This window comes from Pan troglodytes, chromosome Y, assembly GCF_028858775.2.
Source record: "Pan troglodytes isolate AG18354 chromosome Y, NHGRI_mPanTro3-v2.0_pri, whole genome shotgun sequence".
NCBI lineage: Eukaryota > Metazoa > Chordata > Mammalia > Primates > Hominidae > Pan > Pan troglodytes.
Genome location: NC_072422.2, coordinates 30,143,466 through 30,720,181, shown reverse-complemented (window position 1 = coordinate 30,720,181; position 576,716 = coordinate 30,143,466). Strand labels below are relative to the sequence as shown.

The 576,716-nt window shown below is 38.7% G+C and overlaps 1 protein-coding gene, 1 long non-coding RNA gene and 1 pseudogene across 5 annotated transcripts; 2 read left to right on the top strand and 1 right to left on the bottom strand.

Moving 5' to 3' along the window:
* Nucleotides 1-222,859: 222,859 nt before the first annotated feature.
* On the top strand, nt 222,860-513,579 carry NLGN4Y (neuroligin 4 Y-linked). 4 transcript variants are annotated; one of them, XM_009445747.4, is made up of 7 exons: nt 222,877-223,257; nt 312,090-312,672; nt 391,056-391,115; nt 394,367-394,519; nt 494,607-494,792; nt 499,414-500,203; nt 510,038-513,579. In XM_009445747.4, the coding sequence occupies exons 2-7, from the start codon at nt 312,201-312,203 to the stop codon at nt 510,885-510,887; spliced, it is 2,511 nt and encodes an 836-aa protein (XP_009444022.1). In that variant the 5' UTR covers nt 222,877-223,257; nt 312,090-312,200; the 3' UTR covers nt 510,888-513,579. The 4 variants fall into 4 exon arrangements, with proteins under 4 accessions (XP_054533287.1, XP_009444022.1, XP_009444042.1 ...); XM_009445767.5 differs by having other exon boundaries at nt 222,906-223,483; XM_054677312.1 differs by lacking the exon at nt 391,056-391,115 and having other exon boundaries at nt 222,860-223,257.
* LOC112208075 (acylglycerol kinase, mitochondrial-like) lies at nt 316,222-330,449 on the top strand (annotated as a pseudogene).
* Nucleotides 464,132-474,447, bottom strand: LOC104005582 (uncharacterized). Its single transcript, XR_678979.1, has 4 exons — nt 474,419-474,447; nt 471,750-471,818; nt 469,095-469,182; nt 464,132-464,477 (listed from the first exon to the last, which is right to left on the bottom strand). It is a non-coding gene; the product is annotated as an uncharacterized LOC104005582 (long non-coding RNA).
* Nucleotides 513,580-576,716: the final 63,137 nt, after the last annotated feature.

Here is a 576,716-nt window from a genome sequence, read left to right as displayed (position 1 = left end):
TGCAGGTAACCTGATCTTTCTTTCTGGCTCCCTTTTACGTTTTATCCTTTGTTTCAAACTTGAAGAATCTGACAAATATTTGTCTTGTGGTTGCTCTTCTCGAAGACTACCTTTCTTATATTCTCTGTATTTCCTGAATTTAAATGTTGTTATATCTTGCTAGGTTGGTGAAGTTCTCCTGGATACTATCCTGAAGTGTTTTCTAATTTGGTTCCATTCTCCTTGTCACTTTCAGGAACCCTCATCAATTGTAGGTTTGGTTTTTTCACATAAGCCCATATTTCTTGGAGACTTTGCTCATTCCTTTCCATTCTTTTTTTCTCCAATATTGTCTTCATGCTTTATTTCATTAAGTTGATCTTCAATCTGTGATATCCTATCTTCTGCTTGATCAATTTGGCTATTGAATCTTGTGTATGCTTCACGAAGTTCTCGTGCTGTGTTTTTCAGTTCCATCAGGTCATTTATGTTCTTTTTTAAAATGGTCATTCTAGTTATCAATTCCTGTAACCTTTTATTAAGGTTCTTAGCTCCCTTACATTGGGTTAGAACATGCTCCTTTAGCTCAGATGAGTTTGTTATTACCCACCTTCTGAAGCCTACTTCTGTCAGTTTGTCAAATTCATTCTCTATTCAGTTTTGTTCCCTTGTTGGAGAGGAGTTGCAATCATTTGGAAGAGAAAAGTCGTCCTGTTTTCTTGGAATTTTCAGCATTTTTCCTATGGTTAATTCTCATTTTCATGGATTTATCTACCTTTGATGTTTGAGGCTGAAAACCTTTGGCTGGGGCTTCTGTTTGGGGGTACTTTTTGTTGAAGTTGACGTTATTGTTTTCTGTTTGTTAGTTTTTCTTCTAATAGTCAGGTTTCTCTTCTGCTGGTCTGCTGCAGTTTGCTGGAGGTCCACTCCAGACCCTGTTTGCCTGAGTATCACCAGCAGTGGCTACAGAACAGCAAAAATTCCTGCCTGCTCCTTCCTCTGGAAGCTTCATCCAAGAGGGGCACCAGCCTGATGCCAGTCGGAGCTCTCCTATATGAGGTGTCTGTCAACCCCTGTTGGGACATCTCACCCAGTCAAGAGACATTAAAGTCAGGGACCCACTTGAAGACTGCTAAGGGCAGTCTGTCCCTTAGCAGAGCCCAAGCACTGTGCTGGGAGAACCCTCCCTGTGATAATATGCTGCTCTCTTCAGAGCAGACAGGCAGGGATGTTTAAGTCTGCTGAAGCTGCACCCACAGTTGCCCTTTCCTCCAGGAACTCTGTCCAAGGGAGATGGGAGTTTTATCTATAAGCCCCTAACTGGAGATGCTGCCTTTCTTTCAGGGATGTCCTGACCAGTGAGGAGGAATACAGAAAGGCAGTCTGGCCACAGCCACTTCGCTGTGCTGTGTTGAATTCTGCCCAGTCCTTAGCTGTCTGTGACAGGAAAACTGCTAACTCAAGCCTCAGTAATTGTGGATGCCCCTCTCCCCATCAAGCTCCATCATCCCAGGTGATATTTAGACTGCAATGCTGGTGGCAAGAATTTCTAGCCAGTGGTTCTTAGCTTGCTGGGCTCCATGGGAGTAGGACCCACTGAGTGAGACCACTTGGCTCCCTGGCTTCAGCCCCCTTTCAAGTGAATGGTTCTGTCTCACTGGAGTTCCCGGTGCCACTGGGGTATGAACAAAAAAAAACTCCTTTAGCTAGCTTGGTGTGTGCCCAAACAGCCAGCCAGTTTTGTGCTTGAAATCCAGGTCCCTGTTGATATAGGCACATGAGGGAATCTCCTGGTCTGACTATTCCAAAACCTTGGGAAAAGTGTAGTATCTCAGCCAGATAGCACAGTCCCTCAAGGCTTCTCTTGGCTGGGAAAGGGAGGCCCCACACTGCTTGCACTTTCTGGGTGAGGTGATGCCTCAGCCTGCTTCTGCTCACTTTCCATGAGCTACACCCATTGCCTAACCAGTCCCAATGAGATGAACAGGGTACTTCAGTTGGAAATACAGAAATCACCTGCCTTCTGCATTGGTCTTGCTGGAAGACACAGACAAGAGCTGTTCCTATTCTGCCATCTTGCCCAGAAAATACTATTTACATGTTTCTTAGCAGGGCACTTTACATACATAATAACTCATGAAGAATTTGCAAACAGATAGCTTATTTCTATTTCTTAATTTTAAAACATTTTTTAAAGACAAGGTGTCACTCTGTCACCCAAGCTGGAGTGCAATGGTGTAATGACAGCTCACTGCAGCCTCAGACTCCACGGCTCAAGGGATCCTCTTTCCTCAACTTCCTGAGTAGCTAGGAATAGAGGTGTAGGCCACCATGTCTGGCTATTTTATTTAATTATTATTATTTTTTGTAGACATAAGGTCTTGTTAAAAAAGATTGCTTGAGCCCTGGAGTTTAAGAATAGCCTGGGCAACTAGCCTATTGGGCTCAAGGAGTCTTCCTGCCTTGACCTCCCCAAATGCTAGAATTACAGGTGTGAGTCACTGCACCTGGCCCCAGGCAGCCTATTTCTAGATATCACCCACCATCCATTTCAGAATGGGTGATGACTCTGTTCTGTCCTTCTTTTGGTGCAGCCTAAGCCACCATGTTTATCATTCCTGAGTTCCATCATTCATGCTCAGGTATTTGAAAATATAATAACTGTTGGAAAGAAAACAGAAACAGAACTGAGAGGTTGCATTTCACATACTTACAAAACTACTTGCATCTAATTCTTAAGGATTCCTCCCAAAAAAAGACATAGAAAGTATATTGTATTCCACTACTTTACTATTTTTTCTCTAGCCTACATCTATAGGACTACAGCAAGTATAGTAAAAAAAAAGGTGGAATAAAATGTCTGTTACAGATTGCCTTTTCTCCATAGCACAGAATTATGTAATAGAATCCAAAAGCACAACATTTCTCATCTTGAGGAGTGCAAATAATAAATTCTGATAAGCTTTACGATCTTACTTCTAGTAAAAGAATCCCTGCCAAATGTGCTACACAAAAAGTTATATGAGCTTCCAATACTCAAAAGAAATGCATTCAAACATTAAATTTGCAGAGTACCCTGGCAGGATTTATCTTAACCGCATTGTCCGCAAATGATCAAAAGTACTTGAGCAAACAATTCCTGTATGAAAGATATTATACTACTAAAACCTAATGAAACTACATGCAACTTTTTCTTCCTTCCTTCCTTCCTTCCTTCCTTATTTTCTCTTGTTTTCTTTTTTCTTTTTCTTTTTTTTTTTTTTTTTTTTTTGACAGAGTCTCACTCTGTCACCCAGGCTGGAGTGCAGTGATGCAATCTTGGCTCACTGCAACCTCCGGCACCTCGGTTCAAGCTATTCTTCTGCCTTGACCTCCCAAGGAGCTGGGACTATAGGTGTGTGACACCATGCCTGGCTAATTTTTTGTGTATTTGGTAAAGATAGGGTTTCACCATGTTAGTCAGAGTGGTCACCATATCCTGACCTAGTGATTCACCCACCTCGGCTTCCCAAGTGCTGGGATTACAGACGTGAGCCACCGCACCTGGCCTATATAAAACATTTTCTACTGCCTCGTTGCACTCTGGAAACCTGGAATAAACCTGAAAATAGATAATTTCTGATTTCTTGGAAGCAATGAATTGATTGTGTGTCGAGAATCACACACATGTCTGGTTCCACATGCTTTGAGATAGTTATGGGGACTTAGGCAGTTCACTTTAATTACTGAGTCTCATTTTCTTCCTTTGTAATAAGAGCCTGCAAGGACTAGAGTTGTGCTTCTGATGGAAAATAAAATGAGTCATGGAAGTGACAATAGCATTGTAAAAGTTGAGTGATTTCTTCAGTCACATGCTCTCTTTTAAATCTTTTAAAGTGGAGACTATTCCACTCTGCTATTGTACAAAAGCAGCCATAGGTACGGTGTTCCAATAAAACTTTATTTACAAAACATATGGTCAGTTGGAGAATCATGGACAATAATTTATCAAAACCCTTCTAAAGGATGTAAATTGCTCAGTCATACCTTACTTGGGTTGCTGAATAAGGTTTTGAACACATACTAGGTATGTGTTCTTGTTCACTACACTATGTCCACTGTGAAAACCAATTTATTTTAAAAAATTAAAGAAAATGACTACCTTTCATCTTCTGATATCTGGAAACTTCTAGAGATAACCATTAATAATGCTTTGGTATAACTGTCTTTAGTCTTGGTTCAGTAGACTTTGGTGCATGGTTAAGATTGTGTTAGTGGTAGATTCCTGTGTAGTCTCTGATTCACTTAACACATGTTGGCCAAGTGCAGTGGCTCGTGCCTGTAATCCTAGCACTTTGGGAGGCTGAGGTGGGTGGATCACCTGAGGTCAGGAGTTTGAAACGAGCCTGACCAACATGAAGAAACCCTGTCTCTACTAAAAAAAAATGATACAAAATTAGCCGGGTGTGGTGGCACATACCTGTAATCCCAGCTATTAGGAAGGCTGAGGCAGAAGAATGACTTGAACCTGGGAGGCGGAGGTTGGGGTGAGCCGAGATCGAGTCGTTGCACTCCAGCCTGGGCAACAAGAGTGAAACTCCATCTCAAAAAAATATATAAAAGTCATAACCACTTTTCTTTATCATTAAAATCCTTAGTGGACATCATATTGATGTGGCAATTTTGCATCCCCTAGAGAACACAGATGAGTTATCTTGCCTCAAGATAGGACTAAGTTTGAAGTGCAAGTTGAAATACATCTCCAGGTGGGACCATATCCACTCTAGCTCTCCAGCCCCCGAACCCCAGCCTGCTGTCCTGCCCTTCTCCTGAGAGGTCTCCTTCAGAAAATCATGTCCATTGGTGGTTTACTGGATAAACAAAATGTGATGCATATACACAATAGAAAATTACACAGCCATAAAAAAAATGAAATCAAGTCTTTAACTGCAACATGGATGAAGCTGGAAGCCAGTGTCCTGAGTCTAGTAACTCAGAAACAGAAACTCAAATACTATATGTTCTGCCTTATAAGAGGGAGCTAAACAATGGGCACACATGGACATCAGAAAGGAGATAACAAACACTGGAGACTCCAAAATGGAAAAGTGAGGGGCATGAGGGTTGAAAAATTACCTATTGAGTATAATGTTCACTATTTGCATAATGAGTATTCTATAAGCTGAATCCCCACCAGCATGCAACATACCCATATAAAAAACAAGCAGATGTAACCCATAAATCTAAAAAATAAGTATTATTGTTACGATAAAATCTGTTTCATAGGATTCCCTTGAAAATTAAATAAAATAATTCAGGTGAGGTGTTTGGCATTATTTCTAGCACATACAAAGGCTTCACTAATAATAAATATTATTATTATTACTAAAAACTAATGCACAAGAATCCTTCTCCAGGCTCTTCTAGAAAACTTGACCTAAGACACTCTGGGTATATACATTTTTAAAATTTGATTTGGGTCTTGGTTTTATGATCCTATTTTTACAAAATATTAGTTCTAAAATTCTTATTTTTAATTCTCATCATTTCATAGAATTTGAAAGCAAGCTAGAGAGAAAAATCATTATGATATCCTAAGAAAGATCTAACAAGTTGCCGTAAAAGCTTATTGGCATAATCTCTAGCTTTTGGTTTGAGAAAAATGTGTTTACTGAGACAGATAATGGCTCTGTCTCCTGTGTATTCAACATCATCTGACAGTACATTAGTGAACTGCAGGCTTTATTTTTGGAAAAAAAGCAAACTCAAAAGAGTAAAATAAATATAATAGCCGGAGACCAGCTTAATTTAAAATTACCCCATGGGAGAAACATAAAAGTGAAATGGTTAATTCTCAACCTTCAGTACAGGATACAAAGAATGTTAGAATCATGTGAAGCAAGAAAAACCACATTTTTTTTCCACAGTTAAAAAAAAAAATGTCTACATACTGTATCCCAGACAGAATGCAATCTTCTTTTTTCTTTCTTCCTTTCTGTTTCTTCCTTTCTCTTTCTTTCTTTCTCTTTCTTTCTTTCTTTCTCTTTCTTTCTTTTTCTTTCTTTCTTTTCTCTCTCTTTCTTTCTTTTCTTTTTCTTTCCCTCCCTCCCTCCCTCTCTCTCTCTCTTTCTTTCCTTTCCTTCTTTCTTTTTGATGGAGTGTTGTTCTGTTGCCCAGGTAGGAGTGCAGTGCCACGATCTCCGCTCACTGCAAGCTCCACCTCCTGGGTTCACTCCATTCTCCTGCCTCAGCCTCTGGAGTAGCTGGGACTACAGGCACCCACCACCACGCCTGGCTAATTTCTTTTGTATTTTTAGTAGAGATGGGGTTTCACCGTGTTAGCCAGGATGGTCTCAATCTCCTGACCTTGTGATCTGCCCACCTCTGCCTCCCAAAGTGCTGGGGTTATAGGCGTGAGCCACCGCGCCTGGCCACAATCTACTTTCAGAATGAATTCATTGTTCCCCACTCCAAATATTAACTTTTCTTTTTTTTATTTTTTTATTTGAGCCAGCATCTGACTCTATTGCTCAGGCTAGAGTGCAATGGCATAATCTCAGCTCACTGCAACCTCTGCCTCCTGGGTTCAAGGTATGCTTGTGCCTCAGCCTCCCCAGTTGCTGTGATTACAGGTGCATGCCACCGCCCCTGGCTAATTTTTGTATCTTTAGTAGAGACTGAGTTTTGTCATGTTGCCCAGGCTGTCTCAACTCCTGACCTTGAGTGATCGGCCCCCCTTAACCTCCCAAAGTGCTGGGATTACAGGCATGAGCCACTGCGCCTGGCCAAAATATAATATTTTTAAAGGTATGATTTCCCTGGCTCTTACCAAGTTAACTATACTAACCAGGTTTTTGTTGTTTGTTTATTTTAATGTCTTCAGATAGATATTTATTTATCCAACTAACTTTGATACATAAATACATTTTGCACTAACCTTTTAAACAAAATGAAGGAATCAGTGAGATGATATTTTTCTTACAGAATTTTTAACTCATCTGAAAACATACCTGAGCCTCACAGAAGGTCTATTCAATGGGGTGGGGGTCATTGTAACATCCATCCACATTAATGTTGTATTAGTCCATTTTCACACTGCTGATGAAGACATACTCAAGCCATGGCAGTTTATAAAAGAAAGAGGTTTAATGGAATTTCAGTTCCACGTGGCTGGGGAGGCCTCACAATCATGGCAGAAGTCAGAAGGCATGTCTTACATCACAGCAGGCAAGAGAGAGTGTACCAGCAGGGGAAATGCTGGATGCTTTTAAAACCATCATATCTCATTAGAACTCACTCACTATCAGGAGGACAGTATGGGGGAACCAGTCCCATAATTCAATTATCTCCACCTGGCCCCACCCTTGACATTTGGTGATTATTAAAAGTCAAGGTGAGATTTGGTTGGGGCACAGAGCCAAACCATATCAGATGTGTTATTGGTAGGGTTCATTTGAGGGTTGCATTTCTTAAGAAGTTCCTTTGGCTACTAGTCCCCAAAATGTCAACATACCTTGCAGAAATTCACAGAAAAGTTGACCTTAGATGTATCTATGTTGGTAACTTTTGTTTTTGCTTGGTTTTCTTTTGTTGTGACAATATTTTCTCTCATTCGGCATAACCCTAATTTCAACCCAGCCTACTGTCAGTAGCTTCAAAACTAAATAAATCCATGTCTCTCCATGGGAGCAATTTTGCTGTCAAGATGACATTTAGCAGAGTTTAAAGATAATTTTTGGTGGTTGGAGCCTTGGAATGTGGTGAATTCTACTGGAATCTAGTGGATAGAAGCTAGAGAGGCTGATAAGTATTTTGTGATCAACAAGACTGTGCCTTCTCTTCCCAAGAATCACCTACAGCCATTGTCACTGGTACTAGAGTTCAGTAATCCTAGTTTAAAGCATTTGAGGTGTCTGTTTGCAAGTTAGTATTTTCTGTAAATTAGTCCCAGTCATCAGTTGTTACTCATTAACTGTGTTGCAGGAAATATAGAATCAGTGTTTTAAACCATTTATTCTTGGCATTTGGGGCACAAGACCGACAAACGGTTAGAACCCTAGGAACAGGCATAGAAATTGATGGACAGCATCTTCATGAATATCCTCTGCCCCTCTACTGAGTTTCCATCACACACTTTTAGTCTCCTGAGGAAATACCCACCTCAGAAACACTAAACACACTGTCTTTAATGAATGTGGTCTAGAAACTAAAACCAACAAGAACGATGCTCTCTCGAATCTTGTTTATTTGGGTGTTCATGTAGAAGAGTTTAGAACACTAAGAACATGTGTTGAAAGATCAAAAGCAGGTTACAGCCTGGAAACTAGCCAACCCCTGATGCCCTAGTGTGGAATCCTACATGGCTCACAGACAAAACTGGGTTTTTGGATGCTTTTAAATGGGAAATCATTTTTCTAACCAAGAAAAGAGAAAAAAGTACAAAGTAGAGAATAATGGGGGTACTACCTAAGACACAGTTCCTTTGGAGCAAAGCTTTGCTTCGGGTTGAACTTTTGTATATATTACAGACCCTGACTTATCTGGTAAGTGAAGTAACTTTCCATCAGCCCCCTTCTTTGTTAATTTAGTTCCAGTTCCACCTGTTTCCCTTTAATACTGTTTCCCTCCTTTGGATGTGATCACCTTAATATTGAATAGAGGTTATAGACTTGACTTTTTGGTTGCATTAATAAAAATCTCCATGCAAATTAGTGTAAAATTCTATTATGCATGAGCTTCCACCCAGGGTTTCTTTTTTTTCTTTCTTTCTTTCTTTTTTTTTTGAGACGGAGTCTCGCTCTGTTGCCCAGGCTGGAGTGCAGTGGCACAATCTCGGCTCACTGCAAGCTCCGCCTCCCGGGTTCACGCCATTCTCCTGCCTCAGCCTCCCGAGTAGCTGGGACTACAGGCGCCCACCACCACGCACAGCTAATTTTTTGTATTTTTAGTAGAGACGGGGTTCCACTACGTTAGCCAGCATGGTCTCGATCTCCTGACCTCGTGATCCGTCCGCCTCGGCCTCCCAAAGTGCTGGGATTACAGGCGTGAGCCACCGCACCTGGCCCACCCAGGATTTCTTAGATCACTTATTTGACGGCCAACTCTGAAACTCATTAGTGTGAAGATCAGCCTTTAAACTCTGGCATCTAAGAAATACAACTATACTTTTTAGACTCTAATCTTCTGGTTAAACTGAAATGGAGAAAATACCATCTCAGTTCATTTTGCAAACCAACCACAGAGCAGTTTTCCCTGAGGTGCTTGCAAACTGCAATGGCTTCTGCAGAGAAGTGGTAGTACCTTCTGGTCTTTAGCTTCAGAGGCAGTGAATCTGGACTTTGACTTTGGTTGAGATAAGGAGATGAGATTTGCTTTGTCCTACTGTGGTTTCCAGTTCCGATCTGTGCCGGATGTCAGAAAATGAGAGGCCATCCACAGCCCTCATCATGTAGGCACACCATGCAGATAAACCCATCTAGGATCATGTCATCTCCCTAGGTTTTCTTTGCCCCAAAAGCAGAGAGCAAGACCAAGTCCTTTTGCTGGTATTTAATGTCCTCTGACTTTCTATTCATTTCCTTCTAATTTTTAATTCCCTGAGGAAATTCCTTCAATGGAAATACCAAGCATATTGTTGTTGATGGTTTTAATCTTCCAGAAATTAAATCCTACAGGACAGGGGCTTCTTTGAATCTGTTACATGGCTGTTCTCCTAATGCCAGTGTTTCTCTCTGAAAAATAGATGAGAAAAAGAGGCAGGTTAGTGCATCCTTCAAAAATAAAATCTTGGGATAAAAACATGCCGTCTCAGGATACTTTCTTTAGCCTTTTGCATCTTTTTCTGTTTTTTTTTTTTTTTTTTCTTTTTTCTTTTTTTCCCAGATAGAAGCATCTCTCTGAGATAGTGGCTTTTCTGCCTTAATGGTTGTGTTTTGGGAGATATGAACTTTCACTGAACAGTACTATTCTATCTGTGGTGTGGTATTACAAAATAATTCTATTCTTTAATATAATATAACATTTTCCCCCCCTTTGACAACAAACATAAATGTTTATCTGAGGCCAAATTTTTCCCTAAAAGAGAAGAGCTGCAACTTTTTCAATCCTGTTTATTTCCATGCATGCCCTGATCTGTTCAAAGAAAGTTTGGTTGAATTTACTCTAACTCATGAATTATCTCTTCTTTGCTTCTGCTTAGCTCTATGTTTAGTAGACAGCTATAAGGCTGTCAGTATTTTGACAATACTTTCATTCTTCTAATTTGTATGATTGCAAGCACCAATGACTTCTTTGCATGAGGAAGCTATACATTTCATGAGACAATGCTGGTGGATGTATACTCCAGATTTGAAACCTAATAACTTTCCCACATGCATACTTCTGTTCTTGCCTACTTCACTTTATGTAATTTTTTCTTTTAACAGATTTTGTACTGGGACACCCAATGCAGGACCTCACAATGATAACTTTCCCGGAGTTACAATATGGATTATGGAAGCTTCTTAGATTTCTCTTTTTTTAAGACTGTTTTATTCCTTTTTTAAAAGTACATATTTAGAGGGTACCTGTGCAGTTCTCTTACATAGATACAATGCACAGTAATGAAGTCTGGGCTTTTAGTGTAGCCATCAACTGAATCGAGTACTTTATGTCAATTAAGTAATTTCTCATCCCCTAATACCTTCATAAGCCAACAAAGTCTATTATTCCACTCTTTTTGTCCATGTGTACATTATTTAGCTCCCAATTGTGAGTGACAATATACAGTATTTAATTTTCCTTTCTGAGTTAGTTTACTTAAGATAATGGCCTCCATTGTATCTATGTTGCTGCAAAAGACTGATTTTATTCTTTTTTATGGCTGTGTAATATTCCACAGTGTATTTAGACCACATTTTCTTTACCCAGTACACCATTGATGGGAAACTGTGTTGATTTTATAGCTTTGCTATTGTGAATAGTGCTGTATATGAATACACAAGTTCAGGTATGATTTTTTTATATAATAATTTCTTTTTCTTTGGATAGGCCTCCAGTAGTGGTGTTGATAAATCAATGGTAGTTCTGTTTTTAGTTCACTGAGAAATCACCACAGTTTTCCACTGAGGTTTTACTAATTTACATTCCCACTAACATTGTATAAACATTTCCTTTTCACCACATCCTCATCAACATCTGCTGTTTTCTGAGTTTTTAATTATAGCCATTCTGACTGGCAAAAATGATATCTCATTGTTGTTTTGACTTGGACCACAGTGGTGATGACTGTGGTCCCTGATAATTTGAGATTATGAGGATTTTTCATAGACTCACTGGCATTTGTATGTCTTCTTTTGAAAAGTGTCTACTCATGCCTTTTGCCCACTTTTTCATGGAGCAATTTTTTTATTTGTTGTTGTTGAGTGGTTTTAGTTGGCTTTATGAACAGGCTTTGTCTATGTGGTTTGACTTTGGTCAATAGTGCCCAGAGTTGCTTTACATTCAACACTATATTTTAGGGGAACTGGCTCCCAAACATTCAACTGGGTGCATCTCCTCCTAACTCTGCACTCAATGACATTATGGTGATCACTTGAAATCAGTCCCAGTTGGAGTATTTACACAAGAGTCAACAAACATTGCACATCAAAGCTCTACCCCAACTCCTCTAAACAGGCAGTCACTGAGTATTTACTTGCCCTGTATTGCCTATGTTTCTGACCAAGCAAGAGTGATTAAAAATAAGACTGAAAGTAAAAATAGCCTTGTTTGGAAATACAAAAAGATTGAAATGCTGCTGATGACACAAACAGCAGAAATCCTCACTGCCAATGTGTAAAATTAGAAAGATGGAAAAGTGTAATGACATACCAAGTTCCAAAGAGGTTATATCAATCACTACAAAAAAGAGAGAAGAGGTATTCAAGAACACACCCAAGGGAAGCCTTCAAGGCAAAAAAATTTATGTACCACTAATCAGATTTGGTTCAAAAGTATCCTTTAATGACCCAGTTTTCCTGGAGTCTCGAATGTCAACATCATTGCATAGATTTGTATATAAGTAGGGCCATTTCTTTTTCATGCAAGCAAAATCAGTTATTTTGAATTATATTAACAAGGTAGTATATTGTTTGTATGTGTCATGCCTATATTTAATGCATATAGAAGGCTTACACTGAAATGGAAAGATGTGGTATCATCTACTACTAATTCTTCTTTCCAAATTGCTTAATAACAGTTATATTCCCTGTATTCGGTATCTTTCTGCACATTTAAACTGTCAATTAATCTACAACCAAGTCTGCCTTATTTCTTAAGGTCTGCTTTGTATTCTTTTCTTCACATATATTCTATCCATAAACACTTCCTAAGATTACTCTAATTCTAGCTTATGTCAATGATTTAAAATACTTTACACGTCTGTTATTATTAGGTACATTTTAGGTTTTATACTAAGTCAATATTCAACCAGATATATCTACATTTTGATGAAAATCACTGAACCTAGGGCAAGGACTCCAAGACAAAATTTCATGACTTTTTCCAAACCCATTATCCAAGAAAGTGGGAATGACTGGTGAATTTTAAATAAAATTGAAGTCTCAAGAAGGAGTGTCATGAGGTGATAATTTATAGCATTTTTGAATTTCCATTGTGAAAATACTCCTATCATGTCTGATTCTAGGCTGCAAAATGTCGTTACTGAATATGGAGATGGGAGGAGATGACCTCTGCTGACTTTCATGAACCAGTACAAGCTAGGTTCAGCCTACCATCCTTACAGAAAGGAAAAATAAGAAAAGGTGATAGTCTATCAGATGAGAGAAAATGAAGAGTTAACAAATGTTCTGGATGTGGGAAGGTATATTAGTTTTCTTTTGCTGCTATAAAAATTATTACATACATAGTGACTAAAAGTGAGATAAACTTATTCCCTTATATAATTGGAGGTCAGAAGTCCTAAAATCAAGATGTTGGCATGACTGATTTCTTTTTCTTTTCTTTTCCAATTTTATTTTGGATTTAGAGAACACATGTGCAGGTTTGTAACTAGGATATATTGTATGATGCTGAGGTTTGGCCTTCTAATGATCCCCTTGCTCAGTTAGTGAATATTGTACCCAACAGGAAGTTTTTCAACACTTGCCTCCTATTCCTCCTACCTTTCAAAATCCCAGTGTCTATTGTCCCAATCTTTATGTCCATGTGTATCTGTTGTTTAGGTCCCACTTATAAATGAGAAAATTTGCATTTGTTTACTTTCATACTGCTATAAAGAAATACCTGAGACTGAGTAATTTATAAAGAAAAAGTGGTTTCACGGACCCGCAGTTCCACATTACTGGGAGGCCTCACAATTATGGTGGGAGGTAAAGAAGGAGCAAAGGCATGTCTCACATGGTGGCAGGCAAGAGAGAGTGTGCAGGGGTTCTGGCCTTTATAAAGCCATCGGATCTCGTAAACCTTATTCACTGTCATGAGAATAGCATAAGAAAAAACCCAGCCCCATGATCAATTTACCTCCCACCAGGTCCCTCCCATTATATGTGTGGATTATGAGAGCTACAATTCAGCATGTGATTTGGTTGGAGACACAGCCAAACCATATCAACATGGTATTTGTTTTTCTGTTTCTGAATTAGTTCACTTAGCATAATTGTCTTCAACTGCATCCATGTTGCTGCAAAGGACATAATTTTGTTACTTTTATATGGCTGCCTAGTACTTCATGGTGTATATGTACCACATTTTCTTTGTGCAGTTCACCATTGATGGGCACATAGGTTGATTGCATGTCTTTGCTATTGTGAATACTGCTGGGCTGAACATGCAAATGCTTGTGTCTTTTTGGTAGAATGATTTATTTTCCTTTGGGTCTATACCTGGTAATTGATTTGCTGGGTCGAATGGTAGTTCTGATGTAAGTTCTTAAAGAAATCTCTAAACTGCTGGCTGAACTAATTTGCTTTTCCACCAGCAGGCTGATTTCTTATGGAGGCTCTAGGAAGCAGTCAGCTCTTTGCCTTCTCTAGCTTCTAGAAGGTGTTCACATCCCCTAGCTCATGGCCCTGTGTCACCTAGTATCTGTTGTCATTGTTGTTATCTCATCTTTTTTTCTGTATCTGACCCCACTGCATCCCTTTTATAACAACCTGCATAATCCAGGACAATCTCCCCATCTCAATATCCTTAACCTAACCACATCTGCAAAATCTATTTTGCCACACAAGGCCACATATTTGCAGGTTCTGGGCATTAGAACATGAAGACCTTTGGGGGCCATTATTCAGCCTACCCCAGAGGGAATCCTAAAGTAAGACATACTATGTCCTCTTCATCTTTCCTTGGCAAGGAGGAGACAAACTTTGGTTGATAGTATCAACTGTCATTTACAAAGGTTTAGAATCTGCACTCTGATACCCTTCTGACATCCTTTGCAAGTGGCCTCTTTCTCCGGGCTCAGTCATTTGTTTAAGTTAATTATGTTTGTTTGTTTGTTCATTTTTTGTTTTTGGGAGACAGAGTCTCATTCTGTTGCCCATGCTGGAGGAAAATGGCACGATCTCAGCTCACTGCAACCTCCCCCTTCTGGGTTCAAGGGATTCTTTTGCCTCAGCTACTGAGCTAGGATTACAGGGGCCTGCCACCATGCTCAGCAAATTTTTTGTATTTTAAGTAGAGATCGGGTTTCACCACATTGAACAGGCTCATCTCAAACTCCTGACCTCAGGCAACCCACCCACCTTGTCCTCCCAAAGTGCTAGGATTACAGGTGTGAGCCACCACATCTGGCCAAGTTAATTATGTTTTAAAAAATGGTGTTTAGAAACCAATATCTCAAGATAACTTTCTATGTCAAAAGGCATTTTCTAGATGGGAAACTTAAATTATGACCTGTGTTTCAACCGATTAAAACACTGTCATTGATGAAGTGTGCAAAATAAAATGTCTTTGAAGGTACTCTTTTAAAAGACATGCATTTATGCAAGGTCTGGCCTGGCAAGGTAGAGGTTTAAATGGAAGGGAAGAAAGGGAAAATGTTGTAAACCACTGTTTTGAACCACTTCTAAATTTACTGGATCTAATATATATAATATAAATTTAATTATATATATTTGTATATTATCATAAATCATATATTATATAATTATATAATACTGTATTATAATATATCATATATTATATAATTATATAATACTATATTATAATATATCATATATTGTATAATATATTATTATATTATTGACATAAATAATAAATATATGAATATATTTATTATGTATTTATAAATATATATTTATATTAGATATTTATATTATTAATTTTATAACAATCGACATTTAATAATATAAGTATATATACTAGATCTAGTAAAGTTAGAAGTGCTTTAAAACAATGGCTTTGAAAAGGGTAATTTATATATAAAACATATGTAAACATATATAAAAACATATATAAACATATATATACTTATATACACACACAAATAGTTATATATATGTATATATATACACGCACACACATATATTTAAGTCTTATTGACATAGTGCCATGACAAGTCTACCAAAGTATTAAATAAGCGGCTTCTGTGTTTCAGGCATAATTTTATTTGGGGAAAGAAGACCTTGTTGAACTGGGACCAACCATAATAAAGGAAACAAGCTGGCAATGTTTCCTCATTTCTATGGTCCTGTAGTTCTCTCCATGGCCAGATGTCTTTCTAAGGAATATGTTTTTGGAGAGGGGAGAGTTTGTGTTGAAATTAAGTCTTCTGAATAGAGAAGGGAGGAGTGATGTTGGAATATCACTTCTGCCACTCTAAGATGGAACAATGCTGTAGTGGATGAAAGCATGTCCCAGACACAATATCAAGGAGAAAGGGGACTGTTTTGTATGGAAAGGGAAAAAAAAAAACTGCAAGTGATTTTGTAAGAAGGTTTACATCTAATGAATACAGGACAATGTTTACATTATGAGAAAACACAGAAAGGAGGTTAAGAAGGAGATAAGAGATGGATAGGCAATGCTTAAGGGATAGAGTTAGGGATGGGTTAATGAAGGCCCAAGGAGATGCAAGCCATGTCCTGCAACATGTGAGGCACATGTCACCTGCCTAGGCAAAGTCCACAGAAACTTAGCTAAAGAGAGAGCTCAGCTGTTTCCATGTCTTTGCTCTTGTATTAATTTTTTTTTTTTTCTTTTTAAAAGATAGGGTCTAACTCTGTTGTCCATAACTCACTGAGGCCTCGAATACCTGGGCTCAAGGAATCCTCCCACCTCAGCCTCTCAAGTAGGTGGGGCTACTGGTGCACACCCCCAAGGCTGACTAATTTTTTTTAGATATATTTGTGCAGATGAGGTTCCACTGTGTTGTCCAGGCTGGTCCCCAAATCCTGGGCTCATGAGATTCTCGTGCCTCAGCCTCCCAAACTGCGGAGATTATAGGTGTGAGCCACCGCACCCAGCCTAAGTTTATTGATGTGGACAATTTACAATAGCATATTCCAATAGAAATATGTGCAAATCACATGTGTCATTTTGAATTTTCTAGTAGCGTGCATTAAAACAACATAGATGGGATAGGTGAAATTGACTTGAATAACATATTTTCCTTAACTCAATAGAATTGTCCCTTGAACAACATAGGTCTGAATTGTGTGGGTTCACTTACATATAGAGGTTATTCTTTCTCTGCTACCCTTGAGACAGCAAGGCCAGCCCCTCCTCTTCCTCCTCCTCAGCCTACTCAATGTGGAGTCCAGGAGGATAAAGACCTTTACAGTGATCCACTTCCACTTAATGAATAGCAAATATATTTTCAATTCCTTATGATTTTCTTAACAACATTTTCTTTACTCTAGCTTACTTTATTGTAGGAATACAGTATATAATACATATAACATACCATATATGTGTTAATCTACTATTTATGTTATTGATAAGCCTAATAGTAGGCAATTAGTTGTTAATTTCTGAGTGAGTCCAGAGTTACATGCATATTTTCAATGGCACAGGGGTGGGCCCTCTTAAACCCTATGTTGTTTGAGACTCAATTTTATATCTAAAATATTACTATTTCAGCATAGGTAATCAATATTTTAAAATATCTAGGAAATATTTTGACTATTAATATATTTTGCAATAAGGTGTGTATGTGGTATTTGCAATCTATCTATATTTAGACTTGACCCATTTGAAGAATTCAGTGACCACCTAGTTGACTGGCCACCATATTGAACAGCAGGCCTAGAATAAGCCTGCTCCCATGGCTTGGGAATGTGATGATTTAGTGTCCTTTCTCTCTCAAATAAAAGCCTCAGTCACCCACAGAAAGATGTTGAGGGTATCAGAATGATGTTTCCCACACGATTTTATCTTATCTGCTATTATTATTATTATTATTATTATTATTATTATTATTATTAATTACTACTTGTTTTTCTGAAAACTCTTGGTGGGCGCAAAGTTGGGTCCTCCTTGTATTCATCAACCTGTTTTTTCCCAAGTCTTAGCTTCCTTGCTATGGTGAGATATTCCCAAATTCTCTCTTTCCTACCAGTGTGTTCTCTCACTATTTCCCTTGCTTTAGCTGCTCTTGTGAGCTCTGTCCACTGGGTGAGATGAGACAAACAGGAAAATGACTCACAGTAAACTCGAGAGTGAGAAGTTGTTAAGAGGCATGGGAACTGTCAGGCCTCTGAGCCCAAGCCAAGCCATCGCATCCCCTGTGACTTGCATGTATATGCCCAGGTGGCCTGAAGTAACTGAAGAATCACAAAAGAAGTGAAAATGCCCTGCCCTGCCTTAACGGATGACATTCCACCACAAAAGAAGTGAAAATGGCCAGTCCTTGTCTTAAGTTATGACATTATCTTGTGAAGTCCTTTTCCTGGCTCATCCTGGCTCAAAAAGCTCCCCCACTGAGCACCTTGCGATCCTCACTCCTGTCTGCCAGAGAACAAATCCCCTTTGACTGTAATTTTTCCTTTATCTACCAAAATCCTATAAAACAGCCCCACCCTTATCTCCCTTCATGGACTCTCTTTTTGGACTGAGCCTGCCTGCACCCAGGTGATTAAAAGCTTTATTGCTCACACAAAGCCTGTTCGGTGGTCTCTTCACATGGACACAAATGAAACGAACTTCCCAAATAAAATAGGCTGGATTCTCTTTCTCCATCAAAGTGAGAGAGAGCACCAACAAGTGATTCAGAGTATGGGAAGTCAGCCAGAAAAAGGGGTCTCAAAGTGACTTGGCCTTGTCAGGAATTGCCTCTTGGGGGACTGCAGTGTTTGCAGCTGTGAAGCTAGACTCAGGCTCTTGCAAACACACTCAGAGTATGCAACTTGAACCTAATCACAAGCTTTATTTTGCACTGGGAAGCAGGACACAGGTGAAGAAATGGAGAAAGCCCTCCCTCTGAATGGACACAAGAAGGGACTAGGGTACTCTGGGTTATAATTTGGCTGTAGCCAATATTTACTCATTCTTTTCCCCTTCCTCCTCCTCTTCCACATCTTCTCTTTTCTTGCCTAGCTCTTCCTCCTCCTCATGTAATAGATTTAAAAATTATCTCAGTGAAATTGTAATTTGCTTATATAATAATGGTATTATTTTAACATGCATCTCTTCCTTTTTGCAACAGCCATTTGAATTCCTTTTTTCCGTACAAAATAATATATAAAAACAAATGATGGTGACATATATAATAAACAACCACTAATTGGAAGCCCATATTGGAAAAATGAACAAAGAAGAATAACTAGAAAGTCTTTGCAAAATAAAAACAATGAAAAGCATGGTTAAAAGTCATTGAAATAGTATTGTAGCATATTATAAATCCTCAATGATGAATACAACATGGCATTGCTAAATAGACAGAGACTACCCAATGGAACAGATCAAAGGGTTAAGGATAGGTAAAATGTATGTATGAATTCTGGACATGAATAGCTGACATCGCAATCTGTGGGAAAACATCAGTTTCAAGAAACAGAGTGGGACACTTGATTAGCCTATGGAAAAATTTAAATCTGAGGACGCTTAGGTGGCAGGATCATTTGAAACCAGAAGTTCAATACCAACCTGGGGAACAATGCAAGAGCTCACCTCTACAAAAAATAATAATAATTAGCAGATCATGATGGCATATTCCCATGGACATAGCTGCTTGGAAGGCTGATGTGGGAGGAACACTTGACCCCAGGAGTTTGAGGCTACAGTGAGATGTGATCACACCACTCCACTCCAGCCTGAGCAACAGAACAAGACCCCATCTCTTTAAAAAAATGAAAGAAAAAGAAAAATCTAGATCCATGTCCCACAATGTATTCACAAATAAATTCTGAATAGATCAATGATTTGAATATAAACAATGAAGCTATGTTTGTATTAAATATACTAGAAGAAAGGATGGGATAATTTATAATCTTGCAGTGGGAAGGTCTTTCTAACAATGACAGTATAAATAAGTCAAAAAGAAACTACTAATCAAAATTCTACATAAAAAATACCCCATAAATGGAGAATATTAAAGGAAACTTGGAGCTATCCCTTTCCTAGCTTTGTTATTTTATGAGTTCGTAAGAGAAAATGAAGTGCACCTAGACTAGCTACCAAAAATAAAACTAGTATTTCATTCCTCTATGGAAAACTCCAAATGTAAATATGAGCCCTGAGCTGTCCAGAAAGTTAACCAACAGTTTCCTGGGGCCATTTAAATTTAAATTTTCTTCGATTAAATTTGAAACTGCTTACTTGTTGATATGGTTTGGCTGTGTCCCCGCCCAAATCTCTTCTTGAATTGTAGTTCCCATAATCCCCACATGTCACGGGAAAGGCCCAGTGGGATATGTTTGAATCAGGGGATGGTTTTTCTCCTGTTATTCTCATGGTAGTGAGTAAGTTCTCACAAGCTCTTATGGTTTTATAAGGGGCTTCCCCTTCACTGCGCTCTCATTCTTTTCCTTGCTGCTGCCATGTAAAGAAGGACATATTTGCTTCCCCTTCTACAATTATTGTAAGTTCCCTGATGCCCCTCCAGCCTTGCACAACTGAGTCAATTAAGCCTTTTTCATTTATAAATTACCCAGTCTTTGGTATCTCTTCATACCAGTGTAGGAATGAACTAATACACTTGTTTACATCTGCCACAATAAAATCACTCAATAGCCATATGTGGTTCATGACTACCATATTGGGCAACACTGATTTCTATGATTGCAAAAAATCCCGTTGGAAACCATTGACCATTTGCTGTTCAGCAAACTTTTCTTGAACTGTATTCCAAGCACTTCTGTCATTGTGGATACAAAGGAACACAAAACAGAGAGAAATTCTTGCCCTGAAGCCATTTATATTCTAGCGAGATCTACACGAAACCAGGGGGTGGTAAAGTCTTGTTGCATAGTGCCTCCACCTCTCAGATTCAGTACAGAGTTCGTTTATACAAGTAGGTTTGAAAACAAACAGTGATCCCTGAACACAACTAAAGGAGCCAATACTCATCTTTATAATCCCTGAGCGAGATACATCACCTCGTGCAAAAGCCACAGCAGTTTTTGCTTTTACTTTCAGTGGCAAAATCACAATGACTTTTGCACTAACCTAATAAACGCATCTGTGTTTGATCATAAATTCTTCTTTTTGAGTCATCTCCTTCTCCACCTTGTTTATAGGGAAACAGAATTATAGAGCTCGAGGGATGAAATGTCACACAGTTAGGAAGTGAGAGAATCAATTATCTATTCTCTTCATTGGACAGGCTCCAGAGAATGATAGAATGATAGAGAATGATAGAATCATAGGACAGGCTCTAGAAATGACAGGATACATTTCAGAGCAAGTCACTCTATGAACAAAATATCTATATCTTAGATATCTGAAAAACTGTGAAGTTTATTATTGAAAAGATTGTCCCATCTATTTATTTACAAAACATTTAGGAAGAACATGTAATATGTGCAAGATTCCTTTTTCCTTTAACACTAGTTCTTTGGATGTGTGTGATGTGTGTTTACAAGGTAAGATTTCCCAGATTATTGCCCAAGTTTCTTCTGGGAGAGAAAACCAAGGGCTAAAAGACCCACAGAGACAGTGAATTCTTATAATATGCCATTATCTTCACATTGAATTTGAACTTCTGACGCCATTCAATCCAATCAGTATATAATGATTTAAATATGTACAACTATATGTGTTTAGGGAAAGTGTTAGTTTTCTGTTTAAATTGAATTCAGCTCATCCAAGCACTTGCAAAGTGTTTATTTTCGATACCTGTGATTATCTGAATTTCATTTTTTCTGTGTGAACATAAAACCAAGTCATGAACAATTTCCTAGAACACCATATTACCCTGCTGATTGGTAAAATCATAAACCATAGGTATTTGAGAGAAAGCATGTATTTATCAAATTAAAGACTGATATTCAGATCAATATCAAAGTTTTATATGTGTCATGAAAAGCTGTGGAAAATGTGTAAAATCCCAGCAAACAACATAGGTTCTATTAGTTCTTTATATAATGAAATTGGTAATTTAAATTGTGTGTTTACCATTTTAAAATAATTTTTAAGCTGTATAATTTTTTCTCTGACAATGTAAACTCTCTATAGAGATATTGAAAAGACCACAAAAGCAGAAAATGCAATCACCTATGACTTAAGAATTTTTGGACATGAATGTTAAATATTTATTGGCTTATTTGCTTTTAAATTTGGTTTTCTATGTTCATTTCACACAATTAAATATATAGTATCTAATATTCTCATTACATAAAATTAAATCTAATAATTGAGATTTCAATGCTTTGTACATTTTTTAAAATCCTTTTGCTTATTTATTTCTCTTTACCTCTCAGAATCAAAGCTATTTCTTTTGAAAACATTAAAATTATATTATCTTGGCTGCTCAAACATAGAAAGGGAGTTTAACATTAGACATAACTCAAATCTAGGAGCTGCAAGGTTGATTCAGCAAGACACTAAGTGTATGCGGACTTCTTCTAATCCCCAAATTGTCACACTGGACAAAACATCTCAGGGACATATTTGTTACTAAAATATAAGCTCCATAATGAGCAAAACTCAAATTTTTCTTTATTCCTATGTTGACTGGAACCAGTGTTGACCCAGAACACACCTTTCTTATTCATTTCTATTCTTTAGCACCGAAAATTCCCCATTCATCTGCCACCTCCACAAAAAAAAAAACCTATTTTCTCGATTTTTTCACTCTAATTCTCTCAGCGGTTACTACGTAAGCTTTTGATGAGTGCAATTTAAATATATTCATCGCTGATTAAAGTCCTGTAACGGGCATTTTGGGAGAGACCCAGGCAAGTATATCTAGCCCCTGCAGTCAAGAAGTTTAAATCTAGAAAATAAAATAGAGATTGCTTTCTAATTAAATGATAAATTTAACGCCCGTCCTTTTATCTCATGGTAGCTTTTCCCAATTAATGTGCACATTGTGGCTATTAATCACTCAGCAAAGAACAGTGTTTTTCAGTAACGAGTTAAAAGTCCATGCTAATTCTACAATGTTCAGAATTGACCTTAGGCTGATTGAAGTGTAGCAAATTAATGACAATATAATATTAATAATTAGCGCTAACTGATGGAAAAGCTCAGTCTGAATTAGTGAAAAGAATGAATTTCTAAGATGCTCAATTGAAAAATTAAATGCTTAAAAGATTTGTCCATACTGCTGACTATAATGAACAAAACATGCTCATTTATAATTATTGAATTAATTGTACTCAAATCCATAGCCTTTCCTTTATTTTGTTTAAAATTTTCTCACCTGACCTAAGCCAATTTAGCTGCTCATCAGTTCCCAGGTGACTTAGACCTTATCAGGAGGCTCTCGATATAAGACCAGCCACAGAACTTGGCTTCCCAGGGAATGATTTACTGTGGAGATTAACCCTACAAACAGAACAAATATTTATTAGCCTACAGACACACTGTGATAACCTCAAGAATTGTCTTTGTATACAAGATCTTTTCACAAAAGATACTCATCGAGATAGAAAGAATGACACTCCAAAGTCAGAATTAGACATGTTTCAAGTTGCTTTCGGCAAAAGTCTCTCTTGGAAATGTAGGGGTTGGCAAAGGGCTGAGGTACACAAGGCTCATTGGATTATAGAACTAAGCATTGGCCTGAAGCTGCTAGGTGCTGGAGTGCTCACATTCTCAGACATACACAAGTTATATGTATTAGTTTCTTATGCCCAGTGTAACAGAGCATCACACACTTGGTGGTTTAAGACAATACAAAGTTATTATCATATGTTCTGAAGAAGTCCAGCATGTATCTCAATGCATGAGTTTCAAGGTGCTGTCAGCACTTCATTCCTTCTGGAAGTTCTAAGGGAGAAAATATTTCCTTGTTCTTTCTAGTATCTAGAGACCACCTATATTCCTTGATGCATGGCCCCAATTTCCATCTTCAAAGCCAGCAATAGAAGGTTTCTTGCCATTTCTCTCTGACCTATTTGTCTTTCTCTTTCACTTTTAAAGATTCTGTGATTCAAATGAACCCACCTGGATTATGCAAGAGATCTCCCTATTTTAAAAATCTCCCTATTTTAATTCCATCTGGGACCTGAATATCCCAGATATTTCACAGTTCCAGGGAATTCATATGTGAACGTCTTTGGTGGCAGCTTTATTCCATCTGCCACACTGTATTACCACATATATAATCACTGTCTATCACCATAAAAAACGTATTTCTAATACACCTTATGATAAATAAGGAGCCTCTGTTGTTGATTCCAAAAAGGATATTTGGAATATAAACTTTTTAAATATGTTTGGATTTGTGATTAAGATACTTAAAATGCTAAAGCTCTAGAGTAGACTGCAAGTAAAGTTAATGTTCATACACACATACACTGTGCAGTTTATAAGAAGGCATTTCAGAGCCAATAATCAAACAATATGAGATGATACACTCAATCACTCAATGCAATTTTCACTATGAAGCATTCATTCTGTTTTCACCTCCAGAATAGCTATTGCCTTCTAGCTGGGTTGCATTTGCCCATATTTTTTCTACTTCCTGGTTCATGTTTTATCCAGTACAGACCACTTGCATAACCAGGTGGTCTTTGTCACTCAGAGAATAGTGTATTATCTTTAGGTTGCAGAAGCTCTGTTGGAAGGCCTCTCTATGATTTGGATACTCCTCGGGTTGGACCATCAACCTGACTCACTGATCTCCTAAAAGTAGTAAAATCTGTCTTTTATTCTCCAGGAAAATGATGCCAAGACAACAACCTAAATTCAACTAATGGTCCACATATTCTGATCTCTGTTCCTATCAAAAACCTGCTTTGGAAGATCATTTCAACCAACTGATCTATTCATTTATCTACTAGATAGTTATTCAGAAACTACTGTGTTCAAAATACACAGGTGAATCAACACAAAAATTTTGTTTATGTCCTCAAGGGGCTCCCAGTGTAATAAAGATAACAATCATTTTTAAAAAAATGCAGTTTAACTGAGTTTTATTACTGAGGTCCTGAAGTGATCTATAGTACCAGGGAGATACAAGTGGCATTTCCCAGGACAGCGGGTTTGTTTTTGTTCACTGCGGTAGACCTAAGTATGCCTGAGATAGTTAAGCAAGTGTTCCAAAAAAAGGCAGCTTATATTTTCTAGAAATACGAAGATATTACAGGTGAAAAAAGATGCATTTTTCAAAGCAAAGTGGTAGTATGGCATAGCATGAAGCATGGTTGAATGCTTCATACCAGGTAGAAATTGAGAAAGAGTGGGTAAAGGAGAAGACAGAGAAAGAGAAAGAAAGAGGGGAGAGAAGAGAAAAGATGAATAAAACAGAGGAGAAAGAAGAGAAGATTAAATAATAAAAAGGGGAGAGGTAGAGAAACAGGAGGAGGTGGATGAGAACAAAGAAGAAAAGAGGAGAAGACGGGCAAGGAGAGGAGAGTAAAGATAAAAGAAGGGCCAAATAGGGCTGTGAACAATGGCTTATGCCTACAATCTCACTACTTTGGGAGACTGAGGCAGGAGAATTGCTTGAGGCCAGGAGTTGCTGACCAGCCTGGGCAACATAAGGGACAGCTAGAGACTGTTGAATTCCTAAAGAGGCTGGTATTCTGAGCTTCAGAATTAAGATGGTGCTCAACAGAGAGAGAAAACAAAGGGTTTTAAGAAGGGTCTAGAAATGAACACGTTTGAATTGAAGGAAGACTTTAGGACAAATTTTAGGAATGAATTCAGAGCCAGGAAAGCCAATTCAGAATTTACCACGATAGTGTGAGCACAAGATTCTGAAAGCAATTCATGGGAGGTCCTAGAAGGGAGAAGAGGGGCTGGATTAAGAGATACTGCAACAACTGACAGGGCTGTAGATAAATTCACAGTGGCTAAGGAGAGACAGGAGTTGGGGTGTTCCCAGGGATTCTTGTGCTGTTCACCAATGCCAAAAATGCTGGAGAGAAGAGGATATGGGTTTTCTTTTTCCGTAGGGGAGGGTAAACTTGGAGTATGTTGTATTTGAGATACTTAGGAGATTATATACAAAGAGTATGAACATAAGGTTTATGCAAATGTGCTCTAAGAATATGGCATTATTTCTGATCCAAAGAACAAAGCAAAGAATGCAGAGGGAAAAAAAAAAGAAGAAAAAAAGCAAAGCAAGAAGAAGAAAAAGAGACCTCTAACGATAAACTGTATTGAATTTAAAAGGCTTTTTAAAGTACAGGTATACACTCCAGTAGTTTGCAAGTTGCAAAAGTGTGTATCATTGTAGAAACGCTGCTGTGATCAGCAGGATAGCAATAGGAAAAAATTCATGTTACATAATCCATTGTAAGGAAATCAGTCTTACAGATTCAAGTATGCATTGTTCCCTTTTTGAACTATAAAAGAGTGCATTAGCTTTCCTCCAGGGGAAGTAGAATGATGCTATAAAGTTAAATTTTAAGTAATTGAATGGCTTTTAAAACAAAGCAGCTGGGAAGCTTGAACTGAGTGGAGCCCACCATAGCTCAAGGAGGCCTGCCTGCCTCTGTAGGCTCCACCTCTGGGGGCAAGGCACAGACAAACAAAAAGACACCAGTAACCTCTGCAGACTTAAATGTCCCTGTCTGACAGCTTTGAGGAGACCAGTGGTTCTCCCAGCACGCAACTGGAGATCTGAGAATGGGCAGACTGCCTCCTCAAGTGGGTCCCTGACACATGACCCCCGAGCAGCCTAACTGGGAGGCACCTCCCAATAGGGGCAGACTGACAACTCATGTGGCCAGGTACTCCTCTGAGACAAAAATTCGAGAGGAATGATCAGAGAGCAGCATTCCCGGATCACAGAAATCTGCAATCCTGCTGACACCACTGCTGATACCCAGGCAAACAGGGTCTGGAGTGAACCTCTAGCAAACTCCAACAGACCTGCACCTGAGAGTCCTGTCTGTTAGAAGGAAAACTAACAAACAGAAAGGACATCCACACCAAAAACCCACCTGTACATCACCATCATCAAAGACCAAAAGTAGATAAAACCACAAAGATGGGGAAAAAACAGCAGAAAAACTGGAAACTCTAAAAATCAGAGTGCCTCTCCTCCTCCAAAGGAATGCAGTTCCTCACCAGCAACAGAACAAAGCTGGATGGAGAATAACTTTGACGAGTTGAGAGAAGGAAGCTTCAGACAATCAAACTACTCTGAGCTACAGGAGGAAATTCAAACCAAAGGCAAAGAAGTTAAAAACTTTGAAAAAAATGTAGACGAATGTATAACTAGAATAACCAACACAGAGAAGTGCTTAAAGGAGCTGAAAGCCAAGGCTCAAGAACTACGTGAAGAATGCAGAAGCCTCAGGAGCCAATGTGATCAACTGGAAGAAAGGGTACCAGTGCTGGAAGATGAAATGAATGAAATGAAGTGAGAAGGGAAGTTTAGAGTAAAAAGAATAAAAAGAAATGAACAAAGCCTCCAAGAAATATGGGACTATGTGAAAAGACCAAATCTGCGTCGATTGGTGTACCTGAAAGTGACAGGGAGAATGGAATCAAGTTGGAAAGCACTCTGCAGGTTATTGTCCAGGAGAACTTTCCCAATCTAGCAAGGCAGGCCAACATTCAGATTCAGAAAATACAGAGAAATCCACAAAGATACTTCTCGAGAAGAGCAACTCCAAGATACATAATTGTCAGATTCACCAAGGTTGAAATGAAGGAAAAATTGCTAAGGGCAGCCAGAGAGAAAGGTCGGGTTACCCACAAAGGGAAGCCCATCAGATTAATAGCGGATCTCTCAGCAGGAACTCTACAAGCCAGAAGAGAGTGGGGTCCAATATTCCACATTCTTAAAGAAAAGAATTTTCAAACCAGAATTTCATATCCAGCCAAACTAAGCTTCATAAGTGAAGGAGAAATAAGATCCTTTACAGACAAGCAAATACTGAGAGATTTCGTCACCACCAGGCCAGCCCTAAAAGAGCTCCTGAAGGAAGCACTAAGCATGGAAAGGAAAAACCGGTACCAGCCGCTGCAAAATCATGCCAAAATGTAAAGAACATCGAGACTAGGAAGAAACTGCATCAACTAATGAGCAAAATAACCAGCTAACATCATAATGACAGGATCAAATTCACACATAACAATATTAACTTTAAATGTAAATGGACTTTACATTTAAATGTAAATGTAAATGCTCCAATTAAAAGACACAGACTGGTAAATTGGATAAAGAGTCAAGACTCATCAGTGTGCTGTATTCAGGAAACCCATCTAACATGCAGAGACACACATAGGCTCAAAATAAAAGGATGGAGGAAGATCTACCAAGCAAAAGGGAAACAAAAAAAGGCAGAGGTTGCAATCCTAGTCTCTGATAAAACAGACTTTAAACCAAGGAGGAGCAAAAGAGAAAAAGAAAGCTATAACATACTGGTAAAGGGATCAATTCAACAAGAAGACCTAACTATCATAATATATATGCACCCAATACAGGAGCAACCAGATTCATAAAGCAAGTCCTGAGTGACCTACAAAGAGACTTAGACTCCCACACATTAGTAATGGGAGACTTTAACACCCCACTGTCAATATTAGACAGATCAAGACAGAAAGTCAACAAGGATACCCAGGAATTGAACTCAGCTCTGCACCAAGCGGACCTAATAGACATCTACAGAACTCTCCACTCCAAATCAACAGAATATACATTTTTTTCAGCACCACACCACACCTATTCCAAAATTGACCACATACTTGGAAGTAAAGCTCTCCCCAGCAAATGTAAAAGAATAGAAATTATAACAAACTGTCTCTCAGACCACAGTGCAATCAAACTAGAACTCAGGATTAAGAAACTCACTCAAAACTGCTCAACTACATGGAAACTGAACAACCTGCTCCTGAATGACTACTGGGTACATAACGAAATGAAGGCAGAAATAAAGATGTTCTTTGAAACCAATGAGAACAAAGACACAACATACCAGAATCTCTGTGATACATTCAAAACAATGTGTAGAGGGAAATTTACAACACTAAATGCCCACAAAAGAAAGCAGGAAAGATTCAAAATTGACAACCTAACATCACAATTAAAAGAACTAGAAAAGCAAGAGCAAACACATTCAAAAGCTAGCAGAAGGCAAGAAATAACAAAAATCAGAGGAGAACTGAAGGAAATAAAGACACAAAAAACCCTTCAAAAATTTAATGAATCCAGGAGCTGGTTTTTTGAAAGGATCATCAAAATTGATAGACTGCTAGCAAGATTAATAAAGAAAAGAAGAGAGAAGAATGAAATAGATGCAATAAAAAATGATAAAGGGGATACCACCACCAATCCCACAGAAATACAAACTACTGTCAGAGAATATTGCAAACACCTCTACACAAATAAACTAGAAAATCTAGAAGAAATGGATAAATTCCTCGACACATACACTCTCCCAAGACTAAACCCAGAAGAAGTTGAATCTCTGAAAAGACCAATAACAGGATCTGAAACTGTGGCAATAATCTATAGTTTACCAACCAAAAAGAGTACAGGACCAGATGGATTCAGAGCCAAATTCTACCAGAGGTACAAGGAGGAAGTGGTACCATTCTTTCTGAAACTATTACAATCAATAGAAAAATAAGGAATCCTCCCTAACTCATTTTATGAGGCCAGCATCATCCTGATACCAAAGCCTGGCAGACACACAAACAAAAAAGATAATTTTAGACCAATATCCTTGATGAACATTGATGCAAAAATCCTCAATAAAATACTAGCAAACCAAACCCAGCAGCACATCAAAAAGCTTATCCACCATGATCAAGTGGGCTTCAACCCTGGGATGCAAGACTGGTTCAATATACACAAATCAATAAACGTAATCCAGCATATAAACAGAACCAAAGACAAAAACCACATGATTATCTCAATAGATGCAGAAAAGGCTTTTGACAAAATTCAACAACTCTTCATGCTAAAAACTCTCAATAAATTAGGCATTGATGGGACGTACCTCAAAATAATAAGAGCTATCTATCACAAAGTCACAGCCAATATCATACTGAATGGGCAAAAACTGGAAACATTCACTTTGAAAACTGGCACAAGACAGGGATGCCCTCTCTCACCACTCCTATTCAACATAGCGTTGGAAGTTCTGGCCAGGGCAATTAGGCAGGAGAAGGAAACAAAGGGAATTCGATTAGGAAAAGAGGAAGTCAAATTGTCCCTGTTTGCAGATGACATGATTGTATATCTAGAAAACCCCATTATTTCAGCCTAAAATCTCCTTAAGCTGATAAGCAACTTCAGCAAAGTCTCAGGATACAAAATCAATGTACAAAAATCACAAGCATACTTTGCACCAATAACAGACAAAGAGAGAACCAAATCATGAGTGAACTCCCATTCACAATTGCTTCAAAGGGAATAAAATACTTAGGAATCCAACTTACAAGGGACGTGAAGGACCTCTTCAAGGAGAACTGCAAACCACTGCTCAATGAAATAAAAGAGGATACAAAGAAATGGAAGAACATTCCATGCTCATGGGTAGGAAGAATCAATATCATGAAAATGGCCATACTGCCCAAGGTAATTTACAGATTCAATGCCATCCCCATCAAGCTACCAATGACTTTCTTCACAGAATTGGAAAAATATACTTTAAAGTTCATATGGAACCAAAAAGAGCCAACATTGCCAAGTCAATCCTAAGCCAAAAGAACAAAGCTGGAGGCATCACACTACTTGACTTCAAACTATACTATAAGGTTACAGTAACCAAAACAGCATGGTACTGGCACCAAAACAGAGATATAGACCAATGGAACAGAAGAGAGCCGTCAGAAATAATGCTGCATATCTACAATTATCTGATCTTTGAAAACCTGAGAAAAACAAGCAATGGGGAAAGGATTCCCTTTTTAATAAATAGTGCTGGGAAAACTGGCTAGCCATACATAGAAAGCTGACACTGGATCCCTTCCTTATACCTTATACAAAAATTAATTCAAGATGGATTAAAGGCTTAAACATTAGACCTAAAACCATAAAAACCCTAGAAGAAAACCTAGGCATTATCATTCAGGACCTAGGCATGGGCAAGGACTTCATGTCTAAAACACCAAAAGCAATGGCAACAAAAGCCAAAATTGACAAATGGGATCCAATTCAACTAAAGAGCTTCTGCACAGCAAAAGAAACTACCATCAGAGTGAACAGACAACCTACAAAATGGGAGAAAATTTTCACAACCTATTCATCTGACAAAGGGCAAATATTCAGAATCTACAATGAACTCAAACGAATTTACAAGAAAAAAAACAAACAACCCCATCAAAAAGTGGGTGAAGGACATGAAGAGACACTTCTGAAAAGAAGACATTTATGCAGCCAAAAAACACATGAAAAAATGCTCATCATCACTGGCCATCAGAGAAATGCAAATCAAAACCACAATGAGATACCATCTCACACCAGTTAGAATGGCAGTTATTAAAAAGTCAGGAAACAACAGGTGCTGGAGAGGATGTGGACAAATAGGAACACTTTGACACTGTTGGTGGGACTGTAAACTAGTTCAACCATTGTGGAAGTCAGTGTGGCGATTCCTCAGGGATCTAGAACTAGAAATACCATTTGACCCAGCCCTCCCATTACTGGGTATATACGCAAAGGACTATAAATCATGCTGCTATAAAAACACATGCACATGTATGTTTATTGTGGCACTATTCACAATAGCAAAGACTTGGAACCAACCCAAATGTCCAACAGTGATAGACTGGATTAAGAAAATGTGGCACATATACACCATGGAATACTATGCAGCCATAAAAAATGATGAGTTCATGTCCTTTGTAGGGACATGGATGAAATTGGAAATCATCATTCTCAGTAAACTGTCTCAAGGACAAAAAACCAAACACCACATGTTCTCACTCATAGATGGGAATTGGACAATGAGAACACATGGACACAGGAAGGGGAACATCACACTCTGTGGACTGTTGTGGGGTGGGGGTAGGGGGTAGGGATAATATTAGGAAATATACGTAATGCTAAATGATATGTTAATGCGTGCAGCACACCAGCATGTCGCTAGTATACATATGTAACTAACCTGCACATTGTGCACATGTACCCTAAAACTTAAAGTATGATAATAATAATAATAGTAATAATAATAAAAGGGCTAATGAAATAATTTATAAATTGAGATCTATGAATGAAGGTATAGATGTTAGTGAACCTTTGGTAATATTTTACATTTTTGAGAAGTTTTTAATTAAGGATAATCAAAAAGGGTTTGCTCATGCAAATTATAAATGATCAAGAAACAAAATACCAGAATACACAACATTTACCCCAAGTTATTAGATATTTTAAGGTGTGTGTGTGTGTGATAGTGTCATTCTTCATGAAGACTAAAATTTACTGCAATACCTGCTGGATTAAGAAGACACCAACATATTTATTTGGTCTCTCAATCTTTTTTCTACCATGTGAAAATTATACTTTCATGTAGAACCTGAAATGCTATTAGCAGAAACAAAATGTTGGCATCTCTGGGGCATTCCTGATACAAGAAACTCCTTAATAGAGTTCTTATAGATATATAACATGTGTTTATAATATATTGTGATAATATAAGGTTTTGCATAATATGCCCAACTGGGGTGGGTATTCTGAGCTGTGGCTGATAAAATGTAGATGCTCAATAATTAAAAACTGTGAGTCCAAGCCCCATTATGTGTAAATAAAGAAGGGAAGGATAGAGAAATAAATATCTAGACCCTTTAAGCTGAGTTCCAAGTTAATTTTGAACTAAGAGAGGGAGAAAAAATCACCCTAGTCATCCCACTCATATGTAAATGTCGTAAGTATAGGTCTTTGGATTTTCATTTTGCTTCGTTTTGTTGTGCCTTGCTGCACTACGACCACTGCCTGTGACATTGACACTGCTGTTGAATGGATGGCTTTCTCTTTACCTATGCAGATCATAATAAAGTGCCTAGCTTAAAGAATGTGCTTAATACATTTTAGGTAAACAGATGGATAATTTGAATCAGGACAGAAGGATGAGTGGATGGGTATCTGAATGAATGAATGAGAACAGAAAAGAATAACGGATTTGTATGAAACAAAGGGAAAGAGAGAGCACTTTGAAGCTGAAAGGAAGAGTTACTAATTATAGTAGAAGGAGGATAAATTATCATGACTCTTCAGTTCATGGTATAGACAAGAGGAATAATTGGACAACAGAAGATTGAGAAGGCTACAGATTCTGATAATGTCTTCCCTATCTCCAATACATAACTTTGCATGCTGCTTAATGCAATATTTGCCCTCTTTCATTCAAACAATGCATAACTGATGCAGTTTGTCAGTCTCCAGTTTATAACACGGCAGTTAGTGAACACTGCTTTAAACCACTCACATGCAATAAATTACTGGGTATTAACAAGAAACATTTTGCTTAACTTTTTCTACACAATGAGTCCTACATATACTCAAATGTGCTAAAGAAAAAATATACATATTCAATGGATTCAAATGAGTGCTTAAATAGTAGAGGCTTATTGAATGATTTGAGAATTTTACTTTCAACAATTTCAGTAATATTATGCAATCATCATTATGTTCTCCAGAAAAGTATAATGCCAAATTCCAGACATTTCACATGATAGGTGATTATGTTGTATACAAATAAATTGGCTTTCCTGATGTTAGAAGACTTTGAGGCTTATTTTCTGATTTCAACTTATAGACAAATCAGGAATACAGATTCATGAATACAGCTCCTTTTATCAGTGTGTCAGTAAGCAACAATTTTTTAAATTATTTTATTTTAAGTTCCGGGATACATGTGCAAAAAGTGCAGGTTTGTTACATAGGTAAATGTATTCTCAGAGGTTTGCAGCACCTACCAAGCCATCACCTGGGTATTAAGCCATGCATGCATTAGCTCTTTACCCTGATGTTCTCTTTCCCCTCACCCACTCTGGAACAGACCCCATTGTGTGTTGTTTCCCTCCCTGTGTTCAGGTGTTCTCATTGTTCAGGTCCCACTTATGACTGACAACATGACATGTTTGGTTTTCTGTTCCTGTGTTAGTTTTCTGAGAATGATGGCTTCCAGCTTCATCCATGTCCCTGCAACAGACATGTCATTCCTTTTTATGGCTGCATAGTATTCGATACTCTTAAGTGCACTAGTAAGTTGTCTACTTTTTTTATATGTTATAAGTACCATATTTTCTTTATACAGTTTATCATTTATAGACATTTTGGTTGGTTCCATGTCTTTGCTATTGTGAATAGTGCTAGTAAACAACATTTAAAAATAAAAGTATTCTGGATTTTTCACTAAACCACGATAAAGTAGTGAGCTTGTTCTTTAGGAAACCAAGAGGAAACTATTGTAAAAATTCAGATTCTCATGGAAAAAATACTCTGTTAGAGCAATTAAGAAGGCAGGTGATTGAGGTATAATGCTGGGTCCCTTGATCCTCTTTTTGGGTCAGTTTGCTATTCTACTGAGTTCTTATTAGCCCACTCAAGTGAGGCAGACAATACTTAGCTATGCCCATAGTTGCTGGAGGTGAACTAATGCAATCTCTTATTGTCCATCCCCTGACTCTTCTATGTTGGTTCTTATGAATCTGATGAATGCAGAAAGAAGTTGACATATTTCAACTTGCTTTCATCACACTTGTGAATAGAAAAGGTTCTTCTTCTTGAAAGACTTCCTACCTACCACAGATTTTCTAGTAAGGGAAACTATTGTGTTTCCTAACTATACCACCACTCACTAATTCAAACAGGACATTAGCTCCCTAGTAAGTAGCCTGGTCAAGTCATATGACCTAGTTTTATTTTCCTCAATAATTTCTGAATGACTGGCTGTTATTTCACACAGAAGGCTTTTGTGGAGAGTTAGTCTCATGGATTTTCAGAATAGGGTGTTTCCATTTACTGGTTGTAAGAGTGGCCAGTTCTCAGCATTATTCTTGTCAGGTAAATATGCGTTCAAGGCAAAAAAAAAAAAAAAAAAAAAAAAAAAAAAAAAAAAAAAAAAAAATTAAAAGATTCATTATAGGCAAAGGGAAGTTAAAAGAATTTTCCTCTTTCAGAATTTATCCAGTTGGATTTATAGTTAATCCAATAATTGCTTTAATCACAGAGCCTAACTCAGGGTACCTCACCTCTCTTTGTCTCTGTCCTTGATAGTTCCAGAGAACCCAGGATTTAGAGACCCTTTAAGTTATAATCACAAGGTTTGACTGAATGAATCAAGTATATGCTGAAGACTTTTACAATCATAGGATACCTCACAAGGTTTGACTGAATGAATCAAGTATATGCTGAAGACTTTTACAATCATAGGATACCAAACAAAATATTGGCATTGTTGTGAATATTTGGATGGTAGATTGTATTCTTAAATAACATTTAGGATCATCTTGCAGAGCTTATTTTTTTCAGAAATAATTTTTTTGAGAAGAACACCACCAATGTGATAAAGTATGGTTATTGGAGCCTATTACATTTTTTGGCAATTTCCTGTAAGAGAAACTGTTGGCTTTGCACAGTCAAGACTGTTATCAGTCATTCAAATCTCTGCAGATCACTTTTTAACTGTGGGAAATCTTGACAGTCCTCATGATCAGCATCTCAATGCCATTGTCCTAGGAGTATTATTCCTACAGAATGTTAATGAGGATGTGTTATGGGCTTAGTTGAGCCCCTGACAAATTCATATATTGAAGTCCTAACCCCCAGTACCTCAGAATGTATTTGAAGACAGGTCCTTTAATGAGGTAATTATGGTAAAATGATGTCATGGGGAGGACACTAATCCGAAGTGACTCGTGTTTTTATAGGAAGAGGAGATTAGGACACAGACATACACAGAGGGTCAGCCACGTGAGGACACAGGGAGGAGATGGCATCTACAAGCCAAGGAGAGAGGCCTCAGGAGGAACCAACCCTACTAACAACTTGATCTTGAAATTCCAGCCCCTAGGACTGTGAGATTTGAGAGAAAAAAAAGTCTGTTTTGTAAACCCCCCAAAAATATAAACACCTATGTTTTCAACCTTAGAACTTTGCATCATCTTGTGTGTTATTAATCTACAAGAAACTAATTTTTGAGAAAGAGTTTCACTCTGTCACTCAGGCTGGAGTGCAGTGGCCTGATCTCATCTCACTGCAATCTCTGCCCCAAAAGTTGCAATACTTCTCTTTCCTCAGCCTCCCAAGTAGTTGGGATTACAGGCACACACCATAAAGACTTGGATAATTTTTGTGTTTTTAGTGAGACAGGGTTTCACCATGTTGGCCAGATGATTTGAACTCCTGATCTCAAGTGATCTGCCTGACTTGGCCTCCCAATGCTGGGAATAAAGATGTGAGCCACTGTGCCAAGTTGAAGCCATTTTTATATGCAATGTTTTCTAAGCTTCTTTGGCCATAGATCCTTTGTATTCAAATGATTTTGAGAAACTATTGTTCCAATAGAATGCTTTTACAAACATCACTCCACACCAAGCAGCTCTAATTAATGGGATTATGCACATCCCCAAATTCTCTCGGTTCACTTGTCAAGTTTTGTCAGCATTGCATTTGGTTTTGCTGGGTGAGATTATCAACCAGGAAGAGGGCCCTGAAAAGAAGTCTTGTCTGGGCTCTTTGGTGAAACTGTGTCTTCACATGCAGGTGAAAGCTTTGCCTGTTAGTTTGAAATAATAAATATGATGCTTCCTACTGTCAGAATAGTTTGAGCTTCAGCACAATTTAATAAGTATTAATTCCAAAAATGATGTGAAAGAAGGTGGATTTTTGTTTCACAAGGAAGACGACGGAATAAGCTAAAAAATATTAGGCAGCTTATGGGTGTATTTGAGAGCATGACTTCACAGGTAATTCCAGCACCAACAAGTACTCTGTGTAGGTGACTCAGTTAATCCATCTGAGTCTTTGTTTCTTCAGTGAGAAAAAATAGAAAATACAGTTTTGCCACCCCCAATGTATAAGATAATTAAATGAGCTGGTTATGGCAGGCTATTTAGCAGGCAGCCTTGTATAATAACCACTCAGTAAGTGTTTCAAGTGGACTTAATCGAGGTTACCCATGAAGGAGTGGTACAGCTGGCTCCCAAATGGTGCCTTCTGATAGCCAAACACCTATTCATATCTTTGTATATGTAATTTTTATTTTTATTTTTTTATGAGTTGAGGTCTCACTGTGTTGCCCAGCCTGGTCTCAAACTTCTGGGTATTCATTTCTCTGTTTGATCCCTCCATGTCAGCCTCCTATGAAGCACTGGGACCACAGGTGAGCCCTACCACACCCAGCTGCCTTGTATAATGACACTTTTGAGACAGGTTACTGAGAACTAATTGCCCAGTGTTTAGTCATAACTAAGTGAACAGATAAAATTGCTATTATAACCATTAAAGCAAAGATCTATACCACTAGTACACAAATCATCAAAACTGGGGTGCCCCTACATATTTATAAACAAATTTCAAAATTCAAAAATGCACCTCAAAAAGTAGTAATGTCCGAAAGTTCATCAGAGAGACCAGTGAAATTTAATAAATAATAAATAAATATTGAAAATTACCTAAATACCACAGAACACAAAGTATACATTTGGCAGGGAAAAGTGAATTTCATGACAAAATGAAACTAAGTCATTTTGTTTCACAATCCTCAAATTTTATAATTCGAACACAGTGTGTTTCATTTGATATTATTTTTTTGGTTTGATTTTACTTCAGTTAGTTTGGTACATGCATTTCTAGGTCTTTGATAAAGGTTTCATCTAGCTTCCTTTTACACTCTTAGTTCATTTTCATGCTCCATGTCTACATTTTTGTTAAAAATAATATTATAACATTCCAAGAACATATTGCCTTAGAAACCAGTGGGCAACTTCCACTAGCTCACCCTTCCTGTTCTCTCCCTGCTGCCCAGTTGTGAGGTACTCATCTCTGTGCTTGTTCTGTTGTGGGTTTTTGCCACCCATTTTGCTTTTCACATCAATTTTCCTTTCTGGGAACCAACGACACTTGAGTTTGAGACCCCTGTCTCAGAGTTCCTTTGAGATGATACAGAACAAAACTAACTTGCTTATGTCTGGGAAGCAGAAAAAGATGTCAAGAGTGTTGAAAATGAGAATCAAAGAAGGTTCTGGTTGCAATGGAAGTAAAAGTAGGTAATGAACCCCAAGGGGTCAGAAAATGATGAATGTACTGTGGCTTATACAATAAATTGAAAGACAGAATAACCCTTAGGGAATAAGAGAGAATGGTATAGGAAGCAGAAAGTGCTGAGTTTGTGGAATCAACAAATCAGAAAGAGTGAAGGAAAAAAATCATTGAAGATTTGTTAAATTCCCTTCCAGTATAACACCAGATCTGTGTTCATGTTGGATGGCTGCTAGCTCCAGGTCTGTTTAAGAGAAGACTCCAGTTCATCAAGCCTCAGTTTTGTCTATGTTCTGTTGATGCCACAGACTGTCAAGAGAAGAGGACTGTCCAAAGCCTCCCAGAGTAACAAATGGAAAGTTCCAAAGCACCATTCTGATGCAACAGATATTGAGAAGAACTCTACAGAAATTCCCACAGGGAAACCACAAGAAGAGGCCTCACCTGCCTCAGTTGAAAGTGAATATTGATGAAACTGGCATGCTTTGGGCATGGGCTAAGACAGAACATTTATGAATAAGAATGATGTGGCTTCCTGGTTTAAATGTTTAAAGAATGGCTTACACTATTCTTATAGAGATGGATATAGGAGTAGCAAGCTCAAATTCTTCTTGGTTGCTGTGGAGTTAGGAAGCACTGATGTGCAAAGAACTGGCTTACTAACAGCTTTCATGAGTGTAGTGTATTTGAAATGATTCAGGTGTGCTTTTTCAGTCTCTTAATCTGTCTGTTACCTGGAATCAGCACAACTCGAGTGTATCACTTTTATTCATTCTGGACACTTTCTTATTCCATTTCTGGCATTTTTCTGTATTAGCCTCCAGCCTGATGGAACTGTGTGCCTTACCTGTGTCTGAAATTCTGTGCTATCTGGTTGTGAGGCATTCATAGACATGCAATTTTCTGGATTTGTATAAGCTGCCATTTAGGATTCAGAGGCTGGTTGTGAATGAGAAATTGGATTGGAGAACAGATTGTAAAAAGGACAGTGAAGATCTCCAGGTGACAGAATATGTAGGCATATACTTCAGGAATAAGATTTGGGATAGAAATGGGGACATTTTGGAGCCACTGGAACTTGAAATTCCTTTGGGTGGGGGAGGTATGCAGATTGTGAAGGGAGCCTGCTACAGAACAAGGAACAGGACCAACATTTTAGGATACAGCAGAGGATGAAGAATCTAAGCCAGAGAGCTGGGTGCAGTGAATCTCTTCTGTAATCCCAGCAGTCTAGGAGGCCAAGGCAGGCAGATTTCTTGAGGTCAGGAGTTCAAAACAAGCCTGGTCAACATGGGGAAACCCTGTCTCTACTAAAAATACAAAAATATGCCTGTTGTGGTGGTGTGCACATATAGTCCTGGCTACTTTGGAGACTGAGGCAGGAGAATTGCTGGAACCTGGGAGTCAGAGGTGGCATGAACCAAGATTGCATGACTGCATGCCACCCTGGGTGACAGAATGAGACTCAGTCTCAAAAAATAAAATAAAATAAAAATAAAATAAAATAAATTATGTGCATTTCCTAGTCTACCATGATTGTGTTATACATACATTTTCCTCAAGTGTACATATGTGGTTTTTTGCAATAATTTGTGTTAACGTTGTGACTGGAGCCTTTTTACTTACATGACCAGCTTCAAAGCAAGGAAGTTAGTGACTATCTCAGCAAGTTTTAATTTCTTTTATTCAGGACACAGAACATATAAGACCATAATTAATTCACTATTGCCTTGACTAGTGCAAGTCCTGTGCATCTCTACTGAAGTTCTCTGGAATTGCAGAGGATTGAACTTCTCTGTGACTTTCAATGGTTATTGAGCTTCCTGAAGCCAGGGTATACATGGATTTTGAAGGATAATTCTGACCAGGGGTATAACATCTCTTGTGTTGAATTATAGTTACAATGCTCCCTACGAATAGACAATCCAACCAACTTTACACTTACTGAAAAAATATACAGCCCATGCTAAAGTAATGGATGAAGCTCAGTTGTTAAAATACCTTGAACCTGAGAGTTGTGTAGCATCTGAGGGGACAGAATGAAATGGGGAGGTCATTGTGTCAGTGAAAATATTAACACAGAGCTGGGTTGGGCACAGTGGCTCATGCTTTCAATCTCAGCATTTTGGGAGGCCAAGGCAGGTGGATCACTTGAGGCCAGGTGTTAAAGACCAGCCTGGCCAACACGGTGAAAACCCATCCCTACTAAAAACACACCAATTAGCTGGGCATGTTGGTGTTTACCTGTAATCCCAGCTACTTGGGAGGCTGTGGCAGGAGAATTGTTTGCAGGAGGCAGAGGTTGAAGTGAGCCAAGATGACACCACTGCACTGCAGCATGGGTAACAGAGCAAGACTCTGTCTCAAAAACAGACACAAGAAAACAACAAAACCCCACAATATTAACACAGAGTTATGTGAAAACTGTCTTTCTGTGAGACCAGAACACAATCTCATTTCAGCAGAGTGTGTGCATTGAGAGGTGAAAGGTGATAAAAGCACACACAAATGTGTTAACAAGATTTTCTACAGTCAAGTGACAGGTCAACAGGTTAATTATGATATGGAGGAATAGCAAGGAAGAGATGCAAAGCAGAGAGGAATTAAAGCAGGTTCAAGTCAGGTGATTTACACAAAGGAAGAGAACATGAAGTATTTTCTAAAATATAATTTTAAATTTGTCTATTTGCCTTAAAGAAGCCATGCTGCCTAGTACTAATTCAGAAATACGTTGGAAAATGTACAGGTGCATTTTGTTATACAGATAGAAACAATAAATTTGGAAACATATATAAAAGGCAGAAAAGTGACTTTGGAATAGAAGATGGTATCAGTTATTTATACATTTATTATGCTTAATGCATCAATATATTCAGTGGCAGTTGTATAGGCCAGAAAAAAAAAGACAAAATTCAAGGTAGTCAGAGAGAGAAAGAGAGTATTTGTAACCAAGAAACCATAAGAATATGCTAGATATACAAAAGGATTTTGGTCAAATTGAGCCAAAAGAATAATAAAGATTAATGTCCCATGTTACTCTTAGGGCATTGTCTTAGAGGCCTTCTTCTCATTAAAATGTAATAATTAATTAGAAAAATTTATGTAAGAATGAGGTGACAAACCAGGTCTCATGTGGTTCAACTAGCTCTGCTTTTGCAGAAGCAAGAGAGAATTTGGGTAGAAAGAAGATGCTTCCCTCACCTTACATATATAGGCATGTTTTAGTTACTACAAACCTACGTGATGCATCCTCAACTGAATTGGTCCCAGTCATATGTCACTCCAGTAGATGCCCCTGTGTTCACTTTCCATCAACTGCTCTATTGGTGGCTTCCAGTGGTGGGAATGGGGACCCAACACCTGGGAATTATAGTGCTAACTCTCCCTGCATGGTGGCTTTATAATTGGCTGACATAGTTGGAAACTGTGGCAAGTTTCCAAAGAGTGGCTTTGCTCATTCTTTGTGCCCTCAGAAATAGCTGGAAGAATAAAAAGAAGTATTAGAAACTCTACTGTGATGACTAATTGTATGTGTCAATATGACAGGGCTAAAGGAAGACCAGACAGCTGATAAATCATTATTTCTGAGTATGTCTGCCAGAGTGTTTCCAGAAGAGATTAGCATTTGAATCAGTGGACTGAGTAAAGAAGATCTCTCAAAAATGCGGCTGGCACTGTCTTATCTTTTGATGCCTGATGAAAACAAAAAGGCAGAGAGAGAAAGGGTGCATTATCTTTATTTTTGAGCTGAGACATTCACCTTTTCCTGCCCTGCAAAATCAAGGCCCTGTTTCCCAGGTTTTGGTGTTCCAGGACTTACACAATCAGCTCTTATGGTTTTCTAGACTTCAGTCTTGGATTACATCACACAAAGGGTTTTGCTAGGTCTCCGTATCTTGCCATAGCATGAGCCAATTCCCATAAAAAATATCCTCTCTCTGTATTTATATCTATTTCTGTATCCACCTATATATGTATCCATCTATTTATATCTATATTATTCATATTTAATTTATAGATAAATAGGCATATCTATCAATAGGATGTTTATCCTGTTGACTATATTTCTCTAAAGAATCCTCATATAGTTACTGAAGACAGTCATATCGTGAGAAACAGAAATCAGCCAAAGGAACTCTCCATGGTCCTTGGTTGACTGTAAAGGGCCTGGATGAAGTGAAGACAAAAAGAATTGTAGGATCTGGAGCCAGACACGACCTGGAAGTTACGCTCATGCAGGTCATGAGAATAATGAATGTGGAAGAGCATCCTGAGGGCCAGACAGCTTAAGTCACTTGCAGAGGTCACATGTTGAAGAAATGATGAAGCACCTTGCAGATCAGAGGCTGGCTCAGCAAACCTATATCTTCTTCATCCCAGGCACAGAAGGCTACATACACTTCCAAGCCTCCCATATGCCAGAGGTCTTTGTGGAGCCCAGTTCTCACCAGTGGGGTTGGGTGGTGCTGCTGTGTGCTGTGTGCTACTTACAACGTGCAAACCTTCATGCTCTTTTCTCTTCCTTGCTGGCTGCAATAAAAAAAAAAAATGCCCAACTTGGCCTTAGATGTCTCACGTTGGAGTTGGGAGAACCACAGTGTGGAAGAAAACTGATTTCTAAGATCAGCCATTAACAAAGCTCCCTTTTCAGTCATATCCAGACAAAAACATTCTCTGAACAAAGAGTGTGGACATAAATCCCTGTAATTTCTGCAGTTACTTGTATTTTTCTGATGCCATTTGTATTCTTTGAGCTACTGCTATTTGAGGCTGATCTACAGAAGCCACTGGTATAACTATAACTGAATCAGTCAGTGGATTAAATGTCTCACAACATGGCCATCTGCTAGAAATGGGGGAAGAGCAATGATGCCCTCAGGCTTTGACAAGCTTCTTGGCAAGGTAGATGGCAAAAAAAAAAGTGGAGTCAGGCTTTGAGACTAGGGATTTAGGAGGCAAAATTGTTCCTTCAAAACAGTAATGTATAGCCAAACTTTACAACTGTGCCTTGTACAGAATTTGCATGGAGATGGCATCTGTGGAGGATTTCAACAGGACTGTCAAGGACAGCTTCTCCAATTGCCTTTCCAATGATCAGCCAAAGAGTATATTGGTGAATATATATATGACTTTAAAATATAGAATTAGAGAGAAATAGAGAGATATAACTATCTAAATAAGAGAAATTTAGATAGTGCATATTTTGCAGCGAGTTTGACATTACAATGGAGTGACTTTGGACATTACAAAGGCATCTGATAAAATGTTTTCCACATTCTGAGATTGCTGCCTCACCCTTGGGCTATCCCTGAATTTCTCAACCATCCCACTGTCAGAGGCGTTTCAACCAGGGCAACTCCACATCCTGAAGAGGGACTGGGTAAAATAAGGCTGAGACCTGCCAAACTCATTCCCAGGAGGTTAGGCATTCTAAGTCACAGGATGAGATAAGAGGTCAGCACAAGACACAGGTCATAAACTACCTTGCTGATAAAACACATTGCACTAAAGAAGCTGGCCAAAACCCAACAAAACAAAGATGGTGACCATAATGACCTCTGGTTATCCTCACTGCTCATTATATGCTAATTATAATGCATTAGCATGCTAAACGACAGGCCCACCTGCACCATGAGAGTTTGCAAATGCCATGGTAACATCTGGAAATCCCCGTATATGGTCTAAAAAAGGGAGGAACCCTCAGTTCTGGGAATAGCCCACCCCTTTCCTGGAAAACTCATGAATAATCCACCCCTTGTTTGACATGTAATCAAGAAATAACAATAAGTATCCTTGGTTGAGCAGCTCAAGCCACTGTTCTACATATGGAGTAGCCATTCTTCATTCCTTTACTTTCTTAATAAACTTGCTTTCACTTTACTCTATGGGGTCACCTCATATTCTTTTTTGTGCAAGATCCAAGAACACACACTTGGGGTCTGTTTAGGGACCCCTTCCTGGTAACACCACTGTTAACATTTGGGAGGAGATATTTCTTATGATGGGAAGCTGTCCTGTGTCCTGTAGTATCACTGGGCCTCTGCTTGCCAGTAACAACCTCCTAGTGAGGACAAGTAAAAAATTGTGGGGAAAAGAAAGAGAGATCAGACTGTTACTGTGTCTATGTAGAAAGAAGTAGACATAAGAGACTCCATTTTGTTCTGTACTAAGAAAAATTCTTCTGCTTTGAGATGTTGTTAATCTGTAACCCTACCCCCAACACTGTGCTCACAGAGACATGTGCTGTGTTGACTCAAGATTTAATGGATTTAGGGCTATGCAGGATGTGCTTTGTTAAACAAGTGCTTAAAGACAGTATGCTTGTTAAAAATCATCACCACTCTCTAATCTCAAGTACCCAGGGGCACAATACACTGCAGAGAGCCACAGGGACCTCTGCCTAGGAAAGCCAGGTATTGTCCAAGCTTTTCCCTGTGTGAAAGCCTGGGATATACCCTGATGGGAGGGGAAAGACCTGACCATCCCCCAGCCCAACACCCGTAAATGGTCTGTGCTGAGGAGGATTCATAAAATAAGAAGGCATCTTTGCAATTGAGATAAGAAGAAGGCATCTGTCTCCTGCTTGACCCTGGGCAATGGAATGTCTCAGTGTAAAACCTGATTGTATGTTCCATCTACTGAGATAGGAGAAAACTGCCTTAAGGCTGGAGGTGAGACATGCTGGAGGCAATACTGCTCTTTAATGCACCAGAGATGTTTATGTATATGCACATCAAAGCACAGCACTTTTTCTAACATTGTTTATGACACAGAGACATTTGTTCACATGTTTTCATGCTGACCCTCTCCCGACAATTACCCTGTTATCCTGCCACATCGCCCTCTCTGAGATGGTAGAGATAATGATTAATAAATACTGAGGGAACTCGGAGACCTGTGATGGCATTGGTCCTCTGTATGTTGAGCACCAGTCCCCTGGGCCTGCTTTTCTTTCTCTATTCTTTGTCTCTGTGTCTCTTTCTTTTCTCAGTCTCTCATCCCACCTGACGAGAAATGCCTACAGGTGTGGAGGGGCAGGCCACCCTTTCAAAAATGTCCAGATATTGCTAAAAATCCCTAGAGGACCCAGTTGCCTCTGATATCCCCTGAGTAGCTAAGCATAGCCAGACCTGACATTTGTATAAATGAATGAAAGAATGAATAACCCACCTTCCTAACTTTCACTGGTGTCCATGTAAAGAAACCACCAACTAGGCTTTGTGTGAGCAACAAGGCTGTTTATTTCACCTGGGTGCAGGTGGGCTTGTTATGCCCAGACCGTTTGTTCCCCAAAGAAGACCACCAGAGTCCAGATTCAAAGCCAAGTGGCAAGGATCTTTACTACAAGTTCGAACCTGGTCCCTCCATTTCACCGCATACAAGAGGGCCCCGAACAATGTGAGTGTTTGCTTTTTTATAGCCTGAAAGTTACAGGGGAACAAAGGAATTCTTTTGGTTCCCGCTCTTTCAGTAAAACTTTGAACGGCTGTCCCCTCATCTGTCCCCTTATCGGAGACTTTCCTGGTGGTGTTTGTACTGGGCTTGTTTGTTTTGAGCCCGGGGGAAGTTTAAGAGTTATATGGTGATATGTGGTGGGATGGGAGGATGGGATGTGTTTGTACTGGGCTTGTTTGTTTTGAGCCTGGGGCTGAGGAATGTGCACGGCTCTTTTCATTCCCCCCCTTTCTTTTCAGGTGTTTTTTAGAGCCAATCTTGGGTCTTATAAGTCTGCAATCTTTGGTCTTATAAGTCTGATTCTGTTTCAGCGTTTACAGGTTGGTATTGGGCTCTGAGAACCATGAGTTGCACAGTGTTAAACCTTTCTTTAACGAACCGCAAAATTCTGTTAACAACACAAGGTCCTACGGTAAGCAGAAATAGTAGACTCAGCAGGGGTCCAAGGAAGGGGGCTAACAGAGAAAACATAGATGAGTTCCACCATTGGTCTGCAGCTGAAGCAAACTGCCGTGTTCTTACTTCTGTGCCTAACTTGCGTAACTGTTGGACTCAGTCTTCCACGAGTCCTGATTCATTTATGTAGAAACAACAGTCTTCCTTTAGAAACATACATGTTCCCCCTTTTTCAGCAGTGAGTAGGTCTAAGGCCTTCCAGTTCTGCAAGGTTACCTGTGCTAGGGACGTGAGCTGCCGCTGGAGGGAGGCAAGGGACTCAGCTGGCTCCTCCATAGCAACGGCAAATTGTTGGTACAGCTTGTTACTTTCTATAAGGGTGTGACCTAGGGCTCCCCCAGCCAGTCCGGCCGCCATGAAGGATGCGGTGAGGCAGATTCCTGCAATGAGGGGGAGAAATATGGCTCGTGCAGGTCTCGGTCTAGGGTCTGGGTGAATAACAGCAGTAGTCCAGTTACCGGTATACCCTAGGAACTCGCCGGCAGTAAGTAGAGTTAACCGGGGAACTAATGTGACAGGAAGACACAGTAGGTTGGTAACAGAGGGGCTTGATAGGTTTTTAGATAATGTTCCATTACACCAGAAGAATATGCCTGACGGAGCCCTTAAGGTGATGTTAGCGGGTGTTGCAGTGATGTTGCAGAGGCTGGAATTAGTTCCTGAGAAACAGTAGGGAAACTTCTCTTGACTGGGGTTTAGGTATAGTGGCACGTTAGGGATAGGGGCATATGAGAGGTTTTGGTGGTTGTTAGCTTGGGCAGAGGTGGATGATCCCCATGGCAGGGGGACAGCGGTTAGCGGTGGATGCCCTAGAGTGGCACATAGAAAGCAGCCAGACAGGTTGTGAAGTCCTGTAAGGTTGGCAAGTTCTAATCCTTCTTGCAATAATTTTAACCAGGAAAAAGGACATAAATCTTTTGTCAGGCGGTTTTCTTGTCGCTGGATATTTCCATGGACCAGGGGCCGTACCTGCACTAGACCCCGCCACAGATAGAGGTGACTGCTAGGCCATGTGGAGGCGGAGGAGTAGTATACAGCCCCGTGTTGAGGTGTGGTCCAGCGGGAGTTCCAGGGGTCTCTAACTATCCATTTATATGAAAGGTCTCTGTCTCATCTGCGATGGAAGGGCCATCTGGGATCTATCTGTTCTTCTCCACCCCACCATTGGTATTTATGGATGTTACAATAGTTATAAGGGCAGCCGGCACTTTGGTGCCACCAATAGTGCTTACAATTGTATCCAGTCTGATCATACTCGAAGCATATTATTGGTGCCACTGGTTTGGCTACTGGGAAATCGGTAAAATTTAGTAAAATTGGGCTATTGCACCCTGAGGAGGGGCAATCTGCACTGGCCACTAATTTCCCGGGCTTATGAGGTTGCCCAGGATGGGTTTGGTTTTCATAAAGCCAGAATCTCCAGACAAAGGGATTAGGAGCTGGCTTTATGTTTTCCCCAGCGGCCACTAGGGTGACTAATGTTAGAGTTAGACTACCTAACTGCATGTTTGCAGTGAGTTATGCTGCCGGCGCAGGGTGAGTTTTAAGGGGTTGTTCTTAGCTCTGTCCACAGTCCACGTGTCCGGTGCTTCAGCCGCCGCCGCCGCCGTGATTGGCCCCAGAAGGTCGGAGGTTGGGTCCACTGGCTTGGCGTGGGTGTAGTGGATCCACGACGCAATGCCTTCTACCTTCAGGGCGGTGGGTGTGGTCAGGAGTACTTGGAGTGGTCCTTTCCACCTGGGCTCTAGGGTCCCTTGTCGGTGTCGCTTAACCAGGACCCAGTCTCCCGGCTGGTACGGATGGGGTGTCGGTGGGGGACTGGTCTCATATAGCTCTTTCAGTTTGGGCCAGATTTCTTGGTGAATTTTCTGTAAGGCTTGTAAGGAAAATAAGAATTCAGAGACATTTTCTGTTTCAGACTTACGCAGGTCATCTTTTAAGCTAGGAACCAGGGGTGGAGGTCTGCCATACATGATTTCGTAAGGGGTGAGGCCCAGTTTGTAAGGGGTATTACGGGCCCGGAACAGAGCATAGGGGAGAAGGACTACCCAATTAGCACCAGTCTCTATAGTCAATTTAGTTAAGGTCTCTTTTAAGGTCCAATTCATCCTTTCTACCTGTCCTGAACTCTGGGGCCTGTAAGCGCAATGTAGTTTCCAATTTGCCCCAAGGATGGAAGCCAAGTCCTGACTTACCTTAGCAACGAAAGTGGGCCTATTATCTGACCCTATCTGGATGGGGAAGCCATACCTGGGGAGGATATCTTCCAGAATTTTCTTTGCTACGACCTTAGCAGTTTCTCTTTTGGTTGGGAATGCTTCAGTCCACCCTGAAAAAGTATCTAGAAAGACAAGTAAGTACCGGTACCCGTACTTTCCTGGCTTTATTTCAGTAAAATCTACTTCCCAGTAGATACCGGGCCTGGTTCCCCTGAGCCTTGTTCCTGCTGCAGCTTGAGATTGGGGGTATGCGTTGTTAAGCTGGCAGACTTTGCAACTTTTCATGATACTGCTAGCCATCTCAGCTATATGTCTGATTTTGAGCTTGGAGCGTCTGATCAGGTCTATCATCCGCCGGGCCCCCAGGTGGGTGGTTCGGTGGATGTGTTCTAACACCTGTTGTCCTAATTTTTCTGGTAGGATGGTTTGGTCATTAGTATCAGTCCACCAACCATTCTGGATTTGTTTCAGGGGAAGTTTGTCAATCCACTGGAGATCTTGTTCTGAATATTCAGGGAAATATGGCAAGTCCCAGGGGCCCGGGTCAGGGAGCTGGAGTGCAAGGATTTGGCTGGGAGCCTTCACCACATTTCTTGCAGTTTGGTCTACCAGAAAGTTGCCTTGAGCAGTTGGAGTAGTTAGTTTCTGATGCCCTGGGCAATGTACAATGGCTAATTTTTCTGGCCTCCATAGGGCTGTTAGCAGGGCTAGGATCTCTTGCTTGTTTTTTATCTCTTTTCCTTCAGCCATCAGTAACCCTCGCTCCCTGTAAATGGCCCCATGTATATGCGCCGTTGCAAAAGCATATCGGCTGTCTGTGTATACTGTCAGCTTTTTCCCCGCCCCTAGGGTAAGAGCTTGGGTAAGCGCTATCAGTTCGGCCTTCTGGGCCGAGGTCCCCGGGGGCAGGGGTTCCGCCCAGATTACCTCAGTCTCTGAAGTTACTGCCGCCCCAGCGTACCTCTGGCCTTGATGCATGAAGCTGCTCCCATCAATGAACCAGACGAGGTCGGCGTCAGGAAGTGGGCGGTCCTGCAGGTCTTCTCGAACTCCGTGCACCTGAGCTAGTATCTCGGTGCAGTCATGGAGTGGGGCGTCCAGGTCCGGGTTGGGCAGCAGCGAGGCAGGGTTTAAGGTCATTGGGGGCAGGAAAATTATCCTGAGAGGATTTAGTAGTAGTCCTTGGTAGTGGGTGAGCCGGGCGTTACTCATCCATCGATTAGGTGGCTGTTTGAGTACACCTTCGATGGCATGTGGAGTAACGACCCGCAATTCTTGCCCCATGACAAGTTTATCAGCATCTTGCACCATCAGAGCCGTGGCCGCAATCATTTGTAGACAAGGGGGCCACCCGGCAGCTACTGAGTCTAACTTCTTTGACAGGTAGGCAACTGGCCTCCACCAGAGGCCTAAGTTCTCAGTTATTACCGCCTTGGCGACACCCTTATTTTCATCCACGTATAAGTGGAAGGTCTTGGTAACATCAGGTAGTCCTAGTGCAGGCGCAGAGAGTAGGGCGGTTTTAATCTGTTGGAAGGCCAACTCGGCTTCGTCTGTCCAATTAAATGGTTGTTGCCCCCGTGTTGCCTGATACAAGGGTTTAGCCAGTTCTGCGAACCCAGGTATCCATAGTCGGCAAAATCCTGCCGACCCCAGGAACTCTCTCACTTGTCGGGTGGATTGTGGCCTGGGGATCTGCAGAACAGTTTGTTTCCGGGCGTCTGTTAGCCAGCACTGCCCTCCCTTAAGCAGGTACCCTAGATATATTACCTCTGGCTTACAGATTTGAGCTTTCTTTGCCGAGGCACGGTAGTCTAGATTCCCTAGAGCTTGTAAGAGACCCTTGGTCCCTTGGATGCAAGCTTCTTGGGTCTCAGCAGCAATCAGGAGGTCATCAACATACTGGAGTAAAATTATTTCAGGGTGTTTACGTCGGTACTCACCCAGGTCTTCATGGAGGGCCTCATCGAACAGGGTAGGAGAGTTTTTGAATCCCTGCGGCAGCCTGGTCCATGTCAGTTGGCCACTTATGCCCCTATCAGGGTCATTCCACTCGAAGGCGAAGAGCTTTTGGCTCTGAGGGGCTAAAGGCAAACTAAAGAAAGCATCTTTCAAATCTAAAACAGTGTACCATTGATGTTTAGGGTTTAAGGTACTTAGGAGGGTATACGGGTTAGGTACAGTTGGATGTATGTCCACAACCCTCTTGTTGATTTCTCTTAAGTCTTGTACAGGTCTGTATTCTCCACTATTAGGTTTTCGTACTGGCAACAATGGAGTATTCCAGGGTGAGTGACATGGGCGTAGGACCCCTTGGTCAAGGAGCCGGCGGATATGCGGGGCAATCCCTCTCTTGGCCTCTAGGGGCATCGGGTATTGGCGTACCCGCATGGGGTCTGTCCCAGGCTTAAGTTCAATAAATAAGGCAGGATGGTGTTTTGCTAGACCTAAGCCCCCCGTTTCCGCCCACGCTTCTGGATACTGCTGGAGCCAAGTTGCTATGTCCTGGTCAGTGGCCGCTTTCTCCTGGTGGAGCCGGTACTCATCTTCTAGGTTTATAGTCAGGATGGACACGGTTTGATTGTGGGGGTTGGTCACGACGGGCCCCTCAGGGAGGAAATGGATCTGTGCTCCCATTTTAGTTAGCAGGTCTCTCCCCAATAGGGGACAGGGGCTCTCAGGGATGACCAGGAAAGAATGGGTTACATTCTTGGCTCCGAGGTTTACTGTTCTTTGTGTTGTCCATGGGTATTTCTTAACTCCTGTGGCCCCTTGTACCCACGAGGATTTGGAGGATAATTTCTCATTACTTTTAACTAAGACCGAGTGCTGTGCTCCTGTATCGACCAAGAACTGGACTGGGGACCCCTCCACTTGCAAAGTTACCCTAGGTTCGGGGAGGGGGTCCGAACCCCGTCTTCCCTAGTCTTCGTCTTGAGTGACTAGTACGGGTGTAGACCTAGGGGGTCCGGGTCCCTGTCCTCGTGGTTTCTTTTTGGGGCAGTCTCTTACCCAGTGGCCAGCCCCCTTACAATAGGCACATTGGTCTTTGCTCAGATTATCATGCCGGGGGGGCCGCCTAGGTTGGGTGTACTCTGGCTGTAGATGCTCTTTCTGTACCACTGCTGCCAGGACCTTGGTCATTTTTTCAGTGGCCTTAAATTGCTTTTCCTCTGAAGTATCTCTGTTATTGTAAACCCGCTGGGCTATCTGAAGGAGGTCCTGAATCCGCTTTCCCTCCAAGTCTTCTAATTTCTGGAGTTTTCTCTTAATATCTGGGGCTGCCTGATTTACGAAAGACATTACAATAGCTGCCTGACTTTCTGGAGCCTCTGGATCTATGGGGGTGTACTGTCTAAAAGCTTCCATTAATCTTTCTAAGTAGGTAGCTGGGCTCTCTGTCTTTCCCTGCAGAATAGAATATACTTTAGCCAAATTAGTGGGCTTGTGAGCAGCTGCCCGGAGACCTGCCATTAGAGTCTGGCGATAAAGGTGTAGCTGTCCCCTACCTTCTGCCGTGTTGTAGTCCCACGCCAGCCTGGTCAGAGGAAAGGTTGCGTTTATGAGGTCGGGGTTGGCAGTCGGTTGACCGTCGTCCCCTGGGACCAGCTTTCTAGCTTCTATCTGTATTCTCTCTCGCTCTTCCGTGGTGAACAAAATTCGGAGGAGCTGCTGACAATCATCCCAAGTGGGCTGGTGGGTGAACATGACACTATCTAGTAAAGCCAGTAAATCTTTGGGGTTGTCTGAAAACCGAGCACTCTGAGTTTTCCAGTTATGCAGATCACTGGTGGAGAATGGCCAGTACTGGAGCCTGGGGATTCCTGTGTCATCCGGGGGTCCTATTTCCCGAAGGGGTAAAGCCACCGTGGAGTCAGGCAGCTGAGGGGGGCTGGTCCGTGAAGTGCGCCCTCGCGTCCTCCCCGCCGGCCCTTCAAAGTTACTTTCCCTTTCAGCGGGCCTGTGAGTGCCGGCCGCCTCCCGTCCACCTGCTCCCTCCCGCAGCTCAGCCAGGGGGGCTGGGGCCTGGGGCCCGGAGGGGTACGTAGGGGGTTCTGTGAACAGTGGGTCCCCGCTGTCAGGTAAAACAGGATGGCGGGGGGGCAGTTGGTTGCTTGGATTATAGTGGTCGAGCAACTAGTGCCTTACAGGGTTCAGAGGCCAATTGGAAAGGGGACAGCCAAGGAGGCGGGTTCTCAACAAGGTCCTGCTATATGAGGATATATGGGATATGATCTAAGTGGCCCACACGCCCAGGTAGGAAAATCTTGGACTTTACCCTAGTGATGACAGCAAGTCGGAAGGTCCCTTCAGGCGGCCACCCCACATCAAAGGCAGGCCATTTGGAGCAACACAGAGTAATTAGCTTCCCTTTCCTGATTTCAATACCAAGATCATGGCCCCTTGCTCTAACTTCTTTGAAATTACTCGTAAGGAGAGATAGAGGAGTGCTCTCGGTATTACCCATCCTGTAATAATTTGTAGTCTCTTCCTGTAAAGGAATGTGGGTTTGAATCCCTGTAAAGGAAATCTGATCTGACTTACTTATTAGTGATATCTAATCGCAGGCGCACTTTGGCAGCCTTGGTCAGAGGCAGCTGCTGCCCGCCAAACCGGGGCAGTTCAGATCACAAGAGCACACCGGAAGCCCGGGTCAGAGTCAGCTGCCTGGATCGCGGTCGCGCTGGGGCAGCCCAGATTAGAGACAGCTGCTGCCTGCCCAACCGGGCAGCTCAGATACGGCTGCTGCCCGCCAAACCGGGGCAGCTCAGATCGCAAGCGCGCACCGGAAGCCCGGGTCAGAGTCAGCTGCCTGGATCGCCGTTGCGCTGGGGCAGCCCAGATTAGAGACAGCTGCTGCCCGCCCAACCGGGCAGCTCAGATACGGCTGCTGCCCGCCAAACCGGGACAGTTCAGATCGCAAGCGCGCACCGGAAGCCCGGGTCAGAGTCAGCTGCCTGGATCGCGGTCACGCTGGGGCAGCCCAGATTAGAGACAGCTGCTGCCCGCCCAACCAGGCAGCTCAGATACGGCTGCTGCCCGCCAAACCAGGGCAGCTCAGATCGCAATATAGATCAGATGAGAGCCAGGGGACGTCTCCCACCGGTCTCCGCTGGCCGTCCTATAGCGCGTCTGCCAGGACTGTGCCAGCTCCAGTTTCAGACCTCGCGAGTCACAGATTTGGATTCAGAACAGACACGGACAGACAAACGGAGATGAGCCAGCTCACCTATCAGTGGATCGATCCTAGCAGATCCGTTGACCAGGGGTCTGGTGGGCTTGGGGAATCCTGGACGGGCCCCCAGATGTTATGCCCAGACCGTTTGTTCCCCAAAGAAGACCACCAGAGTCCAGAGTCAAAGCCAAGTGGCAAGGATCTTTACTACAAGTTCGAACCTGGTCCCTCCATTTCACCGCATACAAGAGGGCCCCGAACAATGCGAGTGTTTGCTTTTTTATAGCCTGAAAGTTACAGGGGAACAAAGGAATTCTTTTGTTCCCCTGTAAAACTTTGAACGGCTGTCCCCTCATCTGTCCCCTTATCGGAGACTTTCCTGGTGGTGTTTGTACTGGGCTTGTTTGTTTTGAGCCCGGGGGAAGTTTAAGAGATATATGGTGATATGTGGTGGGATGGGAGGATGGGATGTGTTTGTACTGGGCTTGTTTGTTTTGAGCCCGGGGCTGAGGAATGTGCACGGCTCTTTTCAGGCTGAGTCCAGAAAGAGAGTCAGTGAAGGGAGATAGGGATGGGGCCATTTCATAGTATTTGGGTAGGTAATGGAAAATTACAGTCAAAGGGGGTTGTTCTCTGACAGGCAGGGGTGGGGTTCACAGGGTGCTCAGTGGGGGTGCTTTTGAGCCAGGATGAGCCAGGAGAAGTAATTTCACAAGGTAATGTCATCAGTCAAGGCAGGAACAGGCCATTTTCACTTCTTTTGTGGTGGAATGTCATCAGTTAAGGCAGGAACAGGAAATTTTCACTTCTTTTGTGATTCTTCAGTTACTTCAGGCCATCTGGATGTATATGTGTAGGTCACAGGGTATATGATGGCTTAGCTTGGCTCAGAGTCCTGACATTACTGTCTTCTTATATTAATAAGAAAAATAAAATGAAATAGTGGTAAAGTGTTGGGGCAGTGAAAATTTTTGGGAGTCGTATGGAGAGATAATGGGCGATGTCTCTCAGGGCTGCTTTGAGTGGGATTGGGGCGATGTGGGATCTTAGAGTGGGAGAGATTAAGCTGATGGAAGATTTTGTGGTAAGGGGTGATATTGTGGGGTTGCTAAAAGGAGCATTTGTCATGTAGAGTGATTGCTGATGGCCTAGATGCGGTTTTCTATGAATTGAGAAACTAAATGGAAGACACAAGGTCTGAATGAAGAGAAGGAGAAAAACAAGTATTAAATGACTAAGAATTGGGAGGACCCAGGACAGCCAATTAGAGAGTGCCCAAGGGGGTTCAGTATAGCCCTCCCAGCAGAGATTATTTATTTACTTCAAGAGTGGTGGTTTGGGGATAGCACCAGGAGATATCAGCTATGATGGCTTGGAGAAACAGTGCAAACTGGCAATGTAAACAAGAGTAGGGCATTTATAAATAGTTGAGCATGGTGAATAGGAGTATGATGAGACAGAAGATAGCAGGGATGACAAGTTTTTTGTGGTGCAGTCTAATTTGGTCTGGTGTCTGGAATGAGACTGGGGCCTAATAAAAAGGAGCATCTATATAGGAGCTCAGATGGGCTATACCCTGTAGCATTCCGAGGACAGGCTGGAATTCTGAGAAGGGCAAGTGGTAAAGTATTGTCCAGTCCTTTTTAAGTTGTTGGCTGAGCTTGGTGAGGTGTGTTTTTAAAAGACCATCAGTCCGTTCTACCTTTCCTGAAGATTGAGGACAATAAGGGATATAAAGGTTTCAGTGAATACCAAGAGCCTGAAAAACTGCTTGGGTGATTTGACTAATATAGGCCAGTCCGTTATCAGACTGTGTAGAGGTGGGAAGGCCAAACCAAGGAATTCTGTCTGACAGAAGGGAAGAAATGACCGAGGTGGCCTTCTCAGATCTGTGGGAAATGCCTGTACCCATCCAGTGAAAGTGTCTACCCAGATCAAGAGATAATTTAGTTTTCTGACTCAGGGCATGTGAGTAAAGTCAATTTGCCAGTCCTGGGCAGGGGCACATCCCTGAGCTTGATGTGTAGGGAAGTGGAATGTGGGGGGCCTGAACAATCTCTGAGGAGGAGTAGAATAGCAGATGGAACACTGAGAAGTTATTTCCTTAAGGATAGATTTCCACAATGGAAAGGAAATGAGAGGTTCTAAAAGGCGGGCTAGTGGCTTGTAACCTACATGGAAGAGGTTATGAAATGATGACAGAATAGAATGGGCCTGTGAGGCTGGAATCGTTCTTGCTCCAAGAACCATTTGCCTTGTGTAGGAAGAGATTGGTAGTTGGAAGTTTCATTAGGGAGTAGGTGGGAGTGAACAATGAGAAGGAAAAAACTGCTTTAGGGATAGAAGTTGGAATACTAGCTGCTTTTTAGCTACCTTATCAGCATAAGCATTGTGCTGAGTGATGGGACCTGATGCCTTTGGATGGCTGCTTTTTTAGCTACCTTATCAGCATAAGCATTGTTCTGAGCAATGGGATGTGATGCCTTTTGATGGCCCTTGCAGTGAATGACTCCAGCTTCCTTCGGAAGTAAAGCAGCTTTGAGAAGCGTTTTTATTAAAGAGGCATTAATGATGGAGGACACTTGCATAGTGAGGAATTTTTTTTTTCCCATATAACAGCTTTGTGGTGCAGGATATGGAAGGCATATTTAGAGTCAGCATAAATATTGATGCATAGTCCTTTTGCAAGAGCAAGGTCTCAAGTTAAGGCAATGAGTTCAGTTTGTTGAGAGGTAGTGTGGGTAGGTAACAGAAAGTAGATGCACCAGGTGTGAGGAAGGAAATAGATTTTGGAAGTTATTAGAACTGTAGAGAGTGAGTTGAGCATAGTTTGTGATTTTGAGGGCCTCTATAAGTATTAAGGCAGTGGCAGCTGCAGCACACAGACATGAGGGCTAGGCTAAAAGAGTAAGGTTAAGTTGTTTGGATGAAAAGGATACAGGATGTGTTCGTAGGTAGGAACTCTGGCTTGACTGAAGTAATGGGGACTGTCTGTGAAGCCTTGTGGCAGTACAGCCCAGGTAATTTGCTGAGCCTGATGGGTGTCAGGGTCAGTCCAAGTGAAAGTGAAGAGAAGCTGGGGTTAAGGGTGCAAACAAATAGTAAAGAAAGCATGTTTGAGATCCAGAACAGAATAATGGGTTGTGGAGGGAGGTATTGAGGATAGGAGAGTATATGGGTTTGGCACCATGGGGTGGGTAGGCAAAACAATTTGGTTGATAAGGTGCAGATCCTGAAGTAACCTGTAATGCTTGTCTGGTTTTAGGACAGGTAAAATGGGGGAATTGTAAGGAGAGTTTATAGGCTTTAAAAGGCCATGCTCTAACAGGATAGTGATAACAGGCTTTAATCCTTTTAAAGCATGCTGTGGGATGGGATATTGGCATTGAGTGGGGTAAGCCTGATTAGGTTTTCATGGGATGGTAAGAGGGTGCATCATCTATTGTCAAGAAGGACATAGAGGTGTCCTATACTTGTGGATTAAGGTGGGGAGATACAAGGAGAGGATGTGAAGGAGGATTTGAATTGGGGGAAAATGTGGCAATGAGGTGTGGCTGTAGCCTAGGAATAGTCAGGGAAGCCAATAATTTAGTTAAAATGTTTGACCTAATAAAGGAGCTGGGTAGGTGGGGATAACTAAGGAGTGCATAAAAGAATATTGTCCAAGTTTGCACCAGATTTGGGGAATTTTAAGAGGTTTAGAAGCCTATCCATCAATACTCACAACAGTTATGGAGACCAGGGAAACATGCCCTTGAAAAGAAGGTAATGTGGAGTGGGTAGTCTCTGTACTGATTAAGAAGGGTACAGACTTACCCTCCACTATGAGTGTTACCCAAAGCCTCTGTGATGGCCTCCCATACAGATGTGACACAGCTTAGGAGGAATCCCAGGCTGCAGGTATTCCTTGGCTCTGTGGACAGATTTCTGGCACTTGAAGCAAGATCCTGGGGTAGGAGTTCCTGTAGGAACACTTGGCCACTGCAGTTCAGGCATTTGGAAGTTCTTGTGTGCTGAAGATGTGGCTGGGGTTTGTCTCACAGTGGAAACAAGGAATTGCAACTCAGAAATATGTTGTTACTTGGCTGCCTCTACACTATTATTGTAAACCTTGAAGATGAGGCTAATTAAGTCCTGTTGTGGGGTTTGAGGGCTGGAATTTAATTTTTGGAGTTTTATTTAATGTCAGGAGCTGACTGAGTAATAAAATGTATACTAAGAATAAGATAGTCTTTTGACCTTTTAGGGTCTAGGGCTGCAAAGTGTCTCTGGGTTGCTCCCAAATGAGGCATGAACTGGGCTGGGTTTTTCTATTTGATGAAAAAGAGCCTAAATGCTAACTGATTTGGGAGAGGTCAGATAAAGAAAAAGGAGCATTAACCTTGACTCTGCCTTTAGCTCCAGTCACCTTTTTAAGAGGAAAGTGCTAGTCATGTAATGGAGAGCTAGTCGTGGAAAGAAACTGTGAGCCAGACTGGAACAAAACTGTAAGCCAGACAGGGTTTGAGGAGGGGAGGTGATAAAAGGATCATAGGGTGCATGAGCAGAGGCTGAGGAAGAATTGGGACCTGGCTTGGCCTGGCGAGGAGCAGCCTGGGGAGGAGGGGAGAGGTCAGATGGGTCCATAGAAAGGAAGATTGGAAAGACTCAGTGACACTTGGGATTGGGACTGAGGGGACAGGCAGGAGGGAAAGAAGCAAGATTTGGGACTAGTTGCATTGGGAACAGAGACTAGGGAGGGACTGATGTGTGAAAGAATGCCTGGACATCAGGCACCTCAGACCATTTGCCCATTTTATGACAAGAACTCATTAGATCTTATAGGATGGAAAAATCAAAAGTGCCATTTTCTGGCTATTTGGAACCACTATTGTGTTTGTATTGAGGTCAAGAGGCATTGCAGAAAAAAATAAGGCATTTAGGTTTTAGGTTAGGTGTGAGTTGAAGAGGTTTTAAATTGTTGAGAATACAGTCTAAAGGAGAAGAAGGAGGAATGGAGGGTGGAAGTTTGCCCATAGTGAAGGAGGCAAGTGCAGAGAAAAGAGAGTGTAGAGACATGGAGAGAAGGTGTGGGGGATACCTGCCCCCCAGGAAAGTGGAGAAGGGGTGGAGACAGGGAGAGAAGGGGCAGGAGGGGCTTGCCCCCTAGAAAAGTGGAAAAGGGATGGGTAGAGATGTGGAGAGAAGGGGTGAGTTAGCAGCCCTGGGCTGCCTGTGGGTGTACATCCAAAGCAGGCATCCCCACAACTGACTTGCCACAAAGGGAATGTGGTTAAATGACCAAGGCAGGCATCACTGTGGTGATCAGACATCAATGAAATGTGGGTGAATAATCAGGCAGGTGTCCCCACATGATTAAATACCTAGGGAAGACTGTCTTCCTAAGTCTGTGACCAGGGCCAGAGTTTTGGGTCCACAGATAAAACACATCTCCTTTGTCTCTACCAGAAAAGGAAAGGAACTGAAATTAAGGGAAGGGAGAGACTGAAGTGTGGCCCCAAGATTGAAATAGAAAGAGGTTGACGGATAGTGAGAGAGGTTGGAGAAGAGAGTAAAAAGAGGCCGCTAACCCGATTTAAAATTGGTGAGATATTCCTTGGGCTGGTTGATCTGAGGACCAGAGGTTGTAGGTTGATCTTTCTCATGGAGAAAAGAGCAGGAGGACAGGGGATTGATCTCCCAAGGAATGTTACCCAGTCTGGGTCATGGCACCAGATGTCATGCACATCCATGTGAAGAGACCACTAAACAGGCTTTATGTGAGCAACAAAGCTGTTTATTTCACCTGGGTGCAGGTGGGTTGAGACTGAAAAGAGAGTTAGTGAAGGGAGACAGGGGTGGGGCTGTTTTATAGGATTTGGGTAGGTAATGGAAAATTACAGTCAAAGTGGGTAGTTCTCTGGTGGGCAGGGACTCACGAGGTGCTCAGTAGGGGAGCTTCTGAGCCAGGAGAAGGAATTTCACAAGATAAAGTCATTAGTTAAGGCAAGAACAAGCCATTTTCACTTCTTTCGTGATTCTTCAGGCCATCTGGATGTATACATGCAGGTCACAGAGGATATAATGGCTTAGCTTAGGCTCAGAGGCCTGACACTAACAATGGTTACTTTACATTTGAAATACTAGAGCCCTTTCCCCACTACTCTTTATGAACACAGAGATCACCTGGAAAAAGTCTGTGCACTTAACTCTTTTACTAGGTGAACTTGGGTATAGGAGAAAAAAAGCTCCATGTCCTGGAGCAATCAATATTTGGAAAGTAAAATCACAGGAGAAATAGGGTGTCATACAAGTCGCTACTAATTTCCTTGACAAACACTTTTTTGAAGAGCAATGTTAACTATCTGAAATCACTGTTTTCTCCATCCCAGAAGACTTCTAGAGAGGGTTCCTTTCAAAATTGGGTTCTGGGAGTCCGAGTTCTAGTGGAATGCTCACCATGAGACCCTGTGATGCACTAGCCCAGGAAATATGGCAATAGTCAAGTAGAGCCCTGTGCCTGTTCTCTTCCTGGCACAGAGGCATATCCAACTGAAGCAGTCCTCCCCAAATTGCATCCTGGGCTTTGGGAAAGCCCTTGTGAATGAGATCATTGAAGTGGATAGATGAAAATGAGAGTGTTCTGAAACTGGCAGGGCCTGCAAAGGATTCCTGGGGGGAATTCCTCTGTGAAGAAAACAAGGTAAGGTACCTAAAGCCCAATGAGAGCCCTCCTGCTTAATAATGAAGTACAGAAAGCTGCGCTTTCTTCACCTCACCTCACTTACTACCCCATAAAACCAAACTTTCCAGGATGCTTCAAAAGCCAAGTGGTGCAACAAGTCACTTTGCCAAATGTGGTCTTTGAAATCAGGGGACTCACCTCCTGCAAATGCCATTCTGTGTCTGCTCATCCACACAGGAAACTTTGCAATGAGAATGTTTACACTAGCCCTCCATAAAGCACACAGTTACAACCCATCAGGAGGTATACAATCAGCAACCAGGATGCACTATCTGCTCTGGGCTTAGAGGCATGTCTCTGCATACCTGAGACAATGAATGTGGTGAAAGGGTTTTGATTTCCATCTTGCATGTGGAATCTCATTCCCTCTTAGACATAATGAGTAATGGGGTCACCTACACCTCCCTTGAAAAAAATGTTCTGAGATCACACTGTAGCTCCTCATCCTCTGGGAATCATTGATGTCTGTTAGATATTATAGAAAGCAATAGAGTTGAGAGTACCCCCTTCCCTTGTCCTCAAGCTAAGTGATAATATCTGGCACCCTGACTGGTGTCAAAATGCTTTGTTGATCTGACTTCTGGAATCCATTTAATCCCTAACTGGGCTTCCCACAATACCAGTGCTCTGACTTCAGTGAGATTTGTAATATGCACCTGTCTCTGAGGATGGCTCAACTCCCCTGGCCCCCAAGGTATTCCAAGTATTCTATCTCTTCTAATTTCTCCTGAAATTCCTTAACTTCCATTACACATCCTGTAATTCAGCCTAGATGACCAGATTCAGATTTGCACCTGTCAATCAGCCTTTCATGTTCTTAATGGAGAGAATGGAAAACATTCCATTCTTACCAGACAATTCCTCTCCATGCCCCAGAGCTGGCAGAGCACCTAATTGTGATGCTGGATAAAGTGGGTCTCCAGGGGCACTGGGCAGCTACAGTTTTGAGGACAAGACCCACATACAGCCAGTGGGCCTCAGGGCAAGGCACTGTGGGGTGTAAGACTCTACCCAGTAAAATTAGAGCCTTCAAACCCATAACTCCTCCAATTTGAAAACTCCAATTGCCTCTGGAAGATACTGCTTCTTTCTTCTCTAAGAAAGCACCTTTTGTCTGGTGAGAGTAATAATTGTGTGTGGGAAGTCCCTTACCACGTGGTGTTCAGACATTGGAGAAAGGGAAAGGGAGTCATCACTCTGACAGCCAGGAGAGATCTGTGAAGCTGATGGAATTTCAGAGTGCAGGGTGTCCTTTTCATACAGTAGACCTGAGTGTGTGCTGCTCACATTCCAAAACAAAAGGACAGGGGAGGTGAGACCTATATAGAGAGCCACTGCCTATATAAATCAGCTTTCCTTGCAAACCATAAAGCCAAGGAACAATAGAGCTGTGAATCCTGGGAAGCATTTTGATTTTGTATTCTTTCACAGCTGTCTCATTAACAAATCAACATCTCCAGGAGAGCATATTTTAAATGTAAAGTGAACAGTTAATGTTCCTAAACTATCTCTTATTCTAAAGCCATAGGAAACCTTTTATGGGGAGTATCTTCCCAAACTCCTGTACATGACAAAAGCTTTGGACAGAAGATAGAAAGACTGGGTCACCCTGGACCCCCTCAGTGAGGTGGTTGGGTTATGTTCTGTTGAGAAACCATGGAGTGATTACATGAAGAAAGCCTCTTCTCTTTACTGGTGTCAAGAAAAACATTAGATAAGAAATGGCAACTGGGGAAAGGAGGGGTGAATTGTTTAATTTTTAACACACACTGCATAATCTATTAGTATGGTTGTTCCCTGCCACAGATGTTTCAAGCATTAATTGAATAAAGGGATGGTTTCACCAAGTTTGGCAAAGTGATTTGTTGTACTGTTTGGTGTTTGAAGAATCCTGGATATTTTATCTCCAAACAGAATGGTCCTTTGTGATTGGTGAGAATAGTTTGAGACTACATAGTCATGGAGCCTCAGAAGGACAAGTTTGTGTTTTTCAAATGATTAGATCCAATCTGTGGGTATTTGGTAGGTTGCCAATATGTTTCTTTAAATGTGTCAGCAGGGCGCGGTGGCTCACGCCTGTAATCCCAGCATTCTGGGAGGCCAAGGCAGGTGGATCACCTAAGGTCAGGAGTTCACAAAACGCCTTGGCAACAAGGTAAAACCCCATCTCTACTAAAAATACAAAATTAGCTGGATGAGGTGGTGGGCACCAGTAATGTCAGCTACTTGAGAGGCTGAGTCAGGAGAATCGCTTGAACCCAAGAGGTGGAAGTTGCAGTGACCCAAGATTGCATCACTGCACTCGAGCCTCAGTAACAGGAGTGAAACTCTACCTCAAAATTTAAATAAATAAAAATAAATAAATAAATAAATAAATAAATATAAAGTGCTCAGGCATCATCTCTAATTTAAGCAGGCAATTTCTTTGGAAAATCAAATTGTTATAAATAAAGTTTCAGTGCCTAAAAAGAAACCGCACTTGAATATAAAATTGTCTTTTTAATTCTCAGGAAGACAAGGTACTTCTATAGAAGGGTGTGCTCTCAATGATGGAGCAATGGTGGGCACACACCTGGAAGAGAGAGGGGATGGGGTTCTTATCCATGAGGCATGTGGCCCCTGCTGCTGTGTCATTCCCCTATTGTTTAGGATTAGATCACACAGGCTAAACTAATTCCAACTGGCTAATTTAAAGACAATGATGGGGTAAGCACTTTGGTGGGAGTCAGGGCAGAGCAGGTAGCAGGTAATCAGAATGAGTTAGGGTGGAGCAGGTGATCAGAATGAGTCAGGGTGGGGTAGGTAAATGAAAAAGGTTGCTTTACAAGGAATTTAAGTTTCAAAGTAGAAGGCAAAGAATTGAACATACTGACATATTAATTATCTGAAGAGAAATTTAGAATTCATATTCAACAAAATGCAAAGGAAACCACATAGAATCATATGGAAAAACTCCTACACCTAGAATATGCTTGTGTGAAAAGAAAAAAATATATATTTTATGCTTTATGCTCCATTAAAAACCGCTGGATCCTTTCTCACTGTTGAATCTACTATTAGCTTAAAAAGTTAATCTGACATTATTAAAAATTAAGTTGGTTAAAAATGAAACGGGTAGATAAAATACATAGAACATATGGTTATCCACTTTAGAATTGTCAGGCAGGTTGCTAAGGAGCCCTTGTAGCAGGACTACTGGGAATCCTTGAGATCATGACCCATATTGCCAGGCATAGTCCCCAATGCACAGGCATGGAGTCTTTAAAGTTAAAGTTTATTTAAAGAAAAACAATAATGGCAACAACTAAAATATGGTGAAAGCTATACAATAAAAAGATATAAGCAGAGGAAACAAAGTGCAATTTATAGATTTGAACTGATTCTGAAATAAAAGGAGAACAGAAGGAGGAGAACAAGAAAGAGGAGGAAGAGAAGAAAGGGGCAGGGGAGAGAAAGAGAAGAGATAGGAGGAGGAGAAGGTGGAAGAGGAAAGAGAGAAGGATGCAAAGGAGAAGGAGGGGAGGGAGAAGTGGAAGGAGGAGGAAGAGGAGGAGAAGGGAGAGGAAGACAGGAGAACAAGGGGAGAAGAAAGGTGAAAGAGAGAAGGAAGAAGTGGGGTGAAAAGAGGAAGGAAATAGGAGAATAAAATAAAATAGAGGGCCCAGTGAAATTACTCACCCATGTAATCCCAACACTTTGGGAGGCTGAGCTGGGTGGATCCATTGAGGCTAGAAGTTCGAGACCAGCCTGGGCAACATGATGAAACCCTGTCTACTAAAAATACAAAAATTAGCCTGGTGTGATTGCTCACACCTCTAATCCCAGCTACTCAGGAGCCTGAGGCAGGAGACATTTTTGACTCAGGAGGCAGAGGTTGCAGGGAGCCAAGGTTATGCCACCGCACTCCAATCTGGGTGATAGAATGAGACCCCATCTCAGAAAAAAAGAAACTGCAGGTCCTGCCATCCGGGAAGAGAAAGAAGAGGGTGAGGATAGGGAAGGTGAGAGAAGGAGGAGGAATAGAATGGGGAGGAGAAGATGGAGGAAGAAAAGAAGGAGAACAAGGAGGAAGAGAAGGAGCATGGATAGGAAGAAGAAAAGGATGACTATCGAATGCACTAATTTTAGGCGGGGAGTAGTGGCTCATACTTGTAATCCTAGCACTTTGGGAGGCCGAGGCAGGTGGGTAATTTGAGGTCAGGAGTTCAAGACCAGCCTGGCACACATGGTGAAATCTTGCCTTACTAAAAATACAAAAATTAACTTGTTGTAGTGGCACATGCCTGTAATCCCAGCTCTCAGGAGGCTGAGGCAGGAGAATCACTTGAGATTGGGGGTCAGAGGTTGCAGTGAGCACAGATTGAGCCACTGCACTCCATTCTGGGCAAAAGAGTGAGAAAAAAACCCACTAATTTTAGAACAATTGGGAATATTTCAATGGGCACTGCATCACAGAAGATGATATTGAATCATTGTTATTTTTCATATGTGTGACAATGCTAAAGCAGAAGAAATTCCTCCTTTGAAAACTCACCCTGCATGTGTGAGGGAAACTAAGAGTAAAATTGTCCAAACTTGAACAAACAGAAATCAAAAAATCTCAGCTAAAAGGGCCATAGGAAGAATGTCTAATGAGGGGCCATGCTGTTCTATCCCCAGGGCAGCAGGTAAGGATCAATAGGGTAGGGGAATCTTGAGGTCAGACCGGAAAGAGAAGCTCACAATGTGTGGAAGAGTTCAGCAGTGGATACACCAAATGGATAAAGACACCAGTACAAAAGCAGGACAGAAACAGGTGAGATGACCCATTTGTGGATCTATAAATAGTTCCAAACAGCTCTGTACCTCCTCAGGCAAGCAGGTGGAGGAATTGGATGACAAGCAGTCTGTATTCGATGAAACCATGAATTCAAGCAACTCCTGTTCCTGAAGTGGAAATCTTGATGTCATGCAATGTAGCTTTTCTCAGGCTATGTATAAAAGCAACACCTGAGCATATAGGTTCCAATTAAAATTATGCAAATAAAATGAACTCTCACAATGCAAATTCTTGAGGATTGCTGATTAGTTGCTATTCTGAGTGACTCTCTATGAGCAGGAACAATTCATGCCCTTATGGTATTACCAGGGAGTGGATCTAGTCCATTCCTCCATGAATTGACGCAATCCCTGAGCACTTACTTTGTAACCTATGGTTCTAGAAGACTCTGCAAAAATTGGCGGATAAAAGAAAGAATGTGCAGGCCCCATCAGCTGAGAACTTCAAATGAGGATATAGGAATGAGATGGACACAAACAAAAAGATTCAAAGACAACAAATGTGAAATTTGAAGTAATATACTGAACACTGCAGATAAATATCTCTGAGTTATTATTTGGAAGACACTTTATAAAGACTATAATAGATAGTCTTTATTTGTTATAGACTTATACTACAGGTCTTCCTCTGTGAAGGAGAACAGATTCCATGTAATGATCCTTCATGGGGATAGAGTCTTAAGGTTAATCACACTGAGGGATTAAAAACATAGGACAGGCTGGGAGCAGTGGCTTATGTCTGTAACCCCAACACTTTGGGAAGCCAAGATGACAGGATCACTAGAGCCCAGGAGTTTGACACCAGCCTGTGCAACATCTACAAGACTCCCACATCTACAAGAAAAAAAAAAAAAAAAAAAAAAAAAGAGCCAGCCATGGTAGTGTGCATCTGTAGTCCCAGCTGCCCATGAAGCAGAGGTGGGAGGGTCACTTGGACTCAGATTAAGGCTGCAGTAAACTATGATCATACCACTGCACTCCTGCCTGGGTGACAGAGCAAGACCCTGTCTCAAAAAAAAAAAGAAAAGAAAAAAAAGACAGATGTTGCTGGATGAAAAGTGGGATTAGGTGGGTGGAAGTGAGGAAGCACAGGACACCTTTGGGGGAAATCACAGGGAGCCCATGAGACAGAATCCAGAGCTGTAGAAGGGAAGTTAGCACAAACATTGGCCTAAGCCCTTCTTGTAAGGGGCTGCAATGTAAAATGAAACCTTTCATACTACAAGATACTCCAAGGACTCCTTATCCAGAGCAATAAGGAGAAATCTAGCAGATTTGGAATCTTAAATTCCTTCTAAGAGGCAGAAAATATAAGACACAGACACAGCAGAGAAGATCATGTGCAGATGGAAATAGAGACTCCAGTGATATAACCACAAGCCCAGGGATGCCTGGAGCCCCCAGGAGCTGGGAGAGGCAGAAAGCGTCCTCCCCTAGCATCTCTGTAAAGAACTGGTTACAATTATAGTGAACGGAACAGCTGCCTCCAGAAAAGATAAATCCACATCACAAAGCCCAGAACCTGAAATATGACCTTATTTAGAAAAACAGTCTTTACAGATTTGTAATTAAAGTCAGATCTGGAGATGAGATTATTCTGGCTTAGGATGGCCTTAATTGAATGACCAGTGTCCTTCTAAGGACAGAAGAGGAGACATAGAAACAGAAGAGGATGCCATGTGGAACCAGAGGTGGAGACAAGTGACAAGGTCACAGCCTAGGGATGCCTGGAGCCCCCAGGAGCTAGGACACACAGGAAGGATCCTCCCCTGAAGCCTCCAAAGGCATGCCACCCTGTCCACACCTTGATCTCAGACTCCCATTCTCCAGGACTTGGAGAGGATACAATTTTTATTATGCTAATCAACAAGTTTGTAGTAATTTCTTACAGCAGTCCTAGGAAACTAAAACAATAAACTAGTACAGATTTGTGACACTATTGTGTTGATTTGCCTTTGCAGAGAAGTAGGTACTATCCAGGCAAGGGCTGAAACTGGCTGTAGACAGCTGGGCTCAGAGCAGGAGAAAAGGCCAGGCTTTCCCTTGTCTCCTGGATGGACATGAGCTGTGGAAGTTGGCCGGTGACTGGCTGTAAAAAGGACAGGGTGGTGTGTTGACCTGATAGACCTAATGCAAAGTCAAACAAAGCTTCAAAATCAATGCACCAGTTATTCCCAGCAAAATTCCATGAAGGCATTGAAAATCTTCTATGTCTGTAATGTGGCTGACTCTGGCTGATGGGACTCTTTGCAAAGGGAGTATAAAATGTGTCTTGTGTTGCAAAACTTCTTAATATATCTTTTCATTTGTGCCTTTCAAAAACCAAAGTGACTCTGCAGAGTTGGCCTGTCTCTACAATTTGGCTGAAAGACAGCCTACGGTACCCTTCCAAGAGGGTTTTCTTAGCTGATTGATTGGGAAGCATACAGGCACAGCCCCCTTCATGGAAGGAAGAGGCATTTTCTTCAATAAGTATATGACTGTGGCTGGCAGATTAAAGAGACACTACAATGGAGTTATTTGGATTCTTAAAGTTACCCAAAAAAATAAGCAAAGAAAATTCAAATAACCCCATCAAACAGTGGTCAAATGCCATGAACAGACATTTATCAAAAAAAGATATACAAATGGCCAATAAACATGATGCTCAACATGCCAACAAACATGTTCAAAATGCCAACAAATGCAAATTAAAGCCACAATGAGATATCAACTTACCCTGCAAGAAAGGCCATTGGGGGAGGGATAGCATTAGGAGATATACCTAATGCTAAATGACGAGTTAATGGGTGCAGCACACCAACATGGCACATGTATACATATGTAAAAAACCTGCACGCTGTGCACATGTACCCTAAAACCTAAAGTATAATAATAATAATTTTTATTAACTTAAAATATAATAATTATTATTATTTATTATTATTATTTATTATTAACTTAAAGTATAATAATAAATTATTATTATACTTTAATAATATTAATAATATTATTAATATAATAATATTATTATAATTATTAATAATACTTATTTTATTTTATTATTTATTTATTTATTAATATTTATATCAATATAATATAAATAATTATATTAATATTTATATTAATAAATAATATTAATATAAAGTATTATACTTTAATAATATATATTATTATATAATATAATAAATTATTATTATACTTTAGGTTTTAGGGTACATGTGCACAACGTTCAGGTTTGTTACATATGTATACATCTGCCATGTTGGTGTGCTGCACCCATTAACTCGTCATTTAGCATTAGGGGACTATTAATCATGCTGCTATAAAGACACATGCACACGTATGTTTATTGTGGCACTATTCACAATAGCAAAGACTTGGAACCAACTCAAATGTCTAACGATAGACTGGATTAAGAAAATGTGGCACATATACACCATGGAATACTATGCAGTCATAAAAATTAATAAAATTTTTTTAAAAATCAATAAATAAAATAAAAAGTCAAAAAACAATAAATGTTGGTGTGGATATGGTGAAAAGGGAGTGCTTGTATACTGCTGCTGGGAATGTAAATTAGTATATGGAAAAGAGTTGGAGATTTCTCAGAAAACTAAAAGTAGACCTACTATTTGATCCAGCAATCTGACTACTGAATATCTACCCAAAGGAAAAGAAGCCATTATATGAAAAGGACACCTAAATGCATGTTTATTACAGCAGAATTCACCAATGCAAGATATGGAATCAACCTAAGTGCCCATCAACCAATGAGTAAATAAAGAAAATATGGTATATATACAGCATAGAATACTACTCAGCCATAAAAATGAATGAAATAATGTCTTTGTGATGGGGCTGGAAGCCATTATTTTAAGTGAAGTAACTCAGGAATGGAAAACCAAATACCATAGGTTCTCACTTATAAGTGGGAGCTAAACAATGAGTATGCAAAGGCATACAGAATGGTAAAATAGATACTGGAGACTCAGAATCTGGGAGGGTGGGAGGGAGGTGGGGGATAAATAACTACATGTTGGGTACAATATACACTACTCAGGTGACAGGTGCAATAAAATCTCAGACTACACCACTATACAATTCAACCATGTAGGCAAAAATTATTTGTATCCCAAAAAGCTATTGAAATAAAAAAATTATATATTTTTAAAAGTTGCTGCAACTATAATTGATGTGATGTTTAGTTTTATGTGACCACTTGACTAGAAACTGGTGACAAGTTGTTTGCCTGGACACATAGACTATGCCTTGTTGGGAAGGAACTCTTTTGTTTCTTTGTTTTTGGTACAGGGTCTTGCTCTGTCACCTAGGCTGAAGAGCAGTGGTACAAAATATAGCTCACTCCAGCCTCAAACTTCTGGGCCAAGCAATCCTCCTGCCTCAGCCTCCTGAGTAACTAGGACTACAGGTACATGACACAATGCCTGGCTATTCTCAAAAAAAATTTATAGAGATGAATCTTTCTATGTTCTTCAGGTGGGTCTCACTATGTTGTCCAGACTACAAGTCATCCTCCTGACTCAGCCTCCCAAAGTGCGGGGATTACAGGCATGAGCCACCAAACCTAGCCAAGGGAGGGGAATTTTTTTTTTTTTTTTTGAGATGTGGTGAAAATTTACAATCAGTAGAGTTTTAGTAAAGCACGTTGCGCTCCATAACATGGGTGGGCCCCATCCAGCCAGTCGAAGTTCTTAAGCACAAAGACCAATGTTTTCCAAAGAAGGAAGAATTCAGCATCCAGACCAACATAAAAATTCAGCCTGGGTTTCCAGCAGTTAGACTCAAGGCTGTGTTATACACTATTTTCCCGGTCTCCAGCCAGCCAGTCTGTTCTACACATTGTTGCCAGCCTCTGGCCCAATCAAATAAACCTTTCTCCGTCTCTGTCTCTCCTCTCTCTCTGCATATATAGATTGGTACAAAACTAATTAAAATTTTTGTCATTAAAATTAATTACTTTTGCACCAATTTAATACATGCATCTGTGTGTATATATGTATACCTACATATACATATATGTGTATGCATATGTATATGTTAGTATATGTATATATGTGTATGTATGTACACATGTGTATATATACAGACGTGGGTGTGTGTATTATGTGTTTATATGTAGTGTGTGTGTGTGTATATATATATATACCTGTATTTGTGTGTATGTATATATATATATCCTTTGTGTTACAATCAAATGATACTTAGTTATTTTTAAATGATAATTAAATTATTATTGACTATAGTCACCCTGTTGTGCTATCAGGTACTAAATCTTATTCATTTTTTCTGCTATTTTTTGTACCTGTTAATCATCCCAACTTCCCCTTCACCACCATCCCCACTACCCTTCCCAGTTTTTGGTAAGCATCATTCCACACTCTATTCCCATGAATTCCATTGTTTTAATGTTTAGCTCCTTTAATAATGTTAATTCTGCTGGGTCACTTTGTGTGTTAGTAGGGAACAGAGAGATACAGACAGAGAGAGAAAATAAACAGAGAAAGAGAGAGAGATAAGAGACAGAGATAACGAGACAAATGGAAACAGCTGTTTTTTGTATATGAAGCATATATTTCTCATCATCTCTAGATGAAGAATTGTACATATGGTAACTTTCCAGAGTGGTTTTGTTGTGCACTGTCTTAGGTAACCTAGGACTACACATTACAATATACTCTTCAGTCTCTGTTTCAGAGCCATTGCATTACTCAGACTTTAAAGCTTTCAGAGACATTGCTGCCTTTTATTCTTATAATATTTCTCTAAGGTCAAACTAGGTGATATTTTTATTACCACTATCATCACTTTCTTGTTGTCTCATTTATATATGAGAATGCTGATAGGAACAAACCCAGAATTTGGTCTTTTCACACTGCCTGCTTATCTCTTTTTATTACACTGTGCTGGTAGCATTATGAGGTTCCTATGTGCATTCAATTTTGTAGCATATTGTCTGATACATAGTATCCAGAATAAACAGCCTTAATAGTAACAATTAACAGTTCACATTAAAATGCCACTCACATTTAGTTTAAAAAAGTGAATATATATAAAAATGAGAAAACCTAATTTAGTCGATTATCAATGTTCATACAGATCTCACGTGAAACTGGACAAATACATTAATCCAGCAGCTAAAAATGCAAGTTTCCACATGTGTTCTTTTCCTAGAAATGTATGTATTGTTTAAGTCATTGTGCCATTTTGCATGTATACTCTTCTTGGCAAGTTTAGAGTTACAATATGTTTAAAGAAGGACATGAATCTTTGATAATTGCGTTCTCTCAACTGTAAGGCAGGTTTCTCCACAATCCCTTGAGTAATGCAAAACTACATTTTCAAGCACAGTGGAACTAAAGTTCCCACTACCCATCACCCTCTTTATAAAGGCATTAGGCTAATACCTTAATAAGGACTCTGTAAATAGCATTAAAGAACCACTTAAGTTGTTTCCTTGAGAGAGTTGAGTTCTGTGTCACTGAAACATTTTGCTAGTAATTATTTGAGGGAAATTATCAACGGAGCAGAACAGAAGTGAAATTCTTGAAGCTACAAAATGTTTTTAATTTACTCTAGAAAATAGTCCATTCACAAACTTGGAGGTCTCTTTTGCAATCTTTCAGTGGCATTGTCCTTACTGAACAAATGTTCCAACTCATTTTAAAATTATCTTTGATACAGTGGCTGTAATATCAACCCCTCTTCAGAGTTCTTCAGAAGATCCTTTGAAACTCTTTTTGAATTTAAATATACATTTATAATGTCATGGTTGTAAGGCAGAGTGCTGCAACCCTTCTTTTTGTTTCTCAAGAGCCAGGTAATGTTTTAGAATTTTCACTCTGTATACCCAATAAGCAATACAGAGAAAATTATGTAGGTATATATATAACTGGTTATTTTTTTTTTCAACTTTTAAGTTCAGGGATACACGTGCAGGTTTCTTACATAGGAAAATGTGTGTCATGGGGGTTTGCTGTGCAGATTATTTCATCACTCAGGTATTCCCATTAGTTATTTTTCCTGATGCTCTCACTTTTCCCACCCTCCATCCTCTGATATGCCCCAGTGTGTGTTGTTCCCCTCTATATGTCCATGAGTTCTCATCATTTAGCTCCCACTTATGAGAGAGAACATGCAGCATTTGGATTTCTGTTGTTGCATTAGTTTGCAAACGATAATGGCCTCCAGCTCTATCTATATCCTTGCAAAAAACATGAGCTCATTCTTTTTTATGGCTTTATAGTTTTTCATGGTGTATATGTACCACATTTTCTTCATGCAGTCTGTAATTAATGTGCATTTAGGTTGATTCAATGTCATTACTTGTGAATAGTGCTGCAATGAATATAAGAACCATTCTTAACACACCAATAATTAAAAAACTGTACCAAAGAGCCAAACATGGCAGCTGGTCAGATTTAGTTCACTGATAAAATTTAGTTCACTGTCCTCTGTCTGAATGTATCAAAATGGTCTAATTTATGAGTAGTGATTTTAGTAGTAATAATACTATTAAAAATAATCCAAGTAATTGAAATTTACCTGTTGACTCTTATGAATCATTTTACATTCATTACCATATTTGATTCAGGTGAGTCCCTTTGTTTCAACTGTCATTGTAAGTGCCATCCCTATTTGGAGATTTAAGGAGGGGACTAATTTGATTTAATTCCATAAGAATAGAATGATCTTTTGTCTAAGGTGTTCATAAAATGCTTTTTGGGATCAGCTGGCAATGAATGATGGATCAGCAGTTCTGAGCACTGTTTTATTGACACTGCCTTCTACAAGACAGGATTTAGAGAAAAACAATAGGCAGTACATAATACCACTTAATCCTCAGAAGGATTTTAGAGGATAAAAGATGTGTAGGCAAGTTTCCAGTGGGGACTGTGGACTTTTCCCTATTTGCTGTTTTGATCCCAGACTCAGCCGCATGTGTTACCTCTCCCAGCACAAATGCAATTTTCATCACAGACACTTGTCTATTGTTTGCACACTGAAATACAAACAAGCCTAAATTCATCTTGCAAAAATCATTCTTATGTCTAAAGCAATAGATATTTCTACATAAATAGATGTTTACATAGGTTGTACAGGTATGTTGTAGAATGATCTATCCACTCAAACTCATATGAATTCCATAGAGAAAAATAATCGACATGGTACCTGCTGTCATCTCAATGAGGCAGCAGAAGATGATAAATCATTACATGCTATGGCAGAATATGCGTGATTAGTTTCTTTGCAATGAAGTAGAACAAATCTGAACCCTCAGGTCAGGAAGTCCAGCTCCCTCATGATCTCACTGGTAAAGGATCATCCTGTGGTTATTAACCTCTCTTTTCCCCTTTGCTCCACACTTAAGAGTTTGAAATTGAACTAGAAGAAATCAAATAGGAAGAGTTTTAAGATTTCAGCCAGATAGAAACCCTTCAACTATTTTCTCTTTCACAACCCTCGCTTTAAGAATGTAACTGACACAGGGTGCAGTGACTCACACCACTAATCCCAACATTTTGAGAGGCTAAGGCAGGAGGATCGCTTGAGCCAAGGAATTTGAGACACACCTGGGCAACAAGGAAAAAACCCATCTATACAAAAAAAAAAATTAAAAAATTAGCCAGGCATGTGGGATGAACCTGTAGTATCAGCTACTCAGGAGGCTGACGTGGTGGGATCAGCTGAGCCCCCAGATTGAGGCTACAGTGAGCCATGATCACGTCACTACACTGCAGCCTGTGTAACAGAGTGTGACCCTGTCTCAAAGCGAAAAAGAGAGGATTTATCTTGGAATCTACTAGATTCATTTGACCCAGCATGTGGCTGCTTGAATACTACCACAACAACTATTCTATGGAATTGGCCTTGGTAACAGTCATGTTTTGTGTTGGGGTCTATTCAAACATGCAGCACCATAAACCCCTGAAAATAAATACTTTAGATAATACTTTCTCTTTTGTTTCCCCACATTATTTTTATACAGTGAAGATACATTTATTAGTTTAAAATTAGGGTAATTTAAAAGTTTTTTATTATGTAAAGTACACACAGCCTAAAATGTACAACTTTAACAATTTTTAAGTGTTTGCTTCAGTAGTAATTAGGAACACTCACATTGTTATGTAAGCCAATCTCCAGAATTCTTTCTTTTTTTTTAACTTTTATTTTATGCTCAGGCATACACATGTAGGTCTGTTATTTAGTTGATATGGCTTGAATCTGTGTCCCAACCCAAATCTCATCTCCAACTGTAATCACCAGTTGTGCAGGGAGAGACATGGTGGGAGGTGGTTGGATCTTGAGGGTAGTTTCCCCCATGCTGTTCTTGTGATAGTGAGGAAGTTCTCCCAAGATCTGATGGTTCAAATGTGACAGTTCCCCTGCTCTCCCTCTCCTTCCTGCCACCTTGTAAAGAAAGCTCCTACTTCCCCTTCACCTTTCATCATGATTGTAAGTTTCCTGAGGCTTTCTCAGCCATGCGGAATTGAGAGTCAATTAAACCTCTTTCCTTTATAAACTACCCAGTCTCAGGGTGTTCCTTACAGCATGCTAAAAACAAGCTGATAAAACAGAGAAACATAATTCCAAAATTTACTACAGTGGAGGCCCCAATAGACTTAATGCAAGTCATGGGATTTAGTGCAGAAAGACTTTCTGCCACCTGATCTAATGCCTCAACTCCAGGCACAATGAATAAATGAGCTTGAGAGGCTTCAAAAATTTATTTCTTTAATTTAGTTATGTCCAAGGATAAATTATCTTCCCTACCCAGAAGGTGTCCTTTGACCATTTCCCATGAATGATCAGTCTCATTGTAGGAATGTGGTGTGATACAGAAATCAGAAGTATTCCAATCGCATTGCATTTGCATGCGATGTTTGAGACTTACTACCCGATCTCCAAGCCAAATAACAGATTGTCTTAGATCATTAATTTGATTAGCTAATTTTTGATCAAAGCCTTGTTGAGAACTCCACATTTGGTTGGAATTGGCTTGCCAATCATTAACAAAATGAGCCGTTTGAATAGATTGGTGTAATGCCATCCCAGCAGTGGTGGCCAGTGCAGTGACTGTAATTAGGTCCATGATCACAGCGATTAAAGTGAAAACAAATCTCTTAGATCTTTTAAAAATTCGTTGTAACACTTCATTAATTAAATGTACTGAGGGGGAAGATTCCCAAGGTCTGGGTAAAGTTACTGGTATCTAGATTTCTTTTTGAGCTTGAACCAATATTACACTTTTCCAGGAGTCAAAACAGAAGTTAACACAGGTGTGTAAATGACAATTAATGCATGGGACAGTTTGATTGTTCATTCAAATTTTGATATTTCCCATTAACGGCATGTAAGGAGGCTTAACACAACTCTGTATAGGAATATACAGGTTGGAGGTAAACAAAGCAGAATGTCTGAATCTATGTTGATACTGAGGGAGAGGAGTGGCAGTGGCCATGCCCGATGTCCTCTGCTGTAAAGAAGCAATCTGAAGTGCCTGGGGATGCCAAAGAATCAGAAGGGCATACCTAGGTTGAGAAGAATTATCATAAGGCCAATTGGAGTCCCATAAAGGAGGATTGGCATCACAAAGAGGAAGAGGATTCAAAGGGGATTTATCATGGTGTTCAGAATCACAGATGTGAGGGGCAGTAGTGTGGAAAACAGACAGAAAAGTTTCCCCTTTCTATACTCGCAGTCCGGACATGGCAATCACCATTTTCCAAAATTCTTGGTGTTCTGGGCTCAGAATGGGGAATATCATATGAGGCCTTGTCGGGGGTAATGCCCTTATGCTTCCATTTTAAGTGAAAGAATGAGCTGAACCTCCTATGCAAAGTAGGATGATGATCCTCATCCTCCCAATAAGAAATAAAATAAGTAGCCTCCAGGCATTCCCTTCCATCAGAGAGGCAATTGTTTTTTAAATAGCCCTTTGGTGCCCAGTCTATTACTAAACCATATGAGTCATTTTTTAATACTATTGCATCTGAGTTAACACAGTCTTCCCAAATTAAAGTTTTAGATGGGCCCTCAAAATTTTTAGGACATGTTTTTCCTACAGGTTTATATTGAAAGCATGGGGTATCTCCTATTACTCCCCCTTTCATTTGTCTTAAGGGAGACAGGGAGAGGCCAGTGACCAAATGTCTGAATTATCTTGTAGCTCATATCTTTGGAAGATAAGCAGCCTCAACTTGAGTTTCTGGATAGACACAACCAGGTGCATGTCCGAGGCAAAGAGGAGGGTATTTATAACCCACAGTAACATTAAATGCAGTGTCTTATTCTCCTGGTTGAGTGGGGCAATGGTCATCTGTGGCTCCAGGCATCCACACACTATAGTTAGTATGGATTTCTGCAGGAGCATCCATCCAGGTGAGAGGTCGAATGAGTGGAGGAAAAGGCACATAAGCCCAGTAAGAACAATTTTATGCAGCAGGTAAATCAGTTTTAGGGGAAACTAGTGAGACATAAATTACAAGGAGGAAAATTATTAAATAAAACCTATTGTAAGTGAGACCCAGTGCTGAAGGAGGAAGAGAAGAATGGAGGGATGTTATTTTCAAGCTAACAGAAATGGTGAGATTTTTAAGTTTGTAAGGAGAAAAAGAAAGGTAATTAGGATAAGTGGGATGAGTTAGAGGGGTCTCTGTTGCTATTACGGAGGATTGAATCAGACCCATTTTGATTTGGCTTGTCAGTTTCTGAGGAGTTGGCCCAGATCTCACTAGGTATGAGGGCAGTCTCTGATGAGGATGTCTTTTTCCTGGGGTTTTCATTGTCAGTATTCACATGAAGTTTAAGTCTTCTAGTGGCACCCAGACAGGGCATTGATGATCTCCTGGTGAAACACAAGCACACCTTCTTCCCCATATTATAATTGTTCCAGCTTCCCAGATATTGGTTTGGGAGTTTTTCCATAACACTGGCTTGCCTTCATTTAGGGAGATTTTTTTGCCTATATAATGGCATTCAGCTGCAGTCAGAGTATTGTCTTTAGCAACATTTAGAAAATTTAAAGTAAATAATGCTGAATGTAATTGGGAGTGGGGAGTGGTTAAATTATGTTTTCATTTTTCAGACTTTTTGGACAATTGAGTTTTTAAAGTGTGATTGGCTCATTCCACCACAGCCTGTCCCTGAGGATTGTAAGGGATTCCAGTATTATGGGAAATTACACATTATTGCATAAATAAATCAAAAGCCTTACTAATATATACAGGGGTGTTGCCTGTTTTTATTTGATATGGAAGACCCATAACTGCAAAACAAGAATACTTATGTCTTTTAACATGGACCATGATATAAGGCTGAATTGTACCCTTTTGACCATCAGGGCCAGTGTAAGGCAAGATAAATGTGCTCTGGTGAACTTCATTAGCTTTTCCAGCACCTACTAGTCTCATGTTGGAGGGATGTTTAAGCCAAGAGGAAGGCCATAAATTAGAAGAAATAATAGAAACATTAGCCCTGGTATATACTAGGCCCTCAAACTTTTTTCCTCAAATGTGTATGGTGCAGAGGATGTTGCTCAGAAATTACATTAATCCAATAAGTGGCTTTTTCACCACTGGAGCCCATCCCAGGGCCCCATATCTTATCTCCTTTGTTTAAAATGATATTAGGTAATAAAAGTAATTGAGCAATTGACTCACTGGCCAGAATGGAAACAGGAACCTTGGTAGACACCATAAGTTTAATCTCATCAGAGGAATCAGAATTAATGAGACCAGTATGAACTATGATACCTTCAGCAGAGGTGGATGCCCTAGCTAACACCACGCTCACCAAAACTTGAGGTAAAGGGCCAGTGACCACCATGGGGACAATTAAAGGCAAAGAATTAGGTAGTAAATTTAGAGGAATGGTACTACAGAGATCGACCGCCCCACCCCCTACTGTGGAGGTAGACAAGCATTGTACTGAGACAGAAGAAGAGGCCAGGACCCATCTGGGTTGGCCATAGGTCAATTTGTTTGTGCTGGGGAATGAACTGTGGCCTCTTGAAGTGGAAATGCAACATTGGTCTGAGTCTGAGGTGTCCCATTTGATATTGGGGCCTGGGACTGGCCCAACTTCCTGTTTCCCTGGTTCTGTGGCAGGGGGTTTCCATCTCTATCAGACTTAGAGTGACAACTACTTGCCCTGTGTTTACCTTTATGACAACGTGGGCAAACAGTAGCAGGAGCATTTGGCCATGTTTGTTGAGCTGGCTTGGCTGCTTTTAAGTTTATAACAGTGCACTTTTTTTGAGTATAACCAAGTTGAGCACAATTATAGCAGGCTCCAAGAAAAGAATCAGTTGAGCCAGTTTGATTGCTATCCTTCATGGCCCATGCCCACAGAATAGCTTTGTGGGTCTCCAATCCAATGCCTTCACAAGCTTTAATATATGCAGGCAACACCTCATGATCAGGTAAACTTCGTCATTTTGACGGAACGCATGGCCATTTTACACTCATGGTTCACATTCTCAAAAGTTGACATATGATCGACAATATCTTGAGTGCGCTCATCAGAGACAGAATTTGGAACTGCATTGTGTAATTTGGCCAAAAAATCAGGATAGAATTTATAGTGTCCCTGTTTAACAGTAGTAAAAGAAACAGGAGCTTGGCCTGGGGCGTGTAATTTATCCCAAGCTCTCATACACAGCTTTGTTACTTGTTCCATGGTGAGAGCATCAAAGCCTAATTGGGCAGTAGTGTCAGAGTAATTATTGGAGTCTGTGAACTGAGATGGAGTAATTAGAATGCCACCAGCCCAATTTAGCTGAGTCTGCAGATGAGCCTCTTCTGACCACCAGGTATGGAATTGTAAATGCTGAGATGGAGTTAGAACAGCTTTTGCCAAAAGGCCCCAGTCTAAAGGAAGCAAAATGATCTCAGTAGAAATAGTCTGTAATACCATTTTAACACATGGAGAAGTAGAACCAAACTGAGTAAAAACATCCTTGAATTCTCTTAAAAAGGTAAGATTAAGCAGTGCATATGGATGCACTTGTATACCTTGAGCATTGGGAGGTTCCAGGGTGACCAGATAAGCCCACGCCTCTAATGCAGTTGTTTCTTTGTTGTGTCATAATAAGCATTGCATGGAAGTTTCAAGAACAGGCACATGAGACGGAGTCAGCATAGAAGTGACATGAAAAGTATATGTAGATAAGGGAAACAGAGGTTAAGGAGCTCAGACTGGTATGAGAGTGTGAGAAAGGGGCATTGGGGGAGCAGAAGAGGCAGGTGCATACTGGTGATTATTGTCCCAATTCTGTGCAACCAGAGTGGCAGGGGTATCCTTGTGCGAAGAAGGATACAGAGAAGCAGGTTGAGTGGATGGCAAAGTGACCAGTTGAGGCATCGAAATGACAGGAGGGTGAGGGGCTGCGGTGGACAGGAGAGGGCCTGTAGAATTGCAAGTAAATTGCAGTTTGGTCCCAGAGTCATTAGGTGGCTCTGGAGACAAATCCTGCAAAGGTTTGAAGAGGGAAGAGTTAGCATAGATATGGTCCCAGACTGTTCAAGTCAGGGCTGCAGGAGCTACAAGTATCGGCTCTTTGTGCAAAGAAATAAGATCATCAGAGTGTGATGTTAAGCCAAAGTCACTGGAGTTAGATATTGAATTCTCAATATCATCAGGTGGGGGAGGAGTAGGTAAAGGGAGAGGCTGAGCAGATAACGAAGGCCAAGTGGGAGAGAAAAGCTGAGGAAGAGGTAGAGGGTCACCAGATTCAGAAAACTGTGGTAACTGCAGGGTGTCACAGGATTAATATGTCACTAGGATGCCACGTACCAAGTCCCAATCACCCCAAACACTGATGGGAACATAATTTCCTGTCAGGACCAGTTCCCCAGAATTTTGCACCAACATGATCCCATAGTTCCACATCTAACATTCCCTTTTCAGGAAACCAAGGACAGTGTTCTTCCACTGCCCTGAATAGAGTGACCATATTTTTCATGGGAACCCGAACTCCACCTGATTTTAACAGAAGTTTAATATACCAGAGATAAGCATAATGTTTAGATTCCGCATGACCCATAGTTACCCCAGACAATACACAGACAACTCACCAATTTTCAGGGAGCCAAACAAGCATTTCTGTGGACCAGACCGATGAACGTTTCACCACACCTACCAAAGGGAATCAGGTTCCCACATGCACTTAGGAAAAAGAAAACCACATTGGTGTGCCAGATATCAGGGAATCCCACCTCCAATATTTCAGTGTAGGTTCTTTCTATTTTCCATAATCAGACTGTGATGTCCACCTGAGCCACAAATCCAGCAAGCTTTTATTAAGGATCTCAAAAGGGAAGGAGTGTACAAACAGGGAGTAGGTCACATGCTTCAAGGGGCAAAAACCACAGCAAAGATCACATGCTTCTGAGGAAACAGGACAAAGGGAAAAAGGCAGAAACTCCTGATAAGGGTCTATGTTCAGCAGTGCATGTATTGTCTTGATAAACATCTTAACAGAAAGTAGGGTTTGACAGCAGAGAACTGGTGTGACTAAAAATTTACCAGGATGGAGTTTCCCAATCCTAGTAAGCCTGAGGGTACTGCAGGAGACCAAGGTGTATCTCAGTCCTTATCTCAACCACATAGGACACACATTCCCAGAGCAGCTGTTTATAGACCTTGCCCCAGGAATGCATTTCTTTCCCAGGGTCTTAATATTAATATTATTTGCTAGGAAAGGAATTTAGTGATATCTTCCCTACTTGCATGTAGGGATTGCATTTATAGGCTCTCTGCAAGAAGAAAAATATGGCTCTGTTTTGCCCGATCCCGCAGGCAGTCAGGCCTTATGGTTGTCTTCCCTTGTTCTCTGAAAATCACTGTTATTCTGTTCTTTTTCAAGGTGCACTGATTTCATATTGTTCAAACACACATGTTTTACAATCAATTTGTACAGTTAACACAATTATCATAGTGGCCGTGAGGTGACATACATCCTCAGTTTATGAAGATAACAGGAGTAAGAGAATAAAATAAGACAGGTGTAAGAAATTATGAAAAAATTATTTGGGAACTGGTAAATGTCCATGAAATCTTTACAATTTACATTTCTCTGCTACAGCTACAGCTGGTCCCTCTGTTAGGGGTCCCTGACTTCCTGCAACAACATGGATCAAGATTTTTAGTTTATATGATCCCCATGCTTCTTGAAGCTACAACATGCAAGTAAAAAATGAACTGATCCTGAGGGAGTGTCAACACTAGAGCTCATGGAAAAAACACATTTAAAAACCTCCTACAAAGGAATACCCTCATTACAAACTGCACAAAATTCCCACTGATAAAACCCTCCTGAAGATAAGTTCACAATCAAAAATCACAATATATGTGAAGTCACAACCCAATGCTCATGAAGGCCAAAATGAAGATCAAAAGGCACAAGAAAATTCCCACTGATAAAACCCTCCTGAAGATGAGTTCACAAAAATCACAATACATGTGAAGTTCCAAACCAATGCTCAGGATGGTCAAAAGGCACAAACAGCAATATAATCACAATAACATAATACATAATTAGGTTTGGATTATGAAAAGCATTTAGAATGGAAGGAGCACAAGAGATAAGAGGAAGATACTGTAAATAAACAACAGATGGATTTGAAATAAATATGAGAACTTATAGAAGTAAAAACCAAGCCATAGAACCTAAACCTCAATAGGTAAATTAAAGACCAGATTACACATGACTAAACTGAGAAAGAAATGAATGGGGAGATGTGAAAAATCACTTAGAATGCAGCACATAAATATCAACAGATAGATTGTATCAAAGTGTGTTTGAGAGAGAAGGAGGGTACATGGAAGAGATTCAGGATACAATTACTAAAATGTGTTGGAGAATAACAGCATTCTGAGAATAAGGAATAAACAATATTCCAAAAGATAATGATGGCAATATTCCAGAATCATATGAAACAGGAATATATGAGTCATGAAAAAAAGTGAACTCCAAGTAGGAGAAATAAAGGCAAGTCCACACCCCAGCATATCAAACTGAAATTCAAGAAAGGGCAAGTGAAAACCTACCAAAGCAACTAGAATAAACAAAATATGGTATACAACCAGATAATAATAGGAGCAGTACAGCTTAGAGTAGGAAGATATATATATATATATGTGTGTATATGTATATTCTCTCTCTCTCTATATATATATATAGAGAGAGATAGCAAATATATATAGTTCTATTTATGAATACACACACATACTTCAACAAAACAATCAGTAAGCGGAAAAAGTCTCCATAGAACACATTAAATGAAAAGAATAGTATTTCAATAAAGAAAAACACCTGAATGACCAATTACACATGAAAAGGCATTTTTTTTCCTGGTCAGGGAAATTCAATTTAAAACAGCAATGAGACTCCACTAAAATTGACAAAAGAAAAGTTACAATATCAAGAAGAGAGGAAGACAAGAAGCCAAAGGTGATCCCTTGCTCTGTTGGAGCGAGTGTGAATTGGTGAAACAACTTTGAGACACTGTCTTGAAACCTCAGGATAATTGAACATGTGTTCAGACTACCAGTCAGCTTTCTAGTTGAGGGAAGCTCGAGTTATGTGTGCAGTGTCATTGACAAGAATGCCTAGAGTAACTTGCATGGAATAATGAAAAGTTAGAAACTGCCAACATTGTAATAATCAATAAGATGAATAAACCTCAGTTGTAGTTATCAGTTCACTTAATCTCAAAGTTAACTATAAATGAAGAATGACCTTCAGAATGAAACATTTACTTAAATTTGACAAATGAACCTCTATCTTTATATCTATTATCTGTCTTTATATCTATCTATATATCTATCTATTATCTATTTATATATCTACCTATCTGTCTACTTGTATACCTACCTATTATCTATGTATCCAATATTCCATCTATTCTATCATCTATTATTTATGTCATTTATTGACCTATCATCTATCTAGTCTATCATCTATCTACTCTATCATCTATCATGTTGCCCAAATACAGAATGAAATATTTACTTAAATTTGACAAATGAACCTCTATCTTTATATCTATTATCTATCTTTATATCTGTCTATATATCCATCTATTATCTATTTATCTATCTACCTGTCTACTTGTATACCTACCTATTATCTATGTATCCAATATTCCATCTATTCTATCATCTATTATTTATGTCATTTATTGACCTATCATCTATCTACTCTCTCATCTATTCTATGATATATCATCTACCTATCTTTTCATCTATCAACTACCTGTTTATCTGTCTTCTATTTTGTATCTACCATCTATCTATATCTACTTATAAATATAGGTAAACACATAGGCATTGTAATGATAAGACAACCCAGAGCAATTACAAAACTAAATTAACTAGAGTCCACTGGGAAGGAAGGGGTGGAAAATAAAAGGGGTGCACATAGGGGATTTGAAAATATTTCTTCAGCGTATAATTGTATTCTGAAAACCAACATAAAGAAGACATGAGGGAAATATGGTAATGCTATTCACATTACTCCTCCCTCCATCTCCTCCTCACACCCACAAAATCCCTACGCCTTATCCAGTTGCATGGCTGCATTCCACAACATCCAAATCTTGACACTGTCTACCTCAAAAAAATATTATTGGGACATGGAAACAACTACAGATATAATTTTCCTACTGTGAAAAGTTCTTCCTAAGTTTCAAGAATAAAAAGAAATATCCAATTCACAATTGGTTTGTTTTCCTTTCATTCATTTCACTTTTTTTTTCCTAAATGGGATATGTTTAAATACACATAAAAAAACAAATAGGAGAGGCCATCCTATTTGAAACTATTATTTATTCATTTACTGTTTTTTAGAAATAAGGCCCCCAGGAATCTTGGGCATATGTGAAAACACATATGCTTACAAACTTAGATAATGAGATTCAGTCATGGCAATTAGGTTGCATTTAAAATTCCTAGCATCAAGTGTAAGAGTCTAAGTACTCACTTTTTGAAAGTAACACACTTTTATCTCTGTGCATTGTCTCTAGTATTCCTAAGTCAGTCTCTTTCTTTGCCATGGTTTAACTTTGTAGTCTGGTCTTTCCATTCTTTCCCCAGAGTAGGGTAGTCTTAAGAGTTGGGGTGATTAACATCTCTAATAATTTGTATAGCATAATGCAGTTAAACGTTTTTCTTAGGATAGTGAATGTGCAAAGAAAATGGAAGATCAACAGAGGAGAGAAACGTTGCTAGCTGTCATGGTTTCCCTTTCAGGCATTAATCATTATTGCTTGAGAAGAAAGTTAGACTTTTATTGCCAATATATTTAACTAAATGCCACATATGTGTGTGTGCATGCGTGTGTGTGTGTAGTGTATGTGTATGTATACACACAAAACACCCACATACCCATAAGTATATATAGATATGCATACACACCTATATATATATATGCACACATAAATATGTATACAACTATATATACATATAGTTCTCTCTCAGAGATAGATATAGATAGACAGACAGATACATAAATAGATAGATAGATAGATAGATAGATAGATACATAGATAGATAGATAGATAGATAGATAGATAGATAGATAGACAGACAGACCGACAGACAGACAGACAGACATAGATGTGGATAGAATAGATGGTAGATAAATAGGATAGATGGAATAGAAGATTGAGATAGATATGGATGGAATAGATACCTCGATAACATGAGATAGATAGAATAGATAGATACCTATAGATCAGATAGAGAGATTAAATAGAGATAGATGTGACACACATACATGCATATATACAGATCTTTAGAGTTCATGTCAGGCAGCTTTCTGAAGATAATCTATGTATTAACTTCACAATTAAATCTTCAAAACAGCCATGAGTTAGAAGATATCATTATAACAACATTGCACAAAGGACTGTTGCCCAAAGAGGCAAGTTACCCGACTTCCCCCAGCTAGCAAAAAGTGCAGGAGTGATGTGAATCCAGCCTGTGTGGTCTGTAGCTCCTTCTTCTGAACCACTGTGTGCTATTGGAAGTTGCCATTTCTTTAGTTTTCCTGAAGTGCAAGGTGGCACTACAAGTGGATACCAATGTGCATAGAAATATTCACAGCAATCCTTCCTACTGAATTTATTATTCCACTCCCAAAGCCAATCATCAATGTAGAAATTTAACATTCATCCCTGCCATTCTATGTATTTAACCAAATCTCTTCCATATGACAGTTGCATTTTTACTTCCAAGCCACTGGAGGAGATGAAGGATCCTCTGTAGTTTCTCTTGCTGGCAATAAGAGTTGCAAAAGCAAACTTTTGAATGCATCTAAGTTAATCACCAAAGAGTGGCATTAGTAGTCCTGGTTCAATTTAAGTAGGTCCTGTATAGGACGTTCTTTATGTAATGAATACTTTAAGCCCTATCATTACTATTCTCATGTACATTCATCATTATCCACAAGTAATGGAAAAGCTTTTTCTGGCTCCCCAAGTACTGTGTGCTCATTTCAGAATATCTAATGCTCCTAATGCATTCCTTAGTGATGACTCCAGTGTGTGATGAGGAACAGGGGTTTTGGAACTCAGAAAGCCAGCATGTCATTGCACACTCATCTTTAGTGGAGGCCCCTTGCCTAGTTTGAAATGCAATCCTGATACATACAGCCCAAAATACCTAGCCTTTCTGCTTCAGGTTATTCAAACCCAATGAAATTCTGATATCGTTTTAAAGATAATTATTGCACATAAAAAGTCACTTCTGATTGTTGTATGAGAAAGATAATGATTGCACATAATAAACCACCTATGATTTTTTTATTATTATACTTAAAGTTTTAGGGTACATGTGCACAATGTGCAGGTCAGTTACATATGTATACATGTTCCATGCTGGTGTGCTGCACCCATTAACATGTCATTTAGCATTAGGTATATCTACTGAGAATGATGATTTCAAATTTCATCCATGTCCCTACAAAGGACATGAACTCATCATTTTTTACGGCTGCATAGTATTCCATGGTGTATATGTGCCACATTTTCTTAATCCAGTCTATCATTGTTGGACATTTGGGTTGGTACCAAGTCTTTGTTATTGTGAGTAGTGAAGCAATAAACACACGTGTGCATGTGTCTTTATAGCAGCATGATTTATAGTCCTTTGGGTATATACCCAGTAATGAGATGCTGGGTCAAATGGTATTTCTAGTTCTAGATCCCTGTGTAATCGCCACACTGACTTCCATAATGGTTGAACTAGTTTACAGTCCCACCAACAGTGTCAAAGTGTTCCTATTTCTCCAAATCCTCTCCAGCACCTGTTCTTTCCTGACTTTTTAATGATTTTCATTCTAACTGGTGTGAGATGGTATCTCATTGTGGTTTTGATTTGCATTTCTCTGATGGCCAGTGATGGTGTGCATTTTTTCATGTGTCTTTTGGCTGCATAAATGTCTTCTTTTGAGAAGTGTCTGTTCATATCCTTTGCCCGTTTTTCAATGGGGTTGTTTGTTTTTTTCTTGTAAATTTGTTTGAGTTCATTGTAGATTCTGGATATTAGCCCTTTGTCATATGAGTAGGTTGTGAAAATTTTCTCCCATTTTGTAGGTTGCCTGTTCACTCTGATGGTAGTTTCTTTTGCTGTGCAGAAGCTCTTTAGTTTAATTAGATCCCATTTGCCAATTTTGTCTTATGTTGCCATTGCTTTTGGTGTTTTAGACATGAAGTTCTTGCCCATACCTATGTCCTGAATGGTAATGCCTAGGTTTTCTTCTAGGGTTTTTATGGTTTTAGGTCTAACTTTTAAGTATTTGATCCATCTTGAATTAATTTTTGTATAAGGTGTAAGGAAGGGATCCAGTTTCAACTTTCTACATATGGCTAGCCAGTTTTCCCAGCACCATTTATTAAATAGGGAATCCTTTCCCCATTGCTTGTTTTTCTCAGGTTTGTCAAAGATCAGATAGTTGTAGATATGTGGCATTATTTCTTAGGGCTCTGTTCTGTTCCATTGATCTATATCTCTGTTTTGGTACCAGTACCATGCTGTTTTGGTTACTGTAGCCTTGTAGTATAATTTGAAGTCAAGTAGAGGGACGCCTCCAGCTTTGTTCTTTTGGCTTAGGATTGACTTGGTGATGCCAGCCCTTTTTTGGTTCCATATGAACTTTAAAGTATTTTTTTCCAATTCTGTGAAGAAAGTCATTGGTAGCTTGATGGGGATGGCATTGAATCTGTAAATTACCTTGGGCAGTATGATCATTTTCACGATATTGATTCTTCCTACCCATGAGCATGGAATGTTCTTCCATTTCTTTGTATCCTCTTTTATTTCATTGAGCAGTGGTTTGTAGTTCTCCTTGAAGAGGTCCTTCATGTCACTTGTGAGTTGGATTCCTAAGTATTTTATTCTCTTTGAAGCAATTGTGAATGGGAGTTCACTCATGATTTGGCTCTCTGTTTGTCTGTTATTGGTATATAAGAATGTTTGTGATTCTTGTACATTGATTTTGTATCCTGAGACTTTGCTGAAGTTGCTTATCAGCTTAAGGATATTTTGGGCTGAGACAATGGGGTTTTCTAGATATGCAATCATGTCGTCTGAAAACAGGGACAATCTGACTTCCTCTTTTCCTAACTGAATACGTTTGATTTCCTTCTCCTGTCTAACTGCCCTGGCCAGAACTTCCAACACTATGTCAAACAGGAGTGGTGAGAGATGGCATCCCTCTATTGTGCCACTTTTCAAAGGGACTGCTTCCAGTTTTTGCCCATTCAGTATGCTATTGGCTGTGGGTTTGTCATAGATAGCTCTTATTATTTTGAGATATGTCCCATCAATACCTACTTTATTGAGAGTTTTTAGCATGAAGTGTTGTTGAATTTTGTCAAAGGCCTTTTCTGCATCTATTGCGATAATCATGTGGTTTTTGTCTTTGGTTCTGTTTATGTGCTGGATTACATTTATTGATTTGTGTATATTGAACCAGCCTTGCATCCCAGGGATAGAGCCCACTTGATCATGGTGGATAAGCTTTTTGATGTGCTGCTGGATTCAGTTTGCCAGTATTTTGTTGAGGATTTTTGCATCAAGTTCATCAAGGATATTGGTCTAAAATTCCCTTTTTTTGTGATGTCTCTGCCCGGCTTTGGTATCAGGATGATGCTGGCCTCATAAAATGAGTTAAGGAGGATTCCCTCTTTTTCTATTGATTGCAATAGTTTCAGATGGAATGGTACCAGTTCCTCCTTGTACCTCTGGTAGAATTTGGCTGTGAATCCATCTTGTCCTGGACTCTTTTTTGTTGGTAAGCTATTGATTATTGCCACAATTTCAGTTCCTGTTATTGGTCTATTCAGAGATTCAACTTCTTCCTGGTTTAGTCTTGGGAGGGTGTATGTGTCAAGGAATTTATCCATTTCTTCTAGATTTTCTATTTTACTTGCATAGAGGTGTTTGTAGTATTCTCTGATGGTTGTTTGTATTTCTGTGGGATTGGTGGTGATATCCCCTTTATCATTCTTTATTGCATCTATTTGATTCTTCTCTTTTCTTCTTTATTAGTCTTGCTAGCGATCTATCAATTTTGTTGACCGTTTCAAAAAACCAGCTCCTGGATTCATTAATTTTTTGAAGGGTTTTTTGTGTCTCTATTTCCTTCCGTTCTGCTCTGATTTTAGTTGTTTCTTGCCTTCTGCTAACTTTTGAATATGTTTGCTCTTGCTTTTCTAGTTCTTTTACTTGTGATGTTAGGGTGTCAATTTTGGATCTTTCCTGCTTTCTCTTGTAGGCATTTAGTGCTATAAATTTCCCTCTACACACTGCTTTGAATATGTCTCAGAGATTCTGATATGTTGTGTCTTTGTTTTCATTGGTTTCAAAGAACATCTTTATTTCTGCCTTCATTTCGTTATGTACCCAGTAGTCATTCAGGAGCAGGTTGTTCAGTTTCCATGTAGTTGAGCGGTTTTGAGTGAGTTTCTTAATCCTGAGTTGTAGTTTGATTGTACTGCAGTCTGAGAGACAGTTTGTTGTAATTTCTGTTCTTTTATTTGTGAGGAGAGCTTTACTTCCAACTACGTGGTCAATTTTGGAATAGGTGTGGTGTGGTGCTGAAAAAAATGTATATTCTGTTGATTTGGGGTGGAGAGTTCTGTGGATGTCTATTAGGTCTGCTTGGTGCAGAGGTGAGTTCAATTCCTGTGTATCCTTTTTAACTTTCTGCCTCATTGTCTAATGTTGACTGTGGGGTGTTAAAGTCTCCCAATATTATTGTGTGGGAGTCTAAGTCTCTTTGTAGGTCACTCAGGACTTGCTTTATGAATCTGGTTGCTCCTGTATTGGGTGCATATATATTTAGGATAGTTAGCTCTTCTTGTTGAATTGATCCCTTTACATTATGTAAAGGCCATCTTTGTCTCTTTTGATCTTTGTTGGTTTAAAGTCTGTTTTATCAGAGACTAAGATTGCCACCCCCGCCTTTTTTTGTTTTCCATTGGCTTGGCAGATCTTCCTCCATCCCTTTATTTTGAGCCAGTGTGTGTCTCTGCAAGTGAGATGGGTCTCCTGAACACAGCACACTGATGGGTCTTGACTCTTTATCCAATTTGTCAGTCTGTGTCGTTTAATTGGAGTATTTAGTCCATTTACATTTAAAGTTAATATTGTTATGTGTGAATTTGATCCTGTCATTATGATGCTAGCTGGTTATTTTTCTCATTAGTTGATGCAGTTTCTTCCTAGTCTCAACGGTCTTTACATTTTGGCATGATTTTGCAGCTGCTGGTACCATTTGTTCCTTTCCATGTTTAGTGCTTCTTTCAGGAGCTCTTTTAGGGCAGGCCTGGTGGAGACAAAATCACTCAGCATTTGCTTGTCTGTAAAGGATTTTATTTCTCCTTCATTTATGAAGCTTAGTTTGGCTGGATATGAAATTCTGGGGTGAAAATTCTTTTCTTTAAGAATGTTGAATATTGGCCCCCACTCTCTTCTGGCTTGTAGGGTTTCTGCCGAGAGATCCGCTGTTAGTCTGATGGGCTTCCCTTTGTGGGTAACCCAACCTTTCTCTCTGGCTGCCCTTAACATTTTTTCCTTCATTTCAACTTTGGTGAGTCTGACAATTATGTGTCTTGGAGTTGCTCTTCTCAAGGGGTATCTTTGTGGCTTTGTCTGTATTTCCCGAATCTGAATGTTAGCCTGCCTTGCTAGATTGGGGAAGTTCTCCTGGATAATATCCTTCAGAGTGTTTTCCAACTTGGTTCCATTCTCCCCATCACTTTCAGTTACACCAATAAGATGTAGATTTGATATCTTCACATGGTCGCATATTTCTTGGAGGCTTTGTTCGTTTCTTTGTATTCTTTTTTCTCTAAACTTCCCTTCTCACTTCATTTCATTCAGTTCATCTTCCAGCACTGATACCCTTTCTTCCAGTTGATTGCATTGGCTCCTGAGGCTTCTGCATTCTTCACATAGTTCTTGAGCCTTGGCTTTCAGCTCCATCAGCTCCTTTAAGCACTTCTCTGTATTGGTTATTCTAGTTTTACATTTGTCTAAATTTTTTTCAAAGTTTTTAACTTCTTTGCCTTTGGTTTGAATTTCCTCCTGTAGCTTGGAGTAGTTTGATTGTCTGAAGCCTTCCTCTCTCAACTCATTAAAGTCATTCTCCATCCAGCTTTGTTCCATTGCTGGTGAGGAACTGCGTTCCTTTGGAGGAGGAGAGGCGCTCTGCTTTTTAGAGTTTCCAGTTTTTCTGCTATGCTTTTCCCCCATCTTTGTGGTTTTATCTACTTTTGGTCTTTAATGATGCAGAAGTACAGATGGTTTTTGGTGTGGATGTCCTTTCTGTTTGTTAGTTTTCCTTCTAACAGACAGGACCCTCAGATGCAGGTCTGTTGGAGTTTGCTAGAGGTCCACTCTAGACTCTGTTTGCCTGGGTATCAGCAGCGGTGGCTGCAGAACAGTGGATTTTCATGAACCGTGAATGCTGCTGTCTGATCGTTCCTCTGCGCGTTTTGTCTCAGAAGAGTACCTGGCCGTGTGAGGTGTCAGTCTGCCCCTACTGGGTGGTGCCTTCCAGTTAGGCTGCTCAGGGGTCAGGAGACAGGGACCCACTTGAGGAGGGAGTCTGCCCATTCTCAGATCTCCAGCTGCATGCTGGGAGAACCACTGCTCTCTTCAAAGCTGTCAGCCATGGACATTTAAGTCTGCAGAGGTTACTGCTGTCTTTTTATTTGTCTATGCCCTGCCCCCAGAGGTGGATCCTACAGAGGCAGGTAGGCCTCCTTGAGCTGTGGTGGTCTCCATGCTGTTCCAGCTTCCTGGCTGTTTTGTTTACCTAAGCAAGCCTGGGCAATGGTGGGCACCCCTCCCCAGCCTTGCTGCCACCTTGCAGTTTGATCTCAGACTGCTGTGCTAGCAATTAGTGAGACTCTGTGGGGATAGGACCCTCTGTGCCAGCTGCAGGATATAATCTCCTGGTGCACCATTTTTTAAGCCCATCAGAAAAGCACAGTATTAGGGTGGGAGTGACCCGATTTTTCAGGTGCCATCTGTCACCCCTTTCTTTGACTAGGAAAGGGAATTCCCTGACCCCTTGCACTTCCTGAGTGGGGCAATGCCTCACTCTGCTTCGGCTCATGCACAGTGCACTGCACCCACTGTCCCGCACCCACTGTCTGCCACTCCCTAGTGAGATGAACCCGGTACCTCAGATGAAAATGCGGAAATCACCCGTCTTCTGCGTCGCTCATGCTGGGAGCTGTAGACTGGAGCTCTTCCTATTCGGCCATCTTGGCTGACCCACCTCTGATTTTTGTATGAGCAAACACAAGATCAAAAAATGAGAAGCCACTTTCAAATCATTCAGACCTTGACATATCTGAGGAGATTTAATATAAAAATAATTAGTTGCAAGTTGAAGTGAGGTCCTGCTTGTCTAAACGGGGAGTGTTAATGCAAATGAGTCTGAATGGCAACGTGTGTGTAAAGCATTGTTAGACACAGTAAAAGCCTTGGGTTTTTACTGGGTTGGATTTCTTAGAAGTAAACCTTTACACAAGGATTTGGGTGCCAGTAATTCACTGATTAAAAAACCAGTTGCTCCCATGTCAGGTGGTCTCTGGCTTTGGGATCCTTTTGGTAGAGAGATAAGAGATAAATTTTTAGAAGGAGCAACTCATTGTCAACCAAGGATCAATTTCCAGAGCAATGGAGTAGCTGTGAACTGTTCTCCAGAGCAATGAAGCAGCTGTTAACTGTGAGTAGTCCCACTTCCAACAGTCAATGTGAATTGACCCTTTAAAGAGTATTCTCAGGGAACAGAAACAGCATCTCCATCCCTACTAATTCCTGAAAATAGACATCTCTTTAACCATCTATTTAAAATAATATCCCTCTTTATTCTGTGATGCCTAATAAAACCCACTTGGAAACTTTAGTATGTTAAAATCAGATTAGGTAATGGTTTACTATGCAAACTGTAACTGTACTTACTAAAAGTCATAGTTGCTAATTCTTTCACCTATATCCTAAGTATCACGTAAGGGTTTGTAAATACAGTGATTTTTTTCCCCTAAGATTTATTGGTATGATTTCCAAATCTGTGGTAGAATTTGCACATGTGTTTTCTTTGCTTACAAATCCTCACACTTAGCAGGAGCTGATGCTTAGAGAAATGATTTCTCAATAAGCAGTTGAGCTGGATTTATTAGCAGGTTTTATAAATCAAGTGCATAATATATAGTTTAAACTTCAGAAACCACAGATTTATGTATCCTTGCAATAAATCATGAGAATAAGTATCCACTAAGTCCTTATTTTAAGCTAATCTGGTCAATTGCTGGGTAAATACTTCACATCTTTAAATCCATTTCATATTAATAACTAGAACTCATTATTTCAGTAAATATTTGTTGATTTATTTTTACCCTAAATACCCTAAAAACATTGCACAAAGGACTTTTGCCCGAATGTCTGCATTTGGAGAAGTTTGGAAACTTGGCTGCATATTAACAGTTACAAAAGATAGCTAATGCTATCAACATAAGAATGAATGAAAAATGTACAATAATAATATTGAATTCCATACTTAAAGGATAAGACAGAATTTAAATGAACTTAGCTTCCATTCTCAAAAAGGCATCATTTAATAATAATTATATGGTAATAAGTCATCATTTATAATTGTGTGGTGTTTATAACTGACTTAGCACCTTATGTGTGCTTCTTAATTTTGTTCTGATGGTAGGAAGTAGGTTGCATATATGTTAAAAAAATATTAATGAGACCAAGCCTCAGACATTCAATGTGTTACCCAACATCACTGAGATAGCCTCTCTGTAGTCTCTTTTCTCCAGGTTTTGGCATCCAGCCCTGCTGTGACAACGATCCTAACATGCATTAGCATGGATGTGAATGTTAATTGCATGAGGCAAATGTTCGCTATGGCCACTTTGATTTCTCTCTTCAAAGTCTGTGTGTACACAAATAATCATACTAAAGATTGAAACTGAAATTCTATTTGTTTATACCTTCCTCCATAATCATGGAAGGGGACAACCTTCCCCATGGAAGGGGAATGGAAGCCCCACCTCTAGTTGACACAAACCACTTTTACAGGTTTTAATGCCACTTTTCTTTTAGTATTATGTAAATTCCCAATTGTCAGAGAATGTTGGCCAAGTTTCATTTATTCTAGAAGACACAGGCTAATGCCTATTTGCTTTACAATGGTGGAGCTTGTTCAATTGCTGTCATACAGTCATTAAAAAAAAAAAAGACATGTCAACACATCAACTTCATATTCTTTTCTTTTCTTTCTTCTTCTTTCTTTCTTTTTTTTTTTTTTTTTTTTTTTGAGGCAGGGTCTAACTCTGTCACCTAGGCTGTAGTGCAGTTGTGCGATCTTGGCTCACTGCAACTTTCACCTCCCAGGTTCAAGTGATTCTCCTGCCTTACCCTCCTGAGTAGCTGGGATTACAGGTGTGCACCACCATGCTCAGCTAATTTTTGTATTTTTAATAGAGATAGGGTTACACCTTCTTGGCCAGACTGGTCTCAAACTCCTCACCTCTGGTGACTGGCCTGCCTTGGCCTCCCAAAGTGTTGGGATTATAGGCGTGAGCCAGGGTGCCCATCTTTGATTTCATTTTCTATAATGGATTAAACACTTTGTTAATATTATTGAACACAAAAGTAACATTTTATAATTTTGATCATTGATTAATAACAATATGGAAAAGCCCCATGCAAGAGAATCATCAAAGAAAAGGTTTCTATTAGATCCTATAAATAACAAACTACCCATTTGAAAAGAAGAAACTGGCCAGACATGGTGTATTACACCTGTAATCCCAGCACTCTGGGAAGCCAAGGTGATGGGATCATAAGATCAGGAGATCAAGAACATCCTGGCTAACATGGTGAAACCCTGTCTTTACTAAAAATACAAAAAATTATCTGGGCGTGGTGGTAGGCACCTGTAGTCCCAGCTACTCTGGAGGCTGAGGCAGGAGAATCGCTTGAACTCAGGAGGCGGAGGCTGCAGTGAGCTGAGATCACACCACTGTACTACAGCGGGGGTGACAGAGCAAGACTCCCTCTCAAAAAAAATCTACATACACATACATCACTTTAAAAAATACTTCTTGGATTCCAGCTTGTGATAAAATGCTGTATTCATTGGCTTGAGCTGCCATTAAAAAAAATCACAGACTGGACAGCTTAAACAACATAAATTTATTTTCTCATATTTCTGGGAGCTGGAAGTTAAACATCAAGGTGTAGGCAGGGCTGATTCCTCCTGAGGCCTCCCTCCGTTGCTTGTAGATGCCATCTTTTCCTTGTGTCCTCAAAGGGTCCTTCCTCTGTGTAGGTCTGTGTCCTCATGTTCTCTTCTTATAAGGGCACCATTCCTGTTGGATTAGGGCCCACTCTAGTGACCTCATGTTACCTTAATCACGTACTTAAAAACCCTATTGCCAAACACAGTCACATTCTAAAGTCCTAGGGGTTAGGGATTCAATATGTAAATTGTTCAAGAAAACAATTCGTCTCACAGCTGCGCATGTACAACTTTTCCTGATCCACCCACTGAATGAAGATATGGAATCAGGACAGGAGTTATGGGATGGCTATTGGAGGACTCTAAAAATGAAATGGCTACTACCTACTTATGAGAATGGCCCAAATTTACAACCCTGATCAAACCAAATGTTGCTGAGGACACAGAGCAACAAGAACTCTCATTCATTGCTGGTGGGAATGCCAAACAGTACAGCCACTTTGGAAGACAATTTGCACATGTCTTACAAAGCCAATCATAGTCTTATGATAATATCTAGGAATTGTGCTCCTAGGTATTTACCAAAATGAATTAAAGACTTATGTTCAAACAAAACTGCACATTAATATTTATAGCAGCTTTATACATAATTGCCAAATCTTGGAAACAACCAAGATGCCCTTCAGTAGATGAACAGAGAAGTAAACTGTGTTAAGTGCAGACAATGCAATATCACTCCTCCCTAAAAAGAAATGAGCTATCAAACCAGTAGAGATGTGGAGGAATCTTGAGTATGACTAAGTGGAACAAGACAATGTGGAAAGTCTACAGACTGACAGTCTAACTGTAGGACACTCTGGAAAAGGCAGGAATTATGGGATCAGTAAACAGATCAGTGCTTGACAGGATTTTGAGGGATGGAGGGAATAGGCAGAACACAGAGGATTTTTAAGGCAGTGAAAATGCATGAGACTGTAATGGTGGATCCATGTCATTATACATTTGTCAAAACCCACACGATGCACAACACTAATGAACCCTAATGTAAACTAATGTGAATCCTAATGTAAACTGTGAACTTTGGATGACAGTGATGTGTCCATGTAGGTTGATAAATTGTGATGTACCATCTGTTGCATGATGTTAATTGAAGGGGAAGCTATTCATACATGGGGCAGTGGGAAGATTTCCCACTTAACTTTGCAATGAAACTAAAATAACTATAAAACAGAATGCCTAGGCAGGGCACAGTGACACATGCCTGTAATCCTAGACTTTGCAAGCCCAAGGCGGACAGATCACAAGGTCAAGAGATGGAGACCATCCTGGCCAACATGATGAAACTGCGTATCTGCTAAAACTACAAAAATTACCTAGCTGTGGTGGTGCACACCTGTAGTTCCAGCTATTCAGAGCCTGAGGCAGGAGAATTGCTTGCACTCAGGTGGTGGAGGTTGCAGTGGGCCGAGATTGTCCCACCTGCACTCCAGCCTGGCGACACAGGAAGGTTCCATCTCAAATAGTAATAATAATAATAATGATAATAATAATAGTAATAATAATAATAATAATGCCTATTTGCTGAACACAGTGCCTCATGCTCATAATCCTAGCACTTTGGGATGCAGAATCATGTGGATCACTTGAGGCCGGGAATCCAAGACCATGCTGGCCAACATGGTGAAACCCCGTCTCTACTAAAAATACAAAAATTAACTAGGCATGGTGGAACATGCCTGTAATCCCAGCTACTGGGGAGGCTGAGGCATAGGAATCACTTGAATCTGGGAGGCAGAGGCTGCAGTGAGCCAAGATCACATCACTGCACTCCAGACTGGGCAACAGAGGACATTCCACCTAAAAAAAAAATACAATAAATTTTTAAAACCCTATTAATTATAAAACAACAACAGCAACAAAAATTAAATGCATCCCATTCAGAAATTGTAATGTGTTTAAATCAGATTAGGTAATAGCTTTTTGTACCTAATTGTAATTGAACTTACTTAAGATTACAGTTGCTATGACACAGGAGACAGATTGAAGAAGATGACCAGAGTTCCAATTCACACCAAGTCAGCAATGACCTCGTTATTGTTTTTCTTTTGTGATCTGAAACAGTTTGGCTCTATGTCCCCACCAAATATCATATCAAATTGAAAGCCCAGGGTTGGAGGTGGGGCCCAGTGGTAGGTGACTGGATCTCATAGGGGTGATTTCTCAAGAATGGTTTAGTATCATCCTCTCTGTGCCATTCTTATGGTACTGTCTCAGTTTTCATGAGATCTGCTTGCTTAAAAGTGTGCAGCACTTTTCCGATTGCCTTGGTCCTGCTCCTGCCGTGTTAAGTCACCTGCTTCTACTTTGCCTTCTGCCATGAGTAAAAGCTCCCTGGAGCCTCCCAAGAAGCAGATGCTGCCATGCTTCCCATACAGCCTGCAGAACCATGAGCCAATTAAACCTCTTTTCTTTATAAATTACCCAGTCTCAGGTATTTATTTATAGCAGCATGAGGAAGGACTAATGCAGGGTCCTTTATCCTGAATTCAATGCACCAACAAACCAGGAACTGAGCCCATTGGCACAGGCAGAGAGGATGACAGAAGCACTTGTACTGGCTTGGGGATCAGGAAAGAGGTGTTGTACCATTCAGACAGGGTGCAGAAACTCTGATTCTTCTCTTTTACTTTTGATCTTTTCCTCTGTTTTCATCTTTGCTTTCTTTTGTACCAGCCTTTGCTTGATCCTGTAACAGGAAAGGAGTGAGAAAGAGCCCACAGGTACCTCAGTAGTTGACTACAAGCAAGGTTAGTTCCTTTCTGTTCAAAAGAGGTGTACTATTTCAACAGACAATGTAGTCATTTCTTAAAGGTTGTCTGCAATGTGGAATCTAAAATCACAGCCACAAACTTCTTGTGTGTTCTTAAGGAAAATGCATTGCTCTATGTGACACTCATAATGTTTAGTTTTGTTTATTTACTTGACTTTTTTATCATCATGCATTTGGAAAACATCACTTGATTAATTTATGCAGATTTTTGATATGTGGAAATATTTCATTATACAGGGCCCAAAAGTCATATTTGTTAATGACATCAGCAATTTGATTTGAAAATATTTTGCTACAGGGAGTTCTCAGTAGTCAATGAAAGTTTTCCAAAAATCTGATTTTTCCTTGAAGTGAAGGGCTCACTTTATTCAATTCTGAATTACCATGGTGAGTCCATCGACATTCCTTCAAATGCTTTCACTCTTCCATGAAAACAGCAGCCACTTCAGCATGCAACTGAAGCAACGTAACACTTGCTTTTCTGAAAAACAGCCATCACACTTCAGTATGCAGCAGAAGTGCTCACAAGCAGTTTCCATTTCACCGTAGAGATTATTAACAAGACATACATAGAAGAGCTGTATAAAATTTTACTGTTTCCTCCAAACCACTCTTAAGTGAATCATCCATTTCTCTTCGTTTCTGAGACAGCAAGATGGCTGCTCATACCTTTTGGTGTCACTGTTTTGATTTGTTTTAAGGCACCAGTATCTTTACTCACCACTGTTTTGTCACTGAAGTGGATATGTCAGCATTCAGGAAAAGGCACATGACATGAATATGTTATGAAAATTGTTTTGACCTCTGGGTTTTGAACCCCCTCATAGGATCTTGGGGACTCTAAGGTTCTGAAAACAACACTTTGATAATTACTACTCTAGCCTACTATAAATGTTTATAATTGTGGACAATTACAGGTTTGATTTTGATATGTTCTGTTACTGCAGCTTATCCCTGTTGCAAGTATGAATGATTTGTGAACCACAACTTCTCCCAAGTATGTTTGACCCATTGGTTTCTTACTTTACTAAGAACTTTGTTTCCACCAAGGTGTGTGTTTTATAAGACAGCAAAGCAAATAATTCCATTTTTCATATTAGATCAGCATTCACAACAAGCATAGAGTTGCAAGTATAATTTAAAAACTTGCAAAGCTCTAATTTTATTCCATAAACTAGCTATTTAAAAAACTTCACCATTATTAGAAGTACCTCCATTGAAATTCTATATCTGTCCTTTGATGTTACAAACAGAAAACTGATGCCATTCATGTGCTTGTGAAGGTGAAGCTCTTTTGCTAGCAGAGCCAACATGCTAACAGCCATCACTTCACTTTCCGCATATGAACAAGAACATTTGGAAATAAAAAGCAGGGAAATTAGGCAGGCTATGGTGGCTCATGTCTCTAATCCCAGCACTTTGAGAGGCTGAGGCAGTCAGATCACTTGAGGTCAGGAGTTGGAGGCCAGCCTGGCTAATATGGTGCAACTCCATCTCTAATAAAAATACAAAAATTATCCAAGCATGGTTGTACATGCCTGTAGTCCCACCTACTCAGGAGGCTGAGGCAGGAGAATGGCTTGAACCTGAGAGATAGAGATTGCAGTGAGTGGAGATCATACTACTGCACTCCAGTCTGTGTGACACAGCAAGACTGTTTTAGGAAAAAAAAAATTTTAAAGAGGGAAATTAATATCTGATAGTCATTCTATCTAAATTAAAAGGAAATAACAACATGAATTACAAAGCAGCTATGATAAGAGCATTTAGATATGTGCATTAACTGGAACATTGTTTTTCAGCATATATTTCCTGTATACCTAACTTATAATGTCCTACTGCCATGCTGAAGTTTAACCTGATGGCTTTAAATACATTTCTTGGGCAGTGGTACCAGGCATGGGTCAACTAACAAATATACCAGATGGCCAGAAATACTGAACCTCATTGTGAACAAACAGAAGCCAACAGCACCTAGGTTTTTCTTTCCTTGCACAATTGGCTGTATCAATGAGGCCCCTACACACTGTCTTTATATAGCAGTGTTAATCACTTTGCACCAGGAAAAGTTTAGGACAAGAGGTTAGTTGCTAGTATTTCAGAGGTAACCAGGGGAAGTGAGAACTCGGAAAACCATGTCTGCATTCTATATACTACTAGAGAACACCAAGCAAGCCAACTCTGCAACTTCACAGAAGAGCTCTACCTAACCTCTCTCAGCTTTCCAAAGTGCAACTATGAATAATAACATCGTTAACTATAATGCAATCCATAACCAAGGCTAAACTGAAGAGGCTTCTGAGACAACCAGCAAACACATGCACATTTTGAATGTGCAAGAAACATGTCCCTAAAACCAAGAAGTATGACTACCAAATGAAGTAAAAGGATTGCAAGAAGTCTACAGTGTCGTGGAATTCTCTAAATTAATGGTTAATAACATTTGGGGGAAAGGATGATAATCAGCATTTGAGTGTCTTCTTTTTTTTTCTTTCCTTTTTTTGAGACAGAATCTAGCTCTGTCACCCAGGCTGGGGTGAAATAGTGCAATCTCATCTCACTGCAACCTCTGCCTCCTAGGTTCAAGCAATTATTGTGCCTCAGCCTCCACAGTATCTGGGATTACAGGCACCCACTACCACACCCAGCTAATTTTCTTTGTTTTTTTTTTTTTTTAGAGATGGAGTTTTGACATGTTGGCCAGATTGGTCCCGAACTCCCGACCTCAAGTGATCTGCCTGCGTTGGCCTCCCAAAGTGCTGGGATAACAGGCATAAGCACCCAGGAGAATTTGAGAACTTGAGAATTTGCTACCATTTGAGAATTTTCTGAGTGTTATGAACAGCCTCCCTGGAAGAATGCAGCTCTCTGTAAATACTATCCACCAAAATTCAGAGTCCAAAGAGACCCTGAAGTCTATAATCTCCCAATCTCTACTGTTTGGATCTCCCAAAAAAGTAATTCTTCAATGGTGGTTCTATTTCTTCTTGGAATCACTGTGGAATTTTGTGAGTTATTTTTGTGTGTGTTGTTGTTATTGTTATACTAATTTATTTTCGCTATTGACATTTAGTGGACAAATGCCTGGAATGAGAAAATGTTTAAGAACATACATACATGAAACAAAACAACAAAAGAATTGTATCATTTCCCATACAATTTTGAAATATCCTGCTGGGTATTTATGTATATATAAAACCTGTCAATGATGACCTGAATCTAAATCTAGAATCTAACTCTATTTTATATCTAAACCCAAGCACTTTTTTGCACATTTGAACTTTCCAAGAAACAGCTGCCAAGTAATTAAAGGAAAAATTATAGTTTATTTATTTGGAAACTTACCAAGAGTTGTTAATAGTTTCAGAAAATTTCAACACTGCTTATGGTATTTGAGTCCCTGGCACAAAGAATTCACCATCCCCATCCCATACTCCTAAGGTTTGTCCAGGGTGCTTGCAACTATCAAAAACAGCTGATTTGATGTGTACATATAAATATCTGAGCAGTTTCTTGTGTCATGCAGTGAAAATACATACATTATATTATTGCAAATTTCTTTCCACTTATTTCTTCTTTGAATTGCAATTAGGAAACTTCATAGAGCTTTGGAGAATAATTATATATTATGCATGTAAACTATTTGTGCCTGATACTTAGTAAACACTACGCTCTATAAAATTAGCTGTCATTAACATCATTATTATTATGAATATAAATGTGTGAGAACAAGTGGTGTATTTTAAGTATTTGTTATATAAGTGGGAAATTTGTGTCTCTGAAAGTTTGCAAGAATTGTTCTAGGAAAAATCCAGTTTGAGAAGTTTAAGGAAAATTGTCTTTAACTGAAAGGCATGATGTTAAGATCTACCTTTAAAAGATAGGCTTGTTTTACTTCTATTGCCTTAAATGTGCCATGTTTTTGACATCACTGAAATGCTTCCTCAACCTAGAAAAGGAGTCCTAACTGGGCTTGTAATTTTAGATGATTTTAAACTTTTTCCCTTGTTCCATTCAGTACATACAGTCCATCTCCTCCATATTTACTGAGTGTTGACAGAATGGACAACCATTTACAGAGAAGTCTTTTGCCTCCAACATTAAATGACATGTTTGCTCAAACAAAAGCAAATTCATGGAGCCTCACCACAAACAGGCCATGGCCATGTCCCTCATGTGGTTGCTCATGAAGTCTTTGTTTACCATGTCTGCCTGTCTCACATCCCTCTGTGATTACAGACACACCTATCAACATCTGTATTTATGATCAATCATTTTTCTCTCTGTGATCTCCTAGGGACTCCAATGCAATCAACCCCACCAAAAGGGTGACATTTCAGCACTTTGGTTTTGCTGAGGCTACCTTGCTGAGAAGCAAATAAGATGTTTGATTTTTGCTGGTAAAATAAAATTGGCAACCATGAGACCTAAGAGATTCTGAAAAATGGCATGGACTTTATAATTTCTTGCAATAAAAGTCAAATCATGCATTACTTTCTTGGCTATGTTTCAGGGAGTAAGACCAGGGAATCTTGCTAAATGTGTGTGTGTGTGTGTGTGTGTGTGTAGTTATCTATCTATATTTATACACACAGACACACATATCTTTGAGATATTTATGTATCTTCAGGAAATAGTGACTTTCCTGAAGATACGTAAATTGCTTATATATATTTTTTACCCTTTGATAAATGCCTATTGCTCCTTCTTTCACTCTTCAAATAAATCTCCTTTAAATTTCATAATTTGCAATGTAAGATGTGCATAATACTATCTGTTTTGTAATCCTTAAAGTGCATAAATCCACTTTCTGTCAATATCAGTAATGAGTCAGCAATAAGTGCTTATCAGAAAAAGCAATTCCACACTACATCCTACCTAAGTTCTCATCTATCCCAGTCAGAAGTATTATCTTAATGAAGAGTAATTGAAGGAGAATTAGCTTACCTACCTTCTAGATTTCTAAAATATCAGGAAATTGCATAGTCTGTGTATTTGCACAATGGTTTCTATTTGTTTGATTTTGCTATCTCCACATGAAACTCAAATTTTTCATGGTCACTAAAAGTAAAAATTAAAAGTAATGGCAAAAACCGCAATTACTTTTTCACCAGCCTAATACATCATCATCACATGTTGAAGAGTACAGCACACACGTCCTTAAAACTAGCCCTTTCATAGATTGTAAGGATATGTTATCATATGTACTATAACAAGTATATGACATTTCCCTGCTCCCTAACATTATGGCCCCAGCCTGCTTTCCCTTCAATCTTCTCTGTCACATTTTTTTCTCAAACTTGGTGTGCATCCCCTGAACTTGGGAATATCTGACTCTCTCCTGAGAATAGGAAACTGCTTTGTGGTGCAGAGAACAGGGCAGCTGTGCCTGAAAATATACTTCCTCCTATCATCAGGGCGATGGCTTGTGGATTGTAATAAGAGGAGCAGGGTGAACCCCATACATCTGCGTTGTCTTGAGAACATCTTACAGTGATGAGTTCCCACCTGTGCAGCCTGCAAATGCAGCTTCCCCTCTCTGCTCTTGCCCTCCAAGAGCAGAAGTGGAGGTTTCAGAGTTCCCGTCCTGAAGAGCAACACATACTGTCTTTGTCCATGGGTGACAGGAAATAGCAAAGAGCCCACAAATGGGTCCAATAGAAAATGTTTCAGTCTTGACCATAAGTTAATTCCAGAAAGCAAAGAAAGAGTCATCAATTACAGTGGCATGATATCTGCTGAGGAAGACTCTACTGAGGCTCTTACCTCTCCTTCCTCATTGTAGATCCTGATATTAAAGAATAAATAAATAAGCCACCAAGCAGAGAAGAAGGAGAGAGAAAAAAAAGAGACATCATCCCCTTCCCATATACTTAAACTGACCATTCTTCATCAAGCTATGTGCACTTGGGGAAAAGGAGAAGCTGTAAATTTATTTTGTGTTTTATTGTTGTGGTTTTGGGTTTTTTGTTGTGGTGGTTGAGATAGGGTCTTGCTGGGTCACTCAAGCTGGAGTGCAGTGGCATGATCACAGCTCAATTTCTTGGGCTCAAGCAATCCTCCCACCTCAGCCTCCCTATTAGCTGGGACTTCAGGCATGTGCCACCATGCCTGGCTAATTTTTTTTTTTATTTTCATTATTTATCTATTTATTTTATTTATTTATTTATTTATTTATTTATTTATTTATTTATTTTGTAGACATGTGCTATAGCTAGGTTTTCCAGGCTGATCTGTCAACTCCTGGGCTCAAGCAATCCTCTCATCTTGGTGTCTCTTACAATTTCAGCTGTGAATTTAAATCAAGATGATTTTTCTTGGCTGGGTGCATTGATTGACACCTATAATCCCACTCCTTTGGGAGGCTGTCTCAGGGAGGATTTCTTGAGCCCAGGAGTTTGAGACCAACCTGAGAAACATAGAGAGATCCCAGCTCTGGAAAAAAAAAAAAAAAGCTGGGCATGGTGGTGGTGCACTTAAAGTCTCATCTACCTCAGGGGCTGAATTGAGCCCAGGAAGTCAAGGCTGCAGTGAGCTATGATCATGCCACTGCAATACAACCTGGGTGACAGAGCGAGAACCTAACTCTGAAAAAAATATGTAGAAATTACATCGTGCTGTGCCTGTACTACCAGCTATTCAGAAGGCTAACGTAGAAGGATTGCTTGAGTCAGGAAGTCGAGGCTGCAGTGAGCTATAATTGTGCCACTGCACCCCAGCCTGGGTGACAGAGTAAGACCTTATCTCTAAAAATATAAGCTAAAATAGGATGCTTTTTCTTTAACTTTTTTTTTGTCTGTAACTGGACATCTCTTATAAGTGAATGATGAACTGTATGATCAAAGCCTACGGAAAAAGCAAGATTCCTCTCATGGGGCGAGTTTCCATTAACAGTAAAAGGCAACATGAGAATGTGCTCTGATTGTATTTCAGGAAGGAAAGAGCTAGCCATACGCTTGATGAATATTTATCAGGTTCTGACTAAAACCCCAGACTGTGCTAAGTACAAGGGGAAATGAGAGAAATGAGACATGGTGTATCTGCTGGATGAGCTCATTGTCTTAGAGAAAGTACAGACAGAAATCCAGGGACAGAGAGAATGTTTTGCCCCCACCTCATGCTGCATGGTAAATGATTAATCTAGTGTGAACTGAATGGTTCCTATTCCTAGCAGGCAATATCCTAATTAATTAAAGGAACAATGCTTTATTTTTCATTCTAAGAAAAAAAATTAAAGGAAAATTAGTTTACCTTTACTTGCAATAGACCATTCTAAAAGCATGTCTTGTGCAGCTATTCTAGAAAGTAGAATGAGCATTATACTAGGTACTTTGGAATGAATGGATCGTTTTTTTTAAAAATCTTGGTTATAATTAAAAGTGATTGGGAAGACAAAGTGAATGTCCCTAAAACAATAGGTAATATTGTTACCTATTTGAATGTATTTACCTGTGACTTCCAAGCAATTACAATAAATGCTTCACAGTTTTAGGAGGTTTGGAGCCAACTTGATTGGTAAAATCTTAGAAAACAAAGTAGGATTTGCAGAATAATTAGGATTTATCTCAAAATAAGGAAGAAGGTAAGTTCTATAGCGAAGATGATAAAATGAGTCAAGGCATTAAGAGTTAGAAGGGAATATTTTTAGAGACCTTGCTTAAAGCAGACTGACAAAAAGTTGAGTTTGTACAATACAGGGAGTCAACACTCATTTGTCAAAGTAGAGAAGTGAAAATTATAAGAAATCCAGAAGAAATTTATATTTATAATTAAACAATGGAAAAGTATAGTAGGGTTTGGAGCAGAAAATGTCAATAAGATTTCAGTAAGATGAAATTTATAGAAGAAATTGCCAGTTGACAGAAATAAGAGAATGTTCAGTCAATTAGGTTCATTGAGAAGCTACTGGCTTCATTTACAGAAGAGGGTGAGTGTGAGAAGTAAAGGTGGAATTATTGGAAAGGAAGACCTATACAATTTGCACTTCCACCAACATAGCAGACTGATTATGCCCAACCAACATTCTTGCTAAAGAGGTCATGGAAGTTCTAGAAAAAGTGGAATGTTCTTTAGAAGACATATCTGATTCTAAGAAAGCAGAAGTCATTAATTGCTAGGGGGTAGAAACACAATAGGTCAGGAAACCTGGGTGTTCAGAAGATTTTAAATGTCTTTGAGGGCCTCAGTCATTATCAGCATAGAGAATAAAGAAGATACTGATCTTGTACTGAGGATGGGGTTGGAATTGAAAGCATTTTGTTCAGAAACTCAAAAGAGTATTCTGCCAGTCTGGTATTGGACTAGAAAAGATATCTGACAGCTAATACAAGAATAAAATAGAAAAACGTACCCTTTAGACCAAAATCCAGGCTGGAAAAAATGTCTCCTCTAATGAATTTGTAATTTCAGAATTGTCCTTTCAAAGATTTGGGCATTAGACCTTACCTTAGCTACACAATTTAAGAAGATCCAAGACAATAACTGGACTTCCGATGGTGCCACGTTGTTAACGCTCAGGACGCTTACATCTGGGAAGGTGGTTCCTCCCCTGGAAAACTGGCCATAAGGATTCTTATAGATGCACAGGTTAACAATCATGCAAACTCAAATTAAAAACCACACAAGGCAACAAGCCACCAAGAACAAGAGTTAGCTGTAGAAGCAAACAACATGTTAGACCTTCAAGGAATTTGAACTTTTGGATGCTCAATCATAGAATGTAACACCTCACATATGTAGAATTTTGGATGTAACTCAAATACATTTAGGATGTTTACAGCAACAAGCAGGAAACAGACTGAATGAACAGGACATCAAGGTAAAAAAAAAAAAAAAAAAAAAAGACAAGCAATCGTCCCTAAGACAGCCTCCCAAAGCAGTGGGATTACAGGTATCAATTGCTGCACCCAGCCAAGAAAAATCATCTTGATTTAAGTTCACAACCGAAATTGTTGTAAAGAGACCCAAGATGGGAGGATTGCTTGAGCCCAGGAGTTGGGATACCAGCCTGGAAAACCTAGCTAGATACCATGTCTACAAATGAACAAAAAAATTGCTACAAACAAAGAACAAATGAACAAATAAATGACACAAACAACTGAGCAAACAAATGAACAAACATAAGACACAACACATAGAGCATTTGTGACTATGTATTAAAATTAAAACCGTGCAGATTAAATAGAAGGTAAGATGCAGCTGAAGAAAATTATTAGTGTATTATAAATTATATCTTAAATATAATACAAAAATGCAACAGAAAGAGACAAAGACTGGAACATAAGGGTGAGAAGACAATGAGAACAAAAACATGAGTTTTAGGCCAGGTGTGGTGCCTCATGGATGAAGTGCTAGCACTTTGGGAGGTCAAGGAAGGCTGATCGCTTGAGCCCAAGAGTTCAAGACAAGGCTGGTCAACATGGTGAGACCCTGTCTGTACAAAAAATACAAAAGTTAGTTTGTCATGATGACATATAGCTGTGGTCTCAGCTACTGGTGAGCTGAGATCATGCCACTATACTCCAGCCTGGGTGACAAAGCAGGACTCCATTTCAAAAAAAAAAAGGAAAAATATATCTGATATATATCAGATACAAATCTTAAAACCCAGAAAAGCAAGAGTGAGCTGGGAAGCATAGCTGGAAAGAGCTAATAGTTATGAAAGCTGTGACTCTCCAGATTCAGAAAGCTCATAAAATACATTCACAAAGTACATAAATTAAGAAGAAATTTATATTTAGCTGGAATGTAGGGAGCTGGCAAATTATGCAAGTCATAGAGATGATAATCAAAACAGCCAGGGGTGGGAAAGGAGCCATTCCTTACAAAAGTCAACCATTAAGCAGGCTTCTCAACAGCAATGATTGGAAGCCATGAAGCAGTGAATAAAGTGTCTTCAAAACCCTGCAAAGGAATTATCATCAACCTAGAGTATTTACCTACAGCAAAAACAGTACATAAAGTTGTCAAGAAAAATATCCAAGACAAAGTCAATTATACACAAAGAAAAGCATTTACCTCAGAAACAAGGAAAACAACTCAGAGTGAGACTAGTGAGTGAGGAAATTGATAAATGCTATTTAATTTGCACAAATATTAAGTATAGTAAGCAAAAATAATAATGTCTAATTTGGAGAATAATCAAACAATATAGGAGAGAAGGGGTAGGAAGAACTTAGAAGATGCAAAGGAGGTGTTTGGAATTTAATTATTCTCAATTTTATGTGATATTTCATAGGATGGCAGAAATACAGATTGCATTTAAACTCTCTGAGTATTCAAAAATTTAAGGGTAACTGATAATAGGATAAAAACAAAGTATAAGCTTTCAAACAAAGAGAGAGGCAGATGAAGTTACATAGAGCAAAATTGTTTGACAATAAAAATAAATCTACAGGACAAATAGAAAGCACCGATTACAATGGGAGAAATTAAACTTTAGAATAAATGTAAATGGACTCAATACAACTGTTAAAGATGAGAACTTGACATTTAAGATGAGAACTTGACATTTGATTTTTAAACATCTCATTATGTTTAGCTGTAAAAAGCCATTTGTTAAACATTCAGGACACACAAAATTTTGAAAGTAACAAGTGAGAAAAACAAATGCCAGGAAAATAGTAACCAAAACCCTGTTATTCTACCGGTATTAATATTATAAGATCTCCAGGTAAAAATCTTTAGTAAAGAGGCAGCATATCAGAACATCAAAATAAAAATTAAACTCACCAGGAAATACTTAAAAACAATCCTAGTTTATATATGGCAAATACACACCAAGGAGCAGAAATGTTCCCCAGTGAACTTTGAAAAAGAAATACAAAAGTAAGACTGTTGTACAAAGGAAAAAGGAGAAAGATCAAAAAGAGGGATATATCATTGAAGATATTGGGAACAGAGGATGTATGTCATTACAAAAGAAAAAATGGATGTCATCACCTCAAATTGGACTATTTAAGAAAGAGGTGGCCGGGCACAGTGGCTCACGCCTGTAATCCTAGCACTTTGGGAGGCTAAGACGGGCAGATCACGAAGTCAGGAGATCAAGACCATCCTGACCAACATGATGAAACCCTGTCTTTACTAAAAACACAAAAAGTTAGCCAGGCATGTTGGCAGGTGCCTGTAGTCCCTACTACTCGGGAGGCTGAGGCCAGAGAATGGCATGAATCTGGGAGGCGGAGCTTGCAGTGAGTGGAGATAGCACCACTGCACTCCAGCCTGGGTGACAGAGTGAGACTCCATCTCAAAAAAAAAAAAAAAATGCAGATTACATGATTCATTTGTGATTTTTAGTATATTCAAGATATAATTATGATCAACAAGAAAGTATTAATTAAGGCTAATATTTTGGGGGTGGCCATGATTCAAACTATCTTTGAGGAGTTCCTCATAGGCATAGAAGGTGGAATTTTGAATGTGCCCACTTGAGATATATAAATATAGGTAGGTATAGATACATTGCATTGCTTCAGATTCTCCATGAAAAAATTACTTAAGCACAGTAGGCGTTTTCAAAAAAGAAATTTTGTAAGAAAAATCACAACAAGTCTAAGGATCAGGGAGCTCTTTTCAAATAATATATCCAGATTATCTAAAAAGTCCTAAAGCGAAACTACATAAGAGAGGCCCAGAATATAACGGTTGGGTCAAGAAAGCACTGATCCTTAATAAGCTGCCACATAAAAATGCCAAAATTACAACAGAAAAATATTTATAATTTTACATTTGCTACAGAAGACACCACCTGTTGCTTGCTGTAGAAGGTACACTTTTCACTGTCGACAAAGAGACAAAGTTCAGTTTCTCCTTTGCTTTACCTTGGTGCTAGGCTGGACAGAATAGAACGAGCATGGTTAGGAAGGAGTGGGAGTTTTTGACACTTTGCAAGTTACCTGCCCAATGTTCATTGTGCTTTCCTTCAGCCTGAGTAGTCCTCTTGCTTTGCTCTGCATTGCAATATAACTGGTTAGAATAGGACTTCATGGTCTGTCCTGCCATAAAGCTGGGTGATACTCTTTGCGACGTCAGTCTAGCCAATGGGCTTTAAATGGAAACCATTGCCTTGGCTTAGACAAGTGTGTCTTGCTATGATATGAACTTGTCTGGCTTATTCCTTGTATTCTCCCATTTTTCCTCCTCCCATTGTGGAATGGAGACAAAATCATTGGAGCAACAGCTGACATGTTATGACCATCATGGAGAGAGAGACAAAAGAGAGTGGCACCAAATGTGTCCCTCTTATTTCTGAATTCCTAAGCAAAAAATAGGCTCATGTCTCCTTTCAGAACTTTTATTAAATGAGAACAGGAACAGAAATTGTTTGATAATCATACTAACAATAGATAACATTTCATCAGCATAAACTGTGTCAGCTCTTTCTGGAAACATCTTCTCTTATAGCAAATTTTATGCTCACCACTTTCGGGGGAACTGCCCCCATAATCACGTAGGTTCTTTTCTATTTTCCTAAGCATCAGCTGGCTTGAGAAATAAAGGGACAGAGTACAAAAGAGTACAAAAGAGAGAAATTTTAAAGCTGGGCATCCGGGGGGAGACATCTCACGTTGGTAGGATCTGTGATGCCCCACAAGCCACAAAAACCAGCAAGTTTTTATTAGGGATTTTCAAAAGGGGAGGGAGTGTACAAATAGGTGTGGGTGACAGACATCAAGTACTTGACAGGGTAATAGGATATCACAAGGCAAGTGGAGGCTGGGCGAGATCACAGGGCCTCAGGACTGAGGCGAAATTAAAATTGCTAATGAAGATTCAGGCACCATTGCCACTGATAACATCTTATCAGGCGACAGGGTTTTGAGATTAACCGGTCTGATCAAAATTTATTAGGCGGGAATTTCCTCTTCCTAATAAGCCTGGGAGCACTATGGGAGACTGGAGTCTATCTCACCTCTGCAATCTGGACCAGAAGAGACAGGTACACCCCAGGGCCAGTTCAGAGACCTACCCCTTGGTGCACATTCTCTTTCTCAGGAGTTCCATGCTGAGAAAAAGAATTCAGCGATATTTCTCCCATTTCTTTTGAAAGAAGAGAAATATGCCTTTGTTCTGCCCGGCTCACTGGCGGTCAGAGTTTAAGGTTATCTCTCTATTCCCTGAACAATTGCTGTTATCCTGTTCTTTTTTCAAGGTGCCCACATTTCGTATTGCTCAAACACACATGCTGTACAATTTGTGCAGTTAATGCAATTATCACATAGTCCTGAGGCAACATACATCCTCTTCGGCTGACAGGATTAAGAGATTAAGGTAAAGACAAGCACAGGAAATCACAAAGGTATTGACTGGGGAAGTGATAAGTGTCCATGAAATGGTTACAATTTATGTTTAGAGATTGCAATGAAGACAGGCATAAGAAATTACAAAAGTATTAATTTGGAGAACTAATAAATGTCTATAAAATCTTCACAATCCACCTTCTTTCTTCTGCCATGGCTTCAGCCAGTCCCTCCATTTGGGGTCCCTGACTTTCTGTAACACACCACACCCCTATGAAGTATATGTTACAATTTTTCCCATCTTACAGAGAAGGAAAAGCAGCAGCTCCTACATTAACATAGGGTGTAAGAGGCAGAGTGAGAATCTGAAGGCAAGTCTGTCTTTGAAGGCTATAGACTTACGCACTAGGCTATACTGGGCTTCAAAGCCCAGCTTCCTCTAAAGCACCTGCCCATGCTGGTGCTCTGAGAGTCACAGCAGGATGCAATTCTAAAAACTTTAATCATCTACTAGGAGTACAATCCTGGTAAAAGAACACTTAAAGCATTTTGAATCTGCTTAAAACACTGGCCTCAACAATTACCACCTGAGACATTGAGAGAATGTGTTGTTGACATCAAAGAATATTGCCATCTTTGAAGAACCTTTATCAATGGGAAGGTTGAGAATATATAAGAATGGGAATACCATAAAAACTTCTTTCATGGCTTTGAGCTAAAAAAAATTAAACGTAATTATTGACTCGTGAATAATCTCATGATTAGTCCTATTTATTTGTTACTGTGTTCATAATAATATAATAGACACCTACACAAAAATATACTTTCAAAAATAACTCATTTTTGATATTTGGTTCTTCTATTCTATCTCCCTGTATTTCTCTCTCCAGAGAAGCTGTTATCCTAAATCCCGTATTTATCACTTTCTTGCTTTGTTTTGTACTAAGTCTTAACTGAAGAACTATGTATTTCTAATACATACACATTCATATAATATTTATGTTTACTGCTTAATTTCTATTTAGTTTTTTTAAACTTTATTATACCATGTTGAGTGCTTAAGCTTTTGAAGAATATGAGCATTTTTCAATAATTTCTCTCATGACCATTTATTAGATCCCACTGGACTCTACGAAACCAAGTTAGGAAACTAAAGCCAGTCCTCCACTTGTTTTTCTAAAGATAGCTATTGTAAACCCATTTGCTTACATATTGACAAGGGCTGGGTTTTTGAAAACAGCACAGCTGGGTAGCTGTAGCAAAAATCTTATGGCCTACAAAGCCAAAAATGTTTGCCATCTGCTGGTACAGAAGAAAGGCACTGACCCCTGCTCCACCATATTTTTACAAAGATAAACAATGGAGAGTCTCTGACAACAAGGAGCCCTCAACCCAGAATGATACAGATCTAAGAGTAGCATGAAATGGAAATGGAATGCAGTGGACACCATTTGCAGAGCAAGGACAGAGCATGTGGACAAAAAGGAGGATGTGTCTTGCCATTCCCAGAGGAAGTTAAGAAAGTTTCAATCAAAAGATGACGCTGACTGCGGCAGGAGATAGAGAGGCCATTGGAAAGAGGTGGGAAAGTAGGGAAAGAAACAACAAAGAAGGTAAGAAGGATGTGGATATAGGAAAGGAATTGCTTTATCTTGAAAACCAGAATATCATTTGTCCTATAGGAAATACAGAAACAAATACAGAAGGACTACCATTCTCCTCTCTGCTTCTAAGAGTTTGATATTTTTAGATTCCACAGATAAGTGAGATCAGGCACTGAGGAGTTGTTGGTGAAAGGATACAAAATTTCAGTTAGACAGAAGTAATAAATTCAAGAAACACACAGTTAATGTATGCTTGAAAACTGCCAAGAATGTAGATTCTTAAATGTTCCCCCTGTTAAAGCAAACTAAATATGGCCTGAGACGGACTTCGTACTTCTATATTTGAGACCTTGTGGATGAACTGTAACCTAGCTTAATAGCCAGAAAAAATTGAAAACCTAACTTAATAGTAAGCACCTGTAACAACAGCTGAGTGTAGCCAATCCCAGTGGCCATACTTCAACCACTTGTAAACAGCTGAATATTCAAACTGCATTCAAATCTGGCAAATGCTGTTGTAACTAATTTTGCAGTTTCTGTACCTCACTTCTGATTCTTCTATGTCATTTTACCTATTTGTCTATATATTTGTTCTGACCATGAGGCACTGCTGGAGTCTCTGTGACTCTACTGTGATTCTCGGGGCTGTCTGATTGGCAAATTGTTCATTGCTCAATTAAAGTTCTTTAAATTTAATTTGGCTGAAGTTTTTCTTTTGTTAGCCCTGCCAAATAAATAAGTAGATAAATTCATTGATATGTTACTTTGATTTAACTGCTTCTCAATGTACACATATATCAAAACATCACAATGTATACTGTAAATACATATTATATATAATTTTATTTTTCAATTAGTCATTGAATAGAAGGACTCTCTATTTACTGGCAACACCCCCTCATACTGATGACATCAGTTTCCTCTACAAGGGAGTTCTAGTGGCCCACAACCTCCCATCCTGAGCAAAGAGAATCACTGAATTAAATTGTCTAGTTTACTAGATTATTATGCTGGGTACTTTGGAAATATTACTATTTGCAGAGAAGTAACTTCCTCCCTATGTTTTGAACAATAGGCTTTGCGTTACTTCAAATCATTGATTCACATGGCAATTCCATTTTTCTCCCAAAAATATTTATTGATATCTCCCCCCTACTAAAACAACAACAACTGTGGTTCTATAGCATAACTTGGCATGGCCAATTAATCCAAGGAGGCTTGAGAAGTATAAAGTGATCTCAACTTTAACAAACCTTAGTTTGCTTATACTAAGAAAATATCTGATGTATCATACAGGAATTATTTTGGTAAAATAGATGTATTTGAAGGAGGTTGGTATGGAAGAATAAATTCTCCAGCCTCTGTCTGGGAGAGATATCTCAGAAAAGAATAATTTCTAAAAACACTGAAAAGTTACAAGGAGCTTTTATATAAACTGCCTCTTGCAAAACAGGGTAGTTGCAGCTACAAGTAAATGGTGGTGGTTTCTGTACCATCTGCATCTGTCGTATTTATTTCCCTAAAAACCCTGAGTACTTTTTTGAGGAAGCTGATGGATACATCCATGGGTACACAACTGTGAATCTGACTATCTTACGCAAAGCAGGAATTCCCACACAAAATTGAACCTGAGAGATTGGTTAGGGATTTGTCCATTCAACTGTGTTTTGTAGTTGATGATTTCTACATAAAATTAAGAAAGAGATGTATTAATAAACAGGTTTTTTTTTTCTTGAATACTAAATACTTGTTATTTGTCAAGGTAACACAGAATCACTGTGGTGCGTATGATATTTATTATGAATGTGCACGTATTTAAGGGTTATTGATTTTATTATAGAATGCACAGGTTAGAGGCCAGGCATGGTGGGGCACACCTATAATCCCAGCACTTTGAGAGGCCATGCTGGCAGATCACTTGAGACCAGGAGTTTGAGACCAGGCTGGCCAACACGGTAAAAACTGAATCTCTAATAAAAACACAAAAATTAGCTGGGAATGGTGTTGTGCACCTGTAGTCCAAGCTACTTGGTTGTCTGAGGCAGGAGAATCACTTAAACCCAGGAAGCAGTGTTGCATTGAACCAAGATCGTACCACTGCACTCCAGCAGGGGTCAAGATTTTGCCTCATAAATAAATAAATAAATAAATAAGAATCCCCAGGGTACAGACTATAAATATGCCTCAGAATTCAGATGTACCTAAATCCTGGTTGAGGGAGGAAAGAAGATGAGAGTAGAAAGCATCGTGAAGCTTTAGAAGTGGCAGGACCACACATTTGTGTATTTATTCATGTGCTGAGCCAGGGCCATACAGGCAGAGAACTGCATTGGCTAAAGCAGATGTTGTGAAGACAAGTAAGCTCTGCAGCAGAGCTGTTCTTTTCTTATCTCATGTTATATATAGCAAACTATAAGGCTGATGAACACTTGGCAGTCTGTTCAGAAAACACCAAAACTTATTTCTAATTTGTGAAAAAATAAATATAAAATTTCAGTGATGTATTATGACAACTCTTATTCTAGTTTTACAGACAGCGGCCATTCTTGGTAGTTGTCAAAATATTGGAATGTCAAAATATTTTTAGAGTATTTCACTTGAAAAATATATATTCTGCACTTCTCATACTATGAAGTTTATGATATAATTCACTGTCATCACTATGGAGTTAGTTCTTTCTTTGATGCCACTTCAACTTCACTTACTTTTAAGTGTTTCTTTCTTTCACACTTTTTCTAAAGAGTGGGTGGTTATAAATTGTTCTGATTTTATTCCTTAATATATTGCTCCACATTCCTAGCTAAATCATGCTACTGTGTGCTAAGAACTTCATGCTAATCCAATTCATTCATTCTTTTACTTGAGTTTTGAATCAAAAATAGAATTTTATTAATCCAAACATTGTAATCTACCAGGTTCAGTTGTTACTAAAATGAAAGACTTTTATTGTTGATTTTTAAAGGACAATTTTATTTATTATTTATAATTTGTTATATTTTTATATCAAAGTTTTACAACTTTGATTTCAAAGAGAGAGAGAAATCTCTTTCTTTCCTCTCTCTCTTTCTCTCTTCCCTCCTTCCCTTCTTTCCTCCCTTCCTCTCTCTCTCTCTTTTTCTCTCTCTCTCTCCTTCCCTCCCACCCTCACTCCTTCCCTCACTCCGTTCCAGATTTAGAGAGGCTTGCTTGTTTGGGGTTGCCCACTGATACTCCAAACCATCTGCCATGCCACTACAGGTCTAACAAGCTTTGAGGTTGCTGAGTATCTGGGTAACTACATAATATTTTATTAAGTGAGGATGGTTATCAAGATGAAGACTCATGAGGGAAACCTCATCACACTAGATATTAAAATATGAAACAAATTTGCTATCAAAACTGGCGTGTTGGTTCACACTTGTAATGCCAGCACTTTGGGAGACCAAGGCAGGTGGATCACTTGAGTTCAGGAGGTTGAGAGTAGCCAGGTCAACATGATGAAATCCCATCTCTACTAAATATACACAAATTAGCCAGGCATGGCGGTGCAAGCCTATAGTCCCAGCTACTAGGGAGGCTGAGGCAAGAGAATTGCTTGAACCCAGGAGCGGAGATTGTAGTGAGCCGAGATAGCCTCACTCTTCTCCAGCCTGGATGACAGGGGGAGACTCTGTCTCAAAAAAGAAAAAAAAAGAAAAAAAGACTATCAAATTGGCATAAGAATAAAGAAAGTAGTGAAACAATAGAAAGTAGAGAAATAGAGCCAAGGATTTATAGAAATGTAGTAAAGGATGAAGTCAGACTTAATATCATTTAGGCAATAGTGGACTTTAAAAAAAATGGTATTATGACAAATATGTGCAGCCATTTAAGAAAAGATACATTTAGACCCAACCATCTTACCATACTCAAGACAGAATCCCCAATGGAACATAGATCTAAATTTTTTTAAAATAAATGAACTGCAAAAGAACTAGCAGGAAAGCTGAAAATTTTTTTCTATGACCTGATAGTAGGGAAATGGCTTTTTGTAACACAAAACTCATATCAATAAAAAAGACTGATAAATTTAAGTACATTTTTAAAAATTCTACATTGCATAAAATCCCATAAGTTAAGAAAAAAGCCAGTGACAATGTGAAAATATTTGCAGGATTTATAAGTGGCTAATAGTCCCAATATATAGAAACTTGTAAAAAAGGGGGAAAGAGATTTTTTAAGCATAGGTGAAAAGCACAAACAAATAACTAGCAAAAAAAAGATATTCTAATAAAACAAACACAGCAACAGAAAACCAAATATGGCATGTTTTCACTTATAAGTGGGAGCTGAATGATAAGAACACATGGACACATAGAGGGGAACAACACACATTGGGGCCTTTCAGAAGGTGAGGATGGGAGGAGGGAGAGGATAAGGAAAAATAGCTAATGGGACTAGGCTAAATACTTGGGTGATGAAATAATCTGTACCAAAAACCTCCAGGACACAAGTTTACCCAGCAACAATTCTGCCCTTGTACCGCTGAATATAAAACAAAAGTTAAAAGCAATCAAATTAGAAAAAAAATTGACATTAAGCATATGAAAAAATGTTGAACTTTACTCGCAGTGTAAGGAATGCAGATGTGTACAGGGGAGGCTCCTCACGAATTTTCATTACAAAAGGTTGCTTTTTTGATCAAAAGAATCAGAAATGGTGGGAGCAGTCAGGGTCAATACTGCAGTTGACTTGTGGGTATTCCTTTGTCTTTTGGCGATTTCAGCTAATCCAAGCAATCTTGAAACCACTGATATTCTCTTGAATGTAACTTTTATACACTTGGAAATACACAGGCCAACACGCTCAATATTTGCATTGCAAAAATGCAAAAAGCTACCTTGATTTTTCATTACTGATAACATGAATTGTTAAATTATCTCCTCTATAACTGAACATTATGAGTATTAGGTTTTTAGAGTGAAATGCTTTATCATTGTTTTTATAAACAAATGAAAACCTGATGGAGAATTCTTTGGCTTGCTGATAATATATTTCACTTTCAAGTAAAGGTAATTTAATTTTCAGTTAATCTCAGGAAAGGGACCGGCTGTCTCACATAAGTCCCTGTTGCCAATTTATATGTACTGTTGTTTCAAGTAATAATCTGACCCGAACTGCCATTAAAAAAGCACGTCTTTTACCAAATATTCTGTCTCCAAGTAACCCTTATGTCTAGCCTGATAGTTAACAAGAATTTTTGAATGCGTAAGAGCTGTCTGAAGTCTGTTTACGTAAGAGTTAAAGAAAGAGGGAACATATATGAAAAGCAGCTCAACAGTGAAACACAGGCTTATTTTGGAGAACAAATCTGAGAAGGGCTTCTGGCCGATTTCAGCCAGGAGCACTCTCTCTTACAGACTAAGAGTATTTAAGGGTTCAGGGCTAGACAGCTTATGAGAGGCTTGGAATGTTTTGGTGTATGGAGCAGAAGTTTATGGCAGAGTTGGAATATATCTGGGCAGTGGGGAGGTTATCTTGGGGCTGACATCTCTCCAGCCAGAGGGGAGGTTATCTTGGGGCTGGCATGTCTCTTGCTGGGGAGGGGTTTATCTTAGGATTGGAACATTTCTGGTTGAAGATGTCATTTGTAGTTTACGGTCATGCTGACATTAGCCATTAGGCTGATGCCCTTTGAGTTGGATTTAGATGGTTTTTGATCAAGGGGAACTTTAAAATGGTAGTGCTTATGAAAAATGGCAATGCTCCTGCTCTGTCAGTTTCTTGCTGTAAAATATATTGTTAAAACCAACTATGAGTGTATTATCATGGGTATAATTGATAATGGATTGTTAGTAAATCATTTTTTAAATTTCCTTGCAATGAAAGTGCTTTCTTACTTTTAATTGTTCCAATCAATGCAACATAAAAAGCTTTCTGATAAATTTTCTGTTGACAATGGTTAGAGATGGATAAGTACAGTAAAATCTTCACTGGGCAAAACCTCCATGTTTTTATTTATCAAGATTCATGAGGAGGGGGCAAATATTTAGGATTTTAAACCATCAGACCCTAAAAAAGTTACAATGTAACCCTGCTTTATTTTATTATGAAAGTATTATAAATTTATATAAATTGTTAAATAATTATGAGTCCATATAGGAGTGTCCTAACATATCTTTACTGTATAAATATATCTTAATTCCTTTTAAAAATGAGTTTAAGGCTGGGCACAGTGATTTATGCCTATAATCCCAGCACTTTGGGAGGTTGAGTTGGGAGGATCACTTGAGGTCAGGAGTTCAAGACCAGCCTGGCCAACATGGTGAAACTCTGTCCCTACTAAAAATAGAGAAATCAGCCATGCATGGTGGTGTGTGTCTGTAGTCCCGGCTACTCAGAAGGTTGAGGCATGATAATTGCTTGAACCCGGGAGGCAGAGGTTGCAGTGAGCCAAGATCATGCCACTGCACTTCAGCCTGGGCAACAAAGCAAGACTCTACCTCAAAAAAAAAAAAAAAAAAAAAAAAGTAAGCATATTTACCAAGATTCATCATTTTAAAATATTCTCTGCTAAAATACAATTTCTTGCTTAACTCTTGTTCAATATATTAGATCATAACTATCAAACTATCATAAGTTAAAAGAATCTTGAAAGTGGATCGAATCAAAGTATTCTATGGTACAAGTCTAATTTTAGGCAATTTAGCTTTTTATTTTTACCTGCATCATTCTCTGCACCCATCCGCCATACACTTATATACCCATTGAGTCTATCTTGTGGCCTGTCATGTAGAGGACTCTGGATTGAAAGTAAGCTATTGGTTTCTTGTCCTAAATATTTTTCTAAGTACTCTCAACTGCCTGTACCTCAACTTTAACACCTGTAAGATGAGATATGAGTTAGTCAACATCAGAGATGCCAAGTTGGATTCATCCAGTGTCAATCTATGATCAGCTAGAATTGTCTACATTATATGCTTTGTTGAGAAGAAATACAGGCTTTGCTGGAAACAATACTGATTGTTTCATCTGCACAGAAGCCCCCAAAATAGGCTTGTAGTATATATTCCAAATACCTGCTCCCTGGGTCCTTCAAATGTCTAGTTAACTTTCTGTGTGTGGTATGTGTCTTTAAGTGTAGAAGCGAAGTTTTTGTGTATTTTTAGGTCTATTTCACAAGTCTCTATTCTGTTTCCTTGATCTGTTTGTCTATCTTCATGGCAATATTGTGATGTCTTTAATACTATAGCTTATATATATCTTAAAATTAAGTAGTATTACACCTTCAAATTTGTTCTTCTTTTTTATTTTTTTGTAGCTATTCCAGGCTATTACAATTTACTTACAAATTATAGAATAAATTTGTCAATTTTGAGAAATAAAATTAACTGGGATTTTGACTGGGATTGTGTTGAATCTACCAATCGATGTGGGCAGAACAAATATCTTGAACACACTGAGTCTTCCCAACTGCGAGCAAAGTATATCTCCCCATTGATTAAGGTTTTCTTTAACTTCTCTCAGTAACGTTTTGTAGTTTTCAGTGTACAAGGCTTTTTTGCATGTCTTCTGTAGGAATTATCCTAAGAATTTCATATTGTTGATATGTTTGTTGTTAACATTGTTTTCTTAATTTCAATTTTCAAATGCTCATTGCTAGCATATGGAAATACAATTTAATTTTTGTCTGTTGATCTTTACCTTGAAATCTTCCTAAAGCATTTAATAATTCTAGTAGCTCTTTGATATATTCCATCAGATCTTCTGCATGGATGAGCACATCATCTGCAAATAAGACAGTTTTGACTCTTCCTTTCCAATATGGAGAATTTTTATTTTCCTTATTTTACCAGCTGCAATCTCTAGTAGAATGGTGAGTACAAGTTGTGAGAGCAGATGGACTTGTCTTGTTTCCAAATAGCAGTAGAGGGAAAGAATAATTCACCATTATGTTATTAGTTGCAGGTTTTATGTAGATGCCCTTTATCAAGTTGAGAACATTTATTCATTTTCCAATTCAGATAACAATATTAAAAATCAGGAATGGACACTGAATTTCAGCAATTATTTTTATTCAAATGTTAAGGTGATCTTGTTTAATGTTAGTATGGCATTGATTGGTTTCAATGTTAAAACCACCTTATATTTTTAGAATGATCCTTTCTGATCATGATTTAATTAACTTTTTATGTAGTTTTGCTACAATTTGCTAAAAATACACTTAGAAATGATTTCTCTATGATTATAAGGAAGATTGGCCTGTTGTTTTATTTCTTTATGCTGTCTTTTGTGCAATTTTATATGACAGCACACATTCACTTTACTTTCACAGAATGTGCTATCATTGTAATTAATTTTAGTTTTAAATATCTTATAAACCTCATAATACATTCTTATTATTTTGTTTAGTCAATCATCTGTATAAAACACTTAAAGATAAAAATCTTATAATTTTATCAATTATCTACCATTTATGGTGCTCTTCCTGCTTTTGCATACAATCCAGATTTCCACCTAATATCAGTCCCTCTTCCTAAAGGAATTCTTTCGACATGCATTGTACTGCATGTCTGCTGATCATGAATTCTTTCTGGTTTTAAACATTGGGAAATGTCTTTTCATCACCTTTGTTTGATTAAAGATATTTTTCCTGGGTTGTATATTATGTATACATATATGTATACATATATATTATGTATATATATACATATATATGTATATTATATGTATACATATGTACATATATATGTGTATATATACATATATTATGTATAATATATGTATAATATATGTATATATGTATATTATCAATACATAAATATGTATATTATGTATACATATATGTATGTTATGTATACGTATATGTATGTTATGTATACGTATATGTATGTTATGTATACGTATATGTATGTTATGTATACGTATATGTATGTTATGTATACGTATATGTATGTTATGTATACATATATATGTATGTTATGTATACATATATATGTATGTTATGTATACATATATATGTATATTATGTATACATATATATGTATATTATGTATACATATATATGTATATTATGTATACATATATATGTATATTATGTATACATATATGTATAGACTTCTATACCCAGCAAAAATATAATTATTATAAGTACCTTAAGTATGTTTCTTCTCTGTCTTTTTGCTTACATTGTTAGTGACAAGAAACCAAAGTTATTCTTATCTTTGTTCTCCTATATGTAATGTGTTTTTCCCTCTGGCTGATATTTAGAGTTCATCATTATCACTAGTTTTGAGCAATTTGATTATGATGTGTCTTGGCAAAGGTTTTGTCAGCTTTCTTGTGCTTAGAGTTGGATGAGATTCCTTAATCCATAGGCTGATAGATTCATAAAGTTTTTCAAAAATTTCTGGACACTATGTCAAGTATTTCTCTGCATGTGTGTCCTCTCCCCTTTCCTTTCCTTTGAGTATCCCAGTTACTCAAATATTAGGATACTTGAAGTTGTCCCACAATTCACTGATGCTCTTTTCATTTTTTTTTCTTCTGTGTGTCTCACTTTAGATAGTTTCCCTTGCTACTCATTCAAATGCTATAAACTTTTGTGTGGGCATCTCTGTTTGTGAGATGGAGTCTACCTCTGTCACCCAGTGTGGAGTGCAGTAGCATAATCTCAGCTCACTGCAACTTCTTCCTCCTGGGTTCAATTGATTCTCCTCCCTCAGCCTCCCGAGTAGTTGGGACTACCTGCCTCCACACCCGGCTAAATTTTGTATTTTTAGTAGAGATGGGGTTTGACCATGTTGGCCAGGCTGGTCTCAAACTCCTGACATCAAGTAGTCTGCTTGCCTAACCTCCCAAAGTACTGAGATTACAGGCAGCTGCCACAGCGACCATCCCAAATGCTATAAGCTTTGAATTGCCAGATGTGAATTTTACTACTTTGGGGGTTGGGTTTTTTATTTCTATAAAAGTTCTTAAGTTTTATTTTGGGCTTCAGTTATGGAATTTTGAATGAGATTGATCTCGAGTCTTGCTTTTCAGGTTTGTTAGGCAGCACTTGATTAGAGTTCAGGCTGTTGCTAATCATTTTTTCCTTATTAAAGTAAGACCAACCTCAAAAGTTTATGCAATGTTTCATGTATTTAGGGATTTTTTTTTCCTTCTGGCTGGTGAAAAAGGGCATCATTTACAGCCTTCTGTGAACCTTAAGCAGTGTTCTGGTTCTTTTGGATATTTACATCTTCATCCTTGCATACATTTTTCATATCCATCCTGCTGTTGGTGAAATACTGAACAGGCACACTCTGTAGGCTTTTTTTTTTTTTTTTTTTTTTTTTTTGAGGGTGAGGTTCTCTGTATATCTGTCTTCTCTCCTGTAACCCTGACCTTTAAATTCTAGCTGCCTTGCTGTCTCCAAACTCTTAGGTTGATTGCTTCAAGTCATTACTTCTGTGTAAGTTCCCCTCCTTGTACCATTGCCTGGAATCTCTCTCAATGTGGAAGCTATGCAATCACCTAATCAGCTAATAAACTCACCTCATTTATTAGCTCTCTTCTGGAATCACTTATATATTGATTGATATCAATCAACAATGGTCTTAAAAACCATTGTTTCACATATTGTCTTTGTTTCTTTCTGATGGGAAGATAATTACCTGTTTACCCCCTCTTAACCAAAAATGCTAGCTTTATATTAACTTTCTACATCTAAACTTATATAAATCCCAATGAAGAGGACATTTTTACAGTGATTTGAATATGAGAAATATGAATTTTGTATATTTGAGTTTTTTTATACCAATAATCTTGCCACCCAGCTACTTTCTCAAATGCAAAAGCACATTAACTACTGCCATCAATCCAAGTTCTCACTGGTTTATCTATAATGCAGAAACAATACGGAGCCATGGTCACGCAGCCGGACTCTTGTTTATATCATGGTTCCAAAACTCATCTGTTGTCTTCAATTGGGCAAGTTACCAATGCTTGTCATGCTGCCATTTTCTTATGCATAATGTAGGGATGACAATAGTACTGCATTATTGAGTCATTTTGAGGAATAAATGAGTTGGTATTTGTTAGAACCTTAAAACACTTCCTGGCATATAATAAGTATCATATGTGTTTGAAAAAAAATGACAAATCTACAAAACGAATTATAAATGATGGAGTGGAAAATGTGCAAGTATTATCTGTGATTTCAGGAACTATTATGTAGACAAATAGCTCTCTCATTCCAGTTGTAATGGTTTTATCAATAAGTTTTGCTTAAATCTTTAATAGCATTATATCACATCAGTATTTTTAAATGCATCATCCTGACAAGACTGAAATTAAATCATTACTCTCATTTTAAATTCAGAATTCTAATGATACTTGCTACTAAATACATACAGAGTATTTAGTAGCTACTTACTAACAAAAGAAAAGAGCTTTTTTTTCCCAGAGGAAAAACATAAACATGTACTTAAAGGGAAAATGTTAAATGGTCTGATAGAGGAATAAGGTCAGTGTCCAGAAATGAATACATCTAGTGAATTTAGGGGAAGGCATTTCTTAACATCCCCTCTTCGAAACTGGATGTGTATCAGATATTTCCCTGGAGAGTAGGACAAATATGTGAGAATTTTCGAATGCACCAAATGAAGAACTAGGAGTAGAATTCTGATTATCCAATCACTTTCTGCCTTGAAACCTTTTGCATATAAATGTTCATGTTGCCACTTTCACCATACTGTAATTCCAATTTAAAAGTTACAACCTAAAATCATCCAGATGTAGCTATCTTATGGATTTAAAAGAGACATGAGTTTTAGTAAACTCTCTTTGAGGATCAGAAATGGACACATGAGTTGGAAAAACATGGTCCTATCACAGGACATTTATTTGGTCATTTTTGTATTGTTCAGGTTCTGAAAGGTCACCTGACTCAGAGCAATAAAATTTGGGTTCAATTCAGTTTCAATTCACCCATATCAAATGGTGAGATCCTGGTCATGACAGGGGTCAAATCATAGCTCACTGATGCCTCCAAGTCCTGGGCTCAGGAGATCTTCCCACCTTAGCTTCCCAGATAGCTGGGACTATAGGTGCACAACCATGCCCAGCTAACTTCTAAAAAGTTTTGTAGAGTTGCAGTCACCCTGTGCTGCCCAGGCTGGGCTCAAACTCTTGGCCTTCAGTAACCCTCCTGCCTCAGCTAAAAATGTGCCTTTTTAACAAATACCTGGGACATCATTATCTATCTATTTGGGGACTAGACAGCTTAGAAACTACTCTTTTCTGTTATTGTGTCCAGTTGGTTATTCACAGTCTTCTTTTTTTCTTTTTCTTTTTCTATTGTGCAAAAATTAATTAACAATTAGATGTTCTCAGATCTTCCTCTTGATACAAATTACCAGTATGTACTTATGTACATTGTAGGAGGAAAAAAAGGCAAAGAGAAAAGAAATTACTTCAGTCTACAGATAAACCTTCCTTTGCTTTAGAAATACATAACTTTGTAGCTGAGCTTATGTGTGAAAGAACATCTAAGAAAATTTTAACAGAATTTGTAGCCATTTAACAAAAAAACATGCTCCAGATTTGATTACATATTAATGCTAATCAATGTCATCAGCTTCAACATACTATTTTAGTGTTAAAATGTCTCATCTTTAATTAAGAAATTTAGTGTGACATAAGGTACCATGAAGGACAGTAAATTCCTGTACCTGCTGACTCCATGGAATTCTGAACAGGGCACGGGGCCAGGATATTGCCCTGGTGATCTGTCCTGGCCAGGGCCTACCCGGATCCATTCAGCTGGATAAGTACATACAGCCAGTCCTCATCGAAACTGATTGTCTAGAGTTTTGTTCCTTTACAGAAACAGGAGTTTTCACATAAGGGGACAGAAACCACTCATCAGATATCTAAACTCTATTAGTTTTTTACTGCCTCTGTAAAAAAGCACCATCCATTTATTTGCCAGCTTAAAACAACACAAATTTATTATCTTACAGCCTTCAGGTCAAAATTCTGACCTGGGTGTCACTGTGTTAAAATGAAGATGTTGGTGGGATATCTTTCATTTTGAAGTCTCTGGGGAAAATTTATTCTTTGGTTTGTCCCAATATCTAGAGGGTACCCTCATTCCTTGGCTCATAGCCTCCTATCTACATTCCACACAATGCTTCATTCTCTCTTCCTCTCCTTCCCCTTCCTTTCTCCTTTTTTTCTTCTTTTCTCTCTTCTGTTCCTTCAAGGTAACTTCAACTCCAAACACAGATAATATGCTCAACCCATTTTTATTGGATGAATAAATCAGTCAGGACTACCCAGCAAAATCCAATACGTTTCACATTTTTGGATCCAGTCATGTCTCCCAAAAGCATGCCCTTACATGGCAAATAATAAGCACATAATTCAAATCCTATGATAATGCCATTATGCATTCTTTGGGGTTTATGATTATTTAACTCCCTCTTTGGTCACAGCAGAACCAACGCTGGCATCATTGTGAATTTTGTGATAGAATCATAGGCATAAAATTTCAGAACCAGAGGCAACTTTGGAGGCAGCCAGTAGAGATTTCAATCTTTGTAAAAAGAAAACACAAGGCCTCACAGTAACTGGCCTGAATGAAGATACCGCCATGGTGCAGAGCCCAAGGACTAAAGTTCATTCACCTGAAATGTACTCCAATATTTTTTCCATTACCTGACAGCTATTTGCCCTCTCCCCAAACTTCTACTTCTCCTATCTATTCCTAAGTGCAATTTAAGAAAAAATGCTCTTACCTCTAGTGTTGATTGGAGTGGAAACTGTCACAACTTCTTGGGAAAGCATTTAGGCCTGTGCTTCAGCAACTGTGAAAATCTTCATAGCCAAAATTCTACATGCATTAAGGGGTCCATTTTCATAATTTCAAACATCACAGATTGATATGGTTTGGCTGTGTTCCCACCCAAATCTCATCCTACATTGTAGCTCCCATAATTCCTACGTGTTGTGGGAGGGACTTGGTGGGACACAACTGAATCATGGGGGAGTTTCTCCCATATAGTTCTGTGGTAGTGGATAAGTCTCACAATATCTGATTATTTGATAAGAGAAACCCCTTCCACTTGGCTCTCATTCTCTCTTTTTGCCTGCCAATATGCAAGACATCCCTTGCTCGTCTACCATGATTGTGAGGCCTCCCCAACCATGCGGAACTGTGAGTCAATTAAACCTCTTTCCTTTATAAATTACCCAGTCTTGGCTATGTCTTTATTAACAGTGTAAGAACAGACTAATACAGTTCATCTGCTAATACAGTTCATTTAGGAGATGAACTGTCTGTTCATCTCCTAAACACCCCTGATATCATAGACATGCATAACCAGGGCACTGTGACATCATCGTGGCCTGGGACTTGTACCAGTTGGGAGGTCAGAGATGCATCCAAGCCTTGGCCCATCCCCAGCCCAGAGGAAAGTTAAGGAAGGACAGATGCCAGCTCACCTTACCTGTGATATGTTAGAGGAAATTATAATTAAGATACAAGAAGTATCTCCCACCCCATTCCTACAACTGCTAGTTGATGTTGGAGCTCAAATGGGGGCACAGGAATGGAGAGATATTACTACAGACAGCTATTTATGGGTGAGGATGGGAAACAGAACTTGAAACAGACAGTTTGACTCAACTCCTGGGTCAATTTTGATCTCAAATGAGGACACCCCCTTGTGCATCTTTGTGGGCAGTGGGGAAAGAGCAGGGAGATGGAATGAAGGGGCTGAAACTGGAAAGCTCTTTAACTCTAGAAAACAGACTCATTATGGTGACATTCCTTCTCCTCACAAAGTTCATCTCTGCATAAGTGTTTCATACATTTGTCATAATTAATTAGCACAAACTGTTACACTATCATTAACCAATGTCTGTATATTATTTAGAGTTCCTTCCTTTATGCATAACATTCTTTTTCTGTTCCAGGGTCTCTTTCAGGGTACCCTACACCTTTAATCATCTTGTCATCTTAGGTTACTTTCAACTGTGGCAGTGAGAGGTGACAGCGTGCTGGCAGTCCTCAGAGCCCTCGCTTGCTCTCGGCACCTCCCCTGCCTGGGCTCCCACTTTGGTGGCATTTGAGGAGCCCTTCAGTCCCCCACTGCACTGTGGGAGCCCCTTTCTGGGCTGGCCAAGGCCGGAGCCCACTCCCTCAGCATCAGGGAGGTGTGGAAGAGACAGGAGCGGGAACCGGGGCTGCGTGCGGCGCTTGTGGGCCAGCTGGAGTTCCAGGTGGGCGTGGGCTTGGTGGGCCCCGCACTCGGAGCAGCCAGCCAGCCCTGCTGGCCCCGGGCAAGGGGGGACTTAGCACCGAGGCCAGTGGCTGCGGAGGGTGTACTGGGTCCCCCAGCAGTGCCGGCCCACCGGCGCTGCGCTCGATTTCTCGCCGGGCCTTGGCTGCCTTCCCACAGGGCAGGTGTCGGGACCTGCAGACCGCCATGCCTGAGCCTCCCACCCGCTCCGTGGGCTCCTGTGCCGCCCAAGCTTCCCCGACGAGCGCCACCCCCTGCTCCACGGCGCCCAGTCCCATCGACCACCCAAGGGCTGAGCAATGCGAGCGCGCGGCGCGGGACTGGCAGGCAGCTCCACCTGCAGCCCCAGTGTGCGATCCACTGGGTGAAGCCAGCTGGGCTCCTGAATCTGATGGGGACGTGGAGAGCCTTTATATCTAGCTCAGGGATTGTAAATACACCAATCAGCACCCTGTGTTTAGCTCAAGGTTTGTGAGTGCACTAATCGACACTCTGTATCTAGCTGCTCTGGTGAGGACGTGGAAGAACCTTTATGTCTAGCTCAGGGATTGTAAATACACCAGTTGGCACTCTGTATCTAGCTCAAGGTTTGTAAACACACCAATCAGCACCCTGTGTCTAGCTCAATGTTTGTGAATGCACCAATCGACACTCTGTATCTAGCTGCTCTGGTGGGGCCTTGGAGAACCTGTGTGTGGAAACTCTGTATCTAACTAATCTGATGGGGACGTGGAGAACCTTTGTATCTCGCTCAGGGATTGTAAACACGCCAATCAGCACCCTGACAAAACAGGCCACTCGGCTCTACAAATCAGCAGGATGTGGATGGGGCCAGATAAGAGAATAAAAGCAGGCTGCCCGAGCCAGCATTGGCAACTCGCTCCGGTCCTCTTCCACACTGTGGAAGCTTAGTTTTTTCGCTCTTTGCAATAAATCTTGCTACTGCTCACTCTTTGGGTCCACGCTGCTTTTGTGAGCTGTAACACTCACCGCGAAGATCTGCAGCTTCACTCCTGAGCCCAGCGAGACCACGAGCCCACCGGGAGAAACGAACAACTCCAGACGCACTGCCTTAAGAGCTGTAACCCTCACTGCCAAGGTCTGCAGCTTCACTCCTGAGCCAGCGAGACCACGAAGCCACTAGAAGGAAGAAACTCCAAACACATCTGAACATCAAAAGGGACAGACCCCAAACGCGCCACCTTAAGAGCTGTAACATTCACCGTGAGGGTCCACGGCTTCATTCTTGAAGTCAGTGAGACCAAGAACACACCAATTCCGGACACAGCAGTTTCTCAGACTTTCCTTGTTTTTGACAATCTTTATGGTTTTGAAGAGTACAGCCTAAGGTTTTTTGTTTGTTTGTTTGTTTGTTTGTTTTGTAGAATGACAGTTAATTGCAATTTTTCTGATGGATTTCTCCTGTTTAGTCTAGGGTTATAGGTTTTTGAAAGAAAGACTGAGGTAAAGTACCGTATTAATCACATCCTAGCAAGGGAGCATCCCACCAACATCACATGTTTCTGTTTATCTTGACGGTGATCACCCAGTGGAGGGAGTATTTGTCAGGTTTCTCCACTACAGTTACCACTTGTTGTCATGTAAAAATATATTTAATACATACAGACATGTGCAAAGAAAGAATTAAATTGCCCGTAATTGCACTACTGTAATCTATTGGGCATACATCTTTATAGATATATTTGTACCTGTATCTATATCCATATCTGTGTATCTAGAGATAGGTTTACATATACAAAGTCATTTCGACTTGTTGTATTAATTCATGTATTACACCAGTGGCCTCGTCTGTCATTAGTTATCCTGGAACAATATCATGAAATAGCTGCATTGAGTTTCAACTCCTTTTAGTTCTACCCCAATTCTCCATTTGGGGCATTCATTTTCTGTCCAACTCTTCACTGTGAATAAACAAACCTGGAAAAACATACAATTATATCATTCCACACATAGGTTAGTGACTGTATAACTTATGTTTCTGGGAATGGAATTGCCAAGTCAAAGGGTATTCATTGACCATTATTACAAGGTGAAAAAATAACGTGTTGGTAACACTATGGAGAAGAAGGAACGCTTATACACGTTGTTGGGAATGTAAATTAGTTTAGCTACTGTGGAAAGCAGTTTAGAGATTTCTCCAATAACTTAAATAGAATGACCATTCATCTCAGCAATCCCATTACTGGGCATATACCCAAAGGAAAGCAAATAATTCTGTCAAAAAGACACATAAACTGTTATGTCCGTCATATCAGAATTCACAATAGCAATGACATGAAATCAACCTAAAAACCCATCAGTGGTGGACTGGATAAAGAAAAGGTGGTACATATGCACCTTATGTATACTACACAGACACAAAAATAATAAAATCATGTTACTTACAGCAACACGGATTCAGCCTAAGTGAATCACATGGATTCAATCCTGAGTGAGTTAATGCAGAAACAGACAACCAAATACCCAAATACTTCATGTTCTCACTTATAAGTGGCAGCTAAACATGAGTACTCATGGACTTAAAAATGGAAACAGTAGACACTGGAGACTAGTAGAATGGGGAGAAAGAGAGGGTGGCAAAGTTTAGAAAAGTACCTGTTGGGTGCTATGCTCACTACTTGGTTGATGGGATCACCTGTGCCACAAACCCCAGTGTTGCGCAATATACTCAGGTAACAAAACTGCACACCTACTCCCTGAATCTAAATTTTAAAAAACTAAAATTAAAATTAAAAACCAAAGTCTATTTGTATGTGTAAAGCCTTTCCTGTATGTTGCTGTATTTTTTTCAGAAACTTATAGCAATTTATCTCCCACCAGAAACCATGGATTGTCATTTACTTCCCTCGAATATCACTAATATTTAATATTTTCCATTGGAGTGGGAAAACATTTTCACTTCTATTAAGACCACAATGACGAGGCCAACAGGGTTACTGATGTCCAGTTCCTAAGTTTACTCTCTGCTCTGCATCTCTCCTGTACCTTTCTTTAATAGCTTCTCTATCAATACCATGAGCTCCAGTCCCTGCAGAATGCAGTGGTCTCTTGAATGAATGCTTCATGACCTTTTGTTCTTCCCAGCATTTGCAAGTACTGTTCCCTTGGTCTGGCATGTTCTTATCCAACCTTTGCTACTTACCCTTTTCTTACTCCAGTTTCTTGATGCAGTTTGGATTTTGCTTTCTTGTCTTGGCTGTTTCATCTTATGCATCAACATGCCTAGGATTACGGTGCCTTCCTGTTTTGTCAAAGACCAGTTTTGCGATGATGCTGTGAAGGTATTATGTAGGTATGATTAACATGTACAATTAATATGTTTTGAAAAAGCAGAATGCCCTCTGTGATGTATGAGTGTCTTAGTCCACTTGAACTATTACACAAAATACCATAGACTAGGAGATTTATACCATAGACTAGGAAATTTTACTCACAGTTCTAGAGGCTGGGAGCCCAAGATCAAGGTGTGGCAGATTCCGTGTCTGGCGAGGGCTCTCCTTGGTTCATGGATGGGAACTTCTTGCTGTGTCCATACATGGTGAAAGGAGTGAGGGAGCTCTTTGTGGTTTCTTTCATAAAAGCACTAATCCCATTCCTGTGGGCTCTACCCTCATCACTTCATCACCTCCAAAGACCTCAACTCCTAACATCATCACTTGGGGAATTAAAATTTAGAAGTATGGATTTTGTACGGAACATGCATGTTAATTCTTAAACAGAGGACTTAATGCAACATTAAGGGCTTTAAAAGTAAAAACTGAGGATACCCCAAGAAGGATTTCTGCCTCCAGCCTGCAACATAGAAGTCCTACCTACATTTCAAGCTTTCAGACTTAAGACTGCAATACCATCACTTACCTGAAACTCCAATCTGTAATCCTACAGATGTCCAAAGTGCTAATCCCCATAATGACATGAGCCTATTCCTAAAACCAATCTCTCTCCTTCAGTGAATGTGAGTGTGTGTGTGTGTGTGTGTGTGTATATATATATATATATATATGTCCTGTTTCTCTGATTAGCCCTGATTAACACGACTAATATACCTTATAAACTGTAAACTTTCCATAATATCACCCTAGCATTTGATTTAGGCACACCAAAAAAGCAAAGAATAAAAAGAATTGCCAACTTCACCATTTTTCTTGACCGGCTCAACCTGCAGATCAGAATGACAGAGGGCAATTCTGGGGTCACTCATCATGTATTTTAATGATGTTTTCAAAAGAAAATTTGTTCTTAGGGCAGGTTTAGTGGCTCATACCTGTAATGCCAGTACTTTGGGAGGCCAAGATGGGAGAATAACTTGAGGCCAGGGGTTTGAGACTAGCCTGAGCAGCACAGTGAAACCCCATCTCTTCAAAACATGCAAAAAGTGAGCAGGGCATGGTGGTACATGCCTGTAGTCTCAGCTACTCAATAGGCTGTGGTTGGAGGATCACTTGAACATGAGAAGTTGAAGCTGCAGTGATTTGAGATTGTGTCACTTCACTCCAGCCTAAGCAACAGAGTGAGATTCTGTCGCAGGAAGGGAGGAAGGAAGGAAAGGAGGGAGGGAGGGAGGGAGGGGAAGGAAGGGAGGGAGGGGAAGGAAGGGAAGGAGGGGAAGGAAGAAAGGAGGGAAGGAAGGAAAGAAGGAAGGAAGGGAGGGAGGGAGGAAGGAAAGAAGGAAGGAAGGAAGGAGGAAATCACCCCCTGTAAGCAAGTGGGATTTGCACTGGGAGATTATAAAACATGTAATAACAAATGTTTAGAGTGCACAATGTGCCTACAATTTCACTGGAAACAATCAGCTCATTAGCTGTCTTGAGTGCTTCTTTAAATTGTACTACTGGCTCCCCAAGTGCTGCCTAAATTATCCAGTTACTTCAATTGTGCATGAAAAGAATTTGCCCTGTGTTCATGGACAAGGAGCAGAAGCTCTTCTATTGGTATCACAGGAGAAACATGGGCCAATGTGTTTGACAGCTTGCTGCAAATCATACTTATAGAATTGTCAGTATGCTTGCAGAGCAATTACCTATCTTCCCATAAAACAAACCTATGTCATTATATTCATGATACACATACTGGTGCCACAAAAAAAAATGTTTCCTAGGCCTAACTGTGAAAAATCCCAGCTGGCTTCAGTGTTTCACCCCGTCATTTCAGAAGTTTGTGAAGCCAAGGCAGGAAAATCAGTGTAGTCTGGGAATTTAAGGCCAGCCTGTGCAACATAGTGTGACCCTCATCTCAGCAAAAAATGTAAAAAAAAAAAATAGCTGGGCATGGTCTCCTTGCCTATTGTTCTAGCTACAGGATGAGTCAGGAGGATTGCTTGAACCTGTGAGGTCAAGGCTGCAGTGAGCCCTGACTACATTACAGCCTGGGCAACAGAGCAAGACCCCGTCACCAAAAAAAAAAAAAAAAAAAAAAAAAAAAAGGAAGAAGAAGAAAAAGGAAAAGAAAAAGAAGAAGGAGAAGGAGAGGAGAAGAGAAAGAGAAATATCTCTTAACATAGATGAATAGCAACTGGTCTTTTAAACTCTTTTCCTTGACTAGACCATTTTTACTTTGCAGGTCCTGTTAACTCATGAAATTTCATCTTTACAAGGAAAAGTCTCCCTTGGGTATGTTTTTTTTTTTATGTTTTAGAATTCTTTCATATGGTGTTGACATCTTAAAACTCAATGCACAAGACGATGTGTTGAATTGTCACCAATGTAGAAATAATGGTTAGCTCTTTAAATGTTTTGAAATTAATTGAATTATGGAATGTTAGAGATTGCATCAACCGTTGACAAGACAGCATCCCATCCTGAAGACTGACATATCTTTGCCTAAAATATATATTTAGAAAAGTTTTGAATTGTTGTCTACACATCAATTAACTCACCGCTACTTAAGCACCCAATGGAAAAAATAAATGAACATGAGTTAGTGCCAACAGCCCATAATCATGTTTTAAATATAGCTTTTATTTTGCATCCTAATTTCTTGTGATACTTGAATGTTCTTTTAATTACCTGTGACTTAATTTTTTTAATGATTTAATCTTGCCCATTTGTACTCCCTGTGCTGAAAAGTATAAGTGGCATGAGATTGACAGACCATTCTGCAAACATTACATCAAGTAGAGAGAGTTTTGAGTGAACAGCAGGAATCTGAGAACCGAATGAGGCAGGTCAATTTTTAGCGCAAGCTTTGCAAGCAAACAGCTATGTTCCTATCCATACATTATGTCTCTGAAACTCAGTCTCCTCATTCCCCAATGCATAGGCATTTTACCTGTCTCAAAATTGATTTAAATGAGTCAATGATTATTAGAGTGTCTCGAAAATGGAAAAGTGCTTTGCAGTTGTAAGGTAGCATGACTCTTTTTTAAAGGAAACTGAGAAGTTAAGCTATTCAAGGTAATTTTTAATTACTATTTTCTTAATATATTTTCAATAAATTCTAATATTAGCGTTCATTTGGTTCATAGCACTGTAACTAAAATTTGTATTTTAATATCATAGAGTAAACCTAATGTCTGTTTCTAATTTTTTGGTTGTTGTTTGTTTTGGGAAAAGCATTAACATTGAATTTGAATTTGGTAAATGTTAAATTCTATGAATGTTATTTAGAAATTCATAATAATCAACATAAGTTTAAGATTATTTATTGAATAGTAGCACACTACAGTTGAATGGAAATATACTTGTCAAATTTTGAGCACACACCATGAAATAGATTTTATTTCTCTTTCCACATGTACAAGAAACCAACAAAATTCTCTGCAGGACAAATACAGAGAAAACAAGAGCTAGCATTATACATAATGGTGAAAGGCTGGATGCTTTTCCCCTAATATCAGAAAAGGCGCAAAGATTTCTGCTCTCACCACTTCTATTAAACATTATACTGGAGGTTCTAGCCAAGGTAATTATGTCAGACAAAAAAAGGAATAAAATAAAAGGCATGTATACTGGCAAGAAAGAAATAAGACAATATCTATTTGCAGATGTCATGATCTCATAAAAATAAAATTCTAAAGATACAAGATCAATATTTAGAAAGTCAATTGAATTTCTATATGCTTCCAATGGAAAATCCAAACAAAAAATTAAGAAAAATAATTCAATGTATAATAGCAGCAAAAAATAAAATACTTAGGAGTAAATTACACAAAGTAGTATAGTGTAATACTTAGACACTGAAAACTACAAAACTTCGCTCGAAGTAGTTAAAGAAAACCTACATAAGTGGAAAGGCATCTTGTGTTCTAGGTTTGGAAGACCTGATATTGCTAAGAAGATGGGACCTGACAAGGTGGTCTCTTGAGTCACCACAATCCCCAGAAAAATCCCAATGGACTATTTCAGAAGTAGAAAAGTTGATCTGAAAATTCACATGGAATCACAATGCATTCTGAATAGCCAAATCATTCTTGAAAAAGAAGACCAAAGTTGAAGAACTGACATGTTAATTAATTGCCAGGTGGATAAACAAAATGTGATACAGCCAGGCAATGGAATAGCTAACCATAGAAAGGAATGAAGTACTGGTACATGCTGCAACATCGATGTGCCTTGAAAACATTATGCTAAGTGAAATAAGCCAGAAACAATACCAGTCTTGTTTGATTCTATTTATGTAAATGTCCAGAACAGGCAAATCTATAGAGATCATAAATATATTAGTGTTTGCCTGAGGCTGGGGTTGTAGTGGGATAGGGCGTTAGAATGCAGAATAACAGCCGACAAATACAGCATTTATTTTGGGGATGATGGAAATATTCTAAAATAGTTTGTGATTATGGTTATTATTTTACAATGCCAAAACCCATTGAATTTTACACCTTATATGGGTAAATCATATCTGAATAAAACTGTTAGCAAAAGAAAAATACAAACCAAAAAAAAAAAAATCTGTAAGTGAGAGAGTTCTGTAGCTTGAACTACTTTTTATAATTGAGTCAGCTCTTTTCACAATGTTGATTTTTCTCCCTTGATATCCCACAGTTTATTTTCTATTAAAGGAAGGATGAGTTCTGGGACTTTGGGTGAGTCTTACTTCGCTAGGATACAGGCATCAATTCCTCTGTCCTGCATGTGGGGAAAAAAATCTGGGTTTGAAAGTATGGAATTCTGATTAACATAATCAATTGACAACCTGATGTTTCTGCTGTTGGAAAGGGGTCCCGATCCAGACCCCAAGAGCAGGTTTGTGGCTCTCATGAAAAAGAGAGCTCAGGGCGAGTCCACAGTGCAAAGCAAAAGCAAGTTTCTTAAGAAAATAAAGTGGTAAAAGGATAGCTACTCCTCAGACAGTCTGGTGTTCCTGGAATGCACCTCTAGGTACAACTCTTGTTTATATATAGGCTAACAACAACAACAAAAAAAATCATAGGGAGATGTGCTCCACTACAAAGATTTGTGATAAAGGATGAATTTTCCTTATTATATTTTGTAAGAATTGATATTATTATCTTTAAAGCAAAATTAGGAATACTTTTGTTCTCAAGATAATGGAATATCCAGGATATTCCTGAATCTGGGTCCATTTAGAAAACATTGTTAATCTATTCTTCACTTAACCTTAAACATCTAGAGGCTAGGAATACCTAACCTTCTTGGAATGCAGTGCAGCAAGTTCCAGCTTCATTTTTACTAGCCATCTCTCAACATGGAGCTGCTCTGGTATGTGTGTCTCTAATATTTCTAGACTAATTACCTAGAACAGAACATACAAGGTCCAGGACTTTTGTTGATACTATGTATATGTAACTAAATTTGATAATATATGTAGTAACTATAGTATTTCCTAACAGATTATTACTTAGATGTGGGGAATATATTGAATGTGTGTGTTAAATTCATAACCAACAATGTTACTTTACTGACTTAACATCTCCATTCTTCCTTTCTGGTTGATTCTTTTAAGCTTTATTTACAAAATTATCCCTTCCTCCAATATAATAACTCTACTTTCTCCTTTATAATTGGCACAGTATATTCCATTCCTTTCTCCCTCATATTGAATTGGATAGTAATTCTAAACTAACACTAGTGATTAATGTTGTGGGTCCTCATGAAAGCAACTAAAGAAAATGTGGTCTCTTAAAGTCTCTAAGAAGAAAAGAAAACAAAGAGATTTAACTGAAACTGCCATTGCCAAATAATACCTGAGACAGTGAATGAGGTCTGACCTAACAAACTCCATGTTACTTCTAACCTCCAAGCTGTCCTTATCCATTTCTGGGCAGAGGCTGAACTAACTTTGGTAGGAACTTATTTTATTGGTTATAGTTTGAAGCAAAGACAGTAACAGCCCTTTCCCAAAACAGACCCGCTTCTTGCCTAAGCACTAGACTGCCTCTGTGGGACTAACAAATTAGTCAAAATATTAAAAATCATGGTTTAGGAGTCACATGCAGGTAGAGGCTGCAAGATTCACAACCTCCCCAAATTCCTTCTAGGGTTAACATGACTTATAAAACCTAAGATTGGAGCTTGAGATATTTCACAGTCCCTGCACCCAGTGGATCAGCTGGCACCACCTAGATCCATAAACTGGCTCATTCAATCTTGTGGCCCCCACCCAGGAACTGACTCAGCAGAAAAGAACAGTTTTTAGTTCCTATTGAGAGAGGAGAAAGGAAAGAACCTGGTCAGGTAGGCAGTTAGGGTGGGTCCTCAGTTGAATTCTTTTAAACAAAAGAACAGCCTGCAGCCACAGATAAGAGAACTTGCAAGATGGTAGTGGGGCATGCCTAAGACATGCCCATAGCTTCACAGATAAGAAGGCCTACCTAGGTAATTTGCCAACACATGCCTGCAATGGAAAATTCCATCCACTAACAGATGCACAGTATAGGGAACAAAGCAATAAGGGCTCACGTGCAAATTAGGAGGATGGGCGGAGCTACCAGAAGTTTGCACATTTAAGCCCCACATTTTGAGGGAGTCTGATTTAAGTAATATATAATAATAAAACTCTGGTCTACTGCACAGCTAGCTCTTCATGAGTTATTCATTCTCTATTGCAATTCCCATGTTTTGATAAATCCCCTCTGCCTAGGCAGCAGGCAAGAACCCATTGAGTGATTACAAAACAACAAGCAAACTGGTAAAAACTACTGAAAGAAATGAAAGAATGGAGACTGGTAGTTCTGTCCAAGAAAGAATTTTGACACTGCAGTGCTCTTCAAGGATGTTACAAGTGGACCACCAGTGTGAGATGAGCAAACTCAAGCTTTTCACGTCCCTGATTGCCGCTCAGGGAATTCCACCTGCAGCTGGTGAACAGCAGTAGGGCAGCATTTTCTAGGTTCACCCAGCACCTAGATAGCCTATGTGGTGGTGTTTTCTGAACCCGGAACAAAAGTGCACAACAATGATGTTCACCTTGATTACTCAGTGAAGGTGGTGTTTGTCATACCTATCCAAAGCAAACGTACACATTTGCCTTTAGTCAGGGTTCTCCAGAGGGACAGAACTAACAGGATAAATGTGTATATAAGGGGGAGTTTATTAAAGAGTATTGACTCACATGACAGAAGGTGAGGTCACACAATAGACTGTCTGTAAGCTAAAGCACAAGGAAGCCAGCCTGAATCCCAAAATCTCAAAAGTAGAGAAGCTGAGAGTGTAGTCTTCAGTCTGTGGTTGAAGGTCTGAGTCCAAAAGCTGAAGAACATGGAATCTGATGTTTGAGGGCAGGAAGCATACAGCACAGGATAAAGATGTAGACTGGAAGTCTAAGCCAGGCTAGTCCTTCCATGTTTTTATTAGGGTTCTCTAAAGGGACAGAACAAATGGAATATATGTATATATAAGGGGGAGTTTATTAAGTATTTATATTAATATATAATTAATATATTTATATATTAATAGCATATATTAATTAGTAATATATATAAATGGGAATTTATGAAGTATTAACTCACAGGATCACAAGGTCCCACAACAGCCAATCTGCAGGTTGACAGCCCGCAGGCAAGGAGAACCAGTCTGAGTTCCAAAACTGAAGAACGTGGAATTCGATGTTCAAGGATAGGAAGCATCCAGCACTGGAGGAAGATGTAGGCTGGGAGGCTAGGCCAGTCTCCGTTTTTCACATTTGTCTGTCTGTTTATATTCTAGCCATGCTGGTAGCTGATTAGATTGTGCCCACCCAGATTAAATGTTCATCTGCCTTTCCCAGCCCACTGACTCAAATATTAATCTCCTTTATCAACACTCTTACAGACACTCACGAACAATACTTTGTATCCCTCTATCCAATCAAGTTGCCACTTCAATATGAGCTTGTTGTTTCTCATTTCACTTAATGATTTATAATCCATTAGTATCATTGGTCATTTTGATACTCAAGCTGTCTCCAAAATGGCCAGTGGTAGCTTCTCCAAATTGGCTTCTGTGTCTTTTTCTATAATTTCATGACTCTTTGAATATTTTTTATATGTTATATTCCTGATTAGTATCTTACACTGCTCCTGACTCAGCCTGGGATTCTGCAATTTTTCCAAGGAGCCCTGGAATCTGTAAATGAAGAATGATGTATAGAAGCCAAACTCTGGATCCACAACATGCTCATTAACATTGGAGTGTCCTCATGCCCAGAGCCTCTTAGTGAACAAAATAGGCACACATATACATGGTGGGGGCTATGGCTTTTCATCCCCAAAATATTTACTGAAAATCACTGACATGAGGCAGATTGATTAAGAGGAGAAAAGGCATACCAATTTATTTAATGCATATACACTGGAGCCTTCAGATTAAAGACCCGAATTCTCAATCAGATTGAAAAGCTTATATGCCACCCTGGGTTAGAGAAAGGATCAGGACTTGGATCCTGGTAAAGCAGGTGATGGGATGGGGAGAAGAATAATTCTATTGAGGGAGAATAATTTCTATTCTAGGGAGAAAATAATTTCTAGGGAGAATGACAGAAGGGGATCAGAGATTAACTTCTGAAGAGTTCTCTTTGGAGTTAAAATGATCCTAGGAAGACACTCATTATAGTCGTAAAAAGGTCTGCTCAGTTGTGGGGTCACATTTTGGTCTTTTCTGAAGCAGATAATGAGATAGCAGAGGGAGGAAGAAAAAACAGTGGTTCTCCTTTAGGGGCCTGGATATTTGGCAGGTAAGGAAACTTTGGCTTCTCTGGGTGAGAAGTTTAGGGGAGGATATCAGAGATACCTTGAGGCTTCTTTAGTTCAGCACATCAAAATGCAGTATTTGGGAGTATTGGGTTCTGAACCCCAGCAACATGTACCTATATTCGTTTTCTTTATCTCTCAAAAAGTCTATCTTAAAGACTATTACTTGGTGCTGATACCTCCAATTCTATATCCATACCCACTGTGTTTGTTTCAGCTTTCTATGTTCTTAATTGTAATTTGCCTATCTGGCAGAAATTTGACTCCCATTATTCTTAACATTTGTGCTTATTTTTATTCGCCCTTCCCTTCTATATGTATCCAATCCTCCAAATCAGCTGTCATGTCTTTCCCCCGAGACAGATGTTCACTGCTGTATGTATGTATTTATTTTTATTTTTGAGAAAGAGTCTTGGTTTGTCACCCAGACTGGAGTGCAGTGGTATGACCTCAACTCACTGCAACCTCTGTCTCCTAGGTTCAAGGAATATTCATTCCTCAGCATCAACAGTAGCTGGAATTACAGGCAGGCACCACCACACCTGGCTAATTTTTTCCTACTTTTAGTAGAGATCAGGTTTTGCCATGTTGGCCAGGCTGGTCTTGAACTTTTAACCTCAAGTGGTCCTTCCACCTTGGCCTCTCAAAGTGCTGGAATTACAGGCATGAGTCACCATGCCCTGCCTGCTTCCCCATATTTAAACATCACCACCTCACACCACACAGTCTTCCTGTGTGGTCACCATCCTCACACTGACTCTGACCTCTTTCTCTGGACTACTGGGGCTTTTTCCCTTCTCCAGTGTTGACACCTGTCTTTCTCAACCCCATGCTGTAGATTCAGGACTAAATTTGTCAGAGGCATTTGAACAAGCTTGACCCCATCTTGACCACAGGCTCCTGCCTCCATGCCCTGGGCATTTTTTTTTCTTAAGAGATGGGGTTTCACTATGTTCCCAAGGTTCATCTGCAACTCCTGGCTTTGAGTGATCCTTCTGCCTCAACCTCCCAAAACACTGGGGTTACAGGTGTAAGCCATGGCACCTGGTTCCAATTTTCTATTATTGCCATGGTTTGAAAGTGTTCCTAAAATCCATGTATTGGAAACCTATTCTCCAATGAAATCGTGTTGAGAGGTGGGGCTTAGGAGAATTGCCTAAGGGTCCTGAGGCCTCCAACCTCATGAATGGATCAATGCTACTTATAAAAGGGCTTGCAGACAGGAGTTCAATCTCTTCTCTCTGACATTCTTTCCTTCCATCACAAGATGATGCATCATGAAGACCCTCAATAGATGAGGGTCTCTCAATCTTTGACTTCCCAGCCTCCAAGATTGTAAGAAAGAAATCTCTATTCTTGATAAATTACCTCATCTGTGGTACACTGTTACAGCGCCACTTAACAAATTGAGGCAATGACTGAGAATGGAAATGTTTTTCATCCCCGGCCACAGTTTTCAATATTTCACTTGTTTATGGTTTAATTAAAGAAAGGAATGCAGAATAAGCAAGTCTTTATTCAAACTTCATTGGTCAGAAATGACAAATAAATGCTATTTGGATAATGTAAAAATAAGTGGTACATATACACCATGGAATACTATCCAGCCATTAAAAGAAATGAGATCACGTCCTTTGCAGGGACATGAATGGAACTGGAAGCTATTATCCTCAGCACACTAACACAGGAAGAGAAAACCAAACACTGTCATGTTCTCACTCATAAGTATGAGCTGAACAATGAGAACGCAAGGACACAGGGAGAAGAACATCACACATTGGGGCCTGTTGGTTGGACCTGGGGAGGAAGAGCATAAGGATAAATAGCTTATGCATGTGGGGCTGCATACCCAGGTGATTGGATAATAGATGCAGCAAACCAAAATGGCATGCATTTAACCTATGTAACTAACCTGAACATTCTGCACATGTATCGTGGAACTTAAAATAAAAGTAAATTAATTTTTTTAAATGTACAAAAAAATTTATTTTGAATACAACCAAGCACCCACTAAAAATGGCACCAAAAGAAGGACAGGTTCCCAGCACAAGCCATGACGCTAGTTGCTAACACCCACTCCTCTACTGGAAAAAAAAAACACAGATTTCAGTGATAAGAAAGATAACTCAAATGACCTTGTCCATTTCATTGCCAATGCAGTTTCCAATGAATGTTCCTTGAAATCAACATCATCTAGATAGTGTCAAATATGTAAACATACAAAATAAAAAGAATGTAAATCATGACAGTGATCATATTTACTGTATACTCCAAAACATGCTGGGAGCTACTCTCTACAAGTGGAAAAGATGAATGGGCATTGTGCTCCAACATTGATTTACATAGATCCTTTGGTATCTTCCAATAAATATTTCCTTTTCCACACAATAAAGGGATCACATGTAACCAGTCAATTTTATCTGTAAATCTTTCTAGGGATCAGAGAAAACCATAAAGTACTAAAATTTTCAGTGCTTTCTAAAGTAAATTTGAGATTCTGAGATAACAGACATTGCCAGTAAGTAAGTCAATACTGCTTAAAACATAGCAGGGAAACTGCCTTTGCAAAATTATGACTGAGACACTAAAACAGATGTAATTTAACTGACTCCATCTTGCTTCTAACTCCCATGCTGTTCTTGTTCATTCCTGGGTATAGGCTGAACTAACTTTGGGAGAAATTATTTTATAGTTTCTTATCTAAGACAAAGACAATAACAGCCTTTTCCCAGAGCAGATCTTCTTCTTGCCTGGGAACTAGACTGCCTTTGTAGGACTAACATTAGCCACAAGATTAGAAATTATGGTTTAGGACTCATACAGTTAGAGGCTACAATATTCTAACCCTCTCAAACTGCTCTTAAGAACAGTGCTTGAAATATTTTGCAGAACCTGGATTTGATGGATAAGCTGGCACTACACAGATCAATAACTGGCCCAACTGACCTTGTGGACCCTGAACAGGAACTGACTCAGCACAAGAAGACAGCTTCAACTCCCTATGATTTAATTCCTGACCAATCCCTTCCCCACTCACTGGCTTCCCCCCACTCACCAAGTTGTCCTTAAAAACTCTGCTGCCTGAATTATTGGGGAGACTGATTGAGTAATGATAAAACTCCAGCCTCCCACATAGCTGGCTCTGTGTGAATTACTCTTTCTCTATTTCAATTCCCCTGTCTTGATAAATTGGCTCTGTCTATGCAGAGGGCAAGGTGAACCCATTGGGTGGTTACAAGACCTGGTAAAAAGTCAAGAATAAAATGAAGAAAGATGATGTCAAGTACTAAAAGATTGTGTCTTCCCTACTGCCCCAAATTTATATGGTGAAGCCTTAATTGCTATTGCAATGGTATCAGAGAAGGAGCCTTTGAGGGGTAAGTAAGCCATGAGTACCGAGTTTTCATCATGGGATTAGTGGCCTTATAAGAAGCAAGAAGAGAGAGATGATGAATCTCTGTCCACCATGTAAGGATACAGCAAGAAGACACCTGTCTGCAGGCTAGGAAGAGAGCCTTCACCACACAGTGGATTTGCTGGTGCCCTGACCTTAGACTTCCCAGCCTCCAAGCAGTGTGAGAAATGAATTTCTGCTGTTTAAGCCAACCAGTATTCTGCTGTATCAGGCCGATCTAAGTCAAATGAAAAACAGGGGAGAAAAAGACACAGACCACACAGATCAGACCTGGGCTGACACCACAGGGACAGCATTTCTACCATGAGACATTAGGAATCATCAGATTCACTTCCATGGCTGTTGACAGTTTTGTCTCCCATCTAGTTGACCGTGGGTGCAATGCTGTGGGTTTCTATTCTAGTTGTTTGTGGCATAAAAGTCATTTACTAGAAAGTTTATCATCTACTTCATGGGAATTTAGCTAAAAGTTTCATGGCAGAGTAGAATACTAGAATGTGTCTCACTTTGCACAGCATAGTTCTCAGACATGGTGCTACTGTTGGAAGGAACGTGGGCAGTGTGGCACACAGAACAGCAAGCTGTTGGAAGGAATATTATCCTCTCTAATTAAAGAAGTAAGGGATAGGAGAATTTCATCTACCTTACAAAAGCCTTGCTTTCCATTTGCATGATATGTCGTCAAAATTGAGTATAAGCCCTCAGACCAGTAGCAATTTGCAGGTACATAGAGCTTGGAAAATGAAAAGAAAGAAGCCCATTTCTCAAAATCAAGGGAGATTCTTAAGGGCTCTCAAAAGAGGGCAGCTCCATCTCTCAATATAGGGGGAAATTCTGAGGTTCCAAACTTAGTAAACACATTTTAGGCATATTTCAAAGAAATCAGAATCCAGGTACAACTTCCCAGGAGCTGGATGACTTCTCTGTTGTTGTTTTTATTTGCAATGTAGGTGTACTTATATCTATTTTACAAGGTACTTGTGAGGATTGCAATAGAGCATACATGAAAAACTTCTGATACATTTCAGTGGCTCAGAAAGTAGTCATGCTTCTTCCTCTGGCATGCTGAAACTTGGTTCAGAAACGTTGATTTGTTTCAACACTATTATTAGAAGTGGCATAACATAATTTTGAAATACTAAGTGGATTTTGAAACAAAACATTCCAGTGACATGGCCATAACTTTGTAGATATTCGGCAAACATCAGGCTTTATAGATCTTACCTCATTCCACATTTTACCTCACTCAAAGAGGTTCTTATTCAATAGTTAATGGATTGAAGAGATATGTTGAATCATTATTCTTTAAAATGCGCTGAGATAATGTTCTGGGCACTGAAAGAAGGCTGGTGAACAAGACGTAGTTTTCTACCTTAACATAGCTTAAAATAGACTGGAGAATTACGTTATGTGAAGAGTAATCAGAAATACTTAGGGGAACACCTAACATGGTGGTCTGGGAACAACCCTTAGAACAATAGGGATGGTCTTCTGAGAGATACGTATACATAGAAAAGGAATAGATGAGGATGGACATGGGGGATCTGGGGAGAGGGAAGCATAACCCAGGAAGCCAATATCCCATGCCACAGGCTGAGAAAGAAAGGATCCTAATGTACTTTTAGAACTAGGTGGTTAATCCCTGCTAAAAACCAAAGTAAAAAGCAAATAGCCACAAGAGGTGAAGCTAGAGAGATAATTAGTAGAATGAGTTAGGGTTGGGGTAGGAGAACAGCAAAGATTTAGTCACAAATCCAAAACATTAGACAAAGGTTGCAATTCCTACAGACCCACAGGGAAGCATTCTTCATGGATTCATTTCAGTGACACAAAGAAAAACCCTTTGAAAATTATTGCTTTCTTATTAAATATAGAATTTATTGGCCTCTGTTGGAAAAAAATAGGCATGGAAGGAATTGGCTGAGATGAGTAAGTAACAGGCTCGAGTAGAGAAAGCATTTGGATTTTCGAACTGTTATCACAAGAAAAAAGAAGATCTGATTTGAACTCTTCGTAAGGAAAAGTAAAACCTGGAGAGATCAATGCAGCAATATGCAAGACGATTGAACATTGCAGATACCAAGGCGAAGAAAATGCATGGAGCTGTTTTTTAAAGATAAGATAATGTATTAGATTTCTTGATGCTACAGTTCCCTGGAGAATATCACTGTAAGCTACAAAGTGTAGCTGTGGACCAAGGAAATGAAGACTAGTGAAGGAGGGAAGTAAATATTGAGGACATCAGAGAAAAAATTTTCCTAAGCTGAGAAAATAATTGAGTTTGGTGACTAAGAGTGCTTGCCAAGAATGTCGTAGAAACAGGAAACAATCATATACATGCATTAAAGCAGGAAATATAAGTGACCTAAAAAATGGAAGGAAAAACATAGCTTATCCTTGGGGATTTTCCACTAAAAAAATGCCATAAGATGATTTAAAAATTATACAGAGCTTTTAAGGAAAATGGTTGTGGGGCATCATTTATAGGCATAGTTCATTTCCTCTCTGAAGGAAATGCAAAGTCAATCATAGAGGGAAAGGGTGAATAATTTAAATATGTATTGTGGGTACATGTTTGAATATGTCACATTACATCAACTGAATGGATTCTTTACATATATATATATATATAAATTGTGCAAACATATAGAAATTTAGGAAATACAATGTACCATATTAAGTATTAACCAGTAAAATATAATTTGATATGAATATGATAGCAATGCACAAAATATACCTGAAAAAATTAGGTTGAAGTATAGCCACATGTTACTAGTAACTGTCTCTGGGGGAACTTACTATGATGCTTTTATTTTTTCCCCTCTTCAGTATGTGAAATGTAAACTTTTGGCCAGTTGTGGTGGCTGTCCCATATAATCACAACAGTTTGAGGCCAGGGTGGGTAGAAGGCTTCAGCTCAGGAGTTTGAGATTAGGTAGGGTAACAGTTGGAGATTTCTTTCTGAAAAAAAAAAAAAAAAATTAGCCAGGTGTGGTAGTGTGCACCTGTAGTCCCAGCTACTTGGGAGGCTGAGGTAGGAGGATCACTTGGTCCCAGGAGGCAGAGGTTGCAGTAAGCTGAGATTGAGCCCCTGTACTCCAACCTGGAGAACAGAGCCAGACCCAGTCTCAAAGAAAAAGTGACGTTTTCTAGAGTTAACCTGCATTAATTTTGTAAAGAAAAACAAAACTTTAAAAAATAAAATCATGTATTTTCAAGGTATTCATGAGCTAGCATGAAATCTGGACGTGATCACCAGGCTGGCACCATCACAACCCCACAGGAGCTGATCCCTTCCTTTGTGTTTCTACTTTCCAGCCTCTACATGTGTCTTAACCTTTCTGCATGGCATCACAGTCTTCCACTTTTCCCCCTATCTCTTCCATTTCTATTTACCTCATAGCTTCTGCTGCTACCTCTGAAATTTGGGCTTCCTTAATGTGTTGAATAGCATAACCTCTAAGGTTTCTGATTTTTCTTCCTCATTCTGTTTCCACATTTGAACTCAGTTCTCATTTTTCAACACCTCACTTTCTCAGTGTGTTTTCTAGTTGATATTTCTAGAAGGAGCCTACCCCTAGTCTGTGTCATCTCTTCATACCAGACCACACCTTATGTGTCTGGCCTCATTCTTCCTCTTAGGTCAGATTTCCCTCCCCTTGGTCCCATACACAGCATTCAGGGAATAAAAACAAGAACTCTCCATAGTAGATCCTTCAACATGGGGTGTGGCCAGGGCAAGGAGTATGGCATGGCAGTCCTCCTCATGATTGAAAATCCATACATAAAACCATTGGCCCTGCTAATAACAGACATTTAGCTAATTGCTGTTACTCAACGCAAATCGTGGTTTCACTGTTTAAGCCATTGATCTGTAGAGGATGAAAATGAATCTTTGCCTCTATTGACATCTAATTCTCATCTCCCTTCTTGTTTTCCCTTGAAATAATGGGATGGCTTTAAGAAACCTATGTTCATTAGATACATAGGTTACTGGAAGTGTTTATAATGGTACTCTTGATTGAGTAATGTACCACGTACCTGACACCCATTTAGTTATAGGAACAACCTTAGGAGGCTAGTATTATTATTACTGTGTTATATATAATGGAAGCTGAGCTTAGAAAAGTGACATGACTTACCCAGGGCCATATGGCTTACAAGTGGCTATGTCATGGCTGGAACTCAGGCTTGGTGGCTTGTAAAGCATGACCTGCCCCTGCCTGCACCATCAGAATACACTATGGGACTGGAACAGTGTCTCATCCCTGTAATCCCAGAGCTTTGAAAGGCCAAGGTGGGAAAATTGCATAAGGCCAGGAGTTACAGAACAACTTGGGAAATGTAGTGAGATCTCCAGTCTCTATAAAACATAAAAATAAAAAATTAGCTAGTCATGGTGGCAGGTACCTGTCTGTAGTTCTAGCTACTATGAAGGATGAGGTGGGAGGATCATTTGAGCCCAGGAGTTGGAGGTTGTGGTGCGCTATGATCACAGCACTGCAGTCCAATCTGGGGAAAGGATAAGACTCTGTCTCAAAAAATAAATAATAACACAAAATAATGCATTGTAGAGCATATATGCATATAGATGAACATATATGCATTGATGTGAGAGATAGACACAAATTAGACACTTCTAATTTTTCTGGGGAGTTCTGATCACAAAAAATGAATTTGCTAATGCCTTTCCTAGAGAAAAAAGATGTATAATTTGAATCTAGCACACAGATAAAGAGACAATAGAGCCTTATCATGAGTTTCAAGTATGGGATGAGTGGTAGTTGTCAACTGGCATTTGTATAGGTACAGATTCCTTTCCATCTCTTTGCACACTTTGTCTGTGCTCATAAAAGTGGAGTTCGTATTATAAGTACATGTCTCTGGCTTTTCATCTTCATCATTTCATCTTCACTCTTCCAAACGTCCTACATATCTACACATGCCTTATTATGCCAATGATGAAACAAAACCAAGATGTAACTGGAAGCCATGATCACTTGAAAAACAAGTACTTCAGCTTCAGTCATTGAAGACAATGTTCATCAACAACTTGACGGGGCACATATGGGTGGGTATAGCTATACTGAATGCAATTGAGTTTCCCAAGTTTAAGAGGTACACCTAGGAATTTGAGATTATGCCTTATGTGCACATAAACTGCTAAGGAAAGAAATCGAAGACAATTATGCAAATAATTTGAAAGAAACATAAAAGTTTCTGCCAGAAATTGTAACTTCACTTTTTGACAGTGGCATGTTTTATCTCTAATTAAAGACAAGAAACACGGTGGCATTGTATTCTACAAGTGGCCTGGATTCATTTTAAAATGTGTTCTTTAATAGGAAGTGAAAAGTTATGTAATCTCAAAGAGCGGGAGGATGCAAAAAGCTTATCTTGAGTTCTAATAACTTGTCTACCACCCACAAAGGTGCAACCCTGAAGAGGCTTAATAAGCATTAGGAGTCCTATTTTCTCTGTAATTGTAGCAGAAGAATAACATTGCTTTTGCTATTGCTAACCTGCCTGCTTGCCAAAAAAAAAAAAAATGGATTGAAGATGGTTTATATAAATAAACCCAATATAAACGTAGCTATACTTCATAAATCGAAAGACAACTATTTCACTGTAGAAGAAGGCAGGCTGTGCTGCACATTGAAACTTTTCTAACGTTGTTTTGTTTTCTCCCACAACTAAGATATTCTTGCTGGTGCAAATCCCTGGAAAACTGTCAAGTATCTTGCAAATGTAGGCATTATTACCATTCCACTTCACTTAGATTATTTCTATTTGTTTTTTGTATTTCTTAGAGTACAACTAATTTTATATATACAAAAATATATAAATTATTTTTGTTCCTGAAAGTGTACAGTGAGAATATTCCAGTGCAATTAATGTCTGCCCCAAAGAGTTAGCAATTATTAAAAAAAAATTCTGTGTCAAGAGGTTACTGCCTATTCCACTACCTGCAGCTGTGTCCCTGTGGGATTTTTCATACTGCTCCATTCTCTCTGCACTACTTCAGTCCTTATATGATCACAGCTCACCCTCCTTTATTCCCAAAAACACCTCCACAACAAAGCTGCTATGTGGAACCAGCCTTAGCATCAAAATATGCAATAACCTCTTTCCTCCCACATCACTTTGGGGTGTAGAAAAGTGAAGGGAATGTTACTCTCACCTTTACAGAGAGAGAGATATAGAGAGCCTACAAACTTGTGACTTGCCTTAAACCCTCTGAAGAGGACAAGGCCTTCCAAGGAGAAATGCGATATGTGACTGAGGGGAGAAGGCCAGCCTTTACAACAGCAAATTCAACAATATCAGCTAAATTATGTTAAACAATTTTTATAGGTCCAATGTTCATGACCATATCAACCTGAAATAGCTGCAAGTCCCTCTAGGGAAAATTTTTGAAAGACTTTGAAATGGAATTGATGTCCTAACCATCTCATCCATCTGGCTTATTTCTGCCTCCATTGACCTTGATCAGGCTATTTACAACACTCTAAGTTATAGAACCCTGATAGCAAAGCAAATAATTTCTGTCCAAAGTGACACAAACGACGTATGATGGGATGCCACTGTTTTTCACCATGTAAATTTTGCCAGTGTGACATTTTTTGGATGTGTCAACTTGGCCACATTATGCAACAGGAAACAAATACTAGCAGCTGGTCATTTATGCAATCATTTATAGATTCATTTTAGCTTTCTTTATTGGGCCAAAAATATACAAACTAATTGCCTATTTTATCAATTCCCTCATTAACTAATAAGTGAAATAAGATATTTAGCACATACTTACTTTATACCTTCACAGGAGTCTGGAATTTGTCTTTTAAAAAATTTTAATATCCCTAGGATCCCAGACACAAAGGAAGTTTTCACCTACTCCTGGTCTCTCAACATACCTCTTTATGTTCTCATGAGAAAGCTTGGAATCAGGTCAGGAGATACTAGAGAGCTCAGCTCAATGATGCAGGCATGCCATGCATGTTTACTCACCCCTAGAATCACAAGCCCTCTGGGGAGGCAGAAGTGGAAGGATCACTTCAGTCAGGAGTTCAAAACCAGCTTGAGCAGCACAAGACCCTGTATTTCCAGCTACTTGGGAGGCTGAGGTTGGAAGATTGCTTGAACCTAGGAGTTCGAGGCTACAGTGAACTCTGATTATGCTGGTGCCCACTGCACTCCAGGCAGGCAACAGAGTGAGACTCTGTCTCTTAAAAAAAAAAAAAGGCCAGATACAGTGGTCTTCGGGAGGCTGTACTTCAGGAGGCTGAGGGGGGCAGATCACGAAGTCAAGAGAATGAGACCACCGTGGCCAACTGGGTGAAACCTTGTCTCTATGAAAAATACCAAAAATTAGCCGGGTGTGGCAGCATGCACCTGTAGTCCCAACTACTCAGGATGCTGAGATAGGAGAATCTTTTGAATCCAGGAGATGGAGGTTGCAGTGAGCCGAGATCATGCCACTGCACTCCAGCCTGGGCGACAGAGCTAGACAACGTCAAAAAAAGAAAAAAAGAAAAGGTGCAAGCCTGAAAGTGACCCCCATTTCACTGTCAATAAAAAGTGCAGTCATTTCACTAATTAAAAAAAAACACAAAGTCCCACCAGGATAATTAATATTGAGGGTCAACTTGATTGGATTGAAGGATGTAAAGTATTGATCCTGGGTGTGTCTGCAAAGGTGTCATCAAAGGATATGAGCATTTGAGTCAGTGGACTGGGAGAGGCAGACTCAACCTCAATCTCAGTGGACACAATCTAATCAGCTGCCAGCATGACCAGAATAAAAAGCAGACAGGAGAATGGGAAAGAGTCGACTGTCTGAGTCTTCCCGCCTGTAATCTTACTCCCATGGTAGATGCTTCCTGCCCTTGAGCATCAGACCCCAAGTTTTTCAGCTTTTGGACTCTTGGACTTACTCTAGTGGTTTTCCAGGGGCTCTCCAGCCTTCGGCCACAGACTGAAGGCTACACTGTTGGTTTCCACACTTTTGAGGTTTAGGGACTGGGCTCCTCAGCTTGCAGATGACCTATTGTCAGACCTCATCTTGTGATCGTTTGAGTCAGTTATCCTAATAAACTCCCCTTCATAAATTCATCTATCCTATTAGTTCTGTTTCTCTAGGGACCCCTGACTAATATACCCACAAATACCTGACTTCTTCAATCATTGGAAGCAAAGACTTAAATCACTGAAAAGAGATGCAGCAAATGATATCAACCCCATAGTCCAGGCAAAGACCCTTCCTTCATAGCCAGGGCAAGGATAGAAGAAAAATCCTCTAATTTTAGAAAAGGAACAGAGAACTCATCTGGCCCCAGGATCTTATCCTAATATCAAGCAGTGCTCTGCTACCACTAGGGAAAAGAGCATGAATTGCCTCCCACCATAGCCAACCATAGATTCCTCCCTGAGTTTGGCTGTTGTGGAAGGGAGAAGGTCTCATTTCCCATCCTTGAGAACAGAGGACTAGCCTCAATCAAAGGCTGGATTAGGAAAAGAGAACCTACTCTTTCATGCCATCTCCATCACCAGCAGAGCAGAAACTATGAAGCAAAAGGAATGAGCTGCTAGGGAAGGTGGGAGAGCACAAAGGGATGCCTACCCTGTAAGATGCAGTGGGCAGAGAAACCAAAAGCTGAGGGGAGAACAGAAACAATGAGAAAACCATGCTTGGTTTTTAATGCTTGCCTGATGCCATCTGAAAATTAATTAATTAATTAGATATATAAAAATTTTATATAAATATATATTAGAGATAGATTAGATAGAGAGATGATAGATAGATAGACAGACAGACAGACAGATAGAGTCTGATTCTGTTGCCTAAGTTGGAGTGCAGTTGTTGGGATCATAGATCACTATAGCCTCGAACTCCTGGGCTCAAGGAATCCTCCTACCTCAGCCTTGTGAGTAGTTAAGGCTACAAGCCCAAGCCACCATGCCCAGCTAACTTTTTATTTTTACTTTTGCAGTAAAGTAAATGGGGTCTTGCTTGTTGACCAGGCTAATACTATTTTTGAAAGAGAGGCTCAGCATTCTCATTATGTACTCAGCCAGGGGCAAGATGGAGTTGATGCTTGTTTTCTGCTACTTTGCTTGTGAATGCCAACATTCAACCCATTTGAACAGAAATTCCTATAGTGTGTTTTCAGAAACCCTTAGTAACCAAAAGACCCTTTCAAGGAGTCGTTAGGGTCCAAACCATTTTCTTAATACCCCCAGACCGTGTTGTTTTTTTCCACCCCCCTCCCTCATTCCTTCCTGAGTTAATAGTAAAGTTTTCCAGAGGCTACATGACATACAGTATTACAGCAGATTGAATGCAGAAGCAGAAAAGAAAATCTGTCTGTCTTTGATTAAGCCCACTAAAAAGATTAGTGCAAAACCGTATGGTCTTACTCCCTGGTTTTTAAAAATTGTTATTTTTAATAAAAATGTTTCCATATTAACCATGCAAAGAGATTATTATATATAAATCTAATAAAATCATAAATACCTCACATTTTTACATTTTTGTTTCTACTTTAATAAATATAACCTGCATTATAAATGTTATTTGAGATCCTCAGTAATTTGTAAGGGGGTAACATGGCCTTAAAACCAAATATTTGGAAGAGTGCTGAGTCAAAGCAGATAGCCTGCTAAACTGCTCCTACAACATACATTTGACAAAGCTTAAAACACTTTTTCCCAGAGCTGATATGTGTTGACTTGAGAATCTATGCATGAACCTTGACTTGACCTTGAGGAAGACCTCTGCCCTTCTTTGCTGAGGATACTCCATCATTTTTAAATTTTAAAGACCTAAATGACATGTTACAGAGATTTCAGAATATTTAACTGCTTCTCTTCCATGGTGACTGAAGATGACAATAACATATTAAGAGAAGGTGGGGAAAGATGACAATAATATAAGAGAAGGTATGATTGAAAGGAAATGATATATACTAGGAAAAATGGAACACAATTTTATATGTGCATAAATGTACATGTTTTGTGGTCTAGTAAAATAATTACACGTGTGGAATTGATAAGCTATAGGAAAATTCTGTTTTCACTGAGTTTTAGTGAGTAGGATGCATGCTAGTTATTGTACCAAATAACTCTGCATCTCACTGCAACAAATGTTTCCTTCTCTATACAGAGATGTCCCTGGTCAAATGGTCCTGGGTGGCTTTTCTCTACAGCAGGTATTTTAATGTGTACACGATTCATCAGGTGGTCTAGTCTCAATGCAGATTCTGATTCAGCAGCTCTAGGATGAGATTGGGACTCTGCATTTTAATGTTTTTTTTTTATCTGTGCATATTTATGGGGTACCTAAGAAATTTTATTACAGGTATATAACACATAGGCATCACGTCAGATATTCAGGGTGTTCATCATTCTGCTGCACTACATTTTTGCAGAGTACAGTTACCCTACTCTGTTGCCAAGCTTCAAATTTATTCCATCTTACTGTCTGTATGTCCTATTTAACCCATGTCTCTTCATCCCCTCTCCTCTCATGCATCCATCTCAGTCTCTGTAACTGCTTTTCCACTCTCTTCTACCATGGGTTCAAACTTTTAGCTCCCGCATGTAAGTGAAAACATTCATTATTTGTCTTTTTTCACCTGGCTTATTTCACCTAATAATGACTTCCAGGTAAACCTATGTTGCTGCCAAGAGACACAATTTCATTCTATTTTATGGCTCAATAGTATTCCATTGTGTCTATTTTCTTCGTCTATTAATCTGTTTGTGGACACTTAGGTTGATTCCATATGTTTGAGCCTCTGCTTCCCAGGCTCAAATGATTCTCCTTCTCCAGCCTCACAAATAGCTGAGACTACAGGTGCAGGCCACCTTGCCTGGATAATTTTTTGTATTTGTGATAGAGACAGTGTTTTACGATGTTGGCCAGGATGACCTTGAACTCCTGACCTCAGTGATCTGCCCACCTTGGCTTCCCAAAGTGTTGGTATCACACATATGAGCCACTGCTCCTGGTCTTTTATTTTTCATTTTTAAATGAAACATTTTGACTTAGGTAAGTTTAGATGAAAAAAATGCTTAGTATCACTAATCATCATAGAGACTGCATTTTTATGAGCCCTGAGATGATGCTTCATGCTACTGGCTCCTGGACCAGGCTTTGGTGAGACTATGAGCCCAAAGGCATGGGGCTCTGGTCAAAGTGTCCTTTCCCCCTGTGTCCACAGGAAGAAGAACTGAGGTTGGTAAATAGCTATCCAGTGTCTGCCATACATAAATATTTAGCTATTACTATGCATATATTTAGGATATTTTGTTTCAGTTTAGATGTGTTAGTGCATTTTGCTTTTAAATGACCTTTTTCCTAATTTGTAAATGTTTTATATTTCCCATGTTGGTAGTTCAAGGAAAATAGAGTAAAATGTTACTATGCTTATGTTACATCAGCCTGGCAGGAAGTCCCTCCAAGTCCATAAAATTTTCCAATTTTCAACTATGTAGGAAAAAATATATATGGCAGTCCATTTCTAAGAGAAAGTGCCTTGAATAGGCTTGGGCCCGCAAACTATGGAAGAACAGGATACACTACGCCCCTGCTTTAATAGCGGGTGCCTTTTTGTTGGGGATCCCCTTAGTAACCCTCACCCAAACCAAGAAGTTTAGTCTAGAATGAAAGTTTACTGACCTGCAAAATAGCTCACTTTATCTATACTTATCAGCTTGCCTGACTATCTGGGTCATAATTCAACTACGCGAGGAGCCCAGAACTGACCATGACTGCAAGGCATTATAGGCTGCACCAAAATGCAGCCAAACAATGCTAAAGAAAACACACCTAAAAGCCCCAAGCCAGCAACCAATAGGCAATGTCTGGGAAGATTGTGACCCCCATAGTACTCAGCCTATGAGGAACCGGAGGAGGGACTTGAGTACTAAGGGATAAATTGCATGTTGTAAATGTACGGGCTGTGGCTGCCTACCAGATACCTGATCCTGCAAGGGGGTCATTAAAAGTCTCACTTCCACTGTTCTTGTCTCTGAGTCCATTTCCTGGGTTTGGATGGGTGAGTGTGTTTCTCACAACCATGGCCAGAAAAATTTTTCTAGAAAGTCCATGTTTCATCCCAGTGTGAAGAACTAAGTACTTAGGTGCATAGGATGCAAAAGAAATAAGCCCAGTGAATTTGAATGGCCACATGAAAAAAGTGTCTTAATCCATTTTGTATGACTGCCCAAACCTGATTATATTTTCTAAAATGTAAAAATTAAATATGGATGGTCTCAAAAGAAAGTAGCTTACATCTAAATTTATTTAAATAAATTTTAAGGAATTTACATTGTATTTTCCTATGAAGGCAACAAAGCATTTGATTAAAATTCTGTCTATCTTGCTATCTGCTATTTTATGCAATTACTATCCCCTTGGATAGTTCCCTTTTATTATTCCTTAAAGGAAAACTGCAAAGATAATACATGGATAAAGCTGAATAACTAGGCAGTTTTACAACTCTTGCACTTTGACAAAATTTTGAGTCAGAAACAAAAGTTGAGTTTTGAGAGAAAAATGTTAAATTGTACACCCAGTGCTGATCACTACTTGGGAGGATATATAGAAAAACACATTCTTTTGGTAAATGGAAGGTTTCTGAATTGTTGACCCCATCACAGATTCCTATACTTCTTTGATACATTTATCATAATATAGAAACCACACGGTCCTCAATGGCTGACCAGAGTATACTATTTCTGCATCTACATGAGGTTATTATGGAATGTGGTCTAAATCAAATGGGAAGAGAAGTCATACCACACAGGAGAATTCAATAGCCACTAACCGTGGCATCAATCTCCATATCGCATGAAGACACTGTTTCTTGAGCAAAGACTGCATTTCTGTAGAAACTCAGCCTTGTGGGAGAAAGTGCATAGGCATTGAAAAGGCAAAATATACTTCTTATATTCTGAGATATATAGATAAATAGACACAGGAATATTATTTAAAAGTCCATAGAACTGTCCAGGCACAGTGTCTCACGCCTGTAATCCTAACACTTTGGGAGGACAAGGTGGGTGGATCAAGATCAGGAGTTCAAGACCAGCCTGGCCAAAATGGTGAAACCCCATCTCTACTAAACATACAGCAAATGAGCCGGGTGTGGTGGTGAGCACCTGTAATCCTAGTTATTCAGTAGCCCCAGGCAGGAGAATCACTTGAACCCAGGAGGCGGAGGTTGCAGTGTGTCGAGATCACATCATTGCACTCCAGCCTTGGCAATAGGGTGAGACTTTAACCTCAAAAAAAAAAAATTCTATACAACTATAGCAGACCCATTTTCCCTTCTTGTAGAAGTGTTCTCTTAAGGAACCTAAGGATGCAATTGTGAAGGGGGGGGTGCGGTGTTTTACGGAACGTTTATAAAAAGGCAAATGTCAAAATAATTTAACAAAAAATAAACTTAAAAACCAGGTACAGTGCATACACTGGTCGTCCCAGCACTTTGGGAAGCCAAGGCAGGTAGATTGCTTGAGCCCAACAGTTTGAGACCAGACTGGGCAACATAGCAAAACTCTTGCTCTCAAAAAAAATTTTTTTAAAAATAAGCCAGGTATTTTGGCATGTTCCTGTGCTCCCTGTTACTCTACAAGCTGAGGCAAGAGAATCGCTTCAGCCCGGGAGGTCAAGGCTGCAATAAGCTATGATCACAGCACTGTACTCTAGCCTGGGCAACAGAGAAATACTCTGCCTCTAAAAAAGAAGAATAAATTTAAGGAGTGAGTGGACAGATTGAACTTACCTGAAGTAAGCATCTTTGACTATTCAGAAATAAAATGTTTCCAAACAAAATTGAGTTTCAAAATGTGGCTATCATGATAAAGAAAAAATAAAAATGATTTCCCTGCTACTATACATATCTTAAAGAGGAGCATTTTTATTTCTTGGTAGTACTTTTTACTGAAAAGGTGAAAATGAAGCAAATGTTGCTGGTACAAAGAATTAAAGATAGCTCATGTCATTCCATCTCCCATGAAGAAAATAAACAGGAATAATGCTAAAAATGAGAGGGAAATGCTGCTGTTTTTTAATCCACAGGAAAGTGTCTGATATGGGTTGGGTGTGTCCCTACCCAAATCTCATCTTGAACTGTAGCTCCTATAATCCCCATGTGTTGTGGGAGGGACCCAGTGACAGGTAATTGAATAATAGGACGGGTTTTTCCTGTGCTGTTCTTGTGATAGTGAATAAGCCTCATGAGATCTGATGGTTTTATAAACGGCAGTTCCCCTGCACATGCAAACTTGCCTGCCACCATGTAAGACATATATTTTCTCCTCCTTCACCTTCCATAATGATTGTGAGGCCTCCTCAGCCACATGCAACTATGAGTCCATTAAACCTCCTTTTCTTAGTAAATTACCCAGCCTTGGGTATTTCTTCATAGCAGTATGGAAATGGATGAATACAGTGTCACATCACAGAAAATCACTTAAATTCCATTCTTTACTTGGATTTATTTCACTTTATCTTTGTACAAATAGACACAGTAAATTTTACTCTCTTCAAGCCCTAGTAATTTACAAGTAGGAGAGTACAGTATGAATAGTATGAGTGTGCTTTTAAATAAGATGGGCAGCCATTTCTCTTTTACACAATACATTCCTAAAAATCAACAATAAAGTTGAATATGAGAAAATCAAATAATAACTTACCCACTAACAAGAGTACTTTAAGTCCATAAAACAAAAATTCATACTAAACTATCCCTTTCAGAAAAAGAAATCATTGATGATACTATGGCAGCATTTCATACTTGCTGTTTAGTTTTGTTATTTTTCTTTAGAACAGCAGTGGTGGGCTTAAGCCCAATAAGGTAGAGATTCTACCTTATTTTCTTATCAATAATAAATTTTATTGATAATAATATAAGGTAGATATTCTACATTTTTCATCTCACTGAAGGATTTTTCACTTTTTTTTCAATCTCATTGACTTTTTGACACATATTACATATTTCGGTTGTAGCATGCTGGGTGTTCCATTTCCTAACCCTTAAGAAATAAAATTATAGAAGAAAAATCAGTAAGATATTCAAAGAACCTTCTTAGCATCACTGTACAAAGAAGAAGAGTCAATCTAAAAGTTACCATTCACTGGCAGAGAATAGTATTCAACAGAAGCCTGTGGTTCTCCATGATCAGATGTCATAGGATAGCAGAATTTTGCACATTCACAAATAAGTATAGATATAACTATATACAACCACAATGATAGATACATGTGTGGATATCTAAATCCTTATATGTACAATACATACATGTGTGGATATCTACATCGTTATATAACCATGCTGAGAGCTTGGAAATTCAGTTGAAGGCCAGATGGTGGACAAATTGAAACTCAAGCTTGGGAGATTGTCTGTGAGAGCATTGTCTTGAGCATAGCCAGAGATTCTGGAAGATAGTGAGCCAAAGTCATGATGATATCCTGGAATCCTGCAAACTGTGGCTTGGCCACCTTTCACCTGTGTGGATTGGGAATCTTTCGATACTCACTGGCCCTCAGTCTTATAATCTGTAAAGTGAAAATGATAGGACTGTTGTAAAAATTAAATGTGAGTTCTATGTGAGGTCTCTTTAACATGGCAGGCATCCATTAGTGTAGGCTTATCATGATTATTGCTGAGACACATTCCTTGAGAGCATCCCTCACTGGGAGATGTCTAGAACAATGAAGTAGGTAGACGTGTGGAGAATGGTAGCGGTGAGGGTACGTAGGAGTTAGATGTGCAAAGAAATCTAGAAATTAACCAGGATTGGAGATTTTGTAACACGAGTCCAAGGAAAGAGACTCAAGCCAAAACAAACCTGACAAAAAATTTTTGGTAAAGTCTCAATGACTTAATATCAATTTTTAGAAAAAGTATTTATATTTTAGGAGAACCACTGGATAGAGTAATGGCATAATCAAAGAAATTAAATAAAATGTTAAAGGTAATAGACATTTCAGTCATTTGTATAGCTAAAACAATAACTTTATCATTACGTCATCATTATTGTCATCATCACATGAGGTAGGATGTATCTATCATTATGGAAAGCCTAGGAATGGTTATCTATTGATTTGGGGGGGATAATTATTAATATCATTGATGTGCTTTGGCTGTTTCCTCACCCAAATCTCATCTTGAATTGTAGCTGCCTTAATTCTCATGTGTTGTGGGAGGGACTGGTGGTAGATAATTCAATCGTGGGGGCAGTTTCCCCCATACTGTTCTTGTGGTAGTGAATAAGTTTCACCAGATCTGATGGTTTTATAAGGGGTTTCCCCTTTCACTTGGTTTTTATTCTCTGTTGCCCGCTGCCATTGAAGACATGCTTTTCACTTTCTACCATGATTGTGATGCCTCCCCAGCCATGTGGAACGGTAAGTCCATTTAATATCTTTTTCTTTATAAATTATTCAGTTTCATGATGCTGGTCAGAAGCGTGAAAATGAACTAATACAATCTTCAATACAATCCTTAACATGGAAGAAGGAACCGCATCTTTATCAGTATCATGAAAATGAACTAATGCAATATTTAACATGGCAAAAGGAACTGGTCATCTGTTCTGTCTGTAAACAATCCTGTACCTTCGTCACAGAAACTTGCAATATTTAACCACCTCTTCATTCTTCAAGAATGATATTAAATGTTCCTGCTACTGTGCAAATTTCCTATTCCTCCAATATTTTCTATTATTGTTAATTTTCTGCTGTGTATACATGTCAGATACTGATCATGGTTTGTAATGTCCTATTGTCTGATAAATTGCTGGCCAACTCTTGGGCTGGACAGACTTTAAAATTACTCCCAGTGATCTGCACTTTCTAGCGTGTACTTTCTTTTATAGGCCTCTTCCACTGAATGTACCCAGGACCATGGGATATAAACTCTACATTTACTTTATGCTGCATAAAACTTCATCTTGCTAGTCTACTCTCATTAGAGATTTTCTCTCCCAGGGACATTGAAGAAGCCAGTGTTCATGTGAGCTGAGGACAGTCCATAAGAGTGGAGGGTGTCCCTCCCAAGACTAAACCAGGAAAAAGCTGAATCCCTGAATAGACCAATAACAAGTTCTGAAATGGAGGCAGTAGTTAATAGCCTACCAACCAGAAACACAAACAAACCAACAAACAAATAAAACCACAGGACCAGACATACTCAGAGCTAAATTCTACCAGAGGTACAAAGAGGAGCTGGTACCATTCCTTCTGAAATGATTCCAAACAATAGAAAAACAGGGACTCCTCCATAACTCATTTTATGAGGTCAGCATCATCCTGATAACAAAACCTGGCAGAAACACACACACACACGCACACAAAAATTCAGGCCAATATCCCTGATGAATATCAATGTGAAATTCTCAATAAAATACTAACAAGCCAAATCCAGCAGCATATCAAAAAATTTATCCACCAAGATGAAGCTGGATTCATCCCTGAGATGCAAGGCTGGTTCAATATACACAGATGAATAAACATAATCCATCACATTACAGAACCAATGACAAAAGCCACATGAGTATCTCAATAGATGCAGAAAAGGCCTTCGATAGAATTCAACACACATTCATACTAAAAATATGCAATAAACTAGGTATTGATGGAACATATATCAAAATAATAAGAGCTATTTATGACAAACCCACAGCCAGTATCATACTGAATGGGTAAATGCTAGTAGCATTCCCTTTGAAAACTGGCACAAGACAAGGATCTCCTCTCTCAACACTCCTATTCAACATAGCATTGGAAGTTCTAGGGCAATCAGGCAAGAGCAAGAAATAAAGGGTATTCAAATAGGAAGAGAGGAAGTCAAATTGTCTCTGTTTGCAGATGACATAATTGTATGTTTAGAAAATGCCACCATCTCAGCCCTAAATTTCCTTGAGCTAATAAGCAACTTCAGCAAAGTCTCAGGGTATAAAATCAATGTGCAAAAATCACAAGCATTCCTATACACAAATAATAGACAAACAGAGGGCCAAATCATGAGCAAACTCCCATTCACAACTGCTACAAAAAAAAAAAAATACCTAGGAATACAACTTACAAGGGATGTGAAGGACCTCTTCAAGGAGAAATACAAACCACTGCTTAAGGAAATGAAAGAGGTCACAAACAAATAGAAAAACATTCCATGCTCATGGACAGGAAGAATGAATGTCATGAAAAGGGACACACTGCCCAAATCAATTTATAGAATCAATTGTATCCCCATCAAACTACCATTAACTTTCTTTACAGAATCAGAAAAAACTACCTTAAATTTCTTATGGAACCAAAAAAGAGACTGTATAGCAGACAATCCTAAGCAAAAACAACAAAGCTGGAGGCATCACGCTACCTGACTTCAAACTATACTACAAGCCTACAGTAATCAAATCAGCAAGGTACTGGTACCAAAACAGGTATATAGACCACTGGAACAGAACAGAGGACTAAGAAATGACGTTACATATCTACACCCATTTGATCTTTGACAAAAGTGACAAAAACCATCAATAGGGGAATGATTCCCTATTTAATAAATGGTGTTGGGAAAACTGGCTAGTCATATGCAGAAAATATAAACTGGACCCCTTCCATACACCTTATACTAAAATTAACTCAAGATGGATTAAAGACTTAAATGTAAAACCTAAAACCATAAAAACCCTAGAAGAAAACCTAGGTAATACCATGCAGGACATAGCAATGGGCAAAGTCTTCATGACTAAAACATCAAAAGCATTGGCAACAAAAGCCAAAATTGGCAGATGGGATCTAATTACACTAAGGAGCTTCTGCACAGCAAAAGAAACTATCATTGGACAGAACAGGCAACCTACAGAATGGGAGAAAACTTTTGCAATCTATCCATCTGACAAATGGCTAACATCGAGAATCTACAAAGAACTTAAATGTACAAGAAAAAACAAACAATCCCATCAAAAAGTGCACAAAGGATACAAACAGAGACTTCATAAAAGAAGACATTTATGCTGCCAACAAACATATGAAGAAAAAGCTCATCATCACTTGTCATTAGAGCAATGCAAATCAAAACCATAATGAGATACCATCTCACACCAGTCAGAATAGTGATCATTAAAAAGTCAGGAAACAACAGATGCTGGAGAGGATGTGGAGAAATAGGAACACTTTTACACAGTTGGTAGAAGTGTAAATTAGTTCAACCATTGTGGAAGACAGTGTGGTGATTCCTCAACAATCTAGAACCAGAAATATCATTTGACTCAGCAATCCCATTACTTGGTATATACCCAAAGGATTATAAATCATTCTACTATAAAGACACATGAACACATATGTTTATTGCAGCACTGTTCACAATAGCAAAGACTTGGAACTAACCCAAATGCCCATCAATGATAGATTGGAGAAAGAAAATGTAGCACATATACACGATGGAATACTATGCAGCCATAAAATGCGATTCTTTGCAGGGACATGGATGAAGCTGCAAACTATCATTCTCAGCAAACTAACACAGGAACAGAAAACCAGACACCACATGTTCTTGCTCATAAGTGGGAGTTGAACAATGAAAACACATGGACACAGGGAGGGGAACATCACACACTGGGGCCTGTCAGGGGGTGCTGGGCCACAAGAGGGATAGCATTAGGATAAATACCTAATGTATATGACATGTTGATGGGTGCAGCAAACCACCATGGTACATGTATATCTATGTAACAAAACTGCATGTTCTGCACATGTATCTCAGAACTTAAAGTGTAATTTAAAAAAAAAGAAAAAAAAAGAGTGGAAAGTGTCCCCTAGCCCATAACCAGCAAGAAGCTGGGCTCTGAGTTCTGCATCCACAAGGAAACTAAATCTGACAACAGCATGCCTGAGGTTGGGAGTGAATTCTTCCCAAGTCCAACCTCCAGATGAGAACTCAGCTTAACACTTTGAAGAAAGTCTTTATAGACTCTAAGAAGAAGACTTGGCTAGGGTTTTCCTGAATTCATGACCCACAGAACCTGTGAGATCATAGATACATATTATCCTAAGTTTGGGGTACATCACCATTTCTATCTAGGCAGAAAGAGGACGCACATTACTGACCACTTTATGTCCAGTTCAGTGTAGGACACTAAACAGTAGAGATCTTAATAAAGATATCTTGGAGATAGATGACTGGATAAATGATCTTAATAAAGAAAGAAAGGAGAAAGTAGTGAATTGGAAATGAATGGCATTGAGTTCTTGTAAAGATTTACTCAGTCTCATTGCTGAGTTTTTGTGATGCTGGTAGAAACTCTGCAGCTAAGACAATTGTCTGCAGCTAAGACAACTCATATTGAGTCAATAGACATAACTATATGAGTAAAACCTTCAGAGATGGATGTAAAAGGGAAAGTTCTGCTGTTTACCAACTACTGATACTGCCAAAACTTTAAACTTCCTTTTATTTTATTCTTTTTAATTTGAATGGGGAGGATAGTAAAGCCTCACATAGAATAAATTAACAAACAACTTCAATGGAAAGACAGGTCTGTAAGCTTTTAAGAAGCTTCTCCATATTCCAAGCCATGATCAATATGATTTGACTTCTACTGTTTCTTTCCAGAAATATCAAGGGACATTATTACTCAGCTGCAGCAAACTCTCAATTATGACTCTCCCTAATACCACATTAATCTTGTCTATTTAATTCCATATGTTGTTTCCCTGATAATCATTTTTATTACACTTATGGAGAGAGGCAACAAATATTAAGCTCCTTAACGCAACAGGGGTTTTGGTAAAATGTGAGATTTCTCTGTTTCTCTATTTCTTGACTAGCAGTCCTTCAGATTGCTAGGTACAGTGTTTTGCCCATAGGTTAGACACGTTCATTCAATCATTCATTCAATAAATATACAGTGAGGACAACATTTGTGCCAAGCATGTGTAATAAACTTTTTAAAAATAGAAAAAAAAAGAATATGACTTCAGAGACCTATTCGTTCTTCTGAAATCCAAGATTAGGCTTTGAGATCTTTTAGTTGTATTAGTAACACAATGCTACAGCAGAACTGAAGAAGATCACAACAGGAGTGGCCAGGGTGCTGTTTTAATTGAAACACTATTTGCATTTGTAAAATGAACAATACTTCAATAGACAAAACTTTATCTTCCTATACCTGCAAGAATATTCACACAAGGATATTTTGCATATTCTCACAGATTTAGCCCTGAATCACTATGGCCAAGTTTTTCATTGATATTCAATGACTTTTCATATTAACATCACTTTGGAATATATGCTCTTAAAAATGATACCTCTAAGAGATTTTGTGTTTTCATGATTAGTACATGGCCATGATTAGTTTTTCATGATTAGTGAAAAACTAATTTCATGACTAGTTTTTTATGATTAGTGTTTTAATGATTAGTACATGGCTAATTTCATCTAACCCCTTATACTAAAATTTTGATGAATGCTGTGAAAATGGATCAATTAATTCAATTGATGTCATGCTTTGCTTAAGAAAGAGAATGAAAGTAATTCATATTTTATGAATGAAAGGGAGCAGAGTCTTGCAATCTATGAATTTACATAAGAAAACACTCTTAATACAGTTGATAGTTGTTCTAAACTTGAAAACCTATGGAAAAGCCTTTGTAACTCTAAGTCATTAGAAAGACAGATTTCCAGCCTTGAACATGTTCGTATTTCTTTCCATTCTTGATTTCTATCAACTAAATCAATTGCATTCGGTTATTTAACTTCAATAATAAGTAAATCTGAACAAATATTGCCATAATAAATCAGCCATCCAGTGTCAGGCCTCTGAGCCCAAGCTAAGCCATCACATTCCCTGTGACCTGCATCTATGCATCCAGAAGGCCTTAAGTAACTGAAGAATCACAAGATAAATGAAAATGGCCTGTTCCTGCCTTAACTGCTGACACTACTTTGTGAAATTCCTTTTCCTGGCTCATCCTGTCTCAAAAGTTCCCCTACTGAGCCCCTTGTGACCCCCGCCTCTGCCTGCCAGAGAACAACCCCCTTTGACAGTAATTTTCCACTATCCATCCAAATCTTATAAAATGACCCCACCCCTGTCTCTCTTTGCTGACTCTCTTTTCAGACTCAGCCTGCCTGCCCCCAGGTGAAATAAACAGCCTTGTTGCTCACACAAAGCCTGTTTGGTGGTCTCTTCACATGGACATGAGTGAAATCCAGTAACTGGAATCACATGTTCACTAGAGCATGTCATGTTGGGTTTAAGAGAAATTCACAATTTAATCATATTCTCTGGCATTGAAAAAACAGAAAAGTTAAATTACCTTGTTTGGCAATTTCAAGGCACCCCTGGAAATGTCCAGTTATTGTTTTACCAGCATATTTTGCTTCTGTTGACGACATAAGTCCACAATTGAATGTACTTTTAAATATATTGGAATCACAAATCAAGATTTCAGTGTTGTAACAAAATGCCTTTGAAGACTTTTCTTTTTATGAAAAGAAAGAAAACTTTCCTGAAACAAAATGATTTAATAAGATGAGAGGAGGCTGATGTGAAATTCTGACTTCCAAGCTGCACAGTGCCCCAACATTCCTGCTGGATTTTGTAGCAATTGAAATCAGAGACTAGCATTAAAGGATGTCTGTTTACCCAAAGTTGTCCAGGACTTTTTACCTCCAGGACTTTTATGCAGCTCTTTTTCTCTTATTCTTTGATGCTAGCTTCATCTATAACTACCTCAGAAAATATGATCTCACTCTCTTTTCCTCTCTCCCTCTTGTGCTGTTTTACTTTCTTGGAGAATCTGGGCTGTATAAATGCCACAAAAACTTGCATCAAACTGTTAGGGCACTGGATGTTAAAACACTCATTTTACAACTTAACCCACTGCTTAAATTGCACTGCCAAGATGACAGAGATTAAATCATAACTCCCAGAAACACAGTCTAGAACTTAATGAAAAAAGTTCTACCAAGATATGTATATTTTATATTGCTTCCAGCCAACGGTGCTCATGGTGAACCCATCCGGAAGTTCATTTAGAAAGTCAAAGAAGAGAAAGAAAGCAAGAAACAGCATCCCAGCAAAGGAAGTTATATAATTCTCTGGGTTATTTTTAGAATTTTTTCCATGGTGAGACAAATAACAGATGTAAGAATTAAATTAATAAGGTGCATTTAGCTTCTTCGTAACACAGTGAGCTTTCTGACTAGTGGGGTATGCTATCTCTGCATCTATAAGGAAAAGCCTTCCAGAAGATAAGCATTGCTTTCACATTTCATGTTGACAATGCAAAGCAAATGTCACACTGTTTTCAACTCTTTATTTTTAAGCTTAGGAAGCACATCAGAAAGAGGGGGAACTGATTCACTTTCTCAATAATTTGCCAGAAGGCTTTCTCCCTACTGCTTGGGAGTCCTCAAAATATTTCTTTACTTGCATACTGTTGAGCAAATATTGTTCTGTTTTCAATAGTTTCCCAACTCGTGCTTCTTAAGATGATGTAAAACCTGCAAATATCAGTACAGTTACACATTTCACTCTGTTCTCAAGTGTTGCTATTTATTATTGTTTTTCCTTCAAAACCTACTTTCTGTTGAATGCAGTTTGATTTCTTTCCAAGCCAGGAGGCATGTACTCAGCATAGCTATTCCATATCCATCATTTTTTTTAAGGATATCCTGGAAAAAGAAACAATGCTCTGAGTTTCATAACAATTCTACGAATATTAACTCCACAGCTGGTGATGAAAATGTGCATATTACCAAAAAAAAAGTGGGGATCTCAGTAAGGATACTAAACAGAAACAGTGAGAAGCTCCTCATTACAATTGAACAAGGCACAGTCAGGATCCTAAAAGTATTTTTTCATAGTGAGTATTTCCTTTCTCTGACTCAGCAGATGAAAGCAAAGGAGCTCCGTAGTTTTGCTGCTGGGGAGGCTAGCCAAACCTTTCATTTATCTAATGCCTCTAGCTTTCGTGCAGACTTGCAGGTCTCAGGTCTCAGAAGAAGCCAGCAGTATTTGCAGAGGGGCTGAATTAATGCTGAATGGCTTTGAACTCATTCTGATGCAATTCTGCAAAAAAAATTTCATACACTCACCATGACTGCAAGTCAGAGAACTTTTGTAAGACGAGAATTTTGAGGAGCAACTTAAGAGAATCTGTCTTCCATGCAGGCAGCCTAAATTTTGTCAAAAGGTACAACATATGCCAGAAAAATTTCAGAAAGCTTCCCTAACTCCCTGAAGTGGCCAAGATGAGGAAGATTTGGTGTTTCAAACACAGTCCTCTGCCCTGTGTGCTGGTCTGCTATTTTTCCCTTTTCTAAGTGGGGCATTGATTACTGAGTTGTGAGTGGAGGTTCCTCTTCCAAAACTATGCCTTCCTAAACTACGTCTCTAAGTCTTGGATGGAAATATCTTACATCTCAAGGCCCACTCATAATTCTTATCCTGTTTCTTCATATCATTATAATGGCTATTTTTTTGCTGTTTTTGGAGGCTCCTTTGGAATTTTTCACTTCCTCACAGGTTATTTAAATAGTGTAATCATTTCAGAGCATCAGTAACAGTTAAGAACCAGATGAACAATATGTCTGTCTGAGTCATGGCTGCATTTTTTAGGCTTTAGACTTTCACGCCCCACACTTAATGCTGTCTTTACTTTGTAAGGCCTTCTTCCTATGGGCTGTGAGTCTCTTTTAAGTTGTAAATTCTCAGAACCAGCATTTTGCTGCAACTGAACTTCCTCTGACAAGAGTCAGCAGGGTTCAGCGTCAAAATTCATCTAATTTGATGGCTCATGAAGACCTGCTTGTGGTTGGTGGAATGAGAACTCACTCTGTGTGAAGGAGCTTGCAGTCTCTGGCCTGCCTTTTTCACTGAGTACAGAAAACATAGGCTGAATGTTACCCACCATGTGAGGAGCTGAGCTGCCCCCCACTGTCAGGTTGATACCTTGAAGTTCTGAGAACCTCTGAATGTGACTTAATTTGGAGATACTCTTTAAAGATGGGGTAATCAAGTTAAGATGAGGCCATTTAGGTAGGTTATAAACCAGTATGACCAGTGTCCTTATAAAAAGGGGGAGTTTGGACACGGAGACAAAACACAGGGAGAAGATGGCATCTGCAAGCCAAGGAGAGAGGGATCAGGAGAAACCCACCCTGTTGACATCTTGGTCTTATACTTCCCACCTCTAGGACCATGAGAGAATAAATGTCTGTTATATTAACCATGCAGATTGTAGTACTTTCTTACAGCAGTCTGGGAAGACTAAGACTCTCCCACCTATCCATAGCCAAAGGTCACCAGAAGGCTAATACTTTAAACCTGGGCTTTCTGACATTCTGCAAGTTATCAAATGTAGTGACAGGATGACATTTGATAAACAGGGAGACACTATTTGATCAACCATGAAACTTTCAGGAAGAGCTTTCACGTGCTGATAGCTGAGTATGGCTTCCAGGACAAATATTGCTACACAGCAAGAAAAAGTTTGACAAAATCAGCTGCATGAAACTCAAAATTTCTAAATAACAACGATGTCCTCAACAGCATAAAGAAGACAAGGCATGATGACGGAAAATACATGCAATAAATCTGTACCAGTCATAATTCTCCAAACAAACAGAACCAATAGGTGGGATGGGCATCTATATCAATATATATATCTTAGTCAGGCATGGTGACATGCACCTGAAGTCCCAGTTACTTGGCAGCCTGAGGCAGGAGGATTGCTGGAGACCAGGAGGTCATGGCTGAAGTGAGCCATGATTGCACCACTGCACTCCAGCCTGGGCAACAACACAAGACCCTGTCTTAAAAAAAAAAAAAAATTATATTGCCTGGTGTATATTTACAGATTATTGTATATATTATAAACATATATAAATATTATATATTTAAATATATTATATACCAGGTAGAGATACATAAATATATATAATCAATCTTATATATGTTATATGGTATATACACAATTCAGCAGGGTTCAATGTCAAAATTGTTCCAATTTGGTGACCCATGAAGACTTGCTTGTGGTTGGTAGGACCAGAGCTTACTCTTTGTGATACATATATTGTATATGTATGTGCCATATACAATAATATATGGCATATATATTATTACAATGTACATATTGTAATAATATATGGTATATAAATACTCACATATGCTATATATATTATTACCATATATTATTCTTACAATAATATACATGCTATGTATTATTATAGTATACATATTATATGTGGTATATGTATATTACATATTATATACCATATATCATATATAGCATGATGTACATTATATAGGTTTATCAATAAGAATTTTATATATAATATATGAAGATGTATTTATTTCAAGGAATTGGCTCACTGAGTTATAGGGGCTGACATGTTGAAAATCCGTGTAGCAGCAGTCTGGTGGCCTGGAAACTCACATAGGGACTGGTGTTGCAGTCAGTAGACAGAATTCCTTCTCTTCCAGAATATCTCAATTTTGGTTTTAAGATCTTACAACTGATTGCTTAAGACCCATCCCATAATGAAGGATCACCTCCTTCACTTAAAGTCTACTGTTTGTGGATGTTAACTACTCTACAAAACACCTCACAGTAACAGCTAGTATTTGATCAAACTGCTGGATCTGATTGCTTAGCCAAGTTAACACATTATGGGCTAAGTTGTACACTCCCAGATTCATGTCTTGAAATCCCAACCCTCAGTATCCTAGAACATGACAGTATTAGGAGATATACTCAACCCATGGTATCACTGGGGGATAGGTTCCCGAACCTCCCCCCTCCGGATAACAAAATCTAGAAATGCTCAAATAACCTTATGTAAAATGGTGTAGTATTTGCAATTAACCTACAGACATCTTCCTGTATACTTTAAATCTGAGGTCCTCAACTCTCAAACCATGGACTGATATCAGTCCTGTGGCCTGTTAGGAACTGAGCCACATTAGCAGGAGGTCAGCGGCAGACGAGTGAGCGTTATTACCTGAGCTGAACCGCCTGTCAGATCTATTGCAGTGTTAGATTCTCACAGAAGCATGAACCCAATTATGAATTGTGCATGCAAGGGAGCTACATTGTATGCTCCTTATGAGGATGAAATGATAAATGTAATGCGCTTGAATCATCTCAAAACTATCCCCTCATCCCCCAGCCCTGCATCTGTGGAAAAACTGTCTTCCACAAAACCTATCCCTGGTGCCAACAATGTTGGGGATCACTGTTTTAAATCGTTCCTATATAGCTGATTTCCTCTGTTGTTTGAGAATAACAAGGAAAAAAAAGTATGTATGTGTTGAGTGCAGACACAACCATCCACTTTTTTCCTTTATATTTTCAAATAGCAGTTGGTTAAATCCATAGATGCAAAACCAACAGATATGGAGAACTGACTAGTGTGTTTAAAGAGATATTTAAGGTAAAATAAAGTCATTCGGGTGGTCCTTGATCCAACAAGGCTGGTGTTCTTATAAGAAGAAAAAATTGGCAGGGCGTGGTGGCTCACGCCTGTAATCCCAGCACTATGGGAGGCCGAGGCAGAAGGATTACGAGGTCGGGAGATCGAGACCACCGTGAAACCCCGTCTCTACTAAAAACACAAAAAGTTAGCCGGGCGTAGTGGTGGGCGCCTGTAGTCCCAGCTACTCGGGAGGCTGAGGCAGGAGAATGGCATGAACCCGGGAGGCGGAGCTTGCAGTGAGCAGAGATCGCGCCACTGCACTCCAGCCTGGGTGACAGAGCGAGACTCCATCTCAAAAAAAGAAAAAAAAAGAAGAAAAAATTAGGACACAGGCACACACAGAGGGATGACTATGTGAGGACACAGGGAACAGGTGCTGTTTACAAGTCAAGGACAGAGGCCGCAGCAGGAACCAGCTCCTTCCATACCTTGTTCTAGGACTTCTAGCCTCCATGACAATGACAACATTAATTCTGTTGTTTAGGCTATCCAGCCTAGGTACTTTGTTAAGTCAGCTCTAGCAAACTAATGGAACAAAATAAAATAGAAAAATATGAACAAACTGCAACAGAAAAATATGCTCAAAATACAAAAGAATGTGGGCTGGGAAACTTAAAATATATCCAGAACATGTACCACAAAGGAATAAAGACTGCCCTGTTGAGGGTGACAGAAAAATATATACATTTAAATAAATAAAAATGCTTTTTTTTCCCCATAAATACCAAAATGCAAAACAAAACAACGGTGGGGGTTCCATATTTTTAAACTTCCAATTTGTAGCAATCCGAAAGATGGATAAGGAATAGGAAGCACTTTTCTTATTTATTTATTTATTTATTTATTTATTTATTTATTATTATACTTCAAGTTCTGGGGTACATGTGCAGAACATGCAGGTCTGTTGCATAGGTATACAAGTGCCATGATGGTTTGCTGCACCCATCAACCCATCGTCTACATTAGGTATTTCTTCTAATGCTATCCATTCGTTACCCAGCTAGCCCCCGACAGGCCCCAGTGTGTTTTGTTCCCCTTCCTGTGTCCATGTATTCTCATTCTTTTAAATAGTGACTGAGAATCAGGCAGCCCCTTGGGAGGGAAATCTGGGAGAACAGACCCAAGGTTAAGAGACACACAGCCCATGACCCAGCATGTACTTCCACTTCAAGGAATACATTCGGAGAGATGCATTTCCACATCACAGAGAGATATATGCTGAAAGGTGTTTTCACTGCATAATTGCTTTGAAATATCACAAAAACTAGGGGGAAAAAAAAACTAAAATGACTGTTGACAGAAGTTAGCTAAATCACAGTAGTTCAGACACTGAATGGTAGGCAGCCATGAGAAAGATCGCTCACGCATATCCAAGTACGTGCATGTTTGTTGTTGGGGGAAGGTTAGTGGGTGAGTAAATGTATGTGTGAATCAGTCTATTTCCAGATGGTTACTGGAGAAAGCTGTAACAGCAACAATCTCAGACAGCAGTGCTCAGAATCTGTTCTTCAAGGACAATTGACTCTTGTTTGTACATCTTTTCATATACTTGCAATTTTTTCTCCATATGTGCTCCAATTTTTGGTTAAAATCATTGATTAAATATTCATGAATTGCCTCATTTCTGTTAACATAGTGCTACATTGGGCCCTATTCTTAAAAATAATCATGTTGATACTATACAAAAGTGGCTTGTAAAACACTGTAAGATAAAGATTAATAATGAGTTAATTTCTAGAAAAAAACAAATATGCCAGCCTTTTCTTGAAGCTATAAAATATCTTTGAAACAGTCCCGACTCAAGATTATCAGATATAATTTCCATCTTTTACATGCATTCTGAAGGCTGGTTATGATTCACCATATCCAAGCAGACTGTTATATAAAAGTTGACTTAGTTACTGAGCACATCACATCTTACATCTGTGTTTTGTGCTTATAAATACAGAAGGAATCCTTTGCAGTAATAAAACTATGGACCATAAAATGTGCATTCAATAGCTACAAAGAAGAAAAACCTCTGACCTTAGATTCATAGTTTTCTATCCAGGTTCTAAAAGTTTTGGAAAAGATGATGACATGCTTAAAGTATTCTCCAAATGCCAACAATGTTCATTGCTGCCTCTAAGCAGACAGACTGTCATCGTTAAGAACACTTCTGAGAAGCTCACAGAAAAGACAGTACCTGATATTTATTTAATCGTTCTACAATCAAATTAGCTGCAGTTTCTTCTGCAGAACTCAGGTCATCTGACAGCTTGATGATGCAGAAGCAGAATGCTTCTTTCAAATACTGAGCCAGCTTTTATTGTGGGATTGAGTCACTGTTTGGTCATGTTTTGAGCATCCCTAATATCCCCAATATGCCACCCCAAAAGGCACTAAACTTAGAGCTGTGAACTCTAGTGCCTATTCTATGATGAACTACATTTCTGGGTGGAATTGTGGCCACAAAAAAATTCATATGCTGAAGATCTGCTACTTCCTACCTTCTCAGAATGCGACTTTATTTGGAAATAGAATCGTTGTGGATGTATTTAGTTAGGTTGAGATGTGGTCATTAGGGTGGGCCTTAATCTAACATCATGGGCATCTTCATAGAAAAAACAAATTTGGAGAGAGGCATACCAATAGGGAGAATGCCACATGAAGATAAAGACAGACATTGAGGCACAGATAGTGCTTGTATAAGTCAAGGAATGCCACGGATTGACAGAAAGCTACCAGCAGTTAAAAGAGAGGGGTGAAACAGATGATTGCTCATTGAAAGGAAACAGTGCTGGCCCTACCTGGATTTCAGACTTCTACCCTCAAGAATGATAAGACAATACATTTCAGCCAAGGCTTCTATCTAACTCCTGAACTTGTACTAACTTTTTATATGGACAACAATAAGGAAGGGGACATTAGTTTACCCAGTATGGACAGAACATCTGAACTGCAGAAAGAGGTTAAAGAGGTTAAACACAAAAGATTTCAAGAGAGATATGCTAACCCTATTTCGAGGAATGAGGTTTGGTCAGAACATAAACTTGGAAGTGAAAATTGAGGTTTAAAAGTACCCTATGGACAAGACTTCTGAAGTTGGGAAATTACCGTTAACAATCTCCAGAAGAAAATTATGCTCCTCAGATAGGAATTAAAATGTGCCCTCTCAGTGGGGTTTCTTTTTTATAAACCCAATGTATCATTTGTTTAAATATTTTCTTATTGATTTATTTTTTAGTAATTTTCTTTTTTAAATAATTTCAAATTTTATTTTAGAATCAGGGGAGTATATGTGCAAGTTTGTTACCTGGTATATTGTGTGATGCTGAGGTTTGGTGTAGAAATGATCCCCTCACCCAGGTACTAAACATAGTATCCAACAGTTTTTCAGACCTTGCCCTACTCCCACCTTCCTCCCTCTAGTAGTCCTCAGTGCCGATTTTCCCCATCTTTATATCCATATCTGCATAGTGCTTAGCTCCTAAAAGACACATGCAATTTGTGTGTTCATAGCAGAGCTATTCATAATAGCAAAGACATGGAGTCAACCTAGGTGCCCATCCACAGTGGCCTGAATAAAGAAAACATGGCCTATCTATGCCATGGAATAATATACAGACATAGAAAAGAAGGAAGTCAAGTTTTTGCAGCAACCTGGATGCAGGCAGAGTTGATTATCTTAAGCAAGTTAACACAGGAACAGAAAACCAAGTACTGCATGTTCTTAATGAGATTTTGTTATTTCCCATAAACACAATTTTAGAATATTCATGAGGCAACATTTGTAATTCAGGTATGCTAATTTCTCCCCTTGGGAAAAAGTAGGGTATAAAACAAGATATAATCAGGTCTCATACATAAAGATCTCCATTCCATGCTATGTGTCATCAAATGGTCAACCATGAGCTCTAACACAGGAATCTTAGGCTATCCTTTCAGGCCAGGCATCTATTGGGCTGCTCTTGATCTAATCCTTCCTGTACCCCACCAAAGCACATTCTAATCTAAAATACTATATAACATGACTATAAACAGTTGAGAGTGACAATACGTAAAAATGTTATGCGGGTCCGTGTGAAGAGACCACCAAATAGGCTTTATGTGAGCAATAAAGCTTTTTACTCACCTTGGTGCAGGTGGACTGAGTCTGAAAAAGGAGTCAGCAAAGGGGGATGGGGTGGGGCAGTTTTCTAGGATTTGGGTAGGTAGTGGAAAATGACAGTCAAAGCGGGTTGTCTCTTGCTGGCAGGGGTGGGGGTCACAGGTGCTCTGTGGGGAGTTCCTCAGACTCATTGTCCGGGAGAAGGAATACCACAAGGTCAATTGATCAGTTAGGGTGGGGCAGGAACAAATCACAATGGTGAAATGTCACAGTTAAGGCAGGAACTGACTATTTTCCCTTCTTTTGTGGTTCTTCAGTTGCTTCAGGCCATCTGGATGTATACATGCAGGTCACAGGGTTTATGATGGCTTAGCTTGGGCTCAGAGGCCTGACAAAAAGAGATGACTTTAAACAGGTTTCTAGGTAAGTGTGTCCTGCAATTCCATGCTCTGGGGACCTGGAGAAATTCCCTCTCTGGGACAAATTGGCCCTTTCTGTGGCTGTGAAAAATGTGCTTCTCATTTCCTTGACTCCAGGGAATGATATTTAGTGAGAGCCCAAGATGCTGGGCTTTGAAATCCATCACCTAGTTAGCAACTTGCCTATTCTACCCAGAGACTTAATCCCTCCAGTGACTGAGGATGGCTGGGACACCTAGGTGAGTCCTTTACTGGAGACTCAGGACTCATGATGGCCAGTATTGGCTGGAGTTCTACCAGATCAGCATTCACAAACTTCCTGCTCCCATCCTCTTTCCTTTACGGGAATTCAGAGTAGCATTGAGCTCTCTGTTGTCATCTCCCAGGCTCTTTGGGATGGCAGGAAATCTCATCCAGAACATGATTTCATTCTTTTTTATGGCTGTGTAGTATTCCATGATGTAGCTGTAACACATTTTCTTTATGCAGGTCACTGTGGATGGGCACCTAGATTGATTTTGTATCCTGAGACTTTGCTGAAGTTGCTTATCTGCTTAAGGAGACTTTGGGCTGAGATGATTGGGTTTTCTAAATATATAGTTATGTCATCTGCAAACAGAGACAATTTGACTTCCTCTATTCCCATTTGAATAAACTTTATTTCTTTCTCTTGCTTGATTGCCCTAACCAGAATTTCCAATTCTATGTTGAACAGGAGTGGTGAGAGAGGGCATCTTTGCCTTGTGCCAGTTTTCAAAGAGAATGCTTCCAGCTTTTGCCCATTCAGTATGATATTGGTTCTGGGTTTGTCATAAATAGCTCTTACTATTTTGAGATATGTTCCATCAATACCTAGTTTATTCAGAGTATTTAGCATGAAGTGGAGTTGAATTTTTTCAAAGGACTTTTCTGTATCTATTTAGATAATCATGTGGTTTTGTGATTGGTTCTGTTAATGTGATGGATTATGTTTATTGATTTTTAAAAATTTTAAAATTGAGTTTTAAAAAAAATGTTTGCAGCATTTGAATGTCCCCTTTTCTCCTTTCTAGTCATGAATCTTTAAAAAAAATGAGGGTTCTGTTTTGGTGAAGGTATAAGCTTCCCAAGGAATTGGTATATCTTTCTATTTGAAAAGAATGTCTGTCTGTGTCTAATGAATGTACTTGACTCTTTTAGGATATTTTTCAGGATAAAAGAAACATGAATATGTCAGAATAGCTGAATATAAATTTTTTCAAAAAAATTGTTTGAGTTGTAGAATAAATGATAGAGCTGAAGAGAAAGTAAGAGCTCAGGACAAAACCCAGCCTGGTTTACATATTTTCCTTTTCTTTTCTTTCCCTTTTTTCAAGTTCACTCCTAAGCTGTCCCACATACATATTTTTAGGTAAAAAGCTAGAATTGGGTGGCTGCGGTGGCTCACACCTGTAATCTCAGTGCTTTGGGAAGCCAAGGCATGTGGATCATGAGGTCAGGAGTTTGAGACCAGACTGGCCAATATGGTGAAGCCCCATCTCTACTAAAAAAAAAAAAAAAAAAAAAAAAAGAAAATAAAAATAGCTGGGCATCATGGCACTTCCCTGTAGTCCCAGCTACTTGGGAGGCTGAGGCAGGAGAATCACTTGAACCTGAGAGCTGGAGGTTGCAGTGAGCCATGATGCTGTCACTGCACTCCAGCCTGGTCAACAGAGTAAGACTCTAATACAATACAACACAACACAACACAACATGACACAACACAACACAATACAATGCAATATAATATGAATATGTCACAGACATCAAAGAATCATAGTAGGTTACAGAAGAATGGCAGTATGTGACTTTCTCTGGCCTAAGGACTCAGTTTAGAAATAATACTAAGACTCGGAGGGGTCAACTGGCTTGCCGAAGATTACAAAATTAATGGGAAAACTAGGACGAAGACTCGTATCTCAGTACCAGGTTGATGACTTTTGTGTGTGTGTTTGTGTGTGTGTGTAAATTTAATTATCAGCTATTTTATCCTTACTACTAATCTCCTACTATTATAGAGTTTCTCTTGTTTATTATTCACAGGGTCTGTGGTGGACCCAGGCTAGGGAAGTCCCCATGGTTCAGTGGTTCATATACAAGTCCTTCCCCTTCAACATAGGCAGGAATAGTGACTTTCATCTAGCCAAAACATGGCAAAGCTGAAGGGAGTTTTTTTAGATGTAATTTATATCCTGAATCAGTTGATTTTGAGTTCTCTGCTGTGGAGATTATGATGGGTGAGTCTGATTTAATCAGGAGAAAGGCCTAAAAAAGACTGATCTCTCACTGAGGTGAGAGATGCTCTTTGAAGGCCAGATGAAATAAGAGGCCATATTGGAGAAATTCAAGTAGCAAGGAAGAGTGAGTGTCCTCTGTGGAGTGTGGGTAGCTTCTATTACCCAATTGTTGCCTCTAATCAAGAGGTAGTACAACTGGGAGTCTCCAGACACATAGCTGAAAGGAAATAAATTCTATCAAATGAGTTTGAAAACAGCCTCCTTCACATGTAAGCCTCCAGATGAGAACACAGCCTAGCTACCCACTTGATGGCAGCCTATTGAGAACTTGAGCAGAGGACCCAGCTAAGCCATACCTACACGACTGACTTACAGAAACTATGAGATAATAAACATATGTTGTTTTAGTCCTCTATGTTATTACAAAACAGTAGTAAACTAACACAATATCTGTTCCCAAATGTTCAGCAAATGTAGCAGGTTGATAATTGATCACTTATAACAGTGGAAGCATTTATTAATTTTTTAAAGACTCTCAGTCAAGCAAAGTGGTTTGGGAGAATTAATAAATCAAGCAGCATTGAGTGAAAATTTAAATAATGCTGTTATTATGCATTAGTCGTCTAACATTTGTTTGTATTTGTTAATTTTCTTGTTTGATCTATTTAGTTTGAACAAATGTAAGAAAAACAGAGATTTCCTTTTAAAGAGTTAACTAACATGGGCACCAATAAAAAATGTGAATGAATAATAAAGTGTTAATAATGTTTATAAGAACTATGAGGCATATTGGAATAGTTCTTTTTTTTTTTTAAATTGCAATGTTGAATGTTAGATAAGTGAAGGAGAACAATCTATTTTTCTACATTTGGATTAGAAGTCAGAGCAAGAGCATACATGAGCATTTGATGACCAGCAGTTTCAAAGCTAAGGTCTTATAAAAAGTCTTCTATGCCTAGATGATATCTTAGTATCCATTCCAGCAGGGTGGATTCTGTTAGTTCATATAAAGACCACAACGTGTTTATAAAAAGCCTTTTGGCATTGTTAAATAAAAGACAGAGAGACAAAAAATCTGTGTTAACTTCAAAAATCAATAAATTGCTGAGGTTTGCAGGTGAGCGTAAACAGCACATAATTAGAAAGATCTTGGGAGATGAAGGATCTAATATTCAAACCTATTGTGCAATCAACAGAAGGTCAAATGTTCTGAAAGCATGTATCCTTAAGGTAAATATCCTAAGTTGTGCTCCACATTTTGTCTTGGGATAGAAAAAAATAATAACTAAGAAACATGAATCTCTGAGCATGATCAGTTCTTTGAAGAAGAAGAACAACAATAATTTTAGGTATTTTTTTGACATATATATTCCAATTTACTCACTCTGATTAGTCATCACATGAATAAAATGTTAATTTATTAAATCTCTTAACCCTTAATATAGAGGGCTGTTAATTGCTTTAATTAATACATGAGCATATTGAGTCAGAGATACAGTTTGTTTGGATTCAGAACCAGACCCTTTAACTCTACACCACACTGACTTTATAATAGAATTAGATGTGTATTAGTAATTCTTGCTGTGTAACAAATTACCCCCAAAACATAGCACCTTATGACAACCACTACTGATTATCACAGTTTCTGCAGATCAGGGACCTCAGCATGGCTTAAGTGGGTGTAGAGCTCAGGGTCTCACAAGCATGCAGTCAAGATGTTGGCTGGTTGTGTTCTTATCTGGAGATTCAAAGAAGGAAGAATCTGGTTCAGGTATAGCCAGGTTGTTGGCAGAATTAAGTTACTTGCAGCTCCAGGACTGAGAGTTCTGTCCATTTCTTGCTGCCAAAGACCAGTTCCCCATCTTAGGTCATTCTCAGCAGCTTGACAGTTGGGCCTCTCACCCTGATGACTGACTGCTTCAAAGTCAGCAAGAGAAGGAATCTAGCAAGAGTCTGCTGGCAAGATTGAGTTTTATGTAGCATAAGGTAAACAATACACAGAAGTCACATCCCACGATCTTGGACACAACCAAAGAGTGTATCATCATACACAAGGGTGTGAACACCAGAAGGTGAGAGGCATTGAGGGTCACTTTAAAGTCTACCCACTACACCCAAGAGGACATGTGGGCTTCTCCAATATGGCTGCTTATATCATTGAGCCCACAAGGAGAACCTTTCCCTCTGCTGAAGTTAGACCTGCCCAAGATAATCACCCACTGGATTTACTTAAAATCAACTAATTTGGGATCATTAATTGCATCACAATTTTTTTCACCTTCTCTATATTCTGCATAACTATAAGTAAGGCACAAGTCCTACCAAACTCTATGGGAGGGAATGGCACACAGGTCTGGACACCTCTATGGGGACCATTGGCATCACCTTAGAAATATATTGTCTATCACAATATATTTGAAATGCTTATGCACAAGTTCTAAAAATATAGAATTCTAAACAAAATTATCACTGGCAACTATTTATAAAAGAAAGAAAGATGTTTTTCAGGCATAAGTGACTCCAAAACTGTTTCATTTAGATCTTTATGCAAACAATATGAAAGGATATACTTTATCATAAATATAAATAAAATGAAATAAATAGGAAGTTCTATGTGTCAATGTGCAAGATAAATAAGGGCCACTATGAGCCATGTTGTTAAATCTATTAATTAATGTTAATTGTAACTATAATGTTAACATAATATTAAAATGTTATTCCAAAAAGTAAGCTGCAATAGAAATATTAAAATCAATAAGGGATGAGATGTAAGGAAGGGCCTTCACCAGGTTGGGTACATTAACACAATTATCTCATGCAGAAAGAGGATAAAAGCTATGAAGTTTACTAGAAAGTTAGAAAATCTGAATATTTTAAAGAGCAAGTGGAAAAAGTAAGGAAGCTAAGCCAACAATGAATAGCATCCCCAGAGGCCAGAAAATAAGAAGAAAAAAAAAGAAGTCAGCTAAAGGTCAGGGTTAAAAAATGGAAAATACAATTGAGATAGTAGAAATATGCCCGTTTATCTGTTATCACACTAGACATGAAAAGCTAAACTTCCCTATTAAAATGGCACAGACACTCAGGTTGAATTAAAACTAAATAAAATGATAATCCAGCTTTAAACTATTTAATAGTGATACATCTATGAAAAAATTTTGAAAATAATGGAAATGAAACTTGCATACCATAATAGCAATAACCAAAATTAAGTTGATTGCAATAGAATTGAAGACAAAAGTAAGTAACAAAAGTTTAGGAATTTAATATCATAAGAAAAACGTGCCATCAGATATCCATAATAATCAAAAACTCATTACATTGAGACTAAGAAGAGAGTGGTTGTTTTTGTTTGTTTGTTTTTTGTTTTTTGTTTTGAGACAGAGTCTGGCTCTGTCACCCAGGCTGAAGCGCAGTGGCACAATCTCAGCTCATGCAACCTCTGCTCCTTGGGTTCAAGTGATTCTCCTGCCTCAGTTTCCCAAGTAGTTGGGACTACAGGTGCGCCCATGATGCCTGGCTAATTTTTGTATTTTTAGTAGAAATGGCATTTCACCATGTTGGCCAGACTGGTCTCGGACTCCTGACACAGTGATCCACCTGCCTAGGCGTCTCAAAGTTCTGGGATTACAGCTGTGGGCAGAAGAGAATCTTTATAGATAAGTAAATAAACATATGTGTGTGCATGTGTGCATCTAAGTATTATATAGTATGTATAGTATAGTAGTATAGTATACTATAATATGCTATAGAGTAGTATAGTATACTATAATATGCTATAGCATAGTATAGTACAGTATAGTATGTATAATAGTATATATGTGTGTACATATATATATATATGCACATAAAATGACAGAATCACTAAAAGATATTTTAAAACCATATCTGTAGTGGAAGACTTGAATGAACCTTTGTCAAGTGTTGATAGAGAAAGCAGAACTCTCTTCCACCAAAAAAAGAGAGTGAAAAGGATACAACGTATAATGTAGTAATTAACAGACTTCATCTGATTGATATATCAATATGTATCACAAAAAGACATTATGTGTTATTTTTCAGGCATCTAAATTATTTTGAAAGATTAACCTGTGATGCAGACAAAATCTCAAAAATTCCATAGCCAAATTCATAGAGACAACATTCTCTGGCTATTGTGCAATTATACACCAACAATAAAGGAATATAAAACTATTTGGGTGACAGCTTCAGCTGAGGCCCAAACCTCAGCATCATGCAATATAATCATGTAACAAACCTGCATGTGTACCTCCAAATCTAAAATTTACAAATATAAATAAATAAAAATTAAAACATGCAGAATGCATTGGCTAGAAGAGAAAATTGGAAGCACACAGATAAAAAAACAATAAAAATGTTTTAAAATCATTATTTGAAAACACAAGAAGATGACTTTACATCCTTGATTTAAGAAGAAGCCTGTTGCAAATTGTTAAATCCACTGATTTCTTAGCCTAATTTTGGCTACTACCAATTATTACTGTTCTTGCAGAAAAATCAGAAAAATTCTGATTTTCCAGGGTCAGATAATAATTTTTGAAATGTGACTATGTTGTATGTGGTTAGCCTCAATTCTGTTTCCCTGGCACCTGGCTATTGAAATCATACATGGATGTATAAATACACATTTGTTATTATTTGCAATACATATTCATTTTCTTCTGTGATGGAAGCACTTATCATTCATGGCTGTATTGCTAAAATGTTCACGTTTAGAACTTTCCATTTGCAAGAGTATATTCATCTTAGAAATATCTTGGGTGCTACTCAAGCATTGCCAAATAGTATACAGCCACTATATGGCACCTGGAAATATATGGATTTATGATTTCCCTAAAGCACCCAGGAAGGAGATGAAGGATTGAAAGATTCCATACAGCAAAGTAAAAATAGGGTGCAATCACTAATTACTATTTTCATGTTGACACTGAAATTTCAGGTGCAGGTTTTTAAGAAATATTCTAGGTTGAAAATGGATTTTGTAATGACTTTCCCAGAACAATGCATCTAATTAAATCTCTTGAAAGAAAAGTGCTTTTCTTTGCTTTAGTAGAACTATAGTAGATAAAATCAATATAAAGATGTGACTTATGCATAGATCTATTGTTAATGCCGTTTTAAAAAATACTTCCCAAGTGATTTGATTGATGATTATTTAAAATAAAGTCAATTTTAGACTTTATTTTCTTATAATTATAGCTACTATAGAGCTTTTAGACAGTTATTTACAATTTACAAAGATGAATTGACTACTCACCTGTGTGAACACAGCAACTAACACTGAAGTTATTGCTATACCTGGTGGAATTCAATAATAAGAGGGTAAAAGTCTATGAAAGTAGCCTAAACATTATTACTGCAATTCATTGATATAATTTTGTCTAACAATGTAACAATTGCATTAAAGTCAACTGCTTTACTTGTAACCTGCTCTCATAATAAGAGGAACTAGGCAAATTCAATTAGATGTAGTAAAGTACTAACTTTGGCATGTTTGGTTCTAAGTTTGGAGCAATTAAAAAGGAAACAACATTCATTTCATTATTGTATGTGAAATAGGATTATCTTCACAATCCATTTGGCACTTTTCATCAACATATTTATTTTCCATGCATCCTCCTGTATCCTAAAATAGCTTTAAATAGTGATTTAAGGAAAGACGTTCTGAATATTTAGTAGCAAAGAGAATAGATCAATTAAAATTAATCATTGGAAGGTTGCTGGTTGATAATTAGAATCATGTAATTCATGTGCCTAATCACTCTGTGTTTTGTTTTGTTTTGTTTTGTTTTGTTTTGTTTTAGATGGAGTTTTCCTCCGTTGTCAGGCTGGAGTGCAGTGGTGCAATCTTGGCTCACTGCAACCTCTACCTCCCAGGTTCTAGTGATTCTCCTGCCTCAGCCTCCTCGGTAGTTGGGACTACAGGCACTCACCACCACATCTGGTAAAGTTTTTGTATTTTCAAAAGAGATGGTGTTTCACCGTGTTTGCCACGATGGTATGGAGCTCTTGATCTCAAGATCCACCCATCTCAGTCTCCCAAAGTGCTGGGATTATAAGCCGGAGCCACTGTGCCTGGTCAGCACTCTGTCTTTATAACTATGGAAAGTAGCCCAGGTATCAGCCACAATGTGTTCCTATATCTTCTTGTATTTTGAAGTCTCCTTTTAATAGGCACACATTGAAGGATGAAGGGCCCACCTCATATCCTGATTTGGTTTCTTATCACTATCCCTGGGGACTCCAGAGGAATCCAAGGGACATCCACCCTCTGTCCAGTCCTCATTCAGGTCTAAGGATGAACCTGCCCCATGGCTTCATCCTACTATGAATGCCAAGCACCTGTCAGGATTCCATCCGCAAACCCTACCCCAGTGATTTCAGACCTCCTACAGGGCACTCTGACAAAACCATGGAAGGTGTGGGCCATGGTGACTTCAAATTAAATATTAGAAATTCCAGTCTTAAGAATTTTATTTTCTTCTGAGAGCACAGGCTTTATCTGAGCTCTCTCTTTTCAGATCAGACCCAAAAATTTCACTCTTCACACTCAAGGGGGAAATTCAAGGCATTTCTCTCAGTCAGGAGTTGGCAAGCATTTTCCATAAAGGTCTGGATAAAGAACAATTTAGACTGTAGGACTGACAACCAACTCTGTCTCAGCTATTCACTTCTGCCACTATAGCATGAAAACAGTCACAGACACAGAGATTGGGTGTGACTATGTTTTCATGGATATACACTGGAATGTGAAATTTTTATGACACTCATACGCCAAGAAAGACTCTTATTTGTTTTTCAACATGCAAAATGAAAACTCTATTTGTAGTTTGCAGTCCATGTGAATACAGGTTTTACGTGGATTTGGCCCTGAGATCATAGTTTTCCATGTCCTACCATAAAAGATAAGTATCACTTTGGCTATGCTTCTTAAACACTAACCCAGTACATGGAAACTGCAACAGACAGATTTCTTTAAGTAACATAATTAAAGAGTTTTACTACACCCAAAAAGACTTATCTTGAACAGAAATTGGACTTAGTGGGGGGCAGGACTCAGGCTTATAATCCCAGCATTTTGAAAGTTTGAAGTGGGAGGATCACTTGAACTCAGGAGTTTGAGACCACCCTGGGCAACATAGAGAGACTCCATCTCTACAGAAAAATACATTTAAAAAGAAAATTAGTCAGTTGTGTTTGTCCCAACACAACTACTGGGAGACTGAGGTGGGAGGATGGCTCTAGTTTAGAAAGTCAAGGCTGCAGTAAGCTATGATTGCATCACTGCACTCCAGGCTAAGTGACAGAGCAAGACCCTGTCAGAAAGAAAGAGAAAGAGAGAAAAGAGAGGAGAGAGAGACAGGAAGAAAGGAAGCAAGGCAGGAAGGGAGGAAGAAAAGAAGGAAGGGAGGAAGGAAGGAATGAAGGAAACGGCAGAAAAGATTGCAAGAAAGAGAAAGAATGAATGAAAAGAAGAAAGAAAAAGAAATTAGTCCTAGAATCAGAAAACCTTGATTTCAGGCCTAACTCAGGTGCACCTGTTTTGGAACTTCTGAAAACAAGACCTGACTACTAAATTCCTAATGTAATAAAACAATAATAATTCCTGTCTTGTCCAATCCTGTGGATTTCTGAGCAGTTGATATGAAGGAATGTAGAAAAAGGCTGCACTCCACATTCTTTCCTACCAGTGAGGGTCATAGCAAAGAGGTTTTATGTGGCTAGGATTTGATTCTTTGGGCCTCAGAGGAGGAAACCTATTACCTGCATGCATTGCAACATACACCTCCAGAAAAGGCAATGAAGTTTGACCAGACTTATTCTCTCTTATTCTGCCTTTGTATAAAAAAAATCAGCAGATATGACTCTGTGGCCACAGCTTAGTCATGATCATGGGATTCTCCCCAATGTGAAAATCATGCTGTAGTGCTTGGTTCAGTAGCAACTCTTCACTTCAAAGGTTGGTGATCAGTGAAGCTCTGTTCATTTGAATCAACCAGGTTTGCCTTACAAGGTTCTCCTGCAGTCTCTATCCTTAGCCTCTGAAATAATTTGTCTGCATCGTCCTGCTACAGATCACCAGGCAGAGAGTTGAGGTAAGATTCCAGTGCAACTGAAATATTTATATTCCATTTTTAAAGTTTTATGACTCCAAATCTCTTCAACAGGCAGAGAGATTAGGTGAGATTCCAGGCAATTGCTCACTTAAAAATGTTATGATTCCAGGCCAAGCATGGTGGCTCACGCTTGTAATTCCAGCACTTAGGGAGGCTTACGTGGTAGATCACTTGAGGCCAGGAATTTGAGATGAGCCTGGGCAACATGGTGAAACTCCATCCCTATAAACAACACAAAAAAATAACTGGGCATGGTGGCATGTATCTACGGTCCCAGCAATTTGGGAGGCTGAGGTGGGAGGATAGCTTGAGCTCAGAGAACAGAGGTTGCAGTGAGCTGAGACCATCCCGTGGCACTCCAGGCTCAGTAACAGAGTGAGACCCTGCTAAAAATAAAAAATAGGAAAAAAAAAAAAAAAAAAAAAGACTTGACTCCGTGGCTCAAGCCTGTAATTCCAGCACTTTGGGAGGCCGAGGCAGGTGGATCACAAGGTCAGGAGTTCAAGATCAGCCTTAGAAAGACGGTGAAACCCTGACTCTACTAAAAGTACAAAAAAAAAATTATTAGCAGGGCATGGTGGTAGGTGCCTGTAATCCCAGCTACTCAGGAGACTGAGGCAGAGAATTGCTTAAACCCAGGAGGCGGAGCATTCAGTGAGCCAAGATCGCTCCACTACATTCCAGTCTGGTTGACAGAGCAAAACTCTGTCTCAACAAAAAAAAAAAAAAAAAAAAAAAAGGATTCCAAATTTTTCTATGTTGTTTTTGTTTTAGTGCTTTAAAATTTTTAAATATTTTATGTTCACTTTTATTTATTTTTTTCCACTTAACTTTTACATTTTGTTGAAAAAAAATTTCCAACTCCCCAGTCAACTTTTAAAAATATTTTTGACACGCAATCTCTAACTCTACTACCTTGAACAACTATGGTGACATAGACCCTCTACTTGGAATTTATGGCACTAAGCAAACCCACCTATAAATACCAGGTATGTTAATTGTGTAAAATACAATGCCTGAGGGATAATGAAGAATTTTCAGGGTGTTCAATTTCTCAGGTTGTCTATAATTTCAGTCTCAGTGCTTAATAAGCAATAAACACATAGAGGACTCCTGGCACACTTAACAAAAATAATTAGTTGAAATAAATGATCTTATTTTTTAAGGCACAGAGAACCTACAGAAAAAGTTTTGTGCACTCTCAACTTAAAATTTATATAAGAAGGAATGCCTTCTCAGGTTGGAAGATCCCATTAGGTCCAAGTGGAGACCAGGCCCGCCTCGGCCTCCCAAAGTGTTGGGATTACAGGCATGAGCCACCGCGCCTGGCCCCCAGAATTTTTAAATTGAATTCTTCATGGAATTTTTCTTGTTTCAATTTCCTAGAAAAAGTTGTGGTGTGCTTTCTTTCTTCTCTGATAGCCATGAAATCAAATTTCTAAATGATGCCAAACAGGGAGTTGGAAAATTTTTTAAAAAGTCATTTATACTGGTTGAAGTCCAGCCCACATTGAGACTGACTTAATGGCTAGACCAAATTGGTTGTTCAGTGTCAAGGTCTATCAAAGCAAACTGAGTGTACTTCCCTTTCAGATGACTGCAGACTTATTAAGAGAGCTGATCCATTTCTAAAAAACAACAAAAACAACCCCAACTCCCCAACAACTTTGAATTTGTGTTTTGTCTGACATACCAATCTCCTGTCTTGGTTTTAGATTATGTTGGATAAATCCGCAGTATCTTTCACGATTATGTTTCTTTTGGCTCTATATAAGTTTGTTTGGAGGATTGTTGTTGAGTATTTCAACACAGGGTTTAGTAAGAGAATCTTCTGGGTGTGAGAATAGAATATGACCAGTGATTTATCCTTTTATCTCATTTTTCAGTTTATCTCAAGGGAAAGCACTCTTCCAAATAAGAATATTGCTATATATTTGCTTATCTTGGAAGAAGCCCCTCTGGAAATTAAAAGGGCAACATGGTGAACACTCATCAGTTTTGCAAGCATTAAAGTGAAGTGGATTCGCTTTGGGCTATTTGTTTTTCTTGACACTTATTTTTCTTGAATTCTCTCTGAGACCTTGATTGACACTCCCTTAAAATATGTAACACTCAGAAAGATTCAGGGCAGATAAAACCAATTCCAGCCAAATGGTAAAAACCAAAGCAGAATGGGAAAATCTGTTTAACAACTAAAACTTCCTCACATACTCAATTTCAATCCCAATGTCAATGACAAATGCAACCTGCAAAGAAGTCAATCTTAGGACATCCACAAAGAGCTCAGTATTTCAATGTGGTTCTGGGTCTAAATGTTTTGAAAGTAGGGGAAATGTAGTTCTCCTCATGAAGTGCAATTAAATAAACTTTGTTCACACGCTGAGAAAACACAAACACTGCATATTAACTGCCTGTTTTTATTTTTAAGAAACAGGGTCACTCTTTGTTGTCCAGGCTAGAGTACAGTGGGGAGATCATGACTCACTGCAGCCTCAAAGTCTCGGGCTCAAGTGATCCTCCTGCCTCAGCCTTGAGAATAGCTAACAGTACAGGCACACAGCTGCATGCCCAGCAATTATTTTTTCTTTATTTTGTAGAGATGAAGGCTTGCTGTATTGCCTAAGATGGTCTCAAACTCCTGGCCTGAAGTGATCCTCCCGCCTTGGCCTTCCAAAGTGCTGGGATTAGAGATGTGAGTTACCATGCCCACCCAGCTACCCACTCTTAATGCAAGCAATTTTCCACAAAAAGTTCATTGACTTTATTATAATAAACTGATGTGGTGTTGTGGAAACCTAGCCAAAGTATTTTCCATCACATTTTTTTTCTCATCGCCTCTTCACCATAGTTCCCTGGTTTTCATCCTCAGTAAAAATTGATAGTTATGCCCCATGAATCATATTTAAATGACAATAAATTTAAAGAAATAATAATCACTTTATAACCATCAAAAGGTCTTTCACATCAGTTACTTCCCTATCCAGAAGTATCCCCAGCTGAAATAACAAAAGCTTTGCACAGCCTTTTAAAAAATATAACACAATTTTCATAAATGTTTTTAAACATCAAACTTGATCAACAGAACATTTCAACTGCCACTGTGTGAAAGTAAATATGAATGACCATGTAGGAGTAGAGCTTTTCAATTTGTTTAATAGCCTTACTATTCTTTGTGAAAGCTGCCTATGTTTTCATCTCCCGAGAAAACTGAGTACGAGAAATCAAACTTAGCACATTCCTGCAGTTAACTTCTCAAATTGTTTCCTGTCTGTCGCTTTTTTCTCATAAAATAAAATATTCATCCACTGCAAATGTTCAAATTCAATCACTATATTACTTTTGCTGAAATGTCTACTTCAGTAAGAGAAAGCAGGAGATATTTTAATAATGAAATAGTATAAAAGGTTTCACTAAAAACAACTAAAATTTTGTGTTACCACTATTAATCCCTTTAAAGTGTGTGGTACATGTTTAAATTCCTCTGTCTCAACAAAACAAACTTCCATCATGTTCACAGAACAAAAAAAGTGCTTCAAATTATATCATTTAATTATAGTTTCATATGTTTGTGAACTATATGACATTGGCTTGTGAAAAAAAAATAATTTTCCCAGTCCTTGACTTCGAATGACAGATATGGAATACTGTCTTGATGACTCAGGTTGAGTGAGAATGTCTACTGTAATTGTGTCTGATTCATTCCCAACTGTCCAGTAAGATCAATTCTAAGTCTTCCATTGGAGAGTTAGGGGAAAGGGCTGTTGCTGTCATTTTTAATAACAAGAAAGTTGTCACAATTACTGTGTCTAATTTGTTTATTGTACATTTTGTTGAAATATAAAATTTCTTAGTCATGTTGTTATAAAATATTTAAATATTATTGGTAATACAAATAAGTAAAAGCCATATATTATGGGAAGATATCACCAAATTCATTGAAACTAACTTTAATACATGCCTCCTAAACATATTAGTAAAGCCCCACACCTAACAGCTCAGTTTTTCTTTTCTTTTTTTTTTTTTTTTTTAAGATAGAGTCTCTGTGTGGGCTGGAGTGACAATGGTGTGATCTTGGCTCACCGTAAACTCTGCCTCCTGGGTTGCAGCAGTTTTCCTGCCTCAGCCTCCTGAGCAGCTGAGGTTACAGGCGCTTGCCACCATGCCCAGCTAATTTTTGTATTTTTAGTAGAGACACAGTTTCACCATGTTGGCCAGGCTGATCTTGAACTCCTGACCTCAGGCGATCCACCTACTTCGGTACCCCAAAGTGCTGGGATTACAGGCATGAGCCAAGGTGCCTGGCCACAGCTCAGTTTCTTCTAGGCCCATGTCCCCGTCACTCCCACCCCCAGATCATAAGAACTTCACTCCACCTCCTTTGGAGAAAAAGGCCTCAGTCAAGGAAAGGAATCAATCTCCAACAGCATTGAAACCAAATATGCATACTATTTTAAATACAAAAAGCTAAATTTTAAATAATAGCCATTCTAACTTATGTGAAGTGGTATCTCATTGTGGCTTTAATTTGCGCTTCTCTGATGACTCGAGATGTGGAGTATTTTTTTGTGTTTATTGACTGCATGTATGTCTTCTTTTGAGAAATGTCTATTCATGTCCTTGGCCCACTGTTTAATGGGTTCATTTGTCTTTTCCTTGTTAAATTGCTTATGTTTCTTATGTCCTTATAGATTCCAGATATTAGAACTTTACTGGATGCATAGTTTGCAAATATTTTCTCTTATTCTGTAGGTTGTCTACTTACTCTCTCAATAGTTTTCTTTGTTGTGCAGAAACTCTTTAGTTAAACTAAGTCTCATTTCTCAATTATTGTTCCTGTTGTGATTGTTTGTGAGGTCTTAGTCTAAATTTGTATTTTCTCATGGTAGGTTTTATGGGGTTAGGTTTTTGATAGTTATTAAGCTTACAAATATTAACACTCAAGACTGGTTTATAACAACAGGCCATTGCCAAAAAGCATGGGTCCTTTTAAAATGTCTGGCTCCATGCTCAAAGGACAAAGTGATCGGTTACAAAGGGTTTCACTAGACTTGTAACAATCATTTAATTATTTTACATAAAATTACAATAAAACCAATTGGGACAAGCTGCATTTGTGAAAAGCCATCAAACCCCAACATAGATGGAAATGCAAAAGCTAAACTACAGTTAACCAGCAAGTAGATATATAGATATAGACTATAATTATACACTATGTTTCACTGTTTTATTAATTGGGCATCAATTAATCAATTTTTTAACTCTTGAAAGGTATTCCATATAATGCAAGAATTATTCACATTGCATCTCCCAGTTCTCCCTAATAGCTGCAGTGGTCTCCTAGACCAATTTGCACTTGATCATGACAGTTAATCTCTCGTATTTCAGAATTTTAAAAAATGTCATTGTTAAACACAGTGTCCATTAAAAATTTAATTTTACAATCTTAAAAATACATACATTATTTTAAAAGGTAAAACATGTTCAAAAGTCATTACTAATTATTATGCTTCATTTTACTATTATCTCTACTCTTGCGGTTATTTAAACCTGTTTCATCTTCATTGTGGAAACCCTCTAAAATCCTATACTAACGCACCTCTCTTTGCATGTCCACGCTCTGGGATTTCACTTTGATATATGAAGTTGGACAGAATCCAAGTAAATACACTTTGGAATTCAGTAAATCCTACTAATCAAAATTTCCGCCTCTGACACTTGTTAATATTTACCACCATGCTTCATGTAGAATTCTTCCCCATAATATAAACAAACATTTTCTGAGGACAATGCCTAATACCTTTCGTTTTGTTTTTTGTTTTGTTTTGGAGACAATGTCTTGTTCCAGTGCCCAGGCTGGAATGCAGTGGTGCCATCACAGCTCACTGGAGACTTGAACTCCTGGGCCCAAGTGATTCTCATGCCACAGCCTCCATAGTAGCTGGTACTATAGTTGTGCACCTCCACACCCAGATAATTTTTTGTATTTTTGGTAGATACAGAGTCTCATTACCTTGCTCAGGCTTGTCTGTAATTCCTGCATTCAAGTGATACTCCTGCCTTGGCCTCCCAGATTGTTGGGTTTACAGGCCTGAGCCAATGTTCCTGGTCCCATCGCCTTTCTGAACAAATTAACACACTGAGTAACGTACCGAGTATATCCACCTCAGTAAACTTTTTTTTTACATACTTTTGGTGAATGTTTACTGATGCTATTTGAAGACATGGTAACATTTTATAATTTGTCCCTTAAGTCATAGATTCAGTGCCTTATAGAAATATTTATCAGCTTATTGTTCATTATCCCCACCACCACCTCCAGGAAGACAATTTAGACGTATTTTTAAAATTTGGCCCCGCCATGTGATTTTCACACTGCCGACAGATCTGTTTTTGCTTGTCTACACTATGTAAATCTTTATACATAAAAGACTAGCTTTTTGGCTCCTCAAGGACCATTTTTTACTCCCCAGAGGTTGACATTATCCTGTCAAGAAGGGAAGTCTAATAGTTTAACAACACTATTTGCTGATGTTGTTACTCATTCCTTGTTAGCTAAGCCATATCCCGTGAAACTCTTCTTCAGTATTTTGCTCATGTCTTTTGCTGTGTCTGCTTCTAGATAGAAACAAGAAATCTTGGCCAGGCACAGTGGTTCATGCCTGTAATCCCAGCAATTTGGAAGGCCAAGGTGGGAGGATCACTTGAGGCCAGGAGTTTGAGACCAGCCTGGCCAACATGGTGAAACCTCGTCTCTACCAAAAATACAAAAAAGTAGCCAGGCGTGGTGGTGCACACCTGTAGTCCCAGCTACTTGGGAGGCTGAGGCAGGGGAATCACTAGAACTTGGGAGGGAGAGATTGCAGTGAGCTTAGATCGCACCATTGCACTCCAGCCTGGATGACAGGGTGAGACTTCATCTCAAAAAACAAAAAATTCTTTAAAGTCCTACCTATAGCATTGTGTCCAGAATTTATTCCTTCTGGTGGGTTCTTGGTCGTGTGACTTCAAGAATGAAGCCATGGACCGCCACAGTGAGTGTTACAGTTCTTAAACATGGTGTGTCCAGAGTTTGTTCCTTCACATGTTCAGATGTGTCGGGAGTTTCTTCCTTCTTGTGGGTTTGTGATCTCACTGACTTCAGGAATGCAGATGCAGAGCCTAGCAGTGAGTGTCACAGCTCATAAAGGCAGTGTGGACCCATAAAGTAAGCAGCAGCAAGACTTATTGTGAAGAACCAAAGAAGAAAGCCACCACACCAAGAAAGCAGATGCTAGCAAGTTGCTGCTGTAAACTCTGGTGGCCAGCTTTTGTTCCTTTATTTGGCCCCAACCACATCCTGCTGATTGGTCCATTTTACAGAGTGCTGATTGGTCCATTTTACAGAGTGCTGATTGCTGATTGGTGCTTTTTTTACAGAGTGCTGATTGGTGTGTTTACAATCCCTTAGCAAGGCACAGAGTGCTGATTGGTGCATTTACAATCCTTTGGTCTCCACACGACCCAGAAGCTCACCTGGCTTCACCTCTCAGCATTATTATCTACATAAGTCAAGACATGCTTAAGAGACTCTCTAAGCCTCCCTTTTCTTAACTGTGTTATCGAGTGATCAAAGACCGTCTTCCCCCACTTATTGAAAATATTCAGGAAGAGGTTGCATGTGGAAAACTCAACCGCATTCTCTGATTATAAGTGAATCACTCTTCCCTTTAAATATTTTTCCACATTCCAGTTTGGTCAGTTTCATTTCAGTAGATGAGAGCATCTTAAATACTATTTATAAACACAATCTTATGTAGACCAGATGAAAATACTTATCTTTGTATCAATAGTTTGCTGTCTCTCAGTGCATGTGTGTGTGTTTGTCTGTGAGTGTGTGTGTGCATATCTCTCTCTGTTTATCTGTCTCTCTCTTTTTACTCTGGCTTTTTTCTGCTTCCTCTCTCTCCTTACTTTCTTCCCTTTAGCAAAATAGTAAGTGGGCTTAAAACACCTGGACTACGGGACGGGTACGGTGGTTCACACCTGTTATCGCAACACATTCGGACGCCAAGCAGATAGATTGCGTGAGCCCGGGAGTTTGAGACCATCCTGGCCAACACCGTGTAACCCTGTCTACTAAAAATAACAAAATAATTAGCTGGCGTTGGTGGCATTTGCCTAGATTCTCAGCTACTGCTGAGGTTGAGGCAGGAGAATCGCTTGAGCCCTACGTAGGAGGAGGTTGCAGTGAGTCGAAATCAGGCTACTGCACACCAGCCTTAGAGAGAGGGATACTCTATCTAAAACAAAACATCAACAAAAATACGTAGAGTACCGGGTGGGAAAAAGGCCAAAAATTGGAAGCAGAGTGAAAGGAAAGCCCTGTGGATAGCAGGCTGCTTCAAGACACGCAGAAGGAAACATTTGTTTCTCTAGGAGTCCTCTACCAGGGTAATTCAGCTTCTAAACCAATGCAGGGTGTTTGACCTCCACAATAAATGAAAAGTGCATGTCCTTAATTAAGCAAATGATGGCTTGATGGGAAGCCAGATTGTGGAGGAATGAGCCATTGGAGGGAAGATATCTTTGCTTCTCTGACAAGGCAGGGGTGGTGCAAACTGATTGATACCCAGAAAGACCCAGTGTCTGCAGCCCAGGGAACATCGCGGTGAAGTATTTCCCCATCTAATTTGGTAATTTAAAGTGCCAACAAAGGGGAGAACAAAAGTCTTGTGAGTTGCTAGTCACTGCCTAGTTTTTGTGCTGGTTTTCTGTTCATACAGAGCAGACAAATTAACGGGGAAAATTCCTCTAGGGGGAAGCTCTCTGAAGTGTCAGAATCACTCTCCCCAAGCTCTGGGGAACTAGCCAGGTGGGGATGGCCAGAGGAAATTCAAACTCAGGACGTGTGTGTCTGTGTGTGTGTGTGTTTCAGAGGCTTCACCTATGTATAAAAATAAATGTGCCAGGTGTGGTGGCTCATGATCGTAATCTCATCACTTTGGGAGGCTGAGGTGAGAGGATCACTTGAGGTTAGGTGTTTGAGACCAGCCTGACCAACAAAGTGAAACCCTAGAAATACAAGCACAGTGGTGGTGCATGCTTGCAATACCAACTACTTGGGAGGCTGAGGCAGAAGAATCACCTGAACCCTGGAGGCGAAGGTTGCAGTGAGCCAAGATCACCCACTGCTCCCCAGCCTGGGCAACAGAGCAAGACTCTTATATCAAAAACAAACAAATAAACAAATAAGTGAAGATAGTTTAAAACAGAGTTATAAAAATCATGAAATCTTTGTTCGTTTGTTCGTTTGTTTGAGAGGGAGTTTCACTCTTGTTTCCCAGGCTGGAGTGCAATGAATGGCACAATCTCAGCTCACTGCAACCTCCGCTTCCTGGGTTCAAGCAATTCCCCTGCCTCAGCCTCTTGAGTAGTCAGAATTACAGGAGCCTGCCACCACACCAGGCTATTTTTTTTTCTCTATTTTTGGTGGAGATGGGGATTCACTGTGTTGGCCAGGCTGGTGTCGAATTGCTAACCTCATGATCCACCCACCTTGGCCTCCCAAAGTGCTGAGATTACAGGTGTGAGTCACCGTGGCCATCCAAAATCATGATATCTTTTAAATACACACAATGAAATAGTTGATACTTTCAGCACATAAAAGAAAATACAGTGATTGTGTATATCCTAAAGAATCTCATGTTGGGGCCCTGCTGTTATTGATGATGAAGCAGTTGTTGTGTGAATTTCTTACCCCTGGGTCTCCTTCCTCATCCTGCCTCCTCTTCTTGAGGCTGGAAGTGTGGCCACAGGTTGATGCCTGGAAGTCGGTCAGGAGGGTGCTGTCCTGGGACAGGCAGCCTCTTGTGCAACCCTGAACACAAGGATGGTTCTCAAAGAGACTGAGGTCTCAGATCAAGGAAGGGCTTCTCAAAGGAAAAGTGTGAGAGAGCCTGAAGTTTATGAAGGGCAGCCTACAGGTCCCTCACAGGAAGCAGAATTCACTACATTTTACAATCCTTGCTTGTCACTGCCCAGTTCCGTCCAAGGGGGAAAAATGTGGTTGGAGGGGTGGTGGCTGTGGGATGGGTGTGTGTGTGTGTGTGTGTGTGTGTGTGTGTGTCTGTGTGTGTGTGACGGAGAGAGAGAGAGACAGAAGAGAGGAAGGGAGACAGAAATTACTTTTCTGAGTGTCATGAAACACATTTCCAATTTGAATAAAAATATAATGTATAAATGATTTTTATTTTCTTTAAATTGGCCAACTTGAAACAAAGATTTCTTTGTAGTCTTGTATATCCCATGTGCTAGAGACTGCGATATAGATATTTATCCCCATTCACTATTAAAGGCTGCTTTACCATTTGGGGTCTAAGAACAGAGTGGCTTAATATTGCTAGTTGTTAGTGCCCGTAACTTAAGAATTATAATGATGTGCATAGAAACTGTGTTAACCTGGGACTTCCATCTGTTCCTTTTGTTAATAAAAAGCATGTTACTTCCTTTAATACCAGAAGGCCAATGACATTAAGATTTTATTAGATCTCATGTGCAAGTGACTACACCATGGTCTGCATAAGACAAGAATCTCAACACTCAAGAAAGATGCAATGTAAATGGGAAGATGTGGTAACATCCACTGCTCCCAGGAAGTTTCCATTGATTTTTGTGAGTAATAAGATCAGTGTACAACATGAAAGTGAAGTGAAGAAACTGAAGGCAAATTTGACTATTATGCAAAATACGTGAAGGGAAAACAAGATTATTGATGTATTGATTACCAGTGAACTGCACACTTAACAATGGCAAAGACAGTAAATCATATATCTATATTTCACCTCAATTTAAAAAATGAATTAGCTGAGTGCAGTGATTCATGCCTGTAATTATGGCATTTTGGGAGGCCGAGGCAGGTGGATCACTTGAGTTCAGGAGTTTGAGACCAGCCGCACCAACATGGTGAAACCTCGCCTCTACTGAAAATACAAAAATTAGCGGGGCGTGGTGGTATGTGCTTGTAATCTCAGCTACTCAGAAGGCTGAGGAAGCAGAATCGCTTGAGCCTGGGAGATGGCACAGGTTGCAGCGAGCAGAAATTGCACCACTACACTGCAGCCTGGGCAACAGTGCAAGTCCCTGTCTCAAAAAATAAAACAAACAAATATTTTTAAAGAAAGGCCTTAGGGACAGACATGGAAATGGAACCCACAGTGTGATGGATGGACCCCCCCAGCAACCCACACACACATGCACACTGCATGTCATTACAAATAGGGCAATTAGGTGCTATTAGAAAGTTAAGGTGTTTTTAGAGTAGGAAGGTGGGACGATGAATTTTTCGGAGGAAGGGATTTTTGGGGAAATGGGTGAGTCAAAGGAAATTGCACTGATCCCATCTTGAGGAAGATTTGGGGGACTATGCATCAGTCCATGAAGAGGAAGTCATCTCCTGTGGAAGGAACATGAAACACAGCAGTCAGCAACTAGCAGTATGTGATCAGCCAACACCTACTGGTTTAACAGTGGTTCTTGGCCAGGAAAATTAACACTCCCTTCCTCTCCTCCCCCAGGAGTATTTGCAAATATACAAAGGTTGTTTGTTTGTCAAAATGACTCAGGAGCCTAGTGCAATTACGACAGAGGTGCCAGAAATGGTAAACATTCTGAAAGGCACTGGAGACAGACATATCACAGAGATTCAAAATGACAACGGGAAGGTGGTGAGAAGAATTGCCTAGCGTGGCTTTCAATTTTGTGCAAATTGAAGAAGTGATTCCCTGTTTTTTTTGTTTTTTTTTTTTTTTTTGATGGTTTGTTTCTTTGTTGTTTTAGAACAATGATTCTCAATGATGGTGATATTGTCCCCCAAGACACACTGAGCAATGTCTGGAGACATTTTTTACTTAAACAACTGGGTAGGGCTGGGGAAATGATACTAACATCTAGTGGGTGGATGCCAGGGATGCTGTCTAACACCCTGAAATGCACAGGATATCCTTCTATGAAAAAGAATTTTGGAGCCACAAATATCAATTGTGCTAAGAGTGGGAAACCTTGCTACAGGCCTTTCCATATGTATGTAGTTCAGGAAATTTGAAGTCCCTGCAATGGCATATTTCTGGACTCTCACACCGTGCTCAGCACAGTGCCTTCCAGATATTAGGAGGATGTGCTCATCATGTGTTGATGTGGTGAACTGTAGAAAGATCAAGACTATTGAAGACAGCAAAACAATTCTCAGACAAGATTAAGAAAATCTATTTTGCTTGATGCAGAAACTACAGATTTGGTTGTTAAATTTCTCCTCTTCCTAATTTGACACCTTTTGGCAGGCTTTATGAGCAGATTATGAACGTTTTACTCTGGTTCAGTCATCTATGCTGTGTCTGAAAGAGATGTTGCAGCAATCCTGCAAACTGTGAAATAGCCAGCATATTTGTTCAACTTGCTCAATTTCTTTTTACTCTTCCTATCTGCTAAAGTTGTTTATTGTCATCTATGTCTATATCTATCCCTACATATGTATTTGCATGCATACATAAATAATTTATTACAGCATAGTGGCTCAAAAAATACAAATTTCATATGTCTTGGCTTCTGTGCATCAGTATTTGGAAAACAGTTGAATCCTCTGCATCATGTTTTTTTTTTTATTTTTCATTTATTTATTTTTTTGCGAGCTGCCATCAAAATGCCAGCCAGGGCTCAGGTCTCATCTGAAGACTCCAGTGGGGAAGAACTCACTTTGAAGCTCACATCATTGTGGGTAGAATTTGGCTTCTCATAGGCTGCTAAAGTGAGGGCTTTAGTTTCTCATTGACTGCTGGCCAAGGCCCAATATTAGTCCCTAAATATGTAGACTTTCTCCACATGAAAGTTTACCAGCACCTATTATTATCACAGGGGCACCCCAGCATGTCTGGGGCAGGCCTTAGACATCTCATGCAGTATTTCATACTCTTCTTTAAAGCCCTATGCATTCCACATTGATCCTTTTTATGACAAAAATATTAAAATGAACAAAGATATCCTACAGTCATCATAATCACAAAATAGGTGTTTTTTTTTTCAAACATAAATCAGCAAGGAAGAAGATTGGCTGGCAAGTTGGAAGTCACAATCATTATAAGCTAACCACAAAAGTGACATCCTTCAAATATTGAAGTATTGTATTGGTTAAAGGCAAGTTAATCCAGTAGAGGATAGATAAATATACAAACGTACATAATATATGGTATACAAGCCTGGTGCAGTGGCTTATGCCTGTAATCTCAGCACACTTTGGGAGGTTGAGATGGACAGATCCCTTGAGATTGGGAGTTCAAGACTAGCCTGGACAACATGGTGCAACCCTATCTCTATTAAAAACACAAAAATTAGCTTGGTGTGATGGGATGCACCTGTAATCCCAGCTACTTGGGAATCTGAAGCATGGGAATCATTTGAACTCAGGAGGTAGAGGTTGCAGTAAGCTGATGCCATGCCACTGCACTCCAGCTTGGGGGACAGAGTGAGACCACATTTAAAACAAAAAAAAGTATGTAATGTGTGGTACATAGTCTCTCTCTCTCTCTCTTTCGCTCTTGCTCTTTTTCTCTACATGCATGTGAAAGTGTGTGTGCGTTGTGTGTATTTTTAGAATATGTCTTTCTCTGTTGCCCAAGGTGGAGTGCAGTGGTAGCACAATCACAGCTGTCTACAGCCTTGAACTCCTGGACTCAGGCAATCCTCTTGCCTCAGCCTGCTGAGTATCTAGGTCTATTGGTTTGCACCATTGCACCCATCTAATGTTTTAATATTTTTAGAGATGGGGTCTCTCAGTATTGTCCAGGCTCTTCTCAAACTCCTGGCCTCAAGTGATCCTCCTGCCTCAGCTTCCCAAAAGTGTTGGGATTACAGGCATGAGCAACTGTGCCAGGACTGTAGTCTATATTCTTTATATATATATATAATGATCTTTTATGAATTACATGTATTATCTACATATATAATATACACTATATATGTTTGATACACACACACACACAATATAATGCTTTTTTCTTTTTTTTCTGTTTTTTTTTGTTTGTTTGTTTGTTTTTTGTTTTTTTTTTAAGAGAAGCTCTGGTTCTGTTGCCCAGGCTAGAGGGTAGTGGTGCAATCTCAGCTCACTGCACTGCAACCTTCACCTCCTGGGTTCAAATGATTCTCCTACCTCAGCCTCCCGAGTAGCTGGGATTACACATACCTGCCACCAAGCTCAGCTAATTTTTATTTTTATTTTTTTTTTTATTTTTGGATTTTTTGAGTCTCCCAGAGTGCTTGGTTTACAGGCATGAGCCTCTGCACCTGAGAATGCATATTTTCAAATAGGGTTTCCTGCAGCCACCTCAAAGACCGCAGTGATAGAATGGTCCGTCATCCCCCTCTATCAGTACACACACTTCATTTACAGCATCCATGCATGGTCTGTACCATAATTCCCAGATTTGTGTTGTTGTGGAGAAATAAAGATGAATTGCATTAAAAAAAATCTGTATACCCTTGCCGTCTCCAGTATTATGTCTGCAAAGTTCACTTCATCAATTATTCTACTTTTATATATTAAAATTTTAATATTTTATTATCTTAAGGGCAGCACTGGATTAACAGAAGAATTCTGAAGACAGTAAGACAGTCACATACATATTATTGAGGGTACATACTATCAACATAACATCACTATTGATGATGACCTTGCCCACGTGTTTGACGTAGTGTTTGCCAGGTGGCTCCACTGTGAAGTTACTCTATTGTCACTCTTTTCCAAACTGCAGGTACAAAGTCACTATGTCAGCCCACACTTAAGGAATGCAGATTAATGCACCCCTCCATGAGGGTGGACAATGCTATTAGTGCATTCTTGCCTTGGTATAAAGAAATGCTTGAGACTGGATAATTTATAAAGGAAAGAGGTTTAATTGGCTCTTAGTCCTGCAGGCTGTATGTGAAGCATGGCAGCATCTGCTTGGCTTTTTAGGAGGCCTCAGAAAACTTACAATCATGGTGTCAGGTGACTGGGAAGCTAGGTGTCTCACATGGCCAGCACGGGAGGAAGAGAGAGAGAGAGAGGAGGTGCCACATGCTTTTAAAAAACCAGAGCTCGTGAGTACTCACCCACTATACAGTACTAAGAGGGGAAGGTGTGAAACTCTACATGAGAACCCTGTATCCATGATCCAATCACCTCAGGTCTCACCTCAAACCCTGAGGATTACAATTCAGCATGATATTTGGGAAGGCACACAGATCCATGCCATATCACAATATCTGAATAAATTATTTGGAATGATTTATCTATTACCCCTCATAAATTATTTATATTATCAATCATTTGTGTATATCAATATTGAACTCATAAAGCATTTTTTATTCTTTGGGTTATAATAAAATAATGCTTTATTTACTCAACTGCTCAAAGGGCTACAACTGTGGCCGTTGGGAGTTCTTTTGGTTGGCTTTTCTGTTCCTCTGTCCTTTGATATACTCTTATCGTTACATTTTGTTTGTCTTTGCTTTTTGTCTGTTTTAGCACATTTTTACTTTCTGTAAGTACATGATGCTCCAGGCTCATCTTGGATATTTCCTGCACAATCCTAGAATCATTGATTTCTGTATTAAATCCCTGGGTTCTTTTATTGGAGAATATTATTAGAAATCAAAGTCAGAGCATTAGGTGTGCTTATTGGTACTTAGACTTTGTGGCTTTTAGATTCCACCAATTGTTTTTAATTATCATTATCATTCCATTATCATCAAGTGCCAGGAAAAATACAGCATAATAATAGCATGACTCTGTGGTTTTGTGCATTTCATGTAGGTTTTATTCCTATAATATTATTGGCAAGTACTAACCAATAGCTAAATTTTAATCACCTATTAGCCAGTCTTTAATAATGTATGACAGGGTGTTAGATAGACTGTTTGATATGATTTGGCTGTGTCCCCACCCAAAAGTCATCTTGAATTGTAGCTCCCATAATTCCCACACATCATGGGGGGACACTGTGGGAGGTAATTGAAACATGGTAGATCTTTCCCATGTTGTTCTTGTGACAGTGAATAAGTCTCATGAGATCTGATGATTTTATAAAGGGGAGTACCCTTGAACAAGCCCTCTTGCCCACCACCATGTAAGAAGTCCCTTTGTTCTTCCTTCATCTTCTGCCATGACTGTGAGGCCTCCCGAGCCATGTGGAACTGTGAGTCCATCAAACCTCTTTCCTTTACAAATTACTCAGTCTTGAATGTGTCTTTATTAGCAGCATGAGAACAGACTAATAGACTGATTTTATAGGTACTGTATCTCCCCCAAATTATTGCAAATGATTCTGTGTTTTTTTTTTCCCCAAGAAAATGGACTAGATCTGGTTGAAGTGGATACTTGGCATTTTAGATTGATTATTTTAAAAATCCACTGTAATTAGTCCGATTAAGGATAAAGTTCTAGCACTGTTCTGCCAATGTGTATTTATGTAGTTTCACTAAAGCCCAGTGGTGCAAGCAACAGAGAGAGTGATGAGTGGGCATTCTAATTGGCTCTTATGGCAATGAGCGCAAACTCATGTCAGGGGATGACAAAATGTATGGCTAAACCTAAGGATGAGCTTGGAAATTTGAAGTTAATTCTCAGTGAGTCACTGGAATCAGCCCAGAGACAAAGTGTCTCAAAGGAAGAAAAAGTATTGCAGTGCAGAAGGTGAGAAAAGCTGCCTTGGGGAAATTTAGACTTATCCAAGAAGCTGGGCATAATGGCTGTGCTCAGAATGCCTCTCCTCACAAAGTTTGTACATTGAAATATAATTCCCCATATGATATTAAGAGGTAGGCCCTTTAGAAGGTGATAATTTATCTTATGAATGGGATTGGTGCCCGCACCAAAGAGGCTTTCAGTATCCCTTTGTCTCTTCTGCCACGTGAGTACACACAGCAGCCATCATCTTTGAAGGACAGAACCCTCCCCATGTGCTCAATATGCTTGTGCCTTGATCTTGGACAACTAGGCTTCAATAAATTGCAGTGGTTTATAAATTACTCAGCCTAAGGCAAGCTGTAATAGGAGCCCAAATGGACTAAGAGAGTGGCTTATTGGACATATGGAAATATTTTCTCATTAACCAAGAATGGAAAGTCCACAGCAAGTTAAATACGTAAGGAAGCAGGTCATCATTGACCTCAGCCAGATATATTTTTACTTTTATCTACAGTCAGTGAGTCAATAAATGTAGGTGACCACAGATCTATCTGCTCAAATTCGATCCTGAAGATGGATGTATGGAGTTACATTAGGTGTGGGGAAAGAAGGGTCATACTGAAAACCAGCTCCTGATACAAGGTCAATTGGAAGCAGAGTTGGTGTGAAAGATTCTGGGGTATGTGGCATAAATGGGTTTGCCAGATAAAAGTCTACAATGCCAAGTTACATTTTTTTTTCTTTTAGACTGAGTCTCACTCTTCACCCAGGCTGTCATGCAATGGTGTAATCTGAGATCACTGAAACTTCCACTTCCCAAGTTCGTGATCCTCCCACCCCAGCCTCAGCACAAGTAGCTGAGACTACAGGAGCACATTACAACACCTAGCTAATTTTTGTATTTTTGGTAGAGACAGGGTTTTGCCATGTTGGCTTGGCTGCTCTCAACCTCCTGACTTCAAGTGATCCACCTGCCTTGGCCTCCCAAAATGCTAGGATTACAGGGGTGAGCCATTGCATCCAACCCCTAGTTGCATTTGAATTTGAGGTAAACAAAGAAAAAATATGGCATAATTGTATCTCAAATATTGCACGAAATATAATTTCACTAAAGTTTTGTTATTTTGAGTCCTGTATTTTTAGCTGTTAAATCTGGCAAACCTAGGCCCAGATGTCTGTGCTAATATCTGGTCCATCTATCACTTAGATAGATAATTGTGTGGTTATATGCTGTCTACTCATGTGGTTATAAGCTGACCACTCCACTACTCCCAGACAGCTTCCTTACATAGGTTTCCTATGACAAAGCCCCTGTCTTAATACTGCTCATCTTCTTGAAGATACATTTTAAAAAATACATTAAATGTGGATTAATATTAATATATTAATTCAATTATATATTATATATTAATTTAATTACATATTTTTAAATTAATTTAATTATATATTAATTTAATTAATATATTGATAATATCAATATATTAATATTAATATTAATCCACCTTACATATTACTTCCTGTGCAAGTAACATAAACCCAGTTAAATAAGCTTAATCAAAAGAAAACAGAAAAGGAAATTTGTTGGAGGACACAGAATGTCTCAGAGGTTCCAAGGGCAGTTTATCAAAATGAATACTGTCCGCTGAAAATTCATGTCTACATAGAACCTGGGAATGTGACCTTATTTGGAAACAGGGGATTTGCAGATGTGATAAAGGTAAGGATGAAGATGAGATCATACCAGATTAAGGTGGGTCCTCAACCTAATGAGAGTATCCTTACAAAAGACAGAAAAAGACACATGAAGACACATACAGAGGAGAAGGCAATGGGGAGATGGAGGCAGAGACTGGAATGATGCCATCACAAGCCCAGAGGTGCCTGGGGCCACCAGGAGCTGGGACAGAGAAGAAGGATCGTCCTCTAGAGACTCCAGAGGGAGAAGAGCCAGGCAGACACCTTGATTTCAGATATCTTGCTTGAGAACATCTTTGGTTTAAGCTGCCTAGTTTAAGGTAAAGTGTTACAGCAGGTCTAGGAAATGCATACAGGTAAGAATGTGATGGGGCTGGGTGTGGTAGTGCACTTCTGTTATTTTAGCACTTTAGGGGGGTTGAAAAGCTGGAGGTTCCTGTGAGAGACGACGGGGTGCTGGCAGTCCTCACAGCCCTCGGTCGCTCTTGGCACCTCCTCTGCCTGGTCTCCCACTTTGGTGGCACTTGAGGAGCCCTTCAGCCCACCGCTGCACTATGGGAGACCCTTTCTGGGCTGGCCAAGGCCACAGCCCTCTCCCTTAGCTTGCAGGGATGTGTGGAGGGAGAGGCGGGAGCTGGAACAGGGGCTGTGCACCAGCTGAAGTTTCCGGTGGGCGTAGGCTTGGTGGGCCCAGCACTGGCAGCGGCCGGCTGGCCCTACCGGCCCGGGCAGTGAGGGACTTAGCACTCGGGCAAGCAGCTGTGGAGGGTGTACTGGGTTCCCCAGCAGTGCCAGCCCACCAGCGCTGTGCTCAATTTCTCACTGGGCCTTAGCTGCCTTCCCACGGGGCAGGGCTCAGGACCTGCAGCCCACCATGCCTGAGCCTCCCATCCCCTGCATGGGCTCCTGTGCAGCCCGAGCCTCCCCAACTAGTGCCACCCTCTGCTCCAGGGCACCCAGTCCCACTGACCACCCAACGGCTGCGAAGTGCAGGTGCATGGCGCGGTACTGGCAGGCAGCTCCACCTGCAGCCCTGGTGCTGGATCAACTGGGTGAAGCCAGCTGGGCTCCTGAGTCTGGTGGGGTCTTGGAGAACCTTTATGTCTATCTCAGGGATTGTAAGTACACCAATCGGCACTCTGTATCTAGCTAAAGGTTTGTAAACACACCAATCAGCACCCTGTGTCTAGCTCAGGGTTTGTGAGTGCACCAATCAACCCTCTGTGTCTAACTACTCTGGTGGGGCCTTGGAGAACCTTTATGTCAACACTCTGTATCTAGCTAATCTGGTGGGGACGCGGAGAACCTTTGTGTCTAGCTCAGGGACTGCAAATGCACCAATCAGCACCCTGTCAAAACAGGCCACTGGGCTCTACCAATCAGCAGGATGTGGGTGGGGCCAGATAAGAGGATAAAAGCAGGCTGCCTGAGCCAGCAGTGGCAACCCGCTCGGGTCCCCTTCCACACTGTGGAAGCTTTGTTCCTTTGCTCCTTGCAATAAATCTTGCTACTGCTCACTCTTTGGGTCCACACTGCTTTTATGAGCTGTAACCCTCACTGCGAAGGTCTGTAGCTTCACTCCTGAAGCCAGCAAGACCACAAGCCCACCGGGAGGAATGAACAACTCTGGACACGCCACCTTTAAGAACTGTGACACTCACTGTGAGGGTCCATGGCTTCATTCTTGAAGTCAGTGAGACCAAGAACCCACCAATTCCGGACACATTTTGGTGACCCAGATGGGACTTTCGCCTATCGCCAAGCAGTGAGACAATCACCTATCGCCAAGCAGTGAGTACCATTGGACCCCTTTCGCTTGCTATTCTGTCCTATTTTTCCTTAGAATTTGGGGGCTAAATACCGGGCACCTGTCGGCCAGTTAAAAGCAACTAGCATGGCCGCCAGACTAAAGACACTGGTGTCAGGCTTTCTGGGAAAGGGCTCTCTAACGAACCCCGACTCTTCAGAGTTGGGACCGTTGGTTTGCCTAGAACCAGCTTCCACTATTCCTGTACTTCTGAGCTGAGCCAAGGGTCAAAAGAGAGGGAAGCCATGCAGCTCCAGGGTCCTTACAAGTTGGTTGACCCTTGGGCCATGAGAGGAACTCTCAAAGGCATGTGGCCTAAGTGAGACTTGCCCATCTATCCTATCTATCCTGACCCTTGCCCCCCGGGTCCTAATGCCTGCCAGATAAACTTACTCTCATCTCTCTTCTCTGAGGTTAGACCAACTTCTAAAAATTCCTACCTGTCTCTGGTGTTTTCTAGTTTCTCCTATAAGAATGATTTCTAGTATAAACTCCAGGACTCTGTCCCTTCTTTAGGCACCCGGGCTCACCAATCAGAAAGAAAGAATTTTTGCCCAAAGCCCCATCATAGTGGGGACTACTTGGAATTTTAGGATCCCTCCTCAGACTAACAGGCCTAACAAAATCTGTTCCTGAAGCTAGGATATGAGGAGCCTCAGAAATTGTATCCTTCCTATTCATATGAGTGAGGACAAAAGGTATCACTCCTCCGACTCTGGAGATCCCTTCCCTCCCTCAGGGTATGGCCCTCCACTTCATTTTGGGGGCATAACATCTTTATACCACAGGGGTAAAGTCCCAATACTAACAGGAGAATGTTTAGGACTCTAACAGGTTTTTGAGAATGTGTTGGTAAGGGCCACTAAATCTGATTTTTCTCGGTTGGTCCTCCTTGTGGTCTTGGAGGACAGGCAAGGGTGCACATTTTCAAGAATGCGTCAGTAAGGACCACTAAATCAGACCTTCCTCTGTCCTCCCTGAGGTCTGGGAGGAAAACTAGTGTTTCTGCTGCTGCGTCGGTGAGCGCAACTATTCTGATCAGCAGGGTCCAGGGACCGTTGAGGGTTCTTGGGCAGGGGTTGTTTCTGCTGCTGCGTCAGTGAGTGCAACTGTTCTGATCAGCAGGGTCCAGGGACTGTTGCGTGTTCTTGGGTAGGGAGAGAAACAAAACAAACCAAAACCGTGGGCTGTTTTGTCTTTCAGATGGAAACACTCAGGCATCAACAGGCTCACCCTTGAAATGCATCCTAAGTCATTGGGACCAATTTGACCCACAGACCCTGAAAAAGAGGTGGCTCATTTATTTCTTCACTATGGCTTGGCCCCAATATTCTCTTTCTGATGGGGAAATATGGCCACCTGAGGGAAGTACAAATTACAATACTATCCTGCAGCTTGACCTTTTGTGTAAGAGGGAAGGCAAATGGAGGGAAATACCTTATGTCCAAGCTTTCTTTTCACTGAGGGAGAATACACAACTATGCAGAGCTTACAATTTACATCCCACAGGAGGACCTCTCAGCTTACCTCCATATCCTAGTCTCCCTATAGCTCCCCTTCCTATTAATGATAATCCTCCTCTAATCTCCCCTGCCCAGAAGGAAATAAGCAAAGAAATCTCTAAAGGTCCACAAAACTCCCCGGATAATTTGTTATGTCCCCTTCAAGCTGTAGAGGGAAGGGAATTTGGCCCAACCTGGGTACCTGTCCCCTTCTCCCTCTCTGATTTAAAACAGATCAAGGCAGACCTCAGGAAGTTTTCAGATGATCATGATAGATACATAGATGTCCTACAGGGTCTAGGGTAAATTTTTGACCTTGCTTAGAGAGTTGTCATACTACTGTTAGATCAAACCCTTGCCTTTAATGAAAAGAATGTGGCTTTAGCTGCAGCCCGAGAGTTGGGAGGTACCTGATATCTTAGTCAAGTAAATGATAGAATGACAGCAGAAGAAAGGGACAGATTCCCTCCCGGTCAGCAAGCCATCCCCAATATGGATCCCCACTGGGACCTTGACTCAGATCATGGGGAGTGGAGTCATAAACATCTGTTGACCTGTTTTAGAAGGACTAAGGAGAATTAGTAAAAAGCCCATGAATTATTCAATGATATCCACCATAACTCAGGGAAAGGAAGAAAATCCTTCTGCCTTCCTTGAGTGGCTACGAGAGGCCTTAAGAAAATATACTCCCCGGTCACCCAAATCACTGGAGGGTCAATTGATTCTAAAAGATAAGTTTATTACCCAATCAGCTGCAGATATCAGGAGAAAGCTCCAAAAGCAAGCCCTGGGTCCTGAACAAAATCTAGAGACATTATTAAACCTGGCAACCTTTGTGTTCTATAATAGGGACCAAGAGGAACAGGCCCAAAAGGAAAAGCAAGATCAGAGAAAGTCTGCAGCCTTAGTTATAGCCCTCAGACAAACAAATAATGATGGTTCAGAGAGGACAGAAAACAGAGCAGGCCAATCACCTGGAAGGGCTTCTTATCAGTGTGGTTTACTAGGACACTTAAAAAAAGATTGTCCAATGAGAAACAAGCTGCCCCCTTGTCCATGTCCACTATGCAGAGGCAATCACTGGAAGGTGCACTGCCCCAGAGGACGAAGGTTCCCTGGGTCAGAAGCCCCCAACAAGATGATCCAACAACAGGACTGAGGGTGCCTGGGGCAAGTGCCAGCTCATGTCATCACCGTCACTGAGCCCCGGGTATGTTTAACTAGTGAGGGCCAGGAAATTGACTTCCTCCTGGACACTGGCGCGGCCTTCTCAGTGTTAATCTCCTGTCCTGGATGACTGTCCTCAAGGTCCATTACCATCCGAGCAATCCTGAGACAGCCTGTAACCAGGTATTTTTCCCACCTTCTCAGTTGTAATTGGGAGACTTTGCTCTTTTCGTATGCATTTCTTGTAGTGTCTGAAAGTCCCACACCCTTATTAGGGAGGGATATATTAGCCAAGGCTGGAGCTATTATCTACATGAATATGGGGAACAAGTTACCCATTTGTTGTCCTCTACTTGAGGAGGGAATCAACTCTGAAGTGTGGGCATTGGAAGGACAATTTGGAAGGACAAAAAATGCCCGTCCAGTCCAAATCAGGTTAAAAGAGCCCACCACTTTTCCTTATCAAAGGCAAGATCCCTTAAGGCCTGAAGCTCATAACAGATTACAGAATATTGTTAAACATTTGAAAGCTCAAGGCTTAGTGAGGAAATGCAGCAGTCCCTGCAACACCCCAATTCTAGGAGTACAAAAACCGAATGGTCAGTGAAGACTAGTGCAAGTTCTTAGACTTGTCATTGAGGCAGTAATTCCACTATATCCAGTTGTACCCAACCCCTATACCCTGCTCTCTCAAATACCAGCAGAAGCAGAATGGTTCATAGTTCTGGACCTCAAGGATGCTTTCTTCTGTATTCCCCTGCACTGGGACTCCCAGTTTCTCTTTGCTTTCAAGGATCCCACAGACCACACTTCCCAACTTACATGGACGGTCTTGCCTCAGGGGTTTAGGGGTAGCCCTCATCTGTTTGATCAGGCTCTGGCCCAAGATCTAGGCCACTTCTCAAGTTCAGGCACTCTGATCCTTCAATATGTGGATGATTTAATTTTAGCTACCAGTTTGGAAGCCTTGTGCCAGAAAGCTACTCTAGATCTCTTGAAATTTCTAGCTAATCAAGGGTACAAGGTGTCTAGGTCGAAGGCCTAGCTTTGCCTACAGCAGGTCAAATATCTAGGCCTAATCTTAGCCAGAGGGACCAGAGCCCTAAGCAAGGAATGAATACAACCTATACTGGCTTATCCTAATCTTAGCCAGAGGGACCAGAGCCCTAAGCAAGGAATGAATACAACCTATACTGGCTTATCCTTGCCCTAAGACATTAAAACAGTTGAGGGGGTTCCTTGGAATTACCGGCTTTTGCTGACTATGGATCCCTGGATATAGCAAGATAGCCAGGCCCCTCTATACTCTAATCAAGGAAACCCAGAGGGCAAATACTCATCTAGTTGTATCGGAACCAGAGGCAGAAATGCCTTCAAAACCTTAAAGCAGGCCCTAGTACACACTCCAGCTTTAAGCCTTCCCACAGGACAGAACTTCTCTTTATACATCACAGAGAGAGCTGGGATACCTCTTGGAGACCTTACTCAGACTTGTGGGACAACCCCACAACCAGTGGCATACTTAAGTAAGGAAATTGATGTAGTAGCAAAAGGCTGGCCTCACTGTTTAAGGGTAGTTGCAGCAGTGGCCATCTTAGTGTCAGAGGCTATCAAAATAATACAAGGAAAGGATCTCACTGTCTGGACTACTCATGATGTAAATGGCATACTAGGTGCCAAAGGAAGTTTATGGCTATCAGACAACCACCTACTAAGATACCAGGCACTACTCCTTGAGGGACTAGTGCTTCAAATACGCACATGCGTGGCCCTCAACACTGCCACTTTTCTCCCAGAGGATGGGGAACCAATTGAGCATGACTGCCAACAAATTATAGTCCAGACTTACGCCGCCCGAGATGATCTCTTGGAAGTCCCCTTAACTAATCCTGACCTTAATCTATATACCGATGGAAGTTCAGTTGTGGAGAATGGGATACGAAGGGCAGGTTATGCAATAGTTAGTGATGTAACCATACTTGAAAGTAAGCCTCTTGTCCCAGGGACAAATGCCCAGTTAGCAGAACTAGTGGCACTTACCCGAGCCTTAGAACTGGGAAAGGGAAAAATAATAAATGTGTATACAGATAGCAAGTATGCTTATCTAATCCTACATGCCCATGCTGCAATATGGAAAGAATGGGAGTTCTTAATCTCTTGGAACCCCCACTGGATGCCACAGGGAAGTTATGGAGTTATTGCACATGGTGCAGGAAACCAAAGAGGTGGGAGTCTTACACTACCAAAGCCATCAAAATGGGAAGGAGAGGGGAGAAGAGCAGCGTAAGCAGCTGGCAGAGGTAGGGAAAGACCAGCAAGAAGGAAAGAGAGAAAGAGAAAGTCAGAGAAAGAGATAGAGAGAGGAAGAGACAAAGAAGAAGTCAGAGAGAAAGAGGGACAGACACAGAAAGTTAAAGAGAGAGTTAAAACGAGAAGAAGAGACAAACAAGAAGTCAAAGAGAGAGATGGTATTAAAGAAAAAACAGTGTACCCTATTCCTTTAAAAGCCAGGGTAAATGTCTATCTACTCAGCCTAGGCATATTCTACTTATGTGGATCTTCAACTCATATCTGTCTCTCAGAGAGTTTGCAAGAAATAATGAAATCTATTCTTACTTTACAATCCCAAATAGACTCTTTGGCAGCAGTGACTCTCCAAAACTGCCGAGGCCTAGACCTCACTGCTGAGAAAGGAGGACTCCTCACCTTTTCAGGGGAAGAGTGTTATTTTTACACTAACCAGTTGGGGATAGTATGAGATGCCAACTGGTGTTTACAGGAAAAGGCTTCTGAAATCAGACAATGCCTTTCAAATTCTTATATCAACCTCTGGAGTTGGGCAACATGGCCTCTCTCCTTTCTAGGTCCTGTGGCAGCCATCTTGCTGTTACTCGCCTTTGGGCCCTGTATTTTTAACTTTCTTGTCAAATTTGTTTCCTCTAGAATCGAGGCCATCAAGCTACAGATGGTCTTAAACATGGAACCCAAAATGAGTTCAACCAACAAGTTCTATCGAGGACCCCTGGACCGACCTGCTGGCACTTCCCCTGGCCTAGAGAGTTCCCCTGTGAGGGACACTATAACTTCAGGGCCCCTTCTTCACCCCTATCCAGCAGGAAGTAGCTAGAGCAGTCACTGGCAAAATTCCCAACAGCAGCTGGGGTGTCCTGTTTAGAGGGGGGATTGAGAGGTGATAGCCTGCTGGCAGTCCTCACAGCCCTCGCTCACTCTCGGCACCTCCTCTGCTTGGGATCCCACTTTGGTGGCCCTTGAGGAGCCCTTCAGCCCACGCTGCACTGTGGGAGCCCCTTTCTGGGCTGGCCAAGGCCACAGCCCACTCCCTCAGCTTGCAGGGAGGTGTGGAGGGGGAGGCATGAGTGGGAACTGGGGCTGCATGTGGCACTTGCAGGCCAGCTGGAATTCCAGGTGGGCGTGGGCTTGGTGGGCCCTGCACTCAGAGCAGCCGGCTGGCCCTGCCGGCCCCGGGCAATGAGGGACATAGCATCTGGGCCAGCGGCTGCGGAGGGTGTACTGGGTCCCCCAGCAATGCCAGCCCACCGGCGCTGTGCTCGATTTCTCACCGGGCCTCAGCTGCCTTCCTCTGGGGCAGGGCTCTGGACTTGCAGCCCGCCATGCCTGAGCCTCCCATCCCCTCCATGGGCTCCTGTGCAGCCCGAGCCTCCCCAACGAGTGCCAGCCCTGCTCCACGGCGCCCAGTCCCATCAACCACCCAAGGGCTGAGGAGTGCAGGTGCATGGCGCGGGACTGGCAGGCAGCTCCACCTGCAGCCCCGGTGCTGGATCAACTGGGTGAAGCCAGCCGGGCTCCTGAGTCTGGTGGGGCCTCGGAGAACCTTTATGTCTAGCTCAGGGATTGTAAATACACCAGTTGGCACTCTATCTGTAGCTCAAGGTTTGTAAACACACCAATCAGCGCCCTGTGTCTAGCTCAGGGTTTGTGAGTGCACCAATCGATGCTCTCTATCTAGCTACTCTGGTGGGGCCTTGGAGAACCTTTATCTCAACACTCTGTATCTGTATCTAGCTAATCTGGTGGGGACGTGGAGAATCTTTGTGTCTAGCTCAGGGATTGAAAACGCACCAATCAGCGCCCTTTCAGACCACTGGGCTCTACCAATCAGCAGGATGTGGGTGGGGCCAGATAGGAGAATAAAAGCAGGCTGCACGAGCCAGCAGTGGCAACCTGCTCGGGTCCGCTTCTACATTGTGGAAGCTTTGTTCTTTCGCCCCTTGCAAAAAATCTTGCTATTGCTCACTCTTTGGGTCCACACTGCTTTTATGAGCTGTAAACCTCACCTCGAAGGTCTGCAGCTTCACTCCTGAAGCCAGCGAGACCACCGGGAGGAATGAACAACTCCGGACACACCGCCTTTAAGAACTGTAACACTCACCGCGAGGGTCCACGGCTTCATTCTTGAAGTCAGGGATTCCAAGAACCCACCAATTCTGGACACACCTGTGAGGTCAGCAGTTTGGGACCAGCCTGGGCAATCTAGTGGGACCCTGTCTTAATATTACATTGTTCCTGAATAATTGTGGTTTTTGCCATTAAAAGTAATTGTGAAAACCAAAACTACTTTTGCACCAACTTAATAAAAATTATGAAATAGCTGGGCGTGGTGGCACATGCCTGTAGTCCCCAGCTACTGAAGAAGCTGAGGCAGAAGGATCACTTGAACCCAGGAATTTGAGGTTGCAGTGAGCTATAATAATGCCTCAAAAAAAAAAAAAAAAAAAAAAAAAAGAAAAGAAAAGAAAAGAAATGAAAACAAAACAAAACAAAACAAAATATGATGAAGATCCAGAAGGATGTACAGCCCATCTCTTTGCCATTCATTACACTTCTGTCTTCATATCTACTTCCTCCATTTTCCACCGGACAAGGTGAAAAAGCATGACCAGTTAGGCCTCTAAATTTACCTGTTGCCCATCTACTCCTCTAGAGCCACTGTTTGCTGTGTACATGGCTGTGTCCATGGATTGTGGTGTCACAGTTGTGAGACAGATTTCCAGGGAATGCATATCCATAGGCCAGCTTAGCTTACATGCTCAACCTTGTACCAAGCAACGTGGCCAGAAGATGCAAATCTCTTTGGATAGACCCAGAAACTCCTATTTTAACTCTGAGCCTGTATGACCAGATGCCTTGAAGGCCATGCAAATCTGTCCTGCAGGCAAGAGCTTCTCCAATTTCAGCATTTGGTTCAGCATTTGGTGCAAATCACCAGAGAACATGTTTGACACAGTTGACCTGGGGTGGAGACCCAAAGTTATGCATTTTTAACAGGCTTCCAGGTATTAATAACACCCATGATATTAGATCCAGGACTATAATCTGTTTAGCAAAGTACCAAAACTTTAGATCTTTTTGTATATTTGGAGGAAAAGAACAAGTATTGCATGGGTGTTCTTTACATAATTTTAGTCATGACAATTCCAGGAGAATATTACCAGGCTCCTAATATGCCAGTGCTTTATAACAGATCGATCCTCACTCAAAACAATCCCATTTGTATTTATACATATGTTCCATCTGCTCTGTTTCCACTTGTATACATACACAGGTGTGTGTACTTGTAACATGCAATACAGTTTTTGCAATACATTCCCTCTCTTCTTAATGAATCATACCTGAAAAAAAACAAAAGGGGTGTTTTAAAATGATTCCAATAGAGGCTTTGAGTTTGAAAGAATAAAAGAGAGCCATTGTCTTAGAAATTTTTTGTCAACCTCATTTTCTTTCAACTAAAATTTGTAAACCATACTGCATTCACCAGAGAAGGTGTATATGGCTATACGCCTATGTCTGACACTGGTAATTAAAAAGAGAGAAGCCTGTTTGCTTGAGCTTTGATAAATAAAACATACTGATGCTACCTCTTATTATGTCTTCCCCCTATGTTAAATGTTTCTTTTTGAAAATATAGATTATTTGAAGTACAAAGCAAGAAAGCAGGAAGAGAGTGTATGTGCACACACAGAAGAGAGATACAATCAGGCATAAATCAACCATTCTGGGAATATAAACCCCTCTGTATCATATACATATATATACACATATAAAAATATAGATAAATCTCTACATATCAATATATAGATATAACTATACATATAGACAGATACATCCATATCTCTATAGATATCTATAGAAGCTACAGATATACATATATATTTCTACAGATATCTACAGATACAGATATCTATAGAGATAGAGGTACAGATATGTATTGAGATACACATAGCAATCTTTATAAACACCTATTATAGAGAGGTAGATGTATGAATCTATATAGATCTATCTATCTATATACCTATTTCTAAATCTCTCTCTTTCTCTCTCTCTCTCTCTCTCTCTCTCTCTATATATATATGTACATCAACAATTCCAAGGTCCCAATTAACTTGGAGAAAGATTTATGTATATTTGCATACTTTTAAAGTGTAGTGCATGTGCCATTCATCAAAGAGACATATACATTGTAAAAGATTTTCATTTAAAAGTCTTAGGCAAGAACATTGATACAATCACTGTATAATGTCATTTAAAAATAAACTCTAGGGCCTCTTATTTGAAATTCAATATCCTTTGTTTTCTTACAAAAGCAATAGTTAATGGATTTCTCACCATCAATGAATGTTACACAATAAATGGTGTGTTATGGGTTTGAAATAACAGGTTTCAGAAGAATAAATCCTTCAAGAAAACTGAAATATCTTGCCCACAAAGAAATCTTTATTCCCATTAATCAGATGCAAAACTTCAATTAAGGGCCTGTACAACCTTCTTACTGGAAAACGTGAACTTAAAGTATTTCCTTCAAGGTTTATTAATCTTATAAAATACTTTCCCTACAAAAGCAAGGGGGAATAAACAAGATCATCTCTTTATCTCTTCCAACTGTATTTCTGTAACTATGTTTATGTGTAAAAAAAAGTACCTCCATCAACTATTTCAAGAAAATCTCATTTAAGTGACTGAAATTAATTTTAAATTTATGATAACCCAACTTAAACTGGTCTGGAGTTTACTTGATATCATTGAAAGAAAAAGGTTTATTTAGCAACAGAATGAAATTTGCTAAACCTTAAGGGTGCAAACATTTCTAAGGTATATATCATATTACTCTTATTGAATCCATGTTGTTAATTATCTTACTCTGTAATCTAGACTTTAAATCCTGTTTGGGAATAACACTCCTTAAATGTTTTCTAAAAAATTGAGTATGTTGTTTACCCTAGTTTATGATTTATATATAGATAATATATAACTTAACATTATATATTTTAAATATATAATATCTATATTCATATGTGGATATAGATAGATATAGGTATCAAAACAGATATACAAATGTTACTTTTTGTCCTATGATTTCTGATGTATATTAAAACTTATGCTCTGAACTGGCCTTATATAATTGTGAAACCTGTGGCATTTATCATCAATATGTTGCAGAGACTTTTTTCTAAACCGTGCCTAAAATAGCAAATAAAAGTAAGAAACACCATAAATAAACTAACAGATATATAAAAATAAAATGAGGAAATTGTTTGGATTAGAAGGGGCATGGGGTAAAGAATTAGGTATGTGAGAGCAAAAACTATGTCTTATTTATCCATCTTTTGTATTTTGCAGAGTTTGTGGAACAAGCAACAGTTCTCACATTCATGCTTAGTGAATAAGTGAATAAAAACAACAATTAGCAAACCACTTAAAAATGACCCACTGTGAATCACAAGGTCAGGAGATTGAGACCATCTTGGCCAACATGGTGAAATCTCCCCTCTACTAAAAATTAGCTGTGTGTGGTGGTGTGCACCTGTAGTTCCAGCTACTCGGGAGGCTGACTCAGGAGAATTGCTTGAATCTGGGAGGTGGAGGTTGCAGTGACCCGAGATCCCACCACTGCACTCCAGCTTGGCAAAACTATAAGACTCCATCTCAAAAAAAAAAAAAAAAAAAAAAAAAAGATCCACCACAAGCCTGCTATTTCTGAATTTACCTTATCATTTTTTTTCTTTCACAGTAAGACTATAATTATGATTTCAACTTCCTCATCTGATTCCCAGTCATGAATCTATCTAACATATTCAGCTGAAGGCTGTCAATGTTCTACTGATTCCAAAATGCAATGATACTCTCCCATTTTCCTTCACTCCTAAAATCTCTGAAGACTGTGACACAATTGATTCCTGCCTACTCCTTGAGGAGGTTACAATCCTTCCTTGAATTCCATGCCATGTTTTCTCTTGCCAGAGATCTTTGCAGATGGGACAATGACACTATTTCAGGTTGCTATCAAGACCCTACCCAGTGTCACTTCCTCCAAAGATTTGCCTTTCCTTTTAAGTGAACACTTTCTCTATTTTACACCAAAATGTTAAGTATCATATCCATAGGGTTTGTGCTCAGATCTACAGATCCTACTTTAAGATCCCTATTCAGATCAAATCTCCTCTCCCAAAGATCTCAGGTCTGTTGGTCATTGGTATTTCTATGATCCACAAGCATCTCATTTTTCTTTCCATACAAGTGACTTTGGGTGAATGCACTATCACTCATCGTATCCTTCCCATCGCACCACATCAAAGCTATCTTTAGTCTTTTCTCATTTTAGGGCTCCATCTCGTTTTTACTCAACTTTTGCAACTATGCATATAGTCAAATGCCATCCATAGTGAAAAAAATTTACTACTACTCTGAAATTTCCCTATTACTGGGTATTTTCACTACTAATACCCTAATTTATGAATGCTGCAGTATCACTGTCCTCTTTTGTTCTAGAATGTCCCGGACCTTAAATTTCCTCAGAGTAAATTCTCTGAAAGGTAATCTCTGCCACCATCCCCCACTAACACCGATAAGGATTCCAGTCAATGAATATTCATAATCCTTTGTAGTCCAGCCTTCTTCTTCTCCTCTTTGAATCACAAGAACCTACAAGTAGCTCACCACCATTCCTGTTCTCAGAGTTTAACTTGAGTATTATCTAATAAAACAACCTCATGTAGCAGGGTGGCCCCACAAATGCAGGTTCCCAGAACTCACTCGAGACCTGCGAAGTTTGAATCCTGGTGTTTAGCTCTAGAGGCGTGGATTTTGTAACCATCTTCCTGGGTCATCCTTGTTGACTTTGAAGTTCCAAAGCCTCTGCTCACTCCATATCTATTTCTCTTCTCTAGATATTATTAACTTCGAATAATTTCCCATATCTACTCTCCAATTCCCCAGAAAAAACTTGTTCTGTGAACCTTTTTCTTATCATCCCAATAGGATGCTTGTTATGCCTTCTGTATGCTTTGGAGATGGCATATATCACACATTGAGTTGCATTTTAAAAATTGAAGAGTTTAATTTATTCCCTTATTAGATTTTAAGCATCTTTTATACTATACATATTTATCTTTCCAATAATGATTAATAACATAGTATATATTATTATTGCACTAACAATTATCCTACTGAAAATATTTCTGTTTCAAATCGACCATTGTATTAGGAGAGTCAATAGGAATCAGTAGTGCCCTATAGTGTATCTGGCTTCACCAGTATTGTATTTCGAGTTCCACATATTGATCCCATAGGAGCATTAACATAATAGTATGTATGAATATATGTATGTTCATAATAGTATGAACATAACAGTATGTAGAATGTAGTTGATGAAGACACTGAGATGGAAAATCAGAGAGAACAAGTAATGTGGTATAGATTATGTCTCACGTTTCATCCAGTTCTTTGTACCAAACCCAGCTTATATATCCTTCTAGGAACCCTACTGTTTTATTTCATTTTATGACTCCTCCTAGCTCCCACATCTCACCATACTCCACAATTAGATTTCAAGTGGAAACATGAAGAATGATATCCTTATCTCTTCCAGGAATTCAGAATTTAAACCTCTGAAGCTCTTCTGTCTGTATTGTAATTCTGTGGCTCAGTTGTTAAGAATTGGTGTTTTAGGTTCTATCCTGGTCACTTATGAGGGATTTTGGATTAGGGAAAATTATAAACTCATAATATCTTACATTCACTTTTTCTTATAAGCATGATTCCATTTGTCTAAGATGCTTTCTGATTTTTTTTTTTTTTTTTGAGGGAGGGTTTCATTCTGCAACACAGGCTGGGGTACAGTGGCATGATCATGGCTCACTGCAGCCTCAACCTCTCTGGCTCAAGTGGCCCAACCTTCAGCCTCTTGAATAGCTGGTACCACAAGCGTGCACTACCACTCTTATTTTAATTTTTTGGTAGAAACAGGATCTCACTACATTGCCCAGGGTGATATCGAACTCCTGGGCTCTAGTGTTCCCCCTGCCTCAGCCTCCCAAAGTGCAGAGATTCCAGGCATGATCCACTGCTCCTGGCCTTTTTTTTTTTTTTTAAAGAAATTAATTAATTAATTTTAAAAAGTCTTAGTGAAGTAATTCAGACAGAAGTGACTTGTCTGCTCTCTCCCAGGTCACATGTCTCAGGGAAGAGATCTGCTACCCAACCAATGCACCCACAAACTAAGCCAAGCATTCAGATTTTGCCCAAAATCTCCCTCCCAATCTCACTTTATCATGCTGCCTTAAAGTATTTAGAGTTGATGTCTCCCCACAGCAATCTCCACTCCCTTCCCTTCCCCTCTCCCCTCCCCTCATCTCCCCTGCCCTCCACTCCCCTCCACTTCTTTTCTGTCCCTTCTTTTTCTCCTTTTCTCTTTCTCTCTCTGTCTCTCTCATTCAGGATTTGATTTGTCACAGCCATTTTTGCAACAACCTTACAAACATTTTCTTTGCTTTCCACATTGGCCCTCTTCAACTAGTTCTCCATGTTGCCATCACAGTGATTGTCCTAAAACATAAATCTGATTATTTCTTCTTCCCTCACTGCAGAAAATATGTTATTGGCTTTCCCACTGCCTACTGGACAAATTCCACCTTTTCAGCATGACATTCAAAACTCTTCACAATTAGGTCTCTAATCCTTTCCTCACTACCTTCTTTTCAAACTCAATGTCCTGCCATGCCAAATCCTCCCTATTTCCAGATCTCCACACATACAGTATTGCTGTGATGTCTTTAGCCACGGCTTCTTTTTCAACTTCTTCAACCAATCAGTGTCGATGTACCATTCCTTCCCTACTCCGAATGTTCTTCCTTTGCAAACCCTTGGTTAATCATTTTAACCTCTATGGGTCCCTATTAATTTATATGTATTCCTTGTACACACCTTCCTGTAATCACATTTTTTTCTCATGCTTTTCATTATCTTGTCTACTATAATGTATGCTTTCTCAAAAATAAATGTATAAGTCTCACTCACAGTTACATGTCTGTGCTTAGGACTGTGTCAGTGCTTAAAAAAAAAAACCTGAACTTATGAATAAGTCAATGAATTAATACATTCTTGGCAAAGTCCATGACTTTGTGGCCTATTATAAATTAGTGTGTTCAAGTTGAGGTTCTGGTTTAGTTTAGGACATAGATATCTATATATAGTCCATATATCTACATATATATGTCTACATCCATGTATATCACTGATTTGGGGGATAAGCTATATTTATAAACAATACTATCATGTTAATGGGTCTTCAATATCTACACAATAATGGAAAAAAGTATATGTATATTTCTAAATATCTAATAATGGGAACACACACATATATGTATGTATGGATATACATTTTTCTATTATTGGCTATAGATATCTTTTAATAGATAAGTGTATATCTATGTACCAATCTTGTTGGCAAAGGATGCTTTCATGCATATTATCTCATTTAGTCCCCACAAGGAAAAGCAACCCACAGGAAAGGTAATAATAATGTCAGCTCAACAGAGTCACAGAACATACCTGACTTTATGACAAGGCGAAATTTGTGAGGATAGAGTCTTAACATGAAACCAGGTCCCCAGATTCGTGTCCATCATCTTTCCCATTATTGCTCATGTTGTCCAAAATCCTTCGCATCATTATGGAAGGCTTCATGCTTAGGTTTACTTCCTAAAGCAGAAGCAATTAGGAGAATGTCCTATGTGTTGTGGACATTATCTTTTTTACTTCCATAAATGAATTAATGGGCCATGAAATAATTTTAAGAAAAGCTAACTTTTATAGCCAGGTAGAATAAAAGTAATCACCATGAAATACTGTGAAGATAAGCAGGCCCCACACACTAGCTCAGCTAATCAATATGACAATATTACATGGAGATTATCTGTTCCATTTTACAGATGCAGAAATGGAGGCGAATATTAAAATTCATTCCTAAGGTCACATGCAACTTAAACCCAAGCAATCTCATTTTAGAATCTGTGTTCATTGCCACAACATTCTATGATGTACTCTGATCTTTGCATTGCCAATTTAAATCCAACTTTCTTCAAGCCAACTTTAAATACCGGGAACTTTAAGCATTGTCAATTTCAAGCCAACTTTCTCCAAACCAACTTTAAATACAGGGGTCACACCCTCCTCCTCGACCCCTGCAACTTGAAACTCCCTGGGAAAGATAACCTCCTGGACCTGGGAAATGAGGAGTATTTAGAAACAACTGCCTTTTGGTGAGCACACCTCCTATATTTTATCCAAATCATGAAATTATAACAATAGTAGTAAACAAAAAGCCTTCATTCATCCTCTTTCAACCATAACCTCGGCATAAAAAGCTCCTGTACTTTACAGAGCTGCATTCCAATTTTTGCTGCTCTTAAAAATTATTGTAATATCATTGCTTCCCAATTGAATCACAATAACGCAGACATAGGGACTGCTGGAGACTGTGACCTTAAACAGTTAAAAATGTCTGCATATACGACATCATGTTTGGTGTGGAGAGTACCTAGAGATTCCTAAAAAAGCAAAGAGGAAGAAGGTTTGCTGTGCGCATCTGGGTACCCTGCTCTATCTCCAGGGTACCCAGGATCTCTCTGTTACAGCTGGTTTGCACTGGGATTTGTTGCTCTTTGCATGAGGTTGTAGCTGTGGACGTGGGTTTTGTAGCGATTGGGCCGACTCTGGAGATCTGTTGGCTGCTGGCTTTGTTAATTTCATTCATTTTGGTCCAATGGCAGAAGGAGAGCGCCGGAAGCAGAAGGACCTCTCTCCCCTAGCTCTCTTTTTCTTGCAGAGACATCTTTCTCCCATCTCTGTCTGTTAGTACAGAGCTCTTATTCAGCCACTAGCTCGGCCCTTCCTGCTTCAATTGTAATGTTTGTTCTGCCCGGGGACACACTATTGACAGCAGAAACAATGAATTTCCTCCAAACCCGGCAATGTTGGTGGCTCTTGCATTCCTCTGGATGAGCGAATCTAGTTGGGGGGTTCCAGAAGGGGAAGGCGCCTGGGCTTTCAATACATCCTCCTGAATCATACTGCGTTTCAGGTTCCTTAGAAAAATTTGGATGTGTAAAAAGAACTCTTAACGGCTATGCAGGTCTTCCACAGCTAAGGTAGGTGCAGTTTTAAGACGTGTCTCTCGCATATTATTATCCTTATTTTAAAAAGCCGTTTAAACAATTTGACTTGCAGTGGCTCTCCAGCAAAGGAGGGAAAACCTCACTGGGGATATTTGAGCTTCATTTCATCTGATATTTATTTATTTTTTCCTTTTATTATTATTATTATTGGACAATTTGGGCTGGACTCTCTCCCATCTGTCTCGCTCCATTTCTTTGGTGTGGATGGGAATGTGGACATCAATGTATGGCTTTTACATGCAATCTCTCCACAGGAACATTTGGTTTTCTTTTCACTTAAAAATAAAAATGCAGACCACCAATGTTGTTTGGAAGCATTTTGCTGCAATCAGCTGTTTGAACAGCTCTGGGGCCATGTGCGATGTGTTTAAAAAGTAGCGCTGCCTTCCATACAAATTAAAGGAAGACTGTGGCGGGGAAAGGAGGGGAAAAAAAAATATATATATATACACACAGACATATATATGCGTATGTGTGAGTTCGTGAGTGTACACATACACACACACACATATATATGTACACACACACACACATACATGCAATACAGGGGAAAAGGAGGGAAAAGGCCAGGGCTGGAGATGGCGAAAGCAGGAGGACTTCTGCAAACTGTGAGCATGGAAGGCTTTTCTTCTCTTTTCTCCCCACTCCAAAGCCCTCGTCTTCTTTAAGAAAACCACCACCGCCTGGGGTGCTTCTTTTGGGAGGCTGGGGTTGGGGGTTGGTGCCATTAACCAGAGAGAAAAGGGGAAATAAAGCTTGGTTGCGGTTGCATTATGAGATTTTTTTTTTCCCCTTCCTTCATCTCCTGGCCTCGGATAAGATAAGGCTTGGGGTATGCACGAAATAATCGAAGTGATTGATTAGACCTGGCATGGCTTGGTTGGGCTGGAGAAAGATCGGGGCGCGCTGGAAACCCCGCGTGAAGATGAAATGACTGTAGCTCCGTGCTGCTCCTCCAAACCCGGGAGCGGTCTCCATGCACCCCTTTCCCGTGTGTGTGGCTTACGACGGGGGTGGGAGTGGTGAGGCAAGCCGCAAAAGTGGGGTAGAGCTGGTGGTTTTGCTTCTTCGGAAGCCTTTGAGTGTGGCCTGGACCTTAGATGGGGGTGCAGGGCGGTTTGCCGCTGCCACCCTCGGCACCATCTCTGAACTGCCCGCTTTTCCGGAGGAGCGGAAAAGTTGGAAGCCGAAAAGACAGGCGCCCGGAGCCGTGGTCTAGGTATCAGGTGATCCGGATCGCTAGTCCGTGCCCACTAAGAACAACCCTTCTCCCATCGGGGGTTCGGAGGAGTGTTCAGCCTGCGGGTCTGCCAGTCCCTAAGGTAGGGATGGGGGAGGGGTCTGAGGAATCCGTTCCAATAGGCACACCATCCCCACAGCGCTAGAAAAGGCAACCACCACCCGCTCCTTCCTCCCGCACCATCCCATCTAAAGGCTCTCTGCTGACCCGGGCCGGTTTCTTCTGGTCTCTTCTCCCCCGCTTCCCACCTCCCAATTCCCGCGCAGCTCGGCTCCGTTCCCTCCCACTCCCCTAGGCGGAACTGAAAGCGAACATCAGCCAAGAGCGCAGTCGGAGGCGGCAGAGACGGTGGCGGGTGAGCTAGGGACTGTGGGACGAAGCAGGGAGAGAGTGAACTTCAGCCCCGTCCCCTCCCCACTGCCGCGGCTGGGGCAACCGAACCCGCGCCTGAAGCGGCTTGGCTTGACCTGCGGAAGCGCGGGCCGGGATGGCGTGGGGAGAGGGAGGTAGGTGCCACTGGGCTGCAGATGACGAGTGGGTGGGGGGCTTGCTGTGGGACAAGAGGTTCAGGTTCCGGCCTGCGCCTTCCACTCCGCGGTGGCGCTGTCAGCCTGCGGTTTTCCAGGAGTCCGATCTACCCCAGGGACACTCTCATCCTTCAGGCGGTCTCCTGGACGCCCTTTCCTCCCCTTCCCCCAGCCTGACCTGGCTCCTTCGGCCCTCAGAGAACCGGTAGGTTGGGGTCCCTCGGCGGGGGTCTAGTGAGCCGAGTCGCGAGTTTGCGCCCCCGGTATCTAGGCCGCGTGCCGCGCGCAAATCCGGGCCCAGGCGTACAGTTCTGGAGCCTAGTCGCCGCCAGACACAGGGCCCTTTGTACCCGGAGGAGCGGGAGCGGGAGCGGGGGCGTCAGGGCAACCCTTGCACCCCAGAGGCCTGCCTAGGACCACCCTGGGAACAAATGTCTCGCTCGGAAAACGAGGTGAACCCGGAGGATGTCCTCCGCACCATACCCCTCCCGTTCTTGAGAAGGCTTTTTCTTTTTTTCTTTTTTTTTTTCCCGGTTTCCTTTTTTCTGGCTTCTTCCACACCTTACCGGAGGTGTGGGCCTCTTTTCATGTATGTGCGGCTGCTATCTCGGGGATGGAGGGGAAGGCGGTGTAGGAGGCAGCGTGGAAGGGTACTAGGAGGTGGCGGCGGGATTTTGGGCCTGGTGATGCGCCCGAGCTTGCAGCTAGCTGGGGCACTGGGCCCCCCAGTCACGAATTCAGCCCAGGGTTTGGGCGAGACTGCCTGGAGCAAGGACGGAGGATCCAGATTTACCATTTGGACCCAAATTAAGAAATTTGGGGTGGGGGTTGGGTAGGGGTTTTGAAACTAAGCAGGTGACGTCCTTGCGAGCTGAATCCACAAGGTGGTAGTATGGCTTATATTATTTTTATTTTATTATTTTATTTTATTTTTCTGTTGTTCATTTTTTTTTGTGTGTGGGGAGTGGGGGATGTTTTTTTCTCTGTGTACTCCAATCTTATGCTTTTTGAAGGCATCCATTGCCCGTAGGGTTTACATAAGACCGCGTTGCATTATATTTTCTTAAAAGAGGGGTGGTGTGCATAAGCTTCCATTTCAGAATCAGTCGCTCCTGTGATGTGAGGGAGGCAAAAGCAAAGAAAAGCAAAAATAAACAAAATAAGAAGTTTAGGGAGACTTCATTATCCCCACGAAGCCGGAATTGCCAGTTTGTGTGGTCGTTCTGCCGGCAACATAGAAGTGCGTGTTTCAGAAATCCTTGGATAGCTTCTTTCTTCTCCAACTAGAAATTAAATGGCCAGGGTGCAAACACCTGACTTTGATGAAAACAAAGTGGCAGAAACTACAAGAGATCTGATTGCTTTCAATGAACGCACTGAGACTTTTCCTAGAGGATGGCAGAGCTGGGAGAAATCAGATCTCAAAGAAATCTGCAGTTTTGTGAAGGCAGATTTGCAGAGTGGAGAATTATTTCATACCTTTAGTTGGCCCTGGAGAAGATGTTAGCAGTAATCCGTCAAATCCTTAGCATAGATTTTCCTGTGGAAATGAGCAAAATGTTAAGGGGTTGGGGGATGGCTATATAGGAATTTCATGGAGACCTCTGCAAGGATGTATTTTCTCAGATTAGAAATCCGGTATTTTATTACACAATGCAATGAATGCATTCTACACACACATGCATTCCATATTTCTGTATGTGTGTCTCTGTGTGTGTGTGTATATGTAGTCTCTTTAAAGAGTATCTTTGACATGTAAAAACAATCAGGGCCATTGTAGGAAGTGGAAAATTACTTCATCAGTTTTAAATCAGTGGATTAAAATCGGAGGCTTGATTTTGTGTGTGTGTGTGTGTGTGTAACACTAGAATGATAATTGCATTTTCATAATAATGTTTGTGCTTGGATACCATTTTAAAGTTGCTTTGATGTTTTCTTCTCTGGTGAAAGAATTTTTCTTTTCTTTGTGTTTTATTTAAATAAACTAATGCTTCATATACAGTAGGCCCTAAAACCAGTAACCTAGCTGATTTTTACTCAAACCTAAGAATATAACAGATACTTGGTAAGGGACTAGTGGCTGCATAAGGTAGATAATTATGTTATCTTGATGCTGTAAAATTTACAAGCAGACTTGAAGGAATTTGAAAGTTCACAGTTTTGGGCCTGGAATGTAGACTAATGGTAAGCATACAGATTTTTTTTTAATTTGTGAATTTGGCTTTTTCATTTTTGTGTGTGTAGTAATTTGTGGAAAGCTTATCGTCTCTCCACAAAGACAGGAGCTTTTGACTGACTCGCCACCAGAGAATTGCTTTCACAAGTGCAGGGGTCTCTTTAAAATCTCTTTGGAATACTGTGCTTTTATTTCTACACCACAAAAAAGGATCTCACAAAAGTAAACATTCAAGTGCATGACGGAATGACCTTTTTTAAACATTCTTTCATTTTAATTGGTACTCCACACTTCAAACCTTTCCTAAAACTTTGAATATTGTCAATAATGCAAGTTGCTGAGCGAATATTGTGAATATTGCATTCAAATGAAGTAGCAATATAAAAATATTTTAAGTCATTTAATGTCCTCCTTCTGAAGACAGGCGTATGTGGTTAAAATATACTTAAATTCCAAATATGGTGAGAGCTGGTCTTAGGATGTGAATGTCAAGTTTAAGCAACACAATTTTAGTTTGTAAACCAGAATGTATTCTTTCTATACTACTTTCTGATTTTTAACAATATGTATTCTATTCCTAAATGGGAAAAATATGTTCAGTTGAGTTCAAGTCCATTGCTGTTTTCTGTTTTTATCTGAGTACTACACTTTTTCAGAGGAGAGTCTTCATCTCTTACTTAATTATGTGAATGGATTTTCAGACAGACTGTGCCTTCTGTATAGCCACCTTTTATTTCTTAAACCCCTGAGCTACCAGTTTGAAATCAAAGATACAGCTTTTGCCCAGTCATTTAGAGAAAGTGAGAATGGAAATTGAAGCCCAGGCCATTGAGGCAATTAGGTCATCTGCTGTGCCCTTTGCTACCATTCAGTCAACGAATATTTTACAGTTTCATCATTTTAATCTAAACAACCTACATTTGGACTTTGAAAGGCTCCATTGTTTTTTGTTAAGTGAATGGCAGTGTAGGAAACCCTTCCTCATTTTTCTTGGGGCAGAGTGGCACACATGAATGAGAAAAAAAGAAGGCAATACCTCCTAGCAGTTTGTCATTCTGACATTCATAGGCTTTGAATAAATGTGTAGATGAAAAGGTCTTCTCTCTGCAGGTGATTACATGAAATAAAAAATAAGTAAATAAAAGTCTCATAAAAACACTACAGGACTGGAAGGTTGATGGTGGAAAACAGCCTATCTACCTTGGGTTGAGATTTCAAACTTTAGACATTTTGTGTTGAGTTCACATGTCCCTGATGTATGTGGAACACCTCCATATACCACATCTTCCCAAGGCATGCTTATCTTCCCAGAAATCATACCTGAAGGAGAGCAGGCCTAACCCCAACAATATTTTTAAAAACTCTCTCTATATATGTAACTATATATATAGAGTAAAATCTGTATCTTACCGTATATAATATATATAGTAATATATATTATAATAAGGTTTGTATTTATAAAGGAAAGAAGTTTAAATGACTCGCAGTTCAGCATGGCTGGAGAGGCCTCAAGAAGCTTACAATTATGGGAAACGGGAAGCAAACACATCCTTCACAGGATGGCAGGAAGGAGATGAATGAGAACCAAGTGATTCATGGAAAGCCCCTTATAAAACGATCAGATCTTGTGAGAACTTACTCACTATCATGAGAATGGCATGGAGGAAACTGCCCCTGTGATTCAATTATCTCCCACCATGTGCCTCCCATGACACATGGGGATTGTGGAGCCACAATTCAAGATGAGGTTTGGGTGGGGACACAGTCAATTCATATCATGAGGTTTTATTATTTAAGACAGGAAAAGAGTAATCCTCCATACTTTAGATGGGAGATGAAGTACAGTGAACATTTATAGTCCCATTGGTTGAAGAATACATTTCGACGAGAGAAATGTTAATTTCATTATATTGCTAATGAAATGATCTAGGCTTTCACTGCTCTCTGGAAATGTGGAGAAGTGGCCCAGGATTTTGTTTGGGTTGTTCTATTTAAAATGTACATTACATAAAGAAATCATGATTTGTCAAAGTAACAGAGTGGTATTTTTGGCTTACAATGGGACTTTCTTAGCTCCATCTGTTAATATCGGTGATCATTTTGGTTTTAAGAGGCCAGTATCTGATTGGATGATGAAAACCTGGATCTCAAAGCCATCACCCCAGACATGTGATTTTATTAACGTCTGTGGGCATCTCTCCTGGCTCCCACATCAACCCTTCATCCAGGCTCATTTTCTCTGTTTTTGTTTGGTTGTTTGTATGCTTTGGGTGGGGAAAGGGGACACATCTTTTGCTAAGGCCACCTTTTTCAGTCATGAAATGTAGCCTGTCAATAAGCTGAAAAGGAACTTGAGTTGTTTCAGGTTGCATTAGGTAATAAGTTTTTGGATCCTTTAAAAAAAAAAAAGGACTGAAGTTACTAAAAGTGTTATTGGCACTGATAAAAGAGCCATGGTGAATTGTGGTTTGTTTTCACAAGGTGTGGAAAAGGCCTCCTTTGTTCTTTGATGATGGCTGTAGTGAAGTTGCATGCGGTGCCATTTTCCATGTTTAGTATTTCAACAATACCAATATGTGGCTCTGGAGTATGGGACGGGCAAGTCGAAGAACTCAGTGAGGCATGCCATGTGACTCCAATGGTCAGTCAGAGCTGTTCAGCATGGAACTATGGTCCCAAAAGCATGGGGGATGGGGGCAGAAGAAACTCACTGCAGCTGAGTGCCTTTAACTTATTCCACTCTTCAGTACTCTCTGTGACTATAACTCTGTGAGTGGGTTAGGTGAGGAAACTCACAAAAGTAAATGCATGTTTTCACAAACAAATTTTATCATTGTTAACTGTTTTCCTAAGTGAGACAATATGCCCTCATGCCCTGAAGCTACACTGTAAGAATGGCAGTATGTATGAGCAGGTGTATACACATACATGTGCACATATGCCAACACACTAACTAGGAACTAGTCCTTGCAGAAAATGTTTTTATCAGTCATTGTAACACACTAGATAAAAGCAAGTGTGTGTGTGTGTACATATATACACACACATATATGTACATACATGTATAAACACATATAGTACATATAGATATATATCTGAAGGAAAAATATCATTTTTCATTAGTTACTTTCCTTTTTTTATTCCCATCATTCACCAAACCTATGTTATATTAAACAATCCATAACACCTGGCCTGGACAATAGAGTGAGACCCTAACTCCACAAAGAAACAAAAATTAAAAACAAAGTAGCTGGCACTAGGCAAGTAGCTGTGGTTCCAACTGAGGTGGGAGGATCACTTGAGCATAGGAGTTCATGGCTGCAGTGAGCTATAATTACACCACTGTACTCCAGCCTGAGAGACAGAGCAAGACCCTATCTCTAAAAAATATATATAAATAAAACATAAAAAATAAAAATAGAAAATTTACAATGAAAGGTGTAAAGTTACCTATGATGGGCCTGGGTGTAATCTTCATTTAGGAGTGAATATATTCATTAAAGTGAGACCTAAGTAGTATAAAGTATGTGTTTAGGGACAGGTGCCCATTTTCTCTAGGTCTCCTGGAAGATTTTTTTTCTAAATTGAGTTCTGATTCCAAAAAAGGTGTTATTGCCTATGCTTATGGTGAAACTATATGTGTGACAAAATGCTACTCTGTCTTGTCCATCAATATTGTGCAATGTGGTATTCTTTCATGGAGCAATTGACAACTTTTACAGTGATCAAACTGGGCACTCTTTACTAAGGCTAAACTCATAACCCTTTTATCTGACTTTGTAGAGGATTCTCACCTTTATTTCTCTCGGTACCCAAAGGCTGGCCTCAGAGACTGTTCCCATTGAAGCCTTACAGAAAGCTTGGTAGAGCATTGTAACAGCCCAGCTTCAGAAACCCAGCTTTGACTTTCAATAAATATGAAGGAGTTTGAAGTCACAAATGTTGAGAACCTCATTATAGTCTCTTTATGATCTTGAGTCCCTCTCTTCCTGAAGACTTCCTTTGAACTCAAATTTAATGTGCACTACTTATTCACACTTGTACTTATGGAAAAGCATTGACAATCCCAGGTAATAACTAGAGAAGAAGTGAGTGAATGCTAGAGGGTTTCTCATTTAGGTTGTTCACTCACCACTGTGCACAGGCTCTTTAGAAATCTCCTTACACATGATGAGACTGTAAGCAGACTTATGTTTCTGAAGCATCAGTATACAGGGGTGCAGAAAGAAATGGGCTAGGTCACTTAGAGCTACGAGTATAACTAAGATGGACAAAAGAGTTTTATTTGCAGATTATATCTATAGAGCCTTCATCATCTATATCTGTATCTATATATAAAATAGGGTGCATATAAACATACACAGATCATAGATTATTCATTTCAGTTTCTACATACAATATATAATTTATATACAATTGCATTTATATGCATTTATATAATAGTATTTGTATACAACTTATATACTTGAATAAAACTATCATCAATAGCTGTTTAATATATATTTATTTCTAGATAGTTGTATTTATGTACATTTACATAATTGTATTTATATACAGTTTATATTACTGATGAAAGCCTTTATCACTTGCAAACTTACTTATACAAAATACAATTTATCTAAACATAAAATGTATTATATAAATATAAGTTATATATTAATATATAGCATATACAATAAGTCATAAATATATAATAAAATGTGTTTTGTATACTTATTATATATTGAGTATAACTCATTTAAATACAATTTTTATATTATATAATGTATTATGTATTGTGTAATAAATATAATTTATATATTGCTATTATATATACCTATTGTATATAAGATATAATAAAATCCATCTAAATCTATAATAAAATATGTATATATGTTCTGTATATGTATTTTTCTTGCTTTCTATGTATTAAAAATACATGCAAACTATATATATAGATATGCATTTTCCAAAAGAAACTGTGTTATAGGTGGTGAGTGAACTTCTAGGCTGATTCACAGGAGCTATGGTTACTGTGGTTAGTGGTCCATGGAAACTACAACTTTACTTTCAAGTGGAGCATAAGAGCTATATATGACTGTAATATGATGGCAAGCACATCATGGCACTCTGTGAATCCTGAGAAATCGACCTTTCGTGTGTTTTGTGAACCAGTCAGGAAAGCTCATTTGAGTGGGAGTATGTGTCAAGCCATGTGTCTCTCCCACCGAGATGGATAGACAACATCTGCTTATAGACTGAGAAACTATCTGAGGTTGTGTGGAAGTCATGACAAATTGGCAATGTCCTCAGTGTGTTCGGGGTGGGAGGTGGTGATGTCCCTGGATCTATGCTTAGCTTTTATCCCTCTGTGGGACCAATTCTGTTGGCAAAATCACTTCTGTGGTCTTGCTCCAGATGAAAAATCAACATGGAAGGCTTAGGGGTTTAGTGGTCTAGTAATGGCAAGAAAGAAAATCAGTGACTAAGATCAATTTATCCTTTTGTGCAAAACAGCTTTTTTATTGGAGGAGCTAGCTCTTATATAGAGCAGGAGCTAGCTCTTATATACAGCCACCTAGTATGTTCTTTCATTTGTCATTTTTATTGATCATCTACTATATGCCAGATACAGGCCAGAAAGCAAATTCTGAGCTGGTAATGGAGAGGCAAAATAGGCCATCCCTGTACTCTAAAAAATCCTGCCTATGTGTGGATGTTCACAAGAACGTTGTTAAGATTTTTAGTTCAGGTATGGATTACTTTCTTTCATTTTTGTGGTATACATTACATTTTTTTTTCTTTCATCCTCATCCCTCTCTCCTTCCCTTCCTTCCTTCTTCCCTTACTTCCCTCCCTCCTTCCTTCTTTTTCTCTATTTTCCTTCCTTTTTTTCTCTCCCTCCTTCCCTCCCTCCGTCCATCCTTCTTTCCTTCCTTCCTTTCTTCTTCCCTCTTTTCTTTATGCTATTTGGATGAGTGATAAAATCTCAAGGGTCCTTAAAATATTAAAGGGAAAATGAAGATAATTCTATTGAAGAACAGATCAAATAGGAAAGAGTAATGAAAAGAAAGCTTCCTGGAATGAGAAATTAGCATGTTCTTTACAATTTAATAGAATTTTTCATATACCATATTTGTATAGCTGGTTAGATTTTAAAACTTTGTCAAACCCTACATTTATAAAACCTTAGTTTTCATTTTAGTAAGTTATATGGATGAATGCACACATAAAGCAGACTACCTTGATTCAACAAAAACATTCAAATATTAGTGATCCTTTTTTTTTAACATATGGTAGTGGAAACAGCTTCATTAATTTATGGCTATTTCCTACATACTTTTTAAAATCAATAAGCAACAGTCAGATATTTCAGCATTTTTAAGGCATGAACAGTACCTTGAATTGTAATATATTTTAGTCTAAAACATCTGGTAACATCACAGATAATTGCTTCAAACTCTACTGCCGCTCATACAATTTACTTTTTTCATCAATTTAAGGTCTTTTAGAGTCATGAAAGGACCTTTAAAATAGACAACATCACTCATACTATTGAGCTAGGATTGCTTAAAGATGGAGCATAGATTACATTGTCTCAGAGGAAAATATTTTATGAAGATTCTTTTTTGTGTGTGTGTGTGTTCTTGGATACATGTGCAGAATGTGCAGGTTTGTGATAGAGTTATACATGTGCCATGGTGGTTTGCTGAACCTATCAACCAGCCATCTAGGTTTTAAGCCCCACATGCATTATGTATTTGTCCTAGAGCTTTGCCTCTCCCTTTCTCCCACCCTACACCAGGCCCCAGTGTGTGAAATTCACCTCCCTGTGTCCATGTATTCCCATTGTTCAGACTGGACTTATAAGTGAGAACATGTGGTGCTGGTTTTCGGTTCTTCTGTTAGTTTGCTGAGAATGATGGTTTCCAGCTTCATCACGTTCATGGAAAGGACATGAACTCATTCTTTTTCATGGCTGCTTAGTATTCCATGGTGTATTTGTACCACATTTTTTTCTATCCAGTCTATCACTGATGGTCATTTGGTTTGGTTCCAAGTCTTTGCTATTGTAAACAGTGCTGCAGTAACCATACATGTGTATGTGTCTTTATAGTAGAATGATTTATAATCCTTTAGGTATATACGCAGTAATGGGATGGCTGAGTCATATGGTATTTCTGGTTCTAGACCCCTGAGGAATCTCCACACACTCTTCTGCAATGGTTGAACTGATTCATAGCCAACAAACATGTGAAAAAAAGCTCATCATCACTGGTCATTAGAGAAATGCAAATGATTCTTTAAAAAGTATAAGAACTCCTGAATCAGGTATTTTATCTGGAAGAGGCTCCCTGGTCCAATATTTCTGGAAAACCTCATGTATCATTTGCCTCTCTTGAATTTTACCCTGAAGACAGACACATTATGGCCTTAAAGCCTCCTATACTAATGGATTTAGCAGGCATACCAAATAACTTAAGGTTGGTTCTTTGTAATGAATTTTAATCAAATTAACTACCTAACAGTATTCAGAATACTTCCGTTGACACAGAGCAGAAAGAAGTGCCAACAGGATATGAAGTATCTTTAAATTACCAAAATAATTTGGAGAAATGAACTTGTTGATTTTTTCTTTATTTTATTTACTTATTCAAAACTTTTTGAGTGCCAAGAAGTGGGATAAAAATACAACGAAATTGTTTATTTTTCCTATATTAACGATAGGCTAATATTATTTTGCACCTCTGGTCTTATGTTTGAGAACAAATAAGTTTTATCTGAATATTTTATCTCTCTCTCGTGTGTGTGCGTGTGTGTGTGTGTTTAATCTCTCATGTCCTGTCAAAAATTAAGAAAAAGAACAGTTTGATTCAGTCTTCACACATCTTTCTTAAACAGTTAAAGGCAAAATCATCAGAGCTACATGGCCCAAATATTAGCAGGTAGGTTCATGTTTGAATTCTCAGAGGGTGATTATGTAGTTCAATTTTAACTCCTTCAACAGACAGACTACTATCGTTGATGAGCAAGGAGACAAAAGTATTTGATAAACATTATATAGTTAATATTATCCTTGAGGGAGGGGAGAAGGCTGCCTGTCTTAGGTAATGCTTTCGATGGCAGGTTTGTCCTAGGCTTGAGGTAGCAGGCTTGCTCTGTTGGCTGAAGAAGCCTTAACATGCATGCCAGTATTGCAGATTTACCCACATGCCAATTGTATGCTGTGGAAAGAAATGAATAATGTAGATCCCATTACAGAGAATGATGTGGAACAGATAGACTTAATGCATCAGAACCAGTGAGCAGTAGACAAGACATTTAGAAAATAACAACAGCAGTGAAAACAAATATAAACAAACCACAATCAAAACCATTACATTTGGGTTTCTGGTTGCCTGTTACCTCAGAGGGTTCTGGTTACAAGCTAAAATGTAACCCAGTAGGAAGGTCAAGACAAGGCCCTTCATGCTGTGTAAAACAGTAACAAACAGTAAGGATGACCCAGGGAGAAAGGGTAACAAGTTACATTGAAGTTAAATACTAGGGAGAAAGTGTAGCAGTTACATGGAAATTAAATACCAGTTACCTGTGCAGAGACTGAAAATACAAAGCAGACACAGGAATGGTAGTAGTAGAAGGCCAAGGGCAAGGGATTGGCGGGGGGAGGGGGGTTGGGGGGATGGGGCGGGAATCTGAATTTGATCTGAATTTGTTGCAGCTTGAAATTGCAGCTTGAAACTAGCCAGCCAACTCTAATGAGGGCATTGATATGGGAAAAACACTACCTCAGAAAAAAAAATCTGACAACCTAGGTAGAGATCAAATGGTACCATATTCTGAGGATGGAATAATAATTCACACATGGCTTCACATAAAATTTGTGTGACAATGGTTATTTACTATGATTCAGTCTGCCATGACAATTTTACCAGTAAAATAACTTTCTAGGATTTATTTGATATCAGTTGATAAGCCTACCTTAAATGAATAACCAGAATATGACAATTGAAAATTAATGTAAAATTACACAAATAGTTATGTGTCTAGATATTTCACAATCAAATGTATGTGGGCATTTAATCTAGTCAGATCCCAATAATAAAAAATTCTTTCTTTCTAGACCAACATTTATCTTGATATTATACTTACATATGTAAATTACAACCACATATTTGCATATGTAAATTACACAGCAATTTACACATAGATACATACATAGCTCACTTTTTGTTGGGGAACATATTTTCCTGAAGGTTTTTTTTTTTTTTTTTTTTTTTTTTTTTTTTTTTTTTGAGATGGAGTCTCGCTCTTTTACCGAGGCTGGAGTGCAGTGGTGCTATCTCGGCTCACTGCAAGCTCCGCCTCCCGGGTTCATGCCATTCTCCTGCCTCAGCCTCCTGAGTAGGTGGGACTACAGGCGCCCACCACTGCGCCCGGCTAATTTTTTGTATTTTTAGCAGAGACGGGGTTTCACCATGTTAGCCAGGATGGTCTCGATCTCCTGACCTTGTGATCCGCCTGCCTCGGCCTCCCAAAGTGCTGGGATTACAGGCGTGAGTCACCGCACCCAGCCGAAGGTTTTTAAAATAATAATTATTCTACCTGTAATGCCATAGCAGTATTGGTAAAAAGTTCAAATGTGGCTGGGTGGAGTGCCTCATTCCTGTAATTCTAGCATTTTGGAAGGCCAACACAGGAGGATTACTTGAGTCCAGCACTTTGAGAGCAGCCTGGAAAACCCTATATGTACAGAAAATAAAAAAAATAAAAAATAGAGTAAGCCAGGTGTGAGTGGTGCATGTCTGTATCCCTGCTACTCAGGAGGCTGAGGCATAAGGATCACTTGAGGAGTTTATCAGGAGTTTGAGGCTGCAGTAGGCTATGACCTCACCACTGCATTGCAACCTAGGCAACAGACTGACACCCTGTCTTTTAAAAAGAATTCAAATGCATCATTTATGTGGACAGATTTGACTGGTGTCATTCTGTTGCTGAATCATTCCAAGGTATGCATTTACCTTTTCTCTCTTGAAACAGCTTATGCAAAAACAAACAACTAAACAGAGAAGCAGTTTGCAAAACTATATTTAAAGGTAAACCATACTCCCTCACCCCCAACTCCACAAAAATAGTTTTATGTAGAGAAACCACAGATGGTGCAGCCCCCAAATCTGGAGCATCCTCAGGTACCTTGGGGTATTCTGGAGTGAAAGACTAAATCTCAGAGGCTTTTGGTCACACTTGGGTAGGCATCCTGATTGGCTAGTGAAGAAACAGCTGTCCATGCTGTGGTCAGTTTCAGCCTTTCCTGGAAGGGAATTTTCCAGCATTGGGTGTTCCTGAAGATGCTTATAGCAAGTTATGTTCAATGAAGCCAGCTGCATCCTGATTTATCTGTTATTCAATCTGTGCTGCATAATAAAAAAGTCTGCTTTGAAAATGAAATCATGCACTTTGCTTTATTTTGCCCATTTGATATTTCTTCTAATATTGTAAGCTTCTCATGAATTGGCATAAGCAGATATGTTACAAATTGATCCATCCAGGACATCCTTGCTAGTCTTAGCTCACCATAGCAAGTCAGAATGGAAGACAGTTGCTTCTCCTCCCTTACTCTCCCCATCCCACCTCACATCTGACATCCTTCCCCTCTGAGGAAAAATAATCCTCTGTTCAAATTTAAAAGCATGGCCTGGTACGATGGCTCATGTCTGTAATCTCAGCACTTTGAGAAGCCAAGGCGAGCAGATCACTGGAGGTCAGGTATTCAGTCAGTGATACACTCTCTATACTAAAAATATACAAATTAGCCAGGTGTGGTGTCATGCACCTGTAGTCCCATCTACTTGGGAGGCTGAGGCAGGAGACTTGCTTGCACCTGGGAGGTAGAGGTTACAGTGGGCTAATATCATGCCACTGGACTCCAGCCTAGGCAACAGAGTGAGTCTCTGAAAAAAAGAAAAAAATATAGAAAAATGTTCAAGTATTTACTGTCCACATCTTTCAGCTATTTAACACTTCACTGGGATTGTGAAGTGAAATGGAGTGCCATTATTACCTTGTTAGCCACTTTCAATTTGGAAAGGTAAAAATGTCCTTCAATGGCTATTGAACTGCCTGCACTGAATTTAAAGTACAGTTTGTTGGAATATTCGTGATGAAGTTGAAAAATAGAATTACAGATTATTAGGACTTGAATGTACTTGAGGAATCATTTGTATTCCCTCATGTACACAAGGAAATTGAGTCACAGAAAGTTTCAGGGATTTATCCCCATACTTTTAAACACTAAAATGTTCCCGAAATGATATGAAATACTTCCAATTGTTAACATATCTGCTTATGTCAATTCATGACAAGCTTACAAAATTAGAAGAAACATCAAATGGGCAAAATAATGTGAAATGCATGATTTCATTTTCAAAACAGACTTTTTTATTATGCAGCAGAGATTGAATAAGAGATAAATCATTTTGATGAAAGGAACAATGAGAGAAAGCAAAGAAAGACATGTCCTGCATTAAAAGCTGCATTTGGTGGTAACTCATTTTGTTTTATGAGTTATGATGAATGCATCTTAGCTGTTTCTAACCTCCCTCCCATTCCCTATTTTTATTTGTCAGTTAAAGCACAGCATTTTTCCCTTTTTTTTTTTTTTGAAGTGTTCATTAATTGCATTTGTTTAATGCATCTTGCTGTGTCTCAAGCATTGTTAACAAGGGATAATGCCTTTTTTCAGGGATGATTCCTCCCTTTCCTTATGGGGCTTTGTCTGTGATGGGAACTTTATGTTTTATTTATTTATTTTCTTTTTAAGAGACAGGGTCTAACCAGGTTGCACAGGCTGGTCTCAAACTCCTGGGCTCAAGGGATCCTTCTGACTGACCTCTTGAAACATTGGGATTACAGGCGTGAGCCACCGCACTTGGCTCTATCTTTCTGCAAAAACCTAGCAATTCTAATTCTCTCTCCATCTATATCTAGACCAGGGAGATATAATCAAGAGAAAAGAAACACCTACCTTCATTAGATTAAGAGTCAAAAGAGCCTACAGGCAAAAAGACTCCAGGACCCTCTTGAGTGAGCCTGTGCATTGAAATCTTCAGCTTCATAGAGACACAGAAGTCCAAATAGGAAGTTGGATTTGCCCTATTTTCTTAGCCTCTTCTCGTCTGTGACCGTTTCTTAGTCTTTCCTTGTTTTTCATGACCTTAATCGTTTTTTGGTATTAATATTATGGAGAATGTCCACCACCTGGGGTCTGTCTGATGTTTTAGACAGGGATATGTGTTTTGGGGAGGAAATCTGCAGAGATGAATCAATCATTTATATCACTATGGGCACATGGATGTTTTGGATATGTTTTAGGTTTTAATTCAACACTACATTACTGTAACTTGCTCTACTTTATATTCTTTGTGGCCATGATGAGACACTAAAACATCTATTCACTTGAATAGCAAGTAAATGAGAGGACTCAATGGCAAATGACTGTTATGCTTTAACATATCCAGTTCTTTGTATATTTTTTGACATTTAGGTTATTTTAATGCTTTTGCTCCTTGGTCCTCTAAGGTATTTCCTTCTTTTTTTTTTTTTTTTTTTTTTTTTTTTTTTTTTTTTTTTTTGCTCCACACCCCTCCCTCCTCTAACTTGTTTTCAAATTCTTCCTTGTAAATTGTGCATTCCTCATTCTAGGGGCATTACTTATTTTCTTTTGCTTGCTTCAAAAAGCATTCTGCCTTGGTCTGTACACATTTTCCCTCTTATATCCTTTCTGTAAGCATTTGTATTCAGTTGAAATCTTATGGAATACTTTACCACAGAAAATTTCTGGTGTATACCAAAAAAGGAAATGAAAATAGAATAATGGATCCCATTTGCCCATCATTTGCTTCAGCAATTATGAATGCATAGCATAATCTTTAGTATTTAACCTCATTTATGTTTCCATTCTTTTTATGGCATGATGCAATTTATTTAAAGATAGTTTGGTGAGAACCATTCACTCCCCTGGAAAGGAGGCTGAAGCCCAAAAGTCAAAGTGGTGTGGCTTGGCGGGTCCCATCCCCACTGAGTCCGGCAAGCCAAGATCCACTGGCTTGAAATCTCGCTGACAGCACAGCAGTCTTAGGTCAACCTGGGACACTCCAGCTTGGTGTGTGTGTGTGGGGGGGGGGCGGGGGGGAGGGGGGCGTCCACCATTGCCAAGGCTTGAGTTGGCAGTTTTACCCCCACAGTTGTAAAGAAAGCCGCCTGGCGGTTCAAACTGGTCAGAGCTCTCTACAGCTCATCAAGGCCACTGTGGCAAGACTGCCCCTCTAAATTCTTCCTCTCTGGTCAGGGCATCTCTTAAAAAAAGGCAGCAGCTCAGTCAGGCACATATAGTTAAAACCCCCATCTCCCTGGGACAGAGCACCTGGGGGAAAGGGCAGCTGTGGGTGCAGCTTCAGCAGACTTAAACGTCCCTCCCTGATGGCTCTGAAGAGAGCAAAGGATCTCCCAGCACAGTGTTCAAGCTCTGCTAAGGGTCAGACTGCCTCCTCAAATGGGTCTCTGAAACTTGTGTATCCTGACTGGGACACACCACCCAGCGGGGGCCAACGGACACCTCATACAGGAGAGCTCTTGCTGGCATCTGGCGGGTGCCCCTCTGGGACAAAACTTTTAGAGGAAGGAGCAGGCAGCAATCTTTGCTGCTCTGCAGCCTCCACTGGTGATACCAAGGCAAACAGGGTGTGGGATGAACCTGGAGCAATCTCCAGCAGAACTGCAGCAGAGGGGCCTGTTAGAATGAGAACTAACAAACAGAAAGGAATAGCACATCCACTCAGAGGCCCCATATAAAGGTCACCAACATCAAAAAACAAAGGTAGATGAATCCACGAAGATGGAGAGGAACCAGTGTAAAAGGCTGAAAATTCCAAAAACCAGAATGCCTCTCCTCCTCCAAAGGATCACAACTCCTCACGAGCAAGGGAACAAAACTGGATGGAGAATGAGTTTGATGAATTGGCAGAAGTGGGCTTCAGAAGGTGGGTAATAGCAAATTCCTCTGAGCTAAAGAAGCATGTTCTAACCCAATGCCAGGAAGCTAAGAACCTTGAAGAAAGGTTAGATGAATTTCTAACTAGAATAACCAGATTAGAGAAGAACATAAATGACCTGATGGAGCTGAAAAACACAGCATGAGAACTTCATGAAGCTTACACAAATATCAATAGCTGAATTGATCAAGTGGAAGAAAGGATATCAGAGACTGAAGATCAACTCAATGAAATAAAGCAAGAAGATAAGATTAGAGAAAAAAGAATGAAAAGAAACGAACAAAGCCTCCAAGAAATGTGGGACTTTGTGAAAAGACCAAATTTAAGTTGAAGTGGTGTACCTGAAAGTGATGGGGAGAATGGAACCAAGTTGAAAAATACTCTTCAGGGTGTTATCAAGGAGAACTTCCCCAACCTAGCAAGGCAAGCCAACATTAAAATTCAGGATATACAGACAACACCACAAAGATACTTCTCCAGAAGAGCAACACCAAGATACATAATCATCAGATTCACAAAGGTTGAAATGAAGGAAAAAATGTTATGGGTAGCCAGAGAGAAAGGTCATGTTACCCACAAAGGGAAGCCTGTAAGGCTAATAGCAGATCTCTCTTCAGAAACCCTGCAAGCCAGAAGAGAGTGGGGGCCAGTATTCAACATTCTTAAAGAAAATAATTTTCAACCCAGAATTTCATATCTAGCCAAACTAAGCTTCATAAGGGAAGGAGAAATACAATCCTTTACAGACAAGCAAATGCTGAGAGATTTTGTCACTATCAGGCCTGCGTTACTGGTGCTCCTGAAGGAATCAGTAAATATGGAAAGAACAACCGGTACCAGTCACTGCAAAAACATACCAAATTGTAAAGAACATTGACACTATGAAGAAACTGCATCAAATAATGTGCAAAATAACCAGCTAGCATCATAATAACAGGATCAAATTCATACATAACAATATTAACCTTAAATGTAAATGGGCTAAAAGCTCCAATCAAAAGGCACAGACTGGCAAATAGGCTAAAGCGTTAACACTCATTGGTGAGCTCTATTCAGGAGACTCATCTCATATGCAAAGACATACATAGGCCCAAAGTAAAGGGATGGAGGAATATTTACCAAGCAAATGGAAAGCAAAATAAAAAAGCAGGGGTTGCAATCCTAGTCTCTGATAAAACTCACTTTAAATCAACAAAGATCTAGAGACTAGGGCATTACATAATGGTAAAGGGATCAATGCAAGAAGAAGAGCTAACTATCCTAAATACATATGCCCCCAGTACAGGAGCACACAGATTCATAAAACAAGTTCTTAGAGACCTACAAAGAGACTTAGAATGCCACACAGTAATAGTGGGAGACTTCAACACCCCACTGTCAATATTAGACTGAACAGTGAGACAGAAAATTAGCAAGGATATTCAGGACTTGAACTCCGCTCTGGATCAAGTTAGATCAAGTGGACCTAACAGACGTCTATAGAAGTCTACATCTCAAATCAACAGAATATACATTCCTCTCAGCACTTCATCTCAATTCTTCTAAAATTGACCACATAATTGGAAGTAAAGCACTCCTCAGCAAATGCAAATGAATGGAAGTCATAACAAACAGTCTCTCAGACTGCAGTGCAATCAAATTATAACTCAGGATTATAAATCATTCTACTATAAAGACACATGCACACATATATGTATTGCGGCACTATTCACAATAGCAAAGGCTTGGAACCAACCCATATGCCCATCAGTGATAGACTAGATAAAGAAAATGTGGCACATGTACACCATGGAATACTACACAGCCCTAAAAAGGATGAGTTCATGTCCTTTGCAGGGACTTGGGTGAAGCCGGAAGCCATCATTCTTAGCAAACTAACAAAGGGACAGAAAACCAAACACCACATGTTCCCACTCATAAGTGCAAGTTGAACAATGAGAACACATGGACACAGGAAGGGGAACATCACATACCAGGGCCTGTGGTGGGGGTGGGGGGCAAGGATACTATTAAGAGAAATACCTCATCTAGATGACTAGATGACGAGCTAATGGATGCAGCAAACCACTATGTCATGTATATACCTATGTAACAAACCTGCACATTCTGCATATGTACCCCAGAACGTAGAGTATACATAAAAAAGATCTTTCAGTACATTGCTGTAAAATATAGGAACCATTTTATTTTATTTAGTTGCAGAATCTTTTCCATGCCTAAAATTATCAACAATAATTCCTCTATGTCATCAACTATCAAATTATAAATGTCAAAATAATATTTTCATAGTTTGCTAACTCACACAAGGTCTATGCACTACAATCAGTTGATTTGTCTTTTACATTTCTTTTAACTGATATAGATTTCTTATCCTTTTATGCACATTCTTGTTGAAAAAAACTGTTCTTTTTACTCTACATGAAAGTGAGTTTTAGAATCGGAAAATTTAGCTGTCAAGTTATTTTAGAAGGAACGTGAGTATTTTCCATAATGCACAGTCTTAGGTTACCAACTCCTTAGGAGCAAGTGCTGTGTGACTTGGTAGTGATCTACCCAGAAGGAATGCTGCTGGGTAAATTTGGCCAGCTTGTGTGACAGCTCTTTGGACTCACTATATCTCAGTTTCATCTGCTTTTAACAGTGTTTTCTTTTGAAGATAGTTCCTGACTCTGTCACCCATGCTGGAGTGCAGTGATGCAATCATAGCTCAATGCAGCCTTGAACTTCTGGGCTCTAGAAGTCTTCCCATATCAGCCTCATATTATCTAGTACCTGGCAGAGATACAGATCTGATGAGAAACAAAGATAAAGGGGTGTCAGAAGGTAGCTTTTGCTGCATCATCACACATGCACACATGTGCACACACACGTGCATGCATACACACATGTCTACGCACACACAAATAATCAACTGCAATTTTTTCCTCTTTACCAACCCACAGTTAGCTAAAATTATCATTAGGATATTTCTAGGTTATATGTGCACACACAACCTACTTAAGTTCTGAGCTCAATATTCTGTTTTATTCTTTCCTGTTCAGAAGCCAGCATCCATAGCTCTGGGTCTCATTATTTGCTTTTTGTTGTCCAGTTGTGCTCTACTGATTTAAAAGTTATCTTTACATTTTCAGTTTCCCAGTCAATTCAAGCCAAAGCATATTTATTGGGCATCTACCATGTGCTATGGACTGTGAGGGACTTAAAGATTAATAACAACAACCATAAAAACTCATTGATATGCTGGGCATTATTTCTCTCCCCATGGCCTCCAAATGCTTGGCCCATAATTCAAAACACTACAGCAACTTGAAGGCAGCAGATTGTTTCTCATTTCAGGGATCCACAGGTATATGGCTTCTCAAACAAAGGTCTGGTAATTCCAGGCTGCATGCAGCTATTCTTCCTTTAAAGACTGAGAAACCATGCATACAACATCTTTTCTTCCTTCTTCGTTTATACATTTGATAATTATATACTGACATCTTACTTTGAGAAAGTCGTCATACCAGATACTGTCAGTCATAGAAACAGAGTTAAGATTCAACCTCTGATCCCAAGGAAGGCAGACTCTTAGTAAGGAAGTCAAAACAATAAATGAAAATCCCCATACTGCAAGGCATGCACATCATACATTCCATAAGTGGGTAAAAACATGCCTTGGCAGCACAGAATCTTGCTTTCCATTTGTGTCATTGAGGACAGTGCATTAGTTGTCTATTGCTGCATAAAAAATTCCTCTAAACTTTAGGTTAAAACTGCAAACATTTTTTTTTTCCTCGTTCAATTTTCTTTTTTTTTTTTATTATTATACTTTAAGTTTTAGGGTACATTTGCACATTGTGCAGGTTAGTTACATATGTATACATGTGCCATGCTGGTGCACTGCACCCACTAACTCCTCATCTAGCATTAGGTATATCTCCTGATGCTATCCGTCCCCCTTCCCCCCACCCCACAACAGTCCCCAGAGTGTGATATTCCCCTTCCTGTGTCCATGTGATCTCATTGTTCAATTCCCACTTATGAGTGAGAATATGCGGTGTTTGGTTTTTTGTTCTTGCGATAGTTTACTGAGAATGATGATTTCCAATTTCATCCATGTTGCTACAAAGGACATGAACTCATCATTTTTTATGGCTGCATAGTATTCCATGGTGTATATGTGCCACAGTTTCTTAATCCAGTCTATCATTGTTGGACATTTGGGTTGGTTCCAAGTCTTTGCTATTGTGAATAATGCCGCAATAAACATACCTGTGCATGTGTCTTTATAGCAGCATGATTTATAGTCCTTTGGGTATATACCCAGTAATGAGATGGCTGGGTCAAATGGTATTTCCAGTTCTAGATCCCTGAGGAATCGCCACACTGACTTCCACAATGGTTGAACTAGTTTACAGTCCCACCAACAGTGTAAAAGTGTTCCTATTTCTCCACATCCTCTCCAGCACCTGTTGTTTCCTGACGTTTTAATGATCGCCATTCTAACTGGTGTGAGATGGTATCTCATTGTGGTTTTGATTTGCATTTCTCTGATGGCCAGTGATGATGAGCATTTTTTCATGTGTTTTTTGGCTGTATAAATGTCTTCTTTTGAGAAGTGTCTGTTCATGTCCTTCGCCCACTGTTTGATGGGGTTGTTTGTTTTTTTCTTGTCAATTTGTTTGAGTTCATTGTAGATTCTGGATATTAGCCCTTTGTCAGATGAGTAGGTTGCAAAAATTTTCTCCCATTTTGTAGGTTGCCTGTTCACTCTGATGGTAGTTTCTTTTGCTGTGCAGAAGCTCTTTAGTTTAATTAGATCCCATTTGTCAATTTTGTCTTTTGTTGCCATTGGTTTTGGTGTTTTAGACATGAAGTCCTTGCCCATGCCTATGTCCTGAATGGTAACGCTTAGGTTTTCTTCTAGGGTTTTTATGGTTTTAGGTCTAAAGTTTAAGTCTTTAATCCATCTTGAATTGATTTTTGTATAAGGTGTAAGAAAGGGATTCAGTTTCAGCTTTCTACATATGGCTAGCCAGTTTTCCCAGCACCATTTATTAAATAGGGAATCCTTTCCCCATTGCTTGTTTTTCTCAGTTTTGTCAAAGATCAGATAGTTGTAGATATGCGGCATTATTTCTGAGGGCTCTGTTCTGTTCCATTGATCTATATCTTTGTTTTGGTACCAGTACCATGCTGTTTTGGTTACTGTAGCCTTATAGTATAGTTTGAAGTCAGGTAGTGTGATGCCTCCAGCTTTGTTCTTTTGGCTTAGGATTGACTTGGTGATGTGGGCTCTTTTTTGGTTCCATATGAACTTTAAAGTAGTTTTTTTCCAATTCTGTGAAGAAAGTCATTGGTAGCTTGATGGGGATGGCATTGAATCTGTAAATTATCTTGGGCAGTATGGCCATTCTCACTATATTGTTTCTTCCTATCCATGAGCATGGAATGTTCATCCATTTGTTTGTATCCTCTTTTATTTCCTTGAGCAGTGGTTTGTAGTCCTCCTTGAAGAAGTCCTTCACATCCCTTGTAAGTTGGATTCCTAGGTATTTTATTCTCTTTGAAGCAATTGTGAATGGGAGTTCACTCATGATTTGGCTCTCTGTCTGTTGTTGATGTATAAGAAAGCTTGTGATTTTTGTACATTGATTTTGTATCCTGAGACTTTGCTGAAGTTGCTTAAGGAGATTTTGGGCTGAGACAATGGGGTTTTGTAGATATACAATCATGTCATCCTTAAACAGGGACAATTTGACTTCCTCTTTTCCTAATTGAATACCTTTTATTTCCTTCTCCTGCCTAATTGCCCTGGCCAGGACTTCCAACACTATGTTCAGTAGGAGTGATGAGAGAGGGCATCCCTGTCTTGTGCCAGTTTCCAAAGGGAATGCTTCCAGTTTTTGCCCATTCAGTATGATATTGGCTGTGGGTTTGTCATAGATATCTCTTATTATTTTGAGATAGGTCCCATCAATATCTAATTTATTGAGAGTTTTTAGCATGAAGGGTTGTTGAATTTTGTCAAAGGCTTTTTCTGCATCTATTGAGATAATCGTGCAGTTTTTGTCTTTGGCTTTAAAACTGCAAGCATTTATTATCTCATACATTTCTGTACTTCAGGGATTCGGGAGCAATGTAGCTGGCCAGTTCTAGTTCAGGATCTCTCATCATGTTGTAATGAAATTGTAGACAGGGCTTGCAGTTTTATGATGGTGTGAGAGAGTCTCACTTATGTGTGCTGGGCAGGAGGCTTCAGTTCTTGGCCACATTGGCTTCTCCCTAGGGCTATACATGAGACCTTAACAGCTGGCTTTTCTGAAAGTGAGGAGAGAAAGAAGGAGGCTCAAAGGGAGTCTAATATGAAAGCCACACACTCTTAGAACTTGATCTTGGAGATGACACCTTGTTGCTTTTGCACTAGATTTGGAGGTGAAACCTTGTAACCCCAGAAGGTGTTAATTGTAGGTGTCAATTGGCCATCTTGGAAGCTAGACTATCACAGAAGCTCTTCCAAAGGAGGTAGCTTAGGAGCTGCATAGAATTTTGTCATAAGGACAAAGGAGAAATTGTGAACAAACACATAGGTACAGCAAGTGTTGAGGATGGGCTGTGTTGTGTTCAGTGTTATCTTAAGGGTTGAGCTTCTGTGAAGAAATTGAAATCAGATCATTTCAGATGGTGCAACTTGCTGGTAAGCCATGGATGTTATTCTGTAGGCAATGGATGAATCATAGTAGGACTTTGCAGAATTATTAAAGAATATCAGTTTCATGATAGTAGAGGTTGGGATAGAATAGAGAAGATTAGTAGTGCGAGTTGAGATCTACTGATAGATTCAACTGGGTTAGAGATTGAGGAAATAGGGAAGGAATGAGGCTCTGCAGAGGCATTGGAAGGATGATACTGATAGAAATTTGCAAATCGTTAGAGGCCAAGACAAGAAATAACCATCCAAAGTTGCAGTTATAGGTAAAACTGTCCAATTAAGAAAAGAGAAAGAGTTCAGAGTTGGGTGAAGGTCAAGATTATTAGATGCTTTGGAGATCCTTGGGACTGACAGATATGTTATTTATTATTTTCTTGGTGATTATAAGGTAATTAGTAGAAATTTAGAGATTATTGTTTTTCCATATTTTCTTGTTTGGAGGCATTTTTTTAAACCTGAAATTGGCATTTCTTTTTTTACCTGAAACATATCCATTATCCAGACAGTTTCAGTGAGGCACGGTGGCTGAAGTAGGAGGATGACTTGAGTTCAGGAGTTGGAGACCAGCCTGGGCAACATGGCAAAATGCATCTCTACAAAAAATATAAAAATTAGCCAGGCATGACGGTGTACACCTGTAGTTCCAGCTGTATGGTAGGCTGAGATTGGAGGATGAGTTGAGCCTGGAATGCAGAGGCTGCAGTGATCCCAGATCACGCTATTACACTCCAGCTTGGGTGACAGAGTAAGACCCTGTGTCAAAACAGAATAAAACAAACAAAAAACAAAACAAAGCACAAAACACAAAAACAAAAACAATAAAACTTTCTTAACCATTCTAACCTAATTATAATTCTAAGACCTATCTGTGTCCTGACCTCAAGAGCAGGTACAATTATTGAAAAACATTTCTTTAATTATTCCCAGTTCTCTTACACCTTTTTTTTCTCACAATAGGCAGCATCCCCTCAGTTGTCCAGCTGACCACTGGAAGGGCTGATACCTCAGGAAACACATACCCTGCTAGGAGATTCTCCATAGGCCCTGACTTGTTTATTGCCCTGCTTTAGGTAGCTTTCTCCTTCCTCACATTCTGTTCTCCTAATTTTCTTCCACTGCCTAATAATTGAACTGACTTTTCTGACTGTCTGTTCCTCCTGCCTTTGCAGTTATTGTAACTCCATAAATGCCACCCTTGAGTCACTTCTCTTCCTTCCTTCCTACTATCTCTCTTACTGGCCTATGTAGCCTTGCATCTACTCATGGTTTGATGATAATTTCCTTTGGAGAGACCCCAGGGGCCTATGCGTTCTGCCCTCACTTCCCCTCCAAGTTTCTTCCTGCCCTTATAGCTCCCCTTTGAAAAACATTGCCTATATGTTCTGCCCAAAACTCAATTCAGTGTTCCCAAAATTGTCTCATCATCTTCCCAAGCTTACCCTGCTCCCTGCTCATAGCATCTCCTCTCAGTCCCTTATCTTGGGTTTGAATTCCCTCTCTTTCCCATCCCCAATGTAAATCACTTTCAGAAATAACAGGTACTTCCATTTCTTCTTCTGTGATACATCTCTAATTTCCTTGGTCATATGCTCCCTTTTTCTGTTACTATTTTAATCATATCCTGTCTATGACTTGTACACTCTCTAATCTATTTTTAAAGCTATTCTTTCTTCATCTTCCTATATAATTGATTGTGTAAGACTATCTCATTCAAAATTCATCAACAAGTGTTCACTGTGCTACACGACTTGCCCCATCTCCATCGTCACAGCGACAGTCATCATTTCTTTCCTCTGGATGGTATACTTCATCTTCCATCCAACCTGAGTTTCCCTAGGAATCACTGCATTTCACCGTTGGTTTCTTGCTTTTTCTCATTCTTTTCAGGCTCTCTTCAACTTGGAGTACTGCTACTATTCCATCTCCCCACAACTTATTCATTACTGAGGGCTAAAATGCTGTTTCTTGCACTTCTCTCCCAGTTTCCTCATTCTGCAGAACTAATTGACTGATTCCTCTCTCATCAGGGACAGTTCCTTTCCAAAATCCTACAACGTGGGTCCATGAAATCAGCTAGAGAAAAAGAGGGACAGGATGGAGCGCTGGGATTATCATGGCCACTGACATACTGGCCTCTGGGGGTAGGAAGACTAATACTCCCTAGGAAGGAAGGAAAAGAGTCTTGGAGAGGACTGTTTTATCTCAGTATTTCCCAGAAGCTCCAACAGTGGAGACTTCCCTGGGACCTTCACCCCATCTGCTCCTAATGAGCTTCCTGCCTGTGGGGCTCCACTCAGAACGTTACATCCGGTGATGCATAGGACACCATTTGCAGAAATGTGTGCATGCGTCCTGGCATGTGCGTGCTTCCTGGCGTGTGCGTGCTTCCTGGCATGTAAGTGCATGTGCACATGTGGCATTTACTGAGCATGCATGCATTGATGTGAGAATGTATTTTCTTCCTTTCCACGATGAACTGCCACAGAATGGTTAAAGTTTTTCAGGGCTGAAAAGGTTGTTTTAGCTTGAATATGCACAAATATATTTTTATTGCAGCAACTATTTAAAATAGCTCTGAAAGCCATTATTTTCCCCATTCCTTCTTCTTCCAAAATTTGACTCTTTATCCAATTTTCCATTCTGTGTCTTTTAATTGGGGGCATTTAGCCTGTTTACATTTAAGGTTAATATTGTTATGTGTGATTTGATCCTGTCATTATTATGTTAGCTGGTTATTTTGCACATTAGTTGATACAGTTTCTTCATAGCATCCGTGGTCTTTACCATTTGGTATGTTTTGGCAGTGGCTGGTACCGGTTGTTCCTTCCATATTTAGTCTTTCCTTCAGGAGCTCCTGTAAGGCAGGCCTGGTGTTGACAAAATCCCTCAGCCTTTGCTTGTCCATAAAGGATTTTATTTCTCCTTTGCATATGAAGCTTAGCTTTGCTGGATATGAAATTCTGGGTTGAAAATTCTTTTCTCTAAAAATGTTGAATATTGGCCTCCACTCTCTTTTTGATTGTAGGGTTTCTGCAGAAAGATCCACTGTTAGTCTGATGGGCTTCTCTTTATGGGTAACCCGAGCTTTCTTTCTGCCTGCCCTTAACATCTTTCCTTCATTTCAACCTTTGTGAATGACAATTATGTATCTTGGGGTTGCTTTTCTCGAGGACTATCTTTGTGGTGTTCTTTATATTTCCTGAATGTGAATGTTGACCTGTTTTGCTAGGATGGGGGAGTTCTCCTGGATAATATCCTGAAGAGTGTTTTCCAACTTGGTTCCATTCTTCCTATAACTTTCAGTTATACCAGTCAAACACAGGTTTGCTGTTTTTACATAGTCCTGTCTCACGTGCAGAAATACACATACAGTCAAAATAAAGGGATGGAGGACTATTTAGCAAGCAAATGGAAAGAAAAGAAAGGAGGGCTTTCAATCCTAGTCTCTGATAAAACAGACTTTAACCAACAAAGATCAAAGAAGACAAAGAAGGGCATTACATAATGGTAAAGGGATCAATGCAACAAGAATATCTAACTGTCTTAAATATATATGCACCCAACATGGGAGCATCTAGATTCATAAAGCAAGTTCTTACACCTACAAAGAGACCTAGACTCCCACACAATAATAGTGGGAGATTTTAACATCCCACCGTCAATATTAGACAGATCAATGAGACAGAAAACAAGGATATCAGGACTTGAACTCAACTCCGGATGAAGTAGACATAATAGACCTCTACAGAACTTTCCACCCTAAATCAACAAAATGTACGTTCTTCTCAGCACCACATCACACTTATTCTAAAATGGACCATATAATTGGAAGTAAAAAACTCGTCAGAAAATACAAAAGAATGTAAATCATAACAAACAGCCCGTCAGACACACGTGTGATCAAATTAGACTCAAGATTAAGAAACTTACTCAAAACTGCACAACTACATGGAAACTGAACAACCTGCTCCCGATTGACTACTGGGTAAATAATGAAATGAAGTCAGAAATAAAGATGTTCTTTGAAATCACTGAGAACAAACACACAACATATTAGATCTCTGGGACCCAGCCAAAGCAGTGTTTAGGTGGAAATTTATAACACTAAATGCCCACAGGAGAAAGTGGGAGAAGATCTAAAATTGACACACTAACATCACAGTTGAAAGAACTGGAAAAACAAGAGCAAACAAATTGCAAAGCTAGCAGTAAACAAGAAACAACTAAGACTGTAGCAGAGCAGAAGGAAAGAGATACAGAAAAACCCTTCAAAAAATCAGTGAATCCAGGAGCTGGTTTTCTGAAGATTAATAAAATAGCTGGACCACTAGCAAGACTACTAAAGAAGAAATGCAGAAGAATAAAATAGACACAATAAAAAATGATACATGGCATATCACCATTGATCCCACAGAAACACAGGTACCATCAGAGAATACTATAAACACCTCTATGGAAATAAACAAGGAAATCTAGAAGAAATGGATAAATTCCTGGACACATACATCTTCCCAGGACTAAACCAGAAAGAAGTCAAATCTCTGAATAGACCAATAACAAGTTCTGAATTTGATGCTGTAATTAATAGCGTATCAACTAAAAAAAGCACAGGACCAGAAGGATTCACAGCTTAATTCCACCAGAGGTACAAAGAATAGCTGGTACCATTCCTTTTGAAACTATTCAAAACAACAGAAAAAGAGGGAACCCTCCCTAACTCATTTTATGAGGCTGGCATCATCCTGATACCACAACCTGGCAGAGACACAACAGAAAAATAAAATTTCAGACAAATATACCTGATGAACATTGGTGTGAAATTTTTCAATAAAATACTGGCAAAGAGAATCCAGCAGCACATCAAAAAGTTTATATATCACAATTGAGTTGACTTCATCAATGGGATGGAAGTCTGAATCAATATATGAAAATCAATAAATGCTGTCCATCACATAAACAGAACCAATGACAAAACCATACATGATTATCTCAATGCAGAAAAGGCCTTTGAAAAAAATTCAACACTCCTTCAAGCTAAAAATCCTCAATAAATTAGGTATTAATGGAACATATCTCTAATAAGAGCTATTTATGACAAAGCCATAGTCAATATCATACTGAGTGGGCAAAAGCTGGAAGCATTCCCTTTGAAAACTGGCACAAGACAAGGATGCCCTCTGTCACCACTCCTATTCGACATAGTATTGGAAGTTCTGGCCAGGGCAATCAGGCAAGAGAAAGAAATAGAGTATATTGAAGTAGGAAGAGAGGAAGTCAAATTGTCTCTGTTTGCAGATGACATGAATGTATATTTAGTAAGCTCCATTGTCTCAGCCCCAAAACTCCCTTAAGCTGATAAGCAACTTTAGCAAAGTCTCAGGATTCAAAATCAAGCTAGAAAAATCACATGCATTCCTATACCCCAGTAATAGACAAACAGAGAGCCATATCATGAGTGAACTTCCATTCACAATTGCTACAAAGAGAATAAAATGCCTAGGAATACAACTTAAAAGGGATGTGAAGGACTTCTCCAAGGAGAGCTACAAACCACTGTTCAAGTAAATAAGAGAGGACACAAACAAATGGAAGAACATTCCATGCTCATGGATTTGAAGAATCAATATTGTGAAAATGGCAATAATGCCCCAAGTAATTTATAGAATCAATGCTATCCCCATCAAGCTACCATGACTTTCTTCACAGAATTAGAAAAAACCACCTTAAATTTCATATGGAACCAAAAAAGAGCTTCTATAGCCAAGACCATCCTAAGCAAAAAGAACAAAGTTGGAGGCATCAAGCTACCTGACTTCAAACTATGCTACAAGGCCCCAGTAACCAAAGCATGGTACTGGTACCAAAACAGTGTGTGTGTGTGTGTGTGTGTGTTTGTGTGTGTGTAAAATATATAAATTTTCAATATGTAAATATATAAATACATAAATATATTATATTAATGTGTAAATATATATTCATATATAAAAATATATAAATATATAAATTTGTAGATATATAAATTCTGACATTTAGGTTTCCTTCTTCTTAGGAATTCCACCAAAATTACACGAGTAACACTATACTAAATTTTTACCTACTATCATTAAAAAATAATGACTTACTCAAAGCTCTGACACTCATTAGAGCAGGTTGATATGGTAGAAAATTCTAGCCCTATGCAACTGGAGTGATCTTGATGCTAAGACAATATGACCCAAAACCTTGTCCTTTTCTTTTGGCTATATGAATATTTTCTAACTTTTGTGGACAAAATATGTCTCATTTTCCTCATGATGGTGTTTCAAAATGAATTGATGGGTGTTTTTCAGTTATTAGTGGATAGGAGCTCTCTTAGCTCAGCCCTTCAAAAACTTGTGTTTGATGTTGTAATTTTGTAAATTATCTCAATGTATGCCTATATGCATACACACATAATCCCCTACCTAAAAGATCAACCTTTGCTTAGAATTTCTTCCTTTTTATTTTTTTCCTTCTTTTTTTTTTTTTTTTTTTTTTTTTGAGACACGGTCTTGTTCTGTTGCTCAGGTTGGAGTGTAGGAGTACAATCATAGCTCACTGCAGCTTTTGAGCTCCTGGGCTCAGGAGATCTTCCCACCTCACACTTCAGCCTCCCCTGAGACTACAGGCATGTACCACCACACCCAGTTGATTTAAAATCTATTTTTTTGTACAGATGCAGTTCCTATGTTATTCAGGCTGGTCTCGAACTTCTGGCCTCTAGTAGTCCTCCTGCTTCAACCTCCTCAGACTACAGGCATGAACCATCATTCCTGGCCCCTTACTATTTCTATATTTTACTTTTAGTATAAGTCTGTGAAAGAAGTATATTTCTCTTAGTTTGTTGAACTGCACACCTGATGATGTTGAAGGATCTGCACGATGGTTATGATGGTTGCTGTCATTGCACTACAGTGCTTTTTAAAAAAATGAAAATATTCATTTCTCACTAGAATAGTCATACAGGCATTTATTTGTTGCTTTAGAATTTGGAAACTTCTTTTTATATTCATAGTTGTATTTCATTCTGCCAGCAGATTAGGCAGATTCATCCTCTCCCACTTTCCAGTGGTAGAAACAGGTGTCCTGAGGCAGTGAAGTAGTTGTTTGAAAATCACTGTGGTTTGCTTTCCAGGGATTTTCTTGTCCTCTGAGTGCAAAAGTATCATAATACATGGCACATTCCCACAGGAAGTTTAGAGTGTGAAAAGTCAATGTATTAATATACATATGGGATCCACTTCCACTCAAAGCAAAACACATTGAGTCAAGTATCAGAGCTCAGTGGGTGTACATGATGGCATTTAATTTTCCTAAATTACTTCATATAATTAATATACAATAAGCCTTTGTTATGATGCTACACATCATTTTTGGAGTCACAAGCTTTCAACCTTCATCTAACTAAAAGATGGATATCTTCATTTTATATTAGGTGGTCTGGAAGCCATAGTAGTGTTAGAGAGCACATAGGGAATGTTTTAGTCCATTCGGATTACTGTAAGGAAATGCAATAGACTGTGTGGCTTATAAATAACAGACATTTATTGCTGAGTTCTGGAGGCTGGGAGTTCAAGATCAAGGTGTGGCAGATTCAGTGTCTGGGGAGGACACACATCTTTGTTTGTAGATAGTGCCTTTTCCTTGTATCCTCATGTGGTGGAAGGGATAAGGGAGTCCTCTGAGTTCCCTTTTATAAGGGCACCAGTCCCATTCATAAGGCTCCAACCTCTTGACTTCATCACCTCCCAAGGGCCTCACCTCCTGATACCATCATCTTGGGGGTCATGATTTCAACATAGGAATTTGGAGTGACACAACCATTCAGATCATAGCAGAGAGAGTGAGATGGGACTTGCCGAACTCCATAAAGCCATATGAATATTTTCAGTTCCAGTCCTATTTCCATTTTTTATTGTTGAGTTATGAACTTGATTGATGCCTCCTGGTATTTTTCAAAATGTTCTAGAGCTCTCATGATCAATATTAAACCTTTCCCATTCAAAGGACATGATTATTTGTGTGAGTAATGTGTTGCTATTTGACAAAGGAGTACAACTATAAATAAATCTTGACTATCTTGATGTAGGAAATAAATACACCTGTCAAGATATACTATAATGCTTTTGTAGTCAAAACAATGATGGAGCTAGCATTGTGACTCATGCTTGTAATCCCAGCACTTTGGGAGGCCGAGGGAGGTGGATGACTTGAGGTCAGGAGTTCGAGACTAGCCTGTCCTACATGGTTAAACCGCATCTCTACTAAAAATACAAAAATCAGCCAGGCATGGTGGTGCATGCCTGTAATCCCAGATACTCTGGAGGCTGAGTAAGGAGAATCACTTCACCCCAGGATGCGGGGGTTACAGTGAGCCAAGATGGTGTCACTGCACTCTAGCTAGGCACCAGAGTGAGACTCGATCTCAAAAACAAAACAAACAAACAAAAAATGGTGGATAGAATAGGATATTATTTAAATGAAAACTGTAAGGGGAGTTGTATGCTCTCAAATGTCATTATGCACAGTCTAATATGTCCCTTTCACTCTGCCACTCTACCTGCTAATTTGCTTCCTTAATTCAGACTTACCTATTAGGTTATTAGTTATAATATAGGTTGACAATTATGCAGCTTTTCTTCTTTACCAAGACCTGTTCCAAGTGCTTTTTATATTAACTCATTGGTGTCAACCACTCTACCCCATAGTAACCATTAGTATTAGTTTCCTATCTGTGCTGTGGTAACAAGTTACTACAGACCTAGTGGCTTCATACACTTCTACCACTCAGAAGTCCAAAATGAGACTTAGGAGGCTAAAATCAAGGTATCATCAGGACTTCATTATTTTTGGAAGCTCTACGAGAGGATACATCTCCCTACCTTTTCAAGATTCTGGAAACTTCCTACTTCCCTTGGCTCATAGGCTCCTTTCTCCACCTTCAATGCCAGTAGACTGAGTCCTTGTTCTGTCATCTTTCTGTTTGTCCCTCTTTTTCCCTTTTCTATGGGCACAGTGGATAACCTGGAATGATCTCCCAATTTCAAGGTCTGCTGACTGGGAACCTTAATTCCACCTGCCTCTTTCATTCAAATCCCTTTTCCATGTAAGACCACACAACCGCACATATTAACACATGGGCATCTCAGGGGGACCATTATTATGCAGACCACACAGTTGTTATCTTCATTTTATAGCCAAGAAAGACAAACAGTTAGAGTTAAATCACTTACTCAGATTGTTGGTCTGCTAAATGGTAGAGCTAGTTAAAATTAGGAGCATACACAGGGAAGCTAGGCAGTGTTGTGATCAAGGCCCTTGGCCCCCTAAAGTTTCAACGAAAAATCATGGAGATGATCAGTGACTATTACTGTCCACTCAACCGGGTTGCACAGAGGGAGAGAGAGACCAGGAGCCTGGCTGGCTGATGATAATGTCTTACCCTATTGCTAGCAGTGTTGCTTCCTGGGTTCTCTGCACTGTGGCTTTCAAAAGAGCAGAGCAGCTTTGGTGACCCCACTTGTTGTGCCATAACTGTAGAGGCCAAGGCTTTTTACCTCCTAAAGTTTTACTGAAAAATTACTGACTAGGCAGACCAATTTACAGGTGAAATGACATGCAAACATGCTTAATGCAGATACAAAGGAGCCTTCAGAATGAAGACGCAACCTCTCTGTGAGATCCTGAAGCTTATATACCAACCTGAGGTTACAGAAAGAGTGGGGGCTTGGATCCCAGTAATACAGATGATGGGAGGGGGAGAAGAGGAATTCTGTCGAGGAGATTACTAGAACAGAGATTAACTTGTAAATAACTCTTTTTGAAAATTAAATAATCCTTGAGGACAACCTTGGAAAACTGTCTGTTGAGGTGTGGTCTCATCTTGTTTTTTTTCTGCAGTCGCTAAGGATATAACAAGAAGGGGTTAAAAACAATTATTATCCTTGTGGGAGTCTGTGTCTTAGGCAAATAAAGAAACTTTAGCTTCTTTGGGAGAGGCAGTGGGAGAGTGGGAGGTTGGACTTCTTCAACTCAGCCTGTCAAAATGCCATATTTTGGGGTATTGGTTTTTGAGCCTCAGCAGGACTCATACAGTGTTGTGGGATTTGGGGCTGAGCCATGGTGGGACAGATTTTCCCCTGAGATCCTTGTGCATCCACATCAGTAGGTGCCTGTTCACCTTCAACATGAAAAAAACTGACACAAAGCAATGAGTAGGAAATTGGGGGGTAAATGTAATGAAACAAACGTGTGTTAAACAACATTTCTCCATAATATTAAACTAATGTGAAGAATTTAGAGTCAGGAATTTTTCTGGAAAGTGTAGGCTCCACCTTCCTCAGAGTATGAATTTGTAGGATGCTCTTCCCCATTCACTACTCCACCCAACATTTCTGACAGTTATCAGAAGAAAGAGACCTGGTATAATTAATCAAACTCAAGACATTTAGGTCATTGTTTGCTTGAGATTCATCAGGAGGTCTTCTAACCATGCTGCAAACACTTTAACTCATCAAGGCTTCACAGATGAATTTACTGATTCCACAAACTTGTAAATTGTATTTCCAGAGCCAATGTGAACTCTCTCAGTTATGGTTTTTGTCTTGAAGACTGTGACTTTCACTTAAAATGTTGTTTCAATGATGCATTTTCTGAACTCAATGAAATTATGAAGGGACAGATTTTAAAGTCCATAACTATTTTGTTTTATTAAAGCTGCCAAATATTTTTAAAATGGTGTGAAGAGGCACAAGAAAATGTAAACCCTAGTTACCACTGAGACGTCCCATTGTTTAGTCATTTCAGCACCACTGCATAGACTTCCATAATATGAGAAAGAGACTTAATATCCTAGTCATGAGGAGCACAGGGTTTAGGGAAAAATACATACACAGATATATCTATATGTTGATATACACACACACATATACATGCACACACACTCACACATACACAATCAGTGACTTCTTATGATGGTTCAACTAATGATTTTCAACCTTATGATGGTGTGAAGGCAATACACATTGTAGATGTCCACAAAATATTTAAAAAGCTTTATTCTGAGCCAAATACCAGTGACCTAGGCCTGTGACACAGCCCCAAGAGATCCGGAGAACATGTGCCTAAGGGGGTTGAGCATGATTTTATACATTTTGAAGGGGAGAGAAGTTACAGGCAGACATTCATCAATTCAAGGTATACATTTGTTTCTTCCAGGAAGGTGGCACAACTTGAAGCAGAGGATTCCCAGTTATAGACAGATTCAGAGGTTTTCAAATTGGCTATTGGTTGAAGGAGTCAAGTTACCTAAAGACCTGGAATCAATAGAAAGGAGTGTCTGGATTAAGAAAAGGTGTTGTGGAGACCAAGGTCTTATGCAGATAAAGTCTCATAGTTGGCCATCCTTAGAAGCAATAGATGGCAAAAGTTTCCCATTCAGACCCTTGAAAGATGCTAGATGCTCATCTAATCACATCAAGATGAGCAAAAGACCAGTCAAGGGAAGTAAACCTGAAAAACTTGTTCACACCACTTTATCCCTCCTTGGATTAGATAGTGTTTGCCTCATGGTTAGAAGATCTCCTGATGAATCTTGAGCAAACAATACCCTAAATGTCTTGAGTTTGATTAATTATCCCAGGTCTCTTTCTTCTGACAATTCAGGTAAAGAGTAGAATGCAGCTCTTCCTTATAAAAGGCAGCTTTGTGGGGCCTTTTCAAAATATATGAAAGAAGTATATTTTGGGGTAAAATGCTTTGATTTCTTTTAGGGCATGGTATCTATCATGTGATGCTACACCAGAGAGGTTGAAATTTGGTATCTTTTTGTTATCAAGAGTCTGTTTGGTTGGTCTTATGATCTCTGTTTTAATGTTAATTCTGGTCAGTTGTGCCTGAGTTCCAAAGAGAGAAGTGTATAGTGAGGCATGTCCAATCCCCATATCCCCTCATCGCCAGAAGAAGTTTTTCAGGATTAGTTTGGAATGCCCTTGGCAGAGAGAGTTTATATTCAGTTAACTGGAGACTTAGAATTTTAATTTTGGTTTACAGAATTCACTAGAGACTCTACGTCTAGTACCCATATAATCATTCTAATTTGCACTTTTGGTACAGGATTCAATAAATTACATGAGATGCTCAACACTTTATTATAAAATAGACTTTCTGTTAGATGCTTTTACCCAACTGTAGGCAAAAGTAAGTGTACTGCACATATTTGAAATAGACTAGGCTATTTTGCATGATATATTTGATCTATGTGAAAAATTTTTGTCTTATGATATTTTGAACATGTCATGGGTTTTTCAGATGTAATCGCCATTGCAGTTCCAGGAACATCTGTTTGTATTTTATGGGTGTGTGTGTATGTCTGTGTGTGTTTGTGTGTGTGTATGTGTGTTCTTCAACTCCTTGGACATATCTCAACCTTTCAGAGGCTTTGTTTTCTTCTTTGTAAAATGGGAACAGTGGTATTTCTCTTATGGAATGTCATTGTGGAGTAATTTAGAAAAGCGTAGCATTCAACCGGAAACCCTCATAGCATTTATTGCCTGGAAAATGATGTTGATTTCTAGGGGAGATAAGTACTTTCTTATTTATCACATTTCATAAAAGGAAGGAACCTACTTTTCTTGAATTTTAAAACACATATGTGCATTGGGAATGGGAATGAGAATACACTTAGCAAAATGATCCCTCTGAAGACAATGGTAATGTGTTTGCCAAGGGGATTAATTAGACGTATTTTGCAATACTCTTTATAGAATGGAAAACAAGAAATTGAGAGGAGGTAGTTGGAAGTGTGCACTTCTCTGCAGATCAGCCAACTGGCCTCAGTACTTTAGGTAAGGGATTTTAATTTGTCCTTTGGTTTACAGGACAACGCAGACTTACTGCTGTTTATATTCATCAAACACACATACCTGAGTAGCAGATCTCTACTCTCCCTTTAAATAAGGTAATTCTATGGAACATTTTTGAAAGCCTAGAAAAACGTAATACAGAGGTGATGTGAAAGAAAATTACATCTATTGTCCTGTTATCCCTTGCCTTTCTCTGGATATAAATGTTTTCCACATTTTTGCAACCTTTCTCTGCCTAAGCTTTCATTTTGGGGAAAACATAACAGTGTATGATTTTCTATGTGTTTAATTCTAAAATTGCAAAGTTAATCCCACACCATTGTGGAGATAAACTTTTGAGTTTCTGTTTGAAAATTTGGGGATATGGAAATTGTCAAATACTGCTGATATATATGTTTAAGAGACCCAAGGGCATGAAAACATCTGGATTTTTAAATATAGTGTCTGGTAATCACAAAATACATTGTCCTACATTGAGAGATAACTGTTTATTAATCATAGTTTCTCTTCTATACTTTATTATTATACTTTAGGTTCTGGGTTACATGTGTAGAACGTGCACTTTGTAATAGGTATACATGTGCCCTGGTGGTTTGCTGCACCCATCAGCCCATTACCTACATTAAGTATTTCACCTAATGTTATCCCTCCCTTAGGCCCTACCCATTGACAGGCCCCAGTATGTGATGTTCCCCTCCCTGTCTCCACGTATTCTCATTGTTCAGCTCCCACTTATGACTAAGAAAATGTGTTGTTTGGTTTTCTGTTCTTGTGATAGTTTGCTGAGAATGATGGTTTCCAGCTTCATCCATGTCCTTGCAAAGGACATAAACTCATCCTTTTTTATGTATTCCATGGTGTATATGTGCCATATTTTCTTAATTCAGTCTATCATTGATGGACATTTGGGTTGTTTCCAAGTATTTGCTATTGTGAATAGTGCCTCAATAAACATACGTATGCATGTGTCTTTATTGTAGAATGATTTATAATCTTTGGATATATGCCCAGTAATGGGATTTCTGCATCAAATGGTATTTCCAGTTCTAGATACTTGAGGAATCACCACACCCTCTTCCGCAATGGTTGAACTAATTTATACTTCCACCAACAGTGTAAAAGTGTTCTTATTTTTCTGTAATGTCTCCGGCATCTATTGTTTCCTGACTTTTTAATGACTGCCATTCTAACTGGCGTGAGATGGTATCTTATTTTGGTTTTGATTTGCATTTCTCTAATGACCAGTGATGATGACTATTATTTCATATGTCTGTTGGCTACATAAATGTCATCCTTTGATAACTGTCTGTTCATATACTTTGACCATTTTTTTGATGGGGTTTCTTTTATTCTTGTCAATTTGTTTCTTTTATTCTTGTCAATTTGTTTAAGTGCTTTGTAGATTCTGGATATTAGCCCTTTGTCAGATGGATAGATTTAAAAAATTCTCTCCCATTCTCTAGGTTGGCTGTTCACTTTGATGATAGTTTCTTTTGCTGTGCAGAAGCTCTTTAGTTTATTTACATGCCATTTGTCAATTTGACTTTTGTTGCCATTGCTTGTGGGGTTTTGGACATGAAGTCTTTGCCCATGCCTATGTCCTGAATGGTATTGCCCAGGTTTTCTTTCAGGAATTTTATGGTCCTAGGTCTTACATTTAAATCTTTGATCCATTTTGAATTGATTTTTGCAAAAGATGTAAGAAAGGGGTCCAGTTTCAGTTTTCTGCATAGCTAGCCAGTTTTGCCAACACCATTTATTAAATAGGGAGTCTTTTCCCCACCACTTTTGTGTGACAGCTTTGTCAAAGATCAGATGGTTGTACCTGAGGCCTCCATTCTTTTCCATTGGTCTATATATCTGTTTTGGTACCCATACCATGCTGATTTGTTTACTGTAGCCTTGTAGTATAGTTTGAAGTCAGTTAGCATGATGCTTCTATCTTTGTTCTTCTTGCTCAGGATTGTCTGGACAATCTGGGCCCTTTTTTGGTTCCATATGAAGTTTAAAGTACCTTTTGCCAAGTCTGTGAAAAAGACAGTGGTAACTTGATGGGGATAGCATTTAATTTAGAAATTACTTTGGGCAGTTTGACCATTTGCAATATATTGATTCTTCCTATCCTTTAGCGTGGAATGCTTTTCCATTTGTTTCTGTCCTCTCTTATTTCCTTGAACAGTGGTTTATAGTTATCTTTGAAGAGGTCCTTCACATCCCTTGGAAGTTGTATTCCTAGGTATTTTATTCTCTTTTTCACAATTGTGAATGGGAGTTCACTCATGATTTGGCTCTCTGTTTTTCTGTTATCGGTGTATAGGAATGGTTGTGATTTTTGCACAGGATTTTGTATCCTGAGACTTTGCTGAAGTTGCTTATCAGCTTATGGAGGTTTTGAGCTGAGACGATGTGGTTTTCTAAATAAACAATCATGTCTGTGCAAACAGAGACAGTCTGACTCCCTCTTTTCAAAGTTGAATACTCTTTATTTCTTTCTCTTGCCTGATTGCCCTGGCCAGAATTTCCAATACTATGTTGAATAGAAGTGGTGAGAGAGGGCATCCTTCTCTTGTGACGGTTTTCAAAGGGAATGCTTCCAGGTTTTGCCCTTCAGTACGATATTGGCTGCAGGTTTTTCATAAGTAGCTTTAATTATTTAGAGATATGTTTCATCTTTACTTAGTTTATTGAGAGTTTTTACCATGAAGGATATTGACTTTTTTGAAGCCCTTTTCTGCATCTATTGAGATAATCTCATGGTTTTTGTCATTGGCTCTGTTTATGTGATGGATTATGTTATTGATTTCCATATGTTGAATTAGCCTTGCATCCCAGGGATGAAACCATCTCAATCGTATTGGATAAGCTTTTTGATGTGCTGCTGGATTCTGTTTACCAGTATTTTATTGAGGAGTTTCACATTGATATTCATCAGGGATATTGGTCTGAAAGTTTATTTGTCTGAAGTGTCTGTGCCAGGTTTTGGTATCAAGATGATGCTGGCCTCATAAAATGAGTTAGGGAGGATTCCCTCTTTTTCTGCTGTTTGGAATAGTTTCCAAAGGAATGGCACCAGCTTCTCTTTGTACCGCTGATAGAATTGGGCTGTGAATATGTCTGGTCCTTTTTTATTTGTTGGTAGGCTATTAATTACTGCCTCAGTTTCAGAACTTGTTATTGGTCTATTCAGGGATTCAGCTTCTTCCTGGCTTAGACTCTGGAGGGTGTATGTGTCCAGGAATTTATTCATTTCTTATAGAATTACTAGTTTATTTGCATAGAGGTGTTTATAATATTCTCTGATGGTAGTTTGTATTTCTGTGGGATTACTGGTGATATCCCCTATATCATTTTTTATTGAGTCTGATTCTTCTCTCTTTTCTTCTTTATTAATCTGGCTATTGGTCTATCTATTTTGTTGATCTTTTCAAAAAAAACCAGCTACTGGATTCATTAATCTTTTGAAGGATTTTTCATGTCTCGATCTCCTTCAGTTCTGCTCTCATAGCAGTTATTTCATGTCTTCTGCTAGCTTTTGAATTTGTTTGCTCTTGCTTCTCTAGTTGTTTTAATTTTGATGATAGGGTGTCAGTTTTATATCTTTTCTGCTTTCTCTTCTGGACATTAAGTGCTATAAATTTCCCTCTGAACACTGCTTTAAATGTATCCCAGACATTCTGGTACGTTATGTCTTGTTTCTCATTGGTTTCAAAGAACATCTTTATTTCTGCCTTCATTTCTCGAAAGGGGGGCCGAAGCCAGGGAGCTAAGTGGTCTGGATTGGTGGGTCCCAACGTGGTAGAGCCCAGGAAACTAAGATTCACTAGCTTGAAATTCTTGCTGCCAGAACAGCAGCAATCTGAGATCCACCTGGGACAGTGGAGCTTAGTTGGGGAGACGAGTCCACCATTGCTTGAGTAGGTGGTTTTATGGCCACAGTATAAACAAAGCTGCCAGGAAGTTCAAACTGGGTGGAACCCACTGCAACTCAGCAAGTTGGCTGTGCCCAGACTTCCAGATTTCTCTGCTCTGGACAGGGCATCTCTGTAAAAAGGCAGTAGCCCCAGTCAGGGGCTTATAGCAAACTTAAATGTCCCTGTCTGAAGGCTCTGAAGACAGCAGCCAACCTCCCAGCATGGTGTTCAAGCTATGCTAGGGTCAGTCTGCTTCCTCAAGTGGGTATACTGACTGAAAGACACCTCCCAGTTGGGGCCAAGAGACACCTCATACAGGAGAGCTCTGCGGGGCATCTGGCAGGTTCCCTGCTGGGTCAAAGCTTCCAGAGGAAAGAACAAGCAGCAATCTTTGCTGCTTTGCAGGCTCTGCTGATGATACCCAGGCAATCAGGGTCAGGAGTGGACCTCCAGCAAACTCCAGCAGACTGACAGCAGAGCAGCCTGACTGTTAGAAGGAAAAGAAACAAGCAGAAAGGATTAGCATATCCACTCAAAGACCCCATCCAAAGGTCACCAACATCAAAGACCATGGTAGATAAATCCACAAAGATGGGGAAAAACCAGCACAAAAAGTCTGAAAATTCCAAAAACCAGGATGCCTCTCCTCCTCCAAAGGATCACAACTCCTCGCCAGCAAGGGAACAAAACTGGATGGAGAATGAGTTTGATAAACTGACAGAAGTAGGGTTCAGAAGGTGGGTAATAACAAACAACTCTAAGCTAAAGGAGCATATTCTAGTCCAATGCCAGGAAGCTAAGAACCTTGAAGAAAGGTGAGTCTAATTGTTAACTAGAATAACCAGCTTGAGAAGAACATAAACGACATGATGGAGCTGAAAAACACAGCACGAGAATTTCGTGAGGCATACACAAATATCAATTGCTGAATTGATCAAGCAGAAGAAAGAATATCAGTGATTGAAGATCATCTTAATGACATAAAGAGAGAAGACAAGATTAGAGAAAAAAGGATAAAAAGGAATGACCAAAGCCTTCCAGAAATATGGGACTTTGTGAAAAGACCAAATCTATGCTTGATTGGTGTACCTGATAATGACGGGGAGAATGGAACCAAGCTGGAAAACACCCTTCAAATATTATCCAGTAGAACTTCCCCAATCTAGCATGATAGTCCAAGATTCCTATTCAGGAAATGCAGAGAACACCACAGAGATACTCCTTGAGAAGAGCAACCCCAAGACACATTGTCATCAGATTCACCAAGGTTGAAATGAAGGAAAAAATGTTAAGGGCAGCCAGAGAGAAAGGTCGGGTTACTCATAAAGGGAAGCCCATCAGACTAACAGCAGATCTCTCTGCAGAAACCCTACAAGCCAGAAGAGAGTGGGGGGGGGGGGTCAATATTCAACATTCTTAAAGAAAAGAATTTTCAACCCAGAATTTCATATCCAGCCAAATTAATCTTCTTAAGCAAAGGAGAAATGAAATCCTTTACAGACAAGCATAGGCTGAGGGATTTTGTGACTACCAGACCTGCCTTACAAGAGTGCCTCAAGGAAGGACAAATAAGGAAAGCAGCATCCAGTACCAGCCACTGCAAAAACATGCCAAATTGTAAAGACCATTGACACTATAAAGAAACTGCATCAATTAATGGGCATAATAACCAGCTAATATCATAATGACAGGATCAAATTCACACATAACAATATTAACCTTAAATGTAAATGGGCTAAGTGTCCTAATTAAAAGACACAGACTGGCAAATTGGATAAAGAGTCAGGACCCATCAGTGTGCTATATTCAGGAAACCCATCTCACCTGCAAAGACACACATAGGCTCAAAATAAAGGGATGGAGGAAGATCTACCAAGCAAATGGAAAACAAAAAAAGGCAGGGGTTACAATCCTAGTCTCTGATAAAACAGACTTTAAACCAACAAAGATCAAAAGAGACAAAGAAGGGCATTACATAATGGTAAAGGGATCTATGCAGCAAGAAGCGCTGACTATCCTAAATAGATATGCACCCAATACAGGAGCATCCAGATTCATAAAGTAAGTTCTTAGAGACCAACAAAGAGACTTGCACTCCCACACAATAATAGTGGGAGACTTTAACAGCCCAGTGTCAATATTAGACAGATCAATGAGACAGAAAATTAACAAGGATATTCAGGACTTAACTCAGCTCTGGACCAAGTGGATCTAATAGACATCTACAGAGCTCTCCACCCCAAATCAACAGAATATACATTCTTCTCAGCACCACATCACACTTATTCTATAATGGACCACAGAACTGCAAGTAAAACACTCCTCAGCAAATGCTCTCCACCCCAAATCAACAGAATATACATTCTTCTCAGCATCACATCACACTTATTCTATAATGGACCACAGAACTGCAAGTAAAACACTCCTCAGCAAATGCAAAAGAACAGAAATCAGAGCAAACAGTCTACCAGACCACAATGCAATCAAATTAGAACTCAGGATTAAGAAACTCACTCAAAACCACACAAATACCTGGAAACTGAACAACCCGCTCCTGAATGTCTTCTATAATTTTGAAAGCCAGCTTTATATTTCCTGCCCTAGGGAGATGAAGTAAAGTAAGCAGTAGATCTAGTTAGATATATGTGTTATTTTGTTTAGCAAGGGTTAATTTGAATTTTGCCATTTCACAACAACTGATTGTGGCTGGGAACATGCTAATGGTTATGGTGACTGTATTCACTCTTTCTTTGCTTTGATTTATTTTTTTTTTTTTTCGAGATGGAGTTTTGCTCTTGCTGCCCAGGCTGGAGTGCAATGGCACAATCTTGGCTTACTGCAACTACTGCCTCCCGGGTTCAAGCAATTCTTCTGCCTCAGCCTCCCCAGTAGCTGGGATTATAGGCATGCACCACCACGCCTGGCAAATTTTTTGTATTTTTAGTAGAGAGAGGTTTCTCCATGTTGAGGCTGGTCTCGAACTCCTGACCTCACGTGATCCACCCACCTTGGCCTCCCAAAGTGCTCGGATTACAAGTGTGAGCCACCACGCCCAGATTTTTTTTTTTTTTTATTGTAACAGGGTCTCATTCTGTCACCCAGACTGAAGTGCAGTTGTGCCATCTCAGCTCACTGCAGCTTTGACCTTCTGTGCTCAAGCAATCCTCCCACCTCAGCCTCCTGAGTAGCTGGAACTACAGGTATACAAATGTGTGCCACCATGCCTGGCTAATTTTTTTATTTTTTGTAGAGATGGGGTTTTGCCATGTTACTCAGCCTAGTCTGGAAATCCTGGGCTCGAGCAATCTGCCCACCTTAGCCTTCCCAAGTGCTGGAAATACAAGTGTGAGAAATACAAGTGTGAACCACTGTGCTCAGCCTTGATTTGAATTTGAGGGATAGTATAGTTCTGTGTTACTACACCTAGTAGAATATTAGCATATTCAGTGACTTTAATTAGACTTTAGTGTAATCCCCAGTAACAATCTGTTGCCTTGCATGTTCTATTTTCTTTCTTTTTTTTTTTTAATTATACTTTAAGTTTTAGGGTACATGTGCACTACGTGCAGGTTTGTTACATACGTATACATGTGCCATGCTGGTGTGCTACACCCGTTAACTTGTCACTTAACATTAGCTATATCTCCTAATGCTATCCCTCCCCACTCCCTCCACCCCACAACAGGCCCCAGTGAGTGATGTTCCCCTTCATGTGTCCATGTGTTCTCGTTGTTCAATTCCCACCTATGAGTGAGAGGATGTTCTGTTTTCTAAAGGTATATACGAGATTCTTGTATTCTTTTCATATTAGTGACCCCTGGCCAGAGTAGGAGCTGTAGAGGCCACAGTGAGCCCTTCAGGAGAATGAGATACAGGAGAGTCACTGCTTGTGTTCTTGAGATGATTGGATGACAAAGAGGGAAATGATAATGTTAACTGAGGAAAGTCTAGAACTGCAGGTTACCATATGTATCCCATATTTTAACCCTCACTTGTTGTTCCATTATATTTTTCTATGTAAGTTTTCACTTGCAGTCCTATTTCTTTCTTATTTAAAAATCATGTTAATCATTGGTATTAGTAGCATCTTTGCCAGATAAAAAGGAAAAACTAAAGTGAATGCTTTATGACGATATGTGGGAGGAAAGAATGTAATAGTACTTGAGGAATATTGGAACTGATTATATATTACATGGCAGTGGGTAGTGTTTAATAAAATGATTATATTTCATAGAAAGCATTACATCTTCTTTGAGTGAGAAATATAGAGATAATTTCATGCTACCCTCACCCTTTCTCTTAAACATATATATATTTTTAAATTTAAGTTAGAATTTGAGTAATTGTATTACCATATATATATTTTTAAAATTTAAGTTAGAATTTGAGTAATTGTATTACATGTGGTGCTGTTTTTCTCAGAGGAAAAATCAGCAAATTATTTCAAAGTTATGGAGGATATGGTCTTTCTCTATATCCAGGTGGGACTGAACAATGTATTAGCCAAGGAAAACCTTCCCTTTCACCCACTGGAGGCTCACTGAAAATCATGTCACAAAAAGCAGATTAATAGTAGAAAAGCAATACATATTTATTAAGTCATAGATCTGTGTAACACAAGAGCCTTCAGAATGAAGACGCAAAGATACGATGGAGACCATTTTTTTTTCTTAATTTCAACTTTTATTTTAAATTCAGAGGATACAGGCTTGCTACATGAGAATATTTCATGGTGCTGATGTATAAGGTACTGTTGATCCCAATCAACAGTGGTAAGCATAGTGGCCACTAGCTAGCTTTTCAACCCATACCCTACTCTCTCCCCAGTCTAGTAGTCCCTGTGCCTATTGTTCCCATCTTTATTTCCAGATTTACTCAAGCTCCCACTTGTAACTGAGAACATACAGTATTTAGTTTCCTGTATCCTGTGTTAATTCATTTAGTATGGTGGCCTCCAGCAGTATTCATGTTTCTGCAAAGGACCTGATTTTGTTCGTTTTCATGGTTGCATAGTGTTCCACAGTGCATGTGTACCACATTTTCTTTATTCCACCACTGATGAGCATCCAGGTTGACTCATGCCTGTTTTTGCTATTGTGAATATTACTGCAGTGAACATACAACTGCATGTGTCTTTTTTGTAGAAAAATTTATTTTCCTCTAGGTATACACCCAGTAATGGGATTGCTGGGCCAAATGGTAGTTTTGTTCTAAGTCCTTTGAGAAATCTCCAAACTACTTTCCATAGTAGCGTAAATATTTTACGTTCTCACCAGGAGTATATAAGCATCCCTTTTTCTCTGCAACCTCACTAGCTTTTGTTGGGTTTTTTTTTGTTTTTGTTTTTGACTTTTTAATAGTAGCCATTCTGACTGGTGTGAGATGGTATCTCATTGTGGTTTTGATTTACATTTCCCTAATGACCAGTAATGTGGAGCATTTTTCATATGTTTATTGATTACTTATATGTTGAGAAGTATATGTCCATGTTCTTGGCACAACTTTTAATGTGGTTATTCGGAAACTCAATTTTTATGCCAAGATTCAGGAAACTGCACAGCCAGTAGAAATAAGATTGGACAAAAAGGCCCTGATCTAAAGCTAATGGGCTGAGTGGGGAAACCCAGCCAGGCCTGTCTGCCTAGATTCTTCTTGGCCTTTCTGAACAGCACTTCTTCCTTCTGGATGTGGGATAGGACCCTCTCTGGAATAGGGGTCTTAGGACCTACAATTCACACAGTCAGGGCAGAAGATTTCTTTATGGCCAGTGTTTAAGAAAGTCAGGGGGAAAGTTAAGGTCATCTTTTATGGCTGCTTTGATAGGGAAGGGGTCTGGTTTGTATGACCTGCCTTTGGGAGGAGAGGTTCCAGTTTCTTTGGCCAGCCTCTAGGGAGAGTGGAATTGAGACACAGCAGGTCAGGAAAGGGTCAGAGATAAACCTTCTGCCTCTGAGGCTGTTGAAGTCTTCATTTTGTGGTATCATTCTCTGAACCCCACCAACACACATTTTTTTTAACTTCATACAAAACACTTAGATCAGTTGGGTCCAAACATGGGTTTATACACTGTGTGGCAAAAGTATGGTCCTTCCCTCTACTCCAAAGGGAACAAATGAAATTTATTATTTATTTATTTATTTATTTATTTATTTATTTATTTTTATTATACTTTAAGTTTTAGGGTACATGTGCACAACGTGCAGGTTTGGTACATATGCATACATGTGCTATGTTGTTATAGTGCACCTATTAACTCTTCATTTAACATTAGGTATATCTCCTAGTGCTATTCCTATCCCCTCCCCCCACCCCACAACAGGCCCCAGTGTGTGATGTTCCCCTTCCTGTGTCCACGTGTTCTCATTGTTCAGTTCCCACCTGTGAGTGAGAACATGTGGTGTTTGGTTTTTTGTCCTTGAGATAGTTTGCTGAGAATCTAATGGTTTCCAGCTTCATCCATGTCCCTACAAAGGACATGAACTCATCATTTTTTATGGCTGCATAGTATTCAGGGGTGTATATGCACCACATTTTCTTAATCCAGTCTATCATTGTTGGACATTTGGGTTGGTTCCAAGTCTTTGCTATTGTGAATAGTGCAGCAATAAACACACGTGTTCATGTGTCTTTATAGCAGCATGTTTTATAATCCTCTGGGTTTATACCCAGTAATGGGATGGCTGGGTCAAATGGTATTTCTAGTTCTAGATCCCTGAGGAATCACTACACTGACATCCACAATGGTTGAATTAGTTTATAGTACCACCAACAGTGCAAAAGTGTTCCTATTTCTGCACATCCTCTCCAGCATCTGTTGTTTCTGACTTTTTAATATTCGCCATTCTAATTGTTGTGAGATGGTATCTCATTGTGGTTTTGATTCGCATTTCTCTGATGGCCAGTGATGATGAGCATTTTTTCATGTTTCTGTTGGTGGCATAAATATCTTCTTTTGAGAAGTGTCTGTTCATATTCTTTGCCTACTTTTTGATGGAGTTGTTTGTTTTCTTCTTGTAAATTTGTTTGGGTTCATTGTAGTATCTGGATATTAGCCCTTTGTTAGATGAGTAGATTGCAAAAATTTTCTCCCATTTTGTAGGTTGCCTGTTCACTCTGATGGTAGTTTCTTTGGCTGTGCAGAAGTTCTTTAGTTTAATTAGATCCCATTTGTCAATTTTGGCTTTTGTTCCCATTGTTTTCAGTGTTTTAGACATGAAGTCCTTGCCCATGCCTATGTACTGAATGGTATGGCCTAGGATTTCTTCTAGGGTTTTTATGGTTTTAGGTCTAACATTTAGGTCTTTAATCCATCTTGAATTAATTTTTGTATAAGTTATAAGGAAGGGATCTAATTTCAGCTTTCTACATATGGCTAGCCAGTTTTCCCAGCACCATTTCTTAAATAGGGAATCCTTTCCCCTTTTCTTGTGTTTGTCAGGTTTGTCAAAGATCAGATAGTTGTATATATGCGGCATTATTTCTGAGGGCTCTGTTCTGTTCCATTGGTTTATATCTCTGTTTTGGTACCAGTACCATGCTGTTTTGGTTATTGTAGCCTTGTAGTATAGTTTGAAGTCAGGTAGCATGATGTCTGCAGCTTTGTTCTTTTGGCTTAGGATTGACTAGGCAATGCAGGGTCTTTTTTGGTTCCATATTTAAAGTAGTTTTTTCCAACTCTGTGAAGAAAGTCATTGGTAGCTTGATGGGGATGGCATTTAATCTATAAATTACCTTGGGCAGTATGGCCATTTTCACGATATTGATTCTTCCTACCCATGAGCATGGAATGTTCTTCCATTTGTTTATATCCTCTTTTATTTCATTGAGCAGTGGTTTGTAGTTCTCCTTGAAGGGTCATTCACATCCCTTGTAAGTTGGATTCCTAGGTATTTTATTCTCTTTGAAGCTATTGTGAATGGGAGTTCATTCATGATTTGGCTCTCTATTTGTCTGTTATTGGTATAAGAATGCTTTTGATTTTTGCACAGTGATTTTGTATCCTGAGACATTGCTGAAGTTGCCTATGAGTTTAAGGAGATTTTGGGCTGAGGATGATGGCATTTTCTAGATATACAATCATGTCATCTGCAAACAGGGACAATTTGACTTCCTCTTTTCCTAATCGAATACCCTTTATTTCCTTCTCCTGCCTGATTGCCCTGGCCAGAACTTCCAACACTATGTTGAATAGGAGTGGTGAGAGAGGGTATCTTTGTCTTGTGCCAGTTTTCAAAGGGAATGCATCCAGTTTTTGCCCATTCAGTATGATATTGGCTGTGGGTTTGTCATAGATAGCTCTTATCATTTTGAGATATGTCCCACCAATACCGAATTTATTGAGAGTTTTTAGGATGAAAGTTGTTGAATTTTGTCAAAGGCCTTTTCTGCATCTATTGAGATAATCATATGATTTTTGTCATTGGTTCTCTTTATATGCTGTATTAGGTGTTTTGATTTGTGCATGTTGAATCAGCCTTGCATCCCAGGGATGAAGCCCACTTGATCATGGTGGATAAATTTTTTGATGTGCTGCTAGATTCAGTTTGCCAGTATTTTATTGAGGATTTTTGCATAGGTGTTCATCAGGGATGTTGGTCTAAAATTCTCTTTTTTTGTTGTGACTCTGCCAGTCTTTGGTGTCAGGATGATGCTGACCTCATAAAATGAGTTAGGGAGGATTTCCTCTTTTTCTATTGATTGCAATAGTTTCAGAAGCAATGGTAGCAGGTCCTCCTTGTACCTGTGGTAGAATTCGGCTGTGAATCCATCTGGTCCTGGACTTTTTTTGCTTGGTAAGCTATTAATAATTGCCGCAATTGCAGAGCCTGTTATTGGTCTATTCAGAGATTCAACGTCTTTCTGGTTTAGTCTTGGGAGGTTGTATGTGTCTAGGAATTTATCCATTTCTTCTAGATTTTCTAGTTTATTTGCATAGAGTTGTTTATGATATTCTCTGATGGTAGTTTGTATTTCTGTGGGATTGGTGGTGATATCCCCTTTATCATTTTTCATTGCATCTATTTGATTCTTCTCTCTTTTCTTCTTTATTAGTATTGCTAACGGTCTGTCAGTTTTGTTGATCTTTTCAAAAAACCAGCTCGTGGATTCATTGATTTTTTGAAGGGTTTTTTGTGTCTCTATTTCCTTCAGTTCTGCTCTGATCTTAGTTATTTCTTGCCTTCTGCCAGCTTTTGAATGTGTTTGCTCTTGCTTTTGTAGTTCTTTTAATTGTGATGTTAGGGTGTCAATTTTAGATTTTTCCTGCTTTCTCTTGTGGGCATTTAGTGCTATAAATTTCCCTCTACACACTGCTTTGAATGTGTCCCAGAGATTCTGGTAGGTAGTGTCTTTGTTCTCGTTGGTTTCAAAGGACATCTTTATTTCTGCCTTCATTTCCTATGTACCCAGTAGCCATTCAGGGGCAGGTTGTTCAGTTTCCATGGAGTTGAGCAGCTTTGAGTGAGTTTCTTAATCCTGAGTTATATTTTGATTGCACTGTGGTCTGAGAGACAGTTTGTTATGATTTCTATTCTTTCACATTTTCTGAGGAGTGCTTTACTTCCAACTATGTGGTCAATTTTGGAATAGGTGTGATGTGGTGCTGAAAATAATGTATATTCTGTTGATTTGGGTTGGAGAGTTCTGTAAATACCTATTAGGTCCACTTGGTACAGAGGTGTGTTCAGTTCCTGGATATCCTGTTTAGTTTCTGTGTGGCTGATCTGTGGAATGTTGACAGTGGGGTGTTAAACTCTCTCATTATTATTGTGTGGGAGTGTAAGTCTCTGTAGGTCTCTAAGGACTTGCTTTATGAATCTGGGTGCCCCTGTATTGGGTGCATATATATTTAGGATAGTTAGCTCTTGTTGTTGAATTGACCCCTTTACCATTATGTAATGGCCTTCTTCGTCTCTTTTGATTGTGTTGGTTTAAAGTCTGTTTTATCAGATACTAGGATTGCAACCCCTGGCTTTTTTTGTTTTCCATTTGCTTGGTAGATCTTCCTCCTTCCCTTTGTTTTGAGCCTATCTGTGTCTGTGCACATGAGCTGGGTTTCCTGAATACAGCACACTGATAGGTCTTGACTCTTTATCCAATTTGCCATTCTGTGTCTTTTAATTGGAGCATTTGGCCCATTTACATTTAAGGTTAGCCTTGTTATCTATGAATTTGATCCTGTCATTATGTTAGCTGGTTATTTTGCTCATTAGTTGATGCAGTTTCTTCGTATCCTTGATGGTCTTTACAATTTGGCATGTTTTTGCAGTGGCTGGTGCCAGTTGTTCCTTTCCATGTTTAGTGCTTCCATAAGGAGCTCTTGTAGGGCAGGCCTTGTGGTGACAAAATCTCTCAGCATTTGCTTGTCTATAAAGGATTTTATTTCCCCTTCACTTGTGAAGCTTAGTTTGGCTGGATATGAAATTCTGAGTTGAAAATTCTTTTCTTTAAGGATGTTGAATATTGGCCCCCACTCTCTTCTGGCTTGTAGAGTTTCTGTCAAGAGATCAGCTGTTAGTCTGATGGGCGTCCCTTTGTGGGTAACCCATCCTTTCTCTCTGGCTGCCCTTAACATTTTTCTTTCATTTCAACTTTGGTGAATCTGAAAATTATGTGTCTTGGATTTGCTTTTCTTGAGGAGTATCTTTGTGGCGTTCTTTGTATTTCCTGAATTTGAATATTGGCCTGCCTTGCTAGATTGGGGAACTTCTCCTGGATAATATCCTGCAGAGTGTTTTCCCACTTGGTTCCATTCTCCCGGTCACTTTCAGGTACATCAATCAGATGTAGATTTGGTCTTTTCACATAGTTCCATATTTCTTGGAGGCTTTTCTCTTTTCTTTTTATTCTTTTTTCTCTAAACTTCTCTTCTGACTTCATTTCATTCATTTGATCTTCCATCACTGATACCCTTCTTCCAGTTGATCGAATCGGCTACTGAGGCTTGTGCATTTGTCGTGTAGTTCTTGTACTGTGGTTTTCAGCTCCATCAGCTCCTTTAAGGACTTCTCTGCATTGGTTATTCTTGTATCCATTCGTCTAATTTTTTTTCAAGGTTTTTAACTTCTTTGCCATGGGTTCAAACTTTCTCCTTTAGCTCAGAGTAGTTTGATTGTCTGTAGCCTTCTTCTCTCAATTCGTCAAAGTCATTCTCCATCCAGCTTTGTTCCATTGCTGGTGAGGTGCTGCATTCCTTTGGAGGAGGAGAGGCACTCTGATTTTTAGAGTTTCCTGTTTTTCTGTTCTGTTTTTTTCCCCATCTTTGTGGTTTTATCTACCTTCGGTCTTTGATGATGGTGACGTACAGATGGGGTTTTGGTGTGGATGTCCTTTCTGTTTGTTAGTTTTCCTTCTAACAATCAGGACCCTCAGTTGCAGGCCTGTTGGAATTTGCTGGAGGTCCACTCCAGACCCTGTTTGCCTGAGTATCAGCAGTGGAGGCTGCACAACAGTGGATATTGGTGAACAGCAAATGTTGCTGCCTGATTGTTCCCCTGGAAGTTTTGTCTCAGAAGAGTACCCAGCTATGTGAGGTGTCAGTCTGCCCCTACTAGGGGTTGCTTCCCAGTTAGGCTACTCGGGGGTCAGGGACCTACTTGAGGAGGCAGTCTATCCATTCTCAGATCTCCAGCTGGGTGCTGGGAGAACCACTACTCTCTTCCAAGCTGTCAGACAGGAATATTTAAGTCTGCAGAGTTTTGTGCTGCCTTTTGTTTGGCTATGCCCTTCCCCCAGGGGTGGAGTCTGCAGGGACAGGCAGGCCTTCTTGAAGTGTGGTGGGCCCCACCCAGTTCGAGCTTTCTGGCTGCTTTGTTTACCTACTCAAGCCTGAGAAAGCATGGGTACCCCTACCCCAGCCTCACTGCCACCTTGTAGTTTGATCTCGGACTGCTGTGCTGGCAATGAGTGAGGACTTTGTGGGTGTAGTACCCTCCGAGCCAGGTGCAGGATATAATCTCCTGGTGTGCTGTTTGCTAAGACCATTGGAAATGCACAGTATTAGGGTGGGAGTGACCTGATTTTCCAGGTGCGATCTGTCACCCCTTTCTTTGACTAGGAAAGGGAATTCCCTGACCCCTTGCACTTCCCAGGTGAGGCGATGCCTCACCCTGCTTTGGCTCATGCTCAGTGTGCTGCACCCACTGTCTGACACTCCCCAGTGAGATGAACCCCGTACCTCAGTTGGAAATGCAGAAATCACCCATGTTCTGCATCGCTTATGCTGGAAGCTGTGGACTGGAGCTGTTCCTATTTGGCCATCTTGGCTCCACCCCCCATGAAATTTATTTTGGAGAAAGTTAACTCAGAACAGAAGGACCTAGGGATATCAGAGAGTGGAGATGGGGCAAGGGCCTGGGCTCCCTGTCTGTCCTGACAAAGTTAGGACAGAAGGACCCAGAGACATCAGAGAGTGGAGTGAGGGTGAGGGCCCAGGCTCCTTGTTTGTAAGGGAATTGTCTACACTGTGCATTCTCATGATCATCAGCTTTCTTGTCCTTCCTTCAAAGTTGAAAGTCACCGGACTCCTTCAAGTCCATCCTGGAGGATCCCTTTCTTCATAAACTGAACTGTCCAAGAAAAGTATTCCATAATTGGTATTTAAAGGCCATTTGGGCCTATTACTTATGTACTGTAAATATGTTCATCTGCTGAGGAGGGAACCCTGGCTATCCACACAGACCTGATTCTTAAGTGAGAAAAGACAGTCTTAAATCCTAGATATTCTTGAGAAGGCTTCAATAAGAAACTCATTTTAAAAATTGAAAAAATAATCATCTGGAGGTAGCACACACACCAACCAAGGAAACAGGGACAAAATTAATCTGTAACCTGTAGGAAATACACTGAAGTAGTGACTCATAAAAAAATGGGAATTCTATTAAAATGTAACATATTACACAAATTAAAGAATCCTATTGGAGAGTGAATATGAGGAGATCTCCAATGGATAAAACTTCAGTTAGAGAGAGTGATAGCAAAGGGAAAGGAACAAATATGGAGACTCTAGGAATCTGACATTCAAACAGTATTTTCAGGAAGGATGACAGAGAATACAAATAAGCAAAAGTGACTTACATTCAAATAGTGTTTAAAAAATAATCCCAGCGTTATTGTGTAACAGTGCTGCAATAAACGTATCTGTGCATGTGTCTTCATAGTTGAATGATTTATAATCCTTTTTGTATATACCCAGTAATGGGATTGCTGGATCAAATGGTATGTCTCATTCTAGGTCCTTGAGGAATCACCACGTTGTGTTCCACAACAGTTGAACTAATTTATACTCCCACCAGCAGTGTAAAAGCATTCCCATTTCTCCACATCCTCTCTAGCATCTGTTGTTTCCTGACATTTTAATGATCACCATTCTAACTGGCATGAGATTGTATCTCATTGTGGTTTTGATTTGCATTTATCTAATACACCATGAAATATATGCAGCCATAAAAAAGGATGAGTTCGTGTCCTTTGCAGGGACATAGATGATGCTGGAAACCATCATTCTCAGCAAACTAATACAAGAACAGAAAACCAAACACCACATGTTCTTACTCATGAGTAGGAGTTGAACAATGAGAACACATGGACACAGGGAGGGGAACATCACACACCAGGGCCTGTCATGTGGTGGGGAGTAGGGGGAGAGATAGCATTAGGAGAAATACCTAGTGTAGATGACGCGTTGATGGGTGCAGCAAGCCACCATACCATATGTATACATATGTAACAATCCTGCACATTCTGCCCATGTACCCCAGAACTTAAAATGATAATAATAATAATAATAATAATAATAATAATAATAATAATAATTGCCATCATCATCATCATCATCCCAGCATTGAGGGATCTACACTTCCAGGTTTAGGAAACAACATCAGGGTTCATCACAGTGAAAGAATTGAAACTCCAAACTCCAAAAGCACATTGTGAGATTTCAGAAGAGCAAATATGTAGGAAAGACCATAAGAGCTTGAAGGCTGTATTAGTCCATTCTTGTACTGATACAAATACCCGAGATTGGATAATTTATAAAGAAAAGAGGATTAATTGGCTCATGGTTTTTTAGGCTGCACAGGAAGCATGATAGCTTCTGTGGTGGCCTCAGGAATGTTTCAATCATGGCAGAAAGTGAAAGCAAAGCAGGTTCATCTTATGTGGCTACAGCAAGAAGAGGAGAGAGACAGAACATGCTACAAAATTTTCTACAACCAGATCTCCTGAGAACTCACTCACTATACAGTACCAAGGGGGATATACAGTATCATTCAAGAGAACTCTGCCCTCCATGATGCCATCACCTCCCGCCAGGCACCATCTCCAACACTGGGGATTAGAATTCAATATGAGATTTGGGTGAGGATAGAGATGCAAACCGTCTCAAGAATTTGTAATTTCATAGAATGCTTCATGTTTTCACCAAATGTTAAAATATAGAAACTTTCATTATTCTAAGAAAAAATAATTTTACTACATAGAACTCTATCTTGGAGCAGCTCTTTGTGGGCAGGCAGAGTCAAAGCATTTACGCTGATGTATCATTTCAAAAAATTTACCTTTCATGCTTCCCTTCTTGGAAAGATGTGTGATCGTGTGTTCCTTCAAACAGTGGAATAAATGATGAATACAAAGATGGAGAATCTAAGAAACAGTGGCCTTCACAGAAGACAGATGAAGTAATTCAGACATCAGATTATTGCCTGGAGCAGGCTGGGACATCTGACATCCTAGAGTTAAACTTCGAGGAGAATGAACATAAAAGAAAAGGAAGTAAGCCATTTGACCAGGTAGAAATAGTACTCGAGATGGGCTTTAGTCCAGAAAAATTGAACAATATACACACAGACAAGCATGAAATGAAAATCTGAAGCAGTTATTGTCTCCAGATAAAACAGGAGGTGATTCAATGAAGGAGATTTAATTGGGATAGAAGGCTTAGTTCAGGAGTGATTAGTTCAGAAGTAATTGCACAGTTACAGTAAAGTTGAAGAGAGAAGGCTGGGTACAGTGGATCATACCTGTAATCCCAGCACTTTGGGCGGCCAAGACAGGCAGATCTCTTTAGCCCAAGACTTGGAGACCAGCCCTGGCAATATGGCAAAACCCCATCTCTACAGAAAAAAAAAAAAATGCAAAAATTAGCCAGTGTGGTGGCACTTGCCTGTAGTCCTAGTTATGGCAGAGTCTGAGGTGGGAGGATGTTTTGAACCTGGGAAGTCGGGGTTGCAGTGAGTTGTGATTGTACCATTGCACTGCAGCCTGGGCAACAGATCAAGACCCTGTCTCTAAAAACAACAACAAACAAACAAACAAACAAACAAACACGGGGCAAATAGAGTGGGGGTTGCCCATAGGTGATTAATAGGTAATATCTAAAAATAATATATCAAGAAAAAATAGCATGAACTATTTCTTAGAAATATCAAGAAGATATTTGAAGGAGAGAAGCTAAGAAATCTGAAACCATTTGCTTTCTAGCAAGTGTGGTCCTGGGATGTCGTATGCTGTGCAAAAAAGTGCTGTTGTGAAAATAACACTTGTAGTAGTTCGACTTTTAAAAATTCATGCATGCGGGACCATCCTGGCTAACACGGTGAAACCCCACCTCTACTAAAAATACAAAAAATTAGCTGGGCATGGTGGCAGGAGCGTGTAGTCCCTGCTACTCAGGAGGCTGAGGCGGGAGAATGGCGTGAACCTGGGAGGTGGAGCTTACAGTAAGCAGAGATCGCGCCACTGCCCTCCAGCCTGGGCGACAGAGGGAGACTCCATCACAAAACAACAACAACAACAACAACAACAACAAAAAAAACCCACCTCATGCATGCCTTTCTTTGTTTCCAAAGAAACAAGTAGTTTTATACTACTTACATATTATGGTAGAATGATTTATAATCCTTTGGCTATATACTCAGTAATGGGATTACTTGGTCAAATGGTATTTCTACTATTCTTTGTTTCCAAAGAAAGGCATGGTATGGAAATGGTTTCCAACAGTTGGAGAAACAAATTTTTTTTCCAAAAGAAAAATGATAAGGCCAAGATTGAATGGTATGTGAATGTGAGTATGATAGTTAAAAGCATTATTTCTCAAATGTACCTTCCCATTGGAATCAGCTGGAGAATGTAATAAGTATTAATGCCTGTGCTATGGTCCTCCAGAGATACTGACTTGCTTGGTCTGCAATGCAGACCGGGCAGTGAGATTTTTTTCAGTTCTCCTTAGGGATTGTGAGATACAGCAGAGTTTAGGAAGCATGGATCTAGGTTTGCTCAGATTCTTACTTTAATTTAAAAATCTGTATCTGGGCATAATGGGTCATACCTGCAATCCCAGAACATTGTACTGGGTGGAGGTGGCAGGATCATTTGTATCCAAGAGCTCCAGACAAGCCTGGGCAACATAGTGAAACCCCATCTGTATGAAAAATAAAAAAAAAAAGAAAGAAAAAGAAAAAAATTAGCCAAGTGTAATAGTTCATGCCTATGTTCTCAGCTATTCAGGAGGCTAAGGTAGGAGGATCACTTGAGCCTTGGTGGTCATGGCTGCAGTCAGCTGAGATCACACCACCACACTCTAGCCTGTGCAACAGAGAGAGACCCTGTCTCAAACAAACAAACAAAAATTATGCAGTGTACTCTTCAACAAGATAAAGTGGTTTCAGTAATAAACTACTAATAATATGATGATTTAGATTGAGCAAACTTCACTTAGTCATTTCTTTTTTATTATCTGATATGTTCTTTATAAAAAGTTTTAATTGCTTAAAAATGACCTAATGCTTCTCCCAAGCTTCCTTTTTTTTTCTCTCTCTCTCTTAACTGAAGTCACAGAATGTTCTCCTGTGTGGAGTGCTAAACAACATTAAGAAATTATTAGCTTTAAGGACATTCTAAGAGTAAGGTTATAAACCTAAAACCCCTAAAAGATAAAAGAAAATTGGAAGAGGCAGTACGAAGACTGTCCTCTCTCAAAGGGTCCCTTCTCATGGAAATAGGCTGCTATTCCAGGTCAGTGGGAGGTGATCCTATGGGAAGCCCGTTGTGTATGGCCCATGGCACCATTCCAGCTTAATTGTTCCAATTCCTCCTGTTTCTCTGACTGCACATGAGGTTAAATTAAATATAATGTTCTCAGTTTGCATTTCCCAGGCAGTCATCCTAAGTGGCTTCTTGAAGGCGGTCTGTGCATTTCACTATCTAATTCTGTGATGTCCTTTAACTCGAGGGCCAGTGACATGATTATCAGCTCTAGAAGTTCATTCTGTGGTCAGAGATGCTTGTGCAGTGGCCATTTTCTTTCATTATGATCTGGCCTTTCCCAAGCTTCAGAAGTGGAGAGGATTGACTTTCCTACTAATGAGCATTGGCACTTAGGAAGTGAATACTTTATCTGTTGCAGCTAGTGTGTTCTACATTTCTTCAGTGTACCTCCTGCCTGGTAAATATCAGATTATTTGTTGACCATCTCTCAGGGTATAGTTCTTTGTGTTATTAAATGAGAACCTAGTGGCTTACAAAACATTGGCTTTTGAGGAGCCACTTTTATCCTAGATGATAACTCAAATCCATACAGTGCTGATATTTACAGCTGGGAGATGACATTGTCTTATCCTTGGGTCTATTGCTCAAATTTCTGATTTCAGCAGGACTTACTCACTGGCTGCCTTCTGTCTTGGGGATGCCTTTGATCTGTCTTGCCTTGGGGGACCCTCCCTCTGACCTGGATTAGCAGCCTATTTCCACAAGAATGGACCCTCTGAGAGAGGACAGTCTTCGTACTGGCTCTTCCGATTTTCCTTTATCTGTTATGGGTTTTGGGTTTATAAATTTACTCTTAGAATGTCCTTAAAGCTAATAATTTTTTAATGTTCTTTAGCATATTACTAGAACTATTCATCTGCTTGAGAGACTGAGGAAGGAGTGTTGCTTGAGCCTGAAAGATTGAGGCTGCAGTGAGCTGTGATCCTGCCACTGCACTCCAGTCTAGGTGGCAGAGAAAGACCTTGTCTCAAAAAAATAAAAAGGACAGGTACAATAGCTCATGCGTGTAATCCCAGCACTTTGAGGGGCTGAGGCAGGAGGATTGCTTTAGGCCAGAGTTCTAGACCAGCCTGCAACATAGGGAGATCCATCTCTTCAAAACATAAAAAATTAATTAGACATGATGGCACATGCCTGTAGTCCCAGCTTCTTGAGGGGTTGAGACCAGCAGGAGGATTTCTAGGGCCTAGGAGTTCCAGGATGCAATGAGCAATACTTATGTGGTTAATACATATTGAAACCAGTTATTGGAGAATTAGTATGTGTTCTCCCACAAATTCAGTATGTTTTTGTAATGGTCCAACTAATTCAAATGGTATAAACATAATATAAGCAAATTATTTTATGTTGTTTGTTTAAAAACCTTTTTGACTGAATCAGTCTATGACGCTTTAGTATTTGAAGTTGTGGGCAGAACTTAGTCTTAAGATAGCACTCACCTTGGTGATAGATTTCCATGGAGGGAATTTTTGCCAGATGTTAATTTAGCCTGAAGATGTTATAGATGTGGACAGTAATGCCCTCTAAGTCTGGGGTGGGCTAATTGAAAAGAACATGCAAGAACCAGGCTTGTTAAGGGATAAACATAGGTGAAATGGAACAATTATGGCAGAGATTGAATTGGGTTTAATTGGGTTAGGAAGAGTGAAAGAATAGATTTTAATAAGAGGTCTGGAAATAGCCAAGAAACCCACTTATTGTAGAAAATGTGTGACATCTGATTACCGTAGTGAAAGAAAGATCCCCCTTTAAAAATCCTATCTATACAGAAAGAAATGGTAGGTAAAAGGAAATCTTCCCATGGATGTATTTAAGAAAAACAGTGGGGAGGTCTGAGATTTCAAAGGGCCATGGTTCAGATTATAATTCAAAAGAGAGGCAAATGATAGTTCCTCTCTTCTTCGGTTTCAGGAAGGGGGAAGATTTTGCCACTTGTGAAATAATTTTGGAGCTTCTATAACCTTGAGCCTTTCTTCTTATTTTTTCCTGGACTTGAGACATAAGGGGATTGATAAGATGGGGCCAGAGAAAAAGCAGGTTTTGAAATGCCTTTTTTGATTCTGTTCATTTCTGGAATTCTCCATCATGGTCCTTAAAGAGTACATATTTGTTCCTGATACACAACATGCAGTGGTCTATTAATGAAGCTTTATTTCCTCAGCTAGGTTCCCTCCTCCATTAATTTGTGGGATTTTAGATGAAAACTTACTTGAACTGTGGTTTTCTCTGTGTTTGTGAATGGAAGGACATGTTTGTCTTTGACCTTCCTTTAGTTTCACATCTTAGTCTTGATATTTAAGTAGCTTTGTTTCAGACAGAGAAGGACCATGCGTTCAGTTGCTGGGACTGCTCTCTAGGTTAGAGGCTTTCTGGTCTTGGGGAAGATTCCCCGCAAACTAAGCAAGTGGCATAGATGCTTAATATTCTAAATGAGAGAAGCACTAGAGTTTTTTATTCATTACTTGTGAGTGCAGATGTGGCCTCTGGGGAAGCTCAGCTGAGGTGGTCTCATGTTCCACCAAAGGTCACCAGGGAGAGATGGCCAGGAAGACAGGAAGACTTGTCTCACCTGGGAGGGTATGGCAACAGCTATGCAAGACCTCTTGTTGGAGATATGTGACATTCATTGTTTTATTTATTTTTTGAAACAGAGTTTCATTCTTTCACCCAGGCTGAAGTACAGTGGCACGATCAGGGCTCACTGCAACTTCTCTGTCTCGAGCTCAAGCCATTTTCCCACCTCAGCCTCCTGAGTAGCTAGGACAGCAGGCAGGTACCACTCTGTCCAGGTAATTTTTAAAATCTTTTTAGAAACAAGGTATTGCCATGTTGCCCAGGCTGTTCTGGAACTCCTAGGCTCCACTCCCGCATTGGCCTCCAAAAGTGCTGGTATTGCAGGGAAGAGCCTTGGTGCCTGGCCCATTTATTCTTAAGTACTTATGCTCAGGGCAGGTCTTCCAAGGGAAGAAAAGAACAGCCAGATAAGACTCGTATGAGATAGCTGAGGAGGCGGCATTTCATCCTTCCATGCATATCCTCCTTATCCACAAGCAGAATGCTGTCCTACAACCATTGCTGTCCCCATTAGGTCATGATAGGTAGACATGCAGGTGATGACCACAGACTGGCAGTTAGCCAAGGATTCTCAGTGTTGCACATTGCATGGGTGAGTGTGTGTGATGGATGCCTCTGGCAGTTTGGTGGAAAATTGGTACGTTTTGTAAAAATGATATGTTTAAGTCTTCTAATAAGGTAAATACTTATAAGAGGAAGTCAGTTTTATTGAAATAGTTAGCATATATATTAATATTAATATTTAAGGCCAGGTGCATTGACTCATTCTTGTAAATCCCTGCATTTGGGGATGCTGAGGTGTGAAGATCTCTTGAGGCCAGGAGTTCAAGTTGCCAGCCTGGACAACAAAGGGAGACTATTTCTACAAACAATAAAATAAAAAAAAATAAAAGATATATTTAAACTGGGCTGTAGTAATACATGTGTATCTTTATTGTATATTAAGTAGCTGGATCTACTTATGAGGTTCATACTAGTCACAATTTCTTAGTACAATTGAGTTTAAACAATATTTTGGGGTATTTGTCCTACCAACATTGATAATGGAAGAAAATACTAAATTTCAGTGCACGGTAATGAAACTAAACATGTAATTCCTTTTTCCCATTGCAGTTAGTAGAACCCATAGAATTTATCTAAAGACACCTAGGTGGCAAAAGATAAATGCTTGAGGGTATGATACCCCATTCTCCATGATGTGATTGCATACCTGTATCAAAATATCTCATGTACCTCATAAATATATATACATGCTATGTACCCACAAAAATAAATAAAGAAAGAAACTTGGATGGGATTGGGATTTTTGATGTTAGGGTGGAGCACGTCTGCACTGAGGATTGTGTAGAGGGAAGAGTTTTGATTTATTATACCCGTTTCTTTAAAAAAACAAAACAAAACCAAAAAAAACCTGCATGTGATGTGAGGAATTTTGCCAGAGGTGGGGAATGTGAAACTCACTAGTTGAAAACATTCTATACTGAGGTAATTTTTTTATGTCAAAAAGAAAGTGAAGAGTGTGGCAGATTAAAATCTTCATGTTATTTGCATTTTACAAGCTTGGAAGTCTCAATATCAATTATTATTGACTGCTATTTACTGCAATTTTTGACACAAAACATACTTCATTTTAATGAACTTTGCCTTGTTTGAATGTTCGTAAGACTTTGGAGGGAGTTTTAGAAAGAGATAGTTGCCTTTGATCCCTGAAGTATATTATTTGGTCTATCCTGATTCTGTCTCTTGACTTTGCACTTGTCTTTCCTGAACCCTGTTTAAAAGAAGCTTCTTTTTATGCCTCTTTTCTTCCTTCCTATTCTAATATGAGATACAGAGGTTTTTATGGGTAACATCTTGTCTATATGCCAGATTGTGGAAGCCTTGGTTGTTACCCAGGGATGGAAGGTCTGATCTCAGTTAAGTTCTGACCCTAGGATAAGAAGCCCCTCTGGAGTAACTGACTCAGTGGGGTAGAGCCTATTTTCACAAATTAATATTCCTGTCTGGGGATGGCAGTGGAAACATTTTGGGCAGTGGGTGGAAATGATAATGTTCAAGCCTGAAGATGAAGTTTGCCTTTTCTCGGAGCTTGTACAGTGTCATACTCCGGAAATAAACTGTGTGGGAAAGGTGGTGTTTAGTAACCTAGAGCTGTACACCTTGCAAGGCCCTCATCTTGTCATTCTGCACTGTAAGAAGCACATGAAGGAAGAGTGTAGGCTGTCAGAGACAGCATCACACTGAAGTAGGAACTTCTTACATACAGCTGTCTGCCTAAAATAAAGTAACTTTAGCAAATAGGGTCTGTGTATAGAAATTGGAAACTCTAGCCAGGGTTGTGAAAGATGGAGCTGGGGTCACAGGTGGTGGACTGGAAAACGTTCTGAAGAAACTCAGCTTTTTGGATATTGTACAGTTCATTAGGGGAGCTATGAGAAGCAGTTATGAAGCTCCTTATGAATGAAACGTAGAGGCTGGGTGCATTGGCTCACACCTGTAATCCCAGCGCTTTCGGAGGCTGAGGCGGGCAGATCATGAGGTCAGGTGATTGAGACCATCCTGGCCAACATGGTGAAACCCTGGCTCTACTAAAAACACAAAAATTAGCTGGGAGTGGTGTTGCATGCCTGTAATCACAGCTACACAAGAGGCTGAGGCAGGAGAATCGCTTGAACCAGGGAGTCAGTAGTTGCAGTGAACCGAGATCACGCCACTGCATTCCAGCCTAGCAACAGAGGAAATCTCTGTCTTAAAAAAAGAAACAAAGAAACAAAAACAAAGAAAGAGATATAGAAACATACCCATCAGTGTTACTCAGGAGGGTTCTGGTTCCTGTTTTGCACTTGGAAGTACACACTTGTTCTTGTCCACATTATCCTCCATCTGTCCACATGATCATCCATCTGCAGTCCCACCACCAGCCAAGGGTCGTGCCAGGTCAGAAGTACTACTCCAGGTCAAACTGTGTTATTTTGAAATGGAGTTGTTTGTTATTGTTGTTCTTACTCAAACTAGCAGTTTTCCTTTGTAGAAGAACTCGGTTTCCACTCTGGGTTAAATATTTCATTTATGTGATCAAGATTATCTCTGTCCATCAGATACAGCAGTGAGAAACCCTTTTACAGGAAATGGGGTTAAAAGTGACAGGATATCTAGAATTGTTTACTTTGTTTGCTAAATTGCAGGTAAATATATTCGCAGAACTAGTTTTGATAACCTTTTTAAAAATGGGCTTATTTGACATTGGCTGAAACTAAGACTCTAGCACTTTACTGCTACATCAATGAATGACAAGTCTCTCTCTATTCAGCATGAAATCCCTGCAGGCAAAAACCACAGGCTTTTTTTTAAATTTTTTTAAAATTCTCATGAAGGCTATGAGAATTTTATGGTGGAAACCTGAGTGAAGCAGGTGGTAGAAGAATCAGATGTAGTACCATGCCCACAGGAGATGATCTAAGAATGCCCTCACACCTAACCTTGCAAGTTTTCTACCTTCTGTGTCTTGGTTTCCTCTAATTTCTTTGTCTCTTTTCTCCCTTTTAATTTAATAGGGTTTGCTGAAGACTTTCTCTCTTCCAAGTTCAAGTATTAGTCATCTCTGGGCTTTGCCATTAGATACTCATCATAGTCTAACAATGAATGTAAGCACTGAGGAAGTAAGTAATGGTGACAGTGTGGATGTTCCTTTTGGTATCATTTTTCTCATGCTCTGTAAATCTTGGTGGTCTCATATTCATATTATTGAATACCAATGCTTAACCCCTCTCTGCCGTCTTTACAGAAGTCCCCTGGTCTACCTCTCTCTACATGTCTAAAATTGTAGAATTGTCTTCTAGGCACTCTATTGCAAATTCCCTTCTGCACAAGCCCAACATTTCACAGAAGGAGCAGGTGGGGGGCAATGGACCACAGCATGGCTCAATTGTAGCAATTGAAAGGCAAGCTTTGTCTCATCAGCTGCAGTGTTTACTACTTGAGGATGGGAATTTGATTGGTGTATCTTTACATTTTATCAAACTGGGTTTCACCATGGAAGCATTCAGTGGTACCTCAGTGAATAATTATAATTAGCTAGGATTTCTTTGGAGGATATTTATTGTTCTAAATTTGTATATATTTATATGTACATACTGTATTAGTTCATTTTCATGCTGCTGATAAAGACATACCTGAGACTGGGTAATTTATAAAGAAAAAGAGGTTTAATGAACTCATAGTTCTTTGTGGTTGGGAGGCCTCACAGTCCTGGCAAAAGGCAAGGGAAGAACAAAGGCACATCTTACATGGCAACAGGCAAAAAGAGAGAGCTTGTGCAGGGGAACTCCTCTTTAAAAAAACCATCAGATCTTGTGACCTCATAGTTCACATGAGAACATGACAGTGAATAAGTCATGGGTGGAAACTGCCCCCATGTTTCAATTATCTCCCACTGGGTCCCTCCCCTTACATGTGGGAATTATGAGAGCTACAATTCTAGATGAGATTTGTGTGGAGACACAGCCAAACCATGTCACATACATATGCATATCTTTATGTAGGGGATCTTTATGTAAGGTATGTGAATACAGGTGTGTATATTCATATACTCTTGTACTTTCTCAAACACATACCATAGAATGTGTAATAATGTGTCTGGAATTGGTGGGTTCTTGGTCTCACTGACCTCAAGAGTGAAGCTGCGGAACCTCGCGATGAGTGTTATAGCTCTTAAGGTGGCGCGTCTGGAGTCTGTCCCTTCTGATGTTCAGATGTGTTCGGAGTTTCTTCCTTCTGGTGGGTTTGTGGTCTCGCTGGCTCAGGAGTGAAGCTGCAGACCTTCGCGGTGAGTGTTACAGCTCTTAAGATAGCGCATCTGGAGTTGTTCATTACTCCTGGTGGGCTCGTGGTCTTTCTGGGCTCAGGAGTTAAGTTGCAGATCTTCACGGTGAGTGTTACAGCTCATAAAAGCAGCATGGACCCAAAGAGTGAGGAGTAGCAAGATTTATTGCAAAGAGCGAAAGAACAAAGCTTCCACAGTGTGGAAGGGGACCCAAGTGTTGCCAATGCTGGCTCGGGCAGCCTGCTTTTATTCTCTTATCTGGCCCCCACCCGCATCCTGCTGATTGGTAGAGCTGAGTGGCCTGTTTTGTCAGGGTGCTGATTGGTGCATTTACAATGCCTGAGCGAGATACAAAGGTTCTCCACGTCCCCATCAGATTAGTTAGATACAGAGTTTCGACACACAGGTTCTCCAAGGCCCCACCAGAGCAGCTAGATACAGAGTGTCGATTGGTTCATTCACAAACCTTGAGCTAAACACAGGGTGCCGATTGGTGTATTTACAATCCTTGAGCTAGATACAGAGTGCCGATTGGTGTATTTACAATCCCTGAGCTAGACATAAAGGTTCTCCACCTCCTCACCAGAGCAGCTAGATACAGAGTGTCGACTGGTGCACTCACAAACCTTGAGCTAAACACAGGGTGCTGACTGGTGTATTTACAATCCCTGAGCTAGATATAAAGACTCTCCACGTCCTCACAAGAGCAGCTAGATACAGTGTCGATTGGTGCACTCACAAACCTTTAGCTAAACACAGGGTGCTGACTGATGTATTTACAATCCCTGAGCTAGATATAAAGATTCTCCACGTCCCCACCCGACTCAGGAGCCCAGCTGGCTTCACCTAGTGGATCCCGCACCGGGGCTACACGTGGAGCTGCCTGCCAGTCCTGCGCCGTGTGCTCGCATTCCTCAGCCCTTGGGTGGTCAATGCGACTGGGTGCCGTGGAGCAGGGGGTGGTGCTCGTCGGGGAGGCTCGGGTCACACAGGACCCCATGGAGTGGGTGGGAGGCTCAGACATGGCGGGCTGCAGGTCCCGAGCCCTGCCCCGCGGGAAGGCAGCTGAGGCCTGGCTAGAAATCCAGCGCAGCGCTGGTAGGCCAGCACTGCTGGGGTACTCAGTATACCCTCCACAGCCACTAGCCTGGATGCTAAGTCCCCCATTGCCTGGGGCCAGCAGGGCTGGCCGGCTGCTCCGAGTGCGGGGCCAGCCAAGCCCACGCCCACCCGGAACTCCAGCTGGCCTGCAAGCGCAGCAGGCAGCCCCGGTTCCCGCTCACGCCTCTCCCTCCACACCTCCCAACAAGCTGAAGGAGTGGGCTCCAGCCTTGGCCAGCCCAGAAAAGGGCTCCCACAGTGCAGTGGTGGTACTGAAGGGCTCCTCAAATCCCACCAAAGTGGGAGCCCAGGCAGGGGAGGTGCCAAGAGCAAGCAAGGGCTCTAAGGACTGCCAGCAATGCTGTCACCTCTCAATAATATCCCTGAATTACATCTGCTACTCCGCTGCTCTACCCATCTAACAAGTAAGTGATGGAGACGTTGATGGTTCTATTAGTCAGGGTTCTCTGGAGGGACAGAACTAACAGGAGATGTAGATATAGATATATATATATATACATCGCTAACCCTTACCATAACATATATATATGTGTGTGTGTCTGTGTGTGTGTAAAGGACATACAAATATACATACAATTAATAGGATATATGTATGTGTGTTTATATAGATAATATATATGTTTTTATATAAATATATATAAATTACGTATATGAATATAACAAAATATATAAAATATATATTTATATATAGTATATATAAACACACACACAGATATATATCCTATTAGTGATAAGTGATAAAGAGTAGTGTTTATATATATACATATATAATAAATTCTTCTTTTATATATATACACATCTATATTTGTGTGTGTGTGTGTGTCCAAATATATATAAGTTTATTAAGCAGTAGGAACTCACAGAATCTCAAAGTCCCACACAGTAGACGATCTGCAAGCTGAGGAGCGAGGAAGCCAGTTAGAGTTCCAAAGCTGAAGAATTTGGAGTCTGATGTTCCAAGGCAGGAAGAATCAAGCACAGGAGGAGAGATGTAGACTTGGAGGGTAAGGCAGTCTAGTCTTTTCACGTTTTTCTGCCTGCTTTATAATTTCTGGCAGCTGATGAGATGGTGCCCACCCCGCTTGAGTGTGGGTCTGCCTTCCCCAGCCCACTGACTCAAATGTTAATTTCCTTTGACAACACCCTCACAGAGACACCTGGGATCAGTACTTTGCATCCATCAATCCAATCAAGTTGACACTCAGCATTAACCATCACAATGGTGTACAACTGACTGGAGTTAAAGTGAGGGTCAGGCTTTGAATCATAGTCGTAAAACTGCACAAATTATCTGCCCCATACTACCTCCCAGACACATAATACATGCAGGAGTAGGTGTTTTTGTGCCTGTTATAGTGCATTTGAGCCTGTTGTTCTTTACTTTGCTCTTGTGTCAGACCATCTCTCCAAAAACAGATGATCAGCATCATACGCAACTGGTAGTATTGATTATCTGCAGCATAAAGCATGGAACATGGGATTTTCAGGGAATGGAGTAGGAAAAATTCCTGAACCTAAGCAGCTTAATAGCTTAATATTTCACTTGGTTAGTTTGAATACATATATTTCTACACACACACACATGAAATTACATGGATAATATAAGCTTTAATGTATTGTATATATAATATAAATCTCTCTAACCTCCAAAAATGTATATATCCAAACTATTTGTCAATTTCTCTCTCTCTTCCCCCCCTTGCTCTTTCCACATATTTATGTATAAAACAGTTTTTCAAACTAACCAACTGAAATATTAAGCTCCTATGTTATATATATAATATATATTTATGCAAATAACCAAAATATCAAAGCAATTAAGCTCCTGTTTCATGTATCTATTGTATATATATATATATGTGTGTGTGTGTGTACATATATACAGTATTTCTCCAAACTAAGCAACTGAAAAATATTAAGCTCCTATGTCTTACGTATATAAAATATTTATTCAAATAACCAAGCAAAATATTAGGCTATTAAGTTCCTATGAATAATGTTTTATTTTATTCTATATAAATAGAATAATATGAATATGTTTCATATTATTCTGTATATTATATATATATACACAGCAGGTTAGTTTGAAGACATGTATGCCTATATTAAAATCTACTTTATAATTTGATATATATTAAGTTAAGTACAAACTTTCATGAAATATGTATGAGAAGAAGGAAGATTATTTTTATAGTACGATTAGTACAGTGAATTCTGGGGAAAAAGTAAATACTCATTTCAAATCCTCATGTACAATTCAAATAAACAAAAATCTGGTGGCATGTTTACAGCCTGCTAATATAGATTATGTGGTGTTGGAAAACATTTTATTTTTACAAGTACCTAGTAGGTGTATATATCTGTGGGTTATATGAGCTATTTCGATATAGGCATACAATGATAAAAATCACATTAAAATAAATGGGGTACACATCACCTCAAGCATTTATCGTTTATTTGTTTTACAGGCTTTCATTTATACTTTTAGTTATTTAAAAATATGCAGTAAATTAGTGTTGACTGCAGATACCCTATTGTGGTATGAAATGCTAGATCTTCATTCTGTCTCACTATATTTTTGTGCCTATTAACCATCCCCACTTCTCTATCCCTCCCATTACTCTCCCCAGCCTATGGTAACCATCATTCTATTCTCTGTCTCCCTGAAGACAACTGGAAAGCTATTTTTCTTTTTTCTTTTCTTTTTTTTTTTTTTTTTTTTGAGACAGAGTCTCACTCTGTCACCCAGAATGATGTCGCCCAGTGATGCAGTCTAGGTTCCCTGCAACCTGCCCCTTGTGGGTTCAAGCGTTTTTCTAGTCTCAGCCTCCCAAGCAGCTGAGATTACAGGTGCACACCACCTCGCCCTGCTAATTTTTTTTTTTTTTTTTGTAGACACAGGGTTTCACCATGTTGGCCAGGCTGGTCTCGAACTCCTTACCTCGTGATCCACCCACCTAGGCCTCCCAAAGTGCTGGAATTACAGGCGTGAGCCACCACACCTGGCCTGGAAGACATATTTTTAAAGGATAGGCTGGAAGGCTGCATTGACTTTCGCTGTTTCTGGCTCACTAAATCCTGCTATTTTCTGCAGTAGGGATTGCAACACTTACGTTATGCTTTCCTACTGCAGAGAAGGACATTCTGTTCCCACTGGGCTCCTATACTGCCTCTACAGTCAGCTTTGGAGATAACAGCCTGAGGTGTCAGAGCGTTTTGGTGGTGAAAGCATCTTAAGATGTCACTGGCACAGCTGGGTGCTGTGGCTCACGCCTGTAATGCTAGCATTTTGGAAGGCTGAGGCGGACGGATCACGAAGTCAAGAGATTGAGACCATCCTGGCCAACATGGTGAAACCCCATCTCTACCAAAAATACAAAAATTAGCTCGGCAGTGCCTGTAGTCCCAGCTACTCGGGAGGCTGAGGCAGGAGAATCGCTTTAACCTGGGAGCAAAGGTTGCAGTAAGCCGAGATCGAGCAACTGCACTTCAGTCTGGCGACTGAGCTAGACTCGGTCTCAAATAAGGGGGTTAAAAAAAAAGAGGTCACTGGTACAAGCCCTTGTTTTGCAGTGGAAGGAGATGAAGTCCAGGCCACTATATGATGGGCCAGAGAGCACTTGGCTAATTAGTGACCATGGCTATAGTGGCTCAAGTTCCCTGGCTGCTGGCCATGGCTGGCAGGATCCCGGGGCTTTTATGCGTAATACCTGGGTCTGTTGCCTTGGGTGTGTTGCATTGGGCTTGTCGCATAATCATGGAGAAATAGATTTTCTCTTCAATTTTTAAATCCAAGATATTTTGGTAGCACATGGGAAAATAAAGTCATTGAGTAAGAAAACCTATACAGATGAGCATCTTTTGATTAAATTTTCATTATAAAATAATCACAGTCACAAAACCTGAGTCAAAACGTATACACTGATAATCATCTTAAAGAGTAAAAAATAATCAGGTACATAGTATTGTACTCACTGACAGACCAGGAAAGAGCATTCCCACTGTTTTTGTATATCAGTGTGAGTTTGCTTCCTGTTTCCTACCTCGCAGAGAAATGTACTTCCTCAGGATTTGGTTTTCAGAATGCCCTTGCTATGTTATTTCAGGACAAACATAGTTCTGAGCAATATATTGTTTAGTTTTACCCTTATGTAAATGAAAATCACACTATTTGTAGTGTTTTATGGCTTGGCTTTTATGTTTGAGGTTTTCCCATTTTGGTCCATATATCTGTATTTTATTCATTTTTTACTGTTGTGTAAAGCTTTCTGCATTAATATGCCAACATTTATTTATTCATTGTCCTATTTATGGATATCTGGATTGTCCTAACTTTTTTTGCAATTACAATTTGGGTTGCATTATCCCCAGCAAACTAATGCAGGGACAGAAAACCAAACACTGCATGTTCTCACTTATAAGTGGCAGCTCAACGATGATAACATATGAACACATGTGGGTGGAGAACAACACATAATGTGGCCTGTCTGGGGATTTGGGAGGAGGGAGAACATCAGGAAGAATAACTAATGGATGCTGGGATTAATACCTATAGGTGATGGGTTGATTCGTGCAGCAAATAACCATGGCACATGTTTACCTGTGTAACAAACCTACAAATCCTGCACATTTACCATGAAAATTAAAATAAAAGTTGAAGAAAAAATGTTGGGGCTGCAATGGACATTTCTATACATATTTTCTGATGCAAATATTTTAGAAACCCTATAGAGGATGGATGTGTGTGTGTGTGTGTGTGTGTGTGTGTGTGTCTACTTTCACCATAGGCTTCTGTATCTTCTACTTTCCAATGTGATTTAAAATTGTTTTGCAGTGGGGTTGCACAGAGGCTCAGCATCATTGCATGGGAGTTCTAGTTGCTCCAGATCTTTCTTCAGTAGTTGATATCATTGTATCAAATTTTTATTAATACTATTCTGATTTCATCTGCATTTCACCAATAATGAATGGCATTGAGCCTCTTGTCCTATGTTGAGGCTATCTGTAGATGTGAGGACTTCTTCCTTGATATGGATTTATGGTGGAGGAATCAACCACCAAAGATGGCTCTGAGTGTAGGCTGAATGACTAAAAATATAATGATCTAGTTATCTAAATATAAAACAAAATTGTTTAAGCAGTTTGGGGGATTGGAGAATGAGATTTTTAGGAGAACCATAAGATATCTATCTGACTATATTCTTGAAGACAAGATAGTCATGGCAGTACAGGCATGGTGGCACATACCATTTTGTCACCTGGCACTACACATGTGTGCTTCCATGACCTTGAGGATATATATGACTTTGAGTTTGGTGAGACAGATGAACACAAAGCCCAGAGAATCTGCAAATTATTTGAATTAGATGTAGATATTGTGTTTGGAAAACATTTGACACAGAAAATCAAGCGTTAGCAAGCATTTATTATTTGCTTGTGTTAGCTTTAGATATGCAGATGATGAATAATAAGAAAAAAAGCATCACAGGTAGGGATAGATACTGTCATGAAAATTTAAGCTTCTCACGGGCAGGAACTCATTCTTAACCCCACTATGTGCCCTTACTAAGCGCAGTGATCTTTCTGATACTTCTATGATCTGAAGACTTGTGTCCTTCCAGAATCCACATGTTGACATTGTAACCCCAAAGGGATGGTGCTAGGAGGTAGGGGCTTTGGAGCTGACGAGATGTTGAGAGTGGATGCCACATGAATGGCATTAATGACATTTTAAAAGATACCCCAGGGAGATTACTTGCTCCTCCCCCCTTTTCCAAAGTTATAAGGAAAAGTCAGCCCTCTAGGCATTGGGCCCTCACCATACACTGAATCTACCATATCTTGATTTCGGATTTCCAGTCTCCAGAACTGTGAGCAATGAATGTCTATGGTGTATAAGCTCCACCACCACCCGCCCCACCGACACTCACCCCAGGCTATGATATTTTGTTACAGCAACCTGAATGGACTAAGCCAACTTCTGTGTTTTGCTGTTGTCTTATTTCTTTGGTCAGTGTAGGATCTTGCTGTCCGCATAGTTTGCTCTAGAAAGATGGATGCTGTATTCCTAATGGTGTATTTGGCCTTCCTATCTATGGAATATTCTCCTATCCAATCAGTCTTGGTAACATATAAATGATTAACTCTACCCTTGGGTATAGTTTGGGTTCTGCTAAGTCCCCTGCTGAAAATTCTGGTTTCTACCATTATGGCTCATGCATGTTCCTGATCCATTAAACTTCAGTGGAAGAATAGAAATGGAGAGGGAGGTGATGGAGTTGATATCTTAAACTGCCATATGGTGCAAGACCATCTTGAAGATAATATATTTGGTGTCTTCCTTATCTTTTTAAGAGTGGCCTTGCTATGTTGCCTAGCCTAAAATCAAACTCCTGGGCAAGTGATGGTTGTGGCTCAGCCTCCCAATTACCTGGCATTACAGACATGTACCAGCATGCCTGGCCACGTTTTTACTCTCCAATTACTTAATATATAGTAAAGTTAATGGTTCACAGTGGTTCATTTTTTTGTGTGTATTCCAATAACATTTTATTTATTTATTACCTTGAACATATTCAATATTTATTTGACAAGTTTTTATAATTTTAACATTTTTTTTTGATTCATGTGGTATGAGTGTAAGTTTTTTTCTCTGGGTGTATTGGATGGTGCTGAGGTTTGAGGTGCAGATGATTCTGTCATACACCTATGGAGCATGGTACACAATAGGTAGTTTTCCAACTTTACCCTCTCTGTCACCCCTATTTAGTAGTCCTGAGTTTCTGTTATTGCTTTATGTTCATGACTATCCAATGTTTAGTTCCCACTTATAAGTGAGAACATGTGGTATTTAACTTTCTGTTTCTGCATTAATTTACTTAGGATAATGGCTTCCAGCTGCATCCATGTTCCTGCAGAGGACATGATTTTGTTTGTTTTTATGGCTGAATAGTATTCCATGGTATGTATGCATCACATATTCTTTATTCAAACCACCATTGATGGGCACTTAGGTTGATTCCATGTCTGCTATTGTGAATAGTGCTGTAATTAGCATACGTATGCATTTGTCTTTTTTGTTAGAATGATTTATTTTCATTTATATATATATATATAAAACCATTAATGGGATTGCTAGGTCTATGGTAGTTCCTCTGAAGTTCCTTGAGAAATCTCCATACTGTTTTACACAATGGCTAATTCACATTCTCACCAACAGTATATGTAGCCTTCTCTTCTCTGCAGCCTCAAAGACACCTGTTGTTTTTGATGTTTTATGAACAGCCTTTCTGACTGGTGTGAGTTTTTGATTTGCATTTCTCTGGTACAAAATGGTGGATTTTGAAATGAGATTTGATTTCTAAATTTTATAGAAACTGCATAGATGACTGCAAAGAACTCTTTAAGATATGACAAAAGACAAATTAGATTGTAATCTCCTTTATACAGGAAAAGAAATAAAGAGGAGAATATTAAAATATGTACACATACAAAAGTAGATGAATTGGCGATTGCTGGTGTTGGATGCATGTTAAGCAGGGATGAAGGAGGTGTGTGTGCATGCATTCGTGGCCATGTGTTGAGAGTGGGCATCCATGTAGGTAACAGCAGAGAGCTTTGGGGTTCAGAAAAAAAGATAAGTCACATCCCACTCAGGTACCCTAAAATGTTGTCTTCTCTAGAAATGAAAGAAGAGGGAAGCCAGAGATGTCTGTAGCTTGCATAGTTTTGGGAATAGCTATTTTAGACTTTGTCAGTGAACAGCATAGAAGGATTGTTGTTCAAGCCCAGTTATTTGGGCAAGGATCAGATTCTGTTGCTTTTGTTTTCTGGATGCTCCATAATGAATGTGAGATGGAAGCAGATGTCTCAAGTGCTTCTTGTTCTCAGAAACCTCCTGACAGCAGACATCTCAGTGGGCCCAGACCTTCAGTGTGTCTGTAAGTAAAACACAGGGGAGGGTGCTCTTTCTCATTTATCTTACTTTTTTAATGCAATTACAAAGCTTCTTATTTTCTAATATATTCCAAGCCTTTGAAAGGCAAGGCCATAAACACCCAGGATATCTGATTTTATTCATGATAAGACCAAAATACCTATGATCAGGGCTCACCTTAATTAAGTATGTATCTTAAAATTAAACCAATCTCAGTTTGAGGAATTCATACTTTTGGAAGAAATTTATTACAGTTTTTGTTCTGAACATTATATTATGATAGGCTTGAATAGTGTGAGCCTTGCTATAATTACAACCTGAGTCACAATAACTTCCCTGCAGAGGATGATTTAAAATACCCAATCAATTTATGAACTGGTCAGGTATTTTTTTTATGCAGTCTTTGCAGAGAAGACATGCCATATAGTCCTTCTTCATTCCCAAAGCATATATATATATATATACGTATATATGCACACACACATACATATACATATAAATATACAGTGAAGTTAGTTTTTACCTTTGTTATCAATATTTTTTATACATTAAAAATTTTATAAATGATTTGTGACATCCCCTTTTTATCTCAGGAAAATTAAAAATCTCTCTATCAACTTATCTATGAATAACCACATTTCATCCCTTGTGAAATCCATTTTAGTTTGTGAAACTCACATGGGAGATCTTTTATTTTTTGCCCGCAAGGATGTAGGGTGGTTAAATTTACAGAGATTCTTTAATGATGATAATGTACATTTGACTGATATCAATAAGAAATATTGATATTATCAATATCAACATTTTTTGCAATGCTAAAAATTTACAAGTTGTCGAATTATTTAATTATTTATTTTTATTATACATTAAGTTCTGGGATACATGTGCAGAATATTCAGGTTTGTTACATAGGTATACATGTACCATGGTAGTTTACTGCACCTTTCAACCCATCATCTAGGTTTTAAGCCTTTAAAACCTTTAAGCATTTGGTACTTGTCCCAATGCTATCTTTACCTTGCACCCCATCCCCCAAGAAGCCCCGGTGTGTGATGTTCCACTTCTCCATGTTCATGTGTTCTCATTGTTCAACTCCCATTTATGAATAAGAACATGTGGTTTTTGCTTTTCTGATCCTCTGTTTGCTGAGAATAATCATTTCCAGCTTCATCCATGTCCCTGCAAAGGACATTAACTCCTTCTTATTTATGGCTGCATAGTATTCCATGGTGTATGTGTGCCACATTTTCTGTATCCAGTCTATCATTGATGGGCATTTGGTTTGGTTCCATGACTTTGCTATTATAAATAGGAATGCAATAAATGTACATGTACATTTGTCTTTATAATAGAATGATCAATAATCCTTTGGGTATATACCCAGTAATGGGATTGCTCAGTTAAATGGTATTTCCAGCTCTAGATCCTTGAGGAATCACGACACTGTCTTCTACAATGGTTGAATTAATCGACACTACCACCAACAGAGTAAAACATTCTGTTTCTCCACATCTTCTCCAACATCTGTTGTTTCCTGACTTTCAGTGATTGCCATTCTAACTGGGGTGAGATGGTATCTCATTGTGGTTTTGATTTGCATTTCTCTAATGACCAGTGATGATAAGCTTTTTTTCGTATGTTTGTTGACTGCACAAATGTCCTCTTTTGAGAAGTATCTGTTCATAAACCTTACACTTTTTGATGGGGTTGTTTGTTTTCTTCTTGTAAATTTGTTAAAGTTTCTTGTAGATTCTGGATATTAGCCCTTTGTCAGATGGCTAGATTGCAAAAACTTTCTCCCATTGCCTGTTAACTCTGATGATAGTTCCTTTTGCTCTGCAGAGGCTCTTTAATTAGATCTCATTTGTCAATTTTTGCTTTGTTTCAATTGTTTTTGGTGTTTTAGTCATGAAGTCTTTGCCCATGCCTATGTCCTGAATGGTATTGCCTACATTTTCTTCTAGTTTTATGATTTTTTCTCTTATGGTTAGGTCTTTAATCCATCTTGAGTTAATTTATGTATAAGGTGTTAAGAAAGGGTTCAGTTTTCGTTTTCTGCATATGGCTAGCCAGTTTTCCCAACACCATTTATTAAATAGGACATCCTTTCTTCATTGCTTGTTTTTTTTCAGATTTGTTGAAGTTCAGATGGTTGTAGATGTGGGTGTTATTTCTGAGGCCTCTGTTCTGTTTCATTGGTCTATATATTTGTTTTCTTACCAGTACCGTGCTGTTTTGGTTACTGTACCCTTGTAGTGCAGTTTGAAGTCAGGTAGCATGATGCCTCTAGCTTTGTTCTTTTTGCTTAGGACTTTCTTTGCCATATAAGCTCTTTTTTGGTTCCACATGAAATTTATGGTGGTTTTTTTTTTTTAATACTGTGAAGAAAGTCACTGTTCGCTTGATGAGAATAGCATTGAATTTAAAAACTACTTTGGGCAGTTTGGCCATTTTCACAATATTGATTCCTCCTATCCATGAGCATGGAATGTTTTTCCATTTGTGGGTGTCCTTTCTTATTTTCTTGAGCAGTGGTTTGTAGTTCTCCTTGAAGAGGTCCTTCACTTCCCTTGTAAGTTGTTTTCCTGGGTACTTTATTCTCTTTGTAGCAACTGTGAATGGGAGTTCACTCATGATTTGTCTCTCTGATTGTCCATTATTGGTGTATAGGAATGCTTGTGATTTTTTCACATTGATTTTGTATCCCAAGATTTTGCTGAAGTTGCTTACCAGCTTAAGGGGATTTGGGGCTGAGACAATGCAATTTTCTAAATATTCAATCATGTTATCTGGAAACAGAGAATAATTTGACTTCCTCTCTTGCTATTTGAATATCCTTTATTTTTTCTCTTGCCTGACTGCCCTGGCCAGAACTTTCAATACTATGTTGAATAAGAGTGGTGAGAGAGGGCATCCTTGTTTGTGCTGATCTTCCAAGGGAATGTTTCCAGCTTTTACCAATTCAGTATGATGTTGGCTATGGGTTTGTCATAAATAGCACTCATTATTTTGATATATGTTCCATCAATACCTAGTTTATTGAGTGTTTTTAGCATGATGTTGTGTTGAAATTTATTGAAGGCCTTTTCTGCATCTATTGGGATAATCACATTTTTTTGTCACTGTTTCTGTTTATGTGATGGATTATGTTGATTGATTTGCTTATGTTGAACCAGCCTTGTATCCCAAGGGATGAACCCGACTTGATCATGGTGGATAAACCTTTTGATGTGCTGCTGGATTTGGTTTGCCAGCATTTTATTGAGGATTTTTGCACTGATGTTCATCAGGGATATTTGCATTAAATTTCATTTTTCTGTTGTATCTTTGTCAGTTCATGGTATTAGGATGATGCTGGCCTCATAAAATGAGTTAGGGAGGAGTCCCTGTTTTTCTATTGTTTGGAATCATTTCAGAAGAAATGGTACCAGCTCCTGTTTGTATTGTTGGTAGAATTCAGCTGTGAATCTGTCTGGTCCTGCGCTTTTTCCACTTGGTAGTCTATTAATTACCACCTTAATTTCAGAACTTGTTATTGGTCTATTCAGGGATTCAGCTTCTTCGTGGTTTATTCTTGGGAGAGTGTATGTGTCCAGGAATTTATCCATTTCTTTTGGTATTTCCGTAGAGGTGTTTATAGTATTCTCTGTTGGTAGTTTGCATTTCTGTGCAATCAGTGGTGATATCCCCTTTAATGTTTTTATTGTGTCTATTTGATACTTTTCTCTTTTATTTTTTATTAGTCTGGCTAGCAATACATCTATTTTGTTAATTTTTTCCAAAAAACAGCTTTTTGATTCACTGATTTTCTTGAAGGATTTTTTTTATGTCTTTATCTTCTTCAGTTCTGCTCCAATCTTAATTCTTTCTTGTCTTCCACTAGGTTTTAAATTTGTTTACTCTTGCTTGAATAGTTCTTTTAATTGCAATGTTAGGGGGTTGATTTTACATCTTTCTTGCTTTCTCTTGTGGTCATTTAGTGCTCTAAATTTCCATTTGAACACTGCTTTAAATGTGTCTTAGAGATTCTGGTACATTGTATCGTTGTTCTTATCAGTTTCAAAGAACTTATTTATTTCTGCTTTAATTTCCTTATTTACCCAGTAGTCATTCAGGAGCAAGTTGTTCAGTTTCCATGTAGTTGTGTGGGTTTGAGTAAGTATCTTAATCCTGGGTTCGAATTTGATTGCACTGTTATCTGAGAGACGGTTCGTTATGGTTTTCATTCTTTTGCATTTGCTGAGGAGTGTTTTACTTCCAATTTTGTAGTCCACTTTAGAATAAGTGTGATGTGGTGCTGAGAAGAATGTATATTCTGTTGATTGGGGTGAAGAGTTACATAGATGTCTCTTAGGTCTGCTTGGTCCGGAGCTGAGTTCAAGTCCTGAATATATTTGTTAATTTTTTGTCTCATTGATCTGTCTAATATTGACAGTGTTGTGGTAAAATCTCCCACTATTATTGTGTTGGAGTATACTTAAGTCTGTTTGTAGGTCTCTAAGAACTTGTTTTATGAATCTGGGTGCTCCTGTATTGGGTGCATGTATATTTATGATAGTTAGCTCTTCTTGTTGCATTGATCCGTTTACCATTATTTGATGCCCTTCTTTGTCTCTTTTGATCTCTGTTGTCTTAAAGTCTGTTTTATCAGAGGCTATGATTACTACCCCTGCTTTTCTTTGCTTTCCGTTTGCTTGGTAAATATTCCTTCATTCTGTTATTCTGAGCCTATGTTTTACTTTGCCTGTCAGATTGGTCTCCTAAATACAATACACCAAAGGGTCTTGACCCATTATTCAATTTGCCAGTCTGTGTCTTTTAGTTGGGACATTTAGCCCATTTACATGTAATTTTAATCTTGTTATGTGTAAATTTGATCCTGTCATTATGATGATAGCTGATTATCTTGCATATTAGTTGATGCTGTTTCTTTATAGTGTCATTAGTCTTTACATTTTGGGAGTTTTTGCAGTGGTATTTTGGTAGTTTTTGCAGTAGCTGATATCTTTTTTTTTTTTTTGCCCCGTATTTAGTACATCCTTCAGGAGCTCTTAAAGGCAGTCCTGGTGGTCAGAAAATCCCTCAACATTTGCTTCTCTGTAAAGGATTTTATTTCTCCCTCAATTATGAAACTTAGTTTGTCTGGATGTGAAATTCTGTTTGTTTGTTTGTTTATTTATTTATTTATTATCTTAAGAATGGTGAATATTGGCCTGCACTCTCTTCTGGCTTGTAGGGTTTCTGCAGTGATATCTGCTGTTAGTTTGATAGGCTCCCTTTTGTAGGTAGCCTGCTCTTTCTCTCGGGATGCTGTTAACATTTTTTCCTTTGTTTCAACCTTGGTGAATCTGACTATTATTTGCCTTGGAGTTGCTCTTCTCAAGGAGTATCTTTGTGGTGTTTTCTTTATTTCCTGAATTTCAATGTTGGACTTCTTGCTAGGCTGGAAAAGTTCTCCTGGATAATATCCTGAACTGTGTTTTCTAACTGGTTCCATTCTCCTACTCACTTTCAAGTACATCAGTCAAACATAGGTTTGATGTTTTCACATAGTCCCGTATTTCTTGGAGGCCTTGTTAATTCCTTTTCATTCATTTTTTCTGTAATCTTGTCTTCACATTTTATTTTATTAAGTTGATCATCAATCTCTGATATACTTTCTTTCCCTTGATCGATTCAGCTATTGGTACTTGTGTATGCCTCAGGAAGTTCTCGTGCTTTGTTTTTCAGCTATATCATGTCATTTATATTCTTCTCTAAACTGGTTATTCTAGCTAGAAGTTCTTGTAACCTTTTATGAAGATTCTTAGCTTCCTTACATGGGGTTAGAACATGCTCCCTTAGCTCAGAGGAGTTTGTTATTTCACACCTTCTGAAGCCTACTTCAGTCAGTTTGTCAAACTCATTCTCTGTTCGGTTTTGTTCTCTTGCTGGTGAGGAGTGATGATCCTTTGGAAGAGAAGGGGGATTCTGGTTTTTGGAATTTTCAGAATTTTTGAACTGTTTTATTTTTCATCTTCATGAATTTGTCTAACTTTGATCTTTGATGTTGGTGACCCTCAGATGGGATTTTTGCATGGGTGTCTTTTTTGTTGATGTTGATGTTATTGCTTTCTGTTCGTTTGTTTTCATTCTAACAGTCAGGCCGCTCTGCTGCAGGTCAGCTGGAGTTTGTTGAAGGTCCACTCCAGACCGTTTTCCTGGCTGTCACCAGCAGAAGCTGCAGAACAGCAAAGATTGCTGTCTTCTCCTTCCTCTGGAAGCTTCTTCCCAGAGGAGTGGCCACCTGATGTCAACCAGAGCTCTCCTATATGAGGTGTCCATTGAACCCAGCTGGGAGGTGTCTCTCAGTCAGGAAGCACCTGGGTCAGGGACCCACTTGAGCAGGCAGTCTGTCCCTTAGTAGAGCACAAGTTCTGTGCTGGGAGATCTTCTGCTCTCTTTCAAGCCATAGGTAGGAACATTTAAGTTTGCTGAAGCTGCACCCATAGCCATCCCTTACTCCAGGTGCTGTGTCCCAGAGAGATGGGCATTTTATCTATAAGCCCCTAACTGGTGCTGCTGCCTTTCTTTCAGAGATGCCCTGCCTAGAGACGAGGAGTATAGAGAGCCAGTCTGGCTACAGCAGCTTTGCTGAGCTGTGGTGGGTTCCACCCAGTTTGAACTTCTCGGAGGCTTATTTACACTGTGAGGGGAATACTGCCTACTGAAGCCTCAGTGATGCCAGACACCCCTCCCTGCACCACATTCAAGTGTCCCAGGTCAACTTCAGACTGCTGTGCTAGCAGTGAGAATTTCAAGCCATTGGATCTTAGCTTACTGGGCTCCGAGAGGGCGAGATCAGCTGAGCAAGACAACTTGGCTCCCTGACCTCAGCCCCCTTTTCAGGGGAGAGAACAGTTCTGTCTCACTGTGGTTCCAGGCAGAACTGGGGCACGGAAGAAACAAAAACAAAAACAAAAACAAAAAAATCTCCTGCTGCTAGCTCAGTGTCTGCCCAAATGGCTGCCCAGTTTATTTATTTATTTATTTATTTATTTATTTATTTATTTATTTATTTATTTTACTTTAAGTTCTAGGGTACATGTGCACAACCTGCAGGTTTGATACATGGGTATATATGTGCCACGTTGGCTTGCTACACCCATCAATTCATCCTTTACATTAGGTATTTCTCCTAATGCTATCCCTCCCCAAGCCCCCCAGTGCCTGACAGGCCCCCATGTGTGACGTTCCCCACCCTGTGCCCAAATGATCTCATTGTTCAGTTTCCACCTATGAATGAGAACATGTGGTGTTTGGTTTTCTGTCCTTGTGACAGTTTACTGAGGATGATGGTTTCCAGCTTCATCTACGTCCCTACAAAGGACATGATCTCATCCTTTTTTATGGCTGCATAGTATTCCATGGTGTATAAGTCCCACATTTTCTTAATCCATCTATCATTGATGGACATTTGGGTTGGTTCCAAGTCTTTGCTATTGTGAATTCTGCTGCAATAAACATATGTGTTCATGTGTCTTTATAGGAGCATGATTTATAATCCTTTGGGTATATACCTAGTAATGGGATTGCTGGGTCAAATGGTAAATCTAGTTCTTGATCTTTGAGGAATCATCACACTGTCTTCCACAATGGTTGAAATAATTTACACTCCCACCAACAGTGTAAAAGTGTTACTATTTCTCCACATCCTCTCCAGCATCTGTTGTTCACTGACGTTTTAATGACTGCCATTCTAACTGGTGTGAATGGTATCTCATTGTGGTTTTGATTTGTGTTTCTCTAATGACCAGTAAAGATGAGCATTTTTTCATGTGCCTGTTGCTACATAGATGTATTCTTTTGAGAAGTGTCTGTTCATATCCTTTGCCCACTTTTTGGTGGGGTTGTTTGCTTTTTCTTGTAAATTTGACTTTGAGTTGTTTGTAGATTCTGGATATTAACCCTTTGTCAGATGGGTAGATTGCAACAATTTTCTCCCATTCTGTAGGTTGCCTGTTCTCTGTGGTGGTAGTTTCTTTTGCCATGCAGAAGCTCTTTAGTTTAATTAGATCCCATTTGTCTATTTTGGGTTTTGTTGCCATTGCTTTTGGTATTTTAGTCATGAAATCCTTGCCCATGCCTTTGTCCTCAGTGGCATTGTCTAGGATTCTTCTAGGATTTTTATGGTTTTAGGTTAACATTTAAGTCTTTAATCCATTTTGAATTAATTTTTGTATAAGGTGTAAGGAAGGGATCCAGTTTCAGCTTTCTACATATGGCTAGCCAGTTTTCCTACCACTGTTTGTTAAATAGGGAATCTTTTTCCTATTGCTTGTTTTTGTCAGGTTTGTCAAAGATTAGATGGTTGTAGATGTGTGTGTTATTTCTGAGGCCTCTGTTCTGTTCCATTGGTCTATATATCTGTTTTGTACCAGTACCATGCCATTTTGGTTACTGTAGGATTGTAGTATAGTTTGAAATCAGGTAGTGTGATGCCTCCACCTTCGTTCTTTTTGCTTAGGATTGTGTTGGCAATGCAGGCTCTTTTTTGGTTTCATATGAACTTTAAAGCAGTTTTTTTTTTCCAATTCTGTGAAGAAAGTCATTGGCAGCTTGATGGGGATGTCATTGAATCTATAAATTACTTTCGGCAATATGGCCATTTTCGTGATATTTATTCTTCCTATCCATGAGCATGGAATATTCTCCCATTTGTTTTTGTCCTCTTTTATTTCATTGAGCAGTGGTTTGTAGTTCTCCTTGAACAGGTCCTTCACATCCCTTTTAAGTTGGATTCCTAGGTATTTTATTCTTTTTGTAGCAATTGTGAATGGGAGTTCAAGCATGATTTGGCTGTCTGTTTGTCTGTGAATGGTGTATGTAATTGATTTTGTATCCTGAGACTTTGCTGAAATTGCTTATCAGCTTAAGGAGACTTGGCGCTGAGATAATGGGGTTTTCTAAATATACGATCATGTCATCTCCAAACAGGTACAATTTGACTTCCTCATTTCCTAATTGAATATCCTTTATTTCTCTCTCTTGCCTGATTGCCCTGGCCAGAACTTCCAACACTATATTGAATAGGAGTGGTGAGAGAGGGCATCCTTGTTTGTGCTGGTTTTCAAAGGAATGCTTCCAGTTTTTGCCCATTCAGTATGATATTGATTGTGGGTTTGTAAAAAATAGCTCTTATTATCTTGAGATATGTTTCATCAATACCTCGTTATTATTTTTAGATATGTTTCATCAATATCTAGCTTATTGAGAATTTTTAGCTTGAAGGGCTGTTGAATTTTGTCAAAGGCCTTTTATGCATCTATTGAGATAATCATGTGCTTTTGACATCGGTTCTGTTTATGTGATGGATGACGTTCAACGTATATGTTGAACCAGCCTTACATCCCAGGGATGAAGCCAACTAGATTGTGGTGGATAAGCTTTTTGATGTGCTGCTGGATTCAGTTTGCCAGTATTTTACTGAGGATATTCACATTAAAGTTCATCAGGGATATTGGTCTAAAATTCTCTTTTTTGTTGTTGTGCCTCTGCCAGGCTTTGCTATCAGGAAGTTCTTGGCCTCATAAAATAAGATAGGGAGAATTCCCTCTTTTTCTATTGATTGGAATAGTTTCAGAAGGAATTGTACCAGCTTCTCTTTGTACCTCTGGTAGAATTCAGCTGTGAATCTGTCTGGTCCTGGGCTTTTTTTGGTTGGTAGGCTATTAATTGTTGCCTCAATTTCAGAGCCTGTTATTGGTCTATTCAGATTCCATTTCTTCCTGGTTTAGTCTCGGGAGGGTGTATGTGTCCAGGAATTTATCTATTTCTTCTAGATTTTCTAATTTATTTGTGTGGAGGTGTTTATAGTATTCTCTGATGGTAGTTTGTATTTCTGTGGGATCAGTGGTGACATCCTTTTTATCTTTTTTTATTGCATCTATTTGATTCTTCTCTCTTTTTTTCTTTATTAGTCTTGCTATCAGTCTATCAATTTTGTTGATCTTTTCAAAAAACCAGTTCCTGGATTCATTGATTTTTTGAAGGATTTTTTGTGTCTTTATCTCTTTCAATTCTGCTCGGATCTTAGTTATTTCTTGCCTTCTGCTAGCTTTTGAATTTGTTCTTGCTTCTCTAGTTCTTTTAATTCTGATGTTAGGGTATCGATTTTAGATCTTTCCTGCTTTCCCTTGTGGGCATTTAGTGCTATAAATTTCCCTCTACACACCATTTTAAATGTTTCCCACAGATTCTGGTACATTGTGTCTTTGTTCTCACTAGTTTCAAATAACATCTTTATTTCTGCCTTCATTTCATTATTTACCCAGTAGTCATTCAGGAGCAAGTTGTTCAATTCCCAAATAGTTGTGCACTTTCAAGTGAGTTTCTTAATCCTGAGTTCTAATTTGATTGCAGTGTGGTATGAGAAACAGTTTATTGTGATTTCTGTTGTTCTGCATTTGCTGAGGAGTGCTGTACTTCCAATTATGTGGTGAATTTTAGAATAAGTATGACGTGGTGCTGAGAAGAATAGACATTTTGTTGATTTGGAGTGTAGAGTTCTGTAGATATCTATTAGGTCTGGTTTTTGCAGAGCTGAGTTCAGTTCCTGGATATCCTTGTTAACCTCCTGTCTCATTGATCTGTCTAATATTGACAGTGGGGTGTTAAAGTCTCCCATTAACATTGTGTGGGAGTCTAAGTCTCTTTGTAGGTCTCTAAGGACTTGCTTTACGAATCTGGGTGCTCTTGTATTGGGTGTATATATATTTACAATAGTTAGCTCTTCTTGTTGAATTGATCCCTTTACCATTATATAATGGCCTTCTTTGTCTCTTTTGATCTTTGTTGGTTTCAAGTCTGTTTTATCATAGACTAGGATTGCAACCCCTGCTTTTTTTTTCTTTTTCTTTCTTCTTCTTTTCTTTTTTTTTTTTTTTTTTGCTTTCTATTTGCTTGGTAGATCTTCCTCCATCTTTTTATTTTGAGTCTATTTGAGTCTTTGCACGTGAGATGGGTCTCCTGGATCCACTCCAGATGCTGTGTGCCTGAGTATCACTAGGAGAGGCTGCAGAACAGCAAAGAATTCTGCCTGATTCTTCCTCTGGAAGCTTTGTTTCAGAGGGGCACAAGCCAGATGCCAGTTGGAGCTCTTCTGTATAAAGTGTCTGTCGACCCATCCTGGGAGGTGTCTCCCAGTCAGGAGGCAAGGGGGTCAGGGACCCACTTGAGAAGGCAGTCTCTTCCTTAGCATAGCTCAAATGCTGTGCCTGGAGATCCACTGCTCTCCTCAGAGCAGTTTAATTCTGCTGAAGCTATGCCCAAAGCTGTCCCTTTCCCTAGGTGCTCTGTTTCAGAGAGATGGATGTTTTTTTCTATAAGTCCCTGACTGGTGCTGCTGCCTTTCTTTCAGAGATGCCCTGCCAGTGAGGAAGAATCTAGAGAGGCAGTCTGGCCACAGATGCTTTGCTGCACTCTGGTGGGTTCTGATGAAATTTCGGGCTGCTTTTTTTTAATCTGTGAGGGGAAAACCTCCTACTGGAGCCTCAGTAATGGCAGACAACCCTCCCCCTACCAAGCTTGAGTGTCTCAGGTGGACTTCAGAGTAGTGTGCTGCCAGGGAGAATTTCAAGCCATTGGATCTTAGCTTGCTGGGCTCCATGAGGGTGGAATCTGCTGAACAAGACCACTTGGCTTCCTGGCTTCAGCCCTCATTCCAGGGGAGTGAAAGGTTCTGTCTCGCTGGATTATGAAAAAAAAAAAAAAAACTCCTGCAGCTAGCTCAGTGTTGGCCCAAATGATCGCCCAGTTTTGTGCTTGAAAACAAGGGCCTTGGTGGTATAGGCACCTTAGGGAATCTCCCGGTCTACAGGTTGTAAAAACTGTGGGAAAAGCATAGTATCTGGGCTACATATCACAGTCCCTCATGGTTTCCACTTGCTAGGGGAGGAAGGTACCTGTCCCCGTGCACTTCCCGGGTGAGTCAGTACCCCATCCTACTTCTGCTCACCCTCCATGGGACACATCCACTCTCTAACCAGTTCCAATGAGATTAACTGAGTACCTCAGTTGGAAATGCAGAAATCACCTGCCTTCTGATTTGTCTCACTAGAAGCTGCAGAATAGAGCTGTTCATATGTGGCCATCCTGCCAGATCCTCCCTAATTTATATGTTAGTATATTTTCACACACACACACACACACACACATACATGGCAGCACTAAATTATATTCTCTAAATGTACCTACAGATACTTAATCATTTGCACAGCCACTATCATTTTATGCTTGATGGCTTAGACAAGTAAATCTCACTTGTGGGTGGTTTTGGCCACCCGGGGTCATTCAGCACTGTCTGGAGACATTTTCCATAGTTAAAACTGGGTAGGAGGTGCCACCATCATCTAGTGAGTAGAAACTGGGAATGCTGCAAAATACCATACAATTTAGAGGCGGCATCTCTACAACAAAGAATCATATGGTTCACAAATCATTATCATTGTGCTGAGATGCGGCAATGCTGAGCTTCAGACTATAGCAATTTTTTGCAAATTTGCTAAATTTCAAAAAATGAAGGAATAAAAAAAGATAGCTCTCAACCTGTGGGTATTGTGAATGCCTAACTTAGACTTAGGAAGTATACAGGTGCCCTTGGGCTTGTCTTCTTTGTCTGCTGCTAGTTTATAATTGCTCACTGCCCATCAGGACCTTGTGGGTTATAGATTTAGATAGAGGAAGGATTTGATCATACAGGTGGGTCAGTCATAACCAATATGTGAGTCACAGTCTCACTCACATTGAGTTTGAGAATTTAAGGCATGGGCTGGAATTCCTCATGGAACCGACATTATAAACCTGGGAAGAAATCTACCCACTGAATTCCACTTGAGCTGTCTGTTTCAGCAACTGTTCAATACTTTGAGGTTACATACTATCTCATTTAATCCCAACCTGGGATAGTGTGTAATACCAAATTCTTTACAGCTACATGGGATTAAATTAGGTAGTATGTGAAATTCCAAATAGTAAATTGGTAAAGTGATGCCTAATGAATTTGAATGAGCTGCTGCCAGCCTACTTAGTACTAACAGTGAGCTAATAGCACCTTGTGTCCCTGTACCCAGAAGTCTTTCTTGCAGGACTGTAGCGAACATGTCAGCATGTTGTCTACGTTGACTGGACATCTTCTGTGCTCTTCAGCCTTTGCCTATATATGCTCCTGTCCTGCTCTGCACAATTTAATGAAGCAGGTGGGACACACTAGTTTACGTTTTTAGTAGTCTGCATAGATTGACTTGCTTCCCTCAGTTCACAGAGATAGCTTCCCAGGATACAGATTTATCTGAATTACAAGTTGATGGCCTCATTGTTCACAATAGCAAAGACATGGAATCAACCTCAATGCCCATCAGTGGCAGACTGGATAAAGAAAATTTGGTTCATATGTACCATGGAATAGTATGTAGTCATCATAAAAGAATGAGATTATGTCCTTTGAAGGAATATGGATGGAACTCGAGGCTATTATCCTTAGCAAATTAATGCAGAAACAGTAAACCACATACTTCATATTCTCACTTATAAGTTGGAGCTAGAAATGAGAACTTATGAACACAAAGAAGGAAACAATAGAAAAAGGAGCTTATTGGAGGATGGGCAGTGGTAGGAGGTAGAAGATTAGGAAAAATATTTATTGGGAATGAGGCCTTGTATCTGGGTGATGAAATAATCAGTACAACTAATGCCTGTGACATAAGTTTACCTGTATGGCAAACCTGCACACCTACCCCTGAAGCCAAAATAAAAGTTATAAAAAAGGTGATGGTCTCACCTATTCTCTTGGGGAAGGCTCCGAAAGTAACAGCTACCTCTAGTTAAAAATCTTCTGGTTAAAAAAAGAAGCAACCAAACACGACATCACTCTTTGTTTTTCTTGTCTGTCTCTTAATTATTCAGAAATGGGATTGCTGCATGGCAGACATCCGAATGTTGTCTACAGTAGAATTCAGAGTTAGAAGCAAACACCTAAATCAGTCATTTGGTGAGATGCTATTTGTCACTTTCAAAGTTACAATCCAGATTTTCAGTGCATTTTCATCCAACTCTGTTGAACTTTTCCCAGGATGTCATGTACTATGGAATTTCCCCCCAGTAGGTATTATTGTTCTGTGATACATCCAGTTCCAATATGTTTTATTAAAAAGAAAAAGCCATGTGATGTATTTTGTTCAATTGATTACTTAAATGAAATGGATAACTATTTTCTGATGCAAATGCTCTGAGTAACCCACAAATTCCTCAGAAACACATTTGCATACTTTGAGATGAAGAACACTCTAAACGCACCCTCCTTGTGACACCTAGTGAAACGTTTTCTGTCCCTAGAGGATCATTTGACATACTGTCCATTGCTGCAAAACATTCTTTTATTGTCACAGGAGCAGCGATTTCCCTAGGGATAGTCATATTATCCTTGTAGAGACCAATTGAGGTGGTGACCCTTTAAAAGTTGACTCCAGTGTTAATGGGAAAGTAACTCAAATGTAGCCTTAGATTTTTAAATGGGGTACAGGGTGAAGAGGATACCCTCTCAGGCATGCAGCAGCTTACTGCAAACTCAGGATAATTGCATCAACACTTTTAGTTATGAAAGATGTCTTCAAGAGACCAGCACTGCAGCATGTACTTGAAATGCACCATCTTGTACAGTTTTTTTTTTTTTTTACAAGAAACTGAGATTCAGAACAGTGAAGTATGTAGCCTAAGTATATATGTGCACTTGAGTAGAACAAGGAAAATTCGTGTCCAAAGTCTACACTCTTTTCGGTTGATGATTTTCCCCTTGTGGCCTGATAAATATCCACATCACAATGACAGGATGGCCTGGATGCATGCTTCTATTTTGCTCCTACTGGAAAACTTTTAGATCTGCATGCATATCCCCTTAGGAAAGAATGAAAATTGCCTTAAACATTTGAGAAAAAGTTCTTTTGATAACCCGTCTGGTAAACAATAGTGAAATTTGTAGGTGTCATTATTATCACCTGCATAACCTGTACAATTCTTGAATGTCGGTTTGTTCATTCAACACAGATGTGATGAGTGTTTTCTAAATGTCAGGCATTGTTTCTGGTGATAGGATGTACAGCCTGGATTAAGAAAAGTGATGGACACTAGGCATGGTGACTGACGCGTGTTATCCCAACACTTTGAAAGTTTGATTGAGGAGGATCTCTTTAGGCCAGGCTGGATAACATAGAGACACCTATATCTACAAAAATTCCAATGAATTGCCCGGACATACTGGTGCATGCTTGTAGTCCCAGCTACTCGGGAGGCTGAGGTGGGAGGTTGGCTTTAGCCCAGGAGTTGGAGGCTGCAGTGAGCTGTGATAGCACCACTGCCCTGCAGCTTTGGCAATATGGCAAGACATCATCTGTAAAAAAAAATAATAATAATAAAGACAAGTTATGTTTTTGCTATTGTCGACTATGTGGAGATGGCACTATACACATTCATATACAAATTAATAGGAATTTCATAGAGAGATGTTGTGGATTTCATGGAAGAGCCAGCCAGTGTTCTAGGTGATCATTGTGTGGCTTCATTATTCTTGTCTGCTTTCTCCCTCCTTTAGGTTGCATTGGAGTTTTCGAAAGACTTATCTTTCTGCAGGCTCGCCTCTGAGCTTTGTCTCCTTGGAGCCACCTCACTTAGACAGCTTCGGATGTGGATGCAGATTTGAACCATGTTGCGTCCCCAGGGACTGCTATGGCTCCCTTTGTTATTCACCTCTGTCTGTGTCATGTTAAACTCCAATGTTCTTCTGTGGATAACTGCTCTTGCCATCAAGTTCACCCTCATTGACAGCCAAGCACAGTATCCAGTTGTCAACACAAATTATGGTAAAATCCAGGGCCTAAGAACACCATTACCCAGTGAGATCTTGGGTCCAGTGGAGCAGTACTTAGGGGTCCCCTATGCCTCACCCCCAACTGGAGAGAGGCGGTTTCAGCCCCCAGAATCCCCATCCTCCTGGACTGGCATCCGAAATGCTACTCAGTTTGCTGCTGTGTGCCCCCAGCACCTGGATGAAAGATTCTTATTGCATGACATGCTGCCCATCTGGTTTACCGCCAATTTGGATACTTTGATGACCTATGTTCAAGATCAAAATGAAGACTGCCTTTACTTAAACATCTATGTGCCCACGGAAGATGGTGAGTACCTCACTGGAACAGAAAACAATACTTCTTGTGCAGTGTGTGGAGAGATTTACCGGGAGGTTTTTATAATGTCTCATGCATGATCTTTTCTATAACCTGTTTATTTTATTTTAATTTATTTTTCATATTCCAAATGCAATTCTTGCAGCAGCTTACCACATGTTCCACTTGTATATATTGGGACATCTACTGGATGGACAAAACTATAAATAATGACTTTATTTTCATATATTACCTAATTAATGTTTTATAATTTTATTTGCAGATGAAAATTAATATGAGCATATAGTGTTGCATGTTATACCTGAATCATCTGTAAAGGAATGAATCCATAGAAAAAATAATAGAATTAAGTACACTACCATGCTCCAGTTTACAAACTGAAAGATAGAGAAAATGGTTCTTTCTGCCATAATGACTTGAGATATTAGCACCTTTTTTGAGTTTTCAAAGAAAAACTTTATTTTTTTTAATATACAAGCATGAGGTAGTTCATACAATGATAGGATTTCATTGTTTAGAATCCATTTTCTTAATGTAAATTTGGACTTTGTTTTCTTCCAAGATCCACTACGATCAAATGACAAAATATAGTCAGATGATTCTAGCTACATTAGACGTGATGTGTTTGTACTTTTAAAAATTTCCTCTTTTTTCTATAAAACACCAATGAAAGTCTGTAAACACAAAAACATTTAATATATTAACCTAATGTTAGTAAAACATGAATAGTTTTATGTCTGTATAGATTTCAAATTCAGATTTCCTCGAAGAATAACCAAAGTTATGCCACAGTGGTATCACATTTCCCGGTTAGCATTTCCATATGCCATTTTTAGATGAGGAGAAAGGACAAAAGAGAACAAAATATACCTGGAAAGAAAGGAAATAATTTGTGAGAATAATAGACATATCTAATGTAGAAACTAGAGCTTGTCTTTTGCATAAAGTTCTTCGTGGAGAATGTGATAAATTTCTTTTATGGAGAATTTTTTTCTTCTCATTGTTCTTTAAACTTTAATACCTGGAAAATATTTTTCAGTAAAATTTGGCTGAAAGTACTAAATAAACAATTACATTAATTCATTGATCTCCAAAATTATATTGCATCTGTCAGATTACTCTCTCTCCAGGTAATTGCTAGTTAGTCTAAGTAGAGTGTCATTAAAAACTAGACCAGGGTTGTGTGCCATTGAGATTACAAATTGCCATTGAGATTACAAGGAATAGTTCAGAGTAAAAAATTAAAGGACTCTGCTTCATCATATTAGTGGTTTCTAGAATATTGCCCTTGTCATTAGGGTGACAGATCTCCCAATCATCTCATAAAATCCAGGTCTGAATGTGACTGAAGGAGTCAAACTGACGTTTGGATGCTGTACTTCCATAGGGTGTTCTGTGCTGTCTCTGTGCCTAATAGTCCCCTTTGTGCATGTGTGTGATGAGAAAGAGCTGTCAAAATCTATTAGGGTTCTCATTTGATCAGCCACCTGGGTTGAGATCTTTCTCATAAAGGAACTATTCAAACCAAAAGTAAAAAGAATGGAATACAAAAATTCAGAGAAAAACCCCAAACAGGACAAAGTATTACAATGCCTTTTATAATACATTGGATATGCTAGAGTCTAGGACCTGGTGATTTTATAGAGCTAGCCTTGGCAACAATGAATGCACTTCAGATAGGATGCCTCCTCATATAGGATGTTGGATGGAATGAGACCACCCATGAAAAAAATCAATAGCTTCCATGACAGCAGAGCCCTGTAGGTACAATTGTGTGGGTGGAGACCACAAACAGTGTGGACGTTTCATTGTGATTCAGTATTGAATTGTAATTTGGGGAGTATAACTCTGTGAAAAATGCTATTCAGTGAAAAAGTAATCCAAATTTCATAATAAACCCAGTTCCACTTCTATTCTTTAGTCTTTTTGAAGCAATATGCGCATACGATCTTGAAAAGGGAATCAGAAATTTAATAGTGACTGAAAAGGTAGAATAAATCTCCCCACAATGTGTAAACTTTAAAATTTTGCTTGTGAGAGTTCAAAGCTACAGCCCTGCATGTTTACACAAACCACAAGTCACATACTATTGAGTTAGGAGGGTTTTTTGTTTGTTTCCTCAGTTGTTTTTGTATCTCTATCAACTCGATAGGCAATACAAAGACTTAGATATTTAATTATTGTTCATTCACTAAGTGAATGAACTCTGCATTCACAACAACATACTGAAATGTTGGCATCACGCTGATTCTCTCCAAAGGCCTTCTCTTAGGCAGTATCTGAATTCATATCAGTGCTTTTGTTTAGCAGGATAGTAATATTATTATCTGGAATTCAAAATTCTACTCTGACCACTTAGAATCTCTACTTTTTTTGTTTAGCTTTGTCTTTCTGCCTTGATCAGATTTGCTAAAACTTCCACATTCTTAATTTCATAAAATGTGTACATTTATTAAAAATGCAAAAACAGACTTTATTTCAGTTAAGTACTTATTCTTAAATTTAAGAAATAACTTGGATGAGAAGTGTTGGACATTTCTTTGTAGTACAATAGTTTTATGAAACATAAATTGTTTTTCGGTAGAAAGCAGTATTTTTTATAATTCCCTTCAAATAAATCACGTCTTGCTGAAGTTGAGTCTTTTCATTCAAATTGTCATCATGATCTACTAAGCGTAGTCTTGAGTCTTTATACCTAATTACAAATTTCTATATTTGTAATTAGCTATGGCGTACAAATTTATTTAGATTTTATATATTATACATTTCTTTATTGTCTAGATGACAGGTTAATTAACTTAAATTGCATATTTAACATTTTGATAGGTGCTCAAGTAAGGTCAAAATCAAAGCCAGTTGGAAGCTCTAGTAGGACACATGGGATATTGCTCACAAGGAAGAGTTGGAGACCGAATCCGCATGGTGTGTGTGTGTATGTGTGTGTGTGTTTGAGAGTTTGTGTCTACATGTGTCAGAGAGAAAGTGCCAGAGGAAAAGAGGGGGTAACTGAGTGACTATTTTGAAGAAGCAATGCAGAATATGGCTTGGTAGCTTGATTAAACAAAACTGATGAAAGTCAAGCTGAGAAGTTCGAATCTCACATACTAAGTTCATGTCAGTTCATACATGAGAGCATGGCACTACAATTTGAGACTTCTCTTGGTCACCAAGAGGACTGAACACAGAAAGACAAGCTATGGAAACGCTTCAGGTTTTTAATGAGAACCCTTGGTATTGAAGTGAGGTTAAAAAGTAACGGAAAAATAAAAGACACATTTTGAAGTAGTTGCTCACACAAGATATTGTATTAAATATAAAGCTTGGAAGAGAAAAAGCCGTAAGTTGAGTCCAGGGTGTCTTGGGGAATGGACAGCGCCAAGGAACCACTTCCGGAGTGAATTACACCTGTGCTTTCTCTCTGTATCCTTGGACATACATCTTAAGGTCTTATTCTTGAATGATTTCAGGGCAAAAAGCCCTTCCATTCTTCATAAAGGTGTGTCCGGAATTGGTGGGTTCTTGGTCTCACTGACTTCACGAATGAAGCTGCGGACCCTCGCGGTGAGTGTTACAGCTCTTAAAGATGGTGTGTCCAGAGTTTGTTCCTTCAGATATTCAGATGTGTCTGGAATTTCTTCCTTCCGGTGGGTTCGTGGTCTTGCTGACTTCAGGAATGAAGCTGCAGACCTTCGTGGTGAGTGTTACAGCTCTTAGAGGCAGCGCGTCTGGAGTTGTTGGTTCCTTTCGGAGTAGTTCATCCCTCCCGGTGGGTTCCTGGTCTCACTGGCTTCAGCAGTGAGGCTGCAGACCTTCCCAGTGAGTGTCACAACTCTTAAAGGCAGCGCGTCTGCAGTTCTTCATTCCTTCCTGTGAGTTCGTGGTCTCGCTGACCTCGGGAGTGAAGTTGCAGACCTTTGTGAAGGTGAGTGTTACATCTCATAAAGCTGCGGGACCCATAAAAAGTGAGCAGCAGCAAGATTTATTGCAAACACCAAAACGACCTTCCACAGCATGGAAAAAGACACCAGCAGATTGGCGCTGTGTGCTTTGGGCAGCCTGCTTCCATTCCCTTATCTGGCCCCACCCACATTCTGCTGATTGGTCCATTTTACAGAGAGCTGATTGGTCCATTTTGACAGAGTGGTGCATTTACAATCCCTGAGCTAGACACAGAGTGCTGATTGGTGCATTTACAATCCTCTAGCTAGGCATAAAAGTTCTCCAAGTCCCCGCCAGATTAGCTAGATATAGAGTGCCGATTGCTGCACATACAATCCTCCAGCTAGACGTAAAAGTTCTCCAATTCCCAGTCAGCCTGGTGTCTGGGCCTGTGATCCCAGCACTTTGGGAAGCGAGGTGGGCGGATCACGAACGAGGTCAGGAGAGGAGACCATCCTGGCCAACACATTGAAACCCCGTTTCTACTAAAAATACAAAAAATTAGCCAGGTATGGTGGCATGCGCCTGTAGTCCTAGCTACTGGGGAGGCTGAGGCAGGAGAATGGTGTTAACCTAGGAGGCTGAGCTTGCAGTAAGCCGAGATCTCGCCACTGCACTCCAGCCTGGGTGATAGAGAGCAAGGCTCAATCTTAAGAAAAAAAAAAAAAAAAAAAAGTTGTCCAATTCCCCAGCCGACTCAGGAGCCCAGCTGGCTTTACCTAGTGGATCCCGCGCTGGGGCCTGCAAGTCCCGTGCCCCACGCCTGCACTCCTCAGCCCTTGGGCTGTCAATGGGAGTGGGCCCTGCAGAGCAGGGGGCGGTGCCCGTTGGGGAGGCTGGGGCTGCGCAGGAGCCCACCGTTGGGGGGGCTAGGACATGGCGGGCTGCAGATCCTGAGCCCTGTCCCACGGGGAGGTGGCTGAGGCCTAGAGATAATTGGAGCTCCATGCGGGCGGGCCGGCAGTGCTGGGGTACCCAGCGCAACCTCTGCTGCTCCTGGCCCGAGTGCTAAGCCCCTTTCTGCCCTGGCCTGCCACTCCGAGTGCTGCCCGCGGAGCGGGGACCCGCCGAGCCCGCGCCCACCCAGAACTCGCGCTGGCCCGCAAGCGCCGCGCACAGCCCAGTTCCTGCCCACACCTCTCGACCTCTCCTTCCACGCCTCACCGCAAGCAGAGTGAGCGGGCTCCCGCCTGGGCCAGTCCAGAGAGGGGCTCTCATATTGTAGTGTGGGCTGAAGGGCTCCTCAAGCGCAGCTGGAATGGACGCTGAGGCCTAGGACGTGCGAGGGAGGGCTGCTAGCACGTTGTCACCTCTCAATGGGACTGAAAACCCTGGGAAATATAAAGAAAAAATATAAATGGAAATCATTATTGCCCAGGTGCGGTGGCTCATACCTCTAATCTTTAGTAGGCGGAGGTGAGTGGATCACTTAAGGTCAGGAGTTTCTGATCAGCCTGGCCTCAGGAGGCTGAGACAGCGGAATTGCTTGAACCTGAGAGACAGAGGGAGATTGCAGTGACCCAAGATTACACCACTGCACTCCAGCCTTCGTGACATAGTGAGACACTGTCTCAAAAAAAGAAAACAGAAAAGAAGGAAAGTCACTATCATTGTCTTTTCATTGTAGGATAACAGCAAATGCCATTGTGATTTCTAGAGAAGTGAAATTCTGTTTTTGTTTGTTTGTTTGTTTGTTTTGCTAGCAATACAATCGAAAAAGGAAGCTATTTAAAAAAGAGCAGATAATTGAATGCAAGGTGTCCCTATCATCTTTTTTCCCCAAGATGAAACCTGCGACTTTGAATTCTATTACTTAAGTAAACATGCCACGATTAGTGATTGAAGACCTATTCGGTGAAGCTTGGAGCTTTATGATGAAATATAAACAGACGTGACATGGACATTGACGTGTAGAAATTTGGACAGTTAGTAAACGTAGAGGTAGATGATAAGCCACAGCATCCTAGTGAAGGAACAAAGAAAGTTCTGTGACAGCTCAGGGACAAGTTATGTTTTGAGGAAATCTTGATGGAATCTATAAATGGTTGAGCTGTGTCCTGAAGATTTGGGCTATAGAAGGGATTCATCTATTAAGCATCTGTTGACTGGAACATCTGAACACACAAATCTATGTTAAGCAGCTTGGCGCCAATCGTTGCTGTTGTTACTACTTGGGTGTTAAGTGTGGCATGGTAACAGAAGCTCTGCTTTACCACGTGCTCTTTCTGTCAGTGCCATATAACAAAAGTTATTTTATTTTTATTTATTTTTTTTTTTATTTAGAGACAGGGTCTTGCTCTGTCACCCAGGCTGAAGTGCAGTGGTGCAATCGTAGCTCACTGCAGCCTCGACTTTCTGGGTTCAAAGAATTCTTTCATCTCAGCTTTCTGAGTAGCTGGGACTACAGGTGCACTCCACCACACCTGGCTAATATTTTGATTTTTTATTTTGTATAAATAAAAAATTTATACAAATTGTTGCTCTGGCTGGTCTTGGGCTCAAGTGCTCTCCCACCTCGGCCTGCCAAAATGCTGGGACTACTGGCATAAGCCATTGGACTGGGACCATAAATGTTTATATGTTATCCATAGCTGCTCACCATGGCACTTTGTGGGGTAGACAAGCTACCTAAGATGAAAGGGTGGCAGATGAACAACACGGAAAGAAGCTAGAAAGTCAATTGGCTTTGCTAGTGTTTTTACAAAAAAATGCATTCGCTTCCCTTGTAGACAGCACTGGATGTAATTCAAGATATAATTTATGGCACGGTTTTCATCCTTGAATATCTCCCATCTTTTCAGGAAGTCGTACATACTTTTCTGGCATTCTGCGTTAGTCAAAGGGTGTTGGACTATGTCCAGCTGGTAGAAAATAACCTAGCCTCAATCTGGCATTGAGGGAAAAATTGAAATTTATTAGAAGGGTGGTGAGATATCCAAATTTACTGCAAAAGTCGAGAAATCAGATTGGGAGAAGGGCAGATATGCAGCTAGACTTTAGAGGCACATGGAAGAAATGAGCTCAAGGACATCACCAATCTTATGTCTGGTTCTTTGCTTCTTTCTGGAAATAGACTTGCTTTACGTGGTGAGTGAGAGGGTTCTCTGCAGTTTTCACTACATGCATTTTGTTTTTCTCAGTACCACCAGTGAAGGACAAAGTTCCATAATTCCATACTAAAAATCCCTGGGCAGAGTTTTAATTGGCTCAGTTGACGCAATAGTAAGAAGAGATAAAACTGGGCTGCTCCTGGGTATAACAGTTGGCAGGGGGAGAAGGACAGCTCTTACCACAAGGTGTCTGGAATGAGCAGGCACTGCTTCACTTCACTGTCCAAAATATTTTTGAGGAGGAATTATATGCCAGGCAAGCTTTAGAGGCTGAGATTTCAAGTTTACAAGCATTTCTAATTTTGAGTGATAGGTACTTGTAGGCAGAAGAATCATGGTCCTTGAGAGATGTGCATGGCCTTCCTCCTCCCTTCACCTGTCATTGCTGGAATCTCGGAATAGATTGCTAGGCATGGCACCTGACTTCTTCAATACGCTGCCTTAAGTATTGACTTCAAATGGCAAAGGGGAATTAAGGTTGTAGACAGAATTATGTTTGCTAACCAGCAGACCTTCCAATAGAGAGAATTATCCTCAGTTACATAACTGAGCACGGTATATTAACAGAAGCCCTCCAATGTGGATGCAGAAGGCTCAAGAGGAGATCAGAGTTGGAGTAAAGCAGCATGTAAAAGAGATACCTGGACATTGCTGGCTTTGAGTATGAGAGAGCCAGGAGAAAGGAATGTAGGCAGCAGCGTTTAGAAGCTAGAGAGGCAGGGAAACTGATTCTTCCTTAGCGCTTCCAGAAAGGAGCCCAACAGCCCTGCTGACACCTCAATTCTATCCCCATGGAAGAAACTGTCTCTTGGAAGAAACTTTACCTCTGGAAGAAACCCTAGCCCCGTAGAAGAAACTCTGAAGAAACTGTAAAAGAATAAATGTTTGTTGTTCCAAGCTTACTAAATTTGTGGAGATTTGTGATAGTGGTAATAGAAAACCAAGGAAGAGTTTTATCACCCTTTAATATGATTTGAAATTCATAATGAAGTATTACTCTGAAAACAAAGTTCAGAGTCGCTGAAGTCATTAGGTTTTGAGCCTTCTGACCCCAAGTCCATTCTGGGATTCTACTTCCAATAATTTCTAGTTGAAAACACTCTTGGGCACTTGGAGCTTTCTGTCTTCCTCAAAAATGTCGAGGAGACCATACAGATTATTCTTTTAGGGCAGATATTTTTCAGATTTTTAAAAAAAATTCTCTTCTAAACTTTGAGTGAGAGTTACCCTGTCCCTGAGTGGGATCTTGCACTGTTACCCAGGCTCTAGTGCAGTGGCACAGAAGCTCACTGCATCCTCAAATTCCTGGGCACAAGTGATTCTACCACCTCAGCCTCATGAGTGTCTGGGACTACAGGCTGATACTGTATTAAGCTTCAGAGAAGAAGCATGTCCAGGTTCCTGCAAATTAGAAAATGGTAGCAGATATATATTTTTTTTTTCAAGAAGGAGTTTTGCTCTTATTGCCCAGGTTGGGGTACAGTGGTGTGATCTCCACTCACAGCAACCTCTGCCTCCCAGGTTGAAGTGATTCTCCTGCCTCAGCCTCCTGAGTTGCTGGGATTACAGGCATGTGCCACCATGCCCAGCTAATTTTTGTAGAGATGAGGTTTCACCATGTTATTCAGGCTGGTCTCAAACTGCTGACCTCAAGTGATCCACAAAGAAACAATGAAAAAAAAATCCCCTATTAGATTTACATTACAATTTTCAGCCACCATGACTGGCTAGTTTTTAAATTTTTTTAAAGAGTTGTAGCCTTCCTATGTCGCCCAGGCTGGTCTGGAACTCCTAGCCTCAAGTGATCCTCCCATCTCAGGCTCCAGAATTCTGGGATTACAGAGATAAACCACCATACTCAGGGACATTCTGCAAATTTGACATTTTGCATTAGGTTAATATAGCCCCAAGGCAAATTGTCCTAAACAGCATATTCAACAGATACACTATTTTGACACAGGAAAGTAATAAAGGGTCATTTAATTTTTTTTTTTCAGACAGCTATGACAGATTTCCAGAGATGATGGCTTTGAATGACTTATAACAAAATACCCAAATGGTTCTTTCATCATCTGTCTCCATAGAGTTTCACTTGTGATGGTGGCTGCACCTTTACATTTCTTATTTTCCTACTTACAAACACTGCTGACAAAATCCTCTGAGCTCTCCATTCCTTCCAGCTACAACTTAACCTGTGGTCTCTTCTGGGCAAAGTGACTCACCTTTTGAACATATGCCTTGTTTACTCCTCCAGCCAAAACTTGTTTGCTGGAGTTGGAATGCCAGTTTATCCCCTTGGCAGATCATTATGGGCAAGTGACTCAGCTTTCATGGGACACAGTGCCCTTATGTCTAAAATAGAGGTAGCTGAGAGGTTTAAGGTTATAATCCATATAAAATGCTTAGTATCCAGCACATACAAGCACCCTGTAATCTGATGTTAGTGCAATATCAGTAATAATATAAAACAGAATTTGAAAATTTCAGCAAAATTGCATGTGCATAGTGGGTCTGGTATGTGTATTAATCCAGGCATAATAAATGCTGATCATCTGTGACATAGATGTTTACTGTTGTAGTGGAGGGGTAAGCTGAAGAAGTAAGACCAACAGCCCATTATTTCTGGTGGTTTCTAGTATGGCTTTAACAAATGGGAATTTCAGGAAAAGTAACACTTTTTAAAAGAGCTGACTGTTATCATTCTGCTTTATTCCTAATTTTAGTCTTTTTGAGCTCCTGTTGTCAAATGGATTTTGAGCATATGTGAATTAGATAAATTATTAACCATGAAAGGATTAGAATAACATTTTGGAAAATTCCCTTAAACTATCAAGTGGCAATAACACTACTCTTTGTGTGTGATATTAAAGAGAAATTAATTTTCATTTTCTTGTTGTCTAGACACACAAAGTCCAATTGTATGCATGTAATCACAAAATCTAGGTGAAAATTGAAAACTATGTTAACAGAGTGAGACCGATGTTTTAACCAATCAACATCAACATGCAACTAGGTGACAATTATTAAATTACTCCAGTTTTCATCTGTCAGTTGGATGTTTGACGTTGTGTAGACATAGCTTGGCAGTAAAGATAATTATGAAAGATTATTAAATAAAGATCTCCCTGACATGGATTAATTGAAAAGTATTTAGTATTTTTTTTAAGCACAGTTAAACTGGGGTGGATTTCTGATAGCATGTTTCTCTCCCAGCACAAAAAGCTTTCAGCAATTTGAATATTGAGTAATAATCTTATTGAGGGTTTGGAAATTATGTGTGTTTTGAATAATATTATTGGTAGTATTTGGTAGTATGAATTATGCCTGTTTGATAATTAAGAAGTAGCTTTTCCTAACGAAGAACATTTTCCATTACATACATAATCTTTCAGTACATGAATTTTAATTCAATTTACAATTTAGATTCTTGTCATAATTTGAACAATACAGATTACCTAGAATATAATAAAAATCAAATTTTCATATAGTGCATATCATAAGAATTTTTATCTTAGAAATTGTCAGAGATAGAAACTTTAGGTACATCTAGTCCATTGGAATATTTGGCCATTTAAAACAATTAGCTTATTATTTATTTGTGGAGTCTTGCTTCCTAAGATGTTGTAGTCTAATTTTTGTCAATTAATATTGCTGATTTGAATTCTGTTATTTATTTTGGATACTACTTTAGCCAAGCTATTTATTATTTATTCATTTTTTATTTTGGAGACATAGTCTTGCTCTGTTGCCCAAGCTGGGGTGCAGTGTGGTGCAGTATCCACAACCTCTGTCTCCCAGGTTCAAGAGATTCTCCTGCCTCAGCCTCCCACGTAGCTGGGACTACAGGCATCTGCCACCACGTCCAGCAAATTTTTGTATTTTTAGTAGAGATGGGTTTCACCGTGTTGGTCAGACTTGTTTTGAACTTCTGACCTCAGGTGATCAGCCCACCTTGGCCTCCCAGAGTGCTGGGATTACAGGTATGAGCCACCATGCCTGGCCTAGCCAAGCCATTTAAACTTTTAAATATTTAGTGTCATCACTTATTAAAAATAAGACTAATATGATTATAGGTCCTCTTTTTTTTTTAGAATTATAATGATTTGGGAGTAAATAAATATATACGAAATAATTATAAAATAGAAAAGATTAGTGCATTCTTAGAACTTTAATGTCATGTTAATTGAATGTTAATCCAATGACTTTATCTTTCATTTCAAGATTCCTTGCCTGAATGAAGTAGTGGAAGCCCTTGTTGAGAATAGGTCCTATCTTACTATTCCGCTTTTTGGTTTTCCTAAACCAGGTTGTTTACATAATGACTAAGTTTAACATTTTCTCTTTATGTTTAAGCATCTCTTTCCTTGGTGCAATCACAGCCAAACTGCAGTGAAAACAAACAGAAATTGAGAGGTTGTGAGCTCCAGATTTCAGAGCCACAGAGAGTTTGTGAGATCAAAAAATAAATTTATTGTGAGGTCAATAAATAAATTAGACCTACCTAAATCACACAGTCAGTTTAAGGCAATGGAACCAGAGGGAAAGACTCCAAAAGAGTGACCTATCTATGGAATAGCTACTGGTAAAGTGAAGCAACAATGAGACAGTGTAGTCTCCACCTTATTATTTCAATCTAATGTTCTGTATTGAGGTTCAGAGAAGCAGGTCCAGGTTTCCACAAATTAAAAAGTGGAGGATTGCTCCTGTAATCCCAGTACTTTGGGAGCCTAGGTTGGGGCTTCGCTTGAGCCCAGGAGTTTAGGCCAGCCTGGGCAACATGACTAAACCAGAAAAATGAAAAGAGTTGGGCATGGTGGCACTGGCCTGTAGTCCTAGCTACTTACAGGGCTGAGGTGGGAGGATCACTTGAGGCTAGGAGATCAAGGCTGCAGTGACCAAGACCACAGCAGGGCACTCCAGCCTGGGTGACACAGTAAGACCCTGTATCTAAAAAAGAAATAAAGGAAAAATATTTCCCTGTTAGATTTTACATACCTGATGATGACTTTAATGGTGAAGGTAAGCATTGGTGTGTGTGTTTGTTTGTGTTTGTGTGTGTGTGAATGGTGTTGAAGGAAGCCCATAGGAAAAGTACCCATAATTTATTCAAGATCAAGTATGTTACAGTTTTCTTGGCAAATGCCAAGTTATAAAACACATAAACCATTCTACAACCTCTTCTTCCCTAAAACCCCAAACATCTTGAAGTCTCCTTCAAGCCAGATATCCTCTTGGTCCTCTGTGCAAGTTGTCTGCACAGTCCTCAGGTTTGTCTTTGGGTAAGTCCCTGTTGCCATCACAAAGAAAGAACACAGCAGGTATTGATTTGTCTCAGACAAAGGAGCTCTTCTGGTGGGTTTCAACAAGATATGAAAATTCTAGGTTCATGAACACTCCCTTTTTCTTCCTAAAAAGAATATTTTTAGCTACATTCTACTCCACTCTGTCTTTTATGACATAATAATTCACTCAACCAGGGAACACCCACTATTTGCCTAACATCCTATCTGCCTATCACATATGGACTTTAGCCTCCAGTTAGACCAATGATGCTATTGATCTCCTAATCCCAACGTATACTCTTTGGATATTTTCATCTCTTTTCCATTGCTTATTATCTTTAGAGACATTTTAGGTAGCTCATTTAAAAATTATTAATAAATAAATCATTATTTGTAATTAGCATAGACAAGGACTTAGGTGAGTGTAAGTGGGTATGCAGAGAGATCTAACCCCACTGCTGGAAAAGTGAGTGGCAAAGTCCCATTGATATGTGACCCAACTAAACCAACGTTTCATAAAAAGCACAAAGTCTTCAGCGACTGCTTTAGGATTTCAGGGGAAAGAAAATGGAGGCAAATGTGAAAGTTAAGTTGATGTCTTCATTTCTTTTTCTTTTCTTTTCTTTTCTTTTATTTATTTATTTATTTATTTATTTATTTTATTATTATTATTTTTTTTGAGACAGAGTCTCACTATTGATAACCAGGCTGGAGTGCAATGGGATGATCTTAGCTCACTGAAACCTCCACCTCCTGGGTTCAAGCGATTCTGCTGCCCCAGCCTCCTGAGTAACCGGGACTACAAGCATCTGCCACCATGCCCTGCTAATTTTTGTATTTTTAGTAGAGATGGGGTTTCACCATGTTGGCCCGGCTGGTCTCGAACTCCTGACCTCAGGCAATCCACCCACCTCAGCCTCCCAAAGTGCTGGGATTACAGGCGTGAACTACCACACCTGGCCGAAAGTGGATGTTTTCTGTGGCGGTTCCTTGATAGAAAGGTTTTCATCCAGTCTTGAGATGAATATACAGAGTGTAAACACATGGTTGTGCAGTGAGGAAATGCTGTCTATGTTTCCTAAAACTGAGGTTCTTGTTTATTGCTTCTTTAGCTGCACAAAGACATAACACATGCAAAATTGGGGGGAAAGGAGAGATAAAACTATGACAAAGCTGGAGGCAATGTGCAATGATGTTGTAATTTAACATGCAAAGTACTCACTTTAGTATTTTTTACATTGTTACACTGTGACATTGCAGGATTCATAAGTGGAATTTCATCCAAATTTATTCTAATGCATATTTTTTTCTACTTAGCAGACTATACAATATGGTTAAATCAAAGAACATGAGATTTTGTTCTTACCAAATTCAAAAATACTTTTTATCACCTGTTACTTAAATCATTAACACAAAAGATTTCAGTCTCCCACAAATTTCTAATGTAGTAAAATCCTTTCATAATTTTATATTCAAAATATATTAATTCAGATGACTAGTATGAAATCAATGAAATCAAGTTATAATTTGCATGTTTCTAAAATGTTTAAATTTAAAAATGGAAAAGTAAGCCTTAAAAAACTGCAGGTTTCTCAAGAATATTAAAATGTTAACAAATTATTTAATTTTGAGCTAAAATCAGATAATGAGAACAGATTTCACCACTGCACATTCTACGGGGATCTTTGCATTTTATACTTGTTTTGTTTTGTTTTATAGGAGGAGATTTTGGTATATTAAATATAATACTAGACATTTACCTGGACGTAAATGGTAGAATCAACTTAGACTCTAATCACAGAATGATAACATCTTCCAAGTAGAAGGAGCTTTTGGGGTCATTTAACCAAAACTCTTTCACCTTACACTATTTCCATGTTCATGTTAACCTTTTGGTACTCTAAGAAGAGATGAACTATCATTTCTTAAGTTCTAGAAGTTGAATTTAATTATGATTTTACAAATCTGCCATCCCCAGTAGACAGTAAATGCTTTGAAGACCCAGAGCATTTTTGAGATAAAATAATGAGTTATATATTTTATTGCATGAAACAAATGAATGAACCTGTAGTGCCTGGCCACCACCTATTTTTTTTTGAACCTGAACAATGAAGATGTTTGTAGCTTTTTCTCTTCATTATGGGTTGAGAGGGTAGGGGAGGGATAGAATTAGGAGAAATACCTAATGTAGGTGAAGGATTCATGGGTGCAGCAAACCACCAGGGCACATATATACCTATGTAGCAAAACTGCACGTTCTGCACATGTAACCCAGAATTAAAAGTATAATTGAAAAAAGACATTAAAGAAAGGGAAAGGTTGGTGATGTTTACCTGAGCACTCTCACAAACAGAGATGAAGCAATTTTGAATGTTACCTTCCTCTTCTAACATATAGTTCTGAAAGTCTTAGAAAACATGTTATTTTATTCCTTCCAGGTAGTCTTTTGCAAGCATCCTCCTCAGTGTCAAGCATTTATTCTCATGCATCCCATTATGTGTTATGAATACACCCAGAGTTTATGTGAAATTTTTTTATTTTTTATTTTTTGGCAAATGTATTAAACTCTTGGTTTGTATATTTTGAACTGGAAGCCACATTTTTGTAATACTTTAAAAGCAATATATTTTATAATATGCTTTAGAAATTAAAAGAAAATAGGATACCTCCATTTCCTATGACAAACTCTCAGCATACAGCAAGGCAAAGCTATTTGCTGCTGAAGCTCAATTTTTCCCTGCAGATGCTGAATGTACAAGAATTAACAGCCAAGCCAGGACCCTGTTTACCTTATGTTTCCCTGAAATGCCAAGCCCATGAAGTGTTACAAGGAGGGAAGACAGCATACAAGCATGATAGAATGACTAATAAGCTAATTGGTTTATAGTTTTGAGAAAGCAGTTGGTTGCCTATGTTTGTGTGTGTGTGTGTGTGTGTGTGTGGTGCAGAAATATTTGTATTTCATTTAAGTGCAACTAATTTCTATTTAAATTTAAGCTGCCATATGTATCTACTGGCTATAGCATTAGAGTGTTCGGCCTTAGCAACCTCCTTATTACTATATACTTTTTCTTTTTCTTTCTAACACTTTTTAAAATATACTTTAAGTTATGGGATCCATGTACAGAGCATACAGGTTTGTTACAAGGCCATATGCCTGCCATGGTGGTTTGCTGCACCCATCAACACGTCATCTACATTAGGTATTTCTTCTGATGCTATCCCTCCCCTAGCCCCCCATACACCGACAGGCCTCAGTGTGGGATGTTCCTCTCCCTGGGTCCATGTGTTCTCATTGTTCAATTCCTACTTATGAGTGAGAACATGCAGTGTTTGGTTTTCTGTTCTTGTGTTAGTTTGCTGAGAATGATGGTTTCCAGCTTCATCCATGTCCCTGCAAAGGACATGAAATTATCCTTTTTTATGGCTGCACAGTATTCCATGGTGTATATGTGCCACATTTTCTTTATCTAATCTATCATTGATGGACATTTGGATTGCCTATTTTTAAATGCAGTGAGCTATAATTTGATTGAATGCAGAAGGAATCATTTCCAAGAAATTAAAGTTCGTAGGTTGGAAAATAACCGAGTTCATCGTTAGGGAAAGCTTATTCTAAAACTTCGGATAAAATGAGCTTCCTCTTACATTTTATTCAACTTAAGATCTCGTAGTTACTTATAATCATCATTATCATCATCAAAAACATCATCAGAATCATCACCATCATCATTATCTAAATTTGAGTAGCCATCAGAAGGTATTGTGAGTTCCTAACTTGAGAAGGATTAATTTCTTTGAGATTTTAATACTGTTATTTTAAGACTGTGGAGCATGGGTTAGATCTGTGTTTTAAAAACTTTGACAGACCACGTCATTGGTAATAGTTTTCTCTTAGCATGGGTTTTGAGTTGACTTGTGTTACAGTTGAATTGTGCACCTCAAAAAAAAGTTATGTTGATATCTTAACATCTGGTTCCTAGGAAATTCACCTTATTTGGAAATATGGTTTCGGCAAATGCAGTCAAGTTCAGATGAGTTCATACTGTGTTAGGGAAGATTCTAAACCCAATATGATTAGCGTCCTTGTAAGAAGAGACAGGCACAGGAAAGGCAGAGCCACGCACGGGCCCAGCCCTGCAAATCTCTAGAAGGTGACAGTATTCTTTAAAACACTTCGAAATCATTGGAAGAAAATTACAACTGGGCTCTGCCTCCTGGCCTGGGGATGTAATTAGCTGTATAGAAAACACTGTGATAACCTACTAAGGAGAGCAGCCTATCAAGAAGATCAGGTGTTTGGCAATCAGCTCATTTCTCCAAATGCACAAGTGAAGAAGGCAACTGTTTTTCTCAATCCTGCAGCTTGCAAACGCAAAGCCAGAACTCGATTTGAAAAAAATGCTGCCCTAATTTTACATATATCCAGGATGGATATGTCTATTATTAGGGCAGGTTATGAGGAATAAGTCAAGGAACTCCTGGAACTGATGTTAAACACAGATGTGATCGTTGTTGTAAGAGGAGATGGGACACTGAAGGAGGTTGTTACTGGAGTTCTTCAAAGAACAGATGAGGCTACCTTCAGTAAGATTCCCATTGGATTTATCCCACTGGGACGGACCGGTAGTTTGAGTCATACCCTCTTTGCTGAACATGGAGACAAAGTCCAACATATAACTGATGCCACATTTGCCGTTGTGAAAGAAAAGACAGTTCCACTTGATGTCTTGCAGATGCAAGGTGAAAAGGAATAGCCTGTGTTTGCAGTCACTGGCCTTCGATGGGGACCCTTCAGAGATGTTGGCATCAAAGTTAGCAAGTACTGGTATCTTGCGCCTCTAAAAATCAAAGCAGCTCACTTTTTCAGCACTCTCAAAGAGTGGCCTCAGACTCACCAAGCCTATATTTTACACACGGCACCTACAGAGAGATCTCCCAGTGAACCAGAATAGACCCCTGTGCAAAGGCCTTCTTTTTATAGAAGAATATTACAAAGTCTTGCATCCTACTGGGCACAACCGGAGCATGCCCGGTTGTGAGCCCAGAGATCTGGAAAGATGTGCAGCTGTCCACCATTGAACTATCCATCACAACACAGAAAAATCAGCTTGACCTGAAAAGTGAAGAAGATTTTATGAACATCTGAATTGAACAAACACCATCAGCAAAGGAGACTTTATAACTACAGGAACTCGAAAGGTTTGAAACCGCAAGCTGCACATCGAAGGCACAGTGTCTCCAAGCCAGCCAGTGCACTTTGCTTGTTGCCAACGGAGCTGGGGGCTCTTTTGGCATAGACAGTGAAGAGTGTGATGTGAAGCCTGTGGAGGTGAAACTGCTCCCCAGGAAGCTGCAGCTTTTCTATGATCCCAGGAAGAGAGAATAGATGCTGGCAAGCCCCACCCAGAAAGCAGGCAGAAGACAAGTGCTCTGAGACCATACTTTAGGCCACCAGCAGGACCAAAAGGGAACAGATGCCTCAACCATCCCAACAGTGTTGTCAGAGTGTCCCAAGGGCTTTTTCATGGCAAGTAGCCTCTGGCCTTCTCCAGCAGTGCTTCCCAAAGTATACTCTGTCACCTGTTTTGCAATCAGGTTTTGTTAGGGCATATTTTATTTTGGTGTGATGGTTGACCCTCCTAAACACAGACTTTCCTCAGACTGGTTCAAGATGGAAAGGGACTTTCTTCTGTTTTCTCCCAAAGTGCAACCACAGTGCAGAGCCCACAGTGGGCTTAGGCTGCCTGGGCCTTTCCATTCTGCTTCTGTCTTTTGACCATGCTCAGAATTCTGGGGAAAATGCCTTCCTTCCCTGGTGACCTTTTCCTGTTTCTAGGCTTCTCCACAAGTGCTGCTATTTTGTGAACTCTGGCTCCTGTTTAGCTTTTATATCAGTTCTATCCTCAGTCCAGAAATGTATATGAGGTTGTGTCCCCCTTCAGCCATGGCAACAATATTGTAAAATGCTAGTTTTTATTTTTTTAGGTAGTGCTTTCTAAATGGTTTGCATGAGAACTACCTGGGGTACATGTTGAAAATTGATTTATTTGGAGTCCACACCAAATCTAATAACTCATTTTGGGGATAAGGCCCAGGAATCTGCATTTTTTAAAAGTTGGCCACCCTTTCCAGGTGATTATGTAAGTTGTCCCTCAATGCACTTGGAGAAATAGTGTTTTAAAGCAGTGGTCCACAAAGTATTCTGCTTGTGTGCCCCCCAGAAGTATTTTGAAAAATCATGTATTCCCTTACCCATCTAAGTTGATATCTAAGATTGTTCATGGGACATTAAATAGTTGACATAATTTGTATTTGCTGCTTTCACGTAAATATTGGTATTTTAAAATAAAAACTGTTATATCAAAAAAAAAGAAGAAGAGATGCAATGACAAAGACAAAAACAAGGAGAACACCATGTGAGGATGGAAGTAAAGATTGAAGTGATTCATCCCTAAACTAGGGAGCACTGTTGCAAACTATGAGGAACTAAGAACAGAAGCATGAAGCATGAAGCACAATCCAAGACAGAAGCATGAAATGGATTTTCCTTCAGAGCCTCTGAAAGGAAGCATCTTAATTTTGAACTCTGCTCCAGAACAATGAGAGACTATAAGTTTTTGTTGTTTCAAGTCACCAAGTTTGTGGTAATTAGTTACAAAGTCCCAGAAATGAATGCAGTCTGGATTAGGTATATTCTGTATATATAAGCTGCCTAAGAATGCCAGAAGCCAGAAGAGGTGGTGTCTGCATTTCTGGTTCCTAAAATCCTCTCTCAGTACCCACTGTTCTGTCTGTGGCAAAGCTCTCCTGACACATTTTTAGCCTTTAGGCTATGTCCTATTTCCCCTGTCCACTAGGGAAGTAGTTCTTGAATTCCCGCCTCCCAAGGCTGGCATTTTACCAAGTGAAAGACACTGCCTTTGTGCAACTCCCTCCCCTTTGAGTGTAGGGAGGAAATAGGATTTCCTTCTGTCTCATGGAATATGATAGAGGTAATGGAACACCACTTCCATGATTACGTTATATAAGCATATAAATGTGTCTTACTAGCATACCCTTTCTGTTGCATTCTTGGTTTCCATGCTTTGATGAAATGAGCAACCATGTTGAACAGGTGCAAATGTCAAGAAGCTGACAGCTGCCTCTGAACAACAGCCGCCATGGAACAGAGGCATTCAGTCCAGCAGTCCACAGGACATTGAACTCTGCAAACAAGCGTGTATGTTTGGAAGTGAATCTTCCTATGTCAGCTTTAAAATGAGACCCCAGCTCAGGCCAACACCTTCATCAGTAAGAGACTTCAAAGCAGTGGGTCCAGCTGAGCTAGTGCCTAGATTCCTAATAAGCAAAAACTGTGATAAAGTAAATACATTAATTTGAAGCTGTTTAAGCCTACTGGCCCCACCCAGTCTCTTCCCAACCCTGGAGAGTACATTTCAATCTAGGTGTCTCTTTCCACTGGATATAGACATTGGTTGGCATGCAGCTAAAATCAGGCCAATATGCATAGTTGCATATTAATTAAATTTGTGGTGGTTAGAAAGTAGTCAATAACTGTGGCATAATAAGCAAAAAGTGGATTTCAGCTGAGTACAGTAGCTTGCACCTGTAATCTCAGCTACTTGGGAGGCTCAGGTGGGAGAATTGCTTGAGGCCAGGAGGTTGAGGCTGCAGTGAGCTATGGTAGTGCCAGTACAATCATAGTTCACTGCAGCTATGAGCCTGGGAGACAAAGCAAGACCTTCTATTTAAAAAAATACATGGATTTCAAAAGCTGGACAGATTGTAACCCAAATTCTACATAGATACCATGTCTCCATTGGAGGGATATATATTTTTAGGTTTTGCAATCTTAGGAATAGTTGGCAAGTGAAAAAAATTGTGGTTAAATTGACTTAAGGGAAAAGAAGAGATTTTCAGCCTCCATTTACTAGCAGTACATTTAATTTAGAAAATAGTGTCCTCAGGTTTAATCATTGCCGTTAGGAATCTGGCACTTTGGTGCCATGTTTCTTCTTTTGGCTTTCTCAGAGATGCTGTCTTTGTGTGGTGGTAGGCAGTCAACAGCATTTCCTTGTATGTCATTGTTTCCTCAGAAAGCAAATTGGCCTGGTAACTATGCGTATTGGCCTAATTTTAGTTGCATGCCAACCAATGTCTATATCCAATGGAAAGAGACACTTAGATTGAAATGGCCTCTCCAGGGTTGGGAAGAGACCGGGTGCGTCCAGTAGGCTTAAGGTGGATGCAAGTAAGATTGGTCCCCAGAGGAAAATTGAATGCTAGGTAAGCAAAACTCATTGATGTCCATTGTCATTGCTCAAACTGCAAATAGTCCCAAGGAAGAAAGAATGGCATGGGTGCTTCATGGAAGAGACTAACTAGGGGGAAAAATCTTACCTAGGATGTTTCTTTTTTTTTAGCTGAAAAGAAGAACTTGGACATTCAGAAATGAGAAAACTTGTTTATTAGCTGCTGTTGTTGGTTTGTAAACAGCTGTAGCTTTTAGTGACATATAGAAATAACATGACAGGAACAGATGAGGTTATTTCTATTATGATGTTATACAGGCAGTTCTATGTTGGGAGTCATCCTCCTGGGGCAATCCTGGATCTGGAAGCTGTCAGCTGGTGGCAAATTAGAGATAGCTTGAGATTTAATGCCAGATGGGAAACATGACCTCAAATGAACTAGGGTCTTTAGTCCTGGGTGTAATATGCTGTGCCTTACATCTCTTTTAAGAGTTCTAACTGCAAGTTTAGGTTTACTGTAGAATAAGCCAATTTGGGGAGCTCATCTTGTGAACATGAAAATGAATTTGGACAAATTTCAACCTAAGCCTTTAGCACAGTTAAAGTTTGGAAAGAGTTTCATTGTAGAGCATTAGGCAATTGGCTGACAAAAGAGCATCCAGTTTTTTCTCAAGGAATTCTGCAAAAAGCAAAGGAGGTCCTACTCAGTCATCCTCCTTTTTCAGCTTGGTGGACTTGTTTGTGAGATTGTGCTGTGAATGGGTTCTCAGGCTGGTGATAAAACCTCATCTTCAATTCTTGTGCAGCTTTGTATAAGTCCAAAGAGGCACCACTATATCCTTACTACATGAAGTGTCATTGGGTTGTTTGTTAATGTTTGCTTCCATATGGGCCCCAGGCATTAGCAAACATGTAGTTTATTCATTTATTTATTCACTCAGTGAATATTTATTGAACCTAATCTAATTTTCAGGCCATTTTGCTAAATGACATCCTATCACTTTTATTGAAAGCCATAGAGGGGAAACTGCACAACTAACTGGAACCATTTAGTATAATCATAGCAATTATGCAGCAAGCTGGGGAGGTATGAGAACATCTGGGAGGAGTATGTATCCCAGACTGAGAGAGTGAAAATGCAGTAAGGAGAAATTTGACGAATGAGTAACTGACCAAATTGCTGGGAGGAAGGTCATTTCAGGCAAAGAGAAGAGTGTGTTCAAAGCTGAAGTCTAGAGCCTGACATTAATATCGATTCTCTTAGCTAAGTGTTGTTTATGAAAACGAAGTTTGTGAATTTGAAGCCTGAAATGGCTAAAGTGTAGTCAATGTATGGTCAGTTAATCTCAGAGCACATCCTTCAGTCATCAGTGGAACTAGAGATAATATATTGACATATGTGCTCTAATGAAAGCTGAGTAGCTCAACTGGGACAAGTGTTTATCTAAAAGGGGGTCTGACCTCCTTTTAGAAATGGGAAGCAAGGGTGGACAGCATAACCCATAGACCAAATCATTCACACTTTCTGTCTGTTTTTACCAAAGGGGTTAATGGAACACAAATACACCCGTTTATTTACGTATGTCTGTGACTGTTTTCACACTACAAAGGCAAAGTTGAGTTGTTGCAAGAAACCATGTGGCCTGCAAAGTCTACAATACATACAATCTTACCCTTTATTTTAAAAAGTGTTCTGACACCTAATATGAAGGACTGGCTTCATGAAGTCAAGTGGAGATCTTCTAAGTTACCATATAGACATGAAAGGAAGAGTACAGAAGTTCCATGATGTACAGCAGTGGTTTACAAATTGGCTATGAATGTTTTCCAAATGCAGATTCCTGGGCTCTATCTAGGCTTCCAGTGAATCACAAAATCTGAGGATAGGGCCCAACAATTTGCATTGTAGTGGCCTTCTAGGTGATATTGATGGCAAAAATTTGAAAATTGGACCTGAATTTTTTTTTTTTTTTTTTTTTTTTTTTTTTTGTGACGGAGTCTCACTCTGTTGTCCAGGCTGGAGGACAGTGGCGCAAATTCGGCTCAGTGCAAGCTCTGCCTCCCATGTTCACACCATTCTTCTGCTTCAGCATCCTGAGTAGCTGGGAACTACAGGCACCCACCACCCCCGGCTAATTTTTTATATTTTTTTAGTAGAGATGGGGTTTCTCCATGTTAGCCAGGATGGTCTCGATCTCCTGACCTCATGATCCACCCACCTCAGCCTCCCAAAGTGTTGGTATTACAGGTGTGAGCCACCACACCTGGCCTGAAATATTTTTTAATCCAAATATAAACAGATACTCCTTTCTGCCGTTAAAAAACAATTAGGAAAAAAAAAGATAAAAGCGTTTTTAAGACCATTGCCCATATGGCTTACACAAGATAACTTCCTGAAGTGACCTCTAAGACGAAATAGTTGCAAAGTATTTCCGTGTTCAATTAAATTAAAGGGTGGGCAAAAAGAAATTATTAGTTGTAGATATTTAAAATCAAATCAGTTTAAACAAAACACTGTCAACACAGCAGCCAAAGAACATAATCAATCAAAAGATGAATAAATATACACAGTTATACAGTACTACTGCTACATGATGATGATTATGATGGTGATGATGAGGATGGTGATGATGGTGATGATGATGGTTATGATGATGGTGATGGTGATAATATGGTTGATGAGGATGGTAAAAGTGTTGGTGATTTTGATGATGTTGGTGTAGAGGATGGTGAAGCCATGCTAATATGTTGATGCTGATGGTGATGATGGTGTTGGTGATGAGGATGCTGAAGGTTATGGTGATGATGACCTGATGACGATGGTGCTGCTGATGACAATGATGATGGTGATGGTCATGATGATGACAGCAATGAAGATAACAAATATTGTGATGATTGTTTTGGTGATAATAGTAATAACTGTGGTAATGGCCTGTTTCTACATTGCAATGTCTATTTCTCCCCCAGTCTCCATACAAACAGAACTACCTTAGAAACATTTCAAACTTACCATATTCAAAATGCAGCTGCTGCTTTTGATACAATGAATGCCCTTCTGTCTGCATTTTTACTATCTTAGGAGAATTCACACCATCTCCTCATCACTTAATGAGCCAAATGTGCTAGCTGCTGATCCATGTGTCTGAATGGCTGCCTTGAGGAATTGGGGTCCTACAGTGAGCAGCAATGCTGGACTAGGGCAAGGATGAATAAAGAAGGGATGAGTTCAAGTTGTTGGGGGAAAACAGGGCAGCCAACTTTATCTGGAGCTCTCAGATGGGCTTAGTGTTGGTGAAGATATTTCCAAAGACATTTTGAAGACTTGGAGGTATGTTATCAGGCAGAACAGAGCTTCCTAACTAAGAGCAATTTTGGACCTGCTGTACAGGACAGCCTCCAACCCACACAATGATCTGGCCCCTAATGTGAACATTACTGAGGTAGAGATAACATGAGGTAGACTATAGAAGTCTATAGAAAAAGAGAATCTGAGCAAATTGTGCTAGGGGAACACTGAAGAATGTGGAGCAATTGAACAAATGCCTGTGCAGACATATTGGTACAAAATTGCAATGGAGCACCAGTGGGACAGGAAAAAGGGACAAGTCCTACAATATCAGTTCTTGACCATCCCTGAAGTGCACCAAAGCTACAGAAGTTGGTGTGCGTGAATTTTCTCATTGATCCTGTTTGGTAATTACCATGTTGACAGCTGGAGTCCCATGAAGGAACATTTTTAAGCAGCAAAGTGACAAGCTCTGATTTGCATTTTGAGATTAATGACTCAGACAACCAGTTATTTGTTAACTTGCTGGATTCAGCCTAGGAAGACATCTAGAGGGTGTAATTTGATTTATTTTGCAGAGGGATGATTGGCCTCTACATTATCTTGGTACACTGCCTGAATTTCTGAACACCACAGAATTATGTATTTGGCATATGGCCATCTCATTTCTAAGACCCATCAAAGATGTGAGAATGGATTAGATGTGGAACAAGTTGACGATTAGATTAGTTTATCAGATGATTAGCGTGCCATGCTAATTTATCAAGACATGGGATATTTAAAGAAGGGGAGAGTAACATATGTATGTAACATATAGAGGGAAGATAGGAGACCGTTGTCTCAGTTTCTTTTTTCATAATGAATCAACAAACCTATTGGTAGATAAAGTTTAGGTTTAATTCTGCTTTCTAAGTTAGGCTGCAAAATACTTTTTATCAGTACTCTCTGAAACTGACTGTCATGTCAAGACTCTAAAAGAGTATCCATAGTTATATTTAAAAATAAAATATCATCTTTTCATCTTATGTAGAACAACGTCTGTTTACTACTGCTTGGAATACAAAGAGGAATTTAGCTGTGGCCATTAGAAAGTGACAAACAGTGTTTCTTCCACTATGCCATAATTATAGTGAGAGGAAAGCATCAAAAAGAAAGTTATTTTATATACAGTTGGCACAAAAATATTCACATATGTAAATGATATAAATAATGCACCATAAAAAGAAAACCTTCCATTACTATTAACAAAATTAATCAGTTGTCATTACCATGGGATTTAGGATACATCTTACATGTTCTTGGTTAGATTCATGAGTCAAAGAATAATGCCTAATTGATGAAAGTGGCCTGTCATTTTGTGCTTTTAAAACAATGGCCTCTGGCCAAATATGGGCAAAATAAACAACATTTGATTTATTACTTTACATTGATTTCTTGCATCCTGCTGGAAAAGAGAGATGACTTACAATTATAACATATTTTTCCTGCATGATTAACATCATTGTTGCCAGTTTTATAGAAGAAGCAGGCAAGTGGGCTTGCAATGATTTATTATGAATGCGTGAAACAATTAATGCTAGTAGCAACAGAGTTTTAATAGGAAAAAGTTAAAGCACACAGTATTAAAAATAAAAGGGGCTGGGTGCGGTGGCTCATGCCTGTAATCCCAGCAGTTTGGGAGGCCCAGCCGGGCAGATCGAGACCAGTGTGACTAAAATGGTTAAGCCCATCTCCACTAAAAATACAAAAATTAGCTGGGCATGGTGATACATGCCTGTAATCCCAGCTACTCAGGAGGCTTGAGGCAGGAAAATTGCTTGAACTTGGGAGGTAGAAGTTGCAGTAAGCCGAGATGACACCACTGCATTTTAGCCTGGGCAACAGAGCAAGACTTCATCTCAATAAATAAATAAACAAATAAACAAACAGAGCAAGACTTCATGTCAAGAAATAAATAAATAAATGGTAAAAGGAAAAGTTGGTATCAAAATTGTGTCTGATTTAGGCAGGTTTATACCTCCATGGATGGCTTTTTCATAACAATAATTGTATTGATATTGGGGGCTTTTCTGTGTTTCAGAGAGTTTCATGTGGATTTCCAATATGGTAAAATATATAATATTGTTATATGAGGGAGTGATGGAAAATCCCATCAACGTTGGCATTTTTTAGAAAGAAAAGAAGCATAGGGAATATTTTAATGATTTGAGGCTAGGTCTGGGGGGGTTCATGCCTGTAATTCCAGTGTTTTGAGAGGCTAAGGAGGGAGAATGATTTGAGCTCTGCATGTTTGAGACATCATAGGCAACATAGCAAAGCCTCATCTCTACAAAAAACAAAAAGTGAGCTGAGTGTGATGGCAAGCATGTGCTGGCAATCTCACCTACTAGGGGAGGCTGAGGTGAGAGAATCACTTGAGCCCAGGAATGCCAGGCTTCAGTAAACTGTAATCACATCACTGCACTCTGGACTGAGCAACAGAGCAAGACCCTGTCTCAAAAAAAAAAAAAAATGATATTTTCTTTCCCCCACAGTTGTCATATACAATGAAAACTGTATATTTAAGCCAAAATAGGTTTTGTAAACATTTAACTATTAAAAAAGAGTCAGGCTTGCACATAGATACATGATATTGCTTTGATTTCTTCAGTTTTCACCTGCCCTGGTATGAGACCCATGAAGTAAGCATTCTTCTGGGCACAGAAATTATACTCCTAAACGTATTATTTATTAATATATAATGGAAAGAGAAACATTTCAAAAATAAAGACAAATTAAGCTTTAATGAAAAGCAATCATACACTGATGAATTTAAAGTTTTGGAGCAAATACTATTGTGTTTGATATCTATTAGTCTATTTAACTAGTGAAATATGAGCAACGCAAAATCAAACATCAATAGAAGGTTCCAACTAAGCTTGTTTCTCATATGGTTTCTCTGCCAGTTCAGACCTCAAGAGTACCTCCTCTCTACAAAGTAGACTCTCTGCCCCACACACTGATTTCCAGCCTTTTCTGTTTCATGGGGTGACTTGCTGACCTTCTATGCATGGGTAATAGTACTCTGTTGACAGGCAAGAGTTGTGTCTTCCACTTGGGTCTTCTAATCTGCTAAAGAAAGCAACACACAAAGTATAGCTTACAATAATTATCTGTCAAATTTATGTCAATCACAATGTGGATGGTAGATTTGTGGTTTCTCTTTTGTCTTGAAAGGAAGACTTCAATTTTCTCTGCAGCCGTGGTACTTTATAAATTATTTCCTCTTCCGACTTTTAAAAGTCACTCTTATTTACCACCCCATTAGCCACGGATTCAGTGAAATGCCCACGCATGCAGTGTTGGAGTCACACATTATTTCAGAAGACCACACAGCAGTAGGTAGTATTAAATAAATGTCTGAAATGTGAGCCAGGAATGTGTTTTTACTGGACTGTCATTTTCTTGCAGGCTCATTTGTATAATTCACGCCAGTGCATCTCAGTTTTATTTCCTATTATGCAAAATAGAAGATAATGATAGGTTAGCACATTCTCTGCTGATACTATTTACATTCATGTAAATAGATATTGCTGGGGGTGTGTGCCTCAGACTATCCCATCCTTCATAGGGCCCCATGTTTCAACTTTCTAATAACCCATCTAAGACACCTAGGCACACAGGGGAGAATACTCTGATTTAAACAGTCCACCATAAGCCATACACAGTGGTGCACCATGTGGTCCCAGCTAGTCAAGAGGCTGAGGCCGAGATCAGATGAGCTCAGGAGTTCAACACCAGCCTGGGCAGTATAGCAAAAGCCTATCTCTAAAAAATAAAAATAAACTCACCACTCTGAGTTTTACATGTTGTAAAAATCTTCCACTGGCTCCCATCTATTATGCCTGGTTTAGTTTGAAACAAAATCATTAGTTTTAATGTAGCAAAATTCCATCGACATATTTTTCTTTATAAGAGCTTCTCCTAAGTAGCACCTGTTAGAGAAATCCTGTTCTACCCCAACATCTAAAAAACATTTTCCTGCACATTTTTCTATAAACATCAGAATTTCATTGTTCATGCAGACATTTTTAATCTATGCAGAGCATATTTTTATATATGGAGTTAGGTAGGGATCTCATTTTTTTTTCCTGCAATAAGGAAGCCTTACTTTTGACACATGAAAGAAACAAGGTACTTTTTCCCAGTATTTGTTGTGTCAGCCAGGGTCCTGATAGGAAAAGATGGAATGCAACTTGAGAAATATAATAAAGATGGGGACAGTATATAGGGCACCAACACAGGGTAGTGGAGCCCTTATGTGAAGTTGCTGATACCCACTGAGGTTGAACTGGACCTACCTACGAGGGAGGGAACTGGATTTCATATACATACGCCTTACTCGCCTTCTGTCCTCCAGATTACCTACTAGTGTCTTCCTTGGCTGAAACCAAGGGACAGCCAGAAGGCAAGAGTGAACTCACTTATTTACCTTCCACAGTACAGAATAGTGGAGATGAGAAAGAGTAAATCTGGAAGGGGCCAGATCCCGCCCCACCCCCCACAAAAATATAAGTTTTAAAATTAATCATATATACATCAGCCAATCCTAGGGCTTTATATTTGGCCCTGTTCATTTGCTGATCTGTTTCTGCAAGATGAAGAATGACTCAAATATTACAAATGACATATGTTTTCCATCTTCAACATTCCCCTTGCTTTTGGTAGAATTTATTCTTTCATGTACATTATGGAATCGATGTGTCAAAGTGTGCAACATTCTTCTATCTTTGCTGGGAATTGTATTTATTTAAAAGTTGGTTTGAGGAAAAATAAACATCTTCTAAGCTTATGTTATCTCACTTGTAAACTGTCATAGTTTATTACTTGTTGAGATCTGATCATAGCTTTATTAAAGACTTTAAGCATTATGTATTAATTAATTATTATTAGTAGTATTTTGCAATTGATACCTTCAATTACATTTTGTACTCCTGGTATAAAATAATGTTGATTTTTTTACATTGATTAAATGTTCAACCGTCTTTTTGGATTTTCTATTATTTGTAGCAGCTTTTCTGTTAAATTACATAATTTCCACAAAAATGTTGACATTATCTGCAAATAATGATCATTTTCTCTCTTTCCTTTTAATACTTGTAAATTTTAAATCCTTTCTAACTTCTACCATTGTATGGCCCATTGACATCTGGTGTGAGGATGAATGCTATTGGTACAAAATTTTATTACCATTCATGATTTTACAGGAAATGGGTCTAACATCCTTTTTGTAAATACAATGTCGAGGAGAGATTTTTCACATACAGTCATTTTCAAATAATATGAATTTCTTGTAATTACCATTTATTTTCTAAGTTTTTAAAATGCTTTCTTTTGATCATACATATTGATTATTGCCAAATAATCAGTTGGCATTTCTACAGCCACTTATACAGCTGCTTATATCATAAAAGAATTATAATTATTCTTCATAATTAGTGTACTTTTATAATTAATAGATTTATAAGGTATCTATTCAATTTAGAAAAAACAAATTTTTCATCATAATAGGAACAAAATGGCCTCTCGTGTTATAGTGGAATATATTGTATATTCTAAAAATAGCCACTATTCTACTAAGTTTAGTTTGTAAATATTTCACTTAGGATGTCTACATCTACATTCATAAGTGAATTTGATTTATAATTTTATGATGTTAAACACTCTATACTTTTGATATGAATGTTAAACTATCCATACAAAAGGATTTTGATAGCTTTATTTAATTTTATATTTTCTGCAGAAAACTTCAATACATAGGATTATTAAAAATTTTCTGAAAATTATCTTGGGTGACAAGTTTTTGTGTGGGAGATTTTTAGTTACCCTTTCAATACTACTAATAGTTTTTAGTTTAAGTTTATTTCTTTGTGTAATGTTGCTTTTTTCTTGATGATTTCAATTTAGCTTTTTAATATCAGGTTTTATACTGTTAAAATATTATTTTGTATTTTTTATATTTTAATTTACTTGGTGTTTTAAAAGTGATTTTCCTCTTTTCCTTTAAAGACTATTTGTTTTCTTAATCTGTCTCCCTTCCTTGGTCAGTCTTGGCAGAAGTTTGTTTATATTATAAAGCTTTTCAATAAACTAGTTTTCATTTTGGTAATTATATCAACTCTTTTTTCTCTATTTCATTAATTTCTGCTCCTATCTTGATTATATCCTATTTTCAGATTTATTTGTATTTATTCTGTTTTCTCTTCTTCCTGCCCTCTTCTTGACTTGTCTCCATGGCTTCTTTATTTCCAATTATTCTTGTTGCCTTGTAAAGGTATTTGAAGTTTTAATTGTCCCTTTAAGCACATCTTCAATCTCATCTGACAAATTTTCACGTGTGACATTTGAATGATCCTTGGTTTCCAACTATTTTTGTTTATATTGTATCATAAAAGCATGTGCACACACCCACACACAAATACATATATGCAAACTAATGACAGAACACTAAACATATATATGTTTATATGTTTAGTGTTCTGTGTCCATAGCTTTCAAGCACACACCAAATGTTTACAAAATCTACCTTTCAAAAAGATACAGCAGCATACAGCATTGTATTCTATGACCATAATTCAATAGAATTAGAAATCAATAGTAAAAAGCGTTCAAAATAATGATAGAACACTAAACATATATGTACATTTACATGTACATACATGGTTACGTGTGTGTGTGTGTGTGTGTGTGTGTATCTGTGTTCTGTGTGTGTGTGAGAGTGTGTGATTTGAGGTGCATATATTTCCATAGATAGCCACCGGATCACACATGTCAGTTATTTCAGTCTTCTATATCTTATTTATTTTGGGGGTGGCAGGTGGGGGACTCTGTCTCACTCTGTTGCTCTGGCTGGAATGCATTCACTCAGTCTCGGCTAACTGCAATCTCTGCCTCCTGGGTTCAAGTTATTCTCATGCCTCAGCCTTCCAAGTAGCTAGGATTACAGGTGCACACCACCACACCTGGCTAAACTTTTTTTATTATTATTTTTGAGACAGAGTCTTGCTCTGTTGCCCAGGCTGGAGGGCAATGGCACGATCTCAGATCACTACAACCTCTACCTTCCGGATTCAAGTCATTATCCTTCCTCAGCCTCCCAGATAGCTAGGACAACAGGCGCCCACCACCATGCCTGGCTAATTTTTGTATTTTTAGTAGAGGTGGGGTTTCACCACGTTGGCCAGCCTGGTCTTGAACTCCGTACCTCAGGTGATCCTCCCATCTCATCCTCCCAAAGTGCTGGGATTACAGGCATGAGCCACTGTGCCCAGCCAACTTTTGTATTTTTAGTAGAGACGGTTTCACTGTGTTGGCCAGGCTGGCCTGAACTCCTGACCTCAAGGGATCCACCTGCCTTGTCCTCCCAAAGTGCTGGAATTATAGGTATGAGTCACGATGTGTGGCCTGTATCTTCAATTAGATTTTGTCTTCTAAGTTCATCACACCAAGAATGTTGAGTTTTATTCTCTTGTAACATTTCATCTTATCGTTCCTTTGTCTTGTATATTTAATGCATATGGATATACTACATTATATATATAGTATGTATGTATAAACATGTACTTACCTTTTACATGTTTTCAAGCTTATTAGGATGTTATATGAAAGTGTCAGTTGTACCTTTTTAATCTTCCATTCCTTTTCTACTATTTATTATCTATTATTGATATTTATGATTTTGGTTTGATACTAAATTTGCTTACTATGATTTTTTCTTTACATATTTCTTACATTTAAAATTTTTAGTCTCTTCCTGTTCGTGTATCTGTTTGTTTTAAATATATCTGTTTTCAACAATATGTTGCTAAATGTATTTTAATCACATTTTATCTGTTTATCCTAATTGTATTTCTGCAGTTATCATTATTATAGATTTCATTTCTGCCACTTAGTTTTATATTTTATATGTATCAATCATGCTTTTTAAACTTTGACTTTTTTTTTTTGTTTTGCTTTTCCTGACTTGCAGTGTATAATTTTAAAAGTTTCTCTTACTGACCTCATTATTATACTCTTTTTTACTGACCTCATTATTATACTCTTTTTTTTATGATTTTTTTTCCTCCTTATAGTTTGGATTCTTCAAATTTCCTGTTTATGTTGCACTTATATTCTAATGAAGATACATCGATTCTTCTTATTGGCTATCAAACTTTTCAGTATCCACAATTTTCCTCAGAATAAGCTATAGATTTAAGATTTTCTCAACTCTTTGGCATCTCTCTCTCTCAATCACCCCACACTGTGTTAGATGCTAAGGGAATTTGGGCTGTAGATCATGTTAAAATTTGATTTTAGATTATTGTGTCTTTGGAGTAATGTCTTGTCATTACTTGTATTATACTGCTGTATTCTGGGTTTATTTCTCTCCTTCCTTGCAGAAATACGTTGTTTCAAGATTTCTAAGAATTAAATAGATTTGGATTTAAGCTATCATTTAAATAATAGTTTGGCTGGACATAAAACCTAGGCAGATCTTTTTTCCCCTGCACTTGCTGGGGATGAGAAGCCACTGTTTTTTGTATCCTACACTGCTTTGTTGTTACCCCGATTTTCAATCCATTGCACATCACCTGCTTTTTCTCATTGGAAGAATTAGACTTACTTTGTTTATATTTGAGGTACTCAAAAATCAGAATTTAATTTTGCTTTTTTGTGTTTTAAATCAACCTGTTCCTTACTTTATGAGAACTTTCCATTTTAAGCCTTTTTTTTTTTTTTTTTCCCCCTCTCATCCTGGGAACTTCTCAGCCTTTCTGCCTAATGTAGTTCTTGCTAACCTTTTTCTCTTTGTTCTCTTTCTGGGTCTTTTTTTTTTACAGGACTGGCAACACTTCTATTTCCATCTTCCATACTTCAGCATTTGGAGGATGTTTTTCCTCCATTTTTCATCCCGGATCCATTTTGGGAAAGTGTCTCTCTGTCTTTTGCCACCAATATTCATTGTTTGTAGGTATCTTTCCATTTCAGCCTGTTCTTTGTGCTCTCCATTTCAACAATTTCATTTCTCCTCCCCAGTTTCTCATGTGACTTCCTTTGACACCCTTTGTTCCAACTTTATATCTCTATAATTGTCTCTCTGTCCATTGGACGGATAGTTAATCTACTTATTTTGAGTCCCATGTTGTTTGCTTGGGTCATTTGATAGTTGTTATTTCATATATGATGTTACATTTGTTTAAGTGTTTTGCTTTTTGACTGGCTCTGAATATTTCTTGGGAGTTTTTTGTTGTCGTTGAGGACAGTAGATATCTTGGAAGATAATGAGTATCCAATGGCCAATCAAAAGCCCACCCTCAGCTGGGCACGGTGGCTCATGCCTGTAATCCTGGTACTTTGGGAGGCTGAGGCGGGCAGATCACCCGAGGTCAAGAGTTTGAGACCAGCCTGATCAACATATCATTAAATTAGAGCTTTAAGTTATATCACTGATTTCATATGCCATGGGAAATTGTAGGATGTGGCTTACAAGGCAATCTCATAAGAAGTACGACTTTTGTCTTATAAACAACAACCCAACCTTGGAGTTTGTTCCAGTAAATTTCATGAATATAAAATAAACTATATAAATAAAGTAACTAATATCCTACTAAGTCTTTTCCCTCACATATGCTTTTTTGCCTAAAGCCATTTAAAGTCTCTGATGATTTAAATCTATAATTCTGTCATGGAGTGGTAGAAACCCAGAGAATATACAAACGTTGAAAAACTTTAAGAGTCACTGGTTTAACAGAAGTTGGCTGGGCTTACTGGCTCATGCTCCTAAACCCAGCACTTTGAGATGCGTAGCTGGGCAGATTACTTGAGGGCAAGAGTTTGATACCAGCCTGGCCAACATGATGAAACCTGTCTCTACAAAAAATACAAAAATTAGCTCGGTGTGGTGGTGCAGGCCTGTAGTCCTAGCTACTTTGGAGGTTGAGGCAGGAGAATTGCTTGAACCTAGGGGTCTGAGTTTGCAGTGCCCCGAGATCACAGCAATGTACTTCCAGCCTGGTGCAACAGAGTGAGACTCCATCACAAAAAAAACAAAAAACGAAAAACAAAATGACAACAACAACAACAACAAAAAACAGTAAAACAGAAATAGATCTAATTTTTCAGACTAGAGTCACTCAGGTATGGATGGATAAGTCCATCCACTATTTGTGTATTAAGCTGTTTTTTTTTTTGAAACAAGTGTATTCACACTTGGATTGACTGTTAATATTCACTCCAAACTAGGACATTGCAAAGAACCCTTAGGATGTTATAATTCTAGGCATTTTTATAGTCTCAGAATTTCAGATTTATTGCAATGTTGTAATTTTTTATAGTTTATTGTCTTTCTGTAACACCTAGTAAGTTCAAAAACTCGAACTATAAGTTTTCTTGATAAATACCAGCGTCACTGCTTTCTATGTTTATATTTTTCTTTTAATACATGATCTGAGTTAAAAATTAAATATACATATGTAAATTATTCTTTTGAAAAAATATCACCTATAATAGTTTTTAAAATAAATGTTTATTTAATTTTAGATTTCTGCTAAATTTGTGAAGATGTGGAAAGGATTTTCCTTATACCCCACCCTTGAATTTCCCTTCTATAAATATCTTAAACATCATTATTATACATTTGACACTATTAATGAGCCAATATGTACAATTTTTTTTTAACTAAAGCCCACTCATTCTTCAGATTTCTTTGGTATTTTCGTTCTGCCTTTTTTCTTTCCTCAAACCCCACCCCAGATCCCACATTACATTTAGCAGTCATGTCTCCTTGGGCTCCTCTTGATTGTGATGATTTCTCCTTCTCATTTTGTCTTTCATGGCCTTAAGAGCTTAAGGAGGACTAATCAGGGGATTGGTAGACTGTCCTTTTGTTTGGGTTTGTCTGATGTTCTTCTCATGGTTATACTGGGGGGCTATGGATTGTGCAGAGGAAGACCAGAGGTGAAGTGCCACTTTCCTTACTTTGTATCAAGGGCACATACTAGCACCATGACATTGCGGTTGATACTAACCTTGATCCCATGGATGAGGTGATGTTGGCCAGATTTCCCTACTATCAAGTTACTCCTCTTGCACACACACTTTCCATATTGTACTCTGTGGAAAGATGTCACTTTGTGCAGCTCACACTTAAGAAATGGGGACCTGCTATTCCCCCCTGGAGGGCAGAGTATCTACAGAAATTACTTGAAATTATTTTACATAAGAGATGTCTCTATTCTGAGCCACTCATTTACTCCCTCATTTACATATATCAGTATGGTCTTATGGATATTTATTTTATACTTCAGGTTGAAATCTAATATGATGTTATTTATCTGCATAGATTTTGTGTTTGTTTTTAGTAGATATGAGGTCTCACTGCTTTGCCCAGGATGTTCTTGAACTCCTGGCCTTAAACTTTAAAACTTTAAAAAAGAGGGATAGCTTTTTAAAAATCCTCATTTTTACTTTAGATCCAAGTGTTAGATATGCAGATATGTTACAAGGGTATATTGTGTAATGCTGAGGTTTGGGCTTCTGTTAGGTTATTCTGTGTCCAAATAATAAGCACAGGAAGTTTTTTAGTCCTTGTCCCCCCTCAGTAACAACTTGTAGGAAATAATTTGAGACTGATCATTTTTAATTTTTAAGCGCTGAACATGCAGTTATTTTATCTGGAAGGTAGACTAGAAAAACAAAATTATATTTGACATTTTAGGACATAAGTGTTTTCTCATTAATCTTGATGTACACAAAGCCAGGTTATCAATGTATTTATTCATGACTCTAGCTTGTTTCATTAAAATTATTTTCCTGCAAAGAAAATGCTTTTTTGCTACCCTGAATATTTAACAATTTTTAGAATATTTTATCTTTAAGAGCTATAAACATGTTTTAATATCCCAAGGTAAGATATGGAGATTTTTGTAGTCTGTCCAGCCTGCTGTAGCAGAATACCTTAGACTGGGTAATTTATAAACAATAGACATTTATTATTATTATTTTCATTGAGACAGGGTATCTCTCTGTTGCCCAGACTAGAGTGCAGTGGCTTGATCATGGCTCACTGCAGTCTTGACTTTGTGGGCTCAAGTGATCCTCCCACCTTAGCTTCCCAAGTAGCTGGGACCATAAGTGTGTGCCAGCACACATGGCTAAATTTTATTTTTATTTAACTTTTAGTAAATATGAGGTCTCACTACTTTGCCCAGGGTGTTCTTGAACTCCTGGCCTTAAACAGTTCTCCTGCCATGACCTCCCAAAATATTGGGATTACAGGCATGAGCCACTTAACCCAGTTAAAAACCGACATTTATTTCAAACAGTCCTAGGAAGTCCAAAGATCAAGGTGTTAGCTGATTCTTTGTCTGGTGAGGGCCCATTACCCCACATGGCACCTTCTTGGTTTGTCCTCGAATGATGGAAGGGAAAAAGCAGCTTCCTGCAATCTCTTTTATATGGACACTAATCCTATTCATGAGGGTGGACTTATCACAATGTATATTGGATTTCAGCATATGAATTTTGGGAGGTTACCACCCTTCAGACAATAGCAAGATACATTAGGTGTGGGGTGTTCTGGACTTGAGTGAATCTGTGTAAGTCCTTCACATGTGCTTTGCTTTGCTGGATGGGGTAGCTATTTCTGCCTCAAACCACCTCAGAGGGCTTCAGATTTCAGTGACACATCTGTCACTTTTAACGCACATCCTTGAACCTCCATCTGTGTGCAGATTAAGCAACAGGTGATTTTAAGGTTCAGGCCTAAGGTTTTTTTATTATTGCCTTTCATTTCCATTTCTAGTTCTTCCGAAATCCTTCATAATGACACCTGAGAGGAGACACTCATAAACTTGTTAGCCAGGATTCCAAGGTACATAGAAGCTGTTTCTCCTGGGTGAATATCACAAATGCCTCCAAGGGCAATTGAATTTCTTTCTGTCTTTCATGGATTTTTACTTATTGTCCAGATATGCTCCTCCTAGTGAGAGGGTCACTTCTGATTTTTCCTGCCTCCACAGAACAAGGGCTTCAGAGAGGAGACACTCTACAGCTCCTTTGTTATTAAATTATTAAATGCATTTCCAGTATGAAGGCAGCCTATGAGTACAGAAGCATATTAGAAAAATCCAGTCTGCTGCATATCTGTTTATAGGGTTTGAGCCCAGTCAAGTGAGGATGCACAGAATTCCACCATTCTGACAGCCCAGCCCCCTTGCAATTGGAAGGGTCTCTAAATTCCTTCCTTGCAGCTAGGGTTACTGGCTACGAGTGACAGCCTCTTGTGCATAGGGAGTGAGGGCGGAGAGGGACCAGCAGAGCCCTAGAATGTCCTTTCCACTGGACATTGAGCATTTAGACAGCTCAGACTCTGGAATAGCTTGTACTATAGGCGCATGCTACCATGTATGGCTAATTTTTATTTTTATTTTTGTAGACATAGGGTGTCAGTATTTTGCCCAGATTGGTCTCAAAAATCCTAGCATCAAGCAGTCTTCCTGCCTTGGCCTTCCAAAGCACTGGGATTACAAGTGTGAACCACTGTGCTTGGCCATAACCTATAGTTTTTGTTAGAGATTATTAAATAAGGATGAGATTAAAATGAGGTTAGTCTCATGCTGCTTAAAACAGTGATATGCTTAGGAGCAGCTGCAGGAATATCTGATCCAATCTTGGAGGCAGCCTGAAGGGCTTCCCAGGGAAAGCACAATTTAAGCCAAAACCTGAGAGATGAGCAGGGATTGACCAACTAATGAGCAGACCCACACACCAAATTCTGCAGTCAGTTCCTTGCATGGCATGGAAAATTGATTCTACAACTATGCATTACTTTTCTCCCACCAATCCCCCGCCCTGCTTTATTTTTTATCTTTATTTCTACAGGGTCTCTGTCACTCAGGCTGTAGTGCAGTAGAGTGATCTTGGCTCACTGCAGCCTCGATCTCCTTGGCTCAAGTAATCCTTCCACCTAAGCCTCCCTAGTTAGAATAGCTGAGACTACCTATGCACAACACCATGTCGGGCCTTTTTTTTTTTTTTTTTTTTTTTTTTTTAGAGATGGGATTTTGCCATGTTGGCCAGGCTGGTCTTGAAATCCTTGGCTCAAGTGATCAGCCCACCTCGGGGTTACAGGCAGGAGACACCATTTTTAGTTTGCATGTGTGCGGTCAGTCATTCTACAACTAATAATATTTAATAATAATTGAAAATATCCTGTAATTTCCAAAAAGGTAAGCTTAAGTTCTCTTGAAAAATGAATTTCTGTGAGAAGGCTTTGGTGGTTTGACTTGAAGCTGATAACAACATTAGTGTTGGGCATTTGGCTACACACCTGTCACATTCAAAATCTAATCTATTTTCAATCTTTATTTTGGTGGCAGTAAGTGCTGAAGATTTTAATCCACTGTGTATTTTCCTAACCCAGATTCTACTCAAAGCAGAGGTTTAGAGAAATCCCTTGTTTATTGCAAATATCATGCCAAGAATAAGGATGAGGAACCAGCACAGTGATGAAGGGAGAAATGTAATCACTATTTACAATAGCCAAGTTGTGGAGTCAACCTATGTATCCATCAACCATGCATTGGATAAAGAAAGTGTGGTACATATACACCAAAGAATACTAGGCAGCCATAAAAAAGAATGGAATCATGTCCTTTGCAGCAACGTGGATGTGGCTGGAGGCCATTATCCTAAGTGAAATAACTCAGAAACATAAAATCAAATATCACATGTTCTCACTTATAACTGGGAGCTAAACAATGGGTACGCGTGGTTGTAAAGATGGAAACAACCAACAATGGAGACTCAAACAGGGGAAAGGATGGGAGAGGGTGAGGTTTGAAAAATTACCTATGGGTACAGTGTTTACTCTTTGTGTGATTGGTACCCTAGAAGCCCATATGTAACCAGTGTACAATATACCCGTGTAAGAAACCTGTACATGAACCCCTGAACCTAAACTAAAATTAAAAAACAAACAAAAACCACACAAAAAAATTGTATTGGCCACAGAGGAGAGATGCCTGCTTGACCCAGTGAGGTTGTGTGAAAACCCTTATGATATATGTCCCCATACCACCTTTCCCAGGTGAAAATGGAGGACCCACATTCTCCTCATCTTTCACCCTTAATAATGTACTGGTGTTGACATCTCCAGGCTACTTGGGGAGTGCTAAGTAGGTTTTAGTGTGCATCTCCTGTAAGGCATTGAAGGAAATTCAGGAAATCAAGAAAAAGTCAAGTTTGCAGGTATGAAGAGAGGCAGCACCTTCATGAAGCTGGTTGAAGTCTGGACAGAGCAGATCACCACAAGAGTGACTGGAATAAGCCATGTGGCCAAGAGGCATCCAGCGCAGCCATCAAGTGAAACAGAGTTCTTCCAGCTGTGGTAGAACTAGGGTCAAACTATGTGAAAGTGTTCAAAGATTCTTTGCATTGAATTCAAGCTCATCATTCACTTGCACTCAAATCTGTGAGACCATGTTTATATTGTAAAGAAAGGATAAAACATAAATTCATATTTCAATTTTTAGGTTATCTGAATGAATGGATTTCAAAAGTGCTTAAGTTTTTTCCTAGATGTTCACAGCTTTTCAAATCATCTTCCTCAGAACGCTGAATCCCGCTAATTGAGTGATTTTCTGATTGTCATGTACTCACACAATTGACTAAATGTCTTACTATGCTTTCTTGATAAGTAGTGTCTCTACATGTGAAGAATCTATCTATTTAATCTATCTACCTGCCTATATATCTCTTTTTCTCCATCTAGTCTATCAATCTATCTTATCTATATAATCTCCATGTATCATCTATCTGTTATCTATCTATCTATCTATCTATCTATCTATCTATCTATCTATCTATGTCTATCTATCTTCTCTCTTTCTCTCTCCTCTCTCTGAGTTGAGCAAATTACTTACAAGTTTTTGTCATGTAAGTAAGCAAGACTATATACACACACCTATAAGAAGGCTTGAACTACAACATTAAAGTGGCTGCAGATTCAGTGTCTGGTGGGGACCCACTTCCTTGTCCATAGACAGGGCCTTCTCACTGTGTCCTCACATGGTAGAAGGGGCAAAGGAGGGGGCTCTCTGGGGTCCCTTTTATAAAAGCACTCATCTCATTCATGAAGCTCCACAGTTATGATCTTATCACCTCCAAAAGTGCTCGCCTCCTAATAGTGTCCTCTCGGGGATTAAGATTTATATCTTTTGTTTTAAATTTTTAATTTCTATATGAGTACATAGTAGGTGTATATATTTATGGGGTACCTGAGATATTCTGGTGCAGACATGCAATGCGTAATGATCGTATCACAGCAAATGGGGTTGTCTATCTCCTCAAGGATTTGTCTCTTTTGTTACAAAAAATCCAATTGTATTATTTCAGTTAAAATGTACAATCAGTTTACTATTGACTAAAGTCACCCTGTCATGCCAGCAAATACTAGGTCTTATTTATTCTTTCTGACTATAATTTTTGTACCCATTAACCATCCCTACTTTCCCCATCCTACTCCCACTATCGTTTCCAATGTCTGATAACCATCTTTTATGGTTATCATAAAAGATGATACAGAATTGAATTCTGTATATTTATGAATTCAATTGTTTCAATTTTTAGCTCCCACAAATAAGTGAGAACATGGGATAATGGTCTTTCTGTGCCTCGCTTATTTCACTTAACATAATAACCACCAGTTTTATCCATGTTGTTGTAAATGACAGGATCTAATTCTTTACTATGGCTTAATAGTACTCTATTGTGTATGTGTAGCCCATTTTCTTTATCCATTCACCCATTGATGGATGGTTAGGTTACATCCAAATCTTGGCTATTGTGAACAGAATTGCAACAAACATGGGGGTGCAGATATCTCTTTGATATACTGATTTCCTTTCTTTGGGGGTTTGGATGTAAACATATGAGTTTTGAGAGGACAACATTCAGACTGTAGCTTACTGTACTATCTATCCATTCATCCACCTGTTTATCTATTCCATTTCTAAATATTGCATGGCATATTTTCTTAATTCTTTCCAATGTCTTATTGAGTTTTAAAATAAGATTACATTTCTGATAGGCCACATATGGGGGCATCTTGAAAAGTACATCTGAGGCAGGTCAGGAGTTTGAGACGAGCTTGACTAACATGGTGAAACCTCGTCTCCACTAAAAATACAAAAATTAGCCAGGTGTAGTGGGGGTCACCTGTAATCCCAGCTACTCAAGAAGCTGAAGCAGGAGAATCACTTGAACCCGGGAGGCAGAGGTTGCAATGAGCTGTGATTATGTCATTGTACTCCAGCCTAGGGTACAGAGTGAGACTATGTCTCAAAAAAATAGTACATTATCTTTATATTTTAAATGTTTTGGGTTTTTTTCTTTATTTTTTCATATTTAATTACATTTCTTTCAAATGACTTCTTTGGGAGACATGATTTTTGTACCTCCTGGGACTGCCACAATTCTCCTGCCTCCTGGGATGTGATCGATCTCTAGTCTGCCTCAGGTATAAAGATGATATTCATGTTGATGACATTGAGAAGGATGAGGAGAAAGGAGTTGATCAGAGATCTATATTCATGGTATATTTGCTTGCCATGTCTGCTTATCCTCTTCAGAATGTAAACTCCAAGACTGTGGGTCTTTGTTTTCTTCGGTACTACCTTGCAGAGTCTAGGTCCTATTCAAAGCTTAATATTTGTGAAGTGCATGAATGAATAAGTGGATCATAATATTATCACCACCGTTGGTATGGCTTTTGTTTCTCTCTCTGTATTGTCCTCTCTACTTTTCGTTAATTGTTTAATTCCCACACAGATTGCCGAAGATTGCTTTGCCAACTGTCCCTAGGTAGAGATAAATTTCCCTCCATGGTGTTTTCACTGGACTCTACCTGCAGCTATATATTATCTTGCATTTTCTAACACCCAGCCCCACCACATAATAAGACTTGATTGATTGAAGACCCTGAGTTAGCTTTGCATAAAACCAAGGTGCTTTCCACACAGACATTCACAGACATTTTCACATTTCATACAGCAACTGATGAACTAGGCTGGAAATACACTTTTTACTGGCTTATCGAGAAGAAAACAAAGCTTAGGGAGATTGATTATGCAGGATTTAATTTGTAACAAGCAAAGAGAACACTATTGACTTCAAGTGGACATCAACACATTATCATCTGATAATTTTTCCAGCATCCTTTGCCTCATCTGTTAAATTATAAACTAATGCTGATGTGTACAATTCAGTTCAGCTTCACAAATATTTAATGAACACTCGCTCTATAACAGGGATTATTATATAAATAGTTCTCTATGATGTAAGAATGTTTAATAGATACTTTTTATCCATTCAACTTTGAAAGGCTAATGCCTAGTCATAGATACCAGGAAACACTTGAATGAATGAAGACATGTTTTCTGCTGTCAAAGAGAGATCAGACACCAACAAGTGGCCAAGAAAGAACAAAGTAATTTTGATCAACAAAACTTATAGAAGAAAATAAGCATTCTTTGTTGTTACATATACTTCAGAGCCATTTTAGTGCTCAAAGTTTGATAGAAATTGATACACAGGACTTGCGCCTCTGAATTGGCTATACCAGAATATTCTATGAGCTACAACCAGATTTAACATTAACCTATAGTTACTTGTGGTTTATTCATCTATCCACCTAAACACTATGAGCAACTTCAATGTGCTCTTCATGGTACTCGACTTTAGGCATTGTATATGGAGCAAAATAGACATATTTTCTTATTTATTGTGGCTTATACTCAGATGCGGCATTTCTTCACCAGTGGTAATTTTGCTCCTGGGGACATTTGGTAATGTCTGAAGACAGTGTAGGTTGTCATGACTGGGTCTTGCTTCTGGTGTCTAATGGGTAGAGGCCAGAACTCCTTCACAATAGAGAACTATCTGACCAAAGAATGTCAGCAGTGCCAAGGTTGAGAAACTCTTCTAACGGTTGGAGAAAAATGATCAATGGATCACCCACAATTATAATTACAAACTGAGCTATGTGTTAGATGCTGGTAGAGCTGATTTCCAAGGTTACTGATCTAGTCATGAGGATACATATTGATACTAAGGACATGTGGTTGAAGGGGCAGGACCGATTTATTAGGGTAAGAAGTTCATGGTGAGCAGAGGGATTGTCATGCAAAGACTCCAGGGCTTGAAGGAGCCCAGTGCAATCAGGATCTGAAGTGACAAGTGTGGCTTGAGAACAGAGGCAACAGGGAGTTAGGCAGGAGGGGAAGCTGGAAACGCAGGCAGGGGTAGACAATAAAAATATGCCAGCCATTTATATTACACAATTCTGTAGACTTCTTTCTTCTTTCATTCTTGATACTTTTCTATAATAACATTCAAGCATTGGATCAGCACCCTTTGTTGTCTTCTGTAGCCCAAAGGTTGACCTTGGAGACACAAAGGCAACTGTGACAATGGTTTCTGCAATAGGGAGATCATATTCTCACTCAGAAGACATTTGCAGGATGTGATTAGTGATTCTCACATACATGTCAATTTCTTCCTAAGACCTTGTGCTTTTTTAGTTTTTATTTTAATATTATTATTGTTATTATATAGTTTATTTGAGAGAATTTTGCTCTATCACACAGACTGGAGAGCAGTGTTGTGATCATAGCTCATTGCAGCCTCCAACTCCTTGTGTCAAGCAATCCTCTCGCCTCAGCCTCCCAAATAGCTGGGACTACAAGCATCCACCACCACATCCAGCTTATTGTTTTATTTTTTGTAGAGAAGGCCACCTCTACAAATTATGTTGCCCAGACTGGTGTCAAATGCCTGGGCTCAAGCATTCCTTCAGCCTGAGTCTACCAAAGTGCTGGGATTCTAGATGTGAGCCATGAAACCCTACCTTCTAGTTTTTAATTGGCTTATTTTCTTCGCACATTTCAGTGAAGCATTATTCATTTATCGTTACTGAGGTTTTACTTTTTTTTTTTTCTTTCCCAGAGTTAGATTTCAGACAACTCACCTTTGTTACCAATTTGAAATGCTAGGTGTCAATTCTTAATATAGTTGTAAAGGGCCATGACTTGAGGATATGTTATTTTTTGGGGCTTGAGTTTGGATTGGTTTGAGTTGAATGCAATTGCTAAGCCATTGAATAAGGGAACATTGCTGAACTAATGAGTGACATGGATTATTTCTTATAGGTGAGAGTGCATTTGTGATAAAGGCATTGTTTTAGGATACATAAGGGTCATGGTGTATTTTCTTGGCTAGTGCTATGAATTCATTTGTGCTATTTCTTTTGAATTTTTGTATTTCTCTACTCTCCATCTTATTAAATCAGGTGTTTCAGGTTTGAGGTTCTGCACATTTTTCTCTGGGGTTAGATAGAGGGACTAAATAGGTGGAGTTTAGGGTAAGGGGATATTCACAGTCCTGCCCTCCTGCAACCACAGCAACACCCCAAAGTCTCTCATAAGACTGTATTTGTTCTCCTACTTACATTCTTTGACCACTATTATGAACGTTTTCAATAGTCTATCCAATGAAAACAATGTTGTCAATGATTGTCTTTAGTAAGTCTGTAGTCAGATTCATATCTTTAAAATATGTACACTGTGTGAATATTTCAAAGTATATATCATGAAAATAAATAAGAAAAAAAAAACAAGAAAGCTGAGATAGCTCTATTAATATTAGGCAAAGATACCTTCAAGAAAAGGAGTATTTCCATAATAAAAGAGAGATAGTCATAATGATACAAGGAAGAATCCACCTGACATAACTAATAATTTTAATTTGTGTACACCTAATAAGAGAGCTGTAAATTACACAATTAGACAGCAATAAATGCAAAGAAAGACCCATCAATAATGATAGTTGAAGATGTTAAGATGTTACCAAAATAGATGAAAGATGAAGGTGGAAAACACACACACACACACACACACACACAGATACATACACACATAAATACAAGGAGGATACACACACACACATACATGCAGGGAGGATATGAAAATTTTCAACAACACTTTCAATGCCCATGGCAAGTTTGTACTCTGAGTCCAACCTCCCTTCACAATTCAATAAAGAGACAAACAACCCACAATTTTACTGCATTTCATGATTAGGTTCCCGGTGTCTCAAGGCCTCTGGCCAGCCATGTGTGTACAGGAACACACACACATCAAATAAACAGAAAAATGAATGTATAATCTCAGACTGTGATTAACACCAAAGACGAAAATCAGAGAGGGTTTGCAGTCATTAACAGGCAAGCTGACCTCACCTTTGATACAAGGACACAATGGTGTTCAGGCGAAAAGAAATGAATAGTTGTTACCCAGTTGGGGAGATAAGAATGATGTTGTAAGAATAAGGTAAATTTGTGCATAGGATTCCAGTTGGCACAGATTTTTTAGTGCAGAAACAGGAAGTGGAAGAGGGACAGGGTTGAGGATGTATAATTCAACAGATCATTCAGGTCCCTGTTGGAGAACTTTAAGCAGGGCTCTGTCAAAGTCAGTTTGGTCATTTTGATAGATGACTCTGGGTGGGGAGTGATGGCAGAATGAGATGGACACATATTAGGCGATTACTTTCATCTAGCAGAGACACTGACAGCCTGGACCAGAATGACGAAGATGGAGAAAAGTTATATGAACCTATTTGAGAGATATTTCAGAAGGAAACCAAAGATGTGGTACTGAGTTACTTGGAATGTGGGAAAGGAATGGAAAGTTGGATGGCCTTTCCATCTAGTTTCTGTGTAGATTCCGTGCGTGATCCCTTTGCTTAAGACATAAGCACTGTGAGATTACAGATAGTCTATGTATAGGTTCATGTAAAGAGTTTTCCCTTTTCTTAGATTTCCATCTAAATTGAGATTATTGTCTTTCACTGCATGTAATCTCGTTACTACCTGATTTGGAATGCTATTTCCTTATACAAGCATGTTGTGAGAATAATGCTTGGTGCCAAATGTTACGCAAATAGTATTGATTTAAATGTGGTAACATAGATAACTGTTAACATATGTACAATAGATAACACAAGTATATAATATATAAATATCATATAATAAATGCTAATTAATATAAATGAAGTATACTGGGGAGGAAAATCTGAAAGGTGTTAATGACTTAGGGACCTTATCAATGTATATCAATCATTCTCACACTGTTATGAAGAACTACCTAAGCCTGGGTAATTTATGAAGAAAAGAGGCTTAATTGGCATGCAGTTCTTCATGCTGTATAGGAAGCATGGCTGGGAGGCCTCAGGAAACTTACAGTCATGATTAAAGGTGAAGGGGTAATAAGCACATCTTACTATGGCAGAGCAGGAGAGAGACCCAGCCAAGGGGGAAGTGCTACACACTTTTAAACAACCAGATTTTGTAAGAACTCACGACCACTGGAACAGCCAAGACGAAATCCACCCCTATTATCCGGACACCTCCCACCAGGTCACTCCCCCAACATTGGGAGCTACAATTCAATATGAGATTTGTGTGGTGATATACAGCCAAATGACAACATAACCTCTCATAATGCTATTTCCTTCATGATAAATATCCTTTGAGGACAAAATGTCATTCAAAATGTGATAATAATTTTGATAATAATTAATGCAAGCCTAATAAACATTCTCTGTATACATTTTGTAATACATTATAATATGAATTATATTCAGTAATAATTTCACTTAAAGAATAATTTAAAATATAACAGGCAGATAACTATAGGTAATAGTTTAAAACATAACACTAAAACTTGCATGGTTTTGGTATTTCAAATTTTACGTGGGTGCTACTATATTTTCAAGGACACAATGAACATAACTGAAGGCAAACCTTGAAATTTTACTTTCTTAAATCTGATTACTTTCTTAAATTTTATTTTCTTAAATGTGAAGAGTTGTGTTAATTTATTTGGAATAATTAAATTTGGCATTATATATTCTTTTTTATGATGTCATTAATAATGTTTAAAAGTCAATAACACATCTATTGTTACTTTGGTTAAAAGCTACATAGATAGTAGTAGCTATGGTACTTGGATGAAGAAAGCTGAAGTTTATTATTTTTTCTTTCTAATTTTAATCCCTAAGGTCTTTGATAAAAGACTTACACAAACCCCCCTTTAGTAACCTAATCTTGTAAAATAATCCTGTTCTTAAAATGGTGATAGAGATTTGCTTGGTTTATGCTACATAACACCATAATACCACATTAAGACTTGATTCTCTTTATATCATGGAGCAACTCAGGTAGTGTTACAAAGTGCTGTTACTTAGTAAATGTGGTGAAGAGCAAGCTCTCCAGAGCAGTGCCATGCCTGTGTCTGATGTTTTCCAGTGTGGAAAACTGCTCAGATACTAATGGTTTGTTTCAGGCGCATTGACAGCCTGATCATAGGCTCTAGCCATGTACCATGAAAAATGGCTTCTCCAGGGGCTTAAGAAAGACGATGAAGAGCTTTGCATTTTCTCTTGGCATTTCCTGCTATTGTTAAAAAGGTCACATATGCAATTTAAAAATGTTCCATGCATGGAGCATGACAAATGCCATGTAGAAAATAAAACTGCTTTTGTTGACATTTTTGGCCAATTTCCAAACGGTACCATTTTCCACATTTTCCCCTTTGTGGATTTGCAAAATTTGGCTTGTGCAAAATGCCTGCCCCACAATACAGTCTAGGTTGAGAAGTGCTACATGTTAAAAAGCAAACTGTGTATAAATGAAAATGGCACATTCAGAATAAAAGTAAGAAATTAAATGCCACCAAAAAATAGGGAAAAACTTGTAAATGAGTCTATCAAAACTATTAAGGCATCTCAAAATGAAAGAAAGGATTAGAACTCATCAATAACAATGTCCAATTGCATTCATATGTAAAGAAAGTAAAATCAACTTTATGTTATTTTAGTTCACTTTATTTTATTCTTATTATCCTTTTACCTAGTTGAATGGCAAAACTAAATTTAGTTATCTTTGGGCATTGAAAAATGAGTACTCTCACAGTTTGATAGATGGAGGAAGAATTAAGGTAGAGTTTTAGAAGTTGAGTATTATACAATAAAATTTAAAAAGAGACCCACTTTACTCCTCTGGAAGCACTTTTGCTTCCAGGAACCTATCCCACAGATATATGCAGAAAAATGTATGTACATAGATGATCATTGCAACTGAAATTTATCTCATCAGGAAAACGTGTAAATGAATTTTTTTGAGCACATAGAATACTAAAACTATCTTTCACTTGAAATTGTAGAGGCAAAGCAAAATGGGAAGGCAGAGAATAATACATAAATTTATGTAAGCATGTATACATACTGGTATATACACATAGATATGAATGCACAATTGTATGCATAGACATATGTATACATACGTGTGTGTAGGTGTATGCTTTTGCGTAGATTTGTATACAAATATGTATATTTTACTGCACAGAAAAATGTCAAGAAATAAATTATTAGCAATGTTTAGAATGGGACTATGTTACTGTGCCCTTACAGAGAGGCCTTGATTGGCAGAGAAAATGAAAACTATAACTGCTCCTATACTTAAGAATTTTTAAAATCCTTTGTAATGAGTTTGAATAATTTATTTATATTACAATTATGCAAATCTTCTATGTGTGTATAAGAAGCCATGAGAAAAAGATGGTTTCATGTGATAGAGGAAACTAGCACAAGTTAGAATTTTGACTCAGCTGATGAGAAAGTATTTGCCCAAAGCAATCTAATCAAAGCTTTGTTGCATGAGCCTGGTGTGGTGAGTCACACCTGTGACTGCTTTGTTTGGGAGACCAAGGAGTGAGGATCACGTGAGACCAAGAGTTCAAGACCAGGCTGGTCAACATAGTGAGATCCTTTCTCTACAAAAAGTTTAAAAAATTAGCTGGGCATGGTAGCTCATGCCTTTGGTCTCAGCTATGCAGAACGCTGAGGTGGGAGTATTGCTTGAGTCCAGGAGTTTGAGGGTGCAGTGAGCTATGATCAAACCACTGCACTCCAGCCTGGGCAACAGAACAAGACCCCATCCTTTAAAAAAAAAAAAAAAAAAAAGAAAAAGAAGAAAGAAAAACGCTGGGCATGGTGGGTCACGCCTATAATCCCAGCACATTGAGAGGCCAAGGTGGGTGGATCACTTGAGGTTGGGAGTTTGAGACCAATCTGACCAACATGGAGAAACCCCATCTCTACTAAAAATACAAAATTAGCCAGGTATGGTGGCCGGTGCCTGTAATCCCGGCTACACAGGAGGCTGAGGCAGGAGAATCTCTTGAACCCAGAAGGTGGAGGTTGCAGTGAGCCAAGATTGTGCCATTGCACTCCAGCCTGGGTAACAACAGTGAAACTCCGTCTCAAAAAAAATAAAAATAAAAATAAAATAAAAATTAAACACTTTGTTGTGTGGAAGAAAGACATATGGTTAAACAAATATAACCAACGCCTTATTTCTGAGTAGAAAGACTGATGCATTGTAGAAAGGATAATACAATTTAGGTCAATTTTGAGATTTAGGTAAGGACTATCAGAATTTCCAGGAAGCTCTGCTGTGGTTCATTGTTACAGGGAAATTACTCAAGGGAATATATGGCTTGGAATCATTTTGCTTTTTTGTTACATTTCCTATTATTCATTGCTTCTTTGGACTTGTGAGAAGCCTCTCAGAGAAATAAGGAATACCGCACATCCTCCATATTTTCTCAGCTTTTGAAAATTAAGTTTTATACACTTAAGGGCAGCCACAACACATGAAAACATTTTAGGCTGGGCGCGGTGGCTCATGCCTGTAATCCCAGCACTTTGGGAGGCCGAGGTGGGAGGATTACGAGATCAGGAGATAAAGACCATTCTGGCTAACATGGAGAAACCCTGTCTCTACTAAAAATACAAAAAAATTAGCCAGGCGTGGTGGCGGGCGCCTGTAGTCCCAGCTACTCTGGAGGCAGATGCGGGAGAATGGCATGAACCCAGGAGGGGGAGATTGAAGTGAGCTGAGATCGCACCACCGCACGCCAGCCTGGGCGACAGAGCGAGACACAGTCTCAAAAAAAAGAAAAAAAAAAAGAAAAAAAAAAAAAGCTCATGGGTAGGAAGAATCATATCATGAAAATGGCCATACTGCCCAAGGTAATTTACAGATTCAATGCCATCCCCATAAAGCTACCAATGACTTTCTTCACAGAATTGGAAAAAGCTACTTTAAAGTTCATATGGAAACAAAAAAGAGCTGGCATCGCCAAGGCAATCCTAAGCCAAAAGAACAAAGCTGGAGGCATCACACTACCTGACTTGAAACTATACTACAAGGCTACAGTAACCAAAACAGCATGGTACTGGTACCAAAACAGAGATATAGATCAATGGAACAGAACAGAGCCCTTAGAAATAATGCTGCATATCTACAACTATCTGATCTTTGACAAACCTGAGAAAAATAAGCAATGGGGAAAGGATTCCCTATTTAATAAATGGTGCTGGGAAAACTGGCTAGCCATATGTAGAAAGCTGAAACTGGATCCCTTCCTTACACCTTATACAAAAATCAATTCAAGATGGATTAAAGACTTAAACATTAGACCTAAAACCATAAAAACCCTAGAAGAAAACCTAGGCATTACCATTCAGGACATAGGCATGGGCAAGGACTTCCTGTCCAAAACACCAAAAGCAATGGCAACAAAAGCCAAAATTGACAAATGGGATCTAATTAAACTAAAGAACTTCTGCACAGCAAAAGAAACTACTATCAGAGTAAACAGGCACCCTACATAATGGGAGAAAATTTTCACAACCTAGTTATCTGACAAAGGGCTAATATCCAGAATCTACAATGAACTCAAACAAATTTACAAGAAAAAACAAACAACCCCATCAAAAGGTAGGCAAAGGACATGAACAGACACTTCTCCAAAGAAGATATTTATGCAGCCAAAAAACACATGAAAAAATGCTCATCATCACTGGCCATCAGAGAAATGCAAATCAAAACCACACTGAGATACCATCTCACACCAGTTAGAATGGCAGTCATTAAAAAGTCAGGAAATAACAGGTGCTGGAGAGGATGTGGAGAAATAGGAACACTTTTACACTGTTGGTGGGACTGTAAACTAGTTCAACCATTGTGGAAGTCAGTGTGGGTATTCCTCAGGGATCTAGAACTAGAAATACCATTTGACCCAGCCATCCCATTACTGGGTATATACCCAAAGGATTATAAATCATGCTGCTATAAAGACACATGCACACGTATGTTTATTGCGGCATTATTCACAATAGCAAAGACTTGGAACCAACCCAAATGTCCAACAATGATAGACTGGATTAAGAAAATGTAGCACATATACACCATGGAATACTAAGCAGCCATAAAAAATGATGAGTTCATGTCCTTTGTAGGGACATGGATGAAATTGGAAATCATCATTCTCAGTAAACTATCGCAAGAACAGAAAAACAAACACCGCATATTCTCACTCATAGGTGGGAATTGAACAATGGGATCACATGGACACAGGGAGGGGAATATCACACTCTGGGGACTGTAGTGGGGTGGGGGGAGGGGGGAGGGATAGCATTGGGAGATATACCTAATGCTAGATGAGGAGTTAGTGGTTGCAGCGCACCAGCATGGCACATGAATACATATGTAACTAACCTGCACAATGTGCACATGTACCCTAAAGCTTAAACTATAATTTAAAAAATGGCATAAACCTTTAAAGCCACAAAAAATAAAAATAAAATAATAAATTCCCTCTAAACAAAAAAAAAAGAAAACAGTTTATTTCTTCCTCAAACCTTCTTTACCTAGCCTCACTCAAACCAACCCTTAATTTTTCCTTTTTTTTTTTTCCCCCAAAGCTATGCAGCTGACACGCATCTGCTCACTTGGCATAATTCAGTTGGCATCCAGTAAGTTTAAGAAATTCTATCTGGGATTCATGCAATCACAACCCACATCCAAAAAATAATAGCAGCACTTATAATAAATAATAATAGTGTTTTTTGTTTGTTTGTTTTTTTAGCATTCACATAGGTTTTCTCCCTGGATTTTCACAACATTGCAACAAAATAGACAAAATAAATGGGCTTCTCTTCAGCCCTGAGTTTTGCCTACTCTTAACCCTTTGGAGAAAAAATGGCGCTGAGCTGTCAGTCAGTCGCCCTGTGGGAGAAGACACCAGTCAGTGTAGATGGCTTTCTGAATATATTGACTTGATTTCTATCACCAACAATGGCATATTCAGGCTGTGCTCCATGCCAGGTGCCATGTGGTCATGGAGTCTACCACACCAGAGGTATTCTCAGAAGTAGTATTGAAAACACATAGGCAAGCATTGTTTAAGACTGTATAAACATAAGCTTTGTCCAGACATGGAATACAGTGGGAGTTTGCTAGGATAATCCCAAATACCAGTACATACCAGAAAACTTACTATAGCATGAGTATTGAAGGCAAAGATGCTTTTGGTATGTAACTAAAATAATAGCATGAACCCATCTTTTAGTGTGAATATTGAATAATTAATGTTACATACATGAAGCTAGCATGTACTGGAAGGACTCAAAGTAACTGAAAACTATACATTTCTTCACGCCATTTATTTAAGACTTCAGCTCCTTTACACAACCATACTCAGTTACCTTTTGCCTGTTCCTGACTTACTAACGGAAGATGGTGTGGAGCTACAATTTATAATCCAGATAATGATTACTAGAGTCCATACTCTACTCTGAATACTGAAAACTGCAATAATGGCCCTAACTTAAACTTCCTCTTCTTCTGTTTATCACTTCTTCCTTCCCTCTTTGATTGCTCTTCCATGAATCCTTGCAAATCTCCAAGCACTGAGTATCCTTCCATCCACCAAATGTCTGATATAGATGGCTGGGTGTAACTTTAAGGCTCTCACTAAGACGATCAATTTTCTCCTCGCTTGTGCTGGGCCCACCCTCTCATTTCTCAGCCAAGATATCAATTTATTGTGTCCCATAGCACTGCTAGCATTAATGGAATTATTGCATGGTTTGGCCTCATTTTTAGTGTGTGGTTTTCAGAAACATCTGAGATCTTAGTGTTGGTTTGCAATCTGTCTTAGTCCCTTCTGTGCTGCTATGAAAGAATACCTGAAACTGGTTTATAAAACAGAAATTTATTTCTCATAATTCCAGAGGCTGGCAAGTCCAAGATCAAGGCACCATCATCTGGCAAGACCTTCTTGCACATCATCAGATGGCACAGGGGTAAAGAGCTGAAGAGAGAGAACCCACTCCTGCAAGCCCTTTTTTATAATGATATTCATCTATTCATGAATTTAAATTCAAACTATTCATGTTCATTACCTAAACATCTCCCATTACCCACTAACCCACAAAACACTGTCTTATTAGGGGTTAATAATATTCATGACAATGCATGAATTCTAGGGACACATTCACACCATAGCAAAATCCATTTACACTCTCTCCTCATCAAGGTTTATGTGTTTTCCAAAGGGAATCAGTTCAAGTTTTTTTGACCTTTCCTCTTTTGTTTTCATTAGATCTCATTTTTAGACTAACAGATTACTTTGTTCCTATAACTCTCGTGTCTTTCAGAATCTGGGCCAGTTTCCACCTCCCAAGTGGGATCTAGGAGTTAACCCCACCGTCAACCCAAGTACTCCTCCTGTGTCCAATGGCCAGTCAGCCTCAATCCTGTCTTCTCTTGAGTTATGACATATTTTTCACCTTCCATTAATAGTGAGTCTGTTGAAATAGGAATTTATACTTCCTTCTTTGTCCTCCATTTCCCCAAAATCCGTTCTCTATCCTTACAATTTTATGCTAATAAATCTCATTAAGGTATGACCAGTGATTTCTACATTGCCAAACCCAGTGGCGTCTTTTTAGTGATGATCTTCTATCAATATGATAGGCACTTATCACTTGCAGAATTCTTATTCCTTTTCATTGTATCACTATGTTCTGGTCTTATTCTACAACTCTGAGAAGTTCTTTTGTATTTTCTTCTCTTACTATTCTTAAATGTTGAGTTTTCTCAAGGTTTGTTCTTGACTTCATTCTGTATATTGTATGTCTGGATAATTCATTGCATCTTCTTATCTTCCAACTATCTGCCTCTACATGGATGATTCTTGAGTCTTCATTTTCAGCCCAGGCCACTAGCTTCATTCAGTTACAGTGTTTGTAATTTTAGCTCCTGTTAGAAATCTCTAGTTAAGTGTCACATATACACTCCAAACACAACACATTCAAATACTGAGAAATACTCTTCCTCTAAAACCTATTCCTCACTTTGCACCCTCCTGTTGGCTAAAGGTGCCTCACATCCCAGAGTGTCCAAGATAAAAACTGATTTTACTTCTCTTTTCTCACCACTTATGTAAATAGATATCTGCCTCTCATGATTTCTGCCCTGCAAAACATCCCTAGCTATGTGCTTTCTGCCTGTGGCCCACTGTGACAGCTTCCTTCTCTCAGTTTAGATTGTTATGCAGTCCATTACTCTTCTGCCTCCTACCATCAGACTACTATTGGAGTCATCTTCCTGATTCTTACATTCAATGACTTCAATGGTTAAGTGATGCGTTGCAATCTTTCTTATATGATTTTCTGCTGCTACAACAGAATACCTGAAACTGTGTTATAAAAAATAGAAATGTATTTCTAATATTTCCAGAGGCTGACAAGTCCAACATCAAAGCACCATCATCTGGCTAGTCCTTCTTGCACCATCATCCGGCAAGACCTTCTTGCACAAGGGCAAACAGCTCAAGAGAGTGAACCCACTCCTGCAAGGTCTTAAAAATGCATCATGGCAAAATTTCTTGAGTGGCCCCCTTTTTACCACCTGAGAAAACCTAAAACCCTTGGGACAGCATAGAAGACTCCTTAATCTGCTCATGTCTCCCTTTTCCAGTGTTAGCTCCTTTTGCTTTCTTTTGTATACCTTGCGCCCTTGCCCATTGAAACAAACAGCTCACAGTTCCCCGAGCATACCTGCCTTTCTACCTGCCTGGGAGCTGCCTTTTAATAGGCTGTATATAGGCTGTATCTTGATAACTTCCTCCCAACTCTCCCTCTGGAAAGGTCCCAGTCATTCATTTGTTAAGGCCCAGTGAAAATTTATTTCCCTTCACAAAATATTTTTAGGTATACATATATATGCATATGTATGCTATCTGTCTATTAGATATATATTCTTTTTGGCCTTTTTTTTTTTTTTTTTGCAATAGGGTTTCAGTCTGACACCCAGGCTGGAGTGCAGTGTCATGATCACTGCAATCATGCAGCCTTGACTTGCTGGGCTCAAGCAATCCTCCCACCTTAGCCTTCCGAGTATCTGGGAATACAGGTGCATACCACCATGCCCAGCTAATTCTTATATTTTTTTGTGGAGACAGAGTCCCATTGTATTACACAGTATGGTATCAAATTTCTGGGCTCAAGCAATCCTCCTGCATCATCCTCCTAAAGTGCTGGGATTACATGCCTGTGGCCACTGTGTCTGGCATTATCCTTGTTAATTTAATGCCTACCTCACTAGTCTTTTTCAAATAATACTTAATGAATGATTTCTGGATTGATACATCCATGAATGAAATGATAGTTTGCCAAAATACAGAATATTAGAGCCTTGGTGTCACCTTGAGATTATTTAGATCAGAAAAGGGGATTTTTTTATATTAGAAGGTTATTCACTGTATTATTTTTAAAAAGTTTATTTATCTCAGGTGTGTTAATTGTTGAGAATGTAACAGAAAATAAGATATGAATGGTCTAAGTGTTTAGGCATTATAATAAACTTGAAGAAATGAGAAGAAATTCCATGGTGTTTCTTCTCATGCATTGATAATAAAACTTCTTTATTGATTGCAACTGTACATTGGCAGCACCGCCCCAAAACTGGAAAATAAGATCAAATTCTCCTTTGTTCTTCTTTCATCACCTTGCATTTTTATTTCTCTTGGGCTTATTGTTATGAGTTTGGTTTCTAGCTTTTACAGCATAAGAAAGAAGTGGAAATCAAGACGTAAAGAAGTTACTATAGTGAGAAAGTGTCATGTCCTGCAGGCCAGTCATCTCAGAGTCTGACTGCAACACCCATGACATAGGCCGTTCTTTTTCTTACCCACGACCCTTTCCAAACTAATATCACCAGACTTATATTCCTGTCCTCTTTATAAATGGGGGCTGTTGTCTAGCAGGCTAGCTTACCAGAAAAAGGACTTTCTCAGATGTGCTTTCTCATCCTGATGGTTTCCTTTACCAGAAGTGAGGCCACAACCTTCAGCATGCATTTATAACAAAAAAGAGAGATTGACTATTTTCATTTAAATTCCATGTTTCTGCTTGGCATAGTGGCTTATGCCTGTAATCCCAGCACTTTGGGAAGCTGGGGTGGGAGAATTGCTTGAGAACAGGAGGAGTTCATGACCAGCCTGGGCAACATAATGAGACTACTGTCTCTACAATATAGTTTTTTTCTGAGACAAGATCTCACTCTGTTGCCCAGTATGGAGTCCAGTGGCACGATCTCAGCTCACTTCAGCCTTGGCCTCCCAGGTTCAAGTGATCCTCTTGCCTCAGCCTCTGGAGTATCTGAGACCACAGTTGTGCACCACCATGCCCAGATATATATTTTTTTATTTTGGTAGAGATAATTTTTTTATCTTTTTGTAATTGCTGCATTTTTGCCATGTTGGCCAGGCTGGTCTTGAACTCCAGACCTCAGGTTGTCTACCTGTCTTGGCCTCTCAAAATGCTGATATTACAGTGTAAACCACTGCGTCTGGCCTCTAAAATTTTTTTTCCAATTAGTGTGCTTGTAGTCTCAGCTACTTAGGAGGGTGAGTCAGAAGGATTGCTTGAGCTTAGGAGTCTGAGGATACAGTGAGCTGTAATCACCCCACCCTGGGTGACATAATGAGATGCTGTCTCTATAAAAAAATAAACAACTTATAAATTTTCACATAATCATAAACCTGTGATGATGCGGATACTTCATTTTCACATTTAGGTCTTTAATACAGTGATACCTTCTCTTTGGGCAACAGTCATCTTCACTCTCTACCGTGTTGATAAAGTTTCCACTTCGCCCTTGAAGATCTTGTGGCTTATGAGGAAACAATTAAAGGGATGTCCTTCAGCAGAACAGCCATCCTGTTTAGGAAGAAACTAATTATTGTGTGAAAGGGACAGGGTGATGTTATTGGGTAATGATAGTAAGAGTTAAAACCAGTTCTCTTGAGCTGTTACTTAGATTCCATAACTGAAGCTGATTTTGCATCCTTGGCACTAGATGTTATTCAGCTGACAGCCATGGATTCCCAGGGGTTCCAAGAAACCCCCAAACTATCTGTCACCTTTATGAGTAGGTAAGAATGTATTTTTCTTGGAGAGGAGTGTCTCCTCAAAGAAGTCTCTGATGTAGAAGAAAAGATGAAAAATCTCTGCTTTGGATTCGGAATGTCAGGACTACTCACTTTGAACTTAAGGAGAATTTCTTCTTAGTATGTACGAGATTAAACCATATGGGGTTGCCATTTTCTTAGACCCATATAGTCATTTTCATATGGCTTTTATTTGGACAATAAGATCATTGTGTAGTCCTTTTTTCCTTTTTTCATCTCTCAAACTTTTTCTCCTCTTGGGCATATTGTTCCAGGTTTCTTTTCTGGTTTCTAGATCATAAGCATTCATGCAGTCACATTACATTCCCTCCTAAATTGTAAGCTCTCCAAAGAGAGGGGATATCACTGCTTTATGTTCTCACCCAACTTTGAGTAGGGACAATAGCAGGAAACAGAAAGCATTTTCACAGAAAGGATGGAGTCCATTTGTGTCATATGGATCTTGTTTGAAACTTTACCTGTGTGGCCTGGGGTGAATTAATACAACTGTCTTTAAAATCTAGAACTGAAACCTCAGCAGATTGCCATAAGGATTCCCAGAAGTTAGGAGCTCCTCAGTAAATATAAGTATCCTATTCTCTTGGGTAATGAAGCTGACCCACAGGATGATGCCAGTTATATCCTTGGTATTATAAGCATATGAACAACAGTTCATATTTATTGAGGCCTCACTATGTGTAAGACACAATTGTGTGCTTTGGGATATTTGCTCATACATGAAACAAATGTTTAAATAAAACAGCATGCCCCACACTGGAGATGCAGCTGTCATTAGCATTGACACCTTCCCAGTATCATGGTGCCCATGGCTCCATGTGGGTTAATCTAAAGATAGGCTCAGGCATATTAAATTGGGAAGGTTGTCTTCGGATAATTCAAGCAGGATTAAGTAAATAGTGAATGAAGAGCTAGATTAAATGAGGAGTTTGGGACATGCATCTCTGCTAGATGCATTTGAGCAGGAAACATAGGCAAGACTTAGCTGCTTTAGTTTTCACAGTAGGGCCATGAGATTACACTACTGTTTATTAACTCTATTACAGAGATGTGGAAACTGAGATTAGGATGATTGAATAACTCAGCCAGATTAGGAATAGGGCTGGTAGTCTTTAATGCAAGTCTCATGGGCTATGCTGCACATACTCTTAACAACTTGCTATCTTCATGGTAAAAGCGAAGAACAAACCCAATTCCCTTTGCCATGCCATTCTTGCTATATTAGCCTATTTTCACACTTTTATAAAGAAATACCTAAGACTGGGTAATTTACAAAGGAAGAAGATTTAATTGATTTACAGTTCCGCATGGCTTGGGAGGCCTCAGGAAACTTACAATCATGGCAGAAGGTGAAAGGGAAGAAAGACACCTTCTTCACAAGGCAGCAGGAAGGAGAGAAGTGCTGAGCAAAGGAGGAAGAACCCTGTATACAACCATCAGCTCTCATGAGAACATTAGGGGGGAACTGCCCCCATGATCTAAACACCCCCCACAGGGACCCTCCCCCAACACATGGGGATTACAATTTGGATTACAATTCTAGATGACATTTGGGACAGGACATAGAGCCAGACCACATCACCTACCATTTAATTAGCTTACTCAACTGTCTTGCAAACATTCCTTAGGGAGCAAAAGGGACACACTCATAAATGGTTTTAACGTATTTTAAAAGTTATCAATATTGTAGTTTAATCATAATTTTTAAAATGGTGCATCTCATGTCATTGGCTAGGATCAGCAGATGACATGCTGTATCTTGGGGTGAATAATTGCTGCAAGCACTTTATTGGAGTTGCTGTTAGTAGTCATGCTATCTACTTTGTCCTTTCTTCTCCCATTTCAACCAACCTGGCAGGGATTGACCTCAGTAGTGAGTTGCTAGACATCAGGAGAAGTCAGAAGTAAGTGGAAGAGGGCCTGCTGTCTAGAAGAACCTCCCCCCACCCGCCTGGCCCATTGCAGTGACAACACACATGCATGGGAGTAGGTTAAATAATTCTTCTCTCATTGATCCATTCATTCATCTTTCATCCATGAATTAACTATTCATGACTGATTGTTGTTGACTCTGAGCATACCACAACAAAGAGGATGCACAAACTGTCCTGCTGTTACTTTAGTTATGGGGACAGAAGATAAAGCAGTGATCAAATGCATGAAGGACAGAATTTCTGATTGTGATCATAGTTTTGAGGGAAATGAAGCAGTGATAACATCTAACGTGGGTTATGAGGTTCTCTGAGATGGAGTGTCCAGGGCATGTCTTTTTGAGGGTGAGGAATTTAAGCATCCCAGACACAAGTTCTGACCCAAACATTAGCCTTTTCATTGTGAGAAAGGGCCTCAGGAAATTTAATAAATGTAATGGTAGGAATTCACGATAACACTACAAGAAACCAAGCTTTGTTTGTGAATGATGGGGTTAGAAGGGGTTTGTTGCTAGAAATCCCATTTGCAGGTTCTAAGGCTGGGGTTGAAGTAGAAGCAACAATCTCTTGTCTTTTGCCAAGCAAAGAACAATCCCTGGTATCTGGCAAAAGAGAAGTATCTTCCTCTGAATCCTGGTGTTGGCCATAAGCCAAAGTTCTATATTAGTTTTCCTTTTTGGTTGAGTAGGGAAGCAGTTGGATGATTAGCTAATTGTTGCTGAAATAGAAGAAAGGCAGATTAAAATATAGAAAATAACTCCTATTTAATGATTAAAAAATGAGATTAATCAGACAAAATTGTAATGAAAGGTGAGATAATTTTGTTTTATAAAACTGTAAAATTTTAGGCTGGGCATGGTGGCTGACACCTGTAATCACTTTGGGAAGCTGAGGTGGGAGGATCGCTTTAGCCCAGGAGTTCAAGGCCAGCCTGGTCAACATAGGGAAACTACATCTCTACAAAAATTATAGAAATTAGCCAAGCATCATGGTATGTGCCTATGGTCTCAGCTACTAGTTAGTCTGTGGCAAGTAGAATTGCTTGACTCTGAGAGATCAAGGGTACAGTGTACTCTGTCCTGGTTGATAAGTGAGACCCTGTCACACATACACAAAAAAGCTATAAAATTTTCATATGTAATAATATTGAAGGTAAAGTGGAAAATGTCATAAAATATATTTTAATCCTATGGTATAAATTTCTCTCTGTTCATTAGTTACAAAAATTTGAGCATAAACACTTTCAAATACAAACCTGTGCAAATGTCATAGATGGCAGGTGGTATATCACTTTATATATTTAAGCTGCATGTGGGAATAAAAGGATAAAAATAAAAGTTAAATTTAAAATTCTAATGAAGGAACATATTAGAACTACATTATGGAGGACTTTGTTCATTTATGGTCTGAGCACAGATGATGCTAAACATGGGTTGTCAACTTCAGTTGGCATACATTTAAAATGAATACACTAAACACCTTGAGAAGAAACTGCATGAAAAGTAAAGAGCATTATCCAAGTGAACTTCATATCTCATCATTTGCCTGTGTTTATATATTAATAAATACCTAAGTAATTGGTTTAATTAATCAGTATTTTATTTTGGTGTTGAAATAATGAGTGGCTGAGCATGCCAGATGTATTCATCTGATACATTCTTCCAGTCACAGGGTAGGCTGCATTAGGTGGTAATGCTTTACCCTGAATTCATCTGTAAGTTATGAAGGGAAGTCCATAACTCTGATCTCAGAGCATTTATTCCATTGTTGATAAGCCAAGCTGTTGCTCTCACTTAGTTGTTAAGGAACAAGGCTAAGAGGACCTTGATATGTAAAGTATGTAAAATATGTCCTTTCACGAAACTCTGAAACAAACAATGAGAACAACCAGAAAAAAATGCCAGAGTCATACAAAAGCTGTCTCTATTTTTTAGTGATAATTCCTCAAGCTCTTGTCAGCCACTGAGTGACCATAGATGGATTTGCAGTTGTTGCCAGTGTGGCTGATTTTGATAGGATTAACATAGGACCAGTGTAGGGAGCTATTTATTAAGATGTTTTTGTTAGTCAGTGTTTACATTTTGGGTGTTCTCTGATAACATACATTAATTCCTATTGCAGTATTTAATAAAGTGTAACTGTGCCTGTTCCACATGTCTAAACATATTCAAATATGGAGACTTTGTTTCGGTCTCTATTGCAGATACTAAATATCATATTGTAATTAGAGCTATACAGAGATTTAGCATGTAAGACTGGCAAGTCTTAGAGGCTAGCATTTGTGATTCAGTAAGAAGGTGGTGATTGGAGTGAACAAATCACGTGGGGCACAATTTTGTGTTTCTGGCTTGAGTGACCAGTTCTTTCCTCTTCCCTGCCTCAGTGCAATTTCACATTGTCTTCATTTTGTGAGATCACCCTGTGTCTTAGCCCATTTAGTTTTGCAATTAAGGAATCTCTGAGACTGGGCAACATACAGAGAAAAGAGGTTTATTTGGCTTATGGTTCTGCAGGCTGTACATCAATCATGGCATCAGGATCTGCTTCAAGGGTACAGATCCTAGTGAGGGCATCAGAAAGCTTGCACTCATGGTGGAAGGTGAAGAGGAGCTGGTGTATGCAGAGATTACATGGCAAGAGAAGAAGCAAGAGAATGGGGGGAAGTATGTGCTAGGCTCTTTTAAACAATCAGCTTTGGGGGGAATGAAAAGAGCAATAATTCAGGTAATTCAGCAGTTACCTCAAGGAGAGCATCAAGGTGCTCATGAGGCATCCACCTCTGCGACCCAAACACCTACCAACCAGGCTTCACCTCCAACATTAGGAATCAAATGTCAACCTGACACTTGGAGAGGACAAACATCCAAACTCTAGCACTCTGTCTCCTTAGGTACATCTTTAATCTTCAGTGACTTATCTTCAGTGACTAAGTTCTCTTTGGAAAATGCAAATGTAGTCATGTTTCTTTTTTGCTTGTAATGTCTTACTGATTTCCTGTTCTTTATAGCTTCATGTTGCATCTTCATCAATTGGTGAACCAGTTGATGAAGACAAGATCAGCATCCTGAAGTATCTTCTACACTTTACTTCAAGATTCTCAGAATGCATGTTAACTTTACTGCACAGTGCTGTTTGCCCTGCTCTGGTGTATCTGTGTTAACCCCAGTGCACTTTTCTCTGATCTTCCTAAGGCTCTTACCTTCTTAGTTCCTATGGCAGTGTTTAATAAAGTGTAACTAGTGCCTGTTCCACCTTGTCATTAGTCATTTCTGGAACTATCTTGCCTATATGAATATGGGCTACTGTGGGCAAGTACAATGCCTGGCATGCAGCAAGCTCTCTATTAATGATTGTTTGGCTGCTAGAGGTCTCTTTGCTGTTATCACATCCATTTGTTTGTCATCTTCTTTTCCCTAGTCGTCTTTCCCTGTACCTTTGCCCTTGTTTCTCCATGAATCAATATAAATAGTATAAGCTTTGTGCAAAACAGACCTTCATGCTTGTCTTATGTCTTCATTGCTTTCTTCTGCATACTAAAAGGCCATTACCTTCCTCTCTCTGACTCTCAATTTCCTAATCTGTATAATTTTGATAGTTATCTCCCCTGTCTGCTATTTCTGACGTTGGCGTGAACACGGATATGCGAAGTACCAGACTTTCACTCCTGTCTCATGATTGCATTGCCTTCTGCATACTAAAAGGCCATTACCTTCCCTCTATGAGTCTCAATTTCCTCATCTGTATACTTTTGATAGTTGTTTCTACTGTCTGCCATTGCTATGACAATGGCACAAACTCAGATATGCAAAGTACCTTTGGGCTAAATGTGCACAAAACCTTCAACCTGCTGCATGATAATCTCACCTTTGCTTGACTGGCTAGCTCTGTTTTCTTGGTAGTTGGATGAAGAACATGCCAACAATGTTATGGACAATATTGCTTACAATACAGATGATCCCCTATTGGTAAATAGCATCACGGCCAGGAAAAACCATAAAGACTTGAAAGAACCTAGTGGGAATACCACCCCACCTCAGGCTTCCTGGAGGGCAAGTTTCGGAGTCACTTTGCAGCTGCTATGTTCACTCTAGGGACAATGGAAACTCTGCTCATGGAGTATTTACAGGGAATATTGGCTGCTGTGAAGGCTGGGACTTCAATGCCAAGGAATACCCAACTCCTGTGGATATGGACCTTATAGAGATCTTTGCATCTCAGCTAACCTTTGTGGAGTAGATGGTTCCCACATGCCAGCTGCAGCCTTCCTGATGAGCTGAGGGTCTTGTCTATATTGTTTTGAGTTGGTTGGCACCATGTTGACTTTGAGGAGTCTTGTTATTCTGCATGTTTAGTGTAACCTAAGAAGATCCTTACCGGACATTAAAGAGCAAAGACAAGTGTCCCTCTAACAGAGTACTGGCTAAACAATTGGTATTCTCTCTGATGCTTCTTGCCTGCTTGAAAGCTCTTTTCTTTCATCCTTCATAGTCACTTCTTACATCTGACACAACCTTCAGCTTTGCATTATTCCTTCATTATCTTTGCTTGCCCCACATTTTGTAAAAACATAGTTTTTAAATTGTGACCAAATGTACATGACATAAAATGTACCATTTGTATATGTACAGTTGAGGGGTATTAAGTACATTCACATTGTTTTGCAAATGTACCTTTTTTTGGTCATCCTGTGTCCTTATTGTACTCTTTCCTGGTTTATGATGCAGTGTCTTATATATGATGTAATAAATGCCCTCTGGGTATCTCAGTCTTGTATACTCTGGTCCTCTGTTATATCATGTACAGCTTGAGGGTAGAGATTGTGCCCTACTAATCTTCCTCCTTCATCACATGAAATATTGTCTCTGCACAGTAAATATTCTTCAGTCTCCTTTCTGTCATGTTTTTCTGTATACCATGACACTTATTTGCCAAGGTTCGCTTTGACCCTCTAGGCAAAATTTCACCATTGGTAACAATGCTAACGTTCACATAAATCTTAAGTTGAATCTGAATTTTAAATATTTGAATATGTTTTGAGTCCCAAATTTGTCCAGAGCATAGCCACTGTGCCCAGCTATTTATTTTCTGAATTATTTTTTGGTAGAGATTGGGTCTTGCTATGTTCCCAAGGCTGGTCTGGAACTCCTAGGTTCAAGCAACCCTCCCTCCTTGACCTCTCAAAGTATTAGGATCACAGATATGAGCCACCATACATGGCCAAAGTTTCATATTATTTTAGAAGGTGATGAGTGTTCTGAAGTGAACTAGAGAAGGATACGTGTTATCAGAGTTGCTGAGGAAGTTGCAGTACTTTAAGTAGGGTGATCAGTGACAACATCAATGAAAACAGAATGTGGCAGTCGAGAATTTAAAGAGTTAAGGGAAGAAGCCATGATGATATATGAGAAGGATGTTCCAGGCAGAGGAAACAGCCAGTGCCAAGGCCCTGGGGTGGGAACATCCCTGTTCTCTTTAGCACAGAGCAGTGTATTTGTCTGCTCTCATGCTGCCAGTAAAGGTATACCCAAGACTGTGTCACTTATAAAGGAGAGGTTTAATAGTCTCACTGCTCTACATGGATAGGGAGGCCTCACAATCATAGTGGAAGGCAAGGAGAAGCAAAGTCATGTCTTACATGGATGGCGGCAGGCAAGAGAGAGCATATGCAGGGGAACTTTCCTCTATAAAACCATCAGATCTTATGAGACTTACTCACTATCATGAGAACAGTATAGGAAATATCCATCCCCATGATTCTGTTACCTCCCATTACTTCCCTCCCACAATTATTGGAGCTACAATTCAATATGAGATTTGGGTGGGGACACAGCCAAACCATATCAAGCAATAAGATACATGTTGCCAGAAAAGAGTGAATAGTAGGTATCAGAGTAGAGCAACATTATTGAGATATTTGTAATTCTGAGAACCAGGAAGAACAAACGGAAAGATTTCACCTGATAAATCATGTGTCAGAGTGTGTTTTAAAGCAGGACTTTGCTTAGCTGAGGCTTACCTGTCAGGGCAAGGATGGAATGAGGGAAACCAGTTAGAATCCTGATGCAAGAGTCAAGATGAAAACCTACAACTGGGAACTGAGGAGAAGTCGCTCGGTTTTTTAACACATTTGAAATAAAATTTGCTCATGATTTGGATGTGGAGTGTGGGAGATGGAAGGAAGTCCAGAGTTTTTGGCCTAAACACTGGAGAAGGTAGAAGTGATCACAGGTGACATTGGAGGATGAGCTGGCAGAGATATTCCTCAGGCATTATTAGATTTGAATGTTTGAGTTTGAAATGTCTATGAGACATCAAACATAATATATCGCATAAGGACATGTATGACAAAGTCTGAAGTTCAAGAGAGAAATCTGTGCTGAAGAGAAAAAATGTCAGCCTAGATAGTGTCGATGATATCTAAAGTTATGAGGCTGAATGAAATTATCAAGAGAGTTCTGTGGACAGAGAAGGCAAAGGGCAAAAGACCAAGGCTGGAGTGATTGGTAGTCATAGGAGGACCTGCAATGGAAATGAAAATAATTGTATACAGTGTAAAAGAATATCTGGTAACATTGAAGTCAATGGTTGAAAAAGGCATTTCAGTGAGACAGAGGTAGTCAACAAGGTGTAATTCAAATAAGTCACAAATGAGCATCTATTGCTAAGGTTTCCACTACAGATGCAACCAAAAAGTGTCATCATGCTTTTGTCTGTCTGATTGTGGCAGCTGAGATTGAATAGAGGTAGGAAGAGGTGAAAAAAGAATGACGAAAATAGAAGACATAGCAATGCAAATGTCATTGTTGACCTTTACTGGAAAAGTAATAATTTTAGTGGAGTTTGGGGGTAAAAGCACAATTGGAGCAGCTTTCAGAGAGAATAAGGTCAATAAAATTGGAATCAATATGGATAAATATTTTCAAGGATATTTTCAGAAAAGGAGCCATATATATTAAATGTAATATTATATCATATATAATATATATGATAGGAGGTAACTGAATCATGGGGATGGAGTTTTCCCATGCTGTTCTTGTGATAGTAAGTCTCATAAGATATTGTATTATATATTATATATTAATATCAATTAGTTAATATTAACATTAATATTATATTATATATAATTATATATAATGTTTGTGTATTTCAGATGAGAAAATTGTTTTATCGCTTTTAAGGTGGGGAATCTAACCACATGTCTGTGTGCTGTCGGGTTGATCTAGGGGCATGATGTTATCCATCAGTGCAGTTTAAAGTATATTACATTATCCATCAGTGCAGTTTAAAGTGTATTACATTAACAAGTATCCCTAAAATGTCTGTGACATGCGCAGCCACTAAAGTTTATTTCTCACTCATGTTCAAGGTTCACTAAGGGTTGACTGTGGCTGTTTCTGTGTCTTCTTAATTCTGGGACTCAGGCTGATATAGAAGACTCATTTCTTATTATTATTTTGGCAAAGGGCAAAAATGTGCATAACCTCATTTTTAACTCTTAAGGTTCTCACTTGCAAGTAGCCCTTTTAATTTCTGTTCATCTTTCACTAGCCAAAGCAAGTCAAATAGCTATAACTGAAGTTCTAAACTGAGTTAGTGTAATTCTTTCCAGTTAGGGGCAGGGCAATATTGAAAGTGTGTATTTGTCCCCGTGAAAGGGGAGGAAATTTCTTTATACAATAATACAACATACAAGAGGAAAGCAATTCTGATGATGTAGCAAGAGAGGGGTATTTTGTTGTTGGATTGTGGGGAGTCGATAGAATTTGAAGAGTAAGAGTCAGCTTTAGATATGGTTTCTTTCATTCCTCTCTTATGAAAAGAGGGGGCACAGAAGATGGGAATGTTATTGTCACATGGGTAAATGGGTTGGTGGTGGTTTGTGCATGTTTTCTTCAGATTGTTAGAATTTTTTCGGTGTAGTAAGAAGCCAGGTCATACGCTAACAGCGAAGATGGAGCAGGAAGGATTGGGGATTAGACGAGGGAGAAGAAGGTGCCAACTATTTAGCAGAGCGTTTGAGAGAATTCATCAGAGAAGTTTATTATTCCAGGCATCTCCATGAGCCTACTGGAGGTTTGTGGTCCTGAGTTTAACATGAGACAAGTCAGCATGATTGAATATCTTTTTTCACCTGGCTAATCGGCAAAGGCATAGCCACTGCATGCTGGGTGGAGAGGTAGATTTCACCAGGTTTGGTGTTGTGCCAAGGAAGAGTCAAAAATTAAGACTGGATTAGAACTGAAGGTGTCTGAAGGATGGTGGATCTGATATGACTCCACAACTCTAAGAAATGAAGATCCAGTGCCACCATCCCCATCATGGAAATGACAAATGGATCAAACAAAATCATTTATCACTTTGTACAAGATTCGGAGGGCTTGTGTGTCTATGATCTCAGGCCTCAGAAAGAGTAAATTGGTTATTTTTTTCTCACATAACTCTGTGTGTGTGCATTAGTACAATTTTTTATTTTTGCCCTAGAATGTAAACATAAATTTGTCAAATTAAAGCAGTAAATTGGAAAAAAAATACAGTTTTGTATTATCTGTAGAAAAAATGTTACCACAGCTATGTAGTCTATGAAAATGGAAAAATTTATTATGTATTTAATTTTTACCCAAGAGTAGTAAAATGAAGACACCTATATAATTAGGCAGGTGACTGTTAAAATATTAGATTTTTTGTTGAAATTCCTTGGCTCAGAAAACAGGTTTCATGCCATGCTGAAAAATTACTTAGTTTGATGAAAAAGTGAACAAGACATGACAGTGAAATCATATAACGTTCAGACAGGAAATAGCAAAAGTCTATTTTTTCAATAAGTGGCTGGAGTAAGTTGTCCTCGTTTTGGGTCAAGATCTTATTTTGGTGTCTCAGCTGAAGATACCCTCTTCACAACCTATTAGGTATTGTGACATTGATTAAGTATTATCAAGCAGAAAGTATTTGTAGGAAATTCTTTGTGCTAGGTAGGTAAGGCAATTGCTACCACAGGGGCACAGATTTTGAAACATTTCAGGAGGATCCAAAGTCTTACTGAGAAACTTAAGGCAGTCAGCAATTAGAGGATAAGATAATGGATGATTAACTACTACTGTGTGTGGGGTAGACAATTAGAGAACAATGCAACACACATGTTTTAAAGTGCTGATCATGAGTTTGAACAATGATGAAAAATGGAAGAAAACATCACTGGCATGGGCTGACACTGTCAGGGGTGGTGTGTTTTCTCATGTGCTGTTATCCTCTCATCAGTGTTGAGTTGGATAGTATTCCCAGGAATGGCTGCTTGGCTTCACTTCTCTTAACAGAGAATTGCTCTACCCCATAAATCTGCAGACACACCTGGATCTTGAATTTCCATTTTACTCTGGAAGATGTAAAGCTGCAAACAAAATCAAATCACATTTAGCGCCTTTCTGGACTTTCCCCAAGTACTCAGTAGTCATTCTAGCTCACATCTTAAGTCCCCCAGGGTTCAATAAGTATACTAAATGCATATTTGAACCATTTCCAAAATCTAATTCACTTTGATCAATAGTTGTTTCCTATGAATTTGCTGTGTTTTCTTCAATATAAAATACTTTCTGTGATTAATCTTTCAGTAGACCAAAGGTGAGGTAGATTACATTTATTCTAAATCATGAATGATTCATTATTTTACTGAAAGTAAACACATCTATCATATTGACTCCATATCATATTCTGTTGTATATCCTCACTTAGATGTCTTTATTATTTTTTAGACAGCTTATATGATTGTATAGAGCTTCAGGCAGTTTACATAGACAAAATATCTGAATAAAAGTACGATGATCATATTTTATTTTGTCAGTTTAAAATGATGTTTAATGATTTTTAATTCCAGAGAAAACGTGTGTGTGTGCATGCATGTGTACACATATTTTAAAGTAATGGTTTACTGAGAGGATTTTTTTTCTCTTTGTATGACTAAGATATCTGAAATTCTGCCAAAAGTTGTTGAAATACGCCCTTCTTAAAATGTCAATATGTCTATAACATATTTTTATGATATTTCAGTATTAGATATGTTCATTACCCCATGTACTAATTAGGTCTTATCTTGTGATGATGAGTCATTAGACCTATTATATTGAAAATATTTTTAGGTAGAAATTTATATAGTCTCTGACTAAAATCTTATGTTGAGTATGTGGGTAAGTTGCCTTGGGATCACCTGATTGTATTTTTATTGTTGCTGACTTTTCATCATTTTATTAATTTGGGAATAAGGACTTCTTTTTTATGGTGTATTTCTGTATCACCTTCCCTTAGATTATATTGTACAATGAACAGGCAGAAGATACTAAGATCTTATTAAAACTAGAACTTTTAACCTAAATGGGGATTTATGAAGCTAAATTAGCCTAATTGCATATTACAATGACCACAGCATATTAATCAAACATGTGACCCTTACATTTGCAATTTAATGATCTTTAATATGAAAAGCATTTTGTAATATAATCTGCTTGATGAACAATTGCTATATTTACTAATTTTTACTTATCTAATTCTTAATTCATGCAATTTATCTAATTCTTAGTAATCTATATGATTCAAGCCTCTTATAGATTTTTATCTCTACCCAGTTTTTCATCCAGCTGTCTTTCTGGTTATCTCTGCCTTGGTGTGCTTGAGTATTATTTCTGATTCTTTGACTCCAATGTACTTTGAAGTGTCTGAACTTGAGGTGGCAGAATCAAGGTACTTCTATAGAGGCCACTGAATTCGTTTTCTCATGATGAGGTACAGGAACCATTTCTCAAAGCTGCCAAAACACTGCCCCTTAGTCTATGCAAATCAGCAAGTACAAATGCATGTGACTCAATCAACATCATGAAACCACTTTTTGGAATGCCTGATGTTGACAAAATGTGATCTTGTGACAATATGATACATTTATTTAAGCCATCTTGTGGTATCAAATTGGCACCATTGACAACATACTTCTTAGATGCTAAATGCAATAATTTGTTGCCTCTCATTTTCCTACACTGCTTTACTTCATTAAATCTGTATCATTAAAAATATTTATAGCATTGCTGAAGTCACTTCCCAGGAGCTAAGGAATGTCTCCATCTGTATGCTGATCCAGTTCCTACTGGCATTTGCTTGGATGCAGAGGCCATCCATCTCTTGCCATTGATATTTGTCAATTGATGCTTTTTTTCCTTCTTTCCTGGTGGCTTAGGAAAGGTTCTGATGCTATATCTGCTACAGATGCCACCATGGCCAGCTAATTTTTTAATTTTTTTTTTTGTAGAGATGGAGTATTGCTGTGTTGCCTAGGATAGTCATCCACTCCTGGCCTCAAGTGATCCTCCTGGCTAGTCCTCCCAAAGTGCCAGGATTGGAAGTGTGAGACACCTCTCCCAGCCCCAGTGCTTGATATTTAAGAGCTTCAGGCATGGAAAGATTTTGTCTGCCTGCCACAGCCTTCCATCATTTTGGGATGTATTTGCTTGAGACAGCTGAATATGTGACAATCTGAACTGTGGTTGCTGGCAATTGGAAAATAGTAGATTGTTCTGTTGATCTGCTGGGAGAAGTACAGCAGCCTGCAGAGGAATAGAAGCCCAGGGGTTTTATCTGGCACAGAATTACTCTAGAGAGCCATGTAAAAAATTTAATTTCTGTTTTTATAATTTATTGTTATTATTTTTAGAGACAGGGTCTTGCTCTGTCTCTCAGATTGGAGTAGGATAATCATAGCTCACAGCAACCTTGAAATCCTCAGGTTGAGTGATCCTCCCACCTCATCTTCTCAAGTAGTTGGGATGACAGGCGTGCACCACTATACCTAGCTAATTTCTCTATTTTTATTTTTGTAGAAACAGTATCTCTCTCTGCTGCCCAGTCTGTTCTTGAACTCTTGGCCTCAAGTAATCCTCCCATCTAGTTCTCCTGGAGTCCTGGGGTTATGGGTGTGATCATGCCTATCTATTTGGTTGCTGTTTTTAAATAGATTATGGGTGTGATCGTGCCTATCCATTTGGTTGCTGTTTTTAAATTTGTACCTTTATTTAAATTTGTCATGCTAAATAGGAATTCTGATGGTACTGTTGGCTGAATAGGGTCAACTGGAACACACATTTTTGTTTTACAGGTAAATACGATGAAACTTAAAATGTAGCTAATGTTATTCCTGAAACGAATATGTGAAGTTCTAATTTAGGGACGAAAATTAAAAAAAAAAAAAAAAAAAAAAAAAAAACATATTGCATGTATTAAACACCTTGTTGGCTATGTTTCACCTGTAATTTCATTTGGAGGTAGCCATTGCTTCTTAACTCATGCTAACCGTGCATTAGAGCTATTGATTTTTAGCAGCTACTATGCTTTCATGCTTGCAGATCATTTCTCTCTTTGGAAACTCTATTTGATGACAAAGCTGGCTCTGTTACAGAGTAATGGTAAAAGAAATGACTTACCAGAATTTCAAATGAAATGTGCAACATACATGATGATGCATGGTGACTGCTATAACTATTTCCTAATGTTGTTATTTAACAGCCATGAAAGCATCCAAATGAAATAAGATTGAATGCCTTTCTGCGTTGGATTACAAGATTAAGCCTGTATTCCTCTGTGGCCAAGTGATAAAATAATCAATCACACCCACATCTATCATGGCCAAGAAAACATTTATTTCCTCACCTCCTCCCATAGGCAAATTGCCCCGGGAGGAGCAATATGGAAAATAATGTAGTTCACAAAAAAGCCTCTTTCTCTACTTAAGATAACAGTATCAAGTTGAAAATTAACCTTGACCTCTTAAAAGAAAGGAATATACAGTAAAATATGAACTATTAAATACATTTTAATATAATATCTCATGAAAAGCAATAATGCTAAGGTTCTTTTTGGCTATTTCCTTATATTCTTGCTTAGATAACAAGATCACATTTGTATCTGATGACTTTCTCTGATGATTTAGATATGTAAGTGGCAATAAAATTAATATATATTATAAACAGATTTAAATTATTTCCTGATGCATAATGTTAACAGCAGTAGATGTGACTGTGAGGTTTTTCCTTTGATGTTAATTTCGCTTTTACAATAATCCTCATTTTCCACATTTTTTAATTTTCTTTTTGTTATAAGGTCTAGCTGTGTCACCCAGGCTGGAGTGTAATCACACGATCTCAGCTCACTGCAATGAGGTTCAGATGATTCTCCCATCTCAATCTCTTGAATAGCTGGGACTACAGGATGTACCACCATGTCTGGCTAATTTTTTGTGATTTTTGTAGAGACGAGCCTTCCCCATGTTGGCCAGTCTGGTCTAGAATTACTGAGCTCCACCTACCTCAACTTCCCAAAGTGTTGGGATTAAGGCATGAGCCACCATGTGCATATCATTTTCCAAATTATTTACAAAGTGTTTCTCTTACATTAATAACATAAAGTACTATTTTAAAAAGACTGACTTTGAAAATAACATAGATAAAGCACTAAATGTGAACATCAGAAGAACAGGTTAAAAAATGCTGGAATATTCTTCAGGATTAGGGAAATTGAGATTTTTTTAATAAAATGATATTTAAATCTTAATAATAGAATGGCTGTACTTTTGTTTGGAGTATTTAAATCTTCTCATTTAAAACCAGTTCTGCACAGAAGTTTTACAGAGATGCTAATTGTTGTATGAAATGGAATATTATTCTGGCATTTTGAGGAAGGGTAGACATAGAGAAGAGAAAGGAAACTAGCAGTCCACCTAGGTTTTATTTGGGCTTCTTTGTGTGTGTGTGTGTCCAAGCCACAAGCTAGGTTTATTCTTGAATAAACACTAGCCAAATTGTTTTTCCTGAACCGTCTATTACCTGCAGGTACATAGACCATGGTTGTGTTCAAACTAGATAATCAAGATGACTTTTTTTGTTTTAGAGACATTTAGTTAGTTGTAATTACATGGACAAATAAAGCAGCAGTTTATCAAAAAAGAAAGAAAGGATTAAAAAATTATGCATAGGAAACGCAGTATGTAATTTCTGCCTTTCTGTTTCTGGGGTGAGGCTGTGCTAAATAAGATTAATTTAAAATTGGGATTTGGCAAGTAATTTCTATCAAAATCTCAGCAGGAGTTTTTGTTGCAACTAACAAGCTGATGTGAAAAATTTGCGTGGAAAGTCAAAGGACCTAGAACAAGCAAAAAGACCTTGGAATAGGGGAAGAAAGTTGGAGGGCTTTCATTTACCATATGCAGAAACCTGAAACCGGACCCTTTCCTTACACCTTACACAAAAATTAACTCAAGATGGATTAAACACTTAAGACCTAAAACCGTAAAAACCCTAGAAGAAAACCTAAGCAATACCATTTAGGACATAGGCATGGGCAAACGCTTCATGACTAGAACACCAAAAGCATTGGCAACAAAAGCCAAAACAGACAAACAGGATCCTATTAAACTAAAGATCTTCTGCACAGCAAAAGAAACTAGCATCAGAGTGAACAGGCAATCTACAGAATGGAAGAAAAAGTTTGCAACTTATCTAACTGACAAAGGACTAATAACCAGAATCTACAAAGAACTTAAACAGATTTACAAGAAAAAAACAAGCACATCAAAAAGTGGGTGAAGTATATGAACAGACACTTCTCAAAAGAAGACATTTATGCAGCCAACAAGCATATGAAATAAAGCTCATCATCAGTGGTCATTACAGAAATGCAAATCAAAACCACAATGAGATACCATCTTATGCCCCGTTAGAATGACAATCATTAAAAACTCAGAAAACAACAGATGCTGGAGAGGATGTGGAGAAATAGGAATGCTTTTACACTGTTGGTAGGAGTGTAAATTAGTTCTACCATTGTGGAATACAGTGTGGCAATTCCTCAAGGATCTGGAACTAGAAATACCATTTGACCTAGAAATCCCATTGGGTATTTACCCAAGTCTCTTTGGGTATATACTCAAATGATTATAAATTATTGTACTATAAAGACATGACTATGTATGTTTATTGTAGCACTATTCACAATAGCAACAACTTGTAAGCAACCCAAATGCCCATCGATGATAAACTGGATAACGAAATGTGGTACATATCTATCGCGGAATACTATGCAGCCATAAAAAAGGACGTCCTTTGCAGGCACATGGATGAAGTTGGAAACCATCATTCTCAGCAAACTAACACAAGAACAGAAAACCAAACACCACATGTTTTCACTCATAAGTGGGAGTTGAACAGGAGAAAACATGGACACAGGGAGGGGAAAGTCACACACCCGGGCCTGTCATGGAGTGGAAGGGTAGGAGAGGGATAGCATTAGGAGAAATGCCTAATGTAGATGCTGGGCTGATGAGTGCAGCAAACCACAATGGCACATGTATACCTATGTAACAAACCTGCACGTTCTGCACATGCACCTCAGAACTGAAAGTATATTTTTTTTTAAAATAAAGGTACCATAAAGCTATAGTAATTGAGATAGTAGGCAACTCATTTGGGTATAAGTTTGGATTAATGATATATAATTAATTACAGTTGGCCCTTGAACAAAACAAGGTTTAGAAACCCTGCACAGTCGAATATTCACTTTTAACTTTTTACTCCCTCAATACTTAACAACTAATAGCCTACTGTTGACTGGAATACTTACCAATAACATAAACAGCTAATTAACACATCTTTTGTAGGTTATATATACAATATGCTGTATTCTCCAAATAAACTAAGTTAGAGAAAAGAAAATGATATTAAGAAAATCATAAATAAGAGAAAATACATTTACCACTCATTAAATAGAAGTGGATCTTTTTGAAAGTCCCCATCCTCATCTTCATATTTAGTAAGCTGAGGAGGAGGAAGGAGAGAAGAGGTTGGTCTTTCTGTTTTCAGGGATGGGTGGTAGAGATGGAAGAAAAAGGTAGATCTGCACAGCACAGTTCACACCTATGTAGTTCAACAGTCAATTATAAACAGTTTAGAAATCAATCCTTCAATTTATAGTCAACAGGTTTTTTTAAATGCTGCGAAAACAATTAAAGGAGGCAAGGATAGTCTTCTCAATAAATGGTACTGAGACAATTGGTTATTCATATGCAAAAAGATGGATTTCAACCCTTAACACTTATTATACCCAAAAATTTACTCAAAATGAATGACAGATGAAAATGTAAGAATTAAAATTCTTAAACTTTTAGGAAACATCAACAACACAGGACAATGTCTTCAGGGCCATGGATTGGGAAAGATTTCATAAATGTGACTTCAAAAATACAATAGTTAAAAGAATTGATCAGTTGAACCTCAAAAGGACAATCCTTTAATGAAAAGTATTGATCAGTTTAAAGTCATCAAAATGAAAAACTTTTGCATTTTGAAAGTTATCACTGAGAAAACCAAAAGACAAGCCATAAACTGGGAGAGGAGATTGGCTAACTATATTCCTGATAAAAGACTTTTATCTCCAAAATGTGTAAAACACAACAAAACACTATTCAGTAATAAGACACAAATTATTTTTTAATTGGCAAAAATATATTATTAGACATTTCACCAAAGAGAGTATACATGAGAAGATAGTTAATATCATTAGTTATTAGACATTAGCTACATTAAAACTACAATGAGGTCAGGTGTGGTGGCTTATGCCTGTAATCCCAGCACATTGGGACGCCAAAGTGGGTGGATTGTTTGAGGCCAGGAGTTTCACACCATCCCGGCCAATAGGGAAAGACCCCATGTCTACCAAATACAAAAATTAACCAGGGGCGGCCGGGCGCTGTGGCTCACGCCTGTAATCCCAGCACTTTGGGAGGCCGAGGCGGGCGGATCACGAGGTCAGGAGATAGAGACCGTCCTGGCTAATACGGTGAAACCCCGTCTCTACTAAAAATACAAAAAAATTAGCCGGTCATGGTGGCGGGAACCTGTAGTCCCAGCTACTCTGGAGGCTGAGGCAGGAGAATGGCGTGAACTCAGGAGGCGGAGCTGGCAGTGAGTAGAGATCTCGCCACTGCACTCCAGGCTGGGCGACAGAGCGAGACTCCGTATGGAAAAAAAAAAAATTACCCAGAAGTAGTGGTGAAGGCCTGGAGTCCCAGCTACTTGAGAGGCTGAGGCACAAGAATTGCTTAAACCCATGAGGTGGATAGAGGTTGTAGTGAGCCGAGATCACACCACTGCCCACCAGTCTGGCTAACAAAGTGAGACTCTATCTCAAAAAATAAAAACAAACAAACAAAAAAACCCTACAATGAGACACAATTTTACACCCATTAGTATGGCTATAACAACAACAACAAAAAAGATATTAGCAAGTGTTGTCTAGGTAATAGAAAAAATAGAGACCCTTTATATCACCATTGGTGAGAATGCCAACTGTTACAGCTAATTTGGAAAATAATCGGCCAATTTCTTAAAAGAAAAACATTAAACATAAATCTGCCTTATGAAACAGCAATTTCAGCCCTAGATATGTATGCAAAGAGATGAAAATATATGTCCATGCAAAAAATGGTACACAGGTACACAAATAATTGTTCATAGCAGCATTATTAATAATAATCAACAAGTAGAAATAGACCAAATGTCACTAAAAAATAAATGGATTTAAAAGATGTGGTATACCCATACAATGGAAAATAATTTAGCCCTAAAAAAGTATTGATGCATGGTACAATATGGACGGACATTGAAATTATTATGTAAAGTAAAAGAAGCCAGACACAAAAGACTACATATTATATGAGTTCATTTATATGAAATGCCTAGAAAAAGACAAATCTTACAAAGACAGAAAGTGGATCAGCAAGGCTGTCACTCCCACGCACTCAGCCAGGTCTGATTTTAAAGGATATTAAGCCCCATTAAATGGAAGTTAAGTTTTGTTTGATGCATGGAAACAGCAATATCAAGTCTTGGTTTCAAAATATGTTTAACCTCTTTTGAGTTATGTAGAACTGGAAAATGTTTTTCACTCGCAAGTATTGGACATGACAGTATTTCCCCTCTGCCTTAATCCACTTATCCTAGAACCCTATAGGAAGGCAAAGACTGTTTTAATTGAGCGACACAGTTAAAGTTATTGATAGTGGGGTATGCACACATGGGCTACATCTGTCTATGAAAAGGAAACAATGGATCCAATTTTTTAAGTAATTCAAGCAAAATTAAATGTTCACACCTTTTAAATCTGGAAGCTATAAAAAGCAAAATGGCGCTCTGTACACAAAGAGCATAGCCTAGTTTTTGCTATCCTTAAGCCTCTTCCTGCATTTTGCCTATATTAAATTTCCTATGCAGATATTATTGAGGTGATCAGGTAGGTGACTTCAATTTTTATTTTCTATAACAAATTCAAATTCAATAACTTTCAAGTAATATTTAATAACTATTTTAAACACAGAAGACATAGTCTGTAATATTTTGTCCTGACTTAAATACTTATTGCAAGTAGTAGATGTTAATAGAAGAAAACAATACTGAATAATGGGTAGTTGTTCTTTAAACATGGAGTAGAGGTAAATCTTAGTGATTTAGGGACATTTCTAATTTTTAGAGATTGTGCAATTTTAAGTTTCTAATGCATGCAATTAATGTCAATTTTCTGATATTTTGATTAAAGTCCTCCCATGTTTGCTGTATGTGCTTTTGCTTGCCTTATGAAAATTTATAACCATAGTGTATCAGTAACATTTCAAAAATGTATTTAAATTATAATATGTTCAAATCAAAGTACTGTCAAATATGCCATATGCATTTCATTTAAGAATATGGGAAATACCTTTAATAATTTTATTTTCTCTTTTTTTAAAACTCACATTAGCATTTTTTTGCAGTAGCATCATTTTAACCCCCAACTGCATATCCACAGTATAGCTAATATTTTTTACAAGTAACATTTTGAATTTGTTCTTCTTGACATCTTTATGTTTATATGCATTTTGCATTTCCCTATCTCATTTTTTTGAAACCAAATGTAACCAATTTCAAGTTTTTGTGTTACATTCATTTTTTTTCTTTTACTAGGTAGCATCTTTCTCTTTTCTGGATTTTTTGCAAACATATTGTTTCTGAATTCTCTTTCATCCCTTTATTTTCCTTTTCAATATCACCCCAGGAACCAACATAAAGAGAAACGCAGACGATATAACCAGTAATGACCATGGTGAAGATGAAGGTATTTTTTGTTTTTTCAAAGCTCAACCCTGATGCATGATTTTATGTCTATCTATCTCTCTCTTTTTTTTATTTCAACCTGTTTTTCCTCCCCTTATTTAACTCTAGTACACTTTTGTGTGCTTCTTTATTTTCTTCTTGTATAGAAACCACTGTTATTTTTAACCCCAGTTACCATGTACTGTAAACAAATCACTGTGTGAAGTATAAACATTGTTTCTGTACATGAAAATAGTAATGAAATACTACTTACAGAGAAGCCCACCTTTTTTTTTCTTTTTTTGGCTTTGTCACAAGAGAAAAAATAGAATTTTAAAGAATGCATGTATAGTCTCTTTTATCCCTTCCAAATATTATTTTGTAAGTTAATATACTCCTTTGGAGCTTCAGTCTTCCTAATTAGTTTTGCAAACTGTAAAACTTTGCAGCACCTTAGAATAATTTTTTCATAGGACTGAAGTTTCAATTTTGTTTGTTTGGTTTGGCATTCTTTACAAACATATTGATTCCAACATAGTCATCCAATAATCTGCTTACAGTGAAGTACATCAAAAAGCATTTTAACAAGACGCTGTTGTTAACAAGCCCTGATTCTTTCAGTACTGCCTTTTACAACATTTAAAGAAAAAAATAAGAAGTAGCTCAGAACTGAAAAAGGACAAAAAGCTAGCTATGTGCATCTTTGTTTTCACACCACCGTTCTTTGAAAACATGTTTCTCCTTTAAATGTTTTATTGCTGTGAAGTTTATTTTTAAGGTGACAAAATTGCTCAATAGATTATCTACCAGCAGTGGAAATATTTTTCATAAAGGTGGAAGGTCTGAGCAGTCATGCAGAAAATATACACACTATTTTTATCCCCTTTGTGTAAAAGAAATTTGTTTTTGTTTTTGTTCTTGTTTTTTTTAAAAGAGAAGAAACAACAAGAAAGTACTCAAGCCGTTCCTCATTGGTAAGGCTCTATATGATTAGCTAACTGCACATTTTTTCCCATCTGGGTAGCAAAATGTATGGAATTCTATTTATTTTTCATAAACAATAAGGCCTTGGCTGGACCTTTGGGTCTCTGTCTGAAAGGCCAAGCCCAAAAGTGAGTGTTGCATTATCCTTGCTGGTCAAGCCCCATTTTCTTGAAAGTGTCTTTTGACGAGTTCTTGTAGTTGCTCCCCTCCTTGCTTATCTTCATAAATCAACTGTTCTCCAAGAAAAGAAGTCGTGCCAACACTCTTTTCATGCCTGGTCTTCCCTTAACATTTTGATTATTACTGAGCACATAGGGTTGTCACTGCCTCAAGTAGCTCTCTAAGAGGTCTCGATTCTGATGGTGGTAGAAGTTCAGGTACCCCTTCTTTGATAAGGGCTTCTAAATGCCTGACATTTTATCAGTATTGAGCAAATACATAAAAATGAAATAAACTTTTGTTCTCTCATACCTTATACTGCTCTAATTTGTATCCTCTTTGGTGTCCTGTCACATACTTCCTTTTGATAATTAAGATCTGTTTTCATATTATTCCCAGTGAATGTTTATTACCATGAAAATGCCATCTAATTTTCTCTTAATATTAATAAGCTGTGATTTTTTGAATTTGCTTTAATGTAACAACTGGTATCACTCCACAAGTTCAAGAGAATCTTGTTGTATGTTTTATGAAAGGTAAGAGATGTTAATTTCCCATATTTTCAAAGGGAGCACTTTAAAGCAGCCCTTCAAAATCTCTACTTATTCTTTTTACCACAATTTACTAGCCAACAGCTGGTAGTGGTAAAAGAAATGAGGCCAAAAACAGGAAATTAGGAACCGGGAAGAAGAAGTGGAACATGAGAAAAGCCATTTCTTATTCATATAGCAGAGGACATTTCCCATAGAGTATGATGAATAAGTGATGAATGAAGATTTTTACTTTATATATGAATTTTATATGAGAAAATAAAAGACACTTTTCTGCCGTGGATTAAATATCTGCAAATAAATACTTGGGTAACTTGACATTCTTTTGTGTGCTTTACTGTGACCATTGGGTATGTCATGTCATCTGTATGCACCCTGTAAAATTGTGATCATAATTCATTCAAGTTGGAGCCACCATCCAAACGATGGTAATTCATATCCTCAGAATTCCTTTCTCATATTTCAAGTGTCCCTGTGAATTATGAGGGGAAAAAAATCTTTATTAAAGAAAAAAGTGAAAATAAATATGCATGGATACTTGGATTTTTCTTTTAGTAACAAAGATATTTAAATTATTTGTATACACACACACACACACACACACACACATATCTGTACCTAGAAATGTTTATAGGGGAGGTCAGTTTTCTGAAGATTAAATGCAGCCCTAATGTCAGATTAATGTTATAAACACATCGTTTAATCACAAGTTTTCAGAGATCAGGCTCCGCAGATAGTCTCTAACTTTCTATCATTACAAATCGCTATTTTTATATCATTGCTAATTTAAATAATAAAGTAAATTATGAAGAGGAATCATTGGTTGCAAGTCACCATGGGAGTTTAGTCCCTGTGAAAATATAAAGCATTTAAATAATTTGTATTCTTTTACCATTTTTTATTACATCTCTTTAATTTTTGTCACTTGAATATATTAGGATGATGATGATACTGTAATCACGGGAACAAAGACATTTGCTTGGGCATCTTTCCTCTTTTCCCCCATTTTTGTTCTGTTAATAATTTTTAACTATAGCTTTTCCTTTCTTGTCCTTATCTGTCCCTTATCGATCATTGATAGTTTCACTACTATTTTTAAGTTTTTATTGTTAAATTGAAGATGAATCTGTACAGTTACTTGTGAATTAAGATGCAGCTAAGTTAAAATCAAGTATAATTTTGAAGCTGATTTTACATTTAACTAGATGATTAAATATATTTTTTCAGGTGCTTCTTCAATTTAAATCAAGTTTTATGGTTTCAGCAAAATTTAGAAAATATGTACTTTACCTAAAAGCTTTTCTTTTAGTGCTTTGGATATATACAGAAGCTTAAATGAGTAAAGTATCCCAAACATCCAGATGCTTCTCAAAATAGCATTTCCAGAAACAGAAAATGTAATAGCATTAGTCATGTTACTTAGAAACTCTTATCAAGTGTCATATCATCCATAAAAATTAATTTGCTTACTTCAAGTCAAAATAAGGAAATCAGTGAATCTCCTTTGTTCTTAATTTAGCATCAGTGAGTGAGTCAGTAAGATTCTTTACTGCGTTTCCTTACTTGGCTTTTTTTCCAGATATTCATGAACAGAACAGTAAGAAGCCAGTTATGGTCTATATCCATGGGGGATCCTACATGGAGGGAACCGGTAACATGATTGATGGCAGCATTTTGGCCAGCTATGGGAACGTCATCGTTATCACCATTAACTACCGTCTGGGAATACTAGGTAAGTGATTTCATCATGTGAATGACTAAGCAAGAGGAAACATGAAAGTTCCACATCTTATTTTGACGGGACTCATGGATTTGAATCCTGTTATTACAGTTCCTGGTTAATTCCACTTTATGGTATTTACTTTATGTTATCAGGTATGTTTTTTCCTTTTATTACCTTCATGCAACATGACCATTTTATTGTTTTATTATCATTCTTTTCCTTTCGCTTCTGATACAAAAATTTTTTTCTTGTGGAAGTTGAATCCCTTCTCAAAAAAATGGCCACTTCAAGTTCATCAAGATTAAATGAAATTTTATTTAAAGCACGTTTCTTCATTGGAATTATATGAATGTGTATTTATCTACATAAGTGTGTATAATGAGCACATATTTGGTGATATGATAATTAGTAATGGCCATAGATCTTAGCTTTCTAGTCTGATTGTGTTACTATATGAATTAGTATATTGTATGGAGGAAAAGATTTTATCCAGTTCCCTAACTGATTATGTTGAGGCTTTGGAAGATCTGCTGTTTAGGTTCTGTTAGTTGACTTTTTTTTTCATTTGATAATCTACAATTAAAGGCCAAGTACATGGAAATTCAAGTTTAGCTCCTCCTTGTTTAGATGTTTCATTCATTGTCTTCTAATTGTGGGTTGGAAAATTAAGTTACAACTTCAGGGTAAAGGTTTTAATACCTTCTTAGATGACCTTTCCTGCTGTTGGTTAGTTCGTGAATAATATTCCTAGATCTCTGTAAAAACATTTGTTTTTTGGGGTAAAAATCCATTAAAATGATTTAGAAAATAAAATTTTAACAAATTATTCAATTCACTACATGTAGGTTAGCTTGAATGAAGTTATATTTGTTGCATGCATTTGATCTTGAATTGAAACCTACAGTTTAAGAAAATCTGCATGTCTTTATATTTTTAACAGACTGTCAGAGTTATAAAAGCAAAACATTGGAGCTTTACAGTATAATTTTTTTTTCTTTAGATCTTTCATGGACATTTAAAATCACTCATTATGAAGAGACCATAAACCATGGGTTTCTAAGAGGTGTGCTCAATTTTGCAACTGGCTGGTGTGTTTTCTAAATATTCCTGTAATCTTCATGTATTAGTTTTTTTTTTTTTCATAACAAATCATGACAAATGTTCTCTTTAAACAAGAGGAATTTACTTTCTCATAATTTGGGAAACCAGATGTTCAAAACAAAGGTGTTGGCAGGGCTGTCTTTCCCTGGGTAGCTCCAGAACAAGATTCCTTCTTGCCTTTTCAGCTTCTGGTGGCCCTGGTGTTTGTTTCTATCTTCACAACACTGTCGTCCCTGTATTTTATGTGTCATCTCCTTTTCTTTTCCTTTCTTTTCTCTTCTCTTTTTTTGGGGGGAGGTAGGGGGACAGAATCTCTGTCACCCAGGCTGGAGTGCAGTGACATGATCTTGGCTCACTGCAACCTCTGCCTCCCAGGTTCGAGCAATTCTCTGGCCTCAGCCTCCTGAGTAGCTGGGATTACAGGCACCCACCACCATGCCCAGCTAACTTTTATATTTTTTTAGTAGTCATGGGGTTTCACCATGGTGGCCAGGCTGGTTTCGAATTCCTGACCTCAGGTAATCCACCCCTGTCGGCCACCCAAAGTACTAGGATTACAGGTGTTGGCGACCTTGCCAGGCCTCCTTTCCTTGTAAGGATACCAGTCATTGGATTTAGGGTTTATCCTAAATTCAGGATAATTATATCTGAAGACCCTTAACTAATTACATCTGCAAAGACCCTGTCTTCAAATAGATCACATTCATAGTTTCCAGGTAGAAATATATTTTTGGAGGATATTGCTCAACCCACTCCACCCAATCCATGATTATTGCAATATTTATGTGTGAATATAGGTGCTTTCAGATGCTTCCATTCCATATGTGTGCACAACCACTGTGTTCAGAATTCCACCTTGCTTTCTACTTACTAGGCCACTCTGGTAAGATGATCTGAGGACAGTCTGGAATTCTTCTTCCCTTTGTATTCAAATAATATAGTCATGCAGTATCTAAAAGTTTATTCCCTGAGCCTTTAAAACTTCTCCATCAGTTTGACAAGGAGTAAAAGTGTTTTTCCCCATTTGTCACAAAACTTGTGCAAAAAGCACCTTTCCCATGGGCCAATACACAGAGCTATATTTCACATTTTCTTCTTAAATTACAGGGTTATAAATATCAAACAAAACCTTTAACTTGCTGTATTATTTCCACCTTTTCACTCTATTACTAATTCCAATTACAAATGCTCACTAATGTTCTACCCTGGAATTGCAATTTGGGCATGTGCCATCTGAAAATGGAGGTTCCTAAAAATTAATATCAAAGATTAATGCAAGTTTTAAAAAAGGGACTTATTCAAACATAACTCCCATTTTAACGTGACTCATGGACTTTTAATGAAATGAATGGCCTTGTAATGCCTAATTTTTTTTTCTTAAAATCAACTGTGTCATAGCCTTCTCTTTAGAACATATCTGATTTGCCAGAACCCAAGATTTGTGAGATGGTGTTATTTTTTATTTTTACTATTTCCCCACCCCATAGTACCATGAAGAGATTATGTAACATCCTTTTCTGGTTTTAAAGACAGGTGAATAATGATTATGTAACATGCAAACAAGTTGGGTGTTTTAGAGAAGGTGGTGTTAATGGTGTCTGATTCACAGATGCTGGCTTGAACCTTACTGGTGTTAGGACCTATATTCTGGTAAGATCCAACTTTAGGCCATGGATTACAGGACCTAGGTGTATAAAAACGATACCTAAACCCCATAAGATCTTAGTTCACTGATCAGCAGGAGAGATACTTTTCTTTCAAATGATACCATCAGATGCATCTCCAGCAGACTGTTAAGTCAGTGAAAAGAAAAATGCCATTATAGAGAAGTTCTTCAGACTTTTAAAAATTTCCTAGGATTATGCCAGTTATTCCTACTACAGAGACAAAGATATATGTATTTCTGAATTTGAGATGTTGGATATTGGTAGAGATTCATCTTTTGAATGCAAATAAATATGCTTTACTTTTAGCCAGCATGAATGCTCTCATTTGCCACAGGTTGGCCAGCTTAAGTATGAAGAGTGTTGTGGGTAACGTTAACAGAAGGTTTTTATAGTACCAAAATTTCTTTCTTTTTTTATTATCCTATTTCAGAAAGTTTCTTAACTCTGAGATACTTTATATTGGGGATAATAGTTCTGGTGTAAGTATAGATTAATAGATTATTAAACACTTCAATATATAGATGGAAGAGTACAAATAGTATATTATTACTGATTCCCATTTACTCTTCCTTTAATTTACACTGGAATTTTTGTTTATGCTAACTTTTGAAGATAACAATGATAGGAAGTTCATAGTGCTTGCCTTTTATAATTTTTCCAGAGCTTATTCATTTGAAGTTCAAATTTGGAAACTTTCCTTTTGTTCTTTGGGAAACAGATATTATTGCTATTCAAAATGGGTAATCCCTAAATTGATGTAGAAAAAGATATTTGAGGCTGGATGCAGTGGCTCATATCTGTTATCTTAGCACATTGGGAGGCTAAGGCAGGAGGACCACTTGAGGCCAGGAGTTTGAGACCAGCCTAGACAATATGACAAAACTCCATCTCTGCTAAGAATACAAAAATTAGCTGGGCATGGTGTCACACACCTGTAATCCCAGCTACCTGGGAGGCTGAGATGCATGAATCAGTGGAGCCTGGGAGTTGGAGTGTGCAGTGACCACCTCACTCCACACTGGGCTACAGAGCAAGACTGTGTTTCCCAAAAGAGAAAAGAAAGAAAGAAAGAAAAAGAAATTTGAGATATCCGTATTGTCCAAAAAGTATAATTCAAATACTTAATGCAGTAGGTAGTAGCATCATTAACTTACTGACCCATTCATCAATTATAACAGAGGGAAGGTTCTATGTTAGTGTCTTGGAGGCTGATTGAGCTAGGGGATACAATTTTAAGTATGAGTTTCATAGAACAGATTCAGGAGGTCTAAATAGAGGGGTCTACAATTAGGAAGCACCCTTAATCCCACCCCTGAATTACTGACAGCAACACTAACTAGGCAGCAGAAAGATATTTCCTGATCTCAGCAGTCAAGACAATGGTACTAAAGGTTGCTAGATAAATGTGATTTTTTGTAGTCACTCACCTGCAAGTTATAGGCAAGATAATATTTACCTGCACTCCCACCAGAAATTAGACCTAATTGACTGCTATTAATCAGAACATGACATTCCAACCCCTTATTCATGGTTAGCAATATATCCCACTTTCTTCACTTTGTGATTCATCATTGCATGGGTATAACTGGACATGGAATGCATTTGAAACTGAGTCTCAAGTTCAAATCACCATAGAACCTAAAAAGAAAATGCAGGAGAGACAAAACAGAAGAAAAATGCCAAACAGAGAGTTATTATTTAGATGTGTTCATTCTGTGAACAGAGAGCAGATTCTCTTGGATCTGGCTGAAATAGGGGCCCCTGGTGTGGTGAAAGTGGTTTATATCTTCATACATGTTCCCATGGGCCTATACAACCAATCTCATTTGACAAATGAAGAAATGAAGGCTTGTGGTCAGGGTCACAAAACTTGACAGTGGCAGAAGTGGATCCAATTTCCAGTCAAATCTATGACTCAATCCATCTTGGCCACAATCATAGTGCAAATCAGTTGCTTTGTTTCCAATCAGTACCCACACACCAGAAGGTCAGCTCTTTAAGGGCATTAATTGTTGTTGTTTGGTTCATTGTTGAGTGTTTGGAGCTTGGACCAGTACATCGAAAGTCTTAATTGTTGACATTCTCAGTAATGCAAAATAAATTGTTTTCTTGGATCATTGGCATCATATCCATTAGGATGGCTGTTAATAAAGTAAACGTAAAATAAGAAGTTGTGATGGAGATGTGGAGGAACTGGAACTCTTTCACATTGCTGGTGGGAATGTAAAATGGTACAGTCATTGTGGAAAACTCTTTGGCTGTTCCTCAAAAAAGTAAACATGGAACTACCATATGTGATCCAACAATTCTACCTCCGGGTATATACTCAAAAGAGTTGAAAGCAGGTATTCCAAAAGATATTTGTATGCCCAAATTCTTAGCCATGTTTTCTCAATAGCTAACAGGTGAACTTTTGAAATAGCCACTGCCCAGTGATGGATGAATGGACAAAAATTGATGTATATGTATATATGTATGTGTGTGTGCACAAATACAAACACATACACTACTGAAATGGAATGTTATTCATCTGTAAAAAGGAAGGAAATTCTGATACATGCTACAATATAAATAAACCTTGAATACATCATTCTAAGAGAAATAAGCTATAAGCTAGTCACAAAAGGACAAATGCTGTATTATTTTACCAATATGGGGTTCCTCCTAGAGTTGTCAAATTCATAGAGACAAAAAGTTGTATGGTGGTTGTGTGGGGCTGGGAGACAAAATGGAAAATTATTTTCTAATGGATAGAATTTCAATTTTGAAAGGTATAAAATCATTTGGAGATGGATGGTGGGGGCAGTTGGACAATAATGTGACTATTCTTAAGGCCACTCAATTATACACCAAAAAAAATAGCTAAAATGATAAAATTTCATATTATCTATATTGTATCACAACAAAAGAAATCATTATGATATCTGTGATTTAATTGACTCATTGTAATCATTACCATGTTAGGTCGTGTTCAGTATCTCATATCCAGCAATATTGCAATGGACATGGTAATTTTTGAGTGGTAGAAACTCACGTTACTTTTAAAAACACATCTGTGTGTATTCACATACTCTTATATTTCTTGGAAGTGAAATTATACTCTCTATATCTCATTTATTTCTCGTAGCAAAATGTTTACAAGGTTTTCAAGATTCATCCACATTGTAGCATGTATCAGTCAGTACCGCATACTGGTTTATGGCTGGATACTGTTCCATTTTATGATAGACCACATTCTATTATATATCTATTTTTCATTTGATGGACATTTGGGTTCAATTCATACAGAAAGAAAGTAGACTAGTGGTTGCTGGTTCTGGGATGAGAACCATAGGGAATTAGCATGTCATGGTTACAGAGTTTCCATTTGTGAAGAAGAAAGAGTTCTAGAGATAGATTCATAAAAATGTGAATTACTGAATGGCATCAAACGGAACAGTACACTTTAAAATGGTTCACATTATGTTATGTGAATTTCATCTTAAATAGAAGAAGAATACAGTCTGAAGTTGTCATGTACTTCACTAGGATGATCTCTTTAAAAGGGTAGGAAAGAAATTAGTGTTCATCCATGTCCTCAAAAGAGCATATAAACAAACTAAACAACAATCAAATAAAACATGTCAATGTACCTCACAGCATCCCAAAAGGGAAGACTAAACTAAACTGTTCTCAGGGCTCCTTCTTCCTTATGTGTTACTTTCAGAGGCACTTTAGCTTAGGATTTAATTTGACTATTCACAACCCCAGGGTGTCCATTTGATCTCACAGCAAACTTGAGTTGACTTTGACCAGGGAAACACTTTACTTTAAGAAACTGTAGAAAGGAGAAAATTTTATACGTATCCAGTTTCCATCCATTTCATTGTGCATATGGTGAGAACTTAAGTGTTGTAAGTATGCCACTTGCAGGGCCTGGGCTCACAGCTACAAGCTATATTTTGTATTTGCATCCACTGTTTTGTTAGCAAATGTATATACTTGCTGACAAAATACATGTTTTAAGAAATAAAATTATTTTAAGAACAAAATAATAATATGTTTTAAGAAAACATGCTTGTATTTACCTTTTATTTTTCATTAAAAAAAATGTTTATGGGCTGGGCACGGTGGCTTATGCCTGTAATCCCAGCACTTTGGAAGCCCTAGGCAGGTGGATCAGGATGTCAAGAATTTGAGACCAGCCTGGCCAATATTGTAAAACCCCATGTCTACTAAAATTACAAAAATTAGCCAAGCATGGTGGCGCACACCTGTAGTCCCAGATACTTGGGAGGCTGAGGCAGGAGAATCACTTGAAGCCAGAAGGCAAAGGTTGCAGTGAGCCAAGATCACGCTACTACACTCTGACCTAGGTGTCAGAATGAGACTCCATCTAAAAAAAAAGTTCATGAAATTATGGATGTTAGAAATTCAGTTTTGTTACATGGGTTTATTCATAGTGGTGATCTCTGGGCTTATATTGTACCCGTCACCTGAATAGTGGAACCTGTATCCAGTAGGTATTATTTCATCATTCATTCTCCTTCCATGTCCTCATATTTCGTAGCCTCCAGTGTCTATTATTCCACTCTGTATGTTAATGTGTACCTGTTGTTTAGCTCCCACTTATAAATGAGAATATGCAGTATTGAACTTTCTGAGTTATTTTACTCATGATACTGAGTTCCACCCAGTTTTATCCATGTCCCTGCAAAACACGTAATTTCATTCTTTTTTATGACTGACTACTGAGTTGTATTCCATGGATATATAAACTACGGTATATATAATTTATGTATCCAGTTATCTAGTCATTTGTTACGGACACTTAAGTTGATTTCATGACTTTACTATTGTGAATAGTGCAGTGATAAACATATCAGTACAGGTCTCTTTTTAATAGAACAATTTCTTTTCCTTTGGGCAGAAACCCACTACTGGGATTGCTGAACCAAATTATGTGTGTGAGTGTGTGTGTGTGTGTGTGTGTGTGTGTGTATAGTTCTTGTTTTTTTTTTTTTTTGAGACAGAGTCTGACTCTGTCACTAGGCTGGAGTGCAGTGGCATGATATTGACTCACTATAAATTTCATTTCCCAGGTTCAAGTGATTCTTCTGCCTCAGCCTCCTGAGTAGCTGGGATTACAGACCTGCACCACCACCCCCAGCTAATTTTTGTATTTTTAGTAGGAACGGGGTTTCACCATGTTGGCCAGGATTGTCTCGATCTCTTGACCTTGTGATCTGCTTGCCTTGGCCTCCCAAAGTGCTGGGATTACAGGCGTGAGCCACTACGCCTGGCCCCAAACGGTAGTTCTATCTTAAGTTATTTGGAAAATCTCCATCCTGTATTCCATAGAGGTTGTATTAATTTACCTTCTCACCAACAGTGTATAACTGTACCCTTTTCTCACCATTCTTGCCAACGTATGTTGCTTTTTGACGTTTTTCAAAATGTCATTCATTTCCACATTTTATTATAATTCCTTAAAATTATGACTTTTAACAAAGAGAAGGGGAACATACAGTTGGTAATTTTTTAAGTGCTGTATAATTTCTAGTTAGAAAGCCACAGATAAGCCCCGTGCTGAAGCGAGGTGGTAAAATAGCACAAGTTTGAAATAAAGTAAATTTGGGAAGATAAAGTTGTTTTTAGGATGATAAAGATGTTTGATGTTTAAACTTGGTGTAATTTTTCTAACTTTTACTGTATTCTTCACACTTACCCAAACCACAAACAACAAAAGTGAGATAAGGCAGTGATTGGGGATCCTGTTCCAATGCAGATACCAGAGATTCTCTTACTGGAATGATGAATGGTTAACAGCTATGCTGCATGTGGAAGTAAAATGCTTTCCTCCAAAAAAAAAAAAAAAAAAAAAAATGGACCATTAAACACATAGCTTGGGCCTTTAAGGTCATATCAACCAATGGTTGACCCAACGTCTGTCCAGGTGTTCAGTCTTTCTTCCTGTGATATGAGTTCAGGTAGTAGAAACTCAGGGAAAGGCCCTTTGCTTTCTTTTTTGATGGGTCCAGACTTTATCAGATAAGCAACATTAGAGAAAAACTTCCTCCTGTGCCTTGGGGTCACAGAGGGTTGAAAGACAAGAGGGAGTGAGAGAAGATGAGAGACATTGAGGCTTCTTCTTCAGTTCAACACAGCCAAGCACCATATGTTGGAGTATGGATTTCTGATTCCCAACAGCTGGGTAGTGAAGACCACCCAGGGCTGTGTGTTGAGGATTCTGATGCAGACAGTCAAGGCTCACTTCTCTGAGAGGAAGCTAAATGCGACTCAGGAACACATCCCCATCTCAAATGTGTTTGTTATATTGATGACAGTTGGCACTCAGATAGCATGCATCCCTTGTGGTTTCAACAGTTGGTTGACATGACCTTAAAGGCCAAAGCTATGTATTCATTGGTCCATTTTTTTGAGGAATGCATTTTATTTCCACAAGGCAGCAAAGCTGCTAACCATTCATCATGCCAGTAAGAGAATCCCCGGGATCTGCACTGGAACAGGATCCCCAATCACTGCTTTATCTCACTTTTGTTCTTTGTTTTGTTTTAATTTGTTTTATGTTTTACGAATAATCTGAAGTTAAAATATAATTGATAAAAGCAGTTATCTTGTGATATCAGGATAAGTAAACTAGTGCACTTCAAGCAACATCTAACCAAGTGTCATTTTCTTGCTGGATTGCAATATTGATAGGCACATGGGATAATATCTCACGTAGATCCTGATTGCAGATCAATGCATCTTGATCCTGCATCTTGACCCTCTTCTCAGTGGTCTACATTTATGCCTAAAGAAAAATATTCTGTCAATCCTCAAGAACATGAAACATTACAATCTGCAGAGCAAATTGCCAGCAGGAGAAAATGTTACCAAATATTCAAAAGCATGCTTTTTGTATAAATGATCTTGAAACTCCAGGTAATGGGGGAAACAGGGTGAGGAGTGCATAAGCCAAGAACCTTATTTGACCCAGCAGCTTCCGGTTTCTAAAACCCTACTCATGCAGTGCCAGGAGGAAAATAACCAATTGGCATCACTTAATGTTTAGTGATAGAAAAAGAAAAGCATGCCTTTGTTCATTTTCTACTCTTCTCATTTCCTGCCTCACCATTCATCAAATGAAACAGTACATTTTCATTTTCTCTATATGACTTGTAGTATTTTTGGGAATAGATGATGCGCTTAACATATTGCTGTTCATTTATGAGAAAAGATATTTCTGCTATTGTCAAAAGAGAGTGTCCATTTGCGAAATATCTAGTGTATGAGGACAAGTTTTATTTTCATTTTTCCATTGTCTTTATATTTTAAATGTAGTTATAAAATGAGAGAACATGGGATCACAAAGAAACATGAAATTCATAATTAATAAATGTGATTTTCTATTTGTTTTAGGTATGCAAGAGGCACGTTTGTGTGGGAGCTCAAAAATGTTTAATTATTTTAAATCTCCTTTCACTAATTTAATACTTTTTTTTGAGTTCAGATGCAATCTATTACACATGTTTCTTGATTTTAGGGCGATTCTACCCCAACGTGCAAAATAAACAAGTGATCCTTCTAGTTCTTTACAAGTTTCTTAGTGAAACACGGCACTTCCCTGATGCTTTCATGGGTGGGAACTGGAGTGCACAGGTGCTGGAACTTGCTGGCCACTTCGGGGCAGGCAGGGGCAATCTCCATTGACTCACTGCTCCACCCCTCACAGGAGGGAAGCACATGTGAGAGGGTGCAGGAGCCAAGATGGGCAATTTTGGATGCCAGCAATTTTAGGTGTAAAGAAGAAGGAACTCCATATCACCCCCACAGCAGCATCTCATAGAGGGTGTTTGCTACCCTGGAAGCCCCAGAGGAAGTACTACAGTGTCCATTTATCTTTGCCATCTGCAGACAGCATGTTAACAGCTCAGTGGTGGGTGAGTGTGACAGCCTTTTACACCCACACTCATTCCACCTAAGTTCTTGTCCAGCCTCCAGGAACAATGAAGTCACACAAACAAATTGAAATGGTAAATGTGGGGGATTTTATTGCCAGTAAAATTGCTCTCAGGGGGAAGGGAAGCTGGGATAGAGCAGAAAGTTAACCTTCCCTAGAAGTCCAGTCATTCATGGTCAAAATCCTCTCCAAAGCTGCACCATCACAATGTACTTCTGAAGTCAAGCCACTTCTCTCTGATGTCCAACCATTGTCTCTAATGTCCAGCTGGTATTTCCCTCTGCTGTTTATGCCTAGAGTTTTTATGGGCACCAAATGAGGGGCAGGGAGGGCCACGGGTGGTTTTGGAAAAGGCAACATTCAAGTAAGAAGACAGGAATGTAAGTTCTCACTTTGGGCTGTGGTTGCATGCTTTTTGGCTTGAGGGTGGAGCCCTCTCCAGGTACCCACTCTCTTCTGCCCATAATTTCCCTGCCTCTGTCCCTATCAATTTTATATTTATTTTAGGTATGCAAGAGGCACATTTTTGTGGAAGTTTGAAAATGTTTAATTATTTTAAATCTCCTTTTGTTCATTTAAGGAATGTCTTTGGAGCTCAGATGTCATTACGCATGTTTCCTGACTTTGGGGAGCTTCCTTGCTAACATGGGAAATAAACAGAGTCCCTAGTAATTATTTCCAAGTTTCTTAGGTAACCAATTATATGTATTCTACACCCCTTAGCAGAGAGTGTTCATGTTGTCAAATTTCCACTTGTTCTTAAATGAGATTAAAACACAACAACAACGATGTTTAAAAGTTTCAACTATAAGAATATAAAATCAATGTATACTCTTTTGGGTTTTTCTCTATTTTTTTCACAGAATTCTGGTTTGCAAAAAACCAGTAGCTGATTTATCTTCTGAAGAGCTCTGTCTAAAATTAATAGGTGTACTTTCATAAGCACACTTCATTTTGCAGGTGAAAAATTTTCTCCCAACAATTGTATATGATAGTGATTTACAAGTCAGTATTTTTGCTGTAAAGAACGTGCCTCTAAGTATCATGTGAAGTAATTTAAATTATGCCATTTCTTAGTAAGCATGTTGACTGAATCTCATGTATTTCCACTGATTCCACACTAAACAAACTATGTTTTATTTTTACTGCATTTGACTTGGTTTATATAGTTTACATAGACACTTTTGTATGTCTAAGCATGCCTGAGCATTATACTACATGGCATAGTAATGTGGTTTGGCTGTGTCGCCACTCAAATCTCATCTTGAATTGCAGTTCCCATAATCCCCACATGTCATGGGACAGACACAATGGGAGGTAATCGAGTATTGTGGGTGGTTACCTTCATGCTGCTCTCAAAATAGTGAGTTCTTATGATATCTGATAGTTGTATAAGGGGCTTTTCCCCCTTTTGCTCAACACTTTTTGTTGCTACCACCATTTGAAAAACACGTTTGCTTCCCCTTCTTCCATGATTGCAAGTTCCCTGAGGACTCCCCAGCCATGCTGAACTGTGAGTCAATTAAACCTTTTTACTTCATAAATTACCCAGTCTTGAGTATGTCTTTATTAGCAGTGTGAGAACGGACTAATACAGGAAATTAGTTCTGAGAGTGGGGTGCTGCTGTAAAGATACCTGAAAATGTGGAAGTGACTTTGGAACTGGGTTAAACAGGCAGAGGTTGTAACAGTTTGGAAGGCTCAGAAAGGAAGATACGGGAAAGTTTGGAACTTCCTAGACACTTGTTGAATGACGTTGACCAAAATGCTAATAGTGATACGGACTATGAAATCCAAGCTAAGGTGATCTCTGATGGAGAAGAAGAGCTTCTTGGGAACTGGAATAAAAGTGACTCTTGCTATGTTTAAGGAAAGAGACTGGCAGCATTTTGCCCCTGCCCTAGAAATCTGTGGAATTTTGAACTTGAGAGAGATGATTTAGAGTATCTGGTGGAAGGGGAATTTGGGGTTAGAACCCACATACAGAGTCTCCACTGGGACACTGCCTAGTGGAGCTGTGAAAAGAGGGGCATACTCCAGACACCAGAATGGTAGATTCACTAACAGTTTGCACCAAGCACCTGGAAAAGCCACAGAGGGTCAACGCCAGCTATTGAAAGCAGCTGGTGTTGAAGGGTGTACTCAGCAAAGCCACAGGTGTGGAGCTTCCTAAAGCCATGGGAGCCCAACTTTTGCATTATTGTAACTTGGATGTGAGACATGGAGTCGAAGAAGATTATTTTAGAGCTTTACAATTTGGCTGCCCCACAGGATTTTAGACCTGCATGGGGCCTGTAGCCCCTTCATTTTTGTGAATTTCTCACATTTGGAACAAGTGTTTTTTAGCCAATGCCTCTACTCCCATTGTGTTTGGAAGTAACTAACTTGCTTTTGATTTTACAGGCTCATAGGCAGAAAGCACTTGTCTTGCCACAGGTGAGACTTTGGACTTGGACTTTTGAGTTAATACTGAATGAGTTAAGATTTTGGGGGACTGTTGGTATGATATGATTTGTGTTTTGAAGTGTGAGGACATGAGATTTGGGAGGGGCTAGGGACTGAAAGATATGGTTTGGCTGTGTCTGCATCCAAATCTCATCTTGAATTATAGTTTCCCTAATCTCCCTATGTTGTGGGAGGGACCCAGTGGTAGGTAATTGGATCTTGGGGGCAGATACCCTCATTCTGTTCTCATCATAGTGAGTTTTCATGAGATCTGATCGTTTCAGAAGGGGCTTTTCTCCCATTTGCTCTGCCCTTCTCCACGCTGCTGCCATGTGAAGAAGGACAATTTTGCTTCACCTTCTGCCACAATTAAGTTTCCAGTGGCCTCTCCAGCCCTGTGGAACTGTGGGTTAATTAAATGTTTTTTCTCTATAAATTACCCAGTCTTGGGTATGTCTTTATTAGCAACATGAGAATGGACTAATATCCATGGCACACAGAAATCTTTCTGGGGAGAAAAAGCATGGTCTACAATATTTTCTTACTCAGAAATAAGGGGATTCTTTGGGAAATCATCTTCCAGATAAAATCATAGCAAGCTGTGGCAGGAGATTTCTGAAGATCAAACATCCTTGTATGTGTCTATAAATATTATCTGAGTCGGCACTCACAATCTGATAAATGCCCTATGTGTTCCAGTTTTCAAATGGTAGGTTTTGAGACAGAATTCACATGTCAGATGAGTCACATAAATTTGCAGAATGTCTGTGAAGGGGCATGGATATCTTTGGTTAGTAACTGCCCAACCATTTTCCAAAGTGGACTTGATCTTTGGTATTAGAATTGAGAAGTCCACCTGACCTAAAGAGAATAAGGTATCATCAGGAAGAAACAATATAAAACAAATTTTTTTACTGTTCCATTAGCCAAAAGCAGATGATGTCTTAGAGATGTTTGGTTACATAGAGGAGAATGAAATTAAAACACACAAAACAAAGCTATCCTCCTGTTAATATGATTTACTGTATAGGACACACTAATTTACTTAGTGAGAAAAGACAATGGTTTAGGGGTACAAAATGCAGTTAGATAGAAGGAATAAATTATATGATTGGATAATGTGGTAGGGAAATGTATATTTCAAAATAGCTGGAAGAGAAGAATTGGAATGTTCCTAACCCAAAGAAAAAATAAATATTTGAGATGATGAATATCCCAGTTACTCTGATTGGATCATTACACATTGTTTACAGGGGTGAACATATTACATTTGCCTCTCAAATATGTTCAAATGTATTATATTGATAATAAATAAGTAAATAAATGGCAAAAAACAGCATTTCCAAAAGAGTATATTTCTATTAATAACTTTTTAAAGGGAAAGAGTCCAATGAATTGCAATAAGGTTAAAAGACAGAAAGATCCTGTCTCTAAAAAAAAATAAAATAAAAATACATAAATACATTGCCAAAAGGTTAAAGAAGTAAAAACCTTCTACACATCCATAACTATAGCACCATTCTTGCTGTGGTAACTAGGGTTTTCTCTAGGCTTAAATATTTTAATTATATTTCATATTGATACTTGCTAATAATATAATATGTATTGCATAGATGACAGACTGGCCTTTTTGTGGTGGCTTTTGCTTGCTTGGCGTATGGTAAAATTATTTATGAAACTTTAGGAGAAAGGTTTTTATATTTTCTTTTTTCTTTAGTATTGTGGAGTACAGTTCAAACTAACTAGGAAAATTAAAGACCCAAGATATTTTATAATTATACTAATATCATGAGTAATTACAAAAATAACAATAATGACTTTCACTCTGTTTTCCAGTCCTGGTCAAGATATTTACACGCAATGTCCAATTCAATTCACAAAAGCAATAAAAAGAGACGCTATTTTTTTTTCCATTTGTCAAACAGTAAAGCTAAGGTTACAGTCTTTCTTATTGATAACCTGGTGGTGATCTTTTGGGATATCATTGGAATCCCATTGGTTTTTCTCCAGAGGTACCTGCCATTAAGACTTGTTGCCTCAGTGGTTGATATTGGCCAAGACTTCTTAAGTAAAAAATTATTTAATGTTAGGGCTTCTGCCTCACTTTTCTAATTAGTGGAGCATTTTGCCTCTCTACAGAAGAGAATCCCGGAAAATGCAAGAGCTGTCTGGTGTTGCTTAGTGTTCCTGATAATATAGTATTTTCAGTAACTTTAACTCATATCCGCAGGGCTATGGAGAGGGTCACATATTTTTATTCAATTAAATGTCAACACTTGAGAAAAACTTTGACTGTCAGAAAAAAACTGAGTGAGATACTCAGCAAATTGTTTAACAGTTGGGAAGTTTGCAATAGTCTATGAAAACTGTTTTACTTTATAGAGCCAGAGAAATTTTTCATTGACCCTAGCACAGTGTTGGTTTCACTCAGGGATGCTAACTTTGCTAATATATTTATCCATATACTGATATAATAATTATAATATCATGCTTGTCACTCACTTTGTAACAACCAACCACATTGTCAGAAATAACATTTGTTATCCCATCTCCCTCTTACAAAAATCCTATGAGATCATAATATTATCTTGATTTTCTTTAAACAAATACCACCAGAGGCCCCCTCTTCTTGAATTAAGTTGGGCTTATTGACTCTTATGTATTTCTATTATTATTATTATTCATTACAGATAGGATCTTGCTGTGTTGCCCACTCTGGTGTGCAGCTGTGTGATCATAACTCATTACAGCCTCCAACTCCTGGGCTCAAACAATCCTCCCACCTCAGCCTCTTGAATAGCTGGGACTACAGTTGCCTGCCACCACGTTTGGCTAATTTTTATTTATTTATTTTTACAGGTGTGATCTCATTATGTTGTCCAGGCTGGTCTTGAATTCATGACCCCAGATGTTCTTCCCACTTCTATTGACTCTTTACAACAAGAAAGAATATGTACATAGGGGATGTCTCAGTACAAGGGTAGGAAAGAGTTAGAGAATTGGGGCTTGGTTTAAATGATTTACAGAGGGTTCTGGAAAACTGTGCTTGAATTTGGAATTGATACTTTCAGGACGTGTTGGCAATTCTATGACTGGTTATCTTAATCTTATGTAAGAGGAGGAAAAATGAAGCATAGGTTAAAGCAATGGTTGACAAAGAAACAACAGTCACTGATGATACCAAGGACAGGTGGACACTTGATCATGTTTGAGTGTTTGAATAACCACGTTTTTGTGTAAGTGTCCAGACATGATTACAATGTGGTCTTCATTTTGTCTTGTTCTTTCATGATCACACAGTCGTTTTTTCCTTCTGTCACTGTTCCATTATTATTATTATTATTATTATTATTATTATTATTATTACTATTATTTATATTCAATAGAACAATGGCACAACCTAGCTGCAAGGGACAGGCAAACACCCAGGATTGCCAGGGTTTAGGTGACATTGCCAGGTCAGCTGCTGATCACTAGGGACTGCTTTTCTCTTTTGTGAGTAACTGAATGTTAAATAAACCGAGTAACATATCCCAAATCCTACAGAAAGTTGGAGGTAATACTGGAGTCTCAACAAAGACTATAGAGGAGAGTCTAGCCCATTAATCTCCAGGCTTTTCTCTAGGAAACCAAAGACCAATATTATATTTGTTGCAGAAAAGAGACACCCTATAGTCAACATAATGTCCAGTGGGAGTTAATTTTAATGAGGTTCTTTTTCAGAATTCAAGAAAGCTGGAGAAAAGAGGTGTTGTGTAACTCACATACCAGGAGGCATCTTCTGTAGCTAGTCAGCAGATGTCTCTTCCACTGGAGGGATGTGATCTTAAGGATAGGAGAATTCCATTTATAACCAAGACCACTTCATTCATGGGCCTGGATTGGATAGGGATGGCCCATACCAAGGTCTTTGATTCTCGCTTTTATTGTTACATTCTGTATGACTGATTCAGATTTGTCCACACTAATATATTTTCTCTGGTTCTGATCATTGTGGCCATGTCTTCCTAGAACAAAGGCCTTGGGTTAATTTTTGCAGAGTAATGACGTTTTCAGCAGCAGCTGAACTCTGTAGATCAATATTGCTCTTTCTTGTTTTCTTCCAATGGCAACTGAACATGCAAGACACATCAGGAGAAGGGTATGAGATTCCCCAATAGCTAACCAGCAATAATAATGCAACATGTAAGGCTAATGCATGCCCTTGAAATGCCAAGGGATAAATTCATATGCATTTTTTCATTTACGGTTTGAAGAGCCAGATGTCATGAAAAAGAAAAATATTGACAAAAGATATCTTATCATTTATTTTCAATTATTAAGCTTGATTTTCATACATTCAACCTTAGTTTTTTAACAGGTACATGACTCTAGTTTTTGAAAGCCAGAAGAATGCACGTATAAAACCTTTTTTGTCTAACAAATTAATCCCATATTTCTTGGTTCTGATGCTTGCATACTGCTTATGTTAAAACAATTGTGAGCAAGCCCAAACTATACTTTTTTTTTTGAGATGGAGTCTCACTGTGTTGCCCAGGCTGGAGTGCAGTGGCGCAATCTCAGCTCACTGCAAGCTCTGCCTCCTGGTCTCAAACTATTCTCCTGCCTCAGCCTCTGGAGTAGCTATATTATACTTATTTTTAAAATGACAGTATGGCTGAGGTATTCAAAATATGTTTAAAGGTTCTAACAGAAACATATTAGAAAAAAAGAAGTTTGACAGCTTTTAAGGTTATTAGATACAGAAATTTATACTTAGATTTATTTAGATTGAAAATTAATCCTAAGGCATTTAACCAGCTGGGAGAGCTTATGCATGCATACGAGTTTCAAGCTGCAACTAAGGCAGTTGGGCAGCAGTAGAAACAAAAAGTTGATATTTATTTTCTTTCAGAACCAACTGTGACTGATTAACCACAAAAGATCAGCAGAGGTATTTGGGCCTAGGTCATGTTGATGGCCTTTTGGGTTTTAGTTTGCTTTAGGGTTCATTGCTGCAAAAGGAAGCCTCCTCTACAAAGGAGATGAGACTGCATGAGTACAAAGCAGAGAGATGCAGTGCTTTCTACAGCACTGAGTAGGCAAATTGTGCAGATTTTTCAGTAGAATCTACTTAACACCAATCCATGCATTTGCATTTTATTAAAATGAAACTATGATAATTTAAACTGCACATTGCAGATATGACCTATAAAATGTTTGATGTCCTATTTTTGGCAAAAGTTTTGAAAATTTGCACTCCATATCAATTTCTCTACTTATATGTTTTAGTTATTTTTTGTAAAGAATACCAGATTTTCAAAGCAAGTAGGCCAAGAGGATGATCTTTTTTTCCTCTTTTTTTTCCCCCGATGTTTAAAATGCAACTGCCATGGGGCTGTGCCATTTTAGCTGTTGGAAAAAATAATCTACTATGCCTGGGTTGTATGTGTGAGTCACCAGACCTTCTGGGAATGATTCTTTGACACATTCTACCAACAATTTAACATGATACAAAATCATTTTCATATCTTGTGATAGTGTCAGCCAAGTGTTACATACACTTGGAGATAAGTGCTGAAAAAGGTGTTTGAATAAAATTGTTTTCTTAAAGCAACTATAGAGGATGTGATAAAAAGATGCACAATTACATTTCATAAATTGAGAGAGTTTCCTAAACAAGAGAGCATTCCTGGAAATGTCAGAGAAAAATAAAAAGATCTTAAAGATGTTGTATTAAGATAAGTTAGACTAAGGCAGCTTGGACATGTGTCTCCTTTACTTCATGTTTATATATAAGTAAACATTAAAAGTAGAGGAATTTCAGTTTCCACATGACTTATATAGGAGCAACAAATGGGGCTTTCAACTACTGACCACATTGGCATATCACCCAATGTTTTCTTTCAGACTTCTCTACCTACGACAAAACCATTGTGGTATTAGAGCTTCATGAACTGTGTATCTTTGATTAGTTGATTTAACCTGTCTGGCCCTCATTTTTCTCATCTGTAAAATAATTGAGTCTTATGGTGATTTGAAGATCAAAAGAGTTACTACACAAACAGTGCTAGTAAGAGTCCCTGCCACATGGAAAGGCTAGTACACACACACACATACATATATACACACACCCCCTCATACTTTTATATATTAAAGGTGTATGGTTTATGAATTATTGCATTAGAAATGTAAATCTGTTATATATATCATATATATGATAACTGAAATACAGATTATGTAATTTACACCACCTATTTTATTTTGTAACTTCGTAAACAGATTTTGAAAATTTTATTTTGTGTGTATGTCTTCCAAGTCATTCCCTAAACTTCATTAAAATCCCTTTGATTTATGGGAAAATATCTGTATATATCAGGTATTCATATATATAACACATATAACTCTTCTGAGTTTATAAACACACATATATATATAACATAGAAAATTACTAACTCATATATGTGCCTATCTATATATATATATATAACATTGTATATTACATATATATACATTGTGTATATATAACATTGTATATTACATATATACATATATATAACATTGTATATTACATATAAATATTTATATTACATACGAATAATCGTCACGTTCTGACAGAATTTGTTAATCTAACCTCCCTCAACCCCACCCCAAAAAAAGTAGAAACTAAAAATAGAGGAATTTTAAGTTCCACATGATTTATGTATAAGCAAAAAATGGGACTACTGACTACAGATCACATTAGCTAATCATACAGTTTTCTCTTCTGTGCTTTGTTGTAAATATGATTTTTATTTAAGAGGATATTATTAATTATCTATACAAGAATTAGCTATCTTCTCCATACTTCTACTTCGGTTTCATGTTTTTAAAAGGGGTGAGGATAGGCTGAGCACAGTGACTCACGCCTGTAATCTCAGCACTTCAGGAGGCCAAGGCAGGTGGATCACTTGAGGGAAAGAGTTTGAGTGGCCTCGCCAAAGTAGCAAAGTCTGATCTCTGCTAAAAATACAAAAATTAGCCAGGAATTGTGGTGCATGCCTGCAGTCCCAGCTACCTGGGAGGCTGACACAGGAGAATCACTTGAACCCACGAGGTGGAGGTTTTAGTGAGATGAGATCATCCCACTGCATTCCAGCCTGGGTCACAGAGCAAGATACTGTCTTTAAAAAAAAAAAAAAAAAAAAAGTGAAAGGGTGAGGATTGTTATTTCTATGGGCAGGCCCACACAGCATTGGATTCCTCAGAAACTGCGCAGTAAATGGGAGTCTCTTAGCACATCTGACAGAACTTCAAGGGGCTGGCTGTTCATTATCCCACAGCCCACTCTGCTCTGTGTAAGTGGAGACTCCATGTCTTTGTTATCTTGCAGTCCCTAGATGATAAGGGCACAGAGAAAAATCACAGAAATCAAACATGGTAGCACAGAAAAACACCCCAAAGTCAAGGATGAGATGAAAGTTGTGATCGTACACATCAAAGTCGGACTCTTATCTAGATGGGCATACCTAAGCCACAGGCTGACAGGCTGAGATTCTGCAAAGGCTCTGGACCCCAGATAAGTTTAAGTGATTGCATCGTGATCTCTCCTTTTCATTGGTGGAGGCAGTGCTTTGAATGACTAAGCTGGATATCACTTTCCAGGGAATCCTTTTAGGCAATGTGACTATCCAGCTATCTCTGGATGGCTTCGGTGCCATAAATACTTTTCACTTGGTTGAGGATACTTTTAGTTTTATATTCATGCGTCACCTTGTACAGAAATGTGTGTTTTGGGCTTGTAAAAAAGTTTAATCATAGGACAAAGGGCTATAGGTTTCATATTTATTCACAGTTTGATGAACAGCACTTATGGATACGTATGTGTATACGGTAAGTGCTCACTGAATTCCTCTTGAGTGATAAGCTAGGATACAAAATGTCAGAAGATAAAGAGTGAGGATGGGCACTGGATCCAAATGTCATTGAACTCTGAGGGTCTCTTGCTGGTTGAAACAACAGAGTACTTTTATTTCCATTCTAAACCCTCCATGACCCATGTCCTTATACCAATGAATCACCTCCTCAATAACCCCTCAAACATGGCATCTTTGAAGTAGAGCCTCATTGACAAGCACTAATTAAATGTCTGTCATGGATACTAAAATGTATATACGGCCTTTGTGCCTGGACAACAGTACATGTGTCAGCTGTTTCTTAAGCCTACATCCAACCATTAAGTAAAGCCCAGTGCGCTCTTAGTTCCTCAAATCTGTTCAAGTCTTGATGTTTGTTCAACATTTTGCCTGGCTCCAGTCATATGTCTCCAGCTATCTGTAATGGACTCAATGTCCTGCTTATAAAATGCTTTAGTCATGTGGGTTCATTTTTGGTTTAGCTGTATAGGTCAGAATAAGTTAGAAATAACCAAAATGCTCCAAATCAAGTTCTAGCTGTTTTGATACAAACATTTTCCATCAACCTTACTTCTCCCTAATTCATCTGTCTGTTTCTGTGCCCTTTCCCATGGGGTAAAACCTTTTATAGTATCCAGATGCCTTCTACACACAGAAGCAATTTTGTGCAAAAGGCTCCCCAGGGGAAGAAGAGGACAATGCCTTCATGGGAAGCTCCTTTCTGTTAAATCGGATTTGCATACCTAACCAAAGCATTTGCTTCAGTTAACCAAGTGAGGGTGGAGAAAGTCTTGCAAAACTATAGCTACTTTGAGAGAGATTATTAAAATTATTCAGTCATTCATTAGAGGAGCTTTGACAAAGATTGCAGAAACAGGTATAAAACAGGAAATATTACCAAAAACATTCTCAAAAATGTTTTATAATGTCCAGAACAACTGGCATGACTAACATCAAAGAAGGGATATGTTTTGACGTTGATTTACTAACCACTTATCATTGATACTAAATCCTCCTTTGAATACTTATTTACGATTAAGACAGTCAAGTTATATGAGTATGTTCAACCAACAAAGGTTGCAAAACATAGTGAATTTAATATTCCTCTGCCATATGGCCATCCTACACTTCTGCATCACAGTCATGGCTCTGCAAATAGATCAGACTTTTTGGCCAGTCCTTTGGGGGTCACTGCATTCTAAGGTGCTTGACCAGGAAGTAAGATGCTCTTCTCACTAAGTGATATATGTGTGGTCCTTGTGGATCTGCTAAGAATCTCAGAAAAGGAATAAAAGATACATGAAATTGTTTGCATGCTACTAGCTCTAGTGGGTAGATTGGTGGCATATTTCTTCTTGGCAAAAGACAGAAGGTATCCAAAAGTTCACCATTTTTCTCCTGGTTGGGGAATGGTGTCTTTTAGACCATTTTGTTCAAAAGAAAGGTAAAAATAGCATGAAAAGAAAACCCCTAAATTGCCTTACTCAAGCCTTCTACTCTAAGTGACTTGTATAAAATGTCTTGTTCAGTAGTTACCCAACTCCCATCTACCCCTAAGAGGTTCTAGTAAAGTACAGACTAGCTGGATTTAATAAAGCACAAATAGATAGCAGATGCATTCTTACATCTCAATCTAATCAGTAGCCTTCTTTATCCTCACCCATGGCTGACTACTATGCATAAAGAATAGGAATTCTGACCACTCAAGAATCTTAACCATACATTCAGTCTATTGCAGTTTCTCCTCCATTACACATTTTTTTTTTTTCGCTTTTCTATCCTGGGACAGCCACAGACAGGACAACTAGTCAATAAGAAATGAGTGTGAAGGTGACAACTTTCCTCACTAAGAGGATAGGGGCCATGAGAGGAAAAGGGTACTTCTTGTGTGGCTGGTAATGGAGTTAAAATTTGATGCTACAGTCTTCTGGGAGCAGCAGCTGTATGTGCTTGAACTTTTACTTTGGAGGCATCCTCTAATTCCAGGGGTTCTGTGGCCAGTACCATCCACTGCAGTTCACTTAACTTGGGCTGAGTCTGTTTCTTCCCTCCATCACTTCAGCTGGACCTATTCTTTGACCCTCACATGGTTTCCAGTGGTGAAACCAGGGAAGAGTCTCTTTGTAGATGACCAAGGAGCACCTTTTTCTATGTAGTTCACATTTGGCTCCATCACCATCACAGCTAACATGTCCAACCCTCCAGCATCTTCAACCTTCGCCACTGTCTTTGCACTGCCCCATAAGGCCTGAATAAGGCTGATGGGTCATGTATGGCAGGGCCACCCCAACAGTCTAGTAATAGGTCTTGCATTGTTGGACACACTTCTTGATTTAGAACTATGGCTTTCAGTCATGGGTAGGTGTGCCCCAGTTGGCAAGGTAAGGAGACATTTCCAGTTGTTACAGTGAGTTTGAAGGGTGTTAATGCATTTAGTTCATGGAGACCAGGGTTGCTGTTCAATATCCTACAATGCACAGGACACTTGCCCATAGCAATGATCTGATTCCAAATGTCAACGGTGCTGACATCAGTAAACCCTGCTCTAAGTCAATGCTTTTTTTGTATGCATATTTAAAATGCCTCCTCCAGCTAAACCATTAGCTTTTAATGCGGTATACATTTTTCTTTCCAAGGGATGTTTGGTTATGCCTGGAGACACTTTCAGTTTTTGCAGCCAGAGTTTGGTGATGTTTCTGGTATCTAATTGATACTAATCCTAGATGCTGCTCAACATACTACTATGCAGAGTATGGCTCACCAGAACAAAGAATTATCCCATTCATAATGCCTCTAGAATTAAGATTGAGAAACCTTGGTTTAGAATACAGGGAGAGCTAGTGGTATCCTCTAAGATGCTGTCTGGAAGCAGCTTTGAGGACAAGCAGAGACCAGAGACTTTGAAGCCATATTCACAGGGTTTGATATAGTTTGGATATTGGTCTTCTCCAAATCTGGTGTTGAAAGTTGATCCCCGCTCTTAGAGGTGGGACTTGGTGGGAGGCGTTTCTGTCTTGGGCCAGATCTCTCATGAATGACTTGATGCAGTCCTCCAGATGATGCATGAGTTCTTGCTCTGTTATTTCCTGGGAGATCTGGTTGTTATAAAGAACCTGGCACCTTCCTCTCCTCTCTCTCTTGTTTCCTCTCTCGCCATGTGATCTGTGCACACAGCAGCTCCCCTTCCCCTTCCACCATGAATGGAAGTTCCCTTAGTCCCTCATCAGAAGCAGATGCTAGTACCGTGCTTTTTGTACACCCTACAGAACTGTGAGCCAAATAAACCTCTTTTCTTTCTTTTTATTCTTCTAATTAGAGACAGGATCTTGCCCTGTTAGAAAGGAGTACAGTGGTGCAATCATTGCTCACTGGAGCATCAAACTCCTAGGCTCAAGCCATCCTCTGACTTCAACTTCATGAGTAGCTAGAACTACATGTTGCATGCCTCCATGTCCAGTTAATGTTTATTAAAAATAGTTGTAGGGACAGAGTCTTGCTGTGTTGCCTAAGTTGTTCTCAAACTCCTGACCTCAAAGGATCATCTTGCTTCATCCTACTAAAGTGCTAAGATTACAGATGTGAGCTGCCATGCCTGGACTCTCTTCTCTTTATAAATTACTCAGCCACAGGCATTCTTTTATAGCAATGCAAATGGAGTAAGACATTGTACAAGTCCCACATTAGGCACTTATAGATCTGTCTTTGATTCTGGACAAGTTATATAACCACTCTTTGTGTCTAAACCTGTTGTTTGTTTCTTTCTTTATTCCTTATCAGGTCCGGCTCCAATGATGATAAAAATATAGATGTAAATGGAGCTAAGAGGGGTGCCTGACCAAGAGTAAACAGTCCAGAAGTGTTATTCTGTCAATATGACTTGGATTTTTGCTTCGAAACTTCAGCTGAAACTGACATGACAGGAAAAGGCCCAAATTAGAATTCTTCTTATGCAAAATTCCTTCTGTGAGGAGGTAGCCCATCTGTTGTCAAATAATCCGAGTTGTAGAAATTTATTAAATTTCTCCTTTCTTGCCCCTTGCCTCCTTCATTAAATGAAATCAGATGGTGACAGTATAAGGAAGTTAAAGTGAAGGTAAAATAAAACAGACAGGAAGAAGTCTGTCTTCAGATTGGACATGCAATTATTCCTGTCTTTGCTGCTGATTTCAATTATAACTCATTGGAATTATCAGTCCACAATAGATGTTCCCTGCCTATGTGGTGTTTTTAATCAAACGTTGACATCATTCTCACATGTTCACTGTTATTAGCACTGATGGATGTAATCTTCATGTTTTCCTCTGAACACTGCATGCCAAGAAAGGGGCCCTCTATCCTCATAGATTTTCTAGGCAAGAGAATATCAGGCCCTCACCTGTCATATTTCCATCTCATTCAGCACAAAACACCCTGGCTCATGGAAACTGCAAGCATCGTTGTCAGCTGCACCTGCAGGCACCATGGGATTGCAAGTCAGCATACCCTTTCAGAAATGAGGATGAAATTAGAGGTAGAGAGAAAATTCTCCACTGTCCTCTCACTTGTCTCTGTTATGGTTTCTGCTATGTTTTCATTGATTATGCTATAGGGGGAAAGGAGGGAAAGAATCCCCTAAGAAGAACAGTGTCTCACTGGACATTGTTTCTTTGCAAAAAAAAGAAAGAAAGAAAGAAAAGAAAGAAAGAAAGAAAGAAAGAAAGAAAGAAAGAAAGAAAGAAAGAAAGAAAGAAAGAGAAAAGAAATATTTTTGGTATTTTTCACTTTTTCCACCCTAGAATCTAGATACCACCTTTAAACAGATTTGAATCCCACAGGGAGAATGTGGTCACATATTTCACTACAAATGCTAGACCATGTCTTCTGGCATCAGAAATGCTGTATTGTGCATGTGTTCTTGCTGCAAGACATCTTCAACTTGGTTTTTCAGGGATAGGTAAAGCATTAGGCAATCTGAATAAAATTGCATTTCTTGCAACTGAAAATTTTTGCATGCACACACATACATGTATTGGTATTACTGTACAGCTTGCATGGTGCAAAGCTGAAGACTCAGGGATTAAAGGAGGCTGAAATTTAGCCCTGGACACACTGTGCAGCCTGGGTACCTGTAGGGCTGCAATTCCTGGCTAGAGGTGTGTCTATTTCTCATGCATCCAGTAGAAGGTACCCTTTTGAAGGTCTCTCAACCCTCTCCTCATTCCCCTCCACCTATCATATTTAGCATACTGTGTATTTGTCCTTAGTCTGTTTAATCCACCTTGATCACTTTGTAGCCTTTCTTTATTCCCAGTGTGTAAATCCGTATTTTGAATGCATTGAGCTAAGTTTCAGACATATGCCTTTCCAAATAGACTATCATGAAGGATGCCATTCTGGTGCAGCTATGCATTCTCTTCTGTGTAAGAATGCTCATTGTGTAGTCTCTCCTTTTAAAGTCTGTTTAGTGTAATGTTCACTGACTTTTCCATGCACCTCTTATGTAATCTTTTGCCAGTTCTACCATTTCCAATAACCAATGAAGATACTTGCTTCATGTTAAATTCTAAGTAATCTACTTTCTATTGAACTAAATCATTTCTCCACAAAATGTCTTTGAATAATTAAAGATCTTATAATGTGGTTTCCATAGACTGAACTGAATATTTCATGTGGCTAGATAAGTAGGTAAAGTACAGTATAGTAGCAACTGGTGTACACACTTAGAATGTCCTAATAAATTATTGCAGATACTGATATGCAATGAGAAAGAATAACTGTAGTGTTAAGCCCCAGATGGTATTATAGACCTGAGGATGGGTGAAGATGGGCCTGGGATTAATGGATTGATAGCTCAGTTCGTATTGGAGTTTCATGTCTGAGATTCAGTGAATTCGAGGCTATTCTTCACCTGCTGCAATTCTAGGGAAGTGTGTCCACTGAGGAGTCGCTGAAGTGGCTGGGAGTTTGGATGGGGTTCTTTCAATACCCACCTTTTAAAAAAAATAGTGTGGCTCTGTCATGCAGGCTGGAGTGCAGTGGTATAATCATGGCTCACTGCAGCCCCAAACTCCTGGGCTCAAACGATCCTCCTGTCTCAGCCTCCCAAGTAGCTAGGACTACAGCTGGGCACCACCATAACTAGGTAATTGTTTTAAAAACTTTGCAGAGACAGTCTTGCTATGTTGGTTAGGGTGGTCTCAAACTCCTGGCCTGAAGCAGACCACCAATGTTAGCCTTCCAGGGTGCTGGGAGTAAGACATGAGCCACCGTGCTGAACTGCAATACCTTTTTAATTAGTGGGAATTAGAAAACAGAAATTCTGCAGCATGTTTTTCTTGTTAACATGAATCAGTCTTGGGTGAAGTGTCCATAGTTTTTAATGATATTTTCAAAATGAACGATTTAGAGAAAGGCATCAGAAACCACAAATAATAAGGCCATGTGAAGGAATACAATAGATGCATGTGGTTAATTGGTCAGCATTTATGCTGCACTTAGTTTCCCGTTGATTTTTGTTAATGAGTTTGAAGTATAACACACAGAAACCAAAGTTCTGTGTTTTGTATTATGTTATATTATCAATGCTTAGTGCAATTTGAAAGCCTAAAGCAAGTATTTCTGTAACAAACACACATTTCAAGAAATATAATGTTCCTATCTTCAAAACAATTCATGCTCTTTTCCCATTTTGTCTCCTTATCCTCCTCAGTGATAAGCATTTTTCTGTTATGCTTTTCTTCATATTTTCCATGCTTTTCTTTACATTTTCCCAAAAAGAAAGGCATCCTTGCATCGCATAAATTTTGCTTGTTTGGAGATACTAAATGAATGCAACTTCATATTACTTTCCGATGTGTTCTTTTCAGGCATAATTCTGTTTTATAAAATTCTTATATGCTGCTATGTATACATTCATTCCACTACTTTTAATTGTTGTATAGTGTTCTAAAATCTGAATATATCACACTCCATATTTCCATTTTATTCCTAATTGATACAGATACTTTTTCCAGTTTGAGGTTATTACGGACTTGTGTTATGAACATTCTTTTTCACGCATCCTCATTTCTCACAAGCATTGATTTTCTGAGATATATACCGCTATGTAATTGCTGGTTCAAATCTTCAACTATATACTCTTTTCCAGTACACAAATGCCTGTTTTCACCAGCAGTATGCATCCTTCAACATGTAGCAGTATAAGAATTCTGTTTTCTTCTTCTGATCTAATGGGTGTATGTGGAAACTCACTGTGTGTTTATTGTGTTTTCCCTGAGATTGAGATGTTTCCATTTATTTATTGGCCGTTTGTTTTTCCTGATTAGTGGAAGCATCTGTTTGTTTTTGATTAGTTTTTCTGTTAGATTGTGTGTCTTCTTATTGTTTTATTTTGATTAGAGTACTTCATTGATTATGTATGTCACAAATTTCTTCTTACGTTTTTTGTTTTTAATTATTTCTTATCTTTTTTTTTTTTTTTTTTTTTTTTTTTTGAGATGGAGTGTTGCTCTGTCACCCAGGCTGAAGTGCAGTGGCATGATCTTGGCTCACTGCAACCTCTGCTTCCCAGGTTCAGGCAATTCTTCTGCCTTAGCATCCTGAGTAGCTGAAATTACAGGTTTGTGCCACCATGCCTGGCTAATTTTTGAATTTTTAGTGAAAACGGGGTTTCACCATTTTGGTCAGACTGGTCTTGAACTCCTGACCTTGTGATCCACCTGCCTCGGCCTCTCAAAGTGCTGGGATTACAGGTGTAAGCCACCTAATGATTTCTTTAAAGTTCTTACTATTAGTTTACACACTTTATCATATTTTTTTTCAGATTAGCACTTTGGGATTTTTATTAATGGTATCTTTTCCTACTCAGAGATATGAAGATTTCCTTTTACTTTATCTGCAAAAAGGCTTATGATTTTATCTTTGATATTGAAAATACACATTGAATTTATTTATTGCATTCTGTAAGAGGTCTAGTTTATTTTCCCTTAAAATGTCACAAACCATTTATTTTAAACAATTTAACCCATATCACTAAAGTTCAACTGGTCTCTGTCTACCACTGTGCCAGTAATCACATTTTTTATCATCATGATTTTATAATAATACAAAACATCTAGTATAGCAAATATTCTTTCCTTGTTCTTTTGCAAGAGAGTCTTGGCTATCTTTGGTGTGTTGACTTTTGTATGAATTTTGGAATACCCACCTTGAAAAATACATAAGCATCTGATTTTCAATTAATAATGAATTGAATTAATTAATTACTTAATCTCAAGGCTAGTTTGGGCTGATTGGACATCTTTAAACATTGAACAGACATATTCATGGAATTGTACATCCTTATACACATTTAAGTATTTTAGATTTTTTTCTCTTTCATATTCTGTACTATTCTGAATAGCAGTCTTTTATACATTTTGGTTAATTGATTTGTAAGAAAAGATGTTTTCAAAAGTATGGTAATGTTTGTTTTAAAATGTTCATTCTCTGTTATTGCTAAAATGGAAAATGCCATAACTTACTTGTTGAACATTAATTTTGCAACTTGTGAAACTCTTGTATTCTTTGGGATTTCCTAGAACACACTCCTATCAACTGTGAGTAAAAACAATTTTGCTATTCCTTTTTAATTTTTGGATGTGTTTATTTTTCTCTCCTTAACAGCTCATTCGTGTAACCCTTCAAATACAATGCCAAATAGAACAAAGACTTGAGCATCTCTTTATGACTTTTGACTTTAAAGACAAGGTTTCCAACACTCTAACCCATTAAAATGAGGTCTTCAATTCTACTGACTTTTAGTTGTGAATTTTTATTAGATTAGGAAAATTCCCTTTTATTTTTTGTTTGCTAAAATATTTTTGAAGCTGTGAATGAATGGATGTTGCATTTTGTTATTCTTTACTGAATGTAGTGTGGTTTTTTTGTTTCTTTTTTCTTTTATTTTCTATTTTATTTTATTTTATTTTTTTTGAGACAGAGTCTTGCTCTGTCACCCAGGCTGGAGTGCAATGGCGTGATCTCAGCTCACTGCAACCTCTGCCTCCTGGGTTCAAGCAATTCTCCTGTCTCAGCCTCCCCAGTAGCTGGGACTACAGGTGTGCACCACCACGCTCGACTAATTTTTTGTATTTCCATAGAGATGAGGTTTTACTGTGTTGCCCAGGCTGGTCTCAAACTCCTGAGCTCAGGCAATCCACCCACCTCGGCCTCCCAAAGTGCTTGGATTACAGGCATGAGACACCGCACCTGGCCAATTTTTTTTTTCTCTTCAATGTCACTGTAATGATTTTATTATATATATATTACATTTTTGTAACATAATTATAATATATAAAATATATTTTATATATAAAAGATGACTTTATATAAGATATATATATATCTTTATATATATATATTTATATATATAAAGATATATATATAAAAGATGATTTTATATATATAAAAGATATGACTTTCTTTTATATGTGTTTATATATATACATAAAAGATATTTATAGATTTTAATATTAATTCCACTTTGTGTGTTGGGATGAACCTAATTTGAGAATTATATATTCATATGCTTTTCACGCATTGCCGCAAATAGTCCCTGGGTGATGTTGTTGGCAACTTTCTTAATCCTATTCTTTATTGAATTTTGGATAGAAGTTACACTATCATACAATAAAATTGAAATATATGTCTTTTTTTTAATACTTAAAGAGATTAAGATTGGGGATATATCTTCATTAATATCTTCCTGAACTAAGAAATACCACCGTCTCTGCATAGTTTTCCTTGTGGCTTGAGTTTTGGCAGCAAATTTGATGTCTTCCTTTCTTTTGTTTCTTTGTTTTGAGACAGGGTCTCATTCTGTCATCCACACTGGAATGCAGTAGTACAATCATAGCTTACTGCAACCTCAACTTCCTGGGCTCAAGCAACTAATTTGGTATCATAAGTGATGGGGGGACTGGGTGTGGTGTCTCACACCTGTAATCCTAGCACTTGGGAGGCTGAGACAGGTAGATCACCTGAGGTCGGGAGTTCAAGATCAGCCTAGCCAACATGGTGAAACTCCGTTTCTACTACAAATACAAAAATTAACCAGGCTCTGTGGTGTGTGCCTGTAATCAGCTCCTGAGTAGGAGGTTTAGGCAGGAGAATCACTTGAACTCAGGAGGCAGAGGTTGCTGTGAGCCAAGATCACGCTGCTGCACTCCAGCCTGGGTGACAGAGCAAGAATCCATCTCAAATAAATAAATAAACAAACAAACAAACAAATAAATGATAGAAGGCTTATTCAGATGTGTACTTTTGAGTCACTTTTGTTCTCCTATACTTTTTCAAAGAAGTCTTTTTACTTCTTTTAAATTTTCAAATTTTTGAAAATGCCAATGAACTAATTTTTGGTTTTCCTCTTCATTCTATTTTATGTTGTTTTTCCATTAATCACTACTGCTATCTTAATTATTTACTTCTGATAAATCTTGCTGTTCTTTTACTGTCTTCTTGAAATGCTGATTTTATTAACTTTAAGATATGCTTCTTTTCTCATATGTTAATATATACCTGGAAATTTTGCTCAAGTACTGAATTAGCTACATTCCACAAATCAGATAAATGATACTTTTGCTTTTGTTCAGATAAACTATTTTGTAATTTCTATCATTAATTTTTTAGTCATGAATTTTTTCACAGATTATTCTTTAGTTTCCAAATAGACTATTTTTTTTTCTGGTTGTTTATATTTTTATACTTCATTTATTTCTCACCAGTGTGCTTTGCATACTTGAGAAAAGTATATATTTTGCAATGGTTGGTGCAATATGTTATATGTCTAATATCTCAGACTGCTGAAGTATGTTGCTCACATACTCTATGTAGTTTTATAGGTAGTTTACATGTTCTTTCAGTAACTAAAATAGGTATATGAAATTTCCCCTTGATGTTTATGGATGTTTAAAACCTTTCCTATATTTTTTCAAACTTTAGTTTTTTGTGTTTTACGTGCTTATCAATTTTAGTGGATACAGTCTAGAATTGTTATTGAATTGTGGCAAATTGAGGTTGTTCTCATTATAAAATGATCCTCTTTAAGTTTTGTGGTGCTTCATGCCTTAATGTCTGTTTAGTCTGACATTAACATTACCTTATGTTTTAATGTTAATGTTATCTTATGTTTTGTTAATAATCGAATTGTGTATTGTTTCTATGTGTTTACTTCAGGCCTTTCTGCTGGCTGAGGCTTTGAGTGTTTTCTATGTAGCTTCTATTTGGGTCTTATTATATTTTACTTTTAACTGCAGATTCACTGATATTTACTTTCATTTTTTATATATTTGTGTTCAAGTCCTCTATCCTAAATTGTGCTTTTAATATCTCACTTCTATATCTTGCTTGAATTGCTTTTTAAAAAATCATTCCAGGCCAGGAACAGAGGCTCACACCTGTAATCCCAGTACTTTGGGAGGCCAAGACAGGAAAATCACTTGAGGATCCTCCAGGAGTTCAAGACCAGCCTGAGCAACATAGCAAGATCTCATCTCTTTGAAATATAAAAATAAAAATTAGCCAGGTGTAGTGGTGTGCACTTGTAGTCCTAGGTACTCCAGAGGTTGAGTAAGCAGGAGAGTTTGAGCCCATGAGATTGAGGTTGTAGTGACCTGTGATGACACCACTGCACTGCAGCCTGGGCAAGAGCCAAGCCTGGAACAAGATCCTGTCTCAAAAAATAAACAAATAAATAAAATTATTCCATTTTCTTTACTCCTACTTCTCCCACTACACTAGCTGTTAAAAGACTGTACTACTTTTAGTAAATAATCCTAGAAATTACAACATGGGTCCTTAACATAATCACTAAATTTAATTAATACATTTCCTCTTCTCTGAAAATAGTTAGTAATCAGTGTGTTTTAACTCCATGTTTATGACCTAACTTACTTGCTGTTAGTACCTTTCAATGTTTTGTGTTTTTTAGGAAACTTTTTCAGATATGATTGCTTATTTTGTTATTTCAATATTCATTTTGATTTTTTGACAATTACACTCCTTCATTTGTGTTTCATTTCTCTTTGTACCTCCTACTTTATCTGTGATTATTCTCTTACAAAATCTATTGGTGATTTAAAATATATTTTCAGAGATAGTGAGCTGTTGGAAGCTCTCAGTTTGCATGGCTAAGTATGTCTTTATCCACTTCTTGAACAATTTTCTCGTTGAGTTTTAATTTGCAGTTACTTCTTTCAGCTATTCAAGAAATCATTCTCCTATTCTCTGGATTCCACTGTTCCTATGGAGAATTTAGCTGTCAGTTTAAAAGTTACTTATTTAAAAATAATATATTTGGGTGGCTACGGTGGCTCAAGCCTATAATCCCAGCACTTTGGGAGGCTGAGGCAGGTGGATAACCTGAGTTCAGGAGTTCGACACCAGCCTGGCCAACATGATGAAACCCCATCTCTACTAAAAATACAAAAATTAGCCAGGTGTGATGGTGGGTGCCTGTAATCTCAGCTACTGGGGAGGCTGAGACAGGAGAATTTCTGGAACCCGGGAAGTGTAGTTTCCAGTGAGCCGAGATCACACCATTGCACTCCATCCCAGGTGACAACAGCAAGACTCTGTCTCTCTCTCTATATATATATATTAAATATATATTAAATTAATTAAATATTATATATTATACATTTAATATATATACTATATACACATATACACACATATATGTGTGTATACATAATATATATATATATATATATATATATATATATATATATATATATATATTTGGTAAAGTTAGTTTGTATCCCCTTGATACCTTTAAGATAGTTTTGCTTTCAGTTTCTGCCATTTCAGTGTGATACTGTTTGGGGTTTATTAATCTGATTAGAATTCCTTGATCACCTTGAAATCTGCCATGGGCTTTTCTTCTGTTCTGAAAATAGTCACACCTCTTCAAATATTGCTACTGTTTCTTCTGTTTTCATTGTGTTTGCACATAATTTAGATTTTCTCCCTCTGGCTGCTTTTTTAGTTTTTTTTTGAGTGTGTGTGTGCTTTTTAAAAAATCTTCATTTTCAAGCTTCATTCTGGATTAATTTTCCCATAACCTACTTCACTAATTCTCTTGTTTACTCTATCTAATCCATGGCTAAACCAATGTGTCCAATCCTTAAATTTGATATGTATTTTCATTACATTTCAAGGTTGAATTTTTGTTTCTTCTCAGTTTCCACATTTTTAAAGTTCTCAATTTTATATTTTCTGGAATGCTTTCTTCCTGGTTATTTTAAAGTCTGCATCTGTTTTTTTTCCTTTTTTACCCCCCTATCACTGTTATGTTTCTTCCTCTTTTTTTGTTTTTTGGTCTCACTGACTAATATCTTCATGGACTAAGTATTAGAATTATGCATATATTCAGCATTCTCATTTTGTTTCTTATTTCTAGCTCTCTATTTTATATTCTTTGTATATTACATCTCATGTTGTTGCCCAGGCTGGAGAGCAGTGGCACAATCATAGCTTACTGTAGCTTTGGTCTTATGGGCTCATGTGAATCTCTTGCCTCAGCCTTCTGGGTAAGTGGGACTACAGGTGCACACCATCATGTCTGGCTAATATTTTATATTTTAATTTTTTTTAGTGACTAGATCTTGCTCTGTTACCCAGACTGGTCTAACTCCTGGCTTCAAGCAATCCTTGTTCCTCAGTCTTGCATAGTTGGGATTACAGGCCTAGGCCACTGCACCCAGTTTCCCAACGTTTTTCTTCTTTGCATGATACTCTCTGGATCATTTCTTCTCATCTCTTCCCAAGGGTATACAATATCCTTTTTAACTTTTCTGCCCTTAGGCAGATGCATTCATTTTCTCATTTTGTTTATTTCTCTGATCTAGAAATTTGATTTGATCTTTATTTTTTCATTCTTAATACTTTCTTATTCCTGGCAGATGCTTTCCAACTTGTTGTTTTCAAGGTCTTTGAACACCCTTCAGAAAATTGGTTATCATATATATATCTGGTCACTGCACTATCATAATTCTTTTGGGATTTCTACCAGCTTTTGCTGGTGACTTTTTGTTTCTTTCTTCATGGGTTTGGTAATCTTTGTGAATTGGCTGCTGTATTTGCAAATGGATTAAGGGCGTGTTCCGAACCTGTGGACGCTGGAATTCAAGGTTCTTTCATTCACTGAGCCATGCTGTTCCCTGAATTTCTTAGATGCTATGAAGGTAGACTACAAGTCCTTGCAAGACCGAATTTACTTTTGTTTAATGCTTGCCTTCAGGGGGAAACCTACAAGGTAGGAAAATGTTAGAGGTGAGTATATTAGATTGTATACCTCAGGAGTGACTAGGGTTTGAGAATTGTCCCATTATCTGCTGATGCTGCAAGAACTCTAACTGTTTCTTCAAGATTGGAACAGTGCACTAAGGCAAAGGCTGCACTGTGTGCCGGGCGTCTAGCTAGACCATCATTTGGTCATCAGTGTTTTTTGTTTATTTGGTTGGTTGATTGGTTATTTTGAGGCAGGGTCTCTCTGTCACCATGCTGGAATGTAGTAGCATGATCATGGTTCATTGTTGCCTCAAACTCCCAGGCTGAAGACTTACTCCCACCACAGCCTCCCCAGTAGCTTAGACCACAGCTGTTTGCCACCAGGACTGGCTAATTTTTAAAAACTTTTTGTAGACACAAGGTTTCACCATGTTGCCCAGGCTGTGATCATCAGTTTTGAAGCTATAATCTTAAATATAATTTTAGCACTGAAATGCTTTTAAGAGACTTTTCAAAATCACACATATTACAACCCACTTTCAATTAGAAGGTTGGTCTGAATGATCTTCTCTGTTACTGCTAGATGTAGACTTCTGTTTTCTGCTGATATCCACAGAAATGACTAGGTAGAACATGAATTTATAGAGATAATTCAAATATCTTATTAGCACTCCATTATCTCAAGAGCACTTCTGAGTTCAGAGAATCATGACTTTCTTTTACAGGCATTAAAATAAGTTAAATCAGCAATATTATTTCTAACAACTAACACTTCAAAGAAATGTCAGACAGTTAATCATCACCTGACACCATAGCTCATGCAAATCGTGTTTTATTTAGGATTTATGTTACTGCTAGCATTTTGGATGAAAATATACTGTTTTTTGTTTTGTTTTGTTTTGTTTTTTGTTTTTGAGACAGAGTCTCGCTCTGTCGCCCAGACTGGAGTGCAGTGGCGAGATCTCAGCTCACTGCCAGCTCCGCCTCCCAAGTTCACGCCATTCTCCTGCCTCAGCCTCCCGAGTAGCTGGGACTGTAGGCGCCCGCCAACACGCCCGGCTAATTTTTTGTATTTTTAGTAGAGATGGGGTTTCACCATGTTAGCCAGGTTGGTCTCAATCTCCTGATCTCCTGACCTCGCGATCCGCCCGCCTCGGCCTCCCAAAGTGCTGGGATTACAGGCGTGAGCCGCCGTGCACAGCCAAAAAGATATTAACATTTTTCTCTGAAGCACTGAGTCATACTTTTGTTTTTTCACAAGATTTTTTACACTTTTCAATTAGTATGTGAGTGTTCCTCAGGAAATGCATGTTTGGCTATTTTGCTGTTTTAGAGTGTTTCATCTTTGAAATGCATGATTAAAAGCCATTTTAGAAATTAACACGAGTGTGTTTAAATACAAATTATGAAGCCAGTGTTTTGTTTCAAACTTAGGGATATAATCTTTTTTTTCCATGAAAATGCTCTCATTTATATATACATGAGGTTATGTAAGACTTTTAAAGATTGATGATGGATTTAGTGCCAGCTGTTGATTAGTATGTCTGCAATGGATCTACAATATGGCAATAACACTAGGTACTATGCAGAGTTACTGTGAGAAATAAATAAGACACGATGTATATAATTCACCTAGCAGACTTATTTGTATACTATAATTATTCAATAAATAATGACCCTTGTGGTTATTTATCTATTGATAGATATTTATGTTGATTTATCTACTGATCAGTCCTATAGCAGTAAATTTATCTTTAAAATCTAGACACATTAGGAAAGAACAATGTTAGATTTTATGTCAAAAATAAAATTTCTTGATGTACTAAAATAATATATTTTTTCTATTAATGCAAGTTAGGCTTTTATATTGATTATTTTGAATATTTTACTGTGCTTGGTATGTTTTCAAAATTTAGTAGTTCTTAATGCAAGTCTACTTTTAAAAACTTTTTCATTATCTAGTAAGGTTTACTAGTGATTAATTTTAATTTAGTAGACATGAAAAATACACACCAGTTTTTCACACACAATCATAAATCCTGTACATCATATTGGTGAAGTGGGAACTAAACTGCATCAAATTTCCACTGAATAATAGAAGAGCAATCTATGATGTAATTGAAATGTTAATAAATATTGTAGAAATGGGAAATTTTCAGAATGTTCAGATTTGTCAAGAGAATCTCAAAGTGTGACACTTTTCTGTAATCTGTCATAGATAAATCAGGTCTTTTGTTATGTTGTTTTTCTCTTTTTATTTCCAATTCATCACAAAAATATACTTTGGTTTATGAATATGTAAACTATAGAGTAGTAAATTTGACAAAGTCTACGAGTTGAAAACTACATTCGACCACTGAGGGACACTGATGAAGGCTTAAACAAATGGAGAAAAGACTGTATTCACAAACACGACATCCTCCTAAGAAGATACAATATTGTTAATATATTTATTTTGTACAAATTAATCTACAGACTCATTGCAATCCCAAATGAAATAATGGTAGACTTTTAGAAAATACATAAATTAACAAGATGAATTTAAAATTTAAATCAAAATACAAAGGATGTGCAGTAGCCAAACATCTTTGTAGGAGTAGAACATATTGGGAGGACTCCTGCTACTTGACCTCAAGACTTAGTGTGGAGCTATACTGATTGAAACAGGGTATTATTCATATAAAGATAGACAAACAGATAACTATCACAGACTGGAGACTCCACATGGAACTACACATATATGGACAATGAATTTTCCAAAGAAATACAAAGGCTTATCTTTTCAAATCCAACTGGAAGCAAGCAGCTTTAGTTATATTATAAAATTTCCACTAACTAGAATATTCTTGGGTAAAAATGAAGTGTCACCTCAATGGAATTTTTAAACTTGCACCCTATGTCTGAACACGATTCTTTTTTAGTCAGGCATGTAGTTATTGAGGACACATTTCTGAGCTGTGCATACATCCCATCCAGTCCCATCCATAGATGTATTGAAAGCATGTGCTTACTGCAAGAGCAATGCACTAGCCTTTTTCCTAGAGTTGGGTCTTCAAAGAAAGGGCCTTTACTCAGAGTATCTGCCCAGGGTACAAGACTGACTTAAAACCAGTGTTAAAAATACACATGGTACTCTGAACCATCTGCTGGAGAACCTCCCTGTGTCTGACACAGTCTATCTATTGAATGTCATGGAAAAGATTGATGGTTGAAGCAAATCATTTTATGCAGTTAGAAAAAGACCATGCTGATCTTTCAGTTTTTGAGCCACATCTACCTAATCCACAGTCAGATTTGTCAGCCTCAGCACTACTGATATTTGGGACTTCATAATTCTTTGCTTTGTTAGGCTTGTCCTGCGCATTGTAAATGTTCACAGTCCAGATACCAGTACATAAATAGATACAGTTTTTACCAATTAAAATAAATAATTAAAAAATCATCTTTACAGGTAAAAATAATAAGCAGCCAGACACAGTGGCTTATGCCTGTAATCCCAACATTTTGGGAAGCCAAGGCTGGAGGATCTTATTAGCCTGGGATTTTGATACCAGCCTGTGTCACATAGTTAGACTTGCCTCTAAAAAAACATAAAAAATTAGCTGCTGGGCATGGTGGTACATGCCTATAGTCCCAGCTACACAGGAGACAGACGTGATAGGATCACTTGAGCTCAGGAGTTCAAGGCTACAGTGAGTTATTGATGATTCCACCACAGTCCACTGTAGGTGACAGAGCAAGACCCTGTCTCCAAAAATAAAAAATAAGTAAGCTAAATACTTTTGAATTGAAAAAAATGTATTCTTTAAGAGATATCTGATAATCACCTACTATGACCATGTTTTCATCCTTCAAGGATTTCAAACTATTATAAAAATCTTCTAAACCCCTATCTCTTTAGTTTAAATTACTTACGTGAATTTAATGCTCCAGTATGTGACACCAATTATTGATTTTAAAAAATAATAGATCTGTTTTAATATTCCTTTACCAATATTCCTCATGTTCGTGAGAAAATATGAGGCAGTGCAGTTGACTGCATTTGTATTTATTTAATATCATGAGCAAGTGGGAAAAATTCAGAAGTGGCACCGAGTTGATCATCTCTGTTATCATCATGAGAAGGATGCACAATGTGAACATTCTGCCATATGGCTTTTCTCTGTAAAGTGCAGGTCGAGGGGCATGAAGAGCTTCTACTATTTTTAAAAACATCTTTCTGAACAGATAATGGAGGCTTAACTGTAGTGTAAACACGCTAATGCACAAATCTTGAAAAATGTAAAATAAACTGTGTTGAGATTAGAGGTGATCTATTCACATTTGAAGGATAGAAAATATGCCTACCAGCCGTAAAAGGGGTGCATTTACTTTTATTTTTGAGAACAGCATGAGAGCAGAAAGACACATTAACAAAAGGGTAAGAGTCTTCAGAGCAGATTACTCCCACTTGAAAAAAATGAGTTAAGTGATTTTACAGCAGGAAAGATATTTGCAGCAAGAAGTTTCATTAGTCACCAAATGAGGTTTCTCTGACATATATTTTCACAGAATGTGAAGCATGAGGAACAATAAAATTTCTATATTTTTCTTGTGTTTATTCATTTGGCTGGAAGATTCCCTTCCCTAGCCTTCTGGAAGTTTCAGTCTTCTAATCTGATTTAGTGACCTTTGTTCACTAGGAAGAACATAGTCCATTTACATTTGCCAAAGAGTATTTACATGTATTTGCAGTTTAAACAGGAAACATTCTAAAAAATAGAGGGTGTGTTTGTTGAAAACATTATGACTATTAAAGTCAGAGAAGTTACCTAAAACAGAAGATGCTCAGAGTTTGAAATTGGATGGTTATTAATAGATGCTTCTTTGTGTTGACTGGAGTTTAACTGCCAGTCCTTTCTTAAGCCAAGAGATTTTCCCAAAAGAAACATTTCAGTTATAGGCCCAGTAAAGAAACTGGAATCTGCTTTATGAATTGGCAATAAAAAGAAAAGGTGGGGAGGATAGGTGAAGAAAAGATAGAAGGAGTCTTCAGATAGGAAACCCCCCTTGCTTCCCTTGGAGTCTCATCTTAAGATTTAAATTAAATTGAAGACCATATTAAGGAATAGAAAATATCAGGATTTTTCTTTGTGACACATAATCAACTTTATCTCTCAAACAATTTACATGATGACTTACAGAACGACTGCAAAATGTTGATTCTACAAAAGATGACCAAATTCATTAGGACTACTCATTTGTCTTCAGTTATACTTTCTGCAGTTTCAATTATCTATGGTCATCCATGGTCAGCAGAAAATTCCAGAAATAAACAGTGCATCAGTTTTACATTGCCCTTGGTTCTGAATAGCATGATGAAATCCCCAGCAGTCCTGCTCCCTCCCAATCCATCCTGTCCAGCCAGTGAATCCTCCCTTTGTTTGGCATCTCCATGCTGGTAAGGCTGCCTGATCTTTAGTCATTTAGTAGTCTTCTCAGTGACCAGATCTGTCATGTTACTGCTGTGTTTGTGCTCAAGTAACCCTTATTTCACTTAACAATGGTCCCAAAGTGCAAGAGTAGTGATGCTGGCATATTTCTACAATTATCCTACTGTATTGTTAGCTATTATTATTAATCTCCTACTGTGCCTAATTGATAAATTAAGCCTTTTCATAGGCATATATGTATAAGAAAATGCATAGTACACACAGGATTCAGTACTATCTGTGTTTTCAGGTATCCACTGTGGGTCTTGGTACATACATAACAGAAGACTACTGCTGTCCACATTTGTAGCAATGATCACCTTTCTTTCATTGTGCAATGGCATATTTCTCATTTGCCTCTGATGGCTCATATAAATGGAATTTTCTGTCCATATTTCTAGTGTCATTCTGTTCAAAATTGCATAGGTCTTCCTTACGATGATTAAGGTTTTCTCTGCAGCCCTTATCTTTTTCCTGAGCCCTCACTAGAATCACCTTTGACGTTCTACTCATGGCTTCATAGGCTCTGTCGACCATACACTTCAAAACTCTTTCAGATTCCACTTATTACCCAGTTCCAGAGCTGCTTCTGAATTTGTAGGTGTCTGTTATCTCAATACCACACTCTCAGGACCAATTTCTGTCTTAGGTCATTCAGGCTGCTATGATGAAATAACATAATCTGGGATGGGGTGGGAGGTGGGTTGTAAAAAACTGACATTTATTTCTCACAGTTCTGGAGGCTAGTAATCCAAGACGAAGGTACTGGAAGTTTCAGTCTCTTGACAGCCCACTTCCTAGTCCACAGACAGCAACTTCTCCCTGTGTCCTCACATGGAAAAAGGGTGAGGGGCTCTTTGAGATCTCTTCTTTAAGGGCACTAAGCTCATTCATGAGCACTCCATACTCAGGATCTAATGACCTCTCAAATACACATCCTCCTAATACCATCTCCTGGGAAAGGGAGTTTAGGATTTTAAGGTTGAATTTGAGGAGAATGCTAACATTCAGTCTATAAAAGAAGACAGTACAGGAAAACTACAAAAATCAATAAACTCAGCTATTGTTTTGATTAAAATAGAGCCAAGTGCATTTTTGTTTTACATGTTTTACTTTATATTTGTTATTAGTCTTCTAAAAAACAAATACACATAGTGATAGTTAATTCTCCCATGATGTTTTTGAAAATGTGTTGTTCTGCATTGGCTATAAGTCTCCTCTCTGACTTTGAAGACCTTGGAAAGCTGCCAAATATCCCAGAACTTGTTACCTTGAGTCTTAAAGTGAATAAAATGACCTCAGTACTACCTGTCTTATAAAATGCTCTGCCAATTGATGCATACAGTATGCATATACTTTGAACCAAGTATGTTTTGAGACTGCAGGTTTGGGTGTTATTGGAATACATTTGACTCTATATTTCTTTTTATGGAAACAGATATACACACTTAATGTCAAATAGTTTGGATCTTTTTATGAGGTAATATGATTAGCTAATGTGATTAGTAGAATAAGCAGTCTCTTCCCATCTTAGTTTGTGTATCTGCCTTCTCCTAGAACTCAACACAAAATGAGCTTCATGATTCACATTTATGCTAACATGGAGACAGAACCACCTTGTGCAAAACAGGTAAAAGCAGATATAAGATGCCATAAAGGGAAATGAGACTGAATGTGTTCAATTTCGCTTTGTTTGGCTTATCATGTATCATAGAGATGTGCTCCTACATGCAGTAGAAACAAAAACATCCCTTAACACTCTGTTTGAGCAGTTCAAAATCATATTTTTTATGTTGTGCGAGTTTCAGGTGATAAATCCTCTTCAAGATACATCAGGGGTTCACAAAAATGTAAAAAATATGTTCAAAGTTTGAACTGACTCATATTTTTAGCATTCATGGCAAAGAACTGCTTTTCTAGCCTTAATAGGTTTTCAAATGGACTTTGATGTGTTAGTAAATCAGAATTACCTTTTTCTTTTTAAGCTCCTGTGTCTTATGTAAATGGCTGTGCTGACTTTTAAGGAATTGAATATTCCAGAAAATGTCATGGAACCTAAAACAACGTAACATTCTGATTTTTAGATCTTAAAGGGATATGGTGTTAAATATAGCTTTTGATACCCATCCAACCTGTGCAAAGTTTTCTCTGTACATGTGACTTTCAAATTTGAGAATTTAGTATGTCAGTGAAGGGAAATCTGTATACCTGCTGAAAACAAAATAGAAATAGAAATTCTGAAGGAATTATTGTAATTTACTTAAATAAGAACTGTAAGTAGTCAAAGACTATTAGTGGAGTGACAATAGATTTCTTTTGAGACCTTCAAAACCTTTTTACTACCAAAACAGCTGTTATATTCTGAAAGGCAGTCTCTCTTTACAAAAAGCATTATCCAGAATTTTAACTTATTTTCACAAAGAACATTCTACAAAATTAGTGTACCTTTGTTTAAAAATAAGATTCTCCCACCTGAGGTCTGAAATTTATTATTAATGTGAATATTTTAAGCATTTTTAGAAGAAAATAATTTTGTAAAAGATGTAAGTTATGAAAAATAGCACAGTGAAGTACAACATTCACAAACTTACTGGAACCTTGTCCTAAAAATGAACTAATTATTGGATCATATGGCAAACTGGTTAAGAAGGATAAGAAATTACTTTATATCATTAAAAACCATATGACTATCCACCGGTGCTTCTAAAACTTTTTCTTGTTATGTTCTGCTATTTTACTTAGAATTCTTGTCCATTACACTATTATTTTAGGTTAAGGAACAATGTGTTTAGACAGCTGCTCATTAAAGTACTAAATAGAAAAGGTAGTAGATTAAGCTTTTCACCCACAATTTATATATTATCTTATAATGTGTGAGAGACAACAGCATAATAAAGATAAATTCTTCATCAGTCTTAGTTACAATAGGGCACTTTTTGCTTTTATGCCTCTCATTTTATTTAAATTCCTTTGTGAAATTATGTAAGTTCTTTGAAATATTGCTTTAAAATATATTTAGTCTTTAACATATTTTAAAAATATGGAAATGTATAACATGTGAAATTTCCCTATCAGCATTTCCTGTATATTTTCTCCAGCTTTGTCTTGAATTACAGACAGATATTGTACAACTATACCACCCACCCACACAAATTTATTCATTTACACATATTTCTTTTTAGTGCTGTTTTGCAAAATTGGGATATTAATTATACTTCTCTGCAACTTGCTTTACTTACTTTTTTTTTTTTTCTATCTTTTTGCAGCTTTGTGATAATCCCAAGCATTAAGACACATTATAATGTCAGTGGAATAAATTAGACAATACAGTGCCAATTAACTAAGGTTTCCAGAGGCAACTCTTTTTGTTATTGATACAATGCAAATACAAGTTTTTCATGCAGGGCTGCCAGGGCCCTGGAGTAGAAATCTAAATCATAACCGAAACAAACATTATCACCACACAGAAAGTAACAAAAAACATTTCATGTTGGTTTGGAGTATTTGAATAATATTTTAATAATTAGGTTTTAAAGCAGAAACTGACAGCTTTGTCTACTTCACCCATCCTGTGGTGTCAGATGCAGGTTATGGATCTGGCTGACAGGGAAATTGAGGTAGGAAAATAAAATAAACAAAATGATATTATGTACCTGTGCTTTGGTTTAAGGATGATAAAATTATTTAACCTTATGTCCACATTCCTGGAGTGGTTCCTTACCCCTACCTAAGAAAATCCACCTCTTACTTCTTCAACTGTTCAGATCTCAATCAACACAGCTTTTTGTCATTAGCATGCCGGAAATGCATTGTTTTCATGAAACGAATTACTGGTTACATCAAAATGAATATTAGCATGAACTCTCATTGGCCCATAACGTTAAAATATTCAAAATATATGAATTGGCTAAAATAATTTACAGAAAATCCCTACAGTGGCATTATCAAGGTATAAAAATCCAGAGGTGTCTTTGCCTTTGACCTGGTGCAATGCCCATGGCTTGAAATCTCTTTAGCCCTACATTCAGATGTTGACACAGGAGAATTTCTCATTACCTGATGCTGACTGAAAAAGATAAAAGAACATCACTTATTTTGTCCTTAGAGGATTGAAAGGCAGAGAAGCTACAAATAGAAGTTGTACCTCAAAATTTTTGAAACAATACATATGAACTGTTTTGCATCTGCTGTGGGGGTCTGATGAATGACAATGTATGTAACACATTTGGCTCTGAGACACACAGGATGAAATATAGGTGGAGAGAAGGAATTAATAACCATCACTCATCTCCTTTTTCTGAGGTTACTTTTACCCTACCAAAATGAACCTAAAAATTTTACCTGAACAAATTGGCTCAGATAGATTGCAACATTGACTTTATTGTTTGTCCTAGGGCTGCCCCTGGGCTGAACCTAATGAAACTCGGGCGGGTTATATGAAAACTGCAATAGCCTGTATCTCTACACTTTCTGCAACCTGGTTTCTGCACAGAGAAATGCTGCATGTGTTTGCTGTAGGCAAATCTTAAATAAACCATGACCCCGCAAGAAGAAGAGAATGATGTGCAGAGATACTTTAGGGAAGGGATAAGATGGCAATTTTGAATGGGAGCCCACATGGTACAAGTACTCATATTCCATTACCAACTTCAGAAGCTTAATTACTTTGGAAAACCATTTTTCACCTTATTTTAGTAATATGTCAAGCATTTCAGGTGGTCTGCAGAAGTCGTATAGCCCATGGTCTTAGCCTACCTCGTCAAACATCAGGCAGAAACACTTTCTAAACCCATTAAAAAGAGTCAAGCAGGAAATTGTGAGTATATAGTATTAAGGAGATGAATTTGCTATTCTTAAATTTATAGAAAAAAATTCTGTATTTTCTTCATCAATCTCCACTTAATGACAGATTTGTTTTTTATAAAAAGATGCATGACAGATAATACTTATTTAAACTTACAGTGGTAAACACGATGAAATATTCTTGTTTTTATCCAGACATCTGTAAGAATTTCAGAATTATTACCCTTGACAAATTCATGTATGCCTTTTTTGTGGAAATCTTCAACTTTTGTTCTCACTGCTCCCTGTCTTCCCCCACCAACAAACCCTGAATACGTGGGAATTTCTCACAAGCTATTATTTAACTGCATTCCACATGTCCATCAGATGTCCTACACAAGATGGGTTAAATCAAAGCTTTTTCTTTGTGGGAGAAGATAACAACTGGTTTATATTAAATTCATAAAAATTTTTCTCAATACTACAGGGTGATAAAGACAAGAAAAGGCCACTTTAAAAGGGAGCCATTTGAAAAAATAAAATAAGGCAGAAATGCTTCACTTTCCTAGCCAGTATGGAAATAATTTTGCAAAAACTAAACTCTAATGATGGAATTAAATTTATTTTATATTGAGCAGAAGTTACATTATGCATGAAGCAACATAAAAATTTTTGGACCACAAAGAGTGATTCTGGACAACATAGTCACTACTGCTCTTGGTGTGGTTTTTAGGGGGTTGCATAATTGGTAAGTTCCTTACCATCACCTCACCTGGGAAGAGAAAGGGGTCAGGGAACTCCATCCCCTATCCAAGGGAAGCCCTGAGGAGTGTGCTGTGAGGAACACTGCACTCCAGCCCAGATACTAAGCTTTTCCTATGGTCTTTGCAAGCCCCATACCTTAGGAGATTCCCTAAGTTCCCACCAGGGCCCTAGGTTTCAAGCACAAAACTGGGCAGCCATTTGGGCAAACACCAAGCTAGCAGCAGGATTTTTTTTTCATACCCAGGTGGCGCCTAGGACCCCATTGAGACAGAACAATTTACTCTCCTGGAAAGAGGGCTGAAGCCAAGGAGCCAAGTAGTGTAGCTCAGCAGATCACACCCACACAGAGCCCAGCAAGCTAAGATCCACTGACTTGAAATTCTCACTACCAGCACAGAAGCCTGAAGCCAACCTGGGATGCTGTGGCTTGGTGTGGGGAGGGGCGCCTGCCATTACTGAGGCTTGAGTAGGCGGTTTTCCCCTCAGTGTAAACAAAGCCTCTGGACAGTTAGAACTCATCGGAGTCCACCCACAACTGGGCAAAACGACTGTAGCCAGACTGCCTCTCTAGATTCCTCCTCTCTGGGCAGGGCACCTGTGAAAAGAAGGCAGCAACCCCAGTCAGGGGACTATAGATAAAACTGCCATCTCCTTGGGATAGAGCACCTGGGGAAAGGGACAGCAGTGGGCACAGCTTTAGCAGACTTGAACATTCCTGCCTGCTGGCTCTGAAGAGAGCAGTGGATCTGCCAGCACAGCGCTCAAGCTCTGCTAAGCAACAGACTACCTCCTCAAGTGGGTCCCTGACCCCCAAGCCTCTTGACTGGGAGACACCTCCAAGTACAGTTTGACAAACACCTCACACAGGAGAGATCTAACTGGCATCTGGTGGCTGCCCCTCTGGGACAAAGCTCCCAGAGCAAGGAAGAGGCAACAATGTTTGCTGTGCTGCAGCCTCCACCAGTGATACCCATGCAAACAGGGACTGGAGTGGACCTCCAGCACGCCCCAGCAGACCTGCAACAGAGGGACATGACTGGTAGAAGAAAACCTAACAAACAGAAAGGAATACCATCACCACCAACAAAAAGGACACCCACACAAAAACCTCATCCAAAAGTCACCAACGTCAAAAACCAAAGGTAGATAAATTCCTGAATTTGAGGAAAAACCGGTGCAAAAAGCCTGAAAATTCCAAAACCAGAATGCCTCTTCTTCTCCAAAGTATCACAACTTCTCACCAGCAAGAGAACAAAACTAGATGGAGAATGAGTTTGATGAACTGACAGAAGTAGGCTTCAGAAGCTAGGTAATAATAAACTCTTCTGGGCTACAGGAGCATGTTCTAATCCAATGCAAAGAAGCTGAGGACATTGAAAAAAGGTTAGAGGAATTGCTAACTAGAATAACCAGTATAGAGAAGACCATAAAAGACCTGATGGAGCTGAAAAACACAGCATGAGAACTTCGTGAAGCATACACAAGTGTCAATAGCCAAATTGATCATGCAAAGGAAAGGATATCAGAGATTGAAGATCAACTTAATGAAATAAAGCATAAAGACAAGATTAGAGGAAAAAAGAAGGAAAATGAATGAGCAAATCCCCCAAGAAACATAAGACCATGTGATAAGGCCAAACCTACATTTGCTTGGTGTACCTGAAAGTGACAGCGAGAATGGAACCAAGTGGGAAAACACTCTTCAGGATATTACCTAGGAGAACTTCAGCAACCTAGCAAGACAGGCCAACATTCAAATTCAGGAAATATAGAGATCAAAGATACTCCTTGAAAAAAGGAACTCCAAGACATATAATCATCAGATTCGCCAAGGTTGAAATGAAGGAAGTAATGTTAACGGCAGCCAGAGAGAAAGTCTGGGTTACTCAAAAAGGGAAGCCCATCAGACAAACAGTGGATCTCTATGCAGAAACCCTACAAGCCAGAAGTGGCTTGTAGGGTTTATTCAACATTCTGAAAGAAAAGAATTTTCAACCCAGAATTTCTTATCCAACCAAAGTAATCTACATAAGTGAATGAGAAATAAAATTCCTTACAGACAAGCAAATGCTGAGCGATTTTGTCACCACCAGGTCTGCCTTACAAGAGCACCTGAAGGAAGCACTAAATAAGGAGAGGAAAAACCAGTACCAGCCACTGCAGAAACATACCAAAATATAAAGTCCTTAGACACTGTGAAGAAACAGCATGAACTGGCAAAATAAGCAGCTAGCATCATAAGGACAGGATCAGATTCACAGATAACTATATTAACCTTAAATGTAAACAGGCTAAATGCCCCAACTAAGATACACAGACTGGCAAATTGGATAAAAAATCAAGACCTATCTGGTGTGCTATATTCAGGAGAACCATCTCATGAGCAAAGATAACATATAGGCTCACAATAAAGGGATGGAGGAAACCAATGAGAATGCTGACACAATGTACCAGAATCTCTGATCTCTGGGACACAACTAAAGCATTGTATAGAGGGAAATTTATACCACTAAATACATGCAGTAGAAAGTGGGAAAGGTCTAAAGTCAACACCCTAACATCACAATTAAAAGAACTAGAGAAACAAGAGCAAGCAAATTCAAAAGCTAGCAGAAGACAAGAAATAGCTAAGATCAGAGCAGAACTAAAGGAGATAGAGACATGAAAAACCCTTCAAAATATCAATGAATCCAGGAGCTGGTATTTGACAAGATTATCAAAATAGATAAGACTGCTAGCTAGACTAATGAAGAAGAAAATAGAGGAGAATTAAATAGACGCAGTAAAAGTAATAAAAGGGACATCACCACTGGTCCCAAAGAAATACCAACTACCATCAGAGAATACTATAAACAGTTCTACACAAATAAACTAAAACATCTACAAGAAATTGATAAATTCCTGGACACACACATCCTCCTGAGACTAAACCAGGAAGAAGTTGAATCCCTGAATAGACCAATAAAAAGTTCTGAAGTTGAGGCAGTAATTACTAGCCTACCAACCAAAAACGGCACAGAATCAGGCAGATTCAGAGTCGAACTCTAAAACTATTCCAAACAATAGAAAAAGAGGGATTCATCCCTAACTCATTATATGAGGCCAGCATCATCCTGATATTAAATCCTGACAGAGACACAACAAAAAAATAAAAATAGAATTTCAGGCCAATATCCCTGATGAACATCGATGCAAAAATCATTAATTAAAATACTGGCAAACCGAATCCAGAAGCCCATTACAAAGCTTATCCATGATGATCAAGTCTGGTTCATCCCTGAGATGCAAGGCTGATTTAACAAGAGCAAATCAATAACATAATCCATTGCATAAACAGAACCAAAGACAAAAACCACATGATATCTCTATAGATGCAGAAAAGGCCTTCGGTAAAAATTCAACATCCTTTTATGCTAAAAATTCTCAAAAAATTAGGTATTGATGGAATATATCCCAAAATATTAAGAGATATTTATGACAAACCCACACCCAATATCATACTGAATGGGCAAAAGATGGAAGCATTTCATTTGATAACTGGCACAAGACAAAGATGCCCTCTCTCAAAACTCCTATTCAACATAATATTGGAAGTTCTGGCCATGGCAATCAAGCAACAGAAAGAAATAAAGGATATTCAAATAGGAAGAGAGGAAGTCAAATTATCTGTTTGCAGATGACATGATTGTATATTTAGAAAAACCCATCATCTGAGCCCCAAATCTCCTTAAGCCAATAAGTAACTTCAGCAAAGTCTCAGGATACAAAATCAATGTGCAAAAAATCACAAACATTCCTGCACACCAATTGTAGACAAACACAGAGCCAAATCATGAGTGAACTCTCATTCACAATTGCTGCAAAGGGAATAAAATACCTGGGAATAAAACTTACAAGGGATGTGAAGGACCTCTTCAAGGAGAACTGCAAACCACTGCTCAAGGGAACAAGAGAGGACACAAACAAATGGAAAAACATCCCATGCTCATGGATAGGAAGAATCAATATTGTGGAATTGGCCATACTGCACAAAGTAATTCCTAGATTCAGTCCTCTCCCCATCAAGCTACCACTGACTTTCTTCACAGAATTAGAAAAAAAAAAAACTACCTTAAATTTCATAAGGAAACAAAAATGAGCCCGTATATACAATCCTAAGCAGGAAAAAAACAAAAAAGCTGCAGGCATCACCTTACCTGACTTCAAACTATAGTACAAGGCCATAGTAACCAAAACAGCATGGTTCTCATACCAAAACAGATGTATCAATTAGTGGAACAGAACAGAGGCCTCAGAAATAATGCCACACATCTACAACCATCTGATCTTTGACAAACCTGACAAAAACAAGCAATGGGGAAAGGATTTCCTAATTAATAAATGGTGTTGGGAAAACTGGCAAGCCATATGCGGAAAACAGAAACTGGACCCCTTCTTTACGCCTTTTACAAAAATTAACTCAAGATGGAATAAAGACTTAAACATGAGACTTAAAACCTCTTTTAAGGACCCACAGCATTTCTGAGCATCAACACACGCATCATCAACCCAAAACCATGGAGGCAGAAGGAGGGAAAGCATTTGAAAAACTAGAAGAAAATCTAGGCAGTACCATTTAGGACATAGACATGGGCAAAGAAAACACTTCATGACTAAAACACCAAAAGCAATGGCAACAGAAGCCAAAATTGACAACTGGGATCTGATTAAACTAAAAACCTTCTGCACAGCAAAAGGAACTATTACCAGAGTGAACAGGCAACCTACAGAATGGGAGAAAAATTTGCAATCTATCCATTTCACCAAGGGCTAATATCCAGAATCTAAAAGGAACTTAAACAAATGTACACACACACAAAATCAAACAACCCATCAAAAATTGGGAGAAGGACATGAACAGACACTTCTCAAAAGAAGACATAAGTGCAGCCAACAAGCATATGAAAAACAGCTCATCATCACTTGTCATTAGAGAAATGCAAACCAAAACCACAATGAGATACCATCTCATGCCAGTTAGAATGGCAATCATTAAAAAGTCAGGAAACAACAAGTTCTGGAGAGGATGTGGAGAAATAGGAATGCTTTTACACTGTTGGTGGGAGTGTAAATTAGTTCATCCATTGTGGAAGACAATGTGGTGATTCCTCAAGGATCTGGAACAAAAAATACCATTTGACCCAGCAATCCCATTACTGGGTATATACCTAAAGGATTATAAATCATTCTACCTTAAAGAACATGCACATGTATGTTTACTGTGGCCCTGTTCACAATAGCAAACACTTGAACCAACCCACATGTCCATCAATGATAGACTACTTAAAGAAATGTGGCACATATACACCATGGACTACTATGCAGCCATAAAAAAGATGAGTTCATGTCTTTTGCAGGGACATGGATGAAGCTGGAAACTATATTCTCAGCAAACTAACACAGGAGCAGAAACCAAACACTCATGTTCTCAGTCATAAGTGGGAGTTGAACAAGGAGAACACATGGACACAGGAAGGGTAACATCACACACCCAGGCTTGTCAGGGCTTAGGGGTTAGGGGAGGAATAGCATCAGGAGAAATACCTAATGTAGATAATAGCTTGATGGGTGCAAGAAACCACCATGGCACGGTATATATACCTCTGTAACAAGCCTGCATATTCTGCACATGTATCCCAGAACTTAAAGTATAAGAAAAAAATATGTAAACAAATTATAATAGGAAAATGTCATATTCATATTATGAATATGTACTTCAAATTAGCTGTTGAATAAAATTAATGAAGTCGCTTAAAAAATAAAATGCAGGTTATTCTGGAGGGTATTAAATATTTATCAGTAACTATCATTTGTTAAAAACCAGGTATCCCCAATATGTTACTGGATGTGTGAGAAAGAGTTTCTGGAGATGTATTTTGGGGAGTCCACTACAACTGATGAATTTCATCTCTTCTTTGTCTCTCTGTCTCTGACTCTGACACTCTCTGCCTCTCACTGATTGCTTCTCTCTGTCTTTACATACACACACACACACACACACACACAACCACACACAGAATATTTCAGAAATTCTCAACACACACCACCAGTAAGTAATGCCAACAATTAGATTATAAAACTGGCAGTAATTTTCTTTCAATGCGGCTTTCTATTTCATTGTGTCACAAATACCAAAGTAACAGGTGGACAATCAGGATACATTTTGTCATGTTTACATTATGTAATAACTAATCTAAAACAAATGCCCAGTGGAGAGTTTCTTAGCTTTCTGTCAGTTTTTCAAATGTTTTCCCTCCTCCTGCCTCCCTGGTCTCGGGTTGGCGATGCATGTGCTGGTGCTCAGAGATGCTATGGGTCCTTACAAGAGGTTTTGAGCTGGGGCATAGATGATTATTTCCAAAGCAGTCTGCCAAACCCTCAGTTCCTGTAATTCTACACATTTTCAGTCAATGGAAACACAATGAGAAAGATAGTTTGGGTGGTTCTTGGATTGCAAACTTAGGCAGCCACAGTCTCAACTAGCAATACTAATTTTTCTCATCCTTTCCATTTCTACCCAGTGTATAATTTATATAAATTTCCTCTGCAAACCAAAAAAATAAACTATTCCTTATTTTATGATGTTATCAATATGCCTGTGTCTTAGACTATAAGTGTTGGCATAGAAACCAGCTTATGCTTCTATAACTTTTGTTGTATGATCTTTAAAATTTTGACTTGCTGGTAAACATAAATATAAATACAAATATATTTGCCTGAGCGTCAAAATTATATATATAAAATGTATGACTGTGTGTATATATACACAAATATTTTATGTAGATTATATATATAATGTAATGTAAAACATATATTACATCATATATTACAGATTAGCTATATATAATATGTATTTATGTTTTATATTTATATTTATATATTATGTAATATATAATATATATTTTATATAATTATATATATAATTTCATTAGTTGTATCATTTTCTCCAGTTTGATTTCCAGTCGTGCAGAACATTTTATTCATATTCCTGATACCAGGAAAGGGTGCATATTGACAGTGCAACTCAAGTAAAATATTTAGAAGACACATGGCTATAATTAGTTACTTGCATTTTTCCTGAAAGCTTTTCATGGTGTTGCCTATTTAAGAATATCTTGCTTTGCTTTCCAAGCAAATAAACTACACTAGCAGCATTTCTTGAATCTCTTTGATCTGTGTGGTGTGTTGGTGTGGTTTTACACAGGATTTTGCCTTTTTTTTTTTTAAGTGTGGATATTCCTCCTTTTATCCTTTAACAAATATTGAAATATTTTAAAATTTTTAATACTGGTCTCATTAGGAATAAGAGTTTCCTATAATTTTCCTGGGGTAATGTTATACAATGCATTTCTTAAAAAAATACTTCTTAAATTTTGTTAATGTTCTGATTATTTTTCTGTCATTATTTTGGCACTTTGTATTGTTACATTATGATTCCATATCCTCCTTTGATTCCAGCACTGAGAATTGGTTTTCATTTCCATGAACTCATTACTGAGGTCCTTGTTTCTTTTGAGATATTAAACTTGACCCTGATTTTTTTTTCTTCCCTGTGAGAGTGGAAATTATCATTCTTTTCTACTGGTTCAGCAAAAAAGAAATGCTACTTCCTAAAGAATATATTTTTTCTATGATTAAATATGTTTTAGATAAAACAAAAGCTTTTTACATCTGTCCATAAAGTGTAGGTTTTGAAATTCTCATTGGTGATAGCTATGTTTATTTTCTTACCTGACACATCAGCTACCACAGTTAAATTCGGTGAACTATTTCTGTATCACTTACTGATGAAGAAATACATGGCTGTCTCATGTTGGTAAGTGTATTGCTGTTCCACAATCTGAATATATTTTGCTTAAACCTTGAGGTGTTACCACATGGTAAGGATTTTAAAAACACACTCAGATCATAATAGTAGTTATCTACTTTCAATGTTGTAAAGTCAGATATACCATTGCAAGTTTAAAAACAGAGAGTACTTTGTAGTTTAAGTATCTGATTTACCTTGATAAACACTTTCATCAGTTTTGAGAGCATATACAAGCTATATTCTGCTCTTAAATTTTCAAGGTTTGGGGGTGTGGGGGAGAGTGGGAAGGGGAAGGAGGAGAGGGTGAGTGTGAGGGGGGAAGAGGGAGGGAGGAAGAGAGGAAGAGAGAGAGAGATAGAGAGAGACAGAGAGAGAAATTGTCATGGTTCATGGAGCCATCTAACTACAAATGTCAGTTTATGAGACCAGACACAATGGCTCATGCCTGTAATCCCAGCACTTTGGGATGTTGAGGCAGGAGGAATACTTGAGCCCAGGAGTTTGAGATCAGATTGGGCAACATAGTGAGACCCCATCTCTTCAAAAAATAAAAAATATAAAAAATTATTCAGGTGTGGTGGTGCCTGCCTGTAGTCCCAATTACTTGAGAGGCTAAGCCTGGAGGATCATTGAGCCCTGGAGTTGGAGGTTGCAGTGAGCTATGATTGCACCACTGCATTCCAGCCTGGGTGACAGCACAAAACCCTGTCTCTGTATAAATAAATAAATAAATAAATAAATAAATAAATAAATAAATAAATATGTATGTTCTCTCCAGCTTTTCATAGTCCCCGAAAGCCTTGCAGCCTTCCAAAACTTGATTTACTTCTAAATTTCTCAGAAAATTGAGGGGAAAATAGCACTTAGAATTTGATGACAGCTGTCTACATCACCTGGAATCTCTGGCAGAACACCAATTCAGTCTCTTCTTTGAGCTTCACAACGCAGGCATATATTACAATTTTATTAGGTTGAGCACATATGGCCTTTACCCTCAGGAGTTCCTCCATAGTTCTTCCCTGCTAATCTCCGTAGAGAGAGGCATTTCTGCACTTTTATTCAAATTAACAGCCCATAAAAGAAAAGAGATCTTAAAGGCTGCAGCCTCTCTCGGACTTGCATGGGGTGTCTCCTATTATTGCGCATAATGCTGTGCTGAAATACAGGTCAAATACTCTAACATCCTTTTGCTCATTGTATGAACATTATGCATATTGCAGTTTGAAACTAGGAAGAGAGAAGAGCAATATTACAGGTGAACATGAATGCATCAGAATATGATACCTTTAAATTAGAAGAGAAGGCTCTCAATTTTGAATTCTCAGTGTTTCTCTTCTAATACACACAATGATGTCTTTCACATGATTTTAATTTTGATTATTATGGATAAATAATAGATGTATATATGTATGCAGTGTTTTCCCACAGGCATGAAATGTGTAATAATCAAGTCACAGTAGTTGCAGCATTTATTACGGCAGGTATTTATTCCTTCTCTTTGTTAAGAGCATTCCAGCTCTACTCTTTAGTTATTTTAAAATACACAACAAATTATTTTTATTGAATCACTCTGCTGTGCTACCAAATAGTAGATTTTTTTCTTTTTTGAGACAGAGTCTGGCTTTGTCGCCCAGGCTGGAGTGCAGTTTTGTGATCTTAGCTCACTGCCACCTCGATCTCCTGGGCTCAAGCAATCCTTCCACCTTAGCCTCCTGAGTAGCTGAGGTGACAGGCCCATGACACCATGCCCAGCTAATTATTATCATTTTTAATTTTGTACAGATGAGGTCTCACTGTGTTGCCCAGGCTGGTCTCAAATTCCTGAGCTCAAATGATCCTCCTGCCTTGATCTCCCAATATGCTCGTATTTCAGATGTGAAACTCTGCCCAGCTGATAGGAATTTTTGATAGAGTTTCCCAATAACTGAGCTTTCAAAGATTTTGGATAGCGACTGAGATAGCGCAAAGATCTCTCTAAATATCACAAGTCTGAGCAGGGACCTTGTGTTACCTATATGAATACACTGAGGTTGCTGTCTGTCTCTTTGATAATGTATAAGCAGAGAATGGTATATTGATGCTTATCAGATTTTCAGTTTAATATTGAAGCATTACAAATTAAAATATAAGGTGTGGGATACATGCAATTTTACTTTAGGGGTATGCAAAACCTGAGGGCCCCCAAAGCAGAAGAAGGCATTCAGCCCCTCCTCTGCATTTCCTCCCTCCTGAGTTGCCAGCCAGCCAGCCAGCCTGTCTTACAGATTCCAGACTTGCCAGTTCCCAGATTGCGTGAGTCAATTCCTTAAAATAGATCGATCTACTAAATTTATCCTATATTGGTGAACAAATTTAGCAGAGAACTTTGATATATATTAGTACCACTTATTATTTTTAGAAAAGTTGGAATTTGAATAACTTATACCAAAGTTTAATTCGTCATCCGGTGTGTATGTTATAAATGCACACCCACTCACAGAGACCTATTCATGGCCTCACATAAAAATAGGCAATAGATACAGGAAAAGACAGGCAGCCATAGAAGGTCTTACATAAGAAACCCCATCCTTTGCTCACTCACTCAAGAACGTTGTTCCCAACATCTACATCTTTTGTAGTTTATATCCACTGGGCACCCCTAACATCCATCCACATTCTTTCATTTATCCCATTTGGAAATAAGCATCTGACCTGCACTTTCTCTGCCTGATGTGGCTGTATGTCTTTGTTTCTCTATCAACCATCTGCTCATCTTCCAAGAGTCCTCACTGATCACATCTCAACTCCTCTTCACCTATCCTTTCTTAAATCCACTCCACTTCACCAAACTCCTCTTGCCAATTATACCATTGCATCCTAGGCCCCACAAAAGTGGAGCTACTATTCCTAATGTTCCTAAAAAATGACCATTCTGCATTTTCCCTCCAATCTCCACTGCCTCTATTTTTGGAAAAAAATTTCATCTTTGGAAAAGCATTTAAGACCAACTTTTTTTCCCACTCTGGTGGGAAATGAAATATTGCTGAATGCAGAGGACAACTACATGAATTCATACTACTTGCTCTGGCAATATTCCCAGATCCTTATCCTGGAGCATTTGTGGTAGTTGGGAGGATGGATTTTCTAGCAGTATATAGACTGAATGTGTATGTCCCCCAAAAATTCATATGTTGAAACCTAGTCCTCAACTGTGTAGGTATTTGGAAGTGGGGCTTTGGGAGGTAATAAGGCCATGAGAGTGGAGCCCCATGAGTGGAATTCCTACCATTACAAAAGGGTCCCCAGAATTCCTACCATTACAAAAGGGGCCATTGCAAAAGACACCCTCATCCCTTTTACCATGTGAGGACACAGCGAGAAGGCGCTGTCTATGACCCAGAAAGTGGGTCCTCACCAGCCACTGAATCTGCCTTGATCTTGGACTTCCGGTGTCCAGAACTGTGATCAATTTTGGTTTTTTACAAACCATGGGTACAGTCTTTTGTTTTAGCAGCCAAAACAGGTAAGATAGGTGATGCTAGAAAGTAATGGAGATGTCCACAATCACCCTGAATCATGTACTGCTTCCCAACCTCCTGTCCTCCTAGCAGAGACAGCAGGAAAAAGAAGGCTTACTTCCTCCAGATTCAATGCTCTTCTACCCTCAGCATTTACTGGGTGGTGTATATCTGTCACAGGTTATAAGTTTCATGAAAAGCATGTACCATGCCTCCCTTTTTCCTCATGCACGCATGCAGCAAGCCAATTAAGGGCATAAAACACAGCACATAAAGCCCTCCATTGACTGACTTAAATTAATTTCTGAACAGTTGCAAGGGTAACTGAGGGCGCACATGGTTTTCATGTATCATTTAAAAAATTTTAAATAATGTGATTTGATTTTTTATCTATATTCTTATTCTATAGAAATTAATCTATCATATTTCAATAGTAACATGGTTGACATTGAGGTTTAATATAATATGTTGGAACACACATGGTACCTTGATTCTGAATCAACACTGTATGTGCAATTTGATGTCTGATGTATGATTTGGGGCAGTTTGAAGACCAGACATTTCTTTGTACTGATCCTCTCCCATTCCCTGTGTGTGAAGGGAACCGTGGGAATAAATCAGTCTTCAATGGATAGGATAGTTGCCTTTGTCCCTGGAAGGTTTCATCAACTGATCACAGCAGTCTGTTTTTCTGAGTCAAGATGCAACTTCCCCTTGATGTAGGACACTACATATAGTGTAGTGTGCTATTCCATATCGATTGGAATCATCACACATGATCAGTCAGGTTTAATGTCAAGTCAGGTTTAATGTCAAGGGTGTGATAGAAATGGATGCAGATAGTCTTGCAAATTTAGTTGAACCCTCTCTCTGCATCTTCTGCTGGCCTCAGTGACTATCTTCTTGAATAGAATGTTCTGGGAGTAATGATTTGGGACTTCCAAGGATGGATTATAAGGAACAATTAAGCTTCCCTTTAGGACATTTGGAGTGCTGATTCTTGTGACATTTCCTTTTGGAACCCATACCTCATGCTGCAAGTGTTCAAGCCCCATGGAGAGGCTATGCATGGTGCTCCAATCAGTAGCTTTTGCTTCATTTCCAGTTGACAACCAGCAGTGCCACCATGTGAGTGACCCATTAAGGACATCCCATCTGATTGAGAACTCCTATCCCTTAGCTAACTCAGGAACTCTCAAGAGAGAACTTCTCAGCTAATCCCAGTCAACTCACAGAATTATGGGAGATCCTCATAAAAGAGTGTTTGAAGCCATACATTATGGGCATGTTTGTTACACAGCAATAGCTAACCATTGTTACACAGCAATAGCTAACCAGAGCAGGCATTGAAACCAGAAGTGAGGATCTCTTTCAACAGAAACCTAAAGTAAGTGGTGTTGGATTTGAGGCCAAATGGTATATGGAAGCTAGAACCTCCATGGGGCGAGACAAAGGGCTTAAAGAACAGGGAAAGAAAATTGGAGGCTGGGGCATTGGAATTGATGAAGAGAACTCTTTGAATGACTGACTCACAACAGTGAGCACTTTTCTCACTATTGGTGAGAAAAGTAACCTTTTGCATTGCGCAACTGCATGCAAACTGGATTTTGTCTTTTGAGATAGAAAGATGGCATCTCAACACATTTGTCATGTGTAGTTCCTAATAAGCTTAATACTTAACATAAAGTTCACAGGCCTGTGTTATTTATAATCTTAGTATAGTATAGTTTACACTGGATGGCAAAAGGTCACATATACAATGACAATAATAGATTCTTTTAAAATTTATTTTGATTACACTTAAATGTAAATTGTGAACATCATTTCTATTTTCTATTATACCCCATGGCTTTTCTATTGTTTGAGTCATACTAAGTCTATTTTTATTGCATAAATTTTGCAACATATATTCTAACAGGAAAAATAAAATTATAAAACATATGGTTTATATATGTCTTTCCTTTAAATGTGAGATTTTAACTAGGTTTTCTTCTTCTCTGTTACTATGCATATGTCTTTTTATTCTTTGGATCAATATATTCCCACATCCCCTGGAACATTTTTTGGAAAGTTGGCAGTGCTCTTATAAATTCTTTTTAGTCTCTATCTGCCTGACATATATTTAGGTTCCATATATATTTATCATTTTCTACTTAAATATACATATTTCCATTTTTATGCTTATGCTATTCTGCAAATGTCTGATTTTTAAGGATGAGACATGCATTTAAAAAGGACATCTGTATCTTCTTTCAGAATATTTTTTCCTTAATATGTGTTACTTTCATATTTGAAATTTCATACCCACAAACATACACATACAAACATGTGTGCATAATATACATCTCACAGAAATGTCCACCACTTTGGGAAAATGTCATTTCTGTTGAAAATGTCTTTACAGCCACAAAATATATATTATTTCTTGGCCTAAGCCACAGATCCTCTGTCACCACTATCAATTCATCCCCAGAGTCTAAATCACTTGAAATTAATATTGTTTCTTTGAAGAATTTCAGAATTAATTTTTTTCCTCAAAATTTCATGAACTTGCATGCATTTTTTACCTCAGACCTTGAACACTCTGGACAAATTCCTTTATCCTTGTAAATTTTTTAACTAATTCTAAACAAAATACCTTTGTTCACTTTTCCCCTAAATTTGCTAACTTTCATGCATTTTGTTTTGTGACTTGAAAATGCTCTGGAAACACTTCTTTATGCCCATGATTCTTTAATTCCAAACAAGCTACTTTTATCAATGCTGACAAGGTTGTAGAGAATAGGAAATCCTTATACCATGTTGGTGGGAGTGTAAATTGTTTCAACTATTGTGGAATGCCGTGTGATAATTCCTTAAAGAGCTAAAAGCAGAAATACCATTTAACCCAGCAATCCCATAACTGTGTATATACCCAAACAATTAGAAATTGTTGTATCAAAAAGACACATGCATGCATATGTTTATTGTAGCACTATTCACAATAGCTAAGACATGGAATCAACATAAATGTCCCTCAGTGTAGACTGAAGAAAATATGGTACATATACATAATGGAATAATATGCAGCCATAAAAAAGAACAAGATCATGTCCTTTGTAGGAACATGGATGAAGCTGCAGGCCATTATCCTTAGCCAACAAATGCAGGAACAGAGAACCAAATACTGCTTTTTCTCACTTGCAAGTGGGAGCTAAAGATGAAAACACATGGGCACAGAGCAGAGCATAATAGACATTGTGACCTATAAGAGGGCAGAGGGTGGGGAGAGGGAGAGGATAAGGAAAAATAAGTATCAGTGTACTAGTCTTAGTACCTGTGCCATGAAATAATCTGTTTAACAAACCCCTATGACAGTAGTTTTCCTATATAACAAACCTGCACACATATCCTTGCACCTAAAATAAAAGTTTTAAAAAATACCAGCATCCACTACATGTATGGACAGTTTTCTTGGGTTTCACCTCAGAAAACACTGCTAAAATTCAAGATAAAATTACTTTGATTACATGGGTTAATAATAGCTCTCTGTGTGTGTCTTAGTCCCCTCTCTGTTTCCTGTGTGTATTACTTGATTTCTAAATAAACTGTAGGAGCTCTAAGTACTTATTTGAATCTCTACATACAATGGTGCCACGTTATCTAATTTTTCCTTTAGGATGTGTACAAAGACTGTACAAAATATTTGAATTGTGTAATGGTATCCAGTATGGATAATAAAGGATAAGTAAATTTTTGAGAAGTCAGTTAAGTCCGGGCGCGGTGGCTGACGCCTGTAATCCCAGCAATTTGGGAGGCCAGGCGAGCGAATCACGAGGTCAGGAGATCGAGACCATACTGGCTAACACGGTGAAACCCCGTCTCTACTAAAAATACAAAACATTAGCTGGGCGCTGTGGCGGCTGCCTGTAGTCCCAGCTACTCGGGAGGCTGAAGCAGGAGAATGGCGTGAACCCGGAGAATGGCGTGAACCCGGAGAATGGCGTGAACCCGGAAGGCGGAGCTTGCAGTGAGCCGAGATCGCACCGCTGCTCTCCAGCCTGGGCGACAGAGCGAGACTCCGTCTCAAAAAAAAAAAAAAAAAAAAAAAAAAAAAAAAAAAAAAAAAAAAAAAGTCAAAAAATAACAGATGCTGGTGAGGTTGCAAAGAAAAGAGAACACTTACACAATATCGGAGAGAGTGTAAATTAAATCAATCATTGTGGAAAGCAGTATAGTGACTCCTCAAAGAGCTAAAAACGGAACCAAAAAGAAAAAAAGAAAAAAAAGTCAGTTAAAATATAATAGATACATAGATGTCTAATTTTTCAGTTCTGAACTATGGACATTTTTGCAAAGATACATGCTTTTCACTTCAGGAGGTATTTGTCAAGGTCTGGAAAAAATATTGGCTGCCACAGCTAGATTATAGGAGTGAGTACCACTCGCATTTCAAGGCCAGAGACCAGAGATACTGTTAAGCCACCCACAAGGCATAGGATAGCCCAGCACATTAAATAATCTTCCATCTACACGTGTCAATATTCCTGAGGTTGAGAAACCCAGATCTAGAGTAATATTGATGAGCAGTAAGTATGGGCCGAAGCGTCGTTTTCCATATGGCTGTGATAGATTTTTTAAAATCATCATTGGAAGAAATAAACCCTCGGTTCTATGGAAGTCATAAGGAATATTCTGCCTGTGTGCTTGTACAACCTTGGCTTGGAGCAGCGGTGGATATAATGCAAGTGGCTTTGCAGAATCATGGGGTTTTCTAGAGGTCATTTCATCACCCAGGTATTAAGCTGAGTACTCATTAGTTATTTTTCCTGATACTCTCCCTGCTCCCACCTTCCACCCTCAAGGAGGTCTCAGTGTGTGTTACTCTCCTCTATGTGTCGATGTGTTCTCGTCCTTTAGCTCCCACTTATAAGTAAAGACATTCAGTATTTGCTCCAGATAGTTGCTGGAAGCTATTATCCTTACAATATTCTATATTAATTACAATGGGGCATCTCCTGAATTTCAGAGGAATACTTGTTTCCTGATTCCTGATGTATATACTATCAGCATATACATAAATACATAAATACATGGCTGTGAAATCACATAAAGCCTTTACTTCCATACTTGACTTCCTGCAGAACCTCCACGTTTCTTATGAGCTTCCATTTTTCTTTCTTCTTGGCATTTATCATTACTTAATGAGAGGTTTCCAAAGTTAAGAGTAGTACATTAATTACCATTTCTCCTCTTCCTCCTCCTGCTCCTCCTCCTCTTCCTCCTCCTCTTCCCTTTCCCCTTACTCTCTTTCTCCCCCACCTTCTCCTCTTTCTTCCTCTTTTTCCTTCATTATTTATTTATTTATTTATTTATTTATTTATTTATTTATTTCTGAGACAGCATTTTGCTCTTTCACCCAGGCTAGAATGGAGTGACACCATCATAGCACAGTGCAGCCTCAACCTCCTAGGCTCAAGCAATCCTCCTGTCTTGGCCCCCCAAAGTGCTGGGAATACAGGCATGTGCCACATGCCAGACTACTTTTTATTTTTACTGTCTTTTTTTTAAGAGACAGTCGTGCTCTCTTGACCATGCTGGTTTTGAACTCCTGGGCTCGACCAGTCCTCCTTCCTTGACCTCCCAAAATGCTCAGATTACAGGCATGAGTCACCATGCCTGGCCTTAAATTGTGTATCTTCTAATTGATGTAGACATTTATGCCCTATTTATTTGTGCTTTGAAGTGAACTGATTCTGAATGTCAGTGCTAGAGCACTGCTTAGTGTTTGGGGGTGATTAGGCAGATATGCAAGTTGTTAGAGCATAAAGCTGCTCACTGCTCCCAGTAGAGGGGCTGCAACTGTTTGGAGGGTTTTAGAATACTACCATTTGTGAGTTATGTATGAAGTTAGGGAAGCCTACTACTCCTGATTAGACTGGCAACAACTTTTTGCATTATAAGACAACTGAAATTTCATGTCCAAGCCAGGTGATCTGAGCTACCCCTGTTCATTCCAGATCCACGGCTGGTGAGGCAAAATGGTATCCCCAAAACAGATGGGTCTCTTTATTGAACTTCTGGGTTATCTCCACCATGTAGAGAAGATATAGAATCATGCATTTATAAACTGTATGGTTGAAGATGGCACCCACAGTTACATTTTTCTCCCAAACTTCCCTGGCCTATCTCAGTTCTTAGATATATTGTCTGAGGATTCCTGATTAGGCATAGAGTAATGAGGAAATTTTCTCCTTAGATGATTATGGCAAGCTGCTATAGGCCTGTTATTTATCCTCAGTTAATATGGATATTCTAGTAGGAGGGCACAGTGAGGTAGGAAGAAATGGTAACTCTGAATTCAAAGTATCTCTTAATTTAGAAGGCAAGTTTACCATCCTGAAAGTACTGAGAGTCTCAAATTTCATGTAAGCATATTTTGGAGCATTTTCTACAAATCCTCGTTTCTTCAAATCCCATCCTTTGCAACCTCAAGTTTATCCGGAGGATTCACACTGCCTGCAAGTCCTTCTTGTATGCATTTCTTGTTGTTTCTGTAACAAATTATCTCACCTGTAGTGGCTTAAAACACACACATTTATTATATTGCCATTGTGAAGTTCTGTAGTCTGAGTAGCTTGGATGGTTTCTCTTCATTGTCGACCAAGGCTGAATTCAGTGTGTTGGCAGCAGGGTAGTGTTTCTTCCTCCATATTCCAGGGATGCATTCACTTCCAGAAACATCTGGGTTGTTGGCTACATTCAGTTCCATCAGGTTGAGGGTCCTGCTTCCTTGCAGGCTATTGATTGGCTGAGGGCAAATTTTGGCTTCTTGAGGATCGAAGCATTCCATGACTCCTGGCCTCCTTCCTCATTCTTCAAAGCACAGCTTTTAATGTTCTGAATCTCTCCAACTACCTTTTCTACCTCTTCTGTCCTTTCCCTTGTCATATGGCTTGTCTGACCTGATTGTTCTGTCACTGTTTTCTTGGTTTTCAGTATCATACAATTGTATTGGACACATTTGGTTATTCTAGGATAATCAGCTTATCTTAACATCAGCTGACTAGTAACCTTAATTGTATCTGCAAAGACCATTCATAACAGTACCTAGATACATGTTTAACTTAATAGCGAGGGGAATAAGAATCTTGAGTGGTGTCTTTATAATTCTGTTTACCACACACCCATCCGGGTGGACAGACTCCTTACAACTGGGTTTGAGTACTCAGAACAATGGCCTTCCATCTTTACTCACCCAGGGAGCTCCTCCAGGGAAAGCTCATCTAAGTAAGATCTCACCATTATTTTCATGCCCTTTCTTTTTTTTTTTTTTTTTTCTTTATTGTTTTGAGACAGAGCCTTGTTTTCTCTCCCATACTGGAGTGAAGTGACATGATCTCGGCCCTGTGCTACCTCCACCTCCCAGGTTCAAGCAGTTCTGCTGTTTCAGCCTCCTGAGTAGCTGGGACTACAGGAGTGTGCCACCACACCTAGCTAATTTTTGTATTTTTAGGAGAGATGAGGTTTCGCCATGTTGGTCAGGCTGATCTCAAACTCCTAACCTCAGGTGATCCACCTGCCTCAGACTACCAAAGTTCTGAAATTATAGGCATGAGCCACTGTGCCCAGCCTCTCCTGATCTTTTGAAGTCCAAGTAATAATCCTCAGGTGGCAGTGCACATAATTGTGGAGAATTAACCACTCCTCTCTGATGTTGCTTGTACCCACCACAAATAATTTGTCTATTTATTTTTACTTTTATTTTCATTTTTTGAGACAGGGTCTCACTCTGTCACCCAGGCTTGAGTGCTGTGGTGCAATTAGAGCTCACTGCAGCCTCGACCTTCTTGGCTCATGTGATCCTCCCACCTCAGCTTCCCAAGTAGCTGGGACTAAAGGTGCATGTACCACCCATGGTTAATTTTAATTTTTTTTCATTGATACAGAATCTTGCTCAGGCTTGTCTTAGAACTTTTAGGCTCAAGCAGTTCTTCCATCTCAGACTCCCAAAGTGAGCCACTATGCCTAGCCTATTTGTCCTTTTTAATTTAAAAGACTCAACATGTAGAAATAATTTTATCCCTTCACCTTGTGCATTAAGAGCTTCCTTTTTCTTGCAGATGGCTGAACTGAGGCACCATAAGTGATGAGATGACATTTTGTATTTTTACACACATTCCTGCCCTTTCTCAGATGAGTCTAGGCTTTCATCAGTATTTAAATGCTAACTTATTCTAGCAAGACATTTAGGTCCAGAAAATACTTTAAAAAATAACATCTTCACAGAAAGAACCTCCAGATAGTTAAAAATAGGGGAACTTGTGGATACACCATATCCTGAACAATTAGTGTTGCTAAATAAACCACATTATTTTAGGTTTTTCTTCCTGATTTTTTTTTCTTCCTTGTGTTACTTTAATTCTGGAACATAACTGGGAACTGATAATACTACAGCAGACCCTTATCTCTTTTCTTTATTATGACTGGAAATCATAATTAGAAAGATGGATAAAAATGGAAAAGCTTAATGACGTATGCATATTTTTATAAGACAGAAATATGGAAAGATACGAGCAATAAAATAATTCAGTTTAGAATGGGAAGGGTTATAAAACACTTTTTAAGCAGAAAAGGAATCAGAGAATGGCACTTTATAATATAGTAATTAAGCCTATTTATTTGATAAAATTCAAATGTCATGTCCTCTTTGTACCTATGAGTGCACATTAACAGTAACCATAAAAAAGAATACTTGGAGCTACAGATATGTGTGTGTGTGTGTGTGTGTGTGTGTGTGTGCATCTGCACCTGTGTCTTTGTGTGTGTTCCATCTGATTTGATTTTTCACCATATCTCTATTTTTGCACTCCCAAATGTAAGTATTTAAGTGTTTATTATATAAAATATTTTGCATTCTTCCTCCCTTCACATGCAGTGATTTACAAATTTCCTATCTGACTATTTCCATCCTGCAAAGCCCCAGAATGCTGTGGCTGAGGTACTCCTCTTTCTGTTCCCTTCTCTATGCAGGTGGAACGTCTTCTGGGAACCATCTTCCATCTATAAGTTTCCCATTCACAGAGGTGGCTAAATCTGTAGCATGCATCCATCCATATCCAATAGTGTCTTTACATGGGTGGGCTGGATAATGCAAAACCAAGCTTCAACGTCAATGGTGTGAGAAGTACACACACACACACACACACACACAAATATAAACATGCATAATCTCTGTATGTCAGAAGGGTATTGTCCAGAGTTAATATTAATGTACACTCTTAACTACAAAGAGGTCATGACATCCAAATTCCATTAAGTACATTGACTAAATTACTATATTATAAAGCTCCCATTCTCTAATATCTTTTGTGCTAAAAATATTCCCAAGCCATGTTGAAGATATCTTTCAACAGTTATGTTTCCTAAAAATATGCCTAGATTGTTAAGTGTTCACTTCTTCATGTGTTTTTCTGGTTATGATTTTCAGTCATAAAGATGAAAGTGACAAGGGTCTCAGTAGTGTTTTACCTCTAAACCTAATACTGACCCTAACAGAAATTGAAACCTTAAAACTAACCTGTGGCCTTTGACCATTGCTTCTTGATCATTGAGCTGACCCATGACCCTGAACAGAGAATGAGAACTTGAACCCAAATTTTAATCTGGACCCTAACTAATGACTGGATATGAAACCTAATTCTACCCAACCTTGAAAATGAATCTAAATTTAAACTCAAAAGCAAACCCAACCCAACACCTGCTTTAACTTTAATGTAAAATTTTGAACTTACCCTTGACTTTTGCCAGTAACCCTTGACTCTTGACCCCTGATTTGAACACTGAAGGCATCTACCAAATTCTCTAACCCACAGACTTTGATCCTAATCCTGACCTTTGACCATTGTCCCTAATAATGAATATAATCCCTTGATCATAATATTGACTTGTGCTCCTACCCTGACATTCAATTAGTGATCTAACCATACCCCAAATTGAACTTAAGCCAAATCCTAACATGAACCTTTATCAATACCTGAAACCCGTCCTAACCCTTGATCTTTGATCTTTAACCCTCTGTGTTTTGCTCCTTGACTCCTGACTGTGAGATCCCAGCCTGGACTAAAATCCAAACACACACTCAACATCATTCTTGACCAGAATTGTTACCCAAACCTGAATAGGAACCCAAACCCTTACCCTACCCACTTACAAATCTGAACACAAAACCTATACCTATTCTGAACTTGGGGATTTGAGTGTCTCGGTCCTGTTTGGTAGATGTGGAGTTTGCAGGCCTTCAGTCATGGTGGACACCACAGACTTGAAGAAACTCTCCAATATATTTTTTGGGAAAAAAAGATGCAACCATTTGAGAGCAAGATGTTAAAACATTCATCCTCAATTTCTGTTTGTACAGACTTCAAGGTGAAATACATGTGGTTGGACTTGTGATATTTCCAGCCACAAAATTGTATTATGTAGAGATAATGTAGGTTTCCCTGTCTCTGAAAATGCATTTATTCAACCAGTACTTACTTGCTCCAGAAGTGCACCAGGGACCATTTTAGGCCCCTGGAGGCAGCCGTAAGCAAAACTTCCCAGATCCCTACCTATGGAATCCCTGCCTATGGAATGGACATTGTCATAATGGATGTAGATAAGAAGTATCCTGGACTCAAATCTGAACTTCAGTCACTCTGGAAGTCCAAACTCCTGCCCAGACATGTTTTCCTATTACTCACAGAGGATAGGTGAGGACTCAGGTTAATTAAGGTGGTTATTTTTGTTGCCAGTTTTATCTAATGTCCTTTGTGGATGATGTGTTTTTCACTTGGAATACCAACATGAGAGACTGGGCCACTTCTCAATTCAGAAATCCACTCAAGGCCAGGCATGGTGGCTCACGGTTGTAATCCCAGCACTTTGGGAGCCAAGGTGAGAGGATCGCTTGAGCCTAAGAGTTCGAGCCCCTCCTGGGCAACCTGACTAAAGCCTGTCTCTACAAAAAGAAAAAAAAAATTAGCTCAGTGTGGTAGCACATGCCTGTAGTCCCAGCTACTCAGGAGGCTTGAGGTGGGAGGATCCCTAATCCCAGGATGTCAAGGCTGCTGTGAGCTATGATTGCACCATTGCACTCCAGCCCAGGAAACTGATCCTGTCTCAAAAAAAAAAAAAAAAAAAAAAATTCAACTACACGTAGAAGAGTGTGTGTGTGTGCGTGTGTGTGTGTGTGTGTGTGTGTGTGTTCATTAGATTTAACTGAGGATTTAAGGAGAAATTTGGAGGCATATTCTCATATGGGAAAAATAGGAAAATAAACCTTCTAAAATCAACATCTAGCCCTTTTGCTGATGACCTTTTGGCTATCCTAACATAAACTTTTCTTCTGAATGCTTCAAATCTCAACTCAGCAAATCCACAATGAGCTATAGGAAATTCACGATCTCTTCTTTTCTTTGGATTTCACCCTCCGCCATTCATGATTTAACAAATAATTCTTTGAAAGGCAGTTCTCTTTCAAAGATGAGTTTTGCTTCTCTGTGTTAAAATAATAAATATGTGTCACTGTTAAAATAGTTTTGCATACATGAGGGAACTCCTTTAGAAGCTTTATTGGGTTTCTTAGCTGTGCTTGCAATTTGAATAATTACTACATAGCAATTCCAGTAACATAGCCAATACATCAGAACCCTCAGGGGAGGTAGCCAGGAACTTTCTTGCAAAACATCCCCTACATATTCATTCCTCTCTGGAGACGACTGGTAAAATTTACAATCGGTAATAATTTCTACAGTCATGGCAACTGAGAATGGTAGAACATTAGTTTTAAAAATCATTTTAATAAAATGGCTTTATAAATATTGAGATTTAATTATTTAATTTGCTCCAGTTAAGGAAAGATTTCATTTGGCACAAGACTAGGACAAATTAGAATACGTATAATTTTCTTCATTCCAGACAAACAATTATTTTAATGTCTACTGGTACTTAGACCACAAACTTAATTCATTGATTTCATAGTATTAGAAAATATAGAGTGAGAAAATTGTTAGCAGGGCACAGTGGCTCACGCCTGTAATCCCAGCAGTTTGGGAGGCCGAGACGGGCAGATCACAAGGTCAGGAAATCGAGACCACCCTGGCTAACACGGTGAAACCTTGACTCTACTAAAAAAACAAACAGAGAAAAAAAATATATAGCCGGGGGTGGTGGTGCACTCCTGTAATCCCAGTTGCTCAGGAGGCTGAGTCAGAAGAATGGCCTGAACCCGGGAGGTGGACCTTGCAGTGAGCAGAGATCACGCTGCTTCCCCGCAGTCTGGGTGACAGAGCGAGACCCCATCTCAAAAAAAAAAAAAAAAAAAAAAAAGTTAGAAGTTGTTAAACAGCTGGATTTGACCTAAAATTACTCCAAGAATGTATCATTTTTTATGCCTCAAGCTGTTTTGTGCAGTTCTATTTTCAACTTCCATAGACAATTGTAATCTTTTATTTTTGTTATCTTATTAGAGAATGCTTCATGATATGGATGTGAATAATTAAATGAACATCTTTCTATGTACAGCTTGAATTTAAATTAGAACATGATGGAGATTTTTGGATTCCCTTTAATTCCTATTGTAAATTGTATTTCTTTAAACCTGCCCAAAGGGTAACCATCTTTCTGAAACCAATTCATTATTTCCTTCTTTTACTAAATTTTATTTCTACAAAATTAGCACTACCAGCTTAACCTAAAGAATATATTGTCATCTGCTTTTGTTCTTTTATAAATGTCATTCTGTGTTTTTCTTGACCTAGCATTTCCTTTTTCATTGAATGGTATGTTTTTGATATTCAACCATAAAAATGCTTGGAGCTGTAGTTCATTTATGTTCACTGATATGAGAAACCACACCCTATGGTTATTCCACAAGATATTTAACTTTTTCAGAAGCTGGGTATTTGAATTGGCCTTATGTAAACAGTTCAACTGTTAGTATTCTGTGCATATCTTGTTGAAAAAAAAATGAAGTTTCTCTACCTAGAAATAGATTTACTGGACTATATTTTATATCCATATTTAGATATGCATCCTGATGTCAAGAACTATTTAAGTGGTTTAACAGTTTTATTTATCCAAGAACCATATGAAAGTTTCTTGTTCTTACGTTCACTGTACTGAGTCCAAAGTTGAATAGAAATGAAATTAGCTATCTTTGACTTGTTCTGTCTTTAGACAAAAAGAGTTTTTAAAAAAATTTTATTTTGAGACAGTCTTACTCTGTTGCCCTGGCTGGAGTGCAGCGGCATGATCTTGTCTCACTGCAACCTCTGCTTCCTGGGTTCAAGCGATTCTCATGCCTCAGCCCCCTGAGTAGCTGCCACTACAGGTGTTCACTACCATGCCTGGCAAATTTTTGTATTTTCAGTAGAGATGGGCTTTCACCATGTTGGCCAGGCTGGTCTCGATTTCCTGACCTGAGGTGATCTGCCTACCTCAGCCTCCAAAAGTTCTGGGATCACAGGTATGAGCCACTGCATCCAGCCAGACAGAAGTCTTCTAATGTTTTATCATTATGTATAATATTTGGAGTAGGATATAAATAAACTATCTTTTTCAGATAAATAAATGTTTATTTCCTTAATTTGATAACATAAAACCATAAATTCATTAGAGGTAATTTTTTTCATCTTTTAATATTTTCCTTGCTTTGTGTTTAATTTGTTCATGTAGTAAATTAAATAAGTTAACTTTCTAATATCAAGCTAGTTTGATATTCAATATACTCTTTAATATCATTTTTGTATTTGTTGTTATATATTAATCATTTTTGGATCTCTGTACTAAATTGGATAGGCTGTAATTTTCCTTATGTTAGGCTTCTCTGGTTTTAGCCTCAACTTAATAGCAGCTGTGTAGAAATAGTAAGAAAACATTTCTGTTCTCTGGGAGAGTTCATATAAAAAATTCCTTAATTAATAGGTGGTAGACTTGCTATTCAGTCCACCTTGGACAGATGATGTCTTTGATGTAGTTAAAAACATCTTTGATTTCCTGCTTGATTTGTGGGCTTTATTACATATTGATTTCTTATATATATTAATAACAACATGTTTGCCTGTACCTGTCTGTTAACACTTTATTATGTTCTCTTTTTTCATTTGTCTGTTGTCTGTATACATTTTGTTAAACTATTGTAACAAATTATGAGAAATGTAATAATGTAAAAGAGCAACCATGTAGTATGCCATGGTTCTAAAGGTCAGAATTCTTGGTGCAGTGGAGCCTAGCTTGGTCCTCTTCTTAAGGTCTTCCATAGGTGAAATCAAGAGACTGGCAGGGCTGTATTCCTCTCTGGGGGCTGGAGGGATGAATCTGTTACAACATGTAGATTTTAAAAATCTAAGTATTTGCACTAACTTCTGATTTTACCATATTAGATCCATAGGGTGAATTCCTATTTCTTGATCATTTGAGTCTTAGAGAAGCTTGATTTCCGTCCTACAACATCGTTAGATTATTACAGATTTCTTATCTGCTTTTAACAAGGGGTTTTTCTCTGTTTTTTGTCAAGATTAACATAATATTTTCAACATGTATTATACTTGAGTTGTATATTGTGAGTATATAAGTACACACAATGAACGACTCTTCAGCCTTAAAAAAGTAGTAAATAAGAAATAGGCCGGACGCGGTGGCTCACGCCTGTAATCCCAGCACTTTGGGAGGCTGAGGCGGGCGGATCACGAGTTCAGGAGATCGAGACCATCCTAGCTAACACAGTGAAACCCCGTGTCTACTAAAAATACAAAAAAAATAGCCGGGCGTGGTGGCGGGCACCTGTAGTCCCAGCTACGTGGGAGGCTGAGGCAGGAGAATGGCGTGAACCCAGGAGGCGGAGCTTGCAGTGAGCTGTGATGGCGCCACTGCGAGGCTCCATCTAAAAAAAAAAAAAAAAAAAAGAAAGAAAGAAATCATGTAATTGGTGACAACACAGATGTACCTGAAGGACATTATGTGAAGTGAAATGAGCCAGGCACATAAAAACAAACACTGCATGATGAAATGTGAAATCTAAAGAAGTCAAACTCACAGAAACAGAGAGTAGACTTGTAGTTGCTATAGGCTGGAAGTTGTGCACATGGCGAATTTTGGTCAAAGAGCATAAACAGTTTTTTCCTTCCTATAATATTATTTTCTTAGGTTCTAATTTTTGAGCTATTGGGATTTTCACATCATAATTTTTTGGTCTTACTTATGCTTGCATATCTTTTACTACTCTTGAATAATTTTAGTCTTTCTATATCTTTTGGCTTAAAATTTGTCTCAAATTGGTTGCATTTTTCATCTTTGGTTTTGTTACAAACGTGTGATTGTCTGGAATTTTTAATTTATGAGTTCAAAACATTTATGTTTGTTGAATATTAATTTTACTAAGGCTTAGTTTGCCATCTTGTTTGATATGTTCAATTTAGTTACTTCAGAATAAGCATAATATAACTGTATATTTTGTCTTTGAAAACATCAGTTTCCACCTGTCATTTAATAGATATACTTCTACTGGATTTAAAACTATATTCTATTTTTTGTTCTTACTACTGTTGTTGATCATAACTGAGCACAGATACTGCTATTTATTTTCCCAGTTTTTGTTTTTGTTTTTGTTTTTAAGGCGGAGTCTTGTTCTGTCCCCCAGGCTGGAGTGCGGTGGCGCGATCTCAGCTCACTGCAAGCTCTATCTCCCGGGTCCACGCTATTCTCCTGCCTCAGCCTCCCGAGTACCTGGGACTACAGGTGCCTGCCACCATGCCCGGCTAATTTTTAGCATTTTTAGTAGAGACGGAGTTTCACCATGTTAGCCAGGATGGTCTCGATCTCCTGACCTCGTGATCTGCCGGCCTCGGCCTCCCAAACTGCTGGGATTGCAGGCCTGAGCCACTGCACCTGGCCCTTCCCAGTTGTTTTTATAAATTTAGCAACATACTATTGGTTTATACCAATTGTGTCCCATTTCTATATGAAAATCAAAAATATATAGAATACATCAAGGAATTTGTTGACAGATCTGATAATTTCTGTAGCAGTCCTCTAACAAGACAAACATTTTTCAAACATGCATCTCCTTTTAGTCCCACCACTGAATGCCATTTAAGTAGATAGTTCCTAGAATTTAAGTTCTGGGCTGTTATCTATGTATAATTGTTGCATTCTTTTTTACCCATTTTAGCCAAATATAAATTATAAATTTTTGATTGTCCCTGCATTTCATATATTTTCCACAATTCTTATCAAAATACTCATATTCTTTGATAGATGTTTTCTCAAAAATATTTTTGAGTCGTTGAACTTTTGTTTAGCAAAATGTTTGAGTCCCTTTTTGATCAATTTTTTGTTTTTACTTTGCCTATACTATTTGTTTCTAAACAAAAAATTTAAATTCACAGTTATTTTTCTTCCAACTTTCAAATATCACTACTGTATCTGCAGATGTTCTGTGCTATCACTGGAAAGTTTAATGTCAGTCTGATTCTTACTCATTCATAACTCAGCTATTTTTTTCTCTGAAGGCTATTATAATTTTGTATTTGTCTTTGACGTCCTTGAATTTCATAGCAATATATGAACTCGGGGCACTCTATGAGCTCATTCAAAATAAAGTTTTTGTTCTGTTTGTCTGTTTTAAGCATATTTTCATTCATTCATCAACTTAGTTCTTTCTGTTTTTTTCTCTCTTACCTATTATTGATATATCTACCAAAACTGCCTTTCTCTCCTTTATTCTTTCCTGGTGTTTCCTATGAATGTTCTTCCATCTGATCTTCCAATTCAGTAATTTGTTCTTCAATTCTCTCTGTTCTAAGATTTATCTTAACTATTATGTTCTTGTTCATCTTTACTATTACTTATTCCATACTTACTATATTTACCAAGTTATCTTTTAATTCTTATTATAATCTACTATTTGAAATATATTACCTTAGGTGATCAAGTGTATTATTTTATCTTTTGTAATTTCTTCATTGATCTGTTCCAATAATTATATCTTATGTAGAAGAGTTTTCATCTGTTGAGAGAGATAGAGTTTGGTAACTTTTTTAAATATTCAGGTATATAACTTTTTAAAAAAAACATTTAGCTTGTATTCTCCTTAGGTGGGTGAAAACTCAACCATCAACCTGTTCGTAATTGTGGATTTGATATGACTTAAGGCCAGGCCCAAGTCTATGTTTATTTTACAAGATTAACATTCAAAAATCACTTTTAGGTTACTCTGGTGCACTGAAAACCTGCAAGGAAGGCTTCTTATTTGAAATGTGCCTTTAAACTCTAAATGAACTGGCATTACAAAGAGGCAGCCTCTTTAACATCCTTTCTGGGGGCACGGAGGGGAAGGGGCTGAAGCAGGAAAAGCCCATTGTGGCCATGAGTGACTGGTGGCCCTGGACGTTTTTAGCCGACTCCTCAATGCATCTGAGTTTCCCCTAGGCTTACCGAAATCCTACTACTCGATGGCTGCTGTAGAGTTCTATGTTGTATGGAGAAGAGAAGATGGAAGGGAGATTAGATAATGATTAACTCAAGACATTTTTGCTAAGAGACAAGAGTGAAACTAAGATTTTTCTTTCAAACTGGCATCGCTGTGTTACCACTTCCACCCTCTGCCAGAAGGTTTAGCCACCCCCATCCGCCATATATACATGATTCTTCAGGTTGTACTCTCCGCAGAATGGCTTATAGTTTACTGCTTTTATGTTCTGTTATTGCTCTTTCAGTAGATCGATGCCTTCATTTTCTTAGCCTCTGTAGTTTCTCAAATGTAGATTTTCGTGGAGGAAGCAGCATTCTCTTCTATTCACCATCTCAAAAGAAGCATAAATCTTTTTCTTGATTTTTTAGTATTTTTCCCAACCCATCAAATAAATCTGTACTTCTACCACCCCCCAGACTTTGCACTGAAGAGGATTGAGAAATGGTGAAACACTTAGCTATTGGATAGATTTTTTCATTCCCACAGACCTCATCAGTTATTGTTAGCTAATATACCCATTAAGAAAATTACTGAGGAAACACCACATACATCCTTATTAATTCATCACTTGTCAAAATCTTTCTAAGCACCTTTCATCTATTTCTAAAAAAAATCCAAATATTTCAGGGACAATTTCCTAATATTTTGGTTTTGAATGTCACATAGTTCATCTATCATCATATATGATAGCTATAACTACAGAAACCAAAATATTAACTAATTCTTAATGACAATTAGGATAATGAAGGATCTATCAGAATTCCTCTGGGTGTCTTTGATTGTCATATGAATTTTTAACCAAAGACTTGTATGAGTTCCAGAGAGCAAACCCACTACATTTTCCCTGCCCTGACTTCCAGCCCATCACTATGTAGATCCATTGTGGAGCTTTGTTACTCCTTTGTAGTGTATTAAATTCGAGGATATAATATCATCTGATTATGGATGAAAGTAATGGGACACTTACTGCCATGAGAGCCCCTCATGACAGGTGATAGTTGAACCAGAAGTTTAAAGAACTGTGGCAGACAGGAGAGGGTAAAACAATAGGACACAGGACCCAGGAATACATTAGGGAAGGCAACAACAGTGAAGGAAGAGCTAGAGTAATTGAAAGGCTGATAAACATATTTGGAGCCAGTTCTTTTTATGCTATCATTAAGATAAAATCAGTAAATCAGTAATCCTTGCCTGGTGGATATTTCTTCTTTGCAAGAAAAATGTTTTAACTAAAGGAAGTCATTTTTGATAATTTGATTTATATACATACATATATCCTCTGTACAAATTGCCTCCAAGCACTTTGGGGACAGGAGAAGAGGGGAAACCTGTGAGATTGATAGTTGCTAGATAGATAGATAGATAGGTAGATAGATAGTTAGGTTAGAGATGTAAAGATATATTCTCTCTCTATATATATTTTTTCTTTGTCTCTCTAAAGACATGATTAGGAAACATTCTCTTGCTATATATAAGTATATATATTTTATACATACTTACATATTATATATAATTTATATATAAATGTAATATATATTATATGTATCATAAATATAAATATATTTTTATATACACATTCTCTCTACAGATAGAACATATCTATCGAGAGAGACATATGCAGTATATGTATATGTGTATGTGTATGTATATCTAAAACAAAGAAACAATATAAACACAAAATCCAAACGTCAAGTGGAAGAAAACTCTAATCAGCTACAAGGGACAATTAGAACATCTGTAAGAATAATATGTGTACTGGATTTAAAATGATAAAGACATTAAAATGCATATATTCATCATGATACCCAGAATAAAACTCACTGTTAATATTACTAGGCAATGACCACGTTTTCCTGGATCTTGATCAATAAAAATTATGATTTTTCCTACATTTGGAATAATAACTGAATTTCACAATAACTAAAAAATTGATGATTACAAGTAAAATTCCAGATAATATATGCAGAAATAACAATAGTATAAGAAAATCATTATTTTGTGAAACCCCAAATTAAGTTAAGTGTGTGAGTCTGTTCTCACACTGCCAAAAGAACTGCCTGAGACTGGCTAATTTATAAAAGAAAGAGGTTTAATTGACTCACAGTTCTGCAAGGCTGGGAAGGCTTCCAGAAACTTTCAATCATGGCAGAAAGGGAAGCAAACATGTCCTTCTTCACATGGTGCCAGGAGAGAGAAATCAGGTATACATTATAATTTATTCCTCCTGTTTTTTTTAGTTTGTTTTTTGTTTGTTTATATTTTCCAAAAATAAGAGGCCATATCCAACACAGTGAAGCAAAATGAACAAAGACGTTCAAATACTGAAGTTGAGCATAAATTTGACTTCACAATTTCTGTCAGATGAACCAAAAAAAAAAAAAAAAAAAGAGAGAGAGAGAAACATTTGATTCTGGGATTTTTATTTCCAGAAAGAGAAAGCTTTTCTCTTTTTCTTCTGATTATTGATGAAGAGCAGTTATGAAGTTGGAGATAAAAGGAGAAGATGGCAATGATTTTTCCTTGTTCTTTCTTTCTGCAGTGGCTGTCAGCTTCACTGATGATATTAAGATTAACACAGCAAAGCCTGACTGCCTCCCTAAAGACAGATACTTCCATTATGTGTGGTGGTACCCTTCACTCCTGAATCTAGAAAATACTACTTGGGCCATGTTAAGTTTATTCTTAAAAGCCTAACATTGTGTAGCTACAGCTGCCCAACAAATCTGCCCAAAGCACTGTTCCCCAAATTGTGAATATGCATACAAATAACTTTTCAGTTTTCATGCCTACTCCTGGATCATACCACCAGACATTCTGATTTGGAAGTCGACTGTGGAGCCTATGCAATTTAAAATTTTACAGACTACCCAAGGTTATGTGGATATATCCCGAGATAGTACAGCCTTCCCAGGCTGTCGGTGCCATAAGGACTTGGAGAGATCGCCCTCGCTTACCCACAAACAACTTGCAGGACTAAGAAGAGTGCTTAATGAATATGTGTTCAAAAAATAAAGGAATGCACCTGTGCTTGGAGATACATGGAGAGCGCTCTCTCTCTCTTCATCTCCCCTCTGTATCTCTCACTCTCTCTCTGGCTCTCGTTCACTCTCTCTCTCTCTCTCTGATTCATTTGCTATGCCGCTGAGTCATACAGTGAGAAGCAGCTTAAGGTCATTAAAAGGTTGAAGCATCGTGGGAAAAAGTGAACATGTTTTCATTTGAATCTCTATTTTTAACTCTTTCTGAACTTGAGACTGTTGCAGTGATAATGAAATAAGCCTATGGTGGTTCCTGGAAATCATTTTAGACACACAAATTTCTAACATATATAGAGATAACATGTAAGATCACATTATATATAAGGTCACATAGAGTAAGTATAATATATAATCAGATATAATTATAAAAAATTACATATAAAAGTATATTATATATCATACTTATATATTCATATTATATAAATATATAGTATATATTAATTATCTATAATTTTAAATATAAATTATATATGTAATTATATATTATACATTATATTATATATAAAATATATTTCATATTATGGAAATATATTTTATATATTACATATTATATATAATATATAAAATTGTATATTCTATAAAAATATATATCATATATAAAATATAATGTATAATTATATATACTTCATTATATAATATGAAATTATTATATATAATACACACTATATATGGTATATAATATATAACATAATTTAAATATAAATTTTATATAATATATAATTTCATAGAATACATTATATACCATAAGTATATAATTATTTTACATATAATATATTATATATAAAATATAATATAATATGTATTGTATATATGTATATAATATTTTATATATAGAACATAATATAAATTTGTATATGATGCATATCATATAGTATATGTAATTATTATATCTAGTTTATGCTATATTATATGTAATATATAAAATATAATTTTAAATATAAACTATATATGTTATAATTTATATATTATATGATTAAATAATATATAATAAGTATATATACTTAACATGTGTGATCTTGTTAAGTATAATACATATATTATATATAATATATATTATATGTATATAAAATATATTAAACTTACCATATATGATCTTGTTTGACATGTCTTTTTGGATAGAAAAGCACTTAAATTACCCCTACTTCAGCAATGAGGATGTTGTGTTTAGGCCAAAAGGCAATATAAACACAACTTGCTATTAAAGTTTTTTCTTAATCATCACTACCACTGAGCCATTAATAAGTATTTTCCTGCACAAGATAATAATAGCATCTCACATTTCCATGGTACTTTATAATGCCTGAAGCTCTTCCACATTCATAATTTTGTTCATGTCATAGAAAGAATGAGCTTTAGTAACCTCTTCCATTTATGGGGATCACAGAATGAGTAAAAGCCTAGGGTGCAGTTAGAAAAGAACTATGTTTCAGTCATCTAGCCACAGTTCTAGGACTCTTGAATGCATGTGTAACTCAGGCTGAAAATCCCGGAAGATACATCCCCATCCCAAGAGCACCTACACAATTTCAATAACCTGGTTACAACTGATGCACTTTGGATATTGCACTCTTCACAAACATCTATCCAAATCTAACATGAACCCACATCAGAACAACTATCGAATCCCCACTCCTACCAAATATTCATGTCTGGTATTACCACCAAAGCCTGAAGCACCCTGACAACATGTGTCCAGATGTTGTTGAATTTTTTCCACCCTGACTGCCTCTCACCGAAAGCCAGAACCAACTTGCTCCTGGATGACTGCAGTGGACTTCTTCCAAAGGCAGCCTCCTGCAGTCACATCCATCAGTGGCTCTTATGGACTTCACAAAACCATAAATTCTATCACATACTGCTATCTTCCCATTCTTATGCCTTGTCATTGTTTTATAATAAATTCCAACATTTTAGTCACTTTTCCAAGTGTGAAGTCACTTATGCCTACCACTGTAATACCATTCTTTCACATTTCCTTAGTCATGATGAGTCAGTTACACTGGGAATCCTTCTGTTCTCCTCACCCTTTAAAGTTCCTTTTGGAACTTTGAAACTTATAATTATTTTCAGGAATGTTTCCCTCTTAACATCTTGTGGCTGCTTCCCTGTCATCATTTCCTTCCATTTCTACCTTTTCAGAGAGGCTTTGTTTAGAAGAAAATATAGGAGCAAATCTTTGCCAGCTAGGCTTATGAAAAGTTTTCTTACATAGAACACAAAATACAAGAACTGTAAGAGAATGTATTGATTACGAGGACTTCGAGGCACCACGAAGAACTCAGACAAAAAGCTTCAGATTCAGACAAAACATTTGTAACTAACAGAGCAGAGAATTGACTTGCATCTTGAATATATATAAATATCTCCCAACTCAATTGTTAGGCAAGCGCCCTATAGAGCAGCACTCCTGAACATTTTTGACATCAGGGACTGGTTTCACATAAGTCAATTTTCCCATGTCGTTGGATGGTTTCTGGGTGAAAATGTTCCACCTCAAATCACTAGGAATTACATTCTCATCAATAAGCACACAACCTACATCCCTCGCATGTGCAGTTCTCAATAGGATTTCCGCTCCTATGAGAATATAATGCCACCACTTAACTAACAGGAGATGGAGCTCAGGCAGTCATTTGGGTGATGGGGATTGGCTGTAAATACAGAGGAAGCTTTGCTAGGTTGCCTGAAACTCCCCTCCTGCTGACCCAGTTCCTAAAAGGCCATGGACCAGGCTTTGGTGGTAATACAAGATGTGAATGTGTGGTAGGAGTGGGGATTCAATGGTTGTTCTGACGTATGTTCATGTTAGACTTGGATACATGTTTGTGAAGAGTGAAATATCTAACGTGTGTTGGTTGTATCTGGTCCAGTACTGGACCATAGCCTGGGGATTGGGGATCCCTGCTGTAGAGGACAGAATAACAAACCCCTATGTATGTTCACATCCTACGTTTTGTGGCAAGAAGGTCTTAAGTGACGTGATAAAAGACTTTAAGATGGGGACAGCATCCTCAAGTATCTAGGTGAGCTCAATGTAATAGAAATATCCTTATAAAACAGAAACTGAAACTTTGAAACAATAGAAGATCTGAAGGTGAAACAGAGGTCAAATAGAGATTAAGGTGCTGTGCTCCTGGCTATTAACGTGGAAGAGGGGTCCATGTGTTGGAAGCCTCTAAAAGGTGGGAGAAACAAGGAAATAGTTCCACAATTGTACGCTGCAGAAGGTACCAGCACTGAAGAAGCATTTTAGACCTCTGATTTCCAAAACTATCAGATACTAAGTATGTGTTGGGTTAAGCCACCAAGTTTGTGTATGTTATGGCAACAACTAAGAAACACATACATCACATTATTTAACCTTTGCTTGTAAACAATTTGTCTCTCCATGCTGGAGGGTGAATCTCCTGATATCAAAGATCCTGTTTGTATTGTTCATTGTCTGTGTCTTCAACACTAAGGACAAAACATGACTAGCATATTTTGAGCATTCATGAAGACCTGTTAAATGAACCCATGGAATAATCTCAAATGCCTGCTAAGTATTTTATCTCAATTTCATTTTGTTATATTAAAACCTGTGGTCAGGTGTGGTGGCTCACGCCTGTAATCCCAGCTATCTGGGAGGCCAAGGCGAGAGGATCAAGAAGTTAGGAGATTGAGACTATCCTGACTAACACGGTGAAACCCCGTCTTTACTAAAAATACACAAACACAAAAATTTAGCTGGGCATGGTGGCAGGCGCCTGTAGTGCCAGCTACTCAGGAGACTGAGGCAGGAGAATGACATGAACCCGGGAGGTAGAGGTGCAGTGAGCTGAGCTCATGCCACTGCACTCCAGCCTGGGCAATCATGCGAGACTCTGCCTCAAAAACAAAAACAAAAGCAAAAAACAAACAGAAATATTAACAAAAACAAACAACAACAAATAAAAACCTGTGCTTTTTTCCCAACAATTAACTTCAACTCTTAATCATCATTCTTTTGCCTTGGGGGATAATATAAGGTTAATTATATTTTGTAAAACACAAGAGTCATGACCAAAATCTAATGGACCATACATAGCCTCCGTGTGCTGTCTACTCATGATGCAGTGTTTCAAATATAAAACATATATATAGTATATATGTATACATACATATATACATTCAACAAGCAAACAATATATATATTACCCTGGAGAACTGCTTTGTTGAAGCCTATAAAAGTTTGTGTGTGGAGCTTATAAAATTGAGTGTGATAAAAGTTGGAAAATTGAGATAAAGTGGAGAATTGTTACTGTGATAGTTGCTTAAAATCTAGTTTTTAGAACAACACTAAGTTTGACCATAGCTGCTCTGGTATGTGATCCATTTAATGTTTTTGCTTTTGTACATTAATTGTCAGAGAGATATCTTAGCCCGAGATATTTAAATCTGTTAGTGAATAAAGACTTCCATGCAACACCGAGACAGAGTTATCAAAAATGAGAAATCCTTGGCAATTATAATAACAAACTTTAGTACAGTAAGAGATATAATAAGACACTGTAACTGCTCTCAGATCAAACATCCCTCCTGCTTAGAGAAAAAAAAAATTGCACTTAGTGCAAATAGAATTGCACCAATTTCTCTGATACAGCCTGAAAATTAAGCCAACATTTCAGGTCTTGTAAGAAAAGTTGCTGTCTTCTGGCTTAGAAAAGGCATCCCAGGTAGTGGCTGACCATTAACAGGAAGATGAGCGTTATGAGGTAGCCATCTTCAAAAAGAAAAATGGCAAAGACTTTACAAAACCTTAATGTTACAATGTATAAAAATAGTATAAATAAGTAAGAACTTAAAGAGACAGAGAGTGTGGTTAAAGCAGCAAGCCAGTAGGACAATTTTAGTGTATAGCTTAAGGTACAATACATGCATAATTTACCCTTCCTTAATTCTAGAAAATATTGTCTGTCTTCTTCAATAACCTTTCTATTAATGAAACTAAACATTCCACTGGGATTTTAGCTCTTTTTTATGCTGTCATATTTACTTTGCTACTGTATGTGATTACAACTAACTTCTAATTTGTCTAATATATGTGATATTTTATCTAGTATTTCATTCATTTAATATGAATTTTAATTAATCTAATATAATGTAAAAGTCTTTTTCTTATATGTATTTTACAGTGCCTTTTATATGTGTTTTATCTCCATACTTTGATGGTGAAAACTTACTTTCAATTCAAGTGTTTTAAAATACTCTCATTAAAAACAAATGGAAATATAAATGAAAAAAAATTTTCTGTAACTTTTCAAAGTATATATGGAAATGCACTCAACTGTGGCAACATTTTCCCCCAGGTTTAGCATATTGCTTGGATGATTATGGCTACTGCATACATGTTTGTTGAATGAGAATTTTTCATAAATTTCATAGTGTATGTAAAAGCTATGGTATGTTTTTTGTCTTGTCTTTCTCTTTTGACTTTAAACACATAGTGGCTAAACACAGAGCAGGCTGAATAAATACATCCCCCCTTTATGCAAAATTATTCACTAATAAATGGTATCTAGTTCATTCTTTAAAATACCATCAGAGAACACATAATATCTCTTTACCATTTGCAAAATTTTGAAGTCAGAGTCTAATTTGACCAGCAGTCGATTTTACCCTTTGGACTCGTTTAATGTATTTGAAGAACATTTATTTGTTCCTCATGTATGCAGGTGAAACAAAACTAAAGAGCATGGCTTCTGATCTTCATGGAAGCAGGCTAGTAGGCAGCTATTTTTTGTTTGCTTTTTGAGATGGAGTTTTTTTTCTTGTCACTCAGGCTGGAATGCAATGGCATGATCTCCGCACACTACAATTTCTCCTCCCAGGTCCAAGTGATTCTCATGCATCAGATCCCCGAGTAGCTGGGGTTACAGGCATGCACCACCACACCCAACTAATTTTTGCCTTTTTAGTAGAGATTGGGTTTCACCATGTTCGCCAGGCAGGCCTTGAGCTCCTGACCTCAGGTGAACTGCCTGCCTTGGCAACCATTTTTGAACATATTCCACATGAGGCACAATGCTGTTTCTTGTACATTGTCCAGTTGAGCTCCTCAGCTTTCTATGTGAGTACTACTATTCTCCTTTTTTCACATGTAAAGAAAGCAGGGCTTTGAAATCTTAAATAACATGTTTGAGGCCTTACAATAGATTACACCCCAAAGGTGTCAGACTGAATCCATTGAATCAATAACTCTGACAGCAATTACAAAGCAAATGACCTTTGTGTAACATGGTACATTCTATAACAGAAATTCATTGAATGCCATTTAGTGTGCTGAGACAATACAAATAATCACACAGGATGCTTCTGGAAAGAGGTCTACATTGGTAGAAAGACATGGCCAGGTCCTACCTGATTATGTAGGTGACTCCTGCAGAAGATGCAGAGCCTGCCCTTCAGGTCACACTGACCTTTCAAGTGGTGCTGTGTCCATGAGCTAGCCATGCAGCTTTTTTATATGGCCATAGGCACAGGAAGGGGTGCTGAGGCAAGCTGTTCAAGGCAATTAAAGGCTGCAGAGGCCACCTTAGATCTTGAGGACTTCATATAAAAAAGCAAGCATTTCAAAATCCAAGGCATATTTTGGAAGTAGTTAGCAAGTATAGTGGTGGATTTGCAAGCTCAAGAACATAAGTAGGGCATCCCTTGAGAAGGTCACATGGGCCCACACAGGATGACCCTTGGATTCCCAGTAATGAATTTGTGTGTCCAGTACACTCATTATATTGTGTGTGAATGTGATTGCTAAAAAAGAAGATATAAATTGTGAACAAAATATAAACAGATATTAGCAATAAAACATGAACATTTTCTATAACCACCTCCTTTGAGATAATCACTCTCCATTGTTTGAATTCCTTCCACATTTTATTTTTTAATAAAATAAATGGGCCACACGAAGTGGCTCATGCTGGTAATCCCAGCACTTCAGGAGACAGAGGCAGGTGGATCACTTGAGGTTGGAAGTTTGAGACCAGCCTGGACAACATGGCAACGTCTCTGCAAAAAATACAAAAATTAGCCCACACATGGTGGCACATGCCTGTAATCCCACCTATGTGGGGGACTGAGGCAGGAGAATTGCTTGAATCCAGGAGGTGGTCGTTGTAGTGACCCAAGATTGTGCCACTGCACTTCAGCCTGGTCGAGGCTCTGTGGCAAAAAAACAAAAAACAAAAAACAAAACAAAACAAAACCCTAAAAAATATAATAAAATACAATAAAAAGTATTTAGCAGCCCACTATTTTTTTTTTTTCAGGTGGAGTCTCTCTCCGTCACCAAGGCTGGAGTGCAGTCACATGATCTTTTCTCACGGCAACCTCTGCCACCCAGGTTCAAACAATTATCCTGCCTCAGCCTCCCAAGTAGCTGGGATTACAGGCAGCCCACTATTTTTATTGACACACCATAGATGTGTTCCTGTCTCCATGCATGTAAATACTCCTTAACACTTCATGCAAACAAACAGCATCCCATAATATGGATGCAGCCAAGAGAATCCACTCAAGTCACTGATTTGTGAACATTCAGCTTGCTGCTATTGTTTGTTTTTAAAATTACAACCCATGTGAATTGCAGAGCCCTGGGTGGTTATTTTTATGCATCAGAATAAAGATTTTCATAGAAAAACCATTCAAAGCATTAGGACTCCTAGGTCAGAAGTCTCCAATTTTAATTTTCCTGGGTTTTACTCATCCTCTTACATTGGACAGCATCATGATTATTTAGATAGTGCAGATATTCAGAGAAAGCTGAAAGGACATAAAACCCAAGTGGTTAGGTCCTGGAGGACTGTGGTTCTCATCTCAGGCACTAGGATGCAGACCCAGGGAGGAACAAGATGTACAAGCTCTTTGAAAAATAAAACCAAAAGGATGTGACAGCCAATTGAATGAGAGTCACAGCAAATCTGGAGATATATTCAAGGAGAAACTGCTCAGTTAAAAAGATTCAAAGTTGTCTGGGTGTGATGGCTCATGCCTGTAATCCCAGCAGATCACTTGAGCTCAGGAGTTTGAGACCAACCTGGCCAACATGGCAAAACCAGATCTCTACTGAAAATATAAATATTAGTCAGGCATGGTGGTATGAGCCTATAATCCCAGCTGCTCGGGAGGCTGAGGCAAGATAATCACTTGAATTTGGGACATAGAGGTTACAGTGGGCCGAAATCATGGCACTGCACTCCATCCTGGGCAACAGAGTGAGAGAGTCTATCTAAAAAAAAAAAAAAAAAGACTCAAAGTTGACTCAAAGAGAATTGTTTCCAGGCAGGCCATTCTCAAATTTTCATTTCCATGAAACTCATATATCAATTATCTTCAAATTTTGATATATTATTGTTTATTAAGCAAACTGTATTTATTATTTTATATTTTGCTCAGAAAATATCCATCTTGGTTTTTTTTATTTTATGTAATTGAAACTAAAGCACTTAAAAAAGCTTATGCAGCTTCATTATAGATACATGTAGGTGGACGTTACCTACTTTATGAAAATGATGCAAGGAATCTCAATAAGAGTTTGTGGGCCCCAGAGTTTGGAAATCTGTGGTATAAATACCGTGTGTCTGTCATAATTGTCTTAGATTTTCTCTATTGACTTTGGAAACTAAATTTTGGCTCTGTGAAATAATGATATGATAACATGATACAATAGGAAAATAGTCTGCTAGTACTCATTCCATTTTTAAGTAAAGTAAAAACTAAAAATCAAAGGCACTGAATTTCAACCAGCGCTACCTATCAAGCTACAGAATTTGAGTGCAGGACGTCACGTTCCCTCCCATCCAGCACACTCTGTATATGTATGTGCTCCTGTGTTGAATCCTACACAATTTAAAACAGAAAACTGAAGCCTCACCTTTTAATAAATTGACTATGAATGATTTCCTATAACCATCAAAGATTAGTTTTTAATCTATTTGACTGATTTTTACTTTTTATACCTCTGCCTTCATTCTCACCAGATTTCTTTTTGACCACAGTAGTGTGACCTAAAACAAATTCTGTTTGTTCTCACTGAATAATTTTTATTTAAACTTTTCCTGTTTGGTGTCATTTCTTTAGTTTAAAGGTGCACATATGTGTGTCTGTGTACATATACATTCATACCCATACATTCATATATATGGTTATATATGCATATTGTATGTATGCGCCAGCTACAGGTAAATGACACACACGGAAATGGTCAAAGATATTTAACTTCTCTATTCACATGATTATCTTCTGGTTACTTGTCTCCAAAAAATGCCTACTGTGTTTATACGAGGAATGATCTCATTAAAGAAAGTGGATTATGACTTTAATGTCATATAACAATGTCTTTTGTTAATTAAAAGGCCAACAATATCTGACCCCATTTTGTTCCTTATCATTGACTTGCAGGGCATGCAGAAACAAAAGACCTGCAATTATTCTCCTAAGCCTTGTGATATAATTCAAAAGGAGAGGAAACATCTACATTATTATTTACAATAAAAAGTGGAAACTTTTCTATTCTAACAACAATATTAAGCCCAACTAGAAATCCTCATGTTTATGTGATACTCATTTTAGTCAACATGCAGAAGGAAAAACTGATTCCTGTTTTACGGCACCTTTACCATGAAACATGTTTTTAAATAACCACACTAACTGAATGTATTAGTCTGTTCTCATGATGTTAATAAAGATATTCCTGAGACTGGGTAATTTATAAAGAAAACAGATTTAATGGATTCACAGTTTCACATCGATGGGGAGGCCTAATAATCATGGCAGAAAGTAAAAGAGGAGCAAAGTCATGTCTTAAGTGGTGGCAGGCAAGAGAGCATGTGCAGGGGAACTGTCCTTCATAAAATCATCAAATCTTGACTACGAAAATAGCATGGGAAAAATTCACGCCCAAGATTAAGTTACCTCCTGGTGGGTCCCTACCACTATGGGAGCTACAATTCAAGATGAGATTTGCCTGGGGACACAGCAAAATCATATCACTGAAAATATCGATTGATATTTCTTGTGTGTCTATTTTTGTTGTTGATGTTCCTTCCAGAGCCCTGGATGAAACTTGGCATCAATGTAGCCATTAACATGCATTAATTCTACATGATCTCTTTTGCATCTTTCTTTTATTGTTCAGTTGGTAGAGGAGAGGTTGCTGATTTACAAGCTTCATTTTAGGGAGAGTAAAACTTAAAAGCCAAAATTTCATCAGCTAACAGGCTCACAGTATGGAGCCTAAAGGACCTGTCAATGAAGGAGGTTATTTGTTGTATATCTGTGGTTTTAGACAATCAAGGGGGTTGTTTTTTTCATTCACCTGGAATATGTATTTAAAGTTAAGTGATCTACCTGACAGCTGAGTTCTCCAGAAGAGCACTCACCTTTGATACTATGCATGGCTCTCTCCAAGTTGATGAGCTACCATCATTTTGCTCTCTACAATCAGGAGGCAAAACCCAGTGATTTAGGTGTGCAGGATTCCTAAAATATTAATTTTAATTTGCTACAAAAAATAGCAGGGTTTCTGGTGTCTGAAAACTTTTGAAAAATCACACCATTAGAATATTGTTAAGATCACTCTTTATTTGCACTTAAGAAGATAACTTTGTCAGGAAAATTTTCTTTCTTCCTTCCTTCCTTCCTTCCTTCCTTCCTTGCTCCCTCCTTCCCTCCTTCCCTTCCCTCCCACCTTCCCTCTCCCTGCTCCATCACATAATATAGCTATAATGTGCTGCCTTTTCCTCTCCTCCAGTGTTATTGATAGGAAAAACTGGCCAGGTACTGATGAATAAAGAAAAAGAGATTTACAGTGAGATCTGATTGTCACAGATCAGGTGCCTTATGAAAACAGGTCATTTTCTTCTTCAAACAATAACTTTCTGAGCTCAGAATTTCATGACAATAAGCCCACATGCTTCTTAAGTCTCATTTATGTAAAATGTGATTTAGACCTCAGAACACTGTAACCACCCAACAGACTCATCTTTACTACACAGATAGAGCTGATTAGTCAAGATAGAAGAATTGCAATAAAGAGTTTAATTCCTACAGAGCTGGCTAAATAAGTGATTGGAGTTTTATTATTACCTAAATCAGCCTTCCCCAAAATTTGGAGGCTTGAGTTTTTCAAGGATAGTTTGGCATTTAGGGGCTAGGGAATGAGTGCTGCTGGATTGGTTGGGATGCAATTATAGGGTTTTGGAAAACAACCCTGGTGCACTAAGTCACCCTCTACATGGGGATACAGAGATGTTAATGGTCCCAGTGGGACCAATCAATTGTTGCAAATAAAAGCCTGAAAAGCCATCTCAAAAGGCCAATCTGTACTATTCTTATCACCTGAGTAATAACAATTCAAGATGAGATTTGGGTGGGGACACAGCCAAATCATATCACCGAAAATATCTATTGATATTTGTTGTGTGTATATTTTTGTGGTTGTTGTTCCTTCCAGACCCCTGGATGAAATTTCACAACAATGTATCCATTAACATGCATTAATTCTACATGATCTCTTTTGCGTCTTTCTTTTGTTATTCAATTGAAAGAGGAGAGGTTGCTGATTTACAAGCTTCATTTTAGGGAGAGTAAAACTTAAAAGCCAAAATTTCATCAGCTAACATGCTTAGAGTATGGAGCCTAAAGGACCTGTCAGTGAAAGGTCCTGTCACATGAAATTTACCTACACAATAAACCTATAGTTGTACCCCCAAACCTAAAATAAAAGGTTTTTAAAGGCCAATTTTAGTTTCTAGTGATTGGGGAAGTTGCAGATCTTGTCACCTATGGAATTGTGTCTGGAGTTTCTTCCTTCTGGTGGGTTCATGGTCTCACTGACTTGAGGAACCAAGTTTCCACTCAACCCAGGAAGTCCACCTGGCTTCACATACCAATAGAAGGTGTCTCCTCTAAACCGGACACCCCAAATGCTGTTGGGAATTGGGTGATGACGGCTCTACCTACTTCCTGATGGATAGGGGCAAAAAGTGGCCCTGCAGTTGTAATGTCCTTCAGAGGGGAACTCTCTAGCCCAGTCTTGGAGCCACAAGGTCGATTCAGGGGTCCTTAGTAGAAGTTGTGAGTTGAGCTCATTTGGGGTTCCATTTGTAAGACCATCTGTAGCTTGATGGCCTCGATCCTGGAGGAAACAAATTTGACAAGGAGATTAAAAATAGAGGGCCCAAATGCAAGTAATAGCAAGATGGCTGTCACAGGACCTTGAAAGGGGAGAAGCCATGTCACTCAACTTCAGATGTTGGTATAAGAGTTTGAGAGGCATTGTCTGATTTCACAAGTCTTTTCCTGTAAATACTGGGTGGCATCTCATATTATCCCTGACTGGTTAATATAAAAACAACACTCTTCCCCTAAGAAGGTGCAGAGTCCTCCTTTCTCAGCAGTGAGGAGGTCTAGGCCTCAGTAGTTTTGGAGAGTCACGGCTGCCAAAGAGTCTACTTGGGATTGCAGTGTAAGGAAAGATTTTGTTATTTCTTGCAAACTGTCTGAGAAATCCTTTTAGAGTGTGTGATAGGTAGTAGGATAATGGAGTAGATAAACTGGCTATTCTGTTTCCTGTATCAGTGGCCATTCCTAACACTATAAGTAGGGTTATTAGTTGCATGGCCCTGCACTGACGAACTTGAACTTTAAGGGGCACTGATAGGGTCTGATTTCCTGGGGAAATGTCAGTGTTGGGACTTAGGAAGACTAAGTTCCAGGTGCCTGTCCAGGTGGGGAGGCAGACGTAGGTTCAAGTTCCACATAAGAAGAACATGCCTTGGCTGGGTAGACAGAACTGGTTGTATATGTTAAAAAGGCTTGTGAATTTATTGTTTTCATTTTCCCATACTCCTAGAGTACTTGCCAAGGTACCTCCAGAGAATAGCTGAAAAGGAGTGTTGGGAGAAAACTGAGTGGCTCCCTGTGTTCTATTTTCCCATTGGAGAAAAAACCGTTTTGTATCTACTAGGAACCATTCAAGACAGTGATAGAAAGAAGGAATGAGAAGGCTTTCATTAGTGGTGGGGATGCTGCTGCAAGGGGTCCAGGGATGAATGGTCATGCAGGGAGAATGTTTGCCATTACAAAACCCAGACTGTTAAGCAGGTAGGAGGTAATAATTTTTGGAGGCCCTGAGAAGCAGACAAGCCATCTGAATGGAGCTGTATGAGTGACTCACAAGTTGCTATGATCAGTTGGTGGTTGAAGTTGTAGAGTATTATTACACTGATGGCATTGTAGGTTCCCCAGGGGCAGGCCTGATAATAGATTGCACTGGATGCATAAAGAGGCTTGAAAAGTTAAGATGGTATTCGTGGTTACAGGGCCATATATGGGCTTTTCATTGCTAGTGTAATAGGTGAAAGTGGAAATGTAAGAGTGTAAAAGCTGGATTCCATGTCCTGTTAGGGTATTCTTGGTAAGCTTTGTGATAACCCAAATCCAGGAATTATTTCATGAATTAGGACTTTAACCACTTCCTGAGCATTCTCTGTCTTGCAGGGGAAGGCTTCTATCCCATTTCTAAAGATATCAGCACAGACCAACAAGTATTGAAATCCCTTTAACTTAGGCATAGGCATGAACTCTAACTACCAGTCCTGCCCGGGATAGTGCCCTATTCTTTCTTCTCCCAGAGGGGCCTTATGATGGACCATGGGGTTTTTTCTTTGGCACACATCACAGGCTTTGACTACTTGTCAGATGATCTGGAGGAGACATGTCCCTGTAAATAGGGATTTGGCTATTTGATGAGTGTTCTCAATACACATATGGAGAGTTTGGTGGAGGCTCTTAAGTATTTTCCACTGGCTGGCTTCAGGTATGAGTACCTTTCCCTTTTCTGTCATTAACCATCCCTAGCATAGAAAACTATACCCCCGTGAAATTTTCCATTCTGTTTCATTTGGGGAATACTGGGGCTTAATCTCTTGGAGAGGGTTGTTCCATACCAAGGGTCCTTCCACAGGTACTTCTAATGGGAGGTTCTGCCTGGTAGCAATTTTGGCCTCAGCGTCTGCCTGACAGTTTCTACCTTTTCTCCTTCATCTTTTTAATGGCTTTGGCAGCACAAGACTGCCACCCCCTCGGTTTTTGCACTGTGTGCAATAACTCCATGATTTCCTTGTGGCATTTAATGGGGGTTCCCCCAGAAGTTAGGAACTCCCTTTTTCTTCATATTGTAGCATTGGCTTGTAGGGTTAGATAAGCATAGTTGCTACCTATACACATATTTATTATTTTTGCTTTTCCCATTTCTAAGGCTCGGGTAAGCACCAGTAGTTCTGCTAACTGGGTGCTGATCCCTGGGTGAAGAGGGTTACTTTTCAAATACTGTTACATCACCATGGCATAACCTGCCCCTTCATCTCCCATTCTCCACAAACGAACTTCCATCGCTCTATAGGTTAAGGTCAGGATTAGCTAAGGGGACTTCTTAGAGATCCTCTTGGGTGACACAGTCTGGGCTACAATTTGTTGGCAGTCATGCTAGATCGGTTCTCCATGCTATGGGAGAAAAGTCGCAGGGTTGAGGGCTGCACATGTGCATACTTGAAGCAAAGTCTCAAGCAGTAGCACCTGGTTTCTAAGCAGGTGGTTATCTGATAGCCATAAACTTCCTTTGGCACCTAGTGTGCCATTTACATCATGAGTAGTCCAGACAGTGAGATCCTTTCCTTGTATTATTTTGATAGCCTCTGATACTAAGATGGCCACCACTGCAACTACCCGTTAACAGTGAGGCCAGCCTTTTGCTACTACATAAATTTCCTTACTTAGGTATGCTGCTGGTTGTGGGGACACTTAGTGCGTCTGAATAAGGACTCCAAGAGCTATTTACACTCTTTCTGTGATGTATAAAAATAATTTTTTTAATGTACGAAGGCTTAAGGCTACAGCTTGTACTAGGGCCTGCTTTAAGGTTTTGAAGACTGTTTCTGCCTCTGGTTTCCATTCCACTAGGTGAGTATTTGCCCTCTGGGTGTCCTTGATTAAAGTATAGAGTGGCCTGGCCATCTCTCCATATCCAGGGATCCATAGTTGGCAAAAGCTGGTGATCCCAAGGAACCCCTGCAACTGTTTAAATTTCTTAGGGCAAAGGATAAGCCAGTATGGGCTGCATTTATTCTTTGCTGAGGGTTCCTCTGGTTAAGATTAGGCCTAGATATTTGAATTGTTGTAGGCAGAGCTGGCCTTCAATTAGATTCCTTTTACCATTGATTAGCTAGAAACTTCAAGAGATCTGTAGTAGACTGCTGGCGTGTGGCTTCCAAACTGGTAGCAAAAAGTAAATCATCCACATTCTCAAGGACCAGTGTACCTGGACTTGAGAAATGACCTAGATCTGGGATAGCACCTGACCAAACAGATGAGGGCTATCCCTAAATGCTTGAGGTAAGACCGTCCATGTAAGTTGGGAGGTGTGGTCTGTGGGATCCTCAAAGGTAAAGAGAAACTAGGAGTTAGAGTGCACGGGAATGGAGAAGAAGGCATCCTTGAGGTCCAGAACAGTGAACAATTCTTCTTCCTCTGTTGAGAGTGTAGAGGTATAGGTCTTAGGTGCACCTGGATATAGATGAATTTCTGCCTCATTGATGACTCTAAGATCTTGCACTAGTCTCCACTAACAATTCGGTTTTTGTACTCCTAGAATTGGAGTGTTGTAGAGACTGCTGCATTTTCTTGCTAAGCCTTGAGATTTTAGATATCTAACAATATCCTATAATTGTTTATGAGCTTCAGACCTTAAGGGATATTGCCTTTGATAAGGAAAATTGCTGGGGTCTTTCAGCCTGATTTGGACAGGGCCAACATTTTTTGCCCTTCCGAACTGTCCTTACAATGCCCAGACTTCAGGGTTGATTCCCTCCTCAAGCAGTGGACAACAGATAAGTGACTTGTTCCCCATATTCATATAGATAATAGCTCCAGCTTTGGCTAATATGTCCCTTCCTAATAAGGGTGTGGGACTTTGAGGCACAACAAGAAAGGCATGTGAAAAGAGCAAAGTCTCCCAATTACAACTGAGGAGCTGGGAGAAATGCCTGGTTACAGGCTGCCCCAGGATTCCTCAGATGGTAATGGACCTTCAGAGCAGCCATCTGTGGCAGGATATTAACACTGAGAAGGCCACATCCATGTCCAGAAGGAAGTCAATTTCCTGGTCCTCAATGGTTAAATGTACCTGGGGCTCGGTGAGGGTGACAAAATGAGCTGGTGCTTTCCATAGGCACCCTCAGTCCTGCTGTTGGATCATCTGGTTGGGGACTGCTGGTCCTGAGAACCTTTGTCCTCTGGGGCAGTGTACTTTCCAGTGATGGCCTTGGCATAGTGGACATGGCCAAGGGGGTGACTTGTTTCTCACTGGACAATCTTTTCTAAGGTGTCCTTGAAAACCACACTAATAACAACCCCTACCAGGTAATTGGTCTGCTCCATTTTCTGTCCTCTCTGAAGCACCAAGGTTTGTTTGACTGAGGGCCATGACTGTGGCCTTTCACTGATCTCACTTTTCCTTTTGGGCCTGTTCCTCTTGGTCTCTATTATAGAACACCAAGGTTGCCAGGTTTAATAATGCCTCCAGATTTTGTTCGGGGCCAGGGCTCACTTTTGGAGCTTTATCGTGATATCTGCAGCTGATTGGATATGTGTTAGGATCAATTGACCCTCGAGGGAGTTGGTTGACAGGGGAATATATTTTCTTAAGGCCTCTTGTAGCTGCGCAAGGAAGGCAGTAGGATTATTTTCCTTTCCCTGAGTTATGGTGGACATCATTGATTAATTCATGGGCTTTTTCCTATTCTCCTTAGTCCTTCTAGAACACAGGTCAACAGATGTTTGTGACTCCAGTCCCCACGATCTGAGTCTAGATCCCAGTGAGGATCCATATGGGGTACAGCTTGCTGACCAGTAGGGAATTTGTCCCTTTCTTCGGCTGTTATTCTATCATTTACTTAACTAAAATACCAGATCTCCAAACACTCAGGCTGTAGCTAAAGCCACATTATTTTCACTAAAGGTGAGGGTTTGATCTAACAATAGCATGATATCTTTCCAAGTGAAGTCAAATGTTTGCCCTGGACCCTGTAGGACATCTACATACCTATTCAGGATTATCTGAAAACGTCCCCAGGTCTACCTTGTCTGCTTTAAATTAGAGAGGGAGAAGGGGACATGTACCTGGGTTCAGTCAAATTCCCCTCCCCTGACAGCTTGAAGGTGACATAAGCCATAGCCTGGGGGTGTTTGTGGTCCCTTGGAGATTTCTTTGCTTGTTCTCCTTCTGGGTGGGGGAGACTAGAGGAGGCTTATTACTGATAGGAAAGGGAGCTGTATAGATGGTAGGATATGAAGCTAAACTGAGAGGTCCTCCTGTGGAATGTAAATTTCAAGCTTTGCCTGGTTGTGGATTATCCTTCAATGAAAAGAAAGCTTAGACATAAGATATTTCACTCCATTTGCCTTCTCTCTTACAGGTCAAAGGACAGTATGGCATTCTAATTTATACTTCCCTCAGGTGGTCATTTTTCCCATCAGAGAGAGAATATTGAGGCCAGGCCATAGTGCAGAAAAAAAAATAAGCCACTTCTATTTCAGTGTTTGCAGATCAAATTGTTCCCAATGGCTTAGGATGCATTTCAAGGGTGAGCTTGTTGATGCCTGAGCGATTCCCATCTGAAAGAAAAAAACAAATGTGGTTTTGGTTTGCCTTTTTTCCTTGCGCAAGAACCTGCAACAGTCCCTGGACCCTGATGTTCCGAATAGTTGTGCTCGCCAAAGCAGCAGCAGAAACACTAGTTTTCCTCCTAGATCATAAGGAGGACCAATAAATGTCGGATTTAGTAGCCCTTACCAACACATTCTTGAAAATCAGCACCCTTGCCTTTCCTCTTAGACCACAAAGAGGACTGAGAAAAATCAGATTTAGTGGCCCTTAATGATGCATCCTTAAAAATCTGTAAGAGTCCTAAGCATTCTCCTCTTAGTATTGGGACCTTACCCTTGTCCTATAAAGATGATATGCATCAAAATGGAGTGGAGGGCCATACCCTTAGGGAGAGAAGGGATCGCCAGGGTTGGAAGAGTGACACCTTTTGTCCTCACTTCTCATCACATGAATAGGAAGGATATAATTTCTGAGGCTCCCCTTATCCTAGCTTCAGGAATAGCCTTTGTTAGGCCTGCTAGTGTGAGGAGGGTTGATAAATTCCAGATCATCCCCCTCCCAACAAAGCTTCAGGTGAAAACTATGTTTTTCTGATAGGGGAACCTGGGTACCTAAAGAAGGAACAGAGTCCCACAGTTTATACCAGAAATCATTTATAGGAGAAACTAGAAGATCACCAGGGACAGGGAGTTGTTTTTAGACACAGGGCTACCTTCAGAGAAGAGAGGCAGTAGGAAAGGTTGTCTTACAGGCGTTAGGACCCAGAAGGCAAGGGTCACAATAGATAGGATAGAGGGCGAGTCTCGCTTGTGCAGCATAACTTTGAAAGTTCTGCTCATGGCTGCAGGGTCAACCAACTTTTTGTTGGGACCCTGGAGCTGAATGACTTTCCTCTCTGTCAACCCTTGGCTCAGCCAAGAAATGCAGGAAAAGTGGAAGCTGGTTCCAGGCAAATCAATGCTCCCAACTCCAAAGATTCAGCGGTTGTTAGAGAGCCCTTTCCCAGAAAGCCTGACACCTGAGTCTTTAGTCCAGCAGCCACACTAGTTGCTTTTAACTGGTCAACAGGTGCCTGGTATTTAGTCCCAGAATTCTAAAGAAAAATAGGACAGAATAGCAAGTGAAAAGGGTCCAGCGGTACTCACCACATGGCAATATCCTGGATGAGCCACTAGATGTGTCCAGAGTTGGTTCCTGCCAGTGGGTTCGTGGTCTTGCTGACTTCATGAATGAAGCTGCTGACCTTCACTGTGAGTGTTACAGCTCTTAAAGGTGGCATGGACTCAAAGAGTGAGCAGCAGCAAGATTTACTGTGAAGAGTGAAAGAACAAAGCTTCCACAGAATGGAAGAGGACCCTAGTGGGTTGCCATTGCTGGCTGAGTTGGCCAACTTTTATTTTCTTATTTGTCCCATCCCATGTTGTCTGTCTGTCCTATCAGAATGCCCTTTTTACAATCCTCCTTGTGATTGACTACTTTTAGGTTCCTGCTGTTTTGTACATTTTATAGAGCGCAGATCTGTGCATTTTACAGAGTGCTGATTGGTGCATTTTACAATCCTCTTGCTAGCTACAGAGTGCTGATTGGTGTTTTTACAGAGCGCTGATTGGTGTTTTTACAGAGCACTGATTGGTGCATTTTACAATCCCCTTACTAACTACAGAGCGCTGATTGGGGCATTTTACAATCCTAGCTAAAGAGTGCCTATTGGTGTGCTTTACAATTCTCTTGTAAGACCGAAAAGTTCTCCAAGTCCCCACTCGGCCCAGGATGTCCACCTAGGTTCATCTTTCAGATAATGTTTGGTAATCATTTAACTAAGCCAACATCTTAGCAGAATTCAGGCATCTGTCATTTTTCTAACCTGCTGGTCTTTCATTAGTTTTACAAAGGTGGTTTAGTTTTAAGAAGGGCTATTATCATTTAAACTATAAGTTCAATTTCTCCCAAAGTTAGCTTGGCTTATGCTCAGCAATGATCATTGTAGTATGGTGGTGAAAGACAAGATGGTGTTGGTTAGGTCAGATCTCTTTCACTGTCATAATTTTCTCACAGTTACAAGTTTTGCAAAAGTGGTTTCAAGATGAAAGGAGTATACTCTTGTAAAGAGCGTAAAATTATTTCAGTCATTCTGTACCTGAAACAGGCACTCCCCCTTTTTGATAGTTTAAATTTAAAAAGAAAATTAATAATCCCTGGATGTTGCAGTAAATGGAAATTCCAATGCAGAAACTATGAAAACACATGCTTCAAAACACCACATTCTTCTGTTAAACTTCAGAGATGCAAGCATTGCCATTTCCCTTGGCGAGCTTACAGAATATTTGGAGGAAATTCTGAACCTCAAAGATCAATCCATCCAGTAGGATACTGTTTGAAGAACTAAGATTTTTAACACAAGGGACATTCATTAGCTTGCTATTGGAAAGGTTACAAAAACTCTTGTTTTGTAAGGGAGGAAGGGATTGTGGTGGAAGAAAGGCCAGTGATTCACAGCATGTTGAAAACCTTCACGCTCCTCTGCAGAAACAAAATAAGCCAACAGATCATTCTGCAGAATTGAGAAAGAGAGAACAGTGAGTTAAGAAAAGATGTGCTGAAGACAGAATCGTTCTGTTAGAAAATTACTCGTGCCTTAAAAATTAATTACCTCTTTCTTTAATAGGGGAAGAAAGCATTGCCCTGTGGTATTAGAGGGCACCCACACTGACATTATTCATCATTGTCATATGTACCCTGAATGAAAGGATTTTTTCTCCCAGGCAAAGCCTGATGCTCTTTATGAACAAACCGTGTCAAAGATTTAGTGATGGAGACAGGTGTTGCAGAACATTTTTGGCATAAAACACTAATTAGTAATCACTAATTAAATGGTGGGGGGCTTGCATAATGTCTGAACATACCCACTAATCACAGCTAATCTCACATCAAGTTTCTCTGAACTTTAAAGAAATCACATTGGTAGGATGTGTCTTAAGTAAGACCAACCTCACAGATGCAATACTGCCTCTCCTTGAAGCTGCAGGCAATGGTGACTCCTGATTTAGGCTTAGAATTTATTGTCATTGTAGGAAAAAAAAATCTTATGACTTTCTTTGAAGCCTGGCCGTTTCCTCCTTTCCAGCTCAGAGCATTTTTCCAATTGTTCACGAAACCTAATGGAAGAAAACCTGGTTAACTCTACTGGTATGCAGCCTCATCCTCTACTCTTTTTGTTTTAAAAGTAGAAGCCAACACTCAGTCTCTCATTGGAATGCTGTCAACTTTGGTTAGGAATATGCTTTGAAGTAGTTGGTTTGGATTTATGTTATTTTAGGGCTTAAAGCAGTCTGTCATCATACAAACAAGCCCCTCCCTTATGTGACACTGTTGTTCATAAAAGGCATCAGACTTTGCTCGGGAGAAATGCTCAACTAAGGACATGAAAATGCTAAAAAACAACAATGCAAGAAACCTTCCCCAAATACTCAACTATAATATTTGTTCCTTACATACAATTTCTTTTTTTGAAGATCTATGTCATTAACTCATTTGAAGGGATATTTTGTACGTAATTTATCATAGGAGTCTGTTGTGTTTAAAGAAAAATGTGCACACAAATGGTACCTTGAACCTAGTAAAATTTACAATGACTTCTGGGATTGCTTCATGTTATTAATATTTTAGATTCATTTTGTCTTCTATTAGCCACATATATACCCAAAGATGACAAGGTATCATAATGTCAACTTAACAATAATCATTGTTTATGTAATGATTTCTGCCACAAAAATTTTTCTCTAGTTTTTTCTTTAATTTCCTGTAATTTCCGCTAACATTCTAGATTCATTTTTCCTTCTACATTAGCCACATATATACCCAAAGATGACATGGTATCATAAGGTGAATGTAAACAATAATCATGATTCGTATAATTATTTCTGCCACAAAAATTGTTCTCCAGGTTTTTCTCTAATTTCCTATAATTTCCACTAACATTTTAGATTTATTTTGCCTTCTACATTAGCCATATATACCTAAAGATGACATGGTATCATAATGTCAACCTAAACAATAACTATTATCTATGTAATTATTTCTGCCACAAAAAATTTTCTACAGTTTTTCCTCTAATTTGTGGGGGACAGGTTTGTGGAGGGAGAGAATGAAGAAGGCAAGCTATGAGATAACTTTTCAAATGGTGGGGATGTGTACACAATTTTTTTTGACCAACAAAAATGTCCTGTGTTCTTCTGTAGGGTTTTTAAGTACCGGTGACCAGGCAGCAAAAGGCAACTATGGGCTCCTGGATCAGATTCAAGCACTGCGGTGGATTGAGGAGAATGTCGGAGCCTTTGGCGGGGACCCCAAGAGAGTGACTATCTTTGGCTCAGGGGCTGGGGCCTCCTGTGTCAGCCTGTTGACCCTGTCCCACTACTCAGAAGGTAATAATGGTGTCCCCGGGGTGGGTGGGCAAATGCCCTGAACCAAGAAATGAATAGTCAGAGTTCATAGCTGAGATTCATGTCCAGGTTGCTAGAAGTCACTGTGGAAATTGCAACAGAAAATGCCCAAAAGACAAAATGAACCCATCTTCACATATTTTAACTCAGCTTTTTTTCCATTTGCTCTGTCACTCAGGCTGGAGTGCAGAGGCATGATCATAGCTCATTGCAGCCTCCAACTCCTGAGCTTAAGCCTTCTCCAATCTCAACCTGCTGAATACCTGGGACTAATGGTTAAATTTTAATTTTTATTTTTATAGAGAAGTGGTCTTGCTATGTTTGCTCAGGGTGGTCTCAAACTCCTAGCCTCAAGTGATCCTCCTCCCTTGGCCTCTCAAACTGCTGAGGTGACAGAATTGAGCCACCATGCTTGGTCAGCAATATCTCCTCATTTAAGTGTGTGACAATTAGGTGTCGGTTACAATGATAGGAAAAAAATAACTACTTTAGAAGAGCGGACACTATTGTTTCTTTTGACATTCTCACTGTATTTGAACATTTAAAATTTTATTAACTTCTAGCTACAATTTGGTAAGAGTAATATGGAAGAGAGACAGTACGTCAATAAGGAAGAGAAATAGTATGTCAATATTGCAGATTTATAGATTTTTAATCAACTGGGCTTTTAACCACATGTTTTTTTAAAAGACACTTCTCTAATCACATTAATTTTTTTTTTTTTTTTTTTTTTTTTTTTTTTTTTTTTTTTGAGACGGAGTCTCGCTCTGTCGCCCAGGCTGGAGTGCAGTGGCGTGATCTCGGCTCACTGCAAGCTCCGCCTCCTGGGTTCACGCCATTCTCCTGCCTCAGCCTCCCGTACATTAATTCTTTAAATCTTCTGGAAACATTAGGAACATGGCTGGTGCATTCATAGAGAAGTAGATTCTACCCATAGGAATAGTGTCTCTCTCCCTGACTCTGTCTCCCTCCCTCTCTCTCTTCCCTTTTCACTCTCCTCTTTCCCTCTCTCTTTCTGTCTCCCCCCTCTATGTCCTCTCACTTTCTCTCTGTCTCTCTCTCTGTTTTCCTCTCTCTCTCGCCCTTCCTCTCTCCCCTCCTTCCACTGTCTCTCCTCGATCTCCCTCTCCCTCACACTATCCTCTCACCTCTTTCTCCTTTTCTCCCCTTCTCTCTTTGTCTCTCTTCCTCTCTCTCCCTCTCCAGTTCCCCAGTTTCTTCCTCACTGTCTCTCTTCCTCTCTCACTTCCCCCCCTTCACACTCTGTCTCTCTCCCTTTATTTCTTTCTCTCTGTCTCCCTTTTTCTCCCTCTGTCTCTTTCCCTTTCTTCCTCTCCTGCAAACATGACTTTCAGCAAAGGACCACCTTACTGGTCAGTTCAGCATGAGACACTTGGAAGTGTCCACAGTTTGCTTTCTCTCTCTCTCTCTAACACACTTTTAGGAAGAAACTCCCTGCTGGGCCAGTCAGCATGACATCCTCTACTTGTCCCCGTGGGAGCTCCAAACCCTCCCTGGGGCCCTGCTAACAACCTGGAAAAAGCTGCTGTTGGCAAAACAGAGAAAGCGGAAACCGCAGAAATACACGCACATCATGTTACCTCAATCAGACATGCACTTGTACGTGGTAGTTAGCATACCCAACCAGATATGCACTTGGGCCTCTAAGTAGTAATTGCTCATGCTGCCTAAGTGGTGGTCAGCATAGACAGCCACACCCCTGAGCCCTGCCAGAGCACCTGAGGCTCACTCAATGCAATTCCCTGCTGCTAATGCAAGAGGGAGACTCTCTGCAGTATCAGATGAAACTTCAAAGAGAAGTCCACAGGAATTTGAGGCAATTGGTTCTGGAAGCTGGATCACCAATTCTTGGCTGTGGCCTAAAAGGAGAAAGCAGGAAAATCTGCAGAACAGATCCAGCCCTCTGTTACCTGGCCAGGTACAAATGAATATTCATAATAGCCATCTCAGTCATCAACACAGCATTGTGATATGTTCTGTGTCATTGGTAGGCTTCAGAATGGCACCACACTGACTGGACCATTTACATCTGAAGTACTTAAAATCTTAATGGAATTTTTCTTTTCTTTTTTTTTTTCTTTTTTTTTTTGAGACGGAGTCTCACTCTGTCACTCAGGCAGGAGTGCAGCATCATGATCTTCACTCATGTCAACCTCTGTCTCCCAGTTTTAAAGTGATTGTCCTGTGTCAGCTTCCCAAGTAGCTGGGCTTACAGGTGCCCATCACCATGCCCAGCTAATTTTTCTATTTGTAGTAGAGATGGTTTTTTACCATATTGGCCAAGCTGGTCTCAAACTTCTTGACCTGATGTGATCCGCCTGCCTCAGCCTCTGGAATTGTTATTTATTAAAGTTATCAGCTGGGTAAGGTGGCTCATGCCTGTTATCCCAGCAGTTTGGGAAGCTGAGCGGGGAATATGGCTTGAGCCCAGGAGTTTGAGCCCAGCCAGTGCAACTTAGTGAGACCACATTTATACAAAAATAAATAAATAAAAACAAGCCAGGGCTGGTGGTGGACACCTGTGGTCTCAGTTGCTTGGGAGGCTAAGGAGGGAGGATCACTTGAGCCAGGGAGGTCAAGGCTGCAGTGAGCTCTGAAGGTGTCACTGCACTTCACCCTGGGTGGCAGAGAGAGACCCTGTCTAAACATAAAGAAATAAAATTAAAAAATACCTTTCTTTAAAGTAACTGCAGGACTTTCTTCCCTTCCTGCACCATCTGAACAAGTTTCTAGATCACTATGCTCCTCAGTGTCTTCTTTAGCAAGATGGGACAGATGAGGATTTCCTAAAATCCTCCAAACTCTGAATTCCTTGAGTCCGTAGTTCATAATGTTTTGCCCAGGAGACCAAATGACTTTTGACCTCAAACTAGTGCTAATAACAGGGAAGAGGAAAGGCTCATATTTGTAGTAACTTTATTTTAAAAACAGGAACAATGAATAATCTGCTGAACCATTTGGCATAGAGATTTCTATGGCATTTTTGAAAATACATAGATATTCACATTTCTCAGTTGATATGACAGTTGTAGATTTAGAAAGCAGTCAGAACAAACTTCAGGAGTAATGAAACACATGTAAGCCACACTAATTAGAGGAAAGTGTTAATTATTTAAGTCAGCAGGTTGGAAGTTATTATTTGCTGCAAAAATACCTTTTTGTTGGTCATTTATGCAAGGCAGTGCTTCTAAACAGCCCATCAGTATTATCAAGAATTATGAAAAATATGAGCCCGGCACTGTGGCTCCTGCCTATCATCCCAGTACTTTGGGAGGCTGAGGTGTGAGGATTGCTTGAGTCCAGGAATTCAAGAACAGCCTGGGCAACAAAGCAAAACCTTATCTCTGCAAAACATTACAAAAATTAGCCAGGTGTGGTGGTACACACCTGTAGTCCCAGCTACTTGGGATGTTGAAATGGGAGGATCAGTTGGGCCTGGATGGCAGAGGCTGCAGCAAGCCAAGATCATGCCACTGCACTCCAGCCTGGGTAGCAGAGAGACACTCTGTCTGAAATAAAGATAAAGATAAAAATACCCAAATTGTTGGCCTTAGGAATTCTAGTCTAATGAAGGCAAAGTACCTGTGGAAAGAGATAGTTTTATGAAGGTATTCACCCCAGTATTATTATCATAGCAAAGAATGAAATGGAAAAGCTACAAGATCAAAAGGAGATGAAAGTTATTAGAAACCATATGCAATAACTCAAAAGAATAATAATTTATCTAAGATATTCAACAGCTGGAAAAATGCAGTGTAGACAACTATATAAATATTGGGCTCAGCTATTCAAAACAATGTTTGAATGGAAGAGAAAGATGTAAGAAAGAATTATGTTAATTCCCAACATACTCATTTTGCTAAGGTGAGTTGTGCTTTAATGTTTGACTTATGAGTGATTTTTTTTCATTATCCAAGTTTTTTAGTGTCATCAGGAGTTATATTACTTCCCTAACATACAAATAACTGTTTTATATATGTTACTTATATATGTGTGTGTGTGTGTTAATGCTAATGCTAATTTAGAATGCTAATTTAGAATGCATTTCTAAATTAGCACTCTGAAATTCATTCAACTGGATTTATTTTTTCCCATAATGAAGAGACACCTGGATTTGTTTGTGAGACAAGATAGCCTTTGACCTTTTACTAGTTTAAGGCCTGTTTTTTTGTTTGTTTATTTTCCCTTTGGAAATGGGAATGTACTTGCTGTTGCGTTATTATATATGGCATCTGGAGGCAAGGAAGCAAAAATGACACTAAATTGAGGAAGAAAAAAATAAATCACATGTATTTTACCAGTGCACGAAAAGCCTCAATGTGGTTTCATTTCCTTAAACTCGTGTGTGTGTGTGTGTGTGTGTGTGTGTGTGTGTGTGTGTAGAATAACATTTCCTAAAATGAATGTTCGGGGGGAGGGAATCAAAATGAAAATGGGTAAAAGAGCCCTCTGACAGAGCTGAATGCTACTACGTCCAGAAATTCACATGCTTGCGAGACAATCACAGCCTTCATTGCTCAGTAAAAGCTGCATTTCTGTCCTGCGGGTTTTCATTTGCATGTCCACAATTTTGCACCTGCAGGTCTCTTCCAGAAGGCCATCATTCAGAGCGGCACCGCCCTGTCCAGCTGGGCAGTGAACTACCAGCCGGCCAAGTACACTCGGATATTGGCAGACAAGGTCGGCTGCAACATGCTGGACACTACGGACATGGTAGAATGTCTGAAGAACAAGAACTACAAGGAGCTCATCCAGCAGACCATCACCCCGGCCACCTACCACATAGCCTTCGGGCCGGTGATCGACGGTGACGTCATCCCAGACGACCCCCAGATCCTGATGGAGCAAGGCGAGTTCCTCAATTACGACATCATGCTGGGTGTCAACCAAGGGGAAGGCCTGAAGTTCGTGGACGGCATCGTGGATAACGAGGACGGTGTGACGCCCAACGACTTTGACTTCTCCGTGTCCAACTTCGTGGACAACCTTTACGGCTACCCTGAAGGGAAAGACATTTTGCGGGAGACTATCAAGTTCATGTACACAGACTGGGCCGATAAGGAAAACCCGGAGACGCGGCGGAAAACCCTGGTGGCTCTCTTTACTGACCATCAGTGGGGGGCCCCCGCCGTGGCCACCGCCGACCTGCACGCGCAGTACGGCTCCCCCACCTACTTCTATGCCTTCTATCATCACTGCCAAAGCGAAATGAAGCCCAGCTGGGCAGATTCGGCCCATGGCGATGAAGTCCCCTATGTCTTCGGCATCCCCATGATCGGTCCCACCGAGCTCTTCCGTTGTAATTTCTCCAAGAACGACGTCATGCTCAGCGCCGTGGTCATGACCTACTGGACGAACTTCGCCAAAACTGGGTACGTTCATCTTCGTGTTGGGGTATCACTATCCTTGCCACTTGTTTGTGTCCTCAGTATAAGTGTTGCTTCTACCGGCATGTGCAGGAGCACACATGCATGCACACATATACACATGCATGCACACATATACACACAGACACACGCTTACACACACAGCAATAACAGGCAGCTTCTCCCCCATCATCTGTGAGAACTCAAATTTTCTTTATTACCAAACTGTTTTACTCCTAAAACACTTTAGTGTCAAACCAGATTTTTACTAGATTTCTAATTGCCCATTAGAAATTCTAGAATTCCTACTTGCAGGTGCAGGACTTACACATATATAATGGTTCTGTTAACGGCTGATCAATTTTGTTTTTGTTCTTACTGTTGTTGAAGAGACACAGTCTCACTCTGCTGTCCAGGCTGGTGTGCAGTGATACAACATAGCACACTACAGCCTTGAACTCCTAGGCTCAAGCCATTCTCCTGCCTCAGCCTCCTGAGTACCTTGGATTACAGGTGACTGCCATGGCTGGCTAATGTTTATTTTTTTTATTTTTTTGTAGAGACAAGTTCTCACTCTGTTGTCTAGGCTGGAGTGCAATGGTGCAAGCATAGCTCACGGTGGCCTAGAAATCATGGATTTATTTGATCCTCACATCTCAGCATCTCAAGCAGCTGGGACTACAGACATGCACCACCATGCCCTTACATGGATTTCTGTAGAGACAGGGTTTCCTATGTTGCCCAAGCTGTTCTGAAACTCCTGGTCTCAACGGATCCTCCCTCCTCACCCTTCTGAATAGCTGGGACTACAGGTGAATGCCACCATACCCAGCTAATTTTAAAATTTATTTTGTTAGAAAGAGGATTTTGCTATGTCACCTGAGCTACCACTTGGGGAATTGTTTAGATTGCCTGACCGTATGAATACAAACAATTGTCACAATATTTATAGAGAAATATAAATAAATATTCCTATATATATTTAACATATATAGAGAGAAGAGAACTATTCCCACATGTATAATATATATTATATATATATTTGCATTTGTATATATATACACATAAATACCAGTATATTTCTGTGTATACATATATAAATAGTAATATATATATACTATATATGCATATGCTATATATACAATATAGAAATACAAACAACTACAAATATATACATGCTATAGATACAAGTACAAATTTATGTACATATACATATATATTTGTATTTCCTTTGCTGTATAAATAGAGAGCAAACAAAGAAAAATATATGATATTTGTGTTATATTGTTATATGTCATGCATATATAAACACATACACACACGTATGTCACAGGAAAGCTCATTTATTGACCTAAATATAGTAGAAAATATACAAAAAACACACATACAACAGAGTCTGCCAATATTCTACTGAGTGGATTCTCTTCAAACCATGGGACAAAAGAAACAAAAGCATCCTAAATAGCTCCAAATATTGTGGCATCTTTTAATTTTCTCCTGTCTAATAATGTAACTATGGAAATCAATGGAGTATCATTCTGTTCTACCTGTGTGTGCCACCGTCATCCACCCTGAGTTTCTTTAAACTGAATAGAAGAGCAACATGTGCATGTCACCCAGGGAGGGTCAATCTTCCCATGTGGAATGAGGCTCTCAGACTGCAGTGGCCCTGCCATGCATGAGCTGTACACAGTAATTCTGATAAGATCAGAGGACACGTTTTTTGTTTGTTTGTTTGGTTGGTTGATTTTTTTGGCAAACATATAGCATGTAGCATGTTTTTGAAGTGGAAAATGTATCATCTGGATATCAACTTTCCAAAATCAGACTGTGTAGATTTGGTCTGAGAATGGCTACCAGGAGGAGAACAGAGGAGGGACCAACAGTTGATGGAGATGCTCGTCTATCACTGAAAGGTTCTTTCCTGCATGAAGAAATGATTTAAATCAAATTCATAATTTTTTCTAAGTAAACCTTGTTTATTAGTTAGCTTGGGCTGCTGTTACCAGAGTGCCAAAATCTGTATGGCTGTGCCAGGCAGCGTGGCTTATGCCTGTAACCCCAGCACTTTGGGAGGCCAAGGCTGGAGGACTGCCTAAGGAGGTCAAGAGTTTAAGACCACCCTGGGCAACATAGTGAGAGTCAGTCTCTACAAAACAAATGATGCCCCACAAGCCGCAAAACCAGCAAGTTTTTATTAGGGATTTTCAAAAGGGGAGGGAGTGTGCGAATAGGTGTGGGTCACAGACATCAAGTACTTTACAAAGTAATGGAATATCACAAGGCAAATGGAGGCAGGGCGAGATCACAGGACCATGGCAGTGGGGCGAAATTAAAATTGCTAATGAAGTTTCGAGCACCATTGTCATTGACAACATCTTATCAGGAGACAGGGTTTTGAGAGCAACTGGTCTGACCAAATATTTATTAGGCAGGAATTTCCTCTTCCTAATAAGCCTGGGAGCACTATGGGAGACTGGGGTCTATTTCACCCCTACGGCCTCAACCATAAGAGATGGGCTCACCTAGGGGGGCTGTTTATAGGCCTATACTTCCAGGCGTGTATTCTCTTTCCCAGGGATGTTCCTTGCTGAGAAAAAGAATTCAGCAATATTTTTCCCATTGGCTTTTGAAAGAAGAGAAATATGACTCTGTTCTGTCTAGCTCACCGGTGGTCAGAGTTTAAGGTTATCTCTCTTATTCCCTGAACAATTGCTGTTATCCTGTTCTTTTTTCAAGGTGCCCAGATTTCATATTGTTTAAACGCACATGTTCTACAATTTGTGCAGTTAATGCAATTATCACATGGTCCTGAGGCAACATACATCCTCATCAGCTGACAGGATTAAGAAATTAAAGTAAAGACAAGCATAGGAAATCACAAGCGTATTGATTGGGGAAGTGATAAGTGCTCATGAAATCTTTACAATTTATGTTTAGAGATTGCAGTAAAGGCAGGCATAAGAAATTATAAAAGTATTAATTTGGGGAACTAATAAATGTCCATGAAATCTTCAGAATCCACGTTCTTCTGCCATGGCTTCAGCCAGTCCCTCCGTTTGGTGTCCCTGACTTCCCACAACACGCAGTATTAGGGTGGGAGTGATCCAATGTCCCAAGTGCCATCTGTTACCCCTTTCTTTGACTAGGAAAGGGAATTCCCTGACCCCTTGCACTTCCCAGGTGAGGCGATGCCTCGCCCTGCTTCAGCTCACACTTGGTGCACTGCACCCACTGTCCTATGCCCACTGTCTGATACTCCCCAGTGAGATGAACCCGGTACCTCAGTTGGAAATGCAGAAATTACCCATCTTCTACATCGCTCATGCTGGGACGTGTAGACTGGAGCTGTTCCTATGCAGCCATCTTGGCTCCACCTACCAGTCTTCATATATTTTATAGAACCATTAAAACAATAGTGAAATCTAAATAATGCTGTTAAATTCTCATTAACTCCTCCTGACTCCCAAAGACTATGATACTGAGGCTGGCTATGTCATTATTAAAAAAAAAAAAAGAAAAAAAAGATAGGAAAAGATAAAGGAAGTTAATTTGTTTTATGAGGTGATTATTATCATGACTGGCATCAAATGGATGCTTTTACCAAGATATCATGAAAGTCTGAAAGAGCCGTGAGAATACCAGTGATCTCTCTGTTACTGAGTGATTTTAATGCCATGAATCTATTTCTTAAAGTCACCTGGTTTAGAGCCTGTGATTTCCACCCTGCATGTAGGGAGTACATTCACATTGCCATTCATGGTCTGTGTTGAGGGTGCTTCTAGCTTTTGTGAAGGCCCTGACATCACTGGAAGAGAGGAGGAAGGAAAAACCACAGAGCAGAGATTCTCTGATGCTACTCAAATTAAAAGCTTCAGGTAGAGAGTTCACTGAGGTAATGAGAGCCTGAATGTCAGTCTGTCTGAAGCCTCTATTTTTGTTTCTTCCATCCATGGGAAACATCCCTGAAATAACAGACTGTATTAATGCAATGAGTTCTCTTGTTTCATTGGAAAGGTATTAGAATGACTCAAATGATTCATCAAGGAAGTTACTCAGAACTTACATGTCATGTGAAATGCATGATGTGGATTCAAATATAAATGTTTTAAGTGATCACACTTCTTTGGCAGCCCTATAAGAGAAGGGAATGGGGAATTTAACTGTTGCTAGTTATTTGCTTATTGTAAATTGGATGGTGGCCTGATCCCTCCAGGGCAGAGAAAGATTCCCTGGTCGTCAGGTGCAGAGAACAAATGAAACTGATACCTGTAAGGAGAAACATGGGATGTATCTCATCTGCTGTCATGGTGTGACCTGGCAAGTTTAACACCATTCTACAGAGCACACACTCAGACAATGACTCACAGAAAAGGAGAGGGTATTTCTGCATATCCTCACTGTTCCCTTCCAGCACTGGAGGTGACAGGAGGAAACAAGAATAGCTCCCAGAGTGTCTGTCAGTACACAGTGCTGTGGAGAGAGAATCACATTGTGCCAGGACATGCTTCCCCACTCTCAGTGGTCATCATGTCATGTGTTTTAAACCTGCAGGCATAGCACAGTCTCCTGATGACAAATGTTTGTGGAGATGAAGTGGATGGTGCCTGGATGCTTCTTTACAGACATCTCAAAGCAGATGACTCTTACTATGAGTTTAAAAGTACATATACCTGGTATGCATATACCTTTGGAATTTGGATGATCACAGAAAAATGATGTTGGAATGTGCATGTCAGGAAAAATTAGGAAGGGAGGATGAAGGGACTGAAGGAAGGAGAGTTGTGATGAAGGAAAGAAGGGAAGGAGGGAGGAAAGAGGGAGGAGGGGTGGGAGGGAAAGAAGAGAGAGAGAGGAAGGGAGGGAATCAAGAAAGGAGTAAAGGAAGGGAGGAAGTAAGGAAAGAAAGAGGGAAGAGGGAGAAGAGAAATGAAAGATGTAAGAAGGGAAGGAAGGGATGGAAGGTGAAAGGAAGGAAGGGAGGAAGGAAGGAAGAAAAGAAGGAAGCAAAGAAAAGAAAGTGAGAGAAAAGAAAGAGAGGAAGGGAGGAGGAAGAAAGAAGAGAGGAAGGAAGGAAAGAGAGATTAGGGAGAGAGGCAAGGATAAAAATGAATGGAGACAAAAAAGAAGGAAGGGAGAGAGGAAGAAAGGAAGAGAGGGAGAAAAAAGAGGGAATGGAGGAGGAGAGGAAGAAAGGATTGAGGGAAGGGAGGGATGGGTAAGGGAAAGAAGAAAAACAGGGAAAGGGGCGGTGAGAGATAAAAGAGGGAAGGGAGTAGGGGAGGAAGGAAAGAAGGAGGGAGGGAGGGACAATTGGATCCTTGCTTACAAATCATGTCACCTGTATATTTTCATGTTAACATTAGGTAAGAGGGCCCTCCCATCTTAGAAAGGCAGATTCAGCAAGCACACACAGTAGACACGAGAAGAAAGTTGCTGCAGAAGCTCTAAACCATGAAAACCTTGATCAAGACAGGATGTTGAAATCAGTGAATGCCAGGGCCTCAAATAATCCTTGCTACTTTTTAATTATTATTTTGAATAGGGAAGCAAGTGCCCAGGCCTGTGCCTGAGGGGGATTCTCCCCTGTAGCAAGGAGGTGTTTCAATGTTAGTCCAGGTCACGGGACTAAAATCATGCTTGAAGAGAACTGAGTAAGCCCAAACATGCAAAGCCATTGTAGAAATAAGGTAGATTAAAACCATTTTTGGAAATGAGAAGCACCATCAAGCAAAAGTGAAAACTAACTCTGAGGTTTGAAAGGGGCTCTAGAGAATTAAACTTATTTTCCTCTAAAATTATTTGGGAAATAGGAGAAAAGGGGTTTGTCTAAGCTGATCAATAAAATGCAGGTGCCCATTGATCCAGGATTCTCTCATTTTGAGCTCTGTGTGGAAAGAGATCAGCAAAAAGGAGTGGGGGAACCTTGGTCTTTTTTTTTTCTTCCAAGACAGAGTCTTTCTGTGTCACACAGGCTGGAGTGTGGTGGTGCGATCTCATGTGATATCAGCTCACTGCAACCTCCGCCTCTGGGTTCAAGCAATTATCCTGTCTCAGTATCCCAAGTAGCTGGGATTACAAGCTCCCATCAGTGTACCCAGCTAATTTTATTTTTAGTAGAAACAGGGTTTCACCATGTTGTCCTGGTCTCAAACTTCTGACCTCATGATCTGTGCACCCCAGCCTCTCTAAGTGCTGGGATTATAGGCTTGAGCCACTGCGCCCAGCCAAATCTTGCTCTTTTTATAAGATATGACAAAGAGCAGTGCTTTAAAGTAATCAAACAATAGATTATAATATGTAATAGAAGAAGTTGTGTGCTATTGGAAGTCAGAAATGGGAAGAGAGTTTTGTAATGGAAAATCAGATCAACATATATTTTCATTTTTTATGTTGTTGCACTGAGTCTGAGGCTTGTACATCAGATTGATTTCTATCTTTTTTGCATCAGACACCATCACTGCTGTTGAATGTTCTCTATTCCATCAATAATTTATATTCAACCATTGCTAAATCTGTTGAGGAAAAAAGAAGTCCCAATGAAGTGTTTAGCAGGGATTGGTTACAGAGAGTTGCAGCATAATTCTAGTTGTAAAGGCGACCTTTAGTACCAAAAAGGGATTTTAAGCTGAATGAATGAACATCCTCCCCAGGTGTGGTGGAGGAGTCACTGAATGCATAATAAACTAGTTTGCTAACAATGTTTTGGATATAAGGAAAACCTATGCTACTTAAAGTAACAGCTGAGAGTGTTCATGGATATTTTTAGAGAGATCATAGTACTATATCCATCTCTAGCTAAAGAAATGAACAAGACCTTAGAAATGCACTTGAGTCTCTCCTGCCAAGACGACATCTCAAATAGAACAGCTGGAAATGGCTGTGTTAGGTGCTAGGGGATAAGGAGGAAGACAGGCATTGAGTCTTTTACTAGAGACACCAACTAGCATTTCTATCCTCAGTCATTACAATCTTTAATTTTACTCACAGGAATTTAAACATTTCTTAGGCTGAATAAAAACTAAAAAAATAAAACACTGATATCACACATCTAGACCTCACTGTCTGCAGGGTTTGGTAAGGGAGAATGACGTGGGCTGTCATAATCTCCACAAGCTTATCAGTGCTTAAGAATTCTGGCTATGCATCCCTGAGATCTTTAATAGACAGATTACATCGGGCAGCAGCTCACTTATCTGGATTTCCCAAATCCTCTCCTTTATTCTTCAAGAATACATGTTTTTTATTTATTTTTTAAAGAACAGAATAAATATTTTTTCTTTACCTTTCGAATATACCCTGAATCCTTCAAAAATTGCCTAGTAGTCAACATGAACAGAATACTCCTTTTCCTAGATTCTCAGTGCTTAGTAGATGAGATAGCCACACATCTAATAGACCCAATTTAGAAAAATTGGATCCATGAAAAAAACGAGGAATCTTCACTTCCATTTGTTTCTTTAGAACACTAAAAATTAATAACAAATATTAGTACGAAGTTTTTCCTAAAATATTTATTCATTTATTTTTCTTTCAACACACATTAATTAAGTAAAAATTTTATAATTATTTCAGAAGGCTTAAAGAAGCAAAAGAAACATGAGATGATAAAATGAATCCAGTATTTTTTCAAAGCCGTATCAAAATATATGCATTCCAAATAAAAAGCAGTAGACTTTTCAAATATATTGTTTATGAATTAATATCACTTATGTGATTTTATACATGTATTTGTTCTCACTCTGTTAGTAACATGAAAGCACAGCAGTTAGTGTGCATTCAAGTAAAAGGTAGAGGTCAACATACTTTTTCTTCTCTATTACATTATACATCTTATATCTGTATCTATAGATAGATATACATGTACGCATATGTACATATGTTATACATACATATATATACTGCATATAGTATATGGTTAGTATACAGTATAAACTCTGGTACACAGTATACTTATATATAGTATGTAATATACAGTATACTTTTGTATACTCTATAATGTACATAATATAGAATTATAGTATGTACTATGATACACAGTATATCACTCCATCACTCCCTAGTTCCCCCTCCCTTGCAATATTGTAGGTGTTCTAATTTTTATATTGGAAGAGAGGGGATAATATTTCCTGAATTCTTACCGTATGTCAGACATTTTGTCATTATCTTTCAACCTTCATCACGTGTCTCCAAGCCTGATATTCTTATTCTCTATGTAGATGGGTAAGTTAAGGCCAACAATGGCTGGAAAATTTGCTGAATATTTCACAGCTGTTAATGAGCCAGAGCTTCAGAAATTTGAATACAGGGACATTATTTCCTTTATGACCACCACAGACTCAGATTGAGGGGAGAAAATCTTCCTTTAGCACATGTGGCATCTCTGAGTCAAGTATATTGTTCAAATCCTGCACAATGTCTGGCAATGACTAGATATATACTCTTCCTTGGTCCTGTAGCCTTCTGCCATACAGGCCAATATGCAATGGTTGGAGGCAACTTCACAAAAGTCCCCCTAAGGAAGAGTTACTTGGAGGATGGACTTTAGATTACACCTGGAACCATTGATCAGGATGTTGCAACTCCCTGCCTGCCTGGGTCTGCACATTACATCTCAATGCTGAGTACTAACCATTAGATGACATTTTACCATGCACAATCTCAATTTTTTGTAACAATTAAACCTTAAGATGTAATTGGTTTTATAGCTTACTTTATCAACCATAAGGAAAGGTAGAAATGAGAATTTGGTATATTTGTTTTTTGAAGGGGAAATGTTATCTTTAAAGGGTTAGTTGCAAAGATGTTTAAAGGCTCTATGCTTTATGAATTATCTCCAAATTTTTATGATTCTCCTTCTACCTCTGCCCACTTGTGCAAATAATAATAAGATAATTCTTCAGTGTATAGCTTCCAAGCACAATTTAGCATCTGCAGCAGCCCTCAGCTTGTTTCTGGGTGTCTTATTTATACTAAATATGTTAACCTTGCCGTAAATATATGTACAATTTTAACAAACTTCTTACAGCTGCCGTAATGTGCTTTCATCTTTTCTGGACTCTGTTTTCAAATATTGTCCACATGCATATGTATTTCACTTTCAAATAGAGAGCAAACAAATGATGCGTGTGTTGACTTGCAGCTTTTAATTATAAATCCTATTTTATTTTGTGTTAATATCAATTTTCATTGCTGTAACTGCAATATCTGTTCATTTACTTCAAATGCAATTATTGAGTAAGAAAGAGAATGCCCACTTGTTGAAAAATTCTTAATCAGAATTTCTCAACCTGAGTACTGTTAACATTTGGGTCCAGATAACTTCTTTGCTGTGGGGGTCTCTCCTGTGCACCAGAGGGTGTTTAGTAGCATCCCTCACCTCCACCCTTCATAGGAACTGCCCTCTGTCTACAAAAACCAAAAATGTCTCCAGACCTTCCCAAATACCCCTCTGGGGCAAATCACTCCTGGATTAGTTTTGCAGTTCAGAAACAGTGAAACTTGAAATACTGAAATTTTTCCCAGGACACTTAGTTTTCCTTTATTTTTGAAGATCATTTGATGCATTAAAAAATAGTAAACATGTTATAAAAATTGCATAATGATGCTGTCAGGATTTATATTTAAAAGAAAAATAAGAGCAAATTTTAAAGGAAAAGACAACATGATAGACATGCCTAGAATTAAAGCAGAATGTACCTTTGCTGCTTGGGTATTTTGTGCTCATTGATAAATATATATGAAGAGCAGATTGTAACTTCCTGATTTATTGGTTTAAGATAATTTCATATCACATGTGGAAGAATATGACCTTTCTTTTTTTCTTCCTTCTATCCCCAGTGATCCAAACCAACCAGTTCCTCAGGATACCAAGTTCATTCATACAAAACCCAATCGCTTTCAAGAAGTGGCCTGGTCCAAGTATAATCCCAAAGACCAACTCTATCTGCATATTGGGTTGAAACCCAGAGTGAGAGATCACTACCGGGCAACGAAAGTGGCTTTCTGGTTGGAACTCGTTCCTCATTTGCACAACTTGAACGAGATATTCCAGTATGTTTCAACAACCACAAAGGTTCCTCCACCAGACATGACATCATTTCCCTATGGCACCCGGCGATCTCCCGCCAAGATATGGCCAACCACCAAACGCCCAGCAATCACTCCTGCCAACAATCCCAAACACTCTAAGGACCCTCACAAAACAGGGCCCGAGGACACAACTGTCCTCATTGAAACCAAACGAGATTATTCCACCGACTTAAGTGTCACCATTGCCGTCGGGGCGTCGCTCCTCTTCCTCAACATCTTAGCCTTTGCGGCGCTGTACTACAAAAAGGACAAGAGGCGCCATGAGACTCACAGGCGCCCCAGTCCCCAGAGAAACACCACAAATGATATCCCTCACATCCAGAACGAAGAGATCATGTCTCTGCAGATGAAGCAGCTGGAACACGATCACGAGTGTGAGTCGCTGCAGGCACACGACGCGCTGAGGCTCACCTGCCCTCCAGACTACACCCTCACGCTGCGCCGGTCGCCAGATGACATCCCACTTATGACGCCAAACACCATCACCATGATTCCAAACACACTGACGGGGATGCAGCCTTTGCACACTTTTAACACCTTCAGTGGAGGACAAAACAGTACAAATTTACCCCACGGACATTCCACCACTAGAGTATAGCTTTGCCCTATTTCCCTTCCTATCCCTCTGCCCCTACTGCTCAGCAATGTAAAAGAGACAAATAAGGAGAAAGAAAATCTCCAAACCAGGAATGTTTTTGTGCCACTGACTTTAGATAAAAATGCAAAAGGGCAGTCATCCTGTCCCAGCAGACCCTTCTCATTGGCATTTTCCAGTATTGTGAGATCAATTTCTGACCATATGAAATGTGAAAAGTATATGTTTCTGTTACAATACTGCTTTAAGATCTAAACCATGCCAACAGATGTTTCGTGTGACTAGGACATCACCATTTCAAGGAACTGTGTGTTTCCAACATCATGGTAGCAGCACACACTTCCAAAGCTCAGCCAGGGACACTTAATATTTTTTAATTACAATGGAGATTTAAACATTTTTATGTGGGCTACACAATGGATGGCTCTTCTTAAGTGAAGAAAGACTCTATGGGCTTTTACACAGCACATGGAGCTGTAATCCAGAAAGAAGGAAATGCAGAATTTTATTATCAAAGTAAGCGAATTGACTGTGCAGAAAAATTGTAGGGTTCTGTGGAAGGAGGTATTCTGCCAGCCTGAACTATATTTAAGAAACTTCGTAAAAAATAAAAATGTATATAGCTGTGAGCTCAAACAAAAACTGCAGACAAACAAAAAAGAGAAAAGCTTTTATTTGTGTTTTCAGTTTGAAAGAACTTTTAGCAAGGTTGTGCTTTCAAACACATATTAGTCCTACCACCTTAGTTCCTCTACAGCAAAAGAGGCTTTTCTTCTTAATTACATGTAAACAAAGACATGGGATTTTCTGACGTAAGATTTTCATTTGTAGGAATATGTGATGTCAAATGGAAGACTCAGAAGTTTTGTGTGGCCTATTTCTCCCTGTCAGGTTGCACAGATGCATGTAGAGCATTCTTAGGAGACCATTGTTTTAGAAAACTTTGATTTGTACATGTTAGTTTTCATGAAATTGCAACACAGAGATAGGTCCTAAAAGTGGAATCTATTTAAAACTTGTTGAATTAGACACACACACACAGACACACACAAAGAATCAGCAGAGAAAACAAAATACAAGTCCTGTTCTGTAGTTCTTGCCCTTTGAATATATTTGGGAAGAGTTGCTTCCTATTTCAGGACCCTGCCAAAAAAGAAGAAAGCTTGCCTTTGGTGGGGCTGTGCCCCTTGGAGTAAATACAGCTCTGTGTTCCCTAGCAGCTGCCGGAGGATTTGGCTGATGAAGTACCTGCTCAGCTTAGCTAATCAGATTAAAGGAAGACATGTGTGTCTTTTGTTTAAGCACCTAGTCCCTTATTTATCAGTAAACAGGTTTTTAAAAATCGTTTATGTCATTTATAGGATAAAACATATGCTTGTCTGAAAATATCACCTTTTGTGGATTTATCTGACCACCAAATAACAGATATTAAGAAGAATGGGGGGAAAAGGATAGAACATTAAAACTGCTTTGTATAGGTTTTGGGGGAAATTAGGATATCTTCACTGACAAGACACTGAATGGAATTTATTCACCCATTTTAAATTGGTTACTTGGGGATCAGAGATTTGTCTCTCCAACAGCTTGTGATTTTCTTTTTACTCATTTTCAGAAAAGTTTGTAGTATTACAAAGCAGCAGGAAACACAGTAGCAATGGTTGCTCTATATTTTGTCTTTCGAAGATTACTGCATTACCAAGAAACAGTAGCCAAAGATGTTTGAAGATCATGTCCCTTAGCTGCATTTTGGGTTATTCTAGAAATCCAATGTTAAATGCCTCTACTAAAGTGGGGATTCCCCATAAAAATTGTCCAGCTACCTGACTCTTTTGCAATAACAACTTTGATTACTGAATCCATACACTCAAACTATAGTGATATATCAGTGTTTGGGAGTGACCTCTAGAAAAAAGAAAACTGTTTTTAGAAATACATAAAATCACTTCCAAATCCTGTTGCTTATGTTGGGTTAAATTTGAAGGCGATTCTCTATATATAAATATGTGAAATATTATGATCTGAACTTAGCACACATGAAGCAACATTTCTTTGCTACACAGAGGTGTCTTGGTAAGATTTCATTCCCAATTCATTTTTCATAGAGCTATGATCAGGCAATTTCTGCAAGCAATGTATGACCCCACCTGAGCAACCACAAATAGGCTCTCCATGAAACTGCAAAGGAACTGATGTGTGGCATCCATGCTGGTTTTGTCTGTCTATAATATGAATTCAAGTATCTGTTCATATTTCCAATTGTCTCCTGCTAGCAATATGTACCACAACATGACAGTCTTGTGACATCTTAAGGGAAAGAAGAGTTCCTGTTAAATGAATAGCTTTAGCTTTTACAGGGGATTATGATTAAAAGTGATTTAGTACATCTTACATGATATCTCATTTCTACATGAAAAGAAGTTATAGAATCTTCATAGAGTTCCATGAGAAAAATATACTTGCTATTTATAGAAAAAGAGAAAAAAGAAAAAAATGAGAAACACGTAAGAAAAAGTCCTTTCCTAGGCTTTTCCTTGATCTTCAGAGGCACACAGGGTTTAATGGTTCCTTGGGTTATTATTTTGAGGTTTTGTTCTTTCTTTTGTCTTAAGTAATGATAGAAGATATATATGGCCAGACACATATGTATAAACTTTTCAGCAGCATTTTAATAATAAAATATCACACTATTTTCTAATGCTTTGTACAAACAATTATGCATCTGTTCTTTCTTGGTAGGTGGAATATTTTATTTACTTTTGCTATTCTTTGAATACCTTTTTCTTTGTAAATGCTAAGTGGTAGCTCTCACATAGGCTACAAATGGATAAATACATTTGGTAATGGGATGGTTTCTTTAGCTTTGGCCAGCTGCACAGTTGAGGAGGCTCTGCTGGCCTGATTTTGGAAAACCAAGCCCTGTTTGGTGAAGCTCCTGAGATGACACTGCCTGAAAATGAGTATTTGGTTGTGTTATTTCTACCACTGTTCATTCTTGTGTCTCTATGTTTTGAGTTGTGTTCAACAAACTGATGCCTTAATGGTTTCAAATAGAAAGCCTTAGGTGAGTAAACCTTCTAGTGACAGCAAGAAATTCTACTGAATGAAACTCCAGAGGCAGAAAATCATTGTCATACCAATGGGAGCTCAATTGTCAATTCCTTCCTGTGCATTCAGCCATCACGAACTTAATTCACATTCACAGTAGCTCTAAGGGGCAGGCACCTGCATTACTCCCCTTTCATAATGGAAGATGTTCTGACTTTGAAACATGCCCCCTTGGACAGGAAAATTTGATGGATAACAGGATAGGATATCCTCATATCCCAATCTTTCACCAAGAAGTTATACAGCAAACACTTGTAAGTCAAGGTCTTGCATGATAATCTTTGCTAAGTAGCAAGTAAAGAAATATAGCAAGGACCCAGACTCTTTGGAATATGTGAACTAAATCCTTCAGATGTTGTTGGCCTCAATCATGTTGTGAAGGCACACAGGAGAATACATACACACACATATGCATATATGTATATATGTACATGTATGTGTACATTATATATGAGTATACAGGTACCTATCCTATATATGTATGTATGTATAGAGTCACAGACAGCATAATGTTTTGGACAAATATAGATCACATATATGATGATGGTGTCATGAGATTAAAATACCATGTTTTTATGGTACCTTTTCTGTGTTCAGATATGTTTAGACAAACAAATGCTTATCATTGTGTTACAGTTGCCTAGGGTCTTCTCTCCAGTCACATGCTGTACAGGTTTGTAGCCTGGAAGAACTAGGCTATACCATAGAGCCTAGGTGTGCTATAGGCTACACATCGGTTTTGTGTAAGTATACTACATGATGTTTGCACAATGATGAAATTGCCTAACGAAACTTTTCTCAGAAACCTATTAAGTGATACATGACTGTCTATGTTTACATTATATATACTGTATATGCACACATGCATATATGCATATATATTATACATTTACATATGTACATGGATATCACATACTTTAAATTCCTGAAGATGTCATTTTCATTAAATACGTATGCACACACACTCATAAACACACACAGACTCATATATACACACATATCTATAACACATTTGTGCTCACATATACATTCCTCTGTGTGTGAGTGTGTATTACATTACTCCTTTTTATCTGTGAAATCACATTCTGCAGTTTCATTTACTGTGATCAACTATGATCTAAAAATATATGAGTACTTCAATAAGATATTTTGAAAGAAACCACATTCACATAACATTTATGACATTATAATTGTTCTATTTTATTAGCTATTGTTCATCTCTTACTCCATCTACTTTATAAATTAAGCTTCATAATAAGTGTGTATATTTAATAAAATATATAGTATATAAAGGGTTTGGTACTATCTGTGGTTTCATGTATCCACTGGAAGTCTTGGAATGCATTCTGCTTGGAAAGGGAGCGTTACACTATATACTTACATATAGACACAGATGCATATATACACATACATAATTTACATATATAGACATATTCGCCGATATGAATGTACTTAAATCTCTAAGAATGGCACTTTCATTAAATGTACACAAATAAACATGTATACACACATATATATGTGTATATATATACACACACACATATTTAACTGAATGTCATCTTCAGGCATTCAAAGTCTAATTTTTAGCAAATTTCAGCTGGAGGGAGAATCACTCTTGTTTTGACTATTTTATGCATTCTTGTTCATTTTGAATAACTCAAGGAATGCTAAAAATTATATGCATCCATTCAGTGAAACTTTACTGAATATCTCCACTGCCCCAGGCCCTGTGCTGGGCTGGTGTTAAAATTGAAGAACAAACTTCTCACACCACAAAACTTGAGGGGAAGGCAGAGAAACACAGAAGCAAGGAGAGGCAAGGGGTGCTGGAGATGGCACCCATGTTAATAAGGGGTGCTAATAAATGTCTGGACACTGCCCTTAACCTAGTCTGGGAAGATCGGGAATACATTCTGTCTGAAGAAACCCCTAAGCCAGGTCTTTCCAACTCTGTAGAAAAAATATTAGTGGGTGGTGTGTTGTGGGGAGGATAGAATTACACATCTTTGAAGTAAGAAGACAGATGAAGACATAGGAAGACATGGCTCCTGCATCATGGGTGAAAAATACAAGGTGTTTTTTAGAAAGGTGTGAAAAATGAGACAGAAAGAAACTGGCTGATAAAAAACCTCCAACTGCAAGACAGGGAGTTTGGGCTTTGTCCTGAAGTCAATTGAGAGACACCAAATGATTGCACCAAAGTGGATTATGAGTGTACTTAGTTGAGACATTTAGCAGTAATTCTCAAAAGTTCACGTACTTAGGAATACACGGGATGTCAACTTAAAGTACAGATCCTTACTGAATTGTGGTTTGGTGAACCTGTGTCTGAATTTCCAAGACAATCTCTAAGTGATACACTTGTTGCTCGTTCTCAATTAACCCCAACTTATTTAGGTTGCAAAGATGGAGAACTGTTCACTTTAGAAGTAACCATGAGGATAATCTGCATTGGAATGAGAGGGTTCTGGATGCAAGGAAAACATTAAAGAGCCAGAGCAATCAGAAATTAATTACTGTCCTGTTTTTAAGGGTGATGGAGACAGTAATAAGACAAGAAGTAAAAAAGAAAAAAAAAATGATAAGAAATGCATCTTATAGCTGCATGTACCAGAACTGATAAAGCGTAGTCATCAAAAACCACCTGGAACCACATTTGTCCTTAAACTTTTGTTTAGGAACTTGTTTCAACAGAGAGAGGAGAATGATGAGATACCTTGGAGACAGTTTCAGACAGGCTGGTCAAGGGTTTGGGCTTAGACTGGGTTGTTTTATAAGTGCTAAGAGGGCCAAAAACTTGTTTCTGCATTGGTTGCTGTCATGATAATGGGGATGTCAATATCCTTTAGCAAGAAAGTGACAGGACCAGAGAATGACTAGCATTGTCTTCAGTAAAAATAAGCAGTGGAAAAGAAGGGGATTTGGAGTCATTTTCAGTGGTTCCAGACTGTTCATGTTTCTGGCTTGTCCCATACTGGCTGTGGGCTGCCTTCATCTAATGAGGAAGTTTGTTCAATTATTTTTATGTGCAGCCAGATGCACCTTGACTTAGCAATTAATTATCAGGCTAATTCTAGCAGCCAGATATAAGGGCTGTTTTTTGTTGTTTCTCAGAACTTCCAGGAAATATATGCATATGTCACATCTCCTAGGCCACCTGGTTCAAAAAAAAAAAAAAGTTATGCTAAGGAAGTAAAAGTGATACTTTCTCTGCAAAATCTTATTAATATATTGAAAGAAATTGAGATATAAAAAAGGTCCACTGTACCTCTACCTTTCTCTAAAATGATCATACATGTAAATTCTTAGAACACCCACAAATAATCTGGTTTCCTCTAGAGGCAAGAGAATTAGAAAAAAAAAAAATGAGAAAAATTAGCCAGGAGAAAACCCTGCCTGAAATTAACAGGTGACATTCATTAAAGTGGAATGTTCCGACTAGTTCTCAAAGTCACTGATTCCTAAAAGGGCCGGAGAGGGAGTCCTTGGAGACTAAGACAAATTGCCAACAGCCATAGCTGGAAGGTTACAAAAAAGAAAAATCTTTCTCACCCCTGGGCCCTAAACACAAGAACTTGGACTCAGCAGAAAGGAAATGGGAAGATGCATTTCTGGCACACCAAAATATAAACCTAACAACTCCTGTAAAAACTGAGAAATCAGATGGTGCCCAATTTATAATATTAGATCCACTATTACGCTTCAGTGGTACAATTGGTCAAACTGGTTTCTTGTGGGCTCAGATGTTAGCTTCATTTTTATGCAACACCTGTTTCTACAAGTATATACGTAATGATCACAGCTTTCAAACTAACATGCTTGGCCTGCCTGGGTTATTGGATGTTATTTCTAGTATTTAAAGAGCAATTATGGTTTTTAGATTATAATAATAGAAAAGCACATAACAATTTATAAGTATATGCATTACCTACAGACAAACTTTTCAAATAAATGTTTAAAGAGATTTTGTAAAAGCATTGATTCAACCATTTACAGAGAAATCACTTGTTTCAAGTTTTAAAACTTTCAGATAATCATCAAAATGTATTGTTCTGCGTAACTTATATGCATTGTCATTTAATCCTTTTACTAGTTCCAGGGTACAGACTCTCATGTTACAGATGAGGAAACTGGGGTACAGAAAATTAAATTGCTCAAGGTTGCAGACTTAGAACATAAAATTTATAGTGTTCACAATCATATTGTTTTGTTTTTAAGAGCATGTGCTTGTCAACTATTCTCTAAAAAACCTGGTTATTGTGGAAATATATGCCTCCCTGTAGACATTTTGGGGAAGAAAAAAATCACTATAATCTCTCTATTTGTAGAGAACATTGATAGCTTTATATCTTAAAAACTTGTCATGTACACACACACACGCACATAAACACAGAGTAGGTTGAGAGTGCTTATAGAATTTTGTAGAGTGCTCATTTAAAACAGTTTCTCAGTTTTGCCTATGATTTTATTTTACTTGTGCTTATTTTGCTTTGTGCTCATTTTTTGGCTGAAATGGCACTTTAAAGCCCTTGTTTTGCTTGCATCTCACCTGAATGCACATGGAGAGTGCATGGAACTTGGAAAATTAAGGTTAGAGAATACAAAGAAGATACAGGCGCATGGAAACATTGTGAATAATGCTTAGCATAGAAGAAGGCAGGCTTGGATTGCTACAGAATGTACACCAAAATGCATTAAATAGGACTGGCTTTCAAAAGCAGCACTCTTTGCTGAAACCCCAGGACACCTGCTCCTAGCCAACGATGTCCATGAACTGCTTAACCTGTGTGACTAGTGCACACACTTTGTGAAATATGTGGCTATTTTTATCATCCCACTATCCCCAGTGAATTTTGTCATCCCCATCACACCACAGGAAAAACCCCTTTTCTCCAGACTTGGGCAATTGGAGAAACTGTTATCTCCCTACCTGACTGCTTCAGAATCTCCTTCCTCTGTCCTCAAATACCATTAGAAGAACATTCAGCAGCGGACCCAGGACAGATCCCCACCTCCAAACCCAACTACTTTGGTTTAATGTTGTCATTTAGGAAGAGTGATTCCACCTTAAAGATCTATCAAATATTTAAGTAAGAATACATTTAAGTGTGAATATTTCATATACTTAAGTTTTAAATGTGCAGTATTTTTCATCCTGTCCCTCCCTGCCTCTGAAATCTAAATTTCTATATGCTGGCTTGCTCCTGAAAGAAAAAGAAATTTAGCAGGATACACCATCACTGTTTATACCATTTAGTCACAGTTTTCTTATAAACCTAAGTGGGACCCATTATATAACACGTTTTAACTTTGTTCTTCCAACCCAGGGAATTGTTTTTCAAACCCAATTAAGTGTGTCTTCTGCACTAGCAGAAACAAAGTACAAACTAATGTTTTAAGATGTGTCTCTCTTAATTTAGGGGTATATATAAAATACTTTGTAATATGGAGAGCTAACATTTTGCAATCTCTGTTAACTATTAGAGTAACCTAGGAAAATAAGAATTTACAACATGTTAGCACACAAGTATTTCAAATTATGTTTGTCTTTTATGAACCATGTATGCTGGAGAAAAAAAATACTAACATTTCCTTTTGTAAAAATAAGAGTAAGCTGACAGTTATTTAAATGGTCCCTGGAAATACTATTCCAATGTCAGGCCTATAGGAGGAATGCATGGTTTTGTCTTCTCACATTTTGAAGCAATGGGCTGCAACTTCAAAATTATGCTATTAATATAGGTGTTTACTATACAAAAAAAACAGAGAAAATATGGCATTCACTTGTGAGACATGTAAATTAAATCTCACAGTTACCTCTGTCCTCTGCAGTTTTGACCCCTTGGAATTTCACGAAAAGTAATTTAATTGAGCAAGCATTCACATTGCTGCCAGAACTTATACAGCCTATGGATTATCATCTTGGTTTCTAGTCCAAGATGCTATACAAAGCCTTTTATTTAATTATCTCATTTACCATGACATATTTTATCACCTATTTAAATTGACAAAAATATCAGAACCACATAATGCAATATTTCTATTAAAAAGCAGCATCAATTTGACTTTTATTATATTAATCCACCATATAGTTACTATAAGCAGATACCACAACAAGTCCTTTAACAAATAAATAGTGTACAATTTGAGTCTATCCTGGTTTTATTCTTCATAGATGGGCAACTATTCACACAACTGTACCCTGTAGCAGTTGTCCTGAATTAATTGGACTTGGGACAATAGCTCAATTTCCCACCCTTTTTAAGTTATTGATCTTATTTCCTATCTTAATGGAGAGGCAGATCATGTATTTTTTGCATTTTTTAATTTTTTTGTTTCCTTTTTTAGGGTTAGAAGCTATGTATGATATTAAACCTTTTTTTCTCATTTCCTTCCTTCCTTCCTTCCTTCCTTGCTTCCTTCCTTTTCTTTCTTTCTTTTTTTTTCTGTGAGAAAAATTCTCTCTCTGTTGGGCAGGCTGAAGTGCAGTTGTGCAATCATGGGGGAGGGCAGTGTTGCAATCTTGGAGGAGTGTGGTGTTGCAATCTTGGCTTACTGCAACTTCCACCTCCCAGGTTCAAGGGATTTTCCCACCTTAGCCTCCCGAGTAGCAGGGATTACAGGCACATGCCATCAGGTATGGCAATTTTTTGTATTTTTTTGTAGAGATGGGTTTTCACCATGTTGGCCAGACTGGTCTTGAACTCCTAACCTCAAGTGATTTTCCACCTTCTACCTCCCAAAGTGCTGGGATTGCAGGTGTGAACCATAGTGCTTGGCCTTTTTCTTATTTTCTTCTGCGTTGATATAGTCTGTGGCTACTCAGTAAGAAAAATTCAGTTTTCCTTACAAAAGAATAATAATAGTAGAAGTGATGATGGTGATGATGATGATGGTGGTGATGATGAGGATGAGGATGAGGATATAGATCAATGACAGCCCCTGACAATAAAAATAAAAATGGAAATCAGAATGAACATGTTTAAAGTATAGATGAAGGTGGAGACATTTGACAATGTGAAATTGGGAAGCACTGAGGAAGCTGGATCAAGTGAAAGGCAAGACAACATGATCTGGAAGAAACTATATAACCCAGAGAGGAAGAGGAAGGGAAAGGCAGAAAAAGGGAAGGGAGCATTCTTGGCAGTCTGAGCATGAAGGATTCCTGGTTGTCCTAAAATTCCCCGTTACAGGGCACTTTGTCTACATAGCAACCCTTGTCTGATGATTCTCTTTTCCTTGCAATCAAAAATCCAAGATAAGCCATCAGTATTGACAAAAAACTTATTGATGACTTGAGAGCTGGTTTGGATGTTGGTAGATTTTACAACTCTTCTTTCCCTTAGATTTTATCCCTCTTTCTGCAAGGTGTTTAGGCACTTTATCAAGAATGTTGTTAGCTCTGGTAAAAGGCATGTGAAAGAAGAGATTAAAAATATGTGAAATAATAGGAGTATTCCATCTCTTCAGTAGACATAGCACATCTTTTTTTGAACAAATCTCCTTTAAACAAGTCTTCCTCTAAACAACTCTCACTGGCTGTTCTAATTCCATGATATTCCCACCTATATCTATCTCCACTGGGCTTCAGAACATTTTCTTCATTCTATCACATATCACATTTGTGATGAGAATCCTTATGTTTATTTCTGAGTTGCAATAACAAAATCACTGGAGACAGTGGGGTCTGTGGCTCATGCTAAATATCCTACCACTTTGGGAGACTGAGGCAGGTGAATCCCTTGAGGTCAGGAGTTTGAGAGAAGCCTGGCCAACATGGTGAAACCGCATCTCTACTAAATATACAAAAATTAGCCAGACTTGGTGGTCCATGACTATAATCCCAATTACTCAGGAGAGCGAGGCAGGAGAATCCCTTGAACCTGGAAGGCAGAGGTTGCACTGAGCTGAGATCACACCACTGCACTCCAGCTTGGGGAACAGAGCAAGACTGCCATCTCAGGGGAAAAAAAAAAAAAAAAACAAAAAAGCCTGAGATGTTAGTTTTATGTGGGGATGTGGGGTGAACCTGTTACACTTCATTACTAATCAAAATCTGCATTTTTAGTGATTAGTCCCCAAGACAAATGGATTGTTAAAATGACATGAAGACAAGGAAGTTCTTTCTTGTTTTCTTGTAATAGCAAATCCAGTTAGAAACAATAGGTAGGGCTGGGCGTGGTGGCTCAATCCTGTAATCCCAGCACTTTGGGAGGCCAAGGTGGGTGGATCACAAGGTCAGCAGTTTGAGGCCAGTCTGGTCAACATGGTGAAACCCCATCTGTACTAAAAATACAAAAATCAGCTGGGCACAGTGGCAGGCACCTGTAGTCCCACCTACTCAGGAGCCTGAGGAAGGAGAATTGCTTGAACCCAGAAGGTGGAGGTTGCAGTGAGCTGAGATCACCCCACTGCACTCCAGGCTGGGCAACAGACCGAGACTCCATCTAAAAGATTAAAGCAACAACAGCAACAACACTATAAGGTAGCTTCTTCCACCCAAGTGATTTGGATTGGACCATACTGTTAATTTATTGGAATGTCGGTGACATATCAGCAGCACTCTGAAAAGACAAGCACCCAACAGAAAGCCTAATGCACTTTGAGTTCTGAATAAACACCTCTTAAGTGCAAATGAAAAAGATGTGTATTTATTGCTCACCCATTGCAAAGATAGCAATATAAAAAGATCAATTGAAATTATAGTTTTAAAATGGGAAATATTTATGCAGAATGCCTATTTGTAGTATGCATTATCTGAATCTAAAACCAGCTGCTAGCCTGCCTACTTTGTAGAGTCTACAAACACCATGAGATCTGTAGTGTGCCCAGCTGGGTAAGGGGTAAAAATGCATCTCATAGCACCTGCTCAATGATCCTTTATTTAGAACTGAGCTAATGTGGGAAATTACTTTCCAGCCTAAAACATGAAATATAAATGCAGTGTTTCTTGGTGGAATGGATGATGATATTAACAGCTGGTCTTTCCTAAGATGTGCCTCCTGAGGACTAAATGATAAGTAATTTTCTGGAAGAACTGTAAATAAAGGCAGCATATTTGAGGTTATATATTTTTATTATATAATTATATGTTGATAATAAAAATAAATAAGTAAAAGAAAAGTCTTTCTTTCTCAACATTGGGAATAAATCCATGCTCAACCTAGAAAGGGAAAGACTTGGAGTACTATGCTAAAGGGCTTTGTTACATTCACCTGTAAAGTGTGCATCTAAATAATAGCAAAACACCAAGAATCAGTTGGCTTGCGTTATTCTCCACTAGCAGTGGAAGCTCAAGTTACCCTACAGTAAGCCCCTAATCTCCACATGCTTATCTGCTCACCAAGGAGAGTGTTTGGCCAGCTTGCACCACGGGGTCCAGTTAAACAGCCTCACCCTATACTTTGTGATATTTCTTTTGTGCCTTTTCTTTTTAATGAGAAATGGAGGCTCTCCCTGGAGACAAGGTAACGGATCACCGAAATCCACTTTCTTGGTCAATATTCAAGTTACCATCAAGGCCATATTGCGATGTGGATAGACAAAAATATTTCCATGAATTTTGTGAATTGTATTTTTTACTAGTTTGTTATGTAGAGAAAGATACCCTTCCATCTTTATTCTTTCTTTCTCCCTTCACACTTACTTCTTTACTATTTGTTCCTCTTCCTCATAAACATCCTAACAATCTCCGTGTGAAGATGAAGAGATAACATTGAGGAATATATCATTATGCCAATTTTCTAAGTGTTTTATGAAACACAAAGTTACTGGAATTTTTTTCAATATTTTATCAGTAAGAAGCCTTAATATATATTCATGTATAATAGTAAGTAAAATAGAAGGACATACAGTATTCTAGTCTTGTACTGACCACTATATGCATGTGTGTGTGTGTGCACATGCATATGTGTGTGAAAAAACTCATATACATGATACACAGATACATATTATATGCATGCATATCCAGGGTAGCTGTGTTTATACACTTATGTACACTCAAAAATAATTGTAAATAAAGCTCTTTAGAGCATACAAACTTTTCTTTTGAAACAACAATTGCATATTTATTCTGACTGATGCTTGCAAATGCTACAAACAATATTTCAAAATGAACCTTTACTTTCCTTGGGATTTTTGGGATGAATTTTGATAAGCACAATCTTTTTCCTTTTTTAACTTTGAAAAATTAAACTTTTTATTTTATAATCCTTTAGGTTGACAGAAAAGTTACAAAGGTAGTACAGGTTTTTCCCATATATGTTGCATCCAGATTCTCCTATATTGTAATTATATATTGACGAATAATACTCTATATATTTATGGAGTACTACTTGATGTGATATATGCATTCAGTATGGACTCATTGAACAAAGCTAATTAACATATCCCTCACCCAAAAACTTATTATTTATCACTCCTGTTTAGCCAAAATTTTGTATCCTTGGATTATTATCACCACATTCCTCTTATCCATGCCCCTGGAAAGCACCAATTTACTCTCTGTTTCTCTGAGCTGGGCTTTTTCATAGACTCTATATATGAGTGAGATCATGCAGTGTCCATCTTTCTGTGTCTGGCTTATCTCATTTAGCATAACATCCTGCATGTTGTCGCAAATGGCAGGATTTCCTTCTTTTTAAAGTTGGGATAGTATTCCATTGTGTAGCTATACCACATTTCCTTTAGCCGTTCATCTGTTGATATTGTTAATTTCAAAGTAAAGTAAGCCTACACTAATTAGGAAAAACGACACTTGGGATGTGTGATGAATCTTTTAATATTAGCATCTTATTGACATATCTATTGACATGAATGATGGCATTCTGCTTCTATCGAAGACATTAGTTCACACCTATGTAGCAAACCCTACATGTTCATGTTATTCTCCCATCCTCATAAGAGCCATTACTTCTGAATGTAAAAAATATATAAAAAATATATATACTATATGTATACATAGTTAGAGTATATATAATATACAAATATATACACTATATAAATATATGTGCCATCTAAGTATATACGTGTATTTGATAGCACTATATAAACATATATACTATATAGTATCTAAATATATTATATATACTATATATAGTATCTAAATATACTATATATAATCTGTACATACTGCTTAAATACTGTGTATGTGTGTGCATATAGTATATTATCTATATATTGTATAGTATATATATATAATATGTATATACAAAATTATGGTCAATTTGCCACAATCCAGTTACACTTACATCTATACTGTCTCTTGAAAGATAAACCAATGGACAACTTCCACTTTCTACTTTAGATACTGTTTTTATTGCCTAAGATTTTACACACACATGCACACTCTCAGGAATACATTATGTATGGCTAAGGATGTGTGTAAAACAAATGATATAAATGTATAGTATGTGGTTCACACACACAAACGCAATACATGCATCCTTGTATGTGTGTATCTATACATAACCATAATCTTGCAAATGACATAAACTGAATATGCTGCTAAGATTAATTGTGCTAAAATCTGCCTCTATAATAGAAAATTTTTCTGCCATAAAGAAAACAAAACAATGTTTTAATGAGTGGTCCCTGAGGTATATACAATAGGTAATAGAGCATACAGTTTCTAAGAGTTTTATGGAACACAGTTACTGGATTTTTTTCCCAATTTTCTTGATCAGTAGGAAGCATTTAGATATATTCACTAAGCTAGGTGCGGTGGCTCACACGTGCCTGCAGTCCAAGCTACTCGAGAGGCTGAGGCAGGAGAATCGCTTGAACCCAGAAGGCAGAGGTTGCCGTGAGCTGAGATTGCGCCACTGCACTCCAGCCTGGTGACAGAGTGAGACTCCACCTCAAAAAAAAAAAAAAAAAAAAAAAAAAAAAAAGATATACTCATTTTATTATATGTTTGTTTTCCTAAGCCATTAAAGATGCTTTAAATGAAGTGTATAAGGAGACTTTGAAAAATGTGTCAATATAAGCAAAGTACACAACCAGTCCCTCATCCATTCACTTCTTTTATTGGGAGACAACATTTTGTGATAGGTGAGAAAAGTTCACATCTGAAGCCAGCCTGATATAAATTCCAAGCTCCCCCTTACCAGCTGTTTAAACATTAATAAATGATTTACTTTCTTCATCTTTTCCCTCACAGGGCTTTAGGATTAGAATATCACTAATACATGAATCTCAGGACTTAAAACTAAACATTTAAAAAGAATATCATTAATATCATACACCTGATATGAATATTATAAATAGATTTTGGTATCCCTATTTATCTACCACATATCTATTCATATCATCAGAAAGAAGTATTGCAGGAGATTAAAAAAACAAATCAAATAACAGAAAAAAATAACAAATAAAATAACGCAACCATGTTCCATGAAGCAACGTGAGTGTCCAAGTAGATAGAGCTATCCGCTCTGCATCAAGAGAGGCAGCAAGAATTTCAGTTGGAAATGGGGAAGGCTGAATGAATAGTGGAGGGTGTGAGTAGGGAGTGTGCTGAAATAAGAATGACAACCCAAGTGTCAAGACTTCTCATTCACCTTCTGAAAGCCCAGTTAAGGCACTTCTCACTGTCATGCATAAGTGAGTTGAGCTGCATGGCAGATGAACTTACTTTGAAGACAAAGAGTCTATGGTTTTGAAAAATTCCTTCCAGGTCCATGAATGTTTCTTTCCCATTCCATTTCCTAGAGGAAACAGAGGCACCAACTCAACCAGGATTTTACTGTTAATCAGCAGGGAAATAGAACATTTGACACCAGTATATGAATACAAATTTTGTTAATATCCTTGGATTCATAGAAGGTCCTCTGGGAGGAAGGGAGATGAGAAATTCCAAAATATTTCATTGGAAATTTTCAGCATCTCAAACTAGCAATTTCTACTGTGTTGTACATACATTAGAGAATGATTATATTTAGTGCTCATAAAACTGATCCTAGGAAAACATGATAATCATTTCAAAATGATGGGAAGAGGCATACACAAATATATTAGTCTCAACTTCAGCTCTTTATATAGCATGGGAGACCTCGAATTGGAACATGTTTGGGTTTTTTGCTTGTTTGTTTTTCTTTTTTTCTTCTTCTTATTTTTCTTTTTTTTCAAAGAATGTGTTTTATTTTATTTTTAAAATTCCAATAGATTCAAAGAAAGAAAACAATTTGTGTTTTCTTTCCAGATTTGTGTCCCTGTCCAAATCTTGTATCCAGTTGGAGGAGAGGCCTAGTGGAAGATGATTGGATTGTGGGTAGATTTCGCTCTTGTTGCTCTCATGATAGTGAGTGAGTTCTTATGGGATCCAATGGTTCAAAAGGGTGTGGCACTTCAAAATTCACTCTCTCTTTCCTGCCACTGTAGGAAGAAGACGCTTGCTCCCCCTTCACCTCCTGGCGTGATTGTAAGTTTCCTGAGTCCTCCTAGACATGATTCCTGTTATGCCTGAAGAACTTTGAGTCAATTAAACCTCTTTTTTTAATACATTACTCAGTCTCAGGTAGTTCTTAAAGCAGTGTGAAAATAACTAATACAGAAAACCACTCAATTCCCCTTCAGGCTAGGACTTTAAGCTTGTCTCTTGTCTCTGGAGCAAGAACTGCCCCTGACATTCCAACTCTGTGATTCCGATCATTGTATATAATCCCATCCCTGTCCCAACAATTATTGAATGTAGTAACTCCTAATTCTTTTTGAGAATCATGGACTTGGTCATTGCTGCATTCCATATATTTCTTTACTTTATCTCACTTTTAGAAGTAAAGATGTTACAGTGGTGATGGTGGAGATAGTGGTGGTGGTAATAGTGAAAAGAACAGATAATGGAAACAGAACACTGCCATGGCTGGGCATGGAGGCTCACACCTGTAATCACAACAGTTTGGTAGGCCAAAACAGGATGATCACTTGAGCCCAGGAGTTCAAGAACTTCCTGGGCAATATAGCAAGACCTTATCTCTACAAACAATTTTTAAAAGTAGCCAAGGATGGCTATGCACACCTGTAGCCCAGCCACTTGGGAGGCTGAGACAGAAAGATTTCTTGAGCCCAGGACTTGGAGGCTACAGTGAGCTATGATCATCCTACTCTACTCCAGCCTGGCTGACAGAGCAAGAAGGTTTCGATAATAACAATGAAAATAGAAAAGTAAAGAGAAAAATCACCAAAAAACCCTACTCTATTAACTACAGTCACCATCTATTGGTGGTTGACAAAATTATTGGGTGAAACTTGGAGAAAAAATATTAATAAAATACTGATTACTTTAAAAATATATATCTGAAGAGAGCTTTTAGTTACAAAAGTGGGCTTAGATTTCAAAAATGACTTTCATAAAATATACTTTAAGTCATGGATATCTAAAAATCATAAATAGTCAAGAAAATTTTCTAAGAACTTTACTGACTTTGAAAGTGGTTATTGGAAGTCATAGCTTTGCAATATGGAGATTCAATGGCACAATTGTGAGAACTTCAAAACCAATAATATGCATTGCAAGTATTTGTACTGAATCAAAGATTCAAGGGCAATTTCAAATGATATATTTGTTACAAACCAGACATACAGGGTAGAAATTGTTTCAAAATATGTAATAGCTTATTAAAGGTACTATTACTGATACCAAGGAAAACGAAGCTTTCTACTTTTTAAACAGAGATTGGAAATATAGAAAATAATGCAAAGTAAAGCAGACAAAAAATATTCACACTTCCTTATAAGTGAATGATAAATCATATGTACCAATTGCCCACTTTTTGGTCTGGCTTGGCGGGGCCTCACCCCCTTGGAGCCCAGCAAGCAAATATCCACTGGCTTTAAATACTTGCTGCCAGCACACCAGCCTGAACTCAACCTGAGACTCATGAGCTTGGTTGGGGGAGAGGCATCAGCCATTGGTGAGGCTTGAGTAGGCAGTTTTACCCTCACAGTGTAAACAAAGCCTCAGGGAAGTTCAAACTGGGGGGAGCCCATCGCAGCTAAGCGAAGCCACTGCAGTGAGACTGCTTCTCTAGATTTCTGCTCTCTGGGCAGGGCATCTCAGAAAATATGGCTGCAGCCCCATTCTGGAACTTATAGATAAAACCCCCATCTCCCTGGAACCGAACATCTGGGAGAAGGGGTGGTTGTGGATGCAGCTTCAGCAAACTTAAATGTCCCTGCCTGACAGCTCTGAAGAGAGCACTGGATCTCCCTGCACAGTGCTTAAGCTCTGCTAAGGGACAGACTGCCTCCTCAACTGGATCCCTGACCCTCGTGTATACAGACTGGGAGACACCTCCCAGTAGGGGCTGACAGACACCTCACACAGCAGAGATCTGGCTAGCATCTGGTGAGTGCCTTGCTGGGACAAAACTTCCAGAAGAAGGAACAAGCAGCAATCTTTGCTGTTCTGTAGCCTCCACAAGTGATACCCAGGAAAAGAGGGTCTGGAGTAAACCTCCAGCAAATGCCAGCAGACCTGCAGCAGACAGGCCAGACTGGTAGAAGGAAAACAAACAAACAGAAAATAATATCATCAATATCAACAAAAAGGATGCTCACACAAAAACCCCATCTGAAAGTCACCAACATCAAAAACCAAAGGTAGAAAAATTCATGCAGATGATGAAAAATCAGCGAAAAAAGCCTGAAAATTCCAAAACAAGAATGCCTCTTCTCCTCCAAAGGATCACAAAAAGCTAGAAGGTACTAGTGGCCAATATTCATCATTCTTAAATAAAATAATTTTTGACCCAGAATTTCATATCCAGCCAAACTAAGCTTCATAAGCAAAGGAGAAATAAAATCCTTTACAGAAAAGCAAACGCTGAGAGATTTTGTCACCCCAGACCTGCCTTACAAGAGCTCCTGAAGGAAACACTAAATATGGAAAGTAACAACTAGTATCAGCCACTGCAAAACTTACCAAATTGTAAAGGTCATCCACACTATGAAGACACTGCAATGGGCAAAATAAGCAGCTAGTATCATAATGACAGGATCAAAATCACACATAACAATACGAACCTTAAATGTAAACAGGCTAAATGCCCCAGTTAGAAGACACAGGATAACAAATTCAAAAGTGTCAAGACCATCAGTGTGCTGTATTTAGGAGACCCATCTCATGAGTAAAGACACATAAAGGCTAAAAATAAAGGAATGGAGGAATATTTACCAAGCAAATAGAAAGAAAAAACAAACAAACAAACAAAAAAAAAAAACAGGAGTTGCAAACCTAGTCCCTGATAAAACAGACTTTAAAATAACAAAGTTCAAATGAGACAAATAGGGCCATTATATAACAGTAAAGGGACCAATGCAACAAGAAGAGCTAACTATCCAAAATATATATGAACCCAATTACAGGAGCACCCAGATTTGCAAAGCAAGTTCTTAGAGACCTTAAAAGTGACTTAGACTCCTACATAATAATAGTGGGAGACTTTAATATCCCACTGTCAATATTAGAGAGATCAATAAGAGAGAAGATTAACAAGGATATCCAGAACTGGAACTCAGCTCTGGGTCAAGCGGACCTAATAGACATCTATAGAACTCTCCACCTGAAATCAACAGAATATACATTCCTCTCAGAACCACATTGAACTTATTCTAAAATGGACCACATATTTAGAAGTAAAAGACTTCTTAGCAAATGCAAAGGCCGCAGAAAACTTAACAAGCAGTTTCCCAGACCATGATGCAATGAAATTAGAACTCAGGATTAAGAAACCCAAAACCGGGAGGGCAGCCAAGACGGCCAAATAGGAACAGCGTGAGCGACGCAGAAGACAGGTGATTTCTGCATTTCCATCTGAGGTATTGGGTTCATCTCACTAGGGAATGCCAGACAGTGGGTGCAGCACACCATGCAGAAGCAGAAGCAGGGCCAGGCATTGCCTCACTCAGGAAGTGCAAGGGGTCAGGGAGTGTCCTTTCCTAGTCAAAGAAAGGGGTGACAGACGGCACCTGGAAGATTGGGTCACTCCCACCCTAATACTGTGCTTTTCCAATGGGCTTAAAAAACCTCCCACCAGGAGACTATATCCTGCAACAGGCTGGCAGGGTCCTCCGCCCACGGAGTCTTGCTGACTGCTAGCACACTAGCCTGAGATCAAACTGCAAGGTGGCAGCGAGGCTGGGGGAGGGGCACCAGCCATTGCCCAGGCTTGCTTAGGTAAACAAAGCAGCCTGGAAGCTCGAACTGGGTGGAGCCCACCACAGCTCAAGGAGGCCTGCCTGCCTCTGTAGGCTCCACCTCTGGGGGCAGGGCACAGAAAAACAAAAAGACAGCAGTAACCTCTGCAGACTTAAATGTCCCTGGCTGACAGCTTTGAAAAGAGCAGTGGTTCTCCCAGCATGCATCTGGAGATCTGAGAATGGGCAGACTGCCTCCTCAGTGGGTCCTTGACCCATGACCCCTGAGCAGCCTAAGTGGAAGGCACCCCCCAGTAAGGGCAGACTGACACCTCACACAGCCGGGTCCTCCTCTGAGACAAAACTTCCAGAGGAACAATCAGACAGCAGCATTCGCGGTTCACGAAAATCCGCTGATCTGAAGCCACCGCTGCTGATAATCAGGCAAACAGGGTCTGGAGTGGACCTCTAGCAAACTCCAACAGACCTGCAGCTGAGGCTCCTGTTTGTTAGAAGGAAAACTAACAAACAGAAGAAAGGACATCCACACCAAAAAACCTATCTGTACATCACCATCATTAAAGACCAAAAGTAGATAAAACCACAAAGATGGGGAAAAAACAGAGCAGAAAAACTGGAAACTCCAAAAAGCAGAACACCTCTCTTCCTCCAAAGGAACACAGTTCCTCACCAGCAATGGAACAAAGCTGGACGGAGAAAGACTCTGATGAGATGAGAGAAGAAGGCTTCAGATGATCAAACTACTCTCAGCTACAGGACGAAATTCAAACCAAAGGAAAGAAGTTTAAAACTTTGAAAAAAATGTAGATGAATGTATAACTAGAATAACCAATACAGAGAAGTGCTTAAAGGAGCTGGTGGAGCTGAAAGCCAAGGATTGAGAACTACATGAAGAATGCAGAAGCCTCAGGAGCCGATGTGATAAACTGGAAGAAAAGGTATCAGTGATGGATGACGAAATGAATGAAATGAAGGAAGAAGGGAAGTTTAGAGAAAAAAGAATAAAAAGAAATGAACAAAGCCTCCAAGAAATATGGGACTATGTGAAAAGACCAAATCTACGTCTTATTGGTGTACCTGAAAGTGACGGGGAGAATGGAACCAAGTTGGAAAACACTCTGCAGGATATTATCCAGGAGAACTTCCCCAATCTAGCAAGGCAGGCCAACATTCAGATTCAGGAAATACAGAGAACTCCACAAAGATACTCCTAGAGAAGAGCAACTCCAAGACACATAATTGTCAGATTCACCAAAGTTGAAATGAAGGAAAAAATGTTAAGGGCAGCCACAGAGAAAGGTCAGGTTACCCACAAAGGGAAGCCCATCAGACTAACATCTGATCTCTCAGCAGAAACTCTAGAAGCCAGAAGAGAGTGGGGGCCAACATTCAACATTCTTAAAGAAAATAAGTTTCAACCTAGAATTTCATATCCAGCCAAACTAAGCTTCATAAGTGAAGGAGAAATAAAATACTTTACAGACAAGCAAATGCTGAGAGATTTTGTCACCACCAGGCCTGTCCTAAAAGAGCTCCTGAAGGAAGCACTAAACATGGAAAGGAACAACTGGTACCAGCCGCTGCAAACTCATGCCAAAATGTAAAGACCATCAAGACTAGGAGGAAACTGCATCAACTAAGGAGCAAAATAACCAGCTAACATCATAATGACAGGATCAAATTCACACATAACAATATTAAATGTAAATGTAAATGGACTAAATGCTCCAATTAAAAGACACAGACTGGCAGATTGGATGAAGAATCCAGACCCATTAGTGTGCTGTATTCAGGAATCACATCTCACTTGCAGAGACACACAAGGGCTCAAACTTAAAGGACATAGGAACATCTACCAAGCAAATGGAAGACAAAAAAAGGCAAGGGTTGCAATCCTAGTCTCTGATAAAACAGACTTTAAACCAACAAAGATTAGAAGAGACAAAGAAGGCCATTACGTAATGGTAAAGGGATCAATTCAACAAGAAGAGCCATCTATCCTAAATATATATGAACCCAATATAGGAGCACCCAGATTCATAAAGCAAGTCCTGAGTGACCTACAAACAGACTTAGACTCCCACACAATAATAATGGGAGACTTTAACACCCCGATGTCAACATCAGACAGATCAACGAGACAGAAATTTAACAAGGATACCCAGGAATTGAACTCAGCTCTGCACCAAGGGGACCTAATAGATGTCTACAGAACTCTCCATCCCAAATCAACAGACTATACATTTTTTTTCAGCACCACACCTATTCCAAAATTGACCACATAGTTGGAAGTAAAGCTCTCCTCAGCAAATGTAAAAGAACAGAAATTATAACAAACTGTCTCTCTGACCACGTTGCAATCAAACTAGCACTCAGGATTAAGAAACTCACTCAAAACCACTCAACTACATGGAAACTGAACAATCTGCTCCTCATTGACTACTGGGTACATAATGAAATGAAAGCAGAAATAAAGATGTTCTTTACAACCAACGAGAACAAAGACACTATATACCAGAATCTCTGGGACACATTCAAAGCTGTGTGTAAAGGGAAAATTATAGCATTAAATGCCCACAAGAGAAAGCAGGAAAGATCCAAAATTGACACCCTAACATCACAATTAAAAGACCTAGAAAAGCAAGAACAAACATTCAAAAGCTAGCAGAAGGCAAGAAATAACTAAAATCGGAGCATAACTGAAAGAAATAGAGACAAAAAAAAAACTCTTCAAAAAATTAATGAATCCAGGAGCTGGTTTTTTGAAAGGATCGACAAAATTAATAGACCACTAGCCAGACTAAAAAAGAAAAAAAGAGAGAAGAATCAAATAGATGCAATAAAAAATGATAAAAGGGATATCACCACCAATCTCATAGAAATACAAACTACCGTCAGGTAATACTATGAACACCTCTACACAAATAAACTAGAAAATCTAGAAGAAATGGATAAATTCCTCAAAACATACAACTTCCCAATACTAAACCAGGAAGAAGTTGAATCTCTGAATAGACCAATAACAGGCTCTGAAATTGTGGCAATAATCAGTAGCTTACCAACCAAAAAGAGTCCAGGACCACATAGATTGACAGCCGAATTCTATGAGAGGTACAAGGAGGAACTGGTAACATTCCTTCTGAAACTATTCCAATCAATAGAAAAGGAGGGAATTCTCCCTAACTCATTTCATGAGGCCAGCGTCATCCTGATAACAAAGCTGGGCAAAGAAAATTTTAGACCAATATCCTTGATGAACATTGATGCAAAAATCCTCAGTAAAATACTGGCAAACTGAATCCAGCAGCACATCAAAAATCTTACCCAACATGATCAAGTCACCTTCATCTCTGGGATGCAAGGCTGGTTCAATATACACAAATCAATAAATGTAATCAAGCATATAAACAGAACCAAAGATAAAAACCACATTATTATCTCAATAGATGCAGAAAAGGCCTTTGACAAAATTCAAAAACTCTTCATGCTAAAAACTCTGAATAAATTAGGTATTGATGGGACGTATCTCAAAATAACAACAGCTATCTATGACAAACCCACAGCCAATATCATACTGAATGGGCAAAAACTGGAAGCATTTCCTCTGAAAACTGGCACAAGACAGGGATGCCCTCTCTCACCACTCCTATTCAACATAGTGTTGGAACTTCTGGCCAGGGCAATTAGGCAGGAGAAGAAAATAAAGGGTATTCAATTAGGAAAAGAGGAAGTCAAATTGTCCCTGTTTGCAGATGACATGATGTCATATCTAGAAAACCCCATTGTCTCAGCCCAAAATCTCCTTAAGCTGATAAGCAACTTCAGCAAAGTCTCAGGATAAAAATCAATGTGCAAAAGTCACAAGCATTTTTATACACCAATAACAGACAAACAGGAGCCAAATCATGAGTGAACTCCCATTCACAATTGCTTGAAAGAGAATAAAATACCTAGGAATCCAACTTACAAGGGACGTGAAGGACCTCTGCAAGGAGAACTACAAACCACTGCTCAATGAAATAAAAGAGGATACAAACAAATAGAAGAACATTCCATGCTCATGGGTAGGAAGAATCAATATCGTGAAAATGACCATACTGCCCAAGGGAATTTATAGACTCAATGCCATCCCCATCAAGCTACCAATGACTTTCTTTACAGAATTGGACAAATCTATTTTAAAGTTCATATGGAACCAAAAAAGAGCCCACATCACCAAGTCAATCCTAAGTCAAAAGAACAAAGCTGGAGACATCACACTACCTGACTTTAAACTATACTACAAGCCTACAGTAACCAAAACAGCATATGGCACTGGTACCAAAACAGAGATATAGATCAATGGAACAGAAAAGAGCCCTCAGAAATAATGCCACATATCTACAACTATCTGATCTTTGACAAAACTGAGAAAAACAAGCAATGGGGAAAGGATTCCCTATTTAATAAATGGTGTGGGGAAAACTGGTTAACCATATATAGAAAGCTGAAACTGGATCCCTTCCTTACACTTTATACAAAAATTAATTCAAGATGGATTAAAGATTGAAACGTTAGACCTAAAACCATAAAAACCCTAGAAGAAAACCTAGGCATTACAATTCAGCACATAGTCATGGGCAAGGACTTCATGTCTAAAACACAAAAAGCAATGGCAACAGAAGCCAAAATTGACAAATGGGATCTAATTAAGCTAAAGAGCTTCTGCACAGCACAAGAAACTACCATCAGAGTGAACAGGCACCTATAAAATGGGAGAAAATTTTCGCAACCTACTCATCTGACAAAGGGCTAATATCTAGAATGTATAATGAACTCAAACAAATTTAAAAGAAAAAAACAAAACAACCACATCAAAAAGTAGGTAAAGGACATGAACAGACACTTCTCAAAAGAAGCCATTTATACAGCCAAAAAACACATGAAAAAAATGCTCACCATCACTGACCATCAGAGAAATGCAAATCAAAACCTCAATGAGATACCATCTCACACCAGTTAGAATGGCAATCAATAAAAAATCAGGAAACAACAGGTACTGGAGAGGTTGTGGAGAAATAGGAACACTTTTACACTGTTGGTGGGACTGTAAACTAGTTCAACCATTGTGGAAGTCAGTGTGGCAATTCCTCAGGGATCTACAACTAGAAATACCATTTGGCCCAGACATCCCATTACTGGGTATATACCCAAAGGACTATAAATCATGCTGCTATAAAGACACATGCACACGTATGTTTATTGCAGCACTATTAACAATAGAAAAGACTTGGAACCAACCCAAATGTCTAACCAATCCAAATAGACTGGATTAAGAAAATGTGGCACATATACACCATGGTATACCATGCAACCATAAAAAATGATGAGTTCAGGTCCTTTGTAGAGACATGGATGAAATTGGAAATCATCATTCTCAGTAATCTATCGCAAGGACAAAAAACCAAACACTGCATGTTCTCACTCATAGGTGGGAATTTAACAATGAGAACACATGGACACAGGAAGGGGAACATCACACACTGCGTCCTGGAGACAAATAACAAGTTCTGAAATTGAGGCAGTAATTAATAGCCTAAAGAAAAAAAATAAAAAAAATCTAGGACTGGATGGATTCACTTTAGAATTCTACCAGAGGTACAAATAGTAGTTGGTACCATTCTTTCTGAAACTATTCCAAACAATAGAAAAAGAGGGACCCTACCTAACTCATTTTATGAGTCCAGCATCATCCTGATACTAAGAACTGGAAAAGACAAAACAAAAAAAGAAAATTTCAGGCCAATATCACTGGTGAACATTGACGTGAAAATCATCAATAAAATACTGGCAAACCAAATCCAGTAGCTTGTCAAAAAGATTATCCAACACTGTCAGGTCAGCTTCATCCCAGGAATGCAAGGCTGGTTCAATATACACAAATCAATAAACATAATCCACCACATAAACAGAACCAATGACAAAAAACATATAATTATCTCAACAGATGCAGAAAAGGCCTTTGACAAAGTTCAACATCCCTTCATGCTAAAAACTCTCAATAAACTAGGTTTTTATGGTATGTATCTGAAAATAATAAGAGCCATTTATGACAAACCCATAGCAAATATCATACTTAATTGGCAAAAACTGGAAACAATTCCTTTGAAAAACAGCACAAGAAAAGAAAGCCCTCTCTCACCACTGCTATTCAACATAGTATAGGAATTTCTGGCCAGGACAACCAGGTAAGAGAGAGAAATGAAGAGTATTCAATTAAGAAAATAAAAAGTCAAATTGTCTCTGTTTTCAGATGACATGATTGTATATGTAGAAATCCTCATTATCTCAGCCCAAAGTCTCCTTAAGCTGACAAGCAAGTCTCAGGATACAAAATCAATGTGAAAATATCACAAGCATTCCTATACACTAATAACAGATAATCAGAAAGCCAAATCATGAGTCAGCTCCCATTCACTACTGCTATAAAGGAATAAAATATCTAGGAATACAACTCACAAGGGATGTGAAGGACTTCTTCAAGGAGAACTACAAACCACTGCTCAAGGAATTAAGAGAGGACAAAAACAAATGGAAAAACATTACATGCTCATGGATAGGAAGAATCAAATCATGAAAATGGCCATACTGCCCAAAGTAATTTATAGATCCAATGCTATCACCATCAAGCAACCATGACTTTCTTCACAGAATTAGAAAAAACTATCGTAAACTTCATAGGGAACCAAAAAAGAGCCCACCTAGCCAAGAATACCCTAAGCAAAAAGAACAAAGCTGGAGGTATCAAGCTACCTGACTTCAAACTATACTACAAAGCTACAGTAACGAAAACAGCAAGGTACTTGTACCAAAACAGATATATAGACCAAAGGAACAGAACAGAATTCTCAGAAATAACACCACACATCTAAAGCCATCTGATCTTTGACAAACTTGACAAAAATAAGGAATGGGGAAAGGATTCCTTATTTAATAAATGGTGTTGAATGCCAAGTTTGTACTGCAGATTCTGGCCAAGAAACAGATGAAAGAAGTAAGCAGATTCAGGTATTTTGCCTGACAGAGCAGCTAAGGGACTGCATGGCTTAGCACAGCTGATGAGAGTGCAGTTGCAGCAGCCTCAGTAAGCCAAAGATGCTCACATTTATTTTTGTGTAGATCTGGGGACAAAGGCGTGGAGCCAACGCAATTTGTAATTAACATGGTTGACCCCCCAAGTAGAGGACAGTCCTGTGCACGAACGATCAAAGGTTGGTTTCTGGAGACATAAGTAAATCAATTTATCTGATAAGTTCCTTTACATTCCCTTGTTATCTACCCTTTACCCTAAAGAGAATTTAGCTGTCATCAACTAAATTTAACTCCAGAATTTAGCTTCTGTCATCAGCTAAATTCTCTTCTGAGGTTTTTCAAAACCTCCTGGCCTTCCAAGAAGGTTTGTGTCTTTCCCTATTAACCTTTATAAATTTTCCAACCATTCTGATCAATCTACATCTCCCCTTTTTTTGTGTTTTTTTTGGCATCAGATTTTGTTGTTTGGAGAGTACAGATGTGTGCAGCAACAGGTTTGTCAGGTGCAGCAGTTATAACTCATATTCTGGCTTTGCATTCTGGAATTAGTAAATAACATAAGGAAAACATGAGTATAATCAGTAATATTCTTTTCTAATCAAAGAGTGACCCCCCAGGAGTGGCGTTCTATCCAGAAGAGATGTTCTTGCACATCCTTCCATATGGCTGTTTGTTGGGTGTATAGATGTACAGCGTTTAGAGACTCTAGAATTTTAGTTTTAAGTTGCTTTACATCTGTGGTTAAATTATAATGTAGGGCTCCCCAGAGGTGTTGTTTTACCTCATCCTAACTATGCATTGGTTGATTCTAAGATAGAGAGGTGACACAGATATGCTTATGACACCTGTCATAGTTTAATTGCTGTTGGAATGTCAGTGCATCTTTCCAATCCTCTACATATTCCAAGGCAACCTCAAGGGCTTGCAGGCATGCAAGCATCTTTTGATCTATATCCTGCTGTAAGAGAAGCTCATTAGACATATTTATGTCTAAGTTATATATAAAGGTAGCTGTTTGTACTGATTCAGTAATAGAGGTCACAGCAACACTAGCAGTTGCCAAGAGACTATGGCTGAGACTCTAAAGACTATAAATGTGCCTATGAATCTTTTGGGTTTTGCTTGGAACAATGCACGTTCTCAGGTGGCAAGGGCAGAGGGACCCTGCTAATCATGTGTCAAATTGACTGATAGAAATGCCTCAGCTTGCCTCCTTAATACCATGACACTAGTAATATTTAAATTAGATATATTATAATTAGTGATACCTGAGGTGAACCAAGCCTGTCCTTGCATTTGGGTCACAAACGTGTAGTTTTGGGGTGTAATGGATATATTTTTCTCATAAAGAAAATATATGGATGGGTAGTGTAAATCAGGCACTGATCTTGTGATTATGAATAAAGGTCATAGTATAATTGTTACTGAAATTACAATATATCCTATGTCAGGTGTTAAGGGAGATGCTAAGCTGTCCCAGGCACTGTAGGGTATCTTGGGATATCCCATCCCTGCATTGGCCCAAATCATAGAGGAATAGGACATGGCTAAAAAACTGTGATTGATGCCATCAGGGATTTGGACATCAGTATGGTCGCCCTGCAAATGGCCTTGGGGGCTCCAGTCTAAGACATTATAATTGTCTAACTGGAGGCTACAAGCTAGTCCCCCATGACAGACCTCATTACTTTGTTCTTTAGTACAGGAGGAAATGTTGGGGAAAGGGGCATTAGTTGTATTGTCCAGTTTGAGGCTACCTGCAACCAAGAATGTTAAGGCATTTCCTTTGCCATAATGTAGCTGTAATTGTGTTTGGGCAGGTACTCAGTAAGGGTTAGAACTTTTATAACTTATACTTAGTGGGAGGATGGTGGAGTGATAGGTAGTGTTACCTGGCACCTTAGTCCAAGTTGTGTCATTAATGAGGGACCCCACTGGGAGTAAGTCAATCCAATCCCTCCTAGGCAAGCAGTTACATTATTAGAGGATGAGAGGGTGTGTCTGCTCAAGTAATAGGGAAGATGAAAGGCGGATCTAAGAGATAAGCCCAATACAGTGTAGCAGGTACGGGTTGCAGACAAAGTGAGAGCATAAAAAAGGATCAAAACCCTACACGAGTTGCAATGTACAATAGAAAGCATAGAAAGGAATAAATTACATGAAGTGAATGTTGTCTGTATCCAGAGCAGGATTCACTCAGTCTTCTGAGTTGTCTTTTCAGCATCCCCCAGTTAATGTGGGGCTTGTGTCATCTGAGGAAACCACATCGTCCAGGGCTGCAGGTCCTGCAGGGTCGTTTTCTTCCTTTCTGTTACTGAGCTGGGTTATAGCCACTCCATGGTATGCTTTGATGCGTTGTGCTGGAATCTGAAAAGGACCTGAGGGGGTGTGAACATAAGCTTATCCTCTTCTCAAAGTTAGTAAATCATTTAGACCACACCATGCATTACTATTTACATCTTTCCATAAAACTGCATGTTTTATGTCTTAAGAGGTTTTAACAAAGTGTTTTTCTATAGTTGACTGAAATTTATTATTTAAATTTAAGAAACCAAGGGTAAATAATGCTTATGCTAGTAGTGTTGCAGGGTCCTTACTCATATTCTCTCATTTTTGTTTTTGAGCATATTTTTAAGAGAGGAATGGACATGTTCTACTATAGGCTGTCCTTGGGGGTTATAAAGGATGCCTGTGGAACATTAGGTGTGTCACATGAGAAAAATTGTTGAAAATGTGAGCAGGCATAATCTGGATGCTTAGCAGTTTTAAATTTTGTGGGCTGCCCCATAAATGCCAAAGTTAAAAGAAGATGTTTAATGACATTGGTTGCAATCTCCTGGAATAACATGTGCGCTAATTAGGTTGATAATTGATATCAATGAATACATATACATATCTAAGTTTTCTAAATTCAGGGACATGAGTAACATCTGTTTGCCATAACTGATTAGGTTGTAGTCCCATAGGGTTAACACCTGTTGAAAGAGAGGATGTGCCTTTGATCTAGCAATCTGGGCATTGCAGGATAATTTGTTTAAATAGTCTTTGGGTGTGTTGAAATTGTTTAGATAAGTATCTCCAATTTTGGTGGAAAAAAATGATGCGATTGGGAGGTTTGGTCAAGCAGTGATGCCATAAATTGCAGGTCTGCTTGATCATTGCCATAAGCCAGTGGTCCAAGCAATGAGATGAGGACTCAAATATATGTGATAAAAACATGATGTGTACATTGGTCCAGCAACTGGTGACATTGAAGAAAAAGTCCAAATATGGTGGGTTCAAAAGTGGACTTAATGAGGGATATCTTAAGGTTTTGTAATAAACATTGTGAGCAGAGACACTAACAATATTGATAGGCTGAGCAGAAAATGCTTCTAAGGCCAATATTAGGGCTCCAACCACAGCTTTCTGAGTACTAGTAAATCCAGATTGAGTGAGGGAGTTATGCAATTCCCACCCAATAGCTGCTTTTTCACTTTTGCCAGAGCCATCTGTAAAAAGTGTTAAAACGTTATGTATGGGGGAGTGAATTACTTTGGTAGGCATAACCACAGGATTATGAGATAAGAATTGAAGTAGTATGTTAGCAGGAAGGGAATGTTCTATATGGCTTGTGTAATCAGTGTGCTAGTTGCAGGTCTAGAGATAAAGGCGAGACTGCCTGGAGTTGCATTTTACTCAAGGAAATTCTTATGAAATCAGGGTCATAACCTAGCAACTAATTGTATGATCTGTGGCCTGAATAGATGACTTTGCTAACTAGCTGGATATAGGGAGATAATGTTTTAGTCCTGGTATATGAGCAAAAAAACCCATTCTAGTAAGTGCAGCTCTGGGGCCATTTGTCATGTTGATATTGTTGGGGAATGTTTAGTAGGAAAAACAATTGGATTGAATATTATGGGTCCATGCGATCTAGTTGCCTCTGAGAAATAGCTTGCTTTGCTTCCTCAATTTCTCTTTTTGCTTCAGGAATTAAATACCTGGGAGAGTTCAGGGCTGTATTGCCCTTAAGCATAGAAAATAGGTTTTGTAACTTATCAGTAGTTATGCCTAACATGACACGAAGCCAATTAATATCACCCAGTAATTTTTGGTAATCATTTAATGCATATAAATTGCTAGTATTTAATTTAACATTTTGAGGTCTTACTGACCAGAAAGCTATTATGTATCCAAAATATCTCCAAGGAGAGGACATGTATACTTTTTTCAGATGCTATGATTAAACTTATTAACTGTGTATTCTTTTGAACAGAGACATATAAACTTAAAAGTACTGGATCTGTTAGTGGCTTCTGGTAAAATATAATCCATAAAATTAATAATCTGGCAATTAGAAAAGTCTATTTTACTGGGGAGCAAAGTGTGATTTACATGATACTGACACATGGTAGGACTGTTCAGCAACCCTTGAGGTGTACTTTCCAAGAAATCAGTGAACTGGCCTTCATTATTGATAGCTGGTATTGTAAATGCCAATTTTTCTCTTTCCTGTTCTGCAAGGGGAATGGTATAAAATAATCTTTTAAGTAAATAATGACTATAGACTAATTTTGAGGAATCACCACAGGGGAAGGGAGCTCCTGTTGAAGGGGCCCCATAGGTTGCAGATTAGCATTAGTCGTCCATAGGTCATGTAAAAGTCTCAATTTGCCAGATCTTTTGTGTATGATGAAAATGGGCAAATTCCAAGTGCAGTTTGATGGTCCTATATGGCTGGCTTTTCATTTCTCCTCAACTAATGTATGGGCTTATTTTAATTTCTCTCCCTTTAAAGGCCACTGCTCTACCTAAATTAAATTTTGAGAGAGCCATGTTAGGGGTAGGGGAGGAACAACAACAGTGGTCATAATTAGAAAAGGGTTTGCTGTTCACATTATTCATTAAGTTCTGTCCTCAAGAGGAGGAATTACCTGGCATCTAAAATTGTTTTAGCTAGCACTGACCAGTTCCATGGGGTCATATGGAAGTTGTCTGCTAGGGCTTCAATTAATCCTTTTGTAAATGGGCTAACAGCCTCGTTCTCTCTAATGCTTTTCCTTATCTCTTTGTAAGCATCAAAAGAAATATGTTCATATATCTGATTGCCTTGTTGATCTTGCATTACTAAACAGGCTAAGAGCTTGCTTTTAATGCTGTATGCCTAAGACAGGGTCCATTAACTGTAGTGCATCCCTTGTCTTTTTTCCAGTATATTGAGGGACGGAGCTCAGGCAAAACCTCTATTCCTCTTTGGTATTATTGCCTGGTAATGGTGAGGCTGAGGAATAAGGAGGAGGCAGTAATGTGGGTGACAGTTCCTCCTCCCTTCCCTTTTTAGGCTCTTCTGTGTAGAGTGAGATGAAAGCAGCCCCAATTAAGGCCTATAACCTTAGAGATTTTACTGGAATTCATTGCCCTTGTGCATGATGTTGTCTAAAATTTTTCCTCACTTGTTCCCAGAGCTATAGATCTAGTTCTATAGAAATATAGAAACCCTCTTCTGGAACTTGGAGAGTTCAAGTAGTATGTTACTTCAGAACCCCTAGTTCTATAGAACGCCTCTTCTGGAAACCATGAGTTATGGGAAACAACAGTTTGCATTAGGTGCCTTAATTGAGCCTGCAAAACTGAGACTCTGCTAGCTTTAAACAGCTGTTTCAATAGTTTTATATACTGCTGCCATTGAGCTGATGACTGTTTTCTCATGATGAAACCCTTGCCTGAACAATTCCTTCAAACTTGGAAATCCTGAGCAGGCACCAATGACTTAATGATTGCACAGTCTCTTACCTTTTTCAAGGGATCCATTGTGATCCTTTGCAGTGTTCCTCACATGGGGCACCACCTGCCAAGTCTGCCCTACAGACTCTGGTTGAGCTATGCATGAAAGAAGTACACAGACAGGGATTATGCCTGACAGCGCGGCTAAGGGACAGCACAACTAAGCACTGCCAATGAGAATGCAGCTGCAGCAGCCTCAATAAGCCAGAGACGCTCACATTTATTTAGCACAGATTTAATGACAAAGTTCTGGAGCAAACACAATTTATGGGCAATTAACATGTCGACCCACCAAGTAGAGAGCACTCCTGCATTTGAATGATCAAAGGTTGGCTTCTGGAGACAAAGTAAACCAATTTATCTAGATAACCTCCTTTACATTCCCTATCTACTTACCCTTTGCCCTAAAGATAATTTTGCTGCCCTAAAGAGAATTTAGCTGAAGGCAGCTAAATTCTCTTCCGAAGCTTTTGCAAAATCTCTCTGCCTTTGAAGAAGGTTTGTGTCTTTCCCTAAAACTTTTATAACTTTTTCCACCACCCTGAATGATCTTCTACAGTTGAGAAAGCTGGCTAGCCATATGCAGAAAGCTGAAACTAGATCCCTTTCTTACACCTTATTCAAAAATTAACTCAAGGTATGTTAAAGACTTAAATGTAAGAACTGAAACCATAAAAAACTTAGAAGAAAACCATTTAGGATATAGGCATGGGCAAAGACTTCATGACTAAAAAATCCAAAAGCAATGGCAACAAAAGCCAAAATTGACAAATGGGATCTAATTGAAGAGCTTCTGCACAGCAAAAGAAACTATCATTAGAGTGAAAAGGCAACCTACAGAATGGGAGAAAATTTTTGTAATCCACTCATCTGACAAAGGGCTAAAATCCAGAATCTAAAAGGAAGTTAAACAAACATACAAAAAAAAAAAAAAAAAAAAGCAACCCCATCAAAAAGTGGATGAAGGATATAAACAGACGCTTCCCAAAAAAAGACATTTATGCAGCCAACAAACATATGAAAAAAAGCTTATCACCACTGGTTATTAGATAAACACAAATCAAATTCACAATGAGATACCATCTCATGCTAGTTAGAATGGCAACTATTAAAAAGTTAGGAAAAAACAGATGTTGGAGAGGATGTGGAGAAATAGGAATGCTTTTACAATGTTGGGAGTGTAAATTAGTTCAACCATTGTGGAAGGCAGTATGGCAATTCCTCAAGGTTGTAGAACCAAAAATACCATTTGACCCAGCAATCTGATTATTATGTATATAGCCAACTTATTATAAATCATTCTACTAAAAAGACACATGCACACTTATGTTTTTGGGACACTGTTCACAATAGCAAAAACCTGGAACCAACCCAAATGTCCAGCAATGATAGACTGGATAAAGTAAATGTGGCACATATACACCATGGAGTACTATGCAGCCATAAAAAAGGATGAATTCATAGCCTTTGCAGGGACCATGGATGAAGCTGGAAACCATCATTCTCAGCAAACTAACACAGGAACAGAAACCAAACACCACTTGCTCTTACTTGTAAGTGGGATTTGAACAATGAGAACACATGGACACAGGGAGGGGAACATCACACACTGGGACCTGTCAGTGGGTGGGGGACTAGGGAAGGGATAGCATTAGGAGAAATACCTAATATAGATGATGGGTTGATGGGTGCAGGAAACCACCAGGGCAAGTTTATACCTATGTAACAAAGCTGTATGTTCTGCAGTACTTAAAGTATAATTAAAAAAAAAAAAAAGAAAAAAAAAGGAAATTAAATAGGAGAAAGAAATTGTGTGCTTGACATTTTTCTCAAGGATGGAGCTGGGTTCCACAGTGCATTAGTCACAATGAAATCTAAGCTGGTTGCTCAGAAAGAGACAGAGAAGAGGACATAGGCTCCAGAATGGCCCTATCAGAAGTAGTTTGTAATTTCAGATACTTTATTCTTTACCCTAGTCTTTGGTTAGAAATGAGACTTGGCTCCTCAAAATTAAACGTTGTATGCAGTTTTTTAAGCATATGAGATTCTTTAGACGTACTTGAATGATTACCATTTGTTCTAGTTAATTCAATCTCATTTCATTTTCTTTCTGATTGGGGTTTAAGTGACCAAGGAATCAGGTTTTATGCCTGTTTTTGGATGCTTTTTATTCTTCCCAAGAAATAAAAATAAATAAATATTAAAATTATACTAATTTTTTACCTAAGATTGAATTTACTTAATGACTTACTATATTTCCATGATTAAAAAGTGTGTGTGTATGCATATATATGTGTATGTGTGTGTGTTTGTGTCCTGTAAGTGACTCAACATATGTAAGGGTTGATAAATTTATCAGGGGCAACAAGAGCAAATTGCTAGTATATATGTTAATATAAAATTATTTATGCATGTTTGATGTGTGTAAAATAAATCATTAACATTTACATATTTAATTTCAGCTTCAAATGATGCAGTTATTCAAATAAGACTTGTAATCCCAAATGTTAATGCTTATTATTTTTGCGAAAACCCCATTGAAATTTAACCATCTTCTTCCTAAATCTGTGGACTAACAGAAAAAAAACCCTGCTCTTTTTATAAAAGTAAACCAGACATTAATTTAATATTAACTTTTAAGTATGAAATTATAACATTAAAAAATGATTCTATGCCCTCTTAAAATCAGTTTCTGAATATAACTTTTTACTTTGTCCCAATATACGAATAGTTGTTAGTATGTAACCATTGTGCTGTGTACATCTTTTTCATGATTGGATGGTCTAAAACCCTAAGTGTTCAGGCTGGGTTTGGTGGTTCATGCCTGTAATGCCAGAAATTTGGGAGGCTGAGTCAGGTGGATCACTTGAGACCAGGAGTTCAAGACCAGCATGGCTAAAATGGTGAAACCCCATCTCTAATAAAACACAAAATTTCACCCTGCATGATGGCACATGACCGTAATCCCAGCTACTCAGGAGGTTGAGGGAGGAGAATCACTTGAACCCGGGGGGTGCAGGTTGCAGTGAGCTGACATCACACCACTGCACTCCAGCTTGGGCAACAGAGTGAGGCTCCATCTCAAAATAAACAAATAAAAACCATAAATGTTCAATTGTATACATTCTGTAATTTGGCAAAATTTTTGTCTTATTTAAAATTTATAGTTACTTTTTGAGCAGTCTGACCCTTTGGTAGGATTTATCAGAAGAAGATAGTTTGAATTTTACAGAAATGTTGCTAATGTCTGAAAACCGATTTCACTTGGCTTTATTTTAAGAGCTGACAGATGGGTTTCCTATATCACAAGATTTTTTTCTGACATTTCTCAAAAATATCAGCAAGAGGAAGCAAGATATCATTTAAATAGCAATTTTTAACATCATTTGAGTCACAAACACCTTGAGTAACTGATCAAAATTACTGGCCTCAATCAGAATAATGAACACATGCATGTTTTCAGAATTTGAGAGGATTTTCCTTGCATACATGGATCACTGGCTAAGAATGTTTCCTTCAGAAAGTAAATTGTTGGAAAATCAAGCTCTCTTTTTTAATTTGAGAGGAAAAGTAATTTAAAGGGATAACTATCAGCAAATATTCACAATGAAAGTGGTATGTTAGGCCAGGTGCGGTGGCTCACGCCTGTAATCCCAGCAGTTTGGGAGGCTGAGGCTGGCAGATCACGAGGTCAGGAAATCGAGACCACCCTGGCTAACAAGGTGAAACCCCGTCTCTACTAAAACTACAAAAAAATAAAATAAAATAATAATAATAAATAAATAAAAATTTAAAAAAGTAGCTGGGCGTGGTGGTGCACGCCTGTAATCCCAGCTATTCTGGAGACTGAGGCAGGAAAATAACGTGAACCTGGGAGGCGGAGCTTGCAGTGAGCCGAGAACGCGCCACTGCACTCCAGCCTGGGAGACTCAAAAAAAAAAAAAAAAAAAAAAAAGAAAAAAGAAAAAAAGAAAAAGAAAACGAAAAAAGAAAATGATATGTTACCAGTATGTCCTGAACTTCCATGCATAAAAAGAAATGATTTTCAAAAATAAGAATTTGTCATGTCCTTAGTGTTCATGCAGATGTTATAAGAATAGTAAGCATTTTCAAATATTGAACTTAATGTTTTAAAGGTTATTGTTTCCAAGGTACAAATGGGTACACTGACAACAAAAATTGATTGTTTAATCAGTTTTCCTTGTGAGTAACAGAGTAGCAATTTCTCTTCTGTTGCTGTTGTTAGATTTTAGACTCTCCACCAGATTCTATTTAAAAGTGTTCAATCACTGGATAAAATACATATTTTAAGTAATATCAGGGGATTCAATGTTACTTTTGACAATTTTAATTTAATATCCAGTTCCTTGAGTTACTATTTACAATAATTTCTTACAATAATAAAAGTATATACAGCTAGATGATACAGTTTCAATTGGATAGATCAACATGATGCTAAAAAAGAGTAAGATTGGCCTGGCTCAGTGGCTCATGAGTGTAATCCCAGCACTTTGGGAAGCTAGGTGGCAGATCACTTGAGGTCAGGAGTTTGAGGTCAGCCTGGCTAACACAGTGAAATCCCATCTCTACTAAAAAAAAAAAAAAAAAAAAAAATACAAAAATTAGCTGGAACTATTTGGGAGGCTGAGGCAGAAGAATTGCTTGAAACTAGGAGGCAGATGTTGCAGTGAGCAAAAGATGGAGCCACTGCACTGAGATGTTTTATACGTTGTTCTTTGTGATGCTTACTTGGTTACATCAGTTTTTTTTTTACCAAAGTGCATTAAGCTGCATAATTATGGGGTATACAGTCTTTCCTGTATACATTGTAACTTAGTGAGTCACTATTTGTAAAGACAATAAGCTAAGTTTCACCTCTGATAACATATATCTCTAAAAGGAACAATTTTACAGGATTTTCATAGGGCTTATGCAATACATTTTATGTATCAAATAATATTCTGTGGGATTAGTGTGCCTGACAACACAATCTATGAAACTGTCATTTACATGGTATTTAGTATTTAAAGACAACATCAAATTATAACCCATTTGTTAAAATGAATGTTTCCCTTTAAAATGATTAGACTTTGAAAAACTGCCTTAGGTGGCATAGCTCACTGATAAGTGATTCCAAATGACACATTACTACAGAAAGTTAAAGAAGTGGATATTTTGAATTTCACTGTTAGAAACATGAAACTAATTCTCAAGAGTAAATATCAGTGAATGGAACTAATTAAAAGATACTATAACATTTGTTTATTTTCTTCATATATATTTTTAACAGGCATACATAATAAACTGAAATTTTTTTCTAAATCCAGTTTCTTATGTTCTAAATGATGCTAAGAAAATACTTTTTAAGTTTATTTTTCTGTCTTAAAATTTATTAGAACCATCACACACTCCAGCACACTAGTGAACACTAGGGAACCTACTAATTTTTCAGATAAACTCTCATAAGTGCACACATAGAAATGAGTGATACAATTGGTGTGAAAAATAATATTGCTAAGCTAATCTAATTATCTTACCTACAAAACAATGATAGGCTAGGGAAAAAAGTCACTTACTATTTGTTAGATATCTTCAATAATGTCAATTATTTGGGGGAACAGAATATAAAACTTTCAACTCATTAGAAAAAACATAACCTTGAGGATTTCCTGAGTGTATTTTAAAAATGAGAATTTGTGCTCTTATGGGGTGACTTGATAGTGATTCATTTTTAAGCACATTCATTTCATGCAAATTTATGAGGGTGCATTTTTCCTCCTTATACTCTTGGTAGGTACTAAATCTGCAAACTTCAACACTTCTAAAGGAGAATGAATTGTTTTGCTACACATTCTAAGCAAAGGAATGTTGAATAAGATTTTGACAGATCCTTTTAACGAAGTGATTTTAATTTCTATATTAATACAATAAAATATAGAAAGCTAACATAACTTGAATAAAAATGGTTAACAACTTAAGGGAATTTGAAGCTACAGTTGAACTTGTTTCCACGAATTGCCATCAATCAATTTGCTCTATCCTTTGCCTATGAGCTAAAACAATAAACCATAGTTGTTATTTCTGTTTTTGTTCCTCACTACTAAAACTAACAGAAGAGCAAGCCAATAGATAAAATAATATATATTATAAATCACTTGGAGAAAAATATAACCCATTGGAGAATGGAAACGTCCTTCAAATATTCATAAGGTTCAAATGGATTTTTTGCCTGTTTGCATGCTAACTCTCATCTGAACATCTCAAGTGCATTGTCAACTTTCATTTTAAATAGAATTTGTGCAAGATATTAAACCAGTTACTTCTCTGTTTTACTGTTTTTTCTTTCATTGCTTTGCGTTTGAGAGTGGAAATTTTTTTCCAGGTTTTATACAAAGATCTGAGATGTTGGATCAATATATATGTATTTTTTGAGATGTAACTTACATACAAAAAACGCATAAATTCAAAGGACTGTTTTTGATGATTTTCATCTATTGTATACATCCATATGACAATGAACCAATTTAGGATACAGAACTTTTTCATTACTTTAGAAAATCACCCCATCTAACCATTCTCCACCAACTAACTCTTCAACAGAGGGATGTTTTCCTAACTTCTATTGCCCTGAAAATGTTTTTTCCTGTTCTTGTGTTCCTTAATAATAAGAAAATACGACATGTATCTCTGTAGATTTTTAACTCAATAAAACACTTTTGAGATTCATCATGATGTTGTCTTTGTCAGTAACGTATTCATTTTTTATTGCAGTTTTGTATTCCCTTGAACAAATACATCACAGTTTCTCTTTTTTTCCCAGATGTTGGGCATTTGGGTTTTTTCCAGGTTTTGACTCTTCTATAAAGATTTGTATATCTTTGTAGAACATATTTCACATAGGTAATCTTCTGTAATTCCTTTTGTGATTTTTTTTCCTATGACCACAAACTTAATATATACATGTACTTTAAGTTGTGGGATACATGTGCAGAATGTGCAGGTTTGTTACATAGGTATACACGGGCCATGGTGGTTTGCTACACGTATCAATCTGTCATCTACATCAGGTATTTCTCTTAATGCTATCCCTCTTCTAACCCCCCAGCCCTCAACATGCCACTGTGTGTGATGTTCTCCTCCCTGTGCTCATATGTTCTCATTGTTCATGTCCCATTTATGAGTGAGAATATGTGGTGTTTGGTTTTCTGTTCCTGTGTTAGTTGGCTGAGAATGATGGTTTCCAGCTTCATCCATGTCCCTGCAAAAGACATAACTCATCCTTTTTTATGGCTGCAGAGTATTTCATAGTGTGTATGTGCCACACTTTCTTTATCGAGTCTATCACTGTGGGCAATTGGATTGGTTACAAGTCTATGCTATTGTGAATAGTATGGCAGGAAACATACATGTACATGTGTCTTTATAGTAGCATAATTTATAATCCTTTGGGTATATACCCAGTAATGTGATTGCTGGGTCAAATGATATTTCTGGCTCTTGATCCTTGAGGCATCACCACACTGTTTTTCCACAATGGTTGAACTAATTTACACTCCCACCAACAGTATAAAAGCATTCATATTTTTCCACATGCTCTCCAGCATCTGTTGTTTCCTGACATTTTATTGATTGTCATTTAACTGGCAGGAGATTGTAACTCATTGTGATTTTGATTTTTGTTTCTCTAATGATCAGTAATGATGAGCTATTTTTCATAGGTTTGTAAGCCACATAAATGTCTTCCTTTGAGAAGTGTCTGTTGCTATCCTTTGTCCACTTTTTGATTTTTTTTAAGGTTACTTTTTTTTTATTATACTTTAAGTTTTAAGGTACATGTGCACAACGTGAAGGTTAGCTACATATGTATACATGTGCCATGTTGCTGTGCTGTACCCATTAACTCGTCATTTAACATTAGGTATATCTCCTAATGCTATCCCTCCACCCTGCCCCGACCCCACGACAGGACACAGTGTGTGATGTTCCCCTTCCTGTGTCCATGTGTTCTCATTGTTCAATTCCCACCTATGAGTGAGAATATGCGGTGTTTGGTTTTTTGTCCTTGTGATGGTTTGCTGAGAATGATGGTTTCCAACTTCATCCGTGTCCCTACAAAGGATATGAATTCATCATTGTTTATGGCTGCATGGTATTCCATGGTGTAAATGTGCCACATTTTCTTAATCCAATCTATCATTGTTGGACATTTGACTTGGTTCTAAGTCTTTGCTATTGTGAATAGTGCTGCAATAAACATACGTATGCATGGGTCTTTATAGCAGCATGATTTATAATCATTTGGGTATATACTCAGTAATGGGATGGCTGGGTCAAATGGTATTTCTAGTTCTAGATCCTTGAGGAATCGCCACACTCACTTCCACAATGGTTGAACTAGTTTACAATCCCACCAACAATGTAAAAGTATTCCTATTTCTCCACATCCACTCCAGCATCTGCTGTTTCCTGACTTTTTAACGATTGCCATTCTAACTGGTGTGAGATGGTATCCCATTGTGGATTTGATTTGCATTTCTCTGATGGCCAGTGATGATGTGCATTTTTTCATGTGTCTTTTGGCTGTGTAAATGTCTTCTTTTGAGAAGTGTCTGTTCATATACTTCTCCCATTTTTGATGGGGTTGTTTGTTTTTTTCTTGTAAATTTGTTTGTGTTCATTGTAGATTCTGGATTTAGCCCTTTGTCAGATGAGTAGATTGCAAAAATTTTCTCCCATTCTGTAGGTTGCCTGTTCACTCTGATGGTGGTTTCTTTTGCTGTGCAGAAGCTCTTTAGTTTAATTAGATCCCATTTGTCAATTTTGTCTTTTGTTGCCATTGCTTTTGGTGTTTTAGACATGAAGTCCTTGCCCATGCCTTCTGTCCCGAATTGTATTGCCTAGGTTTTCCTCTAGGGTTTTATGGTTTTAAGTCTAACATTAAGTCTTTAATCCATCTTCAATTAATTTTTGTAGAAGGTGTAAGGAAGGGATCCAGTTTCAGCTTTCTACATATGGCTAGCCAGTTTTCCCAGCATCATTTATTAAATAGGGAATCATTTCCCTATTTCTTGTTTTTCTCAGGTTCATCAAAGATCAGATGGATGTAGATATGCAGCATTATTTCTGAGGGCTCTGTTCTGTTCCATTGGTCTATATCTCTATTTTGGTACCCAGTGCCATGCTGTTTTGGTTACTGTAGCCTTGTAGTATAGTTTGAAGTCAGGTAGCATGATGCCTCCAGCTTTGTTTTTTTGGCTTATAATTGACTTGGCAATGCAGGCTGTTTTTTGGTTCCATATGAAATTTAAAGTAGTTTTTTCCAATTCTGTGAAGAAAGTCATTGGTAGCTTGATGGGGATGGTATTGAATCTATAAATTACCTTGGGCAGTATGGCCGTTTTCATGATATTGATTCTTCCTACCCATGAGCATGGAATGTTCTTCCATTTGTTTGTATCATTTTTCATTTCATTGAGCAGTGGTTTGTAGTTCTCCTTCAAGAGGTCCTTCATGTCCCTTGTAAGTTGGATTCCTAGGTGCTTTATTCTATTTGAAGTAATTGTGAATGTGAGTTCACTCATAATTTGGCTCTCGTTTGTCTGTTTTTGGTGTATAAGAATGCTTGTGATTTTTGTATATTGATTTTGTATCCTGAGACTTTGCTGAAGTTGCTTATCAGCTTAAGGAGATTTTGGGCTGAGACAATGGGGTTTTCTTGATATACAATCATGTCATCTGCAAACAGGGACAATTTGACTTCCTCTTTTCCTAATTGAATAAGCTTTATTTCCTTCTCCTGCCTGATTGCCCTGGTCAGAACTTCCAACACTATGTTGAATAGGAGTGGTGAGAGAGGGCATCCCTGTCTTGTGCCAATTTTCAAAGGAAATGCTTCCAGTTTTTGCTGATTCAGTATTCTATTGGCTGTGGGTTTGTCATAGATAGCTCTTATGATTTTGAGATACGTCCCAGCAATACCTAATTTATGGAGAGTTTTTAGCATGAAGTTGTTGAATTTTGTCAAAGGCCTTTTCTGCATCTATTGAGATAATCATGTGGTTTTTCTCATTGGTTCTGCTTATATGCTGGATTACGTTTATTGATTTGCATATGATGAACCAGCTTTGCATCCCAGGGATGAAGCCCACTTGATCATGGTGGATAAGCTTTTTGATATGCTGCTGGATTCAGTTTGCCAGTATTTTATTGAGGATTTTTGAATCGATGTTCATCAGGGATATTTGTCTAAAATTCTCTTTATTTTTTGTGGTGTCTCTGCCAGTATTTGGTATGAGAATGATGCGGCCTCATGAAATGAGTTAGGGAGGATTCCCTCTTTTTCTATTGATTACAATAGTTTCAGAAGCAATGGTAGCAGCTCCTCTTTGTACCTCTGGTAGAATTTGGCTGTGAATCCATCTGCTCCTGGACTTTTTTTAGTTGGTAAGCTATTGACTATTGCCTCAATTTCCGAACCTGTTATTGGTCTACTCAGAGATTCAACTTCTTCCTGGTTTAGTCTTGGGAGGATGTATGTGTCGAGGAATTTATCCATTTCTTCTAGATTTTCTCATTTATTTGCATAGAGGTGTTTATAGTATTCTCTGATGGTAGTTTGTATTTCTGTGGGATTGGTGGTGATATCCCCTTTATGATTTTATCTATCTATTTTATTCTTCTCTCTTTTCTTCTTTATTAGTCTTGCTAGCGGTTTATCAATTTTGTTGATCTTTTCAAAAAATCAGCTCCTGGATTCATTGATTTTTTAAAGGGTTTTTTTTGTGTCTCTATTTCCTTCATTTCTGCTCTGATCTTAGATATTTCTTGCTTTCTGCTAGCTTTTGAATATGTTGTCCTTGCTTTTGTAGTTCTTTTAACTGTGATGTTAGGGTGTCAATTTTAAATCTTTCCTGCTTTCTCTTGTGGGAATATAGTGCTATAAATTTCCCTCTACACACTGCTTTGAATGTGTCCCAGAGATTCCGTAATGTTGTGTCTTTGTTCTTGTTGGTTTCGAAGAACATCTTTATTTCTGCTTTCATTTCGTCGTGTACCCAGTAGTCATCCAGGAACAGGTTGTTCAGTTTCCATATAGTTGAGAGGTTTTGAGTGAGTTTTTAATCCTGAGTTCTAGTTTGATTGCACTGTAGTCTGAGAGACTTTTTGTTATAATTTCTGTTCCTTTACATTTACTGAGTAGTGCTTTACTTCCAACTATGTGGTCAATTTTGGAATAAATGTGGTGTGGTGCTGCAAAATGTGTATATTCTCTTGATTTGTGTTGGAGAGTTTTGTAGATGTCTATTAGGTCTGCTTGGTGCAGAGCTGAGTTCAATTCCTGGATATCCTCATTAACTTCCTGTCACATTAATCTCTCTAATGTTGACTGTGGGGTGTTAAGGTCTCCCATTATTATTGTGTGGGAGAAGAAGTCTCTTTGTAGGTCTCTAAGGACTTGCTTTATGAATCTGGGTGCTCTTGTATTGGGTGCATATATATTAAGGATAGTTAGCTCTTCTTGTTGAATTGATCCCTTTACTATTATGTAATGGCCTTCTTTGTTTCTTTTGATCTTTGCTGGTTTAAAGTCTGTTTTACCAGAGACTAGGATTGCAACCTCTGCCTTTTTTTGTTTTCCCTTTGCTTGGTACATCTTCCTCCATCCCTGTATTTTGAGCGTATGTGTGTCTCTGCATGTGAGATGGGTTCCCTGAATACAGCACACTGACGGGTCTTGAGTCTTTATCCAATTTGCCAGTCTGTGTCTTTTAATTGGAGCATTTTGCCCATTTACATTTAAGGTTAATATTGTTATGTGTGAATTTGATCCTGTCATTATGATATTAGCTGGTTATTTTGCTGATTAGTTGATGCAGTTGCTTCTAACCTTGATGATCTTTACAATTTGGCATGTTTTTGCAGTGGCTGTGCAGGTTGTTCTTTCCATGTTTAGTGCTTCCTTCAAGAGCTCTTTCAGAGCAGGCCTGGTGGTGACAAAATCTCTCAGCATTTGCTTGTCTGTAAAGTATTTTATTTCTCCTTCACTTATGAAGCTTAATTTGGCTGGATGTGAAATTCTGGGTTGAAAACTCCTTTCTTTAAAAATGTTGAATATTGGCCCTCACTCTCTTCTGGTTTGTAGAGTTTCTGCTGAGAGATCAGCTGTTAGTCTGATGGGCTTCCCTTTGAGGGTAACCTGCCCTTTCTCTCTGGCTGCCCTTAACATTTTTTCCTTCATTTCAACTTTGGTGAATCTGACAATTATGTGTCTTGGAGTTGCTTTTCTTGAGGAATATCTTTGTGGTGTTCTCTATATTTTCTGAATTTGAATGTTGGACTGCCTTGCTAGATTCGGGAAGTTCTCCTGCATAACTTCCTGCAGAGTGTTTTCCAACTTGGTTCCATTCTCCCCATCACTTTCAGGTACATCTATCAGATGTAGATTTGTCTTTTCACATAGTCCCATATTTCTTGAAGGTTTTGTTCATTTCTTTTTATTCTTTTTTCTCTAAACTTCTCTTCTTGCTTCATTTCATTCATTTGATCTTGCATCACTGATACCCTTTCTTCCAGTTGATCGAATCAGCTACGGAGGGTTGTGCATTCATCACATAGTTCTCGTGCCTTGGTTTTCAGCTCCATCACATCTTTTAAGGACTTCTCTGTATTGATTATTCTAGTTAGCCATTCATCTAATTTGTTTTCAAGGTTTTTAACTGCTTTGCCATGGGTTTGAACTTCCTCTTTTACCTTGGAGTAGTTTGATCATCTGAAGTCTTCTTCTCTCAACTCGTCAAAGTCATTCTCCATCCAGATTTGTTCCATTGCTGGTGAGGAGCTGCACTCCTCTGGAGGAGGAGAGGAGCTCTGATTTTTAGAGTTTCAAGTTTTCTGCTCTGTTTTTTCCCATCTTTGTGGTTTTATCTCCCTTTGGTCTTTGATGGTGGGGACATACAGGTGGGGTATTGGTGTGGATGTCCTTTCTGTTTGTTCGTTTTCCTTCTAACAGTGAGGACGCTCAGCTGCATGTCTGTTGGAGTTTGCTGTAGGTCCACTCCAGACCCTGTTTTCCTGGATATCAGCTGCAAAGGCTGCAGAACAGTGGGTATTGGTTAGCTGCAAATGCTGCTGCCTGATCGTTTCTCTGGAAGTTTTGTCTCAGAGGAGTACCCAGCCATGTGAGGTGTCAATCTGCCCCCACTTGGGAGTGCCTCCCAGTTAGGCTACTCAGGGGTCAGGGACCCCTTTGGGAGGCAGTCTGTCTGTTTTCAGATCTCCAGCTGCGTGCTGGGAGAACCAGTACTCTTCAAATCTGTCACTCAGGGACATTTAAGTCTGCAGAGGATTCTGCTGCTTTTTGTTTGGTTGTGCCCTGTCCCCAGAGGTGGAGTCTACAGAGGCAGGCAGGCAGGCCTCCTTGAGCTGTGATGGGCTCCACCCAGTTCAAGCTTCCCAGCTGCTTTTTTTACCTACTCAAGCCTCAGCAGTGGCGGGCGCCCCTCCCACAGCATCGCTGCCACCTTGCAGTTTGATCTCAGACTGCTGTGCTAGCAATGAGTGAGGCTCAGTGGGCGTAGGACCCTCCAAGCCAGGCGTGAGATATAATCTCCTGGTGTGCCATTTGTTAAGACCGTTGGAAAAGTGCAGTATTAGGGTGTGAGTGACCCAATTTTCCAGGTGCCATCTGTCCCCTTTTCCTTTGAGTAGGAAAGGGAATTCTCTGACCCCTGGGGATTCCCGGGTGAGGCGATGCATCGCCCTGCTTTGACTTATGCTTGGTTCACTGCATTCACTGTCCTGCACCTGCTTTCTGACACTCCCCAGTGAGATGAACCTGATACGTCAGTTTGAAACGCAGAAATCACCCATCTTCTGCGTGGCTCATGCTGGGAGCTGTAGACTGGAGCTGTTCCTATTCGGCCATATTGGCTCCACCCATAGGTTACAAAAAGATGTCTTTTTTCTTGTACATTTGTTTCAGTCCTTGTAGATTCTGGATATTAGCCCTTCACCAGATAGATAGATTGCAAAAATTTTCTCCCACTCTCTAGATTGCCTGTTGACTCTGATGATAGTTTCTTTTGCAGTGCAGAAGCTCTTTAGTTTAATTAGATATGATTTGTCAATTTTGGCTTTTGTTACCATTGCTTTTGGTGTTTTAGTCATCAAATCTGTGCCCATGACTGTATACTCAATAGTATTGCCTAGGGTTTCTTCTAGGTTTTTTATGGTTTTCAGTCTTATGTTTTAGTCTTTATCCATCTTGAATTAACTTTTGTATAAGGTGTAAAGAAGGGGTCCAGTTTCAGTTTTCTGAATATGGCTAGCCAGTTTTCCAAGCACCATTTATTAAATAGGAATCCTTTTTTCATTGCTTGTGTTTGTCAGGTTTGTCAAAGATTGATGGTCTTCATTGTGTGGTGTTATGTCTGAGGCCTCTGTTCTGTTCCATTGTTCTATATATCTGTTTGATATCACTACCATGCTGTTTTCGTTACTATAGACTTGTAGTATAGTTTGAAGTTAGGTAGTGTGATAACTCCAGTTTCTTACATTTCCTTAGGATTGTCTTGGCTACACCCATCTTTTTTGGTTCCATAAGAAATTTAAGATAGTTTTTTTTCAAATTCTGTGAATTGGTGTATAGGAATGCTTGTGATTTTTGCATATGGATTTTGTACCCTGAGACTTTGCTGAAGTTGCTTATCAGCTAAAGGGGATTTTGGACTGAGACGATGGAGTTTTCTAAATACACAATCATGTCATCTGCAAACAGGAAAAATTTGACTTCCTCTCTTCTTAATTGAATATCCTTTATTTATTTCTCTTGCTTCATTGCTGTAGCCAGAACTCCCAATTCTGTGAATAGCTGTGGTTAGAGAGGGCATCTTTGCCTTGTGCCAGTTTTCAAAGGGAATGCAGTATTTTCCTATTCAGTATGATATTTTCCCACTCAGTATGGTATGTGGTTTTTGTCATAAATCTTTCTCATTATTTTGAGATATGTTCTGTCAATATGTAGTTTATTGAGAGTTTTTATTATGAATTGGTGTTGGATTTTATAGAGGGCCTCTTCTGCATTTATTGAGATAATTGTGTCTTCTTTTGTCATTGGTTCTGATTATTTGATGGATTACATTTATTGATATGCATATGCTGAACCAGCCTTGCATCCCAGAGATGAAGCTGACTTGATCATGGTGGATAAACTTTTTGATGTGCTACTGGATTCGGTTTGCCAGTATTTTATTGAGGATTTTCACTTCAATGTTTATTAATGATAATGGCCTGAAATATTCTTTTTTTGTTGTGTCTCTGCCAGGTTTTGGTATTAGGATGATGTGGGCCTCATAAAATCAGTTAGGGAGGAGTCCCTATTTTATATTGTCTGGAATAGTTTCAGAAATAATGGCACCAGCCCCTCTTTGTACCTCTGGTAGAATTCAGCTGCGAATCCCTCTGGTTGTTGGGCTATTAATAACTGCCTCAATTTCAAAACTTGTTATTGCTCATTCAGGGATTTGATTTCTTCCTAATTTAGTCTTGGGAGTGTGTGTATGTGTCCAGAAATTTATCCATTTCTTGTAGATTTTCTAGTTTATTTGCATAGAGGTGTTTATAGTATTTTCTGATGGTAGTTTGTATTTCTGTGGGATCATTGGTGATATCTCCTTGATCATTTTTATTGTGTCTATTTGAATCTTCTTGCTTTTCTTCTTTATTAATCTGGCTAGTCATCAATTTTGTTAATCTTTTAAAAAAAACTGGCTTCTGGATTCATTGATATTTTAAAGGGTTTCTCGTGTCTCTCTCTCCTTCAGTTCTGCTCTAATATTACTTATTTCTTGTCTTCTGCTAGCTTTTGAGTGTGTTTGCTCTTGCTTCTCTAGTTCTTTTAATTGTGATGTCAGGGTGTCAATTTTAGATATTTCTTGCTTTCTCCTGTGGGCATTTTGTGGTATAAATTTGCCTCTAAACACTGCTTCAGTTGTGTCCCAGAGATTCTGGTATGTTCTCTTTATTCTCAGTGGTTTCAAATAACATCTTTATTCCTGCCTTCATTTTGTTATATACCCAGCAGTCATTCAGGAGCAGGTTGTTCAGTTTCCATGTATTTGTGTGGTTTTGAGTGAGTTTCTTAATCCTGAGTTCTAATTTGATTGCACTTTTGTCTGAGAGACTGCTTTTTATGATTTCTATTGTTTTGCATTTGCTGAGGATTGTTTTACTTCTAATTATGCTGTCAATTTTAGAATAAGTTTGATGTGGTGCTGAGAAGAATGTATATTGTGTTGATTTGGGGTGTAGAGTTCTGTATATGTCTATTAGATGTGCTGGGTCCAGAGCACCTTGAAATCCTTGTTAATTTTCTGTTTCATTGATCTGTCTAATATTGACAGTGCGGTGTTAAAGTCTCCCAGTATTATCGTGTGGGAGTCTAACTAACCACTGAGGTTTTAAAAATTATCTTAACTTTAAAAATATGTAGCTCTTGCAGAGTATCCCGGCTCATGCCTGTAATCTCAGCACTTTGGAGTGTTGAGGCAGGCAGGTCACTCGAGTTCAGGAATTCAAGACCAGCCTGACCAACATAAAGTAACCCAATCTTTACTAATACTACAAAATTGGCCAGGCATGGTGTCCCATGTCTGTAATCCCAGCTATCTGGGAGGCTGACTCATGAGAATCACTTGAGCTGGGAGGTGGAGGTTGCAGTTGTGCTGAGCTGTGGTCACACCATTGCTCTCTAGCCTGGGCAGCAAGAGTGAAACTTGGTCTCAAATATATATGTGTGTATATATATATATATATATGTGGCTTTCTCTGTCTCTATGTCTGTCTTTCTGTTGTTTGTTTCTGTGTGTTTCTCCTAATCCTTCCCCTTTCTCTCTTTCTATCTCACACATATCTCTTGCTTTGTTTTATGCCATGGGGTTTTTCTACATATTTGATTGTCATTGATTTATAATTTAACATCCTTTTAGCTAGGGGATATATTTGGTATGACTCCAGTCCTTTGATAAGTTTTTAGACATATTTTAAGGCACAGTGTGTAATCTATTCTAATGAATGTGCACTTGCAAATCAGTGTACCTTCTGAAGTGGCTGGATATACTGTTCAGTAAATGCCAATTAAGTAAATTTGGTTGATAAGGTAGTTGAAATCTTTCATATTTTTACTGAATTTTTGTCCGTTGTTTCTGTCAGTGAGAGTGAGTGGATTTTTTTCCTATTTCCCACATTACATCTATTTTTGTTTTCTACATCTTAAAGTTCCGTTCTTAACATTTATTGCAGTGCAAACCTGCAAAAGAGAAATTTCTTCAACAATTTACAGTTTTCATTCCATGGTCTTCTATACACCCATGTTTAAAGGAAACTGCAAAATTTTATTTGTTGCATTTTGATAACTGCAAAGTGTGTTCTTATTATCTCAGACTGTAGGTTTTTTTTTATAATTTCAGTTTTCATCAGATTGACTATGGAGTGCCCAGGTGCAGCTTTCTTTGTGTGCATCCTGCTTGAGAGTCTCATATTATTGTGGTGACATATTTTATCAATTTCAGGAAGGTATTGACCATTTTGTTTTTCAATATTATTTGGCTCTTTTCTCAATTTTATGTCTTTTTGAAGCTCCAATTGCACACACAACTTTTGATACTATCAGCTGACACCTGCTCCTTTCTGTTTATCTACTTTTTTACTTAAAAAAAAGTGTCTGCGCCGGGCGCCGTGGCTCACGCCTGTAATTCCAGCACTTTGGGAGGCCAAGACAGGAGGATCATGAGGTCAGGCGATCGAGACCATCCTGGCTAACATGACGAAGCCCCGTCTCTACTAAAAATACAAAAAATTAGTCGGACGTGGTGGCGGGCGCCTGTAGCCCCAGCTACTCCGGAGCTGAGGCAGGAGAACGGCGTGAACCTGGGAGGCGGGGCTTGCCATCAGCCGAGATCGCGCCACTGCATTCCATCCTGGCGAAAGAGTGAGACTCCATCTCAAAAAAAAAAAAAAAAAAAAAAAAAAAAAAAAATCTGTCTGTTTGGATATTTTTTATAGACCTATGCCAAAGGGCACACAGAGGCACTCAATTTGCTTTTCAAGTTTCCTGTTGGGTAACTCTAATAAATATGTCATTTCTAAAAACTTTTAAAAATCTCTGGCTTAAAAATAGTTATACCAGAAATAATTAAATATTTTATAAATAATATATAAATTTGTAATCATACCTAATAAAAACTTTTGGTGTCACTTTACATTTTTACCTTTTTACTAAAATATACACTCTTATTTTCCTTCTTCTTCTACATGAGTTCCTGTAACATAAATACCTTCTCTGATAGTGAAAAGTATTCTCTGATAATCCTACTATTTCTAGATCTGCTTTTATTCACTATTTCCTCTATTGTTCATTGGTTACACATTTATAATTATTTGGAAGTCTCATTATGTTTGATTTGCATGTCAGACATTTTGCATAAAAGCCTAGTAGCATGTGAAATATGTAATTTTTTGCTCCAGGAGAAAACTGGTCATTTTTTTTCTCTTTCAAGCCCCTAAAGTGTGGATTTGTGCCAATTTGACCTCTAGTTGAACTGCATCTATGCTTTCCACCTCTTTAGTTTAACTTTCTAGTGACTTCAAACTTTCCATAGACATGCCTGGGCTTTTTTTTCAGCATCCCTTGCAATCTTGAGCACTTGTATGATTTCATTTACTGGGTGGCCTCCCTTGTTTACTACCCAGCATCCATCTTGTAGGAGTTCCTTTTCCAGTTCTGCTTCTATAGTTTTTGTTTTGAGAAGACCTTTTTCTCTACTGATGTCTTCCCCTAGGTTTTAGACGGCAACTGCCTTGCAATCTGTGAAGGTCAAAAATGCTTTGGAGAATCTCTCTCACCATTTTTCGTCTCCTGCCTTCAGAGCGTGGCTTCATCGTACTAGGGGTGGGCCTGAGGACCTCATAGGGATACATCTCAACTCCTGTATCCTGTGCCCAGGCAGGTATGAACTGCTCACTCATTCTGGGAAGACCAGAATATATGGGGGGGTGGGGATCCGCAGCACCCGTGGCGCACACCCTCCTGGAATTCTAATCTGTCTCAGCAGCCCATCGGTTATGGAAAGTTTGTTATAATTTTGGATTTTAAAATAAACTGCCACCCCTTTTCCTTCTAGTACTCTGGCTGTAATCTATCAGGGAGGTGAAAAACCATGGCCAACGTCTCCCTCGCAAGGAGATCATCACTTTTCTATTGATTGCAGATTTCTTTGCCTCCTGTGTTTATAATAAATTTAATTTGTGTAATTTCCAGTGGGTTCAGGTTGACAGGATGAACATGATATTTTCTTACTACTTTCTATATTCTAATTGGAAGAAGAAGCACAAATATAAAATTTAAATTGAATGCCTACTAAAAAAGAACTGAAGGCAAGTGTTCACTTAACTAATAATTCTGACATATGAAAATATATTCTGTATACGTATAAATATGTAAATATACAAATATAGAAGTACATACAAACATAAAAAGTATATACATATTCAAATAGTACATTTTATAAATATAAATATGTACATTTTATAGGCTTATATACACATATATATTTATGTGGTAAATGTAGTACAGTATACATATAGTTGTTTCTTTCTTTCTTTTTTTTTTTTTTTTTTGAGAGAGGTTCTCACTCCATCACCCAGGCTGGAGCGCAATGGCAGAAGCTCAGCAAACTGCAACCTCCACCTCCCAGGTTCAAGCGATTCTCATGCCTCAGCCTCCTGAGTAGCTGGAATTACAGGTGTGTGCCACCATATCCACTAATTTTTGTATATATATATATATTTATATATTATATATATATTATACATGTGTTTTTTTTTTGCTTTTTTTTTTTTCAGTAGAGACAGGGTTTCACCATGTTGGCTAGGCAGGTCTCAAACTCCTGGCTTCAAGTGAACAACTTAAGGAGTTATATGTTAAATTATATATTATTAAATATAAACATGCATATTTATATATTTGCACTATATATTTATACATAGTGTATATGTATACACCAAATATAGTATAGATTATGTACCTAAATATGTATATAGTATATACTATATAAATATGTATATGTATATATATATTTTATATAATATATACATATATAAGTATAATTGTCCCTCACTTTCTCCAAAGTACTAGTTCCAGGACATTAGCAGATAGCAAAATCCAAGGATGCTCAAGTCCCTCTAATAAAAAGGCATAATATTTTCAAATAACCTATCCACATCCTTCTGTAGACATTAAATAATCTCCAGGTTGTTTATATTATCCATATAATGTAGGTGCTATGTAAATACTTGTTATACTGTTTTTTTTTTAAAGTATGTACATATTCTGTACAGTTGCAATTATTTATCTTTTGTTTCCCAATAGTTTTGATCCTAAGTTAATTTAACCCCTGGAATATGGAGGGCCAACTCTCTCTCTCTATATATAGATGCGCACACACACACAGACACACACACAAGCCAATAATTATCTACTTTTATATGCAGATTTAGCTTTGTATTCTATACTTATGTAATTATACATACATATGCAAGCACAGGCACATAAAATTTTATACCTATAAATCTTCTGAACCCTTTTGTATTAATGATATTAAGTAAGGTTCAACCATGGTGAACCAAAGTGGGAACTTTTTTATTTGAAGTCAGTATTATATGACTTAATGACAGAGAAGAAAAAAGCCATAGCTACATAAGGTTTCCCACAATAGACATCTTAATTTCACAGCCCATTTTGTAATCCCTGCATATTCAGGCCTCCATAGAGTTATTTGAATGGGTTTTGTTGAAAATTCCTATATTCAGAACATACTCAGTCCTTTGTAATATCCAATATTAAAAAGTTCAGATATTTATATTTTTACAATGATGGCATATAGTACCCTACACTCCATAAATTGGAGAATGTGCACGCAGAATTAAGATAAAAGGTATTAGGGATATCCTACTGAAGAAGAATCTCCTGGGAATGATAGTGCCCAAGTCTCCCTGTGTTTAGGAATAGTTAGAAACCATACATCCCAGGCTCAGAAATGAAGGAGAAAAAGACATTTTCCCCAGACACAGTGGTCGAACTGACTTCTCTGCCATGCTGTAGCCTCTTTTCTCACTTTCCTAATTGACCTTTGCATGTCCTTCATTTCTATTATAACACAAACATTCTCTAATATCATTCCTTTTGTTTGACTCAAATTGCCTAGCCAAACCTCAGTCTGTGTTGTAACTCTCATACCTGTTGCTGTTTAAAAAGCAACTATTATTTAGTTTGACCTTTTCGGAGACATCAGTGTAGATTGGGTTTAGCTGTCTGGTTCTGCTAGTTGAGGTCAGGCTTCCCCAAAATTTTCAGCAGGACAAGTCAACCACATGGTTCTCTCCCTTCTTGGCTGCAGTTGGCAGGTGACTAGGGGCTTGTTGGTCCGAGATGAACCCAGATGTGACTTCTCTTGGGTGACACACAGGGGCAGATCGAAGGTATGGAGCAGTAGTCTTCACATTGCTAGAGAAGGAATTTATATTGTGTGGACATGAATACAGAGAAGGAGGAAGAACCTGGTCTCTACTGTCATCAACATCTGTATGACATTTAAGGTCAGCTGATACCCTTGAATAAGTCAAACCTTCTATTTTGCTACTCCCTACCTAGCTTCTGTGTTCCAGCTGATCCCAGCTTTACCTATTTATTCAAACCTCTCTCCAGTATAAAATATATATTCCTATCAATCATCCCCCAAATAGGACATTATTATGGTTTTCAAACCTGAATTTCAAGGAAAATCCTATAATCTGTAATTACGTACTTATAGTTAAAATATGATTTAGAATAAGGTTATCTGGTACATAATACTGGCTTGATGAAGGACACACAAATATGCTTAATGTAAGAATTGGGTGGGGGCAAAGAGCACTGACAAAATGAAAGATATGTAATGCATGGAATTATTCCTTAACTTTATGTAAAATCATAGCTAATCCTCAAGATACAACAAAAAACACTACTAATGTCAAATTTTTATTAAAAAAAAAACAGGCCCACATATTGTATGTGGATACATATATGTGCATCTTTTTGTGTGTGTCTAAACATATACATATGTATGTATAAAACTTTATTGCAATGCCTCCAGTATGTGACTATATATTTTGATAGTAAATCTACTTAAATTAAATACAAATTAAAAATCAGCTTCTTCATTTATACTGGCGACACTCAAGTTCTCAGTGGGTACACATGGTTTATGCCTACCATACTGGGCAAGATAGAGGTAGAACATTTTTTTTCTTTATAGAAAATTCCACTTGTTCCTTGAAAGCCATTAAATTCACATGCACATTAATTATTCATAAGAGGATCATGTCTCTTCCTGGGGATTTAAATGGCCAATATCTCCATGTTTATCAATCTGCCCTATGTTGAATTTTCTTTCAAAAAGCAAATAGTAACAGCAGAGGATATTCCCATTGCAGATAATTTCCAAGGAAGACATTACATTGAATAATTGAAAAGTGCAGCTTGTGTTGTTCTTTAGGTGAAAGTCAATAGGACTGGGACTTGTCACTGAAAAATGACAATAGGTAAAATAGGCTCTGCCAATCAGTTCTAATATGCTCTGCCTTTAAACAGAACTGAAAAGAGATAATGACACTTTCTCAGTTGGACAGCCCAGATTGTTGATTATTCCATGAGTCACAGTTCAAAACTATGAGTCTTAATTTTTAATTCTGTCCAGGGGGTGATGGGTTTGTTCTATGTACTGCTATGAAAAGTATTCCATTTCTTGTGGATCATGCCTATCAAAGAGTATTTACTAAGGCAGAATTTTTGCATAAACAACTGAAGCGGGGTGGCATGCAGTGGCTCATGCCTGTAACCCCAACACTTTGGAAGGCCAAAGCAGAAAAATCCCCTTAGCACTCTTGAACCCAGGAGTTTGAGATTAGCGTGGACAACACAGCAAGACCCCATGTCTACAAAACAAATTTTTAAAAATTAGCTGGGTAAGGTAGTGCTTGCCTGTGTTCCTAGCTACTCAGGAGGCTGAGGCAGGAGGAGTGTTTGATACCAGAAACTCAAGGCTACATAGGACTCTAGCTGGGCAACGGAGCTAAATCCTATCCCCAAAACACACACACACACACACACACACACACACTCTGAAGCCCACCATATAAAACCATATAGCTTTTATAGCTTCACTAGCCTGCTCTTTTTGGCTTAGTTTAAATCTATTTGGGTACTGACAGATGCTTTTCAAAATAACTTGTCCCCCATACGTGGTCTGCCCTGCCATCTGTCCCAATCATTTATTCAATTGTTATCAAGTGACAAGTAAGCATTGCAGATGAGTTTCCAATTGGCTCTGGCTGTGTCCTGGTAGAAGGAAAATGCAGCCAGATATGAGTACTAATTCTGATCTTTTACAGAAGCTACTAGCTTAAGCTTTGTATGCCCATGAAGGTCATCAAATCAAGATTATACTTCAGTGAACTCTTATTTTTCCCAGGTTAAATGCCTTCTTCCAATCTCAGGAGAATAGTTATTGAAGTTGTGATATACTTATCCAAACTTCCTTAAGATGCAGTTAATTAAATCATTCTCTTGTAGGTTTTCCAATATACCTTCTTATTTTCTCTTAAAATCACAATAGCTCACGCTATTCTAAAATGCATGGTTTTGTTGATTCAAGTGTGCATTGATTTAAAGACTCCTCTTAATTATTTAAAGTAACTTTGGTTTGATATGTAATATTGACATAATTTTCCTTCCAAAGTAAAGTTAAAGAATTGAGTCAAAGACTGGAAAACTCTGCAGAATTAAAAATAGACTTGCATAGAGGAGAGAGTCCAGGAAGAAGCTGGCATCTTTCTTACCAAAAGATATTTGTATTCAACCAGGGAAATGAAGAAAGAGGCTATGGTAGTCTAGAACTTGTTTTCTCAGATACTATTTCAGCCTAGGTCTTATATAAATGTTGTCCTTTTTAAGAACCTTAAAAACAACAGATTTGAAGCAATAGAGGAAGAAGTGATGACATCAATATGATGATAGCTGACCATAACAGTCATGAAATCGTGAAAATATTCCATTTAGATGAGCTACTTATCTATTTAACAGCATTAGAATGAATGCATAGGGCTTTTCTTCTTTCTTATGCCTGATATTGATAAAAACAGAAGTTATAATGGTCAACACATATTTAAGAGCTAAAGAGATGTCAAATGGATTACACATATATTAATTTAGCTCATAATATATCTTGGAAACACCGTGATGAATTCTGGTTTCACCATTGTTTTTTCCTGCTTTGAGGTGGCTAATTATTTGGGCAAAGGGAAGTTTGATATCTCGGTACAAAGTATTCAGAAGAGAAAACGTCACGCCTTGAAAACTTGTATCATTAGTGACTGCTCTATTTGCCACCTTAGCAACCTTCCTGCCATGTGACTTCAGTTATGAGTTTTAAATAGGATAGTATAAAGGGGCTAGTCTGGGCCACTGTCCTCCCTCCTGTAGTTGGGGTCAAAGCTACAGTTTGTGTCAAGCATGTTTCATCTGTATTTCTTCTGCAGCTCAGATAACAGGGGCCATGGCATGTCACTGGAGGTGAAGGTAAACCTACCAGTGCAGGCACCTGTTAATCCACCACTCACATCAGATGGACTCATCTTCTATTGCCCAAACAGAATCATATGTTCAAAGTCAAGAGGAAAGAAATGCTTAGCAATGAGTGCATATATTATTATTTCCAGAAAAGTGAAAAATTAGGACAAATCATTGAATCTTTCACATGCATCTTCTTGTGTGAGTTGAAAGATAAAGTGTTTACTGTTAGACAAGGATAAAACATTACACTTAAGTACTGAGAGATGGATGGATAAAGAGTGATCACAGCCGCATAGGCTTAACCATTGAGTCAACAGTTCTGAGTCAGATATGGGAGACAGAAATGACCAAGACAGTGGCACTGGCTTAAACGAGTAGAGTTCCATGTATTTGAACATGATATCATGATGTAAGGTAACTAGAAAGTGGATATCTATAGGAGAAGGGCATCAATTTGTACACAAGTATGGAAAACTGGAAGTAGATTGAGGTTTGGGAAGAGTGTAGAACTCAAGTCACAAGACCAGCCTTGGAATATGAAGTCTACCTTTATCAAATAACACTTCTGAGACTCAGGGTCTTCCACCCAAATGTCCAAGGAAACAGTACAATCTAAGTTACATGACTTAAGATTCACCTGATATAAGGCAGGATTAAGTTTGATGAAGGAATTTGCAAATAATAGCGATGATACTGAGAACTCTACAGCTTAATGAATTTGTCAAAGTTATGTAGAGTCAACAGAAGATCTCAAATGTGAAACTGATGCTTCTTGTTGTCTTTAAACTTGGTTAAGGATCAAATTAGGAACTCTTGATAATTCTAGAAAATTCCATGTCTTCTATACTCTTCCATTCCTACAGTTCCTCCAAACTGGAACTTGAATGTACAATTTTTATCAGATTCAAGTCCTAATGTTTAGCAGTAGAACTGCTTCATAATTGGTGTTTAGTTCTTTCATTAGGAGCTACATAATGCCTGTTTGTCCCTCTTTGGGGGAAGCTAAAACATTAATGGTCATTGATGAAATCTGTCTTCATAAGGAGTTGCAAAATGATGATAGTGTAATTGTATACATCTTTCTACTCTTAGTTGGAATTCTTTAAAAGGAAAATTTCCTTCATAAACCGCATGGTTTCTAAGAATTCAAGACTATCCAAAAATACAGGATGTTGTTTACAGGACATAACAGCTGACTTGAATAGACTCCCACTGGCTAAAGTTCAAATACTTTGACCATCAGTAATAGTGATAACTTAATGCATTTCAACACACTAAATTTGATAAAAGAAGTGAGTTCCCAATGATGTTTATGATAGGCACATTGATCACCTTTAGAAAATACTTGCAAACTGAAAAATAAAACAAAAAGAAATCATGTGTCCTAGTTTTCCTTAAAAAACTCTTGAATAGATTAATCAGTAACATTTAAAATATACATTTTTATGGAATCACCTATGAGATATGTGTCATATAAACACAGATCTTCAGTTTCCTGTATAAATCTTTAAGATATATATATATATATATATATATATATATATATATATATAAAACGTTACTCTATAATAGGTTCACAATAAGACAAAAAATGAGGAAAGAGACCATGTTGCATTTTGACCTTGGCACATAAACCATTGGGCTGTTTCTTGACATGCAACTACAACGGCTGGTCAATGTTGTTTTGTGTGCCTGGAGGAAAATGTATTCCCCACTTTATTGACTGGTGATGCATAGTACACATCTTTGAGTATAACTTTAGGAGAAACAAAAGATAATTTATCAAAGGATATTAACTTCTCAATACCTGTTGTGTGAGTTATCTCCTAATGATTCTAATACTTCTAGTATATGAGATCAATTCAACAAAATTGAGGTGAAATGAAAGAATTCGAAGAATTGTGATAAAGTTAGGCAAATATGAAATAAATTATAATAACCATCTTAAAATACAAACAGAATGATTTCAGCTCTCATGATTTTAATTTACAACTTTATTTTTTATGTAGTGCAATAGTTCCTAATTTAATTAGACATAAAATTTTGTCTCAGACACAAAATGAGCCACAATGGTAATTTTTGCTTGGGACATCCATTAAAGAAACCTTTCTTTAACACTAACATATATTTTACATCAAAAGGAAAAGAATACAATGGTGGAAGCTTGGGAATATCACTGGAACACAAGTGCTCTGAAAGTCCAGAGCCCTATAGGTTGCAAATCACTGAACAGAACATGGATAATTTAATACAATTCCAAGCAGCATTCCCAGGGTTCATCATTTCTCTGCTCTCCACTGTAAACACAGTGAGAGGGGAAAAAATTAGGTGGCATCAGTACAAAATATTATGCAAACACTAACAGGTATATTTAATATACCTGTTGGATACATACATTATTGTGATGTGAGGCATTGCTGTTTGGTGGTGGAAGAACAGATTTGGACTTTAAACACTTACACACTTAAAGAGCCATTTTTTTTTTATCATACAAAGAATTACCCATATTAATAAGGTCACCAAAATGTTGGTCAAAGAAGGAAAACCTGATGAAAGAAGACAAAAAGCCCACTGATTCTGAAGAGTAGGCTCACTACTTCCTCATATTTATTTAGACATGTCAATTTGGATATATAAGAATATATTTTTAAATGTATTATTTCTGTCTTCTAAAGAACTGCGTCCGGAGTTTTTTCCTTTGGGTGGGTTCTTAGTCTTGCTGACATCAAGAATGAAGCCGGGACCTTCGCGGTGAATGTTACAGCTTTTAAAGATGGTGTGTCCGGAGTTTGTTCCTTCAGATGTCTCTGGAGTTGGTTCCTTCAAGTGGGTTCATGATCTGGCTGACTCAAGAATGAAGCCGAGCATGTCCGCAGCAAGTGTTACAGCTCTTAAAGGTGGTGCTGACCCAAAGAGTGAGCAGCAGCAAGATGTATTGTGAAGAGCAAAAGAACAAAGCTTCCACAGTGTGGAAGAGGACCCCAGCGGGTTGTGATGCTGGCTGGGGTGGCCCCCTTTTACTCCCTTATTTGTCCTGGCTCACTTCCTGCTGATTGGTCCATTTTACAGAGTGCTGATTGGTGTGATTACAATCCTTTATCTAGACACTGAGTGCTGATTGGCGCATTTACAATCCTCTTGTAAGACAGAAAAGTTTTCCAAGTCCTCATGCGACACAGAAGTCCAGCTAGCTTCACCTCTCAGAACCAATATATAAATTACAATCCTTCAGGGTTAACAATTGAATGGTCTTGTGTTCAAATCCCAATCTTGGCTGGGCACGAGACTCACACCTGTAATCCCAGCACTTTGGGGGTCCGAGGCAGGCAGGTCACATGAGGTGAAAAGTTTGACACCAACCTGGTCAACATGGTGAAACCCTGTGTCTACTAAAAATACGAAAATTAACAAATGTGGTGGTGTGTGCCCCTAGTCCCAACTACTAGGGAGGATGAGGCAGGAGAATCTCTTCTTCGGAGAGTTGGAGGTTGCAGTGAGCCAAGGTTGCACCACTGCACTCCACCTTGGGTGTCAGAATGAGACTACATCTAAATAAATAAATAAATAAATAAATAAATAAATAATAAAAAATACCAATCTTGGCACTTCCAAGCTGTGTGTTCTTGGTCAAGTTACTAAATTCTTTTTATTTGGGAGGACCATTCTGAGAATTCAAGTTAACGAAGCTAACATTTTTGGCACAAAGGTGAGTATTTAATAAACAATAGCTCTTATACTGAGATTAAGTCATGGGGCCAGCAAAGGTTTCAAAATTCATCCCCAAACATAGCTTTTATGCTGCCCTCCACTGCTGTGTATTAGTTTATCCATGCATTTATTTATTCACATATTTATAAAATAAGTTTAAACACTACCCTCTATTTAGCTTATAGATTATTAACAAATAGATGTATTTTAGGAGAGCACATTCTATTGGGACAGAAAGATGAAACATCTAACAGTGAATTAGAGGACCTAGGGACTAGACTGGAGTGGAAGTGAGGATTCAAAATGATGCATGTCAATGGTAAATGTCTGCTAACAACCCAGGCAAGGTTCAGTGGTGTGATACTCAATTTTAAAAATGGGTATTAATCCCAGGTGTATGGGAGTCCAAAGCAGGAGGATCACTTGAGGCCAGGAGTTTGAGACCTGACTCGGGAACATAGCAAGACCCTGTCTCCACACAAATTTTAACAAAAATTAGCTGGGCATGGTAGTGCTTGCCTGTAATCCCAGCTACTTGAGAGGCTGAGGTGGAAGGATATCTTGATCCCAAGAGGCCAAAGTTGCAGTAAGCTATGACTGTTCCATTGCACTCCAGCCTGGAAAACACAGTAAGACCCTGGCTCAAAAAATAGTAACAACAAATGGGAAGTTTTGTCTTACCTAGTATCAGAAGTGGCATCCCAACACTTTTCCCATATCCTATCTTTTAGAAGCACAACACTAAAGCCATACCAAGACAGGGGGTCTCTTGTGCCTCCTCATTCTATTGCCAAGAAGTTGCCTGTTGCCTCACTCAAGGATCAGCAAAATAAATATGTGTTGGTTGACTAAATGTATGTAAATCTGGAATTAAGGCAGGATGCAAGTGCTGGTATCTATGGGATAATAATAATGATGATGAAAATGGTAATGATAACAATTATATAACACTTACAAGGAGCCAGGCATTGTTCTAAACATTTTATATCTTTACTCTTCTAATCCCCACAAGAGTTCTGTGAGGGAGTTAGTACATTATTCAGATTTTGCAGATGAGAACAATGAGAAACAACAAGGTTGAGTCACAGGCTTAAAGTCACCCTACTAGATGCCTTGAATTTGTGAGGTGAACTCCCAGAGGTTTTCACTCAATATCTGTAAACTTAACCAATACCAACTCTCATGAATAGAGCAAGATTCTAAGATATTTTAATAGTAAATAAACAACTCAAAAATATAAACGTTCTTAGCTGCCCTAATATAAATACAACATTTAAATAAATACTGTTTCACTTTAAAGAATTTCCCCTTTAGAAAATTTAAAAGAAAACAAAAACAATCAAAGTCACACATACAAGGAACTTTATGAAACTTTCCCTTCACACCTCCAAATGAGGCAAGTCCACTGAGATCCTGTGATATGTGTTTCTCATGTCCTTTGCTTCCCTTTTCTAACTATAGCAATTTGTCCCATCTTAGTATCTCTCAGAAGTTAATCTATAACTGTTTTTGTCCTTTATATGGGAGACAGAGAATTTTGTTAAGAAAGTACCAGAGTATCTAGTCAATCTTGGGGAAAATAGGGCAGATTGGCTTAAAGTTCAACATTGAGAATCTGTGGTCTGTGGTCTATCTCCTGGAACAAGCATTTTATTACTTTTAAAACATTAGCTAGTGAGTTAATCTGCTGAAGCTTCAGTTTCCTCCATCTGAATGTTGCTGTGACATTTAGTTCTCAAAATGCACCTATAAACCCCCCAGAAACTAAACATAGAGTGACTAAATGACATAGAAATACCACTCCAGAGGTATATACCCCAAAAGATTTAAAGACAGAAACTCAGATACTTGTGAGCCAATGCCCTTTGCAGCAGCATTCACAATGACCAGAAGGTAGACAAAACCCTCATATCTATAGACAGACAAATGGATAAACAAATTGTGTTGTTTATGCAATGGAATATTATTCAGCCATAAAAAGGAAGGGAGCTCAGATATCTTTTACAACGTAGATGAGCCTTGATGACATGCTAAATGAAATAAGTCAACCACAAAAGGACACATATTGTCCAGTTCCACTTATATGAGGTACCTGGAGTAGTCAAATTTATAGAGACAGAAAGTACAATAATGGGTGCCAGGTGTTGGGGGAGGGGAAAAATGAAGTTACTGTGTTATGGGTACAGAATGATAAAACTATTTTTCAAAATAGAGAGTGGTGTTGGCTGCATCACAGTGTGAACATAATTAATGTCACCAAATTGCACTCTTAAAAGTGGTAGAAAATGCTATATATACAATTAGCAGTTTCATCCCCTTATATGTATATATTTATTTTATATTATTTATTACATAGTGTTATATAAAATATGATTGCATATATAATTTACATAAAACTAGATCCACCTAAGCATGTCATCAATTGCAGTTGTTAACATTCCTAAATGTAGGTGGACAATCCATATAAGATACTAAAAATCGAGGGTGAAAAATGGCTAAGAAGAGCAATGAATTATTTAAATGAATGTTAATTAAACATCTGGGTTAGAGATGTCATCCAATAATGGCTCATTTTGCTGTGGTCTTACACAGTAAAGAGCATGGTTCTTAAGTCATAAAATGCACTTGTTCTCCTGGCCCACCTAAGCCCCTGGTTTTATGACAGCAAGAGAAGTACAGCCAGCCAGGTGTGCTGGAAAGACATTGCATGAATAAATTACATTGTGTTGCTTATTGGGACTTTTGTCAGAAGGAAGACCAAACATGAAGGAGGGAAGTGAATTTAAAAGGTTCCAACTGTGTTGTTGGTCTTTTCCATGAACTTAAAAGTGGCTTAACTGGAGTCATGTTCGTTGCTTCCTAAGTGGGCCAGGGATGTTAGCACCTCTCTTTCTCCACTTTGGCTGCATGATTGAATTATCTAGAAAGATTTTGCAAAGCCTCATGTCTAAGCTCATCCAGGACCAGTTAAGCCACATTCATAGAGATTAAAATCCCATCCTTAGTATTTTTAATGCTTTACAATTGATGCTGGCCAGGCGTGGTGGTTCATGCCTGTAATTCCAGCACTTTGGGAGGCCTGGGAAGGTGAATCACTTGAGCCCAGTTGTTCTAGACAAGCCTGGGCAACATAGTGTGAAACCCTGTCTCTATTAAAAAAAAAATAAAAATAGTTTTATCTTTTATCTAAAAAAATGCAGGATTTGAGGTGGTGACAGAGGCCCATACTACCTGGGAGGTCCCAGCTACCTGAGAGGCTGAGGCCTACACTACCTGTGGTCCAAGCTACCTGGGAGGCTGAGGTGGGAAAATCGCCTGGAACCAGGAGGTCAAGGCTGCAGTATGCTATTATCATACCACTGCACTCCAGCCTGAGTGATGGGAGAGAGACCCTGTATCAAAACAACAACAGCAAACAAATGATGCTATATGCAGCCATCATTGAGAATTGCCATAGTCGATGCCAATAATGTCAAGTTGCTGGGTGATAAACTCAAAATCTACTTAAATATTTTAATTGTAAAAATAATCTCAAAATCTGTTATGTGACATTAAATCCAGTTACATTTAAGTCACCTACCAAAGAAAAAATAAAATAAAAGTCCTTTTCCAATGCTAGCTTTAATATTGTTTTGTTTTGGGAGCTGGAGATTAGAACCTGTTTAATTTGAAAATAGTGTAAGTTATATTTTATTGTAAGTATATGTCACACAATTCAGTGTTCAGATCTTAAATTTTTGTAACTCTTTAGACTTTTACAAAAATCCAGGAATTTATTTCATTATAAAAAAATTGTTCAGTCTTCATTGATTCTTTTTTTTATGTCCAATTTATCAGCATGTTTCCTTAAGTGTTGTTGCATCCAACCAAATCACTCTTCACAGAGTCCCATTACTTTTTATTGCTACATCCTGCCTATGGTATACTTAAGCATCACTCCAAGGCCCTGTGGTCTGTAGAGATCCAAAGGGTAGGCCTACTGTTGATTTATATAGCAGTACTTGAAATGATAAACTTCCTGCCATAACTAAATTGGGCACTAGTTATTTTGTATCCAATTATGCCCTTACTTGAAACCAATGGATTTTCTAGATAGAGGAACTTTGGCAAATCATGTTATATTATGAATCTCTTGTTCCAGTGTCTGACATATATGAGAATTTGATGTGGGAGTAGAAAAGAAAAATCTACAATGTATGATTTCTCTGCTCTCTGGAAGTAAAAGCCCAATGTATAAAGTTAGACAAATTGCACATTTATGAGTGGAGGGACTTTGTCCTCTGAGATAGAGGGCTGAATAGAAAAAGAAGAAAGATTGACAGAGATAGAAGAAAGAGGAAAGAGACAGCAAGAGAAAAAGG

What these genes read in the sequence shown, in the direction of transcription:
- NLGN4Y (XM_009445747.4), top strand. Translation starts at nt 312,201, where the DNA reads ATGTTGCGTCCCCAGGGACTGCTATGGCTCCCTTTGTTATTCACCTCT. An exon ending in CTATGTGCCCACGGAAGATG is followed by an intron (nt 312,673 to 391,055) that starts GTGAGTACCTCA and finishes ATATCACCCCAG; the next exon opens with GAACCAACATAAAGAGAAAC. An exon ending in ACGAACTTCGCCAAAACTGG is followed by an intron (nt 500,204 to 510,037) that starts GTACGTTCATCT and finishes TTCTATCCCCAG; the next exon opens with TGATCCAAACCAACCAGTTC.